The sequence below is a fragment of the Odontesthes bonariensis genome, chromosome 2 (genome assembly GCF_027942865.1).
Source record: "Odontesthes bonariensis isolate fOdoBon6 chromosome 2, fOdoBon6.hap1, whole genome shotgun sequence".
NCBI lineage: Eukaryota > Metazoa > Chordata > Actinopteri > Atheriniformes > Atherinopsidae > Odontesthes > Odontesthes bonariensis.
The window spans coordinates 23,541,913-24,118,628 of record NC_134507.1 but is presented as its reverse complement, the minus strand read 5'-3'; the positions used below and the strand labels follow the sequence as shown (position 1 = coordinate 24,118,628).

The following is a 576,716-nucleotide window of genomic DNA, read 5'->3' as shown; positions in this document are numbered from 1 at the left end:
ATCAGGATTTTATTAGAGCAGAGCAACGGTCTGAAAATGCTTTAAACCACTCCGAGTTGACATATAATCTTAATGAACTGATTTTCAGTCACAATTTCTGATTTGGTTAGTTGCTACAAGAACATTAAGCGAAGCTTTACTGGAAATTGAGCTGTAATAACAAACACTTATGCTTTACTATTTCTACAAGAAATTGCAAAAAGTTTGGTGTATGTAGAGAGCCCAGGCCCATTTAAGTCTGAGGTATACATTCAGGAGTGATTTGATCCTAAACTGCATTATCTGGGTGTGTTAGTACAGGTTTGTGAAGCTTGTTCGTTTTATGTACAATAATGTCAATAATTAGTTTTTTAGGTGGCATGTGAATATGCTTACTGAAGGGAAGGCCTTGACAGCTCTCAAAGAACAAATGTGTGCGTTATGGAGATGTGTAGCAAATGTATTTTAACTTTCCACAGCTTTTAGTTTGAAATAAATGTACCTTAGACAACCAGTCAAAACCTTTATAGTATGTTTTGTAGTTGACACTCTTATTCCTCTAACATTCAAGGGAGACAGTAAAATACATATCTGCAAAAATAAGTCACATAGAGGTCAAATATCACCCAGACGTAAAAGTGATAAGGAATAACAAGGTCTTGTTATTATAATCTAAATCATTGCTTTGGAATGGAGGGAGTAATACAAAAAACACATCTTTGGAAGGATTTATCATCCCGCTGAAAGTTCTGCAATCACGTCAACCTTTTTTAGATTCCGTGCATTGTACACTGTTCAAGCCTGGATTATCACAATATTTTCTTTTTTTTCTAGGAATATTCTCCCTCCAAACAGATCCCGTATTGATATCCCAGCATCAACACGCTTTATTAAGCATGCTGATAAGGGTCTGTGTTTTGAGAAGCAAGACTCTCTTGCACACGGCCAACAAACATCCCTGTTGCCACATTCCTGAAGCCTATGTCTGCCAACACCTTTGTGCTACAATGGCTTTGGCCTTTTTTTTTCCCAGCCCGTAATAGTCAGCGTGGGCTGTAATGGCCTGTTGACAGGTTTAGGCTGAGGTAATTCTGTTGCTGGGCTTTACAGTGAGGTGCCAAATCTTCCCCTGAGGAAAAAAAAAAAGGAGCTGCAGATGCAGGGAAGCTAGCTGTCTTTCAGCTGCACACTTTTTTATCAGCAGAACGTTATGGTAAAAGATTCACATCAGGGCTTTTACGTGATGCGAGTTCATCTTCAAGCACTCGGAGGCAATCAGAGGGTTAGTTGTTTCCTTCTTGTAAAGAGCAAGATTCAGTATGTAAGTTGGGTGCTAAAATGTTAAGTGGTGCTAGCTTCTGTGAGTTGTGTTCTCTCAAGTTAAAATAGTTCCCACTGTGCAGAGACACAGTTCATTATTTGAAGCAGGACTGCATAAAGAGAGGCCAGCTGAGTGGAACTCCAGCTGCCGGACTATCACACACACATCACACACAGATGTGATGCAGAAACACACCATGGAAAATGCAAGGGAAAGCAAAACTGTGGAGGCCAAGGGGTTCCCTTAGCAATGTGCAAAGCAGATCAACCGTACAAACACACACATACGCAAACACCTGCTAGCTGACCATCTCCTGTGGGATGGAGGTCCCAGAGTACCCCGTTGCTCCAAAGCCCCCCACCCACTGCACACACACACACATGCATACAGTGATTGTTGTGACCTCCTCAGGGTCATGCTGGGTCCTGCCTACGCCTGCACGCTGATGTTGAGCAGCTAATGATATTCAGTCTTTTTACTGCTGTATCATCTGGCTCTCATTTGAGACTGGTTGCAGATGAGAGAGGAAATACGAAGTTTTCAGAGCGTAGATCTGTTGCACGTGTTTAGAAACGAGGGTTTTTGAATCAAACAAACTTTGAATGCTACACAGACTGCAGTAAAAACCTGTATAAAAATATTTGCTGCTGTAAAATCAAAATCGTCCTGCTGTTACTATTTTAGTGTTTGTATGTTTCCGTCTTACATTTGCAGCTAATACTAACCAACAAACGACTGGGTTTAGAGGAAATCCTGTTGTTGACATATGCATCATTTCCTGTATGATGGTAGATTTTCCTTGAATAACTTTGCTTGATCACACAAAAATGAATTAAATGAGCAAAACTTCTTTTGGATGGTGATATATTGAAAATGGGAGCTGCCACCATGATAATAATTTTTATAAGAAAGTCAGTTTGTTGATATGTCCTGGTGGACACTGATTCCGTATAGAAATATGAAATACCTTTAAAAAAAGGCACGCTGCAAAATAAATGCAAGACTTTCACCTGTTGGATTATTGCTCAATTTTTCCCTTCTTTAGTGTTTTTGAGGCTATTGGTTCCTGTGTTTTCAGTCATTTTGTGATTAGGTTTCTGCAGGTTGCTTTTACTTTTGCTCACAGACTACTCTTGATTAGGTTTAGGCACCAAAAAAACAAAGGTTTGAAAACACGTCATTTGGACGGTCTGGTGGCACCTGAAGAAAACAGCAGAACTTGATTTCTACTTTCCTTTGAAATTCTGAATCTCAAACACGTACACAGCAGTTTATTCCTTTAACGTCCTCATTGAGGAACAAAAGCCACAGAAAAATATTTCTTGTCAATGTTTTTTAACAAATAGATATCACTCAATGGTATGAAAATGTAAAAAAAGAATGGCATTACATTACCTCACTTTAAGCATTAAATACCTTACAAGTGAGTGGCAGAGATTATTCAGATCAGTTTACTTCCTCAAATTCTCACATTGTAGTCAGAGAAAAATGTGCTCCACAAAACAGTTGACATGGATGTGAAGCAATGCCGGAATACCTGTTTTACCTGAGTTATATGAGCGGTGAAGCACAAACAGTTTAACATGTCCAATCATTTTTCTCGCTCAGCTTGTTTAAATCTCTCTTTCACAACACACAGCTTCTCAACACTTGACAATTACATTTTTTCCGCCTATGTCGAATGGATGCATTTGTGCAGCGTGCAGGCAAGGCTTTTCTCTGTCACACTGTCAAACTTAAACAACAATGAGCACCTCAGGGGCAATATGAGGTTCAGTATGATGCCCAGGAACACTTTAACTGGAGAAGTCAGGAAACCTAACCACTTTCTATGGTGGCCACGCTACTTCTATTCTATGGTGCTCATTGGACCGACTGCTTTTCACATCGGTAATAATGCCGGATTAATCAGCCCACTCGTTGGTGAGTGGACAAATTCAGAAGTCTGGGCCCAGGCAATTCACAGTCTGGTTTAACTAAATCACTGTTCTAGAAGGAAAAAATATCTTCAAATATATTGCATCTTAAAGTTGGGTTTTGGACTCCATTAACATCCTGCACAGTCACAAAATCTGCTATCATCATTTTTACTTTAGTCCAGTCGTAGCCCTAGAAATAAAGAAGACAGACCAAATCCTTTACTTTGATATATATTCCTTATGTCTGCCCTTATAGGTTCATTTTCAAGGATGGCCAATAAAATATGTGTAAAACGGCTCATTAGGACAGAAGACCAAGCCCCTGTTTTTTCTATTTCTCATCCACACTACATATAAAATTGAAAAGAAAAGAAAGGAATGCCAGCACACAACACAGTCTGAAGCAAAGACTTCTCCTCAAAGGCAGATTGGGAGTCCCACGTCAAATTACTCGAGCTGCTTCCAAAATGCAAATATGCGTTATCAAATCAACAAAGCAACTTAAGATGCAAATCAAGCTCTGTGCTGCTCCTTTAGCATCTGTGGGGAGGAAAAGAAATGAAAGGTTTCCATCAACATTTTTGCCCCGTGCTTTCTTCACCGAGGGGCAGACACACATTTGTTTGTTTTTTATTTGCAGACTGGTTTTTGCAAGTTTCTAAAGTAACTGGGACCCTCTTGGCAGAGTTGGGATCCACATAGTGTGTGGTTACTGAAACTCTTCTATTTTTTGATCGAATAGCAAGTCGCCAAGTTTGCAGCAAGGCGGGATTGGAAAAAGGGGAAGCATCTGAGCCAAGATGAAGGGTTCATCCCTGGAGCTGATATACACTCTGCACAGGAACAGAAACTGAAATTAGATGTCCCGGGTAAGGTTGTCGAAGACTTTTGTTGAAGGAAGTTATTATTCCGTTGCATATTAGTATGTGTGAATGTTTTCCTTTAACTGCTTTAACTGAATATAAAGGGCTTGAATTATAATGCATCCAACTTTGTAATACAGACTGTCCAAGCTGAGTGTTATGACTGAGTGCTCTGGGCAGCTTCATGACATTCTGATGAAGTCTCTAGTTGTTTCAATGGATTATTTTTTAGGTATTTCTACATATGCAAATTGAACCGTGTGGCTGGTGATGTGGAAGCCAGCATTGTGCAAAACAAATCCGACAAAAGACATGAATCAGATGTGGCCCCACAGCTCTGCAGACCTTCTGACAAGTCACGATTGTTGCTGTGCTTACGTATGTGCTTTCAAAGTAGTTCTTAAAAATTTTTGGTGAAAATCTGTATCTGGGTGTATCAATGCTGCTTTACAGTGATGTACCGCTCTGTACATTGTGCCTGTGGATTAAGACAGCTTTACTTGTGATGCTTTTGGCCTTTGTTCACAAAGAATCACGCAAATGTCTGATTCTGTTGTCTGTATTATAATACATATCCTCATATATGGACGGTTATTTAGGGCGTCTTTTTTTGTATAAAAGGAAAATGTACAGTCCTCAGAAATATTAGCACTCCCTAAATTTTAAGTACATAATTTGGAACTTCCTTTTCATAATGCTAATAATGCTTTTTCTACCCCAAACCAATTAGTTTTGATTTTCTAGTGATATTATTGCCTAAACTAATCAAAAGTGTTTTATTAAATTGGTATTTTTCATTGGTCTTGATCTCATGTCACACAAAGGCCCGTGGATGAAAGAACAGCACTTAACAGCTTCCTCCATCCCCCTCCTTCCTCTTTAGGGACTGAACATCTATCTCAAAGTGTTCTCTGTTGGTGCCACACAAACATGTCTAGATGTAGCGTTTTGCTGCTACTTGATGCAGTCTCATAAATATGTGAAACAATCTGAGCTGTGGATGACTCTTGGTTGCTAAAGCACTGTTCTTGGTACTTTAGCATTGGCTGCTGTAGAAAAGGCAAAAGTCAAAGTGGACAGTGATCTGATTTGTGATGAAGTGAAACTAAATGTTAAAAATATTAAGATTGTTCAGTGAAGCTGTTTTTTTTTAGCTTTTCACTGGTGCATCTTTGCTATTTTTGGTTTTTGGTCCAATTTGTTGTGACACTGTTTGTTTTCCCAGCTCGAGGTAACTTTCAGACAAGAAGTATTTGATCAATGCGTAGCGTCATCACCAGAGCCTGTGGATTGTTATCTGCAGAGGCTGAGAGCGCGAGAGATGGATACCTCTGTGAAGATACAAAAGGGCCGTCTCTGATGTAGAAATGCTTATATGATCTGTATTTCCCTTCTGCCACAATTACTGATATGACCGTTTTAACCAGATGGCTGGATGGCTTTTCCCTAGGAACACATCTGAGTTAAGAGAAATTTTCACAAAGATCATCCCCCAGTTAAATGAAATGATCACATAGCAGGAATTACAATAAATCTCACACAAATGAAAGTCACTGGAGTTTCAAATGCTAACTGGTATGTGGCTAACTACAGCAATGGATTCCTACAGCCCACAAACCTGTAAGATAAAGGGTAGTCAAGAAAGGTAGCAGAATATCTAAGTTGCTTTTTGTTCTAAAAATGATTGCAGACATTTTTAGTGTGCAGAGGCTTATTCCTGTACAAAAATTCTAAATATAATCCCCAGAATGTGAGCACCTCTACACTGGTTTTATGCATCAGTAGTGCTGAAACATGTCTGTCCTGTGTCATGCAAGCCACCTTGACATATAAAAGTTGTTTACATGCTGCTAATACGCCACCGCACCACCACTCAACCACTCAACCACCCACACACAAGCCACGCTAAAGGTTACCAACGCTGGGATTTTAATCTACATATGAAATGTGCTCCCCTACGCCTCTTCATCTGTTGAGTCAGCGATCTGGCTATTGCCCTGTGATTCGGAAAGCCTTGCTTTATTGATTGAATGGGTTTTAGTTTGAAACACACACACTGGAAAACATCCACCCATCCACATACACACATGCTGGTGACTTTGTTAGAAATGGAGGGAGGGAGAGGGATGAGTGTCAGGGCTTGCGTGATGGGCGAACATCAATCATTGCTTGTCAGCCTCGCCTTTTTTTCTCCCCCACACCACCCCTCCATCTCCTCTCACTTTTTTTTCGCCTCACTGATCAGCCTTTGTTTTGATATGCGTGTGTGTGTGTGTGTGCGTGTATGTGTGCAGTCTGACCACATGGACACGACGCAGGCAGTTTGCAGGTGTTATCGTTCTCAGCTGCCAATTAAGTCTTGTGCCGTTTACTCTCGTACCTCCAGGTCACAACAAACGCCATGCATTTTAATAAGTTTTACATGTGATATGCATTAGAGTCGAGGATGTGTGTGTGTGTGTGTTTGTTTGTTTGTAGCATAGAAGTTGTGCATCAACGCATTTTAGTGCCGGTGTGTCACAAATGTTCATAGCATGTCTTGATTGCAGCTATTTCAAACTAGGTGGTAAAAGATTTTTATGAACACTGGCTTTACGAACCCATTTAATCCTTTTCTTCTCCTCTTACTGTACTCTCAGTGTATGAAATGCATTGTGGGTAATGTGGGCACCATTTTTTGACAAAGAGGAAGAATATGCGACATAAAAAGATGTACTAATACTGATGAAATAGAACTAAATATATATGAGTTTGTTGGAAATTATTTATTGTCTGTGTGTGTCTATTTGTTCAAACACAAACTATTATTTCTATACGCTTAAAAACATGCTATGTCCAATGCAGCATTTTGTTTATACAAAGTACATTTTTGGGGTTGTTGTTGTAAAGAAAGATGATCTAAATCATCTTGATTAAATAAGATATTTAGAGCTCAATAATAGGGAAGCTTTATACTGAGCTCAGAACAGGTCTGTGTTATAATATTATAATATATACAGTATTTAATAAATGTACAGTGTGTCTGTCCATAGGTGTTTCTTTACATTTGCCTGTTTTTGGCCTCTGTGTCCATCTGACTTTGTGTGCTTCGTGTTTAAAATTTCAGTGAAACTGCAGGATAAGAAGACATCCGGAACTAATAGACTTTCCAAAGACTTGAGCTCAGAATATAACGATTTATGAATCGACCAGGGACAAGTGCTTCGTCTGTTTGTCAGGGAAACATATATTTCTTCTTTTTCCCTTTTTGGAAAAATGGATTTGGCTCTCCACCAATCACTGGGAGCGTGCTCTCTTTATGTTGTGCCAAAAACTACAGCATGCTTCTCTTTCTCTTTCGGTCATTCTGACTCTATTTGTTATTATGCTTTGTGTTGTGCAGAGAGAGCCCCAGTCTGTCTTATTTGTAAGGGGTGCCATGAGCTGGGGGAGATGTGTTTTCAATTACCAGTTGGTAGAATGACTGATGGTAAGACAATCAAGCACAGAACTGCAGCTCAGTGTGTGCATCAGTGTGAGGGCACGTGTGACTATGTTTGTGTGTGTTCAGGCTTGCATGTGCAGCTTCTCTGTGCATTTTTGTGTGTTCACGCAGGCATCTGTATTTTTCTGTGATTTGTCCTCCAATTCCTCTATTCGGCTTTCATTCAGCCTTCTTGGATCAACAAGGAAATTACTGCTGCTGTTACTGAAAAGATTGAACAGAGCAACAAAGTTTAAAGATTTTTCAGCTAAATCCCAAATGAGTAAAAGCTTACAGTTTTTACCTTTAATCTATCAAGTTTCTGAATAATTATACAGGATAGAGGAGATTCCCACTTTGACTGCACCCCAAAATGTCTTCCAAAGCCAAAAAGAAAGACACCAAAACCAAAAGAAATCCTGACTGCTGTCAGAAAAATGTGAAAGGAAGAGCTGGTGTTCTACTTCTGAGGGTCTGAAATGGATTTATATAAATTCACTTTCATCCAACTTGGGTTGAAGAGTCATACATAACGTTGTCATAAATTGTCTTAAGTGTTTTATACAGCCAACTGCAGTAAGAAAACAATAAGACCCCCCCCCCCCCCCCCCCCCCACCAATATAAGTGGGACACAGCCTCACCTGGTAGGAGAAATATTTTTGGTTTTAGGTACTAACTTTAAAATAAATCAGTGTCACCCCCTCCATAAATAAAAACCCTAAACTGCTGCTTCTATTTATCATTTCTCTACAATTCGTGGCGTTTGGCAAGATTGCAGCTTTAAAATGGAGTTGCTTTCAGCTTTCGCTGCTCTCGTTTGTGCCAAACAATGATAATCATGCTCAGAAACTTCTGCAATGAAAATTTGACCTCAAGTGGAGTTAACTGCCTGTTGTGACGTCTACTGACGACTCATTCCCGTCAAAGACAAGTGTAACTTGTGACAGTGTTATCCAGAAGGGACATCAATCTACACTGGAGATGCTCTAAACACGAGATTTAAAGAGGTTGGATGGTGGCGTTACAGTTCTCTTCAAACCCAATAACTATTTCAATAACTATTTTACTTTATGTCCTCCTGTCAGTTGCGTCACTTAGGGATATCCATTAAAAGTAGGAATAAAAACATATATATATGACATATATATCAGACTTCATAGACACATGGTTGGAGCGCATCATGTTGTCTGAATGCTTCAAAGAACAGGCAGTTAAAAACATTTTGGACATATGGACAAGCACACATATTGCACCTTTCCTTGTGAGACTGGTCTGAAATAAATCAAGCAACTGGTACTGTTACTGTTGTAAAGCTGCCCCCAGGTGTTTCGTTTCAAAGAGCCTTTTTGAATCATGTTTAGTCTCAATTTTTTTTTTAAAAAAGAGGCAAATGTTGATAGGAAATGGGAGTAGCCTGACCCTGGAAATGTATATTTTCGCTGAACTGCTCAGCTGTACTCCATGTGGAGGACATCAGGTGCACCAAGATTATCAGTCCAATCAAACTGTAAAGAAAATGGGAGCAAGCACATCGTGTCAAATTCCAACCACTGCAACAAAATGCCACTCATTACATCCAATATGGCCATCACTTATGAAAGCAGAGTGTGTTGCCCAGTCCCTGTAACCTGCTGTATTATGGAGCCCTAGAGTCTGCTACTAACTGAAATGTCCGGTACACAGATGGAGCTTATGAATGATTGATCGCAGACGATGTAGTTCACAGCCAACCAATCACTACTCTAATGTGTGTAGAGTGAGAATCATGAATAATCTTTGTTTCTATATTATTTTAAAGGATTTTAATGTCAGAATTCAAAATTTCTAGCAAAATTATGACTTCAAAGATTGACGGTATAAAACTTAAATGTTGTTGTTTTTTTTAGGTAAAGTGATCACTCAGACATGTGTGACTTTATATAACTTTATACAACAGGAAGTTTCAGAGAAAGAACATATTAGCAGTATATTCTATATTCATTTGGCCAAGTGGCATCACATTATGCACATTATGTTGAAATATTAAAGAGGCTCCCCTGCCTGCTATGCAATGAAACAACACAATGCACAGGTACAAGTTTTTAAGGAGAAAATGCAGATGTTGTACAAAAGTATCACTGAAGCAAACTTAATTCAAACAATTTTATATACAAATATGTGGCAAATATGATGTAACATTGACAATTAATACATTTAATAAACTTTCTCAATAAAAAGAGAGTTAATGCTTCAGGTCCTCGCTCCACTGATTCATTTCTTCCTCTCAAACTACAACAGTGACCCCTAGTGTGGCTGTCTCCCTGAAGACCTGAGAGCCAGCAGCATTCCTGCTGTACAGCCGAGGGTCCAATGTGCCTCATTGTAAGAAAATTCCCCCCAGCTGAATTCTATTCTGCTCTATTAAATGAACACATTGCTTCGTTTGAGTGATGGTAGAGCATCGTGTTTACATGCAGTGCCTTTTTCAGTAGCTGCAGGTGGTTCTGTTCACGGGAGCATTTCCAAATAACGCAGCGTGTTTGTTTTACTCAGCTTGCAAAACCAGATGGGTAAAGATCAACACAGGAACACCGGTATATTTCTGTGTTGTTGGAGCATAATTTTTTAATGCTTTGAATGCAGTAATTTTATGATCTTAGACTTCTACAGAGCTAACAACTACATCTTAGTAATGACCCTTGTAAACCCAATGATGCTTTGACTTAGATTACAATTTAATTGAAATTGTAAATACATCTGAATGACATAGATAAAAGTTATTTTTCAGCCAAAAGGAGATTAGATGAAACTAATTGTTTTGTCATATTATTATTTAAACTGTGCACACAAACAAACACACACATACAACCAAACCTTGCTGTCTGTAATACAGAAAATGGTATCTAATTTACTAAAAAGCACTCATGATGGACACTGATCAGATTTGGCCCTGCAAGTTGAATTTCCCTCATGGCAATAAATAACATCATGCTAGATAATAAATCTTGTGACCTGCTTTAAAACTCTTTCACATGTGAACCTGCACACAGACATGCAGATCCAACAACAACACTCTTGTGACAACAAGCTCCCGACGACAACGAATGCCAACCAACACAGAATCATTACATCTCAGAAACTCCACGTTGTGTCTCTCTCTCACACACACACACACACACACACACACACACACGCTTGCTCTCCATCAGCTAGTCCCTTCAGCCTCAGGCTCTCCACAATGAAATTTTCATGCAGCCATATGGAGGAGTATTGGTGATAGAGATTTACTGTCAGGGCTAGACGTCCCGCTGGAGAAAACAAGGAAACTTGAACATATTGGCTTCTGTAAATCAGAGGGAGAGAAGTTCCTGGATTTGGCCACTGCTGCTGCTGACTATAAGTCTTAGCAGGGAAAGAAGCCTCCGTGTTAATGTATCAGCGTGAGTGTGTGTGTCTATGTAGTGCAGTATTTGTGTCAAAGATCAGCTGAGTAGGTATTGGAGCAAAACAGTGCAGGTGTTGACCCCCATTCTTTGTTGAGGTATTATGAAGGAAACAGAGGAAATGGAGCTGTTAAATTGACCACAAACTTTAGAAAAACAACCCACTGTGTGAGGAAAGGTCACTGTTATTGCAAGAAGAATAACACTCCAGTGATGCAATGCATTCTCTTTATATGTGTCCTTTTGCACATTTTATAAAGCAGGCACAACTTGTTCGATATAGCGCTGGTAATTAACATTGAGTGACAGAGCAGGAAAAGTAAAGAAACCACAAACTGGTTGTTTGCACTGCCAGATTCCTTCACATTATCACACAAGCTTCACTTGAGTATTTCAACAAGAGACTAAGCCTGGCAGCAACGTCCAAAGTTGAAGTTTACTGAAGGGTGACAAATGTTGTTTTGCTCACATGTATTTCCGGATGAACATGGTTTTAAAAAGAAACAAAAAGCATTACAACAAAAGGAGGATCACCCTGATCTTGTTGTTGTCATACTATTTAATGTAAGCTATCAACACACATTCTTCAAAAAATATGGGACAATAGTCACCTATTCTGCCAATTAGATGGCTGTTCTCACCCATTCGTATAGATTGAAAAGACATAATGGAGTGTTTATCAACCTTTCAACCATAGTACTTTGGTTTGGGATCACAGTACAGAAACACTAGCTTCACTTTCTTATTTTAACTACATGGATCTATTCTTTTATTAAGCTTTCATGATATACTTCAAACTGACGTGGTTAAGGTTAATCACAGTCTCCTGGTAAGGTTTAGGCAGTAAAACTACCTGGTTGAGGGTAAGGAAATAATAATGAGAATTTACAATATGAACCAGAACACATATCAGGTACCAACAGGACCATATGGATGACAGAACACTTATATTCGACCCATTATGGTGTCTTCTAAAGTACCACGCTTACAATTGCAGAAGGAAAATATGACTCACATGAGCATTTCCATTTTCAAACAGATGTCATTGTCATTGAGTGGTTCCTTTAAAAAGCCACAAAGTCCTCATGAGGAGGAAGTAGGAGGGTTGGATGTGGTTTCACGCAGTCTTGAACCATGTTTTTCAACCGTGGGACGTGTTTGACCAACATAGAACAACAGTTTTTTTTTTTTTTTTTTAAGGTAAGTTCACTCAGTAACATGGTAACACTTTACTAACAGTACTTTACTTTACTTTACTTTTGTCACTTCCTTGTTGGGTTTTGGCAATACTTGGTTAGTGTTTTTTTTTTTTTTAACAACATGACCCTGCAATTTTTCTGGTTGACATAGTTACATATAAACAAATACATTACGATGACATTTTGTCCTGGTTGGTTTTGGATAATTAACAGCAAATGCTTGGGGTGAGCCAACAAATCTCTTTGGTCAGGGTTAAAAACATCAGGATTAGAGGTAAAACACATTCTTTTTACAATGCCACCTTATCCTTAATGGACACCATTTTTACACTCAGGGACACTGGAAGTAGTGGTGCTGAAGGGCTTTAGCACCCCCTATTGGCAAGGAGCTGTAACTTTAAGACGAAAAGTTCAGAAAAATGTTAAAGGTGTATTCCTTTGACATGAGTTTGTGTGAGGTACTTGTGATTAGTCAGTGTCTTATCTGTGGTTGACAGGTGTCAGTGCGTCATTGCACACTCAGGGAGGATTTCTGAGGTTGTAGCAACCACTCACAAGGGGCCACAGAAAAGCAAATTTTTTGCCATTTAAAACAACTCAAACTTCAAAAGTTTTATAGCGGTTAAAGCAAAAATAACATATATATATATATATATATATATATATATATATGTGTATATATATATGTGTATATATACATGTTAAATTTTACACCGTGTCACTATTGTATTTTTTCAACCAAAGAACGTTGGTGTTGCTCCACATCATCGCGTGCAGTGTGGTTGCACAAAAGCTCCTGCTACGCGTCATGTACGGTTGCTCTCACAGCCAGAGGTCACATATTCTTTGAGAGTAGTCACAGGTTGTTTCTGCCTGCATGAACATACGACTCATGGGGCCACTTCCAGGAGGAGGAAAGTCTCAGATGGAAAGATCCTGCACCGATTACACCTATAGACTGGCCAAATTAACAACGCGATCAGCTGAAATTTCAGGCAATACAAAGGCTAAGTGGCAATGTTAGCCCACAACTAGCACAGAGTGAATGGACATTAAGTAGACAAGTAGACAACAATTAGTTTTTTCTAACGTTTCAGCAAACTGTTTTAATCTCAAAAACACTTGTTTCTCTCATGCCTAAACCCAAATGCTCCGAGACTGATCAGTGATCGGCAGTGTGAAGCAGATTCCCAGTGCTGAGGGGGAGCTGTCCTCTTTGACAGTTTCATCAGCATTCATACATGCAAACGAGTGTGCTTCAGATGCATGGATAGCAAAGTCAAGTAGGCTGAGTATTGACACTTTAATGAGCTAAGAAAGGAGTTTAAAGTTTGGAAGTGATCTAAAGGTATGGAGAAGGCTATGTAGATAAGTTTACAATGCAACCAATCATACCTGGTGGTAATATGAGCTCAACCTTGGCGAAAATTGGGCAAATCTGTTTGTAGTACTAACCAGCGGTTAACTAGCATTCTGCCAAATGTTCCAACAACTAACTTCACCAACATCATTTTGTGCCTTTGTGCTGTGTCACATATTTGTGTGTGTAATACGAAGCTGGCATCTAGTTATGTGTGCTATCTGTGTACTAAACTGTATTTAACATGAATTATCTTTAACATGAATCTCATTTAGTTTTCTGCTTTGGTGATGGCAGTGTACTCGTGTGGATTCAATCAACCTGAAAATTACACTTTGTCGTTTTAGATTAACTTAATTCATTAGCTTTTTCCCAACTGAAGCAATTCATAAGCTGGCGCCTTTTTTGTGCTCTGGTAAATCACAAGAAGTACACTTAATCCAAAACCAGTTATGACTTACAAGAGTTCTGGGGACAGTAACAACACAAGACAGCTCAGAGTGCATCCTCTACCAAAGCTGCATTTCACAGTTTCTAAACTAATTAAAGTAATCCCTCGTTTGTCCATGCTCCAACGTTCAAGTTTCCAAAGCATTCATATCCAAGCCAAACTCATAAGAAAAGAAAATATGTGAAAGATGTGGCCCGGCTGCTAGCTGCATGATGAACAACAGCAATCCATGGCAGTATGTTAGGAAGACAAAGTTTTGGGCAGAAACTTTTTGTGAACTAGATTGCCGGGACCCCAGTGAATGAAAGATAAGATAAAATATTGATCAGTGATTTACCATGAGGTTTTGGGTGAGTTGCCTCCATTTTGTGACTTCTGTTTAGTTTCTGGCATTTGTTCCCTTTGTGGTCACTGTAGTGTAAAATACTTTCCATCAATTGAGTCACAAGATACTCAGCTGGTGGGCTGTCACTGTTTCCTGTCTTTTAAGGGCCTAACTCTAACCTTAATCATAAAGAACTCTGAACCATTACTGCAGTACAAATTTCCTCACGTTCCCAGTCTGAAAATGAAACCTGTCCTTAAAAAACACTGATCTACAGCTACATACAAACACATTGATTAACAATTAAATCCTCATTTTCTTAACGCAACTCATTACTACATGATTTCATGCCAGCATTTTTTTTTCTTCCTTCTGGGCTACGATCCTGCTGTCTCTCCCTCTGAACTGAACCTGAATCAGTGCCAGGGTCAGGGGAGCAGTGTAAACATCCAGGTCTCAGCTCAGGGCCTGCCAGTCCAGACCGCACAAGGCCCCCAGCCTCAACCTCAGCCAGCACATTCCCCCTGCGTTTCTCAAAGAACACAACAATCCTGTCTTTGTCGGCCAGTGATTGATGACACAGAAGAATTCCATTCATGACCGCCCAGTGTTTTTGGGTTACCGTGACGACCAGGTGAAAACAGAGTGCATTGGTGGTATTGAGTTTCCCAACCTTGATCACAAGGGAGGAGTAAAGGAAAAAAAAAAAAGGAGAAGCAACAACGAAGAGGTCACTGTAGAAGTTAAACAAACAGTCATTGCTGTTATCTCTGAAGATAAACGCTGGGAATGATTTTGCTGATTGTTCACTGGTCCAGTCAATGCTGAGCTCACTGTGTGAAGTTCCAAGCAGGTGATGTGAGAGGGACCATTTCCTCCTCTAGATTTTTCTGTGCATTTTGAAGCTTTAGTCAATAGAGGCCATAGTTTGTGTTAAGATAATTTGTTTGAGGTTTAAAAATTTACCATTGGATCATTTTTGGACAGATTGCATCACTTTCACAGAAGCAAAGTCCACAAATGTGTTCATAGACTCAAGCACAGGGAAAGCCCATGCACACATCCCTTATCCGCATACGTAAAGGCTCTGTTGTTCACCCCAAACATGCACATACACACACACCCATCCTCACTTAGCACACGCACACACATACACTCACATTAGGCACACTCATTTAATGGATATAGAAAGTTGGTAAAGTGCACCATTAAGAGAGTTGAGAGCCTGAGCATAACAAAGCTCTGATGCAATATTCATGCCTTCTCATTCTGGGCTAATGCTGTTTTCCTCCATTCCAAAGCAATAGATTTGCACATAACATGTCTCTATAAAGACCTATAAAGTGTACGTGGTGGAGATTTCCTTCCAACACTTGATCATTTTGTTCTAAAGAGGGTAATAAGGGGTTTGTTTGTTCACTTACCCATCAGATAGATATAAACACATTAAACCAGAAAGGTCTGAGCTGCACAGAGCAAGTGAAGTGTTCAATTGTCTCACCCAAGGACACACCGTAGAATTGGACATGCTGGAGAGAAATCCTCGTTAACTCATCCTAGTTGGTTTAAGGCATTAAAAGAACCATATCATTATGAACTAAAATTGGCCAACGTTGAGTGAGCCCTTCACTTGCTGGCAGTCGGTTGTTGTAAGAGCATAAGAAACACCTTGAATAGCATGCAAATGCCTGTTGTTGCCGGCATAAGAGACATTAAGTGAGCCAGAGAAGCAGAGTTGATGTCAATCAAGGCGCTCACCTCATTTTGTACACTTGTTTTGACATGACCACTGGAAACCAAGTCACGAGTGGTGATTTATGCTCACGTTTCAAAGCAGTGAGACTTAGGTTGAGAATGAACATAGCTACGATTTAAAGATGTTCTCATGTTTGCAATTGATGTTAAAGAATTTATAACAGAAAAATTCATTTAGCCATTGTCCAAATTATTTCAAACTCAGCACTGCTCATTCTTGAGTCCATTTCAACATATTTTCCCAGTGAATGACACAGACACACACGATTCAGAGCTCATATCAAAGCTGCTGCCATTCCCAAAATAAATAAATCTCAAATATTGCTGTTCTGTCAAAACTCCTATCGTCTCCGAGATGTGCTGAAGGTTTGTTGGCAGCAGTACCTGATGCACTGGTTGTGGCAACATTAGAAGTAAATACTAAAAGCCACATTTTTCTAGATTGTTCATTTATGAACAAACAACAAAGTTGCCATCAGGCCACTTGAGTGGAAGTCACAGGACCTGTATACTTAAAACCCCTTCATTCAGTCACTGTTTGGCAACATTTAGATATCACAACAATTTGCTTAGGGTTAGGCAACACAACTGTCTGATTATGATTAGGTTCTAAAACTAGTTACATTGATTTAGGAAAAGATTGTGGTCAGGTCTGAAATACAGTTTTACTATGTTTGGCTGCCACTGAAAGCTACATTTGGCACCGACAGGTGACGCTAAGGGTCCTGACAAATTAGCAGAATCACGTTATGATTAACACTTAGAGAAAACAAGCTTAAATATCTGTTTATGAGTGAGGTGCTTGCTGACACATCTGTCTGAGGTGGCCTGTGAGAAAGAAAGCTTGCTGCACCTTTCCATGCGCAGCATTCCTGCTCGACTTGGTGAACTGAGGTATTAACTAAATATGATCCGTAAAGCTGTGGACTGTGTGGGGAAAACATCTGAGTCGTCGTGCCACTAACATTCTCTGTGGGAGATCATCATACATCTAGGTATGAGTCAAAATCCCGGCACAGATGTTGTCTTCAAGTTACTTGAATAGGGATTTTGCCAGATGACGCTGCAGTTCTAAAATTAGCATTTTTTTTTAGAGCAGAGACAGTCTGGAAATGCGTTAAGCAAAATCATCGCCTGATTTTCACTCACAATTTTTGACACGTTTTCGCAAAAGAAGCAGAAAAAATATGTTAAAGAGCAGCTTTAAATGGATTTCTGCTGTACTAATATACTAATATACCTTTTACACTGTTTTTACAAAAAAAAAGGCTGGTGTGATGATAAAAAGGTATGACCTTGGCATTTACATTGAAGCAAAAATAAGCATTTCAGGTTTTTATCCTGAAGGACAGTGAAGAAAACACACGGTAAACTGGCCAAACTCTGTAACCTCACAGAAACAAAGGCCTTTTAGTGACATATAGATATTCAGCTAATAAAGCACTCGAGCATCACTTAGGCCTCATCTGTAATGCAGTAAATTAATATATGAATTTGCTTGATATCCTCGTCTGAGCTCCCATGCAGGTATGAATTATTCACCTCAGCATGGTTACTCCATTAGGTACTGTGCCTGCCACTTAGGCTGACGCTCCACAGCTTTATGAATACGGAGACATCAGAATTCTAACTCTGAAACACAAAGACACGCATAAACATGTGCAGTTGCTTACAGTCCATGTGCGCAAACACATGCACATATTAAACTTAATTTATATTTATACAGCACATAAATACAGTATACCTACATGTGTATATACTCACAAGCATGCAAGCCAAGTGATTAAGGTATTAAATAAACTGCACCATGACAGAGGCGCCATTCCTTCCTCTCTTTCACACATACACGCAGAAACCAAACAGTGTCTTCTTTCTCTGCTGTAATCAGTGCCATGTTGGAATCATCTCCACTCCCAGCAGTGTACACAGTGTAATGTATCACTCCAGAAAGTGTCATTATTGACTTCCCCCTCAGTTTAAACCACCACTCCTTTATCTCGGGTTAGTTGTTATCTGCTCTTTGTTTTGCACACAAACCACAGGCAGAACAGAGGGAGGAGTGAGGATGCAACCTCTGGCAGTCCATACTGATGATGACAGCTTTATGGCCTATGATTGGAATACAACCGTCAGTTATGGCACACTGCACGTAAAAGTAGACCATATCAAGCTCACTTTTGATCAAACTGGCAACTAGCCAGTCAGGCAAACAAACAAACTGTGTGTGAACATAGTGTTGACTGAAATATCTCTCATCCTTTATCTGTAGTACAAAGCAATACAAACCCATATTGCGTCTTTTTTATACAAATAAAGCCTTTGATTTGAAAACTGGACAGTCGCACCTCTTTGTACAAACATTACTGCTGGTATGAAAGCAAAATTCCCAGGAGGCTTATACTACTATGCAATTCAGGAGTGGAACATTGCTTTTAAGACAACACATAAGTGCTATTACGAATAAAAAAAAAGGGAAATATTTGTTTTATAAAACCAAAGCTACAGCACCAACATAATGTCTTTATTGCATCCCTGAAATTTTCCACAGGAACAGTGTGTGAGGTCATATTTCTTTTAATCAGCTGGATCGAATGGTGTGCACACAGTACCATTTAACTGGGAGCTTCTTAAGTCAAATTCTGCTCAATGTACAACTGAACTCATGCGTGAATAAAGCAGGTTAACGTAATGTCTGTTGGAAAAAGGTTGAGTAACATGTAGATGGCGTATTTAGCTTTTTTACATACCTTCTATTTCATTAGGATACCCTGGAGCCTTAGAATATCACACCTCTAACACAACAAATCATGTAATAGGTGATAAATATGAATAACTTTGTGTGATGACACCCAATCTTACATTTTCTATCAACAAAAAAAATTTACGAGTAATTTTAATGGTGTAAAAATGACACATGAAAAGCTTAAAATGGGTTTAAAAAAAAAAAAGAAGTGGAGTGCTATATACGGTAAATGCATTGTCTTGAGGTCATTGTCTTTATGGTTAAAGAAGATTTCCAGGAGTGAGGATGTGTCTGGCTCGCACTCGCATCTCCTGTTGTGTGCTTCATAAATGAAACGGCAACTAAGAAGAATATTTGGACTAATTCTCTGGCTGTTATCCAGAGATCATGAGGGTGAATGGCCTCCAGCAGACAGTTGGGTTGGAGTAAACTAAAGAAAATAGACCTCTGTCTCTCACTGCTACCTGGAACAGTTTTCTAGTTTGAGTTTAATGGGACAAAACTCCTCACAGTAGAGTCATGTGAATATGTAGTTTGGTAATGACCTTATAAAGTCATATTTCCACCAACAGCTAAAAAAAAAACGTATGAAGTTTCCCTTCATTTTCAAAGAGGACAAAACTTTTGAGAATAGCCCTTAAGTCAGTGATCAACTTTCTTGCCGTCTGCTGCGAGCCCAGCATGCCTCTATTTCCAGTGGCACCGGCAGTGTGATGCATTACACTTCATACTCATTATGGCCACCAAGGGTTTTCCAACAGCTTGCGTGGTCCATGGTGAGTCTGCTATCCTGTAGTGCTTGAAGGGTTGGGCACTGCTGCTAGCAAGCACCAGGTGTGAGGAGAAACTAGAGCTCCCTTTCCCCCTTCTTGTACCACCACACGGATATCAGAGCCAGAATCACTTTATGTACGTCAGGTACAAATGCACAAGGAGCTAGAGTGGGCTCATGTACCAGGTCATAAGTACAAAATCAGCTCAAGCCTCTCTCCTTGTAGCCTCCAAATCGCAGCATTTAAACTGCTTAAAAACCCTGTTATACATCGCCATTAAAGGCAGAAGCTGAATATTGACACTCCAAAGGGAGCTGTGGTTCTGATGATTGCATTCTTTGGTCTACTGTAAAGCACTGCTGATAACAGAGGAAGTGGAACAGATTTTTCTGTAGGTTGTAAGGCATTCTGTACAGCTGTGCATATTATGGAGCCAAAACATTAATCAGAATGTATGAAGGGGGGGTCAACTGTTGATTAGCAAATTTTAATTTACCAGAATCAGGAACTTTGTCTTACAATTCGATCAGTATTAGTCCCACTGCGTTCATAAAGCCAGCACCCTGTCCACGGTGTATTTTGTGTTCCATGCGTGCTGCACAAGTGTTGATACAGAAATCCAGCACATTTATTACATTTGGCCATTAAAGCTGCTGTGATTATATCAAAGAAATGGAACAACCCTGTAGAGGACGCTGTAGGTTTCGGGTGAGAGGGAGCTGTAGCTTCAATCCACAGTATCACCCCATGAAACATGCATGCAATCAACAGGGTCATAGCTCCACCAACATTTTCAGGCCAGGCTCATCCATCACACAGGAAACTGGATCTGCAGGGGCGTCCATTCTGGCTTCAGCGCTGACCAACCCACCCGCACAGAACGGTCCATCAGCAGCACGCTAACACTAACAAGACGGCGGAGCAGCAATACGATACATGATAAGCTCTCTCCTAGCGACTCCTGGACTGATTCCAATTCTTTTTTCATTGTTTTCACCCTTTTTCTGGTTCCATACTAAAAAGTATTACCTCAGCTCAGATGAGGTGGTGACTGAAATGTCAGCGGTTGTAACATTAACGCGACGTGGCGTAAAGATTTCAAAATTAAATTTAAGGAATGGCGCTCCGCCATGTAGTGTTTCAACATAATACCCAGCTCTCACTAATGTGGTCTAAAGCCTGATTTATGCTTCAGGCGCAAAGCCTCTGACGCTCGGACGCAGAGCCTCTGCGAGCGTCAAAATCTTGACCACTCCCCCACGCAGAGGCTCTGCGCACGTTGTCGTGCACCTCAGAAAAATCCTGACTACACGTCGGACGCACGCAGACCACCAACGGAAGTGCGCAGACAAAAGCGGCTGTGATTGGTCCTCGGTGTGCCTTTCCGGTTGTCTGTGTGGCTTCCTCCTTTGCATTTTCGCCAACTCCAATAAAAGAAGCTGTTCTTCTTCGATGTCGAGCAACTCCAGATCCATCTTGCATACACTTTTTTTTTTTTGAAAGATAAACACTTCCGCCGGCGCCGCCGAAAGTTCTCGTCACCGCCCACCGAAATTCTCGCGAGGGGAAGCTGTGCGTCCCGAGAAATTCCAGACCGAGGTTGCAGAACCATAACATGAAAAGTGGTTCGCGACCAGAGCAAAGCAACACGTCAAGACGATAGACGCAGAAGTATAATCCGCCCTTAAGTTTTGAAATGAAAGGGTCAGTTCATTGCAAGTCTATTTTTTTATTTTTTCCATCATTGAGTTTAAATGGGTGCAAATCAGCTTTGGACACTAAAGTAGACTGTAAGTTGGATTTGCCTTTGGATGTTGCTGTGAACACCATTTCCTTACGAAAATTTGATCAAAGTCATAACAAATAGTGCGGATGCTGATGATGGATTTTAAGGAATTAAAATTGGATGTTATCTTTTTTATTCTTTATAAGTTTACGTCTAAGTCTTTGTTTTGCTCAGTATATAATCCTACACACCTCAAGTTTAATTGCATTCTTCTCTCTAATGCAGAGAGGGTATCAATTTCCTCTTTTTCTCTCTGTCACTCCCCCCTTTTGACAGCTTTATTCGCCTTGTCAACAACCACGCATTATAAATTTGTGCCATCTATGCTTAATGTTTATTCTTTGTAAGAGAACTCTCAGTGACAAACCAATAAAAGCTTGATTTACAGCTCACTGAAAGCCACGCGGAGGATTATCGCAAAATTCCAGCACTGCTTCATTTGCTTTTGCTTACATATCCATGTGCCATATAGGCACACATTTATGGTGCACATGCTTGCTCGAAAAAGGTAATACATTTCAATATGCCTGTTAATCCTCCTTTCCCAGGCATGGGAAACGGCCAAGCCCCTAAATCAGCCACAACACTGGACTCAGTGCAGCAGGAAGAGCTGCTGTATCCAGTGCCCCTGGCTGACCCTCTTTAAATAGGATGTCTGGATGTGTTATGGGGGCTATTGTTTCCTATAAACATCTAGCACCGGGGCAATAACAATCGCATCAAGCCAAATGAAGTTATCTGAGAATGGAATTAAACTCAGTGTGACCCCACTGTCTGCTCGGCTCACAGGCCCTCCATTAATAATGCCTAATCTAATCAAGGAGCTGAGATGGATGGATGGGAGGTCTGTATGTGTGTGAATGTGTCTGTGTGTGTGCATGAGAGTTTGTAAAGTGTGCATAATGACTGTACATATGCATATGTCTATACTTGCATTTAAGTAAGTTTCTGCCATATGTCCATGCTGGTGTGTCTGCAGCTATTTGCTATACGTGTGCATGAGTATTTTATGCATACATATATAAAGGTGTGGGTTTGTGTGTGTGTGTGTTACAGAGGATTAATGCCAGGCTCTATGCCAGAGCAGTGTTCTTCTGTTCCCATCAGATTCATGCCTGCTGCACCGTGTTAATGAACACAAGCAGAAGACAAAGGTGAATAAGAGGAAGAATATGAATGTGCGAGAGCGCGCGTGCGTTTGCAAACAAGGAGAAAAGCAGCAAAAATGAAGATGGAGGAAATGAGGGTAGATAAGAAGGTGGAACACACAAAAGGAGAGTGGAAGACGAGAGGGAGAAGACCACCACATGGTTTCATCCTCTGCTATCTCATTCTTGGCAAAGGCATGCCCTTGTAACTGATAGACAAATAACCCTTCTGTGACTGATAAAGCCTGGTTACAGATGGAGAGAAGAGGGGGGGGGGCAAAGAAAGGGAGGGAGGAAATTGAGAAGGAAGAGAGAGAGGGGGAGGCTCACAAAAACAAGGAAAGAAAAGAGAAAGGGTGAAGGAGAGACGAAGAAAGGGTATGAGGACAGGCAGTGGAGGGTGGAAGGAAGGAGAGTTCTTGGAGGTTCAATGTAGTATGAAACAGGAGAGGGATGGGGGGATTCAGGCAGAATGAAGGACAGACAGATAAAACAGTTATTATCCCTTTACTGTGCGAAAATGGAGAGAATACAACTTCTGTCTTTGAATCAGCTTGGTTACGCAGAAACAACAACGACCTCTTAATACTGCATGACTGTAGGTGGTGGAGAAAGAAAACCTTGTGTGTCGATAAATAGCAACAAGTTTCTCTTCCACTATCTTGGTTACCAGGCTGACAAGTCTACCCTCAGATGGGAGTGCTGACATTGTTGTTTCTGTGAGAAGGTTGGTGATTTTAGATGCAAAACAAAGGTTTTCCAGTCATTACACATTCACTCTTTCACTGAAGAGGCCACCTTTGACTACGGTGACTCAAGAAGATGCATCTTTTCTTGTGTTTGATTTAGGTTTAAATGAATTTGGGGGTCTTGCCTGTGAGAAGTTTAAATCACAAACTCATAGCTATGGAGCTTTTTATGGTAAAACTACACGAGGACATAAGTAATTGAGAACAATGCCTTACCAGCTTGTTTTTGAAGATAAGCCAGGAAAACAAAAGATTTAAAGACTTAATGAAGAAGACATCAACAGGAAGTCTGGGTAAGGACGGAGAGAGCGCACCAGTTTAAAGACAAACAGTCAAGTGGAGGAAACACTTTCAAACCGAGGGGGTTTGAAGTGCGAGTCTGGAAAATAGTAGCTTTACTAATCTGCTTTGCGATCGAATGGCAAGAGACCTGATGCTTTCCCCAACATCTGAACAATTCTGACATGAGAATTTCTGAATGAGACCATGGGCTGGTTTAAATGTTATTTGCAACCGCTATTGATGGTTTGTTTTAACTGACTGTAGGGCCCAGATGGTGGGGTTTACCGCATTGGACAGAAAGAAAGTCTCAGAAAGTTCAAACATTTCTGATGCCTTTCGAATGTCTGTTGAGGATCAGAGTAACCATCTTTCACTCAACAAAAGACAAGAATCGTTGCTTGCGATTAAGTCTTTTAGTTTATACCTTTTGAATTTCAAGGTTCGGTGCTTTCAGTTTAGTTGTATTTTGATTCAGAATGGGCCGATGCCATTCAGAAAACAGCAGTAGCATTTTTTATTTGAACTACAGTCTATATTATAGCATGTCAACCCATTCTCCCTCCAAAGTCATCATACACTGGCATTTTGTCATGAGCTCGCTACATGGGTTTTCAACAGTAGGATACACCTACGTGTCATTTCTGGACTGACAAGGTCTTCCAAGCTGGTAACATAACAGCCACATGATGAATAGCCATGTTGAAAATGTTGAGATTTCCACAGTAAAATATGCAGTATTTGCTAACCAAATGCTGACAATGATGTTTACTTAACTTTAACAAGGACTTTCGAATTAAATAACCAAGTTGTCGAGGGAAGGATGTCAAAATAAAGACCTAAAGCATGAAAAGAAGGAAGTAAAAAAACATCGGTGCCAAGGTTGATCTTAAACACAAGTCCCATGCATGGGAGTCAGGTGACTACTCCGTGCCTCCCCTCCAACCTCCTCACCTGAACCGTGTTGATGACAAGCAAGCACTGTGGACTCATGTTTCCTGTTGGCGTTTACCATCTGTGCAGCCCAGTGTGTCAGTTACAGCTGCAGAGGGATAACTGGCAACATGCAACTGCAGAGTAGTTCCTTGTGTGTTGAAAAGTAATATCCAAGGTGTATGCAGTGTGTTGAAAGCTGGTGCAAAGACTATTGACCAAGTGTCAGGATGTGACAAGCTGAGAGAGAGACCAGGCTGTTTTGTTCAGAAATGTCATTCACATCCATTATTATAGAGCCAAATACATCATGAAATGCCACTTGAAGCATTTCAGTTTTGCCTCACTTTAACTACAAGTAGGCCATGTAGAAAGGAGTACAGCAAACTCTAACATTATCTGTGTACATGAGATATTTGCTACAAATTTTAGTTTTTAATCCTCAGCTGCAACAGTCATGATAACCCTCTTTTTGCAATTAAATATAAAGCCATACAACAACTTATGCTGGGACAAGAATAACTTGTGCAGACTCTCTTTGTAATGCTGGCAAACAGCATTAGCTCATACAGATGCATCCCATCATACATTCAGTCTTACATTAATTTATACATTTTTTTTGTCTATTTTCTCCAAATGGAAAATAACAGGTTAAAGTGTTCGACCTTGACAGACCCCACTGTGAAGTGCCAATTGACTTAAAAAAAATCCTGAGATATTGTAGAATCTGTCGCTTTGTCAGTTTAATTGACAATTTACAATGATTCAAATGTTTTCAGTGTTACATCTTCTATGCTTACGATTTATCACAAAGCTTGTGGGTTCAACATTGGTTGGAAAAACGATGGCATGATTTATGTTTTGTTGAAGAAACCAAATGCTAGTTGTAAATATTGTCCATGTCCAGAACATCAGATTCAGACAAGCTGAAGTCTTGATTTCTTGTGGAAATGCTGCTCTCTTGTTTTGCCAGTTCATCTGTCAGCCTCTATGTTGTTATGTACTCCATCTGACTCCTGTTCCTCTTCCTTCATTTAATAGTTTCTCAGCCTGTTCATATTTACGAGGTTTTATCACCACTCTTCTTTTTTATTAGATGTTGTTTCAACTGTGAGCTGTGCTGGGAGTGATGGACTTCTCCATCTCATGGGAACGTAGTCGACTGACCAAACTCACCAACAATAGGTAAGCAGTTGTTTCCAGTGATTCTGTGATCGTCATCCAAAGACACATCTACGATAGCACAACACTACTGCATATGACGGATCTTTCCATGTCAGTGCAATTTGAGTTGTAACCGAGTTTCCATAAGTAGAAATTCTTGAGACGTTTGCGAGGAGGACAGTTTATTTATCAGTTTATTCATCTCTGCTTCTGCCAACTCGTTAATCACTAACACTTGAGAGTTGAGAGTCCTTCAAGTCAGTTATCAATGCACAGAGCACCACCAGCTGTATATTACGAGTTAACCTTTCAATGATATACTGTATGTCAGGAGGAAAATGTAGTTCTATTATGCTGCGTTTTTAGTAAGTATCATGCAGTGTGTAAAATGGTCACATGGTAGGAGGTTGATAGTCACCTGAGACAGCTGCTTTTCACTTCCCTTTTATTTTGCTCTCTTTATTTTGACTTCCGGTCATTCTTTTGACTTCCTTTACCAGTAGGTCCTCCGACTAAAAAGGTCATGTGGGTAGTTTGTCCGTAGATATGACTCACAATGGTGTCCTGTAAAAGTACAAGCAGCAGAAAGGAAACACGACTGACAAGAGCGTTTCTACATCAGAGCAGACGTCATTCTTCAGTCCGTCATTTAAGAAGCCACAAAGTCGTCATAAGGAGCGTGTACGGGAGTGGATGGTGGAATTACCAGCCGGGCCTTTAACCGTGGCCTTCATTTGACATGATACTTTTTGAAACTAACACAAGAACACTGCACTAAAACATTTATGCAACTTCCTTGTTGGGTTTAGACAAAAACATTACTTTGGTAGAGTTATAAAACAATCATGGTTTGTGCTTAAATACATTCTTTTAACGCGTGACCGTCACCTACATGGACACCATTTGACTTGTTGCCTTAGTTCAGTGTAAACACAACAGGTTAAAATTAAACTTAGACACTTCCTGGTTAAATTTAGGCAATAACATGACTTGTTTAGGTTTAGAAATGTTGTACTCCTGGTTTCTGTTTTTTTTTTTTCCTTTTCCTTCTTTTGTGTATATTTGTCCTCCTGTTTGTCTCTCACCTTGAATGAACCAGTTTATCTTCCTGACCTCTGTCTCATCTACCCATCAACCTGTAGGCTTACTAAATCTATGGTTTCTCCTCCACTTGTCGTCACATTACTGTCAATGCGAGTCCAGTAACACAGCAAGGCCAACTTCAGTGATCTCTCAGAATGTATGTTTAGTTTCTCTCGAGAAACCTTTTCTCCCTGGTTCACCTTGTCCTCCCTGTTTTTCTAGGAAAGGCCCTTTCTCACAGTCTGTCAGCCGTACCAACCAGCCGAGTCAGCCTGCACAGCAATTTTCTGTCCTAACTGCCTTAACCTGCCAGTTTGCCTGCCTGTCTGTCTCTTTTCAACGTGTCTGCACACCTGGATAAATCCTAAAGACAACCAGTAAGATTTTTGCAAGCCTGCAATAAATCTCTAACCACATGCCACCTTGACAGAGTTCTGCTTTTGAGTCAGTTTTTCCAGTTCTCAAAACAATAAATTGAAATTTCTTGAGCAGAGCTCAAAAACAATCATGGTTACAGCTAACAAACACTTCTTTATACAGCATGACTTTCACCATCATGGACGTCGTTTTCATCTTTCACAAGCAGCTGCTCTCAAAAACTGGAGGTTACATATTCTTGGAATCTAATTATTGGTCATCTCTGCCCACATGAACAAATGCCACATGGCCACATTTTAGAGAGGACAATGCCTCTTTGCTCTAACACTGCATTACTTCATTTCCCTTTAAAAGTACTTGGTTAAGGTTTGGCAAACATCATGGTTGAGTGTTATAATGCACAAAAAACAAAATTACAGCTTCGCCAGCATTTTCTACAATGCCAAGGCAACACATCCCACAGCCGTTATAATACCAGCCTAAGATACTCTGCATGTTCAAAAGTGACGCTATGGTATGGGGTACCCTCTGCATTCAAATTGATGCAGTGGGGTTCTAACCAAATGTCAGAATTTGATGAATTTGAAGTGAGAATGTGTTGTCTTGGCAGCAGGACTGTATGTGGTGGTTTAAGTTTGCCAGAGTTACAATTAAAATTGTAAAATAATCTTAAAAAGCTTCAGATAAACTGCAGGCTCAGTCATTCATTGTATCTTTTAAACCTTTGTTTAAAAGTCTGCCTAACCTGTGTTAATGACAGTAAAAGGAATCTAAATTGAAAAATAAAGCAAAAAAGTATGCGAAAGTGCATATAGCTCTACAATAAGACAGTCAATGTTGCAGAAAAAGGCATTCCAGTGAGGCTACCAACTGGGGGCATGTATTCGTCATGACATACAGAATCAGATAAGCTCACGGACTAGCTTACCTTGCTGTTGCTTGTTCTGCACTCAGCCTCTTTCTCCACTTTCCCTCTTCCTTTCTCTGACATAAACAACTCTAATTTACGACCAATAATATCCTGATTCAATCACCTGATTGATTTTGGACTTGTATCCCACTAATAAATCTCAGCTCTTCTTTCTCTTATTGAGTCCTCCGTCGGATCTCCACACTCCCCCACCCAAACACACACAATTATGCGCACACACACACACACACACACACTTATATATAGTCTAATGGTATTAGAAAATCAAAGTCTCTCATTTTGTCTCAGTATATCCGCAGGGCCTGGTAATAGATCTGGCTGTACTTATATCCGGAGAAAGGAAGAGGAGGAGGAGAGGATGAGGAGGAGAAAGAGGAGGATAAAATGGAGTAAGGAGGACTATGAGCAGAAGGAAGTAGAATTAAGGGGAAGAAGATGAAGAGGGAAGAAAGACGAGTAAATGGAGAGCACAAGAGCTGCAGATACAGAAAGTTAATAAGGATGTGTGGGGCTCAGTAAGTGTGGACTGAGGCTGAATTCACCAAATTAGGACATCTTTATCTGGTCAGCAGCAGAGCAACAGGAAAAGTAAGCCACAGCAGGCGGTCGTCACAACATTTGCTGCTCTAACATAGGCTTTAATCCGCTGTGACTTTAACTTCAAGTCACTGCAAACAGAAGCATCAACGAAACACTTCAACCAGGAGAGACTTATGTGTGTTCATCACATCTATGTGCTCTGGTTAAACTGTGAGGAAGAGGTGTAGATAGAGTGATGTGAGACAAGTGTTTGGAGCTCATTTGGGTTGTCATACAGCAGAGATATCTATATTACTGACAATTTCTTTTTTATCATGTAGTATCACAGATGATCAGCCAGATTGACGCGCAACCCGCAAGAAGACGTGCAGAATTATCAGTTTTCATGGATGCTGATATAATTATCATTCATGCAGGGTCTATACAAATATATTGCCTGATGAAATTTTCACTAAATAACAATCCTCAGTATGATCCTCCGTCATACATTGAATGTATCCAGGTCACTGTAATCCTAAGAACCTAAGAATTAGGGCAACTGGACTTATTTTTCTTGCTTATTGAAAGTCCACCTTATTCAAGCTTTCATGAGAAGCAAAAACAGAAGCAAGAAAACAATGGTATGAATGTTGCTGGGTATCCTTGTGTAACCCACCTGTAAGGTAAGTAACATGGACCAGAATTTTCCTAGACTCGTGAGGGAGAAATGGTAGATTAATGAACTGGACACCAATTAATTAAGAGGGAACACGCAGAGGTAAGTTTTAGCAACATTTGAATGTATTAACACACATCATATAACACGGTTACAATTTCGGCCGGCCTTTAGTCACACTTTAAATTGGGTGCACCCTTAAAATAAAATAAAATGTCTCTTTTCCAAGAGTAGAAAATAGTGTTTGAGTTGTTCTTAGTTTCTTTCAAACCGATAAAACATTGGTTGACTAAGAGATGTCCTCTTTGATCCAAGTGGTCTCACGGGTTGGCTCGCCACTCTCCCTCGTCAGGAAGAGAATCTCGCTCCAAAATCCAAGGTGTCCAAAAAACCCAGCCTGCATAACACAACAGGCTTAAATAAATCTATTCACTTTTTTCCTTATAACTGTACAGTTTGTATTTTCTCAATGTAATCAATATCAATGTAAAATGAACTTTTCCCACTGTTAACTTATTTCAAGATAACCTCTGATTTACAGTGTTAGCATATGCAATGTTAACTTCACGGTTTATCTTTTATAATGAAAAATAAATTATTAAATCACTGATAAACAAACAGAAATCACATGTAAATGATTTTAAACCACTCACAGTTCAATAGTACACTCACGCTGGCTTAAGGTAAGTGAAATAATGTAATATGAACTTGTTCAACCTTTAACTTGTGCCTGAATGGAACAGCACAGTAATATACACACACAAAAATAAATCAAGCAGTCTCTGCTCACACAAAGTAAATAACAGACACATATATTCTTTTCCCACACGTACTTTTCTCTTCTATCAAGGAAAATAAACACCACACAGTGAGATGAGGCCCCAGCCCCAGCTCGGCGGCTAGCACGCTAGCCGAGCTGGGGCGGCGAGAACCGGTCTTTGTCATCGCCTGATTCAGGTGGCTGGGTCAACTGTCAAAAAACAGGCATGTTAGCTCATTTGGCATCACTAAAGTGACTGTGAGCATGAGCGTGCATGGTACCGTGCTTCTTGCCCCATAACAGCAGGGATATGCTCCAGCCCTCCCAGACCCGGGAGAAGATGAAGCTGGAATTAGAATAAATGGATTGATAGATGGTTGGATGTATATTAGACAGTTGAGACTGATGATGGAATTTACAAGTTTTTAATAGAGGATGCAAATGTGGAGATAAAAAGCTGCAGTGGCAAGGGCAAGCCTAAGCAGAGAGGCCTTATATCCACATGTTCACAGGTGAAGCCAATTAAAACAATTAACACAATTGCTTACACCAGGTTTCTATAGATTAATCTACAAACAAATAGTCTGAATTAAAAGTGAAATATTGTCTCCACAACACACAACTGATCACAAACACATACACTATGTAACTAATGTTAGATTCACACATGCCAGTGAGGTAAACACAGAAAAACACACAAAATTCTTGTCTTTAATGGTGAAAAATGATTTCTTCTCCATGACCCCGATCTGAATAGCTTTTAGCTTGGCCTCCCCATCAGGAAACCTTCTGACTCACCAAAGTAAGAGCACTCTGATTGCTGTTTACTGCAGATAAAACTGATCACTCATTAGTATTTCACGCCACTTCACTTCAAATGAAAAAAAATGAAATATCCCTTAAAGTTGCTATGTGCAACTGGTCTGTGAATACCATCTTCCCCTGATTATGTAAGTAAATCAGGTAAATAAAGTAAATAAATCAATATATAAATGAATAAAACAGCGAAAGAAACATCCAAACACTTTTACAGATGTGACTTCATTGTCATAAGTCAAAAATCATTGTTTGAGAAAGTAGAAATGTTCAACAATGCTGATTTCTTAAGGTAAGAAATGTGGAGTTAGGACATTACAGACTGTCCCAGGAACAATCTTCCTTGTCATATCATTGGACTTACTCATATATGCCTTTACAATAGATAGCGAATGATAGCTTTATCATGATTTGAACCCTGTAAGCTCACAAACGTCAGCCACAAAGAGTTCTGTGTGCCTGCATGTGTTTTGAATGTAGAAGTATGTGCGTGCATGAGTGCTGTAAAAGGCACATCCACACACAATGTATGTGCTCTGTATGCTTTTGCCAATCCTCATGTTGTCCACCTCATGGCTTTCAGCCATTAATATAATTCAATTCTATTACAAACTTTCCCTTTGAAACAAATTAATTAAGATGCTATTATTTAGCCATTGAGAGGTTAATGACCACCATTAGTAACAAGGACTACATCCACCATCATCAGCCAAACTTGGTTATTTGGTCCATTTTGGTTATTTACTGAGCCTGAGATTGATGGCTCCTGATACTGCAAGTGACGCTAATTAGCTTTTAAAACATAACACACTCCATCACTGCTGCAGATCGGTACAGCAGCTAGAGAACAATCCCATCATCCTTTGCTTTATTCTGAGCATAGAGGACACAGAAGAAAATGGGATTTATAGGGGACATGTTTTGCATTTTCTATGTATATTTGTAGTATAAGCATTTCATTTCTTTTATTGCATGATACAGCTGAGATTGTTGTTTAGAGGCAATAAATCCTTATAACCAGTCTCCGAAATACTTTCTGTGATAGATTTTCTGTTGTTTTAATGATACTGTGTGTTAGTTCATTTTTGCTGTCAGAAAAGCTAACCTTTTCAATTAATATCTGAATAATATATATCAACAAAGCTAATATGTTGCATAAAACCGCTTGCATTCACTTCAGTAAATGGACAAAAGAATCCAAAAAAATCTTAAAATGAACTTTCCAATCAGTAGCTGCATTTAAAAATAAAGGAATGTATGTGAATATTAAAACTCAAAATTTCAAAGCTGCAGAATTAAACAGACAAATATGAAGATGCATCACATTTCTACCACTTCCGTCCTGTGAATAGTGTGGATGCTGAAGTCTTAGTCAAAGATCCTTTAAAGCAACTAATCCTCAGTGGTGACAACAATAATCCCTTTTCTACAAACACACTAACAGTCCCACTTGTAACAGTGACATATTTAAGAGACAATAACATTTTGTTTCCCCTATATTTCACACCCCAGAGTGGGATTAATAGCTAAGCGTCATGATGTCATCGAGAGGACACCCAGAGCCTGGCGGATGTTACATCCAGCCCCATTGAGTTGTCTGATTGGAAGAGCCAGAAGCAGCAGCCAACGGGATCACTGGTTGAAAACAAAGGGCGGGTGGATGAGTAATGGCCTTAGCTCTAAAGGGCATTGAAATGACATTGTGGGGATAGCAGAACTTATTGTGAAGCATTTATACAGCAGGCGATTTATGGCCACTCCATAAATGTTTATTAGCTTTTCCTCTATTTATAACTTCTGAAAATCATGATGAGCCTGACTGCGCCCTTGTGTCTGTGCACTTTTATGTTCAGGGTGAACACAGCCCCATTGAGAAATACTTGTGTGTGAGTTTTATATACAGTTATATGCATCTACAGTATGTTTGTGTAGATGTTTTCACAGGACATCTATAAAGTCACAGACACACCCATGTAGCTTCCTCTCTGTCCTACACAGCTGTTCCGTGGAGACATGCACATTTAGACGGATGGCCGCAAGAGGCTTTTATCTGCAAATGAGCAAACGTTATATAAAGAAAAAGTCAAAACAGTCATTACCAACCTGAAAATTATTGTACCGAAAGAGTTTAGATTAACTTGAAAGCTTAGATAAAGTGGAAATATTATCTCTTACTTTTCTTTTGTTTGAACTGGCAGTGAGAATTATTCCCTTTAAATTACCTCTATTAAGTATTACTGTCTTGATTTTCTACACACAAAGAGAAAGGGAACAATTAGCTCAACTAGCTTTCCTTCTTCTTATCGTTTGGAGGAGTTTATATAAGTTAATTTTATGATATATATATATCCAGACAACACACAAAAACTAAACTTAATAGACGTTACATTTCCAAACTATAACAAACACCTCCTGCAGGAAGTCCTTCATTATATCCACGTAGAAAACCACCTGCAATGTGCATTTATCTCAGTCATAATGATGTTTAAATTTAAAATATAAATTTCAGCTTCAGTGGTTTTGAACAGTGGTTACACACTGGTGCAGGTGGGGTTGTTTGAAAAGCTGTATTTTAACCACGAACACGAGTTCTTGAAATTTTATTAAATGCAACTGAAACTAAAGTCTCCAATGTTATGTCACACTGTTACTTTTAGAGTATCTGTAGAGGTCAGAGGGCATATTTATTTCAGCCAAAGTGGACGCAAATCTCTTTTGCAAAACTGCGAAAATTACAACTGGTACAGAAATTAATTAAAGGGAAGGGTGAATTGACAAGTAAAAGCTAGTAAACATGTTTTTTAATGGTTTGCTGGCATCAAATTCTTTATATTTTTCTAAATACAGTGAGGAGGCTGAAAATAATTTCCTGTTTTTGTAAATGCAGATCATTTAATATCAATACATGATAATTAGGTTTTTGTTGCATTCAGGAACTTCAAATAATATGGTTTGAGCAAATCATTCATTAATATTGCTATCAAACATCTACAGTATTACACAAGATTTATGTGTTGCCAATACTTGCCTTTAATAAAGTTTTAGACACTCGTGTTGCAGGTGAAGTTTAATTTGACCCAGTCTACCAAAGAAGAAAAGAGATGTAGTGAAGTTTTTCTGTTTCTTGAACAGTTTTAGAAAACAGTTATCCTAACAAGTTGTATTTTAGAAGATTTTAAACATTTTGTCTAATAGAATATAGCAGGTGTAGTAATATTAACTAGCACAAGGCATTGGTCACGATTGAATAATATTTGCTGTCGATTCAGGCTGGAATAAAGATAAAGAGCAGCTTCGGACATCTTTGATCTCAAAAACGCGCTCATCAAAAATGAGAAACATCTTTACTTTATTTCAGTTTACTGAGAGGCTCGTAACATCCAGAAAGAAAAGAAAAAAAGGCTAATTTGAACCCCATGTTTATGGGTTCAATGAAATCTAGAGAATTTCCTTCCTTTAAAGACATAAAAGGATGGGTAAGATGACTCTGCATCTGCTAACAGCCCCCCCTCTATCTACTTGTCATGCAGAAGGTATTTCTACAAATTGAGGTAGCCGTGTGATTTTCCCTGGCCGCCTGCCTTCAAATGTTAATCACTGGCTCAGGTTTTTCAAGTGTGGGCCAACTGTGGGCATCTGTGACAGCAGAGGTGTAACTTTATGAAATAATTACTTCACAGGCCTTCAGAGTATGTTGAAGGCTGAAAATAAACAGCACTAGGGGAGGGGCTGTGAGGGAAGAGAAGGAAGAACTGAAGAGAAAGCCATGCTCTGTCTCTATCCGTCTCCAGGACAGAGATTTATGGGAGATGTACATGACATGGCAGCAGCTCAGAAGAAACCCCCCTCTCTGCTCTTCTCTTGGCCTGTTTCTCTCTGTCTTTCCTCCCCTCTCTTGATCCCATCGCAGCTGCTCCGGCCCTGTCCCCCACTTGCTGCACCTGCTCAAAAAGACCCGTGATGAAGGCTATCACGAACTACTCTACCTCTTAAAGGGACACTGATGCTATCAATGAACCAATTAACTGGGATAAACAGAGGGTTAAGGAAGTATGGATGAGATATTTTTCTTTTCTTTTTTGTAAATTTGACCTCTAACTACAATGCATTATGGTGACCTAAGTGCGTTGGCTTGTCTATGAAATACCCAAGTTTCTTTCTTTCCATAAATTTCGTTGTTTCTTTCACCAAACAAGGAGTGAATATTCACCAAATTTACAGCATCCTCCTTTAACCTCCAGTCACATGATTTTTTTTTTGTGCTGAAAGTACTCCTGGCGCTGTGCAGACAGGGGTTGTCCAATGCTAGTCCCACTGTCTGGGTTTTGTTGATTTATATGAGTGAAAGGCTGCTGAAAATCATCATTGACTCCTTGTTTCAGACAGGAAATCAAAGAGAGGGAGACAACATTATCAGTGGAGCAGCCTGACCTGGATTCAGACGACTCAGAATCTTCTGGCAGCTGCTATCAGCACAGGCCTGGCTGGACTTTGAGATTAAAATTTATAGATGTGAAATACACAAATGTGTTATGGAATGATATCCAGAGCTGAGAGAAAATGTCTTCATACACTCCAGAATGATGAGTTGGGGATTTGAATGTTTAAGCCTGTTTAGTTTAGCATTTCTCTTACTTTAAAAAGGACACGTATAAAGACCCTTTTCCACGAGTTTTCCATAAGACACAATTTCTTGAGATTACAACGAAATGTCTGTGACATAATTAAATAACGCAGCTTCTTATTCTTCTATTGCATCCCAGGAACATAAAGACTGCTGGCTGGTTAATAACACCAGTGAGGACTCATTTCATTATTTATCCATCACTATTTATCAGCTCCATAAACTCTGGAGTTCTATCACTCTATTGCTCTATCACTACATTTGTTTTAAGTTTTAAGAGGCCGACATTACGGACTGTTGCTTATATAAGCAAAATTTCACAAATGTTTGTTTTTGTATCGACTGCAACCTTTGACATGTTAGACATGTTAGATCTGGTAAAAGAAATAAGATAAACAGAGACAATTAAAAGTCAGATTTCTTTGTTTTGATATAGAACATTTAGCAAAGTGCTGGCAGAGCGCAACTATCTCATTTGTTTCTTATGTTAAACGATCTATATCACATATGATGAGCTTGGATATTCATAGCAAAGCAAGAGCAAGAGTGAATGCTTCAAATGAAAACTCGAATGCGGCATCATCTGACATTGGCTGCCCACCGCTCCAGGTTGGCATCTGTCTCTGAGTGTGTGACCCTGTGCATGTGTGTGTCAACAGGTGCCAACCTGGATGGGTTAAAAGCGGAGGACAAATTTCGTGTGTATGCATGTATGCATGACCAATAAATCGGATCTTAATCTTAATCTTAATCTTAATCTTAATCTTACTCTTACTCTTAATCTTGAAGTTAGGCGGAGATTACAACAAAGGAGGCCAGATAATCATGTAAAGTGACATTAGTTTTCCCTTCAAATCTGAACAGCTCGCTGATTGTCACGTTTTAAGATATAAGGGGCCCTGATATACGTTCTCAAGCATAGAAAAAGGGGATTTTTTTCCATAATATGTCCCTTTTAAGGGCCAGTCGCTACAACAAAGTACCACTGAGTTGTTCTGTCCCATGATTGACTTTTTCACTTGTTTATTTAAAAGTTCTTATTTAGTATTTATACCCAGCTAACGTAAGCTCTCTCGTGACCCTGGAGTAATGGATATAATGCACTGTGTACAGTTTTTACAGCCAGAGAAATAAATCAAGAGTCATGCATGTGAAGGTATTTTTTGGAGAGATTAAAATAATGGTAAGTGTGTGGTACCGTTCTCCACTGGATGCATTAGATAAGAGTGATTACTGTATTGCACATTTAATATATTTGCATGACTGCAGGAGCACACAAGTATGTGTGAAATGGTCAATACGTGAGTTTTTTTCATGTAAATGTGAGGGTGTGCTCATGGCTCTTGGTGAAGAATGTGCCTCTAATTGTCATTAGAGGCCTAATGCAGTCATGAGTTGACAGACTGCCTCAGCCAACCGCCATGTGCATTAAACTGACTGAGAAAAGATAAACGCACAGCAGCCAGATTAAAGTGACAAATAGACTCTGCATGCAAAGAGGCAAAGGTAAATTGTGTTGCTAAATGCGAATGGAGACAGTTCCCGTGACTGGTGCGCCCCGACTGTCTGTGATAAACGAGGGATAAGTGCTAAAGCACCCAAACTGAAGCCACTAAATTTCACACCGCTCTCTGACCACTTATTTCCTTCCAAAAACATTAGAGGCACAGCAAGGCATCGGTTTTAAATCAAATAAATGCACTGATATGCAAAAAGGAATCTCAATTTAAATGGAGCTCTTTTTTTATCAACTGTGTGAGAGTGGATCAGTTGAGTGGGGTATTTCACAGTGCGCGTATACACACTGAAATATGAAGGTAGCAACACTGATAAAACAGGATGAGCAGGTTTTTTTTTCTTTAATCCCCAAAACAGAAACAACAGAAATGACTCAAAGAGAGGATAAAACTCACTTCAATAAAAGGTCACCAGGAAGTATTTGGCCTCCATTCATCATGACATATTGTATCACAGATCCATATGTCACACAGCGTAGCATAATGGAGTCTACAGACTGCATGTTTTCCAGTGAGATGACTTGTATTGTATATCTTCATTTTACTGTACAACTGGTGGGTTGTAAACTGTATGACGCATGTTTCAGTGGCAGCTGACCATATTCAGCCTCTTCTGTCTCTCACAAGAAAAGTCAGGAGACAAAACTCAGCGGCCAGTTCTGCACTAAAGTGCAGTTTTAAGCTGCTTAAACCTCTATTTACACTCCGCACAGCTACATTTTAGAAATGCGTACTCCACAACATGTGTGCAACAGTTTTAAGATAATTTCCCATAGTTTTAATTTTTACAAAAAGCTGATTTAATAACATTCTTATTCAAAATTAAACCAAAACCTGACAAAGAGCACAGTGTAGGTGGGGTCACATCTCAAATGTCTGTGATCTATCTTTTATGTATTTCAAAGTGATCATGTGTATTCGATGTATAAAGCAGTTCAAATTACTTCCAACCCCAGCTGCTTACACAATGACGCTTTCATACTGATTACATTTTTTCTCATATCCAATAACAGACTAAATCGGTACTTTTACTGATTCTAATTATCTAAATCATCAAGATTGAATAATCTAACTGTATTTTGCTGCTAATACAGCCGTACTTTTCTCATCTACAATCCCGAGTGCAGTAGTTTAGAGTTGTTTTTTTTTATGTTGCTGTATCAGTAATTTTATATAAGCATCTAAATATTTCTTCTACCACTGACTACATCACATATTTCATACACCAGAGGCAGGAAGACATAATAAAGTGTCAGCACAGCAGCAATGATAGAATTGTTATTACCAGTCTTAGGAAATAGCAATTTACCAGAATCTAGTCCATCCAGCACACCAATGTGGCAATCCATCTCCATGTTTTCTAGTAGACAAATCACTGCATCAAAAAAAGTAAAACTGCCCATATCATAAAAAATATACTGTTAAGAAATTATGCAAAAATCTAAATTAATCTGGCACACATTCAAGTAGTGCCAAAACAAACAGAGCATACCTTGTAGTCACAGCTACTTTGCAAAGTAAAAGAAGATTATGTTGCAGTTGTTGCTGCGTTTAGATATTAAAACAGTTGAATGGGATACAAATTTTTAAATTTGAATTACTAGACTATACAGCTGTCACAATTTAAGACTTAAACTGAGTTAATACTGTAGAATATCAGTCCACTAACTTCTGTTAAAGTAAGGGTAAAACATTTTATATAATTTAGCAGTGAAATTAAAATAAATTTTTTGCATCATGAGGTGTGAGGTGAAGCTGGGAGGTTGACAGCTAATAATTGCTGCCCACTAAAATGACAATGACATTATTTTTTGTCATTATTTTTTGCTGTTGAGCAGCAGCTTTACACCACCTATGACAACACGACACTTGGCTGGGTGGAGGCAAGAGGAGCTGGGCTGGTTACGTGCAACTGGAAGAAACATGAATGATAAATTGGGGGAGGAGCTTGTCATAGGCAACAGTTTCAAATGAGAATATTTATTTATTACACAGTTGAATTGTTTTACAGCTTTAATTCTGTGATGGATCCTCAATGTTCCTGATATGGTCGCTGCAACCGCTGTATTCTGTCATTTAAATTGATCGCTGGGACATATTTTTACATCACATACACTATATCTGCACGTTTTCTCGCTCATAACATGCAGTGAGAGCAAATAAAGACACACAGCATGCATACATCTGAAGCCATCAACAGTAATTTGCACAAATGCAGTGATGTTATTCACAGCTGAGAATGCACTGACAGACCAGTAAACACACTCATTTATATTTTTCTAAAATTAGTGACCGACTCTGATGACACGACTCACACATCATCTTTCTTTTTCCACGTGGTCAGCTTCGCGTTCACATGAAGAAATGCGAGTTTCTTCACATTTGGGTTTGCCGGGACCATTTTTGCTTTTGGGTTTAGAGATGTGCGCTCCTCCATTTTGTGTGTCGGCATGCGAGTGTTTATGTGTTTCGACACAGACCTGCCACTTTGGCCTTCAGGGCTGAAACATGAACCAGCAGAGCAGAGTTTACATCAGCACACAGCAATCACAGGAGTCGGCTCTCTGACCACATCAGTGGGGCCTTCGAAACATAAACACGGCTGATTTAAGTGCCGATACAGACATATAAAAGAAGGTGGATGAACTTCATTTTACATTTGCCCTTTAGACATTTAGCTTTTTTTATCCATTGTGACATTTGTTTTGAATTTCTCTAATAAAAGCCATCATGATTTTACTCTTTCCACTTTAATTTGAACTCATCAACTTTGTACTCTGACAGCAGAAGGAAATAACTGAGCTGTTGTATGTGTAAAGCACTTTATCACTCTTAAATTATGCTATGTGGTCTGTGGTATGCTTAGATCTACATCTGCTATTTTCAGTGTCTTGCTGGGATTCATTCTTAATCAGTTTTCTGGCAATAATATTTTATCCTTTACCTAATATTTTTTCACAAAAAGAGAGGAAGCTCTCATCTACTACAGCTCGTTGAGTTTTACTGGTGTACCTTACAGGATTACCTTGTAAAAAGTTTTGCAACCTTAAAAACAAGTAAATCCAGTCAAATGGCTAAACGAGCCACAGACAGTGATAAATAAAATTGCCATCCATTAAAAGTTGGGGAATTGTGAGAAATAAAAGCTGTGCACTGAGATAGAGCAAAGCAACCAAAATAGCCATGTCTCCATCTGCTTTGAACTAATCGACTGCAGGAAAATTTACAGCACAAAGTCGTGTCACTTTGGAAGGGAGCAAAAAAAACTCTCTGTTCAAAAGATGGGAGGGGATTTAAACAACTGTTTTCAGTGAAACATTTTCTCCCACTTTTAGCCCAGATATAAATCAAAAGAAGGGCCTCCGTCCTCAGGGCCGGAGAGCTGAAACCCAAACCAATCCGAGGTTAATGGAAGTTCACCTCAAGATTTATTTTAATTGTCCCATTGTAATTTATCGAACTCAAACAAAATGTCTCCTTTGTTGAAGCCACTCGCGAAAATATACCACATCTGTGTTGGAAAATGTAAAGTGTCAAAAAAAGTTTTTCACCCCTTTTCTTCGTGGGTTAGGTTGATTAAGTGATACAAATGTTTACTTCGGTGATTAAAAGCTCCTTTCAAGAGGCAAAGTGAGAATACTGGAATTCTCAAACAGAAATGAGAAAATGGGACCAGAGAGCAAGAGGACAGACTATTCTTTCAGTTTTAGCTCAGTTTTAGAGTCAGAAACAGATTTCTTTAATTATCTACTCCACATTTCAGTGATAAATAGATATATTTGATCTCAACACAGAAACGATGGCTTTGATTTTAGTTTGTCATGAAAAGAGCAAGGATTTCAACAATGTCTATCAGGTTAAAAATGTGGTTGTTTCCACAGTTTGGAGTTTGGAGAAATCTCAAGTCTTTCATCAGACAACAAACAAATTCATTACTGAGCAAGAATTACTGGTTTTCAGCAACTTGTACATGTAGTTTAAATGGATGCTCTGTACATAACTATTTGACAGGTGCAACATTCTCGAGCACACCGAAGGCCGACTTCTGCCCTTGATCAGCGGGCCAAAGACTGTCCTTCATCGCTGCCGAGGAACTTAAAGCATGGTTCTCCATGAGTCAGCCCAACGAGACAGCACACCAAGCATGACAGCCACACCAGCCAGCTCCGGTATGAGTGTTTGCAAACAGGAACCAGCCCTCCCCCATTCCTGCTGCCCCAGCTGTGCAGAAGCCTATTTTAGACATCCAAACTGCATGCTGGGATACACTGACACCCTGAGTGGTGATCAGCATGTGATGCCATGAAGAAGTGTGTGTGGCAGGAGTGGGAGCTGATATTACAACTAATTATTGAAATAACTTCCTGCCACCTGTCTTGCGGTTGCCTCGTGCCAAAGTACAGTGCATAGTGATGAAACTGTTGAGGGCGCTTCTACAGAACCAGCAGCTGATGTGGCAAATTGACACACAATGCTCTGCTTCTTCCAGCATTTATGGCGCTTAAAATGATTTTACAACATTTTCACATCTCCATTTCATTTCCATTGCACATACAAACAGGTGACAAATTAAAATCTCAAACGTTTTGTGCCACCTTGTATGCACCTTGGAAGGAATTCTACATTCTTCAAATCAGTGATATTCTCAAACTCTATAGGCAATTACTACCATGTATCAACCTAGTTTCACAAGAAAATATCTGTTAGGTATGTTAGTTTATGTGTCTAAAATGTAGCAAAAATGTTAAAGTTGCCAGATGGAAACACATCTGTAGGCTGTTGTTTTGTGCAGGAAAACGTTCACGTGAGACCCTGCTAATCCAAGAATATTGAAATGTATAACCAGTAACCGTGTAGACTAACCCAAACCCTAAGATCTAAACCTACCGACGTTTATCAATTCTAAGGCTGTTTCCTGCAAGTGCTGAAATTAAAAAGAAAGTAATCCATCATCATCATCAACTGTCATCACAATAACAGCTAAGCTGACTGTGACATGTTGCCTACACAATGAAAATACAGTGAAATGCTGATTGTTGCTGATAATAGGTCAATATGATGTCCAACAATTGTGTCAGCTGTGTATTTTGCTGAAAACGGCCTTCCTAGATGTTTATTTCACACAAGAGAAAGAGGCACCATGTTAAAACTCTAAGCTTGAGTCACAGCTGAGATGCATATGTCACGCAGCCAGAGAGGACTTTCTAATTTGTTAACATGGGAACCGGAACAAAAAACACGAGGTTCCACACACACAAAGCACACACCCTGCTGCTAGTGTGAAGCCAGCCTAACCCTAACCATGTGTTTTTAAATCCGAAGTCTAACTATTTACCAGAGACAACAAAATAGGAAGTGAAAAGACTGCAAAAACATTGTTAGATTGGTCTTGATGAGTTGAGACTGTGTTTCCATTGACATGTAGCGACACATCACAGATTAAAATCATGAAATAGAAAGAAGGTTAGGAGATGATGAATGACAACGTACATGTACATGGTCCAACATGCAATGATCTCTGCATTAACAACTTTTTGCTCATGGACTACACAGCTGTAAATGAGATCAGGCTGCATTTGGCTTTTGATTATCAAACCCAAAATATTTCACTGCATGAAATTTGTCAAGTTAACAGCAAGATTTATTGAAATATCTTCTTGTACTCCCTACTTTTCTCTAATGTATGCCTTCATAGATCATGTGAGACATAATCTAAAACCTTATCATTCACACCACCTTCTAATAGAACGTGTTAGAGAGCTGCTTTTCAGATAGTTTGACTTCCCAATGATTGGGTAACTGTCACCCCTTGCATTTTGTGTCGATGGAAAAAATGTATTTCGAAGCAGTAATCTGTGCACCTTTGATTAAATAACTAATTGATCACAACTGTTGGAAAACAGGGAAATATTCATAAATGATAAAAAAGAAGTTGAGTGTTGCTGAAACTCTGAAGGCACAAACTGTATGTTGTGTCACAAATCCATCTTGAGTCATCACCCTTGCCCTGGATCACTCTGCTCCTACTTACTTCCAAATCCTCAGCAGCACTAAGTACCAGAGCTCATGTAGCTCACGCCAGTACTGATCTGCCTTGCCTCTTTAACACCTCCTCTGACCAGTCAAAGTGCTGAGCCAGCAGCACTGTGCTGAAATGAAGCTGCTTTTAAAATTACAGTTTTAATCCATCAAATCGTGTCAGCGGCCTGATGCATCATGACCGTATGGACTTTTATGAAACATTAGGATAGAAACCATAACCCCGCCACCACCAGGTATTTCCCAGTGAACACATAATTTCCACATGTGACACACTTTACTCATGAAGTTTATTCAACCATCAAAGGCCCAAAAGAAATTAAAATGTTTAAATAAATTACTTTATTGTCTTTTGGCCCCCCGTTTCTCATTTATGGATGAGGCTAAATACTTGTATTGTTTCAAAATGATCACAGAAAACACATTAAACACGACAGACTTAGCTCCAGTGTATTACATGTGCTAGTAATGGATAATGTTTGATGAGCCCGAACAGTGTAGAGCGCTGTCATGAGGTGCAGTTACGATATTTAATGCTTAACTAATGAACCACAAAGCATTCACTTCAGACCTCGTTGTGTTGTTCACCTTCATCATTTGCATTCTAGATTCAAACTATCAAAGGGGCACTGACCAGTTTTACCCAGTTGGGGCTTGTTTGGATCTCTGGAACAGCAACAGCCGTGGTTATAATAAGATTCGAGACACATATACTTCAGTTACATTTTTACTATTCTCACTGTTCTCTCTTTCCTGCTTTAGTTATGCACTCTGTAAAGTTTTATTAGACCACGGTGACGTTACCATCAGTATGTCAGCTTTACAGCTGCACAAACTGGCAGACAAAGAAGTATGAATATAGATGCTACACTCCATGGCATGATGGACCCAGTGCCCAGCATACCGCCTGGGCCACGGCTAGACCTTCTTTCAGTGAAATACAACATGATGGTCTTTAAACTTACTGCTCACACTGAGCAGACACTGAGACACTGATATGTCACACTGTCTTGATTTTCTCCCCAGGTCTCCTATGTTGGGCTGGCAGCCATCTTGGAGCTGTAACTGCAGACGGAGATAAGTGTCGTGAGTCCCAAGGTTTCATTACCTCCTGCACAGTTTAGCATTGGACAGCATTAGTTGTTAATGGCCCCTCTGACTAAAAGGGGTGATTCAGACGGACAGTATTCAGCCCGTAAAGTTTCCATGGAAAGCATTTTGCTAAATAAGGCTTCACTCTTAAAACTCAAGGTGTCATTTTCAACAAAGTGTCCACTTCCAAACAGCCTGTATTTGTTGCTAAAAAGCAACACAAGTTAATTCTGTCTCAATAAATAAATATCTGTACAACTGTAGCAAAGCTAAATCATTTCTTTGCTTATTTCCAGTGATGAATAATTATTTTAAGCTTCATTTGTGATCCAACTGGAAACGCAAAACATACACACAAGCAAACCAGTATTAGCTGTAAGATTTTCCTTGATGGCCATCAGATGGAAGCTCTATCTTTGATCATCTACAAGAATGTAACAAGGTTAGTAAGATTTGATTTCATGGACTCTAAATATAGACCAGCAACTCAAGTTTGTGCCTGCTAAGAACTATTATTCAATAAGAGAGGCCCAACGTAATCTAAAGTGTATCCAAGAAATTTGCAGCAGTGCCCTGATGCTCTTGAAATTAAATCCATCTTATTTGTTTTTTGTTCGCATGCCTAATGTGTTTTAATAAATATATGACATCATTTCATTGTTCTGCTTGACTCTGCTTAATTTGTGGCTATAAAATTAAATGAAGATTGAGAGTGTCCATTTGTGTGACTGTAACAGATTCTCAGCGGGGACCATGTCCAATACCACTCTGGTGATCCACCATTTTCCATTCATTATAACCACACACAGAATGTCTGTGCTTAGTAAATATGAGGGAGAATGGCAGAGAGAATGAAAAAGGACATTTAATGTCCTGCCTGTACCAAAATCTAATACACTGTTTAAGGCTGTGTTGTAATATAAGCTCGAATCCATCTAAACAGACCATTTTATTGTTCTTGAATTCATTTTGAGAATATGTAACATTGAAAAATGTCAGTTAAATACATGCACAGAACCTCTGATTGCATAAAGTTGACAGCTTGACAATTTTATTTTGGCTGTTAACCTTAAACCGAGCTGTTTAACTGGACCCAGATTACCCTTTTGATATTAGTATCACATGTAAAGTTATAAGCTTCAGCTGTATACTGCCTCTGTATGGGGCTATATGGCTTGATTTTCCAAGCAGTAAATTCAAGCATAAAAGGTCAAGGGCTGTTTGGACATGTGGCGTGGATTTGGCAGCACATAACAGGCATCTTGTCTGTATGATAGGTAATAAAAGCGAACAAAATAAAAGCCCTGCGCAGCTCCCAAGACTGGTGGCATTTATATGCTGATCACCCGCTTTATGGCAGCAGCATTTGCCAAACCCTGGCCACGGTCTCCACATGTGTCATTGACCTATTTTTCTCCCAGTTATGTTGGCATCTTCATACTCGTGAGAGGACTGGTGCAACAGTTGCAGAATTTACTTCAGGAAAGGTCAGACGTACACTTGAAGTAATCTGTCGGAATATACGCTGTCCTCCTGTTGAAAAATCTTTTTTTTAAACTGCCGACCATCTGCAAATGTATATCTGCACTCAGAAACATTGTTTCAGCCCCCATGAAAAGTTATTAAACAGATGCTACACATGTTTAAATAATGATTTCTACAAAGAAAAAAAAATTTGATGGCCTTCCAATGGCACCACAAGCTTCCATAACATTCCTTTAAAACAATTATTATTACCATATGCCATTAGCTTTATATGCAACTTCCATTTCATCCCATGTCTCTTTGATTTAGTGATTTATTGTGTGCACACAGTGCAGGTACATAATGTTAAAACATAGCATGTTGTCGGCAGGGGATACAGATTCAAAAACTGTTTGTGCAGGTTCACAATGTTCTGCGGCCTTATCATTCCTAGACTAATCCCACTTGTTCATCCTTGGACCCACAAACAGCAGAGTCAGGTTACTAGTCTTCCTCAGTCTACTCTGGGACTGTGATGACAGCGGACAATCCCGTAATAGAGTTCAGCTCTTGATATCAACATGCTGTAAAACTGTATGAAGGTGATTTTCATGGACTAACATGGAATGTCGGCCTATTTATCACATGTGATGTATAGACCAATCAGGCATTCTGTCTACTGGAATATACACATTACTGTTGTAGCCTAAGCTCTGTTGACAAGAATAATTCAGAATGACTTGACAGATCATTTGTTTCTCCGTGTGACAGAATTGTGATCAGGTCTTTTATCACACAAACTATATTTAGTTTGTATTTTTTCAGTCATTAAACTGTCACAAACAGATCCATCGATGGATTATGATCATCCACCTCAAGCAATAAGCTCCTGCTTCCCTGCAGGACCCCAGTTCATACAAACCTTCTCACTGACTTATCTACAGCTGCTTGAAACAATAAGATGCAATGGAAAAAAGTGCGTCATGCACACTAAAACACATTCTAATACAACATTTACACACTTGTGAATCACCCCAATTTCAAATATAAGCCATCACTCATCCTACACGGTCTCTTGCTGCCCTCTAGAGTACCGCTTCACCTCCCTCTGACACACAAACACACACAAGTGTGTCACACGTGCACTCATACCAACACATTGGATATTCCCAAATGAACACAATAGATTCTCAGTCACAGAGGGGTGTGTGCATCCTAAGAGAAACAAGAACTGTCTGTTCAGTCTTGATGTGCAGTCTCTGAGGGACGTGTAGCACTTTGATATCGCAAAGACAGAATAATGAATAATAATCATTATAACAAGTTTAACTGTCCGAAAAGCACCCCTTTTAGGATGGTCAAAGTGGCTGAGATGGCATATTCTGTAACATTTGTCGCAGCCTTGTAAAGGTGGTACGAATAGAAAGACTAGTAGTGCAGAAGTACAGTCGTGGCAGCAGTAATACAAGCAGCAACAGAACTACCCGATAGCACCAACATGATTTTAACATTAATATCTAGTTGAAAACTGTCTGCCTTGCAGTATGAATGTTTAAGGCCGCTTATGAACCACAAAACTGTTTGATCCTTTTGTGATTTGCTATGGTGTTGTTTTAATACGGGAAAATAATGAGAATTGTTAAGATATTCTCCAACGTTTTAATGCACTGGTAGGCAAAATGGGCCTTTATGTAGAGTACATTCAATACATTAAATGTCAGTATAAAATGTCAGCAATATGAAAATTGCCTTGTGCTGCCAACAAGAAGCTTAAGGACTTCAGAACAAGAGAGGTTGCATGCATTAGAGTAAATTAAGAAACTGCACAAATGCTTGCAAGTTAGGTTGGTTACAAAGAGTGTCCCATGTTTAAAGGTAAAGGGATCAATCTCCAGTGGCATCCTTTTTTTTTCTTTTAATGCTAATACATTAAAATATGGGCTAAATTTGAACCTTTTATCAATATCATTTGAACCTATTCTGTCTTCCTTTCATTGACTGGAGCCTTTTCAAATGAAAAATGCTAGCCGAGACAGTTTTCTCTGTAGAGTTCCTAAAGAGTTAACTATAGTCCTTGAGTGGCTCTTCGGTTCTCTATTGTAATGGTTCAACTCCTTAAAACATGACAGTGCCTGCGGTCTCTCTCTGCATAGCGATGTGGTGATGTCTCCATCATCAAGGCGTGTAGTGAGCTGCTTCCATGATCCGTTTAGTGTCAGTAGAAGTCCTCCACATTCCCTCAGGTAAGCCTCTGTCAGGCTCCAGACAGGTAAAGCAATATCAAGAGTAACAAAGCGGAAGACGCGTCCCAGAGTTTCGCCTTGAGGCAATCCAGCAGTTTGTTTTCGCCCAAGACCTGTCAAATTCTGAAGAAGGACTTAAGGAGGGGAATAACCACAAGAGCTTAGGAAAAGACAAAAAGCAGAAGTTCGGCCATACAACTTTTCAGAGAAAATATGCACAAAATGGTCTACTCTACAGCCCTCATGATGATATGTTTACAGAAACGGAACTTTAACAACAGTCATGATAACAACTTTGTTTCAAGCGGGATAATGTTGACAGGGACATTGTGGACTGGTCTGTTTTTCTTTTTAGACTGGCTGCTGAGTGGCCATCCAGGGCGAGCAAGGTGTCAGACGTCCTCCTGGGTCCTCGGGCCATCTGTTTGTGGTTCTACTTTAGCAGGGGATATGCTGGGCCGTTTTCTGCTTAATTAGGTCCGGTAAACAGGCACTCATCAAAAAGCAGCTGCTAAAGTCCCCATTAAGGCACAAACACACACTTTCATGCACGTACATACGCATGATGACACAAAAACAGACGTGCTGTAGAGATATAAACTACACATCAGTAATGGCTGTGTCAATGATCAGTTCAGGGGCAAACTCTGACCTTGATCGCTTGGTCCACATTGATTTCTGTGGGCCTCCCCCTGACTATCCACTTATTACAAAGAACAGAAACAAGATATGTTCGCCTTTCCTGTGTGTCCTAATCTGTTGCGTTGTCTCAGCATGCTCTTGAGTCAGCAAAGCATAAATGTGTGTTGCACATGAGTGTAAAGACAGAGTCGCTGCCACATTATCACCTCAGAAAAATTACTGGGAGCATGAGAGTGCAAACAATCAAATGCCTAATAGGACGATTATGGAGCTGCTGCACAGAAGAACAAAACAAGCCAACAGGAAAAGCAGTAGCTGCCTTTCCACATCTCACATCAGCGGCCTTGTTTGTGATTTCACACAACAAAGTTGTAAACTGGAGGGAAATATACTTAACCACACTGGATGTTTGCCAAATTTCCATAGGGCATTAGCAACCAACTGGTGCAGGCTCATTAAAGAGCACAGAAACCTATAACCATTAAAAGGCCATTAGGCGGCATGTAATTTTGTGGAACTAAATGGTGGAGAGTAATCAAAAGCACATGAAGCCCAGCTGGGCGACTGGGCAAACTGTTTCGATTAGGGAGGAATCCATCATCTCCAATGGCAGCTTTTTGGGGGGTCAATTTTCCTGTGCACTCGTTTCTTTCCCTCTGTCACTTTCGCTCCTTCTTTCTTTCTCTGTCTGCAGCTGTCATGCTCTTTGTCATTAGGATCATTGCAGTTAGTTGATGTTGCAACAGGCTCAATATCTGCGTTTACTCCAAGTCTACCAGACTAAATCATTAAAGAAGTTCCCCCAGACTTTTACTTAGAGGTTACAAGTAAAATATGGTGTATTTAACCACTCACCACATCACTTATGGAACGTTTAGAAGTAAAGGACAAAGCTAAAAATATGATAAATATATATACACACAAATCCCATAAATGCATTCAGAGAAAGCTCTACTCAGTATTATCAGCTGTTTGTGTCTAGTCCTGGTGTTATTATTTGACACAATATGTCCAAACAGCATAAACTGATGTGACAATGTGCACTGAGTTTAACCATGAACTGAAGGCTAATTTTCACCCCAAGCGAAAGTGTTTTACAGAAAGGCAACCACTCTGGGCCTTGTAAAAGTTGTGTCAAATTCTCAGAGCAGCTCCCTGTAGTGGTAAACGGTGTCCAAGAGTAAGTTTATTACGTGTAAAATGTCATTAGGCCAGTCAAAGCGCATATTTCTCAGGCTGTTTTGGCTTTGGAGGTCATTGTGACAGGCCCAGACTCTGATTAGTCAAATTAGGAGAGAATTTGGACAGACATGCCTTTCAGGGGTTAAATCAAGTGCATGCCACCTTGTTTCAATCAAGCAGTATTCACACTCACACCAGAACATTAGGAGCATTCATCTTTTCTATGGTAAAGCTTGGATGTCTTTGAGTACACTTTTTGGCCTGCAATGTGAGGGTTAATGAGGACAAGCTGCTTTTAACCATATCTGAGCCAATGATGGTGGAGCAAACAGCAGGAACCAGGAGCATGACAGGGAAACTATCAATCGTTTGTGACGCTGAAATCTTACATGCAACAATTGGCATGGAGTAACCTAGAATAAAATGTGAAAAGGAATGGACACATAGAGAGGATGGATAAAGCCCTACTTATTTGCTAATTCCTGGAGGACAAAGGCTTCAGGGACACATGGCTGCCCATGTTTTGTTTCAGTATTTTTTCAGGGAGGAAACTTTTTAACACATAAGCTTAGGTGTTTATGAAAAGCATGTCAAAATTTTTTTCTGAATTAGAACATTTACACACATGCACAGTTAAGCTGAGTTTGTATCATTTAATCTGACTACTCTCCTTGACCGCATGGGAACTATAGCCAACAGGGCACTGAGATGTTGCATGCAGGAATAATTTGACTACCACTATGTAGGTGTGTTATTCTGACAATGAGAAATCCTGTTTAGAACTATTTCAGTGTAGCCTACATGTTTACATGTATTTCAGAAGTCCAGTTTTAGTCAAACGTACACAAAAATCTATTTTTCCTAAGTGTGTCTGTCATCGGTAATATTATCGAAGACATCGAGAAAAAAGGAGAAACAGATGCTAAAGAATTAACTTTAGAAAGATCCTCGATTGTAAGAGAGGGATGAGGAAAGTGAAGAAGAGTCTGATGCGTCGGCAGTGAAAGGCATGGGAGTGAGGGACGTGCACGGTTTCTTCTTTCAACACACCGCTCGGTTTATTCAGTCCCATCATTCAGGGAGCGCCCGCGCTTCACACATATCTACCTGTTTTTCACAATTAAATTCTACAAAGGCCATGATGGTTGAATGGGATGTCCAACGTCGCAACTGGAGTATTAAATTAGTTGTTGCAAATACTTGAGACTCTTCATTGTATGTGGTGTAATAAATGCTGTACAAGCAGTCCAGTGTTGCACCACTAATAGCTAAAGATACAGTTCAAGAGAGTTTGCAGTAGGTCAGAATAATCAATGGTGTTTGCCATCTAAAATGCAAATTCATTCAAGTTCTTTAAATGCATTTCCAGGATACTTGCTTTTAATATCAAAGAGTGCACTGAACAATTTGTAGAAATGCAAAATTTACTCCAGGCCTTTTATATGCTCATTTTGTGGAGGACAGATGTTGCAAATCCAAGTCAATTTAGTTGATTTCATTTATTTTACAGAGTCACTGACTTCAAGCCAAGACTTTAATATGCAGGCCAGTTAATCTGAGAAATGAAGGAGAGAAAGTGAGTCTTTGCCTCATAAAGGTGCTGCGTGCCTTTGCAAAAGAAAGTAAAGTTGGAGAACACAATTCATTACCGGCTGCTTTATTGGCCTCCGAAGTAACTGAAAAAGCTTTTTGGTTTCTAAATGCTCTTTGGAAAGTTTTCTATTGTAACTAATACAAGACTTTTTTCCTGTTTTGACCTGCCAACAATGCTTTTATGCATAAAAAAGAATAAAATATGTGAAATAAAAACAAAAAAATGAAAGGGATGATTGTATTTTTTCCAAATATTTTATCAACTGATCACCATAGTCTGATTATTATAAGAATATGATTTTTAATCATTTGTGTATTGCAATTTAACGCTATATTTAACACTACATAACACACTATATTTATTTTGACCTCTATTAACTTGTTTTCTAGTTGATTTTTGGCCTAATCTGGTATCTTGTCTACACATGAAGTATGTTAAGATATACGTACTTTTATGAAATAAAAATAATAAGGGGCTGTATTATGTAACCACAGCCTCGTCCTTTACCAGAATCTCATCTTGAAACCTCTGGCTGCGGGGCACAATCAAGTGATGCAACCTCTCATACCTCTCAGATGAAAAGGACATTGCTCCACCAACTGTGAGAGTTAACTAATTATTTCACATGTTCCACAGGTAATAAATAGTGGGGAGTGAGATGAAAATGGCAACTCTGAGCTCATTAGAGGCTCGGCGTTACAGAGATTTTGGCACTTCAGACGATTTCTGTCCATTTGAAGTTGGAAAGGAATGAAGTGAGTTTCATTAAATCTAAGCAGGAAAATAGAAATCCTTCACAGAGGTGGACGAGTCAGAAGCAAACTGAGGTGGAATTAGGTTTGACAGGAGGCCAAACTGAAATGAGCATATTAGCAGCAGGATGGGTCTCAGCGCATGAACGCAGCTGTAAGGACATGATTTGGCTTTAAAAACAAGACGCTTGAGTTGTTCGGGTGAATTCAGATTTTTATTTTGTATCAAAAAATTGTAATGAAGACAGTTATTAGACACATAAAAGCACTTTCTCTCACAGTCAGAAGAAAATAATTTAGGAATCTTTATCCTGACGAAAAGATTGGCTCAAAGTCTAAACTTATCACTCTCAAGCTTGAACTATCTAATGTCTGAGTCACTTTGACCCAGTAAATCGCTTGAAGAACATTAACTGTGATATTCAAGTCATTATTCTGGCTTTTACCTTTAAAAACACACTAAGATGACAGATAGAAACTCCTCTGTTGTTTATGAATGCGAGTTAGAGCTGCCAAAAGGTCTCTGCTTATTAACACGCAAAGCTTATTTCAACAGCTTAAGTGGATGGATTATTATTTTAGGGAGTATGTTGGTGTCTGACTTACAACAGTGTAATACAAGGGCTGTTTATCAGCTTTCTATCATTTTACTGATAGAGATTCTGGATGATGTCACTGTATTGCAACATATACAAAGGATTTTTTTATATATATATTGAAAGCAAGTGGTTGGGAAAGAAGAAGTGAAAAAAAAGTTTACTGTAAAAATGAAGGCAACATTAAACTCAAAACATCGGAGTGCCTCTCAGGGTTATATGACCTGACTGCCAAAAACTGACGTAACTTATACACATGCTAAAATAAATTGATTTGATTTGATACTACTTTATATCTCCTTCAGGGCATCGAAGCTGCTACATACATGTTGGCTGTACATATTGTGAGTTAGCAGTTAGCTGAACGCTCTCACTTGGCATCGTCTTTGTTAATGACACGTGTTTTGTGCAATTTCAACTCACTATGACCTGATATACACTCACCGGCCACTTTATTAGGTACACCTTGCTAGTAAAAGGTTGGACCCCCTTTTGCCTTCAGAAATGCCTTAATTCTTTGTGGCAAACTTTCAACAAGGTGTTGGAAACGTTCCTCAGAGATTTTGGTCCATTTTGACATGATAGGATCACGCAGTTGCTGCAGATTTGTCGGCTGCACATCTACGATGCAAATGTCCCGTTCCACCACATCCCAAAGGTGCTCTGTTGGATTGAGATCTGGTGACTGTGGAGGCCATTAGAGTACAGGGAACTCATTGTCATGTTCAACAAACCAGTTTGAGATGATATGAGCTTTGTGATAAATTTGTGGTCATAAAGGGATGGATATACACACATACATACACAGAAGGGCTGTCAAAACACACACATATGCATATATACATTTATATATATATATATATATATATATATATATAACAAGGGTTAATTTGACTTGTGTATAATTCCACAAAATTATTGTTTTAATTGTTTTTATGACATTTATAAGATTAGTCAGGTGGAACTTTCGTTTTCGTTTACTGTTTCTATACGTTCTTTTATGGGAGCAACATTTGTAACAAAAGGTACGGTTCCGCCAAAAGTCTTCCTCTCTTTTGTGATGTTCGTGAGGAAAGGTGAGCTCCCATTTTGTCACTTATATTTGTCATTTTATTTTGTCTATGTTGCTCCATATTTCACTTATTTGTGCTATTGTTTGCGTCATTGTAATTGTGGCTCTCTTTTGTGATGTTCGTGAGGAAAGGTTGGAGAATAAAAAAGACCTTCGAAAGAGCAGCAGTGTGGTCTCCATCTATTAACCATTAATAACACAATGCAGAGGTTTCATACTGGTTACACATATATAATATACACATGATTATATATATATATATATATATATATATATATATATATATATATATATATATATATATATATATGTATATGACCGTTAATTTGACATATTTATAGAACGTGCACATGTATAGAACGTCCGTCTAAAACAGTGATACTCACTATTTTTTTCACAAGAGCCACATTGGCAGAGCAAAATCAAGGGAAGAGCCACTTTTACGACAACATACTAAGTCCCCTTTTGCAAATATGCATTTCTACATATAAAACATCTCACAAAAAAAGAAACAACACAGCCAATACATTTTCAATTAAGACTACATTTGCCTTAATACTGGGATGAGCATGCATGTCCTTGACTTTCTTCATGTTTTATTTGTAGTTTGTTGTTGTAATCATAGTGAGACATTCAAGATGAGCATGGTTTTTGTGCTGGTTTTTGCACTTTTTTAATTAAAAACCGATCCATTGTGCCTGCATCTCGCGCTGGCTAAAGGAGCTAGCGTGCACTGCGTGCAAGTGTGACGGTGGTTTAAGCGGGCTGCGTTGCCAGGTTTAACAGAGCCCCCTTTAGGAAACACCATTAAGCCTCAATTAATACTTAATAAAAATACTTAAAACTACAGAAACACAAAATTAATAAAAAAAATACCTAATACTGTGCAGTATTCGCTGTGTGTTATTTGAAAAAAAATATTGTTATTGGTACCATATTGTTATAAGCTACTATGCAAGTGCGAGCCACCAATTAAAGCTTGAGGAGCCGCATGTGGCTCGCGAGCCGCGCAATGAGTATCTCTGGTCTAGAACATGCAAACGTATAGAAAGTGCCCACCTTAATCTGGCCTAAAAAGCTAATTTTGCATTAAAAGGTTAAATTTCAGTTAAAATGCTTAAATTTGAACTGTGATGCGATTGGGTATTTCTTTCATAACCATTATAAATCCATTCTTTTTCCACGCCCAATGGTCAGGGGGCTGGAGCTTCTTCCAGCTGTCACAGGACAAACACAGGCACAGATGAGATACACAAACATGAATACTCATAAATAGAATGACCAATTAACCTAAAACGCATGTTTCTGGACTGTATGAAGAAGTTAGAGTAACTGGAATATTACCCTTAAAGGTAAGGTAGGAGATCCTGGATTTTGAGTCCAGTGAAGCTGCATTTTGAAAATACACAGGTAAAAAGTCCCAACCCTTTTCTTCACTTTCCCCCCGAAGCCACGCCTCTAGAGTACATGAACGCGCACGAGCACTAAGGTGCACGAGCGCTGTTCTGACAGCAAGCATCGATCGTTGCCGTATTTAGTATTTAGTATATGCTAACTATACGTTTAATAATGCTAGGTGCTAGCCAAGCTGGCTCTAGTTTAGCTTCCTGCCAAGCTTCTGGACGCGTAATTCGTTCACGGAGCAGGGTACGCGCACAGGGGGAAGGAGGGGGAGGGGGAGGGAGGAGCAGATTGCAGTTTGATAGACGGCATCAGAATCCAATCATTGTTAACGGTCCGTTCAGTATGATTGGATAGTGTTTTTCCTAGATTGTACGTTCTAGAGGCCACTAAAACTTTTCATATTTGTGTCAAAACTTTTAATTAATTGGTTGCAATGGGGGTGTGAAGAGTATTTCAAGCAATTTGTAAAAAAATGTTACAGAAAAAGATCCCCTACCCCACCTTTAATAGGCAGGGTCAAAATGCAAACTTTTTTTTTTTCTAATTTGATCTTTTTAATCTTTATTTCATCAGGAAGTCCCTACAATTAATTTATCAAAAAGTAACAGGGATAAAAGAGCTGCAGTCAATCTATTTTTTTTTCTTTTGGACTATAAAATGAGAATGATGTGTATATTCATACATATGATTTTAAACTAGCACACACTGTTTTTTGCTGTTGGGAAGAATTTAGTATGACTTTGGGCAAACTATCAATGTGTAGCTAGGCTAAATAAAAGCATCACACAGGTTTCATATATTTCTAACATGTCTTAGAGTTATCTATATAAATAAGATTATACTGGACAAAGTTAAACTAAGTTAAATTAGAACTATTAGAAATTACAGATTGACGCATATTTGATAGAAAATATGAGTTACAATGAAATACTAATTGTTAAACTAATGACAATATGTTCTAACTTTGTGATATAAAACAGAGATGTCAAAGGTTTAAGAGGAACAGCAGTCCACCCCCTTTATTATTGAATCAGTACAGAAAGCTTTCTCTCATATTGTTGATGATGTTCAAGCAAAAGAAATGTAGTGTTCCAATGTTAAATCACAGAGACTTCATATTTCACTGGAGCAAGCTCGGAGTGGGTATTATGTGCAATGGAACAACTCTGTCTTCTCAGCTCTCCTCATCAACCCCCTTCCACCTTTTCAACAATGTCTCAATGGTGTGTCCCTCGGCTGTGTCAGGCACTTAAGCCCCTGACTAGCTTGATTTACAGGGATGAAAAGGGTGAGTTAAGATGTTAGTCGATGAACTACAGCTATGCTATGCTTTCAGCGCTGTCCTCACTCCACTGTAATAGTATTTTACCGCTGCCCAACAAATGTACCACTGCATCTAGCTCCCAGCTTGACATGTAAAGGAGCCAAAGCCAAAGAAGGAACAAAGCCAACAAAGTCCTGCTGTCCCAGACGACCACAGAAAGCCACTGCAGACAAGGCTAGCAGCACACAGAAGCAAATGATTATGATCCGACATGACAAGGTGCTCGGATGTTTGTTACACTTCAGCCGTTCACTATCACAATAATATTTTATCATGGATGCTGCTGCTCACTCTTCAGTTCTTTTGTTATTGTGTTAGGGTGAAATGTAATCATGTGCTGATAGAGGAAATGTCTGTCCATCGATAGATAATGATGGATTTTCCAACCTTGATAAAAAAAAAACTGTACACAAATGTATTTTGTCTATATATAACTGTCTGCAAAATATATAAAATCGGTATTGATATCTCCCACTGGAACCACCCCAGTATATTTCCACATCCACTTCACCCTGCGATGAATGTGCAGGACACTGAAAGGCTCCACTGTGCACCTAGACTCACACACACTACATCATATCTGGAGCTAAGAACACAGTAACTCAATATCTGGAGTTTCCCCTCAGTTTTCTGGAGTTCCCACCTTTCCCTGAAGTCCACCATTGGCTTCAGCCCCATGATTCACTCAGGACAGGAAAGACTGAGTGGAAACATATAATCCATTACTGGAGCAGACTGAGGAGGGTGGAGGGTAGGAGGATGAGAAGGAAAAAGAAGATGTGGGTGTGGAAGAGGAATGGAGATGTTGGGAGATATATGTAGGGTGGAGGACTGGGGGGAAAGGGATCATGTCCAACACATTATAACAGGACTTCAATAGGCTGGAGCTGGATGTCTTCATCTCTTCGAAGGTTTCTAAGCACACAAAGAATATTTTATTCAGCAAATTCAGGGGAAGGCTAGGCAAATTTATTTAATATAGCACAAATGAACAATTAGGTGATTCAAAGTGTTTTACAAGGATGAAAACAAAATTTACAGTTTAAAACAATGTTCCAGTGCTGTTTTGTATCTGCAGCGAGATTACAAAGGTGTACATACTGACCTCAGATGACAAAACAATAGAGCAGTGAGAGTGGCTTACAGGTTTTTTTCTGCCTTGCTACCTGAGCTAAATGCTACATTACTATTTAGCATAGCTTGCTAGCTTCTAGCTTAACTCGGAGGCTAGCTAAGCTAAAAGTTAGCTCACCAAGGTTTGGTATGTGTGAATGATCAAATAGGAATAGCAGTGCCTTAACAATGACCTGTTTTTTGCACTTAATATATAAATATACAGACAATACATAAATGTAATCCTTTTTAGTCTAGCTGCAATCTTATTGTCTTAGTGTACAAACATAGACACAGAATGGACCTCTTCACCAAAGTATGTCCAACTATGCAACAACATTCCCGCCTTTAGGCTTGTTAGAATTTTCCAAATGATCTTTTGAATTACAGGCTGACAAACATTTAAGTTGTTGGAAAAATGGTATCATGTTGTCCAGGGCACTGAACAGTTTTACAGCTCTGTAGCCTATATTTTGTATCCGTAGGTATTACCTTTGCATTTTCTGCACATTATCCCAAGTGGTAATCTTTGTTAGCAACATCTTCTATTACATACATGCATGTGCAGAGCACTTTAACCAGCTTAGGTACCATGTAACATAAACATGGAGATTGCCAGAGACAATTTCCACCATTCTGAGACTAGAGCAAGTCATTTCTAGGTGGAAAATGGGGTTATGTGATAATCATCTCGCCCCATCTGATCACATACATCTACCCCAAGAGAGGCTTGAGAGTTACATTTGGTCTTTAAGTCAAAATTAAGCTCCTTGTTCTGCTCTGTTTTAAAAATCTAAAGTCTTACTCTGCTGTGTTGAGGAGATGTTGATGTGCAAAACTTTATTTAATAACCATCTTGAATACAAATAAAAACAGGAGCCATGCTTTGTCTATCATCAGGGCGTCCTATGTTCACAAGTTAATTTAACAATCAATATAAACACTATCAAGGGATCTCCTGCAACATTTATGTGCTCAATTATGTATCAACATTTATGTATTTATATGGTCTACGAATTAGTATTATGGGACATTAACTGGAGGGTAAGTGCTTGAGGGGCATCGGGCCGAGATTCAGAGTAGTATCCAGAACAAGGCTTTACAAGACAAACATGCAGAAACGTTAAATGTAGGTAAGTTTTATCTTGTATTACTATGCGTGGTAAATGTTGATTTACTGATTCCACATTACTTACATTTAAAGTGAGCACATGTATTCCTCAGAACAACTGTAATATTATTTTTTGGAAAGTGAATCACTGCAACATTGACTAAAATATGTGAACCAACTAAGAGTTTAACAGATATAAATGTCCAGATGGAGAGGTTTCTAAGTGTATTTAAGTGTTGTTGCATAATCACAGAGAACGTCAAAGCACTGCCTCGTTAGCCCCTCACTGCCCACCATCAAAAACCTTGTTTCTTTTTCAACAGAGGGCCCCTGCTGCTTCGTGGTGAGTTGTGTGTTTTTATTTATATCGACAGCGAGGAGAGGTTGAGAAAACTGAGACGACCAGGGAGAAGGATACCTCCCACCCAACCACCCACCCAGCACATACAAGGACATGGCAGTCCAGAGATGTACTGCACCTGCTGTGGCCCCTGGCACGCAAGGCTCATCTCCACAAACACCTCATATATTACAGACACACACTGCCACACACACACACACACACACACACACTAACCTTATTTTAGCTCTTAAATTTCTTACATTTACTCTCCTCTTGTCTGTTTTGTTTATGTAATTCTAAGCCTGTTTAAAACACACACAACTAAATATTAATGTATTGTTAGTTAGGTTTAGCTTGATGAAGTGAGTCTCAATGAAGTCCCCTTGCAAGAGAAACCTGAGAAGAAATTTTGCTGCACAGATTAAAGGGATGATCTGTTTCGCATTCCGGAGGTCTTGCAAATGCAGTAAAAGTAAGTCATCATCAGTAACGCGAATGTCCTCTTCCACAGCAATGATGCTGATGAGTTTATATTTTGGTGTGTATGATAAGATATCTTCTCCTAGTTTTCCAACAGCAATAACAGCTCAATCCCACCAGTGCATCATGTTGCATTTTATGAAGTGACACTGGATCGTGAAACTAAAGCAGTGACTCTGATTCGTACCACTGCACTGTAAAATTGACAGCTTCATACTAACTCAAAGGATGCCACATCCTATTTTAGATCTTTGAAACATTAAAACAGGCCACGGCTCCCCACGTTACAAATACAAACCTAATGGGGTCTGATAAAAATCAACAACCATATTCTGGGTTTGGTTTCATGGGTAAAAATTTGCTTCTTTGCGTTTTTTTCCTTTTCCTGTGTATGTTGTCATTCATACACTTTGTGGTATGTTGTAAAATTGGTTGTTAGGGCAGAAAGTAATTACCTGTCTGGAAGGCCTCCCCACTCTGCAGGGTTGAGCCAGTTCAGTTGGATGGAGGATGAAGACTGTTTATTTGTGAAGCGAGGCTATTACCTCTGTCAGGCCTCCTTTTGAAATACCAGGCTTTTGAAACAAAGATGCTACTAACAGCTAAAGTGTTTTCTTACTCAGTTTAAGCCTCAGAAATTTCAAACAACAAACAGTCAGCAGAGAAAGCTAATATTTTCTGATTCAGGTATTTATTTAAAAGGCAACGCTTGACGTTTGTGTGATCAAAAGGAGCTTTTCACTGCTCAGTCCACGAACCTTTCAAGTCTGGCCACATTCAAATAAATACGGAAAACAGCCTGAAGTTTAAAATCACACTCAGATGATGAGGGCTGATATGTGTAGTCACCCAATGTGGGAGCCCATGTGCTCACTGCAGGAATATGAATGGAGTTTTTAATTGTTTCTGACTCAAGTCTCTGGGCTGGGGTTGGGTAAAGCCAATTAGAAGAATGGAGGAAACAGTTAAGGATTGTCTGCGGAAAAAGGCAATGACTCTCTGGTAGGCAGACAGACAGTGAATGCAGCTGTGTGTTGTGCATGTCTGTGAGCACTTTATGAGAGCCTATTGGAGTGTACTATGAGCCTGCATCCATACATGTGGATATGAGTGTTTTTTTGTCTTTTTGCAAGATCCAGTGTGCTTTGAGTTTGGGGGAAGAAAATGTCATGTGGCATATCAGATTACTTCTTGCAATTTTTTTTTTTTTTTTTTTTTGCACAGTATTTAGCTTTTTTTTCCCCTGACAATGAAAGCTCTGGCTGGTGCAAAAGTATCTGGAGATTGAAATCAGATCCAGAAGTCTGGTCAGACTTGGAACCAAAACAGAGACAACAGCAATGCAGGGAAACCAGCTCTTTGGTTTTATGTGACTTATGTGGTGCTTGAATTTCACCCATTGTTTTGCATAGTCAAAACAATGTTTCAGGATGAAGAGAAAAGCGGTCAGTAAAATTTATGGTGCAGTTTACCAAAGTGAAACTTCATACTGTATGTGAGGTCGCTTTTCCTTGTGCCATGTGTCTCACAGAGTACTGTGGAACTTAGACAGGTTCCTGAGTTTTTATTGTGTTTGGCATTTCAAGTAATTCTAAATCTGAAGTACACCATTCATGGAGCAGATATAAACAGGCACTGTTTTTACTTTTTTTTTTAAAATTGAATTCTTGATGTAACTATAAAGTTTGGTCAAAAAATATTTGGACACTGACATCATTTTTGTTATAGTAGCTGCTTGCCAATTCACGTTCAAGTTCCAGTTATATAATGAAGATGGGCTTAAAGTTTAAGCTCTCTTGCTATAATGTAAGGGTTTTCACACCCAAATAGTGAGAAAGGTAGAAAAATCAAATTTTTAAAATCTATCACAGGGGCCCATTGTAATTGTAAGATGTTCTGAGAGCTTTGTCATGGACGGGTTTAGGTTACTTCTTCATTATTTCTTCACCAATTAAGCAGAGATTTAAAAAAAAAAAAAAAAAAAAGAGGTCTGGAGTTGATTCCAAGTATGCCATTTGCATTTGGAAACTGTTGCCGTGAACCCATAAAAAACAGTTAAAATAGTATGTGAATAAGGTCTTTAGCCGTATAAAACAAAAGACATCCATCAGAGATAATGGGAACATTTGGACTAGCCAAGTCAACAATTCGATACATTTTGAGAGAAAAAAAGGAACACTGAAAGCAACATATAGGACTTGGAAGTCAACAGACAGTAGAGAACGATTGTTTGATCCTTTCCATTTTAGAGAAAAACCACCTCACAACCCACAGAGAAACCTGTACCAGAGCTTTGAGAAGAGAAAAGTATGAACATTGTTTGGAGGACCTCAAGATCCCAGGCGTACAACATCATGACTTCCAGTGGCACAGAGTCACTAGTATTTATTGATGATGTGACTGACAACAAAAGCAAGAAGATGAATTCTTAAGTTTAAATGGATGCACTATCTGTTTAGATTCAGCTGATTCCATCGTACTCCAAGCTACAGATGGACAATGACCCAAAACATACTGTGAAAGCGTTCCAAAGGTTTTTGAAGGGCAAACACACCTGCTCTTCTTTCGACAACGTCCTAAAGTGTTGTTTAGTTTGTTTGTCTCTTTTCAACACAGAAGGTACTCTTTGGCAGTTTCCATGTACCGGCTAAAAAGAGATGTATTTTCTACGTATTTCTGTGCCATTACCAGGCGTGCAGGATTAATGTAATGAAATAGTGTTTCAAGAACCTCACAACAATTCTTTCTTTTTTTTTTCTTGACCACAATTCTTTTGGTTTCTAAACCAAACCAACGAGTAAGTGAAACCAAAAGAAAAATGTAAGTGCATAGTCTCAAACTTGAGTTGACTGTTTCTAAGTTCTGTGAGTCTCTTCCTACCCATTATGCTCCTTATAAGGACCTTTTGCCTGCTCATTAGTAAACTCTTCATAATGGCATTTGCAATTTCTGTCTGCATCATATTGCTGGTGCGTGGGTGTTGTCATCCCAAAGGACAGCTTGTGCATATCTTAGAACACCAGGGGCTGTATGTGATAACGGTATTATGTGAAGCCCAGAAAGTGAGAACGAAGTGCAAAGAACCATAAACAAATAACTGGCTCAGTATGACCCAAATTTGTTCTGCTCCTTATTTGCAGAAGGAAATTTTCTTGGAGCTTAATTTTATTTTATTTTAAATCCTACAATGCATTCTTCTTACACACTATAACAGATACAGACACTTAGAATGACTGGCTTTTCACTTTCCAGCAATTTGTTCTGCAATATCTATGGCTGAATTTGGCTGGAAACTGCCAGGCCTTTGACTGGGAGAGGTCATTCAACATGGCTGCATCTTCCATGATTGTGACTTCTGATAATGGTGCCAGTCATTTAAAAAAAAGAAAAAAAAGCAACTGTAGTGTAAGCAGCTCTGCAGCTTATTTTTCTTAATGGATAGACAATCTGAACAAGCGCTAAAATGAATTCTTAGAACTAGTCATTATAAATAATGAGGTCCCAAAGGTTTGACTGCTGACAGTTTGGTGGTTGTTACTAGCAGATATTTAGCCAAACTGTCCTCCCAAGTGGCCTTTAGTCACACAGAATAAGGGCACAGTAGCACTCTCAGTCACGCCTGCTGCTTGTCATGCTGATGTGAATGTATGTATGTATGTATGTATGTCAGCACGGGTGCAGAGCTTGTAGACACGCATGTATAGCCTATGCATGTTTTTATGTGTAAAGTGTGTGTTAAGAGTGTTCATTTTATGCACATTCTATGTGTTTGCCTGCTTGCTGCTGGTTTATTCATTTGCATGCCTGAGGGTGTGAGCAAGTGTGTGTGTGCTTTTTCATATATATGTTGTGGGGACTTAAATTTGCTAACAGTCATATTATACACAACCGATTTCCTTTCTGAGACAAGTAGTATGACTTTGTAATCGTTATCAGATTTTAGCGATAAAGGTTAAGGTTGAGTTAGGTTAACTGTGGAGCTGTGGGTTGGTAAAGAACTGCTTATGGTTCAGATAATTATCCAGGTAATGACTACAATTCAACATCCTCTGAAGTGATGGAAACATGCCTGTGTTGAGTGCACGTGTGTACCGAGGCAGATATCCTGGCTGGTGGTGGCGTGACCAGCTGGTGAGGGCTAGTGTTTCCTCTGGCATGAAAACACTTTGCCTCCATTGCCGTGTGTGTTTGTGTATGTGTGCAGAGCTGCAGAAACAGCACTGGCACAGATTTTTGTGTTTACGCTTTATGAGTTTTGCTGTCAGTTTTATTTGTGCTAAAGCAGAACTGAGTGAAGTTTAATTTCCAGGATCAACATGAACTAATATGTTTTTATAATATGCGTTGCCATTACTTGTGTGCCATGCAGACAGATGTAAACACCTGGATACACTAGTAATATGAAATATGGTTTCCTGTGGTTGCATAACTTCTGGAATGATGACATCTTCAGGCAGGAAAATTCAGAATTATAAGAATTGCAAAAAACAGGTTGAGAGTATTAAGATTTTGGTTTGTTGTAACCATATGAGAAGTATGATCCACCAGCATGGACACATCTAAAAACCTATGTAAAGATTTGGATAAAAGAAAATATTAAAACAGCTGCAGATTCAGTCTAGAAACGATTCTTTAATTTTAATTTCCATTTACCATGAACTCTTATATTCATCCATTTATTTTCTAATACGATTCAGATTAGCAGGAACTCTCATATTACTTATCAGAATTTTTTCCAAACAATGTGAGTCTTTATTTCAGTCTAGTCAGTGACAGTTTTTCTTCCCTAAAACTTTGAAATTCACACACCAGCTTTCAAAACCACAGGTGCCACCAAATTAATTTAGTCTGGCTCACCTCGTGTTCTCCTACCGAGAGTGCTGTGGGATCGCCCTGGGCTGATTCTGGGAGAGGCAGGTCTGCCAGGTTCTTTAGAGACAAAGCCTCTGCTCACCTTGTACCTCACAGGCAGGATAAGACACGGAGAGAACAATGATCTGATCTGCAAAAATGCTCCTTGATGTTTAAACTCTGACTCTCTAACAGTGTTTTACTGGAAGAGTGAAGGAGAGAACAATCATTTGTGGGAAAGTCATGAAAGCAAATTAAGTAAAGGTGAGAGGTTAAAGCTGTCGAATACGATAGACTAAAAGAGAGAATGTGGTAACATAATAAAATAGATGAACTCCATGCATTCACCCCTAGACTGCACTGTCGCTGACTTTTAAAATGAAATGAACACTCCACTTTTGCTCTGATTTATTGTCTGGGCTCCTCCTCACTCTTTTTTTCCAAGTTTTAATCTAATTTGTAGTGGTCAAGCCGCTGCCTATAAACAAAGCACGCACTCAAGATTGATGATGCAAGGACAGACTGTCACTGCCTTTTGTGTACACATTTTTTGGAAACCCATTGTTGGCCGCATGCACAATACTGCTGTGGTAAGATTTTCTCAAGCAGACAAAGATAGGGAAGTTTTATCCTGCATTTCGTGCTGGCAGCTGGAGCTGATGAAAAGGCCTTGGGAGGTGTTGGTGGATGTGTGATGGCAAAGGTAAATGTCAATGCATTCATAGAATACACACACAGTCGCGTATACACAACACTGGTCCACATCTACAATCCCAAATGCAACACAAACAGTATAAAGCATGACAGCAGACCTTTGAATGCAATGTGTCGCAAACAGGATCACACAGAAAACCTAAGTAATCCATAATGAATCCAGCCTATATCTAACTTAATCATAAAACACGTATAGACAAAGCTCTGTGCCATATATTTTATCCTTGAGAGACGTGCATGTCTTTGCACACATTAAGTTTGTATTTTTCTGTGCTTTGTGTTAATTAGTCATCCAACCGGAATAGTTACGCACAGCGAGCTTACACACTGAGTCGAAAATACTGAGTCCATCAAAACTGGTTGTCGAGAGTATCTAGAGCTTCACCAGCTGATAAAAAGAGCTGCAGAACTGCCCTGATCTTTTTCCAGTGTGTCTCAGGATCAGATCAGTTTGATACCCTGCTGACAGGACACATGAAAAAAAAAAAGAACACCCAGCAGTCAAACAACTCTCAAATAGCATCTCAATGATGTGGAAAACACAGAAAAAGAAACCTGTACCATAAACAGGCAAGAATGTAAATGTATTGACATATTGTGACATCATATTTCTTTCTGAACATGCAACAATGTCTGACAACAAACGTGATCTTGGTGCCCAAAGAGCCGCGAACACCTAAACATCCTTTCACCAGCTACCTGAAAGGTGGAACACAGAGCAGCTTGCTGATTACCTTCAGTGACACACTTGATAAAATATAGATTCAATCCGCAATTGATTTTTAGCATCGACAGTGAATATACAGTTATACTCCTAAGCAAAGAAAGGGTTATTCACAAGGTTCATTTAGTAGCTTTGGTCTGGTCTCAAGAAAACTGCGTTGCCATGTTGATATGTAATAATTTGTGTTTAAATAGGCCTTTTTTTTTTTTTTTAGCATTTAATTAACTTTGTTCAGGTTGGCATTCAGGTCATAAATGTAAGTCACCCTTGGCCCTAGAAACTGCAGTTAAGTAAATGATACAAAGAAAACAAAGTAAATAATGTAATGATTGTTTCTTCCAGACTCTTGTGGAAAAGGCTGCGTGATGGAGAAGGCTCCTCAGGTGGCTACTTCTTCATAAAAGAGGACCGTCGAGGCGCATCTGTAGTAACACTTTCTCAGCTGCAGACCATCCGTGTAGCAACATAGGCTGTGGTATGCAAACCCAGTCTGTGTAACTGTCTGATACAAAAGTGATGTTGTGCAAAAATCCACAACACAGCATTCGTTCAAACCGCCATGACATTTTTGTGGCTGGAATTGTTTTAGCAAAAAATTCTCTCTGCTGGTGACTCCATTCTTAGGAGCTTTTATCTTTAGATCACCCGTCAGGAAATGATCCTATTCTCCAAACTGAGAGCACTCTGCCTGCTGTGGGCCACAGACTTTGTATCCTCTTAAGTACTGCACACAACCCTACTTAAAGAAAGGAAAAAAGATCCCATTAGCGTGCAAGTAGCCTTTAGATATTGTGGCTAACGGTGGTAGAACTGATTTGCAATTTCATTTATTGTCAGCAGGCTTAATTAACTCTGTGAAAATTATGATGCAAGAAAAATCAAGTAAGAAGTATTGTACATCACTCTCAAGTATAGTGAGTTCAAAGTAGAAAGTAACATGGAATTAAAGCACTAGAACCTTAGTTAAATACAGCGTGAGTGAATTAAATATACATTTACTGAACTTTACACCACTGATGCTGTTTTTTGGTGATTATAACAGAAAAAAGAAAAAAACATTACTGTAAATTACTTTTCCTCTGAATTTTCTTCACCAGTTTGAATGCAAGCAAAATCATAATGATGGCTGCAGTTTTAAGTATTTGCATGGTGCTACATTGTTGTCTGTGAAAACACGTCGAATTTCTACGGTTTCCCCACAGATGCAGCAGCTGGTTGTCTGGTTAAGTCTCGTTTTTCTTAAAAATTTCTTGTTGTTTTCTTTCTGTAGTATTTCTGTCTCCTTTCTCTTTTCTTCGCTCTCCCGCTGTTTTTGTTCCCCCTGGCAGGTTCAGCATTGATATATAATTTGAACAAGAATAGAGAAATATATAGTACTTAAGCATAAAGAGGAGCTTTACATCCTAAAGCAAATGTGTTTGGCACAACACGGCATGCAGACCATCATTCTGCTTTCCACGATGCTGGACAGGACAGGGTACTAAAGAAAACACATCAAATTATTCTTTGTGTTTTTCAGTGTTAAGAATGCAACTGCTATAACACTAAGACTAATGTATCACCTGGCCTTTCATATTTCCTGTAGCTGCATGTGCACACATTCACAGCACACACAGACAGAATAACTGGTGGCTGTGGATGGATTCTCTGGTTCTCCAGGGGGTAGTTTAGATGGTCATGCCTTTCCCTCTGTGCCACTGAGGCATTGCCAGTGTCTGTTTCACATTTAACGTGGAATCCCCCTCTTCCCTCTCGAACACACACACACACACACACACACACACACACACACACACACACAACAAGAAACACACGTATACACATGTAAATGCTTACACTGACATTGCCTGTTTCACATTACAAACACACACATGTGCACGCATACAACACGTACATTTATCTGACGCTAACTGACAAGCGTGCAGACAGACACACATACACAACGGTTCTGTCCCTGGCTGTTTGACATTAAAAGCCCAGTCCCTCTGCACCAGAAGGCCGTTGTTTATGTAGAAATAAACTATTGCTCTAATTACCCCATATGTAGTCCTCCAAAAACAATGACGCTCTCTGATGAATATTTAACGACTGAACTCATACGCAGACATATGCACAATAATACATGATATATGATGAAAAACTTCAAACGCTGCCTGATTAATTCATCTCAAGCAAACATTTTGCCTAAACCCTCTTTTTTTTTGTAGTTATCATTATCACACAAAATCTCAACTCTCATATTTAAATCCATTTCTAATGTATGTATATATATATATATGTATGTTCAGCTTAATTATGAGCAACATCCCATCCTTAGAACTGGAGGGAATAATAACATTGTGGTATGCTGGATTTCTGAGGGCTGGCTTCGTCTTCCCCTCAGGCTGTAAAAGCAAAATACCTAAAACGGGAGCTGCAGAGCTGCCCAAAGAATCAACGAATTCCCAAACTGAAAGAAATGAACATGCAAAAGTGTGTATTTTATTATTCAAAACAACAGTGAGCAATGCCATTTCTTCAGTTACTGACCTGATCACGTCTGCCCGGCTGTGTCCAGATGTTTTTTCGTGCAGCCGATGCTTTACATGACATTTTATTTAGAACAACTGTAATCATTGCTACCAAAAACTATACTATGCAGTGTTAAAAAATGTCCTGCCATTATATACGGAACAAAGAAGGAATATTTCACACAAATTGCTAGGCTTTTTGCATTAATTTAATGAGCTGCTCTAATAATCTTAGGAAAGTGTGGCTGTGCATCCCACCCTGGTGTCTTGACAAGTCATATTGTGTCATGAGCATCCATGAAGGAGCAACACGCTGCCCTTTGCTTTACCCTAACTCCCCAAGGAGAATGAAAAATGGCATTTGTTAGACCTGTTGCCCATGCTGCCATATGTTTGGATCTGGCTGTTATCCCCTAACCTAACCCTAACCATCTGGTGTGTTGTTTTAACACACCCACAAAGCTATCACAGTGGACATGTTACTTACAAACCTTTTTTTCCCTAAACAGTTTGGATTTTTCTCATTTGCATAAAAAAAGTAAAAGGAAGGTTAAAGAACTGATTGTCAGTGTTCTCACTAACCAACTTCCTTGTATTTGGAAAAATTTAACAAAGCTGGATTTTGGTGTCAGCAGAACACTAAAAAAATGCAGAGAATGAATTTACAAGTAGCCCATTCTGTAGTGGCATGGTGAGGGTTTCAGGATTGGGTATAAAAAGAGCTATACAAAGGTTCCAAAAATGATCTCACAAAATATTACTTTGGTCTTTCAGTGTCTAGAGTGCATACTATTGTGAAAAGATTCAGGAACTCAGGAAAATGTCACTGCTTAAAGACCAAGGTAGGAGATTACTGTTGGATGGCCTTTGAGCCCTCAGGCAATAATGCAGGAGAACACATCATGCCACTTTGATCACTATAGCCACATGGGCTCAGCAATACCTCGAAAAAAACATTTTCGCTCAACAAAATCCACAATTGCATCCAGAAATTAAACCTGTATTACTGTTACTAAAGGAGGAAGCCATATATCAACTGTGTGCAGAAACATTGCCCAGTATTTTGGACACAAACTCCGATGGACGTGTTCTGTGGTCAGTCGAGTCCAAGTTTCAGCAGCTTTTGGGAAAACAGATGTCAGGTTATATCTGCCAAAGATTAGAAACAACATCCAAGCTGTTATCAGTGCAAAAGCCAGCATTAGTGATAGTGTCAGAGTCCATGGCACGGATGACTGCATATGTGTGAAGTTACCATTGGTGCACAGACGTATAATGTAATTTAGGACAGATATATGCTACCATCACGACGATGTCTTCTTCCAGGACGTCTGTTGTTATTTCAGTAAAAGAGAGTGTCAGAAAAATGTAAACAGGGATGAAATATAGTGAAAAAATATAGATATATAATATCTATATGATATATAGATATAAAATATAGTATAGAATCCTCTGTTCAGCCCATGTTATATGTGAGCTGAGTCGTTAAACTGTTTTGTTGGCACACTTTTTGCTACTTTATCGTGGTCTCTAATTAGCTTTTCCTGTTACCACCCTGATTTATATCATTGGGAAAACGTTTGATTCATTAACCTTCATTGCAAAGGCAGGTTACTAGTGTGGTTTGACCATCAATCAGAATGTCAATAATCGACTTTAGTTGAACATGGTTGGAGCAAAATATCATTGTTATGTCACTTTCTCTATAACTTTCACCTGCAGAATAGACTTGCTATCATCCAGAATGCATCAAATACAAAGTTACAGTTTATAAATGGCCGATTGATTGTCATAATATTGCACAATGACTTTCACTAAGAAATCTATCATACCAGACACAAAGTACTCGACACAAGTCAATCTGTCCTAGTCTGGATTCCAGTTGTCTCTGTAAATGTCAGACATCCATTTTCTTATTTTCTCTGTACTTTTTTTTATAATTTTGTAAAAAGAAAACCAGACTTTGTTCTGAATCTGTTGGTACAGTCGATTGCACAACAGCTCTTGGCCATTTTAAACCCGTTTTCTGTATCCTCCAGCCAGTCCACAGCCATCGAGGCAGTTGCCTTTTTGCCACTCAGTGGCTAAAAGTGGGCATTACCCGAGTACAGTCACATATCTCATGACATCATGTGGATTCCTTCCTCCAAAAATGTATGAAGTATCATGAGGGAGAGAATCATATGACAGTGACCCACATACTGCTGAGCAACTAGTATCCTTAGTTCCCAACAATTGAAAAGTGTAATTTAAAGAAAGGATGATCAAATTCTGGATTTGTTTATATTTTTCTAAATACAGCAAAGTTAATCAGTGAAGATATCCTCAAAACATTATTTTTCGCTTGTGTTTGTGTCAGTTAAATGGTCCAAACATATTAAGGAATTACAAATTTAGCTTTTTGTTGCATTTTAGAAAACTTCCCAACTCCTATTGGAAGTGGGGTTATATGGGTTGGGGTACATATAGTATTATTTCTGTGAATCAACACCATAAAAGTAAACAGACAGCAAAGTTGCAAATCAAGTCAGGCTCATGTTTAAAATACAGGGAAAACTTGTTTAAAAAAGTGGCTTAACAGTGCCAACTAAAATTAAGCCATTTAAAAACAGATGAAACTGATGTTTTCAGTTGCAATAGACATGTTTTAGTCTCGTCTCTGGTTTCTCTGCTTATGGTTGTTATGGATCATTAACATGTATGCATGCAAGTCTGAATGATACACAAGGAGTAATGGGCAGCATGTTGGGGTTGTGTGCCTACCCAGCAAAAAATAAGTGTAACATGGTGAATGAGGACACCCGATCGAGGGTGAAACCCAAGTCACAGGGAATGATATTTAGAGGGGATTCAGAAAGCTGCTCAGTCCATCATTAGTTAGCATCAAAGAGGCAGATGACAGCTTCCTGTGAAGAGGCATGAGTGGAGAGAAGATAGATTTCAGTTAGACATGGTGTGGGTAAGGACTCCCACGATTTACTCCTGTGCCTGCACATATACTCAGATGCTTTCTTGCATAAATGTCACGTATATCATTAAGCTATTAATACCCAGCCCAAGTTTTGTATGATAACTGTAAATTTGCAAGAACGCAGCTGATTGAGGGCCGACACTGTCCCTTCTGAGCCAAGTTTCCTGTTCGTGTCCCCCTTGACACGAACAGATTCTGTTTAATGACAACAGAAACTTTTCATATCAATTCAGTAATTCAGCTTTTATTTAGTTATAAAGCAAAAAATGACTTAGGCCGACATTCTTGCTTTTTTTTCTGGCTGCTCCCCAACCAGAGAGTGACTTATTGTGTAAAGAATTTAGTTAATCTTTTAACTCGTTTATTTGAATTTTTTATTTTAGAAACATTGCTGTCATCCAGCTTGTCTTCATTTATCACTGACGTTCAAAAATGCAAAAATAAACCAACTGAAAACGGAAAAATCTAAAACACATTGAACACAACTTTGATGAGGAAAATCTGTCAGCGTGGAAATTACATTGCAGGACGTTGACAATGTGCCAACTTCTAAACCCATGCACTCTGCTCACTCACTCATATTTCAAGGCATAGCGACATGACCACATTCATAACAAGCACATGGCATTTGTGAGCCATGTTTTCATGCTAACGGCACACATTTTCTGCCTACATTTGTGACCACTGGGACACATGGTCCACCAGTGTAGGTCAATGAGGAAGAAATATCACTCTCCTCTTCAACTCAGATAATTTAGCTATAAGTAACAGCGGAGGGTCAAGATAAGCAAACTTGCTTTAAACTGGGTAACTGTATTTAGATGAATAGTTTTTAGTATGTGGGACATATAAGGTTTGCGTGCTCATAGCTCATACAAAGTTATGTAAACATACAGATGGGTATAACCACATATTATGCACCACTTTACCACATTTCCTCATTCATACAAACACGTACAACAGAGGCTATGAAGTGAGTTCAACAATCCAGGCTCTCTTTGCATTCGATTGTTCTACAATAATTAAGCTCCAGTAAAAATAGCAGATATTATCAACTCTTTTCCTCGTCAGGTGTCAGGGCTCTGATAATCAGGGGTGTGTTAGCTTGCTTGGCACTGACTTCAGTAAAAAAAAAAAAAAGAATAAGAAAATAATTGTGCTAGAAAGCTAATGATGTAGTAAGTTACCCTATCTTAGTGAGTTAATACAGGCTATTTATTTGACCTGAATTAAAACTGATGTACTGTCAGTCATGTTTGAAAATCCAACATTTATTCAGTATCAGTCATGTCAGGTGTCGACTAGCATAGACTTTAGACGGACATTTAAATGTTGCTTCAGTCTGATTTTGCTATCTGGGACAGGGTGGTCCCTCTTTTACAGCCAATTTAAATCTTAAACTCTTAAGATAAGCTCTAGACCAGGGTCTGTGAGCAGCATAAATTAGCATAGAGATGTACCAGGGATGTGACATTAAAAACTCTGAGGGGCTCAAAAAGTAACTGAAATTCGAGTGAAGAGTTTGCTCCAGAGATGCGATGAAACATTGGACAAAAACAAATACAAATAGAATATCTGTCAGCCTCAAACACAGCCGGGAAGATAGATAAAGTCAAAGTGAGTCCCAGAGAGAGGAGAGATGGGAGCTGTACAATCACAGATGAACGAGTTCATTTGAGCCTTGGAGGTAGCGGTCAGTCTTTTGTGGTTATGATATCGCTCCTGGATGAAATTCAGTAAAAGAAAGGACCTTGAATTGGTCTGCTGGAGCTGAACCAGCAAGACAATACTGAAACAGGTTAAAAGTCTGAAAGAAGGAAGCAGGAGGTATGGAGGATTTCCATTGGAAGACTGTATTAGTTTTATCGTTTTTTATTCTACTGTGTTGGAAAAGAAGTGGAAAATTTTCACAAAATTGGCAAATGTTGCTTTCATCGTTACAGCTAACTTGTACCCCATTCTTGTGAGGCTGTGTTCTGTAAAGCAGTACAAACATATTTACCCATCATGCACCCTTGCCATGGGCTTGCTCTGAGAATTGATGGGTTCCTTTATGTACAGTTCTGTAAGATTGCTTTTTATTGTGACTATGTGTTATTTGAATGCAGTTAAACTGAAATTAATAGTTATCTCTCAGAATCTGATTTGGAGATTATTAATTTATTTTTATTTTTTTGCATATAACTGGTAGATGAAGTTTTGAGAGCAATCTCCTGTTTATTGAGGGGTTTCATTGTGATGAACTTATTTGTGCACATAACCGTATGTTGTCACATATATGCTGCAGAGCCCCCATCTTAAGCATACAGGACTTTTACAAATAGTATTCACAAAGAAAGCCCGCATCAGAAAATGGATACCACAAATAAAATTCAGAAAAAGGAAATTTCCAGCAGGTGCAGTCGTGAAACAATATCTGCAGATGAACAAAGAAATGTATCCCTGTCAATATAAAACAATTACAGAAGTCACTGATAGTGGAATATGATAGTTACACTGGAACATGAAATGCTTCCCAGAGTGTGGCACCTGAGGCGTAGAGTCACTGCAGTCTTGGTGGGGTTGTAAAAGAGAAGCAGACATGCTATATAGAGTGAAGTCTGGCCCAGAGTAAACAACAGACCTGGCCCTTCCCTGCACCTCCACCTCCCCAGTGACCTTTCACAGAACACAGCACTGGTGGATATTATAGCTCTTTGCTCACTCTTAAAGGATCAAAGAGTCCTAACCTTGAACGGCACACCTTCACATATGTACATATACACATTTTTACTACTTAAAAGGATAATTATAGTGTTAATCAAACAGTTACCAGTTAATCAAACCTTAATATAAATGAAAAATAAACATAACTAGACAGTAAAGTAAAGATTTCCCATAAACATCAAACCAGGGAAACATGTGCTCCCTCGCACACCTGCACAGGCATAAAAATCACTCCAATTACATGTTTTTTTTTCTCCCCCTCTTAACCACTCTGTCTCAGTGTCCAGTCCAGAAGATGGAAGCGATAGAGAAAAGAAGAGGACAAGAGGATGAGAAAGGAAGCCTGGAGCCAATATGAGATGGTTTCAAGCAAAGAGTCATCTAAACTGACGGTCCCTGTCTTTTCATTTGGAAAAGTTAATCCCCGTCCTTCTCCCTGCAGATATGATCCCTCGTCTACAGGAAACTACCAGCATGAAAAGAAGCAGGTGAACCGTCTGGGGATTCTATCACTGGAAGAGCGATTGGATTCCACAATACAGAGATGAGCTTTCTTTTTTTTTTTTCATGGTCCAGCAGAGCTATCTTTTCCAAAGCAGGTCCAGTGATCAGAAACTTACCTCTTGTTGTACCTCTAATGTGTATGCCAGGGTGAAATGTGAGTATGAGCATATCTGTGTGTGTGCTTACAGATTACAAGTCTATTCAAACACGCTTTTTGAATCTGTGCTTTGACAAGTGGGCTGCAGAAGTGAGCTGGGTGCTACTTTACAGTTCATAATGGATAATAGTTTTTTCACATAAGTCGGCTTATCCGCGTTCAACTCCTGCTTTAAAGATGTCTGAGTTGAAGTACTTTGTTGAAACCAACTCAGGAGTACCAAATGCTCAGATAGGCCGTGCTGGACAAGCTGTTCATAAAAGACTCAACGTTCCTGACAGTACTGTCCTCGCTGTTACCTTGGAACCAGGAGGGTCTTCTTTTTTTGCAATTTCCAAAGATCCTCCATAGTCCTTTTTCACTCCAGATAATCTGACATGTATGGGCAGGAGAACAACAGGTGGAATTGATAACAATCTTTTATTCAAGCTCCATAGACGTGCTGCTGCTCAGTGGCATGCCTCATTTGGACACTGAGATTGATGTGACCCAAATAAGTGATAAGTAAACTTTCACACCTGTGTTTTTTTTTCTGTTATAACAGCACTCAATGTACGAATGAGAATTGGGGTCACACGGAGAAAAAAAACAGGACGATTGTCTTTTTTTAGTATCCCATTTAGAGAATAAGGTGGAAATGTTGAGAATAAAGTTAGTGGTGCAGTTTGGGGCACAATTTTTTTAAAGCACTTATAGTTATTGTATTTTATTTCTAAAACCTATTCTGAAAGGCATTTTTTATGTCTACGCACTGATGCTTGTTTGATGTAATCTTAATTATTCCACTTTATTCTTGAAACTTTGACTTTATTCTTAAACTATTTCAACTTTATTTCTTTAAGAATTCCTTGAAATGGGAAAAACGAAAGTTCTTCCTCCATTTTTTTTTCTCATTGACCCTTACGCTCCTTCAAAAAAATGTTATGATTTAAACTTTCTTCTTGTTGTAGCCTGGTTTTACTATATTGTGTCACTTCCATTGACTGTTACCTGCCAAGGGTAAACAGCCATGTGGTACTTCATATTGCCTCGGTTCATCATGGTCACTGTAAGAGGCTCATACTATAGCTACTTACTTCATGCTGCTACTGTTACTCCAACATGGATCTGTCCTTGTGTGTGGGCTTGTCTCAAAATACACATTTGTATCTGTACAGGTATGTATATGTGTGTGTGTTCCCTTGCACGATCATGTTTAGCAGCTGTGAGAGGCCCCAGTCTTTGGGTGGTCTCACACCCTCATCCATAAATCATTAGGCCACTCTCCTCTTGCCGGCCTTGAAGCGTGTTGGCTTGACACACTTTTTCTAGAGCATCGACCTCCTTTAAGTATCATGTCACACCAAATTACCATGGACCTAAAAGTATGGATCATATGATGGGCATAAATAAAAGGCTTTTGAGATTTTATATTGTGTGACTCCATTCCTGATATTCTGCATGAGCTCTCGTTGTATTGAAATGTCATATTTGAAAACAAATATCCCTCTTTTACAAATTTATGCTACTCTGTCGTCAATAAAGTAGGAATTAACTTTCATACGTAGTCCCAATCCAAAAGAATTGTATGCATGTTCATATACAGAAAATATAAACAGATCTATGGCTACAACACTTGATATTTTTAGGGTACATTCTGTAGGCCTTTGGGCTGGAGGGCTTTCCTGATCGATATTCAGCTACCAAAATGTAAAATGTATGGCCTATTTGTATATCATGTGCTCACTCTGTATTGTTAATTTCTTTTCAGTTCTCCATGCCAGTTTTATCACCACCAAACCAGGCCTCTGTATTTGTTTGGAAAGGAAGTAATAGAGTGCTTTTCCATTTCCAGACAAACCCAAACGTTGCCAGGCGTGTTATCTTGAAATAAGCACAATGTGATTTTGTTTCGGTTTACTTTATCAGCTTTTCTGTCAGTTGCATTTCGTTGCAAATTTGTTTGAACAACAGAAAGTACTTGAATAAACTGGGAACTAAATCAACTTTAACATGTACTTATTTTTAATACTAAGGCCACAGCTGCTTTTTGCATCTTGATTTCCACACGATTAGCAAAAAAACTTTATGCAGAACTATTCTATTTGTCCCTAAAGCTGGGAGTAATTGGCAGATTGTGTTTGACCGACTCTTGAGATAAGGACAACACATGCTTGAATTAAACACAAACAAACAGCCACATGCTACTTAAAACATAATTCACTGCATATTTTGTTGGCGTTTAATCATTCCCATAAGCATAGAAATTGCAGTTATTATCTTTGGCTATTATATCTAATTGTTGCCATAGCACATATAATCAGAGTTACACAGGGGCGGAAAACGTGCACGTTTAAAGGTGCTCATGACTGTGTGCGTATGTGCGCATAAATTAAATGTTTGTGAGATGAACGCATGCTTTTCTGGGCCTGTGTCATAAGGGCCTATATTTGTCTATGTGTGTACATTTGTGTGTGTCTGTGTGTGTTTGCACTTGCATTTGACTGGAACCAGCAGAGCATGCTTTGGAGGAATGTGGTCGATCTGGAGATTTCACACAGTGCTAGTGCTCTTAACAAAGTTGTTAATCGGGAGTGTGATAGGAACAGGGGTGCAGATCCGATGTCAGGATTGTGGGGGACTTGTTCCCCCCCCGGGATCTGCACCCATGGATAGGAACCCCTCTTTCCAGCACACAAGCAGCATTCGTATATACATACAACTCAGCAGTCTGGCGTTTCCATCAAGACAAACAGAGGAGAGTTTAGGAAAGAGAGGGAGGCACACAATCACAGATCCCTCCGGCTGTACACTGATGGCCCCTTTAATACAGTATTAAAATAATCTGTCATCATTAAGCCATGTCCTCTTTTCAAATCAAGTGACAAATGGTTTTACCAAAAAGAGATTCACAGACTGATAAAGATAAGAAATGTGCAGTAAGATTAAAGGGATACAAGGTAGTTTAGCGGCAGTATAGCGATCTCTATTGGTCAAACTGAAATTCTACACTGTCGTAAAAATGCCCACCTGTACACACCCACTAACTAAACATCGTGGCGAATGCTGCCATTGTGTTATTTAGTCAGTGCAGTTAGGTCATCTGATTCACAAGTGTAGACTGCCCACGTAAGATACTATAATCAGAGATTTTCTGAAGAGCGAACTCAAGATAATATGCTATAATACTGTTGCTGGAGGAAGTGGCCGGGGACAGCTCGTCTGGGTTTCTCTGCTCAGGCTGCTGTCCCCGCGACCCGATCCCCGGACAAGCGGCAGATAATGGATGTATGGATGTATGGATGGACTGTTGCTGATCTTGAATGGGATTCTTCCCTCATCATGGTGTATTCGTGGAGTGATTCCTTTGTATTAGCAGACACTTACAAAAGTTACATCTTAGACAGATGCGCGCAGGCACTACCAACATACACGCCGCAATAAACGCTCTACACTATTCCGATTACAATCACAAATTAATCAATTTTCATTTGTAGATAACAATTCTTGTTCGGATCAAAACGCTATTCTTATTCTAATCAGGTCAGTCCGTGTATTTCTGAAGCTAGGCCACGTCTCGAACTCAGGAGGAATTAGAGCACCGTCATCACCTGTCTCTTCACGATCTAAAACGCAGATCACTATGGTAGATGAACAAGATCACGCTTGGAGAAATTTCACAAAGATGGGAAGTGCCAACATCGAACGTTTCATATTCAGTCTGTGAAAGGCAGAATATGAAACGCTTGGTGTTGGCTCTTCAACGCAAGCGAACACATAGCCTACAATTACAACTAGCATACAGTACCTAGCTAAGTGCCGTAAACACAAACGACTCTTCTCACGCATCACGATACTTCAGAAGCGGGTTGCTCCTGCCGAAGTTACATATGGGAGTTTCAGCATACAGACCCCTGTTGGGAGCGAGACAGGCTTCATTCGCTTACCATTGACTTGTTTAACCTTTGTTAAACTCCTGAAGGCTATAATTTTAGGTGAAAATGCTACCTAGTGCCCCTTTAAAAGAAAAAAAAGAACACTTCCCAAACAGCCTAAATTAGTTTCACCAGCACACTGCATGCTCACTCAAGTGTGCCCGATCACATAATAAAAACAATGACTCTTTGACTCGCTATTACCACCATTTCTCATGAGCTGACATCAATTGTTTTGACTCCATCAGAAATCGAATGGAACCATACTCTTGGCGTCTCGCTTAGGTTAGCGCTGCAGCTTCAGAACCAATTCAAAACATGGCTCTCCACCAAGGCATCCACTGCTCTGCTGAGTATTATCAAATTCCCAGCGACACTTCCCTCAACGCTTAAAATGCAAAGTGAGATTGGAAGTAATATGCTCAGCTGTGTAGGACAGAGATCATTTTGATACTGTGCAAAGATTGCAAAAGCACAGGGGACGCACAAAAAGCTTCTCAGATTGTATAACTTAATCATGCATGAAAGAAGGCAATACAGAAATATTCAGGGCCTATTGAAAAACACTGAGAATTTTTCACCTCCTGCTCACCCTGTCCAAGTCATGAGCCTCACTGGCAGCGGTAGCATTGTTATGACGCCAGGCTTTTATGAGCTTTGGCTGTTCGTGTTGAAGATGGGATCCCTTTATGGCAAAATTACTGCTTTTTTGTTAAGGACCCCTGGTTACTTTAGAATTGGCGCGCTAAAATGAGACTAGATATCGCACAGTACACATTCTGCTTCACTGTTTTGCAGCAACAGCATTAAAAAAACAAAATCCTTTAACTTTTGTCTGTCATCAGACATCATTGAATCATAGTGAAAAAGAAAAAAAGCAGTGAAAGAAAGCGAATCATTCCTTGAGCTTGTTTTCAAAGCCCATCCCAGAGAACAGCTGTTGTTCATTCTGCTGGGGAAGAGCACCAAATCGTGCTGTTTTCGGCCCAAATAGCTTACGCACAATTACTCTGCCGGGGATCTGTGTGCGTTGGCATGCTGCTGCAGTTCCCCCTTTGTTTTCTTAATAATTAGCTTGTGTTTTCACAGGGGGTTTATTTGTGTGTGGGGAAGGTAGCCTTTCAAGGCTACTTAATCCACTCCCAAGTCTGTCTCTCTGTCTCTAACCCTTGCTTGATCTCGCCCAATTGCCTCTCCCTTTGCCACCCTACCTTATCCTCCGTGTTTCCCAACAATCCCGAAGGCCTGCATGATGAGTTCAGGTGTTTTAACCGAAGCTATTGTTGAAAAGTGACACCAATTTGATGTCATTGGGCTCTTCTTTCCTGGAGGGTTTGTGAATTCTAGGGGATCAGGCCAGCAGTCATGGTGAGTGTTGGGTGATTTAATGGGGGCTGGGAATATGGCCATTTCTGCTGTTTCAAACTGAAGCAATCACATAATCAGTCACTAACAGGATTCATCACTATCATGAAAAAATGAACCCTCTGTCATTCACAAGGGTTTTTTACATTAGCCTATTTCAAAGAAGCTGAATGAAATCATTTTAGGTTTTATCAACAACTTATTCCAGTTTAATCTCAGTTAAACTGAATAGAATATGTGCAAAGATCTTAGCAGAGCTTTTGTAATGTGTGCCCAACACATGAGCTCCACTGTTAAACTCACTCCCACTGTAAACATGTCAATCAATACTGCCCGTGTTTGACCAGTGGTCGATATGCTCTGTGGGAGCCAATCTCATTGATTTTCCACCTGCTCAGTCGACTCAATCACCTTGACCCCGATGGGATCTGTTCACATGGCCTGCGTTAATTAAACTGAACTGAGGACAAGCATTTGATAAAGCACACATGCACAGATAAAGACACAGTCACACATTTGGGAGCACAGCTGTTGTCAGCTGGCTCGTACACGCACATTTTACACGCTACAGAAGGAGCACTGTGACTGAGGGTCACTCGTACAATCCTTTAACCATCTGGGAAAATGGGGCTCAGGAAGGTGAATGAGTAACAATGCCGATGCTTAAGCAAATAATTAAATGTTAACAATTATTGATTTTTGGAAAAGAATAAACCCAACGTCATTATTGTTCTTAAAAATTTAAATAAAGTATGACTACAAAGACCCGCACAACAGTGTTTTTATAAATTATAGTGATCATGAAGGCGTCAGCTTTATCCAATAAAACAATCGATGCAAATTTCACACGTCAAAGCCAGCTCCTTCTTTAAAGCCTTGCTTGACTACAGAGCTCAGTCACAGGTGTGAATGTGTAAAACTATGCAAATGTACCGTTGATGCTTATTAAAAACATTATGCACAACTAGTACTATCAAAAACAACCTTAATGGCCTTAGACCACAGACAGTATTAAAAAAGTGTACATAGTTACCATTACATTACCCAGTAATGTAAACAGGAGGTTTAAAAATGAGCCAAATAAGTTATTTTGACTGAGAACCTATAATCACTTCTATAAAGTATCCCCTGCTGCATTTTCTGTTTCATTCTAAATCTGATCATATTCACAATTCAGATGTAAGATTATTTTCTCATAGACAAACCAATCTTTCTTTTTTATAAACCACAGGAGTTGCCACCGGCTGGTCATCGGATAGAATGCAGGCATAGTGCACTTCTTCATTGGCTTCATTTTTCAGACATTCATCTTTTTTGATGTAGCCTCCTTCCTAAAAAGGGAGACGAGCAGTTCTATCAAACAAGCATAAAAATTGTCATTAAAATGTGCACTCATTAACACCCCCCCCCCCCTTTCAGATTTGTAGAAAGTACAACTGAAAAAGTGCCAAATGTACAAACTGTTGACGGTGCATAGAGTCATGCTCCCCCTGCCAGGCTGAAAGTCACTAATTCATTCCCCCATAGTGCTGTGAGACACTAAATTAAATTGACTTCCAAATGGAGAAAGAGTCAGTGGAAACTGAAGTCACTTGCAAAGAATCTGGATGAAATATGATTAGATCCTTACTTCTATCCTCAACTTGGCGTGGATATCTACCAAAACCTCCATGCAAACTGATGTCAAATAATATTGATGTTTAGTAGTTGCTGAGCACCCAAAACCTATATAACATTAGTAATAAAGTTCATGGGCCACCTTTAGCGTGAATTAGAGTAAATTAGTGGACTAAATGTCTCTGTTTTATCAAGTGAAAGCAGGCTGACAAACTCTAAAAACATATTCTCACAAAAAGTGATGAGCTATCAAAATTAAACACCTTCAACAACTTCAATAGGTGATTTCCATAAGATTCTTCCTTTTTTTCTAATGATGAATTTGAGATTTGGTGATAATTAAGAGAGTAAAGGAAGAAGAATAGTGGCAGCCACTCAAATGAAGGTGTAGAGGTTATAGTTATATTCTAACCTTCACAGCATACACATTCAGGACTAATTTGTACGATGCTCAAACTCTTCTCCGACCTCAATCAAAGCAGATTTAGTTGCTTGACGCAAAAACCCACTCAGTGCAAAAGCAAACTTTTACATGAAAAAAACTAGATATGGTTTGGATATATAGACCCAAGCTGATAAAAAATGTCAAGAAAATAATCACAAAATAGAATCTATTTTATCACGCATGACTCAAATAAAAGTATTTCTATTGGTTTGTTTCTTCTGTAAACTCAGTAACCAAGAAATTAGATACAATTCTACCATGTGGTAGATGTTGTTAAAGGGTCTTTTCCTAAACCTAACCAAGTATTTTTGGTGCCTAAACCTAAACAAACAGCAAGTAATATTAGAAAATTAAAACCAAGCTAAAATCAAAGTGGACTGTGAACTAACACAAAACTTAAGTGAGGAGCAAACTAAATCAAAGTGTGAGGATAAAACACTTTGAATTGCCTTGTGCACGAATTGTGCTCTACAAATAAAATTGCCTTGCCACACACAGTCAAAAACCCCCATTCCACTGCGTGAAAGTCCTCTGTCTGCCACCCCTTCTCAAACTTCTTAAAGTGGGCCTGGCTCTTTGAAACCGTTTTCAGTCTGCAGGCACTTTGTTGTAGTTGTTTTTTGCATCCACGTTCAAGCAAACAATGGAAATTTGTGGCTGGATTTTGGTTGGAAAAAAACTCATAACAAATCATTTTCACTTATAAAAGAACTGAGAAAGAGTTTCTCTGGGAGTATATATCTATCAGTGAATGACATACACACCGCATGACCACACTAGTGCATACCCGCTGGTATACTTTCCCACTGGCTCGTGCTGTAGTTGAGGCTGTGGGAATGGGGTCACACCTGCACCGGCTGGCAAGGGTGATAAATGATGTTGCTTTAAACTCTGCAGACCGTCATTTTTGGGAGCCACTGTTTACCCTCCATTGAAGTATAATGGGGGCCTTTGAAGGTTCGAGCGTTAGGGACAGAGGCTGCCCTCTGTCTGCTGTTTTGAGAGGAGGAGAAACCAGCCCTCGATTAGCTAATGACACATTCGGCTTCGATTTGCCATAATAGGACAGAGCAGCCCTCTGACATTTAGTCTGGCATTTCCGACTCTGGCTGCTCTGCAAACTTTCTCACAGTTTTCTTTTTTTTTTTTTTTTGCCATGGTCAAATCATACAAGTCAGTTCAGTCTAGTTTAAACTCCGATCCAGTTTTCTGATGAAAAATCAAGACAAAGAAATACATATGATGTTTGGATGTCATCTAAATGTTCAAGCAACAACCCAGGTGAGCTCCCTTGCTGCCACACAAATATGCACCTTCAGTCATCGCTCAGAAGCCCTTTGACATCACATCAGACTCCAGAGCTGTCTTTTCATGCTACTTTGGAGAAGTCATGAGTGGATCCTCTTACCCCCTCTCTTATCAGATGAGGTTGCATATCTGAGTGCTCCTCCTTATTTGTCTTTTAGGCCCGAAGCAATAAAGTGACGCGAGAATGACAGTCTAGACTGCAGCTGTCTCGGGTGTGAAGCATTCCAAACCTTTCCCCGAAAAAAAACAAAACACCGTAATATCTGCCTCGTACACACACTCAAAAGCAGATTATCGCTAACACAGGTTCATATGTAAAAATAGCCTAAACAGAAACCCCACATTCAAACACGCGTGTGCAGACACGTAAAGGTAAGTTACGTATACTGTACAAACACACACACAATTTCATGGGTCTGCATGCAGAGCCACAAATACAGAAAATTCAGCCCATTGATGTCAAGCCAAGCATGAGGTGGCTGCGTATTAGATCATGATTAGCCCGTTCAGCCTGCAGCATGTGGAACGTAAGACATCCAGATTTCTTTTACATTTTTTCCAAGGGGATTTCTGCGAGTAATAACACAGAGACTTGTATTGAAAGTCTTATATCAACAGGGAGCCTCCACTCAATTCATTTTGATTATATGTTTCATGCAGATTTACAGTTATGAACAGGCGGTTATGGGTGGAGGTAGTCAATTAAGACAAAAGCAAATAACCCAGAACTTTGAACAGACTTTATGCTTTATGAATGGAAAGTTTGGTTATTAAAGTCCAACTTGAGAATTCTTTTAAACTCTCTAAACTGTGTATATGTATGTAAGTTTGACTGTTCTTTGTGAGAAAAAAAAAAAAAAAAAGCAGACATGGAAAAAGCACGAGAACACAAGTAGTCTACCTCCATAAAACTCACATAACCCCACACTAATTCATCAGTAATAAAACCCTTTTTGTTTTATTGTATCAAAAAAAGTTCTCCTCTTTCAAATCAAGCTCTTTTCCTCAGCTAACAACCTCAGGGTGAAGTTGCAACCATAACAAATGGGCTTCGATAACAACATGCAGCAGCAATCTCCTCACAGCACGGTGCATTGGGGTTGTCATTCATCACGCCACCGCAGCATAACGCTGGACTTCCACAACAATTACTTCTGTCATTAAACTCCCAGCATTGTTGTCGTTTTCTTGTGTGATAAGGGCGATTACTGGCCAAGCGAGGGCTAATCTTCTCTGATCTGCTCTGCGGTAAGAAGAAAAGCAAACCTCAGCTTGCCACTCAAGTCTGAGTGGAAAACTGGGCTGTAGTGCTGTGTTGGACTGCCTCCCTGTGGCTGCTTGGAGGAAAGCTGAATCACTACTTTAGTACAGGTTGAGCTGAGAGCTCTTTTCTGGGACTAAACACATTTTAAAAGCCAGTTTCTCCAGATTTTTAGAGACTGGAAAACTGTTTTTTGTTTTAAAAACAGAATTATTCTTTACCGTATGAACTTCATAGACAAGGAGAAACTAAAGATTTGCCTTGTTAGATTTGTTCAAACCTAACTCCAACTAACCACTATGTCTTTCTCTTATATGTATTTTAAAGGATAAGGCTGACAGCATGCTACACAGAAGTAACGTGTGCTTGTATTTGTTTGACATAGAGAGATATTTCATCCTCTCAGGCCATTTTAATGTAAGAGCATGTTGGTCCTTAATTATTTTTGACCAAATAGTCCAGTCCAACTAGAAAATTAGCGTTTGATGAACACTGACAAATACAAAAGAAAAAACAAGAAAAAATGTATTTATTTATATTTAATCTGGGAACTCTAGTTTTACAATATCTGTTGGTCTCCTGGTGAATTTGAATTGTTTTAAAAAATCTTTGAAAGTCACTTTTTCAATGTATCCTTCATTTCATTACCCCCTAATTTTTTTTAGGCTGAGTTGTTGCAGTTTTAAATCTTTTGTTTTTGACTTAAACTCATCGTTGGTTCAGATGTCCAACACTGATTTTGTACAACTGACATCGGTGTTTAAGGCACATTTGTCCTCATGGACTTCTAATTTTAAGTTGAAATATTTCTGTTAAGTTCAATCTTAAATTAGAACATCTCAACAGCTCCCTTTACTCTGTTACTCTATATCTCATGAGTTATGGGGTTAATGTTAAATTGGATAAGAAATTATTTACTGTGTATCAGCTGTAATAAGATCAACTATAACACAGAAAGTCTTGGATTTAATGTAGATATTGCGCAACACATTGTATAATCTATACAGTTCCCGAGCAGTCCAGTCATGTACAGTATATGAACACACTGCTGCTCTCACAGGCTCTTTTACTCTCTCAGGCTACATCATTCACATCATCGTAAAAGCAGAGGCCCTTCATCACTTTACAGTACCCAACGCTACCGTTAGCCCCAGGCACTCACATCAAGGCCCCCAGCCTACCGCCCCACGCAGGCCGTAAACCTCGGCTCTGAATGTGGAAGGCAAAAAGGGATGAGAGGGGTTATTGATGTGCCGTAAACCCCGTTATTTTATCATGGTGGAGAGGAAACGGCAGTAGGTGTGTGGTGCACAGAGAAGAGCAGTCTACTTGGAGCATGAGGTAAACTGTGGAGAAACAAGCGATTTTGTCTGCAAGCCTGTTTTATGTTTGTTTGCACAGAGGCATCGTGAAATGCAACAAGCACAGAACTCATTTTGCAATTTGGACAAGCATGTGAATGGTTCTGCAGTGTTATTTGATTCAGATCTATCACTAATATGTTATTCAAGACAATGAAATCATCCTAGAAAGCTGAAATGTTAACTGTTCACTATTGTATTACAATTTGGGAATTATCCTTTACATTCAGTGTATCTATTTCAAGCTTCCAAAAGTGCGTTTCGTTTGCTCTGCATATCAAAAATTGGCGTAAATTCACGATGAGAATACCTGTTAGATAAACCCCGTTATTATTTGAAGCTATGAGGGGCCCATGTTATGTTGAACAATTTATGCCCTATGCATTGGAGGTTTTATTTAGTTTTTTAACTAAAAAGCATGCAGAATGTCAGAATGAAAGCAGAGTGAAAGCTGCAGTGATAAAACTCACACGGCCTGGCATTATTTAGTAATGAAGACGTAAATCCAGCGTTTCCTAGTTGACAAAACAACACCTCATGCAGCAAGCTACATGCAACCCAATCTACCCAAGATATTCCTATAAACCTGCACGCTTGTATGCTAACATGACCCAAGCATTAGCTACCGTATGCAGAGGAAAACGAGTCTGACTTTTATATGAGGCTGGCCAGCTGCTCTCGTCTTCTTCCCCAGCTGTTGAGTCTCCCATATACACCAAACAGAGGGGACCCACAATGATATCATGCCTCTGCTCAACCTGCGACTCAGCTCCTCCTGCAAATGTATCCCTACACAGATACATTTTATATGTTATCCGTTGTGCACAAGTAAAACAAACAGACATTCAGTGACCTTGTGCATGTCTGCACAAGAAGGCCCTTTTTTTTTTTTCACACAAACACACAAAAGTCCTGAGGGTGATCATTTGTCATGTGGAGAGGAATCTTCAGTCATGCTCCTTATGCTGAGGGCCCAGACTTAAGGCATTCCTCTGAAAATTTATGTCCAAACAGCTGTGGTCTCATCCGCCTCTGCGTGGACCTACAAGAAAACGCTGTCCATGAAATTATGAAGGGGATCCAATCCATTACATACCTCCAATCAACTCCGAGTGCACATATATGCACATGTAAGCCATTTTCTGTGCGCCTTTGTACGTCTCTCAGCATGTGCAACAGTGAGTGTTTTCCTGCTTTCACAGTGTATTTGCAGCTGCTTAACTCCCCCTGCGTGTGTGAGTGTCTATGTGAGACTACGCATGTGCACGTGCACGTGCACGTTTGTGTAAAGGATTCAGAGATGGTTTTGCGTTCAGCTCTTTGATGGCTGGATGGTAGTTCTCGGGCTTTATGCATCGGAAGGCCATGGTTTAAAGGGGAAAAGCCCTGATTTCACATTGCAGCCACATGGAAGAAGAAAAAAAAAGGCGGTCTACACCAGAGGTAAACACTGGGCCACAGCGAGAGATGAGGCACTCAGACACAGAGTCAGAAACACAGTGACATCATCATAAAGCTGGCCCACACCTGGGTAAAGATGAATAATCTCAGTTTAATAACCCATTTTCAAAGCTTTATTTATCCATTATAAAAGGTCATTGAAAGCAGTTCTTCACATTTATACACGTTCAAACGTTTGATTTGCAATCACAGGCAGAGGAGCAGCTCCGACTAGATTCCAGGAAAAAGAACAACATTTAGGTACAACGAAAAAGACTGTAGATTTTTTTCCTGTAGATTACACATATGAGCAGGGGAAAGGTAAGAGTATAGAAACTCAATGAAGTGTGACGGTGATGTGTTTTAGTGAGGAGGGTTCAAGGCCTCTCTGGGTGCATGTTTTCAGCATGGCGTCACTTTCTTACCGTGTATGGCTAAACCCCGCTGGAATGTTAAGTACTGAAGTGTGGAAGAGAGCATCGGAGCGTTGCTTTCTTTTGTAATGAGCTTGTCCAGGTACTGATGCACCTATTATTCAACACTTCTGAAATAAAAAAAAGTCCAGAAATCCTAATTGGCCTGAAACCCAACAAAGACGGGTTGGAGAAAGAGAAAAAGGGGAAACCCAATTTAGACATAATGTCTCATATTCGTGCTTAACAGTTCGCTTGTTGTCTTTATGCTGCTGTTTAATATCACTAAGAAAGACAATCGCAGATTCAGCAAACAAGAAAGTATTCTGACCTGCTAAGTTTAACTCGAATTGAACAGCAATGTTACAAATGAAAGAGGCAGCAAAAAGCAGAGGGTTGGACTGAACTTCACTCTCACTTGGTGACTCTTCAAAAGAGGTAATTCGTCCCAGAGCTGGCAGGCGTGAGCTAACAAACACAAAAAACATTGTGTTCACGAGTAATCAGCAAGTTGAAAGTGGCACAAATGAAGTATGGGACTCCTGCGGCAGACAGAATGAAGATGCCATTTCTGTCCCCCCACTTATTCTGCGTTTTGCCCAGTTATTCCAAGGATAACTTGTTCCAATAGGCTCAAGTTTTCCCCACAATGCGGCCAACAATCAAGCGTTTTAAGCCTGTGGAGCCGACTCTGGCTTCTAAAACATAAAACAACGCTTTTTCATTTTCCTCCATAAGCATCATAAACAGCAAAACAAAGAAAAAAGGCACATTCTCCCTCCCTCACATGCATCATGCTAACTTCTTTAAACGAATCCAGTGTTTGAACCATTCATAAAACTAAGAAAAAGAAAAAACGCTTCACAGATATGTTCAACTTTAAGAATCGGTCCTTTTGCAACAAACACCAAATCTTTCTTTTAAACTAAAATGTTTTGATTTGACTTTTCATTTCTAGACTGGAACTGAATCATAACCTAAATACACCCTCTCCCTTCCCATTTATTCAAACAGGTCTTTTCTGAAGACATCAGAACTTTGGGTTTTTTACTACCAATGGGCTGAAAACCACCAAATGCTAACAAAGAGAGAAGCCAAAGGAAAACTAAGTGCTGCTTTATTCATGTGATTCAGTAAAAACTTACTGATATACGGTGGCTTTTCTAAAGTATCCATCAGGTTCACTTACTTTGTCTGATGAAGCACACGTTTTGAAACAAGCAGACAGCAGAAAATAAATGACAGGTGGAGAACCTTTTGAATAAATTCACATTCTTTGAAGTTTTCGGATTTTTAACATTCTGTGACTGCAGTTTAGTTTTAACATCCTCTACCTGACAACCAGCTTCAAATGATGTGATTTGTGATGTGTTGAATCAGTTGGGTTCACAAAGCAGGTTAATGCAGCCTGCTGTCAGCACACTTTATCCTTTTAAGAGACACAAGTCTGCACGGAGGCTGCGTCTCCCCTCATCCCGCCTCGAAAGGTCATTTTGGTCTGTTGCCTTTCGCTCCGAGTAACGTAAACTTCCTCACCGCAAGCTAGCTCACAAACAGCATAAATAAACAACCGCGGGACAAATCAAGAGTTTGGCGCTTATTAGGGCCACACAATTTCAACATGAGGTTTGTTTGTTCAAATTTGCTCGCGCTGTGACCTAACTCCTTTATAGTGAGCACATGTGTGGAAGAGGGCAGGAAAAGGCGAACATCACAGAGGGGAGAGCGGGGGATGGAAAAATCCATATTTTTCCAATATGCAGACAGGGCCGTTCATCAGGCAGTTTGACACACGTCTTTGAACAGAGTTAGCAACAACAACTTGGTGGAAAAAGCTTTTCAGAATTGAGACGGGAGGTTTGGCTAAACAAATGTCGTTCTTGGATGCTGCTGCAGGGGGGATGAGAATAGGAAAGATGATGAAAAGAATGAAAAGATACATTCCTACAAATCTAACTCCCTGCCTCGCCGTTTCCTGGGCTTGATTAGAGGGATGCAGTGACTTGCGGTACATTAAGATTAAGATCTCTTGTCCAGAGGGAATTACAGAAAGGAAGCTATACGAGTGGCTTTATCAAATGTGACATTGGTTTTTATGAGAGGAAGTCTCATTACAGCCTGTGCTTATTCTGTGAAGCCGCAGCTTAAGTGCTGTTTGTGATGGTTACGTAAGCCACCTTGTAATCCAGAGGTCACAGGTTTGACTGGTCTAAACTTAAAAAAAAAAAAAAAAAAAAAAAAAAGTCCTTCTTGATTTGTATTGAGTATGACATGCAGATTGACTGGGCTGGCTGTGGTTCAGTTGGTAAAACAGATTATTCACATATCACAAGGTTGGTAGTTCAATACCTCATAAAACATCTTGGAGAAACCCAAAAGGCATCATAAGTACACACTATTTACCTCACTCCTGACAGCAGCTTCTGGACTTAAAGAAACTCCCTCTTTGCTATTCAAAATGAAGCATTATGACAACATTCACCATGAACACTGGCCTCATTTTGAGTTGGTCCTTCCCATCCAGCGAAAACAGCTCTGACAAGTGTGGGCGACCAAGAACCTCTAAGGGTGCCCTGGCCTGTCTGGTAGTGGGACGATAGCCATAAACCCATTAGGTCCTGTGAGTGGTGGGGTGCGGTCGTTGTGGATTGGACTTGCTTTGCACAAAACTCATTAAATTAATATGTGTGGGGGTTTGGAGGCCAGGTGAACACATCAGACTGTGTTGTCTCAGGAGCACTTCCAAGGCAGCTAAGCCTACTGCTGATGAGGGGGTCAGGGGGCGACGAGTCGCCATTTACCTTAACCAAAAAATGTTTCGGTAGATGGAACGTGTCAAAGAAACACTGACATGAATGCTAGGATGCCGGTTTTCCCAACAGAACATTTTATCCATCAGTGGTTTTAATGACACGGCTGATCAGTGTTCGGATATATCTTCCTACAACTTTAACTGGTGATATTCTAAAATCACATGTACCATGTTGTCTAATTATTATTTGTAACACATAGAACAAGCACAAGCTTGCACTGTTGCTACTGGTAATCTTTGTTTACTCAGTTAACAATGACAAAGCCACAAAATATTTTTTTTTTTAAAAGGCAACGCCTCATTTGAATTAACTCCAGGCTTATTTTTTAGATTAAAAAAACAAAAACCAAATTGGTTACAGAAGAGTAAAAGGATGCAGTAAATGGTCTTTTTCTTTTTTGCTTCAAGGTCTTTTCACAGCAGATATTCAAAAGAAAATAACATAACACTATAAAATAAAAATGATAACATAAACAATACTTCTGGTGTATTCAGGAACAAAACCAGAACTTTAACCTGGATTAAGTTCAGCCAACTTTAAACCCATTATTTACACAGTTGGAAGCTTGTTTTGAGCAGTTACACCATTATGTGTAAAATAAATTAAAAAAACAAACAAAACACAATGTTGAGTGAATATTTTTATGAAAGGGGCAATCCTAAAATACAAAATACCACTGAAAACTGACATGTGATGCAGTGTTTGAAAAAACAAGCAAGAACAAAAAAAAAAACTTGTGATTCATAGAATCACCTTAAAATGATCAAGATTGTATAATAAAGTAAAATTACGAGCATATCTTTCAAATCTAGAGCCTTGCCAGGGTCATGTATGTTCAGCACATTCCCGGATGATGATTTATGTTGTGTTTTTTTGTAGAGTGTAAACATTTGAAGACAGCTGCAAGGCCTCGGTGCCCCAGCATCTCACTCCGAGATAAGCATCTATGGTAAACATTAAATTTAGATTTCGCTGCCTTCTGTTGTCTTTTGTGATGGTCCATCAAACAGACTCAAACCATCCTCGCAACCCGAACGGGCACTTCAGTGTTTTTCACCTCTAAATGGGAAACCTCCTGTAATCGGAGCCGACTGTGCAGATCCTCCTTCAGTTCAGCTCTGTTTCTGACGCTTCAAATGTGGAGAGTCAGAGGCTGCATCGGTGGCTTGCTTGGACGCCACCTTTTTCCTAGACTCTTTATCTTCTGGATTATACAGAGCATTCCTGACGAAGCGCGAGGCGGCTCCCTTATCCAGACGGGCAGCTTTTTTCTTGTCTGTAATCTCCTTCACTCTGTTCATGTAAGTCCGTATTCGCTCCTAATGAGCAGAGAATGATTACAGAGCAATTAGATGGTTACCATGAAGAAACAGAAAGGTGAATTAGTCAAAGAAAGTGCATACCAGCTCCTGTTTGATTCCATGTTCTCTGGGGTTAACTCCTTTTGTTACCAAGTACACTGCAAAGATGAACAAAAGACTATATCTTCACATCATGTCATCAAGAACAGGGATCCAGTACTTTTTGGGACTCTATAAAATACATTTATAAACTTTGCTGCTATGATTGTTTCCCACAATCAGAGCAAATTGCTGACAGCCTGGCTTTCCATTTGGACTGGAAGTTAGAACTCTTAGCTAGAAATGACGCCAAACTGAGCTCATCATGTTTTAGCTGCCAGTCAGAAAACAGGAGGATTTGCTCATTGTTACGGAACGCCCAATGACGAGGGTAGTTATGATAGGCTGGACGGTACTGAGTGTGCTAATAAACTGCAGCCGCATCACTAATGTTGGACTTTAGGGTTCGGGCTGGTAAGGTTCCTTCGACTTTCCAAGAAGGAAAACAAACTTTGGCCGGCATCCCAGTTGATATTTCCAAGTGTAAAATCCAAAATTTCAACCTCAGAATTCAAATGGAACCCACTAATAATAACAATATATATCTTTCAACACGACACGAGTATGAACTGCTGCAGAGCAGCGGTGGCTTAATTTAATGTACGATCAGCTTTTCAGAAGAATCCGACCGGCAGCGTTATCAAATAAAGAACAGTGCTGTTTAAACCTTCCTCCTTCAGCCTACCTCAGCGGTTGAGCTAAATGAACTAGAGAAAAAGGGTTGGAGCTCAAGCTAAAGCTTCTGCTCCACCTGACCATAGATCAATATTTCCAACTGCTCGCATTCAACACCCTTTTATTTACTACAGCGCTGTGTGCTGGTTGGTTTGCTAAAAGTTTTTACCGCAAAATGAAATTTTAAGATGAACCTCAAACTTTAAAACAGATTTTTATCTCTCAAACAGCAGTGACGATGCAGAAATGTTCTACGGGTGAAGCAAACGTCATGCTTTTCCTTGAGTAGATAACAACTACACTGTAACTGGAAAGCAATGGACCCTACACGTGCATAACACTATCTATTCAACAAGCTTAAATATGTAGAAAAGTGATATTTCCAGCTGCTTCCACTGCTATGTTTTATCTTAACATATCTGTGACTCCTTCCATCAGTGTCTGAATGAACATTTGTGGAAAAGTGACCAATATCTCCAAAAATGAAGCCATTACTTTAACATATCAATGAAGTCATTAATGTTAAGTATCTCATCTGTGAAAAGGGCTTTTAAGATGCATTCAATGACCAAAACCCTTGAAGTGCACCAGTATTAAATTAATATCGGTCATAATAAAATACTGATCAATAGATTTTAGAAACTGAATAAATAACTTACTCCAGAATAACGAATTAAGGGTGTAAGCAGACATCAGATCCAGCTTGGCTTGATCCAAAGGATCCAGCTGTCAACAAACAAAGTTTCATTTAATACCATTTAAAAAGAACACATCATACTCTTTACAAAAATGCCATTCTTTACAGTATAACAAAATATGCACAATATTATAATAGTATGTTAGGTCCTAAAAAGCCTTTTGCATCTAAAATGTTCCTTTTCAAAGTAGCTGTAAGTAGGCGCTGCAGAATAGGTTTAAATGTGTGTTCACCTTATCAAACGACCTGGTATATTTGAGTACTATAGTCTGATTCTCTATAAGGATTGTATGCCTGTATTACATGTTAAATTTTGATTTAGAGTAGGCTTAGACTTCGAGTAAGCACTGACATTACGTTAATATTTTTACACTGCTGTGGTTGAAAGCAAATTTAAATATGTGGACTGGCACAAAAAATTGCAAATATGGTCAAAACAGCTATGAAGGTTATGGGTAAAAACTACTAACCTCCCTTCATCTACAAAAGTTACTTCACTGAGGAAACTTGCTGATTTGATCAGTGGCTCAATAACTCTTCCATAACACACCTTGTACTTTGGTTCTTAGGGTTTATTCCCACGTTTTCTTTTGTATTTTGAAAAGTTGTATTTATGATGTAACAATGGCTGCACAGTGGATTATCCTGCGATTACACTATAATCAAATTCATGCTTAGATTTTACATTACAAAATGTTAAATAAATAACACGTGTTAGTATAAACCAGTCCATATATAACCAGAATGCCAACTGGGGTCTTCACAAACTTAATTTCGCTGATAAATCCTTCTTTAAAGTGCAAACAGGCACCCAGACATTTGTATGCTTTTAGGCTTTGCTTTGTGAATTTTCCAGATGTAGAAATTAGGTACATATACTCATCAGGAAAGTCAATTTCTGGCCAGATGTTAACGTGAGTGGTCCAGACTTTTTGGCAGGTCGCTAAGATCCTCGTTAAGAGCAACAGCCTTTAATTTAAGACGAGGTCCACTTCTTATACCCTCGATCCAACATCTATGTTGAATGTTTTTTGCCATTCAGGGATCACCAATTAAAGCACAGGGTCGTAGGTCCATACCATCTATTGTATCTTAATAAATTTTGCTCAAGTAAGTCACAATATAAGTTATATTAAGTCACAATGTCCACTGTACCTTTTGCAACTGGTCATTTCTGGACATTGACATCAACTTATCCAGCATGGTTTTAACAGCAGTAACCGAGGAGTCGAAGGATGTGAGCTGCTCGTCTATCTCATGCGGGTAGTCGTCGACGCTGCCTTCTGCTGCCATTTTCCTGCAAAATAATTGGTCACACGTTGTCAAAAACGTTTATTTTAGCACAAAACACCAATAACTACCCTACTCACAGCTACAACGTTAGCTAGCTGGGTGGGTACTTGTTAGCTTCCACGCGCAGCTAATAAGAAACAACCGTTAACAGAAAACTTAAATAAACTAATAATGAACATAATATGTTTGCGTAACGTTTCCATGACTTAAAAGCAAAAAAGATAAGATGGAAAATTAACCTTACGACGCCCAAAGTTTCAAATTTACCCTTTTAGCACGCTGCACGATTTCAGCCGACAGGAAATGACGTTGAAAACAACGAGATTAGCTCGTTGTAGCTTTCTCGGCTTCTACTGCCCTCTGGCGTTTGGAAGAGCGGAGTTCCTAGTAACCGCTGGTTACTTTGAAGATTTGTAGTTGAAATCGTGAGGATTCGTTATATTTGTAGATATAAGCTGCTAAATCTGCGTCCTGCATATTGTTTAGCAACCACACTGCCCTATATTAACCGTTTTTCCAGCCTTGTTCACGCAATCAGAGTGATTTTTTTCTTCTTGTGTATTTTTTTTTTTGACAACCAGTTCAAGAGAACTAAATACATAACCAAAATGCTAAAAAGGGAAAAATAAAAATCGTATTTATTTTTTTTCGTCTGAGTCGTTTGTGTACATCATCAAAATGCGTTAAAATAAACAACAACAAAAAAAAACCAATATCTCTTGAGGTAACTTGAGGGCCGTCTAGGTGCTTTCGTAACCATGGTAACTTGGAGCGTCAGCTTGATAAATGAGGAGCCGTTTAGTGCGTTTAGGATTTGGACTGCACGCACTCTGAACCAGTGGAGGCTTGAGTCATGGACAACTGTGATTTGGAGAAGCTCACCGTTTCTGCTGGGAAGCTCACTCCAGCCTTCTCAGCAGAAGTTACAGACTACAAAGTGACAGTAGAGAGCAGTGTCAACAAAGTGACTCTGGACGTGCTTACCAGTGACTGTGGAGCATCACACACGATTGTGGGTACTTTCCTGCTAAACAATAAGGTGACTTTCTCTTGGCATCATTTTCTCTCAGTTCAGTTTGAATCTTAGGTTTTGTATTTCAGCTCTCTGGTGACCGTTCCAGCACCATTGAACTGAAAGTTGGGTTGAACAGAGTGGACATTGAGGTGGTAGCTGAGGATGGCACCACAAAGAAATACAGCGTGGAAATCACCAAATTATCAGCAAAGATTGCAGAGCTCAGTAATCTGGTTTTGGATGGAGATATTCCACTTTATCCACCATTTACTACCAAAGTCTGCGAATACAATTGTAAGTACATTATCATTTGTACTACTGCCTGTCTGAGTAAAAACATAATGGAAATTTGCAATCAAAAGGTAAGGACACTGATATATAAAGATATATTTACAAATGAGAAATATATAATCAATGTAAATACATGCCCCATGGTGATGATTTCAGCAAAGTATAAGCATTTCCCGGTGTTTTGCAGGTTGCATTTCATACACTTTCAGTTTCTTTTGCACATAACTGTAAACATTCCTCCCACAGGTATTGTTCCCTTTTATTTGAACGCCGTGACACTACTTTCCAAGGTGCCAGACAGACTCATAAAAGTTACCGTAAATGGTAAGAGCATGTCCGAACCGGTCCCACTGAATTTTGGAGATACTATGGTGGAGGTCTCAGTCTGTTCAGCAGATGGCACTATTTCACAGGTATGATGAAAACATGGTTAGATTACTTCTTATCACCAGATAAGCAGTCTTTCAAGGCAATTTTTGGCTGTATTTTTACATGTTTATCAATGTAAAATGTTATAATTATATATCATAAACATGTGTGTCTTCATAGCCTTTCAGTATGCCTCATTAACCTCGAAGGAAACATACTAATTCTGCACTTTAAAGTTTCATACTCTTAGTTGCTCCACATCAATAAATAACAGACTATAAGGGGAATTTTAGGAGTGTAACACCTTTGGTTCATTCAAGTTTGATAGGGTCTCGCTGTGCTGCTGCACCGAACTATTTATTATTGAGTAATGCTCGTCTAACTCTGTCAGGTGTACACCGTGTTGGTGACTCGAGAGCTGATTCCCATGGCTGTGACCTTCGCTGATGGGAAGCAGCAGCTGGACTACGAATGTCCAGTGTCCCTGAATGCATTTTACAGGCCTGTGTCTGTCAACCGCAGGTGCGACCCAATGAGCAGATTTAGTGATTATTATTAGTCATTATTGCTATCATATAACTGGTAAAATACACAGTTTATTCACCTGTGAATTCATTTGTGATTTTCTTATCCCTCGGTTTAGAGATTTTGAGTCATTCTAATCAATTATAGCCTTTAAATGATATCTTTTTTTTTTTTTTTTAAAGAAGCCATATATTATGCATACTGTTTTTCCCCTTTCTTCAAGTGTGGCTACTTTTGTGCATGTGGAAGGTTAGCAAAACTACAAAACCCGAAATCTGCAACAATCTCTCAAGGTTCAGGTTATCTCTATCATCCAAAATGGGCGCTTTGCTCTACAGCCAGCAGTAAAATACAACCACTAATACCAACAGAGATTATAGTTCAATATGGTCATTTATAAGACTAATGACAGCAGGAATTAATAACTTTTTGAACCAAGTCGTTCTGCGTCTTGGCACAATATACTGTATCTACAGCCTGAAGAAAGCAATACAAACTCACTATGTTCCAGCGGTTTTCCTGCACACCTTTATGATACACTGGAAGCCATTGTTTTATCTAACAGAAAGTGACCAGAGCTAAAACACCTGTCATAAAGGTGGTTTCAACACTAAATCTTCTGATAAAAATGCATACATCATTGTGCTTTACTCACACAACTCAAAGCCCAATTTCCTGTCAATTACAGCATGAACTTGAATGTCCATCTGAACAATAAATGCATATTTCTTTGTTGTTTGCCACATTAATGTGAAAGAAGGATAAATAGCACCGGTTGATGAAATCGTTCACAACAGGACCACTTTCAGAGTGGAAATCAATAACAGAATCATCAGTAAATTTGATAATGCGGTACTGTTCATGGTGACGTTAGGGGTCATTTCAAATCCACTGGGTCTGTACTGTACAGTATTAAACACATCAGTGATTTTTCAGGCTTTTCTTCCTGGGCTACATGACGTCTCCATTAAACATGCATGCTTAAGTCTTGCCTCGTGGCTCATTTGACAAAACTTCAAACAAAGAATGCGCAGCTGTCTTGAAATCCACAGATTTCTATACAGTCAGCTGACCAACTGCAGCAGATTGGGTCTTGAAGGGACAGGCCGAGGTTGATTAGAAGTGCTTCAGTAATCTTTAGTACATGTACATTAACAACAAAACGGGGAAACCACAAAATGAAATTCCGAATTAGAGGAGAATATGGGCTCTTTAAAAACCAGAATGCGGCGAAGCAGCTCACGTGCAACACACGCTCTGCCTTCTGCTACATTGCACAGCAAATACCAACCAGATCAAAGTAGTTCTCTTGTTTATTTGCAGTAACCCAAAGAGCATCTTCTCGAGGCCTTATATTGAGATGCTGGCACGAAGATCAAAAGTCGACCCGCTTAGTGATTGTCCTCTGGGAGACGGCTGGAAGGCCCCTGAACTGGACCTTGATAAGAAGATGTCGACCGCTCCGGTTATGTGTTTCTTTAGTTACAGAGGTAAAGTTTGGAGTATCAGCCTCTTAGAAAAAAGATTTATCTGAAGCAGAGCTGCTTTGTTTGTTAAGGTGAAGGTTTGTAGAGTAATGTTCTGCCCTAAGGCCAAGCAAAAAGCAAGTGGTTCTGACATCTGGTAATAAATAATAAAGAAGTCATTCACCTTTTTAGAAATATTAAATCATTTCTCTCCCCAGAGTAACTACTACGAATGCTTGTACCAAAACGTGTTGATATGCTAGGTGCACTCTACCTAACCTCTCAACTGTCCTGATTACCCAGCCTATACTATCATGTAACATGATGGCACTGTGGACAAAGATTATGTTGCTGTAATGAAAGGGATGTTATTACTTAACTAAAACGTCATGTGACTGCAGGCTATGGGATTTTTATCAGGCTTTTCTGTCCAACAAAGGTTTTGCTGCTCTGTCATACCTGCATTTGTGCGTCATGAAGACTTCTCTCAATGTTTAGTTAAGTTGCTGGTTTGGATAACTGACTGCGGTAAAAGGAAAATTATTCTTTCATTTCCGACTGCATTGGAGTAGTATTCACATTTATGCGTGTTTTTTTTTTGTGCCTGTGACGTTTCTTTTTAACAAAGGATGCGACAGAGTGATGGAACTATCAGAGCTGGGGTCACACTCTCTGGACTGTCCACACAAACCCACGGGGGACCTCGATTCAAAGGTTAGGATGAAAGATTAAGCAGCGTTCAGCTTTGGCAGAATTGCAGCTATTGACCTTGACTCTGCTCATCCTTTATTTACAAGTCAGAGCTCCTTTCACAATCACTAAGTGCCTAAAATAAAAAAAAAGGAATGTTTTTGAGTAAAAGCAACTTGTCATTTCTTGCAGGATGTAACAGAGACGGATTGGTATAAGGAGCACTTTGCTTCATCGAGCTATTTGGAGATTGAGACAAACCATGTTTGTGAGGTAATTAACTGTTACTTTGTATTTTCAGTGAACAGTTGGTTGATTTTCTGGTCGGTTCCTCTGCCGATGGCAAGTAGATTCAGCTAAATTTACCAGGCAAAAGAATATTTTTTAACCTGTAATAAAACTGCATTGTGTATTATTTGACAAAAAGCATCTCTACAAAGAAACAATTACTAACATAAGCATCAGACATACAGCTTTCATCCTGAAAAAAAGGAGAAAACCCTCAGGGAATTAGAAGCTGCTCTAATTAGATTAACCGATGCCACAGTAAGAGTCTCCTTTCTTTCAGCTAGAACACTGAAAAAAGATGGGTCATTTCAATGATTTATTGATACTTTGTCAATTTCTTGTCTGCCAAACCCCAAACATACCAACAGTTGCTAAAATACATTTTTAACCCATTTCTCTATCACATACAGGGTAAATACAGCTAAATCTAATTAATTTTTTCCCTGCCAGGAAAAAGGAAAATAGCTGTATCAATACACTGAAACGTGCAAATACAGCTCGTTTGTACAGCTCTTAACAAGCTTCACAGTCATTATTTGGTTTGAGCTTTATTCTCCAACCCTCTTAGACAAGCTTTCTGTCCTTTCTTTAAGGAGTCTCAGGAATAGTTCTCCAGAATTCTTGAAGGACATCCCAAAGCTCTTCTTTGGATGTGGGCTGCCTTTTGTTCTGTTCTCTGCCAACATGATCCCACACTGCTTCAGTAATGTTGAGGTCCGGGCTCTGGGGAGAATTCATCCCTCCATCAGACCTGTTGCCACTGATTTACAGTCCACTTCTTGTGTCATTTGGTATAGCTCAGCCTTTTATTCCCTATTTCCCTTTCTTAAGAATGGCTTCTTGATAGAAATGCATTTTTTCCTCCACTTCACCAGTTTTGTCAAATGTTTTAAGGACACACTGCACACCATGCTGAGATATGCCAAGTTTTCAGCTAACAGCTCTTTGGGAATCACCTTGTTGGTGCAAAAATACTATTTCATGTCTGTCAAACTGTGTTACCGTTGGCATTTTATACAATTTAAGGTTATTTTCTAACCTGTCTGTTATGTGTAGACACAACACTGGTTCAGACGTTGAGTTTTTATGCCCGAGTGATTCGTAGGACTTGAAAATTAATGAAAAAGCAGCCAATGTCCAAGGAAAAACTTTGGAAGACCTTCAGAGAAGCCTGGAGAACTATTGCCTTTCAGTTATTGAGGCAAAATCAAAAATATTTTTAAAAACCCTTTTTTACACTTTAAATACCCATTCTTTTTTTTTTAACATAATGAACTCTTTGTACAAACAATACTGTATTTTCTTTACCAACCATTATATCAGGGATAAATATGTGACTATGCTCTTTTTCTCTGTTCATGTAAAGCTTTATGAATTATGTTTCAGAAGATTTAGCATCATCATATTCTTTATTGCCACATGTAGGATTGTAAATAAGAATGACCTAATATTATACAGTTTGCACCACTTGTTTAAGCTTTGCTGCTTGGCTTGTTGTATGTGTTTACTACAGATGCGTAACTGGGAGAAAAGACTGCAAATGACGGCAGAAGAAGAGAATGCGGATAAACTGCGCGCAGTGGCCAAGGAGCATCTGGAACACTACAGGAAACAACTTCCAAAACCAGGCACATTTTTCAAACCAAGAGTATAGGCTCAGAAATCCCACAAAAGTCAACTGTAAAAGTTTGGTGGCAACCAGTTTGATACAATTTGATTCTGCCCCCAAAACGTGCAATACACCCCGCTGACTTCTCATCTAATTTTTTTCATATGCTATATCTGTCTGTGAGTGTAAAATCAAAAGAAAATGAGGGTCAGAATGATTGTAAATGCATACAGATTTCTTCACTGAAACAATCCTCTTTTATACTCGGTGCTTCCTATAGAATAGAAAGCTTACTTACCTGTCTAAAAGGTCATCCAGTGTATCTGAAATTGGGGCATTTCTTTCTTTTTGCACAGCTGGTTGAATAACAAACTGTCTGTTGGGTTGATACGTGTGCCCTTGATGGGGGATGTTTTCCCTGCACTGCCTTGGCACGGCAGCTCAGCTGCAGCTATTAAAAAATACATGTAAATGGGAGAGTTTGTGGTTGCGTCTGAAAGGTCCTCTTCTGTCTAATGTGCCAGGCACTCAAGTTACTGCTCGTGTTTTCTCAGCTACTTGTGCCTGGCTAATTGTTTGATGACTCATAGAAGTGACATTTGAGACTGATCCCAGACGACTGAATGAGAGTCGCTGGAACTGAACCGAGAAGTAACACCAGAGTGGGAGACGCAGACCTCTTAAAATATAAACAAGCTTTTTTTTCGTGTCGCTCTAGATCAAGCTGAGAAACAAAAAAAAGTGCTGCTCAGTTTGAGCTCTTAGAGCAGCTCGAATTGCTGCTAAACGCATAGACCGTGTTATGCTGCTTGAGCATGCTTCAGTTTAAATGTTGAAACTTGTTTACAGCATTGTCGTTTAATGTACACGCTGACAAAAAAGGAGTGGAAATATGGTTCTTTGCATTTTTAAAAATTTCCATTGGGCAGAATAATAAGAAGAGAAATCACTTAATGGGATAACTTACACTCGCTAAACTGAGAGGTAGATGTGCTCGGGCAGGTTTGCTTCCAAAACTGTTTAATAAGCTACAGTAAAGTCACAGAAAAATGATTATTATATCAATTGTGTGCTTATCACTGAAGTTGATAAGCACACAAGTTACTCTCTGAATATTTCACGTAAAAAATAATTTGTATTAACGGGAGATCTTATTATTTCTTATTATGCAGTGTGCTGTGCAGTATTTGGGGTTTGATGAGTCAGACTCTCACAGTAGTCTGAAAGAAAAGTCAAATCTATCATCACAGTCGATATTTTAAATCATAAAAGATGATTGCTATTATGTGTTTTTGTTCAGTTGCAACACATCGCCATTTTTATCAGCAGCATTCCAAGAAATTGGAAAATTGGATTTTTGTCGCGTCTCATTTCTAAACCAATCAAATAGATAACACGTGTGACAATTTCCACAGAGTATCAAAAGAAGCAAATCCACTTCGAGTCGTTGATTAAAGCAGAGTAATAAGCACAAAGTGAAATGTTTCCCTGACTCCATCTGCTGAAATTTCCTCTCAGATAAATGCAAAGCACCTGGTTCAGTTGTCTGATGTCTGCGTACAGTCCCATATATAGCTCAGTGTTCCTTCTTCACCTTTCTGCAGGGGACTGGTTGCAGTATAAGGAGGGCGAGTCTCCTCTGCATAGCCTCGAGCAGGCTGCTGTTTACTATGCATCAGCTATCAGACTCAGTTCCAAAGAGGCCAGACTCCACTTTCTGCTTGGTCTCGTTCTGGAGGAGCAGCACTACGCCACAGAGATGTATGGCCTCCGGAGAAAGGTACTGTCTGGAAGGACAGGACCTTACAGTAAAATGCTGTGTGTTGTGTGGAAATAACAAAGTTTAGCTGAAAATGGAGGACGATTTTTGCTGAAGCTGTTTTGTCTGTCGACATTCAGCACAGTTCCCCTGGATGTTTTTCGTCTTAAAGGTTTTGAAAAACCTGGTGTTGGTGCACATTCTCAAGGACTTCACAAACTCAATTGAAATGCAGTGAAAAACATCTGTTTCAATGTTGTTACATGTTTGTGTTTTTCATGATGCACAGTTTCTTTAGATTGAGAAAGCTTCAAAGAAGTGTCAGTGTTTTACTGTTACTGGGTAGTGTGAATAACCGCATTCGTGTGAAGAGTTTAACATTTTACATATGTTTGAATTATATGGTTGAGTCGTATTTGTGAACACGACCTTTGAATATGAGAACTGTGCAGCTGACTGCGTTATAACGCCATCATCTGCAGGCTGACAGGGGAAGAGAGGAATTAAGCGATGCCAAATCAAGTGCATATCAGGATGACATCCTGGCTGTGTGTAAACTGCACGGTTTCCTCGGCACCCCCACGGCGGAGAACCAGCTGCAGGCCTTGGATAAGGAGTATCAGCAGCTCAGAGAGCAAGGACAGTCCAGCAGAGCGGACTATGTTCAGACACTCTACATCTGGCTCTCCAAGAAAAACAGCAAGGTGACTACTTCATTGTCATTATGTGAACAGCAACGTTTCATGTACTTTGTCTAATTTCATTCTCAGCTTGAATGAAGGTGAAGGTGAAAAATCAAATAAACATTAAAAAGAACAGAGGGACTGGTTGAAGGGCAGAAACAACACTTAAATGCCATGATTTTGTGATCTTTCATTAGCAGAGCTGCCGTTTTCCTGATGACAGATTTAACAGAATGTTAAGACATTCAACCACTTTTCAAGTTTATCCTCTGAGGCCATCTTTTACAAAGACAATCCAAGCATAATTCACATAATTTTATAACCACAGTAATAACCAACGAACTGCACCCTCACCTCAGAATATCCAAACAAATCTGACCGGACAATTATCCTAAACAGTTTAGCAGGAATTTACCAAGACGGATTATTTACCACGTTCCATTACTAGCTAAAGTACATTTTAGCGTCCTCTAAATAACTGGTCATCAATACATGACTTGTGAACTGAGGACCCAGCCCCGTCCAGTCATGCTGATGTCGTTGCAGGATAGCAATGCAATGATGCGAGACGAGGAGAGCTGCGTCCACCGAGCCCTGCTGAAGTACCTGGACGCCTGGTCTCTGAGTCCAGACAGCTGGGAGTTCAGCTTCCATGTGGGAAGGCTTCTGTTGCTTCAGGGGAAGAGCAGGGAAGCTCTGCAGCACCTTCAGAGCGGCCTGGCACTACGCCCCCTACACCCTGCCCTCAGGTCAGATAACAGAGGAAGTGTTCGTAAAAGTAGCAGAACTTATATCGTGTTGGTTAAAAGCTCACATTAAACCAGTGAAAGAAAACCAAATACAAGATTAGGACCACATATTTATTCTAATTTCTTTAGAAAATGATCAAGTTGAACAAGAACAGAGTAAAGAGGGTTAAAACATGTATAGTTTTGTGTCTTTTCAGAGGAGCTTTCACCAGCTTCTCCACCTGCTCCTTAAATACGTGCCTCCCTGTTAGCGCTTGTCCTGCACTACTTTGCTTTTCTCAGGTTCTTCACAGGACTGGCTCTGCTGCAGCAGGAGCAGAAACCTTCTGAGAGCACGGAGAGGGAGGCTGCACTGTTCTTACATCAGGGACTGGAGCACTTTGTCAGCCAGCGCTTCAGCACGAGGTGTGTGTGTGTGTGTGTGTGTGTGTGGAAGTGTGTGGAAGTGTGTGTGTGTGTGTGTGTGTGTGTGTGTGTGTGTGTGTGTGGAAGTGTGTGGAAGTGTGTGTGTGTGTGTGTGTGGGGAAGTGAAGGTGAGATGGAGGATGGGATGTTGAGGTAATAATCAGGATTCTTGTTAAGTTAGTTCCACTGAGCACCAGTGGAACATGGAAATCCAAAACGTGGGATCTTGAATATAAGTGCATCATTCTTTCTCATGATTTTCTCAAAGCTGGGTGGAGCAGGATCCATCAGACCTTCTGTCCAACATCAATACCCAGTTCCTGCGGGGCCTCCTCACTCTTGGCCAGCTGCAGCAGAGGAAAACATTATCTGTCAAAGCCATGAGTGCTGAGCAGGTGTATCACTTGTAAGTTACACACAGTTTTGTTTCAGTTAAATCAGGATCCCTCAGCGACACACAGACGAGTAAAATTGAAGCATTGAACAGTATGAACCACGCTGAATGAATGAACACAGTCTAAAATCAAGGTCTCTTTTCTGTGCTGGAATGCTTCAGTGTGGCAGTGCTGACTGCCCAGAGTGTGAGTCAGTGTGTGTGTCGCGGCGAGGTGACCCGACAGCTGGAGTGGGTACTGCTTGATGCCCACTTTGCCCTGCTGCAGAGACTGATCCAGCAGGGTGAACTCCAGGCTAAAGCCGGCACGGAGAGGCAGTCCGTGGTGGCAAAGAGGTGCCAGGCCCTTACAGCGCTCATACGTCTCACCACCATCGCTCCCTGTCAGGAGCTGCTGGACATGCAGGAAAGAGTAGGAGTATTCCACACTCATGTGCACTTAAAAGTTTACAATAACATAGAAATTTCTCAGTGGTTTGAGCTGTTGTCCATTGAAGCTCGTCTGTGTTTTGACTATAAATGTAATAAAGTGCCTAGTGTGACGGAGTCACAGACTTGAACTTTTTTTCCTACCTTACCACTGCTGCAGACATGCCAACTGGCAGTGGTAACCACTCCACGGGACAGTCATTCCCTGTGCCTCCTTGGCCTGGCCCAGCTCGCTCAATATGACAACAACCCGAATTCAGACAGGTCCAGTGAAGCCCTAAATGATGCCTGCCTCAGCTTACAGGCCAGCATTGAGCTGGAGATCAAGCCACAGAGTGGAGAACCACCTGAACAGCTGAGAAGTGAGTCTACACTTTTATACCAAACCTTGTGTTTACTTTGCATTAAACATTTATCATTAAATACCCGGATTGCTCAGAGCAAAAGTGGTGGCAGGACCGACTGGGGGCTGAAAACAGGAAAGCTACCACGCAGTCCTCCGCTCAACCAGCCCAAGCGAAGACGCCCTATGACAACAGTGTGGGAAAAAGAGGAGCTAAGCAGGGCAGGGCAGGGCCTAGTCACGGGCGAGCGGCTGTGGCCAAAGCTCAGACTCCTGCCGCCGCAGGCCCCAACAGAGGAGGGAAGGCTGCTCAGCCTCCAGCCAAAAGCCCTGCAGTCAGGTGAGTCATGCCGTCAGCCTGCAGAGCCGAGTGTTTGGCAGATCTGTTAGGTAGTGGTTTGTGGATGCTTATTTATTCATGGAAGTTTTCCTCTGGATTCATACTTTTTATAAGTCTATCCTTCTTCTTATTCATGAGGCAGGGCAAAACTGTAAATCAATCTTTTACTTTTTATTATTATAGTTCTTCTGGATGAAAGGGGAATAGTTTGAATCGAGGAAAAGTTTGTTTTGAATTCACAAAAAGCCTGTCCAGATAGCTGGCATGTTGTGTGCATGCACCCATTTAAACCGAGCTGACAGAAATGTGGTGGTTTTGTCATGTTTTACATGAACTTGAACTAAACACATTGTTAATCAACATAAACGAACTTGCCTAACCACTTTTGTATTCAGCTTTGTGTTACATTTTCTCTCCTGTAGAGGGAGAGCTGGAGCAGCTGCCAAGCCAGATAAATCAGCTAAACCTTCCAACAATAGTACTAAACCCAAGCTCCCTGCCAACAAGTCTAAACAGGATTGTTGTCCTGAGACTGTTGAGAGTGCAGAAGGTAAGGCATGACGGGCACTGAGTGGCATGAACCGTCAAGTTAAACTCTTCTCTGGAATCTTTTAAAACCTAAAGAAGACATTTGAGGCCTGTGTACGGCATGTACTGTGTGTTGTGTAAAAGGAGGAGTTGATGGGGTGTGAAAAAAAATGTTGCAAAGGTAATAAAGAATGCTGCTTTTCTTTAATAATAGCTGAAACAACACTTCCATATGTTGCATTCCCCAATTTAAGATTCTGTCTGGGTGTTACAATTAATTTCCAGAGGTGATGACTTTAAATGCAGATAATTTGGCTCGCAACAAACTGTTTCAGGTGCAGAAACCGTCAGGAACATGTTAACATTAAACAAGTCAAGTAGGAGATAAAACAAAAATGTTTGCATTTTTTTTCCTTTTGTCCTTGTGAGACCTCATCTGTGCTAAAACAGTGTCATTATGTACGTACTTCTTTTAGTTTCAGAGCCTGCTGCAGCACCCAGAGTCGACGGGTCCAGCCCACTGAACCGCAGGTCTCATGTATCCCGCCTGGGCCTGGCTCGGGCCCTCTCCCGCTCAGCACACACCCAGAACCAGGCAAAGCAGCTTTACCGAGAGGCCATCGCCATGGCACCGGGGGTCAGCTGTTATCTGTCACATTTACTGTAGATCTCAGACGTTCCCTCAATGCAGCTCACAATAGCTCTGAGATAAGATGACTTCTCTATTTTACACCCACCCAACTATGTCCAGAGTGAGCAACTCCAGGCTTAGTCATTAGTTCCAGTCGGATGTTGCTGTCGCTTCAGAAAAATCACACAACGAATTGTTTTATGAAACATAGTCAAAGCCTTCTGTTTTGGACAGGGACGTTGTTGCTCCATATTGTTAATGTCTTTCTACTGATGCAGTCCAGATCAGTTGTGATAAATGTATTTATCTCGCTGTTTAGATCCACGACGCCTACATTGAGCTTGTGCAGCTTCTGGAGCCGTGCGACCCTCCGGGCGCCGTAGACGTGTACTGCAGATTCCCTCTGAAGCCCGTGGCCGAGCAAAGCTTCGATGACGCCTTCATCACCGGAGAGATTGTCCGCATGCTGATGTCGCTGGAGCAGTACGACCACCCGCAGCTGGGCCCAAACCTGGTGGCACACGGCAAAGTCATGGGCCTAAGTAATTACAACTGATAATGATTATCAGAAATGTATACATGTCGACATTTGGAGAAAAAAAAAATCCCTACTCAGCAGCAGAAGTACTGGAATGAAACATGATGCCACACTCAGGCCACCTTTTTTTTGCTTAGCCTGTGCCGAATTCCTGGACATCTAAAGGACCACAATTACATTACTAAATCCCATTTATTAGTTTTTGACATTGGGGAAAAAACAATCACATTCCCCCACAAGTTATGTATTTGAGCTCCTCGAGATAAAATGTAAAACATCCTCACTTCCACTCATTGAGTTTCACCTGAAATTGCTTGGAGCCCTCCTTAGGCTTTAAAAACCTCCACTTTACATGACATTGTTTCCATGGGATTGCAGTATCTTTTATGTATTAATGTATGTGTGTGTTTGCAGGTTGCATAGAGAAATACATAGATATTTTGGATGGAAAGTCAAAGATGGCGCTGGTGAGGAGTGTCTACGCCAGAATCCACGACAGACAGGAGGACGATCCGGATCTACAGGACTTCTTCAGGTTGAAATGCTGGATATGACAATGTTTGAAACTCACTGAGAATGGCTTTTATATGAGTCACAGGTCACTTATTCTATATAAAAAGGAGGTGTATCATATCGTTGTGCTGTGTTCATAAGAAAAGGATCATTTACTCCCGATGTCAGGCAGAAGGCTCCGAGTAATCTCTTTTTCTCAAAAAAGCAACATTTTAGACAGAAATCACAGTTCTCAATAAAAAATATCATTTCAAAAGTGACAATTTTAACAAAGCACAAAACTGACAACAACGCAGTAAGACGGGTGTTCCAGTGAGCTTCTGCTGAAGGCCAACAGCTGTGTGACTCATTCCTTCCTCCCGGTGCAGGCTTTATGATAATATGGGAAATGAACTGTTGTGTCACTGGGTTGTTTCTCTGCATGACTCAGCCACCAAGTGAAACACTTTCAGGGTTATCATTTAACACACAAATGACCAAACTCAGACAATTTTTCCATTTCAGTCAATTGAACCTTTTTCTGGCAAGATGAATCTCAGCTGAACAAAATCAAGACATCTGCCAACACTCACAGATGGAAGCTGGTATTGCCTGAAAACAGACAGTTCGGTGGCATGAAAGGCAGTGATTTACGCCCTACTGGTGCATCTCTGCAGCTGTGTCCCATTTCTTATTTGCCTTCATAGATCTTGACCGTCAGATTTTGTCGCGCTCGACTTTTTTCACACCACGTTGAGCTTTGTGACGATGAGGACGCGGACAGACTGGTCGAAACCAGAACACACACACAGGCCCTGCTTGTCGGGGCTCCAGTCCAGGCTGGCGATTGGCTGAGTGGACAGAGTGACGTTCTGTAAGAGGTTGACTGATCCGGCTACACCCACATCCCCACCATCGGAGTCCTTTTTGCTTCTCTGAGCAGGATACTCACTGGAAAGACCATCAGAAAGATCATTTAGATTAGTTTATAGTAAAGCAGGAACTGGAATTCATTTAAAGCAACCTCCATGATGAGTACAGATTTATCTTTAACTGATTACTTACTATTTCCATAGATGTAGGTTGCCCGCTCCCCCCGCAGTCATAAAGATGTCTCTGTTTTGAGGCAAATGTCTCACCTGCCAGATGGTTGACTTATGGGCCTAAAATAAAGAGGAGGGATTGTTTAAGTCTTAAAACACTCCTTCGGGTTTTTAAGAAAACATTTGAATCAATTGGCTTTTGCCGTCTGTGTAGTTGTTTTCCCAACTGCTTCAACCTTGTTGGGTGAGCTGGCCAGACTTAATTGCTGAAAGCCATTTTCTTAACATTTCACATGCAGAATACCTCCAGAAAGACATGATCAAACAGATGAGGTCACTGAAACCTCAAAGTGTAGTTTCGATGAATAACTTGGTAAAGACGTGCAATATGCTGACATGGGAAATACAATAAAAACTCAATATGATCTACTTCAAATCTAGCAGGAACACAACAGTAAGTACTTTAAGAAAAGCCAGCCAAGATGTCGTGAAAGTGAACGCATTTGGTTTCAATAACCAGAATTTATATATTACTTGTCTGTCATGTGTTTCGTAAAGTGTATCTTGTAGACGAAAACTTCCAGAGTAACCTCGTGACTCATGGTTGGAGACTCTGATGTACCAACTCTTGATCGCACCGAAGAACTGGATAAATATTTAGAAAGCCAAGGCCCCTGATTTCTCAGGCTTTGCAAACACTTGGCGAGCTGGTCTGTGCACAAACGCTCGTTTAAGTGTGTTTTTCCAGCATTTCCCCACAAAAAGCCACACTTCTCTTTCCTCACTGGCTCAGTGTCATTTTTGGCCAGCAACAAAAAGCCACAGAAATTGTTAGACAAACACGACCCCAAACGCTTCCAGCTGTGAAAACGCTCAAATCGATGTGTGGCCCCAATTCCCTCTGTACCACACAAATGTAATAAGAACAACATTGAGAATAACCTTTGGACATTATTCCCGTACGTAGAAGCCAAACATCCGTCCGACTGCCTCCAACCATGTCAATTACCTTTTCGGAAACGGAGGCGAAGCCCTTGGTGGGGTGCAGGGTCCTCATGTCGAACACATGGAACTTTCCCTCCAGTGAGGTGGCCACCAGCTTGTTCATGTTGATGTCTTTCCTGTCAAACTCCACGCAGCACACCTGGTCACGATGTAAGAAAAACAAAAAACAAGTCACTTCCTGGATGTTTACAGCACGGCATGGCTCCACCACAAACAGCAACCACCAGTGGGTTCATCTACATTAAAAAAAAAGAGGTGGACAGTTGGGTATTAGCTTTATACATGACATGTTTAAGGAGCATTCACCTGAGACTTCCCTGTGGTGTTATGTGCAGACTAAACGATGGTAGGAAGTCATTTTCCGCTGTGTCTCAGCACTTGTTATCGCTTTAACTACCCTAAACAATGGAATAACTCTTTGTTGTGCAGAAGTCGACTGGCTGGAATCTCAGTCTGCAGTTTCAGAATACATCTCACCCCATTTTTAATGTTGGTTTCCCACCGTAGAGACATGTTTCGCAGGTCAAAGAGTTTGATGTCACCATTGTCATAGCCAGCACACACGCATCGGTCCTGATCATTGAAGGCATGACCTGAAATGTATATTGAATAGGTCTGAAATCAAGAAAAGATCACTGATCACAGATTCATGGCCATATTTTCAATGGTGCATAAGAACTTTTCAGGTGTTCATGTTGCTGTTTTCCTCTGAATACCCTGGATGAGCCTTTTGTGCATAGATCGCATGTAGAAACACGTTTAATATGATAGAAATGGAAAAAGCAGGTATCTTTATAGACTTTTGAGGTGTCTTTTTTTTCTTTTTAGGTTGTGATTTTAATTTATGTGGTGGCGCTTCTTAGTTAAAGATGATTGCACATGTAACAGTCCTGTTCCTCTGTATGTGAATGGTGTGGAGACCAGATGCATAAACGAGTATGATGTGTACATACAAAAAAACCCCAACACATTTGTCTTTTCCTACACACATACAGTTATTTATAAAGAAAGAATGTGCGCACCTCGTGTATTCTTCAGACCATCAAAAATTAAACATACAATTCTCTGTCTGTACATCCGTGTCTGCCTCGTAATTATCTCCCTAAATAAATGTATGACCCATTATACAGCCGATACATTCATCTATTGCATCTACAGTTTCTCAGTGCAATAGAGAACCCTGATCGCAAATAACCCTTTCGCTCTGCTCTAATAAAATCCTGATTTTTATAACCGCAGTCTTATCTGACAAAATCAGCTTTAAAGCAACTTAAATACAAAGTCTGTGCAGTGAATTTGGCTACACTTAAATTTAAAATGATCTTTTGCTCTCACAGTAAAAAGGGTTTAACTTTAGCTTGACTCAATGTGTCTGCAAAAAGAACGCATATGCACATTTCCGCCGTATGTGTACACATGGTTACAGTCATTACAGTCAACTACTTGTGCATTTGGCCCCAATTAATGTACTTTCTGGTCACTTTCTAAGAGTCTAATATGGTTGTGGATGCACATACTACGATGATGTACATTACCAAATGCAACAGTCCAACAGTCCCTCTTGGTTTCTCCCTCCACTGGCTCCATGTTGGCCACAGGTGAATCCTTCTGTCTGGGATCCCACACTTTCACTGTCCCTGTAAAAAACGGTATCAAATCAGATTTACTTTGGACTTTATGTAGGCTACTCCATTTTCTCAACATTGACGCACTGAAAAAGTTTTGATTATAAATTACGTCAAATTTTGAATGCTTTTACCATCTCTGCTTCCAGTGACTATCTCGGGAGCGCCATCACCAATTCCCAGGCCGCCAACACCATCAATACTATTGACTATCTCTTTGTGGGCCTTTACAGTGTAGACTGGCACACCAGGTGTCTCGAGATTCCTGCAGATGACAATGAAGTCAGAAATTCACCTTATGAGTAAATGTATTTTACATTCGCAGCCTCAGTGAGCCTTTGGGATAAAACCTGTTTTGAATGGCAGTGTATATATATATTTATTTGTGATTAAATACAAACTGAAATCTTCCTTTCACCAGCTCATTACATAGCATTACTGGTAAGACACAGATGGTGTGGTATGCATGGATGTGGATAAAATACCATATATTGAGATTTCCGTCAAAATCCCCAGTTGCCATGTGTCTTTGTTGAAGTGAGGTGGCCCCAAACGTCCCACACTTTATGGGTTTAGGGTTCTCCACCTGAAACATGAGAGATGTAAAGGTTCAGTTTAGCTCCGAGAATGGGACAAAGCGACAAGCAGTCAAACAGCAACGTGAAAGGATATTTATCCTCATTTATGACTCATCAGTGTGTTCATGAAACACACTTCACACACCCGCCAAATGTCAAGCTCCAAATGTGTACGGTCGCCTGAATATGTCACAATTGCTCGCATGTGCGTTTCAGTTTTAATTAACTTACTACTGTGACATTCCTCGGGCTGTCTGTTTGTCGCTTGTTGCTATGGACACAGACGAGCAAGACTTTTCTAGAAACCACGAAGAAGCAAGGTAGCTCCAAAACACGCCTTTAACATGATACATTTCGGGCAAAAGAAGGGAAAATAGACCACAAAGGTTGGATATAAACCTACTTCTTTGATTAGCTGAGCCTCTCCCTGCTGCACCTCATAAATTTGAATCACACCGGTTCCCCTGGGAAAGTTCCCCAAGCAGACGAACTTCGCACTGCACGGTATCCATTTACTGTCGAACACCGTGTAGTTCAAACTCTTCTGGATATGCGCAATAATCTGAGGCTTTGACAGCGGCGATGACATGTTTGCTAAAACTATGTTATTCCGTTAAACGGTAAAAATCCACCAGAAAGGTGAGGAGAAAATTGGTCAGTGCAGGTGCAGATCGGAGCCAAAACATATGACGTAGAGGCCCTCCTTCAAATCTGAGGCTATAGCTGCCTAATAATGTGCCTGACTAAATGTTCACATATGAAATAAATATAACATATTTGAGTGCTGTGGATAATTAAGTATTTGAATATACGTATCTTAATCTAAATTATTGTGCCATATTTAGATAAGTCTGGCAATTATATCACGATAATTCAAATGTTTCACTCTTGAGGCGCTGATGACGTTGCTGCTTGGGTCCTTTTCAAAGCACGAGGACACCCTAGTGCCTGTGTGGCCACTCTCTGCTTCAGTTTTGACCGTATCATCTGATTTTAAAAACTTCTTGCGGGATGGACAACGATACAAATCCGACCCCAGACACCGGCGCGGCCATGGAGAGTAAAGATGACAAAGATTCCTTCACGAAGGTGAAGTCTAAAAAGAGCCATAAGCGAAAACATGAACAGGTCGGAGTGGACATGGACACAGAGGGGCCCGTGGCGAGCAAGAGGCCACAGTTTCCACCAATTTCAAGCGATCAATTGCGGGTAATTCAGCCTGTGTACACATCATTTGCGTATTATCTGCGTGTTCTACTGTTAATGTGTCTTTTCATTTTGCTTTTCCCACACTACCCCTTTAAGAAAGATAGTGCTGTGCGCATGCGCATTACAATCTTGTGACGGCACTGTTGAGCTGCTGAGAGTTGCACTTGTAACACAAGGAGTAGACCTTTAGAAACACACATTGTGGTTTCCCCGGTGTCCTGCCAAGTCCCCCGTACTGATTATACAATGCTATATTGTAGGCCTACATGACATAAACTACTGTCGTGTCGAAATAATGACACTTTGGTTGGCTCAGCTACTTTATTGAATATGAAATGCACAATTATGCAAAACTGCACACAGTATTTTATACCTTTAGTCCACGTTTCCAATACAAACGCCAACTTACTTTCAGTTGCTGTTATTGAAGTTGCAAAGCTCCATCTCCTTAAAGGGGAAACAATGATTATTGTTATGATAATGACCTCTTATGTCCCAGTCTATTTTCACACATCAGCTCATGCTTCATTACTCTAATGGATATGGTCAGGTTTTTTTTTTTTTTTACAGTCTGACATCATGCGTATCAGCCTCTCCATGACGCACTGTGTATTTCCAATCATCAAACGTTTTGATTTGTACATAACTCAGATTTCCGATGGCACTTCAGCTCTTTGCAGATTACACCTGTACAAGAGGTGGTGTCGCCAACCACAACTGTGCAGTCAGCATCTCAGTTTGATGCATCAGTAATTTGAAGTTATGAAGCACCAACAGGCGCAATCACCAGTACGCTTGCCTTTTTAAAGTCTAGACAGTGTGCTGTCACTGCCCGTTCTTTGATTTAAAGCCAACAACTTTAAGTAGAGCTTAAAAAGAGATGAGTTATTATTTTCATTATTAGTTAAGCTAAAATAAATAAATGAATTGGCCTGTACTGAAAATGAAACCATCCTCTTATGTAAATAATATATTTCCCATATAGTTTAAACCTCTTTCTTGTCATTTTGCTACTCTTTTAGTCATTTATTCCTCTTCTCGTAATTTGTTTTGAGCCACTTTTTAATACTCTTTTATTTCTCTGTGGTTATAGTATCCATGTGAGGATTTATCTTTTAGTTTTTTTTTTACTTCTTTGTATTGTCATTTTTTCACATTTCCTGACATTTTGTTTTTCTTTGTGGTCATTTTACACATCTGTCATGAAGCAATCCCGTGCATTTTGTGATTTATCAGTGAAGGACAGGTTAAATACCCACTACTCCTTTTATTTTAGTAAAAAATAAATTGTTTTGTGAATGTTCCAGGGACCAGATGAGATGCGAAAAATTGCTGTTCCGGCTCACAGATACACCCCGCTGAAGGATAACTGGCTAAAGATTTTCACTCCCATCGTAGAGAATTTACACCTTCAAGTCCGATTCAACCTCAAAACCAGAACCGTTGAAATCAAAGTAAGCATCCGTGACACCTTTTAGCAGTATCGACTGTCCCATATGCAGGGTTTCTTTTGCTGATGCCGACAGTCGTGTCTTTATTACACTTCATTTCTTTCAGACATGCAAAGAAACGCAGGACATCGGCTCCCTCACAAAAGCAGCAGATTTCGTCAAAGCGTTCGTTCTTGGATTCCAGGTTGAAGTGAGTACACAAATGGAAGGTTTCTGTTTTTCTTTTGTTTTGTTGGATAGTTCAAATTCTCTGGGTGGTTTTAGAAGAAGATGCACATCTCGATGTTGAGTCTAATCACTCTCCTTTACCCAGGATGCCCTGGCTCTCATCAGATTAGACGAGCTTTTTCTTGAAAGCTTTGATGTCACGGACGGTAAGATAGCACCTGTGTCTGCTCTGAAACTACTGGCATATTATTACCTTTTCTTCCCCTGCTGCACACTGAACCTCTTGTGTTTTTGCAGTGAAGCCTCTTAAGGGAGACCACTTGTCCAGGGCTATTGGAAGAATAGCAGGGAAGGGAGGAAAAACTAAATTCACGATTGAAAATGTGACAAAGACTCGCATTGTGCTCGCAGAAACGTGAGTAACGTTGCGCCAACACTGCAAAAAAAAAAAAAAAAAAAAAAAACTGAGTTAATTATTGAGTTTAATGCCTGATGTTTTTTGACAGTTTCACTGGGGCGTGTTTTCTAAAATTAAAAGAAGCTTGAAAGTTTTCAGGTTTTGCCTTTTTTGTCCTGTTACAGCCCATATTAACCATCCTTCCTGTCTCCCAACAGAAAAGTCCACATATTGGGTTCTTTCCAGAATATCAAGATGGCCCGGACGGCGATATGTAACTTAATCTTAGGTAAGAAGGACTGTCTTTGAATAGCAGATCATCTGGTTGATGTCATGTTTGAAGCAGAACTTTTTCAATGTGCATTAGTGCTTAGAAGTGACCTTTAAACCCCTTTTACCCCCACAGGAAGTCCACCATCAAAGGTCTATGGCAACATCAGAGTGGTGGCTACCAGGACCGCAGAGAGATTCTGAAGTCTGATTGGTTGCTCCGTGTATTTATCTCTTCATCCCCGGGCTGGTGATGACCTAAGACAGTTGACTTTGGTGCTTTGGACCGACAACTCATCTCCTCTACAGTGGCCACACAGTTGTTTGATCAGCTGCAGTGATATGAGGAATAGAGCTATGATGCAAACATAAAAAAAAATGATGGTGTCTTAGTTTATGTAAATAAATAATAACAAAAAAAAAAACCCCACCTTCATTTGTTTGTCAGTTTCATGTATAATGCGTTTTGGATCAGGATGTGATTCATACTCAACACTGACTGCTTTGAATGCAAAATGTATGTTTGACATTTCTGGTCAGCATCATTTACTCTGAGGACACGTTACAGCCACATATCATTTCTACTTTTATTGCCAGGAAAATGGGAAATATGTTTAGCAATAAATTGAAACATGGAATTAAGAGTTTTTTTTTTTTTTAATTTTATGCTTGAATGATTCATGTCAGTGTTTCCCCAAATCACATACTCTGAAGACCTAAAGGGATAGTTCGCCTCTTTTGACATTAAGCTGTATGACATCCCATACTAGCAATATCATTTATGAACATTTTCTTACCCCCCGCTGCGTCCTGTGAGCCGAGTTCCAGCCGAGTTTTGGCGTCAACGAAGGTAGTCCGGCTAGTTGGCTGGGGCCACAAAAATAAAGCGTTTTGCTTCTCAAAACAATATGCGTTCAAAAGAGTAATACATTTGCTTCACAAAATCGTTGTGCAGGAAAAAGTCAGACCTCACAATCGCTTGGCGCTATTTTCTCTCCCTTGTATCACTCCGTGATTGCCACCTGTCGATAGCCGCGCCCGTTACGGTGTTTACTGCTGGGAAGCAGGGGACTGCTCGGTCTGCACAGTTTACACAGCACGCAGTGATACGAAGGGAGAGAAAATAGCGCCAAGCGATTGTGAGGTCTGACTTTTTCTGGATGAACGATTTTGTGATGCAAACGTATTACTCTTTTGAACGCATATTGTTTTGAGATGGAAAACGCTTTATTTTTTTAGCCCCAGCCAACTAGCCGGACTACCTTCGTTGACGCCAAAACGAGGCCGGAACTCGGCTCACAGGACGCAGCGGGGGGTAAGAAAATGTTCATAAATAATATTGCTAGTATGGGATGTCATACAGCTTCATGTCAAAAGAGGCAAACTATCCCTTTAATCAGCCTAAAATGACATCCTTGCTGGTTAGCGACGTCCTGAGATGAGATTAATCTCTAAATAGAAATGATAGACCCTTTGTACTTTCAACATTTCAAAGTTTATTTAAATTTTATTTCATTTTCATACAGTATCAAGTTTCCAACAGTCCCACAGCATAAGATGCAGCATGCAGAAAAAGGAAAAAAAGAAACAAAACAAAACAAAAAAAAACAGTTCTCAAACGTAAATCTTTTCAGATATCCCCACACAAACTAAAAAGAACCCAAGTCCCTCAGAGAAAAAGTAGCACTTACAAACTAAAGCGCGGTCTGAACTATACAGAGAACAGAGAGCCAGAACTGCATTTAACAAATACTTATGTACAAAAGAGAAGAAAAAAACAAAACAAAACAAAAAAACATTTCCCCTTTAAGCCGAGTACAGTGTGTGGCAGTTTGAGACAGGATCAGATATGCAACTTTTACTGGAATCGAAGCATCTCGCTGACCCGGGTAAAATACAAAAAGTTACATGTAGTTCAGTTCATTTGGATTACCTCTCATAATATGTGTACATTTACCAAAGTTTGGCAACATCCATATTGTATACCGTTAAATTCTTAAATATATTAACATCACCATCCATGTGTAAACAAGAGGATTATTTCAAAAAATTGATCTACATGCACAACAAAAAAAATATACTTCCATGTCATGCAAGCACAGGGAGGCCCAAGCCGTGCAGAGCTTTGGGATGGGGGGGGGGGGACAGTATAGCACTCCAGATCTGACTGAAAACTCCTGTTCAAACTAGCAGTCGGCCTCCAAAGACAAAAACAAAAATTTACCCCAATGCTTTGTTTTTTTTGCTGTTTTTTTTTTTTTTTTTTTAATAGCAGGAAGCATTTTTTTCCCTTGAAAAATGAAATTTTGGTTGAATCAGGTTTTTTTTTTAGGGCAGAAAATGAGGTGATTGTGACCGAGTAAAAGAAGAGGGAGAGGAAGCCAACTTTTGAAATGTACACGTTTCCAAATAAAACAGAAAAAGAAAAGAAAAAAACGTCCCTTAAAAACGACAATATTCAGCCTACCCCACTGCACGCCGTTCATGCTAACATGTTAAGATTCTTAAGTGTTGCGTTGAAGATAACGGACCCGTCCTGTACTGCAGCGACACATATTCAGAAGGGTTTGTGTTAAGCGGAGGCAAAGCCTTCTCCTCTTGCTGTAAGATAACATGAGCGCACACCGATTACCTAATATACACATACGGGTTAAAAAATGCTGCCTGCAGATAAGTCTCTTAAACTGCTTTATCCTTGCACAAACAGCGTGTAATCTCACAATTATTCACTCGAGTCTCTGCTCCTCTGTTAAATAAAAGCCTTGAAACACTAATGAGTCCACTACGGTCCGTTAGTGAACGCGGAGCTATTCTCAGCATCGGAGATTGTCTTATGGATGCACGCCGCCGGATGTAAAATGCGCCCCTCAAGAGTAAAACCACATATCTATTTTTCAGCCACATTTTTTTTTTTTTGCTTTTTAAACGTTTTTATTTTTTTTATTTGGAAAGACATTTTCTTGGCATTGATTTATCTACCTATAATTTCATGACTGGAAACAAGGAGAATCTCCAACAATATAAACACATTTTTTTTATGTATAAATAAAACTAGCAATCTCATTACAAAAAGAAAAAAGAAAAAGACATGAGTCGCTTTGCTAAGAGTGACTGGAAGCTTTACTGGTCTGTTCAAACTGCGCCCGAGCCAAAAACGGACAAAAGAGAAAATTGGAAAAAGAAAAATCGGGGGTTTTAAGTCTAACGCGACTCGCAGGTCGTGCAGGTGGAAGCGTCGCACGCCAGGTTGTCCGGCTCGAATGACCGCGGCGATGACGGGTAATAACTTGGACTGGTTTCTGGATATGTTCTGGTTGGCACTTCATACCCTACTTTCTAGTTGCGCTGTAAGTCAAGTGTTAATACACGACACACTTCCCCTCACGAGACAACCATAGATATACTTGTTTTTTTTCTTCTTTATAAAAGACACGAACAAAAAAAAAAAAAAAAACTAAAATAAAATAAATATTAAAAAAAACAATGAACAAAAAAAAGAAAGGAAAAAAAAGAAAGTAAAGATGAAATATGAACAAGCCAACCAGCCTCTTCACGACGCCCTCCTTCCCCCCTTCCTCTCCTCTCATCCAAAAACAGGAGATGCTCTTGCAAATGACAAAAGGATGTCCTTCAGTCTCTTAAAGTGCTACGACCGGGTTATTGAGGATTTACAGTTCAATAACACTTCAAAGTTGGCTTCGCGAGGCCTGTGGTTTTTGAAAGAAAAAGTGGCGTCACAGAGAGATAAGAGATAAAGAGAGAATACTTCCATTGAGTTACACAGAGAGCGTTTTGCCGGACGTCTTGAGCAGATCTTCAGAGATGGTGGAGAAAGCAAGTGTTGAGGGCAAGAAGGGGGATTCAGCAAGCGGAGAGCGCTCACACATCCACCACCATCTTTTTGTGTATATCGAGACCGCCGACCACCTGGAGGAAACGGTGAGGGAGAAGAAAACACACCGGTTAGTCCAGCGTCCATCACGGTCACAGCTGAATGATAACTACAGGTTTAAAGTGCACACGCTTAGGTTTTGTTCAGGAGCTCAAATACAGCTGAATCCAAAGCTGTGGCTTATCACAGGTCTGAAGCCGTGTCTGGAAACCAAATGAATGTTAAACGGGCTAATCCCTGGGCGGCACAGGCCCAATCAGAGATGAACATACCGGTGAGCTCGACAGCCTGAAGTAACCTGGGAGTCTAGGGGGAGCAACAACCTGGTTGATTGCAAGATAGTTAAGAAAAAAAACCTTTTGTGCGCAGAGCACTCGGGCAGGGCGGCGTCGCCATCCCGTGCACACAATCGATTCCTCCATTTGAATCCCGACAGAGATGTGAGCAGAGGAGACGATGACAGACTTTGAACTAAACACGATGTGTGACAACTGCATCAGCCAACCATTGTTTAGTTGCAGCTCATCACTTCATGTAATTATTTCTCTCAGATGAGCTTAAAATCTGCTTTTATTTTTTCACCATTTCATTCTAATTCAATCTAAAGTGTGGGATTAACGTGCCACGCCCCCTTCAGACATCAAGATACACCGGCGTATCCTCGCTCCAGGTGTATTTTAGAACTTTAAACATCCTTCTATATATTCGGCTGTGAATAATTTCTATTAAGCAGAACGTCGGAGGAGCAGGAAGACGGAAGCTGGACCTATAAGATGAGCATCGAGCCTTCAGTAAAGAGAAAACTACGTCACAGCAAATACATACTGATCAAACCTACTATACAAACATCATTCTTTGGACAGATGAAAGTGAGATCAAGCTGAAACAGATTCAGTCTTAACTACACAGGAATACTCCTCAAATCAACACAGAGTCAATCACCTAATCTGAACCCGGTTGACCTACAGACAGAAAGACCAACAAAACAAGCAGCTGAGGAGGCAGAGCAATACAAAGCAAACCCAATCACAGGTGATACACATGATAAATAACACTTTATATAACTATTATATTCATTTGTCCACTTACATTTAAAATCCTGAATAAAAAAAGAGATGGTTTAAGCTGTAACTTCCTCAAATTTGGTTGTGATCAGCCTCAAACTGCACTTCAGTCATTACTCCTTACATCACTGAAATGTGAAATTATTTTTGGTAATTCTAATTACTAATTGTGTGTGAGAGCAGGCTGTGTCATCAGGACATGCTGACCCGGTACGGTAGAAAAAGCACTAAGGATATTAGTGATGGTGACCCGGTACGGTAGAAAAAGCACTAAGGATATTAGTGATGGCTCTGTCCTATTATGTGTCCCGATAAGAGATGATAGAGAACCAGCATGTTCTCCGACGGGGCCAGAAAAGAAGTGTGAACACTCTTTTCTCTCTTACTACTGCCAGCCTTCAAACAAAATCTATTTTCAATCATTGTACTCTGTATTTTTTTTTTTTTTTTTGTCAAAACTGCTCTCAAACGAGAACAGCGGAGAACAAAGAGACGATCGCTTGAAGTTTGAAGTGTTTGAGCTGCGCAGCTTCTCCTGAAAACGAGCTCGCACAAGGACGAAGAGCCATTTTAGTCCAAGGCTCTGGAGATCTACAGTCTGTCAGAGTCAGAAACGGAGCCCTTCATTTCAGAAAAATGTCTCCAGGGTCCAACAAGAGGCAAGTTGGCAGAAGTGACTTTCCAAAAGGAGAACACTCGTTGTGTTGAAAGAACTTTATCTTAAATTAGATTGTGAACACCGTCTACTTTCTATTTACATAACAAGGCCGGTTAATAAATCAGTATGACAGAATCTGGGTTCTGATCAGTGCCATCACACTGCAGATAAGTCTCATCACAGCAGCTACTTGCTGGAGGATTCTGATCCTCCTATGTTAGCAGTGCACGCTCACCGGGCCAATGTTTACAACTCAACAGTGGCGTTTCCAGAGCTTTCTTTCCCCTCTGACCTTTGCCTCCACCACAACAGGCTCCATCAGCAGAAATGTCACCGCCCCCCAAAATACCCCAGGAGGGCCTCGACTTACTGCACAGAACTCTTCAAAGGATATCCTGCCGTCTCCGTCCTTGTCTGCGTTTATAATGGTCTTGTCCACGATCTGCTGGAGCTGCGTGTCCTTCAGGTTGTTGCCTACCATCATCTTCAGCACCTGGAAGAGCTCGCCATTGGAGATGTAGCCGTCCTTGTCCATGTCGTAGATCCTGAAAGCGACTGTGGTGCAGGGGGAAGAGGCGAGGTGTTAGTCACTTTTACAGAAAGCCCAACAACATTACACATCTGCAACAGATTAATCTCCGATGATCCAGCACAGATCTTATTATCATCACCTAATGAAATCAAACTCAAAAGTTGCATCTGAATTGATGTGGCTTGGAAAAAATACCATTTATTCATTGATTTTTCTTTATCTGTCCTTAACAGGTGAATAAAAGCTATTTTTGTGCCCCGGATCAGTGTCCCCTGAGATAATGAGGAGCACACAGGAGGAAAAAACTCAGCCTGCCTGCCTGCTGTTAGTCCCAAAGCATCAAAACATGCAGATATGTTTGGGGGATCAAACTGGAAGCACTCCTTCTGGTTTTAATGAACAAGCAGCTTTACTTACATCGCAGCTTCTGCTCTTTGTCCCCCTTGACACTGAACTGTGAGACTCCCTCGATAAACTCTGAAAAGAGAGGAAAAGTTCAGCAAAACCAGGCTCCGCATCACTAAAACATTCATAAGCTTTGTTATGACTTTGCTTATGAATGTGGAATGACGGCAGCAAATATGAGAACATATAGGCAGTAATGTAGTGATAAGATGAACAGATTTTGTCCTTACTAATCCTATTTCTGAACTGTTTGCTATTCGACACCACTTTGTGTGTGTATATATATATATATATATATATATATATATATATAAAAAAAAATAATCAATTCAACCTCAATCTAAGCAGGTAATGAGGCTCCTGAGATTTAAAATCTGTTTTACAAGTGTGTTCAGGCAGCAGCTCAGGTCAGCGAGAACAACAGACACACAAAGCACTCAGCAAAAAAAATCTAATAATATGCACGACCATAGAATATAAAAATATGTCAGAAAAACTAGATTTGCAGCATACTTCCTCCTTCTTGTTGCACTTCTGTGGAGGTGCGAGACTTTTTATCGGCTCACTGTAAATCAGGTCCGTTGCAGAAGGCAATTGTTAGAGTTGTCGTACTACTGCTGACATACTGTGCCAGCATAGCTGCGGTGCATCAAGAGTTTTTCAGAGTCAAGTACCGGCAGTTCATATTATATCAGCAGGGTTTACTGCATACCTTTAAAGTCCACTTCTCCATTCCCATCTGTGTCGAATATGTCGATGACCCTCTGCACCAGCGGGTTCTGTTGCAGCTCCGGCAGAGACATGAACTCCTCCACGCTGAGTGAGCCAGAGTTATCTAGGTCGAGTTTCTTAAACCTCTTCCCTAGCCTCTTAATCTCATCAGCATCGACTGGACAAAGAGAAAAAAAGAAACAAGAGGGAGAAGATCTGGATGAGACATTTACCCGACGTTCTGTTTGTGAGGCGTGCGGTGCTCAGGTCAACACTGCGCTAACAGCCTTTAACTCAACACCAGCACACGAAGAATAAAGAGAAGTCAGAAAATTCAATTGCACTGTTCATCTGCAGCAACATCAGACAAAGATGGATTAAAAGACGAAACCAGAGGGTGTTCCTGTAAACGTAAATATCTTTGCAAACACCTGAGGGAACTTGTCATAAATTTTCAGAAGCCACCACTTGCATCTAGGTCAAGGACCGCACATCCGGCCTCCACGGGCCCGAGCCAAACAGCTCCAAGCCACAGACCCACACTAACCACAGAACATCTTGTTCTGCTCTTTTCCAGTAAGAGCTGAAACAGGAGCAACTATCGAAAAGAAAAAAAAAGAAAAAGAAAAAGAATGCAAGCATAACAGGAAAACAAACCTGATAAACCTCCCATAGTTCTGCTTCTGACAATCAAAGAGGAAAAAATGAAAAGGAAAAAAACGGGAGAGAAATGAGAGCTGTGGGGATGGTTGGAGGAAAAGGAGTCACCGAGGAGGAATTACAGGGAAGGGCTAGTACAAGGAGCTCAAAGTAACTATTGCAAACTCACAGACTTTGTTGTCTAATGGGGCGCCTCTATCAGAAGGCGTTTGAGTCCTTTGTTCCCCTGCCATCAGAAAAAGCCTCACCTCTCTGGCTGGTAGACTGAGCAATGGTAAGAAGTAATCCAGAAGCAATAACAAAGCCAGTTGTTAATTACTATATAAGCTCATTCACGAACAGTCACATGACCACACTGGCCAACCACAAACTATTACTTTACCTGCTTTAATCTGGGGTCCTTAATGGCATGAGCTATTAATCTTCGCACATTAATAACAGGCTGATAAATTGATGAAGCTTGGCATTCACTTCACTCTGGATCTGATCAAGTCTGCTGACCTCTGCGAGATCACCCAGTTCAGCGACATAACAGGCACCGATAAGACTGAAAAACTGATTAAAACAGCGATGAGTGGAGCAAGAACCTGAAAGTCAAGCTAGATAAAGAACTTGTAAACATCAGATTTAAAATCTGAAAAAATAAGGGGAACTTCAGCCTCTTGGTGGCAAGTTTTAACAGGTCATGCTGGGATTTTTGCAAGCTGACTTCCTAAAACACATTGAATACGCTTCCATACAAGTCACTGCCTTGTGTGAGGACTACAAAAACATGTCTTCCGTTTTCTACCCCTATATTAGACAGCAATCACCCCCATTTAAACACCTAGACTTTAACACACTAATCGAACGAGTTAAAGATTTAAAGTGCAAGCAACACGCTGTTATCCAATCATTTCTCTTCTTATTACATGCAAAGACAGACAGGGAGAGAGACGGATGTGGGTGGTGTTCTGGGTTTCAACACTCAAACACGCTGTGGTCCATCAACTCGATGACTAATCTGAGTGCGAGTGTGGTGGAGGAGGAGGAGGAGCGGAGGAATGAGAGGGTGAGAAAGACAGATTGAGAAGGAGAAAGTTTGGAGGGACGCGGCCACAGTGGCAGACTCATTGTGGTTACAAAACAATGAATCTTAAAGTTGAAATAGGGAAATAACCTGTCCACCAATCACAGCTAAGCTTTGTAAATGGAGAATGGAGAATTTTTTTCTTACATTTTGTGCAAGATTACCTAAAAGAAACTTACACCCTGCACGAAACTTTAGGTTTGATACACCTTTGCAATAATAACAATCTTTTAATGTTTGCCGTCACCATGTGGAAGCTCGTCCACCGCCATGCGAGTACTTTTTGGAGGGGCATAATCCATCTTTTCCATTTCAGCTGCTCTTTTAATTGCCTTTGAGGCTTTGGGAGGACCCTGTCCTGATAACAGTATTCTGATGCTCTTAGAAACCCCTTTTTATGGAGTTAATTCATCATTTAGTGGTTGATTCTCAAGTCAGGTGAACACTAAAATTAAAGCAAAAGTAAGCCAACTTTTTACTTTAATTTTGCTTTAGTTTTAATTAATAAAACCAATTTAAATGTATCCATTTTTGTGCCTGTTTTTGTTATTCCACTGTGTAAAAAAGGGTTTTTGTTGTTTTTAAATCTCTCTGGATATCTTATCAAAATAATCTTATTACACAAAACTTGTTCATGTACACAAGTACATGAAGATATTTGTATTTCTGTACTTAGAATTCAGGGAACCCGATAATTCTGACCAGAACCAGTTCTCTCCTTGCAGCACGTATCTTTATTTGAAATAGAAATGCATTTAGAGAAACATTCTCGTACATTTATGGCAAGAAAACGAGGGACAATGTCCAGTCGAGGAGCATGACATCATGTTTCTTTGTTCTTTTCATGTCTAACATAAAGCAGGCAGCAACTCACTTGATAACAAAGAGAATTTATTGGCTCAAAGGTACGATATCATCACTGTGCTGCACAAACAGACAGTAAAAATAAATGTTGTAACTGCAGGTTGGAGGTGGAAAACAGGGGGGAGAGAGAGAGATAATGTCTGTTCAACTGGCCAGTAAAAATACGTCAACCTTACCGCTCCGAGCTACAGACCCACCCTAACAACAGTGCACGTCCTCTAAAGCCAGACCTGAAATAGTGGCAACTATTAAAAAAGCTGCCCTACAGCAAAGTCACGCCTCACATTTCACAGTGAGAAAAAAGATAAATATAACAGTTCAATATGTCGGTCCTCGGGCAGACAAAAATAAGGACTATCCCAGCTCTCTGCATCGTGGCTCTTCCATAATTTATACATCTGCTAAATGACTACTCTGCGCTGTATGAGCACCTGGTCAATTGAAATCTGAAATAACAGTTTTCGGCCTGTGTATCTGTAGCAAAAAGGGGCCCTTTAGTCTACAATCACCACTTCTCATTCTGCATATCATTTCCATGACATTTGCACATTTATTTCTAATGAGAGGTTACCAGATTAGTTTATTCATACGTACCTGACCAGATCTACATCACACACATTCAAAATCAGATATACACACCACAGGTCATCTGTGCCCGCTGGCCTTGAGTTATCAGAGCCGAGCACACTGGCCGTCCTGTGACACAAAACACTTTCTTATCAGCAGCCTCCTGTTTCCTGTTTCACAGCAGATGACACCAACGTGGCTCATAACAGCCGAGCCTGTAGAGGAGGCTGCAGATGTTGGGTATAGTAGAGTAAATCGAAGCCACGTTCTAGCTTTCAGGGTTTAAGTACAAGACTCAATTCACATGTTATCTACAATTCGGCCTCTTCCTGTAGTTGCCACCCAACCCACATTCTGCAAGAGGGTGCAAAAACCAACAACACAGTACAGCTCAGGGTAGCTTTCCCTTTCTGCTCGCATGCAATTTTAGAAACAAAAATCACTTGTCACTAAATAGCAGTCTGCCAGCTTCAGAGGAATAAATCATGTACCTACGTGTGGGGAGCTCGACTTGAACCACTTTCAAACGCTGTATAGATTAAAAGGCTGAACTATACTAACACCGTCACGCTTCCAACACAGATCAGATTCCTCACGTCAGACAAAAACAAGACCCACCTTAACTCCCACCATAAGAGCAGGTAAGCTCGCAACACTACAGCTACCCGAAGCGTGAAAGACTGGTAAAGTCTTCTTCCAACACTCCTCATCAAGATGATTATCTCATTAAAGATAGATTATTTTTAATATATCACATGTTTGTCTTTTTATGTAACACGTCAGGTATTGATCTAAACTTTTGAGTGGGAGCAATTTTAGAAGAGTCCCTGTCACCTGATTAATATACTGATTTATTTAAGGTATTCAAGAAGCTTCATATGCATCTGAAGCATCAAGCGTGCATTATGCTGCATTACTGCCTGGACTCTGGTACACTTTTTATGGTTAAGAATTGTAACAATACATTAATTTTCTTTTTTTTTTTTTAAACAAAAGACAAAATTTGAATAGTTTAAGTGTAAGAGGAATGACATCTCCTAAATAACTGTCAAACTAATCACTAAAATAATCATTTACCGCAGCCTTACAAAATGCAGAAAAATGCTAGAATATGTACCAAATCTTTATCTTTAAGTGCAGTTCCCAGTCGTGGTTGAAATGTTCTTGTTGTGCTACACTTTCAGGTCAGTGGGATAAGCCGAAGTGCAGATTTACAAACATAACAAACTTTGGTAAGGCCACTGAGCAGGAAACATCTGAACACTGTCCCCAGATCCCTTATTGCTGTCAGGAGCTGTCAAGAGAGTAGGCACATGTATAATTCATGCTAGTTCATGACAGCTTTTTCACAGTGCGAGTCCTCTTCTCAGTCTCAAACCAACAAGTCCAATGTCTGGCAGCATCAGAGACACATGGCGTCCAGCTGAGCCAAATAAAACTCACAATTAAGGCGGTGGCTTTGGTTATTTACAACAGTTAGTTTCACTGACCGATACAACATTTTGCTCTTTTTGCCCAGATTGCAGAATTGCATCAAAGCTGCAGCTTTAGTGGCCAAAAAAATTCATACGGTCTGAGTTGCTCATGCAAACTCATGCAGTACATTAAGCCCCAATTCTTCAACCATTAGCTTTACAAGTACAGGCTTCCTTCCTTCGTTATTGCAGCCAAAATCTGAAACTGTGGTGCAATGACGCAACAAATAAGCTACAAATGAGCCCTGGCTTGCTTACAACAAGTGAACCCAAAACAAAAGAAGAAAAGGGAAAACACAAACAGACTGGCAATAAATTCAAATCCCTGCGCTACAGAAAAGTGTTGGAGGAAAGGAATAACATAATGGATTCAATATTGTGCATTTCCTGTCTGGTTTTGCACAGCTTTCTAGATATAGGACTTGTCGATCCTCCATAACCTCCGGCTTCAAGAAGAAGAGAGGAAGAGGAGAAGATGGGTATGTTCGAACCTCAGTGTCACAGGGCCATCACCTGAATGTTTGCGCCTTTGGCAGCGAACACAACTGCAAAGATGTGGGCGATGTTGCAAACTCATACTCAGATGCATAGCTTATAGATCAAAAGCATGGTTTTATATGCTGTGAAGTTAGCTCGATCATTTCGAGCTCTATAATCACACTCTATAGCATGTTATTGTTTATATACAGAAAGACAAAAGGATTAGAGTATGGGGGGATAAAAAAAACAATGCTTTTCATTGCATAGATTTCCTACATGACAATAATAAATTTGAAAATTTAACGGAGGATTTGATGAGAGGGAAAAAATCCAATGTGAAAGAAATGTTATTCTGAGAGGTCTGCATAGTCACAGGAGCTCCTCACGCTGCTATGCTAATGAGCAGCTCTGAGGGACACCCGATGTAACTGTGAGATGATTATGATAATCTCATATACTCCACTACAGAGCGCGCGCACACACACACACACACACACACACACACACACACACACACTTTCATAAACGCTATACGCACCCTCAACAGTGTTACTAGGCAACTGGAACCCATTTACCCCCCCCCTCCCAAAGTAACACACATAAACAAACACAAGCACACACAAAGAGGAACATTTAAACAACTGCTCATGGGTTTAATGCATGAAAACATACATATGTAGATGTCATCAGCCTGTGTGCACACGGGGGACATGCAGGAGCTTTCTGCATTTTCTGTGTTAGTACATGCGTTTGTCAGTCAGTGAGCCTGAATTCTTACATTACAAATGACAAGAATCTGGAAAATCTCAATTTAAATTGAACCAAAACAAGAATGGCTAAGTTTCACATGAAGATTGATCCAGTTCAATACCAGTGTTTCTTAACTGGTGGCAACAGCCTTTTTTTCTTCCTAAAGCTGCAGTGGCGGGCAGCTAGCTCAGGCTGACCCGTGAACGGAAGTGCAGCTGACACAACTGGCCTCCCCCTCCCCACTTTTGTTTGATTATAAAAACGCAATGTTCCCAAAGATGTCATTAATGAATGTGTCCTCCTAAGCATGCTTAGCCCTCAGACAGTTCACCCTGCACATTAATGGAGACATGTGACTCCATTAACACAGCCAACCTGAACTGAGACAAGCAAGGGAGGGAGTGAGCTAAAATTCAGCTGGCTGAAATCTACAGCCTAAACCCTGCTGTATATAGCTCTCCAAGCAGACAAGATAAGGCATGAGGGTGGGTAAACATGAGAAGGTTACATGCACAGCTCAGTAATTACACTAGTTTGACACATGACACTGTGCCAATTAGCATAATGGGGTTGTAGAGAGTAAATGTGGGTGTAGTATCAATACAGGAAGACCGGCTACAGATGCAAGATAACGACAGAAATCATGGATAAGAGATGTATATTGCATCCAGGGACCTCTGTTATACATTTGCAAAACCAATTGCTTACATAATGTGTAATGATGTGATGTTGGAAAGTTTGGAAAGCAGTGTTATTTAACACAACCTGTACAATCCCTCTAAGAAGCAGGCAAAAGAAAGATAAAAAACACTGTTAGATTACCAACCTTTAAAGGTTCTTCTATTTTTCAGAGAATAACTGTAATTTGAGTAATTCTTTGTCTCTCTTTCTCTCATTAGCCAACGTTAAAGCAGTGCAATACTTTAAAAAAAAAATTGCATCCTTTACATTGCAGGAGCTCCCCTTTCAGACTTTGTTTCCATAGCAGTTTCAGATCTACGAGATTCCTAAAGGTTACATAATAATTTTGCAATAGCTTCAGTCATTGCATAAATTCTGAGAAAAAAATAAGTCATTAATGTGGAACACAGTTGTTCTAATTTGTATCATCTTATAGGGAAGATCCACTCAGACCCATTCACCTATAAGTCTTCCTTAACATTCAGGGTGTTTCTGAAAAACTTAAAGCTGTCCATTTAAAACATTTTATCTCTTAGCCTCTGAGGAAATAAAAAAAACATTTGAGAATATCAACTCTTTCGTTTTAAAAAATATTTAAACATTTTGGTGTCAGATACTCAAGACATTGACTTCATCAGACTTCAAGGCTGCATATGTTCCCTAAAGGTCAAAATGGTTGAACCATTCAGCAGTGAGCCACACCCAGCAGGTTATTGGGGCCACACACTGGAACCGTCTCCAGGGTAGCTACTCATGGGCTGTTCATCCTGTAAAACTGGCCCTAAATGGTGTCGCAATATGCACTAAAGAAACCCTAAAACAGCCCCCTGCAGTGGAAAACCATTTAAATATATCTTAGAATTTCACCACAGCTTGGACATGTGTTCATATCCACTTACAACACAACTGCGAAAGCACGATTCTTTAAATTTGCTCACAGTTTAAATTAATTGTGCTCTGTGGCGAAAAAAAAAAAAATCAAAAGCGAGCAACCAGACTCTCAACTTAAAATCCTGGACTAAATAAAGAGTACACACAAACGCACGCCTTCTCACTCACAATAAGTCTCATCTCATTTAGGCCGCGGGTAAGACGAGGCTGTACAGCTGAGAGAGAGAGAGCATCTACCACTGAGGACAGCTCCAGCACTGTGCATTAGTCTGATTACTCTGACTGCTCTGATAATGTACAGCGTGAACCAAACTGAGGACAAAAGCAGGGCAGAGCATTGATGGTGTATATTTATAGCTGTGCTGTCATCAGAAAACCCCCAACTCACCCCACCGCCCCCACCAACAGAGGCTCTGGCTCCCGCCCTCAGGGAAACCCCTAGCAACAAGGAACTCCAGCAAGCTGCCCGCTGTTTATTTTGGGCAGCCGCAGACAGAGCTGCAATGGTTTCAGGCTCGCTGATGCATTTCTCTGACAGCATCATGTGTTAAGGGGGTTGTGTGTGTGTGTGTGTGTGTGTGTGTGTGTGCGGGAGGGTGAAGTGAGCGTTGCAGAACAGAGTGGGCACGTGCATGCTCTTTAGCAAAGTGTGTACTGCAAAAGGGCATGTGTGTGTGTGTGTGTGTGTGTGTGTGTGTGTGTGTGTGTGTGGAGGTGCATCTCTGTGTGGTTTGCGAGTCTAAATATGCAGGCTGTTACGAGGCGGCCGATAGATTTTGCCTGATAAAGCCAGAAGAGATGAGACGCTGCACTGGCATGTGGCTACATGCCTTTCAAAAGACTCAAACTGACCTTATTTCATAATCAATAACACCAAGGCAAAACACAGAGAGAAAAAAAAAAACTCATACCGATACATCAACAAATAGCTAAGAAGTCTCTGATCTCAGGTTCAGGGGAGTGGGAATCAGACATTGCTGGTTTTTGTCTCATTCGAGGGCAGTATGGTGCAGCTGATTGAATTTCTCCGACCAGCAGGCCAGAGCTAATTTCTTCACAGCTAGTGCCTGCCTGTCCAAACACTTGATGAGCTGAACAGCTGTTCTGTCGGTTCGAGGGTAAGAGACACAGAGGAAGACAGCCAAAGAAAGATCAGGAGAAAAAAAAGAAACAAGAAGTTACACATAGACCCTTCATAGAGTGGTAGTTCTGATCTTAAATGATAAAAAAAAAAAAAAACTCTGCAAACTACGAGGAACAAAAGTCCTTATCGTTTTTATTTCATTTTAATATGCATACATCCAACATGATCACATAACACCAACTTATCCGTTGCTTTCATGACTATTCGGTGTGATTAAAATAAAAAAATTGGCAGTACTATTAGTTGAGCTAACCCTTTTTTATGCTTTCATATATTGTACTTTTATAAATAAAAAGAAAGCAGGAGAGAAGGACAGTTGGGGAGGAGGGATTAAGACAAAGCACACAGTGGTGAACAGGAAGAACAAGCTCGAGATAGAAAAACAAAAACCTCCCCCCACTGTGGTGTCCTGGAAGAAGAGGGATACCCGGAAGGCCCGGAAGGCCAGGCAGGCCAAGGTCCTGTCCCACATGATGGTACAGTAGTACAGTCCAAGAAAGGACAAGCCACAGTGTCCACAACTTTGCTCGCTCTAACAAGATGTGTCACTTTGAATGTGCTGTTGTGCATGTGCGTCTTTTTCGGGTTACTCAACATCCACTATATGAATTATCATAGTTATACTACAGCTACGTGTGGAGTTGCACTAACTCTAACCTACAACGGACAGAAATTACAAATTTGCAAGGGTGTGCTTCACATCAGCCGAGATAAAATAATTTCATCTGCCAATAAAAATGAAACAGAGGCGATGCATTACCTCTGCCTCCTACATACCTTTCAAAACCGAGGCACCTACAATCTCAGCGACCATCTTCAAAGGCTTGATGTAAAATTGACTAATTGTGTGGATGGATGATGAGGTTAATCTAAACAGCGACATGGTCCCTAAAGACCACCTACACATCAGAGGGAGCAGGCCCGGTCTCAGCGCTCATTAAACACACGCAGCAGTGGACCCTTTTTAGTCGAGTTCTTAACAACCTCCAAGTACCAAATTAGCCATTTGCACCAGAGCGAGCTGGTGAGAAATCTGCATCCCTGAGGACTTTTCAGTAACACGGGGCTGAATGTCTCAGCGTTCATGTATCATCAGGTAGGGAAGGTGAAGGAGGTCAACAAAGAAATGTGAGTCACGTCCTCAGCTCTCCCCCTCCTCCTGAACTCAGCAGCTCAAAGATGTCTACTTGGCAGACATCTTGTAAACATGACCAAGAAAATACGTCTGAGGACATCTTCACAACACTCAAACATGTAAAAAAAACAATGATCATAGATGCTAATACGTCTAATATGTTAATATATCAATCAATCACATTGATATAAAAATATGTAAACAAAATGCAGACACCGAGCAGAGCTGCTCGCTGATGTCCAGCATCATAAATACAACATATGACGACATCCAATAATATTAAAATTTAACAGGGTTGTTTCTCATTGAAGTCATTATCAAAACTGGATAACTCATCAGGAGTTCAAAATAATCAGCTCAACCCCAGATAAATTGCTAATTAGAAAATAATGTTTAATACTAACAATGACAACAATACAATCAATCAAGCTCTGATACTTACAATGTGAGCACATCTCCAGGGGGTAACTGGCTTCATTTCCCTGAGAAAGAGAAGAGGCAGATGTTTTAGTACAAGTTACATACAGCTACAGCAACCTCATAAAGGACATATGATTCATTTCACCCAAGACCAGAAGTCATTTCTATTGAATATAAGCGGACAAAGATGAAAAATTGTCTAATTTAAAACTGATTATTGTTGGAGATAGTGCCGCTGTTGCATCCGAGTGAAACTCGTCGTGTTAGATGTAAAACTGTCTCAGAAATCAGACAAAATTGTGCTTTCTCACATACAACTCTCAGTTTTATTTCTGAGGCTGCACACTGGAAGTTTTAACTCTCAGAAATAGAGGGCAGATACTGGGAGGGAGGCAGGGGTAACTGACGCAGAGACTTTGCCTCTTTTACACCACAAGTACCACTTTTTTTTTCTTTAAAATGTGGGCACACCTACTAACACAAACAGTTTCAGGAAATGCATCAAGGTCATTTTCATAAATGTTATTAATTTCTAGCTTCAATATTTTCCCTTGAACAAGGTGCTTCCTCTTGCACCAGAGTCTCTTAATTAACAGCTGTGGTGAACATGGGACTCATCTTCGTACCACATATTTGCATTTAAACACATCTGGGTTGCAATGATTACAGAAACAGGCTGTTGATGCAAAGTGTCCACATTCAAAGGAGTACAGAAGCAAAAACAGAGAAACAGATTGTGCCAATACATCTTTCCAAGCAGAAAGTATGACTGTAACAATAACACTGTTACGTATTATAGATTTGGCAAAAGATGTGAAAGTAGACAAAACTGCCAATATAAATATGTAATAAATAAGCTTAATATACATTCATATGAATGCTTTTATACAATTATCCAGATTTAATTAGTCAAAAGATATTTACACTAATATTTGGTGCAGGATTTACTTATTAAAGAAATTTCAAAGTTTAAATGAATAAATACATGCTGTCCTCTCTTTGTATAGTTTACCATTTTCTATCAAATGTTGCTAATAATCATTTAGCAATACGTTTTAAACTAAATCAGCTCTTTAGATTAACGATGCCATCCTGAGACACTGCACAGCGGTGTGTGCGTTTCTGCCAAATAATGTTCAGCAGTCATATCCGCATCCCGTCCCATCCAACACTGCAGTGTCCACTGAGCCTCAGTCTGATCGCTGGCAGAGCGAGGCTGAACAGTCACGTGGGAGAGAGAGGTGGGGGTGATGGAAAGGGGATCCTCCAGCAGAGGGAGAGATGCCACGAGCCATCGACCAGATTTGTTTTGCAGCTTTGTCAAGGAATGCCAAACTGAGACTACGGTTGGCAAACCGGACCAGCAAACAGGTGGTTTGCTCAGTTTGAGCTTTCAGGGACGGGTGGTAAACGTTCTGTACAACATCAGCTATCCACTTCAAAGCCACATTAAGAAAGTCGGACAGCAAACCTCTTTGTGTAGAATTCTTTTATCAAAAGATACTGAGTCAGGATATCTTTCAAATAAAGCTCACAGGGGCAGACTTTTTTCAGCCAAGGCTGCATTCACGATCAAGTGACAAAATGCTGTATCGGTTTCTTTGAGAAAATATTCAACAAGAAAAGATGTTTTGGGTCAAATCTTTGTCTACAAAGATTAGAGCGACGGATCGCTGTCAGACAAAGAAGAAAGTGACAGATCAGTGGACGGCGAGTGCGGTGGGTTGGGGGGTGCAAGTGGGTGTGGAAGGGGCTGCAGGGGTGGTCTGAATCCTGCTGGAAACAAATAATGATGACTGGGTTTTTTACTGTAAATTGTGTGATCACAGACGTCGCTACACAGTGATGCCATCACATAAAAATAAGGTGTTTAAATTCACAACCATCATCAATATTTTTCACATTTACAGCATCCCCCTCATCTCTAACCACTTTAAAGCTTCAGTCTTTGAATTTTTGTCAAAAATGTTGGGATTTCTTAAAAAAAAAGAAACAAACAAACCCGGTGTTTAAAGCGTTAATCCATAATAATAAGTGGCATAAAAACTCTGAGCTCAACTACTTAACTGGTTGCCAAGCCTATAAGAAGGAGAAAGTGTTGTAAGTCAAATAAAATTGTTAAATCAACGAACTTTTTGCTCCCAGCCCTCACAAAGCCAGTGCTAGTTATGTCATCAACTGGCTCATCGTGCTGCCGCGGAGTAGCAGACCTGCCACACAGAAGTCGTGGTATTTTAAGAGCAGCGAGGAGAAAGAGGTGACACAGGATTAGCCAGGAGAGCGCCTTAGCATTTGACACCATATCAGGAGAGCAGAGTCAGCCACTAGTGCAGCGATCAGTGCTGGACGAGTACACGGTTTTCCTCTCTGAAACAAGTTGACAGTGACTGGCCGCTGCTGCTTTAAGGGATTGAATTCCAGTGTAGCCCAATGCATGGCGTACAGCTCAACCATTATTGGGGTTGGGTGTCTCATCGCCTGTGTTGCTCGGTAATAGTGACAATGTGATCCTTTATTGATCCCAACAGAGAGACGTCCTTTCATTTAATCTGCTATGCGTGGCTCAGTGAGCTACAAAGCAGCATGTTATGATGTCCACCCCGCAACCTCAGACTTCTTATCACACACTAAATTAAACGTATTAGTGCCCTGAGTTCTTACACACTTATGGGTAATTTGATTTTACATTTGAATTGTTCTATTACACGTGAGCCCTCACCACAAACGAGCATCTAGAGAAGCTAGATATCAAACTTTTTTTGACTCGTGAGCTCACATTTTAGTCAAAAATGAACAATTCATCCATGAAAAACTAAAAAAAAATAATAAAAATAAAAATTTAAAAAACCACCCATGAAGGAACACTTTCAAGTTAAACGCTTCATTTTAAAGTACAACGCACCAACAGTAATTGAAAGACTTGATAACTTGTGAAACATAATGAAGGTTAAATAAGTGCATATTCTTGACTTCATTCCTGACATTAACTCTTGGTTAAGTGCTGGTTGCAGGGTCTCTGAAGGTAAATAGACTTAAGGCAAAGTAGATTTGGTTTCGGGGATTACAGGTTAATCAACTAAGGCCTTAGGTCCCATCTGTGGACACCATGGGGTCATGAGTAACTCTTGCCGTGTCTTTCTGTCGAAAATCACTTCCTGCTGCTCTTGTTGAGCTGTCTCTTTAGACACCAATGGTGCAAAACAAATGGGATGCTTCCAAAAGAAAAGGAGATGCATGAAATAAAAGCAGCGTCTTGCATACACAGAGAGAGAAACAGAGACAGAAAAAGAGGGACTCGTGTCTGCACATCAATAATGCATGCTTCATTCAGAATCAATTAGACCATAGCACACAAAACACGTTTTGCATAATGAAGAGTCTGGCAAAGTGGCTGGTTCAGTAGCAACACTGCGGCCGACCCAAAAACCTGGATAATAACAGACCTGCGCAACTTCAAAAGATGAAAGACGGAGGAGTACAGTACATGCTGCTGCGGACTGGGAGAGATTTCTGAAATATTTGTATTTTCTTTTAGCTCTAGAATAAATCAAAAAAATAATAATTAGAGCAAATTTCTTTAATTTTATTCCTCCCTACACACTCGTCATACAGCAAGTTGCACATGCAGACAAACGTTATTTGTTCATCTCGAAACATTGTTTTGATGAAACTTGAGTTGCAGCTTATTGTTTTATGCGTCTTTTATGTTGGAACACTGTTTTTACTCAAGAACGTCTGATGTGGAGCAGGTGTAGATGCCTTTATGCTTTGAAACACACTTGATGCGAGCCGTCCCGCTGATCATCTGTGTTCATTTGACCAACACAGAATCAGATATATCAGAGACCGATTCCTTCTCTAGCCAAACAATCTGGACATCACCCAATAGAACTACAACCTTTTACTCTTCTAAAAACAGGTGTGAGCCCTTAACCACTCAACAATTAGGAGATGTGGTGGTTCTAATGTGTTCTGGCAGACTTCTGCCGGTCTGGATTGGATCCACTTGCATCCTTTGGGTGAAGGGTTACTGTAAACCAATACAAAGTTGTACCGTCTGATCACTTTTATCCTATGACGAAACCTTTCCATCTTCAGAATGGTAATGCCCCCATATAAAGGGCAAAAGGGGGTCACTTATTGATTTCATGAGGATGGAAATGATGTGAATTATATTCTGTGGGTGGGGCTGCCCCCCTTTCTCAGCCGTTGCCTTGCTAAGACACCTTGTGTTGCTTCTTCCTTTAACACACTTCAGGTGTAGGGAAATCTAACAAATTAAAACATCTAGGAAAATTCTCCAAATGCACTACTGACTTTTGGTAAAAACACGGCACATAATGTAGACATTTACGCTGTGGCGCTTTCTGACTAGAGGCGTCTGGAGCAGAAGTGACTTGCATAAATCCTGAAAATGAATGAACACTGCAGTGTCTGCAGCAAAGACAAATTGGCATTTGGTAGAAACTGCAAGAAAAGGCATCCATCACTCCCTTAATTCTATCCGTGGTGCCACAGATATTGTGCACAACACCAAATGTCTACATTTCCTGCATTGTTTGTGTGAGAAAAACATTTGTGTCGGCCTCAGGATTTCAGCCCCAAACCGGCAAAGCAGAGTGTCTCCCCAAAGCATGAAGTGCACTGCACCTGTTCCACTATATTTACAGATTCAGACTGCCCCAAACTGTAGTGAATTACACATTGACCTGAGGTGCGACAGGAGCTGGACGTAGTCATGTTGTTTCTTGTGTTATCAGACAACAAAAACAAAACATTTAATTTTCTGCATGACTGTTTAAGATAAAAGATGAGATAAAAATAGCCCCACGCTTTATATCGTTAATGCCAAACCTGTACAAGCTTCGCATCCCAATAACTTTACATGTTCTCCTACACACTTAAAGCTACAGAGTTAACAAGGTGTTTACATTAAAGTGGGTAAACGTCCTTCTGCCACCAGCCTCCGCCCCTCTTACCCAAAAAATGTCTGGAAATCTATCACGTCTGAAGAGCTGCCACATCAGTGGCGACATTAAGAATCTCTGCTTAAAAGCTTCAACTGTCGTCTAAGAACTGCTGCCACAAATTGAATTACATTTTAAACCACAAGCGTGCAACTTAATAATACTGAATATTTCAGTGAAGGACTGAGCAAAATAGGTGTTCTTAAGAAACTAGAAGGCCATCTGAAGATAAAGAGCTTTAGTGTGTGTGTGTGTGTGTGTGTGTGTGTGTGTGTATGCACACCAGGAATCAATTAAAATAATATTCCATTCCAACATCAGGCAAGCTGGAGCAAGTTTTCAACACAATGCATGTTAGAGCCACATTATTTTTGTGTTTGCGTGCGTTCAAGTCAATTATCTTCTATGTTTTTCCTCAATGCTTCGCTTGCTTTGTTCTAGAATCACAAGGCCGCTCCCGCCCTCCACACGATTGCGTCTGAATATATCGAGCACGCCATAAGACTAGGCTTTATATCAAACCCCACCGGAGTCACAGTATACTGCAGAGCAGAGGCTGGTCTTTAAACAGATTTCACCCCTGCATTTGTTTTTGCCAAACTCTGTGCAGCAGGCAGAGCCCAGAGAAATAACCCACTCCACATTACAGGTTTAACACAAGTCCTACGAGTTAGCAGTCATCCCTCAAACTTCACTTAATCTTATTTTGCAATATTGCCTGTGTTGACCGTTTTTATTTCTGTTCTCTGTGCGGAGGCATGTGTGTCTCTGTGCATGTGTCGAGAATGTGCAGCAGATTTAGGAGTCAAAGGTAAATATGAAAATAATTACCAGAATCTCAGCTGCCTGAAGGAACTCCAGCAGGGCTAATCCTCTCAACCTTTTCTATCCCTGGCTTGGGCTTGTCTACAAAGGGGTTTAAAGGCCTCATAAAGCTATGTATACTAACAATGCCTCAATCGTCTGATGAGTTAACCTAGTGGAGATAAAGCTGTACTGTATTTACAAAGTACTGAGAGCATGAGAAGATTTGTTTATAAAGAACTCGACTCTAGACCTTCGCACAGAGGGAATATGGTTTCTGTGTCACCAGCAGACACAGCAACAGACTAACAAAGGGTTTAGCGTCATCATTGCTGCTCAATTTTTTTAAGAAAATTAAAGTAAAAATCAAACAAGAGTTTTATATTATACAGCATGTAAGCTAATGCCATGAAAAGACTTGTTTTCTTATATATAGTCATCACAGACCGGCTCGTTGGGCCACTACATAAAATGGAGTTTTGAAAAGAAAAGTTTTTACTGGAAAACTACCCGTTTTAAAAAAGAAATCTAAGCAAAACAGCACAAAAAGGGGTACTGTGACCAAAGGAAATAAGAGCGATGATCTCTCTGCAAGCTGCACCAGACGTGCCTCATATCCACACCTTCACAGGTGCAGCCAATGAAGCCAATTAGGAAATTAAGTCCACGCTTCACACAAAGGTCTTGTCCACACAAACAGGGCACTTATTGTCAACATACCAACACAGTTTTTTCCCTTTGCTAACAAATATCTATCAAAAGGGAGAACAAAAAATCTATATATTCTAACAAATATGTTACTTGCAGAATCTACTGAAGAGTTAAGGTGTCAGAATGAGGAATGCGGGTCGTTGCTATACTAAATGCTCCGTAACAAAACACAGAATCAGCTGCCGACGTTGTCGATTTGGGACCAAACCCAATCAGACCTCGAGCTCCCAGAGGTTGTTGCTGCAGAGCGGAGAATTTTCTCTGTCATCTTTGAGCTTCGCCTGCACATTAAGGGGAAAACAACTGTAATAAGATCCGTTGGTGCTGTCGGAGAAGTTGCCAACTGAACTGTCTAGCAGGTGTGTGTCTGTTTGTGTGGGGGGATAAAGCATGACAGCAAATGTCTTTGGATTGTCAACGTAAGTGGTTTGCAAAATAATAGGTGAAGTGGTACAACTTGTGCCCTGTTTACACACGATTATCTGTCAGTGTAGAGCTTTTCTGGGCATGTTTTACGTTTCTGGATAAAAAGATTCTCCTAAACTGTGCTCTGTGGACGTGATTTTATTCCAACAGGAGGAAAAAACGTGCACACTCATGTATGTGTGGAATATTGCACTGCCTCCGTAGGGCCAGAGTTCATGTGCTGAGGGGTTTAACTGAATGTACAACGTTTCCTTTTAAAAACAAGTACAAAGAATTGAAAGTGACTGGGACCAGCTCTGTGGTTTAGAGCTAAAAAATGTAACTGGATGAATATATTCACTACAAATTTTATAACACAGACCAAAAACATCACTGCTGTTAGGTTGGTTCGTGCAGGATTTATGTTTTAAATAACAATTCAGCCGTGACATCAAATGAAGCATCAACTATTAATAACTTTTATAGTTTCTTCCTCATGATACTGGAGCTTCTCTCGCCGTCTCTGGACATCTAATATTAACCAGCTACCGGTTATAAGACAGATATCTGTACAAATCAAATTCAACAGAAGGGAATTAATGTGCCGTATATCCCTTTTTACGCAGCAGATTATAGGCCCTTAACCTTTTTCTTTTTATTTCACACCAGATATTAGGGTAAACTTTACTTTCCTCACAAACCTTCAACTTAAAAAAAAAGTGCAGAATTTGTGATTTTGCAAATTTAACACATTGACTCCCAAGTCACGTAAAACTACGTTTTTACTGCCCATGCGTTGGCTCCCAAATGGTAAAAATACGTTTTTTTTTAATGGATTCTGAATCTATACATTCTAATGCACATTCTGTGTGATTTTTGTAATTATGTGATGAACTGACATAGATGGCAGTCAAAAACTGGTGTCATCATCTGGACATTTTGATCATTACGCCAATGGCTTTGCGTCAACTCAAGAACAATTTTGATAACGCTGCATTGATTGTTGTGCATTTCCGCATTTTGTCCAATCGCACGTGTCGGTTTCCAGAGGGTGGCTGTAAAGTAACATAAACAAACAACAAGAAGGAGAAGAAGACACGCGACAAGTCTAAGGAGGCGGTCTTATGAACAGGTTAGCTTTGCAACATGCGACACGACGCAAATCCTCTGGCCCGGATATGTAAGTATCTAAAGTGCGACAGGCTGAAAGAGCGCACCTTTCACAAAAGCCCCGATATCTCAGTTTGTTGTTGATTTTGGAGGATACCCACCTTGGTTTAGCTAAGGATAGCTCGCTAATGGCGGCACCTAGAGACACGCAGTTTTGACCCACAAAGAGTTTAAAGTCTCAGCTTTCAAACGAGCCATAACATGTTTCAGTGGCCCTATCACATAATATGCTGTGACTGTACAAAAAACGTCAAAAAAATGGTTTAGAACGCTGGGATTCTACGACATAATTCCGTAAACACCGCCGGTATTCAATGTGTTAAAACAGGAGCGACGGGGAATAACAATTTATTTTTTTTTTTTTTTAAAAGAGCATTGCAACCAGGAACCTGCGTCAGAAAATGCAATTTTTATTAGTATTAACTGATATCACTTCCAAATAACCAGATTTCAGTCAGGCTCTACTTTTTTCAAATGACCTGCACTAGAATATTAGCAATTTAAACTATGTTCACTCATCACTTTTTAATCACATTTTCTGGAATAGGGGTGACAAAATAGCACTGGCTTTGGGCAAATTTAGTCTCTGTTGACTAAAATCAATAATTCAACTAGAAACAAAATGTTTTTTAACAAAGTCTAATACTGTTAGCTCCATTACTACCAGCAATATTGTACAAAAAAAAAAAAAAAAAAAAAAAACATACTTCAAGAAGTTAAATGTACAGTGTGTTTGATGCCCTGAATGCTAATGATACAAATGTGATTTTCATCAAGCATTAATCGGCCACAGATTCCGCTTCTTGCCACAAGTTAACACATTTGTCTGCCCAACCCTACTGAGCATACACAGTACATAAACTTTGACCTTTCAGCACTGCTCAACATCGTCTCTTCCATATATCCACTAAACATTCTGCTACAGCCAGACATTACAAAGGTGAGCTAACCTCAACATGCCATTTGAACAATACTTGAGCTATTAACTGTGCCCAGAGGCAGACGCAGCAGAAAAATAGATGTTTACTGATGAAACTAAACGCCAGAGACTACTGGCTCTAATACAAGCAGAAGACTGCAGAGACACTATGACCAGTGAGGAGAATAAATCCTGATTGAGTGGGCTGTTTGGAAGTGCAGTGTGGATCATGTAGTGTTGATCATCACTTGTGCTGCGCTGTGGCTTTTATCTCTTTTACATTAGCTACAGCTAGATCCTTATGTGGGTGGCGCCTGATTGCTAGGCAGCATATGGTCCCTTTAGCATCAGATCATTCCACTACATGCTTAAGCAACTGTGTGTCCCTGCCCCCAACCTCCCCTTGCAGCTAAGAAGAAAACATATAGGATGGCATGCTCTCTGTAGGATGTGCATACCCTCAATTTTTACCCTCTTGCAGACGGCTGAGAGCGATAAAGGACAAATGAAGCAAGATAAGGAGAAAAGTTAATACATTTGCTGTTTAGTTGCTTTGTCACACAGAGAAGATGTTGCTTTTGCTCTTTATTTTTTTTATTCATTTTCTTCTTTAACTTCTCTCTGTGTTCTTTTGTATTTAGAGATACACAATTTATGTATGGCTCGAAAGAGAATTTACATCCGGTACAGTAATCTTGAATTAAAATGCATCCGCTCCTGTTGGTCATGTACCTGCCAAACAACTAGAAATTGTGCCGAAAGGAGAGTTGTATGGACATGCTTGAGATTCTAATAAATTCAGAAGGTACAACTGTTTTTTCTGTGTACTGGACTCAATCCAGAGAATGAAAATAACTCTTATGAGCTTGTCTAAACATTATAGCTGATGTTTGTGATGGTTATCGTTTCAGGTCAATATCCATATTGATATATATATATATACACACCTAAGATTAAGAGTAAATTAAACTTTCTATTTTCTGCAGAAATATGATTTTCACACACTTGAAATATTACCCCATTCAGTCTTTATCTACTGAGGAAAATCAGTCATACTTGTGAGTGACTAAACTATGTGAACCTTGGTGGCTGGCAGCTGTTGATTCCCTCTGGACATCAGCCTTATTCTCTCTAGAAAAAAGCTTCAGCTTCTTTTCTCATATAGCCCGCTCACTCCAGGTCTTTCTACAACGTTTCGTTTGGATTAAGGCTAAAACTCCAAAACTTTGACTTGTTCTATTAATGATCACAATCCATCCAGAACCAACTGCTGCAAAACAGGTCCAGACCATAATACAACCTCCACCGAGTTTTACAGATTTGAGCCTTCCCTGTCCATAAAATTTTTTTACTGTAAATGACCTTATCTGTTACCTTTTGGCCCATCCAAATGAAGTTTAACAAACTGCATACAGAAGGCAACGTTTGTTTTGGAGTACATACTTCCTCGTTGCAGCTTTGCCAGGTCAGTGTTCTCCTGGTGGTGGACTAAAGGAAATTAACATTAGACAATGTGAGGAAGGCATTTGGTGACCTTGAAGTTACTCTCTGTTCCTCTGTGGTCTCACAGTCTATTTCACAACTGGCAATAAAAATCTGTCTGAATGGGGATTGGTCGAGTCCAAACTCTTTGGAGAGGTTTTGTAACCTTTTACAGCCTGATGAGCATCAATACCTCGTTTTCTGGCATCCTCAGAAATCCCCTTTGTCTGTGTTGTTAAACACCCCCACAAACATGCGTTGTGATGGTCAGACATTCAAATCAGAGCGCACGCTCATACATAACGTCACCTTCAGATGCACTTCCAATCCTCGAGGTTTATATTGTTGTGGCACTCACAGACATTTACTATCTGATAATAATCAAGCATTTCATTTCTATGGTGGTACATGGTGCTAAAGTGTTAGCTATGACATAGGACACAGCTCTGCACCAACTGGACATTAAATCACAAATCGTCTTTAAGCTGTACATTTTATTTCACAAATTAAAACTGTCGCAGAGGCGTTGCTTTTTTTATAACTTTTGATGTAATCTTATTCCAATCATTGTGAAGCATAAACCACCAAGCGTTGGATAGTCAAGAAAGAGAGCTGGTTTAGATCTCCATGAAACAGATTAGTTTTACCCAGCCAGTGATATGCATAAGTTTTCTTTTTTTGATTTTCAAACAAAATAAAAACAACCCATAAAACCTGACTTCTGTCTCAAAAAAAAGAAGAAGCACAATTTGCATTTTATTCTGGGTCAATTGACTCTGAAGCAGCGGCGGGTGCTTATTAGCACCAACACCAATTGGCAGTGATGGAAAAATGACACCCACGTGGACGTGCTAATTCTTAATGAATTGGCTGCATAAGTGAGCCCAGCCCTCCAAATAAGTTTAAAACCGCACATATACTGACTGAAATACATCAATACGAGGCTCAAAACCTGACAGCAGCACCAACAGAATAAATAAATTCAAATTACAACGTAATAGATCTATGCTACCAGCATATGTAGCTATTTGTAGCTTACTCCCAGTCCCCTGTAGGGCTTTCCTCCACACTTAAAAATAGTTGACCCTTTTCTTTCTAGAAACCATGTCCAACCACAGCCTGTAGAACAGCTGACTCATCTCCTCCCAGAAAAGTTATCCGCAGGGCTCTCCGTAACAAAAAACCTGCATGTATGTGCTAATTTTTGTTAAGCAGCCCGTGCCAATATATACCAAAACTTTATTATGCTGATAACAGAACTGAACACCCACGATGGTTACCGAAAACAGTAACTCTTACACAACACATGTAGTTTTACATTAGACCAGTAACAAGCCCAATGTGAGGTGGTTTTCTGTCCAGACATGAAGAAAACCCATCCTCCCTGGAGGGAACTGCTACTGCTGCACGCATGGCGGCTACTGCCAACTGTGTGCAATCAGGAAATCAATCAATAACTGAACAGAAAATGGATGGAAGGATACGAAGAGGTGTGAAGTGTAGTGCATTTGCAGATACGGGTGGACAGTAAAGGGGGCACTTTGTACGGAAGTGACATTTCCGTGCCAAGCAAAGCGTTTGCAATTGCCTGCTGACAAGTCACATCGGCTTTGCTCTTCAATAAACTGGAACATGAATATGGATCCAGGTCTGGATGCTGTTCTCTGGTCAGGTCCCGTTCAGTTGAGGTGATTGGTCAGATCTGCTGACCAACCACTGCTCTCCATCCCACACATCCACTTAAAAAAAAGGTAATTGAACATTCTCTGAGGCCCTAAATGATTTTTATCTAAACCCATTTCTTTCTTTAACCTCTTTGAAGACACACCTGACCATATTCTGGCTTTTAATTGTGTGGATTTTACTTGTTACTCGTGCTATTGCTATACACTTTCACGCTTTTATTGCTTCTTTATACCCAACCTCAAGGTTTAATTATTTTTTGTGTTCATATTCTGCTTGGTGATCATTCAAAATGTGTTCAGTGTCGAACCGACTTACCCATTGGCTACCAAAAGGATATCTAATGGTTACTTGGCAAGTACACATGTGTGTGTGTGTGGCAGTGTAGCAATCCTATGGCCTACTATGGCAGCCTCCTACAGAAGAGCTGTAGATTACCACAAAATATAGTCTAAATGTATTCATTAAACGTTGTGGGCTCAGATGAAATAATGTTGCAACTATAAACTGAGCCTCCTGCAGCCTTTATGGAGATAAATGTCGGTACACGTTCAATGCGGAGCGATTGTGGAAGCAAAGACGTAACATGAGTAGTCGTTACATATTCCTGCCTGTCGCGTAAAATGTGCCACAATTAACCGTCAACCGAGGCCTAATAAGCGTGTATTTTTGTCACAAAAACTAATTTGCACAGGCCTCGCTGCTAATAGAGTGTGGGCTATGCCAAGAAGGGATACGAAATATCTGGGCCACAGGCTGTAGGCTACTGTCAGAGCCCGGGGGTATTGCACAGAGAGCGCGACACGGGGCCAAAAGTGGGTAAGAAAAGCGTTTCCTCCCCGCCAGATCTCGACGCTGTCGACCGTTTATTCAACGCCAAACACTCGCTGCGAAAAACTACCTGTCAAAACGACACATTATTCGACACATTGAAGCACAGGCCTGCCCACTGGTGTGTTTACCAGTCGGCGGAGGCTGAAAATAGGAGCTGTTGCTGCTTACCATCTTGCAGGTCGGATGATGAAATCCAGGCGATGTAAACGGAAAAGAGGTACAACAGCGGGAGTCAGCAGGCCGCCGAGCTGAGGGGAGAAATACTAAAAAAAAAAAAGACGGTGGTGGTGCTCTCTGAGGTCTGGTCCTGGCTTTACACCTAGCTTCAAGACGGTCTTCGCCGTGTCTCTCTCCGCTACGGAGGCTTTCACTGCAGTGGCAAAGGGAGTGAGACCCGCTGGGAGGGGACAGTAAGCGGAGGAGGAGGTTAGGTTTGACAAGCAGGCGGTGGTGGACGGGAGGAGGGAAGAGGCGAAGGGGGGAGGTGCAGCAGTACTGTACATCCGGGAACCACAGGCCGGTTTGTTCTTTATTTATTTATATCTTACACTCAGATCAGGTTTGTGTGCGGGCTCCCCCCGGTGGCGTACTGGTGGTACTGCATGCAGTGGACAAACGGGTCTTCTCACACCCTAAACCTAAACATATTTAACTGTAACATAGATATTTTCTTATCCTTTAGATTCGAACTACACTAAAGACACAGTTTCTAAATAGAAAAGTAACTCTGTAGCAATTATATGATACTAGAAGTAAGAAGTCGCAAGCATGTGCAGTCATAAGGATAAACAGAAGAAGAAGTGGTATAAATATCAGAAAGTATTCTGCGAGGACAGCTTACCACCCTGGTACCCATGTTGATGTTGCTTTGGCACTTGCAACCTACCTAAATATTTTTAGACCAGTCACAACACCCCCTGTATGGCGTTCCCCCAGTAGCAGCCTCCCCACAACAGGAAAGCTGTGGGGTCATGAAAAAACTGCTCAGGAAGGGATCGAAGAAGAGCCGTCCAGGCTACAAACTCCCAGATACCAATCTGATTAGGTCTGATGGCAACTTCGGCGAGCAAACACACACCACAAATGCCCCACCCCCCAACCCACAGGGCCTATAAGGATAAGTTCCTGACATCCCAGTACCATACAATCCAGGACATCCTCAGATGTTTTTTGTCCACCCCTTGATTGGTCAAAGCTCTTTTGGTGGCATGACTTATATTAGGCTGGTGATCATAAAGTCATAGCTGATCGTGAATGATCCCAAACACTATGCTGACATGTACTAACTGAAATGCTGTTAAAACAACATGTCACCCAGAACTGAAAAGCTTCACATTTCAGGCAAACTTGAATGCTTTTTTCTCCTGAATGCCAAAGTGTCCTTTTTTCCCCCCGTGTCATTTATTTATTCATTTATTTTGTTTTGAGCCAGAATATAGAGCAATAGGGTCACATCAACGCTTTGCTTTATCTTTAAATTTTGCATATATATCTGCCAAATTCAGGATAGCTGAACGGCATGCACAAGATCTGTATCCAGAAAAGGAAGCATTTGAATCATCCGTTGTCAACCCTTTACTGCAGTATTATAATACATGGATTAAAAGACAACAACTGCCACAAAAAGTATTTTTCATTTCATTAACAATAACATAATAATCAAACATCAATTTTATAAAAAGGTTAGACTGATATTAAGTGTAGATTTCACCACTATATTGCACATTTTGTGGTTTTTACTGCTCTGATGCCTTGCATAGGTTGATTTAGCTTCTTCTATCAAAATACACACATATGCAAATATTTTAAAACTGTTAACTATACAAAATACTTTAATTTATCACAATAAAAAGAAAACAAACAGTTGTTAGATACTTCATTGACAGTTTCGGCTCAGAAAACTCCAAATACATGATTTCTTCTCATCAAACACAGACATAAATGACTAAATCCTGCAGAAGAGGTAGAGGACACATGTGCTGTAGATGGCCACAACTCCACCCAAATCCAAAACTCCTACTTCCATAACTGCATTTTGCTCTTCACAAAATAGTAAGAATAGACATCCACACATCTACGCAGAGAGTTTCACTGCAAAAATCATCTTTTTTAAATCAGTCTTGATGGCACACAGCGTGACAACAACATTTTAGATCATTTCATGGTGCTGATTCGGAAGAGATGTGATTCCATCTCACTGCAAAACGATACGAGCTGAGTCATACTCTAGAGAAGATAGAGGTTTTTTTTGGGGGGGGGGGGGTAACTAAAATTGGTCCGCAGAGCAGCAGCAGTCAAGAGTGACTAAACATGGTTTTAGTTGTGGTAACAACACAGAGAGGGCTTTTCAGATGAAAAGAACAGGAGCGTGTGGGGGTATTGATGGGCTTTTCTCTTTTTCATGATATATGCGTTAAGGTATGTTAGGACATGGCACTGCATAGATAAAGCTGAATGTTACATTTATGAGGACTGACAGTGGTTCTGTTGTTAGGTTAGCTGATAAAATAGCTGTAATCATGTGTGAGGCTGCTGATTTGGCCATTCAGAAGTGCCCTGTCGCATACTTTCTAACACAAACCTCACATTCTTAACATTCAAAGTTTTAGACGGCAGAGCAAGCCAACAAATGGAGACTGCTGGGAAATACTCTGCTTGGAACCAGTTTGTTAGAGAATATACATACATTAAAAGATAAATGTTAGGGTGGCCTTACAAAGTTATCTAAGACGCGACTTGACGGGTTTTCTTCCTTTTGTTGATTTTGAAATGAAACTCTCTGCATGTTTATAGTTTCCAAATATGCAGAAAAACACATTTGTACGAGCACCATCTGTAAAACACACACACACACACACACACACAATGTGTGAACACAGACCCACTTACAGTACATACACATAAATCTTATAACACTTGAGGGATACAAGACTGTAGGTGAAAAAATATTTATCCCAGAATGTAAATTATTCCTATTCTATCAAAGACATAATCAAAACATAAGAAGTGTTTTGCATTCTATTCGAACTTCAGTTGAGGTGACACGTTTATTGTCACACATTTGTATTATCAATATAAACAAACAAAGCCCCCGTGGAAAGACTGACAACATGGCTGCATTTTATGTTCTGCTATGGGAACGGAGCCAATCTTTCACACCATAGACGTGGGGAAGGGTTCATTTTCTTTTAACCGGAGGACAGAGAGCCAGAAGATATTAACGTACACGCCAAAACTGTGTCTGAGGCCGTCAGACAAACATCTCCTTGTTGACCCACATGAGCGTGCGCGTGTCGTTGGGCTTGCATTCATACTCGATGCTGTTGAAGCTGTTTCCCCACTGGCAGTGGTCCCTCTTGTTGTAGTTGTAGTACTTCACCTGCCACACCGTTTCAAACATCCCCGCCTCTGTGAACTGAAGCAGAAACACATGAAACTGAAGCAGACACACAGACTCTAACCATGTTATGTGTGGGAGCATGTGAGGATGAAATAAGGAGGAAGCATACTGACAGGACAGATGGACGCCTGCACACACAAATCACACCACAGGCTCCAGGGTGTGCCCGCACCGATGGGCTACACTCACAGATGCTCACAAAAAACATCACACTTCATTTTTCTAACTCAGTGTTAAAGCATGTATTTATGCTTTCCTTCTTCCTCCTTCAAGCATCTTTGGGACACTGCACACTGCAAACATTTGCTCAGTGAACACTGGAAACTAATTTGGAGGCTGATATTTAATCCAAGAGACATTTCATGTGTTATACTGGATGAATTCTAACATTCATAAGCTGGTGTTAAGAGGGATGTAAAATGACAGAACTGCTTTTCAACACTGATTAGTTTGCTATGCTTATGAGGTGGCTTATAGCCTAATCTGTTCATCATGGAATTAGCTCAGGTCTCTTGATATTTTTTCACATTTCATTGTCTGAGGAGAGTACCATGAGCTCTAAGAAAATGTGAGAGATATTTGTCCTCTTTGCTGATAAACAGAGGACGCTGACGCAGGACGGATAATGTGGTAAACCGGATTTGGTCATGCTAATTTGCACACTTTAACAGCTGAGACATCCTTCATCTACAAACTCTAGTGAAACTGTAACCTTGGAAACGCACATATCTACCAGAAACACAAAGTGTCCATGGAAACGCTGGACGGACTGTAACCACAGTAACGTGAACACATCTGGTGAGGCCGGCATTTACCCTTTGACCCGGTGAGGCACAACAAAAGGGAAGCTTTAAGAGATCCCTGATCATGAGGTGATTAAAGGATTGAGCTGAGGGTTGATTCTATAGTTCAGTAATTGTCAACAAATCCCATGTCAGGACCAGAACCCAAATATCTGTCAGCAACCTTTCCAACATCCTCACCCTCTGTGATTACTCTTAAACAAGGAAAATAAATCAAACACTTGGATTCTTAAAGGCTGAATAGATTCCTGGACGGATGTAAATATTGTACTACAGGGACTCTATCCTCAGACACATGCCCCACTGCAACAATGGTGATAATTGATTTTAATTTCTAAATGGTTTTAGGGCAGCTACTAAGCTCTTGGGCACAGATCATGATTATTTCATTTATATTTTATATTTAAGCCTCTAAGAATGCTTTTCGTGAAAGAATGAGAGATTGAGTAGACAGTGATCATACGATGACACTAATGGAAAAAACAGCCAATTGTTGCTTTTATTATATTACTTTGTGGAAATTGGGGGTTTCCAGAAAAGCTGAATTTAAATAAACGTTTAGATGTTGATGTCAGTCACACGGGAAAACATAATAATAGTTTTTTTTAAATATCTTTACATATCATTGATTTAATTTAGTGATAAAAATAAGTATTTAGATCCTTAACTTCAGTAAATAATACAAATACACATCGATGTGAAATCCTCTACAAGAATAAGCAGCATTCAAACCTTTTCTCAGGACGTACTAACCATATCAGCTAAAATTACTCAAAGCATCAAAAGAAAAAGCACATTTTCAGCAGAAAAAAGTTCCCAGTCCGTGTTTTACTGTCTTGTTTTTTGCTCCAGTAGTGTGTATGTTGCATTTTAATGCTGTGGGTTTCTCTGGTTGAATTAATTCTACATAATTCTGGGGATCTGTTTCCATGCCTCATATTTAGTAAGATGCTCATATTTTTGGTAGCAAAAAACCTGTGAAAACCACATCTATCTTCAGACAAACAAACACATTTTTTTCAGCTTTGCGACTGTGTATTCTTCTACTATACATGATTATCTTTTTATATAATATCTTCGAAGATTAAGGAAAATGTTCTCAACCTATAAACTAGCTCTTTAATAATCTAGGTTATCCAAAAGGTTAACACTGAAAATCACCAACTTTTGGGATACTTTTTAAATTACTGGACAGGAAGAGCGTGAGAAATTGTAATCTAAAAAGTTACAAGGTGTTAAAGGTTACTGCATTAGACACCAGTCGGAGCAGTCTCAGTTTGGAGACTCATGGCTGAATCTCACAGTAGAGCTAAGCTAACAGCTACTCATATTGGGCAGAAGATCACATTTTTTGCTATCTAAAACGGTAAATCAATAACGGTAAATATTTCATAGCTGTGTGACCAAACTTTACATAACAGGGATTTTACACTACATCCATTTTGCACCTGAATAACGTCCGTGATGTTCCTCGTCACTGCGGTCCAACTTTTCCTGCCACTGATCAGCTGAGTTCGTCTGGAGTTATTTCAGGTTTGTTGGGTACCTAACAGCTGGGCATTACTTTTGCCAAGATTTAAAAGACAGTAAGTATTCGTGCTTTTCATTTTTAATGTCTCATCTAAAACGGGTTGTCTATTCTCAAGAAATTCAGCACTGAATATCAAAAATCCTCTTCTGATTAAAAATGTAAGTTGCATTTTTGTTCAATTGTCATTTTTTGTTGTTGTTCTTGGTCTTCTACAGTAAACCTAAACACTTGAATATAGTGGCAACCCTGCTGCCACATTATCGCTGTTATTCTACAAAGAAATTCTCTACAGTGTTGAACTAAAAGTACATTTTCCACTGAGTTGCTATGCAGTCGAAAAGAAGAATAAGTACCTCAAATTCATACTTAAACAGTAGAGTATTTAAGAAAATGTAGACCAAGTTATATTGCACCATAACACATTCATCTCAGGTGCTTGGCTCTACTTTCTTTTGCCAAGAAAATAATAAAAAAAAAAACTTTATCTAACTGAGCTGCAACATTTTAATTATGATCATTTGCTCCCTTTAACTCTTAATTTAGCTACCTTGTCAAAATTGCTCCCTGACGCCCATGCCATAAATGTCTTACTTCTCTAGACTCTGGTTCCAAACTAAATTTAGTTTCCAGCCATACTGTACAGTGTGTCCTTACCTGTACGTTGATTTGAACTGGTTGCCTCTCTCCACTCTTAGTGTGTGCCACCCCCTCTGTGTCATAAAGGCCGGTGTAGACCACAGATTGTGGGTCTTTAGACTGCTGCTCCAGTGGGAAGGTCACCGCACCCACACTCATTGACCTGCAGTCAGGAAGTCAACAAAAGACACCCATCTAAATTAAATAGATGGATTAACACGTGTTTATCCACACTGACCACATTACGTGTCAAAATAGGGCTACAGCTGTGTTTTATGCACCTCATAACAGTTCAACAGCTCCCGTGCATCACCCCATGTGTGACCTACATTTACATCGTGTACTCGTTCAGGCCTTTTTTTTTTTTTTACAGCGTGACAGTCTGTCACTGACAGACTGATATCCGACAATAATCCTTGTATGGACGTGGCAGCACAACTGCATTCATTACATAATCATGAATTGTAAGTAAAGCACAAGTGGGCGGTGACCCAGCACACAAAGGCCGGAGTCTAATCTGTTGTGGATTTGACGCGCAGCCGATTGGGGGTTATGTGTCCTTCACGTGCCGCTCGTAAAGTCAGCTTTACACTTAGAAATAGACTTAATGACCTGTTGAGCGCTCCAGGAAAAGACTCACTAAGAAAAATTCCACGAAATTCGGTAACATTTCTGGATTCTAATTTTAGAATATAAGTCAGAGGTCCATTTTAGGGGTTTTGTTTACTTGACCGTCACGGAAACGTCAGCTTCCATACTGTACACTAATGTACCCTGGAAATCTGTTCGTGCCCTCCCTGCAGAGGATTTGCTAAGGTCAGTATCCTCGGTGCAACCAAGGACTTAACCTCATCTTTGGTCCGGTAATGAACAGTCAACAAATGTAGCCCAGTAACTGCCTTTACAAGGATATTTAAAATGTAAAATACAATCCTACAGACGTCACTATATTCCCACTGGCTGCAGGCAACCACAATGAACATTAAAAGAACACTAGATAGCGTTTATCTGACCATCAGGGATGGCACATTTTTACCACTAAACCTTCATTATTTGGAGAGCTCCTGACATTTTGACTTTTGTCTCCACCAGGAACACAATCACTCCCTTTCATTGGCAGTAAATGTGTTCGTGGTCTTCATTAGCTGGTTAAGTTTTGCATCTTTTCTGGAGGAATACGATGACCCATTCGTGATATTTGCTTCCCAAGAGGTTTACCATGACACTTTGTTTGGCTCGTGACTACCTACGTGGCCTGGAGTGCTCCCGGCTTTACGACCACCTCGATTTTGTACTTGGACCCGGTCAGCAGCTTGATGGTTCGCGTCTGTCCGAACCGGGCGCCGTCCGACTTGAAGTACACCGCGGTGTTGTTCGGAAGCATCTTCATGGAAATCCCAATTTTGATGATCTGAGGAACGTCGGCCATGTTTCCATGCGGCTAGTGTACCTCCAGGATCGGCGTGGGAATTGGGAGACACGTCTCAGGTGTGGATCAGTTCAGGCAGACGAAGGAATGCCGCGGAGAGAAGCCCAGACAATAGCGCACGGCACATTTCCGCTGCTCCTCTGTGCTCCGTAATCCCGTCCAACCTGCAGCACAGGCCTAATCCCACCCAATGCTCTCTCTAACTCATCTCTGAAAATCTCTCCGTCAGTCACAACACTCATTCACCAACTCTCCCCTCCCATTCATCTCCTGACGCTCTCCATCTCTGCTCCACGCGCTGTAAAATGTGCTTCTCGCTGTCCTTGGTGCTGAAGTTGTCCATTTGATCACTTTACCAGATCGTCAAACGGCCAGTGAACGCACACAATGCCTGCTTAGCCTTTATGAGAGTAACTGAACAGAGAAATCGATCGAAAAATCTTAAAAATTGATGAATAAATAACCAACCTAACATGATCAATTCACGACTCACTCTCAAAATCATCAGTCAATACAGTTTATAGGTCCACCATAGTCTCAGGGGCATCTGTCATGCATTGGCAGATACCAGTTCCATTTTTAGTTCATCTTCCCTTTAATTCCGGGTAAACCATCAATGCATAATAAAAAGTAAAAGATAAACTTTTTACACCTTATTAAGTAAATAAAGTGGGTTTTTTTCCTGTTACAAGATATGGCACTTGGAAAAAAATGTGACCATCGATTTAGCTGAGAGACACTGCAAGAATGAGCAGGTATGTCCAATGAGTTCATTGCCTGTTCTGGCTGTCCAGGAAAGGCAACAGGGTTTCTACCCTTTTCTGGGAGTGACAGTTCTCTCTCAGACAGTGACTCTTCTCTCATCCAAGCTCAATTCTGACCCTAAAAAACAGCTGGGTTTGACACTAAACCTATGAATACTGATGTTATTCCAACCATTTATCTGGAAAACACTAGGAGTATGTGAGAGCATGTTGGTGAGTTTAATTCTTTCGAATGTGTTTTTTCTTTCTCCCACTTTTGTTTTCAGCTCATGTTGTTGGGGGAGAAAGCCACAAGCAACACCACCAGGTGCCCGGCCGTACACCAGCTGTATTTCTAGGCTGTGTCCGTTGGTTCAAAAAGCCTGCGGGTTAAGCTGTTTTTTTCTTGGAGAGGTGGCAGCCCAACATGTCAGACTTCTCACACGACCTCATCTGGAGTGATGAGTCCCTGGCAGACTGTCTCTCTACCCTGAGCAGACACACCCGTACAGCTGCACAGGTTGTCAGTGAAACTGAACTAAGTGCAAGTTGCATCTTATGTGAAAATCTTATGATTCTGTCACTCAGTAAGAGTTAGCATATTCTAAGACCCCCACTCACTGAATAAGCAAGAAGTTGAAGTCATGTTCCATTTTTTTCAACAACCTTTCCATGCTTACATGGCCCAGTAATTTTTTTATTTCATCCATTTATTTTTTTGTGCACAACAAAATTCATTGTAAATAAATTGTCAGTGTCATGGCAAAGTAAGTCAATGCAGCTCAACCAAGAATCACCAATTAAAGTATCAGCCCCCACCATCATCTTCTGCTATCCCAATTGCACATAGGTTGATTACAGTCAATACGTTCAATATCTGGTGATAGTGTTTGGCCAGTATAACTCTGTATCCCTAATTATAGTACAAGACTCAGTACGTCAAAGCGTGCAATGATGTCATCAGTAAGCAGCTGTGTTTACATCAATTTCATGTCATAATAGCTGTGAAACAACTGACTCCAACCATGCAGCCATAATTAAATCATAAATAACCCATAAATTAATTATTGATAAGTTTAAGGGGGAAAATGATCCTTTTCCAAAAAGATCATTTTTGTTGAAAATGTCTTTAACAGCACAACCCACCCAAGAAAAAGCTCTACAATATTGGCAATGTACTGTTGGCCATACAGTCTCACAGTCTGCATGGACCAGCCCCATGTGGTTTGTAAAAGATAGGCCTAAAGGCTATATAAAAATAAATATTCGAGACAAGAAATATTTTGAAGGATGTGCCCTTTTTTAAGCTATCCCTGTAATGCCGAGAATTCACCAAGAGAGGTCAGGCTCGGATCACAACAGTAATAAGTAGTTTAGATAAGACACCCTACAATAGATGGCATAGTACTGAGAAAAACGGTTAAATTCGCTTTTGTAATTGATGTATGCCACTGCTTCTACCAGCCCACTATACGAATGTTAATAATGGTAATGATAATTAAACTAGAAAATACATGTGAATTGTGGAAACGAAGGTAGAAAGAAACTGTGACAAATTGTTTTATTATTTAAAAATTGCATATGCGCAATTTACTCAGTAAATTTAAAAAAAGGGAAGAAGAAAAAGAGTCAGCTCAGCGGGTCACGTGGTCGGTCAGTAGGGCAGGGAGTGACGCAGCTGTTGCCAACATAATCAGAGCGCGTGTTCGGTTCCGAGCGGAAATAGTTGTAGACCGAGCTGATTATCGATGCCGTGTGTTCATTACCACTGAGACCACTGCAGCTCACTGAAAGATCCGGTGCTCCCAGTATGAGTCACTCTTGAAGAAATAACTTTCTTCTGATAGGCAGATGCTTCTGCATCTATAGGGTAATTTAGACTTCAGAGTGTTTGATAAGAGTGTTTTTCACTTCAACTTCACGCCGAACTTCATGATAAAGTCTGACGTTATGCGCCAAAAGAGACTTTCTCTCTTTCTAGAAGCGTTTTTAAAGCTACATTGTAAGGGTGGCAGTAAAACGCCTGAATTAGTTTTGCCCGTTTAATTAGTTTTGTCAAATTAACCGAGAACAACAATCACTGGTAGTTAAATGAGGCACTGGGGAATATCTTCTGACTGCGTAAAACGTGCGTCATCGGCGCATTGGTGTTTATTTGGGTGTCTTCGGTTAACATTTCAGTCAAAATAAAAAAAAAACAATATGTATAAAGCCACAACTGCAGTTGTCCATGTAGAGATCACTTTTGTCGAGCTGTCTTGGCATCGCTGCGCTCTTCTCTGCCCGATGCGTAAAGAGGCTCTACACACTTTGACAGAGAGCCCAGACGGCGTGTGATTGTGAGTAGGGGAAGAAAGTGAATGTGGGAGGGTGGGAGAGCCCTCCCCTCCCCTCGACAAAAGTCTCTATGGATCCACTCCTTCATAACCCAACTCTTCTTCAGCTTTGCGCAGATGGCCAAAGTGTCCAACTCGCACTCTGAGTCTCCTCAAATGTCCGTAGAATGAGAATATAAAAGTTGATTAGGAATTTAATCCTTATTTGTTTTATTTTTAACCTACATAGTCAAAGTCAAACTAGACGAACACTCTCTGGAGAAAGAGCACTTGGCTACATGTGAATGTTTGTCCGTCACCCGGCGCACTCCACGCTTGCGCTGGTGATGCCATGCCGCGAAGTCACACCGGCGACGAAAGCGGCGGCACCGGGCTCTGGCTGAAGACCCCCACTGGAAGCCGGTCGCAGGACTACCCTCTGAAAGATGTGGAGTCTGGACGGAGGACAATGAATAACGCGGGTCGGATCGGGGACGGTCTCCTGTCACCCACCGCGGCAGGTGCGACTGGAGCAGAGAGGAAGCAAGGCGCTCGGCTCAGCTTGCTGGGGAAGCCGCTGATCTACAGCGCGCAGAGCGGTCGCAGGAACGCGCGGTACCGGCGGCTCCAGAATTACCTCTATAACGTGTTGGAGAGACCGAGGGAGTGGGCTTTCGTCTACCACGCTTTTGTGTGAGTACAGACTTGAGCAAGAGAGATGCACACTGCACAAGCCACTTAGAATAATTTCTTATGTCCACTCTTCAGCTGACTAAAAGCAGAAGCCGAACAACACGTAGTAAAACAATTTGATAACTGCTTACCAGGAATCTTTGTTATTGCTCCCCTGATGATAACGACTAGCTGCGGTCATGGTGCACGTACATATCATGGAACTGACTTGTGATGTGTTTTCCTATCCTCTCTTAAATGCAGCCTAATTTAATCACCCTCCACCCACATGAATGTCACATGAACACACACGCCATCATCCACAGAAAGAGAAATGAACATAGAACCCTCTCTAGCTGGGTCTCTTAACCCCTTTCCTGCATTTCTTGCACAGGACACACTGGTGTGGATGCTAAGATATAGTTACAACTGGCCTGATGTCATAATTGGATCTTCACTGATGCATGTCAGTGTAAGATATTTGAATGTGATCAGCTGTTGTCTGTGTCACTATGTGTAGGAAAACAAAACCAGACACTGTAAAAGAAAATGCCAGAAGTCAAAGACAGGTGTGTGTGCAGGTGAAGGTATATCATGAAAATGAACACATGCAACTATAGTTACAAAACCATGTAAAAGAGTCGAACTTCCTCCAATCTTTGTAACCCTGGGATTCTCCTAGTGATTTGGTCCACTTTGTCAAGTGAAGAGTGAATGTTGCCCCATCTGCTGCTGCCTTGCACGATTTGAAGCGTTTCATCCCAGTTTTAGACCCAGTGGCTCTGGGAAGGAGTAGCTTAAAAGTTGTTAAATGCAAACCAGCCGACCGATGACCACAAGTTTTTTTTTTTTTTTCCTTTCTTTTTCTGATGTGAAAATATCAGTTGCCACTTTTTCTTTAAAGAAAAGTATAAAAGGAAAAGCACAACTTACTTTTTCACCTTTCGACTTATCAGAATGATACTAACAGATCGGTCTGAGCTGTCCTGGTCTGTGTTGTTTTATGCTTTTTGTGTTTGGAGGATGTTTGCAAGCTTCACACATGGTAAACACCAATCTACCCATAGCAATATTGTTGTCTTCTTCTCTCCTTTGCTCTCTTCCTCCATGCAATGCACATTCAAGAGATCAGCTGTTAGTCAAACACAGCAATGCTTGGGTTGAGTGAGTCCATCCCAGTTGATTTTCATATCCTCTGTGAAACACATCAGAGTAGCTGAGAATATTACAGAGGAATCACAGTGTTCCATTTGTGTTTTCATTACAATGCTTATTTATGTGAAGATGCCACACGTTATCGCACCGACAACTGCTGTTAAATGCAGTGGCCGTGTGATTGGACTGAAACACCTCGTCCTTTCCCCCTTCTGACCTGGTCCTGTTGGAAGAGGAGCGCTGTGAGAAGGAAGTGGAGCTGTCAGAGGAGGGGCTACAAAGCCGGATGCTGACGTTTTATTTGCTCCTGCAGGACAGCTGAGGTCGCAGGGGTTAAGTCGTTACATCTGCTCACGACAGCAGCCTCCCACACTTAGCAGTTTGGATCAGCTGCGCATGTTAAACAGTCAAACAGTTTATTTAAGTGGGATGAAGAGAGATTTGGGAGAAATTCTCATGTGGGGAAAGTACCAGAAAGCATCAAAGCTTTAATTGAGAGAAAGAAAGGAAGGAGGTCTGACAAAGCAAAATGACTTCATTGACTACAGTTTTTACATTATGTGAATGAAACGGGTCGAGATGGAGACAGTCACACTGAATGTATCGAACTTTGCTTAGAAACAGGGTTCCTTGTTTTGATGCAGCAAAATCGAGTCACACTTAGACCTTGTCCTATGCAGATACTGAAAACTCTTCTTTATGAATGCAAATTTGCATCGTTGATAAGTTACACCTGTGTTTGCGTACAAGGTTATTTTGTATTTAGAAAAAAGAAAGGTGTGTAAGGTGTGTGTGCAAACTAAGGTCTTGACATCTAATTTAATTTAGCCTTGAACAAGCAATGAAAATAGACAACAAGTTAAAGCAATTAGTAACAGCCGAAGGGGATTGTTGTGATGGTGTGCAGGTACGTTATATCAGTGGCATTTCAGCGTGTGGAAAAACTATTTTACTTCAGTCGAAAACAAGTTGGTGCAGAGGAAATTTGCAAAGATTCCTCAGTGCCGAAACATCTTTTTCATGTTGGGGTGGACAGACTTAAAAAAAAAAAAAAAAACATCACAGCAACAAAGTATTCATCCTCTAAACTTCCAGGTAAACTTCAATAGAACCAAAGCAAATAGGCATCTCAATACAGTCCACAAATGAAAGAAAAGAGGGCATATCCTTGATTATTTTCGGTTTAAAGAAAAAGAAATGGATGGAAGTGTGAAATATTTTGGACAGTCAGAAGTCTGAGGTATTGATGTGAGCATGAGAGATCTGTAATTTCTCAAAAAGGATTACCGTTTGGTACCAGAGAACTTTTATATGTCCTCATTTTTTATGGCTGTCTGAAGTCTTTCACTTGTTGCTGTTTTCTGTCACTCCAAGGAACCTGGAACTTTTTGGCAACACACATCTAAACTACAGCCGCTTGTCTTAACACATTCAGCTGAAATAATTTCCATGTAAAGCTGAAGTAAACCTTTGAAGCTTAGATCTAATTAGATTGAGTGAGTCGCTTGGATTGTTTTGATCCGTCCAGATTGAGCATGAAAGCTAAAGCGTGCAGATGCAGCAACCAAAGGCATCTTCTCTGCTATGAACGCAGTGTATAATGTAGCATTATGACTCTTTCAAGAACACAAACATGGAAAAAATCCCAGAAAAGAACAGATGATGAATAAAACATAATCCATATGTTATATATATATATATCACATCAATATATGAGTTGCTCTCACTTTTTGTAGCTGTACAGCTCACGATCACATGGCTACACACATATGTTACTCGCGAATACATTCACACATGGTAAGCTAGGAGCAAACAAACAATACAAAGTGCTTTATTTATAAAAGAAAAATGTCCTTTGATCGTTTGATAAGTGAGCAGTAATATAGAAACAGATGCTGCTGTGTGAATTTGTTACTGTGTGGGGATCCACACTGAATATCAGAAACCAGCCTGAGAGCGCGTGTCTTTACGTGCGTGGGTTTTTTAAAAAAAATTTTTTTTTTGACATTTCTATTGGAGGAATCCCTGACGTGCAGCTGATATCTGTTGGCGGGCTGCAGGATGGATCGAGACACTGATAAGCATCTGGGCTCGCTTTTTTGCCAGATAATGCTCCTACACTGAAACACTGCTGGCATTAAGACTCAATCTCTTAATGAGATGGCGTGTGTTGGGCTAATCACATTTGCTAAAATGGGTTCCAGCCACAGTCTGCATTTTGTGTTATACTCAGAAGATCCTTTTCTGTGAGTGTGTGTTTTTGTGTGCGTGCAATAGTCTTTGTCCACAAAGACAAAGAAGTGTGTGTAACATCTCTGCGTCATGAGAGCCTTTTTCACCACACTCACTGGTATCTGCACAAATTTTTGCATGTACATGTTTGATTTTATGTCTCAGAATGACTTGCTGAAATGCATTTGTGTGTGTTTGTGCGTTTGTGATTGAGTCACGTGTGGTATGAGTGCGTCAGCCATTGATTCCATGGACGTTCTGGTCTACCTCGCCTGATGAATTGCCACACGGTGGATACACACCTTGCTTTAATGATCAACCTTGGTCTATTTTTATCCACTGAGATTTGTGTGTAAGGGACTGACTCTTCTATTGCTATACGTAGCATTCAGAATGATGGACAGGCTCTTTTTACAAAATGCTTATATGTTTTATATGATCTATATATTCTCTTTGTGTTGGTCTGGCGCTGTCCATAACAATCTAATATGTTTCACTGTACCCTGAGGCAGGGGATGAAGGTTAGCGTGGAAGTAGCTTCAGCCAAAATATTCAGAATAGTCTCATTCATGCTGGGTGCGTGTTAACATGGTAGCATGGTAACATTAAAAAACCTATGTTCATAATCAACTCGAAGGATGCATACAGCTTTTTTTTTCTATGATGACACAACTTTAGCAGAGTATTGTGAGGCTACCGGAACCACTGCTTTTATAAAGTAATTTTTGTTTAATTAGATTTTATCTTAATTACAGTGGCTGCTTGTGACAAAGCATGTGTTGTTTTCTATCTCTAAAACCCATTTTCTGGGAAAAGTTTTAAAGTATAACTCAATTGAATGATTCAAAGATCAGTTAAGCCTTATATTTAGTTGAAAACAGTTAAAAGCTCTTTTTAAATTTGGGCGCCCTGTGATGGACTGGTGACCTGTCCAAGAAATAGGCTCCAGTGCCTATAACCCTGAATATCTTTGAAGTGTCAATGGATTGATGGATGGATTTTGAATTGGATTCATAACACATTCTTTTAAAAGTTTCTTCTAAAGTTTCCTCTAACAACACTGCAATGTAAGTGTTTGGGAGTAGAGGAGACCGATCTTACCTGAAAAAGACATGCCCTGGATAGAAGAACATATTGCTCCAAAACCTGTGTTTACAGAGTATATTAGTCAATACTACAGGTGTCCTCATAGAAGGGCAAGCTTCTCATGTGCACTGATGTACCCAGCATCATGGTTGCTGGCTTTTAGTGTGAACCAATGACGAGCTGAATTATCCCCTGCCATCTTTAGCCTGGAGCCCAGTCTCACCAGAAAACGTGTAATATGTACATTTTTTTTTGTTGTTGTCTAGAATATATTTGTGTTACAATTAGGGCTGGGCAACGATTACAATTTTTGGTCGAATTAATCACATGATTTCCCTGATTCATCACAATTAATCGCATTTTTAAGCAAAATCCAAAAATGAATTCAAAAGTAGTGTATAGCTTTTAGCATTTAGTTTTATTCTAAATGTGCTGCCATATGAATGAAAGTGCCATAACATTAGTTGTGCAAACAAACTTTTAACATCAGCATTTTTATGTAGTTTTTATGTAGAAGCCTCGCTCCACTGTCTGTTTCCTTGAATGACTTGCTGCTATCAGTTGTGTGTTTTGCCTTTAAGTGAAATTTTAGACTGCAACTACTACCATTGTTGGGAGTAACGGCGTTTAAAGCTGCAGTCTGCAACTCTTTTTCAAGCATAATGCCGGGAACTGTCCGGGGATTCTGATAGTAGTACATTAAATACCCCAATACAAAAAAAAAAGAGTTCTCTAGGTCCCCTATATGTCCCGCTAGGTCCCTCCAAAGCCAGCAGGTTTGTTTACAAAATTGCAGACCGGACCGGTAAAAGGTAACCAATCAGGTTTACGAGCTGGGCTCTGCTGCCTGTCAATCACCGATTGTGCACGCGCGATACAAGGTAGGCTCGTCCCCACGCTTATTTATCTGGACTATTGAACTTCATTACGGGCTAGTCTACTTACTGTGTCTTCCATGATCGCAAATGACAGGTGAGTTGATGAATGAGGAGTCGTGTAGGCGCATCTGGCGTGCACGTCTACGTGCACGAGTTCTCATGTGTTTTGAAGGGGCGGGACAGGAAGTTGAATAACTTTTTATTTTTCGGTTAAAAAATAAGCATTTCTTGCATTTTGCGACTACGGAGGTCACCGTTTTCAACTTCAAGTGTTCTGATAGATCATGTAAACTCTTAAAATGCCAAAAAGTAGGACTTTACGTATGACAACAACAAATCTTGCAGACTGCAGCTTTAAGTACAACGGCGTTACTAATGGCGTTATTTTTCCAGTAACGGAGTAATCTAATTAATTACCTCCGCCAAGGAGGTTATGTGATCGCCCGAGTTTGTCTGTTGCTTTGTCTGGATGTCTGGATGTTTGTTCGTCCGTTCGTGCTGCAATCTTGCGACCTGCCACAAGGTGGCGCGACCTCAAGGTGCCAAAGCCAAACAGAGCCAAAGCCAGACAGAATGCATAGTGCGCGGATTGAATGCATATTGCGCGGATTTGCTGTAATTAGCACAACAAAAGATTGCAATGGCAAGCCAGTGTGCTTAACTGCATATAGCGTAATAATAACGGCGAACACTGCTTCCCGACAAAACACTGCTTCCAGACAGAACACTGCTTCCAGACAAAACATTATAATAATAATAATATTAATAATAATAATTAATAACGGCGAACACTGCTGTTCAATAATCAATAGGGAGAAGGGAATGCCTCTTCTGCTGACAGCGCCAAAGAACAAGTAGCCCACATCAGGAACGTATGTCCATACATGGCTCGCTATCCACAGGTAGGTTGGCGGTTGGCGGTCTGCACTCTCTGAGTGCATTTCTAGTTACTTTTCCCATCGTTACAACGCCGTTATCGTTACTGAGAATATAAAGTGGCGCGTTACTATTTGGTTGTAGGCTTTCGGCTACACATCAGCTGCGCGCTGCCTGGAAAGAGCAGGGGTGGGGATAATGACACCGTTGCAAATGCGATGATGATTGGCTTGGTGGACGGATACTACGGTGGCCGACACGTGCAAACTCGCTGCAAACGGCGATACAAATCCAACAGTAAAATGCTGCAAGAGAAAAATGCGGCAATAATAAAAACGACCGGAGCACACGCGCTGCAAACCCCAAAACACATGCAAGAGGGAAACGCTGCAAACTTCAAAACACATGTAAGAGAGAAATGCTGCAAACTTCAAAACACATGCAAGAAAAAACCGCGCTGCAAACTTCAAAACCAGTAGCGGCTCGTGGTCTGGAAAATAGGCGGGGCAGATGATCTGCTTTATCAAAATGCAAGCTTTTATGGAGCATACGCAATAGGCTAATAGTCTATGCAACCATACGCAGGGGGGGATGTGCGCACTCGCATAAAAGTCTGCCATACAACAAACACAAAAGAACCATGAAAATGAGCGAAGAGATGCGTCTTGCTGGACTCGTGTTTTTTTTTACTTTTCCGAAAAATGCTTCATGTCACACACACCGACAGTGCTCCACATATCCCCTTGTCCCCCCGTGCCAGGCAATTGGAAGCGCAAGCATGGGAAACAGAACATTTTATTCCTATTGGAACAACCAGAGAGCCAGGGCTTTTTGTCATACCACGCACGGGAAAACGTCCGATTGAAAGACCTACCCTTATCCATTGTTTGCTGAACTATATTAATATCAGGTTTATGGGGGCCAAAGTTTTTAATAGCCAATTTTTTTCCCAAATCTAGTCTTTCAAATGAGTTCTCCAAGAGAAACTCAACGCTATTGAGTACAGGTTCGATGCTAGCAGCCATGGTTAAAACTTCACCGGGGGATTACTGCTTTCACTCACTGTAGCCTAGTATCAGACTGACTCGCTCCTGAGGTTGTGCAGAGTAATATAGCTCATCAATATTGCTCATCAAGCTAAGATATTTCATTAAATCACTCCCAGTTTCCCATTTTGCAAAGACTTCGTTCACAATCACTTAAACTTTGTAAGATAGCAACTATAAAGTAAAATCTTTACCTACCACAAACGTGAATCCGGATTAAACAGCCAATATCCTTCATCAAATCCGACATAGTTAACCGTTTTATCCAACAAGTTTGTAGGGAAATTTGGCGGCACTGAAGTTCCCACTGGCTAGATGGGCGGAGTAATATATTTCTTAAACCCTTTGAGTCCTTTCCATGTCCATGGCAGATCATACGCCTGCCCCAATAGCATCTATACAGGCGCGCTAAATGTAACATGATATTATGCTACGTAGGGGCCTACAGTGATTCTGATTGGTAGAATGTGCTCGAGAGTTCTAAGAAGGTGCGGCGGGGCCGGGCTTAGCTGAGGGCAGCCAGGCATCTGCCCTGGCCAGTGGCCATAGATCTAACGTTAAGCAGCCACACTGGAGGTAGGCTTCAGCGAAAATAAAAACAGATTCCACTCGCAAAGTCCGTCACAAGCCACAATATGGTGTAATACGATTCCTACTGTGATTGAAGTTGAAATAAATATTTTATTTTTAATTTTTTTTAATTTTATTTATTTCGGAAAGGTTGGGGGTGTGGCGGGCGGGGCTCTGCCCATCCTGCCCAAATACAGCGGCCGCGGCTGTTCAAAACACAACGGAAGTTCGCCAGGCCACTAGGGGGTCTCGACCTGTGGGATAGACCATATGAACGAAAGAGAAGAAAGTCAAAAGATACATCGTCCTCATGTCTTGTTTAAGTACTTGGCCGTAATCTTTTACCTTATTATAGCGACATAACTCCGCTGCTCTTCTATAATAAGGTAAAAGATTACGGCCAAGTGTTTAAAAAAGACATAAATGACAACGTACCTTTTGACTTTCTTCTCTTTCATTAACATGGTAGATCTCCCATAGTCGATCTCCTATCCCACAGGTTGAGACCCCCTAGTGGGCTGGCGAATTTCCGTTGTGTTTTGGGGTTTGCAGCGCGTGTGCTCCGGTGTGGGTACGGTATCCGTAGGATATGGTGGCCGACACGTGCAAACGCGCTGCAAACGGAAAAACAAATCCAACAGTAAAACGCAGCAAGAGAAAAATGCGGCAATCACAAAAACGACCGGGTCCGGAGCATACGCGCTGCAAACTTGGCAGTGTTTACAGATGACTTTGGTTCTGTCGACTCCGCCGTCTGGAAGAACTTTAAAATGAAAATGGCCGAGTAAAAGTTCCGTACCCTTCTCCATGTTTGGTGAATCCGCCGATTACTTTCTTTTCCGGTTCCGCAGCAGACAGCAACAGGCTTTTATTTTGTAAAAGTCTGTAATAATCTCTAATCCAAAATAAATAAATAAATAAATACACTCAGCATCAAACACATTCTGAAGAGACTGCACTTTGTTTCCTGAGAACATGGAGACATTTGAGATACCTGAGTGCAGAAAAGATTCTGTGTTTACGCTCCCAGCTGCTTTCAGGTAGAGAGGAAGTTGTTGGCCAGCACCCAATGGAAAATGCTGGAAGATGCTAGGGACTCATCAGATAGGATGAATAGAAAGCGGGATATGTGTGTGTGGGGGTGTGTATAAATACTGTCAAGGTTTTCCGGTGTTTGCATGAATGGGCAAAGACTTGGCACCATTAAAGGTGGCATGAGTTTGTGTGTGTGTTATGTCTTTACTGGACGATGTAACACAAGACAGATACTGAGGATTGGTGTGTTGATGTCACCAATTGGCACGCCGTCAGCCAGGTTCAGTGGAAGGATGAATGTAGAGGAATATGGAGAAGATGAAAACGAGTATAAAAGCTGCAAATCCAAAGGACCTCCCTCTAAGTCACATACAGTTGCCTTGAAGTGATCAGTTATAGTGACGTCAGTTATATTAGTCTACAGCAGTTTTAAAGTTGATTCCATAGAAAAGGTACAACATATTTAGTGTTTAAAACATCCCAAGCTTTTTTTAAAAAAAAAATGAAAGTCCAGTACAGAAGTTTACTGATCCGTAAAGTTCTCACTTGCAGGAGTTGGTCCCATTAAATCTGCATCTCAGCAGCATTGTTGCCTATCTGATGACAGAAACGTGCAACTTTATGGATGAAAACATGCACAAAACAAGCAACTGGGTCCTAAGAATGGAAATTAAATTAAATCAAATAAAAAGAGGCCCAAAACCACATGACCTTACTGACCAGCAGCTGATATCCCGGACAAGTTGACTGTCCATCACCGCATGTCTGCTCTGACCTTTGCACCGCCACACTTCTCCTGAAAGCCAGTTCTTTACAAAGAAAGAATCAATATAAAGCAAATATTCAGTGATATATTGGAGAGAGACATGTCAGTTCTGCAGTCGGGTATATTACAGGATTTTGTAATACTTTAATTTGTTTTCACTTTTATTACTTTTTAATGATGAAATGCACTGCCTGGTCGGGATCATTTTCTGTGGGATGTATAATGGAGGACAGGTTTGGATTGGCCCATCTTACAGATGTAACATTCTTCATGTTGAATTGTTTTTAGTTTCTTTACAGTATTGTATTTTAGAAGAATAAGTTTTTAATTTGTGATACGTAATCAGTCATAGACGACATTATGTTTTGTTGGGAGCAAAGTCTTTTTTTTTAGAGTCAATTGCTTTTAAAGATTAATTTAGTTAACATTAAAAAGGTTAGTGACGCACTCTCTGACATTTCCATACCACCCAGTTCTACTATTCCTGCATCTCCTGATTTTCTTCCAGTGAACGTCTGATAATTGAGCTATAAATGAGCTAACAGAAGAGAGAATATAGTGTAATTCTCAGTCAAACCGATAATTAATGGATGAACCATCATCCCTAAAGCACAATCCCTTTTCTCCTCCTGAAATTAAACTACACACACAAATTCTCGCTGCAGTTTTAACCCTTAGCATCCCAGTTCTTTTCTTTTCACTTGGATGCTTATATAGTGATCCCACGAGGGCTCAGTTAAATCCCACACAGCATGTATCTTGGGTATTCATGTAATGACCTCAGTCTTCCTGTGTTAAGAAAGGAGCTAATTAGTTTGCGAAAGTGAGTCTGTGAGAGTTCAGAATTTGATATTGCTTTCATGAGGTAGCAAGTCTTCTTCATCCATTAGAGCTCACTGGTGAGAGGGTGCGAGATTTGAGAGGACTGTAGTGGCAAATATGCTGTGACATATGCTGTGACATTTGAGCAGGTCGCACAGGAAGTGTGTAGGTTGTAGGAGTGTGTATAGGTGGGTTTTGGGGCTTGAAAGAGAGAGTAGGAGTGATACTGTGGCTCAGGTTTTCCTCCAAATAAATGGATATTATACAGTAGTATTACACAGTATAGGTCTTGTTCTGTCTTTTTTTATCCCTGTGTGTGCATGTTCATGTTTGTGTGTAATTCCTCGTTAGTCATCCGGCAGTCCTCTCGTACATCAGTGGGGATGTGGCTTTCTGAGCAGTCTGCAGCGCTGATGGATTGAGACAGGCAGGGCTTCCTGGTCTTCCTGCTCCCACAGAGTGCCCTGCCCTGCTGGACTTCACCCAGTCAGTTCTATGAGCAAGAAAATGCCTCAAAAGTACTCTTGCACAGAAGGCATATACCCATTTTCCCTTATTTTTCTCCCACACGTTGCCTTTACGTACAGAAGTTTTGTCAGCAGAAACCCCCTCAGACATACAGTAGTACACCAATTTAAAGTCAGTTTATGGACAACTATAAAGGTGATTATCACATTTAACAGCATTTCTTCCATGTACTACAGGTGTAACATGTTTCCATCAACTTTTACTTTAATACGGATTTAGAAATTTCACTGAATAACAGGTTGCAGGTACACCTGGTTGAAGTGTTTAAGGATATCAAAACACATCCTTCAAGTAAGATATCATGTAGCAAATACATAAATCACATGTGTTGTGGCCATTTATGTTTCTTATTCATGGGTTCTATCAGTTTGGTTTTCTTTGGTATGTTGGAATATACTTTGGTTGATTTGGAGTCAAGATCTGGGGTTAATTTTGTATTTGAGATTGTTTAAATTATTTTGGTGACTTTTGGACCCGCCCATTAATCAAACAGATTAAGAACACACCAGGGGCTCTTTTTTGTTTGGCAAATGTCTGGTGTGAGGATGGTAGGTGGTGGTGAAATGATTTTTTGACCACTTTCAGATCTTATTAATTTCATCTCAATCGTAAGAATTTTTTGTTATTGTTTTGTTCATATTTTTTGTTGGTAAGAGAAAAAATAAACCACATATATTTTAACAACTGAAGTGCGTGCAAGTCAAGAACACAACCACCTGCTGCCACCCACGGCCTTTCTTGGATATATCATTTGGAAATTTAAAAGGCCGCGACAACATGGCTGATAACATAACCATTATTTTATATAACGTATACACAACGTATATACTTGCAGAGAATAAACCTGACCAATACTCACCGACATGAAAGGATAATTACAAAGTACCTGACTGAAAAACATTTCTTAAAACCTTTCTCCATTTTTTTTTCTTTCACATCTCTATGGCAACTGGTTTTGTCTAGCTCCACGTGAATTAATGGTAATGTGCTTGATGCTTGACATCTATGTTGCAGTACAACTCTCGTATGTTTTTGTACGGTGGGAGAAAGCTGGAGTACCTGGAGAGAACCCATGCATGCTCCACACAGAAAGACGACAGCGCTAACCACCACAGTCCTTTAAAAGATCATTTTAATATCTAACTTGCCAAGTTGTTTTGATGCTGAAATCTAACCAGTTTTGTTGCCTTAAAGTGTCCATACAGAGAGTTACAATAGAATTGAAAGGGGTGCTTTTTCGTATTCTCTACAATCTCACACCCAAGGCCGCCTCCACTCGTGGACACGCTTAGGATTGAAATGCCAGCCTCCCAGTTGGAGAACGACCACTCCACCACTTGAGTGCCTCTCACAAGAAGCCTCACACTGGAGGAGTAGTGTTGAGGGTGAAACAAAATGAAAAAGCAACAGCTTTAAAGTGTACTCGGTCTTAAGCCAGATTTATGGTCGGTGACGCAAGACGCAACGCAAGCCCCCCCTTGCGTGCTTGCGTGTGTCACCTTAATTTTCTAAACTTCACGCAAGACGCGAGCGCAAGCCACTATCTATATCACATCCAGCGGCGTGTTCATCTTCCGGTTTCATCCCCTAATAAAACACCGCTGTTTTCAAACGCCAAGGTAGAAAGCGAAGAAGAAGAAGAAGCATGAATCCACTCGAAGAGAGACTTGCCGAAGAGGTCCTGGCGGTGAATTTTCTTTCATCGTAGTAGGCTTGTCATTCAAAAAAGCCGCTGCTCCACCTACTGTCCTGGCGGTGAATCGCCACGCAGCACACGCAACCGCCGACAAAGCAAAATGAAGCATAAACGTCTCGAGCCATTACCGCAAGCGCAAGGGCAGTTAAAAGAGGTATAAATCAGCCTTAAGATCTCCTACATAAGAATCTGCTGAAGCGTTTACCCTCCACTCTTCCAGCATTGGAGTCTGTGTTTGTTTGCTATTTGATGAGGCACATACAAAACAAGGCATGTTGCCAGAGCATTTGCTGGGAAACTTCTGAGTTTATACTTTTGAGATTACATGTATCCATGGTTTACAAAGATGGAAAATGGCCACCTTTAACTGAGCCACTGGGTTGCTGTAAATCCATGAAACCAAAAGTCAGAAATCTCTTTTGTAACTTGTAACTCCTCAGACATAATAAGTCGTAACACAGGCAAAAAATGAAAATAGTTTAACACAAATTTAGGTTTTTAGGACTTCACCAATGTTGTAAGAAGGCAAGTCGTTATTTATTTATTTTTTCTTAACTCTAACCTAGTCTAGTCCAGGCGTCTTAACCCAATCAAAGAGCAAGTCAAAGTAGAAATGAACAGCAAGTGTAAATCAAAGTTTTTTTTTTAGCGTAAAAGTACTGGTCCGGACAGGCGGCCCAGTCTCTTTGGAAATTGTGATAAAGTCGCATTTAAGAAAACGACAACGTTGTTGTACTGACAGAATTTAAAGCTGTATGTTCCTCGTGACGTTCAGCTCAACTTACTTAATAATGAAGTTGAAAAGGACGTATGGTTCATGTGTCCAACATGTGTTTGGGGGAGCAGAGCAACGCAGCCATGAAAAGGATATGTTGATGCGGGCTGCACGATGGTGTGGTGTTTAGCACCGTCACCACACAACAAAAGGGTTCCTGGTTCAAATCCCGGCTGGGGCCTTTCTGTCTGGAGTTTTTCATGTTTTCTCCATGTACGCATGAAAAAGTGCGTGAATGTGCAAGGAAGCAGTCAAGTTGACTTTGTGGCTTATTAAATGCGACACAACACAGGAGATGAGGTGAACTTGGATGGATGACAGATGCAGATGTCAGGGCGGCTGTGGCTCAGTGGTTAGAGTGGGATCATCCAGTAACCGGAAGGTTGGCGGTTCGATTCCCACTCTCCCACTCAAAAATTGGTGAAAATGACAGCTGGAGGGGTGTCAGTCCACCTCCTTGCCACGGCCGAGGTGCCCTTGAGCAAGGGACCGTGCCCTTGAGCAAGGGACCGTACCCATGCTCCCCGGGCGCTGTGATTGGCTGCCCACCGCTCCAGTGTATGGCACCTGTCTCTATGAGTGTGTGTGCATGTGCGTGTTCATCAGGTGGGTTAAAAGCGGAGGACAAATTTTGTGTATGTATTTATATGTGCATGACAATAAATCTGATCTTAATCTTAAAATCGCTCTCACCCCTCCATGAATCCTGTTGCTTTTTTAAGTCCTTTTTCTTTCCCCAATATACAAAAAAATCACACGTAAATTGTATTGATATGTTTATTGTGCTCTTTTCAAGAGAGCAATTGTTTTCTAAAATTTCCTCTTTAAAATAATGTTAAATAACCCTAAATGTGTAAAAGTAAATTTTTCTCTTCACATACAATATAGCCTAATATTCTACTGCTTTCCCACCACAAGCACTCCATTCTCTCTTCTGAGTCATTCTTTTTTCCAAGCCTCTGTGAATTCCTGGGGTGCACATAATATAGAAGAATTATGAGCTCTATATGGTGGTGTAACAGCACCTGGGTCCAGAGTGTTAATATTTCAGTAGGTTTGGCTGGAAATTCTTACTGTAGTCTTTATGAACACATACGGCACAGTAAGTAAAACATACTACCCAGCTTTACTCAAGACAAACTGAATAATTTACCTGGGTAACTGTGGGACACACTAATGTTGGCAGAACAGCACCTGAACAGCGACAGCTCATCCACGCTTGCAGGTCTGAGAGATCGAACCGTATGAGCAGATGCTTGCTTCACTTGACATGCTTTTCTTTTGGTTGAAGGATTCTTGGGGAACATCATTTGTCATGTCAGTCAAATAATTGAAAATGCTGAGACGAGTAAGGAAAGCAGGAAATGGAAGCATGAGGACGAGGAGAAATGGAAAGAAGCGTTGGATGATAGAAGATAGAGGTGGAGAAAAATACTAAAGACTGGAGAGAATACAATCTGAGCAGGGATGTTAGTTTGTACTCCCAGGAGGAGTATTTAACTGACTCACGCACAGCATCATAACAGGCACGATGAAGTTAGAGACACTTGTTTTACTTAAATCAAATGTGTTTGGTCTTTGGGGGATCAGTCACACAAAGAAAAATGTACTAAATGGAGTAGAAACTGAACAGATGAGCAAAAGATGAATCGACGATGAAAATGAATTGCTACCTTTGTTAGTTCACACAATGAGAGTAACTCAATGTGTTGAAGATATGAAGAGTTACCATTCAATAAGGTAAACTAATAATATAAATCAAGTGCCCAATATCAAATTCATTGTACTGCCTTGTTGATTGTTCGCAGATACTAGTGTGGTGAATGAATGTACATAGTCCTACATTTATCTGTACAGTTTTTTAATGGTTTAAGTATCTTTTTTTGAGGTACAATTTGATATTGAATGCAAACTGAATGCATTCAGCAAGATGTTTTGACTGAATCAGAATGACATGTCTTAGCTGGGAACAACAGTTCATTTTGATATCACAAGATTAAGATATTTATTGTGATAAACTGCGGGACTCCTCAAAGTTTAGCGTCATTTATTACATTTTCTAATCCCTCAAAAGTATTTCTAAATAAAAGAAGTCAATTATGTCTCATATTATAATTGTTTTGTTGTTGTTAATTCAATCATTGTAAATATTTAAAAAAATGTTGAGCTACTTGACGAATTTGAATTTCCCCCATTGGGGGATAAATAAAGTATTTTTCTATTCTATTTTCTATTTTCTATTTTCTATTCTATTCTATTTCTATTCTATTACAACAGCAGCCACCACTACTAGTCACTCAGGTCTCAAGTTTTCCCAAGGCAGCTGCCACTGTCTGTGGACGCTTCCACAGCCTTGTAGTCGTAGCTTGCTTTACTTGTAATATTGTCAGTTGCATGTGCACTAGCAATACTCATGCATGTACTTTTGTATACACTTTTAGCATAGAAAGAAATGATATGTAGGTGAGGAATCCAGTTTTAGATTCCCTTGTGTTATTAGTGATAAAGAATTGCATATAAAGTACAGACTACACTGTAATGCATTAAAACATGTTAGCTTAGACAACACTGATTTTGATATCCATGACAATAAATCTCAGTGATATGAGAGACATATTAATATATCTGCTTTTCAATTACAAATGAAATCAAAGTAATTCCTCTGTCGATATCCCACCTACTTCACATTCTCGCTCCAGTTGTGCGAAAGTTTTATATGTAGGTTGTTGAAAGGGATTACGTGCCACCAACATTTAATGAAGCTTTAATCTTTTTAATTGCAAAGAAAGATGGAGATATAAGGGATCCATCTAATGCATAAGTCTCCACACCGACATCACATCCTACGTTATTATACTCTTGAATCAAATTAGTGTTATGAAGACAAGATCCTTCCCTGACAACAATGGAAAACTATTACGTTGATTTGGTTGATCCAACTAAAACAATGTGCCATTAGCTACCATCTCTTTTGATGCTGAGATGACTTTTGATAAAGTGGAATGGAGCTTTTGCTTTACCAATTCATCATGTTTAGGTTTTAATCTGTGGTTTCTCAGTCCTTTTTAAGAAAATGTGTTACAAAAAAAAATAAATACATTCAAGTAGGATCCTAAAGGCATGACGTATCTTAAAATCAGACTGTCGAGACCAGGGTTACCACCATATCAGACTGGTGATGTATACATGTCTAGAATTAACTTGGTTGCTGGTGGGAGAATCGCTGTCGGACGTCAGTAAAATGCTCTTCAGGTGGATACGTTTGCTGCAAAACGTACACCATTAATGTTCTGAAACAGGAAGAATGGTTGTCTGCTAATGTGGTTCTGTAACGTGGAAAATACAGGACATACGGTAAGAAACTATTTGCTGGACGTAAAATGCAAACCTCAGGCCACACATAGTTTGAGGATACTAAATATAATGTGTGACTAATAGTAACAGTTAGAATGAAACTGAAGGACAGTTTGTGTTTCAAGAGTAAAACAGAAGTAAGATGTACGTAAAGCTGTTTTCACACCTGCACTTCTTTGCATTAATACGGTGGCAGGTGAATGTATCTGTGCCATGTGTGAATGACCCTCTTGACCCTCCCTCTCCCTAATATTTTGAGATAGAAATCTGACTAGGTCGGACCAAGTGACACATGCATATCACTTTCAACACACCAACAAGCGTGAACTGCTGCAGTCACACCAACAGCCACACTGCGGAGAGGAGTTGATTTGACACATTCTCACACAAAAATCCAACGGATTGCGTTATGAAATATACAAATATCATTGCTAAGGCAAAGGTAAGACAGGACTTGTTTTTCTCATTGTCTGATCATGCATCAGTAATAAATCCGCTTCCACCCACTGCGTTTTTTTTTGGTTGAACACAATGCTCCATGTTTGTTTGCTCATATAAATTCTCATGGCGAAAACAAAGCAAACTCTGGGAAGGACTTAAAGAGTTTGCAGCACAGTTTCTCTTCTTACAGACAGTGCCACTGGGTGTGTGGAGGTGGTGATCTGAAATAAACAGAAAGTTTTCCTTGAGTTGATAACAACTCAGTGCAGTAAAACCCTAACGAGTGTTAAACTGAACTGTTCAACAAACTTAAACATGTAGAAAATGATGTTTTCAGCTGCTTCCTTCCACCACCGCCATGCCAACACAGGTCGTATGGTGATATGAGCTGTCATTAGTACGGTTCAGGGCATACCCTTGACTTTTGTTTTATGTGTTTTTAAGGGACAGATTTGAAATACCAAATGTATATCAAACAGCGTGTTTTCTGTCATTTCGGTTGGGTCGATCACAGATACCATTTAGAAATTCGTGAAAATGGCTAAATCTCTGGACTCAAAAGACGGATAAAATGTAATGATTGAAACTACATCTTATCACTTTGTCAATTAAAAGAAAACATTGTTGATCGGGCTATTTATTTTTTGTATTTGCATAAAAACTGGTCCAATTGGGATCTTATCTGAATATTTTAAAGCTCCTGGCGTGGCTGCTGTTCACTTGCTTTTGTGACTGTTACAGATTTACCTACTAATAAACCATATGTGAGGCTTGTTTCTTTTAGTTAAACTTAACAAAAATATGAATACCAACCAATTTTATCCCACCTAAAAGATTTGGTAGAGAAAAAGAGCTAGAGGGAGGAGAAACCAGGTTGAGAAGAAAGAGGCATGAATAGCAGTTAAATGAGATGTATTCTCCATTTCATTCCCTGTCTTTGGGTTTCCTTGTGGACACTGAGGGTACAACGAGGGTAGGCGTGTGAGCTGGCCTCCCTTGTAGTGTGAACTCATTACAATTCCTCTGATGGAGATGAGAATAGCGAGAGCTTCCCTCTGAAGACAGAAGTCAGACTCGTACAGTCAGCTCAGCCATGTTATCATATTATCAATTTGTTCGTCTGTACTACATATTTACTTCACTATTGCATCAGACTTTGACATAGACTAGATGTTATAAAGCAGCCGATAGTCAAAACACACTCAGCTGACTCTGCTCGCTCTTAATGAACCAACCCCCTCCCTCTGTACCCTATGTTGCTGAATCTGTTGTGAATCAATGTTCCTTTATTGGCCTTTAAAGATAGTTCTTCAGCTATGGAGGCATTAGTCCATGACTGTCCCTTTGAAGTGTTCTCAGTGAGGAAACTTTGGCTTATGTGCAACTGTCTAAGGCATTCTTATTAAAAGCTATTGGCAGTTGGACGATGTCCTTTTTGAATAGTGTTCCCCTGAGCAGCTTGGGCACTGTCCATCATCTGTTTCTATTTGTTTACCAAGCTGGGGAGTCTTTACTATCGACTGCCTTGAGTTCTAGAGGTCTCTCATTTCTCTGTTGGACTGTTGGCTCTTGGTTAAACTTGTACAGCATCCTTAAAGACAAACCAAATTGTCCTAAAAGGCTACTGTTGAGAAGGTCAACTTAGCAGCAGTCCATGTCTATGATTTTGCCTAGTTTAAAAGATGAATGCATGATAAGATGATCATATATGTGGCTTCACACCAGCTGTGTGGTGTCCATGCGTGTGCAGAGTTTGATGATTTTCATTTAGGCTCTCATGTTAACAGATTTAAAGCATGCGCACCAGCTGCGTGACACACATTTTTGGTGAACCTCAAACTGCATTGAAACAGCATGCCACAAAGAGTTTCTACATGGTGACTATTTTTCAAAGCTGAAACATTTCTGGACCGTCATGTTCACTTCATATCAGCAACTACGCACATTTCACACACATTTTCTCTGTGTTAGCGTCATGTTACACATATTAAAAATGGGTTTTGAATTTAATTTGGGCCTTTGTATTTTCAATAAATTGTATTTTCAATAACTTAATTTATGGCAGAAACCCAGTGATAGTTAATAACTAAGTGTGTTTTACAAAGTTAAATGTCTACTTTTTGTTGTTTCTCATCCTTGAACAGTATTAGAATAGTCATATGACTGCTATTTAATTCAGTTCAATTCAGTTCTATTTATATAGCGCCAAATCACAACAAATGTAATCTCAAGACACTTCAAAGACACAGTCCAGTTCAAGCCAATTACAATCCTTTTCATTGTAATACAATCATAATCCAATCAATTCCAATTTATCAAATTAGTCCAATTCATACAAAGCCAATTGCACCGAAACTTCTCTTCGATTCAATCTCCCATCCTGAGCATGCACGAGGTGATGGTGGAAAGAAAAAAAATCACTTTTAACACGAAGAAAACTCCATCGAAACCAGATTTAGGAAGGGCGGCCATCCGCCTCGACTGGCTGGGGGACTGAAAGGACAGGAAAGAGGGAACATCAAGCACCATAACACCAGGCCAGGGATACCTGCTGAGAAAAAGAAACTTAAATAATGTGATATGTACATGGAGAGTATATGAGAGCATGAGGGCAGTGAGGAAGTGAGGAGAGGTGCATCATGGGAGGTCTTCCAGAAGTCTGGGCTTATAGCAGCATAACTATGGGACGCCAAGAGCTAAAGATTTTGCAAGCAGCAGCACTGTCTGAGAAACACCAATGGTGTGAATACACACATGCAGCCACAACACAGTTGTTCAGTGCAATTACAAAGCATATGCCATACAGCTTGCGTGAAGCCGGCATAATATGCATATTAAGTATCAAAGCTCATTTATCCTGAGGTAATGTGTATGCATCTTTCTATTTACAGCTAATATGTACCTGATGTAGATGTATGTGGATTACAGAACATATGCTTTCACAGCGCACTTTTGTGTGGTCCATATGCACAAGTTTACACTGGTATACCTCCATTACTTTGTTCACCAAGCACTTAATTAATCAACTTCTCTCAGCCCACCAATAAACTTGATTAAGTGAGGAATGAAGAATATTCATTGAGAACTGATCTTTGAGGCTGTCATCTTGACAAGCTAATAGAAGTCTTTTAAGATTTATTAAGACATTCAGAAACACATTTCTGCTCTTTTCCACTTAATGCAATGACTGGCAAAATATCATCTGTGCAGCTGACTGTCTCTCTTTCTTTTATTCTTTTTCTTAAAGTCTTGTCATCGCTTTTCATGCACTGTGGGCCATTATGGCCACTTTATCTTCAGCTAATGCCTCACCACTGCCACAGCTTTTTATCTCCCCATCAAGTGGGACTGTTTATAAGATATAGAAACACTTCTATTCAACGTAGTCGGATGATTCCAAACTAGTGAGGGCTGACCGCCATGGTTGCAAGTTTGATCAGAGGTGTGCAGCAGTAGGCACTGCTCAGCAACAAAGGCTGATCTCATAGAAATATGTATATTGAGCACAGCTTCTTTACACCTCAAGTATTGGAGGCATGTCGGTACCATTGAAAGTGACGAATTGTCCTCCACTGATTATAGGTGCTTCTCAAAGTTAATAATGCTTCCCTGGCTGGATGGGACTTTCCAAGTGACATCCTTTTTAGGATAGGAAAGACTCCTTTGTTGCACTTTGTTGAGCAAAGCAGATAATTGAACAGTCTTAACAAGTAGACTTGTGTCGGAGGATCATTGACATCAGAACAGTCTTAACCCGGACTAAGAGATCTGAACACATCACAGCAGTTTTAAAATCGTTACACTGGCTTCCAGTCAGTCACAGAATAGATTTTAAAAGCCTGCTGATGGTTTACAAATCCCAGAACGGTTTAGGCCCAAAATACATCTGTGATATGTTCAGAGAATATAAACCCAGCAGAGCTCTTAGATCCAAGGACTCAGGTCAGCTGGTCCAGTCCAGAGTCCAGAGTCCAAACATGGAGAAGCAGCATTTAGCTGTTATGCTGCAAACAAGTGGAACAAACTGCCAGTGGAGATTAAACTTTCACCAAATGGAGACATTTTTAAATCCAGGTTAAAAACATTTCTTTTTTCATGCGTCTATGCATGAAATCTGCACGATATCTTTTAATTTATCTGGATTGTTGTTTGTTTTTAAATGAATTTAAATTATTTTATTTGTTTCTCTTTATATTCTTTTATGTATTTTTAATGCTTCTTCCACTCCCTGCTGCAATGCTTTTATTTTATGTAAAGCACTTTGAATTGTTTTGTACATGAAATGTGCTATACAAATAAATTTGATTTGATTAAGCAGCCGTTAAGGATTCTTCTTTGAAGCACCTGTCATGATCCTAAGAAGTGGTGCTTATTTTATGTATATTTGTCAGACCAGCCTGCTTTGTTACTCGGGTGACAAGTCCCGCCTTACACAGTTCTGACAACAGATCTGCTTCTGTTAAAGAGCATGATATTAAATTAACATTTAACTTGGCTGCCCAAATTCTACATTTGCCTAACCAAGTAGTTTTTCTCACAAATACCACTATATATGTTGAGGTAAACAGAATATGACATGAGGCAGAGGACAGGAGTGTAGCTCATTAACTTGTACACACACACTTTGCTTAATTTGTAATGATTTTTATTCAGTAAAATTGTTTTAAAACATTCAGAAATTTGTGATTGAGTGAGTCAATGGTAAGCTAATCTATGGGTTTAATCTAGCAAAAAGCATCCAGACCGTTCCATTCAACAGATCTACACAAAAATAAAAAACACTTTATATGAAATATGAAAAACAAGGCTGCTTAATAAAAGAAGAACCACCCACTAAAGGAAGAAGTATAGAAACTTATCCTACATACCAATAATATGGGAACCAATTATGTTGGTTACAGACAAGAGTGCTACATGAAATTAAAATGGGATGAAAAGAAAGTACAAACTCAAAATAAGTACATGCTCTAGTAAAAGTATTCTTTACGATCTGACTTTTTAAACCAACATAATTTCTACTGGTATGTTGTTCTGGAGCCCTGTGACCCTTGAATGCAAACAATCCATCTCCTCTAGTCTTCAGCAGGGCCTCTGGGGCAGATGGAAACCTGCCTGAGGCTCTCAAACTACGTGCAGGTTCTACTTCATGACTCCACAAAAAAATACACCTCACAGTAACTGGAGCTTTTACAACGATTGAGTGCATCGTGTTACACAGCATGAAAAGTCCTCGATGTTTGTGTGTTTTATTCGTGTCTCCATAAACGTGTGTGTACAAGGTGCGAGAGGGGATGAGCCGCAAAGAGGAGGGAAAAGGTCTCTGTGAATTCATGTGTGTGAAACTTTCCATGTCCTACTAAGTGTGTGTGTGTGTGTGTGTGTGTGTGTGTGTGTGTGGGTGAGTTAGTTTCAAACTTTTGTAGTGAGGTCATCTCTGAATGTGGATTGAGAATGTTTTTCTAAAGGGCTAAATTTGAATTATGTTTAGATCAGGGTTGGGGTTAATCATTTAGTTCTGATTGTTCACGTGAGTGTATTAACCCGAAGAGCAGTTGTGTTAATGAGCGTAGTCGTAATTATAGAAAGAATAACTGTGTGTGTGAGAGTGCAGGCGTTGGTTTACAGTCCATTGACGGGAGTCTAATGTAGAGTGAGTCTCTGTTTTCTTTAAGTAAGCCTTCACCCAGGCCTGCAGCCAACGGAGCAACCAGCTCGACACAACAAGACAGCTGGCTGTTTGGATAACATCACACCTATTCACTATGTGTGAGTGTATCTGAGAGAAAGAGGGTGACACCCAGAGAGAACATTTTACTACACTAAAGTAGATCCAGTGAAGGCCAGCACAGTATGTTTAGATGTGTGTAAATAGGGTGAGTGGATCTACGTGAAAATATGTGACCTTGTGCAAATTACATGTTAGACACAGAGTTGTCATACATAGAGTATGGTTTCATATTTTGAATTTTATAGAAATTTTTTTTTTTTCTGTGCTTAAAAGCATATATTTGGGTGTCTGAAATCACTACCGAGTCAAAAACCCAACCCCAGCATTTTTATTTGGGCTCCATATATCTGAAAATATTATATTCTGAGAGTCATTCCAATTTGCTGACTCCACAAGGTTATCCAGCCTTGTACCTTTTATCTCTGCCTAACTTCAACTTAAGATGATGCTGCATTCTCTATACCCCAGAATTGGGAAGTCGAAACCTTTTTGCTTTGCTATTAACATCAAATCTCATCATCATAAGCTAATAATTCTCTGCCAGAACTTTGCAAAATGTTTGAAATCTGACTTCTAATAGGCGTTCTTAAATTTTGAAAAACGAAGGCACCATCTGTACAGCATCAGCAACTGCTGATACAGAAACACACATAGATGAGATGTTGCCCATATGAGCAACAATTCTTAACGCCGGCCACTAGAAACTCAAACAAAACAGTGGAACAGATTGACAGTAAAGTCCAGAGTTTATGGAGCCGATGTGTGATGAAGGAATTATGTCCTGAGGTCTCAGTGGTGTTATTAACTAGTCAGCAGCTAAGCTGCAATGCATGTTTTAACAACTTGGGCTGTTCAGCACATGACTCCCAACAAGCTTGTGCCTGAACGACTCTTGGGTAGCCAACCAGCTGTCCATGGTCCAATTGCAGTTACCATTCAAGTATTTCTTATCCGTTTGGTGTGTGGTCTGACTGAGTCTCATACCGTAATAACACAAACCAAGAGTTATTAAGTGCTACAGTTCTCAAAAGAGGCAGATTCTGAGGAAGAGAGGGGCAGAGTGGGTCACTCGACGCCCCTGAAATGATCCGCTTGAATAGAAGATAAATGTCACAAACATTGCATTAAGACTTCAGTAAAAAAAATTAGTGTGATCTTGTTGATTTTTGTGAATAATTTGACTCCTTTGTTGTTTGAGGTTAGAATTATGTCTTGTGTGCAACAAGCATAAAGTGCTGAATTCCGCAAGGTAAATGAAAATCATCTTTTTATGCACTTGTACCAATGAGTTATGTGGTTCACATGCTTGTGTTTGCTGTTCTGTTCATGTTCAAGTTGTGTTGTGTTCAAAGGTTTGGATTTTATGTTGGCTTGGATGTTGGTACCGTACGTTGTGGGGAATAGAAAACATCTCGTTGTGATGCGCTGGTGTGAACCAAATTGTCCACACTTTTTCCTCCTTTCTCCCGTGTTCATGTGGAGAAAACGTCTATCAAGAGTTAATGCCCGAAAGTGAACAGCCAATCAGAGTGACCTTTCTCTCTGACAGACCTGAACAGATTCAGCGTAGTGAATAAAATGTCGACAGCATCCAACGGAGTCAATGGTGCGTTACACAATGAAAAGACAAGATAGGCAGACGTTCACTAACGCTCCCAAAGTCTCCGACAGCCAGTTGTCAGTTTGATGTAAAAGAGCCATAAGTCATTTTAACTGATGGAGAATTCGGGAAATTGGGGGGAGCATAAACCAGAGGGGGTCTCCTTTTCTTCGAGGCAGTACATTTCCAACAAAGTGCACAAATGCTCATGCAAGCACATGTCCTGTTGGAACGAAAGAGGGAGAACAAGAGTGAGAGGGAGGGAGAGCGTGAAAGCAGAGAGGTAGGTTGGGGGGGGGTATTTGTGAGCCTGTTTTGTACACTTTCTAAATGTCAACTCCATCTAATGCAGCATGAGGCTGTTTATAAGGAGACTAAAGGCTAAAGATGACACCCTTCACTTCCCTGTTCGAATCGGCGTAAATCTGCCTCTCACACAACTGAGAGCAGAACTCTGCTTCCTACACACCAGAGTGTTGCATAACACCACTATACAAGGTGGATTTGTAACCCACCGCCCTCCTGCTTTTATTGCATTAGAGGTGAACCTGTATGTCAGTCTGTGAAGGTTAGACGGCGAATATAATCATTAAGGTGGATTAGTCTTTTCTCAGTTTTTTTTATACCTTAAGAGCTGCTGATGGTTATTAACTGTGTTTTTTACTGAGGAATCATTTCTAGAGGATTCTTTGCTGGGGTGCAGATTTGTTTGCTCTGATCATCACGGTAGGTTTGTTTGAATAAATACCAACACAACACATGAATTTCTTATGATTTTAGCTTAAAGGTTTTTCCCTGTATCTGCACAACAACTCAATTGTTTTTTTTTAATACAAATCAGGCCCTGATGTGCTGTTTCGCATCTTATTTAGATTTTGTTTAAATTATCTATAATTCTCCTTATTTGTCAGCTTAGTTGTTATCATATTTTGTCTCCCTATACTGCTTGGAAACTTCAGGTGTAATTCTGGGTTTTCCGTGTCAGTTTGTGGCTTTTTTACCATGTATTTTAGTTTAAATATCCTCAGATCCCTTTTGGATTATAGTTGGTTCTTCTTGCGAAATATTCTGTTCTCGTCCGTATTTGTAATTGGTCATCTTGTGCTTGTAGCACCACTTTCACATGGAAAACACACTCATCACTAGAGTAAAAACACTCCTCACAGGCATGATAGATCTTTTCTGGTTGCTAGTGAAGCCCGGCAACAACAAAAAATATATACTCTGTTTGTTACACGCACTTTTTTGTGTTGAGGTGAGGAAAAGAACAGACTGATTTTTCTCTACAAAGTTGCAGATCTTGCATCCATGGGGGGATGATGAGAAAAATTAAACCAAGGTAATACTGTTGTGCTGTGGGAAGGTATTTGACCATTGAAGACGAGAGTCTCCTACAAACAGCTGGAAGCACGAAAAGCTTCGGCTATTAAACTCAGCAACTTAAGGTATTTTGTGATGTGATGGACAAATATTAATGCTGAAATGTGAGATGAGCCCTAATATTCTGACTTTGCTCTGTTTAATCTATGATTATTATTATTATTCTATTTTCAGAAGGGAGAACCTCTGAGGCTTCCTTTTATTTGGCATGAAAACTGTTTGGGAAGTGAGAGTATGAGACAAAACCTGACAGTGAGTGTCTCACCTCATGAAGTGAAATGACGTACAAACCTGAGAACAAAATACGGGGTCAGGAATTGGAGATATTATCTCTGGAAAGAAACATTCACCTCGGTTCATTTATGGTGGAGGCAGGAATCTTCTGCATTAACTTGGATTAACAGACTGTTTCATCACGTTAAACCCAATCTTTGTGTTTATGGTTATGTAGTCAAACAGTTATCCTGCTATAACCACTTAGTGTTGTGACAGTAATTAGTTGCCTCTCTGGTCAGCTTATATTGCCAGTCGTTGCTATTCTGGATTCAGATGCCATGCATGTGTACAAGGCATTCACAGGAAAGAGCTTGAGCACATCCTGGATGAAGTAGGCAGACGAGTTTGTGCATGCATGCACTGCAAAGCATCACATCTGTTAAAGGGAACTACAGGTCCCAAGGAGGACAATTTTGAAGATAATTTTTATCTTGTTTTTGGTTTGAAAAACAACTTAATTATTGAAGGGCATTTTGACAGCATTGCCCCACAGTCACTGTAGGAATTTGGAATTTGAGGCAGATTCAGGTTTGTCTCCTGTCCACATCGGTGCATTTTAGACTTTGTTTTGTTCCAAAATTCCCTTTTGTTTTCATTTGCTGTTAAGGTGAGGCAGCCCAATCTGGCTTGGCGTTAATATCCTTCACCATTTATTTTTGTTTGTCTTAAAAATACACCCTCTTGCAATTTCTATCTCTACCTTTTTTATGCTAACCAGGGTGAAAAGTTCCAACCCATATGACACTAAGGTGTTGCACGCACAAAGAAAAAACCTCCAAATGATAAAAAAAACCATTGCATTATTTCATAAAAGTAACAAAAATCTCAGATTATAAACTTTGTTGATGATGTTTTAAGTTTTTACTTAAAATACTTAAGTATTTACTGTACGAGTGTTAGAACATTAGCTACAGTCTTGTAATAAGAAATAATTTGTAGTTAACATTTCTTAAAAGAGAACTCAGTGCAAGGGGAAGAAAACAAACCCTGACATTTAAAAAGACTAAACCCAGAACCACAATAGTTAGGAGCATTTAACCAACACTACCAAGGCTGCATAACAGCTTGAGCAGCAACAGAAGGACAGAGCTGTGGAAACACGGCTAATATTCTCTGATAATTTATGTCTGTTTGGACTCACTTCTGGTTTTTGAAGAGGAGTTGCTGTTCGTGGCACTTAACTGAGAATGAAAAACCTTCCATTGTTAGTCCCTCTTTGGAAAAATAAAGGCTTCTCTTGTGGTGAAAGTTTATTCAGCCAACCTGAACGACTAAAAGGCTTTCATATCTAATGGACTAAGGCCGCCACTGACCCTGACCAGCAGAAATATTGGAGAAAACAAATGATATTTATCTTTGGGATGCTCAGATCCCTTTCACTTTGGAGCTCTACTGTGTATGAAAACATTAAATACAAAGTGCATATACACACAACATGGACACCCACACTTGGACACAATGCTGCAAAGAGACCATCCTACATATCAATACTTACAATACTAAACTGTGCACTCACACACCAGCAGACACACAGAGATCTCCAGCCCAAAATGAGCTCATCTGTAGCTTGCAGCCACAATAGATTTTCCATACTTGCAGAACCAAGAGCACGCACATACACATCAACACAAAGACATGCAGACCATGAAAGAGTGTGCAGCTTCTCCAATGTGACAAGCCAAATGACAAATGTCTTCTCCCCTTTCTGTCTCCTGGCCTTGTTAAGTAAAGAAAGGAGGAGTAGAGGAGGAGAAGACATGTTTCAGAGAGACCAGTGGATGAATTATGACCAGAGGTTTCTGAGGTAAATGGTGCATTGAGAGCAGACTCAGCCACATTAAAGATATTAGAGCAGACATTAAACACGCCGAACCTGGCTTTGCTCCAGCCAGCAGAGATGTGGACTGTCCAAGTCATCACTTCAGGACTCATGGGTTTACTGTATTATACAGTCAGCAGAGACCTGTACAGATTATGCAGGGAATTTGCTGCCATCCATCTTTTTTTCCCTGTCCCTTAGATGCCATCACATGTTCCTCTTCTTTTTCTGTTTACATGCTATGCTCAACTTGCCTCATGTCTCTTTTTCTTCATCTCATGATCATTGAGACCATAAGAGATGACTTTGTAATCAAAGCTTTTCTGATTTAATTCCTCTCTTTATGATTTAGAAGTCTGACATGATGTGTGGTCTGTCATAATTGTATCCAGAATGGAACCGCTGTTAAGAGGAAGTCTAAAACTCTCTTCTGCAGTTTTGGTTTTTAACAAACTCAGACTGTCAGTCGACCACCAGTCTAGTTCTGTTTGTATTCATAGTTATGATAAGACACCGATGACACAGATTTAAGACCTTTTTGCATTCAGCTACAGAAGTTGAAAAGGTCACACAGACAAAAAGTTTGTAAAAAAAAATAGGTTTTTATAATGTATCAAAACATCCCTTGAAATCTTTTTTTAAAAACCCTGCATAATCCACTTTCAGCTGACAGTATGACAGGTGTTGTTTTCACCTTGCTTGCCTGATTATTGCTATATGCTCTCCTGGAGACACATACTTTGGTAGCCTACCAAAGAGGCAGTTTTGAGTACTTTGACAGGTTTACATGGCTGGCTGCCTGTGGACAGATTTTGTCAACAAGGTAGCATTGCAGCTGTCAAGGATGAAACAATGAAACAATATGTGTAGTTTAATTTGAAATGAAAGCAGGGTTTGAAAAACAAGGTTCTGTTTAAGAACTCACTGGTTTCGCAGTGAATGTGACCTCCCTTGCACACATTCACCCCAAAACCCCTTGCATCTCTGAAATGTGCACGAGGTGTACTTTAACATCTGTATTGTGATGCAACAGTTGCAGCAATATCAGACCCAGAAAATACAACAGATATCAGTCTGGAGTGTTTACTTAGAAACCCTAGGAGAAGAGAGATGGAAGAAAGTCAGAGAAGCTGCAAACATGAGTCCACATATTGACACTAACTAACAAATAATTCCTTTTTTTCTGTTTACCTTGGATTGGACTTGATGTTTGGCTGGGTTTAAATCATGGTCGGGTTTACAATACAATACAATACACTGCTCAATAACGGTAAGCCAGCATGTTAGATGGTGAGGGAGAGCTAGACCTTTTCAATAAATTTGCCAGGTGCATTTCAAGGTGACACTGAGGGATTCCTCTTTTTAGGGCCTATACTATTATATTAAGCCATCAGTATGGAAACAGGTTTTAACTCCAAATATCAGAGGTCTCTATCTGTTGTATAAACATGAAATATCTTCCATGATAGCTGTAACGTGGAGAGTTATTTAACAAGATAGACTGCAGGGTTTTATTTATTTTTATTTTTTTCCATATGGTCACTATATTCCAGTCTTAGGAGTACTCCATGTGACTGTCACATATTACGGTTTGTGGTGGAGGAACACAATGTTCACAACAGCCAAACTAACAACACGCAATCTGCATTTTAGAGTTCATACTCATTTTATTTATGAGAGGTTGTTGGAAAGATATGGAAGAGCTTTCACCATAAGCGTTACCACAACAGTGACACAGATGTTCCCCCATGCAATGACAAGGCTCAGTGAAGCCTTTAGACCAACTGCGTGCGTGTTTGTGACACAGCGAAGGGTTATGTACGTCTGTGCCTCTACATAATGAGTCTGTCAGTGCCGTCGTGCCACAGAGACTTCAAGCAGAAAAATGACAGAAGTGTCGGGAAGCATCCACATAAATAAGAAAAACATTTTTATTCCATTCATCATTAAATAATTGCTAAAAAACAATGCTTGTCGGCCAAGAAATTTTCTTTTAACTCGACATGTCTGGCAGCCACTGTGTGTGTGTGAATGAGTCAGTTTCTATTGGCGTGTGAAGTTATAGTGCTTTTTCCATTATGAATCACTTTTATTATTCATAATTAAGAAAAGCAGTGGGCCCAATACTACAAAGCAAAACAAAAACACCCCCCCGTTCAGGAATACAGCTGGCCCATAACCCTATGTTCTCTAATTGGAAGTATGTGAGGGATATGTGAGGGGAGGAGATCAAAACATCTATACTGATGGAGTCGAGGATTGAAGGGAGAAGTTGAAGGGGTTAGGGAGTTAGGTTGTTTTTTGTTCAACATTTTGCATGAGCAAATACTTTTTGTATGAAACGTAATGCGTCCAGATTACATTTAAAATGTACATGTCTACAAAGCGTCAACTCTCATTTCATATGATTTTAGTTTTCTTCCCGTACCAGCAGCTTGATTACCACTTTTACTGTTATGCTACTGACATATAAAGCACCTAAGGTTAAGGGGTTGTACATTACACGATAATGGAGAGCATAAGACTGTGTAGAAAAGAAGAAGTGAACACAGCAGTGCGGGTTTTACGTTCTTTGGTAATGTCAAACAGAGTTAGTTTCTCTTGATTCTACGGGTTAAATCGGCTTTAAAAAAAGACCTTGACAGGGTCCAGCAGTCGTGACGGGACACACACACTGAGAATACTTAATTTTGTCAAGTCTTAATTTTGTGATTCCGAGTTTGAAAGTGTAGAGAACAAAATGAGGGATCATGCCACAAAGAGACGGCATGTCAGTGGAAAATCCTTGGCTTTTAATCCTCTAATACTCCAAGCTGACAAACGGCCTTAGGGATTGTCAGGAGCATCAGTGAACATCAGCCTCTCATGTCTTTTAGGTTTGTAGCACCTTCTTCACTGTTTGACCCTGTTAAGCCTTTTAGATTTTTCAATTTTTTTTGGCCAATTCAGCATAATGAATTGGCATCATGTCTTTCAGTGAGAGAGATAATTCTGACTGGCTGTTCAGTGTAACTCGAGATAACATGATTTAACCCACTTAGGAGAGTTTGTCTTGATCTTTCAATCTGATTCTTCCGCAACATACAGGTCTGATGTTGCAAATGCCAATCCTGTAACAAGTTCTCACTCCTTAGGGAACAACAGTGGTGTTTTAACAGGCGAACACTGATGCGTCTACCATTTTTATTCATGTGGTCCTTCAGTTTCCCTTTTTGACTACTATAAATAGACCTACTTTCCCTTTCTGCACTGGAGTGTGGAGTATGTCCTCTTGCACAGGTTTAAGATGATATGTTCTAGCTAGCAGTTGAATGTGGTCTTACTGATGTGTTTGAGTGGGATTTCTTTGCCCAGGTACTGGCAATGTAGGAAGACCCAGAAGGGGCTCTTTAGTTAATGTTGGCTGTTGACGTAGGTTTGGTGTGTAAGAGCCATAAAGGAGGTAAGGACTTAAATCAACAAAGCAATGGTGGCCTGATCATCTGCCTGTTTCACATAGAGTTTCAGCAGATGAAGAGAATCCCGGGAAGTTCAGGGAGTTTTATTTTGAGCTTTTATTTTGATGGTGAGATGGGTACGTTACTCCACCTTGATGTCCCTTAATTGTCTTTCTGGTTATGCCTTAAGTGAGCTTACCTTCATTTTACGGCTTTGAAGAGTGTTGCTGTGAGAATCTTGGGGAGAGAAGCTGACTTAAATGTTTAAAATGACCCTTAATACTTTAATACATACTAAAACTTTGGACAAAATGTGTTTTGGTGACGTCATATTTGTTTTGATAGCAGCACTATTAGTTCTGACTTCAATTCCTTACGCTCTTCTGCACCAAAGCAGCTGCCACAGCTCCACAAAAAATTTGTCCTCAACTGTACTTTAGTAGCACATTTTAAACACAAGTGTTACCCAAACTGTGTGACGGAGAAAAAGCCAAGGCAGAAAAAAAAATCGAGAATAAAAGAAAATGTTATTATCTGCACACAAAGTCAGTACCCTGCACTTCGATATGAATTTATGAATGAAACTGTTAATGCTGCCTGCTGCTGCCTCAGTGGTTACTTCTGTACAACAACTAACTGCCTCTTTGTTATGTGACGTCTTTGTTATTTTTCCTCTGTTGATCAGTTTAAGCTTATGATCTGTTCACACAGTGTGAACATGGTTTTGGTTTCCATGTGCACTGATAAAAATGGTTTTGATGCCATAATTTCTCACAAAGAAATTTGTTTTGAGTCAAATTTTCATTTTCATGCACATAAATTAAGGTTAAAATTGAAAAAAAAAAACATTCATCCGCAGTATTATAGTCTCCCTGTCACCTGATTTTTATATGTTCATGCTCTATTAATCATAACGTTGTGTTTCCTCCTTACCTCCTTAATTACACTGCAGAGTTCATTAGTGCCCCTGAGATTCTGTTCGACTGAACAGTTTTACCATTAAGAGCTCATCCAGGTGGCTGTTGTGTGTCTTACTGACTTAAAAAAAAATGAGCACTTCCTTCTTATATCCCTTTCACTCCCAACTTGAAATCTCCCTCCCCCTCCCGAGTAATTACCGCTGAGTCTGGTGGGGGAGATTTGTGATTTGGGTTTGTGTGCTCAGAATGCAGCACACAAACAACAGATCAATGCACAAACCAGTGCACATGTACACTGTTTGTACCTCTTCAATCTAATCAAGAGAGTCATTGAGTCTGTGAAAAGGCACTCAGAAAATTCTCAGTCTGTCAGTATTTGAAAATGTATAACATCCCAAAACAATTTAATCAAAAAGTAAGATTAGCCAGCGATGCTGCCAACAAATCCATCTTTTTTTTCCTTCCATCTTAACTTTTACGCTTGATGCTTTTGTTCAGTAAGCCAATAAGGGAGCCCCCCAGTGCAGAGCTGTCAGGTCAATAAAAGCAATTAGATATGAAATCACTTCTGAGAGAAGATGATTTCTTACTGGAAATCTGCTGATCTGTGCCCCAGCTGAGCCGTCTGGCCAAATACAACCGCAGGCCCTGAACTGCTTGATTGATGGGAGGACATGGGGGTAAGACGGGAGCAATTCTGTGCCAGCCTTCACGAGGCAGCAGGGGTGTTAACTCTGGAGGAGGAAATTATATAAAGATAAACTGTTTGATTCAGATTTATGTCTAAAGTTTCTAAACCTCAAAATCACTAAATTTGATTTTTAGAAAATCTATACAAGGGTGCATCAACCCAATATCATGAGAAAGCCTGTTATAGATTTTTAATGTAAAGATTAGTAGTTGTACCTCAGTTAAACAATCGCTGAACTTTTATCTTTTTTCCCCCCTTATTTTTGTTCTTACATTTTCCAGTGAACTGGTTTCGTATATGTTGTGTAAGCTGCTAGCCAAATAAAAAAATTGACATAATAGAAAATAAATTTTGTATTTTCTTATGACGGAACCAAAAACAAGTCACAATCACAAGTCATATTTCCCAAATAGCAGCAACTTTATGCAAAAACAAAACAATAAAGCCCCAAACAAAACAAGAAAGAAAATTACAGATGATACAACGTTTAGTTTTAATGAATCATAGAAAACAAAACAAAGAAACAGACAGATTTTGTTGGAAATCACATATATGTATTTATAGATATAGATCTATATATCTTATAATACGATGACGTAAAGGTAGTGTGAACCACTGACACTGAATTTCCTTCTTTAAGCCCCCAGCAGGAAAAATAATTATGTTGACACTTTCCCCCTTTAGAAGAAATAATACGTCAGGTCACCAGAATAAACACAGCAACAGAGCTGAAGGATGTGCGGATAATACCAGGGCTGTGTTTTTTTTTTTTTAATTGTTTTTGATTTGTTCCTTCTTAATGCTCTGCTTATTGGCTTATTGGGTTACACTTCCTGCCCTCCAGGTGTTATAACACTTATTTTGCAATACTGTGATGTTCTGGTCTTGTTTGCACAGTTACACATGTTACATGTCTTTCCTTGTGTTCTTTTAACCTTGAAATAAGTGCAGAGTGTATGAAAACTCTAAAGAAGCAGACTATTAGAAGGCAATTAAGGCACAAATGGCATGCAATATGTAGTATGTAGTATCATTTGTGGATGGTAGCTGTTGAGTTCACAGCAAGAAGAAAAAGGGGTGATTTTATAGTATAGTAACCTTTTTTGTTTGACTGATATTTTCTGGACGGTATCACCTAGTTTTATCTTAAGAAGGAGACAAATTGTTTCAAGAGAAAGCAAGGAAGGACAAGGAAGCCCTGTCCTAACCTCAGTGATATCAACAGAGCACAGCTGCTTTCTGTCCAGCTTTTATTAAATGGTTCACACCAGCATTTTTATGACTGACAAAGGGTAAGAGTTCGAGGAGTTCATCTGGAGCAGAGGGTGAAAAGTACACTTCAATCTGTACTCAAGTACTGATTCAACTTATTTACTTTAGTATAAAAGTGAAAAACTACTGGCTCCAAACTTGAGTGTAACAGTAAAAAAAGCTATTTAAGTGCGGAGCCACCTCATCCTCACTTTATGATATATTTTTAGTAGATTCAACCTGTTTCTTTACTTAAAATACATAATAATAGATTGCAGTTGACTAAAAATAGTGAACACAATGCATTCACCAAGAATAGCTCTTAGACCTAACTACTTAAAATAGTGCACTTAAATAAGGCCACAGATGATAAATCACTTGTTGCTCTCACTCTAATCTGTCTGCTGTGTCTCACTTTCATCCATGCTAGATATGAACTCTTCTTATCACAGGCGTTAGATTTCCTCCCGTCCTCTCAGTGGGAGTGGGACACATTACAACAAAGCTCAACAAATTTCAGAAAACGCATCTCACAAAACCAATGACCCCAAAAACACAAGCACATTGCCTCAAAATGAAAACAATTCACAGAACACAATATAGACAAATTCATGTTTACGAAACTGCAATCCAACCATAAAAAGAAATGCAATAAATGGATACACATACAAGCTAAATTTGGGAGCAGAAGACGTAACATATCTTTAAAAAAATATGAAGCATCAAGAAGCAGCTAAACATATCTAAAGAAAAACCAAAATTAGGGATGGGAATCGAAAACCAGTTCTTGTTGAGAACCGGTTCCCTGTGTTTCAATTCCTTGGAATCGTTTGGCGATTTTGCAAACGATTCCCTTATCGATTCCAGTGGGCGCGAATGACGTCACCACGCAACGTTGCGTGGCGAGTCAGCGCAGCCAACAGTAAACATGGCGCCCAAGCGGTACAAACGCTCGAAAGTTTGGTTACACATCCCTAAAAGAGATGACAACAAAGTGAATATTTCACCAAAGGGAGTAAATACTACCAACATGCAATAACTATGAATGAATGATTAACTTTGGTGAATCTGAACCCAGCAACGTTAGCAACGTTTGCATGTCCTCGGCTAACACTGCAGGTAACTAACTAACAAACACTGCCTATCATGTTAGCACCATTTGTCTCATTGTAAAACCTGCTATTAGTAACGGTTAAGGTTAAATGAATGCCTTCTCAGGCATTACATTTAGATGAAATCATGAGAGACAGAGCCTGAGTGGCTCAGAGCCAGAGGCTGGTGGTACTACCCCCAGTTCACGTCTACCTCCAGCTTCTCCTTTCACCAGATCAGGGAAGAGTTAAATTACCCAGGCCATGATAGACCAATGTGGACCTCACCGTTGTTGGGTTTGTGAGGTCATGACTCGTGTTGCTTCTAAACTAAACAAAGTTGATGCTAATCGACCACTTTGTTGTCCTTTTTCTCCAAATGAGAATCGATAAGGGAACCGACAAAGAACCGAATCGTTAAGCAGAATCAAAAATGGAATTGGAATCGTAAAAATCGTATCAATTCCCATCCCTAACCAAAATGCACCTAAAGCTACCTAAAAAACAGAAGACAAAACATTTTGGAAAAGCACAACAATGAATAAATAAATAAAACCTTTAAGAAGGTTTAGTTAGAACAGTAGGTCCTTAAGAACTCTCTCAGATGTGATATATCTGAAAGCCTGTCACATGTTTTTATTTGTTTAAAAGTCACAGGTAGGTCGTCCTGAATGGGAGAACAATCTGGAACTGTCTATTTGCTGGTTCGGGTCCTTTGACAATCCGAAACATTTAGCAATGAATTCTGGGATTGTTGCTATGACAGTGAATCGGGTTGAAGGTGAGGTAGTGCATTATCACGGCCAACGCTCAGGCTTGTTACGTACACAGCTGAGCAGAGCTATGGTGAGAAATTGCCTTTGAAATAACAAAAGGAATTTCTTAAATATAGTTCGGTGTTTCAAAACTCAATTGTGTTTTCTGAAAAATGCTTTCTGAAATATATATATATATATATATATATATATATATATATATATTTTTTTTTTTTTTTTTTTACATGATTTTGTTGTTGGTGATTCTGAGATTGTGTTCTATCTTGGACATCAGGGCCACTGTAGTTAATGGAGGAAGTGCTTTCAGCTACGGTTAATTTACCAACAGAAGGAGTCCATTGTCGAAGGGTTTTTACATCTTCAGTGGTGTTTGTGTGTGTGCTCGTAGGAGTTTGGTAACATTCCTGTCTCTCATTAAAACAAACAACACTCATCATCTTCTTCAGAGTTTCCCTCTGACCTTTGCGTGTTTAAATGTTAATTATGTATTTCACATCTGCTGTTCTGCTTTGTAGCCTGCACAGAATTCACCAAATACTTTCTCAAGTGGCATTTGTAATCATGTGATACAGACTCAGAAAGGTTTTAGTGGGTCACAAACACATGCAGAGACATCTCCTTTTCTCAGTTTACTGTTTGACCCAATCTGAGCTGTGGAAATGAAAACTGCATGGATCCCTGTGTGTTTTTGCTTCTAATTGTTGGTTAGTGACAAAGAGAAAATCAGGCTGCACTCTATTTTGTGTTTAGTTGTTTATGATTCACAAAGCATCAAAGGAAAGAGTAACTGATCATGAATGGCATTACTTGTGGCAGCAATAGGATCCATTTAATATGTTTCTGTTGATGGGACTGATTTTCCATAGTTTAAAAGGAGGAAAATACTCCTTCATGTGGCAACAATAATAGAATAAAAATCATGAAAGGACACAACAGACGGTGCTTCTTGAGGAAGCTAAGGTCCTTTAATGTTTGCACCAAAATAATGCATTTTTTTTTACAAGTCTGTGGAGGAGAGTACAATCTGCTTTGCAGCCATCTGTTGTGGCAGCAGCATATGAGCCAGAGACTCCAAGAGACTCAACAAACTGGAAAAGAGGGCTGGCTCTGTGCTGGGGACTGCTCTGGGGCCCTTGGACCTGATTATACAAGAAGAATGCTGCACAAGTTTGTGAACATAAAGAACAACACTGCGCATCCTCTTCATAATGTTGTGTTAAAACAGCATGTGATCACTATGAGGCTCCTTCAACTATTAAGTACCTCCTAAATACACTTTAAGCGTTTTTTAATTTGGTTTGATGGCTTAATGTCTTGACTCCAGCAGAGTGTTCTCAGTCTGGAAAATCAGATGGACAGGCTAGGCTAAAAGCTAGAGAGTCACCAGAAAAGCACTTTTTTTTTGCCATGTGAATCACCTTACACTTAAAAAAGTTTCATAGCGGATTGGAAGAATAATATATGTTGGATTATTACACCTCGTTCCTTCTGCATTAGATAGTCACGCACAGTGGGGTCAGCATAACACGGTCCATCACACAGCGTTGAAATAATCAGATCTGTTTGGAAGAAACTGCCGACCGTATTGCAACACAGACGTTCTGGAGTGAAAGAAAGTGTACTTCCAAAAGGCTTTTTCCCTTATTCCTTTCAAGATGGGACTGATGTTGACTGGAATGAAGACACATTGGGGTCACGTGTCAAAGTAAAAGAGGGGCATGAAGGGTAGAAGATTTTAAAGATTTAACACGTCTCCATTGTGAGGCTGTAGGGGGTGGAGTCCCATACTACATTACTCTGAAGACTGTGCTGAGTGGAATGAAAGTAACACAGATTAGTCTTCATCAGCACGAATACAAAGTTTTCTGTGACTGTTTCATCTTTTACTGTGAGACTGGGAGGAGCTGCTGTAGGTAACAAGTGATCTGTAACAAACATAAGCCACTCTGTTCACCGGGGCGGCTGCAGCTTCGGAGGAAGAGGGGTCGTCGGCCAATTGGAAGGTTGGTGGTTCGATTCCTGCCGCTACATACGTGACAGACAACGTGTTAAAGTATACTTGGCCAAGACAGACCTCCAACACATTCATTGTATATGTACAAGTGTGATAGAAAAAAAAATATTGCCTAGAATAGACTAAGAGGTGCCTTTTGAATGTGTCTGTGTGAATGGGTGAATGTGGCTTGTTGTACGAAACAGCTTTATAAAGACAGTCCTGACCAGTTCATACAGCAGTATTAGTGGATTGTTTTCTTAACACCAGCAAGAAACCCAAAAAGCAACTCTCACATTTTCAAGTGTTCTCAGTCAGACTGTGAAGTTACATACGCCTTACTGTGCTTCATTTTAAATCGCAGATGAATGGAATCTCCAGCCCCAAGTTTCATCTTATCCATAACGTGTGGTACAAAATGTGTTTTTGTTATAGTTTCGTTTGACATCTTTGACAGAAACGTGACACAAAGTCACCGGCAGCCACACTGTAGTGCCACATCTACCGCCGTTACTCAAAAATAAGTAAACAGCCTTACTGTGCAAAAGATTAGTTCTTTGGTTTTGTTTAATTGCACTTCATTCATTGTCCAGTGATTAAGTGTTGAAAGTACAGCTCCATCTCCTCACAGCACTGAAGCAGCAGATTTATAAAGCCTACCTCCTTACTGTCATCCCTGGGTGTTTGTTTAAGTTTAATTTAGTGTCCTCATATGCAATTTATCTGCCTGACATTACAGATGACCAGTACTGGCTGTGCTTATAAATGTCAATGCAGCCTCTGCTCTGTCACTGTGACGGTTTGTGTTCTAACTCACGACTGGTTATCACTGTTGGAGACCGATTGGCTTGTGGCTAAATATTAAATGCGGAAATGACCCATTTTTACATAAAAATTCCAAATGATTGTATTTGAATTGTATGAAACGGAATTAAATTAAATGATTGAACGATATCTCTGCATAAGAGTTTGGCACAGCAGTTATCTGTAAATGCTTAAAGTTCAGCGTTGCAACGCTGTAGACTAAGAACAAAGAAAAGGAAGCAAGTGGTGATGAGGTGCTTTGTTGTTATCAAGGTCTCTTGGATGAGTTGTCCTCACATAATGGCCAATCATTTATTTGATAGTATGGTTAACTTTAGATGATATAATGCTTACTTTACTTGTGTTACTGTGCCGGGACACAGATTAGATTATGCAAGTATGGTCAAATTCAACTTGCCATGCTGGTCAGAACATTTTTCATTTGCAACCTGTTGACTTCCACTATCGTCTTAATCGAAGAGAGAGATTAATCCAGAATTATGTGGAATAAAGAGGAGAACAGACCACCACATTATGTGATGGAGGCACATATTCTTTTCATTTAAAGTGCTGGCGCCGCACACAAATAAGTCATTACATTACGACCCACCCGCATAACATTGAGTTGATCCTCCTTGTGTTGCCAAAAGAGCTCTGACCAGGCAGGGATTTAAATTTAACCAAACAGCAACTCAAAAATAAAATTTATAATAGTGTATGAGTCAATAGATTGTGGAGCAAGTAAGCTCAACTTCCACAGGCAATTTGCTCTGAACTTTTCCTGCAGTTGCTGTTCACATGTTTCACAGCAGGAGGCTTTCCACTGGAGATGCACTCTTACGGCTAGAAATGCGAGGGAGGCAGGATATTATGCAGAAATTAAGCAGTGGAAATCACTGTTTTTCTGTTGAGAATAGCTCATGACTCCTTGTCATGTTGATATCAATACAGAATATATTTGTATAAATCCAGAATAGTCGGAAGCGAGTGGAAAGCAACATACAGGTCAGCAGAAAGGAGAATGAAGGAGTGACTCTTAATCAGTATGCACTCATACACACAGTACATGCTCTGGAGTGTTTGCTGTTTGAATATTAAGCTGCCGTTTGTATATTATTCCACCCACTGATATTCCAGAGATTTTATAGTGAGGATAATCTTTGCAGAAAGTCTGGAGCAAATAATGTGGGTATTTGCTTTTGCACATGCCTGTTCAAAAACATCTCAAGAACATTTCAGGACTACAGTGCATGTGTGAAAACTGTTTTAAAGTCTTTCAACACTGCCGTCTCATCACCCCTTCCTGCCTACACATTGACTTTAGTCTTCGAATGCTACATTTAAAATGAATTAAGGGGACTCATTTGTCAACCACATCAAATAAGTTAGTTGTCTTTATGTTGATATTTTTTCTATTTTGAGACTGTTGTAGTTACATTATCGTTTTGCTTTCTGTCTCTGTTGCTGCATTGTGAGGTCAACCACTAAAACTACTGGTTCAGTTTTAGGAAAACGACACAGTTAAGGCCACAAACGTACAATGAAATGTAAACAAAAAAAAGCACTGACCAAGCATCCATATTATAGTTTTAACTTTATTTGCGTTCACACTAAGTTTGGGTTTCTCCTGCATGAGGTGACATGTTACAAACCTTCTGAGTTGGTGCTGACTGCTGTCTTGTGCAAATTTTGAGGTGCAAAAGAAAGTCTTTCTTTGATACTTGGCTGGATGATGGTGATACTGATAGTGCTGCAGGATGACTGAGCAAGTGTGTAAACATCCCATTTTATCCTCCAGTCCCTCTCTGTGGACTCCTTGGTCATTCCTAATGATGCTGCATGTATTTCATGCCACCAGTTGCCTGCCTCCCTTTTTAATATTGCAGTCGCCAGAGAGAGGGAGTTGACTGATATGGAGTCCAGAAATAGTCATCCTGTCTCCATGGGATTTCTCCACCATCCCTTTTCATTTGCACTGTATGAATCCACTGGCCATCAATCGATAGCAACCAGCTGAATGTGTGCGTGTATTACCATACACAAGAAATCATTCATTTTCCAGTGGTCTATACCTGTAAACATCATTATATCTGTGATGGTAGCAGTGTGAGAACAGTCATTTGGTTCCTCTGTTGTTTCCCTGCAGATGCCAGAGGCGACAGCCAGTGAGCTCACATTAATGTGCTGCTGCTTTCATCTACCTCAAGGCTTTTCATGCAATTTTATTTTCTCTTTCAGATCACGTTTTCCAACTTTTGTCATCCATCGCATTTGTTTGAGCATGACGCAGTGTGTGTGTGTGTGTGTCTCTGCAAAATACCAGCCCACTGGTACATGTGTGCTTTTGCGTCATCTTTTTTTACCCTTTACATTTTCTGTTTAATGCTTTTTTCATTCCTTACTTTTGTCATTTTCCTTTTTGTCTCTTCTCCTCACTTTTCCTTTCCTCGCCTTTTAACAGTGGAAACAAAACTGGGCTAAAGTGTGTAAAAATTCTCAGAGGCTTGTAAATCTCTTTTACTAGAGTTTTACAGCTATTCAAACCAGTCAAACTGTTGCTTAGAGTCTTGCTAGTTTTACAGTAGCTTAGAATTGTGGGTAGTGTAGTGTTGTTTATGAGGGTGATGGGAAACAGATTATAGAAGGTGCTGAAAATGGACTTGGCAGAGATGGTCTTTTCTTCATGAATGTGAATTCCTTCTCTTCGTCTCATTCGTCTCACACAGGCAGTGACTTGAACACTCAGAGTACACCTCACAGACAGGATTAATATGTGCAAATGGGCACGGCATAGCAGTGAAGTTACAATCCTGTAGGAGCACTGAGCTCAGGAGAGCTAATCCTTTAGTGGCTGCAGGACTTTACCTGTCAAATGGCATAACACACACCTGTATCGCACAAAACTGTATGAGTAGAAGTGCAGTTATGGTTTGTATATCAAAAGATGCAGCAGTCAACATGTCTGTGATGCTCAGAATCGGGCTAACTTCAAACTAAAGTTGTTGTTTTGTTGTTTTTTTTACTGCAAATCATTTCACTTAACTTTTTTTAAAGCTCAAAAATGAATCTTGAATTAAAAGTTAGTCTTAATAAACCTGAAGATATCACTGCAATGTTTCAGAAACCCTCATCAGGTTAAGTGTTTTGACTAGGGCTGGGCGAGTTAACTCGTTATTATCGCGTTAACGCGTTAATTATTTAACGCCGATAACAATTTTACAGCGCATTTTATTATTTATTTTATTATTGTAAAAGTCTGTTGCTCACAGGCTTTTATTTTGTAAAATTCTGTTGCCGTCTGCTGTGGAATTGGAAAATTAAGTAATTGGCGGATCCACCAAACATGGAGAAGGGTACGGAACTTTTACTCGGCCATTTTCATTTTAAAGTTCTTCCAGATGGTGGAGTCGACAGAACCAAAGTCATCTGTAAACACTGCCAAGTTGAATTGTCTTCTCACCATAGTAGTTCCAGTCTAAAATATCACTTAAAGGTAAAACACACAACTGATAGCAGCAAGTCATTCAAGGAAACAGACAGTGGAGCGAGGCTTCTACATAAAAACTACAGAAAGATGCTGATGTTAAAAGTGTGTTTGCACAACAAATGTAATGGCACTTTCATTCATATGGCAGCACATTTAGAATAAAACTAAATGCTAAAAGCTATACACTACTTTTTAATTCATTTTTGGATTTTGTGTACAAATGCGATTAATCGTGATTAATCAGGGAAATCATGTGATTAATTAGATCAAAAATTTTAATCGTTGCCCAGCCCTAGTTTTGATTTATTTGTCAATATACTATTTGCAGTGGCCCACATTGGCATACCACAACATTTTATTCTTATATCCAACCTGAGTTTTGCACCTTTAGCAATTAGCAAGGTGCAAAACTCTGGTTGGATAGTGTGATAAGTGTCTTTTGTTGCAGTGATAACAGCTGCTGCTTCATTTTTACAACACATAATTAGCATTAGCAAATGCAAACCTTCTCCTCTTGTTTTTTCCTTTAAAGCTGAAAGGGGGGAGAATGTCAGTTTTCTTCCATGTATTTTGGTAAATAAGATGTGCCCGGGAGGTACTGAGCACTGTCTCATGTTGGAGTTCTGTTTCAGTTGGACGAGGCTCAATGCATACTTCAAGGGCAATGAGACCTGGCTAGGGATATTAACTGAAGCTAACACCTGAAGTCCCACAAGATCAGAATGTCAAGATAATGTCTCTTGCCAGGTTTGTGGCCAAAAAAGGAAATGTGGAGTGATCATTTTTCTTTAGGTGAGACAATCAACAATGTTGGCTCTTATTTACTGACCGGTTTTACATGAAGCAGTTATGGATATTATGGGTTATCATTTTATTTTCATTTATCATTTTTGTGAAAATACTGGACTAGAAATCATGAAAAGGTACAATGTAAGTGTACATTTAATAGCCAGTTCATCTGTCAAGCAGTTTATCTGTCATGTCACAAAGTTCACTGTGCTCAGAAACTAAAAGAATCAAGTTGGTTTCAAAATGCTCCATTCATGGGAATATCCACTTGTCACCACTTCACTTGTGGATGAAGCATCCAAGATTGGGCATTTTTTCTGACAAGTACATTTTTCGGCTTGTATTTGAAAGCAGATCTGACTCCAAAGGGATCTTATATAAAACACTGGTTAGCATTTGCTTATATTCGTGCTGTCAGATATTTTCTAGTAGGTTTGCAGCAAAACTAATTTAGCACAAAGATTTTGCTGCATTTTCGACTTAAGTAACAGTAAAGCATCTCGACAGTAAACCCACATATGACACTTCAATTTAATTTAATATTAACAACAAATCTGAGCAAAACCTGTTCTTCTTAGGAACTCTCTGTCAATATCACAAGAGCAATGTTTTGTCTGCCACTGACGGCTCACCTTGATTAAGTCGCTGCAGCTCTTTAAAAATAATGATTAATGATCCATCCATCCATTCATCATCTTCCGCTTGTCCGGGGATCGGGTCGCGGGGGCAGCAGCTTGAGCAGAGAAACCCAGAGGTCCCTGTCCCCGGCCACTTCCTCCAGCTCTTCTGGGGGGACCCCGAGGCGTTCCCAGGCCAGCCGAGAAACATAGTCTCTCCAACGTGTCCTGGGTCTTCCCCGGGGCCTCTTCCCAGTGGGACAGGCCCGGAACACCTCACCAGGGAGGCGTCCAGGAGGCATCCTAACCAGATGCCCGAGCCACCTCATCTGACTCCTCTCGATGCGGAGGAGCAGCGGTTCTACTCCAAGCCCCTCCCGGATGACTGAGCTTCTCACCCTATCTCTAAGGGAGAGCCCAGACACCCTGCGGAGGAAACTCATTTCGGCCGCTTGTATTCGCGATCTCGTTCTTTCGGTCACTACCCACAGCTCGTGACCATAGGTGAGGATAGGAACATAGATTGACCGGTAAATCGAGAACTTCGCCTTCTGGCTCAGCTCCTTCTTCACCACGATGGGCCGGTGCAGAGCCCGCGTCACTGGAGATGCCGCACCGATCCGTCTGTCAATCTCCTGCTCCATTCGTCCCTCACTCGTGAACAAGACCCCGAGATACTTGAACTCCTCCACTTGGGGAAGGATCTCATTCCCGACCCGGAGAGAGCATTCCACCCTTTTCCGGCTGAGGACCATGGTCTCAGATTTGGAGGTGCTGATTCTCATCCCAGCCGCTTCACACTCGGCTGAGAACCGCTCCAGTGAGAGTTGAAGGTCACGGCCCGACGACGCCAACAGAACCACATCATCCGCAAACAGCAAAGACCCGATTCTGAGGTTGCCAAAACGGACCCCCTCAACGCACTGGCTGCGCCTAGAAATTCTGTCCATAAAAATTATGAACAGAATCGGTGACAAAGGGCAGCCCTGACGGAGTCCAACCCTCACAGGAAACATATCCGACTTACTGCCGGCAATGCGGACCAAACTCTGACACCGGTCATACAGAGACCGAACAGCCCATATCAAGGAGTCTGGCACTCCATACTCCCGGAGCACCCCCCACAAGAGTCCTCGAGGGACACGGTCAAACGCCTTCTCCAAGTCCACAAAACACATGTAGACCGGTTGGGCGAACTCCCATGCACCCTCCAGGATCCTGCCGAGGGTATAGAGCTGGTCCACTGTTCCACGGCCAGGACGAAAACCACACTGCACCTCCTGAATCCGAGATTCGACTATCCGGCGGATCCTCCTCTCCAGTACCCCCGAATAGACCTTACCAGGGAGGCTGAGGAGTGTGATCCCCCTATAGTCGGAACGCACCCTCCGGTCCCCCTTTTTAAAGAGGGGGACCACCACCCCGGTCTGCCAGTCCAGAGGCACTGCCCCCGATGTCCACACGATGCTGCAGAGATGTGTCAACCAAGACAGCCCTACAACATCCAGAGCCTTGAGGAACTCAGGACGGACCTCATCCACCCCCGGGGCCCCGCCACCGAGGAGTTTTTTGACCACCTCGGCAACCTCAGCCCCAGAAATGGGAGGCCCCACGTGCGAGCTCCCCAACTCTGCTTCTTCATCGGAAGGCGTGTCGGTAGGATTGAGGAGGCCCTCGAAGTATTCCCCCCACCGACTCACGACGTCCCTAGTTGAGGTCAGCAGAGCCCCGCCCTCACCATACACGGTGTTGACGGTGCACCGCTCCCCCCCCCGAGCCGCCGGATGGTGGACCAGAAACTCCTCGAGGCCGTCCGGAAGTCATTCTCCATGGCCTCCCCGAACTCCTCCCAAGCCCGAGTTTTTGCCTCAGCAACCGCCGAAGCCGCGTTCTGCTTGGCCTGTCGGTACCCATCAGCTGCTTCCAGAGTCCCACTGGCCAAAGAGGCCCGATAGGACTCCTTCTTCAGCTTGACGGCTTCCCTCACCACTGGCGTCCACCAGCGGGTTCGGGGGTTGCCGCCACGACGGGCACCGACCACCTTACGGCCACAGCTCCGGTCGGCCGCCTCAACAATGGAGGCACGGAACATGGCCCATTCGGGCTCAATGTCCCCCACCTCCCCCGGGACATGGTTGAAGCTCTGCTGGAGATGGGAGTTGAAACTCCTTCTAACAGGGGATTCCGCCAGCCGTGTGCAACAGACCCTCACAATACGTTTGGGCCTGACAGGTCTGACCGGCTTCCTCCCCCACCAGCGGAGCCAACTCACCACCAGGTGGTGATCAGTTGACAGCTCCGCCCCTCTCTTCACCCGAGTGTCCAGGACATACGGCCGCAAGTCCGACGATACGACCACAAAGTCGATCATCGAGCTGCGGCCTAGGGTGTCCTGGTGCCAAGTGCACATATGGACACCCTTATGCCTGAACATGGTGTTCGTTATGGACAGTCCGTGACGAGCACAGAAGTCCAATAACAGAACACCACTCTGATTAAAGGGTGGGTACTCTGAACTGCCGTTCGGTGCATAAGCACAAACAACAGTCAGGACCCGTCCCCCCACCCTAAGGCGGAGGGAGGCTACCCTCTCGTCTACTGGGGTAAACCCCAATGTACAGGCGCACAGCCGGGGGGCAATAAGTATGCCCACACCTGCTCTACGCCTCTCACCTCGGGCAACTCCAGAGTGGAAGAGAGTCCAACCCCTCTCGAGGAGGCTGGTTCCGGAGCCCAAGCCATGCGTCGAGGTGAGTCCGACTATATGTAGCCGTAACCGCTCAGCCTCGCGCACCAGCTCAGGCTCCTTCCCCAGCAGAGAGGTGACGTTCCACGTCCCAAGAGCCAGCTTCAGTAGCCGAGGATCAGACCGCCAAGGTCTCTGCCTTCGGCTGCCGCCCAGCTCACACTGCACCCGACCCCCATGGCCCCTCCCACGGGTGGTGAGCCCGTCAGAAGGGGGACCCGTGTAGTTTATTGGGGCTGTGCCCGACCGGGCCCCACGGGAACAGACCCGGCCACCAGGTGCTCGTCGGCGGGCCCCACCCCTGGGCCTGGCTCCTTATCGTGAGTTTGGGAGCTATGTTGTCTGGGGCTTTAAGCCCCTGGTAGGGTCACCCATGGCAAACAGATCCTAGATGAGGGACCAGACAAAGAACAGCTCATAAAACTCCTATGATGATGAATGATTATGATAACAATGATAATGATGAGAAGATTATTTGTGTAGCACCTTTATTAACGATGCTACACAGTGCTTTAAAATAAGTTATGAGGCGCATTATGTCAGATTATTGTTCACAAGAATACAATAAGAAAACATTTAATAAACGTATCAGACATTGCCAAAGGCTTTTACAAAGAGCAATGTTCTAAGGAAGGATTTGAAGGTCATCAGGGACTTAGTGTGTTTGGGGTCATACAATGAGGTCTCTAATGGAAAAAGCCTCATTTGCCTTTCTCAATAGTTAGCCCTGCACTATCTGGAGATCTCAATGATTGGGAGAGCACGTACTGTAACAGGTCAATAAGTCGGAGGTGTATTTCAGGGCAAGGCCATTTATGGCTTTGAAGCTTTTTCAGCTTTTGTTGCAGTGTTTCAGATCAGCTGGAGATGGTGGAAGGAGCCCTGGCTGATACACAACCTTAGTGCATTACAGTTGTCAAGGTGAGGGTAGATAAAAGTGTACACAACTTTTCATAAGTCAGAAGCTGAATGAAATGACCTGATTTTAAACATTATCCTGAAGAATGTGTTTGACTTGAGCTTCGAAAAAGGTTAGAATAAAATAGTGCTCTTAGATTCCTGCAGCACCTGGGATATTGTTTGAAAGACAACAGGACAGAAAGAGTTTGGGGGACCAGACAGCTTTTCTCCTCTCCATGTATGCTCAGGATCGGGAATTGAATTAGAAATTTGTGGTAATTTGTTGGTTATTGGTTACTGGTATTTTCTAACTACTATCGTTCTGAATTGGTCTGTTTTAAACTTAAATTAAATAAACTGCATTGAATTTTGCTGCATTTAGCTTGACCTAAAATTGTGCTTGTTCAACTTCTCAGTAAAGTGTCCCGAGATGACTTGAGGTGCGAATTAGTACGATATAAATATACTGAACTGAACTGAACTCTTGGGCCATCCAGGATTTAATGTTTGAAAGACAAGATGTGTGTGAGATTAGTGAGGCTGCTGAGATTTGAGAGTTTCATCAACCTGGTGGCTTAGTTTACTTATCGGTATATAAACTGGCCCAAAAGGTGCACAAAACTCAGCTGAGCTATTGAGGAGGTAAGATTATCCCGAAGAGTGACAGAAGAGGTGTGAAGCCTTAAATACAAACCAATAAATGATGTAGGAGGATAATGTGATTGACAGTTTCAAGGATGGCATTAAATCTAAAAGAACTAAAGTTGAGCTTTCACCTCTATCTGCACTCATCAGTGGGTCATTGGTCACTTTAACAAGTGCTGTTTGTGTTTTGTGTGCTCTGAAACCAGACTGGAAGCTGTTAAAAAGATACTGTTCAGAAATTATATCAACGATGATAAATGATTTAACTGTTTTCCATATTTGTAACATTCACAGCTCTGGAGATGTGATTGCATAGCTCATTGAGTCTGAAAATATTGTTTTACAGCAAATTAGGTGTCAAATATATAAGAATAAATAAAAAATTATTTGTCAAAGTTATTACTCAGACATCTGATGATTTTCTGAACTGAAGTGCTGAACATGACAACAGAGTGATGGATGGATACAGTCCCACATGGTGGAGGTTGATGTCTCTGTCCGGCTTTACTGAGTCATTCCTGTTGTAATCCTGGCAGGATTATAGATGTGTCAAATATAAACAAAGGAAGACAACACTCATCCATGACCTCCATCTGATGCTGGGCTGTTCTTTGTTAGTTTGTATTAAGATTCAACAGTAAAACAGATTTGTCTCTATTCATTGTGCATATAGTGTGTGAGTGTGCATGTTTGTATTTCTATTTGAATGTCCAACTTTATAACATGTTGCTTAGAGTTTTATGTATGTGTGTTTTTCCCATAGTTTGTGGGTGACCAAATTAGTGTGTGTAACTGCATCCTCACTGTAACCCCCCCGTGCTGAATATAGACATTGTCACACCAAAGAAACTGTCAACACCTCAGTGTACAATGTACCTAGATACAGCATAGCTATATTTATAACATAACAACAAAACATGTTCATCCCAATAATTAATTTCATGGTAACAGTATACTACAGTATAAATCCATTGCCAATAGATCAATGATTCCAGCAGTTACACACGACAATTTTTAGAAAAAAAAAAGTTGGGACAGAGGCAACAAAAGATCTGGAAAGCTGTATGATGCAACCAAAAAATACTGCTAGATCATCTTTCAACTTAAGAGCTTTCCAGATATAAGATATGTAACATCAGTGGGTTCATCACCCCGTTAGAGTAGGTATTCAGTCATTCAGGTAGAAGCGTTTTCGGAAGGGGGCTTAATTAGGTCAGTTGGCAACATGACAAAGATTGTCTGGACAAAAAGTTGAACCAGTTTTAGAGTAATGTTCCTCAAATAAGTTTTCAAAGAATTTGGGGATGTCATCATATAAACCAAAAGACAAGATTCAAAGTCATTGTTGAATGTCTGCATGAGCCTTTAACACACACACACACACACACACACACACACACACACACACACACACTGTTGTTGAAGTCACTGCATGGGCTTAGCAACACTTGTGAAAAACATTGTCGGTGGACACAGTTGAAAGTTAAAAGATCCAGAAACACTGCTTCCCTCTCTGAATCAGAATTAATTTAAGATGGACTGAGATGAAGTGGTTAGCACAAATGAGTTACACATGGGTAACTTGCACATCTATGGCATATACAGGGAACATATATGCTGCCATCCAGGCAAAAGCTTTTTCAGGGAAGGCCTTGTTATTTTAGAAAAACGGTGCCAAATCATATTCTGCATGTATTATAACACCACAGATCCATTGTTAAAGAGTCTGGGTGCTAATCTGCCATAACTACAGTCCAAACCTGTCACCTATTAATATGTGGCACATAAGGAAATGCCATGAATTGTTGAGCCACTGAGGTTAAATTTAAACGTGTGGAGTGCTTTTAAAAGGAAAAGATGTAACTCATTGAGGACGTTTTCATGTACAGTTAAACTACAGCTGGAACTCATCCTGATCCATTTGACCTCAGTCCTTGTTCCAGTTCACATGCACTGTATGTATGTGTAATTTGATCAGATCCACTGACTGTCGCATTCACAATTGACTGGATAACCGAATGTAATTAAATAGATCCAGGAGAGAAATTTCCCTCCTGGATGGAGAGGAAAAATCCAAGAAAGTATGAGGACACACTGTGACACAAGCAAGATAAAGGGAAACATTTTATATTTTGGTTTTATTAAATTTCTATCAACATAGATCGGTGAGCGAATATTGTCGAGTAACTGATGCTGAGGTGAATTGAACTAATCCACTGATTTAGAAATGTTAGAGCAGCTTGGTGCGTCATTCCTGTAAATATCATCCTGATAGGATCAGAATAGTTTAACATACAATAGAGAATCTGATTACAAATGAACAAATCCTTTCAATTTGCTGTCAACCTGTTCATTTGAGTGTGTGTGGAAACAAAGAAGGGAAAATTCATTATCACAACATGGAAGATGGTATCGGTTTTTGGTGATGGGTTGACAGGAGGTTCCCCCTGTCATTTAGGTGGTTGGTGCGATCAGTTAACACGGTGATGAATGAGCGGCTGGACGCGGAAGAAAAGAGCTGCTTAATAATTTTCTCATTTAATCTTTGTTTCACAGCTGTTTTTGCTCAACACATTCAGGAAAAACTTGACTTAGATGGGCATTAACAGTGATTAAGTTCGTTGTTTACTCTCATTTAAGCGTGTTATTGTTCATGCATGTATACGAGCAGTATGTGTGTACGTTTGGTAATGTAAATATATTATGTATGTATCGGATGTGCGTTTTCCCAAACCTTGAATGGTTGTTGACATATTGAAAGCAATTCCTAGTACAGAAAAAAGGCCCACTACACTGCTTTTATACAAAAACACTAACCAAGGGATCATCCTTTACAAAGATGTATGTTTGTGTACATGCAACTTTGCCGACGCGCAGCCCTTAAGACTGTGCATTCACGGTATGTGTTTACTTTTGGCGTGTTGTCTGTGCGAGTCAGGGACTGAAGCCTCAGGGCAGCTGCAGCCATGAATCTGTCGCTGTGTGTCAGCCACTGAAGAGTTGTTCATAGAAGACATAGTTTCTACATCAAAGAGGAAATAATTATCACCCTCCAACAGTGCTGGACAGAACAAACTGTATTAGTTTGTCACATGATAATGTTTGTATATCTGCATGTCCAGTAAGTTTGTACTCGCAGTGCAAAGGCCACACCTGCAGAGTTACAGCTGCAACGAGGGGAAGATTATACATTAGTGATGATGTAACTCCATCATATTGACTCTGCAATGGATTTCTATTGATTTTTGGCCACTCACTTGTACATACATTTGAACATTAGAAAGGAATATGACACCGAGTCGCTGCTTCTGGGACTTTCTCTTGAAGAGAGAGATTATAAATAGTTTTTGTCATGGGACTCCTTTTGAGTGAATGCGCTTTAAACCAAATGGTTTCTGTTTCTTTTATTCATCCATGATGCAACATACACGCACATATTCTCACATTAAGAGAATGCCTCAGGTCTGTTTTACCTACACATAAAGTTAATATAAAAAGCTCAAAATAAAAGAAATGCTCATTTCCAAGAAGGATGCAGCATGACTGCAGCATGACTTTAATGACTACTATTGTGCAGTTTTGAGTCAGCAGTGAGCTGAGCTGTAGTTTGCTCTTTCCGGTATTGGCTCAGGTTTAAAGACTTGGAGTGTCTGATACTGCAGTATGAAACTATACGTGCACCTGCAACATTTCACACTATCTGGTTTGCTAATTAGCCACAAGGTTTATCTTACTAAATATCAGACTGAAGCTGACACTTGGTCAGAAAATTGAGCCTTAAAGATTAAGGAAATATAAGCAAATATTCCGTATTTACATATCACCAGGGACAGATTTCTCTGAAGAAATATTCATTTCAAAGCATTGCTCTGTACTTGTACTCTTTAGTTATAACACCATTTTTGGAATACCATCAAACTGAGAGTAATATATATCAATTTCCTCTCTTGTGGAATTTTCTCCTCTGGTGCTAATAAGTTGTGGCACTGCGGAGCAGAAAGAACAGACGAGGTTCCTGTGATTGCAAACCAACTCATCTATTTATCTGAATAAAGGACATGATATTTGCAATCCCATAAAGTGAGTCACACTTTCATTTTGGTCTGTGACTCATATCCCCCCGACTTGTTCAAAAAGTCCGGATCTGAGCCCCTCTGCAGCTGTAATAATTAATAATTTATTACTGGACCTAATATTCCAGCCCCATTGTGCAGGAGCGTGTGGGGAGAATGAGCTTAAATGGGGATTTATTTGTCATTGCAAATGTGTGTATCCGACTGTGCCAAGGTGTTCAAATGCCACAGGGGAATGGTCACACATTTAATCTGGAGGCGATTTCTCATAAAATACCAGTCTTTCAGGAAAGAACTGTTGCACATCCAGATATGCTGCCTGTGGCCTACAGATAAATCAGATGGAAGCTGTCTTGTTAACACGTTTCCCCCCCCCTGCCACTAAATAGAGACATTTACAGTCCTCATTCAAGGACGGGATCTTTCAAACATTGATGATCCACCTCATCTAGCACTACCAACACATAATCCTGTACCTGGTGTAAAAAAAAAATCCACAAGCTTAAAACATGCTCATGAATACACATGCTGAATGAAGACTCTATTCATTTTCAAATCAAATCTTTGCCTGATACGTGCTTTAGGTTTACACAAAAAATTAAAAACAAATGTCCTCATGTATTGTTGCTTATTTTATAATGAATTTACTGGTATAATGTATTTGCTTGTAAAACAAATGTGTCATTCCCAGAGAAGAAGCTTATTTAACCGACTGATATAAGGCTGCAATATAAGAGTTCTCAATCATCCAAAGACCAAATCAGAAACTTTCTCCAAAGGTCAGAACAGTATGTGACAGGGTGTGAGGAAGACACCTTAGTCACTTCAGTCCCATGTAAATAACTGATTTTTAACACAACACAGTGTCCTCCCTTTGCCTTTCCCTGGCAGACTCTTATTATCCTTATTGCCAGTGCTGCAGTTTAATGAGACCAAACTGCAAAAACTGTCTAAACAAACAGCCTTGTTGACAAGACAAAGCTTTGCATTTAGTGCTCACTTGCCAGAGGGTTATTTCAAGTTCAGTGGAGACCACAGCCAGAAATGGAGTCCGTAAAAGACTGAAAATAGAAGCCAGGACAAGACCTCAATCCTCAGAGCTTTGCCCTCAATACAGTTGTTGTTTGGAAACAGACCCGCTGCAGTTCAACTGCAGGAGAGTTGTTTAGAACAAAGTATTTTTCTTTCCAAAAAGCCACAATCACACCCGATGGTTCTTGGCGGCTTAAGGTTTTTAAAACAAACTGTATATATTTTAAGTTGTTTACCAAATCTATTTTCATGATTAACATCTTCATCTATCTGTGTCCACTCAAAACCATTTATCCTGTGTGGAGCAGTAAGTGGACAATAACACATCAAACATTTGAAGCATGAAGCATAGAAAAATTTAATCTCTAATCATCACAAACTTTTGAGCCTCTATTACATCTCACTGGAGAAAATGAATGAATGCATGTACTGGATACAAGCATCTGCCAAAATGTAAAATGTAAGAGAACATAAGTTAATGTAATTACCCTGAAGATTTGTTTTTCAAGTGGTCATTTTAGTTGGCAATCCATTATTGCTGTAGTCTAAAGCGACTCCCAATGACTCCAGGAAGAGGCTGAGAGGGATACTCAGTTATGTGGATTGAGCTTAATTTGATCAATCTTTGTCATGAGTGTACAATCTGTCCAACCACTGAGGCACTTTTATAATATTGGATGTAAAGCTAAACCTTGGCGCTGAACATAAAACATACTGATGATCATCATGTTTGAAAATTTGATTTAGCTTGAGAATTTGAAATAATTCAACGTGAAGGCTCCTCCATCTCTACTTCAGTTCAATCTTTAAAACTCCACCCTGCAGTGGAGGCTCTCATAAATACAGGTAACAAGTAACCATGGCAACATGCCCAGCAAGGAAAAAAAGTTAGTTTTCAAGGTGTCTGCCATGTGCTGTGCATACGTTGTGTAGGGTTCCCTTTTCATTATGGGGGCATTCTTTGTGGGACATTCAAAATTTGAAAGTTAAAGATGAACCTCCAGCCTAACTGCTGATGACCAACGATCAACACAAGTCGTCCTACTCCATAGGATTCTGATGCACATCTACTTAAACTATCATCACAGTGAGTGACTTTATGGATGCACATCTGAAACCACCACATGTGTCTTGTGGTTCCACTGTGCAGGTGATAATCAAAATAATTATTTCTACAGTCTCATTCACAAAATCACACCAAGGCCATCAACAACGTGCCAACACTCTGCTCAGAGTGTGGATTCTTGTATGTCCCAGTAGGAGCACTGGGCGCACCCAAAGGAACCTGATTCTCTCACAGATTCTGTTTCCTGAATTACTGTCAGGGTATACTGACAGTTTCAGCACATTTTTTTCAGGTTACCAGCCAGTTGTTCCAGATCTGTGGTTCAGCTGGTGTAAAATCTGAGTACTAATCCTTGTGGTTGTAATTGAGAGTCATAAAAGAAAAGTAGAATTTAGGAGTAAAGTAGAGCTTCACCATTTGAGGAAAACCCACAATATTCAATATTGTTGAGTAATAAGATGACAACATGAGTTACAATAAATAAACAAAATACTTCATATGATGTGAAGCTCAGGTGTATTAACCAGGGCTGCTTTCCACATCTGCACATGTGCATGCTGGTTAGTGGTAGACCATGCACAAAAGTAGAACTTCCTCCAAGTTAAATGCAGCCCTCATTGGTAAACCTGTGCATGTCCTACTATTTAAAGTCAAAATGTTTGCTGTGAAGAATACCTAGGCTACCACTTATTACAGTCCAAGTAGTCATTTACAATATTGATATAGCGTAAGCTGATATTGTGATAATGATACATTTTCAATATTTTATGCAGCAAAGTAGTAGTTTTTTATTACAAGCAATAGCAGTAAAAACATGACTGTCATTAGATCACGACTCTATATTCAACAGTATATTCATGATATAAGCACTTAGTCATCTGAAAAGTCCATTACCTCCAAAATCCCCCACGAGAAGTAAAACACTGTGCAAAACTGTGTCAGGACACACAGACAAGCAGAATGAACCAGCAAAATGTTCCATAAGCAGCTCTGAGTGTATTTATATGTAGAGCTTATGTTTGCTTTTGAACTAAACACCCTGATTTAGAACCTATGCAGTATGGCTACACTCCTGCCTGCTCCAGTGTGTCATGCCCCTCCTGCACTTTTTAATTTCCCTATGACAACAATTACCAAAGACTTATGATGTTTACATGACTTCACAAGTGCCCTAAAAAATACTTTACAGTGGTCTAAAAAGTATTTTGACAATGCCACAAACAACCAATGTGATCTTGCTAATACACGTGCAGTTTCAGTTTGGATCCATTTGCTTAAAGCATTTATGCAGTACAGCTTACTCGGTGGTGGCATTCCAGTTTTTAATCCAGCACAAGAGTTTATCATCTCACTTGTAAGTAGGCCAAATCAGACTCTGAACACCTGCAATGAAAATACCCAAAGCTCTTGCATGTCTCATTTGTCACAGGCGGCTTGCCCCCCTCTTCACCTCTTCCAGCCATCAAGGCTGGTAAATGGGGACATGACCCCAGCAAGCAAGTCCTTTTAATAGGTGCATCTGTGGGGGTACAGCTTGGCCGTCTACTCCCTGAAGTAGGGCCTCTCTTTGGGGGGCTCTTAAATGCAGAGAACTGGGGGCCCAGAACTCCATAGATGCCCATGCATTCTGCTGGTGATGGCTCTACCATAAACGGTGAAGTTGGAATACGTTCCAGATGCTGAGGGAGAAACTAGTACTTACACATGTTGAAGTCGCCACCAGTGTGGGCCCCAGGGAAGAGGAGGTCTGGGCCGACGGGAGAGGAAAGTTCAAAGGTCGAAGACCACATGAGATAGTCCGGTCATTACTCCTATTAAGACAGCATTGTGTGCTTGTACATGTGTGTGTGAGTGTGTGTGTGTGTGTTATTAGATGAAGAAAGGGAATGTAGGGCAGTTAAAAAAGGAAGGTGTATCCCTTACACAACCACACCCTGTCTGTTACGGGAAGACCGATACCTCCTAAGCAGCTGTTGAGATGCTGCCCTAGTGGCAAAATAGCTTGAGACAGTTATACAAGCAAGTGGTTTTGACATTTTCAAAACAGGAAGGTCATATAGGAGTGCCGAAAGCCACACACAAGGCTGTCAGGAGTGTTTTCAATATAGTTTGACATTTGTGAGAACGCATGCAGAGACTGTTGAAACCAAATGAGTCTTTGCAATCTTCTTGTCTGGATGGACAGGCAGATAAGCGGAGCCACTCAGCTATTTCATACACAGTCTCTCAACATCTTTTCCTTCCTCTTAGAAATGCAAAACTTGCAGTTATCATGAACGAATCCAAAGCTAAGCTGGATTCACAACAGATACCGTTCCAATCAGTGGTTTGTTGTCTGGAGTTGACCGAGTATGGATTTTACCCAAAATATAACTCCACTGAATTAATGAAGTCACCCAGCCAAGTTTTATACATTGATGAAACTTGTAACTTTTCCGATTTTTTTTTTATGTAGACTTGAATAGAGAACGGGTGCCATGAAAGTTGAATATCTGAATTTGCAGACTGAAACAGCCCTTGGAAGAATCTTTTTGTCATGCCCTGCTAACTTTCAAACATCCACAAAGTCTCGCAGGAAAGTTTGTAAAACTGTCACAAAAAATATCTATTTGTGTTCTGAGTTTCCAATTTCAATTGTGTACATGGACACAACAAATATTACGTATTAGTACAGACTCACAGCATTTTATGAAAGTTTTTAAAACTAGCTTTAAAAACTCATAGTTGAAGGCTGCAGTGTGTTTGAAGGAATTACTTCATTCATCTCATTCACTCAGCTAACAATAAAACAGGCATACTTAGAAGTGGCGAAGCGCCACATTGTGTGCTTGCACAGAGCAAGCCAGCACCACAGAATCAATTGAGAAAAGTGACATCGTAAGCTGAATACATAACATTAATATCAGAAGCGTTTTTACTCAGTTGCACATTCTGCCTCAGATTTAAGTCCCTAACTGGCCAACATATTTCTCCAGTGAAGAAATGCAACACCAATACTTGTTTAGGGTTTAGGCTCTTGTTCCATTATTTTGTATGTGGTGAACACAGGGTTGAAGCGAAGGTAATGTTCAACATTTTTGTAGTCTTGGATTGTTACCTGTTGTTAAATGCAACCCCAGCACTATTTATTTTTGATCAAGTTCAGCTGGACTAGGTCACATCTGGACTTCCACATCTTGACTTGGGACTCACATGTCTTTACTTGGGACTTGACTCGAGACTTGATTGGAAAGACTTGACTTAACTTGTGACTTGCAAAACAGTGACTCATTCCCACCTCTGGCAGATATTACTACTTCCAACATTTACGCAAAACGTTCAAGTTTTATAGCAGCTTGTTGTTGTGTTCTGTCACTATAAGATTTTTTGTAAACTGCAGAAACTTATCATTTAAGAAGATTGGAAATGTTTTGTTGTGTTTTCTGAGGTCATGGAAAACTGGAGTTACAACAAATACTTACTTTTAAAAGATTAACCTTATTTGAACACTGTTTGTTATAAAGCCTCTGAGGTAAATTTGGGATTTTGGCTTAAGTAAAAAAAAGCACAAAAAAAGACCTGATGTTTTACTCACGGCTGCAAAATTGTTAAACACGATCCGTAACACAGCCGCAGTCTCCACTTGGTGTCACCACGTATGTGTTTGAGGACAAGTGTAAATTGTGTATAACCCAGACACTGTAGTGTTGACCGCAGCCTGTGATTCTGTCCAGACCACAGGCAGCTTGCAGACACCACTACTGTGTTTGTGTGTGTGCTTCAGCAAGAGATGAAACACAGCTACAGTAGTGTGCCAGACACGAGACCCCCTTATATTCCATTACGTAGTGTTCCTTTCCACAACAAGGCTGCTCATAGTCACATCATACTGCCATGATTAAACATTTACTTTGCAGATTAGTTGCACTCCAGGGAAACTGAGATTATATTTACTTTACATTTCATAATTCTGAGGGCATTCTTTTTCCAGAAAGGCTTCAAATGACTCAAACCATAAAATAAGCTCTTGTTCTTGCATTTGTACACTACAGACATGGAGCCTGATTCACCAGTTCACACGAAGAAGAGACGTTTTATAGACTTTTACATTGTGTGTTTACTTTTTTTTTTTTTTTAAACATTTGACTCGAGCAGCAATACTAATCTTTAAAAAAAATAAAAGTTGTGCATTAGTGAGTAGATGGAGAATCCTACAATTTTATAATTTTTCCACTTACTTAGCCTTTTTCTTTATTTCAAACAACAGGAACCCAAAATGTTTAATGTTTTCTGTCATCGACTTCATTTCTTCTGTTAAATTATATCCATTCTTTGCATTTTACATCTGTTATGCATTCCAAAAAGGTGAGGATAGTAAAGGCTTTACCACTTTGTAATGTTGCTTTTCCCTCTGAAAACACACGTCTTAAGATGTGCAACAGTTCGGGGTCGTTGCTGTTTCCTTTTTTTAGTTTCAAAGTTCTCCACCATCCTCTGTTTGGGACAGGTCAGCACTGCAGGCAGGTCAGTCCAGCACCCGTGCGTTCTTCTTCCTCAGCCAATGTTTTTTTAACGTGAACAGAATGTAGTTTTACATTGTGTTGTCGAAAAAGTTGTGGTTTCGAAGGCTGCATAAGTTGCCTTTTTTCCTCCGTTAATGCTGCCGTCACAGAAGTGTAAATTATATTTTTAAGTAGCAACCCCATACCATAACAGAGTCTGGTCTTTGGACTCGTTGCTGATAACAGTCTGGGTGGTCGTTTTTATCTTTGATTCATAGTACATGCATGCACTACTTCACTTCTATGTTTGATGGTCCATCTTAGATGCATCATAACCCAGAGAAATCGACTCCAGCAAGTTTATCATAAGGCTTCTTTTTTACTCAGTAAAATGTCAACTCCATATTGTAGCACTTGAAAAAAGGTTTTCCACAGTAATCCCTTGCCCATGTGGTTGTATGATCCATCGATGAATGATGAATTTTTGAAGCAGTACCATCTGAGGGATCATAGATCACAGATGTCCTGCTTAGGTTTACCTCTTACACACTGAAACTCCTCCAGATTCCTTTAAACATTTACTGATATTATTCACTGTGGATGCAGGAAATATCACAATCCTTACCTTCCTTTCCTAAAGGAGCTTTTTTTTTTCAAACTGTTAAATGATCTTCTACCCAGCCTTTCACAGATGCTGCTTTTGCACCAAATCAAGATTACAGTCACCTGTTAAAAATATCTATATAAAAACATTTTCTAGTTTTTTCAATTCATTAAAAGCCCTAATTTATCCCTGTGAAAAAAGTATTCACGTTATCAAATCAGATTGATTGAAGTTAATGAGAAAAACATCAAATGTACTATCTATATAAAAAAAGATCTCCACATATACAGGTGAGTACCTTTCATTGTTTTTGTGTTGACATTTCACACACACACACACACACATGGAACAAAAACGTCCATCTTTTAAAGGATAATACAGTAATGTATTTTCTATGTTGAGTTCTAAGCTGTTGGATGTCAAACCGAGTTTCCTTGCGCCTTCAAGAGAATGTGTCGGGTGGGAGTGTAGCCACCCTAATGGATGGAAAATCTCTTTACACATTCCAGCAGAAGATCAAGCCACTGTTACTCACACTTGCATACACAAACACACACAAACAGTAAATCTGCACGCGTTTAGAAATTTATATCCAACATAAAAAAAATATACAAAGAGCTGCTCTCACTTTTCTGTGACTTTAACTTTAATTAGCTTAACACACACACAAATGCTGTTTTCTTCTCTGTCTCTTGCTTCTTTTGGCAATCCCAAAGAATGCTATGGTCCAAGTTCTGCTATAAATAAAGTTATTTAAGCCAAAATCTACTCATATCAAAATTTTAATGATGGTTTTCTCACAGTTATAGATTCTGGCAGGGAGCTGGTGTGGTGAAGGATTAAGATTCAAATGACTGAACATAATGTTCTCTGAAAAAGACCTAGAAAAAAATCAAGCATTGGTCAGATTTATTAGCGCCTCTGACTCTCAATAAGATGAATAAGAGTATCCTCAGAATTGCATGCAAATGAACAGATTTTTTTCCTTTCTTTTCCTTTTTGTAACCATTCTTTTGTGCACTTGATTTTACATGGAAGTAGGGTTGTTTTTCTGCTGGAGGATCTAAGACCATCACATCTTTACCGTGATTTAATGCATTTAGGGTGTTCTTCATCTTATGGGCGTCATTCTGTGACCTTAAAACAAACTAATGCACTGCTTTCTCAAGAGCTCTGTCTGTGCGCAGAAGATGTTTTTGAATTAATGCAATTTTCATGCTCTTAGACCGCCATCTTTGCTATAGTTTGCATTCTCTCTGAGATGACTTGTGTCGTGAATTTCACTCTATAAATAAATTGAAACAACTGTGAAAAGGAAGCTGGAAACAAGCAGCCCCTTTTTGTGCAATAAAATCATCATTCACTGGATCATTCATGTCATGTTAACGCTAATAATTAAGCCCAAGTGAGTCTTATTTCGTGTTTTACTGCCATAAATCTGCCAGATTTCAGGGCATCTGTACATCACTTGTGAGCTTCAAGTGAAGCATTCTGCATTGCACTTCTTCACAAGGATCATTTACACTTTAGGAAAACCTTTACAGATGGCATTACATTGTAGATATATATATTTTAAGATTTATGGCACAGGGCAGATGGAAAGGCCAAAAGCAAATCAATCATGATGCACCGAACATGTTTCTCATGACTGATCAAGTGATTGATCAGCTGTTTCTTCCCGAAGACAACAATCAAGCGCTGACCGTGCTGCGCAGAAGATCATTTCTGGGCCCCTTTCCATTTCTTTCACGTATACGGCCGAGACTTTCGGTTAGCGACTTTTTCCTCTGTCTATTATAACCATGCGCAATGTGGCCGCAATGAAGGATGGAAAATAAAATCGCAAAACTTTCAAGACCAGCATCACTCTAAAAGACTCAGTGATTTCTAATGTATTCTGTTCATAGTTCAATTTAAATTGTGTTTGTTTACTTGTAAGATAATATAAATTAGATAATGAGAGGGGAAGAAGACCGGTTTTCAGCTATGATAAATGCACACACAGACGATCATATCGGACCAGTGTAACTGTAGCTAACACAAATGCACATTAGTGCAACACAATATCCCTTATTGTCTTCTATGGACACACACACACGCGTGCAGAGTAAAAGGATTAGTCTTTGTGCCACACAGGAGTCGGTGTTTAAATGTCATTCGCTTCTTTTTTTATGGAAACACAGAGAAAAGCAGCTGTGCTTGCTATCACAACAGTGCTCAGGAAATAGCTAGAAATCTTGAACACACATGCACCAACACACACTCGGCACACGGTTGGCTGTAATCGTGTCAATGTGCAACAGCTGGCCGCAGCTTATGTCAGAGAAGCTGGTGTAAAGACAAACTCCTTCTGTGGGATGTTATTGTTTTGTGCCGACCTCCAGCAATAGACGTTAAAGAGCACAAATGCTGCTAATACACACATGGCATAGTGGTTTGTTTCTGTTTATCTTATTTAAGGACAAAAACAATGTGAAAGTTGAAATGACCATTTTACATTATGGCTTCACAGTGACGGTAGATTTTTGTATGAATTATGGATCTCGTAATAGATTTTTATTCCTTCGCTTTAATTACATTTGAACTGATTTAAAGTAGTTCTCGATGACTCAAATCAGCTGCAGGACATAATATTATCTGATTGTTGCCACTGTATGGGCTTGATATGTTGACAAACAATACAGTTTTTCTTAAATGTTTGAAAAGAGGACAGCCGTATCAGGGTGGTGCAACTGTTTATAACTGATACTGTTTCCTATTAATCAGACCATCAATCAGCTCCTCTTTATTTTCCTTTTGTTGCTACTAATTGACATAGAACAGTACGAGAAGATCATACGAAAAGCTATGCGACTCTTTCAGCTTTTTCTGTTCGGCGTCTGCTTCCTTTAAAGTTTCTTTAAAGTGTTGGTGGTCACAATCCAGACAAAACTGTCAATGTGGTTATCATTACAAAGACAGGGGGGGAAAAGGTAAACAAAAGAAAGGAGCAAAGGAACAAAAGGAAGAGGACGGCAGAAGAAGCTAGAGAAAAAGAAAAAATAGAGATGACAAGTTATAGTGATCGAGTGAAAACAGCTGACAGCAGCAAGGATAGGAACTGATGGACGCATACTGAAGACATTGTAGTGCATGGTGGTTAGTGTTAATCAGGGTAAAGAAGAACCTTGTAGGCTGCTTTTGATGAGATTTGGCGAGTAATCAGCATGAATGATGTTTGCGCTGTGACAGAGGTCTTGAAGGACTGGGTGGGAGGTCCATGCATGAATGCTGTGTGCGTGCGTGCGTGTGTGTGTGTGTGTGTGTGTGTGTTGAAAGGCGGGGTGGGTGGGGGGGGGGGGGGGGGGGGTGGTTGTTAGACATCGGCCAGAACAAAACGGCACACTCAGCATCCTCAAAAACCTTCATCAAGGCCTCACTATTTCTTTCATGGCCTGTTGTCCCACATTTCCACTTGGCCTTCAATTTCAGGTCCTTGATCAATGAGATCAAAAGCAACAAAAATGTGATGAACACAATGCCTGAGACAAAGTGCATCAGCAGAATCCATGGGACCTTTGAAAATAAATAAATAAGGTGGTGACTGGCATTTTTTGCCCTTTTGATATAGAATTACTGCGATGTTGTGAGTCTCAGGTGGATCAATATGATTGAATTATAGTGTTCTGTTCAGTGCGTTATACAGTAAGTCGAGGTACATTTTACGTGTGTATACTTGCTTTAAAGTACATGTTTTGTGTCGGTAAATTGCTGTAATTATTTCTCTCCTTTGGTGCATGAAAGAGAAAAATAATAACTGTAACTAATTATCATTACTGCGGTGATGATATTTACTGTAACTTGTCCTTCCACTCTTGGAATTGTGTGTGAACTTGTTTGTTATATTGTGGGAGAAAGCAGAGCAACACTCTAACCCTTTGATTAACAGACAGCAGTGTTGTGGCCACATTGCATCATGACAATGAAATCTGGCAGGCGATTTCATGACGCAGATACAGTTTTACGGCTGCAGGTAGCAGTTTTATGGTTTTGCACAATAGGACACTAACATTAAGCATCTTTACAGGAAGATGGTTGAGTTAGTATGACCAAAAAGCTTTGAATGTTTACATGTTTGCAACTGCTTCCTCCTGTTCTTCTGTTAGCTTCAGGGCAGGCTAGACACAAGAGACAAAAAACTAGAAAAAAAATCGAATTAATGTGTTAGCTCGACCAACACCAGACTTTTAAACTGCACGTAAATATGCTACCAAATTTGGGATAAAAAAAAAACTGGAACTTGGAATAATGTACATGCTAAACATGATCAAAAGGTCCATCTGTTTTCATCTTTTTGATAAAATGATGAAGTCAAAGCGTATGTTATTACAGCATCCAATAAAGCTGCTCTCATTCATATTTTTCTGTTTCTATTGTCGGATCAAAAGGCGCTTCACGGCCTGATTTTTAACTCTTGTGACTTGAAGCTGTATGACATCCCATATTAGCAATATCATTTATGAACATTGACTTACCCCCTGCTGCGTCCTGTGAGCCGAGTTCCAGCCGAGTTTTGGCGTTTTGCCTCCCTTGATATCAAAGCGTTCAGCCAGCCGCCGATAGCCGCACCTGTTACGGTGTTTGCTGCTCCAAAGCACGGGAGTGCTCGGTCTGCACTTCGGTCTGCACAGTTTACACAGCCCGTAGTGATACGAAGGGAGAAATAGCGCCAAGCCATTGTGAGGTCTGACTTTTTCTGGATGGACGATTTTGTGATGCAAATATATTACTCTTTTGAACGCATATTGTTTTGAGAAGCAAAACGCTTTATTTTCGGGACCCCAGCCAACTAGCCGGACTACCTTCGTCATCGCCAAAACGAGGCTGGAACTCGGCTCACAGGATGCAGCAGGGGGTAAGTCAATGTTCATTAATAATATTGCTAATATGGGATGTCATACAGCTTCATGTCAGAAGAGGCGAACTATCCCTTTAAAGGATTTCCACAATGTGATTTTGCTCAAATAAAACCAGATTTTTTTATTTTTTTGTTACGGCAGTGTCGTCTGACAAAACTGTGAAGTGAATTTGGGCATACTTTGATGTACAATGACCTCCCACAGAGAAAGTTAGAAGCAGCAAAATGTCTTGAACATTTACTCACAGTCCACAGCATTGCTGCATCAAACTGAATTTGGTTAATAACTTGATTCTGCTCTCGTGCTTGTATGCTGGGACAAGGACAGTGGTCTTTGTCTATAAACACAGTTTATGCTTTTACTATTTTACAAACCATGGATGGATTTGGAAATGAAGTTATACCAATGCAAAAGTTTGAGTATGGATAATGATGACTAGTTAAAGGGGAACTCCGGGGCATTTGAAGCGCGTTTCCATTGCTAGAGGTTGTCAAATACTGATAGTAGGACAAAGAGAGGTGCAAATCTGCGCTCCCTGTGTGGAGATCGCGCTGTTCGCACAGCGTGCCATGCGAGGCTAATACGTGGTGGCTAAGGGGCAAATGCTAACCCTTCCACGTAAAACAACAACTTGCACACAGCAGAAATATCACACCACTTTATAAACCATCCGACAATAAAGTCACAAGCCTTACCATCAAAACCATATGCATGGTTCTCACATTACTGGCATGGGGACGTTACAAAACAACTTTATAAACAGCATGTAACTCACCGGCTGGTTGTAGGCTCGCGCATGTGAAAGCCCAAAAGAGTCGATGGACGATAATCCCATATACAAAACAATTATATTCTCTAGAAAAACTGCGTTCAAGTATTTAAAACATTACAACAATACATACCCAGTAATATTGTTTTAATGTTTTAAATACTTGAACGCAGTTTTTCTAGAGAAAATAATTGTTTTGTATATGGGATTATCGTCCATCGACTCTTTTGGGCTTTCACATGCGCGAGCCTACAACCAGCCGGTGAGTGACATGCTGTTTATAAAGTTGTTTTGTAACGTCCCCATGCCAGTAATGTGAGAACCATGCATATGGTTTTGATGGTAAGGCTTGTGACTTTATTGTCGGATGGTTTATAAAGTGGTGTGACGTTTCTGCAGTGTGCAAGTTGTTGTTTTACGTGGAAGGGTTAGCATTTGCCCCTTAGCCACCACGTATTAGCCTCGCATGGCACGCTGTGCGAACAGCGCGATCTCCACATAGGGAGCGCAGATTTGCACCTGTCTGTGTCCTACTATCAGTATTTGACAACCTCTAGCAATGGAAACACGCTTCAAATGCCCCGGAGTTCCCCTTTAACTAGTTAACCAGAGAGTACAATGAGTGAGAGGTTTAATAAACCTCAGTGCTCCGTGATAAACAGCATCCAACATCTGTAGAGAGCTGACTGAGGTGAAAATCAATAGATGCAAACATACCAGACAGCAAGTTGTTTACGACTGATGATATGAGAATCCAAGTGATGTCAGAAGTTCAAATTAAGTCCAAATTAAACAGATCACATAGGGTATTCAAATTATTATCGTAATGAAGGGTACATCAACTCTGTATCAGAGAAGATGTGAAGTGTGCAGATGAGACAGCAGGCCTTACAGCGAACCACACAGGGAGACGGGATGGGAACAGATGGTAGTGTGTCAGGCAGTGCATGCACATGTGCTGCACGTGCACACGATAAAAACACAGACACACTTTGCACATCACATTGATACCCGCCTTCAATCATAAACAGATATGTTACACACGTTATACACAAACGGTCACACACATTAGATTGCCCACAATTTCCCTACCAATCAGACATCAAACAGCAGTCTGAGGGTTCCATGCCAAAGCTTTTGATCTGTTTAAATGGGTGTCATTCGGGCACACGTTTCTCCCATCTCCCTCCATCAGCAAACAGCCATTTGTCCCCATCACTGATAATCCATCTTATCTGGAGGCCATCAGCTTGGCTGATTAGGACATTCCCAGAATTCCACCTTCTCTTTGCTGTTGGAATGTCTGCATTTCTGCTGCTTGTTAAAAAGCTGGCTCTGACTGCTCACATTTCCACATAATCCTTTTCTTTTCTATTTCATCTGTCATATATTATCTGCTTTATCTTGTTCAACATAACTTTACACAGTCATTAGTATAGTAGGGAGTTGCTTATGTTTTCAATAAGATTTTAGCTAATATGTGAAAAAAAAGAAAAAAAAAGAATAAGATCCTTAAATATTTAGTTTGATTTTTATTTATTTTTTATTTTATTTTTTTTAAACATGGCCCTAACATGAGGAAGTACTGCTCCTCCACATCATTGTATGTGTTTGTCTACATGTAGACGACTTTACATTATTTTTGCGATGTGGCAGTGAGTTTCCAGCTAAGAGGTAAAAGCAGCTGTATTTTATCTCTAAGTGCAAACACCAGACCAGAGTCATGCAGTCAGCACAACCTGCTAGCCTGTATTTCACTGCTCAGCCAATAACAGCGTTAATATATCTTTTTCCGTCTCATTTTTGGCAATTGACTTAAACTCAAACCAATAAAAAACTTTTTTTTAAACAGTGAAATAGACTGCATTCAGTAATGTTTTGATTTTATCATCTGCCTATTCAAAACAGTTGCATTTTGTATTTTTTGGGTAATGCACATAATTGTATGTACATGCCCACCTGCTGCTACTTTTCTCACATAAATTGGATCATGTAACTACAAATTCAAACAATAAGAAGATGAATATTAAAACAGTCTCAGTAAGTAAAAGTATTAAAAATTAGAATTCAGGAGTATATACAAAAATCTGGTGCTACATGTCACATAAGGTGTCCTTTCTTTCCAAAGGGGCCCAAATTAATTCTAAATTTTTCATATTGTTTCAGTGTCTCTCTAGCAATTTCAGCTCGCCTGGTATCTCCTCATTTATTCAGGAATAAGAGAAAAGGAGAGGAGAAAATAGGAGGTGTAGCTGGTTTCTTTCTTGCCTGCAGGCTGATGGTGCCCTATTTCCACCAGACTGGAAATGGCGGAAATATCCTTCTTCCTCCTTCTTTTTTTTTTTTTTTATGCGCAGCCTTATTCCCCTCAAAGTTATAGTCTTTCACGTTCCCTTTTCTTTTTCCCTTCTCCTTATTAAGTGCTCTTTTCTTCTTTTCTTTGTGCTTCAGTTCACTTTTTCATGTTATAGTTGATATTATTCACCTTCAACTTTTTTGTTATCATTTGTGCATGATTTTATTAGCTAAACTCAGTTTTAAGAAGTCAAAAACAGCATGGGAATGGTCAAAGCTGAAAATTTTTAAGCATATGAAGAATGATAACATTATAGATAAAGCATTTAATGGTCTATTATTTACACATTGTTTTAGCTCTGTGTAATGCCCCAAAGAGTCATTACACATTTGGTTTCTAATTAAAACCAAATTAAATGAAAAACCTATGGGTGCAATTTTGTGGTTTAAAATCTTCTGGAGCGCCAGTAGCAGTAACAGGACTTAATAAGTTATACTTAAACTTAATTAGAGGGAAACAACGTCAGTGTACTGGTCACGCTATGCTGCTAATGAGTGACACATTCTGCAAAAACAGCAGTAAAGATTACATGAGACATTTAAAAGAAATGAATATTTCCTATTGGTCTACTGTCTGATGTACATATTATGCATATGGCAATGGTTTTTATATGTGTGTTTGTGGTCCCTAATACTAATAAACCTTTAGTAACACCTTTTCATATTGACACGTCATCATCCCGAAAACTTCCCATCCCCTTAACATAAACAGATGCTGGAAGTCAGAGGGGAAATAAAGTACGAAAAGATGTCAAATCAAAGAAGCAGATTATAGTTTTAGCTGTTTAAGAATTTATCATGCTCAAAACATCCAGCTTTAATAGTCAGAGGGCAAGAGGCAGCAGAACAGATGGAGCTGCGTGGGCCAGTAGCATGCGTTGATGTACTTGATAAGTGATAAGTAGACTGTACAATAACAGCACACATATACAATTTTTCTACATGCACTCAACAGTCAAAAAGCTACAGCAGCACATATATTTATTGTACATTGACATCCTTACACTAACATAATCGGTGCTGAGTCACTCTCTCCAGTGCAGTTTCACTGCTTTTTGTGCTCAGGGAAGCACTCAGCCATCTGTTGGCCTAATGAGCCGATTCCACCAGGGTAATTCAGTAGGCCAACTTCACTCCTCTAATTCCCTTATTTACAGCTCTACAGTTTCACAGCAGCAGTTTCTTGTTTACTTGTTAGATTTGCTTTCTCCCACTCTGCCTTTGTCAAATAAGTGTTTTGTTTAACATTTTTCCTGGCATGTTTGCTCCAAGAAGCCGAGAGATTCAGATTATTCAGACGGAGGAATCGGCTGGTTGTTTTGTAAAATTTACGGTACCAAAATTTGAAATGGATAATGTCAATTTAGAAATTCAGTTTTAGGAATATGGCACCATTGAACAATAGGAAGTCTTTTTGGAAGACTTTAGAGAGAAACCCAACATTTCCCTTTGAGCAAGCAGGTGGCAAAAATCGGAAGAAAACCTCCATATTGCAAACAAGACAAGAAAATTTGGAGGCAACAACAAAGTTTTAGTCTGGGATGGTTGGACGGGCAGTAACTGTAGATCAGAAACAAGCAGCTCCAGAGGTGCAGTAACACGTAACATTGTGCGTAAATGCATAAAGAGTGAAACAGAGGAGGAGATGGAAAGCAACCTGTGCATCAAGGATTGCCACCCATAATGCACTGGGCCTCTTGAAACCCATTTTTAAAAGGACTGCTGTAGGGCTCGTTTAATGCTGGCATTTGGTACCCCGCCCAGCTGTTATCCTCTAACTAATGAAAAAACAGGACTGGTAATTTGAAATGCAAAATAAAAAATTCATGAAAATTTGACAGTCACCATAGTTACATGGACAGATGATTCAAGGTACAGTTGCAGCTCAACTGGGCCATTTAATTTGACCACGTCCTTGTCCCAGTGTATCAGCAAACGAGTTATTGACTAATTTTTGTTCAACGCCACAATGCTGTGGGCTGTGTGAGAAGACGTTCAACGTTATTTTAATTTATTAGAGCAGTCTTAATGGGCTGATTTTCTGATGTGTTTATCTGTCTAACAAAAGAAACAGAAAGACGTGAATGAGAGCAGTTTTTTTTATGGAAATGATTTACACACGTGTGCCAATCTGCACACGACCAGTTGGTTTGCGTAGCCACCGTGTACTTGCCTTTGGTGTGTCTGTTAAGACTTTCAGTCATCCTAGTTTGCTCAGAACTTAGGAAACCCTCTTGAATGAGAGATGAAATGTCTTAGATTACCAGAAAGAGGTTTAGATGCCTTCTGATGAAGCCCTTGGATGTGCAGAAGTGCTCTTCAACACATCCGAAACAAACTGGCTCTTTATCTGTGTAAAACCGATGGGTTTCTTCTTAATTGCACTTGTCGTGCATTGTTTGTTTTGACATTTTCAAAAGCAGCAGACAGCTACAAGTACACTACTTGCCCTACTTAAAACCACTTACAAGTAGAGGGGTAACAGATTAATCTGTTAGTGGCACGTGTAAATGGAGTAAGGCAGCATGTAAGTTAGTAGTTCTCTTGGGGAAACAGAAGGGAAAGCCTGAGGACAAGCAACTTTGACGGGTGCCCAAACGTAAAGACAAATGATTGAATCAGAGCATTTCCAAAATCACAGGTCTTCGCAGTGTGCAGTGGTTCATGATCAAAAATGGTCAAAAGGAAGATAAATGGGATATTAGGAACAGGATCACCAATGTCTAAGACTTTATGAGCATGGAAAGTGTAAGGCTGGCCTGTGTGGTCTGGATCAGCTACTGTGACACAAACTACTGAAAAGCACACTGCTGGCTATGATTAAAAAAAAAATTAAAAAAAAAAAAGTGTGAGTACACTGAGCATCACAGGTTGCAGCGTATTGGCTTTGGCTACAAGTTAGCATCAGAGCTCGGGGATAACTTCTCAGTTGCTGCTTTGTACAGCGCAGGTGTGACAGACAGCAGAGCTTTAGCACACTGAATGTATATTACACTTGTTATTCTGTTACCTTGGAGGCAGTAAACATCCTTACAGTATTATTTATCCCTTTGGCATGTGCTAAATCTACAGGGAGAATTGGCTTGAATGCTTGAAGGGAAGAGCTTACACCCCATCCTGTTTCAATACATTCTGGTGATGCTGTCATAAATTACCTGGCACGTACGTAGTAGACTTTAGCAGGGAAATTAAACAAAGTTGTCACTGGGTGGAAAGGGCGTAACTAATGCTGACTCGTGGGCACCGTCAAAACATTCTGGGTACAATTCGCACTTGTAAACTTTGGTTCACCATCAGGTTCATCGAGGTTTGTAGCACGTGTTATTCATGGCTTTGAGGTATATTAAATACAGTTTGATTTGCAATGCTTGTACAAAAGTTTTTTTCCTTTAAATGCTAAAAAATTTAAACCTAAGTCTAATTCAAATAGATTCAATTTATCAGAGGACACTCCAAATCAAATACCAAATATTGTGTGAAAGTTACTTAAAAGAACAAAGCAAGTGCTCCCTAAATTATCTTTAGAAAATGCTAGGCATGCTAAAATTCAGCAAACAAGCAAGAACAGATTCCTGACGAGCCATTTTTTGGTCTTGGCTTAACAAGCTGCACAGGCATTGCACTTGTTCAATCATAGCTCTCTTTAGACTCTACCAGCTAGGTCTGAGTAATGAGACTTCATGCCCATGCTGCTAGCTCATAGTTAAGTGGCATTAATCAAGGCTGCCCTCTAAGCCCAGAGGATTTCCTTACACACCAGAGGTGTTGTATTTTCTCTCATCGTGCGCACAATATTGCTGGCAAAGCTAAGTGGGAAATGGCTTGTTTACACAACAGCATGAAGAAAAAGGACGTGTATCTGCCGCATGTAAACATCCAGAGGAGTTTTTCTATAAAATATATAACCCCAGATCTTTAACTGGGAAGAAAGTGCAGGGCCGTGCCTTTAATTATCATGGCTCAGAGGGTTGACTTCAATAGAACTGTGTTTATGTGATGTCTAATTTCTTAGGTGTTTGATTTGAAGGCCAGTCCCAAATAGACGCCTCCACTCCCCTGTTTTTCACCTCAGTAGGGTACTGTAAACTTACAAGCCATCTGCTTTTTATGTGTGTGATGTTTTGGCTCATTATGTCAAAGGTTAACTGATTTGATGAGATACAGCGATTTGAAATTACAGTTTTATCACATGACCTTCTTTAATTCTCCGTCTGCCTCCCTGACATCTGCTGCACAGCACCTTGAACAGGAGTCTTGGACTGGTATTAGTGCTGAGATGGGTGCTGATAGGAATCTGATCTATGGTGTGTGTGTGTGACTGTGTGTGTAAGCCAGTATTTTCATGAACCCTATTAGCTGTTGGCTTTTCTTCAGTGATATGTCAGTCTGTGTCTAGTTAGTGAGGATGCACATACGCCAGCACACACATACACACTGAAAGCTTTCCGACTCTTCTCCCAGCCGTCACCCTTATTCAGTCAAACCCACATCATGGAAAATTGGCTTCTCTCCGGCTCTTTCTTCCTCTCCGTGCCCCTCTTCCAAACCTTACTGTGTCTTTCTGTCTCTTCTCACTGCAATCACATAACCTGTAGATGTTGGATAAGAAAATAAACAGCTGCTTCCTCAGCTGGTAACCTACTGATGAGTCACTATATAACACGTTGGTTGTTCTCTGATATGCCAGTTGTTAACAGTCTGAGTCTGTCTTTGCTCTCCTATGTAGGGGCTTTTTTTTTTTTTTTTTCCATTTTGTAATGTGTATGCAATAAAGTTTTGGTTAAAAAAAACAGGTGTCAAAACATCTGTTGCACTCACTGCTCTGAAAATGAAATATAAAAATGGACCTGTCACACTTTCTCTCTGTAGTAGCTCTACTTCTATCATTACACCACTAATGTGATTAGCATTAAATGTTTCACAGAGATGCAGCTGGGGTGTGTTGTCTTTATACAAAGAAGAATGTTAAAGCAGGGCTTTGAGAAACACATCTGGACAAATTTCTCTGTTAACCCTTGAAACGGAAGATGAGAGAAGACGCTTATGGATTGGGTTGTGCTCCAGCCTACTATAACATTTTCAATAACTTACCAATTCATTGATCACACTAATGATTTGATGCGCATCAAGCGCTGCCCCCAGCACCAACAGAAATTGCTGAGCTGCAGCACAGACCTGAACACACAGATCTTGGGCTGTGGTGGCTTTAAGCATATGTTGCATATTGTAGTTTTGTATTTTTGATGAACGTGAAAAATCTATATTTTGCTCTGTGATATTATGTCTCAAAAACTGCAGAATAACCTATATAGTTTGTAGGGGACCAAGTACCAGTAGTTTTCTGATTACAAAGAGCCTAAAGTTGCTAAATTAGTCCTACTTTTTATACCTTACAGGCAAATGGACAATGCAGATTTAACCTTATCTTCAACTATCAGATACATGATTTATTTTACCTTGCTAAAATCATCTCTATTAAATGATACAATATTTAACATAAAAACATTTAAACATTTGATTTAGAATTCAAGAAGAACACCCCCAACTTCACATGTAGAATCAATCTCCTGAGCAATGTATTTCAAGCCAATATCTTTCTTTAATGGCTGTATTGTGGGTAGAATGATTTGGGATATTTCTCAACCATCAGTTCATACTTTCTCATCCATTCCTCAAATATCTTTTGACAAAAGTGCTGCTATATAAGAGCTGCTGAAGTGCAATAGAATATTTGAGCCAGGATGTACAAGAAGGGAGCAGTTAGAGAAAAAAATTTGTTTTCAAGAGCGATGACACTGAACATTGGATTGTGTCGAGGAGTGTAGTGGCGTGGTGCGCCTTAAAGCATCAGCCTGCAGCCAGTTGCTGTGTATTGTTAAAAATGATCGGTGCAGCTGCTTTTGACACACGCCATTTGGCACTGATGCATTGTGGCCAATCAAAGGCAGTTTGATGCTCATGAGAAGTCTCTAAGCTATAGCTAAGTTCCAACCAGTAAGGGTGCTGTGCTGGTAACCACAGGCAAGTTTCAGGTATGACAGTCACAGACAGGAGCTGCTTTTTATACCCTGGCTCCAACTGTAGCACCACTTTATTCTTATTGTTGAAGCACACTCATGTTGACAGGTAGATGCCTCATTCTATCATCTATTTTTTAAAGTGCCTGCCCTTTCCCAAACAGCTTCCACAGAGGACCACACAGATGGATCTGTGCTCCTCAAATTGCTAATTAAGGTTACTTTCATAACACACACTGAACTTAATAAAACTGCAGAGATCCTTTAGAACATCCATTATTACAATTTGCTACAGACAGCTAAGCAAATTAAGTTTGTTTCATGTTTCAGTGAACGGTCAGGGAGGTGGATAAAAAGCAACATCCCTGACCTGTAAGGCAAAATGTCCTTTTTTTGCAGTGCTATGAAATTATTTCAAATAAGGGGTGATCTGTGGCGTAGTGGGTTGAGCAGGCGCCCCATGTACAAGAGGCTAAAGTCCTCGCTGCAGCCAGCCCCGGTTCGAGTCCCGCATCGGACAGCCCTTTGCTGCATGTTGTTCCCCCTCTCTCTGTCCCCTGCTTCCTGTCTCTCTCCACTGTCCTATCCAATAAAGGCATAAAAAGCCCCAAAAAATACTTTAAAAAAAAAGAAAATATTTCATATATAATGTAAGCTTAAACTGATAAAGCTTTTTTTTCTCACACTGGCCTTATTTTAGTTAATCGCATGCCTTTTGCTGCTGACCTCATTCAAAGCAAAACATTGTTTAGCCTCTGTGCAGGCACTTTGCATCTCCAAACTGCAGGAGTGTCAAATACAAACTATTCTAGGTGATTTACTAACTATATCTGCCCTAAAGAACCCTACTTAAAAGAAACGTAGACATCCATTGAAGAAGATGGAACAAATCATAGAGCCAACTTTTGTTTGCATAGACAGAAAGGATGCCCATATGTTTCCGTTCTTACATTTGTAAGTGAGGATTATAAAAAGTTACATACTTGCTTTCAGGGCCACAGGTTGGCACACAATAAATAGAACCATGTACAGAGAAAAGTTTCTTCTACTTCCTTAAATGAGACACTGTTTTATTTCCATCTTGAAAATGTAATTCCATTCTGAAGACTCTTCACCTGTTGCCTGCACACAGATCTGGCCCGTGTAGCTCCATGTCCTTGGCTCGGCTCTGTTTGGTCAAGTAGTTGCTTGGAAATAAAGCCGTATGTTTTATTGCTGACATCAACAGGTAAAAAAACAGCACTCATCTTGATAAACTCAGGGATTAACTAATAGAGTGCTGGCGAGGAATCAGCTTGGTCGCGTCTTTCTCCCTCCTCTTTTTCTCTTAACTTACTTTTTCTCCTCTGACTCTTCCTCCAAGTGTCCAAGTGTGTGCTTTTATCCAACCCTTCTTTTGGCCTTGTATAAGTTTCACAATAAAATGTGTGGTGGAATCAGTTGCAGTCACACAGGACAACATAAGCGTTAACAAAATAAATCTATGTTGTGGCAGCTGATGTGGATCCAAAAAAAAAAAAGGTCAGACTGAAGAAAGATGAGAATGGCTGTGCTCTCATCTCATCTTCTCTTACTTAATCTCATTCTGTATCTTTATCCCTCTTCTCTTATCTCTGATGTACTGATCTAACAAGCGTTCCCTTAAGAGATATGTTATTTATAGCAAAGCTCAAGCTTTATCTGCCTATCAAGGCCTCTGATCAGAAACAGCTCCAGAACAGCCTGCTGATCTCACTTCTGTAATGCGCTGTCATTTTGATTAACAGGATTCAGCATTTTCTCCTCATGCCACTGTGGAGTTCTTCTCTGCGCCTCTATGTGCATATTCTTTTGTATTTTCAGCTTTTTTTTTTTACCTTGACATTGTGAGGCATTTCTGCTTAGACAAAGTGGTGCGCCTCACCGACTCTCACGATTTTCCTTGTTCTCTTTTTTCCAGGCTTTCTCTGTTTCCGTTCCATCCCTCTGTCATGATTGAAAGGGTATGCATGGCTGGCACAGAAAGAAAGAAGGAAATAGATAATGATACGAACTGCAATGTGTGGAAAAAACCTTGTCCTCTCATGTACCCAATCTTTACCAAATGTTTAAAAAAAAATAACAGCGTTATGAGCATCTTCTTCTGTATCTGCACACTTCTGTGAATGCGTAAGCTACATCCACATGCATACATGATTTTCATGATCCCTTCAAAAGAAATGGAATCAAAACATAACGAGGGCACATGTTCGACTAACTAAATTGCTCAACATAAATGTGTTGAGTTTGTTAAACTCGATAGATTTATGTTAACAAACTTTTAACTCTCAATACGTTTATGTTGAGCAGATATATTTCTATTCAGCCAATCTAACATGTGCCTTAGTTTTTTTTTGTTTTTTTTTCCAGTGATTTGCAGTTAGAACAAAGACTCAAACATGTCCTCAGAGAGGCGATTTATTATCCACAAGAAACAGCAAAGTCAAAATATTTATCTCTCTGATGTTGCGCTGTAGTCGTGTGTGTGGAAACCAGTGTGTGTGTGTTTGTTGTTTCTATAAATTGCAAATGAGACTCCTTACATGCGACATTGCCGCTAACAGATTGCATGAGACACCTGATTATTTTTTGTTCTTACTGGATAATATTTTCTGTCTTTTATCTTTGTTATACAATCTAATGTAGTATGACATTAGGTGGGAGGTGGCCCTGCTCCTGGAAGTAAAGGCTATTTTTACCTGTTGACAGTGTGGGGCGATTTTGTTATTGACTTATACAACTTAAGAGGTATATTTCTTCGGGAAAAGTCAATTAAAGAATCTTAAAATATGCAGGTTGTCAGGATATTAAGATCAAGCTGAACAGAAGTCTTAATATAACGAGCTACGTTTTAAAATCATTTTAATTGGAAATTCATGTTTCAATGTGCCATGCAGCTACTTTAGTTTGACATGTTTTGTTTCCATTTTAAGACACTCGTAATGATGCCTTGTGAGCCCAGGCTGCGAATCTCCAGGGATGTGATTACTCATGCACTCACCTCTCACTCCTCAGGCTTTTCAGGCATCTTTGTAGGCTTGTGGAGGAGTGCTGCAGTTTTTCGCTGTATATGGGTTTCTCTGTTAGTCCTCGGGTTATTCATCAGCATTAAGACAGCAGTAGTTTGTCTCCACAGTATGCGCTGAAGCAGGCATTCTCTCCCTCCTGCAACTTGTCATTGTTACTTGTCAGGCACCAACTTAACCGCAAGTTGGTTTGACACCATGCATCAGACATATTAACTAAATGTAGTCGGCTGGCATTTAATAAATTGGCAAATTCAAAGCAAATGTTCTGAGTGGATTTAATTCACAGCCTCAATGCCACAATGCTATTATTTGACAACTGTTTACATGTACTAAACATCAGTAAACAGCTGCCATATTTAAATGTCTTTAGCCTCTTTTCTAGTTTCAGAACTTGTTACTTACTATAGAAGCTCATTTTGCACCAAAAATCTCAAATATATTACATTTCTATCAAATAAGCCTGGTCTTAGTCCCATCACGTCACATACTTACGTGTCGGAACCCCTCAGTTTTGGACTCAAATGCACAAGCAATCCATTGCTTCTTCTTGTCAACATGCAGGGTTTACTTTGTGGAAGGCTGTTTTGTGAGCAAAACTATGATTATTATTTTCTAACATTAACCAAGTAGTTTTGGTGCCTAAAGGAAACAAATTTTCATATTAATTTCAGATTAAGTGAGTGAGTAGATCTGCCACAAAGGTATTTGCACAAAACCATCTTTTAAAAAAAAGTTTGTCACAAGTGAACTTTAATCAATAGGATTAATGAACTGTGTCAAGCAAAGGACATCAGGGACTAAAAGTAGCAATTTCTGCCTGTTATTCTGCCGCATATCTGACAATTATGATAGAGATCAGTCCAAAATGTCCTGTTTTGGCTACAAATGGATAACCTGAAGCCTGGTAAGATGGATTTTCTTGTGCTTGTGATCTTGCATGTCTCACAGGAAGGTACGCAAGTGAGACCCTCATTGGGAAGGCAATCATCTCATACAGATTCCTTAACATTTCTGCAGTATATTGATTTATGCTCTGAATGAATGAATTAAACAAAGTGCATACATCCAGCTGTGCTGAGCCAAAATGCGACACTTTCAATTTATTGGTCCATATTCGTTCCAACCCTCACCTGTGGTCATTGGATTTGGGTTGTGACTAAAAGAATGAGATCACGGATACAAGCAGCTTAAATGGATTTCAATCGGAAGGTGGCTGAGTTTAGCCTTAGAGATGCAATGAGGAGCTCGATCATTGCTTTTTTTTCCAATGCTTGACCTCAGCACTGCCCCTCCACCTCAAAATGAGTCAGCTGTGATGGTTTGGGCATCTGGTTAGGAGGCCTCTTGGTCGGAGGACTTTCAGGCATGTCCAACAGAGAGGAAGCCTCAGGGCTGACTCAAAACATGCTTGAGGGGTTATATATTCCCTCTGGCCAGGGAACGTCTCTGAGATCCTTCAGGAGGAGCTGGAGAGTGTTGCTGGGCGAGTGATATTTGGATTTTCCTTCTGCACCTGTTGCCTCTGAAACCTGACCTCAGATAAGCAGAATATAATGGATGGATAGAAGGATACATCCATCATACAATGAGATGTTATGATGTAGCTCTCAGTTCTTGCATTTCTGTGACACATGCCTAATACAGGACCTCTAATGTCTGACAGTGTTGAGATGATGGACTCTCAGTAGTTTTAATGTTGTGGCTGATCCATGCCCGTTGTGTTTATTCTCAGTGACTGACTCATATCTCCACTTTAATTAAGATGTTTTTTATATTGTCCTTTGATGAGCGCGTCAAATAGATGTTAAAAGGTTTGTGACATGAAAAACCACAGGGGTTGTTTGTGAGAAGATTTGTATTTTGGCTAATCCAAGCTTCCTTTTTGCAGATGCCTACACTGAGCACACATTTGTCAACACACACTGATCATTGTGAAACAAGGCTGTAAGCAACTTATGAAGTGGCTAAATCACCTCAGGGCCAATCAATGTAAAAGCACTATTGACTGAATGTCACTTGGCTGGCATAATTAAATAGCAGCTTCTCATTCATCACTTCTGTCTGAAACCGCTGAATAATTTCATCATTAACTCATTTACAGTAAGGGATGAAGGAGATGAAGGAAGACACTCAGTAATCCTAAAAGCAATAAAGGGATATAGATAGTACGCTGACTAAATCTATGAATGATGTAAAATTGTGGAGTTTTCACAACTTAGACAACAAATGTTTGCCAAAGGATCTATGAACAACCAGGAACATTTCTCACTACTCATTTTGACTCTACTCAGGTATCCTAGATGTCACACCTACCTTCCCTTCAACATGTCAGAACACCCGATGACAGATATAACAGACCCAGTTCCCATCCATCAAAAAGGTCCGGGGCCATCTTTGTATCTCACTCCTTCAAAGAGGAAAAGTTAATAAATGTAGTTTAGAGTGGTTCACAATGATTTCTACCTTTGTTCTTGCCATCATCATAGCAAAATGTTAATGAAGTTAAACATAAATGGAGCCTCTGAATGGAAATTTCAAAAGTTATTCAATTTCATTTGATGGGCTGATTTTGTCCAATGTCACAATCAAGGGCTCTAAACACAGAAATAATGCTCCATTTTTGTTTCCTTTTTTTCAGGTTTGTAGTAGTCAATTGGTTTTGATTCTGTTGCTCATTGTGTTCCCTGAAAACCTGGCTCTGAAGTCTGAACAGAGACACGAGGGTCATTCAAAGCTGAAACCAATTAAATACCTTCTGGAAATATTGTAAAAGTTGTAAATAGTCGTGGAGATTTTTGTTTTGCCCATTCCCTCAATAATTCCCAATGCAATTTTTTACCGTCTGTATTTCATCACACTCAACTAAATGGTCATTTCCCTGAGAGCCCTCTCCTGCTCTCAGAAGAAGGGACTCAGCTGGTATCTGATACAAACACAAAACTGCCTCATTTGTTCAATTAATGCCTAAAATTCTTTTTGTTAAAAGATAATCTCATTTAATCAGTAAGTCTCATATGTTTTTTGAAAACAGCACTACACAGATAACATTTTAGAATGAAGTGTCTGTTATGATACTTGCTTCTTTGCATATGGACAGAATCAGACGTGCACAAGCTAAAAAAAAAACATTGTTCAAGCACAACCCGCCCTGCAGCTGTAATGAAGCCATTTGCAGGTCTGTAAACACATGTAGCCTATCATGACAAGAGAGAGCTCCTTTTAGGTAAAGCCAGAGAGTGGGAATGTGTGCTTGACTGATTTTACCTCAGTAGTGTTTTCAAGCCACTTCCAACTGTTGCACAAGTATTACTTAATTTTTCTCAAACTCTCTCATTCAAAAAATGAATGCAGAGTGCAAAACAGCATGCTACTAAAGTCATCATATCCCAATGTCATATATTTTCACGATAACATTACATCTTCATTTTCTGTCTTGTAGAATTTGCAATTTGCCGTCAGGCTTATGTAGAATTTTGTAGAAAACATTGGATACCAAGAGATAGAACAGCTTAGCCAAAACATTTTAGTTTGACTACAGAGGAGATAGAAGCCAAGTTATTGTGATAGAATTGAGTCTTTTTTGCAGAAAGTTAAACTATATACAATCAACTTTTCTCAACTTTTGATGTTTTGTTAAATGAGGAGGAAAACACTGAAAAGCCGAGCTTGATCATTCATTCTTGGCCATGTTTCCCCCAGGGGAGAAAACAACCTCAACTCGAGGCCTGTTTACTCGCTTCCTCCAGGGCAGGTAAATGGAAAGGATGCATTTTATATCAGTTACTAGTCCTGAGGATCATTGCCTGCACATGCACACCAAAAACACTTAACACATTAGACTTTGCAAATTATTTGTAATTATTACGTTATTTGTAAATGTGCTCATCATACTGACTTTCAGCATGACAGTAAAGAGTTATTAGAGAAGAAGCCAATATCAGATGCAGATGTGGGCTGAAAGTTAGGACCTATCAGTCCTCCTCTGCTGTAACTCAGCCACAGGTACGCACACTGTTAATACACACTGTTCATGTTTCTGGTGGAGCCCATGGAAAATAAATGGCGGCATCAATCATACAGTAGAGCCAGAAGAGAGAAAAATACAAAATTATCGTTTGAGGTTCCAGAGAGAGAAAAAGGTGAAATGAATCAGAGATGAAGAGATGGGAGACTTGGAATGGATATGAGGAAGAGAATAGGGCAGGAGAGGAAAATAAAGAACATTAAAGATTAAAAAGATGAGCGAGAAAGAGAGAATTATGAAGATGAAAGGGGGAAGGAAGACTTGAGCACATTCGGAAGAAACTGAGTCCTGTAGAAATGAGAGCATAAATATCAGAAAGACAGATGGCATGTTAAAAAAATGTTCAGAGATACTCTGAAAAATGCCATGCTGGGACTGCCAGTGCATATGTTGCCTGGAAGCTTCTTTATGAATTTTAATTTGTATTTGCTCATTAACCAAGTTAACATATGACTTTCAAAGGACTGAGTTTCCTCACGGGCAGCAGGCTCTTATTGTACATTGCAAAAGAGAAATTTAAGTTGAAACTTAATTTAGATTCATTTGGAATAATTATATATAGGTTTATCCAGGGTTTATGAGTGATCTCATGCCTTCATACTTCATACTTTATCCAGAAGTATCGCACCTCACCTGTTCTTTTTTTGCTTTTTTTCTGATACATTTAGAGTAATTTATGAGAATGCATACATCTGATGTGGGAATCCAGATTTTATTCCCACATCAGCTCTGGCATGTCTTCATCTGGATACAGTTGAGTTAAATTAGATTTTTTTCAACTGGTTTTAAACTGGGTAACTTTTTCTTTCTACTTATAAAGGGACTATTTCCTCATCATGTAGTAGCTCCATTGAAATTAGGGAGTTATTTCTGAGCCTCACAGAGAAAGTTCTACTCACCATTTACCACTGACAATCTATTGATTGTGTCTATTGATTTCTGAAAAGAGAATTGTTTGTAGTCCTTATGCTAATTGTGAAGACAGAAAAGAGACGCCAAAATCAGAAGCTGACCAGTGGAAGGCTGCTTTTCCTCTAGTGGTGTAAGCCAGTCCTGCCGAGGTCAGCCGCAGCTCTCTGACTTTTATTTTCACATCACATTTCCAACACTTCCTAGTATTTGATTCACCATGTCAGACCAAAATGATCATTTGTTGTTATTTAACCTTTTAGGGATATGTTTAATGATGCTACAACATGTGCATGCTAGCCAGATCTCTTATTGTATCAAAATATATACAATAAGGAAACCACGCTTCCAGGAAAATAAGTGGAATGTTACATTACACAAACTGCTTATCTTACAAAAAAAAAGGAGGAAAACTGTGTGTAAATTATAGACACTATTTGGTGTTTTCATTTTTTTTTGTCCATGTGTCGGGGGCTCCCAAAGTTATCCTCTTCATAGGTTCCTGAAACATCCCTCCAAAACAAAACAACAGCAAAGAGAAAAGACCAAAAAAAAAACAACAAATTTAAGGGTCTCATTCACAAATAGTAAATTATCAGCATTGTTTCTGATGATAAACGAGGAAAATTAAGTTTCATTCAGTGACATGCACACTGATACAGATCTAGCAGCTTGGACCATTTCTCAGCGACCTGCCACTGCAGATCCAGCGGTACCATTTCAGAACAACAGTCTGACAGTTGGACAGAGATGGCCAAAATTAAGCAGCCCCTGCCCCTGGAAAATGACATATGCCGTGAAAATACAGGTGGCATACCAGCCGAGAGCAGCGGCAGACCACAGCAGAACTGACATACAGTGAAGTGGCATACCATTGGTCACTTTTCAGATGAGAGTCTTAGATGTGGCTTTTAAGGTTTTTGCAGTTTTTCTGACCATTGCACATCTGACATTGGGGTGACCTTGCCGGGATTTTCACTCCTGGAAGTTTGGCGACTGTTTTGAATGGTTTCCATTTGTGATAAATCTCTTTCACTGTCGAATAATGGACTCCAAATAGTTACTTTATACTTTATACATAATAAGACTTCTCAGACTGATGGGCAGCAACATTTGCTTCTTTAAGATTAAGGCTGATGTCTTTCCTCCATGACATTGTGTTAACAGACACCTAAATTCTCCAAATCAGCAAACTACCAAAACTGTGTTATGTATACTGTATCCAGTGCACATAGCTGGTAGACCCTGCAGCTCTGTATCAGCTACTTATTCAACTAGTGTATCAGTTAATGCTATAAGATTTACTCTCCCTTCGGTCCATTTGAATAGTATGCAAACAAGCAGAATTGCCACATAACAGTAATAAAAGAAAGTTTAGTGAAGTGTTCAGCTTAATGAGAGTAATGCTTGCAAAAGTTGAAGTCCTGCGTAAGGTAGCCTGCCAGAAGAGAAATGTTCTGTTTATCCCTTCAAGTCTGTGCATTACCTGAACTAATGAGCCTAAACCTTTGATTGAATGGCTAAATGTTATTTATTACTCGTGTTTTATTCGTGTGTATGTGTGGGTTTTGTTTCCACAGGTTCATCCTGGTCTTTGGGTGTCTGGTTCTCTCTGTATTTTCCACCATCCCTGCTCACCAGGAATTCTCTGCACACTGCCTGCTCATCTTGGTAGGATACACTCACACACACAAGCACACAAATGTACAGAACCACATTTTCAGACAAATATATTTGTCTGAAGCTTGTAGCTCCCAAAGAGCGCTTACTTTATTCATAATATAGTGATTTCTAGAGTTATATTAACCATAATGAATGTGTGTGTTCAAGATTCAAGGTTAAAGATTAATATATGAGTCATTCCTCGCTTCTGCCAGCCCATGAGTATCTAATGTCTTAATACTTGCAGTTCATCTTTTGCTTTATGGATCAATTTGAGTTTCAGACACATTCATGGAATGTGAGGACACTTTGGTCCTTACATTTTGCCAGACATTCAAAGGGCTTTCTGGGAGTTCAGACTGGATTTCAAGGTTCAGACCACACTTATGTTCAAGTTCAGGTTTAAGTAAGGAGTTCTAAAGGATTTGGGGGGGATTTATTATGTGATTGTGGGTACACACAAAAACAGAAGTACAAGTGGATGTGTTTGTGTTTGTGTGTGATTGAGTGATGGAAACGCTGATTGTGCATTCTCAGGGCTTTAATGAACCATGACCCTGCTATTTAAAATCAACATTAAGTCGTGCTCAGATGTGATTAAATCATAAATTCATCATATAAACTAAGGGAAGACGTGGAGCACATGTTAACAGGAAGCTTTGAAATGTACAGCACATTGTTTTCAAGCAGAAGTAACTATTCAAATCAAACAGTTTTACATTAATTCGTCCTTTGATTTTTAGATATTTCCACCTGTCCATAAGAAGCTCAGATTGTGTTCTTTTAGCGCTTCTTCCAAAAGAGCAAAATGTTCACTGTTGATCAATGACGAATATTATCTGGACATTGGTAGTGGAAAGATACTCAGGCAGAACTCCCAGAATTTTTGTCAGGTTTTATGGTTGTGCTTCTCATTCTCTTTAAATGGGGTGACATATTGTGTAGCTTAAAGGCTCTTCTTACAACTGGTTTCTGGTTGTAAAGCTCTGATGCTTTACTATGATAGCGTTTCTACATAGTGTTTGCTCAACATAAGGTAATGAGTTTAGAATTGTTAAACTCAATACCTTTGTGTTGAGCGAAACTATTCTTATTTAGCTAATCTAACATGTGCTCTATTGACGGAGATTGCTAAATTTAAAAACTAAAACGGATTGAACCCTTTGGCCCAACAATTATTTCTCATAGCAGATATTTGGGCATGTCAAATCAGGAATTTGGAAGGTACTCCTAATCTATTTAAAAGTTATAACTGGGTGAAACTGTGTCGTCATTAATTGAATTTATTTATTTCTTCCTGCTGTGACCATTTAAGCTATCTGCTGTTAAGACCTTCCTCACAACAGATCGCTAAACTGTCATAGCAGGAAAAGCATAAATTTAGTTAATAATCGTATCAATGGCTTCACTGAAGTGCCACAGTAAGTTAAACCAATGAAACCAGTATGCCCTGGGGCAAGGCCCTGAAACCTGCACATCTAAATGGAGTGCAGTCATTTTGTAGGTTATTAATTACATCTTTGCTTTTCCTGCCAGGACCCATCAAAATGTTTCATTTAGTGACTATAAAGCACTCTCATAAATTTGAATTCAATTACAGTAATTAGTACAAGAATTTAGTTTTTATCTCATTTTGACTTTTTAAGTTCAGTTCTTGACTCTTTGCTCTCACTCTGTTAATGATGCTGTGCGCTTGCAGCATTTAAATGATATGTTTGTGTCTGTGTCCTTTAGGAGTTTGTGATGATTGTAGTGTTTGGCCTGGAGTACATCATCAGGATATGGAGTGCAGGCTGCTGCTGCCGCTACCGAGGCTGGCAGGGACGCCTCCGCTTTGCCAGGAAACCTTTCTGTGTCATAGGTAGAAGTGTTTGAAGTTTAACGTGGAGAAAAAAATAAACCGTATTTTCAAAAATCATTCAAAGACTTTTCTCATGACCAGCCACGCTTTACCAGTCTTTTTTGGTTGACTATGTAGGAAGATAAGATTAATCAAATAAAGCTGTCAAAGATAAACTGACTCATTTGTGTTTTTAATGGTGCAAGATTATCAGAAAGTAAGGCCATTTGCAACTCGTATTGGTTTTATGTTTGTAATATTACAGCCCCAATTACAAAAAAGTTGAGATGCTGTAAAAAATGTGTACAAAAAACATCTCATAAGCATACGTTGTATTCACAATAGATCATAGAAAACATATCAAATGTTGAAAGTGAGACATTTTACTAATTCAGAAAAAAACAATGTTGAATTTGATGGCAGCAACAGGTCACAAAAATGTTGGGACAGCACCATGTGTAACACCAGCTGGTGTCCCCTTTTCTATTAACAACAGCTGCTCAACAGTCCTGGGTCTTTTTTGTCATATTTTGTAGTTCATGATGCATCAAATTTTTTTTCAATTGATGAAAGGTCTGGACTGCAGGCAGGCCAGTCCAGCACCTGGACTCTTCTACTATGAGGCCAGGCTGCTGTAATAGATGTAGTATTTTGTTTAATATTGTCTTGCTGAAATATACAAGACCTTCTCGAAAAAAGATGTCTGAATAGGAGAATATGTTGCTCTAAAATGTTTCTGGATCATGTCCACATATGGCTTCTTCTTTGCATGATGGAACTTTAATCTACATTTGTGGGTGACACAGTGAACTGTGTTCACAGACAATGACTTCAAGAAGTGTTCCTGAGCCCATGCAGTGATTTCCATGACAGAATCATGCCTGTTTAGGCCTGTTTTAGTGCTTCCTTCATGTCCAAAGATCACAGGCATCTAATATTTTTGTCCATGTTCTCTGAATTGTTAGAGGATATTATGTCCTTAAGATGATGGAATATATATAGTCTTTGCTATTCTACATTTAGGAATACAATTTTAAATTCCTCCTCAATTTGCAGGCAGTTTTAGGCTAATTCCTGTACCTTTTAGAGACTTTGCCTCTCAGTGGTCCTCATTTTATACCGATACACCTTATTGATCTTTTGCCAATCAACCAGTTAGATTGACTATTGGTTTTCACATCGAACAAATATATTCAAAATTATGAGTCAATAATTGTATTATATCTTACAGTGTTTTGCCAATATGTCAAGTGTTTCAAAATAGCATGCAAACAGCCATTTAAAGAAGTGTAGTTCTCATTACTTCCTTTGTTGCATTATTAGGAAAGAGAGAACAGTCTGCTGTGAAATGCATAAAAGAAGTGTGGTATTTTAAGATCTAGACACAATGACGGGAGACGACAAACGGGGGGGGGGGGCAAAGACCCTGTGATGAACAATAGCTGTTTTAAAGAAGATGAATGAGTGGTAGATGTAGGAAGTAGATGAGTCAACCACAGTTCCAGTTACTTATACCATGGACACTATGACCTTTAATTTTCACTCCTTTACTCCCCAGATATCATCGTACTTATCACCTCGGTTGCTGTGGTTTCAGCCGGTAGCCAAGGTAACGTCTTTGCCACCTCTGCGCTGCGGAGCCTTCGTTTCCTTCAGATCCTGCGCATGGTGCGCATGGACCGCAGGGGAGGGACATGGAAACTGCTTGGATCTGTAGTCTATGCTCATAGCAAGGTAGGATATTTAGGTGTTCTTGGCTGTGTGTCTGTTTTTGAAGTTACATTTACTTTGCAGTTGAGGTATTTGGAGTTGTAATCACTACTCAGTGATGTGATGTTTGTATAGTTTAACTTAGAATGATCACCGCCATGCAGTGTTTGGCTTTGCTACCATTTACCAAAGTTATGTAGAATACCTGTTTTTTTGTCCATCTGCTGATTACATTTAGGTACATTTTATAATTAAATGTGGTTAACATGCTGTGTGTGATATAATTGCTGTGTTAACGTGTGGTTTTGTGATTGTGCGCTAAATCTTAAAAATCTTTGGAGAATCAGAAAGTGAAAAATAGCCACCACGGTCAATTTGCCAAATTTCCATCACAGCACATGATAAATATGTTCACCAGGTGTTTGGAAAAGATTATCTCAAATTCTAAATGACTAGTGCTGTATTACATTACATTACGGTCATTTTGTAGACGCTTTTATCCAAAGCGACTTACAATAAGTGCGTTCAACATCGGTAGGCAAAAGAACTTCAGGTCACAAGAAGTGCATTTCCTTCCAAAACCAAACAGCTAAGAGCAAAACTAGTGCTAGAGTAAGTGCGATAAGTCAGGTACCTAGACAGATGGGAAGACAATTTAGAAAACAAATAAGTGCACAAGGAACAAGGACAAAGCAGGTGATGTCCTAAGAGAGCGGATCAGGGTAGTGTTTCCTGAAGAGGTGGGTTTTCAGCCTGCGGCGAAAGATGGGCAGCGACTCAGCTGTCCTGATATCAGTCGGGAGATCGTTCCACCATCGGGGTGCCAGAACAGAGAAAAGCCGTGACCGTGTCGATCGTGCGCAGGGACCCCTGAGTGACGGGGCAGCAAGGCGCCTGGTGGCCGCTGAGCGAAGTGGTCGGGCCGGGGTGTAGGGCTTGACCATAGCCTGGAGGTATGAAGGAGCTGTTCCTTCCACTGCCCTGTAGGCTAGCACCAGAGTCTTAAACTGGATGCGAGCAGCTACAGGGAGCCAGTGTAGAGAGCGGAGAAGGGGAGTGGTGTGGGAGAACTTGGGGAGGTTGAACACCAGACGAGCTTTCTGAACCAGCTCCAAAGGTCTGATGGCAGAAGTCGGGGCGGCAGAAGTCGGGGCGCCAGCAAGGAGTGAGTTGCAGTAGTCCAGGTGGGAGATGACAAGAGCCTGGATGAGCACCTGTGCTACCTTATCGGTGAGGAAGGGGCGAATCCTCCGGATGTTGTTGAGGAGGAATCGGCAGGAACGGGTCACTGATGCGATGTTTGGCGAGAACGACAGTTCGTCGTCCAGGGTCACACCCAGATTCCTCGCGGTCCGGGTTGATGTCATTTAAAAAGAAAAAAATTCAAATTTCTTTAAATTCCTAAATTGTAACAAGTGAACATCCACTGAGGACCACTGGCAGTCTCAGTCTCATTTTAGGCAGCAGTCATCCATGGTGATGGCCAGATCTCGGAACGGGCAGCCCTTCCCCGGGGAGAAACACCAGCTCAGTCTTGTCCAGGTTGAGCTTAAGGTGGTGCATCGACATCCACCCCGAGATGTCTGCCAGGCACGCAGCAATGCGTGCTTCCACTTGGGTGTCAAAAGGGGGAAAAGACAGAATCAGCTGGGTGTCGTCTGCATAGCAGTGGTAGGAAAAGTTATGGGAGTGGATGACAGAACCAAGAGATGATGTGTAGAGGGAGAAAAGAAGACCCAAGACCGAACCTTGGGGAACCCCAGTGGTGAGCCTACGTGGCTTTGACACAGACCCTCTCAGTGTTACCTGGTAGGAGCGACCTGTCAGGTAGGATGAGAACATGGAGAGTGCAGAGCCAGAAACACCCATTCCCTCCAGGGTAGAGAGAAGGATGTCGTGGTTCACTGTGTCAAATGCTGCAGACAGGTCCAGGATAATCAAGACAGAGGAGAGAGAGTTAGCTCGAGCAGTTTGGAGTGACTCAGTTACTGCTAGGAGGGCCGTCTCAGTTGAGTGGCCCACCTTGAACCCGGACTGGTAGGGATCCAAGAGGTTGTTCTGGTGGAGGTAAGACGACAGTTGTTTAAAGACAGCACGTTCAAGAGTTTTGGACAGGAAGGGTAGAAGGATACCGGTCTGTAATTCTTGATCTCTGAAGGGTCAAGAGCTGGTTTCTTTAGAACAGGAGTGACTCTAGCAGTCTTGAAAGCAGAGGGAAAAGAGCCTGATGTCAAAGATGTGTTAATGAGGTGGGTCAGGTAAGGAAGAAGATCAGGTGCAGCAGAATGAAGGAGAGGGGAAGGGACTGGGTCAAGGGAACATGTGGTGGGGCGGCTAGATGTTACAAGGTGAAGGACCTGATTTGCAGAGAGGGGAGAGAAGTGGGACAGAGAGGGAGGTGAGGGAGAAGGTGGTAGAGAGGGAGGAGTGGGAGAGCGACAAGTGTGGGTGGTGTGGACAGCTGGGGGGTGAGGGAAGAAAGATTGGATATCCCTAACCTTCTTGTCAAAGAAGTCGGCAAAATCGTCAGGGAGGAGGGAGGAGGAGGGGAGAGGGGGTGGGGGTTGGAGGAGGGATGAGAAAGTTTGGAAGAGTTTTTTGGGGTTGGAAGCAGAAGTTTGAATTTTGTTACAGAAGAAGGCAGTTTTTGCAGCAGAGAGAGAGGAGGAAAAAGTGGAAAGCAAAGACTGGAAGGCAAGAAGGTCTTCAGGAAGTTTACTTTTCCTCCATTTGCGCTCGGCCGCCCTCAAGCTACGCCCCTCAGTACGCACTGAGTCTGACAGCCAAGGGGCAGGTGGAGCTGAGCGTGCAGGCCTGGAGGTGAGGGGACAGAGTTTGTCCAGAGAGGAGGACAGGGTGGAGAGAAGAAGATCAGTAGAAGTGTCAGGGGAAAGAAGAGAAAAAGATTCAGGGGCAGGCAGAGCAGAGAGAACAGAAGAGGAGAAGTCAGTGGGGGAGAGAGAGCGGAGATTGGGACGAGAAGATACCAAGTGGGTGGGGGGAGGTCGGGAGAGAGGAGAGGAGAGGGAGAGGGTGTAGGACATGAAGTAGTGGTCAGACAGATGAAGAGGAGTGACAGAGAGGTTGGCGCTAGAACAGTGCCTGGTGAAGATAAGGTCCAGTATGTTGCCAGCCTTGTGGGTAGGAGGAGATGGGGAGAGAGCTAGGTCGAAGGAGGAGAGAAAAGAAACAAGAGGGTGAAGCTTCTCTGTCTGGATGTTGAAATCACCGAGAAGGATGAGGCCGGAGCCATCATCAGGGAAGTGAGAGACAAGAGTGTCCAGCTCCTCCAGGAAGTCCCCAATAGGGCCTGGTGGGCGATAAACTACAGCGATGGTGAGCTTGACTGGGTGAGAGACAGTGACAGCATGAAATTCATAGGAGGAGGGAGAGAATTGCAAGAGGGAACAAAGAGAGTATTTCCAGTCCTTGGAAATGAGCAGGCCAGTACCACCGCCCCGCCTCGCAGCTCTGGGAGTGTGAGAGAAAGAGTACACATCAGACAGAGCTGTATGAAAAGGTTTAAAAAAAAAAATCCCAAAGGAAGTAATTATATTTTAGAGTATGAAGTATAATTACATGTGTGTGTGTGCAGGAACTGGTGACTGCTTGGTATATTGGGTTCCTGGTGCTTATTTTCTCCTCCTTCCTGGTCTATCTGGTGGAGAAGGAATTCAACAAGGAGTTTGACACGTATGCTGATGCTCTGTGGTGGGGCACGGTGAGCACACACAACACAGATACACTAAAATACAAAACTACTCCAAGATTCCACTTGTGTGCAATCACACCTAACCAGTAATTTGAGGCTATTTCGAAACTCAGGGCTGAATATCAATGTTCACGTTTTACATGATTTTACATCAACAAATATTCGTATAATGTAAACATACACACAGTGGCCTTTCCAGATAAATGCTGAAGTAATTGTTTGTTATGACAAAGTTATTGGTGCTTTGGCATCCACGGCGGATTTAAGTGACACCAATATTTTGTTATGAAATCACAAAATCAGTTCCCAAACCTAACATTACCCACTTAAATCCCAGGCAAAATTAAGCAAAGTAGCATGACTGGAGTCATGCTGTTTTTGTCTTATAGCAGTGATATATTTCAATTTATAGTGTCAGTTTGACACTAATGACACGAGGATCACAAAAGCCAACAAGAATAGTTTTTAATGTCACACTCGGCTGGCTGCACTGCACTGTTTCCTCTTACATCCTCCTCTGAAAATGTGGAAACAGACAAGACACAAACAAGAAATGGCCCAATCAATAAATTCAATTTTCTCCTTCTGCCAGGTGAAACTGGCCTCTGAGGCTTGTGGGAATGACACAGTGTGTTCCTTTGCTCTGAGACCTTGGAGCATCTTTGTTTCTGCTTTTCTGCTTGAAACTAAAAGCTGATATATAACCTGTAAAAAATGGAAATTTAGCCACATGAAACTTTAGCGTATGAGTCAACATAAAAGGCGTCAAGGAGAAAACTGAGCCACCGCCACTGGGGATGTAAATTTAGAAGTGCCATTCAATTATTTGTGTAAATCTACAGTGTATGTTTGTCCTTCACAGAGACTGATTTTTCATATTTTTTCTTTTGAAAAAATATATTTAAATGGTTCGAGACATCTCTGGAATGATACAAAGTGCACCACTCAACAAATGGTAGGCTATTGTGTTGTTCATCTATTCAGTCGTCGATTTTCAGACGCCTCTAAATGCCTCCAAGGTATGGGTTAAGAAAGTAATTAAATCTAGAAAATGTGGTGAAAGATGACTCATTTGATAAGGCCACAAGGTCACAAACAAACTTTTTGTTTCTTCACTGTGAAGATTTTTGTTTATAAGTAATTTAGGTTGACCAACAATTTCATGGTCTTTCCAATGGGGTTCTGCCCTCTGACCACTAAGTTCAAGCAATTTGCGGACTGAAAACTTAAATAAATTGTTCAGAAAATGTAGCTGAAGCTGATGGATAGCTGCAACTCAACCATGTGATGCTCTGTATGAACTGAAGTTGAGATTTGAGAAGATAAGATTGACAACATGCGTGAAAATTAATGAGAAAAAACAGCACTTGAATGTGCTGTTGTACTGAGTCTTGAATGTTGTGCTTTATATCAATTGTAGCTTCCCTTGACTCCAGTGTTTTCAATTTCTCTCTGTGTACCAAAACTACTATAAAACTAATGTATTTTAACCCTTTTTTAGACGTGCTTCTCTCCAATAATCTGACAGAAATTCAGGGTGTTAGACCTTGATAATTAGTGAATGCATCTTTACCATTTCTGTACTCTAAACATAGCACCTACTCTAAACAACATTCATGAATAGGCACATGATTTAGCATTCAATCTGTACTGTATTTCTGTAAAAACATTTAGTGGATGGTCTTGCTGTCATTTGATGCAGCACCTCTGCATTTATTTCAAAGCGTTCAAGCTGAAAACTGCTGAATATTTGCTTTTAAATTATGGTTTGACAGTGTCCTCAGTTAAAGGTTGTCAAGATGATAACAGCCAGGATCATTACTGTCAGTGCTTTTAAAATGAGTTCTACATAACACTGTTAAACACTGTTTATGTTTGTATCAGAGCCAGAGCCAGTAATGACTTGGACAGAAACCTACCTGTTGATTTTCTGTCCAATCTTGTGCAAATGACATACATCGTGCTCGTGTGTAGCTCCATTTGTCACTGTTGTCAGAGGGTCTACATGAAGCTGTGATGAACATAAACCTAGCTACCTTTATTTCTCATCGTAACTGTAGACCTCTGACCCCTCAGATCACCCTTACAACAATAGGATATGGTGACAAGACCCCACAGACGTGGACAGGACGGTTATTGTCAGCCGGATTTGCTCTTCTGGGGATCTCCTTCTTCGCCCTGCCAGCGGTGAGTGAAGCACATGCACACATTATGGTGTAATGACTTATTCCAGTTGTTTCTTCAAAATAACTCATAATGATAAAGCTGTCAAGAGTAAGACCGGAAAATTTTGCAAATTTTCCATTGTGCCTTTGTGTATTTTGTTCATGTAGGGCATCCTAGGGTCAGGTTTTGCGCTGAAGGTGCAGGAGCAGCATCGGCAGAAGCACTTTGAAAAAAGAAGGAACCCAGCTGCCAGCCTCATCCAGGTAGGAGCGTACCATAGAGAAAAAACACACTTCTCATCTGCTGAATTCCTTCTTTTCTGCTGCAGCAGGTGCTGAGGAGCCATATGAATTCAGACAACTTTCTTTCCCTTTATGTGCAAAGCATAGCACCTCTGTAAAGTTTGTCGGTTTTGATTCTAAGCCTTTCGGTGTCTGTAAATAGAAGCATGAGTGCATCCACTGTGAGGAAAAGTGAATGCATTTGATTACGACTTCACCTAATATGAGTTTGTGTGTGTTTTTTGCCCTTCTCTGGGCCGTCTGGTTGTGTTGCTGACAAAGACTTATGGTGTGTGAGACACGCTGACATGTCTCAGGTCCAACAGCAACACACACTGCTGGGATTTATGAGCCGTTTCCATGGCGATCATTCCCTGGGCAGACGCTCCTCCAGACCGTCACTCATTGTAATGGACAAGACCAGCTGCATTGCTTTCTAATGAACAATAAATATCTGCTGTGGAGTGTGTATATAACCACAAGAGTGCAACTGTGTATGTTTCAATATGTTTGCACGTGTGTGTGTGTGTGTGTGTGTGTGTGTGTGTGTCTATTCCGTCTTCTTTTCTTTTCCTCACTAACTCCCTAAGCATTACTTTTTGAAATGTTCTGTCTCAAAATATAACCCAAATTCTATGTCTGGGCCATTTTTTGTATCAATTCATTTTTTGTGTCAATCAAAAGTCAATCAAAATTTAGATCGAAAGACCACAGCTGACTCAGTTTTGACAAAATTACATATTTGGAAGTGGAAATAACCCGGAAAATCTAAATGCTTACCCAAAACTGTCTGTTAAAGATTATGTCTGTCTCATAATGAAGGGTTTTCTGGAAGGAATATCTCACATTTTACTAGGCCTGCCTCCTTCCAAGCACACCTACAAATGCATCCAAGAAATGCTACATTCTCTTCTCATTATATCCTGTAATAGGCTGAATTACTTGCTTAATGAAACAATCAAGCAATCTCGATTCATTTTTAAAGCAAATAAATGATCACACACTCGTGCAAAAACAGTATATCAGTTGTACTTATACATGGAAATCATTGCAACATTGCAGTATTTTAACCATCAAAATCACAATCTTATGTATGTCTTAAGCCACCGGATGTTACGGTACATTGAAAATATATGGATATTTGTAGAATTTAAGTAACAGGCTTAACATGATTTTAAACTTTCACATCATTTGTCGAAGTAAAGCATCATAAGATATGGTAGGAGTAAGGTTTAATTTCCCCTAATACTTAATAAACTAAATGATGGACATTTATGTATTCGTTACTTCACACACAGTGTGCAAGCATTCACTTTTGTATCCCTTCCAAATATGTGTTTTAGTTGTTGCGGGGACAGTATGATTTGCTTAAAACCATAGTTGTCTTGCCATATATCACTACATTCTCAGATCTCAATATGACATTTGTTAAATATAGTCATAGATATCTATGGAAATGATTGATTAGATATAAGCAGTGCATTGTCAGTCCCCCTTATCTATAGATTTGGATTCCAGATGGAGTCCTAAATAACCCATTATGTGTGCATTTAATCATGCATGTTTTGGTCCTTTTTCTGTGGTAATGGCTCTTTATCTAAATCTGACACTGTCTGTTGTCTGCCAAACTCATAATATTTTCCTCTACAGGTAATAGGAAACTTGGAAGCAGCTATGATGTGTTAAAATGTGGATAACATTATCATTTTGTCTGTCAGTGCACTCCCTCATTTCACACATCTCTCCCTGCTTTGAATCACAGTTTGTGTTGTGCATCTGTACGAAGGGCAGGAAATTACCACTGTCCTCAAGCCTCTGCAACTGGTCAATTCTTTTAACCCCTCTGCTCCATTAAGACTATTTTTCCAAATGACTAGGCTTTCAGAGCAAAAACAAATCTCCAAGAACTTTTATTGTAATTCTTGAGCAGCTTCAAAACCAACAGCCAACACTGACTAGTCTTTGGCAGGTGGCTGGTGTTAATTTTCAACCTGTTTGTCTAAAGCATTTGGACCGTCCACTCGTTTCACAAATATTGTAACCACACCTGGCACCATTGAAGAGGTTAATTTAAGTTCAAGTAAAATGATTTGCAAGACTCTAATGAAAACAGAGTGTAAAAATTGGAGTGGATGTAAGTCATTTCTGCAGAAAACTTTCTTCCAAATTTGGTGTTGAACCCAAATTATACATTTTTCTTCTTAAATGACTTTAAAGCTTATGCGATATCATGCCCACATTTTATAGCCACACTGAACACATGGACCCTACGCACCGACAAACACAAAAGCGCTTTAGTTCATGCAAACAACAAATAAAATAAACTGTGCTGTTTGTGTTATTTCCAGCCTTTCTTTCATATCAAGCAAGATTCAGTTCAAGATTCAATGGCGAAACTCTGTGGTGAAATATCTTGGAGGAGAAGCTGCTATGCCAGCACCTGCCTCTGTCTACTCTGCAGAGCAACCAACAAAAGAATAGAATAGTCAGAAAGACATCACATGTAAATGTCAACAGGAGTTACATTCACTCAGTTGTGGTTGGTCAGGTTATGTAGGTACCATAAAGGCAGATTATATGGCTGAGCTTAGTGTTGCTTATGGTTTAGCCTTCTGCTAACGGCCAAAGACAGTCAACTGTGACTAATTCAGTATTATATCTATGTAGCATATGGAGTGTGCGCTCCATGCTTATCCCCCCCCCCCCCCCCCCCCCGTTGAGGGGCTTGCAACGGGGGGGGGTGGTATATATTCTTCAAATACTTTTTTCCCTCCCACAGTAGTGCTGACAATGGCAACTTAATTTAGCACTATGCATTCCTCATAAACGCATTGTGTTTTACATACAAAAACTAACTGTCGGAATGTAGCCATAAATTGTCGGTTCCTTTTGCATTATGTCAAATCATCAAAGCTATTTACTTAGAAACACAATCCACTCCTCAAATCAGTGTTGAGGCCCTCTGTTATGGCTGCCAGCTGGTTACAATTCCCCTAAAATGCTCTGTGGATGCTACATGTTCACATATTTCAATTACTTTTCCTCACAGTGTTTGTACAATTGCCCTTCTGTGTCGTCTGTTTGTGTTTGTGTGTACACGTGAATGCGTGCGTGTCCCGTCCATCTCTGCTCCCTCCTCCACCCAGGCGGCTTGGCGTCTGTACTCCACCGACGGTGCTCGTCCCTACCTCAGAGCCACCTGGCACCACTACCAAAGCGCCCTCCCCCCCCTCAGGCATGTATCCCCTCCACCAGCACCAGCAGCACCGCCCCCGCCCCCCTCCGACCACGCCCAAACACAATGCATCAACACTACCCAAAAAAACTAACCAAGTTTTTTCTTTTTTTTTGTTCCTCCTCTCCATCTTTTCTCACCTCCTGCCCAACTTTTACAATCCTCCCTCACTCCTTTTTGTTTTCCTCCCACACTCCATTAATTGTTCCATTTTTCATTCCTTTATTTATCCTGTCGACTCTGCACGTAGTGTGTCTGGCGTAGTTATGCTGCTGATGAGAACTCGGTTTCCATTGCTACCTGGAAGCCTCATTTGAAGGCGTTGCATACCTGCAGCCCTGCCAAGTAGGTAACAACTTACAGACTTACAAACATGGCCGATGCTGCTCAGCCCTTCTCCTCACCGCTTCCTTGGTTGGTGTCTGTTCGTTCTCATTGATGTTGTTTCTACTCTTGTTCCACTGGATGAGTCATTGTAATGACGCATTGTAAGTTTTTTTTATACCTGTATTAACCATTTTTCCTTGTCAGGATGGTCTTGCTCAGCATGCATAACCTTTAACATCCCTTTCACATTCAGACTGTTTCACACTTTCACACACGATTTGCCCGCTGTTTGTAGTCAGGGTGTAAATTACATGATAAAATGGCACATTGGTAGTTCTTGGGGTATTCTCTTAGTTACACTTAACCTAGAGATGGTGGGCGTTTATCTTAAATATTTATTACTGACAAATGCTGACGTGCTACTGAGGTTCCCACAAATACTTGCAGGCCTGTTTAGGATCACTCCAGGCAGAGACGAGAGCTATTGATTTCAGGCTTCAAAAGTTCAGTCTTGGCATTTCTGAGTTCAGTTCATAAACATTTCTTTGTGTGTGTAGATAATATATACATAATTTCTAGGGGTATAAAGATTGACTAATAAGAATTTGAACCCAGCTTTTGTGTTAAAGATGTGATTACATCGAATTGATTTAAATGCACCAGAAACCTAGTTATGGCCTGATCCTACATTTAACAGATGGCTTAACTTTAAATACTAATTATTAACTTTAACTTTATTCATTTATATAAGTGTAACCCACAATGCTTTACAAATCAAGGACACATATTAAAAACCCAAGCAGAGGAATAGAACAGAATGAAAATAAGTGACATTAAAACATACATAGAAGCAATATACAAAAAGCACTAAAACAGAGTAAAAGCAATGAAAATCAAAGTTGAAAGGTTAAAATGTACTAAAAACAAATGAGCATATTAATCAGTTAAAAGTGTATTTTAAGCTGTTTCTGCATCCTGTACCCAAACTGGGAGCTAAAATAACGGCTCTGGCTCTGGCTCTGATCCTGCTCAGGGTCAATGTGAGATTCCAGCGCCATAATCCTAAAAACAAACATAAGAGTGCCTCCATACCGATAGAACAGCAGTGCACTCCAGCTGTGTGTTAGGAAAGTGTGGTCTGCACACCATCTGAACAGCCTACAAACCCGCCCAATAGCTAAAATCAGCCTAAGTCCCTGCTGTTGTTGCTTTCAAGCTAAAAACAAACGCATGTCTGATGGTCAGTGCTGACGTGATTTACAATGTACCACGAACTCTAATGTCTGAAACCAACTGGATTTAATAAGAAGGAAATTAAAATTGGACAGGTCTGCAGAGCATTGATTAAGTACCTGAGAAGATGGTGAAGCCCTTTATCCAAATACTAAAAAAAAGAGAACTACAACACACAAGACAATAACACTTATGTTGAAGACTTTTCACAACCATAACTAAGCCACAACTTGGTGAGATAAAGGGTGATTATGGCATCCCGATTTATTGCCAAAAAACAATGATCTGACACTTTGGTGACATGATATTTTACAGTACAAACATTACAGCTGTGGTTAAAGATTCCAACTACAATATTTCATCCAAACATTTGTATTAACTTTTTAACTATTTTTTCCTCTGTTCCTGTATTTATTTTCAATAAATGTAAATTCTTTAAAACGGTTAGTGAAATAATTAATTGTAATCAGGCTTATTAGTATGATAGTGGCATAAAAAGTAACAAAGACAAATCGTTAATCAAACTTTTTTTATATGACAAATAATCTTCTCATGAAATTTCATAATCGTGGCAGCCATTTATAGGCTAGCTTTGTTTTTCCATTACAATGGAAAAATATTAAGAACTAAATCAGAATTTACTGAATCGCATCAAATTAAACAAAACTGTGAAAGAAATATATTCTCCCTGAATTGTATTGTGTGTCATGAATCGTCTTATGGGGGCAGATACACTCCAACAACAAATACCATATTCAGAGCATATCTTTCAGATTGTCTGTTTCTGAGCTAATGCTTCGCCTTCCTGTGCATGGCCATAGCTTGCATGTGCTTTGAAATAAGTTATGATGCTGAACTGAAGTTCTTGCTCTCTTTTGGCTTGATGCCTCCCATATCCATTGGTGGAAACATCTGTATAATGCTATTTTAATCTGCTTGAATACTGATTTCTCTCCCTTTGTCTCCTCTTTATCCCACTAACCACTGAAGGAAAGAGCAGGGCGAGACTACTTACAGGTTTGTATGACTCTCAGCTCAAACCTCCAAAGACACAAACACACACAGACCCTTAACATTTGATGCAATTCTTAGCCTAACGCCATGCCATAACTCTGTGTCTGGTCTCACCTGTTGAGCTTGATTGAGTTCATTTCTTGGTTTATTAATCATATTATCACAGGTTTATTTATTCATTATTGACAGGCTGGGGAACACTGACTGGTTTCAGTTAGTTGGTTGTTTTTTTTGATGGAAATAGTCAATAGAAAATGTTGACAGCTGTGGTGTTTTGGAGATTTTGATGTTAAAAAGTTGTCATGGTGTTGTTTCCCAGAACAGGAGGAAACAAAATAAAGTTGGAAAAGCAAGAGAAGTCGCACTGTTAAAATGTTTATTAGCATGTGCATCAGTATAACTTTGGAGAGGTATTACAAGGTTGATGTGTTCTAATAAAGAGAAGCCAGAGGTGTCAGATTGAAAAACTGTTCCTGAAAGAGCTCTGCCGCCTTTGTGTTATTTCTTGTCCTTTTTCTTGATATTTCTACATCTCAATTCCAACTTTTTTTTACACGTTTGTCTTTGATTGTTTCTCTTGCTCTCACTGCTGCGTCTCTCTGCACTTGACTTGTAGTCAGGGAAGAGTTGATGGGCTTCTTTGTCTTCGCTCTGTGTGTGTGTGTGTGTGTGTGTGTGTGTGTGTGTGTGTGTGTGTGTGTGTGCGTGTGTGTGTGTGTGTGTGTGTGTGCATATGCTTACTCACATGCCTTCAAAGACAGGAGTCTGTACCATGTCTGTACCATGACGCACTTTTTCCATTGGGATGGTATTTATGTAACTCATCAAACACAAGTCTAGGAGAGACAGACCGAAGTTGAAAAAGAGGGAGGGGAGGGCAGATGGGGGATTTCAGAGAGAGGGGAAGAAGACAGAGAGAGATTTGCGAGTTTAATTATCCTATATAGTTTTTACAGTGCAGTGCTTCATTGTCAACATTTGTGGCCCTTATGTTGAGCCAGCAGCTTCTAAGGCATTTAAACTTAAGACAGCCACACACATACATGTATAAACTATAAGTTTATACCGTCAGCCATACACACAAACAAATGTGCTTCTCATCCTTAAGCAAAACAGCGTTTAATTAGGCTTTGTTGCTTCCACAACAACATTTATTCCCCAGGAATCCTCCTGTTTAAAGGGCTTAGTTTAATTATGTTTTCCTTTCTTGGAACTTTTTGTTGCAGCCAAGTCCAATTTGCACTTGTTCAATCATAATTATGCACACTTTTATAACACCGTTTCTTCTCTCTGTGTTGCCCGCCAACAAGGGAACACGTAAGGCTCAGTGTTATTAGGGGTTTTACAGACTCTCGACTCTCGGCTGCTCAACGGCGGTAGGTGCAGTTTTAAACGGCCGGTGATTTTCGTTTAAGCAGACTTGTAAACACCAGCAGTAGTAAACATTAGGCGCACCGCAAAGTGCTGGAGTGGACATCAGGCTGAGTTTAAGTGAGCTGGATATTGGTAGTGTAAGGCAACATGAAATGAAGGATTAAAGGGGCTTAATCTTTATTTTATGGGTGTAAACAGGTGCAGTATGCTGTGCGTGTTTGCGCTCTGTGGTACAAAGAAGTTTTCTTCAACACTGTGATGTGGGTAACTGAGGGAAAAGGAAATCAACTGATTAATGCGCTGCATGAGCAGAAAGCGATTCATTCATAAAATTCCTTTCTCTCTTTGGTTACTTTCAACCTGGATACAATCTCACAAAATGTGATCAAAGCTGTAGCTGACTTCCTGGTTCATTATGTGAAAATCAGACAAGGTTTACCGCTGTCTGTTCCACAAAGTGCCTCAAATTGCAGAAATCATACCAAACTAAGTGAACGAAACTGGCGAACATGCCACTTTCTTTTGAAAATCAAACAAACCTAATATGAGTACGACCGGATTTTCTGCTTGTTGTTTAGCAGAAACATTGAAATAGTTGGGAAATTTGTTTGAGTTATGCAGTGAACGACAGATGGAGTGTAAAATACACAGTTGGCGTGCTTTTTTAAGTCCTTCTACACGATTTAAGAGCTGGACCTTAGCAAGCAAAAATGAGAAGCTACACAGTGAGTTTGGTTAGAATTTTTGGGTTGAATACAATTCACATTAAATAATATATATCTATTTGTATTCCCAAAATAAGAGAAAAGTAGGCTCAGGTGGGTATGTCTTTCACCCTGCTTACCCATTCCTCTCTGAAACGTGTCCCCTGCCCTTCTGTAAGTGTTGACTGTGCATCAGTACTGACAGCAGTGCATTTATCCATCCTCTGCTCAACTCCTCTTTTAACCCTCTTCCTCCCTTATTTCTTTCTTCTCCATTCCCTCCTCTGTCCATCTCTCCATCCTTTGCTCCAGTAAGGGTCTAACTAATGGGAGATTCTTCAGAAGGTATTCTCGGAAATATAGGAGGTACCTACAGTAACATCCTCTCCGACCTGCCCTTAGCCCAGCATCCTGTGGGAATGACTAACTAATAGCATGGAGGAGAGCGCAGAAACACAACTTCTTTCTTACCTCCCTCTTCGATTTTATTTTATCCTGTGAAGGACTTTGGCTACTGCTGCCTGCTGCCCGTCATACGCAAATCAGACTTTATTTCCTTGGTTGAAATTAAAGGGGAATTCCTCTAAAACTGTCTAAAAGTAGAAGTAAAGGCAATCTTCTTTCATAACAAGTCAACAAATTGCATGTCTAACCCTATAATTCTAGTAACTTCATATAGGCTGACATCCTGGAAGACTGTTTGTCACGATCTTTCATAATTTGTAAGGTAAAGCTAATTATTCCATTTTTTTTCAGGGCTACAGCTTCTTCACTATGGGCAAAATTGTAGGATACAAGGTTAAAATTCCCCTTTATTTGACTTTTTCTTTAGTTGACATGTGCCTCTTATCTTATGTAAATATGCTTTCCTAACCTAAGGAATCTTCCCAGCGTCCAGCAACATGAATTTATTTAATTTCATTCATGTTCTTTGTGAGCAACCATTCATTCCCAAAACTATATATACTTTGTGGTACTATTATTTATACATATATAAATAAACAGAATATTGTCATGACTGCTCAGTTAAAAGAAATGGAAATAAACACAGCAATTCATGGAGCTGGACTCCTTACCTTAAATAAACAAAATGGGTAAATTAACAAATGTGTCTTTTACTTATTTTACTGCATGCTCCTTGCATTACTGCTGCACTTCTTTCGTTTTCTTTCCTTTTTTACCCATTCGAGAGGGAAATTAGGGTAATAAACCATATATCTATTTGGATTCATCTGGTGTATTTAAAGATTTTTTTTCTTGTTTTAGTTTTAGTTGACAGTGTGTGTAATACAGCAGATTGAAAACAGAAAATGGCTACCCGTGTATTCCTCATTAATAGTACATTTCTGCCCTTATATTGGTAAAAAAAAGAAAAAAAAAGAAATGTGTTGTCATAGTGTTCAGTATTATATGTGGTTTCCACATATATAAGGATTGTAAGTTTTGGGAAATGTGTAGATAAGCAACAAGGAAAGAGATCTTCCTCTCTATCCTAAAATTCAGGTGAGACATTAAGGTCTGGAAAAAATCAATTGGGGCATGGAAAATGTGTTGGAACCCTGCATCTCTGTATCAGTGGTCTGCTGCATTGCATGCTGGTCTATTTTCTGGTCTCTATTCATTTACTGCAGTGAGTCTCATCAATTTAGATGTTTTGTATTCCCACCAGCTCCTTCCCAAATATGAACATAATGTGGAAAAACCCATTTTTCTTTTTTAAAGACATTCTGACGTTATGAGCTATTCATTTAAATTGACAAGATATTAATTGAAGGCAGGAGATAGATACTGATGACGAAAATTGAAGATTAATAGCATGGCTTTAATATTAACACAGTATGAATTAGTAATGAGGTAAAAGAGTGTATATATACTTGATGTTAGCGAAGTACGTAGGCTGTCATCACGCTCTAAAGGATTTAGCTCTTTTTACACAGAAATGGCAAAAGCTCCAAGAGTTTTCTAAAAAAAAAAAAAAAAAAAAAAAAAGATTGAATCATATGCACTGGAAAGCACTGTGCTGAGGTTTCAACGAGCTTCTTTCAATAATGTTGTCATTTGTTTAATGTGGGCTCAAAATTAATGTGGTGATGATGTATTAATGTTAGCATGCGTCACATATCACCTTTAAAAATCTCATTAAGTCTGTTTTGAAAAGGGAATACATGAATAGATTATCAGCTGATCGCGTGGGGATTGCATTGCAGCACTTCAGGTCCCAGCACTCGGGGTTTTGGCGGGCAGTCTGGCTCTGTTCTAGTGTTTTGGGCATGTCACTTGGATGGATGGTGTTTGGTCTAAAGGAAAAGACAGAACATTGCCCTTTGTCTGTGCTCTGAACTCTTCTCACTACCTGAAGGGAAATAGGTGTTGACAGCATCCCTTTTTTTCCTCTCTTTCCTTGTGTCTCGCTGAACCCCAACCTCTGCCACGAACATTCTTTCTTTCTCACCTCTTTCACTCATTTTTCCATCACTCTCGCTCCTTCCTTCTCCCTGATTTGCAATCCTTCTCTCCCCCACTTGTGTGTCATCTTCCTTCCTCTTCTCTTTTCTTTCCATCCCTCTCCTCAGTCAGAAGTTGAGCTTTAAAGAGCGGGTCCGGATGGCGAGTCCTCGAGGTCAGAGCATGAAGAGTCGGCAGACGTCCATCAATGAACGCCAGCGCTGTTCCCCCGGCAACGAAGTGGTGGGCGGCAGTGAGCTGATGGGCGGGAGCCCTGCCAAAGTGCAGAAGAGCTGGAGCTTCAACGATCGGACCCGGTTTAGGCCATCGCTGAGACTGAAGAGCCAAACTCGCACCGCTGCCCCTGACGGTGAGCCAACACAAGAGCTTACTCTTCAGAACAGACCATCAGTCTTTACTCAAATCACAGAAATTACTCAGAGTTTTAGGGAAATCCTGAAGTTTTCATAGATTCTATTTGTCAATAAACACTATCAAACTGAATTCTATAAAGATAACGCAGAGATATTGATGTAGTTATATTGTATTTTATTATTAATAGGTCAGTATACAGTACAATATTTGAAGAACTGTGACTTACTATTTGTTATATGAAGATGAAGCTTTGTAATGATGATCTTAACAGTGGGCAGTTTCTTTCCCTCAGTTGGCCTCATTCTTTCTGTTCTTATCTGTGTTGTGGAAGCCCATCTAACGTTAATGTACAGTGCAGAGTGAGCAAACTTCCAGTTTTTTTGCATTGAATAAGCTAAATTCTTCAGTTTTGAAAGTCTTTGAAAAAGAGAAGGATAAGTTAAGGTCTCCAAAATAAGGTTTACTTTCGATTGTGGCGCGAATTAATTTGGTTTCAGATGCTGCTGCTCTAGTTGTTACGCCCAGCCTTTTTTTTTAAGGTTGTATATTGGATATTCCAACAATAATTGGGGCATTTGTGTAAGCTCCATCATTCCATCCCTAAATTCATGGTAGATTTTGCATTGTGCTTTGGATCACCGTCATCCCTCTTGATTTATTACAATGCCTTTGCATACACAATTTGTTGATTGGAATAACTTTAGAAGAATCTATCCTCCCCTCAATCAGTGCTGTGTCTCTTGTGCATCGTTTTTTTTAGTTTTTTTTTTTTATCAAATGCTGCTTTTTCTTTTCTCAAAGCATAACTGTGGTGATTGTGGCCAAAGTACTCAGTTTTAACAGTCCACATCACACGTTTCCAAAATGTCTTGCATACTTCAGCGCATACTTTGCACACTTAGGATGTTGATTTCTGTGATAAGCGTGCAGGTATTCGTTTGAGGACTCTTCCAGGTGGGCCCTGTGAGCAGTGAAACCGTTCACCACCACCTCTTTGTCTTTGTTAAACCTTCTGGCTAACTCCTTCACACTTTTATGAAGACGTGCCCTGTTATCTTAAAGTTTTCTTTCAGTGACTTCCACAGTTTCTTACCTTCACCTTAACTGCTATTTATTGAGACAATGGAGATTAAAAGCTGTAGCTTTTCCTCCAGTCCTCCCACACTTTGTGAGTATTTTCAGATGGCATTAAACCCATTGGGATTACAGTACACCAAATGTTTTTAATTTAATAAGCAAGTATAACCCTAGATTAACATTTAAACAAAGGTTCAGCATACTTTTTGTTTGCAGCAGGGTTTTTTTTGCCCATTTTTATTTTCCCATTTATACCAAGACAGGAATGAGAAAGCACCATTATGTAGTGTCGAAGTGTAGCTTCCCTCTCGACCTGAACCAATGTTTGCATCCACCGGAGAAAAAGAATTGTAAATCATTTCAAACAAAAGTCACAGATTCAACCTGTCTAATGGCTTGGTGTCTGAAAAATGCACGCTTTAGTGAACCGTAACAATTCTGTCACCTTTTTCTGAAAATCTTCAGGTTGTAGGCGGATGTTTTCAAACAATTCTTAGTTTTTAGAAAAGTCGTTCTTCACTTTGCCCCAAGTCTAAAAGTGTCAATCTGGTTGTTTAATTAAAGTAATGTGACCAGTGTGACGAGACACAGAGAAATAATCCCGTGAGGTGGAACTTTGATTAATTTTGGTCATTTTTAATGATGAAGGTTGAGAAATCTTCAGTCATAGATTTCTATAACAATAATTACTTGAAATCTCACTGACAGAATTCTTAATCTGTGTTCTTTGAAGGAAGTATGAATTTAATATGAAGACGTACTGTATATGTAGAAATTATGTAGTGCCCAAGTGCTTTTCTTCACAGCTCCCAGTAACTCCTACAAAAGAGAAAGCTATTAAACAGCTGTTTTAAAAGCACTTCTGTTTCTCCTCTTATCCCCATGTTTCATTAGTTTGAACTGAACTTTTATAAGCTTTTTTATGCTCTATATCATTACTCACTCTCGTTCCATCTTTTCTGTCAGCTTTTCCCTTTCTCTCTCTTTTTTCTGTCTGTGTCTCTGTCCTTATCTCCCACTTTCATAATTATTGGCAGTATTAAGCATATACATACCCTCTGCTCTGACCTCGTGAGCCAAGCTGGCAAAAAGCTTCCCATTCCTAAAGATCCCATCCAAGGAGAACATAAATTTTCACCTCCTAAAAGCCAAAATTGTATCAGTTTAAAACATTCTTTGAGACTCCTGTAAAGAGTCGATCTGAAGAAAATGTTTTATGAGTTTTAAGACTGGAAATGATTTTCCATGGGTCTATGTTTATTGATGAAAATGATCTGTCTCGCTCAGTGGACACAGGCATGACCACAGAGGATTCCTTTGATGAGAGAGGCTGCCATTGCGATGTTACGGTGGAGGATCTTTCAGCTCCCCTCAAGGCTGTCATCAGAGCTGTCAGGTGAGCTCCTGCTGCTGTTTTATTACATGATGCATGTATCCAAAACACCTTCAAACCAACAGAATACTTTTAAACCTTTGAGGAGATATAGTTCACTTGTGAAGAATTTACCGTCACCTCACAAATCTGCATTTAAGTACTTTAACTGTGTGAAGTTTTGCTGTATTAGTCACTGAGTGCATATTTGGTAATATTGTCACTAAGATTACACGGAATGGAAAGTCAATTCTACAGTTTCTGCTCCAAAATAAAGCTTTTACCCTTCAGTAAGTTCTCCCCACTGCAGCTGCCACCAAAACTTAGTTGAATCTTCTCTTTGATTTAGTCCCACAATTGCTGCAGATCAACTGTGCTGTGTGAACCCACTATGACTCAAATAAAACCTGATCACAAGAGAAGCATATCGAGTAGTGTAAACAATACAACCCTCCGACGACTCTGATGAATCTTACAGGGTGAACTTAGGCCTATTAGAACTGAGAAAGGGTATCATATTGATTCATTTATATATTCTTTTTGAAATAGCTCTCCCCTGTGTCTTTTGATTTTTGGGGTGACAGTGACTAAACCGGTCCTTCTTTATGACTGACTATTTCAAATTGTTGCATAAAATCATTCATTTCACGGAGTCTCTAAAATTGAGTCAGGTTTTTGAAAGGCCCTACATTTTGTTTTCCATGAGCAATTTATTATTTGTATCCATTTATCATCCTCAATTAATTTAATTGAATCTATAACTTAACACATATAATGCAAATCCCTCTCTTGCCTCATTGCTTCTACATATTTCTAGATTTGAACCACATAAATTTATTTATGAGTGCTCACATGAGTAATGTAATGGGATTTTTCAGTCTTTCTTTTTACATATAGTACCGCTGCTGGGTTTAAATGTTTGCCAGAGATGGGTTTGAAGGATTCCCATGTAGAGTATTTTTGTATTGTGTGTGCATGCATTTCAACAGACCTTAACAGACCCTGTATCAACAGTCTCTTACACCGGCACCCTGTGGGCAAGTGTTTAGCCAACCAGCGCCAAATGATTCTGTCACTCCACTGCTTCGTCTCAGCCTCTCCATATTTTTTTGTGGATTAATGTCTATTTCAAAGCCACATTATGTCCAGATTTTTCTGGTCTTCTGGTCTCTATAAATTTCTGCTGGTCAACGAGAATTGCTATCCTAATTTTACACTCCAAGTGAAGACAGGATAACCAGTATAGCCTACCTACATAACAGAGTCAAAAGCTTGCCAGGAAGACTCGTGGTTTTGATCCAACTGAGGAGGTACTGTTGTGCAAATAGCTAAAATTTTACTATGTGCTATGGTAGAAAGTGTAAAAACACAAATCTGGATGTCCATGCTGTCCACCCCTGAATGTGCCTATAGTCGGCACATAGGCACCAGAACTGGACGATGAATCAGTAGAAGAATAAATTCTATTTTTAAAGATTGAGTGAATCTGTTGCTTATTTGACAGAAGAAGCTAAAGGAGGCATTTCCTTTATGCATAGCAACCTTGGGTCCTAACTTTTGACAAATGTCAGCCACCTAAAGACCACACACAATACATGACCAGGGTCAGCAAATGGCAATTTTTGTCAGAATTTGCAGATTTTTTTCCGAACTTGTGCACTACAAGGTACAGCAATTGAAAATATATAAGCAGGAAAATATAATGTATTTTATGACGGACAGCTTCACTGTCGTTTCAATAGCATAGACAGCCCAGTTTCATGAGAGACTCATGTCCTACTAGAAGAATCCTTCTGCAGCTTGCACATGATCACTTAATTTCTGCCAATATAAATGTATTTTATGAAGTAGTGGTCTGAGGTCCGAGGAAGCTTACCAAAGTGCTGAGTTGAACCATCACCTTCTATCCCAAGCAAAGGGGGAGGAACATAGTAGCAGAGAGCTGTGCAGTGGACTATCACGTCCAAAGCTGTCATGTTGTTTGTCCTCAGTATCGACCACTTTGCTTCTACTATACACAATAAGAAGTGGGCATCAGTTCCTGAGGTCCGTTTCACGAAGCAGGTTTAGTGAAAACTCTGAGTAGGTTAACCCTGAAATGAGGGAAACCCTGATTTTCCGTTTCACAAAGGGAGGTAACTCAACCCCGAGAAAGAGGGGTAACTCTAGCCTGTTTCACAAAGAGAGGTAACTTAACCTCTCGGTCAGTTACCGTAGTAACAGACTCTCTGAACCTAACCTGGTCGGGACCAGGTTTTCCTAAAGAAACCTCGAGTTTCTTTCTGTCTCCGCCCTCTTTCAGCCACACACGCCATTTGATTTCCTCATTCATTCAGTCAGCAGAGCGAGTTCTTCTACTTCTAGAAGTCCATTAGGCACAGTAGGAGGTGACTTTTTTCACGAACATGGCAACATGTCCTTTTGACAACGATCCCATGGATGAAGGTGCAGCAGCATTATTGCGCAGAGAAATAAATATTCGTCGGAGATGGTTATCAGACCGCGCATAGATTTTTGCATTTACAGACAATTATCTTTTTGAGCGGCACCATCAGAATTTTGTTGGGGCAAAAGAAAAAAAAGACATAAAAGACAAATAAATATTTGTATGAATATGCTTAAAAAAGACATATATAGGCCTATTATATTTTATAAAGGCACTCGTTTCTTGGGGGTGGACTCCCTCCAGGGATTCCCTCAGCCACTGGCCTTCCATAAGATGTGGCGGTGCTGGGCACCACCCGTTTTACGGGCATCTGCCTTCTTTCTGTTGGCTCAATAGAAGTCTGTGTTACTGTTAATTATTTAACTGAACATGATATAGATGAAAAGACATAGTTTATGTGTGTGAAAACAGCATTATGTTGGGGATAAAATAACTGCAGTCAAATAGCCACTTAATATTTATTTTACAGTGTAAAACATGATCAAAATGAGGTACCTCCATGCCGAGGTCTCACCTGTTTGAACAATGTTTTTATATTTCATCTTAAACTGCTGCCAAGTGTGATTCTCCCCTGCGGGATTGCACCTAAATGAAATAAATGAATGGGCTACCATTCAAGCAGTTTCCCTGTAATATTATTGTGATTGCAAAGGACTACATTTAAACTTACACTTTTGCAGCTGCAGCGGTGTTGCACTTATTTCTAAAAACGTATTGAAACTCGCCGTATGAGCGCATTAAGATTTCCAATTCGAGGTTTGTGAAAAACGTAGCCCCTCCTCTTCCCCGTTGCCATGGTGACTCGTCGAATCGGGGCTCCATTGATGCTGGCTTTTTAAAGTTGTGGTGCACACGCAAAACTCAAGGTGAACCTACTCAGAGTTGATTAAACTCACTCAAATCAGCGTTTCTGGAACCGAAAACTCAGGGTTTTCTATCTCAGAGTAGATCAATTCAGAGATCAGGAATAGACTCAGAGTTGGTTGAACCTGCTTTGTGAAACGGACCCCTGGTCAAAACTATTTCCCCTAATTTTTCAACACATTTGTGGATCAGAACAATGCTGATCATCAGTAAATATCTGAAATAGTAGATTGTTGAGTAACAATATCCAGTCAGTCATTGTTTCATTTTTTCTGGAGTTTTGTCAAAGTTGCAGCTCAACAAAGCTTTGACATTTAAAGACTTCCTAAATTTTGTTTTCAAGTGAATTTTATCAAAAGCCCTCCATTCCCATATCCTTCTCCTTAAGACCTAGATAGACACATGCACACTCTGTACCACTACCACCTAACCTTGGCCGGCCTGCCCACACAGCAGGCCGCCTCTGGGCAGCCAGAGCCCAGGGCTTTCCCAGGGTGTCGGGTTGAGGACTGGACACCCCTCCCCTGTCAAGATTGTTTTAATAGAGGGTCATCTGTCACTTTTGTTTCCATTTAGGCAATGAAAAAAACAGGTAGATGGAAACAAGCAGAAGACACCAGGGAGTCTAAATCAACCAAGAACACAGATCCTTTTACCTGTATCAATATTATTCAGCCAGCAGTGGCTTGCTTCACTAAATACAGGGAAAGTTACACTCCAGTTTCAGAGTTTTTTATTTTGGTTGTTGTGAATTTTACAAGAGAACATGGAGGTGTTGGTTTCATATTAGATCATTTTGAAAGTATTCGGGATCTTATGTTATCTGTCCAAACCAAGAGAAGTGAAAAGAATGTGTTGTGGGTGTTGTCATAGGTTCTACTTCCATCTAGGGGTTGGTTGCAGCAATTACACATTTATCGCTTAACTGCACCTCTTCCTATTTGTCCTGTTAGCCTTTGCTTTTCTATTTTTCATCTATATATGTGTGTGTGAATTTTGTTTTGTGTCTGTAGGATTATGAAGTTCCATGTAGCAAAGAAGAAGTTTAAGGAGACGCTGCGTCCGTATGATGTGAAGGATGTCATTGAGCAGTACTCGGCAGGTCACCTGGACATGCTTTGTCGCATCAAGAGCCTTCAGACCAGGTTAGGAAACACTGGGTGTGCACATACAGACACACATTCACATACATATTTACCAAAAATTCTATTTAGATTACAAAATATAAGTCTTTTTGCTTTCCAGATTTTGATTTTATACATATTTAAGGATTCTGTTCCCGAATTTCGAGTCCTTTTGTCCTTATTGGAACCATTTTTATTGATGTGTGTATCTCTTCTGAAGTGTTTTACCAAATATTGGTGCAGGTGGATGTTGTTGCAGCGGTCACTGTAGTTTCTGTTAGTTCTATAGATTATTGAGCACTTCAGAAAAAAATCCTTCTCGAAAGAATTTTGTTTTCCTCGCCTGATTGTGTGTATATGTATGTATACCTTTGTGTTCCCTCTTTTCCCCAGACTAGACACAGTTGTGGGTCCCCCTCCAAGGCCGCTCAGCAAGCGTGTCAAGACATTTTCCTCTCCCTCCTTGCAATTATATTACAGCCAGGCCCAGAGGAAACAGTCTGCATCGGGGTTAGACCTGCCCCGTCCATTGTTATTTGTCAGCTGCTCCCCCTTTAACATTACCAAACAACCATACCTGGGTCAAAAAGCATGCATTCACAGAAAGGCACCTTTATTCAAATCTAAAAATATCAAGTTGCTTTGAATTAACACTATATTTTGAGCATTCAAAGGGGACATATTATGGAAAAGTTATTCAAATGTCATTTAGTGAGCCATTCTGATTTTCAGCGAATACTCACGTCACTCCACAACGTTATCCAGCCTTCTTCCTCTTAGTCTCTGACTATCATCAGCTTGAGATGTTGCTGCATTTCCCGTACCTCTGAAGCAGGAAGTTGAAACTCTGTTGCTTTCCTTTTTTCTTTGCTATTTACATAAAATCTCGTCATTAGTTAAATGAGATAATAATGTTCTACCAATACTTTATTTAATTTTTCATATCTCAGCAAGAAAATCTGACTCCCAATTGGTGTTCTTTATTTTGTTTACCAATTTGAGGTTGGATAATTCAGATTCCCCATTTATTGTTGAATGCACCATCAGTATAGCATAGGTAACTGCTGTTACATGCAGACATTAGTTGTAACACTGGCTGTAACAAAGACTGGCGTTGCCCACAAAAGCAATAGTTTTTTAATGTTAGTCACTAAAAATTTGAATATGACACAGAGGACTGGAGTGGTGTTGAATGGGTCATTCACACAACGTGTGAATTATTGGAAGGAAAAGGAGCTGATTTCTCAGCTGTTACCCAAAGCATGTCACAGACATTTTGTTGAGACCTCTTAATACTGTAAGTTGAATTAGCTTGTATATAATATGTCTCCTTTAAAGCTGATAAATCAGTTTCACCTAAATTTTATCTCAGATAGTGGGATTTGCTGAAACTGAGATAATATGTTGTGGGAGTGTACCCAAACTGCTTCGACACAAATGCAAGTTGGCCCAGGTTCAGATATGGAAATTGTTCCATTTGATTGAAGTGCATATTCATCAAAATGTGCATCAACACCACCACAGAGGTCCTTGAGAATTTCAAGCATTTTAACTATGAAATTTACATGATATTTACTTATTTATAAACTGGTGTACACTAGCTGACTGTTTCAGTCTGAAAAAGACCCAACTTTCCAGGGATGGAGAAATTATTTCAGATGAGCCCTTTTTATGTGTTAATTTATTATTATTGACAGTTATCATAAACACATTACAGAAACTAAATCGTTTTGATTAATAAGAAATTTCTCGAAGGACCTCATCTTGTGGAGTTGTTGATGTCTGCAGAGATAACAAGAATTACACTTTCTTTTAGAAAAATCTGTTCGGTTTGATATACTTTTACCCAATCGCCTGCTCATTTATGCATGAAAAAGGTTCTAATTCACCTTCACTAGGGGCACTGTAATGCAGTTCTCATTTGAGTTACATTTACCGTACCTGTCATTTGTTTCTAAGTCATTTCTAGCTGTTGATATTGATTGCAGTCTGATGTGTTGGAATACTGAATGAGCAGCAGTGCTGCAGGGAGCATTACTGTTGTCACTTATGCTCCTGGTAATCAACATAATGCTTAGTTTATTTAAAACCTGACTCTTGGTGTGAAGTGTGTTCATCGTAAAAGCTGTAGTTACACACAGCACACACTCCATTAAAGTTCTCAAAGGAGAACTTTCTCAATCGAGTGCTGCGATGTACAGATGGGTGACAAAATAATGGAAAAAACGGATTCCTTTACCCCTACATTAAGGGGATTTAGTGGCTCTGTTAGGCCATGGAGGCTTTTTTTTGGCACAGTTTATCCCCTCAGAAAATTTAGAACTTTCCGTGCCCTATTCAGAGTTTAAGGTCACAGGGGACTGTCCCAGCTGTGAGAGGGTGAGAAGTGATGTACTAGTCATGAATGTACATTTATAGGCAAGGCAAGGCAAGTTTATTTGTATAGCACAATTCAACTACAAGGCGATTCAAAGTGCTTTACAGAGACATTAAAACGGTAGAAATAAAAAGCATGATTTAAATTTTAAACAAAAAAAGAAAGAAATAAGAACAATAGATAAAATCAGAGAAATAAAAAGCACAATTTAAATTTTAAACAAAAAGAAAGAAATAAGAACAATATAAAATCAGTAGTTAAAATGTGATTAAGTTTGGAGCTTTATTCAAACGCAGCTGAAAATAGGTGTGTCTTCAACCTGGACTTAAATACACTAAGTGTTTCAGCTGATCTGAGGCTTTCTGGGAGTTTGTTCCAGACATGTGGAGCATAGAAGCTGAACGCAGCTCCTCCATGTCTGGTTCTGACTCTGGGAACTGATAGAAGACCGGATCCAGATGACCTGAGGGGTCTGGAAGGCTCATACTGGGTCAGGAGGTCACTGATGTATTCTGGTCCTGGACCATTCAGAGCTTTATAGACCAGCATCAGAACTTTAAAGTCTATCCTCTGATGGACAGGTAGCCAGTGTAAAGACCTCAGAGCTGGACTGATGTGCTCCACTTTTTTGGTCTTAGTGAGGACTCGAGCAGCAGTTGTCTAATTGACTTTTTAGGTAGACCTGTAAAGATGCTGTTACAGTAATCAAGCCTACTAAAGATGAATGCATGGACTAGTTTGTCCAGGTCCTGCTGACACATCAGATCCTTTAACCTTGATATATTCTTAAGGTGATAGTAGGCTGACTTTGGTACTGCCTTAATGTGTTTTTCCAAATTTAGGTCTGAGTCCATCACTACACCCAGATTTCTGGCCTGGTTAGTAGTTTCTAGGTGTATAGATTGAAGTTCTGTGGTGACCTGTAATCGTTTCTCCTTGGCTCCAAAGACAATTACCTCAGTTTTGTTTTTGTTTAGCTGGAGAAAGTTGTGGCACATCCAGTCATTAATCTCTTCAATGCATTTACCAAGAGTCTGTACAGGGCCTCGGTCTCCTGGTGACATTGTAATATATATCTGAGTGTCATCTGCATAGCTATGGTAGTTTATTCTGTTGTTTTTTATAATCTGTGCCAGTGGGATCATGTAGATGTTAAACAGAAGAGGTCCCAGGATGGAACCTTGGGGAACTCCACATGTGACTCTTGTGTGCTCAGATGTAAAGTTACCTATTGACACAAAGTACTTCCTGTTCTCTAAGTATGTTTTGAACCAGTTTAGTACAGTTCCGGAAAGACCCGCCCAGTTTTCCAGTCGTTTCAGTAATATATTGTGGTCAACTGTATCAAATGCAGCACTGAGATCTAGTAAAACTAAGACTGACATTTTCAACTGTCTGTATTCAGACATATGTCATTAAACACTTTGGTCAGAGCAGTCTCAGTGCTGTGGTGCTGTCTAAAACCTGACTGGAAGGTGTCATAGCAGTTATTTTGTTTTAAAAAGTAATTAAGCTGTTGAAAAACCGCTTTTTCAATGATCTTACTTAAAAATGGGAGATTTGAGCCTGTAGTTGTTCATTTGTGTCTTGTCAAGATTGTCCTTTTTCAGCAGAGGTTTGATTACAGCTGTTTTTAGTGGCTCTGGAAACACACCTGACATTAAAGACAAGTTCACGATCACTAACAGGTCTGACTCCAAAATCTATGAGACCCTTTTGAAAAAAGCTGTTGGCAGGATGTCTAAACAGCAAGAGGAGGAGTTCAGCTAACGTAAGATGTCCTCCAGGTCTTTGCTGTTAATGGGTTGGAACTGCGTCATGGTGTTTAAACGGGTTTTCGGTGGAGACGGTACATATGCTGAACCTGCTGCTGATGTACCAACTGCTTGTCTAATATTTTGGATTTTGTCTGTGAAGAATTTGGCAAAGTCATTGCAGGCCATGGTGGAATGAAGTTCAGTTGGCACTAACACAGGAGGGTTTGTTAGCCTGTCAACTATAGCAAATAAGGCCCGAGCATTATGACTGTTTTTCGTGATGATGTCAGAGAAGTAGGACTTTCTTGCATTCCTCAGTTGTAAATTATAAGAGTGAAGTTTCTCTTTATAGATGTTATAATGAACCTGGAGATTTGTTTTTCTCCATCTGCGCTCAGCTTTCCGACACTCTCTTTTCCCATTTTTCACCAGTGTGGAATTTCGCCATGGAGACTTCTTCCTTCCAGAGATAACCTTCGTCTTAATGGGAGCAATAGCATCCATAACATTTAACATTTTAGCATTAAAACTACTGACAAGCTCATTGACTGAACCCCCGGACAGGGCAGGTGTTAAAGAGAAGACCTGGTTAAAGATCTCACTACTGTTTTCAGTTATACACCGTTTTGAGATCACTGCTGTTGAGACATTTGTGTACAGTGAAATCGTACTCTCAAAGAAAACACAGGAATGATCCGACAGGCCAACATCAGACACAGTAACCTTTGAAATGCTCAGACCCTTAGAGATCAGTAAGTCTAGAGTGTGGCCCCTATTGTGCGTGGCCTCTGTTACATGCTGAGTCAGCCCAAAGTTGTCCAGAGTGTTACTCAGGTCTTTAGTCCCTTTGTCCTGAGGGTTGTCCACATGGATGTTAAAATCACCAACAATAATTACACAGTCAAAATCAACACAGATCATAGAGAGCAGTTCATTGAGGTCATCAAAAAAGTCTGCACAGTGTTTGGGGGGCCTGTAAACATTCAGAAACAGGACTCTGGATGAGGCCTTCAGCTGTACAGCCACATATTCAAAGGACTGAAAACTTCCAGGAGATAACTGCTTACATTGAAATGATTCATTAAATAAGACTGCCACCCCTCCTCCTCTCCTGCTCACTCTGGCCTCGCTGATAAAGCTGTAACCAGGAGGGGTCGACTCAATGAGAACAGCAGCACTGTTATTTTGGTCTAACCAAGTTTCAGTTAAAAACATAAAATCCAGGGTGTGCTCAGTGATAAAATCATTAATTAAAAATGTTTTCCCAGCTAAAGACCTAACATTTAATAAAGCAAACTTGAGTATTTCAGAGGTATTATTTGCCCCCTCGTGTTTGGGAGCAGTCTGTGGCACACAAGGTATGTTTACTTTATTTAAAGATCTTTTAGAATGCAACTCTCTGTGTTCTGACTGGGCCACATTTCTCCTTCTGTCACCTAAAAGTACAGAAATTTTAAAACCCTCGAATAAATAGGGTCCCAGCTTGTCCTGGGAAAAGTCACAACTGCCATTATCCTCGCAGCCCGGACCCTCTACATATCACACATCAGACTGCGGAGACAGAACATGATGGCGGCGTTGAGGGACAGGAGGGGGCGGGGCTGGGCTGGGCGCCGTTGCTTCGGCTGCTCTGCTAGGGGAGGGGCTCGGTGGCGAACCTTTGGCCGCTCTGGTAGGGGGTTTATGGGGGACAAAAAGGGATTGGGCTGGGGGGTAGATCTGAGCCCAGCGTTGACCCACTCCATCATCTGCTCAGTGAATTTCAGGTGAGGGGAGGAGGGATAAAGGGAGGGTGAGGAGCGCAATGACCTGTCAGGGCTTTGGGGGCCTGGGGAAGGTCCTGGTCCCTGGTCCTGGTTATTGGTGCTGTCGAGAGGGTTGGGGGCAAATAAGGACCCCTCTTCTTGCCTCTGATGTCTCTCCTTTCCGAAGCTCTTCCCGGGTGGGGGCAGATGGAGTTCCTCCTCAAGGTTTCTGCTGGGCTTTGTTTGTTCCTTTCTATGAGATAACTCCTAGTTTATCTCAGTCTTGGCACCGAGCACAGATGGATGACGTAGGAAGTAAAATAAGTTGGAGGTGAAAAGTTTCACCCCTGTCTTGTTAAAATTAAATCCATTTGCCTTAAAAAGGTGCCTGCGTTCCCAAAAAATGTTAAAATTATTAATAAAATGCACTGAGTGGTCAGCACATGCCGATAAAAGCCATTTATTCAGTGCCAACAACCTGCTGAATCTTTCCTCTCCTCCTCTGACGGGTGGTACAGGTCCGCTGATGAATACAGCTGCATTCAGCGAGCTCACTGCGTTTAATAATCCAATAAAGTCCGGTTTCAGAACCTCAGATTGTTGCTTGGACACATCGTTTGACCCTGTATGCAGAACGATGTTTGTCACAGTTGGATATTCATCTGCAATTACAGGAATTCTCTCCTTCATATCGTTGACCATATCCCTAGGAAAGCAGAGGACTTCAGTGTTCTTACCGCACATCCTTTGTACATCATTTGTACATCATTTACGGCAGAGTCACCCACAATCAGAGTTTCAGGCCCAGCCTTTAGCTTTCCCTGTGGCCTTTTACTTTTTGACAGGTTTTCGGTCCTTGCCTTGCTGCTTTGGGGATGGATGGTCATCCAATAGAGATCCAGAGTCCTTCGATAGTGGAGCAAATCTGTTCTGCAGTTTCACACTCGGTTGTTTTGGAAGTTTGTTGTTAACCTTCCCATTCACGGAGGTCCAGTCCTGTTTCCTCCCATGTACAGGGGTAGAAGAGCTCCTCTGTCTCGTGGGAAGTGAAGGCCAGTCGGTTTCACATATTTCAGCTCGCTGTGCCCTGCCTGTGATACGTCCTCCCACTTCCAGGAGACATTACTTTTTGGTTTTGCACCGAGATGGTTCCAGGGAGGATTATTATTCGATGATTTATTATAGTGCACAGAGTCTGCTTTCTTGGTCGCGTTATCTGTGCTCCTTAGCTGTGTGTTAGCTTGCTCGTCTGCACTATTCTGAATCAATGGCAAGGTTGTTTCATTTCCACACAGTCCATTTACCTCCACATTTACTTCTCAGCGATGGATTTTTGTCTACAGTACTGCAATCTTCTGCAGGAGGCTGTAGTAGTCATCTGTGGAGAAGGGAGGCATCTTGCTGCTAGTTAGCCTAGCGCGGTTAGTACCTTTCCAGGCTATTTCGCTTTAGCTGAGTGCTAGGTGCCCAGACACTGTAGATCAGGCTTCAGCTGTGTGTAGGCCACGCACACGGAGCGCTGAAGATAAAGAACTCTAAAAAATGTTGCTGTTTCTGTTAAAAAAAACTTTAATCCCAGAGATTTATAAGTGTCCAGAAGCTATCGCAGGTAGGCTCACATGGAAAAAGGGGGAAAAATCACGATAAAATCAATAAAATAAGCAAAGCAAGCGGAGAGCAGGTAGAGTAAGCGTCCGCAGGACGAAGCAGGAGATTGATACTAACATCCACAATCAATTTAGAATCCCCCAGATAAGCAAACATAGCAACGCAGAGATATTTAGACCAGATGGGAGTGGTCTATTTCAAGATTTCAGTGTCCCCTTTGATATGAGCATGAACATTCACTAAATGGTTTGATGTGTATGAAAATGATGGGACTCACATGCTGTAAACAGCAAATGCAGCACTATCATTGGAAAGAATGGTGTTCCAGCACTCTAGTTGAGATCTGAAGTCCTGTTGAATGAAAGCCAAGGCACTCCAAAGCTGCTCTAGCACATGTTGAACAGACACAAGTTTAACAAGAAAACAAACAAACAACTAACACTCCACAGGGTGTGTTACTTTATTGCACAATAAAGAAGAAACTACTGGAGGCCTGTAGTGTGCTGTTTACTTGTTTTCATTTTTATGGCTTCTCTAGTTTTCCATGCAGCACCTGCCCTTTTGTTGCTGGGGATGTGTGTGTATAGTTTTGGTTTTATTTCAAGTTCCTCTTAAATGGCTGGCTGTTTGTTATTAGCATATGCAAAATCAGTATTCACATCTTTCCTATAAAAGCACAAGTCCAGTTTAAAGAGAGAAAAACAAAACATTTATTAAATGCAGATTTAGTACGAACCCCCAAGTGCAGGATGAGTGTTCAGTGTTCTCTTTTTTTTCCATGAAATTATAAACTCTGAAACACCATTAAGAATATCTACAAATAAACTATTCTGTCCCGGTGCAATACGCTGCAAAGATACCTGTGTATTACTGAAAAATAGATCATGTGCAAATTTAACTTCAAGTTTAATTAAGTTTTTTTTATTTGCTTTTTTCAAGAGTGATTTGTCACCCGTCTGTATATTGACTTTGTTTGTGGTGTTACTACTAGATGCTGTATCCATCATCTTTACAGAAGATATTTGACAGTTTTGCCTTCAGTGGATGCTAGAAACAACAGAATCACTGATCTTTCAAATTAGATTATTATATGGAACATTTTAAATAACATACATGACTGGCAATTCTTAAGATATTATCATCAATATTGGCCTTCAAAAATGTCATCCTTCCTTTCTGTGTAAGCTGGTGTTAAGTACAGTCAACAACTGATTAATCCATTTGTGCATTAGTGTGTTTTGTGTATGGGCGTGGTGTGTTTGTGTGTGTGTATGAGAGCGAGAGTGACAGAAATTTAATTGACCCAAACTTTCTCCTTTCTCCAGACTGGCCAGTGCATCGGGCTCTGGTCCCAACCTAAGTAGCCGACCCAGGAACATGTCCTCTCCTGCTCTGCACTATAATTACAGCAACAACAGGAAGAAACTCTCTGGCACCGGGTTACAATGATTTAACTTATTGTAACTTTAGGATAGAATTAAATCCCATTATTTACCATTATGGTGATATTTGGTTTCCATACAGTCCTTCAGCATGTCTGACTGAAAACAAAAAGAAAATAACTTTCCTACAGAACCATATGGTTGGAGTTCACACCAAAACATGCAGTGAGCACTAGAAGTTTTAGAGAACTGAAGAAAATACATTCTTCCATCAAGGCAAAAGCTGAGGTGATGGTATGAGTTAGTCTGTCTGTTTGTTCCCAAGATTATGTTGAAGCTTGAGAAGCGCTGACCAAAAGACGAATGTAAAATTTGTGAAATACATACCTTGGTGTAGAATCTCTTGTATTTTAAACTTAAATTCTGTTCCTACTTTTTTACCACAAAGTTGGTTGTTTTAAAGTGTTAAGCTCCACCCACATGGCAAGGCTTTAATTAACCATCTCTGACACGTGGATGTTAATGTGTTTACATATGCACACGTACCCAAACACATCTGCTTGGTGCAACAGTTTGTCTAAGTTTCATGCATCTTTCATCGGGCGGGGCGGACATTGTATGTGAATGTTGCTAACTTGTGTGGAATTGTTTTTGCAGTTCATTTGTGTTGAGTGAACCCAAAAATAAACAGAGTAGTCCTGTTTTGGAAGTCGGGTATGCAAAATAACTCAACTAATTCCACATTGTTTTAATGTCAAAGAACAAAAAAGAAACTAAACTAATTTGATTAAAGCTCTGGCATTCAAAAGACCGGCTTAATTATCTGTTCATTTGAATGTGGCAATGGAAAAGTGCCTTCATAAAATGTTGAAATGAAATATAATAAATGAAATAGATAAGCAGAAATGGACGCAGCTTTGAACCTTAGAATTGGTATTTTTTTTAAGTATCCACCAGCAGAATCTTGTGCTTGAAGCAACACAGTATAGTACAGCAAAACTGAAGTTACACTATGCAACACTCATATGTCATGTGTTTTGTATGTTTTACTAACTCTAATCCTAACATCTTAATGTTGCTTTAGGTTTGTTTTCTGAATATGGATAACCTAAAGTGAGAGCGGGGTGCCTACTTGTATTACATCATTATTTTCTAATGTACTAACAATGGAAAATGTGTGTGCATCAGGGTGGATCAGATTCTGGGAAAAGGCCAGATTCCTATGGATAAGAAACCGAGGGACAAACTGCACCCGGATGGAGACTCTCTGGAGGGCGTGAGCATGCTGGGACGTGTGTGTAAAGTGGAAAGACAGGTGTGTTTTGAAAGAGAAAAAAAAAAAATCAAAGGGATTTTTAGGAGCACGGTTCTATTAGAATACATTTACAAAATCTATTTGATGATAGATTTTGACAAGAGGGTGATTTAAATTAACCAGTTCCTGTGAGTGAGGTATTACTTTACCATCAAGCAAGATATCTGGCTTTTAAAGCTTAGTCTTGGTTAAAAATAGCAGTCGTCAAAAGTCATCAACAACCTCCTCTTTCTGTGTTGTTCTCTCAGTGAACTCATTTCCATTTTTGTCATACATTCAGGTAACTTCCATCGAGTCAAAGTTGGATTCTTTGCTGGATATTTACCGCCAAGTCCTACAGAAAGGTTCATCAGCGCTCACCCTCTCCTCCCTGCCCCTGTTTGAGCTGGACAGCCACCAGCACCACAACTCTGACTATTCAGCCTCCTCCCGGGAAGGTGATCCTAACAGGAGCCGAGGCGATAACAGCAGCGGAATGCACCGTTCCCACAGTGCCAATCCGAGAGGTTTGCGGCTCATTCTGGCACCAGCTGATGATGATGCTCCTCCGGACTCAGCACCTCCATCCTACCCCCCATCCACAGCATCCCTCTCCCCTTCGCCTTTGTTGCCCCCAGATAGCCCTTACCCGACCTTAGTCACCTCTTCCAAAAAGGCACTCTTCCCTGATTTGCCACCCCCACCTCCCTCAACAGGGAGTTTCACCCTCCAGCTACCCCCCATGGTGCACCCTTCTCACCTCCGATGCCCAACTGACCTGGTCTCAGATGATATGGCAGATGGGTTAGCAGTGGATGAGGGCAGTTTGGGCCCTTCTGTTGTTGTGGGAGGCAGTATTGATGATGACCAAGAGGGGGACCGTGAGGCAGGCACTGTACAAGGAAGGGTGCAACTGCGGGAGAAGCCTGGTTTGAAATCTGAGGGGGTCTGGAGGAGGCATTTGAGCCTTGAGGTTAACCCCCTGCTACTTCTCTCATCTAGCCCACAGAGTAGGCCTTCAGACTGGGGAGGCAGTCTTGGGAAATCTCTTTCCGTGCATAATCTCAGCCAGCCTGGTCTCTCCTCCGCACTCAACAACAGCACTAGCAGCAACGGTAGCGAAGGTGGCAATGGCCACGGTGACCTTAGCAACTGGGAAGGAACGGACCTCCTAATTAGTGAGTGCAACCTGGAGCCAGCAAACGAACATTTCAACTTCCTCTCCAATGAACCTGACAGCAGCCCCACAGACATTTTACAGACTGTGGAAGAGGCCGTACCTCAACCAAAGGAAAACTCAGAGTTTCTCACTCAGTCCTCACACATACAACTGGTATAAGCACACACAACGACAAACTCAACACAAACTGCAAAATGGATGTACACACCTTTGTGGCTGAAGCCTCTTTTTAAAGTATTTTTACGGGCCACTACACAGATTATATTCCAAATTTTACAATAACATACTTTGTATGTTACAAAAATAGTTTTTCTATTTTGTCTTAACATGATTATGTCCAGTTGCATACAGAAAGTATTATACCACACACTTTTTTTTATGTTGCACCTAAATTAGCACAGCCCATACAGGAAAAGAATGTATAAATTTGAATGCAAGTGGCCGTGTTCATGTTCCACAAAATATGAAAATGATACACAAAAATTAGAAGTAGCTCCGCTGCAGAAAAGGCTAATTTAATACCTTTAATGGTCTGCACCATAAATTGCAAAAAAAAAAGGTTGTTGATTAATTTATTTTGAGAGAAGAAAATTAAAGGAATGTTTTCTATTCAGACATTTTGATTAGACATCAGAGTATACATGCAAATCAGTTTGGTTTGAGTTCACTTCCCTTTCATAGTAAATATTAGAAACGTTACATTTATAGTCTGAAACTAAACTCCAACCAAAGAGCCTAATCTGGGCTCATCAGTACAATAAGTAATCCAACTTTTCATTGTAGAAATTAAGTAAAAGCAACAACAAATACTGTACGATTCTATTGTGGCAAGTTGAAAGTTGCGAATGTTAAAAGCCTGTGGAAATCAAAGGTCTAATTCAACCAGATCATGTGGTGAAACTAGTAAACATAGGTACATGCACTCATACACACACAAACACAAGAATATGGCCACACAGATAACAATTCGCCACAACAACAGTCAAAGAAAAAAAAGCTGAGACTGATGAATGACAGATTTAACACTTATATTCAGGCTTTCTTGGAGGAAGAGGAGGGCCATTCACTTTGCTGAGTCAGTGTTTGTCTTAAGTAAAAAGTCTTTTACTTCTGTTTTCATTCATATGACTGCATGAACGGTTTCTAAAGACGAATAAGAAAAGAAAAAATGTATTCGCCTACAGAGAGGGGAAAAGTTGAGTTATAAAAAGAGATACGTCAACAAACCCATAGCATGTATTCAGACCACCAACCTCTCATTTGATTGGTTTTTGATCTCTGCAAAAAAAGTTATCTGTTAGCAAAATGTTGGTTAATTTGGATCCAGAAATCTGATTGTAACAATTACCTATCGGCATTAAAGTGTTGGACATCTTCCCACTGGATTTGGACAGTAGCCTGGTGAGTTCATTTCTAATGATTTAAATGCTGAATTGCAGCAGAATATTCAAGTGGGCCTTCTCCACCAAGCATGAGATGCTGCATGTCTAAGCTGTTGCAAATCTTGAAGTCATAAGCAGAGGCTGATGGCCTGGATGTTTTTCTGCATGTTATAACACCCTCTCCAAACCTTTAACAAAAAGCTGAAAACGAAGTCTGCCTAATGAACAATGTTTTATTCTTATCTAAACAAATTTAGCAGTTAATACATGTAATGCCAGTTATATGGACCCACTTACTATGCTAAATGTATAACATTTTATGGGCAAACCCTTTCTTTTACTGGATGGTGGCTGCACCTTGTGCATCAGCTATGAATAAAGGCTGCGGTACAGACCTGAGACCCAGCATAAATGATAAGAAGTCAGATGTGGTGCCACAGGGCAGACTGTGCTATCGCTGATCGAGCATGCGTGGTGTTACTTTTATTAAAGTGTGCTGAAAAGGTCAGAAATATAAGATATCCACATGATAGAATATGACAGCGAAATGTCAATGCAAAATATCCTTGATATTTTCTGTAGCTTGTGCAGCATTTAGGTGACTCTCTTACCCAAAGCAACATCCATGAGGGCGCTTTTGCAAGAGGAAAAAGATTCTCAGCTGCAGGAGAGATTGAATGTGGCTTACATATGGCCTCTTTTACCACTTGTGCTGCCTCTGAAAAAAAGATCCTTTAAAATTAACCAAGATTTTGACACACACTGTTTTATTACTCACCTCAATTCTAATTATAATACAATATTTAATCATTTGGGGTTATTTTTACTCAAATTAGAAATGATTCAAGTGAATATGAGCAGTGCATTTAAGCCATATTCAAACTGAGAAGATCTTTGAAAAGTTGCATTTATCTTAATTAACACCGTTTTTATTCCTGCCCATATTTTAGATGGGTTAATTGGTCTTAAAAGAAAATTATGCACAAAAATATGTCAGTTGTCATATATTTTCGATTTCCATTTTGATTTGTTTTCTACACAGTCACAGTCTTAAAAATAGATTTTACTGTATTAATGACACCCCCTTTTTTTCACCCCATAATTTTTTTAACTTGTATTCCCCCGCTAAGTAAGCACATTGGTTAACAAATTAACACACTGTAGTAGAACATAACAAGTATTATTCTCTAACAAATGACAACTGTTAACACTTGTATGATTTTGAAATATTCTGTAGTCCAAAGAGGGGTTGTTGTGGTATTATGAAATATAATTTCATCACAAAAGCACAGTTGTTTCTGGCGAGTGGCGGGAGCCTGAAAATGTGACATGATAGGTTAATGTTTGTGTAACGTTGGAATAGATTTGTTGTCGTTAATTGACTGATTTTTGCTACATATGAGTAACTTTAAAAGCCCGTGGACTCCCAACCAGTTGGAGAATTTTAGGGGTTATCCCCGTCCCACCATAAAACCATAATGTTTATTTTGCAATCTGTAAATTGCTTAAGGGTGCCTTTCTTGCATAAGAAAATCATGTTATTTTGTCCTCACAGAGCTATGGCCTAGTTTGCCTACAGCTTATATCATACTGTACTAGGGTCAAACTGCTCATTTTGGATGGGCCATCCAGTTTCATAAAGTCATGTAGCTATAGCCACAGACTTTATGACCTGTACGACTAATGACACCGTTTCTCTACTGCTTGAACAATAATTTATTACACAGCAGGCCTTAAAGCTTGATAATGTTAACATTATTATTTCTTTGAAATTAATTTATTAAAGTGCACATGTTCTCTGGATGAGAAATGCAAAAATAATTTTATTATTCATTAATAAAGTATGGATTAATTAAGCAAATTTGATTCTTGGGTCTTTATTTTTGTATTAAAATTTTAATTTGAATGTAGCTTTTATTTGGAGGGGAAGTTCGTCTTTTTTAAACCTGGACCTTATTTCTGCCATAAAATAGTCAATCTACTCACCGATTACAGTTTGATGAAAGTCGGCGTGCTTCGGTCGTTATTTAGATCACTGATCCGTATATACATATAACGGAAGTGAACCGGGCATTGACAATACAGCCTCTAAATAAGGCATTATCTGTCTTTATTTCACCAATACTTTAAGACGAATGAATGAATGAATGCAGAGCAGGGCTCTCAAGTTTTCAAGTTTGCTTGGAGTGAGATTCGGGTGGGGCAGGGGCCGGGCCGTGTGCGCGGGGGGTTTCTTTCGTTTTTTTTTTGGGGGGGGGGGGGGGGATTTAGTGTAAAAATCTTCACTTTTACACTAAATTCTGCTATATTTTAAAATAAATTGTTTTAGGTATGCAAAGTCTTAACAAACAAAAATTTTTTTATGAGCGTTGTTGTAAGTGTTTGTGCCATATTTTGATGCTTGATGACTGATATTGGGGGCTCCCATTTAAAGCACTGTGGCTCAATGTCAGCCATTTTCACAGTCATGATGGATGACAGAGTTCCATTCAGAGCCAACGTGTTCCTGGTCTTGGTTTTATTGAGCCCCACCATGGAAAAAACCCTCTCTTCATCAGCATTTCAGCATTTCAGCATTGGCAGAACTAATACCAGTTTGGCAATTGTAGATAGCCTTGGGAACCTGCTCATACCGGTCACCTTTGAAAAGAATTAACCACGGAAGCCTAATTACACTCCTACATATTTTTAACTTTTCATTAAGTTGCTCATGTCAAAGGGTGTGCTGAATATTTAGGCCTACTACTCCAACGAACAGGTATTGGTCTTTTACAAGGAGTAGGAAAACTATAGTAACTAACAAAAGATTAAAATAAATGAAGATATGACCTGCTGATGATCCTGACGGTTCTCTTCCACCTCCAGCTCGTCTACAACTTCTGCACGCATTCAGAGCATAATAGGTTATGTCCGCTGTGCATTCATGGGACGCGTGCTTGCAGCTTAAAGCTATTTCACACCCGGCAACAAGAAATTATGTTTTCTGATTGGCTGAGAAATTCTATTTTGTGATTTTCCGATGGGTTGCTAAATCAAGACAGCTGTACCAGAGCTATAGTTCTGAGCTGTACGAGCGCACCTGCCATTGACTCGTATAGTATAGGCCATTATAATTTCTGTGCGACGAAGTTGATAATTTCTCAGCGTGAGAAATGGCATGTGTGGCGTGTGAGCGTGTGAACTTGTTGAAATGCGTGTGTCTCACGCTCATTGCGTGAGACTTGAGAGCCCTGATGCAGAGTATTGCACTGTTAGTTCAGAGCTGCCGTGTTGTTGTTGTTGTTGGGGGCTTTCTGGTCGATGCTCGCCTCTGCAGCACAGCTCATTTACTTCTTGCTCTGTGACCTTCGCCTATCTTTACACAGAATTTGCTACTGCTGCTGGTAACATGGTTTGTTATTGCGTATTTCCAAATTGCCATGTTGCACAAAACTGGCAGTAGCAAACTCCATGTAAAGATAGCGTACATCTATAGTGTGAGCCAAAGAGAAAAAAAATACCCAAATTTTGTCGTGTCGATTTAAGAATTGTGTGTTTTTATTTTTAGTTATAAAAATTAAAGCTCAAATGTAAATTAATTTAAATACTTATTCACTTGTTGATTACAATTGAAAATTCAAATCCGACTCAAATCAACTTGTGGTCGGAAGTTTCACTGTACAGACCGGAAGTGAAGGTCACGTCCTCTTGATTGACAGCTTGACAGTTAATTGTGGTTAGTAAGCGGCTAACCCACACAGGTCACGAGCCAAGTTTAAAATGTCTGACTGGGAGGAATATGAGGACAGCGCTGCTACCCAGAAGTCTGCCCCCAAATCTGCTCCGGCTGAATGGAAAGGCACAGTTGGTGATTGTCAGAAAGGAAACGCATATTTCGGCGTAAGAGAAGGAGCCTCGTTTGGAGCCAGAAGGGAGGATAGAACCAACCACAGCAGGGAGGTACTCGAGTTCAGGAGTCGGAGAGAAGGAAGATATATCACCGGAGGCCCTGAACGACAGACTTTTGTTGATGAAAAGTCGGACTCTTCCCCGTCTGTGACTATCACAGTGGAAAATTCGTCAGTTGGGAGAATAATTGGTGTGTTTTTAACTTTAAAGTAGGATTTCGCAAAAGCAAAGTCCACACACGTGGAGTGTTAGCTAAAATCAATCCTTCAAGCTAATTATGCTAAATTTGCGGAGTTTTGCTCACAGTTTGTTGCCTTCATGTAGACTCTGGCCTCTGCAGAGTTCTGTTAGCCGGTTCGTCTATGAAACTGGCACTTGCATATCTGAGTGCCCAATGTGTGTAGTATCCGTGCTTAGTGTTTTGTTTAAGCTTTGTGCATTTTATCCTGTTTAAAGGTCGCGGGGGAGCCAAAATTCGTGAACTTGAGGAAAGCAGTGGTGCAAGAATCAAGGCAAGTTTCCTCATATTTATCACAGTTAATCAGTTCAATATATATTTATTTTTTTACTAACAGTTTTGTTCTATGTTGACTGACTGACAGTATTGACAATGTTTGGGCTCTCAGGAGGTATTCTCATGCAATTGTTCTAGTTAGCTAATGTAACTTGGCCCTAAATTAAGATAAGCACATGTATGGTAATTATGAACAAGACAAGTTGAGATTAAAGCGATTTAGGAAAAGTCTCAGATCAGCTGAAACGCTGAGTGTATTTAAGTCCAGGTTGAATTGTGCTATACAAATAAACTTGCCTTGCCTTGTACTTGAGAGCTGTCCAACAGCCATGAATGCTTTACTTATTGAATGTCAGGACATATTAAGTTTTTTTTTTTTTTTTTTGGTTATTGTGTTTTTTTTTTGTTTTTTTAAAGATTAACAAGGGTGATTATGAAGGAGAGGTGGTCATCTTTGGATCCTTTGCTGCTCAACAAAAGGCCAAAGCGTTGATTGAAGACCTGGTGGCAGGTGGAAGCTCACGGTTTACTAATGGTATGGCATCTGTTTTTGTTAAAAGCGTTGACCTGGACCTTCTTTAAATGATTTTTAGATCGTTGGGCGGTCATAGGGACAATGACCTTTCATTCTGAATTCTGATCCAAACACAGGTCGCAACACAAAGTGTTGTGTGAACTTTTCATGCTGCCACAAAGCTCAGTAAACTACTGGAACAGACTTTATGGCTCATATATCAATGGGAACTGTTATTAATCAGGACTCTGCCAAATACATTAACAGTTCTACAAATGCAAACAAGAGATCAGATGAAAGTCTGTGAATTTTCCTTCTGTTGCGCTGAGGTGTGCATTTTTTTTTTGTTGTTGTTGTTTTTTGAATATGTAAGAATATTTGGCTTAATGTATGTGATTTCAGCTCCTTTTAATTTTTAGAAACGTGCCTTTCGAGCGTGCCAGCTTGTTTTTGGGAATCAGTGGGTTAACTTAAAGTGACCATCCGGGATTTTGGACACAGGACCTCATTTCCAAGTCAGCAAGGGTGTAAGAAATGTGTCCAGGTGTTTTTTTTTTTTTTTACATTCCATGCAGTCCTTGTGAAATCTCGTGTTCCTGTTGCTAAGCTAGCGCAAGTGAACGGCTTTGCTCTAGCCTGCCCCGAAAACACTCTAAACCTATTCATTTAACACTGAAAGCAACTCAATTATCATGGCAGGTTATCGATGCAAATATATGTGTTGATGGGGGCGTTTAGGAAGTTAACCAAACTTGTATTATATTTTATCACTATCACTATTTGATCACTATCAATCTCTCTTGCGGCTCCCTGTTGATGACAGTGTGGTTACATCACAACTGAAGACAGCGAGGTAAAATTGCGCTGACCCCGAGAAACTAGTCCCTCAACATTCTAAAATCCAGGCAGTGCTAGATCGGTTTTATTTCAAACCTCATTATATGAAGATAAACATTTACATTCGGAGCCTGGAATAATTACGGTTTTGTTTTGAATGTTGTTTAAACTGGAAAAGACTGTTTTTGGGACAGGCTAGAGCATAGCTGTTCACTTTCGCTAGCTTAGCAACAGGGATATGGGATTTCACAAGGACTGCATGGAATGCAAAAAAAAACATTCTGGACACATTTCTTACATCCTGGCTGACTTGGAAATGAGATCCTGTGTCGAAATTCCCGGATGGTCACTTTAAGATCAAGCTAAAACCTGAGCATTTATTGTAAAATTTCCCTCTGTTTATCTGGTGTGTCTTAACCCATTTAGGCCTAGAATGCCTGTGAAACCTATGGGCGATTTCAGAAAGACCTCCTAAAACCTGAAGTTTTTCTGGAAATTCAGCAATTACTAAATGATTGATTTCTCAGCCTCTGTAGCAGATAGAAACAAAATTCAAAAAGTATTTGTGAGCTTACACCTGTGGCTTTCTTTGGAAATTTAGTTCATTTACATACACCTTCACGAAAATAGAAAATGTAAAAAGTAAAGTGCAGGAACAGCACTATTTTCAATTAGAAAACAGCAATAAAATAAAATTTAATTTGATATTTAAATTATTTATCTATTTATTTTATCGACTTCGTACTGGCAGCACAAGAAGCACATACACATTCCAATAAACGTTTTCATCTCCTACACAGTTACGTATGACCACCTTGTCATCTTTGCTCGAGCTGGAGTCTGAAGTACCTGGTCACTGTATCTATTCGTCTCGGAAACGAGATGAGACCAAAGCTCCTCAGTAAAAACTATGATTAAATGCCTGCAACGGTGTGGCATCTGCAGGTAAACCGACTTTCACCCCTGGTGTGCGGTTGAAATCTCTCCGTCGATTACGGTGGTAATTCTCAGTCTTCCACTCACATTCAAACCCTTCAAAATCATCCTCAAAGACATGTGCTAGCCATAAATCTCCATCAATTGGGTCAGCACGTTCTTCAGCATCATCAAAGCCAAGAAACTCCTCACAATCGCTCCCGTCTGAAATGTATTCCCACTGAAAGTCCTCCATGCTTGGTTCGATGAAACTTAACTTTTTTTTTTTCTCGATGTAACTTAACTTCAAAACAATGACACGAGGAATATGACAACACTCTCACGTGTCTATTATAATGCATTTAAGTGCCGCAGAGGTCAATAATTGGTGCAAAACAACCTTAAACATGAAAAAAGACGTGTACACTTTCCCAGCCTTAAAGGTAGAAATGCGGCAACGCTTTCCCGGCCTCAATGGGTTAAAGGATGATGCATTTCTCATGTTGCCTCATGCTTGTTTGACGCTTGAGACCCACGCACCACATCATAGCTATGTAGAAAGGCATGTGAGTTACAGTTGGCACACCTAATAACCCGAAATGACTTGAGACTTCCGTTTCTGGTAACTGACAGATGATTGTTCTGCAGCTGAGCCAGGCTGTTTCTGGTGTATCATGTGGACTGTGCTGTCAAACTTTTTATGAGGCAAACATTTGCTTCACTTTCTGTTTTAAAGGCTGTGCGTTATTAACTACTCAGCTAAACAGGAATGATTAAAACAATCTCTTAGTAGATCAAATTAGGTTTAAAAATCATAAAAAAATTTAGCAGCATTCAGTCTGTGGGGATGGGTTTGCACTATACCACAATTGACAGATTGTGCTCAATTAAACCACAATAAGGGGTCAAACCCAGTTTAGTTCAACCAAAGCAAACTGATTAGTTGTAAAATCACAACTGCAGTCTCCAGATATGAAATATTTCCTCTTAATCTTTCATCTTCAAGCTTTTGCTGAGGATTCAGCAAAGATCTTGGCACACCAGTGAGGGAGGAAGTGACTCAGAACCAAGGTCAAAGCGGTCTATTGTGGCTGAAATCTGTTTAGTTTTAGCTGTCTCTGGTAAAAGTTTGGGAAACTACCAGGTGAACAATGAGCTGGGTAATGGGAATGATTCTCACTCTCTCTCTGTGGCACTACAAAAAAATCATTTTAGACCTGCCCTAAATCTCCTGAAATCCTGAAAAGCAGGGAAAATGTTTCTGTCCAATTCTCCAAAATGTTTTTTTCTTTTTCTTTTTTCCAAATTCTTTTTTTTTCTTTATTTCAAGAAATTGTATACAATGTCAGAGGAAAAGTAACATGAAAAATCCCCTCCCGCCACCCCTTTCCCAAAATAAACAGCAAAGCTGACCGTAGAACTGCAATATTCGCACACAAATAATATAAAGAGAAAAAAATAAATAATAATAAAAAAATCAATAATAACATAAATAACAACAGTACCATAAAAAAAATATTCAAAAACAAGGAAAAAAGACAAAACGAACAGGAAACTGATATAATATAGATTGAGAAGCAGATGGTTGTGTCAGTTGAAGCAGGGTGTTTATGGCAAGCTAATTTAAATCTTATGAAGATAATTGGGTGCTATTGTAAATTAAGTAAAACATCATGGAGTGCACTGATCTTCTCAGATTCTGGTAGAGGACGATACCGTGATGGGAGCACCGGAATGGCAAAGCAGAATGGCTCTGTCTGGTCTGCTGCAGAAATACAGGCTTCAACAGATGTCCCAGCCCTTCCAGCCATAGACTGGAACGACCTCCGGGAGAACAGGCTAAAATATCAAGAGCTCAAGTGGAAAGGTGGGGGCTTTAATGACTTGAATTGTCAGGTGACAGATCTTTAGACAGTGACATGATTTATTGTTGGATGACTATGGTTTTAATTAAATTAAATTAACAGTTAAAAAAAAGTGATCAACTTTATCTGTAATAGTGTTTGGGGAATTGAACAAATGCTGCTTTATCAGTTTGACCTGTTTTACTTGCGTGGTTTATGTTTAATAATTGGCTCCAGTTTAACATGGTTTATTGAATGCAAGGGTAATCCCCTCAAAGGTTCTTTTGATATGACACCAGTAGTTGATTTGTGAGTGGGTTGTATCTGTGACCTTAAACTACTTCTGATATTTGCATGTTTCTGCAGATCTCCCACCCATGAAGAAGAAGTTTTACACTGAGGCAGAGAGTGTGTCCATGCTCACACCCGAGGAAGTCAGTGAATGGAGGTAATAGTGACAGTGTTAGACTCCTAGAATATTATAGCAGGGTTATAGATTCAAAGGTTTGTTTTCTTATCTTTTATGTGAATGGCCTGACCGTTCAAGTCAAATGGGGTTTATCTGACAATAACAAGTACGTGATCATCGTGGTGTTTTGAAAGACGCCATCATCATCTCATTTATTGTTAGCTTTAAGAACCTGTTTTACTGGTAACTTCAGCTTCAGCTCACACTTAGAGTAACCTTATTTGTTCACATGGAGCTCTGTTTGTACAGAAAGCACCAGTAACTCCCAAATACCCAGCCAGATTAACGACAAACGCATGACAAACATCAGTATACTTTAGCACAAAACAGCATAGAGCACAGTAAAATAGTTGGAAACAAAAACATTCACAAAAATAAAGCACTGTAATTGATCAAGGTGGGAAGTGAGGGGTAAATAAACATAAATAATGATCAGGTTCTTTACGGACTCTGACATTAAGGACTGAAAGATGCAGGCACAAAGCTTGTCTTGGACCTACATATGAATATCCAAAACCTAAAGCCTGAGGGTAATTGACTCTGTTGGTTAGGCAATGTGTGTAAGAGTCTGAGGCTGTTTGTAGGCCTTTCGTTTTAATCGGTCTACTGTAGATTCTAATCCCAGTACAATTATTTTGCTGCCGATTATGATCTTATTCAGTGGGTTAAGCTTGCTGTGTAATAACTGATTCAGTGAAACACCTGGACTGTTTCAAGGTCAGGATGTGGAAAAACATTTGGTCCCTTTGTATAGCTCATGTAATTGTGGGCTTGTCAGAGCAGCTTCTATGACTCACTGCTGTTTATTTAAAGGTCCTGTTTGTAATACCCCATTGTCTGGATCCAATGTGCCATCTGTAGTCATCTCTGTCTTTGTCTTGCAGTGAACTGCTGTTTGGAATTGGCCACGTTACCCTTTCAAATGTTCTTGTTTATGTTGTATTTTTCCACAGGAAAGAGAATAACAATATCTTTGTGGATGACCTGAAGGAGGAGGGGGAAAAGAGGACCATTCCCAGTCCCTGTCGCACATTTCTGGAGGCCTTTGAGCTTTATCCAGAGATTATGGAAAATATTGACCGTGTTGGCTTTACCAAACCAACCCCTATCCAGGTATGAACTCAGCACATGGACAAAAACTAAGGGGGGGGTTGCTCACTTAATTAAAGCTGCGGTCGGCAACTTTTTTTTTAGTCATATTAGCTTGAACTGCCATGGGATTCTGGAAGTAGAATATTAAATGGGCTGTTTAGAAAAAATAACGAAATCTGTAGCTCCCTCTGAAGCCTGTAATCATGCTTGCAAAAACCGAGCGCTCCCGGCTGTTTTTAACCAATCAAGTTAGGGTGGAGGAATCCTACCTGTCAATCACAGCTTGTGCACACGCTGCTGAGCGTGAGTCTGCCCCAGCTTGTGTGCGCTCACACTGGTGTGAACTCACGTGCACAACCTCGTCCACAGAGGGGGAGGGGTTTGGGGGGCGATTCGGAGCTTGTTAGAGGTTGGGGGAGGGACCTGAAAGTTGTATCAGTTCGAATTTTCTGACTTTAGACTCGCAATTTTGAAAACCTGCTGACTGCAGCTTTAAAGGACTGATAGAATTGATCAAAATTTATCTTAAATATTCCCTTTTAAAAAGCAGGTTTATACCATTTAAACAGTGGCGGTTGGTCAATAGAGGGCGCTAGAGCGCCGCCCCTCCCGTGAATCAACCATAACAAATATGAAATTAATTATACATTTGTACATTGCGTTTTTACTCGTGCAGTGGTGTGATAGACTCTGCTGTAGGCTACATGCCACTGCCAGCAACCATTAAATGCTTTCGACTTTAAGCTAGGCTTGCTATTTGCTACTCCGGTAACACTGGAGTCTATGAGAGCTAGCAAACTTTTTTACCGCGAACAAGCAGAAGCAGCTTTTCATTGGCGCATGAAAAATTGATTCTAGTTCGCATCTCTGTGCGCCCAGACCAATGGCAGAGTTTTCCATATTTTTAATCTTAACGTGATTGGACAATTCATCGAATCAATCACGTCCATCAAGCAAGCATCCGAGGAAGCGCCGGGCTCTCGGGGAAGAAGACCACAGACAGTAGGATTGCTGCAGAGGTGAGTCTCTGTTGTAGAAATTAGTTGTTGTCCATTTTTCAGTGCAGTCAAGTCAGCTTTATTTATATAGCACATTTAAAAACATCAGAATTGATCCAGTCTTCTATATTAGTCCTCAAAACATTAGACACACCTACCTTTTAATGTGGTCTTTGTTTTTCCTGAATATTTGTACATTTTGCAATAGAATAGGAAATTCAGAACCATCATCCCTCCCTACTATTATGTTGTGGTTATGGTATAACATGTGGTCTATTCTAATTACAGTAGCCTATATTTCTTTATCTATTCTGTCCCAAAACTCTTTATTTAAGGTCAACAATATCCAAAGTATCTCTCTAATTGTATTAATACTTGAACAATGGTCTAGTTTAGGTGGTTTTTAGAATTTGTGTGTTGTGTTCTGATTGTGAGGTGCTATTTGACCCATCACGCGCAACTGCGCCCCCCCAACAAATTGAATCACCAGCCGCCACTGCATTTAAATATAATTTTATAAAAATTTTCTCACCAGAGTGGCACATCTGTGCAGTTATATTTTTGAGTGTATTGTGGGAGACAGTGCTTAAAGTCTTCCGGCACCATGCCGGATCTCCGGCGTGTGTCGTTTGACTGCGATTCAAAATAAATAAACATTAAAACTGTTGATGCGGGATTTTCAAGCCCCACCGAGTGGTCTTGAATGCAGCATCCAGGCCGGCGTTTGTTTCACCAAAATCCAATGATGGAGGAAAAATTCATGAAGCCAGGGGAAGACGTCCTAACTGAAAAAGGCATTAAAAATAAATGGCGTTGATAGATGAAAGGGGCGGAGACGGCAAGCCTTTTGGTAGCTGGTGCCAAAAATTAAGAGAGCCAGGTGCTTGTTTTTGTGTGCTGTGCGCGAAGAAGCTAATATGCTACTAGCAGCAAAAGAGTTCTTCGCTGGGGTCATGAAGGCGCCAATGACAGATCGTATTTGTGAGTTGAAAATACGTTTGCGCATTCATTGCGGGACACGATTTGTCATTCAGGATCGCTCAACCGCTGGTAGATCTCTGTAAAAAAATAAATAAATAAATGAATAGCGGTTGATAAAACTGCTTTGACGAAACTGTCTGTTTCCAACTAGCACGCCAGTTATATGAACACCCATGGCATAGCACCAGCGTTCAAGAAACACCTGTCTGATGAGCTCAAACGGTGTATGTTTTCTTTAAATGTTGATGAAGCCATCAGCCAGAATATGGACAAAATTCTAAATGTACTACTTCGCTTTTTATATATATATATATATATATATATATATATATATATATTTTTTTTTTTTTTTCAGGTCTTTTTATGCCTTTAATGATGGGACAGTTGGAGAGAGAAAGGAATGCAAGGGGCAGAGAGAGAGGGGAGACATGCAGCAAAGGGCCGCTCGGTGCGGGACTCGAACCGGGGCCAGCTGCCGCGAGGACTATAGCCTCTATACATTAGGTGGCTGCTTAACCCACTACGCCACCGACCACCCCCTACTTCGCTATTTTGATGATGATGCGGCCAAAGTCGTAGCACAACCTCTGGCAAGCAGGAAAGTTAATATTGGCAATGCTTCAGCTCTTATGATGGAAATAAAAGATGTCCTGCAGTGTTACGATCTCTAGTGGAATCAAGTAACCAGTATTCTATTGGTTCCCCCCCATAGATTCGTCAGTGAATTCTGCTGGAAACTTTTGAATCACTTCCTGGTTGCAACACAGTTGCCACATCTGACTACTTGGTGTATGTGCCTCCTGTTGCTATAAAAGACAAATCCCCCAAATAAAATGAATTGTGTAGGTACACTTACACAGCGGCTCTACTACAGAAACTGGCAAAAAGTAAAGGTCTTATCCTGTATGATGCATGGTTTCCATCCTTAAGGAGACCAGCAACGGGACATGATCATAGATTGACAGATTTATTCGACTCGCAGTCTCGGAGGGAAATACTCATCCCCATTTCTCACAGGCCACTTAACTAATGAATACTCTGAGACTGAATTGGTATGTTTTTTTTTTTTTTTTTTTAGACCTGTCTTTGTCTCGGCAGCTCTTTCTCCTGAGATTTGGCAATAATAATTTAACTCATATTATTCTACAGTTTGACCCTAAAACATTAGCCTCTACTATCAACTCATGAACCAACTTACCGTAACTCTGATAAACTAATAAAAATATACTAAACTTGACCTTTATCCATCCACTCAGTGTTCACAACCTTTTAAAACTATGATCCCTCAGGACAGTGGTTCCAACCTTTTTTTTTGTCTTGTGTACCCCCTGAGCGTTTGTTATACCATGAGTACCCCCTCACTCATACATGTTGATGATTCTCCAAAAGTAGAACGGAACACAACTGATAATTAAATGAAAATAGTTTTTATTTCATCTCCTTAATTTGAACATTTAATTCTGATGCATTTTCTTTTTTAACTCAAATTAAACATTGAAATAAATAATGTTGCTTTAAAAATAATTAAGTAATATAAATAAATACATAAAAAAACAAAATCATAATAAATAATATACCTGCCTTTTGTTATATATATATATATATATATATATATATATATATAACTCTTGTAACATTTACCACAAAAATGTCCCCTTTAAACAGGCATTTAAACTTTTAAAAAGCAGGAACAAAACACAAAAGAAATGGCTACCTGCAGGTAAATATGAATAAATGGCTGAAACGTCCAGTTGCTCCGGATTCAGGAGAGGGTTCAGAGGAGCCCGCCGAGAAAGAGGCCAAACCTAAACCAAGGCAGTACAGTGAAAACTCACAGGTTATTGTCTCGTCGGGGAAACTAGTTGTAGCGCACATGTACCATTTTATTGACGGGCTTGTGAAGTGACTGAGAATATTTACTCATCCTGGAAATAAATTATTAAATGTTTCCACGTACCCCTGGTAGAGAATCCCTGCCTTAGGAGACCAGAAGTCGATACCATCTTTTTTACCATAAATTTGAAATTCACCATCACGTTGCTGTTATATTAATTGTATGTGTGGCTGTGGGCATTCCCCGTAACTTACAAAGATTTGGAAACACCCACATAGTGACGTCCTTTTTGGGAAACTTAAAAAAAAAAAAAAAAAAATTGTTTCTTTTTATATATTTTTTTCAATCAGCAGTCTTTCCAAAAAGGCAGAAATGAAAGTGCATGAAATATGTTGATCTATGTGGAAAAAAAAAATTTTATTCATTGAGAATCTCTAGGACTCGGCTTACTTATCATTTATGGTGAATGAGTGATGGTGAATCACCATAAAAGGGCAGCTATCACTTCTCCCTCAGTGGGATTTTACACATTCTAACTTCTGATTCATGACTTCATGATGAGCTCTTCCATATTAGCAGTAAAGCACTTACCATGCAGTACAAGGAAAAACATCCCATCACATTTTTGTTACCATAAACGTGGATCTCATCTCATCACATCGCAGGAGGATGGCTTTAGGTGGTGTCAGTGGCAGGAATGAAATACTTTTCCATCTTGCATAATAGAAGCTAAAATGTTAAAAACAAAAATGCAGACCTCTATTTGCAACCCAGGTGTCAGTTTTTGTTAGAGTTAGAAATATCTAACTTGCTTAACTCACACTTGGTTTGCTCCTCAGTAGTTATTTGTACTCATATTGTCATTTTAATAGATTGGGAACTTCAGGATATCTTTCTGTTGCCCTCTCTTGTAAGTCACTTTGGATAAAAGCGTCTGCTAAATGATGATATGTACATGTTTAAACTTGAATGAGGAGTGCCTGGCAAGTTTTGAATGTTTTCCTTAGCTCTTCCTAAGGTGGAGGTGTTGCTCTGCGTACCCATGTTGATTAAAGAATTCAAGCTACTGTGCTCCAAAGGGAAACGAAACCGCTTTCTCACTCTCTTATTCTTAACTTTCAGTTCTCTAAAACAGGCTTGGTCAAATTGAATGGAACATTACTGGCATATGCTTTCAAATAGCTGCACAGCCAGTTCTGCATCTCTGCTTTCGTCCAAATGGCATGTGTGAACGAAACATGTGGTTTAACTGATATCTGTACCTGCGTCTTTTTTCAAGATTTTGATCCTGTCGTTTGTATTCCATTTGAATGTAAGACTACTGTCACAAATACAGTTTTAAAAGCAAAAACTCACATTTCAACTTATCTAGTCCATTACTTCAATTTGTCCCACTATTTTTATAAACATTCCAGCAGTATTTTCTTGGTTTTGTTACGGTGCTGGTTGTGGTTTGATATAGCTATCGTTGGTGTAAGTGTGTGGTGTCCTTTTTTAATTGTTCCTCCATCAGTCTCAGGCTTGGCCAGTCTCACTCAGCGGTGAAGACCTGATAGCGATCGCTCAGACGGGAACAGGGAAAACATTGGCCTACCTGCTGCCAGGGTTCATCCATATGGATGGACAGCTTGTGTGAGTACAGGACTTTTTTTTTTTTCACTTTTCAACCTATTCATATTTTTATTTATTTTTTCCCGTTCCTTTTAAAAGTGGGCACCTTGAGTAGTTGTCTGTCTACAAAGCCTTTCTCTGAATATGTCCTTGCTTCATTACTAGACCTCGAGCTGAGAGGGGTGGTCCAGGCATGTTGGTGCTGACACCTACCAGAGAGTTGGCCCTACAGATTGAAACGGAGTGCAGCAAGTACCAATATAAAGGATACAAGAGGTAATAAGTGCTAAGAATAAGCTTCTATTCAGCAATTGATTGACATGATGTGACTTCTCCCTCTGCTTCTTCTCTCAGTGTCTGTATCTATGGCGGAGGTGACCGGAGAAAGCAGATCAACGCGGTGAAGAGCGGTGTCGACATAGTGATTGCTACACCAGGCCGACTAAATGATCTACAGATGAATGAGCTCATCAATCTTCGTTCCATCACCTACTTGGTGATGTTTTTTGTGTCTTAAAGCTGTGGTTTCCATTTCATTTTCAAATTTTTTTTCTGAAACTTGTATTTTAAAAAGCTGTTAAATATCCTCTGTGCTTATTTTTGGAATAACTACATATTTTAGGTGACACAAAAGTCTTTTTATACTTTTTTTAGTCTTTTTTTTTGTTGTGTTAGAGAACAGATGTTTTCTTCTTCTTTTTCAACAACTGCTCTGATTGTTGGGAAAAGGTGCTGGATGAGGCTGACCGGATGCTCGATATGGGCTTCGAACCCCAGATTTTGAAAATTCTTCTGGACGTCCGTCCAGACCGACAGACTGTCATGACGAGGTACAAACGTCACAACACATGATTAAAGTCAAAGCTACGAGACACTAGTACACATCCAACCCCAGAGAGAAATGTAAGATGTAAACTTTGAGCGTTAAAACCGTCCAGTGTTATTAGTCGGCGTTCATTGACAGTTTGAATCACTGGAAACATGTCTTATCACAGTAGAAAAAACAGATTACTGTGGAAAAAGAGGTCATAAGTCCCTTTCGAACATGCACTCATTGACATTATTCAGAGAGTTAGTCTGAGTCTGAGTGTTAGCAGATGAGCTGCTGAGGTGGCTGTTAATTTGGCATATCATCTGCTTGTCAGAGGAATCCAATGCACAGCGTTAATAAATGTAATTACTGTGCAGATTCCTCTACTCTGAAGATTTCCTCAACACTTATTTTGTGCTACAGCCAAGTTTTTTTTTTTTTTTTTTTTTTCACATTTTATGTGCCAATTTAACAGTTACTGTTTATAAATGTAAATGCACAAAAATCCTTGTGAGTAACAAATGCGTTACAGGCTTTAATGTGAAAAAGAAATATTTTCAATTGTGCCCACTACCACGGCAGGCTTGCCTTGCTAATGTGAATTGTTATAGCAACATGACATATAATGAAATTCAGTTTCTGAAAGGACTTTGAATGGCGGTTATCAGAAAGGCATTTTGGCTCCTTCATCACTGTCGTAGGCCTGTCTAACTAATCCTAAGAGACCAGTTTCTCAGCGATCAAATTCTATGGCACTAACAGATTAAGAACCATTAATGTATTTCTGGTATGAAAAGGAAATGTATATAATCTGTGCTAGAATTTTGCTTGTTTGAGCCACATTTCTACACATTTCCATGGGGTGAAAGAAACTTTAATTTCAAACCTGACCTTATTTATGGTGAATGCCATTACTCCTCCATGCTTTTCAGATTTTCTCCAGGATGTTTCTAGTGTACTGTGGAGAAGTAAAAATGAACTTGTGTTTCCATTAACTCATGTTTCAGTGCTACCTGGCCCACAGGTGTGAGACGATTGTCCAAATCCTATCTAAAGAATCCCATGATGGTTTATGTGGGCACCCTCGACTTAGCAGTAAGGAGAAGTTGTCTTTATTTATTTATTTATTTTTATGTGTGTGGGTGTTAACCGTGGTATTAGTTATTTTTCTTGGAGATATTTTTCACGTTTAATTGACCACCAACTGAGATATTCCCTCCGTTCTGATACAAAACAAAAATGTGCCTCACAAAAAGGCAGTCGCTTTTCTGACTGCTGTTGTTTCTATGTTTCTTTTTGTTTCAGACCGTTAACACAGTGCAGCAGACTGTGCTGATCGTTCGTGAAGAGGAGAAAAAGGCCTATGTGTTTGACTTCATCAGAAGCATGCTGCCCCTGGATAAAGTCCTCATATTTGTTGGCAAGAAGCTTATGTGAGTGGGGAGTTAGTCACAGGTTGTAAACAAGAGCGTTTATTTTTAGCCCTGACCTACAGTTACTGTGAAATACGAATTAAACCTGCATACATCAGAAGCACCACTTACACTTATGGATGTGTCTGCTTATGTCCCCATTTACAATGCAAAAATCAGGGCCGATGACCTGGCGAGTGACATGTGTCTGCAAGGCCTGGCTGTGCAGTGTCTCCATGGTGACCATGAACAATGTGACCGTGAAGAAGCTCTCAGGGACTTTAAAGAGAGTATGTAGCAAGTTTTTAGAATAAGATGTGCACACTTCTTAAAGTGGAAATGCTGTTTTTTGAGGTGCTCTTACAATATCATAGCTTACATGCCAATACAGTCATAGGCTCAAAGGTCAAAGTGACCTTAGAAGGAGTGCTCTGTGTTTTCCAGGTCGAGTCCGCATCCTGGTTGCCACAGATTTGGCATCTCGAGGGCTGGATGTCCACGACATAACGCATGTCTATAATTACGACTTCCCACGGAACATAGAGGAGTACGTCCATCGTGTGGGCCGCACAGGCCGAGCAGGGTGAGAGTTTCTGTGTAGGTTTGCACGCATGCTTAAAAGGTGGCTGTTCTTGGGTTAGTTTCTGATGCTGATGCCTATGTATCCCAGACGATCAGGTGCTGCTGTGACCCTGGTAACAAGAGAAAACTGGAGGATGGCCCCAGAGCTGATTCCCATCTTGGAGCGAGCAGGACAAGTTAGCAAACACACATCATGTGTCGTTATGAAATTCAAAATATCTGGAATTCATAGTATATTCTCATTACACAGCAGACTTGTTACCACATGGAGCACAGTCACAAAATGGTTTGCTTGGTGATAGATAACACTCATTGACCACATCTGGAACGAATTTGAGCAAATTAAAATGCATCTTGTTGCAGGAAGTCCCCGATGAGCTAGTACTCATGGCAGAAAGATACGCAAAGCACAAGAGAGAGAAAGAGTTGTGCAATCCAAGGGGGGCACAGGGACGAGGAGGAGGAGGAGGAGGAGGAGGAGGTGGAGGAGGAGGATGGGGAAGGAGAGACGGTGGAGGTAGAGGCAGCAGGGATGGAGGCCAAAACTGGGGCTTCTAGTCCACATAACACAAGGTAACCTACACTTGTATACAGAAAGACGGTCAGCTAACATCAATAGTCAATAATTAAGTCACTTTTGTCTGGTATTTTGATGAATTATCATTTGGAAATTATTTATCTATTTATTTTTTCCAACAGGATGGATAAAGGTCTGATTTGAGGATTTGAAAGTATAACTTGAGCTTTTTTTCCTCCGAGTTTATTTTCTGGATTGTCAGTCATTATTATCATTTGGTTGGCAGTTACTTGTTGTTGTTTTGTTTTTTTAATTAAAGTTCAAGTGTTTTTCTCTGTCTGTAACTCATCAACCTCATTTATGTAAGATTGAACATTTTGTTTTGTATTTCCTTGATTTGAGGCAGAAAATCTGCCAAATAAATTCTCATTTTAAAGAGACTTGCCTTCCTTCTTTCTCTCCTTGTATCTTTAAATATGAGCTGTAAGATTATTAGTTAAGCTGTAAGATTTCTTTAAACCTTCTTCGCACCTCCTCCTTACCTGCAGAAGAAATTGCCTGGACAATAAAAGAGGTAAATGTTTTAAATTAATTAACATTTTCACAGTTAAACTTTTGTCAGTTCAATGAAAAACGTTTTTTCTTTTTTTCCCCTCAGGGAGTGATTTTCTGCATCCAGATCATCTGTTTTAACAAGTTCTGAAGAAGGAAATAAAAACACTCCATAATACAGCTGTAAGTTTCTGTAAAAATCTAAATGTAGAGGATGTGATTAAAGCTGCGGTCGGCAACTTTTTTTTTTAGTCATATTAGCTTGAACTGTCATGGGATTCTGGAAGTAGAATATTAAATAGGCTGTTTAGGAAAAATAACGAAATCTGCAGCTCCCTCTGAAACCTGTAATCATGCTTGCAAAAACCGAGCGCTCCCGGCTGTTTTTAACCAATCGAGTTAGGGGGGAGGAATCCTACCTGTCAATCACAGCTTGTGCACACGCTGCTGAGCGTGAGTCTGCCCCAGCTTGTGTGCGCTCACACTGGTGTGAACTCACGTGCACAACCTCGTCCACAGAGGGGGAGGGGGGGCGATTTGGAGCTTGTTAGAGGTTGGGGGAGGGACCTGAAAGTTGTATCAGTTCGAATTTTCCGACTTTAGACTCGGAATTTTGAAAACCTGCCGACTGCAGCTTTAAAGACATTAAATGTTGGGAAGTTGAACTTTGAAGGCACACGTCTTATTATATTTGACTATAAGACACATACCGCTGTTTTAGACCGTTTTATCATGTATGAATTCTTCACATTCTTATAAAACAAATTGATGGAAATTCTTGTGAAACGTCTGTTGTTTCATTTCTTATGACGGGCATCTAGTTGCAAATAAAATGAACCGCTTGTTCAGTTCAAATCAGTTTTATTTCTAAAGCACCAAATAACAACACACATCACCTCAAGGTACCTCAAAGATACAGTCCAATTCAAGTCTATTAGAATCCAAGTCACTGTAATAGTCATAATCAAATCATTAAAATCTAAATGGGTCCAATTCATACGATGGCAATTAAAAAGAAAAAGTTGCTTCCACTCAGTTGTCTATGAGCTGAAACGAATGGAACTGGTGTTTCTTAATGAACGTTGCCTTTTATGGTCTTTTACAGATCGGATTACATGTGCTGAATCTGCACTCCCCGTCTGTGTGATTGCCCACAGCCTCAGTACCAGGTGAGGTGCACGGCAAAGTTAACACGGCGAGACCTGCTAGCAATGTTTCCTTTTAGTAGAAAAAAAAAACAATCAACAAAATCAAGAGAATTTTTCTTTGGTTTAGATTACTGTATATCTAAAACCAATTTAAATATATAATTTATTTAAATATAAACGTAAATAATTTCCCTTATGGATGGATGAAGTATGTTATTAATTATATGAAACTTTGAATACAATGATGATACAAATGTAAAAGCCAGTTTTGGGCAATGAAAATAAAGACATTGTTTATCCAACCATTATCTTCTGAAGTCGGGGCAGTAAGAAAAAAAAAAAAGATGAAATTGTTCTAAATTGAAATGTCAACAGTGCTATAAAACCCTAGGTTTAGTTTCCCAGTTTTCACACTTCAAACGCCGTCGAGCAAACAGTTAAGGTGTGTTGTGCTGTTTTCTCTCAAAAATGGGAAAGCCATTTTCGCTTTCCTGCTTGATGCGCTCAGCCAGATGTTTGCACGTTTTCATGCCAGGACCAGAGAGCAGGTTCTGACTGGGGATGAAGAAGTTGAGGAGTTCACCTTTTTTCAGGTGGTCCTCAAAGTCCTGCAGGAGCAGCTGGAAGCAGTGGCTCAGCTCTGAGGCCCTCCAATCGTCGTCTTTAGTTCTGGAGCAGCAGGCGTGTAAGAGCGTGGTTTTGACATGGTAGGAGCAGAACTTGTTGAGTGAGGAGTCCTCTTCCTTTAATAGATGCAGAAGATACTTTAGGAGCTTCAGACAGTCCTTCCTGTGTGAAAAGAGTGAGAAATGGACCGTTATGAAGGAGTCACAAATAAACAGCTTACCTAAAGACCAATTGTGGAGACTGGAAATGATTTGGCTTAATTAAATAATATTATATTAACGCCAAATGGGTAACTCTACTGCTGCAGAATAAATTATTAAAGATGTGCTATTGTTATAGATGGATAACGATATAAAAAAAAAAATCATTCACACAAGTGAACAATAGACAAATGTGTTGAATTTCTTTTAGTTACAAAAATCTCAACTGCAACCAAGTTTGTTAAAAAAAAATCTGGCATAATTTTCTATAAGGTCATGTGTGTAATCATTCTCCACACACAGGATGTAGTGTTATAATCATTTATATATGCAATCTTTAACTAGGTTTATAAAGCAGTGGACATAGTGTTACAAATATTCTTTATATACCTTAATGCCAAGTAACATGTGTCTGAAATAAGAATCTGATTATATTTAGCTGATTTATTAAAAAAAAAAAAAAAAAACTTATTGTAACAGACTATAAAGTCTTAGTTTTGAAATGTAATAAAGTCATCAATAATACATTACCGTATATACAATATCAAAGTATGCAGTTTGGAAACCTGTATAATATTATGATGCAGTATGAGGACTCGTAAGCTGTGTTTTTTGTAAGGTTGTTTAAATCTAACCTGCAGCAACTGGCGCCGCCTTTTTCACAGCACGTCTTAGCGGATCCGTGATTCTTCAGAATGGCCTTCTCGATATGAGAAAATGAGACCCGCCAAGCCTCTGTGTGTTAGAGAAGACAACAGTTCATGACGGTGGTAGCTTGAAGCATCTGTTGCTCGATTAATGGGGGAAAATCATTTGAAAGGTAGACATTTCCAGACTACCTTTTTATAGCCTTTAGAATTCAGTTTGCTCTTTATGCTCCATCCTTTATGTCTTAGAGTTTCTATGTACCATAATTCATTCAATTTCAAGTCATTGTCTTATTTGGGTTCAGCTGTTGAGAGAAGACAGACTTACCTTTAGCAAGGACCCCATCAATTTCCACTTGGCCACTGCCTTCATATTTTGGGACAAGATAATACGGCTCTTGTCTGTGCTCCTTCCTTACTTTAGCTCCAAGCCACTCTTGTATTTTAAGGCCCTCTTGAGTAAAAGATGGCCAGCTTGATTTCACCTTAAGACAGAGGACAACATCCAGGGAAATTTTGACTGGTTCTTTTGTAGTGATCAAGGTCACTGCAGGGCAGCCTTTTTTCTTTCTTTCCATCTTCCATTCTGAAATGACAAACAAAAAAACCTCAATCTTAATTAATCATGAATCATATTTACAGCCCACGTTGCCCATAGTGCATGCAGTGCCAAAGTATTGTCAAATTTTTCATCTAAAGATGGAGTTTTATTAAAAGCAGTCATTATAAATGAACTTTGGCACCGACCTGTAAAGTTCTTGACACATTTCTTCACTTCCTCCCTGAACTCGTTGAGCATTTCACTGGCACATAAAATGTCTTCCCTCTGGAATTTCCTGAGGGGATTCTTTTCACGTTTTAGTGCCACGCTGTAAAAGGCGCCATCATTTCTGAATGGTTCAATCTGAACTCGATCCACCGGCATGGCCAGCATGACGTCAAACTCATCGGGGTGAGAAATCTGTGCACAAAAATATCAGAGGAACAAGTCTTAGCTGCATACTTGTACCAGATGGGGGCGCTTTCTGCACCATGAGCCACGTGGTGAGAAAACTCTAGAATGACTTACCTTTACATTTTCATAATAACTTCCAGTGTTAAGCGGTTCCTGAACGTCTTTAAAACATTCAGTCTTTTGTTTTAGATGCTTGATTATATGTGTTTTCATCTCATTTACAGCTCTAGCTGCATTGGATCTTTCTTCCATCTTAATCCTCAATTTGGATTGTAGAGTCGTTCTAAGAAGATCGTTCACTTTCTTTTTCTTTCCGTCCTCTGTGGAGTCCTCGGATGTCTGTGGCTGCAACACGGTTGTCATCTGTTTCGCTTTGGCAGCATTTATTTTAGCTTCAGTCATGGGTTTCTTTATCTGGTCAGGAAATTGTTCTTTCTGTGTCTTTGTGTCCTCAGTGAGGTGTGATTCTGCCTCACTGTGAGGGCTTTTATTTGGTTTTTTGATCTTCGGAGAACTCTTCACCAGGTGTGTTTTCCCGTCGGGGTGTGTGTTCAAAGTCTCGCCTGCAGATGTAGGGTTTGTAGAACAAGTTTTGGCTGCTCCGCTGCCTGCAGGCAACCCCTGCTGCTCGGTGAAATGGTTTGTGGTCTTTCCTTTTCTGGTTCTCTGTACACGTGGCTCCTCTTCAAGGTGGTTTTGCTTCTTCTGATCCTGTTTCTTTATAGTTTCATTCTGCTTTTCTTCTTTAGAGGCTGGACATCTCGGTGGAGATGCTCGTTTAATTGCTTTAGGTCGAGTTCCGCCTTTGGTAGGCTTTGAGTCAGGACTCTTTGCCTTGCGTGGTCTCCCTCTGCCACTCATGATGAAATGAGAGAAAAGAAACCGCTTGCTCAAAATTAAACTGAGACATACTTCATCTAACACGCCCCATACATTTTGGAAGACTCCTCCCTTGACCTTTTCTTGGGGACATTTTGTTTAATCATTTGAGTCAAAGCTGATTTATTCCTTAACCAATAGCTACATCTTGTGGATAAAAGTGTGTATTGTAAGGATTCTCTTAATTATCACATTTTAAGAGTCTCGTGGGTACAGCATCCAAGATGGCTGCGAGTTAGGGAGGCTCTTGTCCTGCACATGTTATTTTCGGAGTTGTTGGTGTAAAAACGCATACATTTAAGTAATCTAACGCTCACCCTGAGAACTTTAACTGCTCAAACAGAATACTCTCGGTCAAAGAAAGGGTTACAAGACATGGCGACATCGAAGTATTTCAAAAGCCCTCCGCGCCAGTCCACCCGGAAAAGCCCGGCGCATGAAGTTGACCTCGAGGCCACTGAAGCTCCCCTGACAACTATGAACACATCGGATAGGTTGGAAAAGCTAATGGAAGAAATTCCAAAGATGAATGATACGCCGCAGAAGGTTGCAACCGATGTTTCCTCTACTAAACAAACAACGGCTGAGCTGAATAACACGGTGACGGCCATGCAGGAGAGGCTGGGTGAGCCTGAGGTGCGTATCGCACACCTGGAGGAGACGACGCAGCAGCTGCCGAAGGACAAAGCGAGCAAGGATAAACAGATGGAACAATTATGGAACAGACTGCAAGCCCTTGAAAAACAAAGCAAACGAAACAATGTGAGGTTGCTCGGTCTAAAGGAAACCCTTGGTACAAATGGGACGCTGCTTGACTGTTCAAAAGATCCTGGCGGAGGGACTCGGCTTTGAAACTGGCGGGGAGATGGAGATAGAGAGGGCGCACAGGCAACTGGCACCGATGCCGAATACAGATCAGCCTCCAAGGCCGGTGCTGATTTGCTTTTTGAGGCAATCAGCGAGGGATACCGTGATCAATGCAGCCAAGGTAAAGCGAGGATTCGTTTGGTGAAAATGTCGCCTATCTGTGTTCCCGGACATGTCTAGAGAGCTGGCGCAGAAGAGGAAAGCGTTCACACCGGTGAAGCGCAAATTACACGAGCCTTCCCCGCTACGTTGCACTTTAAATGGAGAAGAAAAAGCGTGAGCTGCAACACTGTCGAAGCCGCGGAGAAAGTAATTAATGAGCAATGATGGGGAGGAGCTGTGGACTGAGATGGATGGGGAGAGGTGAGATGCTGCTCATACCAATGTAAGACTATGCGTTTTGTACTGGACTGAAGCGACCCCTGTGAAGGCCAATGAGAGGCTCCGGTTGAGTTTTAGCTTTTTTTTCAACTTTATGTGCAAGCCCAGTTTGCATTGTTATACTGTGGTTCTGTGTTATGTGTTCAAAAACAGGCAGGTACATGGTAGTGAGTGGTTATTATAAGGAGCCAAAAATGGTAACTTTTTCTATTATGAATGGTTACAGACAGACATTTAAAGCACAGAGTACTTATCTCACCTTTTGTTTCCTATTGATATTATTATCATTATTTAATTTTATTTTAGAATGGAAAGAAAAGCGTGACTAGTAGACCAGTTAAGTTTATTTCTTGGAATATAAATGGATGCAGCAGCCCTATCAAAAGGAGGAAGATATTATCTTTCTTGAAGAATAACCAGGCAGACATTGTGCTGATACAGGAGACCCACATGCAGGGTCTGGAGGTGGAGAAATTTAAAGTGGGATGGGTGGGACATATATTCCATAGCTCATTTTCAAGTAAACGTAATGGTGTTCCGATTCTGGTACATAAGAATGTAAGTTTCATTTTGTTAAAACAAACTAAAGATGCAGAGGGAAGGATTATCTGTTGAAGCAGTGGTGGAGGGAGTGCCTCTTGTACTATGCAACATATATGCACCTAATAAGGGAGATCCCAACTTTTACCACAAGGTAAATAAAATACTGGGAGATATTGAGGGTGAAATTGTCCTAGCTGGCGATTTTAACGAAGTTATGGATCCAGTACTAGATAAGAGTTCATCCAGACCTCCTCTCATGACCAAGGAGAGAGACGCCTTACATATGTTGAGTAGAGCTGTAGGACTAATCGATATATGGAGGCTGACAAATGCAAAGGTGAAGGATTTTACTTTCTTCTCCCACTGCCACAAAACTTATTCCAGAATAGATTTTTTTCTGATAAGTACCTCCCTGGCAAATAATGTGGCTGACTGTGATATAAGGGCAATCTCCTTTACAGATCATGCACCGGTCGAATTGATTATTAAGGCCAATCTGAAAGGAGAGGTAGATGGATACTAAACATTGGCTTAATGTCAGACTCAACTTTCTTGTAGACTCAAAAAGACTATGGAAGAAGATTTAAAAACCTTTTTTGAAATCAATATTGGTAGCACTGAAGATGTAACTACTGGGTGGGAATTCTCAAAGGCATATATGAGAGAAAATTTATAGCACAAGCTGCAAAAAAGAAAAGAGAATGTTATCAGGAAAATTTGGAGAAGGAGATAAAAAAATAAGGAATTAGACCTGTCAAAACACTTTTATGGGAAATTTTAAGAACTTTGTAAGATATTTATAATAAAAAAGCAGAATGTGCTCTTTATAGATTGAAAACAAACTTTTATGAAGGTGAGGAAAAAATGGGGAAATTGTTTGCCAGACAGGTGAAGGAAAAAAATCTTTGCTAGTGCCATACCAGTTATAAAACAGGGAGATGTACAACTTTTTGATGCTAAAGATATAAATAGAATATTTCAACAATATTATGGGGACAATCTAGTGGAGTTCGTCACTAAATCTTAGGCTTGTAAACACTAAACAGAGAATATACTGGCAAAATTACCCGCTAGGTGGCAGCATTGCCACTTTGCACAAAAAAAGAAGAAGCCTGTTTTCTCCGTTTTTTGGGTCAAACAGCTGTTTTTGGTGAAACCAACCTGTGTTCTACTGTCTATTACTAAAGGACTGAAAATGGTAGAAACAAACTTTTTTTTCCTGATGAAAGAAGAGAGTCTACTCTTTAGTTTGGTAATTTCGGTGTGTACATAGTCATAAGACACACTTTTCTGTGGGTCTTGGAAAATCAGTCAAAATACTGTAAAACACTTGGCAGTATGGGTCTCTCTGAAATGAAAATGGCTGGCAGCCAGTGAGTTAATATAGACGTACCCAAGCTCCCACCTCAGGAGGCAGCTGGTCTAGAATCACCTATAACCGAGGATGAAATAAGGAAGGCAATTTCTTCAATGAAAAATGGAAAGTCCCCAGGTTATGATGGGCTCCCAGTGGAATATTATAAAACCTTTGCAGATATTGTCATACCAGTTTTACAGAGGGTGTATCAACTTTTAATGAAGCGGTAATCTCACTAATTCCCAAAACGGGTAAAGATGCAGCAGATCCCTCCAATTTCAGACCCATCAGCCTGCTCAATCTTGATTGTGAGATTCTTACTAAAATCTTAGTGACACGTTTACAATTGGTTTTACCAAGCATCATTCATCCCAGTCAGGTTGGTTTCATGAAAAATAGAACTTCAACTGATAATGTTAGACTCTTGCTACACCTAATGTGGCTGAGTAAACCCCAAATTATTCCTATAGCTGCCATCTCCCTAGATGCAGAAAAGGCCTTTGATAGGGTGGAGTGGCAATTTCTGTTCTCCACTCTCTCATTTTGGTTTCAACTCCAACTTCATTAAATGGATACAAATGCTGTATAAAGAACCCAAGTGATGGCAGTGATGACAAATGAAATAATCTCTCCATTCTTTAATCTGACTCGGAGAACTAGACAGGGATGTTCACTGAGCCCATTACTGTTTATCATCTTTTTAGAGATTTTAGCAATGTCTGTTAGAGCACACCCCGGAATAAGAGGTGTAAGGGGAGGAAACAATGAACATAAATTACTATTATATGCTGATGACATTTTAGCAGTAATATCTGAACCTCTGACTTCGCTGCCACATCTGATGGACACCATCCAGTCTTTTTCAAAATTTTCAGGCTACTCCATCAACTGGAGCAAATCCTCTCTCCAATTCGTGTATTTCATCTATGGTGGAGAATTTTAATTTTAGATGGGTACGACAGGGAATGAAGTATCTTGGCATCAAACTTCATGAGGACATAGATGAAATAGTGGCACTAAACTTTAACCCTTTACTTCAAAAGACGAAAATAAACCTTGATAAGTGGCGAAAACTAGAATTGACATTGTGGGGAAAAATCAATGTTATAAAAATTATAATTGCCCCACAATTCAGTTATGTGGCAATGATGTTACCAATTAATATACCATTTACCATCTTTAGACAATTGGATAATATTATAAAATGTTTCCTATGGGTTGGGAAAAAGACCACGAATTAAATTGAGAAAGTTATGTGCACATAAAAAGATTGTATTATTTAGCTTTTGAAATGGCTAAAATAGCAAGATACTGGCAGGTTGCAGAGGATGAAACGGCTTGGATGAAGGTAGAAAAGGAGATATCCTTGCCTTTCCAACCTATGGAAGTGTTATCACAAAGAAAGTCTAACATTACAAATCCAATACTTCTACATTCAAGGGATGTCTGGAGTAAAGTACATAAAATGTTTAAACTTACACACACTCTACAAAGATATTCATCATTGTGGGATGCATCCTGATGTATGCATTGGGAAGAAACCAGTGTATTGGAAACATTGGCACATTAGAGGTTTAAGCACCATTAATGATCTATTTGAAGATGGAGTGTTTTTGCCATATGATAAGTTGTTGCAGAAATCTTATTTGGTGGGAAAAGATAACTTTTGGAATTTTTTGCAAATGAGGATTATCTCGAAGCCATACAGTATTACTGATAATATGATCAGCGATTATATGAAACTTCCACTTAGAAAACGAAAAGCCTCACAATTTCATAAAATGGCTATTTCTTCTCTCGTCACTGACAATGACCAGTTAAAGATGATTTGGCAGAGGGACCTTCATGGAGATATTGATTGTGATAGATGGGCAGTAATTGTGGCTGATTGTGGTAAATATGTGAGAGAGGCAAGGGGTAAACTTACACAATATAATTTATTACATAAATACTATTAGACACCATCCAAACAGGATGAAACTATCGGGTGATGTCTTGTGTTGGAAATGTAAGGAGGATATTGGTACCTTCGTTCATTGTATGTGGGAATGTGTCTTGATTAGACCTTTCTGGACTCAGATTCTAAATATGGTGAGTAACTGGCTTGAAGCACAGATTCCCCTCAGTCCAGAGCTCTGTCTACTGGGGGACAAGTCTCAATTACCCAATATAACCAAATGTAATTTTTCTGAAATCTCAGTGGGTACAACAACAGCTTGTCGAGTCATCTTAAGACATTGGAAGGCATCAGAAATTCCACATGCGAAAGAATGGGTGTGTGCAATGACTGAAACTGCATCCTATGAATGTATGCTTAGTAGACTGAGTGATCATAGGGAGGAGGGGGTGAACCCCTGGGGCAGGTTTTGGAACTATATAAAAGGTAAATAATGACCCCCACTAGGACCTGTAATACTGTATGCCTCAGCAGTCAGATATCATTATGTACTTACCTTGTTTTTGTATCAGCTGCCTATTTTTGAGACAAATATGTGCAAAGTCGGTTACTCATATACTACTTGTTCCTGTATAAAGAAACATGTTTAATTTGCCATGTACCAAGCCTAAGAAAAGTTCAATAAAAACTTGAATTAAAATGATCACATTTTAAAAGAATCACTTGCTAAAACAACAGCAAAACATTTTGGTTGAAATATGTTTAATGTTGCAAAGAGGCTCGTGCCATCTCACAATAAGGTGCAGTAGCTTGTGCCAATTAAATCTTCTCCAGTACAAGTGCAAAGTTAGCAAAATGCCAATCAAGGTGCTTTAAGAATCGACAGCTTGTCTACTGAGTCCCCCAAGATGGACAAATGTAGACCTTTTGTTTTAAGTGGTATTTAAAGCTTAAACACAACAAAAGTTCCACTAATCCACTACTGAGAAGAACAGTTTAACATTTTGTCATTGGCTCCTATAGAGCACCATTAAGTTGCAAACAATCACTAAAAGCAGGACAACATGTAGAGATCAGGACTAGCACTCCGGAGAGCTCGAGAGATGGTTTTGTTCGGTGTCTCAAGATCACAGAAAAGTATTGCCATGAACCAAATCAACAGTTCACATTTAAAACTATTTTCAATATCACATTGTACATGATGGTAATCTAACCACTGAAATGGAGTCAGGAGTGCCATCTCTAGGAATAAAGATCTACATGTTTTTCTTTCCTTCGAATGCTTTTGCGATGCATTGTGATGATTAACCAGTCTTTAATTATTACGTTGAAGTGGCCAATCGTGGGATGGAGTTGGATGAGTGATGTCCTGCCTTGGGAGACCTTGCGGTCGGCAGAGCAGCACAACATTCATTTGTTCCTCTGGGCCTTCTGAGCAGACTTGGTGATTTTACCAGTGGTGGCGGCCTTCTTCTCCACTCCCTTTATCACGCCAACGGCCACAGTCTGACGCATGTCGCGCACCGCGAAGCGACCTGCAAAGAGAAGACATTGCATGGCATGACTAAACAGCTCCTTTAGCTCAGGGGGAAAGTGAGTTGAGGAAGCTGCTGAAATTAGAAATGTTCTCCACACTTGAACTCACCCAGTGGAGGGTACTCAGAGAAGCTCTCCACACACATCGGCTTGCCAGGAACCATATCCACGATGGCAGCATCTCCAGACTTAAGAGATTTGGGGTTGTCTTCCAGCTTTTTGCCAGAGCGGCGATCAATCTTTTCCTTGAGCTCTGCAAACTTGCAGGCGATGTGAGCAGTGTGGCAGTCCAGCACAGGAGCATAACCAGCACTGATCTGGCCTGGGTGATTAAGGATGATCACCTACAAAACAAAGCAGATAAAGAGGAGATTTGGAGAAAATTACTTCCTTTTTCTGCCCATTTATTCAGCAGGTGACGATAACAGTTTAGACAACCCCTCTCTCGTCTTTTTGAGACAAACTTTGATGAGAATAATGACCCAGTTTTTTAAGTTACTGGAGCTGGATGCGAAAAAAGCTTCTCTTTGAAATGTCATAAAAACATTTTAAGTCTTTAAATAGTTTTGACGGAAAGCTTTTTTTTTTTTGTACTTTATGTACACATTTCATTTCCATAAATAGGAGTTTTGCAGCTACCTGGGCGGTGAAGTTGGCAGCTTCCTGTGGAGGGTCGTTCTTGCTGTCTCCGGCCACATTGCCACGACGAATGTCCTTCACAGACACATTCTTGACATTGAAGCCTACATTGTCACCTGGAAGGGCCTCAGTCAGGGCCTCGTGGTGCATTTCCACAGATTTCACTTCAGTGGTCACGTTAACGGGGGCGAAGGTCACCACCATGCCAGACTTTAGTACGCCTGTTTCCACACGACCCACGGGCACAGTTCCAATACCTGAGGAAGACAGCGCCAGCACACGGGGCTTAACTTAGAATAAAGGGAAAATCTGCCTATTTCATAAGATACTAGAAGTTCAATATGAAATGTCCCAATTCCACAATCCCATACTCTGATAAATGTTAACGGGGGCAGTACATGCCTCCTATCTTGTAGACATCCTGCAGGGGAAGACGCAGCGGTTTGTCTGTTGGACGACTGGGGGGCTGGATGGCGTCTAGCGCCTCCAGGAGTGTGGTGCCTGAAGCGTTGCCTTCCTTCCTATTGACCTTCCACCCTTTAAACCAAGTCATCTACAAAGGAGAGGATAGCACATCGTATGAGACAGTTCATGCAGTAATTGTAATTAAATGTTGTAAGCTGCTGTACACTGTCAAGATCATTGCTGGCAAAAACTCAACTGGATTAGATGTAGTTACTTGTCTAAAGAGCAGATTTCTTGAGCACTAAAAAAAGGTGGTGATGCTTAGTTAAACACATTCTGTATTCACCAATATTACTCAGTCAATTGTCTGATTTCTTAGCTCTTCTATATGTGATGTTGTTGCTGTTTTAACACAGTCTGAACAGCCGGTTAAACTCTGAGCTCCAGCTTCTCAACCCTGCCACCAGCCAAACAAATCAGTATTTAAATTCATGGCTGCTTACGGCCGTTGCATTGCTGTTCTATGTGTGCTACTTACATTGGGGCTGGGCTCAAGCATGTTGTCTCCATTCCAACCTGAAATGGGCACAAAAGCGACCGTGTCTGGATTGTAGCCAATCTTCTTGATGTAGGTGCTGACTTCCTTCACAATCTCCTCATACCGCTTCTGGCTGTAGTTTGGCTCGGTAGAGTCCATCTTGTTGATGCCCACAATGAGCTGCTTGACACCGAGGGTGTATGCCAGTAGGGCATGCTCTCGGGTCTGGCCGTTCTTGGAAATGCCTGCCTCGAATTCTCCCACACCTGCCGCCACAATGAGCACAGCACAGTCGGCCTAAAGATATTGAAGCATGAGCATTAGTACATCTGCAATGCAGCTTTTCCCAAAGGATTATTAATGTAGGATTGTAATGGAGTAAGTTTGTCGAGATAAGTCATGGCCTTCACAAGCAAAGTTACTATCTCCTGTCTTCAATGTCTGCTCTTAAGTGGATGCCAACTTTCATTTCGCACAATAAAAACCCACAATAAAGTGCAGGCACAAGCAAACTAAAAAGAGCAACTAAACATGGTCATGTTACAGACCTGTGATGTCCCAGTGATCATGTTCTTGATGAAGTCCCTGTGGCCCGGGGCGTCTATGATGGTCACATAGTACTTGCTGGTCTCAAACTTCCACAGTGAGATGTCAATGGTAATGCCTCGCTCCCTCTCTGCTTTCAGCTTGTCCAGCACCCAGGCATACTTGAACGACCCCTTTCCCATCTGGGAAACAAGGAATTGAGATCCTTTTGTGAAATTAAAGGCACTCCTCATTTATTCCTATAAGTTCAGATCATCTTAAGGAAAGATACTGGCTGATTCATCCTCTTCTTATTGCTGTTCCCTCACCTCAGCAGCTTCCTTCTCAAACTTCTCGATTGTTCTCTTGTCAATGCCACCGCACTTGTAGATGAGGTGGCCTGTGGTGGTGGACTTGCCCGAGTCCACGTGGCCAATTACCACAATGTTGATATGGAGTTTCTCCTTTCCCATGATGAGTCGAGTTGGGCTGAAGTCACGAGATGGTCTGCTAAAGCTGGGGTTAAGTTACAGTCGGAACATTTAATGGGTGGTTCATAGAGCAGCAAAAGGAAAGCTGGTGTGCACTTTGAATTTACATATATTGAAATGTTTTGCGTGAGGATGGACAAAGCAAGTCATGGTGTTCGGTGTTTCGGCTGTTGTTGTTTATCATCACGCAGGCAGTAATTCAGGAAACGTGTTACAGCTCAAATGCTCCACAATGCAGGAGACTTGAAAAAGCCGAGGGCCTTGCCAGGCCGGGATATCTTTCAGCGATTGTTACAACGAGGGCTCTTGGTAAGCAGTGTTTTCAGAAGCGCTGTAACTCAGACGAAAAGAGATGGTATCAATTCGCCACCGATCCTGCACCAAGCACAAAAACAATCTACCCCTCCTACTCTGTAATCCTCCATCCATCCACACCCCTGCTCTCCTCTTTCACATCCAGCTCAGCCCCCCCCCCCCGCTCTGTCGTCGCTGCTCGGCTCCCCGTGCACCAACACACCCAGGCAACACGGCTGATGTTTCACAGCCACAGACTCGGTACAGCTTCCCTCTGAGCCAGGATCCACCATTTTGTCAGGTCCAACCCTCCAACAGTGTAGCAGCCATTTCTCAGACACTGCAGTGCTCTACTAACAAGTTAATCCAAAGGAGAGTAGACACAGTTAACTCTGCAGAGGTGTTGCATGATGCTCACTAACATTAGGATTCACTGCAAAGTTTTGGTTTTAAATCATTAATGGGATTTCTTATCATCTGTGTGAATGCTGCGTGAACAAGGTGCAACAGCCAGCACTGAAACAAATATGCCCACATGATCTTGGACAGACTTGTTCAGGTGAACTCAGTTGCCAGGACGGAGAGCCATTTCCCTGTTTAACTCATCCTTTACAAATAACGTCACAACGGCTGCCGCAGTGCGCCTCGATGTACAAAACATTACCAAACTGCGGAAAAGAAAAGACAAATAGCACAGCAACTGCGGTAAAAACTAATGTCCGAGGGATTTAAGGGGAAATGTCAACCGTCCGCCATGTTCTATCATCTGCCTGCTTACTGACGCCTGGATGCGCATTAACTACCAACCGCCTGTCCTCAATCCTGCATCACAACATTCCCAAAACACCGTCAGGAGACTGATCCATTAAAAAAAAATCAATTAAATAAATAAAAATGGCGCCATTAAAGACATTTTAATCACGGAAATTAAAAACTAAGCGTATTTTAATGTAGTGCGTCGTACCTGAGAGCTGGCGGGTGTCAGGTTGGCTGCAGGACCGGAGAAGCTGAGGAGAGACGCTGATCCGTTTATAGCGCTCAGGACAGGAGGGGGTGTTGCGTAATTGCGCGCGCCCGTTGCTGCACAGCATCACAACGAAGGACCGAAAGAAGTTGCCGTAAACGAGTTTAACACAGCGCACAGCTACCGACAGAAGCATCCATTGTTATACGAAGCGCGTGTGAACGGGCTTCATTCGGCGCCCAAACAAAATTGGGAATGACTTGTGTCCGTTAAATTACGAAAGACTAACATTTAAGGACACTTTTGAATTAAGGTGGCCCGATAGTGGGACTGGCGCTGTAAACTGATCCTCTTGCATCAGTTTACCTGGGACGAGCACAGTCGTATCACTAACGGCAGAATTGTAATGTTTAGGATCTAGAAGTTCAAGTTTTAAGTTTAGTTTTCTGTCAAATACAGAGTATTATGTGAACAGGTCTGAAGTGAGCAGCGGCCATCAAAGGTGGAGTGCTCGCCTCTCCAGACGCTCCAAAGTTGGATTACAATTAACCCAGATGCTCTTTAAGCCTTTCCAGTGAGCCTGTCTGCCAGTTAGCACAGAGAAAACAGTTACACCTACAGTAGTCATAGACCCTTTCTAATCCTGCCTGGTCTTGCTCTGTAGTCTAAAGTGCTCCTGTTGTTGGGTCATTTGCTTCCTGAAAGTGCAGCAGATAGAAATAATGATACCAATACCATATGAAATAGTCAACTATTTTCAGCTCTTCAAGCAGTGACCTCATGGACATGACTAATTATTTTTTTTAGTAACTAATGAAAAATAACTGCTTTCACTGACGTGAGTTCCTACTTCATTATTTCCTGATAATTCACAGATTTCCCACTTTTCCATACCCAAGTTTGAGATTACAGCCTGCCTGGTGCAAGATCCTGGATTTAAATGAGTAAGAGCCTCCAATTAAGAAAGTACTGCATTGATTCATAGGTTTGAGGAGTCGGTTTCAGTGAGCATGTACCTTCTTGTTCCTTTAGCAGTCGCGTTGTAAGACACATTCTGAGACTGTTGAAAAGATGTTAATCCGATTTTAACAGCTGCAGCTTGTTTTTTGTTGTTTTTTTTTTTTACTAGATGCAGACTTCAGAACTGTCCAATGCCTTATTAAAACCTGGAAGGATAGTGGTGAACTGTCATCTTCCAAGGTAAGAGTGTGGTCAGAAGAACATCTTAAACGATTGGAGATCACGTCAACAAAAGCTCAGCTTTCACAACAAGGTTTGACAGTGAAAGTAAAAGCATTTTATGGCTGTAGGAAGAGAGCTGAAGGTGTTAATGCCCGACTTACAAACCTTTGGATGCAGTGCTATGACCTGAAGCTGCTGCCGTCGGTCAGCTGACTACCTGAATATACAGAATTACCAGGATTTTCCATCACTAGATTTTCTTTTGATGGCAGTGTGCCTTCTGTGTTACTTTTGAAGAATGAATAATCGTGTCTGTTTATCTGATTTTATCTTGTGCTTTTATAACAGACTGAAAGAAGTTGTTAAACCTGCAGTTATGAAAAGCTTTTTGTTCCGTTACTCGAAAGCAGCGTTGGAAGCAATATAAAGAAATAATGACTCAACTCAGTATCAGATTTGCTCACGGCTTTATGTGATATATTTACAATGATTAGGGGCTTGTTTCTGGAATGTTTCCAGGATAAAAATTTATAATAATTTCCCTCACAGTACAGTATATAATACAAAAAGTCCCTTTTATTTTAATATAGACACTAAAATAAGAAAAAAAAAAAAAAAAAAAAAAATCAGTAAAGAAAGGAGTTCCTCGTGAACAGATGAGTTAACACTGTTGGATTGTCTGATACCATTTAAATTCCTATTATAAGGCACAAGTGCATTACATCTTCAGCTAGGATGATGGTGCTACTTGTTGACAAAAGTTTCAACCAAGGTTAAATGTATATCTTGAGAGTTTTGTGCCATCACTTCAAAGTATCGTGTAGGAAGGGATAACGTAGACTGAATATGAATTCTACTTTTATAAGGCTAACCAAGCAAGCTCAAGTCATTTCAAAACTGGATCTACTTCTCTTGACACGCGTCTCGATATGGCAAATAAATTTGTTAAAAAGTAAACATCCCTTTAAATCCATGTATGGCATAAAATACCTGAGAATTGACACAAAGTGCAAATCCTGTTAATGATCTGAAGCCGTTTCTATCAAGAATCTCTAAAGGAGTTTTAGGTAGAAAAAGCCAAGTGTCACTGATAAAGAATATAACGGTGTCCCGTATGTAAACCATAAATCTTAATGTACAAAGAAAATCCTTTTACTAAAGGACATAAAACAGTATTTTAATATCCCTTTAAGGCATTTTCTTAAACATGATCGTGTATGTGCTGCGTAGCCACAATGCCGACTCAAAAAAGTGTCTAGTTTGGGATGGCATGTTTGTCATCTTCCTGGCACTTAATTATGGTTTGTAAAGTAGAACAGATTGTGTTATCCCAAACTTTACACATGCAAGGAGACGTTCTTCTGACTTCAGGAGGATCACTGTGAGGTTCTTAATCAAAAAGAAAATGTTTAACACAACCTGAACAAACAAGTAAATTGGAAATATTTCTTCTATAGATCAATCATCGTGGATAATTTTTTGCATCTAAGGCCACACTATGCTTCTTCATCAGTGTGTCTGTGTCGGCCTTCAGCCAGACCACACAGACACAGTAAAGAAAATCTCTGGCTGTTGTTGTAAGAGAATAATTAACTCGGCTGGAATGTGCCTCTTTCTGAGGCTACGGCTACACGGAAACGAAACGAGGTTTTTTTTTTAAAACGGGTACGAAAATTCTTGCAACCACACGGCAACGCTGCTGTAAAGACTCAGGTCCAGACGAAAACGGATGAAAACGATGAAACGATGCAGTACACACGTCACTGTGTCACGCCACGCTGTGAGACAATAGAGAAGTCTCACAGCGTCAACGTTTGACTGACGCAAAAACGTTTTCGCTGTAACAATGGAAACGAAACGACCTCGTTTTCAAACTTTCCCACTCTGGAACCCGTTCTCAAAAACTATCGTTTTGGGGTAGTGGGAACGCCGGCTCCGTGTGGCCGCGACAGCCAAACGATAAGAAAAAGTATCGTTTACAGTGAAAAACTTTTTCGTGTAGCCGCAGCCTGAGATTACCCGTTGAATGAGCCTGTGGTTGAGACTTTAACGGGAAGATTATTGTCACTTGTCTCTTGCTTCAGTCTCCGTGAGAGTACGATGTGTGGACAGCCCAGGGCTGCACCGTCCCTCGGCCGAACACACTGTAGAATATGGCTCCGAACAGGTTGATGCCGGCAGCGATGTAGAAGACAATCTGCCATTCTTCTATAGTGTTCTAGATGACAGTGAATGCAAAGTTAATTGGTACCGACAGTATTAAACATAATGGACAATACTGCACACCCTCTACATAACAGTGACTGCTTATGATGGATACATACTGCAATATATCGCTTATTACGGATTAACAAAACCCACAAGATGCTCAACACTGCTGGACAGAGCGGCTTTGTGTACATGCATAGCAATATTCTGACTTTTTCACCCTATTCTGAATGTGCTCTGAAACATGTAAATGAGACTATAAATGGAACATGCAACTCATGTAAATACTACAGTCTGATTAATAAGTCACATCTATATTATTACGCCACTGCCTTATTTGCCCCGTCTTTACATGCCTAGCATTCAAAACGTCCTCATCCTGAGGGTCCTTTTGTTTTTACCTGTACCGACTGTGTTGCAGGAGCTGACAGATAATAATAATAATAATCAATTACATTTGTAAAGCACTTTTCATTTCATACGGAATCTCAAAGTGCTATGCTGATCTTTTAACAGCAGCCAGAAACCCGGTCCATTAAAAGTCAATAAAAAGCAAATAAATGTGTTGTAAAGCCTCAGTTAGTACAGTTACACACAGTGGAGGCGAGCTGTGGTTAGTTAGTCATCTCCAGTTAAATGTCCAGCTCTGTTTATCTTATCATTCAAGGTATGAATTGTGATAGTGCTTTGCTGTTTGTGTGATGAACTGATTATCCTTACCAAGGAGGAAAAAAATGGATTCTACACTTTTGTGACTGTATTATTTTGGGGCATCCAAACAAAAGGTAAAATATTTCAGGTGCTGTGAATGACATTCAGACAGACTGTGTAAATGTAAACAACAGACGCCCTCTGGTGGCCAAAGCATGTTAATCCTGTTCAGCCTGAACCTAGTAGACAGGCAGGGTGACTTGAGGACACGACACCAAGAGACTCCAGCATGAATAAAAAGCAGCAGCACACTACATGCACTGCTACACTGCTTTTTTGTATCTAAATATAGAAAGTCATGAACTTTAAAACAGTTGTGTGTTTGTTTCTTACATTCCGGGTGAGAGCTGTTGCTATGACTGGTCCCACCATGCCAGGAATGGTAGCAAACGTGTTGGTGATTCCGAGCAGAATACCAGCGTACCTACAAAGATAAAAGGTGTTAAAGTCCTGAGAAATTAAACTGCCAAACCCACTAGTTTTTCCTAATTCTACACTGATGTTTAATAAGATTTATGATTGACAGCAAATATAATTCATGATTAATGTTTTTAACAACAGTAACAAGAAAAGCATCCTACTACAAAACTGATTCATTCACACTTTATTGAAAGTAAAAAGGAAAGTTTAAATTACCAGATACGGAGGGTTAACGATTGAAAAGAGTCATTCTTACGAAGGAGCGATGTCGAGATGGTTGATGTTGAAGCCAGAGGCCGACACTCCACCCAGAGAAGACGATATGGTGAGGAAGGTCACAGCTAAGGTGTAATTACAGCCTGTGTAACCGACTGCTACCAAGAACACCGCAGGCCCAATCATACCTGCAGAAACGACACAAAGAAAACCTACTCGGACACAGAAGATGTGGTGTCCTGGATGGAGGTCGGCTTCGGCATTCCTTACCAATGAGAGAAAAGGACTTCCTGACAGCGACGGTTGGGTAGAGGCAGGTTTCTCGCAGATAATCGGCAAATTGACCGCTCAGCACAGCGAACACGGCACAGCCCATGTACGGCAGAGCTGACAGCATGCCGTTCTGTGGTGGACAAGAGATCATCATTACAGAATGACCTTTTTTTGGTAATGAGTATTGGGATTTCCTGCTTGGTTTTATCAGCAATTTGCTTCAGAGTAACAGCTTTCATTCCCACCTGCTTTATGCTAAATCCCAGAACTTCTTTCATGTAGGTTGGCAGCAGAGTGAGGAGCGTGTAGAAGGTCCAGTTATAAGAGAAGTGAGCCACAACGATGGCCAGCAGTGGCCTCGACGTGACGATGGCTCGCCAGGGGATGTTTCCTGATGAGGTGGACAGCTGAGAGGAAGAAGACAAAAGAAAGAAGTTAATTGTGACTCTCTTGGCCCTGTTTTCAGCTTCTTCTCTTGTCCCTCAGAACCATTCTTCTGGAAGATGTTCCAATAAGCAGATTGATTAGTGTCAGGTGAGTGTGCCAGGATTGGGTACAAAAGGAGCATCCAGAGGTGGGTTCGTAGCTAACCACTCTGTGCCAAACCTCGTCAGGAAAAGAATCCCTGATAAGTTCAAAAAACAAGAGGGCAAAGAATATACTTCTCCCAACACCTACAGAGCTCAAGGCCACAAACCACTGTTGGGTAGTCATAACCTTCAAGCTGGAAAACATAACGTTACCATGATCAATAAAGCCATTTTCACTCAAAACAGCCTGCTGCTACGTCCAGAAATATGGCCTAAAAATGTATAACACAACAAGCGAGTCATTATCAGCTATACACAGAAACAACAGTTTTCTGGACAAAGAAAGACAGCGAACACGTGTCCTGTGGTCAGATGAGTCCACGTTGCAGCTGCTTCTGGGGAGAAACTAGCGTCTTGCTGGGATTGTACGTGCCATGCATGGCATGGCAGCCTGCATATGTGTGAAGGTACCATTGATGCTGTGGTGTATCTTGGAATTTTTAAGACATATGCTACCACCAAGGTTAAATCTTTTCCTGGGAGGTTAACGGTTAACGCTGCATGTCCTCATAAACACAGAGTGTGTATGTGCTTGACTGGCCTGTCTGCAGTCCAGATCCATCTATTGAAAATATATGCAGACTCAGACAACCACAGACTGCTGAGCAGCTTAAATCTTGTTTTCAGCAAAAATGGGCACAAATTCTGAATTCTGAGAATAATTTCCTCTGCAACTGCTTTTCTACTTTTAATATAATGTTTCCCCTTTTGAATGTCAAAAGTACAACAAAGACTTCAGGAAGGATGCACCTGTTCATTTTCACAAAGCTCCTCTGACGGGCCTCACCTACAGACGCATTTTAGGAAGTGAGACATCCCTCAACATGTGCCAACATTGATTTTTCAGATCACAGAAAGGAATTGTGACGCAAAGTAGAGAAAAGTAAACTAGCGCTCGTACTTTAAAAGATTAGAATTTCTAAATGAACCGGACATTTTTAGTGGAATTATGTCATGTAAAGGGAAATAAGTTTTCTCTTCAATCTTACGTATTAGCTTTGTCCCCCTCTGCTAGCATTAAATGGCATGGTTTTCCAAACTGAAGCTGTGTGCTTGTTTTTCCTGATTTGTTACAGTTGTGATGCAGGTTCTCTGAAATTCATCCGATGTTTCAATGTCAAATTAAAAAAAAAAAAAAAAGAGGCGTTTCTACACGTACTTAGCACCTGTTTAGCATAGCAGAAGTGTCATGAAGTGCAAATTCATTGTGGGTATGGTGACCATAAAACTGAACAAGACATAAGAAAATAAACTTCTCTTATACGCTGATATTGTGCCACGTTGGTGTCAAATAACGGTAGTGGCTGGCAAGCTCAATCCTCCAGTGCACTCAGGCTGTAGTCCCATACATTAATGTTTTTATGTCAACAGGAAAAACATGGAACAACTGGAACATTAGAATAAAAACATTTGTCGCTACCTCATTTTTTAGTGATGTGGTGATATAGAGTCTCTCCTGCTCTGATATCCGTGGATGAGTGTTTGGAGTGTCAAACACAAGAAAAGACCACAAGATGAACCACACCAAGCCAACAGCACCTGGACACACAAACAACACAAACTAACACCGCATGTAAAAGACTGTACAGCAAACAGACATGTGGCTACATGGACCACAGTGACGGTAAATAAAGTGGGGCTTGTAAAGCCGTCTGATTTCTGAGCTCAGTTTCTCTTCAACCTGCTAAATCATCTTTTCCACAGCGCAAAGAGGAACAAAGGGGCAGACAGAAGAAACGGCTCATCTGAATGTAAAAAAATAGCCCTGTGTTGACTGATCAATGATGGGGACACTGGAGGTCAGAGAACCAGCAGCTTCCATCACAAATACACGATTAGACGTGCACTTTACTTTCCCAATCACTTATTGATTATAGCTCTTTCATCTAAAGATTAACATGTAATCAGAGTAACTTTGATCATTTGATTGATTTTTTTTCCCTCCACTACTACTACTAACCCCCCCCCCTCACATGCTTTACCAAATACGTAGAAGACGTAGGTCCAGTCCAGGTAGAAGCAGATTTCACCAGACAAAGGAAGAGACACGACTGTCCCCAACTGGGCTCCTGGGTTTGGAAGAGAAAACGCAAACATCTGTGCTCCACAGCTGGCTGAGTGCATGAAGTGTGACAAACATCCAGTAAACACTGACAGTTAAAGGAGCGCTGATGGTGCAGCAGCTCACCCGTTCATAAAGTGGATGACTGATCAAGTGTGACACAATCCCTAAATGATCTGTTACTCTCAGTTTTAGTCGATCGTTTGTCTTTTAGTATCAGGTGATGATGATGAGGGTCATATGTAGTTTCAAGAAAATTATCTCAGAGTTGAGAGAGATGAGGAAAAAAAAACTGAAGTGATTAAATTGTTAGGAAATCAATGTTAAGTAATCTGACATAATAAAGTAAGGAGTTTGCAAAAATAAATAAATAAAATTCAGAAATTGGAAGCTTGGATCTACTTCTCCATCATCACAAATGCAGCCGCTTGCAGTTTATTATGCCTGCAGTGAGTAATCTAATGCAATTATACTTTACAATCAGATTTAGCAGTATGGAGATACTCGTGATTTTAGTCCAGAGTTAATAAGTTATCAAATTAATCCAGACTGTGACGAGACACTGCAGTGAACTGGACCCATTTAGGAGAAAACGACACGCCGATTTGGATGAGTCACAGCTTATTTTTATATTTATTAATTTTTTAAATCGGGATATACATTGAAATTGACCTATGAGATGAGATGAGACAACAATAGATGCAGCATCCTGGACTCTGTGTTCATACTGTGGCTCTTACCGATGTATGAAATGGTGAGCAGTCGGCTTCTCTCCAGTGGAGGGGCCCACGCTGCCCACATGGTGTACATTGCAGGAAACGTGACTCCCTGAATTCATAATGAGAAGAGAAAAGATGCTTATTTAGGTGCACAGACTGACATATGATCCTTCTATCAGTCTGCAGTAATTTGTCTGCCTCTTATGATTGTTAGATGGGATTTATGGCACCAACGTACCTCTCCGATGCCCTCCAGCACTCTCACAGCAATCAGGTAGCTGGCACCCAGATCAGCAGCCACGGGGGTTAGGAGCGTAAAAATGACAGTACCCAGGATTCCAAACCCCATCAGCCACTTGGGTCCGAAGCGGCCGGCAAGGTAGCCCCCAGGGATCTGCGTCAGGATGTATCCGTAGAAAAAAGAGCCCAGGATCCAGCCCTGGGTCTCAGAGTCCCAGTTGTACACGCTGGCCTGAGAGATGAAGGTTTGGAAGGGTTAAAGAGGCAAAGTGCTGACTGTAAGATGTCAATTCAAGTCTTTTTAATCATATAATCCAAACCTATTTAGACTTTTCCTGTATGGATAAAAAAAAATAAATAAAGCAAGTCTGTAAAGCTTATCGTTGCTTTCCAAAAAACTCACCAGTAGAGGTTTTTTACTCTGAAATGGGAACTGAAGTGATCATCTGGGCTCTTAAAATCCTAACAAACATTTTAAAGATATGCTCAGTTCATTACTGCTGTCACATAACAATTACTGCATTTCAACTCCCAGCTGTTGGCTTCTTACTTTGTCCGTTTCTGCAATAATGTTCTAAGATAAATGCAAGATTTCAAAAGCTTGAAACTAAAGTTTTGTCCTCATTATGGATGACACAAAAGAAAATACAAAGTGAAAGCACGACAAACTTCAAAAGTGATTCACTGAATGGCCCTTTTTAAGCTTTGCACTTGGTGTGTTTTTATGTGTTACAAGACATATCACAAGCAAACTCATGCATCAACATTTCTGCTTTGAATCTGCAGAGCTTCAGCTTCAGAAAAATGAGGTCAGACAGCCCGAATCTTCTACATAACACACTGTAGTAACCGACACCGACTACTTGCAGGATGGGGATCTTTTATAGAGCTGGAGGAGACCGAGGAAGTGCTGAGAGATAGAGGCGTGTTTGGACACACATTTGCATGTTCATAGGTCACCAATTCACCGAATTGAGGAAGAAATTGAAGAGTCATGCCCCAAACAATGTCTGTCGGATGTTTAATCATTGCAAAAACTTCATATCACTTTTAGGAACACATGCATTTTAAGGGAATTGAGAGCCGTTGGAGCGCCACTAAAACCGAACACTCACTTCTACAAAATGAACAAATTTGAGATAAAGCATTCAGTCCTCCTCAGTGGTGGTCGCACTCTTGCTCACCGTGTGGTTGTGCTTGGGTCGTGCAGGGCTGTCATGAGCGGGGCACACTGAGCTGCTGTGGTTGGCACTGGACCGGTGCGTGCTGTTGAGCATGTCCACCATCGCTACACTAAGGTTCACCCTCAGGGAGTAGACCACGAAGAAGCCGTAACAGGAGAGCAGCGCCAGGGCGTAGCGCGAGGAACAGCATACTGGAGCTGCAGGACCACAGGGAGAAAGACAGAGCAGTGGGAGCTGGTTAGTGGCTGAAACCGTGTGCTGTATTTACAAAGTGCGCTGCACTATATTGATGATTTCAAAGGTGACTGGATGTTGCAGCAACATTTGAAATCCAGCTGTGCAGCACGAGGATAGTCACACTCTGTACTTGTGTTTCCTGCAGACAGAAAAAAACATATTCAGACAGTTTTATTAATCATTTTTCAAAATATCTAAATTTGCCTCTGAACCATTTCTGCTTTCTGATGATAACCGACAAAGATTAATTTTTAACAAGAGTTCATGTCAGCGCCACACATCTGCACACAAAGCACCTCTTCCTCTGTCTTTATCTACAGTATCAGGATACCGTGTTTACACTGCAGCCATAATCTGAACCTGATGTCTGTACAAGTCAAATTTGACTTGCTGTTACACCACAGTCTCTCATAGCGACAGACTGTGTATGCGGCTTTTCTGTGCCTTTTTAACCTGAAGTGTAACAAGAATATAAACGATTACCTCATAGCCTCAGGTAAACCTCTCTATGTCACGAGAGCAGGACAGAAGTCCTAAAAACCCGTGACTGAGGTAAAGTGATGGGTTTTTGCGTGTGTACGTTAGAGGACAGGTGTTTAAACGACTAATCCAAAAAACAGCGGCACAACATCATCCGTATTGTTGACTAAACAAAACTGTATTCGGAATAGTATGCGTTTTATAGCTTTTTCTAAGGTAACATATGTTAGAAGCAGCACTGTGTGCCACCTGCAACGTTAATGTTAGCCACTTAGCTAAATATGTGTTTTTTGTCACCTCTCGGGACTTTAGCTTCGTTTCCCCGGTGAAGTAGCGGTGTTTCCTGTCCGTCTCCCTCCGTGTCAGACCCGTACCGCTCCATTTGACAGCCGAAAGTTAACACCGACGGGGTTACTGCATCGCAAACACAAAAGTAACAACAGCAGGCGGCCGGGCCAGCGGGAGACCGAGTAGGCTGAGCACACGTCACGTGATGAGTATCACCTGACCGGAAGTAAAATTCTCCCTGCTACTTTCCCCTTTAAGGGTTTTGCCTTTACGTTATAAATTTCCCATTCAGAAGGAAACTTGGGGAAAAAGCAAGTCTTAATGTTATTTGTGTAGTAATCAGTACAACAAGAGCTCTTAGATCCAAGGACTCAGATCAGCTGGTCCAGTCCAGAGTCCAGACTAAACATGGAGAAGCAGCATTTAGCTGTTATGCTGCAAACAAGTGGAACAAACTGCCAGTGGAGATTAAACTTTCACCAAATGTAGACATTTTTAAATCCAGGTTAAAAACATTTCTTTTCTCATTTGTCTATGCATGAAATCTGCACGCTATCTTTTAACTCATCTTGACTGTTGCTTGTTTTTAAATTCATTTAAATGATTTTAATTGTTTCTCTTTATATTCTTTTATGTATTTTTAATGCTTCTTCCACTCCCTGCTGCAATGCTTTTATTTTATGTAAAGCACTTTGAACTGTTTGTACATGAAATGTGCTATACAAATAAATTTGATTTGATTTGATCAAAAAGTATTCATATGCACTTCAGTAAAATAATAAAATGTACAGCAAAATTAATAAACAGGGTGACCAGTGCCAGAATTATTCAGCTTTAAGTCAAGCAGAAGTACTAATACCACAGAGATGGAATAAGTACAAGTGTTTCAATTTGATGAAAGTATGCAGGTATTGTATGAACTGGAAATCTTTCCAAAAAATTGCTATTTCTCAGCAGTTTGCTAAAGATCACATGGACACGCCAAAAGCTGTGGGGGAAATGTCTCGTGCATAGATTAAACCAAAACAGATCTTTCTGGTTTGATTGAGATGCATTTTGGGGGAAAATTAAGACATTGCAATGCAAACATACTACTTGGCATTGTTCAGCACAGTGACAGCACAGCTGAGTCGAGCTACAGTTAAAGCTCGACTTCCCTATTTAACCAGCCCCCCTGTCTTTTTTTTTTTTTTTTTTTTTTAAACTATTTCCATGCACGGGAGCAGAATCAAATTATTGACAGGAGTATGTCTGCAACACCAATGACTGTGTGAGAAAACATTCACAACATTGTGCCGCTTCAAACTTTCTCTGTGATAGATCATCGTACATCTGAAAATAGCTGAATAACATGCACAGATGTTGTGTTTAAGTTAGTTTCACGGTGATTTTGTCAGATAACCCTGCAGTTATATTTTAGGAGAGTGGAGCCAGCCTGGAAACGCTTTAAAGTGACTTGGAGTTAGTTGGCCAAAGTTTTCAGTCACAATTTCTGACAAAAGATTCATCTGACAAAAGAAACACGAATATTTTGTGAATGAGAGCAGCTATTTTGAGAATTTGACTATATTTACGTCTCCTTACATTCCTCCGTTTAGAGCATGTATGTAACGCCTAGGCCCATTTGAGTCTGGGATTTGATCACCAATGGCATTATTTAGGTGTGTTTCTTCGTTTTCATATGGTTTTGGTCAGTCTAACATGTTTATCTGCATTTAAAAAGTCTAGTTTTGGTCAGACTACACAAAATAGTGTCACGTAAACATGTTTATTGGTGGAACAATAAATTCTGGATTATGCCAGTAAAGCCTAAAAGAAAACGTGAGGACACATTGAATTGCTTTGTTTACTTATCTAAAGTGCTTTGAATTGGCTTTTTGTTGTGAGTTGGCATTGTATAAATCAAACCGAAGTGAAGTGACGTATTGATCTGGTCACACAAGATACTGAAAGCAAGGGTTCACCATTTACAAACTAATTACAATGGCTGATTTTTATTAATAGATTAATGACCATTTTTATGTGTATGTTACTTTGGTACTTGGGTGAATAATGTTTTTGTTCATATGCAGAAATCTTAAAACATCTACAGGGTTTTCAAACCTTCAAGCACAACTGTTAAATGCGTGCTACCTCAGGCACATTCACGTTCATGGATTTAAACTTTTCCGGTTTCATTTTTACGGCACTTACAGACACGGAAAGTGGTTATGGTCAGGGCAGGACTTACTTGGCGAGAACTGATGCATGAAATCCAAAAAATGCACACTGATAACATACATGACCTGGCATGTCATTATTATGCCATTACAGGAAACCAGTCTAGACGAGTAGATTAAGCAAAGATGCACAGCCTTCCTTACCGTGTCAGTTTGTGCTTCAGTGGTACATATTAGAAAACAAATCTGTTGTGAATGAAATTGCATTGCCGTTTGTATTTCTGTATTACTAACTGCTTGGAGATCTGTAAGCAGTTGTCCTCTTTCTTCATAGGATAACCCAGCATTGTCCGTCTGCCATCATGACTTAAGGAAAGAGATGTGACTTTCCTTCCATCGTGATCCTCATTGTTCCTGGTCTCTAATTGTATTAAAATCTGCACAGAGACACAACAGATTGCTTATTATAACTGTCTGAGGACAGTCTGATGCTCTGCTGTAATCCTTGTGCAAGAAAAACAATCTGCACATGTAAAGTTTACAGGAATAATTTCTCTGCATCACATTTTCATCGAATGTACACCTTCACAGTAAAAATAAACATAGTATACTTGAGTGTCATCACAGAACATAAAGAATATTTAAAGAGTGAATACCTAAAAAAACTAAAATATGAAACAAAGCATTTGGCACAAATGGTTGCATCTTCTGACTGTGGACAACAGTTAATGATTAGTTCATGTTATACAGAAAACACATTCAGATATATTAAAACAGAGGATTAATGACAGTTGAACTTTAAATGAGTCTGAAATTTAATTGATTTGGCAGCTCCAGTAGGCACAACGTCAAGACTTTCTCTGAACTTATCTTTTGGTAAATAAAGCTAGTTTTGTTTTGTTTTTGTACAGAAAAGAATGAACTCACACACTCACATGTAACCACAGAATCAGATGATGTGTGGGAATTATGTAACATTTAAACACAGGTTTGCTGTTGCGATGAGAAGCAGCTGAGCTGTTCGTCTCCGGGCGTATTTGTCTCAACCGCAGAGAGAGGGACAGAGAAAATATCATTGCAATTCTTGGAAATATGACGAGAGAAAGACGAGCAGACACACACCGAAAGACTTTAAGTGCGGTGACAGAAAGACGTGGACAGAGAGGCACAAACTGTCAGCAAGAAATGCTACAATGATTATTACTCACACCACACTTCAAACTATGAGCTGTTGCTTTGGATATTTAGTTTTGGGGAATTTGATGCACACATAGATGAAGAGTGAGGGGGGAAAAAAAGCTGCACGAGTCGTATAAAACGTTTATGAACTGAAAGCCGCTGCCCTACAGACATATTTTATTACATTAAATCAGTTAACAGGGTCATTGCAGCACATAAAACTCTACTGGCCTTCTGTAACTTGGAGCATCTTTTTATTGTTAAGGCCTCCATATGTATGAAACATGCAATACAACACACAGAGTTTATGAAGTTCCCATGCTAAACCCACTATTCACGCTACTGCCACACAGCTGCTACTGAAACTGAAACAGCAGGTAGAGATAAAAATGTAGGTCTTTTAATCCTTTTGAAAAAATATTTCCACATACATTATGAACATTTGTTAATGCTTTAGTTATAAATGTAATACTGTACATGTGGAAACAATAAGAGTTGATCTCCCGTGTTACTGTGGGAGCTGCTCACTCAGTTTCATCTCTGAGATTCAGTTTCTTCATCTTCTCTCTTGCTTTGCTCTGACACTTCATCAAAGTCCCTTTTTTCTCCTTCTCCTCCATTCTACCCTTCTTACTATCTTTATCAACACCCAAAAAACAATCTAATGAAGCATGGCCTCCATTAAATAATACAATTAGCTACATTTTTTTCACCATGCTGCTAAATTATGTGAAATTATTATGGGATCAGCTGCAGTGAATGTGGCTGAAACAGAGGCTGCTATAGGATTAAAACCATTTTTCTGTCCACATTCTTAGCTGGGTCGCTCACCTTCACCTTCACACACTCAGTCGAGCACTCTGCCCGACGCTCCACAGACCCAGACAACTTCACCTGAGCTTGCATGCCTATGCCTATGTTAATGAAAGTTTCTCTATGAACTTTCAATCATGTGAAAGTTCACACACTTCATTTTGAAAGCCACACACTCCCTTCAGGAAGTCGGTAGATCCAGAACAGAGAACTTTAAACACAACTCTAAACACTATGATTAGAGGATGCAGTGTATGTTGTGTTTAGAACTTGTCGCACTGCCCCTACATGGCTGGAAAAATGACCGTTCTGGGGTTTTAAATGTATCCCTAAATTTGGTCAAACAGCATATTAGCTCTTTAACTAATCTGGCAAAGGAGGAGAAGACGGGACAGAAACACAATACAAACACATGCATCAACACATGTTCTCTGACACTGCAGCTACACGTGGCCTTTAACTGACACTTTACGAGTTCTCCGTAATAACTGGCTTTTCCAAGTCTGCGCAGCTGTGTAAATCCTCCTCATTAGCAACCAGTCACGCCTCCTTAAATCTAATGACTTAGCTACAGTATGTGACTGTATGATGAACAAATGTCTCCCTCTCCACTCCTGATCTTTACACCCTGTCCTTCTACTCCTCTGAAGACAAGGAGCTTTTTGTACAGAAGGGAAATCACAGGACTCACATGCTTTGGACGGGAGAAACTGAGTGATCACAGCAAAAGATACGCTTGTTCAGAGGGGGAAGAACACCACTGAGGAGTAGACTGAAGTTGTTTTGGGCTGGACAAGGACGTCAAGCACACTGGACCAAACTGAACAGGACTACCTAAACATGGAGAATAGCAACACAGAAACAGAGGAGAAGACAGAGGGCCCATCGAAAGGTAAAACAGGTGTTCGTAAAAAAAACAACTGGAACTTTTTCAGTAAGATACTCAATGGTTGTTAGTTAGAACTGAGTTAGTTATTACTGCAATTAACTGATTCTTTAGGCCATGAAATATACAAAAGAATAAAAATGTACCCTGTCATTTCCCTGAGCAAAAAGATAGGACCAAAGATTTCAGACATGATCTTTAATACTGAAGGTTTATCTTATAAGAGATTTGAAACGGCAAGAAACCGAATCTTTTCATTCAAAGGGATCGAGCGAAAGAGCTCCAATCGGGTTATAAAACATTCCTGAGAAAAATGAACCTGACCAATATTACATCTGAGGACTGGTGCTGAGGATTGCAAACATTTTCAAACAATAAATCAGCTGATATATGGTTTGTTTGATGACAGGATCTCTCACATATATTTTGATGCTTTTTACATCACTCCCCCAAAGGAAACTCGTACAAAATCAGTCACTTGTTATTTAAGATCAAAGAGGATTTGAGACAGCCTATCTTTTGTGCAGTTAGTGAACTCAACATCTGCTGACAACATTTCTTTCCCCCTCACTTTGTGCATCAATCTCGGCGAGGTCAAAATTAATGTCGTTTCAGGGCCTGACTTTTCCTTTCGCTAGGTACACTGAATGTCGAGTAATCATGGACTCAATATGAAATGAAAAGGCCCCCTGGGGGCACATACATGGGAGGCTTAAAGAACCATGCAGATACGACTTGTAGTTGTCTCCTACAGATATTTAACATATCTTAACCGTTTGAGGTCATTCTTACATCTCTTTTTGGTCTATGCCTTCAGTTTTTACAGCATTGTGTCTCTTATACAAAGTCTAAGCATCTGTAAGGTTATTTTATGTCGCAATTGAGACATTTGGTGTGTTACTTTGGTTATTTTCAACCTCTGAGTAACCATTTTCTGTAATTTTGCTTTTTTAGAATGCATCATTTTCCTTCTTTGTGGTAACTTTACCTTTCCTTATCCAAGTCTCTTCTGTATCCCTCCTTTTTTGTGTGTATATGTCTCATTGTGTGATAAAAATCCTGTATCTGTGATGAGAACTCCTGTGTCATTTCCTGGTTGGCCCCTTCAGTTATATTTCTGTAAGCATAGCAGACTTGATGCATTTTGACTCATCACAGCAGTAAAACAGCAGGTTGTCCTTCATTAATGGTAAGGTTAAGGATGGCAAAGCACCACCAAGGCCAACTCTAGCTAAATACCTGCTATTGTTTTTAACATTGCATGTCCTTGGTGAAAGGAAGCAATCCCACGAGGCTCCACTGTACATTTATATGAACTTATCTGCTACTCTGCATTTGTAACACACAGCACAGCGCAGGAGTTTACAGCCCGGCCTCACTCCACAATCCTCCTTTACTGTGGCAGCATTCAGATGATGCAATGTCAAAAATGCATGGTTAAGTTTGGATATAAAAACAAACATTCATGGTTTTAGTTTATGCCTCACCATAACCACGTATTTTTCTATCACTCATTCTAAACAACTGCTGGTGCCAGAAAAGTAGAAAAGTGACTGTGTTTGGGAAAATGTTGAGTTGGCCGGGGCCCAAACTCAGGACTGTTGCATGCCAGTATGTGGATTACATCCCCACCAACTCGCATACGGTTTCTGCAGGTGCAAAAAGTGGCAAACGCAAACTTTGTGACAGGATTCATTTATTGGCCAGAAAAAAGTATCCTCCCAGCTTGCGCCATACTGTGCATACTGCACACTGTAAGACACTGAAGACCGCTCATCTATATGGGTTCATGTTTGGTCCTGTTGTCATGAGACAAAATATCTCGTCAAAAATGTCTATTGTGTGACATCAACACTTGAACATATTTAGGCATTGCTGTACTGCAATTACATTTGAATTATTGGCACATGTCGATCCAACTTACCTTTTATCCTTAATATTTCAGTAGAAAACAGACCGTGTAAAAACAGATAAACCCAATATCCATGATACCGACTGTGTAGAAAATGAACAGCAGAAGCTGCAGGGAACCTCATGCGTTTCCTTTTACCTCCTATTAATTCTCTCCGAGGCAACGATCAAACACTTTTTGGAAGTGAAGTTCGAGGTCAGTCTGGGACATTAGCATGATGTGACAACTCGACGCCAACTTTCTTGCTGGAGCTGATTTGCCAGGAGAGATTTGACACACTGTCTGTTCCTGCAGGCAGAAAGACTTTCATTGTTGAATACTGTATATTCCGCCCTTTGCTCTTTCAGCGTCATGCGGTATATTGTGCCGGTGGACTGAGTCAATTATGCATGATAATATATGTTAAATGGACATTTGAGCGGACCCTCTGCAGATCTGACTGCCACCTCGACCTGTGCTGTAACATTTCCACCACAAATTGAGGCATTGTGCTTCCATACAACCAGTCAACTGTCTCCAAATGCACTGCAGTTAAACAAAATATTCATCTTCACATTGCTAACATGAGCTGAAACCTCAGGAACCTCACTAACAGCAATTACAATTGCCATAAATTAAACAAAGATTGGCATAAAAGGCCACTAGACATGAAAATGAAACAAACATCATGTTTAGTTTGAAAAACCTCTCTTCGCTTTGCGGGCAAGTGTATCGCTTTCACATGACTGCTGGAGCAATCTTACGCCGTCCTAACTTCTGAGGCATAAAATATTTATCATGAGCTCTGCTGCAAATGATTTTATCACTCACAGAGACACACACCGTACATCGCGTATTGTTCCGCTAACTCTGATTAAAGTCTCAACCAAGAAAGTCTCGAACACGTGCACTCAGATTAAGACTAAATGTACGGTAATATCTTAGGTCTTTTGTGATGTTGTGGTTGAGCAGACAGCTCTGTGTTACTTAAATGTCACTTTGTATAGAAAATGTTGAAATGTTTCTACAGTCCTCATATTTGAAGCGTTTGTGACTCAAGAGAACAACCGTACTTTGTTTTATAAGAGCAAACGGACTGCATTTAGAAGGAAATACCGGGTTTGAATGAGGCAGAGTTTCACATGATTAAAACATTTCTACTATGATGTCATGCACAGACTGTTTACAGACGATGGACAGAGCAACTGAACAAGCGCCCATTGGTTTGGGGACAGCTGATTTGAAGCCACGAGTTGAGCATTTGGTCATTGCTATCTTTGTCTTTTTGATCCCAGAAGCGACCATATGCAGACAAGAAGTTGGACTGATAATTGAAACCGGACTGAAGAACAATACATCTATTATTCTATAATTGTATAAATGATTGCCAGCGCACTGATCAGAAGGATTAAATTTAGCTAATGATACTATGATAACTTAAGGGAAGGATTTATTGGTATTACATGACAGAGGATGATGCTTTTTGATTGGGAGTCTTCAGAACTTTTTTCACAGCAGTGCCAAATGTCAAAATGGCTGCTGTTGTAAAACATCTATTGGAGCTGAAGTTGTTTCACAGCAGAACCTAGTGGCCATCAGTGGAATAGCAGGTTTCCGGTGCATTCTTGCTGACTGCATCCATCTTTGGCTTCAAGGAATAAGAGCTAATCCTCCAAATAAAGGCATCAGTGATCCCCAAATCCAGAGCTGATCATTTTTTAAATGTTGTAAATGCTTTCCGAAAGAAATTAAGTGAGTGTATAAAAAGAGCCGAAACAGCAGATCCTGTCGGTATACTAAAATTTGAAAACATGCCATATATGCATGGCCGTGGATAAACTGACATTTTCACATAGCCTATAAGTAACTAATTTAACCATTTCAAATTTAATTAAATTTAATTTTGTTTTCATTTCATTCTCCAGATACCAAAGAAAACGTAGAAGAACCAACCCTGGAGACTGCTCAGGTAATCAAGAACTTAATTCACTTCATGGTTAATTTGATTTACACCTCGTTAAAAAAAAAAAAAAAAAAAAAAAAAAAGCCAGTAATTACTGTTTTATGGACAAGTCATTGCAGACGAAATTGGCAGTCACCAATGAAATAAAATCACTCAGTCTCTCATAAGTCATGCCTTCCCTCCATCTATCAAGAGTTCCTGTGTAAACATCTCTACATGGAAACATTTTTGTTTTATGGCTGATCCAACTCCAGTCAGCTTAAAAACATTTCTGGATTTTAATGACAGAGGATGTGATCTTCTGAGGAAGTCACAGAAAAGTCAATGGTTAATCTAGTCAGAAATCCTCTTGATATTTTTGGATTGAACAGCTAATTTTGAGCTCACAGGATGTTCCAGTTTAATTCAACATGAATTGTTTTGATATTTAAGCTAACAGTACATTTAAAAAAAATAAATAAATAAATAAATAAAAAATAAATAAATAAATAAAAAAAAATATCCAGCTCACAGACTTACATAGCAGGACACATTTTCACTGTAGTAATTGTTCAACCTGGTTTCCCCTCTTTGGTAACATATCAGCTATAGGACACATTGTCATAGCGAGGCAGAAAACATTTAGGCATTACGTTTTCCCAAACTTAACCAAGTACTTTCATTAGATTCATTTAAAGCTTCCCGAAGCAGTGCAGCAGAGCAAAGCAAGTCAAAACAAAGACTGAAAGTCAAAATGTCGACAGGAAAAAGGGAAGTGAAAAATATCCGTCTCCAAGACTAACACAAGTTACCTGCTTGGGAGTCTGTGTTAGTTGTTAACTATGCAGGACTATGTAAAGACGTTTTCCTATCGCTGCTTACTGTTGGTGCAGCTGATGCACAACTTACTGATAACTGATAATATGCAGCAGTAGAGCAGTTCCTTATTCATCAGAATGTGATACCCTCTTTTTGTAGACCAATAGACTAAATCAAAACAACTTAAAACTGTTTACATGCTTGTTTTTTTTTTTACATGGAAACTGAAACACACAATGGAGATATTCAAACATTTGTGACAAAAATCACACTTCATCAGAAATCAAGCTTTTTCGTCTCAGAAAGACTGCAATGGTTCACTTATCATATGCTCTGATGAATTTAGATCCATTTTTGCATTTAAATGCCAATACTGTCCACCTCTTTAAAATGGGCCTGACATGCAAGTTAAAATGAGCTCAGATTTAAACAAATATCCAGACTTATGACTCATACTACAGAGACTTTTCAGATCTGCAGCCTCCAGGTGTTCAGATGTGCCAGAGCTCTGTCAGCCATCAGCAAGGAGGAACAACCAAAGGCAAACAGGACAGATGCTCTATTGAGTCTCCTGCCTGATGCCTTTCACATGACAGAGAGGAAGAGCAACACAAAGATGGAAAGATAGGACAAGAGGGAGCTGCTCAACCCATGTAATGTTCCCATGAGCTGATTAAGTTATTCCCACAAGATAAATTTAATCTGCAATACATGACTAAACTAAGAATGGAACTACAGAGAAAAAGGGAGATGGATACAGAGTCCACTGCTGGTAGGAACATTGTAGGAAATGTTGACATTGAATAAAGGCAGACTATAGATGGCAAATGTCCTCTGCTGGACCCGAGACACCAGATAAAAAGTATGATGAGGTCTACGTGACCAAAGTAGGCTGTGGAGGAACCAGAAAACTCATGACTTAAAACTGGAGCCCCAGAACCATAATTGCAGTGGCCCTAAAGTACCAAATGCAAACTTTAAACTTTATAAACATGACTTCCACAGTTATTTTTGTCCTTTTAACTTAAACCACACGTAAAAACACTCCTGTAGACATCACGTATTAACCTGTCCCTTGTGATGCAGCTGCAGGGCCTCCTGGTTGAGCTGCGCGAGGGGATCCAAGCAGCTCTGACAGAGCTGAGTGTGCTGCGCCAGAGGGACCAGGATTTGGAGGAGAAGCTGCAGGCCCATCAGACTGACGTAGATGATAAGATAATGGGCCTCAAGAACTCACTCAACACATTCAAGGTGCTGGAGTCACAGAAAAGCAAAAAAAAAAAAAAAAAAAAAGCAAAGCAAAGCCTATTCTTGGTGAGGCGGAGCTGACTCTATAACATAATTTAGAACATCTGACTGAAACTCTGTAGAGACTGTAAACTAATTTAATTTATCAGACCGGAAGGCAACTATTTCAGAAATTCCCACAGTAGATTAAATACTTAAACATGACTTCTTCAGTTAAATTTTCCTTTTTCAGTTTGAACCACCATCACGTTTGCTTGGCTTTTACTTAAACCTTAGGTTGAACATGTCTCAGGTAATTTTCTCAGCTGCTCCAGGAATTTATTTCACCATCTGGCATCATAGGAAACTGGTAAAAAAAAAACAACTCATATCTGGTTGTTATAGCAGCGGAACACAATCAGGACAAACCAGCAGATTTCCCTTCTAAATCTGACCTTGTGCCTCTGCAGCAATTAGACTGATAAAAATCTGCTTGCAGGAGGAGCTGAATGTGGCATTGTTCCACATTAAAGATGTGTCCAGCAGACAGAGGGGGATGGAGAAGAGGATAGAGCTGCCGCAGGTGGAAAACAACAAAGAAATCATCTCAGTTCCATACAGGTACAACTGCAGGCCTGATGTCTTTGATCTGGCATGGAGGCAAACACATAAACGGTGTTGTGTAACTTTATCTCATTAAACTGTGCTGATGTGTCCAACAGCAGAAAGGGCTCCAGGGCCGATGTTCTAACGGCACCGGGGGACGACCACATCTGTGCACACAGCCAGTTAGAGCTCAGTGTTTTTCAGCACTATTTTTCCAGCCTGCCACAGAGCGAGTCTCCGCAGAGGAGCAGCTCGTCTACACAAAGTGAGTCTGCGTCACGATCACATTGAGCCACAGCCATAAGTCAGGATGAACATGGCCGACGTATGGCTACAGTTTTTACTCACATTGATGTCCGTGTGCGGCAGCCTCGACCTCCGAGAAGGAGACTCAGCAGCAGCAGAGAAGTTGTCCATCCAAATCTCCAGTGTGGGGAGAGAGGAGTAACAACAGAGATGAGACGGACATCCCCGACAGTCAGACTGAAAACAGTAAGAGGGACACTTGTAAATATTGATATTGCCACAGCTAATAATTAATGAAGTAGTTGGACATGACTGTAAAGTTCTAGAAAACAGCTGGGAAGCAGGGGGACACGGGCTAGGCCTCACTTTGCCCAAAATTCACCAACATAAAGTATCTTGTTCTTTGAATTTTGCCATCCCAGTCAAGTTTTCAGGTAGAGGATTCTGGGTAATAGACTTTTTAATTTTTTTTAATCTTAAATGTGATTAAACATAAGACACAGACTTTGTGGTGTTAATAAGTGGATTGTCTTTGTCAGAACATATAGTTCCTCCTGTTTGCAGGCATCTTTTTTTAAAATCTAAATGCTATATTCAACATGTAAAATGGTCACAATACAGAAAAGACCATTTAAAGCCCATAACAAAGAAATTCATCTGTTTAAAAATGAATATCTAGGGTTTAACCTTAATTTACCACCTGCTATTGGCTGATATGTAGCTCATCGCAGATAATTGGCTGGTTTGCATCAAGTAGATGTTAAGTCTTGGGAACATTTAAAAAAAATCTGTACTTTGTATGTGCAGATAAGAGACAGAGAGCAGCGCTGGAGCTGCTGGAGTCGGAGAGAGTCTACGTGTCCCACTTGTCTCTGTTACTGAAGGCAAACATCTCCTTCAACGGATCAGAAACTTTCCCTTCCAAGGACAAACGGTAACACACAAACAGAAGGGTTGCATCTTTCAAACTCTCACAGACATAAAAAAAATTAAATAATGAAATTATTAATTAATAACTAAAGAGGATTATAGATTGTTTTCCTCATCAGAGGTCATGTTTCTGTAAAAAGAAAGCACACCCTCTTTCAGGTTCTAAGGTCTTATATACCACATTTAAAGTTTTGTCAGTTTGCTGGTCAGCACATGTGTGTTAACACAATGCCAAGGAGAAGAACAACAATGTTAGAGAAGGGATTGTTGCTGCCCATCCATCTGGAAAGGGTCCCGAGGTCATTTTCAAACTATTTGGAGTCCATCATTCTACAGAGAGAAAGATTATTCGCAAGTGAAAACCATTCAAGACAGTTGACAATCTTCCCAAGAGTGGACGTCCCAGCAAGTTCACCCCAAGGTCAAAAACCCAAGAGCTACATCTCAGACTCTACGGGCCTCAGTTAGCATGTTAGAACATGGCAGCACAGCTTAGGTTTGCAAAAATTTATCTTAACAACCCACAAGACTTCTTGAACAATGTCCTTTGGGCAGATGAGACCAAAGTGGAGATGTTTGCTCATAAAGCACAGCAGCACGTTTGGAGGAAACCAAACACAGCATATCAGCACAAACACCTCACACCAGCTGTCAAGCACGGTGGTGGAGGGCTGATGATCTGGGCTTGTTCTGGACCTGGACACCTTGCAGTCATTGAGTCCACCATGAACTCCTCTGGATACCAAAGTGTTCTGGAGTCAGATGTGAGGCCATCTGTCTGACAGCTAAAGCTGGGCTGAAACTGGCTCATCAACAGGACAAAGATCCCAAACACAGCAGCAGATCTACAGCAGAATGTGTGAAAAAGAAAAGAATCGAGGTGTTGCAATGGTCCAGTCAAAGTCCAGACCTCAACCTGACTGAAACACTGTGGTGGGACCTTAAGAGAGCTGTGCATAAACCAATGCTGCAAACCCCAATGAACTGAAGCAATGTTGTGAAGAAGAATAGATCAAAGTTCCTCCACAATGATGACACTAAAAAAAACATCACACAGAAAATGATTACATCAAGTTAGTGCTGCTAAACTGGTTCTACAAGCTTGTGAGTCATGGGGTGCAACTTCTTCCACACTTGTTTGGAATATTTGTTAAATCAATATTGACATTGTGTAATATGTCATGTGCTGTTGTTCATCAGAAGCTGTGTTTGCCTAATTTTAAGACCTGGTAAGGACCAGACAGATACCATATCCTGATACTTCCAACCTTTAAAGAGGGTGTACTTTCTTTTTCAAATGACGAAGATAGACTCTCAACGAGTTGAAAGAATGACCCTGACCACTCTAATCCTATCTGACACACACGCACAGACCAGTACTCAACAGAATATATTCCCAAAGTGCTTTCTGATCTAATTTGAGAGTTTACGGTGAGGGGACAACAGGAAATAGATAAATTAAATAAAAGCAGGTTATAAACACCAGCGAGACAGAGCTCTTTTAAAAGGACTCTACACTGCTTGTTAATGTAATCACTACTTAGCTTCAGCGCACGTGTTACCAATAAGCAAAAGCTCCAATGAAATGGTGCCCCAGCTAAACTGGGTGAAATGGCATTTGAAAATAACAGCATTTAGGTTAACCTGCTGCCAGATGTCTCACATAAGTAGGTGAAAAAGACGACTGCCGTTACGTCTGGAAGGTTAAAAGTAAAACCAATTTGTTTCTTTGCCGCAGCAAGGCTCAATTTCACACATTAAATAAATGCCTTTGTCCACAAGTAAATGTAAATAACCACATTCTAACAAGGGCAACGCAACAGATTTCATACGTATGCATTTTCTTTTTCTTGTCTTCTTTAGCCCATTTCCCAGTTCTTTAAGGTTTCTAATCCAGCAGCACCTTGAGCTCCTTCATACTCTCCAGGAACGTGTGCTTAAGTGCCAGTGGCAAGGCATCATGGGAGATGTATTCATGAGGCTCACCAGCAAAGAAGTAAGCTTGGAATCACCCTGCAGAGAAACATGTCAAACATGTTTGTGCTGATTTGGGTTCTGGTGTATGTGAATGAACCCAGTTCAGTTGCTGTTGGGAAACCTGCACACCCTCTGTGAAATCTGATCTATGAAATTACATTTTACTTTGCTTTTTGCAGTGTTGAAGATAAGGACTTAAAAATGTGTGCTCGTCCTTTAGCTGAATTCCCTCCTTTTCTACAGAAACTCATTTTGGTGACAAACACGATCACTGTCGTATCAAAAACTCCAGCTGATCAGTTAGTTCTGCCTCTTGTATTTTTCATGCTTTGCTTCCTGTCAATTAAATACTAGAGGAGTTTTTTTGGCACCATTCATAAAATAATTCTGGTTTGTAAATCAGAAGCTCAGTGGTTCAACATCCTGTCTTTTCAAGGCTTATTAGGATGGAGAGGTCAAAAATATTCAGACCTTTATAACAAATCTGAATTAGTTTGGCAGCAATGACGGACTTTAAATAAAATTCCAGTGGAGCCACGCTGAGAGCTGGAATACAGATGTTGTACAAAGAAAAGAGTGGTTGTCATTAGATTTGTACAAGATAACTGATGGCAAAGAAGGATGCTGAGCTCTGCTTGATTAAATTACACTCACCAAGACTTGACCTGCCACAGACAGAATTAAATAAGATTTTATTAAACCCCAAAGAGAAGTTATATTGTTGCAGTATAAAAAATTAAGGACGAATAAATCAAATATAAAAATCATTTGAAAAACAGTTGGAAAGCCGGAAGTGCAGCAAAGAGACAGGCATGGTTGAATCCTCCAGAGGTTGCCATGAATGCATTTGAGTGTTGCGTTTGTAGCCTGGCAACAACTGAGCTGATGTCACATGCAGCACTGGCTCTCTTTTGGTAGACAACACAGATGGAAACTCATAGCCAACAGTTTAATATCCAGGGAGCAGAGATGCTCATTCACAGGAAGATGTTCAGAATTCTGCCTGTGTAGCCTGGACTCTGGAATATGTTCATGGAGGCGCGTCTCAGTAAATCACACCCCAGATGTTCCTGCTGTTCCTACATCAGTGCTTCAGGCTTGTCCATTTTGTTGAGCTCATATTTACAATAATCAAGGGAAGAAAAACTTTCTCTCCATGTTGCTCATGCCCCACACCATTTCTATCTACATTCACCTGAATCTAGGGTGTTATTCCAGGCATTACTTGGTCTTTGGTAAGCTCAGTCAGCTGCTCTCGCATTCAGAAAACAAATCTCCCGTTGGCACAGTCACTCAACATTACCAATGTTAAATATCACCAGAGTTACCAGCAGAAATCCCTTAAGCAGCACATCATCCAAACCAGTATGGACCAGACTAGTCTAAACTTTAAACTGATTTGAACGGGAGAGGAAGTGTGGATGGTACATAAATACATAAAATACACAAATAAAGACAACATGTCTCCCTCACTTTTCAGAGTGATTTCCTGGACTTTTATGTGTCATATCTGAAGGAGCTTCCAGATTGTCTGTCAGTTGTCACCATGCTTGCTTCCAGCTCCATGAAATCTTCTGCCTTCGTGGAGGTAAGACTGAGTCAATGCAAGATGCGACAGTATAAAAATGTTAGATAAAATGATTTAGGTAAGAAATAACGCTGCAACATGACAGAATATATTGCATACAGCTGTTGTACTGACTTGCTTTCCCTTTCCACCTGTACCAACTTCTGCTGCTTGCTGCCATCAGAGTGAAATACTGGGGGATGACTCCAAACCCTCCCTTCACACCCTGCTCCTTCAGCCAGTTCAGAGGATCCCAGAGTACCTGCTACTGCTGCAGGTGGGACCAAAATTCTCAATATAATACTGATGACGAATTCTGTTTAAGGAGTAACATGATTCATATTGATTAGTCCGTGTACAAATCCTTGCTATTTATGCATTGAGCTAGCATGTGGTATAATTTGTCAGCCAGAAAGACAGTTTGTTACATTCAAAAATCTACTACTTTTTCCTGCTTCTAATTTCCATGCTAAGCTAACATCTACTAGCTGTAGCTTTAAGCAGTACTATAATACTTGATCTTCAGAAAGAAATGATATCGCTGCAGTATAAATTAATGAGGAATAAAAGTAAAAATAAAATGAAAATCGGTTGAAAAGTTGGCAGAAAGGCGTGGTTGAAATCACTGGAGTTTGCCATGAATGCATTGAAGTTTTGCGTCTGTAGTTTGGCAAAAACTGAGCTAACTAAATGAAACAAGATGAAATTTTGTAAAAAAAAAAATTGAATTCAATTTTTTCAATTATTATTATTATTTTTTTAATTTAATGATTAATTAATTTAAACAGATTGTATCACAAGATCTAAAGAAAAAACAGAACATGACCAGAGCCAATGTAGCTTTTTCAAGCATTTAAAATCCATATTCAACGGGCAGATATGAGAATGGAATGTGGTACGTTTTATGAGAAAGTATGCAAATTCTTTAAATGAAACAATAAAAAAAATAAAGGATAAATACAAAATGTGTATCTGTGTGAAGGGACTGCTTAGGCAGACAGATGCAGATCACCCAGACTACTACCTGCTGCTGGTGTGCATCCAGCAGTTCAGGTCCTTCACTACGCAGTACCACCATCTCCTCCAGCACAACCAGGAGCTTCTGCTGCTCAACCGCAAGGAGGCAAAGAGGTTAGGATCATCACACAACAGTAAAAGGTTCAAATAAACGTGTCCCTTAAAACTCAGAACCTGTATTGAGAAGATGTGAGTTCATTGTTCTGTGCACCACCAGCAGGTCTACCATGAAACAGCTGCTAAAGACCGTGGAGAGTGGGATTCAAGCCAACAACATTGGCTCACCATATCCTGGCGGCAGTGCCGTGCTGTGAGTATTTACTCTGCTGTCCAACAACTTTCAACTGCATCAATCCATTTGTCTTTTTGGCATAAAAAAACACATGTTGCCACTGTAATTAAGGTTTATGAATCATTTATTCACCACAGGGAGCATGCCAACATGGTGAAGCGCAGAAAGCAGTGTCTCTTGGAGCAGATCCAGTCTCATCGTTTCCAGGACTGGGACCATGACCAAAATCCTGAAAATCACTGTTATGACTCAGAGTGGCAGCCCCAGCAGTTCTTCAGCCCCGACCTGGACTCACGGAATCAAAAACAAGCAGGTCTGGTGTCACAGAGGCTTTGAATTACTGTAACAGATCAAAACTGTGTTTCATCCAACACAAAGCGTCGACAGAAAAAAGTGATTGTTAGTTATAGAAAAAGCACATAAAACCATCTTCTTTGCATTTCTGAAACTCACAAACCTAACCAGCATGCTCGCAACAAGGCAATTTGTGAGGTGCGAGTGTCAAAAAAGAAAAATGTTTAGGTATACAGTTTAAGATATTCTTCTAAACCACTTTTCAATTTTTTTTTGTTTTGTGGTGCAAGGGATTGTGGGATGGAGAATTGGTGCTGAAGGAGATTTTTTAATGCATCTTTTTTTGAGCCAGGAGTGACCATATTTGGACAAGAGGGTGAAGCGTGAGTCACATTTGAAATCTGATGGGACAAACAAATCTCTTCAAGCCTAATGCCGACCTAAAATCAAAATGGTTTCAAAGCATTTTAACAGCAAACTTACAAGACATGAATTTAGCTAATGAACCCGTGACATTTTTAATGGAAGTATGCTGAAGCAAATTACATTCTAATAGACACCTTTTACATTTGTTCTATACTTTCAAGCAAACTCTTTTCTTTACATTGCTTCACTTAAGTTTCTTCCAGCAGTTTGACACCTTAGTCACTGCATGGAAACAGTTATGGCAATCCAGCACATCCAAAGAAATACACCAATGTAACCGTTGTCAAAATATGTCAGCTTCAAAGCCTGTGTGCAAAAGGGATAATGTGAACAAGTATGCTGCTGGCAAGTATGTCTTTTGTTCAAGACCCTGCCAACAAAGGGCTTTGGCCAATCTCCAGCCTGGTAAAAGGGAGGTCAGCTGAGTTGTTACATCCTGAAGAAAAATAGAAGACCTGATTCTGATGATCAAAGCTGAACAGAAGGGGGTACAGTTTGTATCTATGGGGCTTCTAACCAGGACTTTTCATGACATTGCTTTGTGTGTCCCATGTGGGAATCAGCAGAGACAGAAAAGGCAACCCATTTCTCTTAAATGCATTTGCCACATAAATCCGCCAATTAATCACCCTTTGGCTTTCAGGTCTGGGCAGTATCCCAGAGAGTGAGATGTCGGATAGATCATACCAGCACCATCTGCCCTCCAGACCTGCAGAATTCCGCCAGGTTCAGCCGGGCTCAGCTTTGGCTGACGCTCTTGGAGAGTTCCTCCTTCCCCCGGACCCCCCCGGGATGGAGAGCCTCTATGACGAGGACGAAGGCTCCCTTCATGATGCATCTCTGTTCAGCCGCTGCTCATCCGCCTCCTCAGATTCTTCCATTGACATTGCCTTTGTGAAGTGCCCCAAACCCCCCTCAGCATCGCATCACGCCATAGCCACGAATGTGCCGACAACTCGTGATGTCTTTGGCAACGGTGGCCAAGGGAATGGTTATAGCAAACTACCCAAAAGGGGCTGTGCGTCACCAGATGAAGTTGTAATGATGCATCGCAATCTGCATCGCCCGCTTCAGGCCAGCCAGCGCAAGAGTAAGGTGAGGGTGTTTGTGAGCGTTTGCTTCAGGTATAAGCACTGTCAAGTCATTTTTTACATGTTTACAAATCAACATGTCTTCTCTGTTGTTTAGTCATTGAACGGCCTGCAGATGGAGAACACAGTGGGTGGTATAGATGGTGACCACCTCCACAGGGTGGGACTGGGCAGCCATGCAAAGCTGGAGCGTCAGGGTAGTAAGGGCAGCAAAGGGTGTTCCACCCCGTCTCATAAGGTCCACAGTCCTCTGGGAAACACCGATAAACAGAGCTCAGATCTTCACGGGCTACTCAACATTGTGAGTTTCAAAAAGGATGTGAACATATTAATTAAGCGAAATGGTCTTGATCTTCTTCTCAGTTCCAAGCTTCTAAGACAAATGAAACATTGTTTTAACCCCACCAGGACTCTGGCCTCCAGTCATGGGGGGATGAGTCAAAGTGGAGGAGTGGGACGGAGGAGAATAACCACACTCAGTTCAGCGAGAGGAGCCGCAAGGACAAGGGAGGCTTTAGGAACTCGTTCAAGAAACTCTTCAAGAAGAAGTATGTATGATAATGTAGCATGGAGATAATGAGGGGAAGAAGCAAAAATCGCTCTTTCTTTATAAGGAAACTCAGAAAGAAAGGTTCTTCCATTGTAAAGCTACTCTGACAACTTTCTCTGTCTTTCTAACAGAAGCGGTGATGAGAAGAAGGACAAAGGAGGTGACAAAACACCAGATATTCAAAACAACGGGGAAAATGAGACACCAGGGAAAAATCCCAAACTGGTCCACCTGGAGATAAACCGTGGCACCGCAGTATGAGTTATTACACTGTATACATTTACACTGCTGTATAAATGTTTTATAAGCCATTAAGCTAAGCAACTTTTCCTATAAACAAGTCCTGCGCCTGGCCTTCACTGAGGTAAAGCACTTGATATGGTTCTCTCTTCTTTCTGGTTGAATTTTGCTCGTATCTGCTTATATTTGTAATTATTCTCTGCTCAATTCCCCCACAACCAATATGACACAGGCAGTAAACATGTTTTGGGCTGACTGTCCATTCAATGGCCTGTTCATTCCCTTACTGTAAATAACCATGTTCTACGATTCATTTTCTTTTAGTTTTCCAGACTACAAACTTATTTCTGTGCATTTTCGACCTTCATTAAGGGTTTTGTTTGCACCCTAACTCATATGGAGCCTCTCTATGCAGCTTAATATTAGTCTATTAGTAGGCTTAATTTCTTAAGCTACAGAATAACCAAAATGATAGTGTAGCATGTACTCAGGAAAACAATATTAAGCAATTATAATATGTATATGTTTGTATGCGTTTAAGCATCCTAGTTAAAGGAAAAACACAAACGTTTGTCATTGTAACAACTATTTTTATGCACTGAACTTGTGTTTAGAGCAGCATTTGCCCAATAAAAGGTTCCCACTGAGTTTTTGTTCTGTGGCTGAGATGAATTTCTCCTACTTATGATAACTAATACTAGAAAAACTAATTGTATTCCATGCTAAATTCTAGAAACAAAGAGTGTCATGTGTAAAGTTGTAGGGATTTATACTCACAGTCAGCAGTTAGGAGCCGTTTGGTCCTTTTCCGCTACGATAAGATTAAGGGAACAAACAACATTCAAATCTTTCCCAGATGCTTATTAAAGGCAAACATCGCATAAACCTGGTTCTTACTGCCTGCCAAGAAAAGTTGATGCGCTTGGTTTGTCGCGTGCACAGTTCTGAAAGTTGAAACCAATGATTTCATTATTAGTGCACCATAGTGGCAAGGTTAATAAAAAAAAATAGCACTTTAACTGAATCCAGTCTTGGAAACATACCAGCTTCAGACATTTGAAATACATTTTCAGGTCCAGGGTCGGGAAGGATGGAGACACTCTAAGGAGTCAAATCTCTCAGGTTAAGACAATTAAATGGCTGAGAGACCTAAAGTCACTGCTAATGCAATTATGCGCTGATGTAATCATGAGCTAATCAGCTAAATTTTCTTTTTGGAACCAGGACCACATGAAAACGACTTCATACAAACTGATCACATGCTAAAACTGATGGGAGCTGCTAAAAGTGTACACTGACGAGCCCTGAAGACAGAAAAAAAGTTGTCACTCACCTCTGTCCGTGTCTGTTGAAGTTCTATTGGACATTTAGGAGGGGAAACGGCTGGCTGAAACTTTGCGACCTGGTCTTCTCGTAAAAAACGAACCACACTTTGCATCTCACTTCTCTCATTTTGGAAGAGGGTGCAGTGATCAACCCTAAATTGCTTCGGCTGATGCGTCCAACAGCAAACATTCTAACCTGTCACAGTACAAAAGGCGTCCCTAATAACATTAACTATGGTTCCAAGTGCACCGTGACAACATGAGAATAAGTCATAGTGGGAAAAAAAAACAGAATCCACTCAGATTCAAAAGAAAAGACACCAAATACTTCAGTTCCTTCTTTTTTAATGTGTTAACCTGTCATCTCATAAATCTGTTACACTTCTGAAACAAAATATAGGCAATTATACAGTATGTAAAACAAACCCATTTTTATTTTACATTATTTACATTTCATAACGTATGCATTGCATTATGAAAACAAAAGACAAAGGTGATGTAATAGCGACAGAGCAGAGGCGACCTGCTGCTTTTTTTGCTCAAGATGGGGAGGAAACCTGGATGAAACGGCTTCTGGAAAGAACTGTGAAGTGAACTTAACACTGATCTGATAAGAGCATCTAACCGGTGAGGTTTCCAACAGGAAAAACCCTGCATAGTGATCTTAAAGCCAATTACATAATCGATTCAGTGTGGGTACCCAAAGTGTCTTACAAGTGAGTTTTTCTAGATGATTTTTGATCCAAGTTCATGTGAATTTTTAAGATTTCAGCAAAACCTAAAACAGACCCAAAGTGCCTCGTTGGCGCCTCCTATCAGGAGCATTAAGGTTGTATCTATGGAAACAGCATAATTTAATTCCGAATGAAAGTCATTATTATGCCAGACGGACAATTTTCCCATAATTCCATGTTTTAAGCCATGAACCGCACAGTTAAAACAAGGAGAAGAGGCTAAGACTGCATAAACAGTTTGTTCCAGCCGTGTAAAAACACATTATCCACAAAGTAAGATGTGCAGCAACAAGAATTTCCAGAATCTGAGATCATTAAAAATGGATAAATCAAAAGAAATTCAGAAAAAAAAAATTTACTGGAAGAAGTTATTTGTAAAGTGGAAACTCTCACGACTTTGTGTTCACGTGATCTAAATGAATAAGTGTGGTGCGCTCACACACAGTCAGAGAACATGGTGACGCCTTAATATGGCCATAAGAACCTTTAACAACACATTTCAACATAGAAAGATCAAAAAACGCGCTCTTTGACATTAAACAGAGCCCTAATGTAAAAGAATGCTGGATTCATTTCGCTAACAGTGTTTTTGTGTGACATTCACTGGTTTTTCTACTTTTTGAGAGACAGAAACTGAGCCTAAATGGGAGAATTGCATAACTTTGCTGGATGGTATAATTAATTTATATATTAATTATATATTTCTGATAATAACTAAAACATTTTACAAAAATAATTGTGTCAATGAAACTTGACAGCAGCCCTAATTTCATCGCTCATGTGGGGCACCGACACACTTTACTAGTAATTCAAAGCATTACTGAGGGATTTTGCTACCTGCTATTGATTTATTTGTCTTAATATAGTTATATAATAAAGATGCATGTGCATTTTTTAGAGAAACACTCAAGGTTAGAATGAATAAAATTCAATTGAACTGCGCTTGTTTGATTAAATTTTTTGGCCTGCTGTTAAAGGCAGAGTTCAACAATTTGGACTAATAAAGTATGTGTTTTGTCTGTTTTGATCTTTATTTTCAGCTCCAAAGCTCAATTTAAGTGGGCACAGGCAATAGATAGGAAAGTTTATGTCCTGATAGTGCACTTAAGTGGACCGTGGTTCCTCAGCGGAAGCAAGATTTGAATGAGAGGAACAAATGATTTCCAAAAAGAATATAGCGTTTAGGGGAAATAGTACAATTCCCACCAGTGAATGTTTGGAGAAGGGACATGTTGGCATGTTAGTGAGGTGACAACAAAAGGCTGAGGGTATGACATTATCAGTTTTTTTAAAGAGTGGAAGGAAACTCAATTTCCTGTACAAGAAAGCCGTTACATTCTTTTCTTATTCGTCAGTCTACCAACATGAAGAGTCTTCTTCTTGGCATTCAGGGACACCTCTGACAGAGCTGGAAATGTGATCCGTGATCAGATCTCCCATTTACTGCTCAGCTGCTGTGGCTTCAACATTAAGAGTGAAAGACAGTGCTGTAATCCCTCCTGTCCATGTTGTGCCAGATGGGTTTTTGGCTGAATGTTACAGACAAAGATGACAGAAGTCTTTTAATTAGTTGAGAAAAGGGACGCATATGTAAGATTAACCACAAGGTGGCAGCAGACGCAGAATTTTTGGCCCATCTGTCATCATTAAAATCAGGTTTTGTTCCCCCGGTTCTTAAATAAAATGACTAAACCTGTCGCTAGAGCTCCAAACAATGGTAATCAGTAACCACTTTAGTTCAGTTACAGTATTTAGTGTTGCTTCTGTCCTCTCAAAAACCAGTTGCACAGAAAATAAAAAGACAGGTTTAAAATGTCTGGAACCACTGATCTTAGCAGCTATGAGAGGGGCTGCTACAAAAAAAGACATATGCCTCAGAAACCCTCCAAAAGCTGGTTGTATTGGACCTACGAGCTGAACTCCAAACACTGCTAAAACACTGCCAACACCCAAAAGTCACCAAGGCTGAACTGACTGCACTCTTGTATCATTCCTAAAGGAAAAGAGGCCTTTTTGATCAGATTTTGGTCTAAATTTACTGTATTTCTATATTCAGATTCATCTCATGTACTCTGAAAATACAAACATGAATGAGAAATAAAAGCGAGACGCTCGAAGGCAAACATTTCATAATCCAGAAGGTTTTTCCACTGTCAGGAGATGTTTTCTCAGATAAACTAGTGTTAACGTCCTCAGAAGCAGCGGGTCGTATCACAGCTTGTAAAGACCGGTAGTGTTCTGCCACACAGACGCTCCTGCACACCACACAGTGCCAATATACATGCATGCGCTTTGATCTCTCCTACAGATGTCGGCCTTTAAAAAAGTCACAGCAATGAAGGCTGGAGTGGAAAACCAATTACCCCAATTACTAAAACAAAGCAAAAAAAAAAAAAAAAAAACAGATACCCAAAGAATGCTGGAGCTTACACAGAAATAATATTTGGAGAAGCTACAGCGCGACTCCTCTTCTGGGTAAACAGTTTCTTAACAACCGGAGATATGTAAAAAAAAACGTCACTCAAGAGGAGAAAAATCCATTTTGTTGCATGTTTAGCTGCTAAAATCCTAACATGAGTTTTATTTTCAAGCAGTAAGTTAAAAACAGTTCACAGCATTTGTTTTATTCTCTTGAGTACCAGATTACAGATTTTGTTTGCTCTACTTAATTCAAACTGTAACTTTTTTGTTTATTTAAAGCCTATATTTATTGCACAAAATTACAACTAGGGACTAATAGAACTGCCACGAAAGCTGAATTATTTCTGTGTAAATCCAGCCTTTTTTTTTTTTCACGTCTTTTGATTACTACCGATGCTCACGTGAAGCGACCGGAGCCAGAAACACGAGGGTTAACTTGTTAAAGACCAGATCTGTACACGATGCACTTGTGTGTGCGTACTCTACGTCTACACGCACACACACACACACAACACTCACACACTGTGCATACAAACAAGGTCATATATTATAGCGACATCACATTTGTTTATGAAATACATTTTTCTTTGTGCAAATTGTTTAACACCAGTGGTTCAAAACAAATTTAAAAAAAACAAAAACATTAAGGGAACAAATATTTCTGATTAAAACAGCGTTTAAAAAAAAAAAAATGAAAAGGATGATGTCAAAACAAGAGAAGCTAACTTAAATCAACAGATCTCCGCTGCCCTGACGACAGTCGCTATGGTACAAACGAGCATGAAGTGATGATGGCGACGCATGCAGAGTGAAAATGACCCGCCAGTGTCACGCCCTGCGTTGGCTCGGTGGCCTCCTGAGCTCCACACCGTTCTGAGGCTGATGTCAGTCTCCTAAAGCCGTCCCCCTGAGGAGACCTGAGCCTCGTCACGCGCCCCATTTGTCTCTTTTCTTTTTGTCTCCACGGTTTTACAGAGCAACTATTCACACACCTATCTACACGACCAGACTTTTTAGTGTTCGTCTCTGTCAAAAAAATACTACATTTATATTTACAACAATTAAATAGAGGTCGATTAAGCACTTGTGTGGTGTAGTGACGAGTACTGGAATTCAATGCTAGCGAAAGTGGCGAAGCTTTTAAATCTGGTTTCTCTCTCTCTTTCTCTTTTTTTTTTTTTTTTTAAATAAACAACAAATAAGTCAGGAAAGCCTCCTGGTTGTTAGATTTACATCATGCCACAATAAATAAAAGGGACAGTTAAAAAAAAAAAAATGGGGGGGAAGTAAGAGACAGAGGAAGAGAACGTTGAGTTTTCTGTGCATGATGGCCCTTCCGTGAAGCTTTAGCACAAGTAGCAGTAGCAGTAGTAGTAGTAGTATTATGTGTAGAACAAGTAGTAGAAGTAGTGTTGATTGAACTTGCTTTGCTGGATTATGTTTTTCCCAGTGTGCACTCTACAAAGGGAGGGTGTCAAGAAAGATTTTGTGTCTCAGAGTTGAAGTTCAGACCCTCGCCGTGTCAGAAACTGGTCCACAACCCCCTGCTCTATAACAACACACTTTACCAACACACATATAACACTCCGGTGGGCGGCTCATCTCCCGGTCACACTGCCAGCGGGCCAGGTGAGGAGGTGAGGGCTGGGTGGGTTAAGCTGTGGGGTTTTGGATGAACGCGTCTACCAGCTGCTAACTCCCTTGTCTGTAATAGTGATGAGGTGTTTGGAGACTGCGGTTATGTTCATACGTGTGCGTCTCAGTAGCTGTTTTCATGGCCCGCCAGGATGTAGAGGTTGCTGTTGGCTGTAGGGTTGTCTGTAGGCCGGCTCTCCAGCACCACCACCCTGCAGCACACGCACACGCACACACACACACACACACACACACACACACACACACACACACACACACACACAGAGAGGCAAAAACACAAGCACACACACAAAGATCCAGTTTAGTTCAAAACAGGAATCAGACTTTAAAGCTAAGAAGAAGATCAACCCAGCCTGATTTGAAGAATGTTATTAGTTCTTTGAGAAAAATAAAGAATCAAGGAATAATAGACAGGATTTATTGCAGTCATATGTGCAGCCAACCAGCAACCCACAGAGGATTTGGTCCAAGCCTGTAAAAACCCTGATATTTGGGGAAAAGCAGCACAGAGAGATGAACTGCCCTGACACCAAGTAAACTCCGTTTACCCAGAGGAAATCTGGGAGACAAATGAAAACTAGAGCCCAAAGACCCACACATTCCCACATATCACTTAATGATAGACACCAAAATCGTTTGGTCCCATTTTCTTAATTCTGTTCGTGATTTCAAATCAAAACTGCATCAGCAAGGATGAGACCAAATGATTTTGATGATGATTTTGGCACCTTAACTCTCATTGTCTGAATGATGATGCTCCATAGACTTTGGGTCATTTCCCCACGCACTTAATTTCGGTTCAACCGTTTCTGATCAATAACATCTGGAATGAAGCAGACCTCAAGAGTCCCAACAGAAAGAGGCAGAGTTTGAGGCTGTCTGTGGCCTGTGAGCAGTGATTGTACCTGGGCAGAGAGTGACCTCTGTCAGCAGCATCTGGATCCCTACAGTCCGCACGTCTTTAGTGATGAGACATCAGAGAGGAAGTTAACAGTGTTTTTGTGTCCGCGAGTGCACGTTTGGAGGAAGGATATGAATGAGTGAGGGGATATAAACTGCGGGGGAAATGTGAGTATGTTGGCCTGTGTTTCTCACCTGTCTGATCCCAGTAATCTGAAGATGCGTGTGCTGTCGGAGATCTCCTGAGTGATCTGGAGAAGAACAACAGAACGCAACTGATGTAACTGTGACATGGCTGTGTCATCATTCTGGATGAGGTCGTCACAATTCTGACATAGTGCAACGGAGGCTGCTGGTGCACAACACAATCCAAGCCCGGCTGCATGCAAAGTTAAGCATAATTATAAATGGGACAAGCTGTGGGTCCTCTTCATTTGAACAGATGTTTTATATTATTAATTTTATCACCACGCAATATTCAGCGTTTGATTGAAAATGGGCTTTTCTTTCTGTCATGTTGTACAGCTTGAGATCGACAGACATGGGGAGAAGGAGTTTTGATACCTTCTTATTACCGGGGGTTATGATTTCAGCCCATATTATATATCTTTATCATATATTTATGTAGCACTTTTCTTCTTGGCAGGCACACTCCAGGCAGGTGGACACTAGCTCTAACAAAGTTTATGCTCCATTAAATCACTCACACTATAAGGATTCCCTTTCTACAAGAGCGATAATCGAAATCTTATTATAGACTGAGATTTAAAAGCTTTCTGCCTGGATAGCTTGACGTGAACCTTCTCTCACAGTCCTAAGATCACCTCCATTGTGCTTTTTATTCTTTAGGAGGCCAAAAAAACACACATAAGGAGGCCCAATCTAACCTCATTGGTCTTGAAACTCCGTCCTTGCATGCCGTGTCTCCAAAAGGCCAGTACACTGTCTTGGAGGCAAACTGTAAAAAGACAAGAGACACAACAATGATTTTTTTTCTTGCTTATTCATAACATATACTGTAAGCTTTTATTGTCAGAATCCAGACATGTTTCCTTCCATTATAAGAGTTATAATGAACCAGAGCATTAGTCAGTATATTGCAGGTAATGTTTTTGTACGACATTATTGTAGTCTTTTACCTGTGGACTCGATCTGGAAGTTAAATGTGAGCTCGGCTGATAACTTCCTGCTGGATTTCAGCCGCCCCTGAAGGTTGACTATCTTTATACATCCTGTGAAAAGAGATGAAGAAGAGAGGTGGCAGCTGAGCAGAAGTTTGGGAAAGGAGCTGCAAAATCTTCTCAATTTCCCCCTGAAACCATCAGGCTGCACGATGCAAACATGACGAGCAGAAACGAGTAACTCACTGTCGAGGCAGACGAGGATCGTGTCTCTCTCCAGCTGTGTGACGTGGATCACACACGTCTGCGGTGTGTCTGTAAAGAGGAAGGTGAGGGCTGAGAATCCACAACAACCACACATATCTGCAACATCAAGTGCTGTTGGTCGGACAGAACAGAACCAGTCACACTGCTCGAACCTGCTTCTGTGAACCAGGAGGAGGTAGTGTTGGGGTTGACGGTGCCGAACCGGACCACCTGGTTAAGTTCGGTTCCTTTGCTGACCGCAACACAGATAAGAGGGTAGGTCTGCTCCGGGACCACCAGCATCTCAAAGACCTCCAACGGACATGGCAACGGGAAATCAATGCTCTGCAGATAACGGAGAGAGTAAAGGATTATTATGTTTCTAGTAATGTAACACAAAGTGTTTACACAGAAGTATTAAAACCATTGTCCTGAGTTTCCTGTTAAAGCTCGTACCGGTCAAACTAAATTATCCCTATGAGGTGTATAATAAGAGACATGCCGTCTTTAGTTTACAGCAAATCAAGAATTCCAGACATTTTTATGTTGATGTTGACGCTACACGTGTGTAAACGTATGTAATGTCAAAGGAAAAGTGGAAAGCAAAATGCAGGGAAGCAGGAAGTAATAAAACGACATCATCACACTCGATGGCCATGAACTCTCCTGACGGTTCATTTGCTTTATTCGCACGGGCTAAATTGGACATTACCAAAACTTTAGATTACAGAGCTGGCAGCTTCAGTTTCTCTTATAGACATTTCAGTTCTCCCATAGAGCTCCTCCTGGTAATGTATAAATAGTTTCTGGCCTGCAGCTTACGTGTAAAATCTCTTATCTCCTGAAAAATAGACTGGAGCAGACGGCACTTCTTTCGTAAGAAGAGTTTTCAACTCAGCAAATCTTTTATTTTATTTTGTAATGAAATGAGCAAAACAATCCAAACAGACATGCAAATACACACAAATTTGGAATTTTGAGGGGGGGTACTTACTTTAATGAGCATGAACTTCTGCATAGACTCCACCCACTCCAACAGCATGACACTAGACTGGAAGGCTCCACACAGGTATTTATGGCCTGTGTACGGGTTACGAACTGCAAAGAAACAACTCGGTTTATCAGAAACTTTGAATCGTGTCTTCTGAGAAAAGCCCATTAGTTTGTGTTCATCTGACTCAGTGTTTCATGTAAAACGCTTCTATCTACAATGGAATTTAATGAACGGTAACCTGACGTTAAGAACTGTTATGTTGAAATACTTGCAGCAACACTGCTCATGTTTTGATAGGACAATGACAAGACAGCAGTAAAATAACATGCTATTTTTCTAAGCTTTTTATCAAGCTGATTAGAATGGGTAAGATTTCCTCATCTTAAACAAAGTGAGTTCTGAACCACAGTACTGTGCAAACGTCTTGAGCAACCTGTCACTTCACTATAAATTACCAGCAAAAGAGGAAATGGGTACAGTGAATTATTAAGAACAATAAATTTAGATACAAAATCTTTTTTTAACAAACTTTAAAGTGAATATTTGGTCTGAGCTCCTTTATCCTCCAACACAGCCTGAACCCTCTGAGACGAGCTTCCTGTCCTTTCTTTAAGGAGTCTTCAGGAATAGTTCTCCAGGCTTCTTGAAGGACATCCCAAAGCTCTTCTTTGGATGTGGGCTGCCTTTTGTTCCGTTCTCTGCCAACATGATCCCACACTGCTTCAGTAATGTTGAGCTCCGGGCTCTGGGGAGGATTCACCCCTCCATCAGACCTGTTGCTACTGATTTTCAGTCCACTTCTTGTGTCATTTGGCACAGCTCAGTACTTATCTATCTATATCTATCTATCTTAAGAACGGTTTCTTGACAGCCACCCTTCCATGGAGCCCATTTCTGATGAGGCTTGGGCCAACAGCAGATGGATCAGCTGAAGGTTCAGATGCATCTCTCAGGTCCAGGGACCACAGATGTAAATTAGCTTTTTAGCTAACTCTGGTACTAGAACTGTCTTGTACATGGCCCCTGTCAAATAAGCTAATAAACTAAACTAAACTTAACTAACTAAACTGTGTCAGGTCTTTGCTGGATTTCTTCTGACCACTTTCAAATACCGTTCATCTGCTCAATATAGTTCTTTTAGGGCTGCCACTTATTCTTTCGATCTATTTTTAAGGACACACTAAACATAATTCTGAGATATGCCAAGTTTTCAGCTAATAACTCTTTGAGAATCACCTTGTTGGTGCAAACATGCTATTTTATATCTAAACTTAATAGATGCAACTAAAGAAATGGAAACCAAGATGACTTTAAAAGATTACAACAAAATGTGGCTGCTAGAAAGCAAAATGTAAAGAAATGGGGGCTGGATCAAGACTTTTGCACAGTACTATTCTAGTACTACAGAGCCATAAAGTAAAGAGCACGAGTAACAAAAGACAACTCACCTACGCAGCACTTTTGGCACCCTTTAGTGTCTGGAATTTTATTGGACACAGAAAACTTCCTATACCCAGATAAGAAAAGAAATCCATGATTCAGAAGACTTGTGGTGTTGAAATTGATATTGAGTAACAAATGTCTAAAAAACTAAAATCGCTTTAAACTGACAGGAAAGCTTGGTGGTAGATTTACTTAAATTTCAATGTCAGAAGATAGACAAGAAGACAAAAGAGGTATCAAGTAAATATTGAAATCAAACGGATCCAATGATTTAAATGAAAGAACACAGAGTTTGTAAATCATTGGCAGCTTTGACTTCCTGGCTGTTACCTTGGAATAATCTTATCAGGCAGCTTGTGTGTGGGAATGGCTACTGGTAACTTCTGTAACTGTCGGGCCTGCTCAAAGAGGCCACTCACATTATGGGAGTACAGCTGGGAGGCTTTTCCTGCATTTGGAACAGAGCAACAGAGGACAGATGGCACAATGACGTCATCCAGTAGTGAGTGATCCATGAAACAGATTCAGCAGGCAGGTGCGTTATAACTCACCAGATATGGAAAGAAGACAGTTGTTCATGACATATAGCCACGTACACCGCCGAGGGAAGAGCTGCAGACACGAAGGAAGTCAAGAAACTTGAGCATCATGTAACAACTGCTTAAAGTAGTCTAAACGGTTTTCTATAAGTTATTCCAGCCCACATTGGGGGAATATTACCAGACAACATCAGACATGAACACAAGTAACCATATTTTCATCTTAAAACGCCTCATCTTGGGTCTCACCTGTTCCATTGTCGTCTCATGTAGCTCGTTGAGGTTTAACGTGTAGATTCCCTCTTCAGCTCCGAATATCAAATACTGATCTGAAACACAAACATTTTACAAGCTCACACCACAAAGCAGCAGTTCACATTCGAGTTACGACAAGAGACACGTTGGGTTGATTCTGGGCGTAACTACTGACATATCCAGAACCTGGTAAGTTAATTAGACACTTGATCTGTTTTCCTATGGGGTACCTCTGGTGTCGGGATTGATCCATGAAGTGGCGCAGTGGACCTTCAGAGGACAGCCGTTGAACACCTTGGAGAAACAAGCACCCATCTGCAAGTGGGAGAAAAGATTTCAAATTCAGTGCTATTTGTGTTTCTGTTTGGAAAACCAGAGCACTCCATTTAACACAAAAAATGTACTTCCAACGCAGTGTTTGTTTTTAAAAGGAAACAAAATCATTCAAATGTTCAAATCTGACGTTCCTTCTTTGGAGATAACCACCTGGAAACTACACTTAAATACCACAAATGTTCTCTGAACAACAGCGATCGCAATCGCTAAACAATTTACAATTAAAATAGAGATAAAATCAATACTTACATGGACTTTGGGTGTTGGGGGGAGACCATTACTGATAGGCTTCTAAGGAAAAGACAATGCACAACATTAGACATTTCAATCCGTCAATAAAAGACCCAGACTCAGTAAGATAATAAAAAAAAAAGGGTTGAAAAAAAGAAAAGAAAAATCCCTTTAGATTAATAAGAATTGATCATTTAGCCCATGACTTTAGACAGTGTCTGGCCTGTCGTCTTCTGTCTGTTATGAAGAATTATATTTATGAGTTCAATGGAAACTATCAAACTTAGAACCTGATGACTATGGACTGCTCTCAGACCTCTTGAGGGGTCTATGAGCCCCCTGCTGTCTGCTTACCGGAACATCCTTCTTGTCTTTTCGTATGGGGACACTAGGTGGCATGGTGGACTGCCTCTCTGCTGGAGTTTCCCTCTCGCCATTGTGGTGCGTGTTTAGCCCATTGCCTTCAACAATGACAACAACAAAGAACAACTCAGCGTGTTTGGGTGATCCAGAAACAGAGAAAGTCAGTATGTAAAGAGCAGAGAGACACACTCTTAGAAAAACTGCTGGTTATAATGAGAACAATCTAAATTTATGGACTGATGACGAAAAGGGATAGAGTTAAAAAGTAAAAACAAACTGCTGGGAGCAGAGAAGAGGGGGGGAGGACGGAGGGAGCAGGAAGCTGGAAGAATCAGAGGATCAAACATAATCATGAGCAGTAGAGGCTGTTCCATCTGCGAGACAAGGGAACAACCTCTACACACACTACTCCGCTGATGGCATGAACGTCTGTTCAACTGAGGGGGGGCAGTACAACTGTACTCAGCACTGTGTGGATTAGGCATGGGCTGGTTTCCAGCTTCAAGGTACAAGCCCGGATTCAAAACCTTTAAAAATTTCCATCAAATTTTCTTGCCAAAAAAGCTGTTTATATGTATCAAAGACAGAAAGTGCTGTGTAGTACGAGCTGTCGTTCAGCTGTTAGTGAAGGCTGAAGGGAAACCTCTCTAGTTGAGAAAATTAAAAAAAAAAACACAGATGCTTTGGAGGAGTAAGGTAACCAGACACGCAAGTGATTGTAAGGCTGGTCTGCCAGAGGAGGTAGCAACGACAGGTAATAATACCCCTGATTTCACCTCTGTTTGCCATGTGGGAATTACCAAAGAGGAACAGCAGTGTGTTAGCAAGGCAGCTTTTTTCATGGATAAGGTTTGAGCCCGGAAGATCCAAAGCTATAAATTTGTTGTACAAGCAAGATGGAACCATCAAAACCTTAAGAACAGCAAACTTGATCCAGAACTTAAAACAACATCAGCCCATTGAAAATGGCCAATTTGATAAAGCCAACAAGGCGAAGTGGCTACAAATGGAAGTTGGCGACAGCATAAAGAAGGCAACGAAAAGAGGAAAACCAGTCAGAGGAAAACTCTGGAATTCCTGCTCCTGGATTAGCACTGATCAAGGAGGGTGGTTTCTGAAATTGGATCTCTCAAGCTTTAAATAAACCATCCTGAAAAGGAGACGGTTCTCGAAAACTGTGGTAACAGAAAGTTGGATCTTGTGTCGCGCCACACACCCATCCTGCTGAAATACAGCCCCGAACATCAGTTCCTGTTCACGATTAAACTGTTACGTTTGATTTTGCAGAGAAAAAAAGAAATCAGAAAATTAAAAGAATGTGAGTGTTGAAGAAGCAAAAATGGTTTCTTAAAGAAGCAGAAATCAATCAGTATCTTCCTAAATGATCAAATTTACTGTATCATTTTGTTACTATAAGCAGTATCATACAATTATATGCCGCTGCATGAGTTCTGATAGGCCGGGAAAACATTATTCTCCCCTTCCTTTTTCCTTTTAGGAGGGAGGAGGATTGATAGAACCTTCTGGTTGATTGGATTAAACAACCAATCAGACTTCACAAGAGACAAACAATCATACTGAGCAGGAGCCGATGAACAGAAAAACATTAAAAAGCATTATTGTTAATGGATTCATGGAACAAATGAATCGATTAGACTACAAGGACTGACTAATGGGAGACCACAGAACTGAAGGGGACAACAGGGTCTGCGGACACTACCCAGCTACCAATCAGCTGCTCTTACTCTCTTCCTTTTCCTGCTCCTCTTTCACTTCCTTCAGCACCTCCCATGCCTCTTCCAGCTCCTCCTCTGTGTGAGGCGTGTGGAGCCACTCCCAGAAATGTCTAAAACTCCCATCATCCTCTGGGGCAGAGTTTTCCACGTCATTGCGCTTGGGGCTGTCGTTACCTAGGCTACTGCGGCGGTGGGGTGGCAGCTTGGGGGGCGGAGGCCGCGGGGGGACGTTGGAGGCCGGTTTGGCAGGGCTCGCCATCTCTGGGACTGGACAGCGCTTGATGGTCCCTCCTCCGCCGTCATCCTCACTGCGTGATTGGCTGTCATCTTGTTTGTGGGGCTGCTGTTGGGACGAGCAGATGGACTTGGGCTGGAAGGGGGGAAAAAAAGGAGGAATTTTCAAGGAGGAAAATCTTACAAAATTCAAAATGGTCAATGAAACACTTATCGAACTTAGTGACTGAGACAAGTTCAGTTGTTCCTACCTTTGGAGGGAGTGGGGGTGGGACCTTCGGCCTCATGATCGTGCTCGATTTACTGAAGAATGAGATGATGGGCAATTTGAGATGAAAAGAGACTAACAACAGCTCTGTATGTCAGCAGCATTGTGTTAAGGCTATGGTTTAACATGGCATTTCTAAGCAGCTGTTTGAATGGATGACAAAGTTCATTTTAGTATCAATAGTTCTCTTTTTCAGTCATTGAGATTTTAAGATGTGTCACAATAAAAAAAAAGTGTGTGAAAAAAAAAAAAAGCAGAACAAGAAAATGCTGAACTGAGAGCCTCACAATATTTCACAGAAAGATAACTCTCCTAAAGGTTCAACCAATAAATACAAAATATGCCTGGGATACCAGTAATATTTAAGCAAAATAACAGATGGAGCATTAACTCCATATTTTCTAAAGCAGAAGAGTAATATATTTCTATTTTTGCTGTCCATCTAAATAAAGAAGTACTCATTTTGAGGCTTCAAGCTCCTCTTTTTTTAATGACAGAGCCAATAATTCTTATTTTGACTGCAGACCAGCACTTTATGTGAAGAAACGTAATCCAATAAACCTTTTAAATCCTGAGCTAGATGATAATGAATGACAGATATAAGACTGAAAAAAACGGACAGGGATTTGGAGCCAAACACGGTGAAAACAAATACAGGAAAACCAATGAAAATAAGTCACAGTGATGCAGCGTAATGGCAGGCCACAGACACGCAGCTCACACTCCCCCTCACACAAGCTTGAGATTTCAGTAAATCAGTAAAAAGTTAATCAATAAATGTCTCAGGTCACACAATAAGGTGAAGGTTCGTATAAGGGTGGCAAGAAGACACCCACGAGAACAGAAATTGTGGGATTAAGCAAATAGAAAGGCATTCTAAAGCAGGAGTTATCCAACAGCTATGAACCATTTTCAGGGGCCGGATAAAAACTTTTTTATTTATCACAGCATTCAAACTGCATGATGATCAACAGCTATTTAACCAAAACCTGCCCAGCACTGTTAGCTAGTCTGAACGTAATGTTTTTTCCTCTAGAAAACACTGGTGGAGCACAATGTTAGTTCTAAAACATTAGCTTTTTCAAGATGTTAATAGCCAGGAACTGTTACGTCCAATTGGCTGCAGTCAATGTAGGAAAAAGGACTTCTCTGCTATTTTTGCAATCCCTGCACAGTGTGGTCTGTGACAACAAGCTAAAATCCAACAATGTACAGGCACAAAAGGCCTCTCAGACTGTGGTGGAAAATATCTGTCTGGCAGGAACACTTTGGCCTACCACAGACATTTGGCTTTTACACAATAAGGAAAGAGGCTGGATGCCAGATCTACAGTTTTACACGGGAGAAGCAGGAGAAGACAGACGGTGCCGCGAGTACACACACACATACGCACAGCACGGAGGTGCACAGATGGCGTTGCAAGTGGACAACAAAACAATAGCAAAGAAGACAAAAGTCACGAGGACCAGATACATGAGGGAAGAAAACTGAACAAAAATCTAATGTTGGTTAGAGTGAAACTTTAATGCTACTACGCACCAGAATGTGTACTACAGGTGGGTTTACATGTTTCTACAATGTACTCTTTAATGGAGTGGCTCTTGCCTTTTTCCAGGTTAGTCATTCCAAATATCTAATTCCGTCATCTATTTTACATCTTTTACTGTGGGAATAGGGTCATATGAAAAAGAAAGTACATCCTCTTTCAATTCTCAGGTTTTATCAGGACATAATAAAGAAATCATCTGGTACTTAATACAATCTCAGATACATGTGACACGTTACACTTGATCATTATTTATTCAACAAAGTCTATGAAAAAATTCGGAAACAGTTTGTCAAACCTAAATAAAACCTGCTCCCAGTAACGAAGGGATTCATTCAGGTGTTGTTAAAACAATGTGAAGGACAACGGTCATCTGCAATGATCTTAGAGAAGTAATTGTTGCTGGGAATCAATCAAAAAAGGGTTAAAAAAAAGTTTTACTAACAATTTGGAGTCCAACAATCTAGAGTGAAAAAGAGTCTTCAGGAAAAAGATTCAAGACAAAGACTTGGCAGCACAGATTAGGTTTTCAAAGGTGCATCTGATCGAACCGCAAAACATCTGGTACAAAGTCCAACGTCTAAAGTGGAGATGTTTGGTCAACATCTCATACTAACTGTCAAGCACGGTGGAGGGGGGCTGATGATTTGGGCTTGTTCTGCAGCCACAGGACCTGGACACCTCGCGGTCACCATGAACTCCTCTGTATACCAAAGTATTCTAGAGTCAAACATGAAACCGTCTGTCCGACAGATAAAGCTAGGCTGAAATATACAAACCAGACAAAATAGTTCCTCTACCAGGACAAGAAAACAGCAACAGAATGACAGTCCTGATACGTAAAACCTAACTGACAGAGGAGATGCTTTCTTTAACAGATGACTGTACATGGAACAAAAGGGGATATTCAAAAATAGAAACCGTGTTCAGCAGTTTCTACTTTCAGGGTCACTGTTAGTAGCTTTAAAACTTCACACCAAACAGCAGTAACAGCATGGGAAACACACGGGTGGCAAACACACACACAAACACGGGTGGCATATGTGGCGGGTGGGGTGTGTAGCATAGAGATGCGTGGATGAAACCTTGGCAAAGACAGGAAGCCCTTCTTGTCTTCTTTGTCATCCTTTCCTCTTTGAAACGAGGGAGGGATGCACCAGAAAAGAAAGAGACACAAGGAAGCAGAGACTTCCAGATTCTAAGACTGAGAGGGAACTTACTGAGTGTGAGTTTCATCATCATCTGCACCATCCTCATCCTCATCATCCCCTAAGTGTGCCACATGGCCCCTGGGAGAGGAGGTGAAAACAGGAGGGGAGTTGGGAAGAAAGGAGAAAGGGAGTAGAGATTGTTGTGGTAGGGAGAAAAAAAAAGAGGGAGAGATTAAGGGGGAGAGGAGCAGGCAAAGGAGAAGAAAGAGGATAGAGGTAGAGGGGAAAGGGGGAGGGAGAGCTGAGTGAAGCTCAGTTCACAAACTACCTCTCTAACCTCTAAACCCAGGGCAGATCTGAAAGCACAGATTCCAACAGAGTCCACTTCCACGAAAATTAACAAACGAGTCCGTGTCCGACAGTTTGGAAGAACCAGGGAAACTATTTCCACAGCTAACACTTCCACATGGAGCTGTTCGAACCTATAAAAATCTTAAAAGAACAACACACCACTCCTGACACCGTTCGGCATGTTCTACGTTAAAACATCTTAGAGTTGCCGTTTTATGTGGCACATGGGGGAGAATTAATTACGCCAACTGGCTTTATCTATGCATTAAACAGCAGGGAAAAGAATAGTGATCTATCATTGGTCACATAATCAACAATTAACCAAATTCTGTAGAGTTTCCTGAACTGAATTTGGTTAATACACTGTGATCAACATCGGGTTTGTTTGTCATCTTCTTCTTCCTGGTTTTGCCCTGTCGCATCCTCTGACCACAGTCACGTGCGCACTTACTGGTCGTAGCTCTTTAGCGACGGCTCATCCAAATCTTCCCTTCCTGACTCATTGAAAGTGTCAAAGGCCCCAAAAATCCCGTATTTAGAGCATTAACTAATAGCAGTTGTTCACAGCTGTCAGAACCACCGATTTGCAATTTCTCCACAACGTCCAACATTTACGTGAAAATCGGGCTTAAATTTTATAGGCCTTATGTCAAAATGCAGTACTGAAGATTTCTGTGTAGAAACATTAACCACAGAGGTATTTCTATACAGATAAATCATTAAATTAGTATTTTACCTGCAAGACTACAAAGTAGTACATAGAATACTAGAACGCTACATTTTGCAACAAGAATAAACAACTAAAAATCTCAAAAACTCACATACCACCGCCCGGTTAAACTGTACTGCTTTACAAAGGAGATTAAAAGTATATAACGAGAGGAGAATTCAAATTCAAAACACTAAAATGAAACTTTAAGTAGCTCTTATAGGTACGACGCTGATCCAACAGACAAGGCTTTTACACAATGAGCTTTTGCAAAAAAAAAACGTTTGTCCAACTCCGTACCCTCCGACTATATTTCAGATAAAAACATTAAGACAATCGCAAAGCACATAGATAGCAAATATCTCTTAAGCAGAATTTCTCCATGGACTCGCCAGCAAAATTGCTATAATGAAACCCATTGCATCTTTGGCTACACGACTGTGCAGGCAAATATGCGAACGCACAGGGAATCTGTGAGTGTGTGTGTGCGTGTGTGTGTGTGTGTGTCATGCTCTCAGCAGGAAGCTCCTATGAAGCACAGCCTTCTCCTGGTGACATCAAAGCGTAAAGCAAGCCGCAGAAGGAAAATAAAACCCAGCAGGACCCAAAATGCTGAAAGCTGCGACAGCCTGAAGTCATTACAGTAGCATTAGTTGCATGTGATTGGCTCGATTAGTCCTGCTGTTACGTGATGATTGGCTGATGGGTGAGCGCGGTTAGAACACCAGCAGATCAATCCAGATGTTTAAGAGGTCTGACTTACCTCTGCTGAAGCTCCTCCTCCACAGACTGGAGAAGGCTCCTGTTTATCAAAAAAGGTTCGAATTAGAGAGCATGACATATATATACACACATAAACAGGAAAACAATCTAACAACATAATTTATTCACTGTGGATGAAATCTTAGAAGTCTTGGGCAGAATCAGGGTCACACATTTTCCTTTTCATACTTTTCCAAACTTCCACATTTCTTTGGACAATCGAGAACAAATATTTACTGTCGATTCATTTTTTGAATGGTTTTCAAATCCAACAGTTAACATGTATGTTATTTCCCGACCGCGTGTGGTGTTATGGCGCCAAATATTTGCATGCACATTAAAAGTTCATGCAAATAAATTAATGCATGGCATTTTATTCAAGCTGCCATGCTAACACAGTGAACACAGAAAAGCTAAATCTATGCCCAAAGAAGAAGGAAACTAACCCTTTATTTCCATTACCTCCCCTCAACAAAATGAGTAAATTACATCATCATTTGGTTCACGCTTTTATGTATATTTTTGCTCTCTGTATTAAATAACTGTAAATCTAATAAAAAGGTTTCACATCAACTTTTTGATGGTGTCTTTTCAGCCTCGTTTACACATGGTAACCATGATGAATGCAACCATAAAGCTTTCTACATCATCAATCCTGCTGATCCTCACTATGGTGCTTCATGATGTTTGGGCTCTAAAACCACAGACTGTATTATTGCTGGACACAAGTATCATACATTTAAGATATTAGTTTGTGCATGGATAATCGGTTTTCACATTTTGGAATCAGCCGCAAGGGCTTGTAAAGTTTCAGGGGGTTTTCAGTAACACGAAGCATGCTGTCTGAAAGACTAAGATGGCGATGGGGCTGAAATGCTAAATTTGAGGCTTCAAAATAGTAGTTAAAAACAAAAAGGTGAGATCATGGTTGCTGTAACCATCATTTATTGCATAGATACACAGTATCTATGCAGTGAAATCTCCATTTTTATCTTGCAGTAAACAAAACAGGGAAAATATTCTGGAAACTAAATGTTTTTCCATGCTTTCCTTTGTTATTTGACTTATTACTTATCCAGACTGTGCTTTTCAAGACAGCATAGGAGCCCTGTGGGATATAGAACATATTCTGCCTTTCTAAACTTGTTTTTTTGCTCACAAAGCACACTTGTAAACAGCAAGCAGAACACAAGCGCAGCACTTACAAGGTAACCCCGAGTTACAATTATGAATAAACCAGTAAATGTAGTTTTAAACATCAGATCTCCCCAAGTGTCATATTCTAGCTCTTTCTGTTTGCTTAAAACCATCCTTAATCTCAATGGTTAATAAAATAAAAAAACATCTGGATATCCGCAGCTGTAGCTGAAAAACTGCAAAAAGAGGCAAGACTCACTTGTTTCCTCCCAGCAGACTTGGTGAATCGTGGTCATACTCCAGGTGCAAGTCCTAAAACACAAACAAATCACATTACTACTGTGTTGCAGTACCTCTTACGTGGCTCATTTACAAAGATGCTATGTACTTAGATAATCAATAAACAGGGCTGGAGGCCTGTGAACCACATTTGAGATGAATGGCAACAATTGTCAAATTAGCACCAAAGCTGCAAATGTAGCAGCCAGCTGAAAAATTTAAGAGCCACCTTGGAGTTAGAAGCTTTTAAGTCTAAGCACTGAGAGGTTATAGATTATAGATGGAACAAATCTCTTTCCATCAACAAAAACAACACCTGAAATATTCTCTTACAACATGAAAACCCTCACACATTATTATTTTCATCTAATCGTACTCTTTAATTTGATCTTTAACAGGAGTTAAAACAGGAATCTGATCTTTTTAAAGCATCTACTTCCTGTTAAAGGGTGCATCATCACTTTATCTTCTTCAACGAGCTACGCAGCTACAGTAAAAGGCCGTAATTCAACATTTTAGACACTGCCACTATCACATGACGCAGTCAAATTTTACAGGAACTAAACACAACTTATCAATGATACCCCGATTGTTTTCTGCATCCGACTGTATTCGACTTGGGTCATTATTAGCATAGAATGGGAAAAGTGACACTGACACGAGACTGCAAACTACATATCAGGCAATCCCTGATTGGTCGTTTCTCTATATTCGCATTCCTGATTGGTCCACAAATAAAAATCTACAGTTAGAAAAATACAAAATGACCTTTGTTGCTTTGCAAAACCTTCTTTTAACAAAAAAAACAGACAGAACTTGATGTTGAGACAAGTGTAAATCACTCTATATGTGCTTATGTGAATATAACCTTTCTAGACTTCAGTGAATTCAGAATATCAATGCTGCAGAACACATTTATTCTAGCCATTCGGTTTAATTTACCTCTGTAAAGCCCTTTGAAACTCTGTTTTGAAAGGAGCTATATATAAATCATTACATTATTATTATTTTCATTATTCCAAGGTGGCAAAATGCAGATGTTTGCACGATGCTGTGCTCAGTTTTCAATAAACTGAGCAGAGTGACTGCAACCACATCTGCTTAGCTGGTATAAATTTGATTGTCATCTCAAGTTATGGCCTCTTTGTAGACATGAGTCAGGTATTTTTCTCTATGAAACAGTTTAATTTAGGGTGAAAAAGAGGTGAAAGTGAGCAGGATTTCACAAGGAAACAGCAAAAATGAATGGAAAGCCAGAGCAAGTCACATGCCAGATAATTAAGCTTCTCTAATATCTAAACGGGGACATACTATAATGTGGTAGTTGCCAACGAGGCTATTTTACTATCATTTTAAACACGCTGTAGTTCAGCCAGATTTCAGCCCTGACTGCAATGAGTGATCACAGAGTGGGTGCCAGGTAACTGTGACTCTCGTCCCTGCATTAAATCACCTTGACCAGGTGCTGAACATTTAGTCCTGTTCTTACTGATATGGATGAAAACTTAGTTTGGCATTTGTTACGCAAATCCTCGATGCAAGAGCAGATTTCTGCCGCAGCAACGTTTTACGAGTTAATGACAAAGTAGCAAGCATGCAGCAGGAAAACACACATACTGAAATGAAAAGAGTCGAACTGCTCTGGTCAACTCAGGCATGTGAGAGGTTAGAATACAGATACAGACCGATCAGATTTATGTCAACAAATATCACATACAACACAGCAAACACTCAGAGGTTAAATGCATTTATGTGTGTACTATAGAGAGCAGGAATGTCTGCAAACCCACTTCCAGACTTTGGGCTGGCAGCTCAACAATCGAATCTGACCTCCTACCTTCCTCTGTTTGTTTGTTTGTATATTAAAGTGTGCATTACACAAAGACAACAACACTAAGGACTCTTTTCACAATGACAGCTACAACACCATTTAGTGAGGCAACAGTTGGAAAAGAAGAATAAGATGAACAGCGAGAGGTGGACCAACACCGTGAACGTGAACAAAGATAGACGCTGGACATGGTGCAACTAAAAGAATCAGCCCTCTAAAAGACGAAGCGAGTGACAGAGGCGGCACAGGCCTGGAAAGCAAAAGAGCCCCAAGAGACACAAGGACTATTCCTTTAGGAATAGGCCAAGAATGAACAGTATGGAGATTAAAACAAATGAAAAAGACATGAAAAAGTGACCAGAAAAAAAACAAAACAAAACAAAACAAAAAGGGTTAATATATACAGACGGAGAGGGCGAAAGAGGTAGAGAGGGGGAACGGGAGTACTACCAGATTAGATCTCGCGGTATAGTAGAGCTCCTCAACACAGTCCAGATAGGGCTCAGAATCACACTGGTCAGCAAGACAGAGCGAGAGAGACCTCAGTTAATACATTAACCTGGACTGATGGAGGAAACAGAGATGAAGGAGAGAGAGAGGGTGATGGGTGAAAAATGGATTAAGGCCAAAAATAGGACCAGAAGTAAATGCATCAGCAAGACAGAAGAAGAGGATACATGAATATTAATATATCAGGACAGGAAGGGATGAGAGGGGGGGGGGTACTTGTGAAGATGGAGGTTAAAATTCAGAAAAATCAAAGAGGTACTTTTAAACCAGCTGTATTTCCTTAAAGCCATAATGTGTAATATTTCACGTTGTCTATTAACAAATTTGAGTCTTATCATTCACAAGTATTACCTCAATCGTTATTAATTACCTCCATCACAAAAGTGCAGTGTTCTTAAATTCTTTATATTCAGCAAACGAATGTACATAAGAGTGTTACACTCCAATGAATGTCTCCATGTTGCTTTCCAATGTGGAAACGGAAAATGCGAAGCTGATGACATGTCCTTCTACAAATCCCGTAGTTTTAAAATGGCGGAGCAACATGGAGACATTCATTGTCCGTGAAATATTACACATTATAGCTTTAAGTAAAGACCTCCTATTACCCTATCCAAGGTTACTTTGTGAAAATATGGATGTGTTTGATTTTCAGCCTCTATTAAACAAACTCAATATATGGATTTTGTTTCCCGTCCTTATTTTGTCTTGTTAGTAATTATATCATTAATAATCTGTTGCAACATAAATGTGGTTCATTGAGTTTAAAACACTTTCACAGAGTAGATGGATCTCAAACAGATGAAAGCTACACTGAGCAGCAAAACAAAGAGAACAGATCTGTGTCATTACCTCCAATTAACTTCGGACGGAAACTAAAGTAGAGACGGATGACTGCTGATGGATGAGGCATTAGTAACCGTGTTTTGATAATAGAAAAATTGATGGATGAAACGGGAGAAGGAAAGAGGAAGGTAAGGGTATGACTTTAGGTGTATTTTTCCAGCCAATCAGAGGGAAAGTGGACAGTGGAGAAAGTGCAGAGGAAGGATAAAAATAAAGAGGGAGGGAGTGAGGGAGCAGAGGACCAACACGCTGTGACTTTGCATGAACCCTGCACCATCCCATTTGTCCTGCTGAAACTACATCTTTCTGCAGCTTTGGATGGAATTAGAAAAAAGGTACTCTCTTAATTCCCCCTACAAAATGAAATTTAAAATAAATAAACGTAAAAACATCGACATGGAAAGCAGCTATGCATCACCTGGTATAGACTGTGGGTGTGCGGCCTTGTCGCACAGAAGGCAGCAGCAACAAACTCCAAACTAACAGCCTGAAAATGTCCCGTTTTGGCTTGTAGTGTATCCTATAAAGAAAACCTTGTTTGGTTCTTTCTGTGGTTGTTTGGGTGGTGTTTTTTTTTTTGTGGGGAAGTTTTTCCAAAGGCAGAATCAACAAATTATTCCTAAAAACAAAACAGGTTACTTAGAGAGACCCAGCAGATGTGCATAGCCTCGTATTTATCTACAGAGAACCTGCATTCTTGCGGTCTTTTCCTCATTTCCTCTTGTTTGGCTACTTTTAAGATGTTTTTGGGCTTGAACTGTTTAAATTACTGTCTCCTCTCCCCACTTGTGTTAACGCTGTTAAGGAGCTGTGGGTCTATTTGATGAAGCTTCGTTCGGACTGCACTCAATTGGCAGACTTGTAACAGTCACATAATTAATATTTGGTTGTTTGTTTTTAATTCATTTGATATACTTTTTTGTTCTGCCACAAATGCAGCCAACCTCATAATTTCACATCTGGAGAATTTGTCAATAGTCAATGCAAAATGTGTCTCAGTTTGCCTTTAAGGCTAATGCTCACTTTTTAAAGCAAACTGACCTCAGTGGCGTTTCTTTTTCTGCTAAAATCCAACCTTTATAAACCGTCAACTTTCAAATGCCTATAAGTAAGAAAGCATTGTGAAAAGAAAGCTAGTATTTGAAGTTAAGTCTGTGTTGCAGGCTACTATCTGGCTCTGAATTAGTGTAGCTATCAAGCCAATAACAAGAGGTTTGCACTTATGAAGGAGTCTTATTTTAGGCTTCACTGGTCTCATATCGTGCAGTGAGATTTAGGGTTCAACTGAACTGTGGATCTGTTGCCTGACTTTGCCGATGGTAAAAAGTTGAGAAGTGAAACTTCTCAAGAGACCAGATAAATTGCTTTCTATGTGTGTTGTTTAGAAATTCTCACCCTAAAACGGTCAATTACTGTAAAGCCTTGTGTAATATGTAACTATTCATTTCCAAGTTATTATGTTTTTATACAGTAGAAACTGTGTAAACTGCCATTTTATAAAGTCTGAGCAAATTAATGGTAGAAAAAGCTCTCTGAAGTTTCCTTTTTGACTAGCATTGGTGATCTTATGTATAACACCTCGCAAAATATCTCCAAAATCATACTTTATTCGCAGATTGTAGCCACCAAAGTGTAAACGTGGATGGGCAGTTCACCGCAGACTGACAACAGCATGCTTTGGTCAGAGTGTTTTGTTGTGAAAGGGTGAGGACCAGCCATGCTAGTTCTGGTGAAGTTACAACCACACAAGTAACCTCATTCGAACAGACACACACACACAAACAAACACACACACATACATACACACACACACACACACACACACACACACACAAACGTAAAGATACAACCCATAACCTACCGGTTCATGATGAGGTTCTGTCTCCTTTCTCAAAGGAGGATCAAACTTCACCTGGCCAACTGTGAAGAGACAGAGCGGAAGATTGGGCCATGAAGTAAACAGATATACACAGAATGAGATGACTTACTTCCAACATGTAAACTTTGAGTGGGAATTTACAGTTAATCTCGGACAGGGTCTTTCCTTCCCTGGTGCTCCTGCTGGTGGAGCGGATTCGATGAGGAACAGAGACCGGAGACTATCAAGAAAGAGACGCACAAAAATCAATAAGTGGGTTAAACACTACGCACAAAGCATTCATTTACACGGGTCTAATGCTTTCTAAAAAAAAACAAACTTAATTTTTCTGCTATTTCCTGTTCGGTGGGATTTGATGACACAGCAAAACAGTCAGACAAACACTGCAACAAGACGGCAAAAACATAGCAACACACTCAAAGGAAAACATCCACAACCCTGGCAACAATATCAACATCTGCAGTGTGTTAAATCACTGACTCCCTGTAAGCTAAAATATCTTTTTATACAGCTACATACACCATCCCCGATCCATATAGTTAAATCTAACCCTCACACACTCTCCACTGGCCTGCCTGCACCCGAAAACAAGCGCCATTAGATAACTGAACTGCTGACCATGATGCCTGTTACTCTGACAGTGACTATGCATTGTTTCATTTCATCTTTGTATAGTTAGTCAATCACAAATCAAATCACAGCAGTTTCCACAGCAATGAGGGATTTTCCAAAAAATCCTGATGTAATAATGTAAAATCTAATGTCAAGATCTTAGTCTAATTTCTCACGGAAAATCGAAGGAACACAGCAACCTTACAGCATGCTCGTAAAGCACTGCAACTGACACACCAATAAAACTTAAATGCATCAAAACCACACTTGCGGCTCATTTCCTCGACTAGATTTGTCGGTAAAAAGTCCATTCTCATAACATTCCAATCATAGTTAGTAACCGAAAATAAAAAGGTAGATGAAGATGGCTTCCACAACTAAACCTTTAGGCTCTCTCTAAAGTGAAGATAAAAATGCTACTTAGTTACCGTTTATCGCAAAGACATTGTGAAGTAAACTACCTTAGTGACACCTTTTTAGCCCTCTGTACTGTCACATAAACAATTCTGGTAATTGATATACAACCAGAGAAAAACACAGCTTTATCCTTTTATGCTCAAACAGGTCACAGAATGAGCTTTAAAAACACCATCATCTTAAAGACAATCACGCCGTTTACACACCTTTAGGGCTCCTTTACAAACTGCCCTGCAGGAAACCTGTCGCTGTTTTTAACTGGAGGTGTAATAAGGGTTGGATTTAGTTGGTATGGACTTTATATATTTCCCAGTCTAATCTATCAAAGCAGATTTTTTTTAAAATGAAACCGTTTGTTGTTTTAAGCTGCCATCTTGAACAGGAAGATGTATGACCGTAGAAACTTCTTGGATAAATAAAGGACAAAGAGAATAAAATAAATACATAAAATTACACTTCTCTACATGCATCAAAACCACCAAATGGAGACGCAAAGTTTCGATCCTTCACTCAGAGCAATGTAAAGCACACTGGACAGCTTGAAGGTATTTAATTCATTTTAAACATTTTCCTGAACTTCAAAGATGGGTGTTGGGGTTTTAGTTCTTTATTTAGAGATGCATGCTGGCTAAACCTAACAGCAATGCTCTTGGATCACAAGTTGATTTGACCTGGATGTGGTTCTGATGGATCACTGAAAGAAATGTGATAGTTTGGAAGCCGCCTTCATGAACCCATTTCTCCATCATCTCAGCTGCTGCCACAAAACTGTGATGAATTGAGATGTTCTTTCGTGAAAATCTTGCTGATGTTGTCATGAACCTTAAGTGCCAACAATAAAGTTGCATTACTCCACTCAATCGCATAAAAGTTAAAAAAAAACAAAAAAAAACAAACAAACAGTAAAACAGTAAAACCACTAGACCGAATGAATGGCACTTTGCAAATAAATGCCTATATGATAAAAGGCTTAAAGCGTTCTGAAAAGGGAACAAACACAGTGTTTGGAATTCTTCTCATCATAAAAACACATCAAATCAGCTGATTTGCATGTCAGTACAAAAACATGAGCTTTAAATACAAGTGCTCTCTGAACTAATTATGCAACTGCTGTGGTAATCTATCATGTGCCTGTAGGTCGCATGCCAATGCCAACCTCCATGACAACACCAGCAGACACTGAATAGAAAAGAAATCCACTCTCTGTTCATTCAGTTATGTAGTCCACCTCAAGGTGAACAAAGAAAAAAAAAAAAAAAGAAAGGATTGTTTGTGTTAGAATGACATCACTGCAGCCGACACAAGTACCTTCCTACGGGCTGCGAAACGGGGTGCGCGTCTAGCACCGGGGCTTATGGGGAGGAAATGACCTCTGTACTTAAACTGAGGAGGAGGCAGGGAATAGGGGGTGGAGATGAGGGGACAAGAGGAAAATAGGGAAGGGAGGAAGAAGGAGGAGAAAGATAGGGGAAAAAAAAGAGAAGTGCTACGAGGAGGAAAAGAAGAGGAAAGCCAAACTCAAGAGGAGTCAAGCAAGAAATAGGTGAAAGAAACAAATGGCAGGGCAGGGTAGAGGGAAGGGGGATAAATAGAAGAAAATGAGTCACATGTGCCAGAGAAATGAAGGTCTGAGGGTGAGGGGAGAGGGGATGAATGTTGATGGAAAAGGAATTTAATGAAAGACCAACTGAGAAGATACAATTTAAAGTGGGAGAAAAGAAGCAAAATCCAGCACAACTTGGTCACTTCTCTGCAGACTGCTTGCAAACTTGATGACACTTTTGTTTTTCCAAGAGTTACTCCTGAGAAGGTCAAAGGTTACCTCGGGTTCGGGGTCGTCGTCGTCAAAGTCGTTGAATGTGCTGTGGTCGGGGTTGCTGGCTTTGTCCAGAAGCTCGATGGCCAGCGTCCTGCTGAGAGGCTGGGACACAAACGGATGCTGGAAGACAGACGGACAGAGAAGAAATGGATACTCGATAAAAAGGATTTAAAGTCAAACGTCCCGCATTACCGTACAAACCTTGAAATATTACAGCAAACTGAGCTGCTTCGGATGACTCCAACATACTGATGTGAATGACAGGATGTTTATCAGAGGGCATTTATCTCAATTTATATCTTTATAATCTCAGAAAATGGTACATTTTTTCACATTAATTCACATCTTTAATCTCTGTAAAAATCAATCTTTGGGTTTTTCTCAAAGGAATACCCTTCTTTCGGTTTTTCTTCTTCGTATCTTTAAGTTTGTGACGCTACATGCTTGATGTTTTCTGAGGTAAATACCTGAACTCTCATGGATTGGTTATCTTTCTGTTGACAAACCCCTTTAACTGATGACTAACCGCTGTGATACATCGTGATTCACAGAGCAACCAAACAAGTTTCTTCCTGCCTTCCATTGCTTTCATGTTGCAGTTGCTCAGGCTAATGCAATATACTGGCATGATTTCCATACACCTGCTTAACCTGACAAAAATCACATTATTATTTCACAGTACGATCAAATCCAAGACATGTACCGTCTTAGCAGGGTAAACATGTCATACTACAACTGTTGGTTTGTCTTGAATAATTACAAATATCTTGTTTACGTGCTCACCTGCAACAGTTTTTCAGCTGTGGGCCTCTTCTTTGGGTTCTTGGTCAGAGCTAATTTAACAAAATGATGGAAATTATTTGTCCTGTTTTGACAGACGAGAAAGGAAGACGCAGAAAAGGGGAGTAAAGGTTAATCTGTGTCATTGGACCGTGTCATACATCAGATGCAGCTTGGATAAAGTTGGGTAATCTCAGCGGTTGGGCGTTACATTCAAGGCAAATGTGAGTAATACAAGGAAATCCTGGAAAATGTGCAGTCTTACCACTTGAGTTTATCTTTCAACTTAGGAGGCTGGAAGTTACTCTTGGTCATTAAGAACAGAGCCCTAAAGATTAAAAAAAATAAATAAAAATAATAAAAAAAAAAATCAGACAAGGATTGCAGTTCAAGGTTTCCATGAAAGATAGTTGTGAAAGAACCTCTTGCATCATATAGAACAATGTCAACGTGTTTTACGGTCATGTCATTTTTATCAGAAACAAGGTATGAATGAATAGCAAGTGTGTTAAGAACCAAGTTCAACATTAAACGTGCCAACTGAGGCCTTTAGAGTCTTGGATTTTTTGGAATTTCTCAGAGCTGAACAGTCCGACTTTGTGATGAACTTGTTGGGACACCCAATTCTGAGACGTGGCCTTAAAACCCTTCCCAAAAACCCTTCCCAGATTGATGGCTGCAACAGTTGCTTCTCTCAGATCACTGAGGATTCCTTTCTTCCTTGGCATTGTGTTGACACATACTTGGATGTTCCAGACCAGCTTCTGCTTTTATAGAGATGCTAACACTTGTTGATAGTCTTTTAATCGAGTGCATCTGATTAGCAGCGTGTGCGGGGGTACTTTGTTTTTCACACACTGCTTCTGCATCTAATATGCGATTCAGACCAAGTAAGGACCAGACGACTTAAGCGCTTAGAATTAAAAGTGGGTTTACCATCTTTTACCACATAATGTTTATGAAAAGCATTTTCTTTTGTATAGTGCATACACCAATGTCTGCACACCAAAGTAATGTTGCGGTTAAAAGCACAACGCAATCAATAAATTGATGTCTGTAATCTTTCATCAATATTAATCTAATAAAGGAAAACAAAAATTCTGCAGCTACTGCAGGTTCTCTCTGGTGTCATCACACTATTACAGCCCATAAACTCTGACATCTAATAAAACCCTGCACACACACACACACACACACACACAAACTAAGTACCTCATTGGGTGCAGCTCAAACATGGGCGGTTGTAGTTCTGCCAGCTCTATTGCAGTGATGCCAACTGCCCAGATATCACACAGCTGGTTGTAGCCTCCTTTTCTCTCAACTGCTGCTACCTCTGGAGCCATCCTATCAGAGAGAGAAACAGATGGTGTGAGAAAGGAGGAAAGGATACCTATAGCGAGAATGAAAAAAAAAAGAAAAGAAAAAAAACATACTAAGTGAGGTCAAATCAGCTATATACAGGACCGGAATTAGAATTATCTTCAGTATTTCCACGAGAAACCAACAGCTTTGTTTATAACATATTTAACAGCTTAGTGAAAACACACCAAATGACAGACATGAGCCAATTTATCAAAATAGTACTGAACGCATTAAGGTGTTGTGTTTTATACATTCCCTGTACCTGCATCGATATCCATATGAGACATCAGGGGAGCTGATACAGAAAAACAACTCACCAGTAAGGCGTTCCGATGAATGACTTCCTTTTGGCAAGAGTTGCTGTGATCTGGGCTGAAACGCCAAAGTCAGCTGAGGAGAGAAAAAGAAGATCAAGGGAGAGAACCAAGACAAACAGGTTCCAAGTCAGAAAATGGGGCCACTCAGACGGAGTCTTTTGAAGCAGAAGGTAACAGCGGAGGCTTTGTGTGCTCCTCTCACCTAGTTTCACATATCCACTGTCGGTCAGGAGAATGTTGGCTCCCTGTCAGAGACAGAACAGGTCCAACATTAGCTTCCAACACAAACCCTGGCCTTCAGGAAACAATTCCCCAACACACGTTTCTCCATTACAAGGATTCTAATTCTTAACATCACACTAAATATGAAGCTAGTCAATCATGATTAACTTAAGTAATGCTTTATCCACAGAATGCAATCACAAATTGTATTTTTGTATTGTATTGCATGATTAGATTAAAACTCACCTTAATGTCTCTGTGCATTTTGCCTTTATTGTGCAGGTAGTATAGACCCTGAAAGCAGAATTACACAGTAGCTCGTGTTATTGGTTGTTTTTGCCATTTCCAGAACAAAGAAATACAACTAAAATTCTAATAATTTTTTTTACCAAAACCTGTGCTGCTTCAATGAAAGTCAAATGTTTAGGATATAGGCAAATCTCAACTGGCACCAATGTACATTAGCAACATTTTCCTTTTCTAGTTTCCTCTTAAATGTGACTTGTGTCAATATTTCTCTGTTCTTTTAATCTAGTTCTAGTCTAAATCTAGTGCTTAATCTAAAATGAGCGATGGTGAAGTGTCGCACTGAAGCATCTCTCTCATCTGCTCGGAGTGTGCCATTACAAAGCCGAGGAGCCGGCGCTGTAAGAGCAAACAGTGGCTCTGCCTCTTGTCCTATTGGCAGCACATGAGCTCGCTAAAAGTGACGACAAACGCCGAAGGAGGATTTTATCTTTTGAATGGAACAGCCACAATCTGTCCGAGTGATGGAGCTTTATTGTGTCATTAATGGCTGACAGGCTAACATGTCCAGGATCATTTGTTGGCACTCGATGTGCCGCTGGCTGCGTCGACATTTAACTGGTGCCCAGTCAGCCTAGTGTCACTTCTGAGGAGGCGAGCGACAAGACTCTCTCACTCAGAGGTACAAAGGGGATTCTTCTTCTATGTTTGCCGTGTTGAATCAGCTGTACAATTGTATCCAAGTAAATTCCCTGTTGTTTTTTTTTAAAAAAAAAAAAACATTTTTCTATTCAGAAGCACCTTTGTCTTAATGGATAAACCTCAGTTTTCTTTTCTGTTGCGATATAATAAAGAAAAAGAAAACAATGCAATGCCACTTTTTCCAATATGTTTCAGTCTTATTTCGACAGCCAAAATAAGTGAATGTGTGCCAACTAAGTATAGAACCAGCCCCCCAAATATTCTTCTTCTCCGACAAGGAAATGCCTACACTGTACACTCTGTAACAACAATGGATGCACTACCTGCAGGGTCTCCCGTGACATGTAGGCTATCTGTGACTCTGACAAAGGCCCAGTTACTGCAGAAATGGATGAAAGAAAGAGGGTCAACAAAGATTTATTCCAAAGAGAGAAAGAAAACAGTGTAGCTCAGTTAAGATCACATTGTGGTTGAATGACTGTGTTTATGTTTGGTTGCATGTTGCTCTTACCATGATAGATGTCTTGCAGAGATCCTCCTCCACAGTACTCCATACTTATCCATAACTTATCTCTCCTGTGCACACGAGGAGAACTCTGTGTGAGTACAGCTACACAAATAATCAACCTTTCAAACAAATTATATCCCCTCATTCCCTCCCAACTATCTTTTATTTTCTTCCTTCCATGCGATCGTCTCTTCTTTCTTCACATTGTAGAACATGACACCTTGATACCGACGGCGATGGCGTTGATAACAGCTGTAAATGAAACACTGCACGTTCACTTTCTCACCGGAGATAACTGCCGAAGTAGGCCACAATGTTGGAGTGTTTACAGTCCTTCATCATTATGATCTCCTGCTGGACGACAGCAAAGTCCTCACCTGCAGCCGACACACACAAACACATCACAGTGATGACTTTCTATTTGCATTGATGTTGTCATTTACAACTTAGAGAAGAATACAAAAAAAGAGGAGGAGCGGGTTTGTTAATCATATGTTCAGTGAAGGAAGTATAGCAATAAAGACAAAAAGGAATCTTTGGAGGGGACAGAAAAAGAGAAGAATGAAGGATGTCAGCAGGGGACTGAGATCGAGGAAAATAAAGTAAGATTTGGCAATAAAAGGGGAGATAAAGTAATAGAAATAAACACGAGGTAACTCACCCGGTTCCAGTTTGATGACTTTGATAGCAGCCAGCTCTCCCGTGTTGACATTACGAGCCTAAAGAAGGAAAAGACAAACACTTAGCAATACTGTTTAACAACGTGACTGAACTCTTAGGCACAAAATGTAAAGTGGAAGCTCATTTTCTTTAACTTCATTTCTAAAATAGAGACACAGCAGCCCAGCAGTCGGGTACACTTTGCATCAGCAAGTGGACAACTGCATTTGCTTTTCTTTCCCAAGCAGCCGGCCAGGGCTGTGTTCAGACCAATAAGAAATGTTTTGAATTCTTTAAAGAAGAGCGTTCATCAGAAGGGGGACGCTGGCTCAACAACTGCTGAAGCACATCATGTAATATGATGTAAATATTTCTGCAACTGAAAACACCGGAAAGATGACTTCAACCTGCCGGCCAGGACACACAAGCTGCACCTGCACAAGAAGGCATGACCCAGCAGCGCAGAAGGGGGCTGCAGTATGTACGTTATGAGGGGAAAGGAACTGGAAGATTGGACAGATAGTCACAGCAGAGCGAGCTTTGTGTGTTCCTGTGACGCAAAGAGACAGCTTCGTTCTTGAAAAACTGGAATCATTCAGAAAGCCGAAGGAACTGCAGAATACAGAGACTGATTTTTCTATAAATAGTGAGCTGTACTTATATTAGCAGGACTGCTGGCAGAGCAGGACAGGAATTATATATGAAGCCCATGAATAAAAGATGGTCTTTCAGAGCAGACATGAACTGCTTGCTTCTTTCTGGCCGAGTATGCGAGTCCGAGTGTGTGTGACATCGCAGAAGTATGTGTGAGAGAACCAGAAAGAGACGTACTGATGAAATAAAGACTTTCAACAACAGCCTGGGAGTAATGCGTCATGTTTGAACAGCTATTGCTTTATTTCTACTCTTGGTAAGGAGAAAGATGGAAACAACACCCCCCCACCCCCCAGTCCACCCCTGTTTCTGGCAGCATCCTCACATGCATATTTATCCAACTTCATTTCACATTCCAGTTCGCTAACTTACAGAAAGATGTAATATACAGCATTACAGCGAAAAGTCAATTTTTTGTATCAAATACGTCTCCCTGATTCTTCTACTTTGACTTTCGATATAGAAAGAGTCCATTCTAATTTATTAGGGCATATGGCTTGATGATAAGATAACTTTTAATGTCCATGTTGAGCGTTGGGCTTTTATTTTTTTCCCCACAATAAGAAAATGCCCCTTTCTATCCGTGCTAGACTTCAGTGATGTTATCTATATGCAGGCATCTTGATATTCACCTAAAAACCTGGACACGGCATGTCATGCTGCATTACGCTTCGTAAGAGATGCAGGCTCACGCACTCATCCTTGCACTTTATCTGACTCTTTAGAAAGGTCTGCTCTTAAACCAGAGAAGAAAAACACACACATTGCTGTACATTACAAAAACTTTTTTAGGTAAATCACCTACTTAGATTATAGCCTTCTGCATATCACACAAGCCAGTATGATGCTGAACCTACAACTAGACTGATTTTAAATGCTCCAAACAGTGCAGAGTAAACCCGTTTTCTCCCTCTAAAATACCAAAATACCATCAGCTTAAAAACATGCACCTCCTGAGAAACTTTTAAAGGTGTTTTAAGAACTGCCTTGAAGGAAACCTGTTGTCTTTTTCTATAGTTTTATAACTGGAAACTAAATATGATGAATTTAGTTGCTATGGACTTTTCTCATATTTATTGTATTGTTTTACGTGAAAATCTTATAATGGAAAATTTGTTTTATGCCGTCTTCTTGGCAAGGAGTCCCTGAAAGATAAGATCTTGTATCTCAGTGGGACCTTACTGGCTTAACCGAGGAAATAAAACAATGGCAGAAAACAACAGCATTGTTGATTCATTTTTCAGTAATTTTACAAGAAAAGAGGCAGATTTACGGCTCAATTAAGGAGCAAAATCAAGTGAGGGAGAAGAGCTGAGGAGTAGGAGGAACAACAGGATAGACCAGCAACAAAGTGGTGGGAGGGGATGGAAGACAATGAGATGCAAAGAGAAAAGCGAGGAGAGATAGGACCAGTGTGAGAGCAGAGACAGTGTGTTCAGTCAGCAGACAGAGCAGAGATGACTCATATCAGTCAGTGTCAGCAGCAACAGCCCCACTTCTTTCTTTTGGTTTCTAAAACTGTTCATATTGAAGTTTTCTAGTCAACCATTGTGTTGTCATGGCTGCATTTTGATGCACAAAAGGCGGTCTGCGGTTTATACTATTTGATTTGAAATTGTTGACCCTCTCAGCTTGCTCTTAAATGACTTGTTTAGCAGTATTTTAACAGACTCACGCCGCTTATGTTCCACGGCGTCACATTCCAGAGCAAAACAGCAACTTTGAATTAAATGGATAGTTTTGCATTATTTTTTGTATATTTCTTGCAGAAAGAAATGAATTCAGGAGCGGTACTTAAAATTCAAACATGTATTTCATCAGACTGGACATATTGTCTCAAAAACCTTGTCAATAATTCCACTTGTTGATTGATCTCTTAAGGTTTATATAAACCCGAGCAATAGAAGCACTAACTGTGAGACGAATAACGTCTTCTATGAGCAGGACTTTAACTTCAGCAATCAGAAACGTTTGAAACACAGAATTATCAGTCATGGATTGATATGGAGTAGGCCTATCTTTCACTGTTCATAACTAATGAGGTGCATGTGTCCGTACACATACACTGTCCTGTGCGCCCAGCTCAGTGGAAGTTCAGCGGGGCAGCTCACAATGCTGATAATCCAGCTATTTTCTATACTCAATACATGTACCTCCACAACCAGTTTCACAAAACAAACTTGTAAGACTACAGTTAATCCTGTGAGAACAGAGTCTTGAGAGGCTGAATCTCCGCAGGTGACCGTCTGATGGACTAACTCGTCATAAAGCTCTGCAGTGGCCTGATAAGGAGCCTGCATAAAGGTGAGAGGTCATATAAGGGTAGTGATATTCCTGTTAGCTGTGGAGAGCAGTGTTGGGAGTAAAGCCGTTTAAGTATAACGGCATTACTAACGACGTTATTTTTCCAGCAACGGAGTAATCTAATTAATTACTTTCCCCCATCGTTACAACGCCGTTATCATTACTGAGAATATAAAGTGGCGCGTTACTACACTTTGGTTGTAGGCTTTCGGCTACACATCAGCTGCATGCTGCCTGGAGAGAGCAGGGGTGGGGGCGATGACACTGTTGCAAATGCGATGATGATTGGCTGTGTGGGCGGATCATGCCCTGCTCACGCCGTCTCACTGCACGCGCTAAACACAACAAGACACCGGCGTCAAGCCAGGGAAGTTCACAGGTAGCGTTCTCTAACTGGAATTACTGGCACTACTTCTCACCCGTGGAGATAAAAGGCAAGAATGTGTATGTAACATGTACGCTATGCTCAGGGAATAAAACTTTATCCATGTCTGCCTCAAGTAACTCAAATCTAATGAAGCACCTCACATCAACCCATGCGAATATGAAGCACTTGTTGCTTCTGCAGCTGCTAACCCAACCCCAAGCCCAAATGCAGCTAGCGGGAGCCCCAGCGAAGGAGGCGGAGCCACTCGAAAACAAATAACACTCGATTTTTCGGGTCAGAATTTATTTATTAATTTATTTCTATGCATCATTTGGCAGGCTGCAATCTATTGAGTACAAATAAACACCAAATGTTCTAAATTACTGTATTTAGTGTTTGTATATCTTCTATATAGGGAGTATAGGGAAATATTCACTGAGTCTGGTCCATTTTTTTTTTCCTTTAGCACAAGTTTCTTGTGTTTACCTTGAATGAATTAAATCAGTTAATATAAACATATTTGATGTTAAAGATGTTATAGAACATAACAGCGTTATAGAACACAAAAAAATAACGCCACAGTTACTTTGCTGAGTAACTAATTACTTTTACAATGTGGTAACTGAGTTACTAACTCAATTACTTTTTGGGAGCAGTAACTAGTAACTATAACCAATTACTTTTTAAAAGTAACTTGACCAACACTGGTGGAGAGTCACATAACACCCCAAGCTGGAGCCACTACATTTTCTACACATTATCCAGAGGAGCTGTGGCTCAGAAATTAAATGTGTGGATTGTGTTTGATGTGTGAGCTGAGCAGGTAACGGAGTCTGTGTGCTGATGGCCTTTGTGGCCTTTTACACTTTTCTGCTTGCCTGAAGGTTGTCCCTCGCTACAAATGATGCTGCTATATGTCCAAATACATGTGATTTGAATATCAACATAGAAGCAGTCATCATCACAGAGTTGATGATGATAGATTTTGTTGCCACAAAAGCTACAAGTTATCTACAGGTTAGCCACAGGTATCCGTTATGTAAAATGGCAGCTCATCCAGCAGGGCCTGCTGTAGGACGCTCTCCTTCAGGTTGCGCGCGGAACTGATAAGAAGGATTCAAACTTTTTTTTCCCCCTATACCCGGTGCCATGTATTTTCTTATCAACTTCTTTTTAAAACTGAGTCTTGCATCCAAATTCTATTAAAAGAAGTAAGAAATGTCATAAGTCTTAAGACCTACTTTTTTTTTTTTTTAAAGAATGAGTGTGATGTCGGCCTATTATTAGTGCAAGTGAGAGACTAAAACTCTTCTTCAGTCATTTATTTATTCGTTTCTTAGTAAAATAACAAATATAACTAGAAATACTTTTACTGCAGAACTTTAACTATGTCAACTGTGAACTGTTACCAATTCATCAATTTTTCATTTGAACAAACGCTCATAAGTAGCCACATTTTTCCAAGGAAGTGTATGTAGCAGCAGACGACGACAACCTGAGCCTTCTGTTGAAAACCACTGAGCAGTTCCACTGGAACATTTGGGCAATTAAAGCCTTGGCCTGGGGCATAAACTACAACAGCAGTTACTTATTATCGTCCCCTGACAAGATTTCTCCAAGAGATCTGAAATGTCTTTCCAATCGCTACCTTGCTTCTCTGACCATCAACAAAAGCAGAGGATTAAGCCGTGTGACATTTCTGACTTAGACATAGTAGGTTACATGCTTTGATTCAGCTCGTCACCGACTCAAAACTTTTTCCACGGACAACAAAAGATGCATTTACTCTTTAGAGTACATCTTAAAAATATGAAAACCAAGCAAAGCTTAGTTCATAAAACAGCTTAGTTTATAGTTAAAAATGAGGATTTCTCCACAAGAATGCAACTTTAGCCATCTGCACATTTTACAATTCATTGAGCAAACTGACGACAAAAGCAAGTCTTGGAGTGACGGCAATTTCTGATACGACAGTTTCTGAGCAACGACAACAATTAAATGTAAAAAGAGCACAATTTAAATAACTCTTCTTGATTTTTTTATGTCAAAATTGTGAAGGTGCAGCTCTTATTTAGAAAGCTTATCAACTGGGTAGCTCAGCCATTACTACTGCACGGCCTCAGGGGAGGAACGGGCGGGGAGTGAGGGGGGAAAAAGCAGTTAAGTGTGTTAAATTAGCAGACCTGTCTTTCAACGACACATCTAAATGTTCAAACACATAACAGAATATTCCAAAACCTCACAGGTCAACCCTAAATGAAAACTGGAACTTTTTCTCCAAGCAAACAAATGCATTGCAAATTCCTCCACTCAGAGGACTCATTTCATCCAGCATCAGAGATCCAAACCATTCAAACTTAAGGTTAATGATCGGCGACTTTTCTTTAAAAAAAAACAACATCAACATCACCAGTGGAATCACTGAGCTTAACTCAGTGACTAACCCATCAAACTATTCTCAAACCAAACCAAATAATTTCCCGCTTGATGTCTGATGAGATGAAGACTAGTGCACAAAAAAAAAAAAAAAAAAAAAAAAAAGACTTATTATGTTAGTCCTGCCAAAGCAGGATGCATGTGAGCTGGCAAGTTTGACTGATATTGTATGGAATCGAGCTTCTCCAGACCAGACAATCACACCCAGATGATGCTGTTCAGGATGGACAATTAAATAATCTATTCTAACAGTTGCATGACTAATACGAATCTACTGACATTTCATAATGGTGATAGGCCTAACTGAGACAGGAACAGTGGTCCAATTAACAGGCCAAGTCAAGCTGTAACTGTAGCTCTACACGACTGTACCGATTCATCAAGGCCCCCGAACATTTAGTGTCGGCCTGTGAAGTCACGTGCCGCACACACTTCGCATACTGCTGCCACACTGACCCACCCAAACAGCATGCGGAAATATACATTATATGTACGTAGTTGCAGTTTTAGAAGATTAAGTGGAAAACTATCGTCCCTTCCTATTTACTCTGTGATGAGGCGGCTTTGAAGTACATACTACTGTACGGAAGGATTAAAATGACCCACAATAAAAGTGAAAGATTTGCTTGGGTGTAAGATTCTTACAGGACAAATGTTCAAATGTGAACAAAATGTGAGGTAATGCTTTAAAAACAAGCGTTTGCATGTTTGTGATGCCAGCTTTCAGTTTGCCAGAGAGTTGCAGCTCATTCATTGAACTGAAATCTGCTCCAAAATGAATGAAAAACACCCTTTAATTATAAGGAGACATCCACATTAATAACTGACTGCGCGTGTGTTTTAATATGCAACCTTTAAATGTAACCCGGTCAAAATAAGAGCAAATTTCTTAGATCTAATGAACCAGGCGTGGTGGACGGGCCCCTTGAGTTCAGACGTGTTCATTTGCTGAGTGGTGGTTTTCCAGCTCAAATGCAGCAAAGCAAGGCTGTAAATAATACGTCTGTTTGCGGGGGAAGGTTCACTGACTTTTTCACCTGCCCCACTATTACTTCTTTTGGCCTGAACCACCCTGCAGGGAGGTATCATCCCAGCTGCTGTCTGCACAGCTGAGGCTGTATACCAACAGCTTACCACTGCTGTCATTTCCTCTCATTCTGTATTTAATAAAGGAGCAGATGCTACTAGATTGTGTATAAAGCCTTATTAACATGGTTTAACTGTACTTTAAATAGGTGGTTACGTCCTGCCTTCAGATACTGGGAGCAAAACTGGACTGGGCATATGCTTAAATACTTGAGAAGCTTTAAAGCAATACAATGTAACTTCTCAAAAAGCCCACTATGGAGCTCCCCCTACAGGCTTGGAGGTAATGTACGGTTACACTGTCGTAAATACAACACCCTTTTGCTTTCACGTTTCACGTTTGTTGACGAACCGGCGAGGAGTCGGAAGGTGCAAGCTATGTCGACCGAGAAGGTAAGAGTCATCAAATGTACCTGGGAGCGTGAGAGGGGTCTATTTGTTTTTGCGGTAGGTGTGCCAGAAAGCAAGTCGAAGTACTTCCGCTCAGCTCCCGGGCCGGTCCAGCAAAGTTACATAGCGCAGTTATTCCAACTCAGACCCCCGAAGGGCATAGGAGACAGGCCAATCGTAATATTAAAACTCATTCTAGCTGCACAATTTTTTCAAGCTGTTATTTTAAGGTAGAAATGTTACATAGTATTGCTTTAACTGACATGATGATTTCAGCAGTCTCTACAGTAAAGATTATCAAATAGCTCACATTGGACAACTGGTTTGTCAGACATAATAATAAACAATGTTTAGACAATACAAATTAATTCTGAACCATGAGACTTAGGGCGTATTCACACCTACCTCGTTTGGTCCGGACCAAACGACCAAACGGACCAGATTTTCGTTGGTTCGGACCTTTTGGGATGGTCTGAATACAAACCACCGAACTCTGGTCCGGACCAAACAAGCGGACCGAGACCGAGCTGAAAGGTCGGACTCGGTCCGGATCAAACGAACCCTGGTGCGGATCTTTTGGAGGTGTGAAAGCAGACCGGACCTAATCCCAGACTTTTTGCTTTTTTGTACCTCGGGAGCATCCGCCGTTTGTCTGCTGCTAGGTAACAGAACAGAGCGTCGTTCTTCTAATTACTAGACCGGCTGTGGTAAAGCTAACGAAAGACCGAAAATAATATTTCTAGACCGAAAATGAGTAGGGGACAAACGTGGGCCGAAGAGGAGACCCGTGCTCTTGTGGACGTTTGGGCAGATGCCCACATATCATATATGTTGATAAATTACTTGTACAGCAGCATAGTAATTACACAGTTGTGAAAATAGCAAAACGTTAAAAAAAAAATATATAGTTTTGATTATATTAAAAGCAATAACGGCACGGAAAGCGTCCATGACTACATTCACTTTTGAACTTAGCACTTTGTGTTGCGCGTGTTGATTCTGACCAATAGCCGAACGACTTCAGGGCACGTGGCTTTGTTGACATATTTTGGTCCGTTTACTGAAATGTACAGTCTGAAAGCGAACCGCACCAAAATGAAAAAATAAAAGGTTCGGACCAAAGCAAGTGAACTATCGGACTTTCCTGGTCTGAATTCGCCCTTAGTATTCTTTAGTATAAACAATCCTCATGCCATAACAAGTAGATCTGGTTCTGTCTCTCGCCACATTTCTGTCATTAACTAACTACTATGTAAACATGCATGTTATTAATGAGGCCTGCGCCAGTCACACAGAGACGAATTCTTGTGCAGCACTGTACATGACATCAGGCACACACCTGAGGCTGAACAGGATTTTAAGAACCTTGCTTTGCTTGAGAGCTTTTCTATACACCAGCTGATTTCTGCGTATCCACCTCAGAGAGCAAATAAGCAGAGAAACAGACACGAAAACAGGATGATTGTGCACCGGCAGCTTTAACCGACTCTGCAGCCATCTGCGTACGTTTGGCTAAACATGTTTGACCGCAGCTATCGGCTCAAACGCCTTCCTCTGCTGGACTAGAGTGGAACAATGGGACACGGACACACACACACGCAAGGAGGAAGTGAGGAACCCTGCATTCCTGGACCACGGCTGCCCAGCTGTGCCACACACACAGCGAGGTCTGGCCAGAGGAAATCGTTACTGCCACATTTGTGCCCGTTAAGGTCATCAGTGTTTTCATATTTTAGGAGTAAGTGTACTGAGAAAGTCGATAAATATGGCTTCAACAGCCAAAGAACGCCTTCACACTTGCAAAGCCAGCCTTATCCACAATTATGGAATTTTTCATGGGATTTAAACTGTTACATGCCACAAAACACCATGTTGTCTCAGGGATAGGTATTTGCTGTAGAATGTTATAGTGGTAAGCAGACTCATAAAGGCATAGAAGGAGTCTTTACCCCTTACATAAAAGTTAAATATTCAGATGGCTTAACTTAATCATGTCATTAGCTGTTCAATATCATCCGCTTCTTTTTTCTAAAGCTTGACATTTCAAGAAAATGGACAAGTCTCAAACTGCACAAACCATCACGCGTGCTGGGCAATACTTGGCCATCGAGTAAAAGGCAGTTATTACAGCAATACCTCCTTAGCAGCTTATCATGACTTCGGAGCAAAACATCAAGCCGATACTTGCCTTTATTGATGAAGTTTTCGGGCGGTCCATATAATAATGTGGGAATGCAAAAGAAGAGCACTGCAGCTTAACTGCTACACCCACAAAAAGTGACAAAACAATACATGCAGTAGCTTTAACAACACAAAGGAACCGTGAGAGAAATTCTGAATTGAACTTTTACCTTCTAAAGATGTCTCTAGCTTCAAAAGTTTCTAATACAGACGGAGAGGCAGGGCTACAAAACTGAGGAGAGTTCATGCTTTGTTTCCTGCTTAAACATTCCTATCCAAGCCACACTTTTTCACACAGTGGTAGAACCAAATATAGGCATCCATGAGGTTTACCAAATGCTCTGGTACTTAATAGCACATCCTTTAATCCAGCGGCTTCAGGTTAGAGCACTCATCTTCTGAAAACTGTCATTAATATTAACAACAACGCGGGCCATATAACAGTTTTATATTCTCTACAGCACATAGCCTCATCTATTGATACATACAGTCCTAGCAAGAAATTTCCTATTTGTTTTGATAAGACTGTTTATATGGACAAGATGAACAAAACTCACCCTGTATAAAAGTTTTCAAGGTAAATCAGCGCATATTTTTTATAACTGTGCACTGTTTTCGACAGGCCGGGAAGGCCACTCAGCTCTCAGCTGCCGGCCTGCCGAAGATATTCTGCTGAACCTATCGGCCTTCAACAAGTCAAGATACTGAACCTAAATTAGAAACAAGATTAGCTGCAGAGCAGAGCAATACAATACGAAAGAATGACACACTGACCGCACAAACAAGCTTGTACATTTGAAACTGATGGAAACTGTGTGCTCAAAAGGAATGGAAATGATCCATATTTATAAGGCTTTCCGTCATCACCCACAATGAGCCTGGAGGTTAACTAAACATCATCTAGTCATATTAAGGCCTCTAATGAATCTCCAGTCTGTCAGAGGCTTTTCACTTAAACAGCAGTTAAATTAAATTCCACAAGCAAGCGAATGAAAAACAAACAACTACACATGTGTGTGGATGTTTATCTTGCATAAGCTGACATGCACATTCTCTGAAATGATCAAAGGTTGAAACTACTTTATATTAGTTGATTTGCAGCCATCAGAATTTTCTCGCATGCTTTATCTGATACGCTGTGGATACAGCATGTTAGATGGTCTTTACTAGGGTCCAAGCTGCTCAGTTGTAGCTTTAAAACAACTACATCCTGTATGATGGCATTTGTTTTTATATCTCGCAGCATTACTTTACAACATCAATTTTGACTAACAGGTGACAACCTTTACTGCGTTTCTCCGCTGTATATTTTACTAATCGGTGTTATATGAGACTGCAACCTAATGTGTGTGGCATGTGATAAACATGGTGATGTGGCTGTGATGGAGTTGGTCTGCTGCTCAGGAGCTGCCTTCCAGTTTGGACCCCAGCCTGTCTGCTCCTCGCGCGGGGCCTTAATAAACTGTGGGACCAAACTTAACAGATACAACGCGCTTCGCGTCAAAGTCTCTAATCGGAAACGGGCGCAGGAGTTTCTTAAAAATTGTGACCAATTCCTGGTGATGTAAAAACGTTTTGTGGAACGATATAAATGTTGTTGTAGCCTCCTGAGCGCTTTAGCCAAAGTGTTTCTCCAGACAGGCAGCTGTCAGACCCCGTCAGGGTTAAGCGGAGACACTTACAACATATTTAGCAAAACATGTGTAATACGGTGATTTGTCGATGCAACCGTATGCAATTTCTGCTTCGGTCTACGTTTCTGTAAACGTACCAAATCGTTGTTGGTTGACATTTGTTCACAATGTTCCCACGAAACAGCAAAGCGCCTGGTTAGCCTCTTCAGGCTAACAAGACAACTGCGCCCGTTTTCGGACAGCTAGCTACTATGCGTCGGCTATGCACCCGACAAGCTCTGTACACTCACAGTTATCGTTGGCCATGATCATTTATTACTTTTCAAGACCAGGGCATTTGTCATTGTTAAAAGCCATATCAGTATCGTTAACCTGGCTATCAATACGACCAACAAAAAGTTATGTGTAAGGGCCCAAAACAAAAACATTCAAAATAGTGGAGCCTTTGCGATGTGTCCGACAATGGAATCATGTATACGAATAGCTGTACTAACACTGCACCAGTATGTAGCTTGATGAAAACAACAGCGTGACGTTTCATCAGCAAATAACTAATGGTGGCTACACGATCTGTTTTCAATAGAATTAATATCACCAACAAAGGGGAACACTATAGATCACTCTTAAAAGTCAAACCACTATTTGTCCGAAAATGGAACTCTGTCAGAGCTATCGTCGCTGCTGTTTTACCTTGTACACATCTCCGTATGTGCCGCTTCCTATCCGCTGGATCAGCTCGAAATCCTCCTGCGGATTCCGCCGGGACAGGTCGACACTGGAGTTCATTATTTCCACTGCCGATTACGGCGCCGATCGCGCACGGTTGACGAATCCCGACAACGTAGGAAAACTGTTATTTTATGAAAAACATACGGCGTCAAAAGAAATCCAGCCCGAATCCACTAAAGCTAAAACATGGCTTCCACTGCGCATTGAGCATGCGCAACGGATATCATGGCGTCCCCTGTCCATGGTGTTTTGTCAAAAAAAAAAATGAGGCTGTTGAATTTAATATACATGTGAACAGAGCTGATCCAGTGGAATATTTGGGAGATTAAACTTTAATAAACAGAGTTTTTTTGTAACTGTATGCATCTGAAACTTAAGTATCCCAGGAAAATCACCAAACAACGGTTTATAATCAAATATTATATTGGATTTAACTATTTTAACATATTGTGACAAAAAAAAGAAAAAGTTTTTTAATCTACTGGGGGGAAAAAAGACAAAGAAGAAAGAGAAATTAATAAAAAAACGAAAGCCCTGAATGGCCTTGTGTGGCCACTCAGTAAAACTGGGCTAAGCAGGGCTAAACAGAGGCAGATGGCAACACTGATGTGGTCTGTTACAGGGAAAACAAAAGTCCCACCACCAAAAACTTTTACCATTGTCATGTGGTGACTTTATTATTGATGTGAACAAAGTATCAAATAAATACATAGATAGATAGATAGATAGATAGATAGATAGATAGATAGATAGATAGATAGATAGAGTAAAATGATCTCTCTCTGTCGTTCTATATATATATGACTTCTAGAGACAATTTTACACTGTTTTACAGATTTTTTAAATCTAAGTTTCTGAGCTTTAATATTTCCTCACGTACGCTTAAATGGATGGGATCAGATTTGTTAAGTATGTCTACATACATAATCACAAATCATGGGGGTGTCCATGGGTGTTCCACAAAGACCCATCTGTGGCCCATTATCATTTACATCATGTATGATCTTCCATCCACCTGCTGATAAACTCAGTATGTATGTTTTTCACCATGTCAAACAAATCAGATGCAGAGTTAGATGTCCTTGCATTGGGGGAGCATAACATATCTGAAGAAACGCATGTTGGAGATTAGACTGATTCCAAACTTTCTTTTAAATCTCAGGTGAACACGATCTGTAACAGGGTCAGATTTAATCTCTCAAATTAGAATTTCATAACAGATTACATTTCAACAGGGGGAGCTAAAATGAAAAGGCATTTATTGGTCATCTGGCACCATTTGTACTGTTTACCAACCTGCTTACAAGCCTGAACCACTTTAAAGCCATTACAATCTTTATAGAAACAAACACTTAACATTTGTTTCTAACAAGAACTAGTAACAATTGAACACTTGCTTAGTCAGGAACGCATAATCAAATATTTTAAGTGTTTGTGATGCGTACAAAACTGGATACGGGCAGACTTCTCCTCTGCTCAGTTTGTCAGCATAACAACACTGCATATCAGCTTACAGAAGGTGCAGTGAGAGCAGACTGTATTATCCCTCATAGGAAAAGTTAGTCAGCTTTCTCTGTAAAAGATGCACCAGGGTGAAACTCCATTCCAGAGAACTGGACACATATTATTCACTTAAAACTAATCTAGAGAGATGGTTTCATTTCATCTCATTTGTGCCTTATTATCCATTTTTTAGGAGTTCATTTTCTTTGGAGTATGCTGTAAAATGTCAGTGTATTTAAACCTCATAATGCACGTGATGGGCATATGCTTTTAACGGTACAATTTGCTTTTTTCTGTGTTTGTGCCTCTAATGGTGTCTGATAACGAGTGAGATTCCTGTGCAGACATATTCATTGTTATGTCTGCTGTAACAATTTTCCTAAAGTTGTCTTTATTCCAGACTGTTAAGAGAGACTATAACACAATTTCAGGGACTTAAGATTAAAAAATATATATATATATATCTTTTTTGTTACTGTTGAGCATTCACAGCAAAGGGAATTAATGGGAATTGCCACATTCAAATTAACTCATCAAAATAAACTCATACATAAGTGGTTTAGGGACCCTTTAATGCACATGGCATGGAAACTTGCAACCTTGTAAAGACATCATTAATGCTGACCTGTATATGCAGGTTTTGGAGCAACAAACGCCACCAGGTGACATCTTTTTCACAGAGGTATCCTTCTTTTTTCAAAATTTCAATTCCAAACCACACACAGTGAAGATATTTCTGCAAAGAGCACCGCCCCGTTCACAAAGGAAAGAAGATGCAACATAGTAGAGAAACTCTTCCCTGTGCCTAGTTCTTTGTTTAAATTTGGGCTGGCATCTTTTTTTTTTTTTTTTAAAGAAGAATTTGATCATATTCGACATTTCCAATGCATCTGTGCACTGCTGTCAATAAATTATTGCATAAAAGCATCCCAACTTTTGAAATGGTTGCAATTAAAAGGTCTCCAATAAATATACAGTTAACCTGAGTCTGAGCAGGCCATGAATTATTCGTGTTGTCATGGGAACTAATGGACAAAAACAGAACATTTTTGGAAGAACATTTTTATTTTACATTTTGAAATTTCATTCAACTTTAAAAGTCTCCAGCGTCAAGATATTTCTGTTCCCATACTTTATCAGATAAAAAAATCTCTGTTACAGAGAAGTTACAGAGAACTGTTGCATTTCAACTGAACCACGTGGGTTTTCATGATAAATCACAAGCAAAACCAAACTATTTATTATGAAATGCAACTTTGACAAACACTCATCAAGAGTCTGTTTTGACATATTTAAGGATAAGTCCATCGATCGCTCCTAAGCTGACTCTGAGAGTCGTTTGGTGCTTAAGAGAGGACAAAGGAGGCTGCAGACTGTGCTGCAGCTCTGTTCCATGGGCTGCTGAGGATTTAACTCCTGGCTTACTGTGGAAGGTCTGCTGCTCTGAGGATGACTCAGGAGGAAGGCAGTTTTTTAGCCCAGTTTGGGGCTTTCCCTCCTGGTTAGATGTTTCTCCAGTGTGTTTTTGTAACAGGAGTTTTTTCAGGAGACAGGACAACTGAGGACTAAGGAGGACAACCAGGACACCACCTATACGCAGGACTCTGGAAAACACAAACACAATTTTAAATCTTACTGTGTACATTTGGAAAATGTCATGGCATTTTCTTAAATCACTGTACAATTCTAAATGAAACATGTGAAACAAACAAATGGGAACAAACCTCTCACACTCACTGAGGATGAGTGGTAGCTCTGCCGCCATGTTTATTCTGGTGCCAAACTTTCTGCCAAATGGCAGGTCACAAACCACAGCATCTACGCTGGCGCTGGGCAGAGGCAGCACTGCTCACACAGAGGAGCACAAACGAGCAAAGAGGTCATTTAATATATCACAGAGGACTTCATTAACCCCTCCTATACAAGATTTCCCATCAATGACATGCAGCCTTGGATATACAATGACAGTTAGGAAATCCCTTTCTACAAAATATAACTATAAGTAAAGCAATACGTCGGTGTAGATTCTCAGTCTTTCAGGTCACGGTAATCCTAAGAGCTTAAATAAGGGCAACTGGACTTCTTCTTGGATCCTGAAAACTCTTCACCTCTCATCCGAAAGGCTTGTTCAGTTCTGAAGTGGACCGAACTGAAGAAGCATTTAGGATGAGAGGTGAAACCTCTTATCTAAGCTATTAAAGGTTCCTGTAATACCTGCCATTACTTATGAAATATGATTACATTTCTCAGAGAAATTACTATACTATGTTATAAGTTTAAGTTGCAGAAAAAGATTTAAAAGCATCATAATGCGTTTCAGTAAGGTTTGCTTTCCACAAGGAAATTTAGCAGCTTTTCTCACAAAAGTAAGTGATGTATAAATTACACAATTGGATGTAAATAATTCTGTGCACAGAGTACTGGACCTTCAAACAGAAATGGCGGGATAAAAAGAGCATACCATGCATATGAAGAACACAGAAATCCGTGTGTTGTAAAATAATGTTTTTGTATGATTATATCTGCCTGATCATGTATTGGACTGACTGATCCTTAATTCAAGGGCAAATGAGCCTCTAACCTTTTGAACATTTAAAAAGGCATATAAAGCTTTAGTTAGTCTCTGCAGATCAAAGAAGGAACATAAAAAGTTTATGGCATCGTATAGATTACTGCTGTGATCGCACGTTTCCTACCCATGGACGAGGCTCTCAGCAGGTGTATTCTACTTCCCAGCTCTGCAAATGTTACGTTCTCATTGGCCTTCTGCAGCTGTCCATCATCAATGTCCACACCCAGAAAACAGGACGCCTGAGGATCCCAGTGACAGTGGTCGATAACAACAATAGAAGTGTTACAATCACTCAAAGCACACACAATCATGTATGCACTTTTTAAACAGCGGCTTTGAATTCATTACTTATACCAAAAGGTTTAGATTAATAAAACCATATAATTGACTAAAGGATATTCTATAGTTAGAGTGCTTGTAGCAAAGCCGAACCTTCTTTGCATTAACAGATACACGTGAAACAGAAAAAAAATCAATAACTACACAAACAGACTGGCCTATCGATCAGATATTTTACGTTTCAAGCTGTTCCAAATTTCCTTTAGTTGGGAAATACACGTGAACAATGCATAGATTTGTGCTCTGACCTTATATTCCTGTGCAGCTTCTATTAGGATGGTTCCCACCCCGCACATCGGATCAACCACACAGAAGCCTGGCTGGAAAACAGGAGGCGGCACAGAGTACACTCAGCAGGTCAATCCTTTGCAGCGTTAATGTGACTGCAGGGCAATATTCCATTACAGACTGACGGCCACTGTGCGTGTAAATGTAACACACAACAAACTCTCAGCTAAAAGCTTTAGAGTGGCAGAGATGTGGTCACATTTAAATGAGTTTAACCTGCTTTTTAAAGGGATTAGACAAGCTGAACTATTGTGCAACAAACAAAAAGAGGAAATTCTTGCATGTATAGTTTGGTAAAAAGTTCTCGGTTACATACACAAGCAAAACCATGGAGCAGACAATGTAACTCCCTGGTAGTTTTAAATAATCAGAAAGAACACAGCAGGAGGCATCCAGTAGTCATGTGTGCCTACCTGTATCTCAGCGAGTGAAGCCATGGCCCAGGCAACTGTAGACCTCAGTCCTGTGGTTTTAATGTAGCTCCTGTTAGCTAAAGGTAACCTGAAGAGACATGAAAGGACCTTTAATGTAAAACTGATTATCAAACCGATTTAAGCCGCAATATGAAACATTTCTATCACCAAATATCAGATGTAAAAGTTCCTGACATCATCATCATCATTAACAATATTTGGCATCATTTGAGGCACATACAGCAGAACTTACTGTTGGCGAGAAACTCTTCATATTATAATAGCATAAAGCAGTAAGAAATGCAAATGGTAAAAAGCTAAACTAGCAGCAGATAAAGCAGCTTTAAGAATAAGAAACAGGATGTATTATTAAAGAATGGTTCTTTGAATGAAGCTTGAAAAAAGTTGATAAGCAACAACCTGGTCACTGGAATCCCCAGCAGGCAGTAGTCGTCACTCAAATAGACATTTATCTGCAGAAAAGAATCAACAACTAGTGACTGTCGCTTTCTAAAATGATGGGAACGAAAGCAGTGATTTTCTGCCAACAGCATAATCAATAGAAGAGTGCTGATTCCGGCATTATTACCAGTCAAAAACACACAAATAAATCAATATGTTGAAATAATTTTTTATTAAAGGGTTTACCTCCAGCTGTGGATTCTTCAGGTCAGCTTTCCAGCCCAGCACTCTGCTCACACCTGCTCCCAACACTCTGCTCACTCCCTGTATTAGATGCAAACACACAACTATAATCTGAGGATTTACACAGTTATGCAAAGCACACCCTTACTGATTATAGATAACTGGCACAGTGTCTATGGGGATAATTCTGTGTTCACGTGGGAGACTTAAAAAGTATGTCCATTTGAAGAGTTAATGTAAAAAAAAATAGCCATTTGACAACTTTTCTTAAAATTAGAACTAAGTGACAAATAATAAGTGATTTGTGAACTTTAACATTCTTTGTATGACATAAATTGAGCAACTAAATGATACCAATGAAATTCTCAATCAAGGTGCACATAATTAAGAAGCTTCACAATGTTTCATTACCTGAGCTCCGAGGCATCGGGACAGTGATCCGCTGCATTTGCAGCTAATCCTAAAAGAGACTGGGATACAAAAAAGCCAACTTTTTCCCCCAAAAGTCATAACTTTACAGCTAACATCGAACAAAGTTTGATAAAAAAAAAAAAACATCTATTTCCTTACCATTTTCTACATCTTCTGAAGTTTTTCCCATTTCATCCACCCTCCTGCTGATAGACTTCACATGGTGCTCCAGCTCTGGTGATTCGTTATCAGAAACCGATCTGCAGCCATCGAAGTTTGCTCCGTGCTTTCTCAAGTTGGTAAACTCCATAGCCACCCCTGCATCTGTGTCTTCCTCTCTCTTCCTGTCCATCTCAGGTGATTCCCTTTTTTCTACATTTATCTCAGCAGATGAGTCCTCCCCCTCTGCTTCCTCCTCAATATCCTTTTTTCTTTTCTTTTCTGACATCTGTATTCCATTTTGCTCAACACGTCTCAGCCTCTCGTTCTCACTCTCGTCCTCCCTAAGCTCACACGTACGTTTTCCAGACACCACAGGGCACTTCAGCCCCTCTTCACTGCCTCTCCCCTCCTCTCTCTTCCCTGGAACTCCCAGTACAGTGCTTGGTGTTTTGACAGCGTTTCTGCAGGCTGCCAGCTCCCTCTGTAGGCGGCTCCATGTCATTACAGCATTGGTCCATTGATCCCTGTCACCCAAAAGTCTGGATAGCAGCACAGGAGCTGCTTTTGCTTTAAATATGATAGAGAACAGAAGTCAGTCAAAAAGCAGGGATTATTCACTGAATGCTGAAGTGATTTTGCTTTGCTTCTCTTGTGTCAGGGTTGTACCTGGGCTGGTGTGGGCTGACAGCCGAAAAGGCGAGTCTTGCTTCAACAGAATGAAGAGCCTCTCTGCGGCCTTCAGTTCACTGACTCTGTTAATTGTTGCAGAGGAGCTGAACAACACTTTACCAGGAATCTGACACACCTGGTAAAGAAGAAGTATTAATGTCTCCATTTAGGAAGGCGTTGACAAATATAATTAATCTGTCTCACACAGACGCATAAGCTTTGTTGACTTTGGGGGCCAGTATCTGGTAGGCTAGAATAAATTATTTGGCCAAAGCACTTTGAATGGTGCCCCAGAATCGACCAGGTCAGACTAGGTTTCAGGACAGAGAAAACCTGTTTATATTTTGTCCAAATTCATGGTCTCACTGAGCGCCCAGCTGTCCTAAAACCACACACCCAACCGAAGCTGGCAAACTTTACAAAGCTAGAGCCAGCTTACTTTGAATGAGTAGCAAAAATCCAATATATCGCACTGACATGTAGCCGACACAGTGTCTAACATAAGTCAGCACTCACATCCTCTGCTGCCAACTTCCCCTTCACTTCGTCAATTACAAAAGGCTCCATCCCATTCCCGGCGGTGCAGTAGTAGCGGACAACCCTTCCGTCACCACTCGGTTCAGCCATGATGCGCTTGTATATGCTGTTTTATATATTCAATGGCTCATCACTTTAGCCAGAAGTTTGTTATCTGTTAAACCTATCTGTGAAAGCCGCCATGTTGCCTTACATGTTTACACCGGAAGCGGAACTACGTCCTCAGAAAATGATTATGTCAGTTTGACCAGCAGGGGTCGCTCTTGCATAAAGGGAAATAAAATCCCCCAGAAAGGAACAATCTGCATTGTAATTGTCACATTTATCATAATGTGCATGAAATAATGTGTCATCTGTGCTGAGGCTTGTTTATATTTATTTTCTTTGTAATAATGGCATTTTAATGCAACAAAGAACCAAAACAGCAGGAATTTATTTTGTGATTCATGATTCATTTATTTCATGTCCAAATGCTTCATTGAAAGTATTTGGCCCAGATGTTTTCATATATACAGCCACTTTCAACTTCAAATACTTGAGTGCATGTTCTTACAAAGGCATTTCTTGTATATTCGGTTTGAACAGCTCCTCTGCTGCAATAGGAATACCTGGAGGCAGCTCTGTTCCCTGAAGCTGGAAGAAAAACTGATAAATTCTGCAGCAGGAGTAAGTGCGTCCATGCAGTACTGCTCTTTTATCCAGTATCTTTTGGAGACATCCTTCATCCTAATACGTTTCGACACTTACCCTAATTTGCTTTCTTATCTCTTTCTCTCCTCCCGCTTTGTCACGCACTTTCTTTTTAATCTCCATCTTTTTCTTTCTGCCATTTCAGTGACCCCAAACATATTTAATCTCTTTACTTTATTTGATGAGCAGTGTTCTGCTTGGTGCCTAGGGCTATAAACCCCTAAAACCTTGACATACTGGTGTGACCTGCCACCGTGTAGTGCATGAAAATGTGAAGGGTTGTATTTGCGTGACAGCCAGCACAGGTGTTACTTTAGATCAGGAGATTGTCTTGATTTCCATTTTTGACAGAGAAGACATAATATTTCATTCAACTTTGTTTGGTGTGACATTACATCGTATATAAAACCTTCTTTAACAAAACAAAAATGAGTTTTTGAGTGTTTTTTTTGACAAATTGCGGGTCAATCAGATATCCAAATACATCAAAGTGCTTCAGAAATAAACTTTAGTAAACTGATTGAGGATTAGATTACAGTAACTTTTGTCAATGACAGCTTTAATAAAGGTTTTAGTAACAGTCACATGGTTTTATCTAACAAAGACACAGTTCATGCTTTTGCTTTTTGTATTACCCGCACACTCGTTTGAGTTTAGCCTGTGGTATGTTAATCGGGCCATACTACTGGATGCAGCCATGCAGAATGGAGACATTAATACTTCTTCAGCAGCTGTCATTTGCAATAATTAGCTCCACTGCTGATGAGTGAACACAGCAGCTCCACAAAATGGATGCTGCCCAGCACACCAGTCATAACTTGATGTATGACTTTACATTAATCTCGTTTTTATTCTCCTCCACTCGCTGTGGATGGCTGGAGGGAGGGAAGGATCCATTCTGAAAGGAGGCAGATAAAGGATACGTAAAACGTAAGGCAGAAAAGTGGAGAAAGGAGGAGTGCAAATGAAGAAAAGGAGAGAGAAAAGGATAAACAGATGAATATAAAGCAATGATAAGGAAAAGGAAACAAGCCTTGTACGACCTTTGGCGAGTAGGACCGTAGCTTGCTGTGGTCTGGACTGGCTCATATTTGCTCATTCATTTTTAACAGATTCCCCCTGCACTGTTTTGGATTGTAAGTTGTTTTTAGTATACGTTATGATTATTTCATCATATGATTGCATGTGATGAAAAGGTCATGTAAAATCAAACACAAAAATGAAACCCTCGGGAAATGTGTGCAAATGAGTACCACCTTCCACGTCTCTCGGAGAAGGTCAAGAGACGAGGCTGAAGGTTTGGAAAAGCAAAGTTGGTTGATTACATGGTTATCGAGTTTGCATGATAATCCCGTCCTATAAGTAAAAGCTCCACATCCAAACCTAACTAATCAGAACAGAAAAATTGAAATTACTATATATAAAAAAATATGTAGGGTCTTTATTGTGTGTGCACCACAACCTAAGAATTCATGCATTTGCCATAACAATCCGTCCATTAACCTTTCATGTCATTTTTAGGTCCTTGCACCATGTACAGCAGCGTTAAAAAGGTCAAGAACTGCATGTATTTCTGAGAGGTCCACATGCACAAGTCAACAACTCTCATTATCTCGTTACAATTATATATCCAAAGGCCTGGGACAGCGCTGGCAGCAAGTCAATAGCCATTACTGTAATATGATGCATTTGAAGCAGGAAGAATGAGCAAAGTTTTTACTAACTTTGACAGCGGTCATATTACTTTGATCAGACAACCGTATCAGAGTGTCTCTGAAACAGAAGATCATGCCAGAATGTGTGATAGCAATGTTGGTCCACACTGCACCAGACACAGTGCTTTAATATTAATGCATCATAGATATGAAAATGTCCTGTGGGTGCTCCCCCACACAAAACAACAGCTTAAACTTTCACCATTTTCAACCCTGAATTGTAAATCTACTGCATTTTGAACATGTGGGCAAATGTACCCATGATGACACATTTCTCTGTGTGACTGGGATGGATGTTTAAACAATATTAGGCAGGAGGTTTTTGTCTTGTGGTTCATCATTGTGGTAAAACATGAATGACTTCGTTTGATCACGGTCTTGCTCAGTTTCTGATCTGGTCATTCAACCACACAATGTGTGCTTAGACTTATGCCCAAATAAATGTAATGATCTGTTTTCTAATTGAAAATGACATTTTGGCTTCGAGTGGTATTATCATAAAATGACACATTGAGCATGTGGTGATTAATATTCAGTGATGTTTTAAGCAGGCTGTCATTTAAAGGGGAGTTAATAAATACATGTTTGTGTGTCTATTCAAGGAAGGAGTCCATTTGTCATTCTCCTCCAACATTGTCAACTTTGTTTTATCTTCTGTCCCTCTTCTTTTGCTTTTTTCCTTAGCTCCCTTCTCCCTCTCCTTTCACACTCTTGTTTCTGCCCTCCTCTCTAGTTCCTTTACCCTCATCAACACTTCACTGTAAGATGGAAATGAGACCTTTATGAACAGACAGACTGAAAAAAAAAACGAGCTGAGGAGCTAGAAGGCGCACTGAATGTTCTCCACTTGGTCATGTACACGCGTGTGCATTCATGCCTGTTTCTAAGTGCTGATGTGCAGGTTTGTGATGTAAGCATATTTAAATATTTATTGCTCTCAGAGGAGTGCGAAGTCTGTCATCAGGGCCAAGCATCCATGGAGAAAAGGAGACACACTCTCCCCCAGCAACAGGGCTGAACCCGTAAACACTGCAACAGACTGACAGAAGCTATCAGATTCAACAATAGCAGGAGAAATGGGGAACAGCACAAAGATGGAAAGCAGGCTTTGGGGAGAGAAATGGATATAGAACAAGCAAAGAGGAGAAGGAAAAGCAGAAAGATGTGTGTGTCGGTCCATGTATGGTTTGTTTCGTGCCTGCTGTGTTTGCTGCTTTAAAATCTTTTAATTTTGTCAAATTCACTCTGACTGCTTGGCAACATTGCTGAAAACAAATTAGCTGTTACTAGTTTTTAAGTTTTGAAATATATAAAATTGAGTGTGGATGTTTGTCTCGTTTGTCTCGTTCGTCTCTGTGTGGCCCTGTGATGGACTAGTCTACAGTCTACAGTTCACTGTAGAGGGGTGGATGACTGTGATTCTCTGAAAAGTCTGTCCTCAAGACAAGCAACCATGTTGTTCTTCTGCTCTGAGTCTTTTTTTGTCTGGTATGTTTGTTTTTCTTAATGGAGATCGATCTTGGCAAATACATAGTCATCATCACACTGAGTCTATAATATAAACAAAAAATACCTGTTTTGTATGCCAAGGTGTGTTGCAACTGTTCTGTTGGTGCAGTTACTTTCCATCTGTGGGAATGCCAAGCTGCAGGATCACGCTTTTTACTTGGAACATTGTTTGACCCCTTAAGTCTGTTAACTTTACTCATCAAAACTTTTCAAAATAATGAAGTCCAGTATACCACTAGCACCGTCTACCTAAACAATAAACATGAAGTAGCATCAGCTTTTAGACAGAAATGGACATGGGTCAATGTGCATGGTGAACAACTGCTTGTAGCTTTCTTTTTTCTGTCTAAACTGCGTGAATCTGAATTTAAATCCCCTTTTGCACAAATACCTCGCTGTTTTCTCTCTTTTTGGCTTGTTCAGATATGACCTTTAAGTCATTCCACCATCTGCTGTTTACACAAAAATGGCAAATTAAGCTACTGTGAAATGACATCACAGAACTGAGGAGACAGACCATAAATTACCTAAAAGAAAAAAAAACCAAGATGTTCAAATGAACATGATATGTAATCTGTAACACAGTGTGGGGTATTGCATTTAGCTACAGCAGCTATATGCACAAAACTCTGACCTGGCAGAGCACAAGCCCTTGTCCCAGTTAACAAAGAACATCTCTCTCGCTACACAAAATCCCAAATCCCCTCGCCCCATATTTTGTCAAGTTAAAAAAAAAAAAAGAAATTCAACATCAGGGCCGTTGTTCCATTTAGCTAAATAAAAAAAGCTGAAAGCCCTTGGCCTATTTTTTCAATGTGTGCCTTAAAGAGTTTGCAGCTATTGTTTCATTCCCAAGGACCCGAATTTCATTATGATGCATTCACTTTAAGACAACTCTCTTATGAGAAAAATGTGCCTGTTATTTACTCTCAGTGGCCTTAATTCTCCAAGCACCAACAGAAGACTGGCAACAAAAGCCCTCTCAGACCGAGATCACTCAGGGGTAATCAGTTCCGGGTAGTTGCACTTCCAGGCCGCGGCCAATAGGAGGCGGTGTAGCTTTGCTGCCGAGCTACATTTTGCTGCCGTGTTATCTTGGTTAATGTCGTTTGTGCAGGAGGAGGGAGGAAAAGAGGAAGTGAGAAGAAAGAAGAGGCAGACCATAAAAACAGAAGCTGTTAGAGACAAGAGGTGACTGAAATGCTGCTGGAGTGTGAGTGTGACATGTTAGGGTGCTAAATGTTATCCCCTCTAGATGATGATTATTTAAATACAAAAAACCGCATGTTTCTTGAATTGTCACATTTAATGTTGAAAACCTCCAATACGTCCTCCAAATGTCCTAATATTATGTCTTTAACTGAGTTAAAATAAATAAGTCTATGTTTTCCTGTGTTTTCCCTCAGATGCTGCCATAAATTAGCAGTATTCTCCTGCCACCACTCATACAGATATAAGTGTTGTCATGGGGCAGCTGTTCTCGTCAGAAGAGGAGCTTTCTCAATTGAAGGATGCAATTGGGTCTGTCCTCTATGATGCCATGTTGGAAGGTGGAGCGGTACCTGATCTCGGAGTAGTACACCCTCTCCTCTTGGCCAATCACGATGAGAGTTTGGTCTCCCAGGCCCGCCTCCAGGAGCAGCTGAAACAGGTTGAAAAGATTCAGATCACTTCAGATTTTTCATCAGCATTTAACACAATCCACCCTAATTTACTTTTGAGTAAATCTGATTAAGTGAAGGTTGAATCCATGTTTTATTTCCTAGTACAGTACAGTACAGTAAAATTAATTTTCTGATTTAGATTAGATTAAATTAAATAAAACTTTATTGTCATTGCACTCACCACAGGTACAGGCAACAAAATGCAGATTGCATCTAACCAGAAGTGCATAAGCAGTAATTGTAGTATATTAGGATATATACAAAAGTGCAGGTATGTACAGTACAATAACTACATGGTAAGCACACTCATATAGTATGAGTGGTGCAGATTATAACAGGGAATTATGCAGTACAGTATATACACAACAGGCAGTGGGGAGTGGTTTACAATATGTACAGAATGTATAGTAGGGTATAGTAATTGGATATTTATCGTGTACAGTAGTGCAATTAGACTATATTAAAGTACAGAAAAAGTGCAGTGATCGCGGTACAGAAGTGAACTGAATGTCCTGTTGTATACACTGCTGATTGCTGTAGTTGCATGCCTAACCACTTTCTATCCGAATTTTCTGATAAATCAACGTAACAGTCAACCGATTCTGATGATTCAAGTCTGCATCAGGTGAATAGTGAGTGGCTATTTGAATGGTGTAAAATTATATTTGTATTATCTTTCCATTATCAATAGAAATAAGACGTTACAGATTTTTCATATGAACCTCATACATACTTGGGTGTTATTATCTACTGAAGTCTTTCTAATTTCAAATTTTTTTGTAGGTTGAGCTCATTTCTTGTTTTATGATTCAGTGATTTTGAGTGTTTTGTTGTATCGCAGTGCGGCCTGGTTCAGCAGCCTTCCTGTGAAGTTCAAATTGAAATTGCATTGTTCAGGAGTTGTTTTCAATCCCTGGAACACCCTTTCCCTGACTGTACTATAAGAAGATGCTCAGACTAGGATCCAGTATCTATTCTAATGTTTCACATCTTAAATGGAGCGTACCAACTCCTCCCCTCAATTAAACATTTTAGAGTTCCTCAATATAAGACATATCAGACTGAGAAACTTCAAATTCAATACAAATTCAGTATAAGCCTACAATAAAGTCTTACTCTTAGGTGTAAAATGCCATGGAGACACAATGTGACTACAAAACATTACAGAGGGTGGTGTGCTCCCTCTGAAATAGACTGAGTGTGATAAATGCTCATTGATCACCTTTAAATCCACTCTGATCTGAAATGCAGAGATTAACAGAAGGAGCGACAGGATGCTGTTTCCTTGAATCAGTTTAGCAAGAGTGATTGTGCCAGATGAAGCACCACTCTGTATTAAAAATGGAGTCCTGCTGGGGATTGTTAAGAGGTGAGAAATCAATGCAGTGGGGCAACAGGGACCAATATGATGATGACTAAGAGATGTTAACAGTTGTTCCTGAAAAAGACGGAGAGAGCTCCTACTCAACTAACAGTTTTATTTTATTGAGACTGATGATAAGGGGCAGTACACTGGAACTGTGTTTCCATTTAGTGTGACATGAAACTTTCTTATTGTTTTCACTCAGTTGCAGACTGACATTGGGAATCGGGCACCCACCTACCTGAAGGATCTCATTAGCAGACTGTCGGCCTTCTCGGATGAACCACGCCTGGCCGGCCTGGTGGGATTAGTGGTCACTATGGTGATGGATATGGCCTGCACTTCATCGAAACAATCATCTGGAGTGAAGGGGAGGTCAGCAGGCTCATCTTCATGCCAGGTAAAGCCTGACAGGAAGTAACGAGGGAAATGTCCTGAAACAGAGTGCCTGCAGCAATAACCACAGACTATGCTCTGGCATTGTGTATATTTAGTGATGAACTGTCAATCAAAATGCATTTACCTTCCTCTGGACCTTCATACAACTTCATCTCTGACCACATTCAAGACTCGTCTCAAAACGCACCCGTTTAGACTTGCTATACCCCACATGATCCCCCACAGCACCTTCCACCTTCCTTTGAGTGTAACCAAAAATAGATAAATAAAAGAGTCGTAGTATGTCATGAAGAGACACACGAAATGAGCAGTTCTGAATCAACTGATTAAAAAAAAAAAAGGATTGCTGCTGAACTGCTTTAATATACTGTACATGTTTGAATTTCCACCTTTAGCAGAGAGTTTGGGAGCTTCAGGAAGTGATGGAGGAGTACTTGAAGCGCTGCAGAATCAACCTGAGTGATAAAAGCAGGCTGATCCAGGACTCAGTCAGACTCGAGGCCCAGTTCAGCCTTATTCTCACCCAGCTGAAGACCTGTCTGCTGGGGGGAGACTGTGACTCCAGGTGAGAACGGGCAATAAAGTGAGCATAGCTTATTTTTATTCAAGTGGTGGAGAGGAATTGTTAGACATTGTGTAATGGCAGGTGGTAGAGAAAGATGAATGCAGGTGTTATGAGACTTCTTCTTTTGTTATGGGGCATTTTTTAGTTCTTTCACTGTCTGCTACTTCAGATCTCTGAGACACTGGGCCAGTGGAGCCGCATTTCACACCCAGATGTTGGTTCATCTGGCTTGTCTGGAGGGCAAAGCTGAGCCCCTGTCTGCAAGGGCAGCCCTGGAGCAATACAAAGAAGACCTCGCACAGATCATACCTGCATACAGGTAAAACTGCAGTGATCTACCCGTCACAGAGAGGAAACAGAGAGCCTTAGTTTACAGTAAATGGATGGATCAGCACACAGATAATGTCAATATGCAACATCCTCTTAATGACAGAATATCAGAGTATCTGTAAAAAAAAAAAAAAACCCTGCATAATGAGGTTTTAAAAATGAAAAAATTGGTAAATTTGGCTTGCGGATGATATTTTGAGACCAGATTAGACGGCAAATACAATGGAATTGAGTGAAAGCACTATGCTGATAAAGCCCTACGATTATAAGTGCAGCCCTAACCTTTCAGCTTACATTTAAACTTGCTGCTCACTCTAAAGATATTCAGTCAGTGGCTGCAGTCGGTACATAAACTTCATATGAGAAAAAACACCTGAAGGCTAAAACTGAATGCATTAATCAGTTACAAGTAGCCCCTCAAGCATTGAACAGAGTTTCGGTCGAAATTGAAGTATTTATGATTCATGTCTTATGAAATAACTTGAGTGCTAAAGTAGCTCATAAGGTGATGTATCCACAAATGATTTAGTTATTGCAGAACAAGTGATGAAATGATTTAATCAGTATTTTTTTGTTCTTTTTCCATTCCAAATTCTTCTTACCGTCCAACCTCCGTGATCCAGGCGTTATAAGTCTCATGCAATCTCTGTTGTGAAATGTCGAGGGGGTCTTTTGGCTCAATCTGACCCATCCAGTGAGGTGCCAGAGGAGGGAGCCATGACGGGACTCACCGTGACAGACAGAGAGACAGGGAAAAGTGTGACCATCCCAATCTCCCACATGGAGGCTGAGACAAGTAGGTAGACTTTGGTGGTGTAACCTATAAAACTGCTTTTGCCGGTCTCAGTCAATTTGCATTTAACTGAACTAAGCTGCTCTTATCAGGGAGAAGAAGGCAACCAACTGAGCCTGACGCTACCTCCACAGCCTTGTCCTCCCAAGTTAACCTGGACCTCATCACCTCAGATCAGTATGGTCAGGCATTTGTGAATCACCTCTTCTCTAATAAGGGACCTGTGGCAGAACTGGAGAACTACTTTAACAAGGCCAGCGAGAGACTGGGAACGCATCGAACTGAACTAAGATGTAAAAACAAGACCGGAGTGGATCTTACAGACAAGGCTGAGCGATTAAATAAAGAAGAAAGAGTGGTCAAGTTGGAAATAAGAGTAAAAGGACAAGAGACGGAGGAAAGAAGTGATGACAATTTGAAAGTCAGTATTGTAGAGACGCAGCCGGGGGAAAGCCTCGGTTAAAGACATCACAGTTCAATACGTGAAAAAATGCAGAGAATACCATAGAAATAAAAAGTAATAAAAAGCTATGTTCACCTTTGTTGTTTGTAATTTGTGAAAAGTTAATGCTCAGCTCAAACCAGAATCCCAAGATGGCCAGGGATAGATGACATACTTCCAAAGCATTAAAACAGGATTTCAAACTGGTGACATGACACTGGCTATGCTAGGTCATTTATCGACTGTCTAAGTATACAAAGTATAAATTCAGTCGTATGAATTCAGGTTAACGTTTGGGATTTTTTTACTAAACTCTTAATGTGATTAAATGTTTACAATGTGTAAGAAAGGCATCGAATTGCCCATTAAGCTAGATAATGGGCATAATTTAGCTGTTCAAAATTAACAATAAAATAATTCAATTGAAAGCACATTTGTAATTAATGTGACTGAATCAAATGCAGTAAACAGGAACTAACTTCATTTAGAAAAACCTGGGCAAGATTTTTCCAACATAGCAACTGAACGCAGCAGCTTTTTCAATTTTGAAACGTCTCATTTCAAAAGGACTTTGATATCAGACATTTCATGCTGAGATTTGAGAGGTCTGTCATTACAGCTCTGTGAAAGTGTAGTCAAGACAAAGCCCATTTCCATGGCTGTAATGTTTATAATAAAATCCTGGAGTTTTTTTTTTGGGGGGGTTAGCCCTTTTTACTTTTGTATAGGAGTGAAAAGAAGATTAAATCTGACAGTTGCTGAGCGAGAATGCTGAAATAACACAGTACAAACGCGGGAAGCAGAATATAAGTGCTAGTATTTGGAGCTGACAGGCTCAGATAATTCCAAGTGTCTGACAACATGGAGAGGATCTCTCACTGAAAGAGAAGTCTCACTAAATATTGTGAGAAGTGGGTTCAGATGTGCTGAGGAGAGTGGAGTAACATTAGTTAGAATTACAGTATAAAGAGTAACTTTCTTAAGACAAACCACTTTGTGTTTGCACTTTTTTCCTTCTCTCTCTATCCCCTATATCTATCTTTGCTGACCTGGGACATGGCTAGTTGTGCTACAAATGGATGTAAACATTCCAGTGTCTGACAGACCATCATGTTTGCAGTGAACATTTCAACTGAGATGACCACTTCTCGTCAAATAGGAGAAGAAATCAAATACCAAGGTACCTTCTGAAAGAGAAAGATGTTCCTCGAACAGAGAGCTGTGTTACAGAGTATGTGGAGGTAATTTAATTAGCTGATGTTAGCCATCCTCTGGCTGTTGCTGGGGGGGGGGGGGCAAAACTCACCTGCCATCTCAAAAGTTTTTTTGGCATTTAAATTGCTGTTTTTCTCCAAACTCCTGTTGAAGGTCAAGAGCACAACAACCTGTCTGGCACCTGCTCAATGTGTGTAATAAGTGCAAGCAGGTGCGGGCTCTAAAAGAAGGGACATTTTGAGTGACGTTCACAAGAGAGATGGCACTTTTCCTTAAGTGCTTTTCACTTAGAAAGGTTGAAAAGATGCTTTCTTTCTCAGAGTTGTGTTGTGCAATGCGGCAGGTGGGCGAGAAGCACAGGAAGGAGCTCTTGTGTGGCGTTGCTTTAGGACTGTGTGAATGTCAAGGCGGGAGGGAGAGTGTGTGGATTTCTGTGTGGGTGTGTTGGTGCAAATGTGTGAGCATGCATGAGTGTCTGTATGTCGAGATTGGAGAAAGGTGGATGAGTGACGAATCCAGGCATGAGGGGAAAATTGTGGATCTTTGTGGGAATTAAATGTGAAGCTGATTATACGTGTATGTGCAGAAAAAGGAAGGTGTGTGAGTTACTTTCAGAATAAGGAAAAACGGGACTGACAAATTGGTAAAGTGGTACAAGTAAACAATGGCTCTTCTGTGTGTGTGTGTGTGTGTGTGTGTGTGTGTGTGTGTGTGTGTGTGTGTGTGTGTGAGAGAGAGGCCTTGCTAGCTAGCTGTTGATGACTCATACTTCACAGTTCAAGTTACTAGTATCTGCTCTACTAATGCTGTTTGATTGGTGTTATTACTCCAACTCTTTTATTCTTTTTGCTTTTTGCCTTTCTCTCACTATCAGAGTAGTGTGACTTTAATATTCAATAGCAGCCATTCTCTCCATTCCTATTCAATTTTTCTCTTCCTCTGTTTTCATGCCTTTTATGTTTTTTTTTGCTTGTACTGTTTTTGTATTTGAATCACTCCCTATTTTTTCTTTTCACAAATCACTCCTTCCACAGAAAGTTGTCCCTTCTTTTTTAAGTCAATTTTACCTTGAATCTTGTAGACTTTTTTCTAGCATTCCTTTTAGATATTGCAATATAATACGCTCCTGTTATTGTTAGGCATTTTCTGAATAGGAAGGGAGGTAATGTATTAAAAGAAAACCATCTAAAAAGAAGCTCTGTAACTTGAAAACAAGCTTTATGATCTGTATGTCTGTACATGGTCGTTCAGATGTCCTTGTATTTTGGACAAAAGTTGCATAAGCTTTCACAAGTATCTCCTTTGGAGGTGATGCTGACAAATACAGAATGTGAAGGTACCTACACTATGTTGGATGCTGAGGCAGTAGCGCCATTTTTGTTAAGGATCACTCTCCCATTTCCTCTGCCTGCTACTGTTTTTGCCCAGTTGGTTTTTGGTTCGTTTGGCTAAAAATAAAAATTGGCTAAAAAAAGATGGAGAAAAGAAAAGGAGACCGATTGACCTTACCAGGAGAAACTGAATCACACTATTTACTGCAAGATCTGCTTGTTAACGAGCCCATGTTGTGCTGAAATGGGATCCCCTGCAAAATCCAACCCTGTTTTTTCGGCCTACTCATTAAAGCAAATGACTTACTACATGTCCATTCATACATTCTGCATCGCTTTTAATTTTTGCAGTAATTGGCTGTGGGTTTTGAGCCATTATATTGATATGAAATATATGCTTTAAACTTGACACTCCTTAAAAAGAAGTTTTTTTTTTCATTTGCAATGGACAGATAACTTTAGTTAGACAGTCAGTAGCTGCAGTTGTTACATAGTCAACTTTATGTGCACTGGTAATGAGTAGATCTAGTCTGAGATGTTATTTTAAAGGCTGATACTACAGTCTGGGCATAAAAACACTACCCTTAAGTTAGAATTTGGGGCCTGCGATCACAAAAGACACGCTGAGAGCAAGCAAGAATACAGTGAGCTGTGTGAACAAACTTACATTACACTAACAGCACATTTTCTATGTCATTGTGAACTCTGTGGAACAGGGTTTACGCCATCTGTAGAAAAAAATGGCGGACAAAAACACAACAGTTATTACTGTCACTGTATTTCACACAAATTAAAACATAATTGTCAGGGCCGTATTAAGTCAATGTGGTGCCCCTGGGCACTAAACCTCAAGTGCCCCTAGGTTACATTTTCAAACGTATTCATTCAAAATCAGTAACAATTAAAGCAGCATCCATCTATATACAGTATGTAGGATTATTCAAATATCTCCATTTAAAACCAATCAATTAAATTCACTATCAATCCAAACAGCATCCATATATTGAAATGTACAGATTCAAAATGTGTATCAATTCGAAGAGCATTTGTCTATACTGAAATATATTATCAATTCAAAGAGCATCCACCTATGCAGCACTAACAACACTCCTATTATCCAGGGGGACGTCATTGCCACAGCCGTCCCAGAGCACCATAAGTTGTCTACCCGGAATGCCAAACCACGCACACTTAAAAACTTAATAAGGGTGCTTGCTCTTTTTCCAAAACAAAATTCCAGACTTTTTTTCCCCAAAACCTTAACTTTATGTACTTGTAACTTGTGTGCCTACTTCATTGGTTGAGATTGTACCAACTGTGTTTATTAGAAATGTTAATTTTCATAGGCTAGTATTCAATGAACAAATGTATTATTTACAGTAAATTATGCTTTTACTGATGAAAACGTTTCAAAACATGAAAATCACAAGTACATGAATTTCACATCAAACAAGTGTAACAAAACTATCTATAAAAAAATGAATGGATGGATGAATGCATGTAGAATTCAGTCTCTTCACTCACATCTCATCCCATTAGGCTAATACAGTACGTGACCAGTTAGTAAAATTATAGTTTTATAGCCTACCTTCCTATTTCTCATTTCACAATGCCTTTGGGCATACTGTAACATTGTACCATACATTTATTTTCCATACTTTATTAAGACTTTCACACAAAATTCAAGACTTTTCAAGGTCTGGAAAACAGTGCTTCAAAATTCCATACTTATTAAGACTTTCAAGACTTGCGCAAGCACCCTGTTAATCACGGCCACAATGCGTCGCAACACCTCTCTCCAATACTACATCCTCTTTTTGTTGTCTGAGAACAACATCAACCGTACCCGCATTCCGTGACCTGAGAAGTGAGAGCAGAGCAGACACTCGCGGTGGCTTGCGCTCTTCTCATGGGCTGTGACTCTGTCCGGGTGTTTCCAGTCACTGTAAAATGCTGCCCGGCCAGACATTTACACGCAAAAAAAATACAACATGCCGGTTGAAGGCGAATAGATTAGCCAATCTCTAGACACTGTTTGTTCGGCAGCTGGCATTGGAAGAGATCATTTGTAAGAAACCTGGTTTTCTTACCGCCGTGCCGTGCTGATGCTGCATATTTAGACGCCCGGTTGTGGTAGATGGTGGGACCGTTAGCAATAGCCAGCTGGTTGTGACAGCAGTTGTCGATGTTTTTATAAAGAAACGATGTAACACTGGAACATTTTTAATTGCCACTAAACGCCTGGAGTCTTTCTCTTTTTTTATTTTTCTCTTGCACAACTACTTAATTGATGTCTATCCATTTATTTTTTATTTTTACCGCGTTTTTTTTTAAACATGATGCATTTCACCATAGGTGGACTGGTTCAACTGACAGGTTGAGGGAGGGGGGTTAATGTTCACATTAGGCCACTATTGCTCAGAATTATGATATATCGTTGCTGTTCTTATCACATTAGTTTTAATAATGAATTTTATATGAATATTTATGTCAAGTGTCAAGTGTAACCATTTTAAGTACAAACATTCATGAAAAAACTATTTTTAAAGTTTGTCGTGTGGTGCCCCCCCACTGGATGTGAATGGTGCCCCTGGGCACTGTGCCGCAGGCCCATATGGTTAATCCGGCCTTGATAATTGTTACTACTAAATTGTGATTCTGTCAATTTATCATGGTTCCTGCCGGGTAACTCTACCTGGTGGTCGATGTTTATGTGGGAGTGCATACAGGTGAAGTCAAGAGCCTTTATGGGGCTACGCATGTATGGGCCTGTGTAACTGCGAGTGCTCTTCTGCTGCCTCCCCTACCCAGCCCTGGGTAGGGGTGTTAGTCAGCATGTGAGTCTGTGCTTGTGAGTCTGTGCTTGTGTGCTGCGTTTGGTCGTTGAGAGAGCGTCGCCGCGGCAACAGAGAATCGCCACGGTAATTCGACATCATCACATCGCCCACAGCCACTCAACAGAGAACAGTCACTGACACAGAGTAACCTGCTCTCAAGTGTGTGTGGGTGTCTGCAAGTCAATGAGAGTAGGACTTGGGGATCAACTTCTGCCAAGCAAAAGGGAGGAAGATAAGCAAGTGAGCCAACAAAACAGAGAGAAAGGTATTGGAGAAATGAAGGGAGGAAGAGACACCCGAGGAAAGTGAAAGGATGAAAGATGAAAAAGAGACGAGCAAAGAAGGGGGATGACAGATCGAGACAGATAATTAGTTCGGTGGTAAAACCCCATCTGTCTTGGGGTCAGATTTGCAGAGAAGTGATCTGGAAAATGAAGACCACAGACCGTTGTCCTTGTTATTTTTTTTATTGAACATGAAGACTTACAGAACATGTCAGCTCTGCCATTTTTGCAACAGGAACAGAACACACCAAGTAGCTTCTCTTCCTGGCTTATGTTAACATCTCCTATAGCTTGTAGCTGTAACACAAGCAAATTAGCTTACAGCCCCACCCAGCAAAAGTCAGGACTGGTTCCTAATGTTCTATGTAAAACATATAGGCTATCTGACCTCACCTGTCTGAGACTCGCAACTAGAAATCCCCAGCCACAACATTAATGGCTAATTTTGGTCATATAGATATATCTTGTAGCACATAAAAGCCATCATAAATTGCAGATTTTTTTCAGAAAGGACTTTAAATGATAAGGCTAGAAAATTGATAGATTTTTTCATAATTGTCAACAAAAACAGCCTTTTTTACTGGTCCAAGTTAGTGTTTGTTTAGTTTATCCATATCTCTTTATGGAAATATCTAAAACACACCACTATCCACTTTTTGCCATTTGATCCTTTGTGATGGTGTTTATTTTGGCCATCCTAAAGAAAGTCTACGATATCCTGGGCCTCTGGTGTATCAAGATGTTGAGGTGGTTTATGAAAGTTCCTCCTGGTCTCTTCTATCACCTCTACTGAAATGATCTGACTCAGCTGGAATTGCTAAGGACAAAACTCATCTGTCTCCTACAGTTCTACTCTGGATGCAGTACCTTGTTATTAGTTAATTCAGCAGTGCAATGTTGCAATGTCCTGCTGCAGTTACTCTTCTTGAAGAGTACTCTGTGTCATAAAAGAAGATTTCTGTGAAATTGCGATTTTTTTCTTTAGTATTTGACGTAAACATTAGCTATAACATTTAAGCATCTGCCAAATAATATGTAGAACCCCATTGTACGACTCAAGTATCTGTGACCTGTCTAGTCATGCAATAATGCAATAATGTGTATGAATTATATATGGGTACTATGCAAAAAACCATTGCCCCAGCAAAGAATTTGCGCAAATTTAACAAATGCCTTTTAATTAGGTGACTCTGACGTTCATATGTGCTTCATTGATTTTACTGGAGAGCTGGGAGAGGTTGCATAGGGGAGAGAGGCCTGGGTACCTGCTTAGTCTTCAGCTACTGCGATATAAAATTGATAAATTCATGGATAAACCAAAATCATGACCAACAATAATTCCATACAGCCTCAGATTTTGGTGAATCTCTGTGTGCATCACTGTATGCGCCACCTTTCTGCACAGTTTGCTGAATAGGATTTGTTAAACCACTGCACCAGTGGTTGTGCATAATTTAGCCCATCAATCCCAGACTACTTTACATTATTGTAGAGTCATCGAGGCTCTTAGATTGATTTCAGTAAGGGAAAATGAACTTCTACTGACTTGGAACTTACCTCAGATACATAATCAATCACAGTGAACAATTTATTTATCAGATTCATTATTGCTAGCTATGAGTGGGGACCCATTGTGTGGTCATTAATGCCTCAAATTTTGAAATTTGAGAGTCAGTTACTGAAGCTGCCAAACATTTTCATCCTCTTTATAATATCCATTTTCTAAAAATGATTTTTCTTCCGTCCTCTCACAACTGACTGCAACATAACATTAAAGAGACCAACTTGTATGAAACAAACTGAATACTCTGTTTATACTCAAGTTAATACTGAAAACATCAGCTGCCTTAAAATAATCTGAAAACAGGTCTTAGATTATGTTACCTAAGGAACACAGAAAGTCACAGTATAATGTGGAATTACACACTCTCACATACACTAACACTCCAGATCTGGGGCAACAGTTCATGCTCTGGTATTTGCTTGACATTTAATTACAGCCCATTCCATGTGTGTGAAGCACTTGCTGAATATTGTTACAAACACACATGCACAGTTGTGTTTCTGTGACTTTAGAGGACATTGTCCAAACCTTTGTCACAAAGCTAACCCAAGCTTAACCCTGATCTAAACTGTGAAGCAAGTCTTCACCGTGGTGATTTACACATAAAACACTTTTTTTTTGTTTCTTTAAAGGAGGCACATTCCAGACCCTTGTAATGGTTGTGATAGTCTACGACACAGAACATAGTAATGTTACAACAGATGTTGTAAAGATTTGATGACGAGACACTTATTACCCTGCAGTAAAGTAAAATAAACTGAAGAATATGTGAAAAGTCTGTTTGAACCCAAACCGTGTGATTTTCCTGAACTTAACCAAACTGCTGTGTCTCTTGTTGTAAACATAATACAAAACTAAGACAACAGAATAATTTCAGCTTACAGTACACAAACAAACGGAAACTATTTCAGGCAGGTAGACGATTCATAGCTGATAATGACTGAAACAACATGCACGTTGGTCAGGAGGATCAGTAACACACGTGACTGTAACGACCCTCTCTGCTTCTAAGGCTGCGGCTACACGAAAACGTTTTTCACTGTAAACGATACTTTTTCTTATAGTTTCGCTGTCGCGGCCACACGGAGCCGGCGTTCCCACTACCCCAAAACGATAGTTTTTGAAAACGGGTTCCAGAGTGGGAAAGTTTGAAAACGGCCTCGTTTCGTTTCCATTGTTACAGCTAAAACGTTTTTGCGTCAGTCACACGTTGACGCTGTGAGCCAATTTTAACACTTCTCTATTGTCTCACAGCGTGGCATGACACAGTGGCGTGTGTACTGCATCGTTTCATCGTTTTCATCCGTTTTCGTCTGGACAGCAGCGCGTTTCCGTGTGGTCGCAAGAATTTTCGTACCCGTTTTAAAAAAAAACCTCGTTTCGTTTTCGTGTAGCCGTAGCCTAAGCTGATACCCCCACCATCTAGTTCAGAAATGAAGAAGCCTTTGGGATGAGCTGAAACGTATTCAAGATTCAAGAAGTTGTTCAGTTGCCCTTATTTAAGCTCTAATGAAGGAAGTTTTTTTGTGTATTTTTCTTCTTCCTTAAACACCACTTCATCTGTTTAAATGGAGGAGCTGCCCCTGCCTTGAATACATCAGTGTCCCTGTAAACCGACCTGAACACTCTCACAGGTGTTTTAAATTCTCTGGTTAATTAAACCTCAGCTCAGTGAAACTAGATGGAGCAATGCTGCCACTTAACCATACACACCCCAGCCAATGAACCAATAAGAACAATAAAGGCTTAGTACTAACAGCAAGCCTACATTCAATCTATAGTACCCTTCATAATACTACAAAATCTCTCACACAGAAAGTCATTAAAAGCAAAATGAGGCACAGGGTATTCTCACACATCGAAACAGCTTTTTGATTAGGTGAGTTCAGATTAATTTCTCGGCTACAGAGATACCACTGGGAGAAAATATCAAATGATTGGTTCTAATTGGAGACATGGGGTTTGAGGCAGAGGTAACATGAGATTAATAATCAGATGTGATTTTTAAGGACTGTATGGTGCTTAAGCTAGGGCACAAATGGGCTAAAAGTGATGAGATGACGAGTGGTGTGGGAGGCTTCTGTCTGCTTAATGGAGGAGGCATCACCTTAATCAAAGCATAGATCTGACAGGGTGATCAAGTTTGAATGCATTTTTATCAGTTGATGAGATCCCTCAGAACGAATGTGACCAGCAGTCACCAGACAGTTAATCTCCAGCTCTGCGTTAGGAACATGAACTGACAAGATTTAACAATTTAAGATTGCACTGCTTGACATCAGAGAACTCCGTTATGCTTGTATGAGCAGAGTGGTTGAGGTTGGTGTACATTTGCTTGAGTTGAGTGGGGCATCTTGTCTCATAACTGAACGTTTAAATGTATATACTTTGGTTGATTATTGACAGCTGGGACAAAGAGGATTGAGCAGCGTAGAGAAAAACTAAGGCTGGTCCTGTTGTCACTCACAACGTGCTTCTGTATAGTTTGACAGCAGACACAGACTCTCTGACAGTTTTACGCTCTATTCAGCATTCAGGAGTGTCTGTGCACACAAATTCAGACGTAAATTCACAACAATTTCCAAGCTTGGTAACCTTCAAGCAGAGGGCCGACTAGACGAGAGCTCGTCTGGAAATCAATTGTGACATTGTAATGAAATTTTAAACAGACACGGTAGCAGGTGAGTAATGAAAAGAGGCAAGGCCGGCACCTGGAGCATTAAACAAGCTGCAACAGTCTTTTTTTTGTTGTTCCATTACTCTTACAAACACATTCTGCAAGCAGCAGAGCTTCTTACTTCGAATGGTCAAATACCAGACATTTGTTTATGATCAAACAGATTAAGAACTTTTACAAACAGGCAGTAGATTTAATTGCAATGAGAAAAAGCCATCGTCTGCACACAGACTGCCTATGATCCATCACAGCCCAGATGGAAAAAGTACTGAACAAGACTCATCCATTAAACTAAGTTCAGACTACAAAATTTTCATGAATCAGCTGTTACGAGACAGTAAGCACTTTATGCTTATCTTTATTTCTTCAAAAGCTCTGTATGTTGTAATATTACTTTTCACCAAAATTTTAGCTCTGACGCTCAACTGTGCTAATTTACAGCAAACGCTTCATCAGTGAACAGTTGCTATCAGGCATGGTCCAGCTGTGTATATTACTTTTGAAGTTAAGCTGTTTTAGCATTATCAGCCTTTTTGGCCCTATCTGTTCAGTTTACATCAATCCAATCATTAGCCATTACATATTCATGTAAAGAAAATGTAATGAAAGTTCTTTGTAGCAAGCAAATTGCCATAAAGATTTGGCAGAAGAGGCTTCTTTTTGAGGGTGTTCTTAAAAATACCAACCGGAACGGAAGAACCAATTCCTCCTAAACAAAAACATCTGTTAACATTATATTCCACAATGTCAGAGATTAGTACATAAGGCAGTGTTGTGGAAAGGAACAACTCTCCCAAGAGAAGACAAATAAAGTCAGACTGGAAATCAAACGCTTGTCTTTTGAGAGTTGTGTGAGCCTAAAGCTCACGAGGGAGCATTCTGACACTGTCAAAGCTTGACAACAAGAAGTGCCAGATAAATAAGAAGCAATGTATTATTTATGTGGCCTGTGACACAGTCCCAGTGGTTATCAAGGTAGGCAGCACAGGAATCAAAACGTGAAAATATGGTTGGAGCCAAAAATCCAGCTGAAACCAGCAAGGTGTAGATGAACAAGTCACCCCGACCTTCCCTACTCCACAGAAAAATACACATGTGGTGACGACGAATACATATGAATAACTGCAGAACAGATGCATTAGCATGAGTACATCAGTACAGTTAGCTGGTGGGCTGTACAACTATATTAGTAACACTGGTTGTTTGTAGTTGGAAGCCACAGAGTGAAGCCCCTGATGAGATATCAATTTCATTGTTGACACCCTGTATTTAAGAAGTAGACGTAGTCGCAGTGATGTCCACTGTACATTTGTTGTTTTTTAATTTTAGAGCTTCTTAATTGACATTTGGGGGGATACTATTGTGATTGTTTTGAAGCCAGAGGTGCCTGTATTTGGATTAGATAATCATATACAGGTCCTTCTCAAAAAATTAGCATATTGTGATAAAGCTCATTAGTTGAAATGGAAAATTCGGTTGTACTCTGTTAAACCTATTGAAATCCACTACAGTACATACAGCAAAATGAAATAGTCCATTAGTCTAAAAGGAACTTTTCTTTGAAAGCACAATTTACTTGCTCTGAATTTTCTCAAACAGAAAGAAATTGGCGAAAAGCAGGAGCAAAGTAAACGTAGACAATGCATGAACACAGACGGCATTAATCAGCACTGATGCAGCTGTCGCTTCCATCTCTGACACAATGACAGAACAAGTCAGATGACAGTTAATGACATGCAAGCCTTTCAGAAAAAATGTCATTTTCGTCAGCCACAGTCTCAACATATAATTGAAAATTGATGTTTTTGTGGACAGGAGGTTGAGTCTAAGATAGAATGAGATACACACACAAAATAGCTGGCTGCAATTCCTCTTTATTTCTACGAAATGAGAATTTAAACTCTAATGGACATTTGCATGACAATCAAGCTTTCATCTTAAAAGTTTTCAATATAGAGAAGATGTAACACATAAGTATGAGTGGCCAACTTTGTGACATTCACAGATGTCCACAGTCCCTTAACCATCCAAACTAAGTGCTTAACCCCAACCGAAACCTAATTCTAAAACCAAGATTTACCACTCGAAAAGCCCATTGAGGGGTTGGAGAAAAGGAAAACTGAACAAAAGGTCTTTACTTTTCCAGAGGGTGCTCATACCAATGACCTTAAAGTGATACTGGTTCCCAATAGGATACCTGGAAGGACACAGTCATTTCTTTCCTACCAGGTAAGGACATTACAGTCAGTGCAGTTGGAGTCTAGTTAAGCTGCAGTTAGACTCTGACCTTGACATTTTATTGGACCATCATCCTTGTCCCAATAATCATGCATGGGAGGAGAATAGAATTATTGACTGGAACATGTCAATACCTCATCTCTGTGGAAAGTGTGGGAGACAATCACAGATGTTTGTGCAGCTGCAGTTACAGCACAAATGTCTTTTACGTTATTTTAACGTTATTTTCTTGGCTGCAAAGATCCAGATTCTATCAGAGCAAGTGACCGTGAGTTGACACACAGTCCTAATTGGTTGATTTTCAGTCACAATTTCTGATGTGTTTAGCCATTTGACAAAGAAATGGGAAAATATGCATGTAGAGAGCAGCTTTATTTTCTGTTTTCACAAAAATTGGAAAAAGACTGAACTTTGGAGCACATAAGCTCATTTGAGTCGAGTTGAGCGTACATGCCATACTGCTTCAATCCCCAACACGTTATCTGATCGTTTCATTCAGTTTTGGCTGGACTAACATGTATACAGTGATTTTAAATGTCCAGTTTTAGTTGGATTCTACATATATAGTGTCTGAGCCAACAGCTATAAAATTTTTCAGGTTTACAGTAGTTTTAGATGGTGAAAATTTGCTCTTCTGGTAACCTGCCTCTCACCCAATGACAGCTAGGATACACTCCAGCGCCCCTAAATTGGATTAAGCGGATATAGAAAATGGAAGGATGAAATTTGCTCTTCTGTGGCCCCTTTTGGAGTATCTCTTAGTTAAGCTACCCCATCAGAATTCCCTTTGATTCTCGAAACTGAGAAGTCCTAAATCAGTCAACTTTATCTCCTTTTTTGCTCTTATGTAGATATCCAGATAATGTAAATGTGTAAATAAATGTAGAGACGGATAATGAGAATACCTAACCCATCTACGAACACACATTGGAGACAGGCAGTGGACACACAGGGTCTCTGAAACAGGGTATCCCAAACTTTATTTTACTGGTATTATCAGAAGTACCATGGAGAGCAGTCACAGTTAGTGGCGACACACATACAACAACTTTCTGCCTATCAGTTGGTGTTCAACATAAAAATCTACAAAGAAAGAATATTACACACATACACGCTGGCAGAGGAAAAGCGAAAAAAAAAAATCAAAGCATTAAGAAAGAGAAATCTTAATTATTACAAACATAACTGATGTGGTTGTTCCATCTTTAAAAAAACCCAAAACAATCCATCTCATTAACGAACATGAAATTCCCGACTACATCCCGTGAAACCAAAGAGAAAAGAGGAACAGAACAGGAGGATGAAGGGAAAGTGGGGAAGTGAAAAAAAAGATGTGCTGGAGGAGAGGAGAGATTAAGAAAAAGATGACAAGAGGGATTTAGTAACCCAGAAAACGGACAGACTATCAGACAGATGGTGACTTAAATACAGACAAATGATCCTTTGAGACAGTAAGACAGATGACAACACATGCAGATGTATTGTGCGTAACTAAAGATGGACACACCAGACAGAGTGGTGGCAACAAGTCGGCATGGAAATACTGTTTCGTTAGTGCGAAAGCAGCCACGCATACATCAGTCAAAAAGACAAACGGAAAGCACGATGTCTGAAACCAACTGAAAACAGACAAAACCTCATCAAAACAACCCCTCCAGGAAATACTATGAGCACAGGGAAAAAGATAGAACAGAGAGAAGGTCAACCAGCCAGAGAAGAAAAAAGTGAATGAAGGAGAAGAGAGGCAAGGCAGAAATAGACAAGTTTTAAACTTCTCCAAAAAGGCAATATATGTCATTTTTGAGTGTAATGAGTGTTGTTTCCTTTAAATAAATATGTAGCATTAATTCTCTATGGTTAGCGTGATGGCCATATAGTCCACCTCACTGATAACACTGTACAGTATATACACAATAATATTATTTCTTTAATGACAAAATAACTTTTAGATGTACATACAGTATTCCTCATCCTCTGTCAGAGAATACAGCCACGGTATTAGAAGTAGCAAGCAGTGTCTTTTTTTTTGTACAAATAACCCATGCAACTCCCATATAGATTATTTAAGATACATAACTCCTTTAGGATCTCATGTCTCATTCAATAACAGCAGATATTGCCTTTTTACCAAAACAAACTAAACAATTAATGTGTCAGTAATGTGCAATTACTTCAAAATACAAGGCTTTGCAGCTTTGTTTAAATTAAATTGTTAAGCTCTACACACAAAACGTAACTGAAATGAAAAAAAGAAAGTGAAAACCCTAATCTGTACAACATTCAAAACTTTTTCTGTCAACGCCATGGGAATGGGATACGGTTCTCTATAACTATATACAGACATGTTATCATTCATGCACAGTGTCAACAAGTAGCACATCGACATTCCAAAATATGGAAAACATGGCAAAGGGAGACGGAGGGGAAAAGGGGGTTTCGGGGAGAAAATACAGAACAAAAAGATTACTGCCTGTTTTGGTTACTTTCGCAGCAGCAGAGACTAAGAAAAAAAATGTAGAGAAAGAGGGTGAAAAGAGACAGAGGGACAGATAAGACACCATAACAATACACATGCTGGGCAGGAGGAGTCCATTTTATCTCTCCGACCCAGAAATCAATGTATGGCTGTAACTTCATATTTTTTTTTCTTTTTAAATATATATATATATATATATTTTTTTTAACATTTTTTATTTTCATCATTGTCCACGTATTCCTTTGCCTCCATCTTCTCTTTGTCAACATCGTTTCACATTGTACTTGTTACTTTAAGGGTAGAGAATAGCTCTAGTAAGTTTTTTTTTTTTTTTTTTTTTTTTCCTCCAGCAAAACATTTTCGCTTAGCTTGTACCAGCAGGGCTGTTTGTCCTTCCTTTCCCTCATCTATTTGACCGTCTGGTGTTGCATTTATTTATTCCTCAGCCTGTCAAACAGACAGTCAGTTAGGGAGTGAACGAGGCAACAAAGACAGACTTTTACATTAGAAGCAACATCGGTATTGATTCACAACTGATTAGACACTACTGTAATTAATTTTTTCACAGGTACATTGTTACTACTGTGTAAATCAGTCAACAAAAAAAAAGAAATTTGTTTACACCGAAGCAGTTTAGTCAATGACACACTGTAGCCGTTTTACATAAGCAACAGGAACCTGTGGAACGTCTTTCCCTCATGAAAAACTTTGCCCACTTCTTAAAACCCACTTCTGAATAATAAAAGAAACCCAAACGACTGCGGTCTGCAGCTCCTTGCTTGCTCTTAGTGTTTACATGTACAGTGATGACCTGGTTTAACCTTTGACTCGCCAAACCTCCGAAGTCCAAGCCAAGGCAGCAAGCTAAATGAAAGTATTAATGGGACTTTTTTTGCTGGGGGTAGAATTTGCTTCACAAGAGGAGCCCGGTTGGCATTTACATAGTGGTACATAAAGCAAGCGAAGATGCTGGTTCCAGCTAACAATTTGCTCTGTGTCGTTTAGCTTCCCATCTCGATTCAAACCCCGAACAGCTGTCGTTAATCTGCCGTTAGCTTCATGTCAGACTAGCTCAGTAAAGGTTCATACACAGAGAGGTGGCACAAAGCTGGTGAAGCAAAAGAGCCAATTCTCCATAAAAGAAAAATGTTTGCTTCAGGTAAAAATGATGCAACAAATGAATTTGATGCAAACAACTACGTTACCACAAGCATTTTATTCCTGCACACTAAAGTTTACTCTAACATCTTAGGTAGCAAGCACATTTTAAGTAAGTCCAACTTGATTTAGAAACATCGATGATAAGTTATACCCTATTGAAGTTACTCAAAAAGTGATGCAAACAGCTTCCATAATGTTTTGGTTTTTTTTGTTTTTTTTTGCACAAGCTAGCATAACTTTTTACAGTGTAAACCCTCAGTTCCATGCCAGTGAAGAGACAAATACATACAAATTTAACTACAAAGATTCGGGTCAGGTTAAAATGGTTTCAAGGCTTTTTTTTTGTTACTTATCAGATTGTTAATGAAACATGAATAATATTTGGTGTTTTAAGAAAGAGCCATTGGTTAGAAAACCCTTTACAGTTTGGACTGCAAGTATGAAGTTGATAATAGAAAGATTTCCCTTTGGCAAAACAGGGGTAAACTGCCACTCCAAGGCCTTCGTACGAGAACTCTAATGTAGAACCGTACATTTTGCAGAGTTAGGCAAATGCAATGCAGCATCTGATTAATATTTTCTGTCATTTGGATCTCAAATGATTATTCAGTCAGAGCTTTCAGAAATTTTTAATTTTTTTTTTCAGTTGTTTCTAAATTGTGCAACTACAGTAATTCAACAAATGTATGCAGCGATCAAATATATATATATAAGGGGTTGTGAGCCATGCTGCGGGACCTCTGTGATGCATCACCTAATAAAATTTCATCTTGGTGTATCCGACTCTTCTGGTCAATCAGTTTTATAAAAATCTTCAAGACACTCACAATCCAGGGCTCTGCTCAGTTCTGTTCTTATTGGGTTTGAGAGCTGTCTGTGATAAGATTACTGCTAAGTTTACAATGAATTACATCTAGTTCAGACTACTTACTTCACAGATGAAATTCAAAATATGATCTATATTACACATTAAGTAAATAAAAACATCAGCAGGGAAATTCTGGTCAATTCAATTACATACAGTAGTGCCATTCAGTGTCAATGTAGTAAGTTTGTGTACACTGAGATCTCTGTAGTTTTATCTTAATTATCTAAATTCTTAACAGTCTGAAGTCTACACTTCACTCACAGTCAAAGTGGGGTTGAAGATTTATATGCTTTGCGGATCCTTTTTCAGTTGATGTCAGGTTTATGCTTTAGCAGCTAAAATGTTAATTTTACATCTCATTGATTGTTTATTGTTCTAGTGTCTATTGAAAAAGGCTCAGCTGTCACTTGAGACCATGGTAACTAGTGTGCAGAAACTGCACATGTAGTGTTTTCACAATCTCTAGTGTTCTTTTCGGGGCCTGCAAAATTTTAGTCTAATAAAACTGCAGTTGAATCCCTGTCTCACCTTGCATTTTTATTTTTTTCATTGATTATTTTTGCAGCATTTCAAATCCTGACAGGTGTCCACGGTGACTGATCCCATGTGGCTGGTCAAACATTATTCCAACTTGCTGAAACTGTGGGAGTAAATCTGAATAAATCCAAAGGAGACCTTTAATTTACCAATTTTTAAACAATGACTCTAAATCAAACTGAGCACCTATGATTAGTTTATTTTGAACTATGACCTCTACCTTATCAGAGCCACCTGGTTATCCTTGATTTCGAGCACAACGATGGAAGCTCAACATACTTTTTGACACAGGGCCACAGGTTTCTGGGGATGGATGTAATCCCACGAACATAGTAATAAATAGGATCAAATACAATCTTAATATCCTTATCCTACGTCATTTTCTTCAAACTCTATTTCAGACCGAGGCTGGTTGAGATTACACGTACCTAGTTCTATGGTGTTTTTTTTCCTATCTGTGTGTAAACTGACATCTGCGTCAGCAGCAAATACTGTGCATCAGCTTTTCCTTTATCTGATGGCTTTCATATTCAGACTGAACACTGGATGCTTTTGTGAAGTGATGGCACTTGTTTTGCATGTATGTCATGGTTGGAGGGAATCACACAGATTACATTATGGCTCTTTATTCAAGAGCAGACATTTAGCCTAAATAAAAAAAAAGTCAGATGCTAAGTGTTTCCTTTGGATCAAGGCCTTCACAGTCCAGCTTGAAGAGAAGCATATTTAGACACTATTATGAGTGGAGGCGGCCTGGGAATAAACATGGCATTAATAGTCCTATTTTGGAATAAAGCTGAATGGAATTTATAGGCAGTTTGGTCATAAGCTGGGAATTGCTCATGCCTCATCTGGTTCTATACTTTGGACCAGCAAATTGATTTGACCAATATTTAAACAATTCTGGAAACTTAATCTGATGACGTTTAGAGGATATGCAGTTATTTTATGTAGTCTATCTTTTGATGCCACAATGACGCAAAGTGCTATCAACTAAGAACAATGATGAGGTTTAGAAATATGTTCCCCGGTAAATAGCTCCCTGATGACCAATCTATGCTAAGAATTATAAATCAAGGGTCAGGATTGGGGATTAGTGGTTGTAACAAAGCCCTTGAGGATTTTGATTGGTCCACTGACCAGCCAGGGAGAAGTGCTTAAGACACACAGGGATATTGACTGAAGCCGTTGAGTGAACTGGGCTGTGTCAAAGTGAGATAACAGCAGACATGATTAACAAAACGTGTATCGGGTAGCACAAGAGGGCTGTGCCTACATTTTTTATAGCGTAGTACAATGGTATGATTCAAAAATGTTGATGGCAATTTCATTTGTGGAAAACTAGATTCCAAAGTTAAAACCCAAACACACATAAGATTAACTTTGATATTAATGTCATGACTATAGTTTCTTTAACAGTTTTTAACGGTAATGTGGCCAGTCTGCCTTCACAGACATGGCCTTATTAAAGGTAAAAGCACACTATCCCTTTCTTGATTCAATTAAGACCTTAAAATCATTTACATCTACAGTATAAAGCAACAGAACGAAGGTCCGTTCAGGAGCGCATGGCAAAACCAAGACATTCAGAAGAAAATCAGTGGAGCTGTATTGTATGTTCAGCTCTTTGTATATACATGTCTGACTTCAACGATGTTCAAAAGCTTTCGCCTCACTGAATGTGCCCTCCCACAGAAGAGTCCGACTCAGCATTTCTACAAGCTGTGAGAGCGCGAGTCAGGAGAACCTCGACTATGAAAGCGTTTAGTCTCACGCAGCAACAGCAAAAATGAGAGCGTTTTTTTTTTTGTTTTTTTTCACAGTACTCGACCATCTTCCCACAACACACAAGCACAGAAACACACACCGTCACACACCAGCACGCATACAGTTTGTTGTCATTAAACGGCGGTGGAAATGAATCCCGCTTCTTCTGATTGTGTTTTCAGTACTGTCTGGTCATGCATGTACATATTGATTTTTTCATAACAAAGATGTATAACTCCAACTAGAGGAGGCTTCAGGGGATGTTTTTGAAGCCAACTCCCAGGCATGGAGCTCTGATGGTCTGTTTTAATCTTCCTCTCCTTAATGTCAAGACTGATTTTGATTTCTGTATAGTTGAACCAGCTGGAACACATTGTGTGTTTATTACTGTGTGTGTGTGTGTTTGCAACTTAAGGGATCTGTTTTATCAATTTAAGATTGGTTTAAGACAACTTGATAGGTCTGGATTTGTGGAGTGAGGCAAAAAATGAATTCCTTTGTTTATTCCTTTTCCCAACAAATGATTTATCTAGCTGCTATGATTCTCATGTTTATTGTCGTCCTTCCATGCACCTGTCCTCCTTCCTCTCTGTTTTAATGCATCTTTAAGTCCTTCATCTGTACATCCATCCCTTCATTTGTCACTCTACATATTGCAAAAAGGGAGGGAGTGAAAGATCACTGGGACAGCCTTCATTTCCAAATCCACCCCTTCATCCATCTCCCCCTGGTTTCTTTCTCCTTGTCCTGCTTCTGTTCCACCTTTCTTCATCTCCCACCATCTTAAAAGCCTTGGATGTGGCAGTAGGCCTCCAGTGAGGAGAAAAGGATGTAGAGGAGCCACAGGCTGATGAATAGCATGGTGGTCAAGACCTTCGCAGTCCGGGGGCCACCAAGCTCTCCACCGATATCTGGCCGCCGTCGGTACATCAAAGTGCCGACACTGATAAAGGCAAAGATGGTGAAGAGTGTGACAGAGAAAGCCAGTGTGCCAGGATCCACTCTGAACTCCTCCCCCCTGACGTTATGATAGATGGCAGCAATGGACCATGCCACCTGTCAAGCATCAGCACAATAGAACTGAATAACTTTGAAAACAGTGGCCACATACAGTAGTAACAATCATGTAGTTGTTCATGCAGAATTAAAGTTACGACACTCCTTCAATGACATTCACAAGATAATTAGTACAAAAACTACCAAAGTGTACTGTCAATCATTTATACATTAATTAAATCAGCTGGACTCACCCCAATGCCCAGGAAAACATTGACAGCATTGGAGCCCGTCACATTACCAATGGATGCATCTGCATACTGATCTTGGATAGCAGCCACCTTACTGGCAAATGTATCTGGATGGGGAGATAAAAAGAGGGAGAGGAATCAGATTTGAGCAAGACATCAGCCCGCCTGACTATTTTCATGTCCATCTCTACTAATTAGTTTCAGTTTTCATCTTCACAGTACTTGTCAGGTTTTTATTCATGTTCGCCACAACATGTCAACAGGCTGATGTGCCAAACATGTTTAGAAAATAAAAACATCTATTTGGTGGAAATGTCCATTTACGAGTGTGAAGACAGAAGATGAAGTCTGCTCTGTATGTGAGCATTGCCATCCATTTGTTCCGTAGTCAGGAAGTATATGCAAAAGCTATTGAGCTGAATTTAATAGAACTAAGTGGAAAGGTGTAAATAAAGATGATTTTGCAAACTAAGGAATTGGCTTTGCCAGAGAATGAGCTCTGTAAGCCATTTCTGTTCCATTATGTGCATTTAAATTTGAATTATTCAGAGGATTTTAATTATCAATTTATTAGTTCGGAATGCTAAAACTAAGTTTTGAAGTGTGTGCTGGGGCAGTATGCACGAACATGACATATTGTGCTGGTTGGATTTGAAACACAATTTGTGAAACATTCCTACATGATTTTGCTCAAAACTGGTGAGATCACTGGCTGATTTGCAAGATAGCACTCAAGATGCTGAACAGAACCACTCTAATCTGATTGAAAAGGGGGTGTGTCCCCTCCAGTTAGAAAATGTGATGTAAAACTGAGTTTTACAGAAGAAACCGCGTCAGGATAAACTATTGCATTTTGCATCGTGTGAAAATGACCGTCTCTCTACTGCAATTATCGGGCCAAATTTTAATGAAGCTTGAGCTCACAAAAGCTGATAACAGAAAATAAACTCTTGGTTCTGGTGGAGTCCTGGGCTGTCTCACTCTGATACCATCTAAAAGAAAAGCACCAGAGCACATCGGCACTCAATGTCAAAACCTTTTTTTCCAATCAAACTCCCCACACCGGTGGCGGCTGGCCATGACTGACACTAGAAATTTTTATTTTTTTTCTCCCTGATGTTACAGTTAGTCTGTTACTTCCTCTGTATCAAACATAGGCCCATTTAAAAAATGCATGGCAAACATGAATGATGAAAGGTAAGTGTTAAGATCGAGCAATTACTGGAGGTAAACAAACCCATGATCCTGTCATTACAGATATATATTTCCTGGTGAGAAGTTTAAACTAACATCTGAATGGAGCTGCACATATTTCTATGGTTTTACATACAACATACATACACATGTATACATTTTATTTCATTGTATAAAACAAGTCATTTTAGTAATATAAAAGTAATTGTGTTTTAAAACCTGTTTAAACCGATCTTTGTCTGATCAGAGCATTGTGACATGAGTTTAATATCCAGACACAGTCTTCAATATCAGAAGAGCTTTATGGCATTGGTGTCTTGTGACTTGTCACTGCTCATCTTTCTGCCACTTGGGAATTGTTTCAGTGAGTAAGTCCTTCCTCATATATCCAACTTTTTTTTAGCATGCTCCAAAATGTTTAGCTAGGTGGAGTTAGACTCAGAGAGTTTGAAGTTACACTTTTGACCTCAATTTGTAATTTTCTAGACACTTGATAAATGCACAACACTTATCCAAACAGAACAGTTACACTTTTTACTCATTTGGACCGAACATTAATTAGAAATCACACTTTAATCCTGCTACAGTGTTCATTCCTTGGCATGTAGGATATAGTCCAAGATCAATAATTACCAAGACTGAATCTCCATATGCAGGGACAAATGAGTGTCGGCCTGGCCACGACACAGCATTGTTCTGCTTTGTCCCAAAGATTTCCCCCTGCTTTCATGCTTGCCAAACTACAGCGGCTCCAACGGGACACTCCTCCTCACTGTACTGACAGAAGCATTGAACATGCTGCCAGATCTTAACAATAGGCCTTTCAGTGAACAAATAGCCAAATGGTCAGCTCTCTCTTCTCTCGCTAATTTGCTGGCCATTCTCTCTTTGCAAGTGAAGTCATCTTGTTTTTATGTGCCACATACAGCGAGAGGAGACAAAAAAAAGAGTGTCTGCCAACCTGACACAGTAAAGGATGACTGAAAAGGAGGGCAGTAAGAAAAATCAAGGTGGAAAAAGAGGGCGAGGGGAGGGTGGTTGATAGAATGGACCAATGAAAGAGTACAAACCATATATACCGTAATGTTCTAAAGGCCGCCATGCCGTGTTAAACTGTGTATGCTTTTGGCTCTAATTCAGTTTGCTCTTAAGGCTGCATGTGTGCGAGTTTCTCCACAAAGTGCCCGCGTGTACACTGTGTGTGTGATTGTGAACAATGCCACCTGGGTCCAATCAGAGGCCATGTCTCCACCAGCTGGCAAAGGCGTGCATGTCTGTGCTTCAGTTGCTCTCTGAGTGCCCATGAGCCTGATTGAGTGGGAGAATGCGTGGGTGCCTGTATGTTCAGTAGATGCCTGCCCGTTTGTGTGAAACGGGTTCCACTCAGCAGCTCCTTCTGTGGCAGCATGTCTCCCCAGAGAGCTTTCTGCCCTTTTCCTCTACCTCTTTGTCAATCAACCATTGCCCGTTTCCCTCTCTATCAAATCCTCATCCTCCTCTTCTGCTCCTCTGTTCTCCACTGTCTCTTGAAATTTGTGGGCATGTTGGGAGTTACTAATGTGCTTAATCTGGTAAATTCTCCAGCATGTGCAATTTTTTTGTTAAGATGGCATGAAGAAGAACGCTTTTGCGGCAGTAAGTGATGTACCAGCTATAACAGTATTAAAACGGCAACGATAAAACATTCAATAATGCTCGCTTATCAACAAGTAACACTGACTGCATAAAGAAGCCGAAAGAGAGAGATAAACACCCCAACTCCCAGGCATGACCTTGAGAATTGAGACGACCATTTCTCACCACCTTTGATTCTGTCTTTATTTTGACTTCCACCACTCTGCGCTATATCTATATATATCTATCTATCTATCTATCTATCTATCTATCTATCTATCTATCTATCTATCTATCTATCTATCTATATATATATATAAAAAAATATAAATAAAATATACAGTAAATAGTAACTTAACATGTCCAATACAATCTCTCATTTTTCATCTTCATTTCTCCAAAACAAGCAACACTGTCAGACCAGCGTGTCCATGTGAAGACATGGAACTTTAGTCCAACTGATTATATGGACTTAAGAGAGACGAGATCTATACGACAGTTCGGAAAAACACAAATCACGTTATTTAAAAAAAATTATTATTTTAATTAATTAATTTTTTTTTTTAAATCGAGATCTTCCGGTTTCCCTTATTATATGATGTATACACGACAGCTCCCAGGCTGTATGAGTTTGCCCAGGCACTGGTGACATGAGAAGGCAAAGTAGATGGCTTGCTGCTGATTTTTGACAGAGCCCTTTACCATCACTTTCTGAAATATGAATGATGCACAAGCTGTATCGATGGTAAAAGGCAACAGGAATACACACGTGCTCGCTTATCAACAAGTAACACAGATTACGTAAAGAGGTCGGAAAAAGGGAAAGACATCTAACTCCCCAAGCATGGGATTCGAGTCCAACACTGAGACTTCTGTTTTTCACTTCCTTTTATTATGTCTTTATTTGGATTTCTGGTGTGTGTTTGAACTTCCTTTGCTCTACTGCTGTACTACTTTGTTATGCATTAAAAGTACTTCTCTAAGTTAAAGAAACCATCATAGTTTGGCATTAAGATGCACAATAAAATTAATTTTGATGCAGCTGAGGTGATCAAGCATTCATCTTCCAAATTCAAGATTTGGAATTCCCAACCCCTCCTCATACCAAAGAGTTCTTGGGCAAAGCACTGAAACCCCACATTGCCCCGATAAAGGACAAAGAAGAGAAATGCTGCATATACAGAGTGAAATATAAAAAAATAAAAAAATAAAAAAAAAATAATTAAAAATAAAAAAAAATAATAAAAAAAAAAATCACTGCACGAGTGCTTTCGTGAGTAGGTGAATGAGAAACAAGTGCTGCTTTGCAGAATGTACTGAAGGTTGAAAGGCACAAGTTAAGTGCAAACCATTTTATTAAGGTAGGCTACATGTCTGAAAAAAAAAAAAAAAAAAAGCTGTTGGGGTAGCCTGTGCATTCAAAACTGATGCATCAAGCTTCTGATCAAGTGTTAGTTTGTGACAACTTGCAAGTGAAAATCAGTTGACTAAAATAATTACAAAAATGATTTTGAAGTATTTCAGTATTGAAAATAAAGTCATAACAGTATTCTAGAGGCCTCAAGTGGCTTTGCTAGTTGGTGAAGAAATTGTGTTTCTAATTTTCTTATTTCCTTTAATCTGTACTTGTCAGATTAAAGGAAATAATCTGATAAATGAAATTTGTCCCGATTGTTTGGCATTATTCTTAATGAATTCATTTCAATAATTAAAAAGGGGAATTACATTTCCCTCCCTATAGTACAATGATCAATGGCATGTTTAGTATCCATCGCCTTATGATGTTTCACACTGTTTTCTTTGAGCTTGTTAAGCTGCCATGTAAAGCTGATGCTTTGCTGTCCTGTCCAAACATTTCAGTATTTCAGTACAGTCTTCCTGAAGCAACTTTTTATTTGTCCCACAAGAGACTATGTGCATTAATCTGCTTTTGTATTGAAAAAAATTCCCGGGGCGAATACGAGATGATAAAAGGCATACTTAAAATACAACGTGTAGTCATAAACTGAGGTTTTAGCCGAATCGTCAAAACGACAAATCTAGGTTTGAGTTTGTAATTCTCTTTTAACAGCTTCTCTTCCATTGCTTTCCTCACATCTCCCTCTCACTGAGGGTGTGAGTGTGTGTTTGTGTGGGATTTTACTGGGCTAACTATGATAAACGAGGTTAATCATCATGGAACCGCAGCACAGGATGGCTTTTATTAACTGTAATAGCCATTGTACTGGAGCTCGGTTTTTTTGTGTGAGTGTTTCTGTTTGTTTGTGTGTAAGAGCCCATGGAGGTTTTGCTAATAAGGCTGAGAGGCTCAGAGAGGCTGAAGCACTTTGTTTCCATTCGACAGCTCTAAACATTTTGTGAATGCTATTTTTTAATTATTTTTTCCCAAGCAGCTGTATTTGTCCATAATTGCAGCTCATGGCAAGTATACATTTTTCTTCAAGTGTGTGGACATTTTTCTTGTGTACATGTGTGTATTTGTGAGTGTTACATAGCATATAATGCATTATGTTTATCCCTCTGTACCCCAAATAGGAGGACAAGGGACCAACTGTGCATGACAATCTAAATAGAACTATTCTAATAGCACATGGAGCTCACAGTAAAAGTATGCACATGTTCTCATGCTATATGTGCATCTTCCTCCCATCTGCCGCATAGCTGTTTATGTATATGTTTTATCTTGGATATCTATCATTCTAACATATGTGTTTCTGTGTGTGCAAAGGGAGATGTGAGGATGTTCCGTGCTGCACTTCCTTGTTAAATAGGCACCCAACTTTAAAGTGATGTAAAGATGGGAAAATACTACATGATGTAAAAAAAAAAAAAAAAATGTAAGTGGTCTTCCTTCTTATTTCTATTCATTTTAATCATGTGCTTTTCCTTGGATATTTCACTATTAAATGGTGACCAGTTTCTCAGTTTCATCAGGAAAATCTATTCTTTAATAAAGACAAACGCAGATTGTAAATATATACCATAATTGCAACTATCATTTTCAAGTAGTGGTAAAATTGGTTAACAAATCGATGACATGGAGTTTGTCCTAAAAAACAAAGCAATTTCTAGTCTGTGGTCTAACATCACCAAATTTTCCATTGGAGTACTAACACTTCAATTCATGTTTGTGTGTTTCTCTTTGTCTGCACCAAACCTTCAAAGCTTACAAATTGTTGGGATTTTCATCAACCATTGGAGGCTTCTGCCCAATTTAAGCTTTATGTATGCAAGACTGTAATCTTGTGTAACCACTAACAAGTACAGAACCAAGTACAAACCTAAAGAGAAAGACAGCTAAGAGTGTCACTGTTGGATAGCGACAGACACCTTGGTATTCTGCTCAACAGCAAACTGAAAAGGATGTTGCCAAGTCACTGCCGGCCTAATGTATGAAACCTTGACACTGGCACTGTATTGGTATTAAAACGTATCCTTAACATCAACAACAGGTTTTAATGTTTGTGACCATGTTTGAGTAGTGACATCTGTATAGCCAGAGAAAATGGGATCATTACGCTTGGATGAATTGACTCAGTGTTCTCCTCTTTATCAAAGTTGAATTAGCCTATTAATACATCATCTTTCAACCAGGTGGTGAAATACTTTTACATAACTGGAGGAACTCAGAGGCTGAAATACTGAATATCACCCCAGTTCCCCAAAAAGTTGGGACACTGTTTAAAACCTAAATAAAATGTATAGGAATAATGTTTTGATACTGTGGAAGCTTTGGATATTCCATTATCTATAATACATAAAGTCATCAAAAGATTCAGAGAATCTGGAGACATCTCTGCATCTTGGCCAAAAATCCCTGTTTGATGCCCCTGCATTAAAGACAGGCATGATTTTGTCATGGAAATCACTGCATGGGCTCAGGAACACTTCCAGAAACCACTGTCTGTGAACAGTTCACAGTGCCAGCCACAAATTCAGATTAAAGCTCTACCATGCAAAGAAGAAGCCATATGTGAAACATGATCAACAAACGCACCCGTCTTCTCGGAGCCAAAGCTCTTTTAAGGTGGAGTGAAGCAAAGTCGACAACTGTTGTGGTCAGGTAATCAATATTTGAAATTATTTTAGGAAATTGTGGATACTACGTCCAAAAGACAAAAGAGAAGGGAGAACATGCAGCCTGTTATCTGTGCTCAGTTTAAAAGCGTGCTTCTCTGATGGTATGACGATGCATTTGTGCTTACGGAACTGGCAACTTGCACAACTGGCACCATCTATGCTGAAAGGTATAGACAGGTTTGAGATCAACAGCCAGCATTTTTATATGGGAAAACCTTGCATATTTCAGCAAGATAATTCTAAACCACATACTGCATCTGTTACAACAGCAAGGTGTCATAGTAGATGGGTCTGGGTGCTGGACTGACCTGCCTGCAGTCCAGACCTGCATCATGAAACCCAGGACTCCAGAGCAGCTAGTTCAGATGCAACAAGTCTTTCTCAAGCATGGTTTACCAAACCTTTAACATACTTAAAACACGGGTGTTGAATTAATCTTCGAGCACAGATACATAATATGAATATCAAAAGCATGCTCACCTGGCACAGAGGTTCCCAACGCAACAAATACAACTGCTGTGACGGAGTCTTTCAGGCCCACTGTGCAGCCAAAATGACAGGCAAGGTCCCCTGTAATGATGTTAAAACATCACAGTACTTAATAACTTTAAAATATCAGGCATTTTTAAAAGATAATCTGATCATTAAAACTTAAACATGGAACATGTTTACTTTCATTCATCTGTATTGTATATCATTGAGGTTGTAAATTAAGCGCTCACCAATGACTGCAGTGAGCATTCCGATCATGCAGATGGACACAACGAAGCAGGCCCAGCCGCTCCAGTAATCAGTGGGCGGGACGAAGGCGAACAGAACCTTCCAGAAGACGGTGAGAAAGTGCATGACGTAGTCAAAACACGACGGCAGTTTTTCCTCCCCGCACTCGTCGTCATCGTCATCTTCGCCTGGGAGGAAAGAGGGGAGATTAAATAGGAGGCATGCTGAGCTCTGTGACTCGGTTTGATCCCTTGAACTTCTCACTTGCAGAGTTCTTGAGTGAAGTACTGATATGGCCATATGCATGAAAAAACTATATGTAAAAAAAACAATATGATATCGTCCAATTCATTGTAATGAAATTCAATTAATGAAATAAAAAATTAGTCCAATTCATGCAAAACACAATTTCCTAGCTAAGGAAACCAACAGATTGCACCAAAACCTCTGAGGTGTGTACAGATCAGATGAATGTTGGCACAGCGGCTAAAAAACAGAGGACACGTTAATAAATGATTCTGAATGTAACCATGCAACACATTAAACACCAAAAACTTTCATTGCCTTTGAATTTAGTTACAAAAATGTTGCTCAACTGCATGTGAAAAATGAAAGGTGTGTGTGTGTGTGTGATGTCAGTGTTAGAGACTAATCATTGCCTCTGGACATGAACTATAGCCAGACTCATTGCTGTGTCAGGTCCTGTTTAAGTGATGCTGACTAAATGAGGGAGCAGCTGATAGACGAAATTAAAATGACTTTTCCTGCTTAAATAATGACATTAAACAATCAAAGTTGTTCTGCTTCATTATAAAATGATTGGAATAAATGAATAAACAGAACTACTTGGTGCTTCAGTGAAACATCATTAAGAGAGGAGCCTCCCATTGATTTCAACCGTGTCATTCACACACTTCATGATTTTCTTTCAAAAAAGGTGGCGATGCATAAAAAAAAACAAAAAAACAATTAAACAAAAGTTGGATGAAGTAAGCAGATCCTTACACACTTTTTTCGAGATCATCATCATGAAAGAAGGGAAATAGAGATTTTCACTACTGTAGTTGCACAGGGTGAAGCTAATTCTGATCAATTTTTAATCCAAGTGCAAGTCAGAACTATTTTCATTATGGATTAATCTACCTGCTACTTTCATTAAATGATTAATAAAATTATGAAAATAGTGAAATGTGATTGCCCAGAATGATTATCAAAACAGCTGCCAATTTACTGATTAAATAAATGATTAATCAACTAGCTGTTTCAGCTGTTATTTCATACACTGTTTGATTTATTCTTTTTAGGTTCCAAAATCTTAATGTCATAAAGTTTAACAAAATTAAGTGTGTCAGATAAATGCAGTGCAACAAGAAGTATTTCCCTCTGAGTGGGACACAGTGTGCCAGAGTTGGGGGCGCTGAGAAATGCTTCTGTATAATGACAACAAAGTAAATGCTGAGCATCAAGGAGCTTTGGAGAAAATTTGAATCCAGTACTCAGTAATGCAAAGCATTCCTGTTTATGCCCAATAAAAAAAGCAGTTTGTTTTTGATTAATCCACAGGCACAAACAGTTGGAGTAACAGATGAAGGCATTCTGACTTTATAGTCACACAGACAGAAACACAGTAACTCTGAAAAACTGAACGTACACCGTACTTTACAATACAGCCTTTCATTGAAGACTGCACACCAGAATGCAGAATATAGTGAGACAACCTGGAGTTTTCCATTTCACAGCAATGACTGCTATGACTCAATATATTTCAGGGCTTTTGCAAACAAAGATATTGTCTTTGTCCTAAACCTTGAAACTTGAGCAGTAATCTTCTAATTTAAGTTACAAGATCACTTAATATCCAAGTCAATAGACAAACTGAGTCAGTCTCAGGCGGTGTGTTGTGAAATGAGATTTTAAACGATCAAAGATTTTAAACACAAACATTGATGCATCTCAATTTAAAGTTGAGCCAAAGAGCTTCTACAGGGGCCATAAACCTGGTTTAAGATAATTAAAAATAAATGTTTCAAGTCATCAACTATGAATGAATAGCAGAAGGTCAGAGCAGAGAGCAATAGCCTTATCCACTATAAAAAGGTTCACAACAGGCACATACACACTTAATGAATTATAAAACAAGTCCTTTTACCTGAGTTCTGTCACTTTTTACTGTCAGCAGATCTCCCTCCCTCCCACATAGTCTGTCATGGCTGAATGGAGCCATTTCTCACCCATTTCCTTTCTGCTTCTGTTTGTATGCGGCCTGTTTTCACTGCCTTCACCTCTTTTCTTCTTTCTTTTTATTTTCTGTCCCTGTATGCGTCATTTGTCACTACACTCGGCAAACAGTGCCCTATGAAGATCCAGTTTGCATATAGAGTGGATGATACATTGTAAAGGCCATGAGCTTTAAATGCCAGCTAAATCAACGCCCCTTATTATCAACTCACTAAAAGGTTTTGATGTTCAGCTACTGGTTCTGCCTTGTACTGGGTGTTGCATCCCAGAACAAGACAATAGCAGTAAATAGCAATAAACAAATTAATTTGTAATTTGCAAATTTTAATTTGCGACTTTGGAAAAAGTGTCTTGGAATTAAAGATGCTAATTAAATAAGACAGAAGCTGCCGAAGTGAATGGAGCACCTCAATCAGCCGTAGAGAACTGCTGACCAAGTCTGAACAATCAATATAAGCATCCTGAATGTCTTGATAAATCATGCTAACGACATCAGAGGTGACAAATCAATTTTGGATCATTGATCTTGTTAGAGCTGTGTAAAATAAACTAAAATACCCAGTTACTGTGTACTTATCAAAGTACAAGAGTAGTTGATGATCATGTTAACTGCCATTGTAAACGCATGCTTGTAGATGACTACATCTTATGAGCTATCATGCCTTAACAAGTCCTAGTCCAAATTTGAAAATTTGTCCAAATAAAAGCACAAATGTTTCGGCATTATCAGGTGCTCTCCAAAGACGGCTCTATATGGTTCACAGAATGGTTCACTGTCTTAACGACCCCATGTGCCCACTATTTGCTGACGTGTAGAATCAGTTTGCTGTCCATATTTCAAACCTTAAAACTCTATGAAAAAGCTATGCCTAATGCTCCTCCAGCATGAGCACACACAGGATGCACAGATGAGTCGCTCCTTTACGCAGGGTTTTCGTCATTTAGAGCTACACAAACATCTAAAAAGGAGGATTTGATGTTCGTGTTGAATTTGCTTGATGCATGATACCTCAAGCTTATTTACAGCTGGCTCAGTGTGTACATGGCTATGCTCTTTTTGTGAGGCGTCTATCGAAAGCTAAGAAGGCTGGTTATATTTTGAAATGAAAGTATGAACATTATTTAGATGAAAAACAGAACTGTGAGAGAACATAGTGAGAAAGCTTTTTTTTTCTGGGGTTAAAGGAGAACTGCGGTATTTTCAACATTAAGCCTCTTTTCTGAGTCGTCTGCAATGTTTTAGAACCCCCCTCACCGCTTTTTTGATGTTTACTGCTGTCTCCGGTATTTGCCTAATTTTGATTCATCTCAACCTGCTTCAGAATGGCAAGCATGGTGCATGTCCTAAAAGGTCCGTAAAAGCACCATAAACGTCCGTTTTCAAAATCATCAACTCACCGGAGTGGTTACTGGTGTGCACTGGTAATCCATATCAAATTTCCTTGCGAAAAGTTGCTTCTGTCGTGTTTTATTTGGCAGCTCGTTCATGCTCGCACTATTTTCTTAGCGGTGGCGGAGTAATATCAACGAACATCCAGTACAAAATGTCAAATAAAACACGACAGAAGCAACTTTTCGCAACGAAATTTGATATGGATTACCAGTGCACACCAGTAACCACTCCGGTGAGTTGATGATTTTGAAAACGGACGTTTATGGTGCTTTTACAGACCTTTTAGGACATGCACCATGCTTGCCATTCTGAAGCAGGTTGAGAAGAATCAAAATTAGGCAAATACCGGAGACAGCAGTAAACATCAAAAAAGCGGTGAGGGGGGTTCTAAAACATTGCAGACGATTCATAAATGAGGCTTAATGTTGAAAATACCGCAGTTCTCCTTTAACAGAACTGGATTGTTGGGACACTAATCCATTAAAAAAAAAATACCACCTTTTTTGGAAATATATGAATCAGCCTATTATTGGAAGGCTTTGTTTGATTCTTTTATTTGCTCCATCCCTCCATCTACCTTGGTGAATTTGTTTAAACAGACTGTGCCATAAGATTCCCACAAATCTCCTGAGCTCGGACCATATCACTTAAAGCACAGTGTTGCATGTAGACATACTCATGGACACACGCACTTCGCTTGGCTAGCAGCCTGTGGAGAGGAGCTGCAGTCCATCATCTGTCAGACCTGTGAGAATGCAGCTTCTGGGCACGCTCAGTCAGCTGCAACGGATAAGAGCAATCTACTACTTCTGTAGGGCAATAAAAAATGTGATATGTGTGGCAGATGAGATATTTCTATGTCAGATATGATGAGATACTAATCACTGCGCACCCTAATTATTCAGTTTTGTTGCTGCTTGGGACACATCGTTGACCATTTTTCTGTTCTCATTTTACAGTTTTTGGTTGTCTTTTATAGTTGTTTCTTTTTCTGCCTTTTGTTTGTGCACTACTGGTATTTTAGAATAGCATTTCATGTTGTTTAATGACTTTTATGTCAAAGAATAGCAACATGTGTGTGGAAGCTAATTAGGTTCCAAATACATAGGAGAATATCCCTTGAAAATTGCACACATCTGGAAGTGTGTGGATAGATTGGCTGAGGCATTTAAAGAGTGACAGGGGGTTGCAAAGGGATAAAAGATGAAGTGGCAAAGTCACAGAAATTCAATTAAATAAAAGATTTATAAGCAAAATGTGACCGAGATTGAGTAGAGTGAGGAAGATTGATGAGGAGTAAAATAAACTAGGCCATAGACATAAAGAGACAAGGAGAAAAGATGGTTTGTAATTCAGAAATGGGGAAAAACAAGGTAGATGGAGGGATGGAGCAAATAAAAGAATCAAACAAAGCCTTCCAATAATAGGCTGATTCATATATTTCCAAAAAAGGTGGTATTTTTTTAAATGGATTAGGGTCCCAACAATCCAGTTCTGTTAAAGGAGAACTGCGGTATTTTCAACATTAAGCCTAATTTCTGAGTCGTCTGCAATGTTTTAGAACCCCCCTCACCGCTTTTTTGATGTTTACTGCTGTCTCCGGTATTTGCCTAATTTTGATTCTTCTCAACCTGCTTCAGAATGGCAAGCATGGTGCATCTCCTAAAAGGTCCGTAAAAGCACGATAAACGTCCGTTTTCAAAATCATCAACTCACCGGAGTGGTTACTGGTGTGCACTGGTAATCCATTTCAAATTTCGTTGCGAAAAGTTGCTTCTGTCGTGTTTTATTTGACATTTTGTACTGGATGTTCGTTGATATTACTCCGCCACCGCTAAGAAAATAGTGTGAGCATGAACGAGCTGCATCTTGAATGCAGGATATCAATACAGAGGAACACAGAAGACATTCCCACGTAAGCAGTAAAAGTTCAGAATCCCAAACTGAGGTAAGCAGGTCACACACGCCGTGCATTGCAGGAAATATCACACTTACACATAGCAAAGAAAGACAGCCTGTCATTTTGTGCATGCATTTTTCAAGTATAACCCCCCCGGATTTATCCTTCTTAATGTTTATTTGGCGATGGAGATTGCAGACGAGACAGAAATAAGTCAGTTGTCAAAAATAAGTAGAAGTCACATTTTGAAAGCCCCTTTGTGGCTAAACCTCAACATATTTTGGACTTGACCACAAACTTCAAAGCCTCTTCGGTCTTTTCCATTTGAACAATTTTTTTATTTTATTTTGAGCAAACAAACACCACCTTACTTTAATCTAACAAGCACTGTCTTTTACTGAAGTGCAGTGTGACAGCTGTGACTAATTACGTGTATGTGGTGCGTCTCAGAATTCATGCTGATATGCTCATGTTTATATTCATGTTCCATTGGTCCCATCATCCTGTCTGTCTGTCTACAGCACACTCAGAGTCACCAGAGGGCCACAAGCAGACAGTTGACAATTTAACGAGGCTGAATCCTCCCTCAGTGCGTAAAACGATTAACTTAACTTTACAGTTCGAAACATTTGACTATCCACTTTTTCATATTGCTCAGAAGTGACTCCTTCCATCCATGAAAATCCATTTCAATTTGTTTTATATGTGTTCTGTCAAACATTTTGAGCTGTTGTCACATGCTTTGTCAGTGGATGAGCCACTAAGCCTTTCTTCGAGAGAACAAATAAAAAAAATCAGTTAAATCATTGACTGAGTCACCCGGTCATCATTATTCGTCATTTACGAATAGCAAATAACAGTTTGTGCATAGAGCAGTCAAGTGCTGACATAAAAAAAGTTCTGAATGCTGATGAAAACAAATACCAGACAGTAAGAAAAATCAGATGCATGAATGCAATACAATAAACTCTCTGTCGGTATATTAATTTTCTTTGTTGTGATGACAAAGGCCCTTTCTCTTTATTTTTCTTTTTTGTTTTTCCAAGTATGGCACATTACCTGCATTTCCCTTGAGTGTGGCCACACAGACATGCCTCCATAAATAACACACCTACACAGAGGAGTAGTGATTGAACAACCCAGTGTGGACTTAGTAATTATAGGGCAGTGGAGTGTGGAGTGATCAGACATCTATCCTTTACTTTCTTTCATTCTCTGTCCTAACAATCTCTCTTTTCACCTTGATTCCCTTTTCATTGATTTTTTTCCCCCTCCTTCCTGTTGTCCCTTTGGTGGTGCCTTTACCATTCAGTCACTCCAGTTCACGGTATTTAAAAAACAAACCCCAAAAATTCAAATAACCAAATGGATTTTTTGTGATTTGGTTTGATAATGTGAGGTAACTAATATGGGACAGTGTTAATTTAGGATTTATTAGCGGTATTCCTTCTTTTCCAAAATGGACGATGTACTTGCGTTACTTGGCAGTTTGACTTCGCAATGAAATAACCGCAATTACTGCCCCCTTGTGGGTGAATTCAATTTACATCACTGTGTCCCGTCAATGTTTCAAGGTGGAACAGAGCCATTTTCATGGATGTAGGGGTTTTTGGGTTGGATGGCAGAGGTCTGAGAAAGAGCAGTACAATAAGTGAGGGTGAAAACAAGAAACAGACAAAAGCTTGTTTGAGGGAAACACGATAAGGATGTTAGTAGACCAAAGTGAAATACTCCAGAACGTGCCTTTTCTTTTTGAGGTGGGATTGTTTTGGGTCATTTAAATGCATGTAAAGAAAATAATAATTAAATGCAACTATTCATGCCCTCATTAACGAATGATTATTGTTCATGTTTTTTCTCCTCATTTCTTGACAGGCCAGGACAACGGAGTATGTATGGACAGTGACTATTTTGAAAGGCAACAATATCTGTTCCCTGGTGAAGAAATAATTCTATGTTACTTCTGCTTAACCCAAACAGGTGTTTTCTCATAATAAAATCCATGATTTAGCCAATGCTGACTGCTGGTGCCCAAAATGATTGGTTAATTTTCTACAAAACAAAGAATATTTTCCCTTTTGTCTCTAATTGTATTCAGTTTATAAACAATGTGGACAAGGTCAGAAGAATGACAGTAACCAACAACTATTTCAACACACAGCCTTTTTCTTTAAGATGCAAATAAGAAGTGTCAGAGCTTATTCATCAAATGGAAGGAAAGCTGTATATGACAAACAAACACGGATTTGTCAAACAATACATCCAGGATTCAACTATCAGGCTGATCTGACATGTTCATTTGTCACATTCTGCATGTGCACAATGATGAATGCACTCAATCTCTTTCTGTCTCTCCTTCCTAGCTTATCTTAGGAACAGTCTCCATTAGCCACTCAACACACACAAAAATCCTTACAAAAGGGAAAACAGGTCTGTGTACACACATACACACACAGCATCAGTAGGCTGACATTTCAGGGCACTTTAAAGGCCCGCTAAATGCAGGTTTCTTGCTTTGAGATGAATGTCATGATCCCATAAACATTTTGTGCTTGTGCACAACTGTGCACACAAGTGCCCAACTCATGTTATGAAGTCGGGGCCTCAAGATCAAATCTTAGCAGATCCTAAATGTTGTTTATAGCCTGCAATTTTACAGAAAGGCTGTTTCAAATCTACAATCTTAGTTTTGGCAAAAATAAGATCACCAGATCTAGACTTGACACTTTAGGGCTGAGGATGAGAGACAAGGAGGTTTAAAGTGATTCATCTTTATTTCAATCTAAACTCTTTGAGAGGGGATTAGATAATGTGAGGTGGTATCAGAGAAGAGAGAGAATAAGATGCAGAAAAAGAGAGAGATGAGATTAGACGAGGTTTATTGATGTATCAAATCCACCACAGTATCAGTGAAAGCAGCTCTGGACTTCTATAAACCCTTTGACCTGTGGTGTGTGTCTAAACGGATGATCCGCCAAGTTACAGCATGTCTCCATTTGGGTTTGTTGCAAAAGAGTGGTATGTGTGCCAGGGATGTAGCTTTTTCCGAAAAACAAGAGCAATCCCAAAGAATTAATGTTGTTAGCAGCACCCATCTAATGGGATCAAGCCCTCTTTTCATCTGTAACATTCCAGCCCAAAAGAACATTTGGTCACGGTGCACAGAAGTTGCTGGTGTGGGTAATGACATTACAAGCTCCTGGTGAAGCTGAATGAGTCAAACAGTGGGCTGTCAGACAAAGATGAAAAAGTCAATTTGTTTGTGGTGACAAAATTTTACTGTGGTGCTAGAAGGCAAAGGCGGCAGATTTATTGCCGTTGTAGTGAAAAACAGATGCTTTCCACAGAGATGACGTAGAGCCTTTTTGTTGTTAAACACTCTCCGTGGTATAGATCCCAAAATATCAGTGAAATGCTTCTCAGATGCTGGTGATTGTGTTGGCAACATACCATTAAATCACTGATACGTGCAGGTCAATAGGACATGCAATAGGTGAAGCTGAACACCCTCTGATGGCTCACAAATTTACCGTAAATGGTATGCTATGCTTCTAGAATTTTAATGGGTCCACACTTAGAATTAGGGGTGTCACAAGACCAGTTTTGGCAAGTCAAAAGGCAAACAAATTAACTGCTAATGATCCACAAGGTTCAATCATCAATGCAGTGTTAACTGAGCCTTTGGTTTATTTATTTATTTTTGTTTTATCTCACCCTTCCCCTCCACCTTCAAGCTTCCACTTCTTTTTTTCTAACAATTATACTTGCCCACCCACTCATTAAGTCATCTATCCACCCATCGAGATTTAAAGCCTGAAGACGTGACCTGGTCTACCTTATGCCACAGCCAGGTTCCCCTCATTTCCTCCCTATACCTGCATCATGAATTCATGTTTTTAATGCCACAGGGGAAGTAATTAATCTTTGACCTTTCTCCCATGATGCTCATGTGCGGAAGTCATTGAAGGTTTAATAATGTTTAGAAACATTTAAAAAACGCCAGAAGTCCACTGCACCTCTCTCTAAGAGGCAAACACATCTGAGATTTCAGTTCTTAACTATTTAGAAACTCATTAATAGGAACTTTAGTATCAGGCATTCAGGTAGGTAATGTTGCTTTTTAAATCCGTTTCCTCCGAAAGAGCAGAGTCTTGTGAGGTTTGATGCCACACACGTTTGCAACATTCTAACTTTACATTATTAACTGAGCAAAAAGAGAAAATACTCCTGATTTAAAACAGTTAAAGCCCTGATGGGTGTTTGTGTAATAAAATAAAACCTAGATACTGTAGTGGAAGATGGTGACAATGGCTAAATATGCAGTTGTGTTCCTGCATCTCCAGCTAGACATTCTTATGACACTTTAATACTGTACACTGTGTAATATATACCAACTATCATAGCACAGATGAAAAGATACATCTGCATTTCTGTACTCTAATTTTTAATTTAATCAGCATGAAGTTGATTCGTCTCATCAGCTCTTTTAACTTCCTTTTGTTCCCTTCCCAGCTCTAATGCATATTTTCACAGCTGTATGCAAACTGCTGCTTAGATCTGCAAGCATCCAATCAGTTTTCTATCTCAGACACTTTGGATTCTCACAATTCAACCAGCTTTACGTTTAGATGCGCAGAAAAAAAAAAACCAACTACCTCCAGTTTGGATGTGAATCTGATTTTCCTGCCAACTCTGCGTATTTGTGTGTGTATGTGTGTTAGGGTTACCCCAAAGGCATATAAATGATTGAATCATCTAGTACAAACCCTGCTACATTCAATCAGTGTGTGAATACAATATCATTAAGCTATACAGTACGAGTACAAGAGAAAGCACGAGTGTGCCTCATTATAAAAGGCTTTTGTTTGGGGGGAAACTGCATTCACTACCTTTATACAGTTCTCTTTCTAACACTACCAAACACAGAACTCTGTCAGCCAAGATGAGCTAATCAGCAAAGACAAGATTTTTCATTAAATGGGATCTGCTCACCAACAAAGGCTTGCCAACTAAAGCACAAACACAAATGCACATACACAGGACCAAGTAATCTTCCTGAAGAAACATATTTTAGAATATAACTGCAAATCGATTTTTTTTTTAAAATTCAAACTATGCATTTTCAAGCACCAAACAATGTGAATTGGCTTCTCTCTGATTGCTATTCTACTCGTGTACAGCCTGTACAGTACAACCTTAAATACAGACCAACTTCTGTGTGGGAAATAGAAAAGAGAGTCTTTATGCACGTCACAGATTTTCTTGATATAAACACTAACGCTTTGCTCACATTCAGTTCAGAACAAACATCCTTACACTTACTTCATGAGCAGGAGCAGCGCACAGGTACAAACAGCCTTATTAACTCATAGCTTAATAACAGCAGTTCCTAATCTTCTAACAAGTCATTTGTTTTCCTGAAAATGGCATAATTTGAAGCTTTTGCCAGAAAAAGAAAACTCTCATGACCTTCATATTGCATGGGGCAAAACTCCCTCCTCATTCAGTGAGTGGATATATATGAATATGCCAATAAGCTCCACCCACATCTCTGCCTCTCAGCACTCCCTCAAAGTCTCCTCTGACTTTGCTCATATTGTAAAGAACAAACAACAAATATACCGATCAGGGCTGTTAACTCTTACACACGGAGCACCAGAAACATGGGTTTTTCGCAACAGAGACAGCAACTACTTGTACTTAATTTTTATTGACACACCAGTACAGCTGCCTGAGCCTGTCTGCCTTGGGAGAAGAGACAGTCTGCCCAGGGCCCATCACTTGAGAGGCAGATGTAAGGGAAGTCTGACACGGTGTGAAGCCACCTACCCAAGAAAAACCTGCTTCTCTGTGGGGTTTTTAAAGCTTGTGCCACAGATATGGTGTGTTTTCCCAATGGTGCAGACAGCCTAAAAATACAGTCTATTTGAGATTTATTTTTCAGCTGCATGAATTGAAAACCAGAGTGGGACAGAGAGGGAACAACAAAACAAAAAAAACTTCGGTCTGCGGGGTGTTATCTGCTCCAGTGTCTTGAGAGGAAAGACATTGGAAGATGTAGATTTACACGCGTGCTCGTACTTGTGGTGTCTCTCATAAATTATTGAAACAATGTCACACTTTAGAATTAGTTTTGTGGCAAAACCCAGCTGTTTTAGATGCTAAACTGTGTCTCCAAATAAAATGAAACCACTTCTGCTGTAGTTTAACATCGTTGGGAATTTAAAGTCCCACTCCAGCTCTTTTAAATTACCCAAAATCCACCTTCATAACCTTAAAGCCCTACAATTTGAAGTTTTTGCAACATAAAACGAAATTCTTTAATGGCCTTCACATATCTTGGGTATGACTACACCTTTTCCCAGAGAATGGGTTTTTAAATAATGTTAAATTGGACCCTGACGACATTTCAACTTGCCAGCAGCTGACACAGGGCTACCCGGTCTACTCTGTCCACTATGCTATGCACTGGCCAGGAATGATATTCGGGTAATTTAGCTGTGCATGTTTGAACCAGTGAGTGGTTCTCAAAAAGGGCAAGCCAATTCATACAAGGTCACAAGCAAGTGCAAGTATCAGAATGGTAATGTATTCACTTTCTTTTACTTTCAACATTGAAAGAAATGTACAACTTCTGACTCACGGCTCTTTGTTTGGAGCCGCGGGCTCTCACATGATGTGACAGCTTGACAGCTTCCGGCTTGTTCAGCCAAAAGCCCCAACTCCCCGTCAGGCTGTAGCCGAGAAGATTGTGAAGTGGATCTAATTAGAAGTTCGGCTTTCTCTTTTCACACTTTCTTTTCCCTTTTTTTTTTCTTTTCTCTTCCGTTGCTGACGAACCTCTGCTGATTTGTTCCACCCTTCATTGTGTACTTATACTGTATCTTCCCACATGGTTTAACTTTATTATGCTTTATTATATCTTCTTTTCCACACTGTATTATTCTCAGGCTTTTTCATGCTGCATGAATGCTCTCTCTTTCTCCGTCAGTGTCTGTTTGCATACAATATTCCCCAACTGCTCTTTCTCTCTCTTCATGTGACATTTGCATCATCTTGGCTTGCAGCTGATTTAGACAGTGATGTGACATTAATTCGAAATATTCCTGTCTTCTCAGATCAAAATCAAGACAAGCTTTATTTTTGTCCCCATGTGGAATTTAGCCATGAACTGTGCAGTTTTACATTTGGAAAAAAAAAGAAGAAAAAAAAAACACGCCAATGATTTTCATGGCAGATTTAATCATCTGGACAGTTTGGGATGCTCTGTGAAGGTGTTGGGAGGTAAACCATCATTGCATTCTTATCATCACAACAAAACCTCTGTCTTTCTATCCCACAACAACCACTTTGTGAGGGCTGAAGCACAGTTACTCCCACCAAATTGTGCTCAGCATTATCTCCCATCTGGCCAGTGCTCGTCTGTCCAGACAATCGAAAGCCAGTGCACAGTCCAGTAACAGACACATACATCTAAAGGACTCCATGGAGCCAGGAAATCCCACCACTTCATCTAATCATGCATGAGATTTCTGATGTTTTAGGTTAAAATGATGGTTAGCATGCACAGAGCCGATGACACCTCAGAGCTCAGCAAAATTTAAAAACAGCAGCTGTTGATACTAAAAGAAATGAATAAGCCGCAGACACGTTCGCTTCATAAACTACCTTGACTGTCTCCAGTTAAATTCAGAGCTGGATACAGAGCCTCTGAATTCACACGCACACACACAAACACTGATGGCATATCCCTCCATTGGCCTTACCTGCGCTTACGGTGATGGCTTCTATGAACTGGTCTCTCCAGCTGTTGGTTCCTACCAACAGAGCCAGGTTGGTTTTCTTTATAAGCTTGTCCACTGTGTTCTGCCAAAAGACATACAGACAATTAGTGTGTTCACTGAGTATCTGAAATAAAAACAGACATTTCAATTCCCTCCCCCGTCAAATCTTCAAGACAGAATTACAGTCCTTTCCCTAAGAGCCTTTTTATCCGTCAACTAGGCAAAAGATGGAACAATCAAAATTTCTTTGAAAACGGGAGGAAGAAAAAAGCTGAATGAGCACTTGTACATCCACCATAGCAGTTACCATGGCAAAGCTACCAATATCTTGCACGAAAAAACAAAAACAATCTACTTCTTTTGACAGTATATCAAGGTTTCATTTCATTTCCTGAACCTGTTGGCAGATTTAATTGCAAGGTGAAGCGAGGCTGAGGGAACCAATCTAAATGCAGATGGTATCATTACGTTGAGCAATCAACATGTATTTTTCAATGATCAATCATAATTTTTTTGTGGGAATTAGTCATTTGCTAATCATGTGGGATGTGAAATCTGCTAATTGCTTAATGTTGTAGAATAAGAATGACTCACTATGTTTTCATAGAAAACATACCAGTTCTTAAAATCTCTGGTGCCAGAAGATGATGAAAAGAAATGCTATGAACATATTGTTGAACATAAATGTTGCACACAGAGTGAGAAGTCAGTCAGGGTCTTAACCTCAGGCGGAATTCAAAACAATCTTATAGATTTGACTGATGTTTGGCCACATGTATATCGTTAGGTTAATATGGGCTAAACTGATCAATTATTAAACTTTCCATACATCGTAACATTGATTAGTCCAGTTGAAATAACAGTTCATGTCACCCATCTTTGGAGAATTTGTTTCATTCAGCAGCTTTCCATAAAAATAAAAATATTACTTTTACTACATTGCTCTACCTTCCTTTGCTATTTTGTCACTTTTCCTAGCATCTATATTTTCTTTGTTGTTTTCTTCAAAAGGAAGAAACTATGACAGATTAAGAAAACACGCAAACATGCATATAAACCCATCACGCATTTACAAGCGGCGCAGTGGGGTTCACTCTCTTTTTCTGCACTTCAGAGAGGAACTGGAATGTCTTGAAGGGAGCGAGGTTCCTTGCTGCTGCTATCGAACCCACACATACACACCCAGCTTTATTCTTCTATCTTTGTATCTGGAGTGTATACTTAACCATGCCCAGCTAGACTTTTGGAATACGACTGTTATTTTCATCTTGCTGGCGTTGGCTCTCATTGCTTCCCTTGGATTATTACTTTCAACTCAGCTGCACTGCTGTAAAATGAATATGCATGTTTGTAGCTTTCCAGTATGCGGTGATACAAACCCCAGTGATAATACAGTGAAGAGTAAAAGGAATGTCAACCTAACACTTTATATAATTCACTGCACTTTGAAATGTGTCATTTGTAGAAAAAATATAAAAACAAATAAAAAAAAAATAAATAAAAAAAAATCAACTATGGTTCAACAGAATTTGAAAAAGCAATGACATTTTATAAAAAACACCAATGTACTATGAAGCTGAGATATGCAACTCGGAGCCTTCGGGGATGGACTGAAATTCACTGTGAAACCACTTTGTACCGTCAGATGGGTTGAGAGTCATGGTAGATGCAAAAACTGACAACGAAGAAAGCATAGCGACAAGTAGAAATTACTGATACGCTCAGTTATAACAACAGAATGACAAAAGGAGAGTAAATAGTGGTGTTGCTTTTCTTCACTGAAGACAGCAGTGAAGGATTGAAAACTTGTGCAGTATGTGCAACTTTTCTCTACTGATTTCAAAATACCATCTTTTTGCACTTATAAGGCAGGACCCAAATGTAAAAAGAGCTACACGTTTGATACCTAGTTTGTGCTAAATATTGTATTGTATGAAGTGAACACTTAGCTAGTTAGCTGTTATCTGCTAACTTATTATTAGCTGAAAAGAAGCAAACAACTACATAACATAAAAAAAAGGCAAAAGAATTTAGACTTAAATAAATGAATCTTGAATAGGAATGAAACTTACACCGTGTCTGGTAAAACTATGCTCCCTTGTGGTCATATCCTACCCTGAATCTACCATCTACCATTAATTTAGCCATATTGTGATGAGTGAATATTTTCATAGCGTATTGATAACAGAAATATAATTTTATAAAATTGAATGCACAATAAAGCTGTATTAAAAAAGAAAAAAATTGAGATGAGGAAGAACATCTTAAATCTAAAACTGGTTCTTTACAGTCAAATAAAAAACAGCTTCTCTCCCTATAAATAATATCAACACATTTTCGTATGAGCTGGCGAAACAGATATGTTCTGATGTCCTTTCTGTCATGATGAGCCTTTATTTGTCAATTAAAAACAATCTTATCTAAGACTCAAATGGTAAGTTTCAATCTCCAAGTAAACTTTCCACTGCTATAACTTTATACCTCTTCTTTTCTCTTTTAGTCTGATATCTAACAATATTGCATTCCACCTTTTTTTCCAATGGAGAGCACTTCAGGTAACTATAGGATCCACTTCCAAACAGAGGCACACAAAAGCATAATTTCATGCACAAAAGCACTTGACAAAGTATGGTATCCTGTCAAGTGGCAAGCTATTACTGGGAGTTATTAATCGTCTGTCTGCAGTGAGCGTGTAGGTGGAGGGGCAGTAAAGAACATGCATTAGTACACGCAGACACAGAATATGTAACATGGATTGTAATTACATTTAAGCTTGTCTTAAAAGTCTGCGTAGGAGAAGGAAAGCAAGGAAACAATACACACACACACACACACACACACACACACACACACACACACACACACACACACACACACACACACACACATTACAGTCATTTCCTGTGTGCATCAGAAGGGTTGGTGAGTATTGTATATGTGGGAGGTGGTTTTGTGCAGTTTTTGTGAGCATATGCGTATCTGTGCAACACATTTTGGATTTCAATGCAAAACAGCCCAAACACTAGTATTACAAAAGGTGTTGCGTTGGTTGTGGATGTAGGATGTGGTTTTCATTGTCTTCCTCATTCAAAAACTTAATGAACCCTGTCGTTACTTTGGGCAAATCTGTCCCACCTAATTAGTACACTTTATCTGCTCTGTCTGCTCAACACATTGCCTCTGCCTTCGTTTTCAACTCATCCTCATTCCAAGGGCGATAAAAACTGCTGTTGTGTGGTGACACCTTGGCCTCTTTTAAGCCCTTTACACACTGCCAGTTCGATGCGGCAGTGATTTCACTGCTAAATGATATCCCGATTGTAAGGTGTAAAGGTGGAATTGGCAGAAGAAGTTGATATGCCTATGAGCCAGCAGCAGTGGTAGTCATCATGCTGAACTGGTGTGCGTGCGTGTGTGTGTGTGTGTGTGTGTAAGGTACGTCAGAAAACACCATTCTAACCAACAGGCTTTTGTCAGTCAACTGATTTTTGTGATACCAGCTATTTGAAAGCACACACTGATACTGACAACTACACCTCCTCTGTTTGGCCAGTGTAAATGACCAAAGGAGATGAGCGAAAGCTTAAAGAGGATGTCCTCTTGCACCAATCGTGCAAGCTTTATTTGAAAAGGCTTTGAAATACTTCAAAGGTCTTATTTGGCATTGCTGTCAACTATGAACAAACAAAGTCTTACTTTAAAGGCTGATTGAAAGGTATCTTTAAGAGACATGAATTTAGGGCTTGACCGTTTCCTTTTCATTCTCCATTTACCATCTATCAAATCTAATTTGTTAGGCTCAGTGAAATAATATTAAGATTCATGCTCTAAAAAAATAGTTTGTTAGGGTTAGGAACCTAAACAATTCAGGGTAAGAACATACATAGATACATAGATACATGCCAATCTGTCAGATTTAATGGAATGGAAATACACCATTTCATGACATTAAACGTTTGTGAATAGAAAATAATCTGCTTTCCTCTGCACCGATTGGTGTTTTCTGTCAAAACAGTATAATGTACGGCCTCTTGTTCTCAGAGTGAAAGTGGACTCATATATCTCACTTTATTGTGAGGTTTCCTAGTATCACTCGTGCCATATCACTGCCAAACACACCTGATCAGTTCTGACAGTGTTTTGACTGAAAGTAGCCATTCATTATCAATGCTGTAAACAACAATAAAAGCATTAGGATCACTCTGCTCTGGTAGAAAACATTCCTTCATATTTGACTCAAGCCGACAAGGCAGAGTTTGATCAGCTGTCGTCATACTGGACGATGGACAAACGCTTCGAAGCAATTCAATACTTAATCTTAAGGACACAATTTTATGATACTGACAACTGCAGTTAAAGCTGTTCTTGATGTGTTCTGCAACTTAATGGTGTTTCAGTGCCAACTGGCGTTGTCTAATGTTATAAGACTAACTCAACACTAACTGTGTGTAATGAAATCATCTTATTTGTCCCTGGTCATGTGCTAGTCCTGCACTTATTCCATGTATTACCTTTTGCACAGAAGCAGACAGGGTCGAGCGTACATCACCATAAATACAAGTCACATATTGAAATGATGTTGAAGGTAAATTTATTTGTGGGAGTTAATATAAAGACAAGGAAAGCATCACAGGGAGGACTATATGCTTTCATGTGGGATTTTCTAAATTAAAAAAGAAACTGGAACCAGAGAACTGCTTTAATCCAGAAGGTTTTTTTTGTCTGCTTGAGTGTTTTGTAGGATTATGGTGAATTTGTCAAAAAATGGCACTAAAATACAGACAGGTTTAGAAATGCATGTGTCAAGAGAATTACCTAAAGCTTTTACGCTAATGCGGGCTGACATGACTGAACTCAGTCAAACAGTACGATTTACTTTCCTCATATTAGACCTGTAACCCCTTTTCTAACCACACAAGGACACACAACCAGCCTTACCTTGAACTCATATGATTCCTCAATAATGATCTCCAGTTTGACATGATCTCCCAGCATGGGACGGCCCATTTCTGCAATGCGTCGTTCATCTTCATCTTTTCCCGCCAGTGCCTCTTCTTCTTCCACCTCTTCCTTCTGCTTCTCTTCTAAAAATATCACAAGACAACAACCAGTGCCAGAGTTAGGAAAGAGCAGCATCAGGTCAGTCTAGTTTTGATGATGTCGATTGAAGGAATTCTTGATTTTAGTGAGGGAAACAAGTTAAGTAAAAATAAAATAGAAAGCAGCCGTACTGAGATAGTGTATGGCCAGATACCATCTGTCCAATGTACTGACTGGTCAACAAAAAAAAAAATTAAAGTGATTCCTAATTTTTACTTGTAGAACCTACTTTTGTGCTAAATGAATAACTAGATGTGTCTGGTTTAGACTATTTTCAGTCATTTTAATAGTTTCACTAAATCTTGTCTCATTAACCTTGACGCTCGGTCTCTCACACACCAGCTCCTCTCTTGTTTTTTTCCCCCGTCTTTGTGGTCTGTGTCAGCAATTGAGATTCACAGTAGAGACAGAACTCCCTGCTAGGATCAAAAGGTTGAGGGAGCAGAGAGAATGGCTATGATCTAATTTTTCATGGGGGAACGGTTACGCATGCAATTGCCTTCCATTATACTGCCGAGCATTGTGGGTCTATATGAACTCCTTAGCCATTTGTTCCCCTCAGTCGGGTTAGTGCATGGAGCGCATAAGCTCTCTTTCACAAACAGTCATGCAAATTTATGCAAGGAGCACTTTTGTTAAACTTGTACTCCAACATAACAGGCACTCTGTGTCACCCTGCTCGCTGAAAGTGGAGAAACCAAAACAGAACCTGCAGCCACAGTAATTGTTTCTTCTTCAGGTAGCTTACAATTCAAGGTAGTGCCCTGCTATAACAGGCCAATTAGATAGTTGTACCAAATAGAAAAAGCTCAAAATGTTACTGCTATAAGTTTAGATGCTTTTATGCTCCTTGCATTTTAGAACCACTGCTAACCACTGTCTTCCTTTAGCTACCCCATTTTACAATCGGGTAGATAAAATACAGATAACAGTTGTTTCCATCCACTTGTTAAAGGCACAGCATAGAAGATGAAGTGACCAAAGCTGTGCTCCATTTCACAGTTTATATGGACAATATCTGTGCAGTGACTTTGATGTTAATTGCATGAACTATGATCACTCAGCTATAAAGTTATAAATGACAGAATGACATTAATGCTCTCTCTATATTATAGACAGCTGTCAGCTGCTGTGTGGTGGCTGCTGTTCCATTTCCTCTGCTGGGTCATGCCGGTGGCTGAACGAGTGTGATCAAGCTTGCCTCCTACTACTCACTCACAAGAATGACCGGCTCATGCAGCAGACAACTGGATCCTGTCCTTGCAATGCAATTTTGACGATGCTCTTTACTATGTCGCTAAAGTTGGTCCTAAAAGTCAACAGATTTGTCATTAGGTGATTTTTTTCAAAAAAAGTTGTTGATGGGGTCTGAAAAGTAGCTAAATCTGGTGGCAAATCTGCTAAATTGGCAACACTGGCAAGCATTGTTTTTCTCTTTAGGTTGGAATTAAAGCGAGATGTAATGACTGATGGATGGATCTGATGGCCGTGTTTATCGAAGCAGAAACATTTGGTAACTCGTGTGAGTCGTAGCTAAAATGTTCACAAAAAGTCTTTCCATCTTCCTTTATCCAGTTTTCCTTCTTTTATGCAGGTTCCTTTTTTCTCTAAAGTGTCTTTTTTACTATTACACCATTAAAAATGCATATATAAAAATAGTGTGACACATGGCTAATCATCCTCATACAGCTACAATAATGACCCAGCGGCATACTGTTTTAAAGATGATTATTTTGTTGACCAATTTTTCGACTCAGACCTTTAAGTTACATGCATTTTGTGGCTTTAACCAACCATTTTCACTGAAAATGCACTATCGGCAGCTTTTTGAAACACTGGTTCACCCACTGAGGCTACTGACCCATTTTACACCTTCAGGAGCACCAGGATTATACTCTCTGAGCTGGCATCATTCCAATTATATCTTGCAGGGGCTACCCTGCAGCGTACTACAACATAAAAGGTTCAATCAGTGGATATAGAGCTTCTGCCACCCCTTTTGCTCCTGCCTGTGATGCTTTAATTATGAAAAAACACGTTCACCTGTGATGGACTGGCACCACCCTGCCACCCTTAGTTGGATTAAGTGGGTAGAGGAAATGGATGGATGGAAAAGCACATTCACTGTGATATGTAACTACCGGACGTAATAAGTTGCCCACACAGATTAGCTATGGGGACTTTTTAAAATTGGGAGGACAACCTAAAAAAAAAAAACTAATTATGAAAGTTTTTGTCAAAGGTTTCAATTGTTTTCTCTGAAAGTCAATTCCAAAGTGACCTTTTCATTGAATTCACTTGGTGACAATTATCGCCTACATGCCCTTCAAGGTTTTCTTTTTGGTAAGCCAGAATTTACAATGAGAAGCACACACATGCTCAAACACACACTCTTACGCACAGAGTAATGGCGATTTAATGAACTCAATTAACAGCCGACACTAAACCTTGTGTGAGACGAAGATGACCCGGCGGTGTCCTCGTTAGCAACTCTCCCTCTGTGTGTCTGTATGTGTAAATGGCCCTGACAGAGGTTGAATGTTCCAGTGTAAGATGCTTGCTGTTGAAGCTGCCGTCTGTACCGTTTATCATTTGGTCACCCACCACCACCCCCCCGACACCACACACACCTCTCTGGAATAAATATAAGTTAATCTGCTTTTGAGCCACAGATATTGCTGAAGTGTTGAAATACACTGGGGATTCTGCATTGAAGGGCTTTAAAATCGCTTTCAAAATGGGTATCATTTTGCTTCTTGGTATTCATTATTCTGTGTGTACTGTGTCTTTAAATAAGCTTACATAAAAGATGAGGTTATAATCTCTGTGGTATCCTTAAATATCTGCATTTTGTTATATAACCGTTTCTAGTCTTAATCTTCATTTTCCTTTTTATGTATCCTCTTCTCACAATTAAAGCCTCCCATTTCATTATTCTCTCTCCACCTCTCTTCCTTCTTTGCCTCCCTCTATCACTTATGCACTCAAAGCCATTGACAGTGCAGCCGTTATATCAATACTTCTTTTTTCCCTTCATCATGAACAAGTAAGACCATGCGGGAAACATTGGTAACATCTCTTACCCTGCATTAGCAGTGTCATTATTGCTAGTTCTTTTAAAAATACAGCACAGCATCCTTTTCATAATCTACTTCTCCTCCATATAAAGAGGATTATCATGCATTTGACTTTTTCTTTTCAAGTGCTCCTGAATGGACAATAATCAAACAAAGTGGTTGTCAATCTTATCTTTGAATCAAAAATGTGCTTTCTTTCATGCTTTCTTTGAACAATTGCGTCTCAGTTTTGGCTTTTTGTCCCCGTTTTGGTCATTTTGTTTGATTTCATCTCTTGTGCTTCTGTGTTTACATTTTTTTTCTTCTTCTTCCTCTGGTTGTTTGCGTCTGCTTTTTATGCATCTTTTCTTCTGATGACAACTTTTACTTTTTTTTTTATGGATTTCTGTCATTTTTCATATTCCCAATTGCTTTTCTTGTGTTTTCTTCCCCAACAAGTCTTACAGTCATGTCTCTACCTGTTTCGTATCTTAGATTAGTTTTTCTTTGCCGTTTTACAGAATTGCATGTGTTTTTTGACTCCTTGGTCACCCATTAGATTTCTAATGGCCACAAGGCTTTGCTTCTATAAGTTGAAAGTACCTTTGTAGAGGGCTCTGATTCTTGTCTGAAAGTGTCTGTGACAGCCACAATGTAACAATGATTGTGTCTCTATTATGCCTGATCAGACCTATTCTGTTCATTGTTCTTGGGCTGCAAGTCTTTATGAAGAGACTGAGTTTGGAGGCAAGGTTTGATTTTTTTTAAATAAACTAGTTCTAGCTCTATGAGTGTGTGAAACCCTGCACAAACCTATGAATGCCTCTCAGGAGAGCCATTAAAATGTCTAAATCAGAGCATTTGGGTTCTGACCCAGCCTTTGAAAGTGGCTATTTGAAGTTTCTTATTTGCAGTTAAAGCAACTTCTCCCTCCAACATGGTCAGTAGAAACAATGTACCAGCTGATTATTTCAAGAGACATGTGCCTAGTTAAAGCCTGTGTTAATTACTGAGCTTAATAGAGACAACCGAGGTATAAAATATAGACATTACAAAACCAATTTTTCCGAATGACTTAGGCTACGGCTACACGAAAATGAAACAAGGGTTTTTTTTGAAAACGGGTACGAAAATTATTGCGACCACACAGGAAAGCTTCTGTGTACACATGGAAACGCGACGCTTGCTGAAAACGATGCAGTACACACGAAACACCTCTATGTGCGCTGTAAGCCACCCCCACCGGTTACACCAGAACAATAGAAGAAGCAATGCGCATGCGTGGACGCCCCTACTTCTACCAGCGCAAAGCTCACGTTGTTCCTTCAACAACGCCGCTGTAGTTAGCAGTGTCTGCAGCAGTGCTACTATCAATGTTGTGGGGTCCATGATGATCGCTGTCTGTCCTTGTTGTGTTGTCTTCTTCTTCCGGATTTTGAATGGAAGCCGCTTTTTGTTCTGGTCACTGACGTATGTGTATACGTCACTGGCGTTGGCCATGTGGCTGTGACGCAGATTAGGCCCTCCAGAAAAACGCGATTTTGCGATCGCTGATTTCATTGCAAAATCAGCAAAATACCGCTGATTTATGCGGGGGTCAATATTTTTCAAAAAAGTCGCATATTCACCGCAATAATCACATTTTCCACGCAAAATATGCGAAATATGCAGGATTCGCTTGATTTCACAATCTCCGCACTTTTCTGCATAAAGTTGGGAAGAGAAAAAAAATGTCGAAAATTAACGTGAGACAAAATGAAAAAAGCTAATCGATCTCACCTACCGACGCACATTACTGCCAAAGACCGGGCAAACCAGTAGCCCGATGTCTCGCACGAAAGCGGGGGGAGACTATTCTGCACCCCGTGCAACTGTGTGTTGGAGCATAAAAGAAAATCGGTGACGTGCCACTTTACCAGCGCGAAACATTTGAAAATGCTTTCTGCAGCTGCGGAAAGTAAAGCCAAAGCCAGACAGTTGACGTTCACCGAGGCATCAACCTCCAAAACCATTGCGAGGGCTACCAGAAACAAGGTGAGTAGCGTACAAGCTTGAAATTGGCCAAATAAAGAATAAATGAAACAGAATGAGACCGAGAAGTGTGTGTGTGTGTGTGTGTGCGCGCGCGTGTGTATGTATTGTGAAACTGCTTTTGCTAAAATAAAAAAAAAACCTTCTGTGAAGTAACCTGGTTCCAGTATGCTTGTTTATCATAGGTCTTTAAAATGACTCAGTAGCAGCATATTTTCTAACTTTGCATAATTCACAACTTTTTGCATAATTCGCAAGTTCCGCAACGTCTCGCAATTTCACGGCATAAAATCATTAAAAAACCCACATATTCAATCGCAAAATCCAGGACTTTAGCCCGCAAGATCAAGGATTTTAGCCCGCATAATCAAGGATTTATGCCTGCGTTTTTCTGGAGGGTCTAGCAGATGTAAACGAATCCGTTTTGGCTGTAACAATGGAAACGAAACGGCGCCGTTCTCAGATCTTCCCACTCTGGAACCCGTTCTCCAAAACTATCGTTTTGGGGTAGTGGGAACGCCGGCTCCGTGTGGCCGCGACAGCCAAACGATAAGCAAAAGTATCGTTTAGTGAAAAACGTTTTCGTGTAGCCGTAGCCTTAGTGTAGGACATGTTTTGCTCTGTCTGGATTAAACTTAGGCTAATATGTGATGACAGGAGTTGGCCTGTGTTAATAATTTATGTCGAATTTCACACCTTGTCATGTTTTGATGGAGTCTTGAGTTCAACAGAAGTGATGGAAGACAACAGGAAGAAGAGGAAAATGTACTAAAGGAGAAGCTCTACAGGTGGAGGAAAATTGACAGAAGGATTTTCATGTGTGATAAATTCAGGTGTCATCAGAGGAAGATGAGGGAAGAGTTGGGGGTGCATCATTGCAGACTGTCAACTTGTAAAACACAAGAGGAGAAGTAGAGGGGGGGATTTCTGTGCTGTCTCAACGAGGGGGATTAGTAGATGGTTGGAGGAAGAAGACGTGTAGGAGATGAGACAGGACAAGGTCTTTGACAGGATTAAACAGTACAGATGGGGGCATAGACCAGACGACAAGAAGGAGAAGGCTAAAGAATATGTTGTTGCACTGTCACTGTTTGGGAGTCTCAGAAAAAAGTCGACAAGTTGCAGGATAAGTCGACTTGACAGACTTCCATAAGGCTGACAAGTTTGTCCATGGAGAAGGAGAAGAAGTGAGAGAAAGATGAAGGGAGCAGAGGAGGGTATGAGGAAATGGGGTCCATCATATGAAAAAAAACAAAAAAACAATTGAAATATGACACAACGTGTCAAGTGAAAGGTTGAAACAAACATGAAGTAGGAAGAAGGGGTGAAGAAGATGAACATTAGGGTAAAAAAAGTAGAAAGACAGTGGAAGGGAATCTTGAATAAGAAAATGGGGAAGAGGAAGAATCATCTCTTTTCACACCTACTGTATGGCATCCTTAAATTGGAAAAAACACAATCGGTGTAATCGGGAAGCAAATTTTCTCCGTTCATGAAATCTACTCAAAGAAATTACGACAAATGCATGACTTTGACGTGACGCAGCACCGTTTAGGGGGGAGGAGGGAAAGAAGAATAGAAGACAGTTGTAAAGGAACAGGAAAATCATAAAGAGTAAATTGAGAGGACGAGGAGAAGGAGCATCTGAGTCCCAAGCATGGGAATTCCTTTACAGTGCCCATTCACAATGCAATGTGAGGGATTTTACATATATAAATATATATATTTACACATATTATATATATATATATATATATATATATATATATATATACACACATATATATATATGACCAAATAGCCATCACATGACTGAAGAGATGACTGTGATAATTACCTTTCACTACTGACTACAAGTGGAAAAGTAAATATGGCGATGTGCTGTGCTCGTCAGCTGATAATTCTTTTGCCAACAACCAAAACTGACATTTGCATACAGTAGACTAACTGCTCAAAGGACTGTTACACCCATCTGTTCTCAGCCAAGTGTCCAAGCAAATACAGAGGCAAAATCCATCTGCAACTCAAATTCCCTTATTGAAGAACTGTCTCTTGATGCGTTTTAGTTATTATAGCTGTTTTGTGAATGTTAATGTGATTACTCTTTTCAGTGAGGAGTAATTACAGTTTGACATTCAGCTGTTACATTATGGTAGATAATCCCATGCACTTGACATTTGGGGTTAGTTTGTTTTGCTGTCTTAATGGAAGTTTGACACTCAGTTGATTTTTTTCACCCCCTCCTTTGCTTTCAGGTAAACATTCAGGTGGTTAGCCTCAATAGCGTGGACTGCAGCTCCCTAGTTATGTATAACTGTCCTCTTTGCTTCTCTGCTTCCGTGAAGGCCAGCGTATTTTCTTCATAATTGAATAATGACCTTTTTGCAAAGATTTGCTGTGACCCTTCCCTTAAGGGGCCCTGAAGCTTTGTACATTGTGATGTTAACGCTGTTATTTTTTTGATTTACGAAGCTTAAGCACTTAACAAAAACATTATTTGTTCCAAACAGTTCATATAATCTATAAATTTAAATGGAAAGGAATGTTTTTGAGCTGTCTTGTGACTTTAAAACATGCTTAAATTAGGTTAAGCATGAAAAATTTGGAACATTGTTATATATGAAAAACTCAGATAACTCGTTGTGACTTGGTTTTAAAAAAGCCTTCTAAAACCTGAGGGTTTAGTGGAAAGCTTAAAGCTGTACAGTAAATTTTGTTTATGTCCAGCCTCCGAGGCAAATAGAAAGATGAAATAAAAACCATTTGAGAGGTTAAGCCTTCTGTGACATGTGCGTCTCTCGACTCTTTAAAGGTGAAATCGCACATACAATGCATCAGTTTCTAATGGGCTAATAATGACTTTATACATATATTGCTTAAAGTCACTTTAGACCTACTTCTAAAGTACTTTTAGTCCGATTCATGTGAATGAATTTGTAATCAATTAACAGAATTTTCCAGTTTAAAAAAAAAAATCTCAAAAGCAATCCACCGTCTTCAGCCTTTGTTAGATGGGTCTAAATTCAAGCCAACTCCTCTATAACTTTATTTAAATTCAAATTGAGTTTCCTAAAGTATTTACTACTGCATATGTAAAAATTATAATTGCATATTCTATTAATAAAATGCATCAGCTGTATTAGTATCCAAAGATCATTAATCATTGATAATTTGAAGGTTTCTCAGTATCAACTGCAGATTACTGCAATGAAGACAAATTCATTTACATAGTCTGGTCCTAACAATGGCAGAGTAAATGACACTATTTCGCAGTACCCCATTAAAATGTCTGTCTAATGTTGTTTGCTATAGTAATACAAATCACAGTTTGTGGATACTAATGATCAAACTAAATATGAAGAAGTGCTGGTGAACACATACACTGGCATCATAAAACAGCATCGTATCATAATTTTTTACGTTGTTTTGACGCCATCTTATTCAATGCCAAGTTAGTAATGGTGTTCTGTACGACTGCATAATTAAACACACGTGCAGCAACTGATAAACATACCAACACAGTAACATTTCCCTGATTTCAGAAGGCATTAACATTTAAATTCATTTTCTGGAGGCTTTTTCGAACCGTAATTATAACTATTGCTCATTGAACCTATAGCCTTTAATTTTAAATTGAGGGGTTTATGTGATTGAGACTTGCATTTTGTCCCCATAATGTGACTGCGTACACAAGGTACAGAGAGAAGGAATAAGTAAGAGGAAGATGAGGAGAGGACAACAATGTTGCCATATTAGATTTGTCCGGAGACACGTGGCAGTGTATATCGTGTGTGCCCGTGCGTGTTTGGCACTGTGTGTATTAGGACATGGGGTCAACACCCTCTACAGGGTGCATGTGTTTGCAGCTGTTTTCCCCCTCTCATGCTTCACTTCCTCCCAGCCAGATGACCAACTGAGGTTCACAGGCTGCTGTGAACTCTCCTCTGCCTCCCTCTGTCCTAAGGCTCCCCCGGACCAAATGAAGGGCCTGCAATATTCATCCAGAAACTTCAAAAGCAATGTTCACCCCTAAGCTCAATCAGAAGGTGTCAGATTACCTAGCTTCACCTGCACAAACAAACCAGAGGTGGATACAAGTTCACGTCTGCTGAAATGCTGCCGAAAGAAGCTTGAGGGGAAATTGGGTCAGAAATAGAAGAGGATTAAATCATTTATGGAAAATCAAACAGCTTTTCATTTTGTTTGGAATAAATGAGCAACAGCAGCATAAACTGGAAGCGGACTGGGACTGAAAGGCTGGTGCAATGAATTAAAGCATATTACAATGCTTTTACTTCTATTATTGGTCAGGAGTGTCTAAATGGTTTTTCACATGTTGTATGTTCATATCAGTCTCCCTTTTCATTTTCTAACTCTGCATGATGTATAGCTCTTTGCGTCAGTTTAGAAAATGTGAGATGGAGTGCTTGTTCAGTCAGCGCATTAATCCTGTCAAGTTTACAGCAAAACAGGAGTAAAATAAAAGAAGAGAGCCAGGCTTTTATTTTTGGCTCTAAGGTTTATATTCTAATATATAAACTCTGGTTTGCTGAAAGATCAAACAAGACCTTACTGGTTTCCAATATGAAGAGCTGACTGAGCTGTTCTCTCAATCTTACACTGCTGTTGTGATAAGACAATCTGAAGGCAAAAATCACACACTAATCTACACTGTGGAGTAAACGTGGCTGTTTCGGTCCGTTTTCAGCTGCTGTCTCTAGGGAAGGATACTTAAAAGCTTATCTAAAAAAACTGTATGTTCGACTGTGCCAAAATGCAGTGGGTAAAATCTATTTTACTTTCAAGAGTCTCTTTAGTACTCTGAGTTAATTTACTAAAAGACCAGCCCATGTAATTACTAACTGGGATCTTGGGACAGAAGCCTGGAACTGAGTATATTTTCACAACATAATCTGTTTTTATTAAAAAACGCAAATTTATAGCACGGAATAAATGAATATATTAACTCAAGTTTATTAAACTCAAATATAACACCGAGGGCAAAGAGGTCACCACTGTTGGTAATTATGCAGAATTAAACCTGGAGTGTACAAATATCTGCCATCTGAAGTAATTCAAAATGATACTTGAATTTTAAATACTAGGCATTGAAAAAGCAGTAAATGTGGACAACATGATCTTAGCCACAGCTGATTCAATAATCTTCTCTTTGTAGACAGTTAGAAAGGTTGGTTTGTGACATGCATACTGGATCACATATACATTCTTTTCACGTGAAGTACTTGTAAGCACTATGGATCCATCTATACCTGACTTTTTAAACATTAAGGGGAAGATTTATTAAACCTGGTGCAAACCCTCCTTTGGCATTAAAAAAAGATGCCGTGTCAAGTTAGCACTGTACAGTTTATTTTGCATATTAAAAGGCTCCATACCTTTTATAGCTGAAATGTCAATGCACACATTCTGACCTACATTGTCTCTGAGCGTAGAGGAACATAGCCAAACACAGATTTACAAAGTGTGTGGTGGGCCTTCTCTGGTGGGCTCCTAACAGTTTCAGGCGAGGCTCTGTGAAGGGCGTTATAAAAATAATAGCTTATATATTTGAGACAAAAAAGTCAAATCCTCCTAAAACTAAGGTACGAGTGCTTCCACCACACCACAAAGTCAGAAACTAATAAGTGTACAGGAGGCAAGGCCTGACATGTGAGACTTTGAATACTATTGGTGTAATGTTACCAAATGGCCAGAAGGCAGGAATCACTGGCAAATTTATATTTATATTTTCTTGAAAAATGTGTAAAGCTATTTCAAGGATAAAATAAAGACGATGGTGATAGCCTTCTTTTGATTTTGTTTATTATTTTCATATCTTGGGCATTGATGACCCTTCCTAACGCCCGTGTTCGGTTTGATTTTGAATCATAAAGAAATCTAATGTCACATGCAGAAATATGACGTCATCTATGCCATTTCTGAATTGGAATTCAGCTAATTTGCTTAGTAAATCTGGCCCTAAGAGCATGAACAATTTTTATTTTGAATGATAAAACATAGCTTAACCACGAAGCTTAACCACTTGATCACTTACTATAGTTGCCTATAGATTACAAGCATTCTGAAATCTAATGTTTATATATATAAATCATTAAATACATCACAAGCTGTTTTGCATAAACTAAAAAAGTGCAATACTCTAATGCTCTCGTGTATTTCAACATAACATTTCCACTACTCTCTATGAAAAGTAGTTCATTAAGATCTCAAAATTGATCAATCCAAAATTCTTTCCTTCAATTAGAAATGGACATGTGACTTGCACACAAGCACGCAATGAAAAATGTGTACACATGCAGACAAATGTATACAAATGCACATGCACCCGGACACAAAGAAATGGGCCAAAGCCATAAAGATCCAAGTAGGGCTCATTTAGCACAGAGAACCCCCAGATTGGTTCATAAAACACTCGTGTGTGTCTGTCACTGTGTGTCCCGGAGGTGTGTTTGATCTCCTGACTGTGATAATGGGATATCCAGCCTTTGTCTTTGATAACTATAACCACTGCTGATGGCTGGTAAACACACACTGCCATTAACACACTGATAGCACTGCTGTGTGTAAGTGTGTGGGACAGAGACCGAGCTGATTTTAATGAGTGTACCCAGAAGAGCTGAAGTGTGTTTAATGGCATAAAACTCTTTTTAGACGGGAACCTGAAACACTGATGAGCTGATTTACCTTGAACTCAAAGTGCTTTTATAAAATTCTAATTCTTTCCTTGGAGTTCTGCCAATTGAGCTAAAATTTCTATAGAAAATATTTTTTTTGTGTAAAGTTAACAAATAATTACAAAATGATCTCGTTTTTAGTATAACTTTTATAATACATGGTATTAGAAAAGAAAGAAAATTCTATTAATGTGAAAACACGAATAATGAATTCAAGATTTTTACGTCTGCATGTGTTGACTGATGCAGACTTGTGAGCATGATGTGGGCAGGGAGTACATCATTTTGCCATTTGGATGGCTTAATTATTGTATTATTGTGAGAGTCACTGCCCATCACATCAAAGCCAGGCTCACAAGGAGCATTAACTACAGCTACACAGCAGCTTATTGGACTGTAGCAGTGCAACGATTATTTTTCTTGACGTGTTCCAAGTGTTGTGGAACTGCCTGCAGCCTGAGTTTGTTGCCATCTTTGTGGACAGCAACAATCAGGTGCAAAAACTTCAGTCAGAAATAAGGACAGGGTGTGTAAATAAAAATACACTGCCTGGCCAAAAAAGCTAAACCTTTAGCTTTGATAATGGCAATATTCCCCCGTGGCATAGTTTCCATCGGGGTTATGCAATGTCAGAATATTAATTTATGTCCATAATTGTATTTATTTAATCTAATCTTGGACTGATGATGGGGCAGTTTGACTGCACATTCCCAAAATTGTCAGTGGGTTAAGGTCTGGACTCTGTGGTGGAAAATCAATGTGTGAAAATGATGTCTCATGCTCCCTGAACCACTTAACAATTTTAGCCCAATGAATTCTGAGGTTGTCACACTGGTATATATTCATGCCATCAGGGAAGAAAAGATCTATAGATCTAAAACATCAGTCATTCAGTATATTCAGGCAGTCAGCAAACCTAATTTTTGGCATATAATGTTGCTGAACTTGGGCCCGACAAACTAAAGAACTTACTGATCATAGCATTTTCCCCACAGGTTTGTGAAGTTGGCACTAGGCATGATGGGTGCAGCACTTCATCCACCACTCTCTTTACCTTGATGTGTGCCCATTACAGGATAAAGCTGGACTCAGACCACATCATCTTTTTTCTCTGCTCCGGAGTCCAAGCTACTTAGCTAATTGAAGCCTTTTCCTAATTATCCTCACTGTATTGTTTTCAGGCTACATAGCTGTTTAGTTCAAATACCTTCAGTTCCCTTTCCCACTGTGTGAGTGGAAATGCTTTCACTTTTACTATTAAACACAGAGTTCTGCTGTAGTTTTTCTTGAATTTCATTTCACAAAAACATTTGTGATCTCCAGTGATGATCAGTCACTCAAATTTTCTTTTCAAAATGTGGCTACAGAAAGAGACCAACTCCTCTCTTGCTATGATATGTATGTTATATAATGTGTTCTTTTCCCCTTGTGGGATGAAACAAACTTACGATTTTAGTCTTTACTACAGAGAGTGGGGGCTGCATGGTGGTGTGGTGGTTAGCACCATCGCCTCAAACGTACTTCGGCTTCCTCCCATCGCCCCCCCCCCCCCAAAAAAAAACAAAACATGCATGTTAGCTTAATTGGTGACTATAAATTGTTCCTAGGAGCGAGTGTGAACGTGGATGGTTGTTTGTTTCCTTTGAGTCTATGTGGACTGGTGACCTGTCCAGGGTGTACCCTGCCACTCGCCCAATAACAGCTTGGATAGGCTCCAGCCCTGAGTTGGATTAAGCAGGTATAGAAAATGGATGGATGGATGAATGTATAGAGAGAAGGGAGGTAAGCTGTCCATAAATGTCATTGACATGACTGTCAAACCTGCAATGAACATCCTCGGAACATGTATGTTCATACCTCTATGTATTTTTGTTCCCAACAATCTATAATCCAGCTGTATTAGAGTAATTGAAGGGAAATGTAACAATTTTAAACATCAGCACAGAACAGAACAGACCTTAATGAATGAGGAACTCCTGCCTAGATGAGGAGGGAAATGGCAAAGAACAGAAAAGGGAAAGAAGAGGAAAGTAAAGGAAGGGACAGGTGTGACTCCCACTTGTACCTATGAAGCAGAGGAGAAAAATATAAGGAAAAAAAAAAGAAAAGAAATTGAGATATATAGAAGGGAGCAGCAGTATCTCTCCAGTGTGAGTTTGGAACGACTCCCAGATCAACAAGCCTGTTTGAACATGACTGAACATGAGAAAGCAGCTCTGTGTTTGTCACCTTAGACAGACATATGGTACAAGTGCAACTGCTGCTTTCATTTATTTCTTGTAGTTTTGTAGCCAAGAGTTTTTTTTCCCTTTCCATCTATAAAGTGTTAATATCTGGGCTATAATTTTAGAAAACAAGACAGTGCTTGTATCTGGGGTCTCTTCACTTCTTGTAACTTTGGTAAGCCAGTAAGAGAGTTGGAAAAATGATCATTTCAAAATGCCACACTACATAACTCTGCACAATTTACAATGCACATATTTATACTATATTTTATCTGAATTATTACACGGTTGTAACCCTGCATCAGTTTGTTACTTGACTTTCAAGGGGTCCTCTAAGAACTGCCCTGAAGGAGAGCTGTTGCTGAGAAATGGATTGGATTTAGTTGGTATGGCTGCCTTTTCTCCCTTTTCGTTCCTTGTGTCTTTTCACAGTTTACTAACGTTTGCTTAATACATTCTCTTTTTTTATGAGGAACTTTTGTGAAATTGCTTATTTATCCTTAAGCTGCCATCTTGACCAGGACTTTCAGTAAGAAAAAAAAAAATCTCCAATCTTAAAGGGGCATTCCTGGTAAAATAAAGAGCAAACCAAAACAAAATGAGGAGTCAGCTGGCAGAAATGAATCCCAGTTCGATCAGCTGTTTCAGCTGCTATTCTTTTGTGTCAAAAATTGAGGATTTGTTGCTATTGTTTGTCAAATGTAAGAATAAATTGAATATATTGAATTGGTGGTTGGATATAACATGTGCATTTTACAACATATTTATATGTAAAACAATCAGTAAATTGAACAAAAATGTGATAATTACTTGAATCCATCAACATAAACGAATATTTTCGACTCAGAACAAATAGTTATTTTAACATCTTTAGAACCCACCCCAACACTAGAATAACAGCCACTAAAAATTGGGAGAAGTAACAGAATATTCTCTCCAAAAAATGTTTTTTTAAATTGATTTTTTTCTGGGTGTGCTGTTTGGAGCGTTTCACCACCACCCACAATATATCATCATTTCCAGCTGGAAGCTGCTCCAACAGTTTTTTCCTGTATAGTAAGACTCAATAACTAAGTTTTCATTTAGTTTCTTTTTCCCCAATATGAACACACTGCAGTTATAATGGCAGTAAAGTACAAGATTAGGCCACTCGTTCTCTGTCCAGCCACATTGGTTACCGTTGTGAGGTTGGATTTAAACACAGAACAACTCATCTTGAAAAGGAAAATTTGGAGCAGTTAACTACATATCATGTATTCAAATAATGCTTCACTAATTCACGACTTGTGGAGATTCAGTGCATGAATAAATGCAGGATGCATCATGAAGTCCTTTTGCTGACCATTAATTATTAACTTACTGATTTAATTAGTTAACAGACAGAATCATCAGTTAAGAGAAGTTAATTTACAGTTACTTAATTCATGTTTTATCATTTGAAATAGATGCCAATGAATTTAATGTAAACTGAGTTTCTTTCTCAAAAGTGTAATCATGCAATTTTATTCATGTTCATGTGAATAGACAGTGTTCTGCTTTCAGACTAAGCTAAGCAAATATACTGGTCTGCAACCAAGTTCAATGACTGAATCCAAACCATCCAATTTGTTTTAGACCGATTCAAGTATGAAGTAATTTAATCAACATTCAAAATCTGATGATGTTTTAATTTGGCAACAAATTGATGAGAGCAACGACCCTTTGTGAAACATCCTGCATTAATTCAGGCATTACTTAATCACGAATCATGCATTAGTTAGGGATTATCTAAGTATATGATTTATATTCCTTTCATAAAATATTCCTTGATGTTGTCTTTTAATACATGAGTGCTAAAAAATACTGAGATTTTGTTCTGGGAATGGTCCGATTCACTGAAACTTTAAAGTACATTCTCGGTGCCGATTGGCTGTCACACCTGTCCGTTCCTTGCCGCTGCGTCTCCATTGGGGGGTTTCAAGCAGAATGTAGAAGGAGGATTGCTTATTGTACTCCTCCCGGTCTAAGATCCTAATGGTTATGCTCTTCCTGTATGGGACAACACACGTACACACACGCACACAAACACACAGAGGGAGGAGGTGAATGCATGCATGGCAAACAAACGGCATGGCAAGGTATATACACAACAAAAAAACAACACAAAGTGGAGCTGCGGATGTGGTGAGATGAGGGGACCCACAGCCTGCTGCATGTTCACTGTCAGGACACATCAGCAGGAGAGCAACAGGAGGAAAAAAGGAGGAATATTTAAAGTCAAATCTCCTCCTGTGTTCCTGCTTGTGTTGAGAACATGCAGCTTCTGCAGAGTGGCGGACGCTCTGGGATCAACGGTCAACATTCACAGGGTCGCGAGGCTCACCCTCTTCCTGACCTTTGGTATCATTGCTCTCCACCAGGCGAGGCTCCGCAATCTCTATGTAGAAGGTTTTGTTCTTCTCGTACTCCTCGTCGTCAATTACTTTCACCTTGATGATTTTACTGAAGGAGGGTGGGAAAAAGGAGAACAGGAAAAGGGAAAAAGAGAAGAAAGAACAGTGAGGACAGGGCAGGCTGGAAACTGGAAAACAAAGAGGAAGCAGAAAAAAAAAAAAAAAAAAAAAAAAGATGTATTTTTCCAAAAGCAAATGTCAGGAGACTGTTTGAGGTCGTTGTGCCTTTAAGACTGGTCAGTTTTGATATTTCCATCTCTGATGTCAGATTAATCTTTCATGTTATCAGAGCAGCTCACATCAAGGTGACAAGACTGCTCTCTACGTTTTTTCCACTGCCACCCTGCAGCCTCATCAAGGCCCAATTCAATCTTCTGCTTAAGTTGGAAATCAGGCCCATTTTTAAGAGAAATATTTGAATGCTAAAGACAAAATGAAGCGTGGCAGTGGCTGCATCATCCCTTAGTCATATGTAAGTGAGCAATCAAAATCACAAATGTGTTGGATAGTTAATCAAATTTGAATCTTGAGCAGATTCTCAATATGAATTCAGCATTTAAGAATGCATTCTAAGACTTTGAGAAAACTGATCAGCCACATTACACACTAAAATGACCAACATTAAGTGTATAACACATAGCACCTCGTTATATTGGGATGTTCTGCGAGGAAACCGACTCTTGCCATTCATGTGGATAATACTACAACATCTCCCACCAACCTAAACAAAGACAGTAAGGGATGTCTGGTCTGAAAATTGCCCACATTTGGCCTAAATATATGGCACAGGGTGAGTGTCACTGTCTAAACTCAGCTACAGATCTTTCAGACATGGCCCAAATCTGCATTTTTCTCTGAAACTGTAGTCATTTCTGATCCTGTCTGAACACTTGCCTGAACTGTAACTGAATGCTTAAAGTGACCCAGATGAGGTGGAATCATGCTACCTACATTGTTACTGACTGCACACAAACACCAACACCCCCCACCCCCCAAAAAAAATGGCCTCCCTCTGCAACCATCACTAAAACTTCTCAGGATTGGCTTGAGAAACACGGCAAAGAGCCTGGGATGTTTCTCAGGCCTCCAAACGCCCCAGATCCCAATGCAATTGAGCATCTGTGGGATTCCTCAGAACGACCCTGATCGACAGAAGCCTGCAATCCACGGACCCAAACATGCTACTAATACGTGCCAGAAGGCATTAAAGCCCACCCCCCACCCCACCCCCATCTGATCAGAGCCGTCTCAGCAGTCTGGGCAGGACCGAAATAAAAGGATAGAAGCAAAAGATGAAGGTGTGTTTTTTTTTTGCATCAATTTGTTTTTTGCACTGATGCCTGTGGGAAATTAGAACAATTAATAATCAATGTAGCCAATTCAAGATATCAGTTTTCAGTATGGAACAGTATGGGAGATTGTGTGCTAGTGGTTCTCTTCACATTTCTCGACTGAATTCAAAGTGAAACAAACAGATAGAAGTTCAACAGATGAGCATATAGGCAAGTCAAACAGAGCAATAAGAAGCAGTTCAGTTTCAGGTTCAGCGGAAGGACAGATGGAGCATGAAACTAAGAATTAATTTTTTTTTTCCAAAATAGATGTCAACCCCTGAAGTGAATGTTTGAACGTCTCAAAAAGATTGGCACCGATTTGTTCTGCAACCTACTTGGATTATACAAATCAATTATTCCACTTAGTCTCTTCCCTCACACAAAAAAATGTTAAATAACATCTTCATCTTTGACACATATATAGCCAAGTTGCCCTCCATCTAAACCTTTCAGTGTCTGTATATCATGACACGACTGCAATAAACCCAACTGTTACAGCATTCTGTCAATGCACAGAGACGAGACAATCATTTCTTTGTCTGAGCAAAGATTTTCAAATGATAAACCAATAAGCGTGGCAGCAAGTATTGACCAACCAAATGCCTCAGAGTATAGAGAGCAGTGTGAGTGAGTGTTTATTGTGGCGCTTGGCCTCGGTCATATTTGGCACGCCAGTCACGGGGCTATGACACGGGGCGCGGTGCATGCAGTGTGCGTTTGTGTGTGTGAATGAGCGCCTGTGGACATGTGTGTTTATCTTGCGTTTCCATTCTGGAACAAACCCCTTATTCTGATCCAAATCCACTACAGGCAATAACAAAGACAGCTGAGAGAATTCTCATAATCTGGCCTACAGGGCAGCAAATGGGAACACTCACACATAAACACACCTTATATAAGTGTTATCTCTGATCGTAAGCCTGCAACCTGTGTTTAATCGTCCTCCAGCATCTTGTCAGCTCAATTACATTTGAGTCCATGCAGTCAAAGTGGCTGTTTATACACAATCAACTTATTCTTGCAGAAATGCACAAACATCTGTCTCTTGCAAAGAGTCTGAATTGCAGAACAATATAAATAAATAAATAAAAATCGTACCCATAGTGAAGTACTATCAGCTCAGTGAGCTGTTTATGCGATTAAAGTGTGTTCAAAAATAGCCGTTAAATCAAATTAGTTCTTCTGACTGATCTTCCAATTATGCACCGTAACATCACAGGTTAATATCTCAGCTGCATCATACAAAGACTGTAAAGTTTAACCCTTAAAAATATGACATGCGACCATTAACATACACATGCAAATGGGAGAATTTAGCTCATTACACTGGAGGTATTAGTCCACTTAACCGTGTTCCAAAGCAGCAGATGGAGAGCAGATTTCACCTTCAGCTGTAGAGAAGTTCACATCTACCAGGCTGACACTTACACAGCAGCCAAAGAGGTGATGGAGTTAAACCCTCCTCTCCCTCAAGGTGGAGCGCTCGAGTGTGTTTCTTAACCTCCCAGCCGATGGGATAGAGATGTTTTGGTTAGGTTTACATTCTCTCTGAGCATATAACCTCTGCTGCATCTACTTGAATGAATAAAAAGCAGTGGGAAGACGTGCATTTATATGATTTTAATACTTCATATTTGTGTCTAGTACCAATTCCATGGTGACAGTTAAAATTTCTGAAAGTGGGTCTTCCAAATCGCTTTCAGACAATTCATTGCAGACTCTCTACATCCTTGTTAAAAAGGTTCATGACGTCTGTATTTTCAAATTACAGACAGGGCAGGTAAGCACAAAGCTCTGAAATGAAGACAAATCCCAGAAGAACCCAAAACAACAGTAGCCCCATGTGAATACAGCTTTTGGCCACTTTTCTCCCAAAAAAACCCACAAGACCATTTTAATCAAATCAACTGCAGTAAACATGAGAATGGAGAATAAAACGTTATATCCAAGTTGCCATATATGTCTAAAATGGCAATTACATATTTTTGCAGAGACTCACAGATGAACAACTTGCTGGGAAACGCACGAACTTCGACAGTGATTCCTGCATGATTGCACCGTCAAAGCAGAATATCCAGACAGTGCATCAGCGCAGACATAATTCATCTATAATGGACTGGATTTATCATCTCGATCCGCGCCCTGATCTAGGTCCGCTCACACACACACACACACACACACACACACACACACACACACACACACACACACACACACACACACACACACACACACACACACACATCCTGCTGCATGACAAACAGCTGGCTGTACAGCACGCTGTCCCATTGCCATGGCGACACTTTGTTTGGGTAACCAACAGGGGTGGAGAAGATTGTTTCCAGAACAGTGGTGTATGTGTGTGTGGGGGTTTGTACTGATGAGTGTGTTTGAGAAAGAGGACACATGCTGCACGCTCACTTTACCAATTTGAATCCATCTGTGTGGGTGGATGTGTGTGTGTGTGTTTGTGAAATAATGTGCATGACAGATTGATATTGCACTGTTTACACTGTACATTGGAGGTGCTTTGCTGTGCATGTGTATTTGATGATGTAACAATCTACAAATTATGTTCAAAGTAAGAGTAGTGGGAGCAAAATACTTTTCCGTGTTGGTGAGCTTGTCACGTGACAACTGAGTATAAATGAATAGCCTGTGCTGAAAAAATATGCGATAGTGGCACACCGAATGTGAAATATACAAGCTTTTAACATTTGTTTGGCACAATGTGTATCATTGGGAGGACCCTCTGTGACTGAGCATTCCTTCGATTCTCTAAGGGCTTCAAAGTCAAAACCACAAGGATAAAAATATGGTGCCACACTCAGACAGAGGGGGTAATCACACTTACGTGACAAATTTTTCACACAAGCGTGCTTTCACATCCACACATGAGCACACTAAAGGAATTCAGGCTGCAGGAATTCAAATATGCACACGCAACACACACACTTTACTCCAGGGACCACGATGTGTGTACATCTGTCCTTCCACAGATATGTTCTCCCTCTGACTTTGCTAAAAAGCATAAAAACAAGTGAGCGTCTGAGCAGCTTTGACAAATCGCCATTGCAGTGCTTCTCCATCCCCATGCATCCAGCTTGTTCCCTACGTTTTATCTTTGGTTCCACTCATTGATCTTTCACATACAAGATTTCAGTCAGGATTTATAAAACAAATCACTGACATTCTTAAATAGAGAAGGACTGGCCAGATAAAAGGGAGATAGTGAAATAAACAGCCTACAGATTACCCAACTCAAACTACAACATACACACTTTTGTGACCAGAGTGTAGCAAAATAGAATTTTCCTCTATTAGTTTCTCTCCTTCTTTGGTCGATTCACGTATGACAACTTGATGCACTTTAAATAAAAAAATTAAAATAAAAAAGGACATTTTTAAAACTGCTGTTTTCTTCACTAAAATGTTATTCAATCTGCTCCCGAGTTGTTTTCTGTAACATACTCCAGCCTAGAGTATGATGAAGTGAAAGTTTGAGCACACACACTAGAAATAATAGTGAATAAAAACAGGAATCTCTACACATCTTCCAGCAGCATGCAGCGGAGTCAGGTCCCTCACAGATAAAGGACAGCAAACTTTGACACTATTGTGTCTTACGAGAGTAACGGTAGCGTTGAAACTTTGGTCTGTTTGCACCATTAAAAGCTGCAAAAAGAACCAATTTGTAGTCATCCATAGAGCCCTCCTGATGCACGGCACATATCTGACACTCACAAAACAGGTTGCTGAGGAGAGTGGAATGACCCGCACCACTGCTGGTCGAGCGCTAAAACTTCCTGTGTGAGTGTGTAATTGTTTGTGTGTTGCCAAGGAAAATTGTCATAGCGACGTTTTTGGATCGGAAAATTTGGGATTGGGAATCACCACTTTATTTCAAGTTTCAAGTGGAAAATGCTGCTGCTGTTCTGGTTGGAGTGTCTGTTTATATATGTGAGGACGGCTTGAGGAAGAGGAGTTGTGGATACACTGCACTGACACAGCAAACCTGCATGTTCGTCTCTTTCAGTGTGTATAGCTGCGATTATAAACACGTCAAGGGTCTTAAAAATTATGAGTGTGATCTCTTTTTGTGTGTGTAAACCGTCCAAACCTTTTGGAAACTGGGTCGTGCGATTGTGTTTTTGTAAAGCACTGACCTTTCAGGCTAAACTTGTTTGTGTGGAAAATATTTCTGGTGGGTGGATTTCAGTCACAGATTAAAAAGACGCGTGTGTGTGTGTGTGTGTGTGTGTGTTCATCTGTATGTATTCTCTGTGTGGGTGGGCACGAAAAGAGTAAGCACGGGTTCCTGGTTGTGTGTAAAGTTGTGTTAATTCAGCTTATACACAGAGGGCCTCAAACATACAGCTAGTTCTGTCATAAATGTGATTGTGACAGCAGAGTGTGATTTAATTAGCAAGAATGTACGTGCGGCACAGCTTTACAAATTAGAGCAATGAGCGGGTGCGTGTGTGCACCATTATGCAATGTTTTATACGACAAAGCTGATAATGATTCTGCCCACTGTGGGAAACCACAACAATAGGCCGGCACCACTCAGGCAGGCCTCCACTAATAAGATACAGTCGGCTCACTAATACACATAATCTTGATTTATAGAGAATAATGGAAACACAAAACACAGACACACACCTTTGACAGGATTGCAGTTTTTTTCTGTAAGTGTCCCTTTGGTGATGAATGTCTGATGTTTTATGAGGAAAATGTTTCTTTTCTAAGTCAGTGTAGTAGCTGTTTCCTATGGAAAACCTACGGCACACGGACAGTGGAATCTGTTCATTCAGTGTCATGTGTCACAACTTCCATTTAAACATATATTATTCAATTATTGGTACATTGCTTTTTTTGGAATTTGTAGGCCAAGTGCTTCAGGAAAAGCTATTAAACCAAGTGGGTTTTAAATATATTAACTTTAACTGGTGCAATCTGAATACTTCTTGGATCTAAGTCTTTGGAAGAAAATGTAAGAATGATCAAATGATCCTGAGCTAATAAAGAACAAAAACACACTCATCTCAGATTGAAATGACATCTGTCAGGAGCTCCTGGAATCACATCTGAATCAGAATAAGTATTTACCATCAAATTTCAATGTGCAAGTCGGTGATCTGCAACTGAAGCCTGATGGGTGAGGACATTCAAAACCAACAAAGTTCATATTTGGAGGTTGAAATACCAGTGGACAAATAAACCTGGACTTTCACCCAGGAGGCCAGAGTTCCAACAAGCCTTTCATTTTACACAATTTGTTTTGGTTACTGTTTGGTTAGATTCAGAAAAACATCTTAGTTTGGGCTATGATACAACCATTGGAAAACAAACAGATGGTTCTCTTTCTTTCTGAAAGAAGCCTCTTCTTTATTTACCCAAAGTAACCATAGTTGCAAATCCAGAAATAGTGGTGGCACCAAAACAGCATATCTGACAATAGACCTGTGTCTTCAATTTCAGATGTTTCAGACATCAGGCTATCATGTGTGCTGGAAAAAATATCCTAAATTGGTACTGAGTTTTGACTAGGAATAGGTTTCAATAATCTAAAATGCTGAACAACATGTGATAATTAAAGAACCACACATTTTTTCCCCCACATTTAAAAACTAAATTTGTGTATTTTAAACGCCTCTATGATTAGAATTTAGCATTTAAATGTGTTTACTGTATTGTTAAGTCAATGATTTGTATAAATGTTATATTTTCAGAATCTCTTTCACCACCATCTCTCAGATCTGAGATGCCAAAGCATTTGCACATGACTGCACCACTAATATGACACTGGAAAACAGCGGAAATAGACTAATAAAATGCTAACTGATGACAACAATTTCAAGCCTTTGCAGGTTTAATTTCCTACAACAGAATGAAATTATAGCTACCTGAAAGGAAATGAAAGAAAAACAAACCCTAAATAAGCCGAGTGCCTCTGAATACATCCATTATAAAGAAAAGAAAAGAAACCCACATTAACCCTCATAATCTTTTTTCTGCTTCCTTTGAAAAACTTTTACAGCTTTCTCATATGGGCCAAAAGTTTGGCAAGAAACCCCAGTGACTTGTTTTCCCTGTTCAGAGCCATATTATCAGTCTGATACAGAACAGGGCAGTTAAAATAACTTTTATAGTCATGGTCATTTTTTATTGGACAGCTCTATACAAAACAGTTGACAAAGCCATAAACAGCAGCCCCTCTCCAGTTTGGTCCAACTAGTGAGAGTGTGTTGGAGTGCCTCACAGTTTGCGTGTGTGCTTACATCAAATCCTCCTCTGTCACTGAAACTACTTTCTATCATCACAGGGAGTTTCCCCATCTTCTCATTGAATCTCTCCACATTATGTCTGGTTATCTCGCCCCCCCTTCATTCCTATCTGCAGTATACTGCATCTTGTTAACCAAATAAGGAGCTTGGAAAATCCTTGGGACGCCCCAACACACACACACAGCTTTACACAGGAAATGTCTCCGAGGAGCTTGTAAATCTGACTGAAAAAACATAAATGAGTGTGTGCGAGTGTGTGTACTTATGTTGTGATGACATAAATCTGTTTGCAAAGTTACATTGTGGGGACTTGCCTCCCTTCTTGGAGTCAAAAAGCAAGTACCCATAACATAAATCATTGCGTTAAAATCTGGTTTGCTGTAAAAGTTTTCGTCTGAGGTGATGGAAAAGTGTGTGTGTGTGTGTAAGTTTCACTGCCTTCAGGCTATTTCCTCTCTTTCAGTTAAGTATTTTTGTTTAGTTATTCCAGTCAGGATTAATAAAGAGTGCTGAGCTAAGCATCTTGCAAGTACTGAAAGCTCACATCCAAACTCATGCACACTACTGTGCACACACACACACGCACACACACACACACACACACACACACACACACAAACTACAGCTTATAATTGCAAATAGAGGAAGCAAGTAGTAAGAGCTTATTAAAGGCCAAGGAGTGACAGATGGCGAGGCCACGGAACAAAAAGGTGTGTAAATATAGCACATGTATCAAGTTCTATATTTACATGAACACCAACATAAAGAGATGGGGACAGTCTGTGTGTGTGTGTGTGTGTGTGTGTGTGTGTGCGTGCGCAGCACAACAAGCAAGAGAGGATATGAATGCTAATCAGCCAATGCTGCCAAACCAGCTGCAGTGTTCCATGATTTCCAGGCCAGTTATGAGATCTAAGCTGCATGATGGGAGCAGCGTGCATTGAGAGTGACGCAGTGTCAAGTGGACTAAGTAGCCTCTGGAGCCGTGAGCCACAACTGCGGCACAGAAATTGTTGTTTCTAAAAACTGCGCCTCGACGCAGACAACCTAGAATTCAACAAAATATAGTTCAGCATTTTGGCAGTCACAGATAGACGACAATGTAAAGATCCTTTTCATTCTACTGCCAGAATGTTTTAAAATAAATGTTGTACGTTTTGTTTTCATGCAATTGACTAAAAAGTGACAGCGCTCTTTACTACAGTGTGTCTTAGTATGTTTGCTGGTTCACAGCTTGCATCATTTCGACAACCGTTTGTTTACATGCTCCATCCTTTCTTTATGCAGTCTTGGTATGAGCTGGAGGACACATAACACAAAGCTTCTGCTGCTGTAGTGCAACCTGATTTGCTTCTTTGTTCAACTTCCACAAGTTTTTGTGTTGATCAAGTTTGGCTACAATGTCCAGGTTCATTTTAGATTTTACAAAACCGCGCCAATGTTGCGTTGATCAAACCTCATTGACTACATTCCCAATGCGTCTTACACTGTTTCATGATCCATATCCAAGAGTTTCCTTAATATGTATGCCTCCATCTTTTGTTTGCCTACTTAGCTATTGTGTTATGCATGCTGAAGTAGATGGCAATCAGATATCAGAAGTAAATACATACATTGTCTTCGTCGTGGAGGATTTTGAAACCAACTTTGTGGCATAACAAGAATGAAAAGATTCTGAATATTTGAGTGAAGGTTTTATACTTTGGCATGTGAGATGTGAACACCTTCACCCCAGACTGGACTGAAATAACAGCCCCCCAGTGACACCAGTGTCAAAATATTTGACAGACTGTGTCTGGTTACAATCTTTTGATAAAACCATTTTCTTAATGGTTGTCCTCAGTGAAACAGACACCATTTGCATTTTCTTTGGTTTCATCTCTCTTTATGGCTCTCTTATCCGACTCTATGCTTTAATCTAGTCCATAACACGATAAACTTTTTGTCTTTTATAATTGTTTAATGTATATTTGAAGAACTCAGGGTAGCATGCGTGTTTATGCCTTTCATTTATTATTCATTTTGAATTGCTTTCAGTTCCTCAGCCAGCCAGTCTCACTTTTTGATACAAGGTACAGGTTTGAAAAATGAAAAACTGCGAAGCACAATCTAGGTTTAGATGCACAATTTGACATACATCACACCTTTGCTTCTACTGTATTTGAAAGCCACCAGCAGCACTGCATTTTCTACCTCTATTTCCACAGCTGCCTTCAAAATGTGTATCTCATTCACTTGAATCCAAAATGGACCTCCCACCATGATTATTTTCCTTCTCATCTTAAACCCTATCCCTCTTCCTACGTCGACCGCCTCCATCACAGTTATCTTTAGCATTTTGCCTCTCAAAACAGCCTTTTCCTCCTCTTTGAATAATAAGATAGTATAAAGAGTACGAAGCAGACCCACACAGCGGATATAGACAATACACACTGACGTACAACGACACAAAGCTAAAAATGGAACATTCTTTTGGTTTTAAGCACAGTAAGCGTGTTATTTTTGTGAAGCATCTTTTAAAAGTGAAGAATGCTGCGCAAAAATTTGGATTCTACCATGAGATTGAAGGTTTCATCGAGTTATCAGACCTTCATTTGCTTTAAGCAGCTGCTAAGCAGCATAACTCCTCAAAAAAAAATTTTCATCAGAACTTTGCACATTATCGTCCAAACAAACATGATGTCCTTCAGAAAAGAATCCTGTGGACTAGTGAGGTTAAACAAGAACTCTTTGGCTGCAGTGAAAGAAGCACAGCGGTCCTTTAACAGACATGCTGTGAGCTTGAGTTTCAGCCAGTGGCAAGAGGGACATCTCACAATGCATATGAAAAAGGCTCAAGATAAAAGGTTGGTTTTGACTAAAAAGTTAATGATTCAAAACATGATTCTAAATCCAAAGTGATTACCTAAAGAAACAAGCTGAAAGTTGTGCATTGTCACTCACACTAAATATATTACGCACGTGTATTGTAAATATGTAAAAAAAAATAAAATAAAAAAAAAAAAGAGAAAAGGTTGCAATATATAGATGCTATACTTTATCATTTGAGCTGTTTCATGGTCATCAAACCTGGTTAAGGTTGTCAGTGGTGAAAAAGTAGACCTAAAGCCAACTGTAAAGAATAGGGAGAAGAGACAGCTCTCTCCACTCACTTTCTTATTGCTTTCAAGATTTACTCCATTGAACATTCAAAAACCAAGACACCATTTCACTCCTCAATCTTCATTTGACCCGTTTTACTCTCATTTCACCTCTGTTTGATGTATGCTCCTGTGGTGTGTTTGCCAGTCTTCCCATTTTCTCTCCTCTCTTTTCCTTTGATTACATGCTCAATCAAACACTGTGCAAGTCAGCAAGAAGGTGAATGTGTGTGCAAAAGAGTTTATGGAAGGAAATGCAGGTTAATATAGCGCAGACCATGAAAGCAGGTAACTGATAACCAGGATTAGAAAATAACAGAATACTTTGAGATTGATCAGGACACACACAAAACTGCATTTAGTGAGCTGAAGAGAGCAGTTTAAATTCATATAGTCGTTTAATACTCAGGCATTAAAGAGGTGAATTTGAAGTTCCTTCTTTTTTCTTTTCAATTATTGCTATACTTATGAAGCTCTTGTTGCTGGGCAATTCAATTAAATCTCTGGGACGCAAGTGTTACAATCATGGGGACTAGATTTATTTCATTTTATGATTACCTTTTTTTTATTGCAAAATAGATTAGAGTCATTGAAAAAGATACAATGGAAAATATAAGGCAGGGGCATGCAGTGGAGTTGGCCCCTTGGCCCCCTTTTATTGCGATAGAGCACAATAACCTTGAACAGCAAATCAAGTGTAAATCTGCAAATCAGCACTCGGTGAAAGTAAAGAAAAAGTATTTTGGTATGATTTTATTTTCAGTCTTACTTGTTAAATAAATCAGCAATATGGAAAAACAAATATTTAGACAACTACGGCACTTTTGGACATTTCCCCTTTGAGGAAACAGCTTCCTAAAAACACTACTGTGAACACGTGCGGTATTGAGCTCTAATTTGTTACCAGGAAACAGCAGTTTGAACCGTTTGCCAGAGCCGAGTCTGACCACACAAAAGGGAGCATGGGAAAGCAAATGGCAGGGCTATTCAACCAACTGGAAACCACACAATAAACCTCACTGTCTTTCTGTCAACCACTTGGTCTTTGCCATTTCGCTTTACAAACTTCCAGTGGGTGGAAAAAAAGACACCTTTCTGTCGTCTTTCCTTTGCTGACATTTCCTGTCACTATAGAAATTCTGTGGTCACTCTTCACTCTGTCTAATACACCTCTGCTTCTTCCTCCTTGTACTCCTCCTCTTCCTGTTGTTGTCACATTAGGTTTAACAGTGGCACACTAGTCCAGTTGGCAGTGCCGGCCTCTCTCGCTGCCACTTCAACACAGACTGCAACTCTCTTCAATTTCCCCTCCAATTTTTAAATGGATTTAACTGGCATGAAGTGAAGAGGCCCATTCACCTCTGCCCCCCACCAGCTCTGTGTTTCTGTTTTTGAGTTCACTTCAGAGGGCTTTAGTGGCCGGATTCATTGACAATAACTCACTTTCTCTTCCCTCCCCCTCTTACACATTTTTTTGTGTCTCTCTCTTCATCAATGAAATGGCTTTTTTGGCCCAGCTCAACAAAAAGCTAACAATAAATTTTTAACTGACCAGCCAAACTGTATAAACCGTTAAAAAGGCAAGAATTAAATATGCATGTCATTTATTTATTTCCTCGTTTCTCTTCAGTAACCTTTGCCCCCTTTCTCTGAAGCCTTTTCTTTCCTTTCCTCCCATCTCATCCCTTGTTTCCCTTTGCTTTTCATCATTAACACAAATGTGAATCCATCTGGGCTTAGAGCCCACAATTTAATTAGAAACCATAAGTTCAGTTACTTATAGCCAGTTTACTGTTCTCCTTTGCACTGTGGTGGGAACAAGAAGATGGGCTGGATTGTTGCTATAGTTACACATGGCCAGCGTAACACCGTTTCCAAGGCAGTGTAATTGCTCTGCTGCCAGTTTTTCCTAAATGGCTTAGCCTACGGATGCCTCGGGGCAGGACAGGATATTTAAAAAGAGGGAAGTGGAAGATACACAGAGAGGAAAATGATAACAGAATGCAAGAGCGCAACAACTCCCCCACCCCATTTCTGCTTCTTGATTAGATCAAGAATAATTTGGACAGCGTCTGACCATGGTTCCTGCCCAGGTGGACTTGTATATACGAGATATGATCCAACAACCAGCTGAGAGAGTTTTATCATAAGTTGGAGCATCAAATATAGGAAACAATATGTTGCAAATGTTATGGTGTCCATCATTTTTAAGTATGAAAAAAATACTTAAAAATCATATGCTATGCTCTTAAAACATATACACACACATATATATATACATATATATATATATACACACACACATATATATACACACACATATATATACATACATATATATACATATATATGTATATATACATATATATATATATACATATATATATACACACATATATATATATACACATATATACACATATATATAGATATACATATACACGCATATATATATATATATATATATACATACATACATACATACATTCATACATATATATATATATATGAATAAAATCCATTGTATAGTGCATAAATCCAGACATAACTCCAAAATACTGTACAGTAAAATAACTTTCTGCTGTGCCCATATATGACTAGTACATTCACACAAGTGAACTGTTGACCTCTCCTTATAAGGTTGTGTATACATGGACAAATGTACACAACTCTCAAACTGACAACCCGATGTTCCGGGCATAGTCATACTTGGATTTTTCTTACATCCTCCCCTACTTGTCATCTTTTTAGCCAAACATGGCTGAGACACGCCGAGTGTAGAAATCAACAAATAACATTCCTCAATGGAAAACAGGTCGAGTCCCTATTCATACAGGCAAATCTTGCACAGTATTTTTGGGATGGACACTACTTTTGAGAACCATTTAAACCAAAATATTATGGACAAATTCATGCTACCCTTGGAAAGAAAACCATCATTTTAGTGCATCAGAGAAAAGACATGTCCAACTAAAACTAACAATGTGAATATGAAATGCTTTCCAAATTCATCTTTTGGGTTTGAAGTGCATCTGTCCTTCTGATCATCCATCAGTCTGTCTCTCTTGTTGCAGTGACACCAGTCTAATCTTAGTCTGGGCATCAGATAGTTCTGCGGTCAGGAATTTCTTCCTAGAATGACACATGTTGTTGAAGGTATTCTCTTTGATGCTGTCAGACGAGGTGAAACGTATCTCTTCTGCTGAGGCGGCATAGTTGACCGGCCACTGTTGAGTCTCACACACACAAAGCAGCCACACATTCGACCTTAAGTGTTCCCATGTGTATCTTGTAACAGTGTTAAGTGCACCCTGTATGATTTAAACTTCTGTTTATGTACATATTTTCCTTTTCTCCATGTCCCCATGTATTTTCCATACACACACACACACACAAACACACACACACAAGCGTTTACATCAGGTCATTGCACTTTCATTCATTGTGGACAGCTTTACCCAAACCCTGACCTTCATCGTTACCAGTACATGTCTATTCTAGTCCTAACTCTAAGCAGAGACTCAGAAATTTGTCTTTGCCTTCATTAAGACAAGAAAAAGTCCTAATGAGGCAACAAAGTGAGAATGCACACACCAATTTGATCTACAATAAAACAGAAAAGACATTTGATACTAAAGACAAGCCAGGCAACAGGCAGTGAAACATTCAACATTACTTTACTGTCGACCTAATAACGGAAAACCGACTTACACACACACACACACACACACACACACACGTTATTTCTAACAGCCACTTCTGCAGGTCAGAATTGTAAATGGTAAATAATAGAAAAGAATGAGAAAGATCAAATGGAACAGAAACAAAATGAGAGCATAAAGCTCTTCTTCATCACAGTAGTACCTTTTCTAACTTCATGAGCAGAGTAAAGACGGTGAGTATTTGCTCAGTCACACCTAATGTGAAAAATATTTTGAAAAGTGGAGAAAGAAGAGGTTCAACTGACAAGACTCCTGGAGATAAATCTTTAGTTGACTAATCGAAAGAAAGGAAAGGATTGACAAAGGCAAACAAAGGTTAGCTTGCTGAAATCGCCCGTGAAGGAGCATGCAAGTGGCTGGGCTTCGGGGAAAAGTCAACCAATCACAGACTTGCATTTAAACACGGACATAAACAGCTGGTGTTTGTGTCCGTTTTTAACTGTACTCTGCAGGGAAGCATAGCAGAGCTTTCTAGGGCATATCCGAAATACAAATAGACTCCTTGCCAATGTGTGAAAAATGATTATTAGTTAAATAAGAAGAAGTCTGTCAAGTTTTCTGTTATCACAAGATGCCATAGTAATTCTGTTAAATGGTTGGGGTAAAACTTAATTGAAAATTCATGGTAAGTCATGTTTAGAGACCTGCATGAGTGAATCAGTGTGTTGGAATGTGATTAACACGCTGTCAACGTTGGCATGGAAAAAAAAAATACCTAAAGCCGTACTCTATCTATTGCTGATCTAGAGGGAGAAATCACCGCAGAGGGTGAAGGAAGATAAGAGACATTTAGTAATTTAATGGATCTGAAGTAATCCCTCTCTACCGTTTTGGCTGAGCACACAATTGAAGTTCAGATGTTGTAAGAGAGACAAGTAGAGCTGACAGGTATGTAAATCTAAAGCGGAAACATCTCCTGACAGATGAGACGCTGTGTGCAAAGGCTGTGTCCATCACAGGTATTTTGGCTCCATTACATCCAAGGCACAAAGCAACTTTTTCAGATTCACGTCTCAGAGGCTGCCCTCAGCTGGCTACACATTTAACAAATCAGAGTCTGTTATCAGTCAGCCACAGCAGTGAACAGCTTTGCTTTTAAAGCTTCAAATACCTTGCTGAGCAGAATACAAATCAGGTGCTGCCCCATTCGTTGGGGCATACAGATAAATTTCCCCACACTAAGACCAACAGAAAGACATAGGAGGGAAAACTTGCCCCAGTGAATCAATGAGACCTTGTGGACAGTTGAGATAGTGTGTGAGATAATCCATGATTGTAGCCATTGTATTACATTCTATCAAGCAAACAGAAAAAAAATCTAAAACTGTACCCATCAGCTGTCAACTCTGAATACACATGGTGCTGATAGAGTAATTACAAGGTACATTTAAAGTTTGGAAGCCTGGAACTGAGAAATTGAATGATATTGGTAACAGTAATGACGAATATCTTACTAAAACAATCCTTATGTAATTCTGTGCTTGTCTGAATGAGCTGCAGGCTGAAAAACGACTGGACCTATCATCTTTCAATGGATCAATATTAGAGAGGAAAACTCCAAGAGCAACTTTTTTCTCTCTACTGTCCTCGTCTTGCCACTTGGTTTCGTTCTTTTTATAAGAACTGACAAAATACAAGAAAAGAAAAAGAAAACTTTCTTCACACTAAAAGCCTGGCAATGTGGCATTTTAGAGTTGGCCAGATCTCCAGCAGGGAAAATTATTGCCTGTGTGAAAAAAATTAAATACATCACCATGGCAACAAAAAAGTAGTGTGACACTCAGAACAAATCTCTGAAAGCCCACTCTTCCATGATATAAATGGTCTGGATGAAATGGGGACTGAATTGACAAGAGGACATATTTCATTCTTGGATGATCCATGATAAAAGGCAAAAATATCAACTCCTATTAAAACGTCAGTTTTTAAAACTTAATTAAAGATGGGCCTTGAGTCAGTGCACCAAGGTTTGGTTTTGATCAAAATGCTGAGATAACCTCACTTTCTTTAGGGTTGCTTTGGCACTGGATTTGATTGGATGTTACTTCGACTTTAAGATTTTGAAAAGGAAAAACCTTGGAAAAAAAACTTGGGATTAGTGGTACAGCTGGAGGTATCGATGACAAACGTATATCGGGTTCCTTTTTAACCTATAAGCTCCATCTGTTCCATGTTAATATCATTCTGTGTAATCCTGCAAATGGACTGAAAAAATAACCTCGTTGATGGAGTTTATAAACCATAAAAAGCTCAGAATCAAAGAAAAAAAATAATCAAAGACACTCTCAAAGCTAGAGAGTCTTTCTAGCTTTGCCAACAGACACTCAGTATCCAAACCAAATGTTTTGCATTCTGCTCAACATTTTCTGCCTTTTGGCTTAAGCCTGTTAGATAGACAGAACTTGCCTCTTTCCCCAAACACACGCTCACAGTTGACCTCAGTCGGCAACTGTTGTTTCCCTCGAGGCAGGATTGATTGTAGCACTGCCTGAGACAGCACACAGACTCTACAGTTAGTGTGTCACAGATGGTGGACATAAATTACATCAAGGAAATAACCTCACTGAACGGAATGTTTCGTCAATATACAGTGAAAGGGGTAGAAAAAAAAAAAAAAAAAAACATGCAAAGGGACTAAATCAGTACTCCAGAAAGCGATCAAAAAGGATCATAGTAGCCTTTAATATCACTTAAAGTAATTTATTTTTTCTTAAAAATATTCAGACTAGTATCCCTGACAAATAATCTGTAGATTTACAAAATCACAAAGTCTTTTCTGTACACAAAAGCAATGCAACTTATAAATCCAATCCATAGCAAATTCCTATTATACGTGAGCCCAATTACTTCATCAGTCATGGCTGAAAAATAACATTTCTAAATGCAAGCACCTGTGTCTACTATATTATACGCAACAGAAGTGGCATAAAATAAGGGAAATAAAAGTGGATTTAATACAGTTCAACAGAAATACTACAGCAAAAAGGAAATGGATGTGGGGCAAAATCTTTTGGAAACACTACCTTTCCAAATCTTTAGCGCTCAAAGTAATGAATTTGTATCCATATATCAATCAAAATTAATGGAAAGCAAGAGGACAAAACAAACTGAATACAAAAAAAAGAATCATACATATACACACACACTTAGTTTAAAAGTAAGTGTGGCATTTTTGTTTAAAGGCAAATACTTGATGCCCACTGGTCCAAACAAGTGAGCTGAGGTTGAATTTACATTTACAGTGGATTGCCTCTTTGCTGACCCTGTAAGCATTGAACACCCATCCAGGGTGTGAGTTCAATTTCAAGTTTCATTAGGCCTGGAGATTAAAGATTGATTGACTTTTGCTATCTGACTTTTCTGACAGGCTCATTAGTCAAAGGGCAAGTGTTGTTGTGGTAGGCGGTGTGCATGTGGGTAAGAACAGGCCACATACACTTATGCCTTTGAAGGAGCATGTTTCATATACATGAAGTCTGACTCATAGATCTGTGTGTGGTTGTTAAATGTGTGTGTTGGCCCGCTCATGCATCACTGCCTGTTAAGACTGCTGGCTCAGCACATGACCATCAACAGAGATTGTCAATAAAAGTAAATTCCAGCTGGAGGCTCCGACTTTCTTCTTGTCATTAAATGTCAGTCTTGACAGGCAGTAAATCCCTCAGCTGCCCCTGCTAAGAGATTAGACTCTTGTATTGATCAGGAAAAATCATATTGATTAGACTCATGGGCTTTCATATTCAGATGAACCATTTTAATGTATTAAAAGAAAAAAAGATATCTCCATTGATTAATGTCAGCCTTAATTCAAAGTCCCCCCAGGTGTGCCATTGTAAATTGGATGTAAACCACAAGAGAAAGGAAAAATGTGTTCAAGTTTAACTCTGAAATTCCCATAGGCCAGATTTACAATGTCAGACAAATTAGGTTGAGGTGCATTGTTCACATTCTTAGCACTGCTCTTTTCAGACCTGACCGTGCATCAGTTATGTGCAATCTACCAAAACCAAATTTGCTTAGGGGTCGCAAATGACTAAACCCACTGATAACCAGCTATCGGTAATTTGCCAAAAACATTGGCGCAGCACATAATCTATGATATATACATGAGAAACATAACCAACCGCAAGTGTGAGGGTAGCCATGCTTGCCACTTGTTGAATTTGAGACTATTTCAGATGGGTTGTTCAGATGTGATAAGAAAAACATCTTATTTGGGATAACTTATTAAAAACATTCAAATTTCTCATAGTTTTTTACATTTCAGGACCACAGACAGTGCACAAAGACCGGTGATCATAAAGTCCCAACAGCCTAACATGTTGTTAAAGAAAAAGAAGAAGGAAAACTCAATGCACTTCTCAGTAAACAATGTAAAACAGACTGCCGTTTTTGGTTCTGAGGTAACATCTCTTCCCAGCGCACCCCAACTCACTTTGCATGTGTCATTCTTAAATAACTGACATCTTTTTGTGACAGTGAGGAGCACATGTCGTGACCAAGGAATAGTTTTTATCTCTGATGCCTCTGGACACCTGTCTGTCACAGCACGGCACTAACCTGGCAGAGGGGTTGCAACACATTACCGGTTACCGGGGTCGACTGTCTCCCATTATTACACTTTGCTGAAGGTAAAAGTGACATACCCTGAAACATACCGTGTCAACTCTTCTAACTCATATAGCCAAAATGATGACATCTGAGGTGACACATGGACCTCGTTAGATTTCATATATGTTCAAACAGACAGTGTTGAATTATGTATGACGCAGGTGATTAAAATTGTGACAAAAATTATAGTTAAACTACACCACCTAACTTTGAGCCATTCAAAACTTTTATACATGGTAGTATTATGGAATTTCTAAGGTTTTGCATGTAGTCAATATTTCTCACTTTTTCTACAAAAACGTTGAATATTTGCAGTTTACATTCAGGCTCCTAAAATGCATTCAGTAAAACAATATGTAACACTTAGGACGGGTTTCAATAGAATTGATTTGACAGATCAATCTAGCCGGTGTTTGCTTTTTATTTATTTTAAAATAAGTTTAAATAATACCACAAGTAAAATAAGAAAGCAATGATGCTGCTAAGACCAGCAAGAAGAAAAAGATCACACCACTGTGATTGCTTGTTAGATGTGTGTAGACTGTAATTATGTAATATGCTTGAGTGTTATTGTGAAAGACTGAGAAGCACAGAGACTGACATCCAGAAAGTCTTTGACCTTGCCTGGAAGGTAAACAACTTGTGACTTGGCAACTTCTCTTTCCCAGCGTATTGACACACGCACACACACACACACACTTCCCACTGTCTATTTTTTGCTTGTTTAGCCTAGAAACACCCATGCTTTTAGGTGACAGGACTCAACTCATGTCCCACTTAAGCAGATAAACCTGAAAAACACTATACAAGATGACTCCAAGCATCCACACTCATTTCCTCTCTATGCTGGTTCTTTCAATCAATAACACAGCTACGGAGAGGGAGGAGGAGGTTCTAAGAAGGGATGCAGCTGATACTTAGGTGAACAGGCCGGTTAGAGAGAGAAATATGGAGCAGAAAGCTAGAGTTAAGTGGCCTAGGGCAAATAGTAACAAAGAATGTGAGGCAGATTTGTCAATAATATTGGGTAGCTTAGGAGGAAATGCAAGCGATAGGCTAGAGAAGATGGGAGATATAATTTATTCCTATGGTGTAGAAAGATTTGGGGTGCAAGATAGAAAGAGGGTTGAAAGAGTACATTTAGTTAAGTCTGGACGGCAAAAAGAGATGGAGACTGGTTAAGGAAAGAAGAAATTTAAGAAAGCAGTGGAAAAGAGCTACAGAAGAAGAGAGAATTATTGTTTTGCAGGAAGAATTGAGAGGCAGGCTAGCAATACTCAGAAGGGGTGAATGTCTTAGGAAAAAGAGAAAGAAGAAAGAATATGTAAGGACTGCATTTTACAGGGACCCGTTCAAGTTTGTTAAAGGATTGTTTAACCAGGAAAGGGAGGGCAGCTTAAGGCAACAAAGTCAGAGGTGGAAGAGTATCTAAGAAATACATATTCAGATCTTGAGCAGCGTAGAGTAGTAGGCCTTCCACCTGACATGCCACCATTAGGAGAGATAGCTCATAAGATGGATGTTAGACCACCTAGGTGGAAGGAGGTTGATGAGGTAGTCAGGCGTGCAAAGGCTTCATCGGTCCCAGGGCCAAATGGAGTCCCCTACCGGGTTTATAAAAGTGCACCTGATATCCTAAAGTTTTTTTGGAGGCAATTAAGAATAGTTTGGGAGAAACAGGTTATTCCTAGAGCATGGCGTAGGGCAGGAGACGTTCTTATTCCAAAGGAGAAAGAGTCCTCGGACCTGAGTCGGTTCCGGATGATCTCTCTCCTAAATGTAGAGGGGAAGATTTTCTTTAGTTTAGTTGCACAGAGATTAGCTAGTTATTTAGAAAAGAATAGCTTAATAGATACTACTTTGCAGAAGGCAGGAATACCAGGTTTCGCAGGGTGTTTAGAGCACACTAGCATGATTTGGCATCAGATTCAGACAGCCAAGATTGAGAAAAAAGACTTGCATGTTATATTTCTGGATCTAGCAAATGCATTTGGTTCAATGTCACATAGCCTTATTTGGAAAGCATTTGAGTATTTTAGAGTGCCTGTAGTAGTTGTTAACTTAGTAAGAGCATATTTTCAGGATATTAGACTGTGCCTAAGTACAACAGGTTTCACAACAGGTTGGCAGAGGCTAGAGTGTACGATTTCTCCATTAGCATTTACAATGGCGATGGAGATAATTATTAGAGCTTCCAAGTGGGTTGTAGGTGGAGAGAGACATCAGGATGGCATGCGCCTTACACCAATTAGAGCATACATGGATGATATGACGTTAGTGACTACAACAGTGCCATGTATGAAGAGAATACTTGAGAGACTTAATAAAAATCTAAAGTGGGCTGGGATGAAAATCAAACCTACTAAGTCTAGAAGTATCTCAATGAGTAGAGGGAAATTAAGTGATAGAAAGTTTGTAATAGATGAAGAAAGCATTCCATTAATTAGGGAAAAGGCAGTAAAGAGTTTAGGCAGATGGTACCAGGCAGACATGAATGATGGAGAGCGGGCAGTGCAGTTTCAGAAAGATGTTGCTGAAGGACTGGATAGAATAGATAAATCAGAGCTTCCAGGAAAGTTGAAGCTGTGGTGTCTGCGGTTTGGATTGTTTCCTAGGTTGATGTGGCCACTGTCTGTGTATGGGATTCCATTATCTGTTGTAGAAAAAATGGAAAGATTAGTTAGTTTTTATATTAGGAAGTGGCTAGGTGTTCCTGGATGCTTAAGTACTGTGGCACTGTATGGGAAAGGCATACTCCAGCTCCCAGTATTTAGTCTAGTAGAGGAGTTTAAATGTTCTAAAGTTAGGACAGAGCTCCTGTTAGCTGGGAGTAAAGATGTGGTAGTTAGTAAGGTGGTTCCAAACCCAACCAAGGGGAGGAAGTGGAAACCAAGAATGGCAGCTCAGGAGGCAGAAGCAACTCTTAGACATGCAGAGATTGTGGGTAATGTGCAAATAGGCCGGGGAGGCTTGGGGCTTGGCCCAGGCAAACCAGTGTGGAGTAGAGCAGGTCCCAAGGAGAAGAGAAAACTAGTTGTTGAGCAGGTTCGTAGACAGGAGGAAATGTTAAGGGGTGCAAAGGCAGTGGCTCAGGCTAAGAAGGGACGGTGGTTGAATTGGGAAGGTGTAGAGAAGAAAAAGCTTAGTTGGAAAGAACTGTGGAGTATGGACGAAAGGAGTGTTAGATTTTTGATATGACGTATTGCCAACTCCCCAGAACCTAAAACTCTGGGTAAATGGAGACCCGTTATGTTCGTTATGTTCAGGTACTGCAACTCTAAGGCATATTTTGTCAGGTTGTAAGGTTAGTCTGTCACAAGGCCGGTATACATGGCGACATGACCAAGTATTAACAAGCTTAGCTGCAGGTATATAAACGAAGGCAGGTAAACTTAGGAGGGGGAGGCTTGTGATTGGGAGATGCATGTAGATTTAGGAAATAAGCTTGTTGTTCCCCAGGAGATAGCCTCTACAAATTTAAGGCCTGATATAGTTTTGTGGTCTAGGAGTAGAATGAGAGTCTATTTCATAGAGCTGACTGTTCCTTGGGAGGAATTAGTAGTAGAAGCATATGAAAGGAAAAAGCTATAGATATGTGGAGTTGGGGGCAGAAGCAGAGCAGCGAGGATGGAAAGTTAGGATATGTCCAGTGGAAGTAGTCTGTTGTCTCATTGTTGAGGGAGCTGGGTGTAAGCGGACAGAGTGTGAGGAAAATAGTGTCAGATGAAGCAGTAAAATCCAGTCAATGGATTTGGATTAGAAGAAGCAATAGCAGCTGGGGGCCCAGCAGGGGGAGCACTTAGGGTAAACAGACTCTTGGAAGAAGCAAAGAAGAAATTCAGGATATTTAATTGGAGGGTTTGGCCCATGTGAGCCTTTTGAATCCAGGCGGCCATTTTGGGTGAGTTGGCTTTGAGTGAGTTGTATGTCTTAGTTTTTGCTGGCATTTTTGCTGATTATAGGACTGTTTAGGTGAGTTTGTCTGCTGAATCTGCTAGTTGTCGTGTCCCGCCTCCACCTCTGACAGCCTCTATATTTTCAGTACCCCCTACCCGAACCAGGGTTTGAATCCTATTCCTTCTTATCTTAACCTCTTTTATTTCTCCCCCTACCCGAACCAGGGTTTGCATCCCCACCCCGCTGTTACTGGTGTGCAGTTGGTGAGAGGCTGAGGTAGCTTGTGGCTGTGGGAGGAAAAAAATAAAAAAAGATGGTGGTTGTGGTGTGAGGAGCAGTGATGGCTGGCATTAGGGGGGTGACTCTGGGACGCCAGTGGTCATTGTCTAGCCTCCTGGAGGTGTCGTGGGCCCAACTAGACGAAACACTGATGAAAGGAGGTTCCCACCTGATGACCCCAATGATATGTTGGTCAGCACTGCTCACTGGTCTATATAGGGAGTATAGGGAATTACTCACTGAGTCTGGTCCTTTTTTTTTTTAATTAATTAATTTTTTTCTTTAGCACAAGTTTCTTGTGTTTACCTTGAATGAATTTCATATCTTTCTCTATATGGTCTGGTCTGGCTGAATTTGATGTGCGATTCCCTAAAAGTAGTATTCAGTTATACCAACTACATCCATTTGTCTGCCATGCCAGGCTTTGTCTAACACACTTGCTTGGAGAATGCAGGCGGGTTATGCAAATCAACTAACATTTAAAAATAATAAGTGCTGCATGTTGTAAATCTGACGAGCATCTTAACTTTCTAATTGAAGGTGTGTCCAACTAACCTCGTACCATGTGTGGTTTATTTTGCATGTTTGTGGCCGTGGATGATTTTGAACGGGCAATCAACTGAGAAATTGTTTCCCCTTTGTTCTATTTCATTAGGAACACCATCATTATCAGCCCATCTGCTCTACGAGTTCCTGTTTCACTTCACTAAATACAATGATTCCTAAAACATAGCCAGGAGCAATATTTAGTGATGCAGCAATTCATACAAAGCCACTGCTCAAACTGTCACCATGTTGATATAAATTAGTAATGCTCTTTAGTTGTCTGATGTTTCAGTAAAGTCAATCTATCCTCCTTAGCCTGCAGTTACCTTGCTGATGTATGGGAAGCAGGTAAATCAGTATTTATCATCAAACCAACAGCCCAACAAATTAAAGTAGTGAGGCTGATGGTGCTTAACATTGAAGGTTGTCACCCTCCCTTTTAGCCCCACATTTTGATATTCTAAGAGTTGCAGGAACATATTCAAAATGAAACTGTAGTTCTCCTCTGTACTGTGTCTTTTAACTTTGGTTTCAGCACAAAAAAACTCTGCTACACAGATAAATGCAGCACCTGGCATACAAAAAAGAAGCTAATTAGTCATTATAGTGAATCATTTAATAGTTGAAAAGCTGTGTTTCAAGTATTGAAATCACATGATCCTAGAAATGAAATAAATTACATTGAGGCATACAACATGCACAGAAGGAGAAATATACATCATTTTGAAATCCAACCATTTCTCTGAGTGCATTTGCATTGCCACTGAAAGAAATCTTTGTATGCTAGAATGTGAACGATTGATGAACATTTGCCATTTCTCTTCAACTTTGACTAAATGTATCCACTCGATCAAATAAAAGAAAAACTAAGCTTAAAACACTCAGAGAGAGATGGAGGAACATGGGAGAGCTGCTGTTGTAAAGTGTGTAGGATGAAAAGAACAGGTGGATCCCCGGTGGGAGCAAAGCTCAGCATCCATCTCCATTCCCAGACCGGTTAGACACAGAGGGGGCTCTAAAACTAACAATGCAATGATGCTGCTAATTGGCTCGGAAATTACATTTGGAACAAAGTGTCAGCCCTGCTGTGCATGTGTGAAAAAGTGTGTATCTGCTCTGTAGGTGCAGGTTTTCATGTGTATAAAGACACTATATGCAACAGTGACTATGTCCATAGGTACATGTGTGATTAAAGACACATTCTCGTTCTTTATACAGTTATGTATACATACATAATTTCTATGCCATTATACTGCACGTCGAAAATAAACGTGCAGACACACTGGCAAGAAGCTGGCAATGCCTCCTTACCACTGTAAAACAGCATTACATTTAGCACACACTGAAATTGTTCAAGTCACCATCAAACATCTCAGGTTTCACTTGTGAAACCTCAGCTGTTTTATTCTGAGTGCTGCAGCAGAGTGATGGACCTGTGTGGCTGTGTATCTACAGTTGAGGGCTTTTAATCCAAATCTCATGTGGAAACCAGTCTAACTGAAGCCATACGTACCATTCTGGCATGAAATTAAACATGTAGGTTTGGTTAGAGATTGTGAGTTTTCACCTATAAATCCTCTGACAGCAACTCTACATGTGAAATGGTGTTGACTTACATAAGGGAGTAGCATCAATCTGTCATTGTCAGACTTTGTTGCTTTGGTTTAAACACCATAAAAAGGAAACAAGGCTAAACACATCATCACCAGAAGCATGGCCAACATTTTTGGCATTTTGGTATCCAGGCAGGGTTAGCTGAGCTCCTTCGCCATATATTATTTTTTTTTTTTTAAATTTTAATCGTCATCAAAAGGTTTTACAAAATGATCACCTGTCTTTAAGAAAGGTTTTATTCAAAGTTTATTTTCTTATTTGACAATCTACATGCAAACCTGAAAAGGCTGCCGTTTCTGATGAACCCTCACATTGTATCAAAGTGTTCATGGTAATGATTTACAAAGAAATTAGGAGGCAGAGTTAGTTTCATATTTATCACCATCATAACGTTTACAGCTGTGTGGAAGAGTTTTTATCACATACCCAGTGATGCTCATCACAGTCACACCTCCCTGTGCTTTAAATGGAAATGCAAAGCTCCAGGTGGCACTTTCAAGATCATGCTAAGCAGAAAAGGAGGTGCAGCCGTTGCTCAGGTTACCCAGCGTTTTGACATGAGCCGACAGTCCTGGGGGAATTATTAGCAAAGTTTCCACTGATTTATGATTTCTCATGAGACTGTGTAAACCGTTTTGAGTGGGGCAACATCCGACATGCCTGCTAAATTAAACTGCAGCAAAAACGGCGCAGGAATAATCAATCAAACCTGCACATATGTTTAAGTTTGCTGCTATTTTATAACAGTCTACCACTTATTGGACAACCCAATGAGTCTGCCAGGTGTTGCACATATCATCACTCCATTTAAGATTTACAGATACCTGTTGCCTTCAAATGGACGTAAAAAAAAAAAAAAAGAAAAAAAAGAAAAAGGATTTACAGGAGTAAAGGAAAAGCCTTCAGTATGCGTTAATAGCCTTCATGAATTTAAGCCAGATAGAACCACTTAATCTTCATTCTGTCTCTCTGGTATTGATGTCAAAGCTGGAATATAACTTCTATCTGAGATCACAGGTCAGCTGGTTGAACATAAAGCAAACAAAACATGAGTAAATGAGTGTGGCTTTTGGAATCTGAATAAGTTGTGTAGAAAATGTTGTGGAACATTGGTACGGGAGTATGCAAGTGTCTCGCAGCGAAAAACATCTGACTAAAAATTTAATGTTACGTCATAAACCCCTCATTCAGTGGAACGGTTTAAAAATCACTGTACATTTGGTCTGTGCAATGGACATGGAAAAAAACTAAGCCAGTGAAAGGTCTATTTCTGGTCGTACGAATGCAGCAGGGTACCATACATTAAATGTTCCCATTATTCAAGAAAATCTAGAAAAAAAAAAAAAAAAAAAAGGACAGACCCCGGGTGTTCAGGTCTGGCCAACTGCGGGATAAAAACCAGATTCTCTGACAATCGATGCTGTATTATGTGACCCGAGCTGCTGAGGCTTTACTGGTGAGGGATCAATGACCTCCAGTCTGGGCCTACTGGATCATGCAAGACCTAAGGGATTTACACACACACACACACACACACACGCACACACACACACACACCTACCTCTACCTCTTTACTTCTAAGGGCCTACTGGATTTCTTTAGGTTCTCGAAGTGACCATCATTCAGAGCCAAAATGGCCTCCTGCTTCTCCCTCGGGATCTAAGAAATTACAACCCATTGTAGGCTGACACCTACCCACTCAGAGACAGTGAATTTATTGTCCTTCATGAAAGTTTCAGAGACATCACAGAGCTTGAAGAGTTTCATTCAAATATTCAATAGGTTCCTTCACTGCTGCCGATACATTTATAAGAATTTTCTAATACAATATATAATCTTAGGGGCCACGATATAACATTCCTCATAATCTTACAAATAACCAAGTTATGCTTTGCATTACAATTACTATACTAAACTATGAGAGAGAAAAGCAAACGCAATCAAAGCCTGTGGTGTTATAATGACAACATAGCTCCAAAAGCTGCTCCAGTTTGAAGGAGCTGCTCAGGTTTGAATGTTGACTTCTGGAAGAACTACAAGCATTGCACGAACAGAAAGATCTACTATTTTCTACTGCGACCCCAGCCGGGTGTGACCTTTGATAAACAGCAGCCAGTATTTACACCACAGTGAGACAGATAGCCTCTGCTTTCTCTGACATTTACGGAGTTGGGTTTCAGGTTGCCTCAGGCACAGGAGGCACAATACAGATGGACAAAGAGAGAGAAGAAGAGGGCGTAACACCAGTGGACATTTCCCCCCCAAACAAAGTCCTGCATACACATTGAACTTGGCTGTTTTGAGACTGAATTTCCCAGGAGCACACCGCATTATTTTGTTTTAAAACTGAAAAGCAAACACCATCTGAGCTAAACTTGTCTCCACAATTACAACATATTATGTAATGCTGTCACTTTGTATATAGTATGTTGTATTATGAGCACATATGACAGGCTTTACTGCATATTCTATTGTACTTTATGCATTTGAATGTTTTATTCATCTTGTGTTTTGCATGTCTCTAAAAGGCTGTACCTTTCAATCATTCCATATCTGTCAGGACTTTTCATCTGTCCAAAAGCTCATTAATAGATTCAAATTGACTCTTTGAAGCATGAATTGGGTATTTTAGGTGTCCAAGTCCCCACAGTGAGCATAGAGGGTGATCCACAGCAGTATTAACTCTACTTTAAATTCACTATAAAGTACTTATTTAAAAAACTAAACCAATGAGTGAATTTTTAGAAAAGTAGACAGGATGATTACCTCCTGGGCCTTCATGTATAATTCAAACTGTGAATCAGCAACAGAAAACATCTGATGAAATGGGAGCTTGTGGGCTAATGTGTCTGTTGAGGTACTTTGATGTGGGGCTGCGAGTTAACAAGATGGAATACGATCTATTGTGTTTTATCCGGTAGAGATATTTTTATTACAGCATGCTCATGTCCAGTAACACACACCTTCCTTCGATCCAAAGCTGGACTGTGAGACAGCGGACCTCTGTGCACAGACTTAATGCAAAGCTTCCAACCAATCCAAACAACCACAAACACAGTCTTGAGTCTTCCTGTGGGTTTACTTTCTGTGACTTAAATTATTTTGTGACAAATTTTAATTCACTTTCAGTCCTGCTTCGGCTTTTTGAAAAAGATTTTGTGGCTTTTAGCCGTCTTTTTTGCAACTGTGACTTTTGTCCTTTGTGGTGGTTTGTGGGTCTTTGTACCAATTCAGTGCATCTTTGAGATAATTCTGTCTGTATTTTGTATCAAATTCTTTTTCTTCTTTTTGTGACCATTTCAAATCTTTTTGTGGTCCTCTTTGTCTCTAAAGTAATTCTGTGCGTTTTTGTTTTTGTTTTTTCATTCCCAATTTCAGTGCATATTTACAGGCATGCGTCTTTCTGACAAAAATAAATGTTATCCAGTGTGGGGGTGTGGCTCACTGGTGTGTTTTTAATCTGAATCTGAAATTTAATCTGAAGAAATTAATGTACATCACAGGTTTTGTTTCTGGTCTTGGTCTTCACATGGGATTTGTTGCCCTATATAATATAAAATAAAATTTGTTGAAATACAGAATACTACTAGGTCTTGTTCTTAAAATTGTGCTCCAGAAACAAAAATAGACTATTCAACATTGAAGTTAGTTCACATTTGTTTCCAAAAAGGAAAACCGAGCCATAAACTCTTTATTCTAAAAACTAATAGTACAAACGGTTTCTGCTCAGGGCCATTTTTCAAACTTCATTGATCTTTTTGCTTTGTTTTCCTTCTTTCTGTTGTCATCTTGCATCAAGATTAATACTCATGATGAGAGTTAAAGTTCTTCTTTGGCCCGATCTGTAAAGGGATTTGTGTTCATGATGTACCTTTTATTGTTATACATATAAAAAAACAAAAAAAACAAATGCAGCCACAGAGGGGTATTGAGGAGGATTTGTTTTAGGGTTTATGGATGCACAGATTAAAATCCAAGCCTTGAAAGAAGTCTTAAGCAGCCTGCTATCTGGCACAGATGGTGAAGGTCTGACCGATAAAATGAGACACGGTGAGAGAGATGGAAGGAGAGGGAGATAATTAAGTAAAAGAAAGGATGCGCGCATGCTTTGAGACACCTACTTGAAACAAAACAAGTGGTTAGAGAAAGAGCAAAGAAAGAGGACAGATCTCATAAAAGATTGGAACATTTGTGGAACTTGAGGTGAAATCACTTGAAGCGTCCACCATCTGACCTCAGCTGCAGTTCAAGCAACCAGCAAAAGTTCATTTTTGCTCCTGTTTTCTTTAGTATTGCAGGTTACAAGTGTGTTGCTTTAAAGCATTCAAACGAACTATTCCAAAGAAATCTGCAGTACTGCTGTTAGTTTTGTCCTCAAATTGCCAACTGGCCAGCAGCATAGTGGTTATTAGTGCTCTTCATCACTAGGACGTGCTTGCCGATGCTCTGTGTATATGCTGCTGGGCATAATAATATATAATAAAATTATAATAATTCACCCACAGCTTTTTTTGTAATTCACAAGCCACAGAGAGAGATGCAACAAGAAAACAAAAACAACATTTTAAAAAGAAAACCTCTGGCTGTTTTGGCAGTGGAGACCATTTTACTCTTGGATTTAACCTCTCCAACCCACGGGAGGGGAACTTCCGGTTTGATCCAGCTCCGATTAAGTCATGTGTTAGCTTTATGTTGATACGAAGATCGTTTACACAGAGTTTGTAATTGCAGAGAAATACTCAATTCATTTTGGACATATACATTTTCGGGCTGAAACCCCAGAAAGACTCTTGGGGCTGAATAAGGTTAGAGTTCCTTGTTGAGTATATATGTTTTGTCTGAATCGATCCATCTGTTAAGGTGGATGTTTTTCTACACATTAAGTCACAGTATCGTCTCAGTGTCCCTGTGAATGTGTCAACAGGGGCTCTGCCTGTGAGAGCGGTTAAATATTTGCACACCCCTGCACTCATGCCGAATTCCACGCTCACATCAAAGTCTGGTTGCATCCATTTCTTTTACTGTGTTTCAGCAGCTTTCGTTACAAAAACATTAACCCAAATCTGTCTGAGCAGATCTAGCGCAGGTTTCCCATGGAGAACAGCTTCTGGAGCAGCATCAGTAAAGCTTTCCTCTGCACGCACCTGCTGCAGAGCTTCAACACTAACACAAGCTGTTTGGTGTTTTTGTCAATATCTCAAAAAACATTTGCATTATGGGGAAAGAGGAAGACAGTTTTACAATTTTGGTCCGTCGGTGTGTTTATTGTACAAGATATAGCTTCTACTACAAAAGTGTAGTTACAAATTGGCAATAAAAATCTACACTGAAGCTTGTAGTCAGGAAAACTCCAAAAGGATGGGGATTTCAGTAAGCTGAACTATTCAGCTCAGTATGCAACACACCAGTTCAGTCCACTCCAGTATTTCTGTTGCATTTACGGAGTATAACAGATTTTGTTTTGAAAAGATTTTTTACGAAACCAAAGGAAGCATCTGTCGCCCAAAATTTAAACAAGAAACACTGACATAACAATTGTGCAGCTGCTGCAAATGATCAAAGAAGGGGCTGCAAGCTCGATGGAGAACACTGTAAATTTAACAACCAGAGAGAAAATCCTTTGTTTATGTGTGTGTAAATGTGTCCTTACAGTTTCCATCTTTAAATAGCTGCGAGTGTCTTTTAGCGCTTTTTGTTCACAAAGTCATAAAAATGCTAAAAATAGCATGTGCATGTGTGTGCGCACAGGAACACAGTTAGCTACATTACTACAGAAACAATCAACATCTGTCATGTTAAAGCTAAACATGGAAACTTTTTCACTCCCCTGTGTGTCTGTGAATACAAGTGTGAGCCTCATATGGAAGCACTTTACATGTTATTACTACACATACACACACATGCACAAAAGACTGAGGGGAAGATGAGATAAGCTAGTGGTTTATTTTTATTTGACTTAGTAAGGGATTCCCTGTTCAACCTTTCCTCTATTTTGTTTGTGCGCGCGCACACACACACACACACACACACACACACACACACACACACAACTCCCCCTGTATATCTTCTCTCTTTGTCCACATTTAACTCAGTGGACTACAGTGGAAAACCATCTAATTTTATTTAACTCAAAGAGTAAACAAGCGCTGAATATAAGTGGGCACATCTTATGCACTTAACCTGGTAGCTTTAATCACCCCAATCCAGCCTCTGTCATCATTCATATGGATGGAAAGCAGAACAAATTAAAACAGAGGAGGAAAAGGTATAAAACCAGACAAAATAAAGAGGGGGTTATGACAAGGAGCTGAATGATGGCATACAGAAAAGAGGAAAAAGGGAAACTGAGACATTATTTACATAAAAAGTTATCTTTGCCTGTGTGTGTGTGTGTGTGCATGGGTAAACGGGTAATATGAAAGCACATGCACAGATCTCAACTTTGCGGTTGAAATGGGGGTAGGCTGCGACTTAAAAACTGCAAAATGCGGCCAAATAACACAATAAGCCAGTACAATACACTCACATATAAAATATGGAAACACAGCAAAAAAACCAAAAAACTTATAGGAGCTGCTCTCATTCCATTACTGTACAACTGCTCAAATCTTAATTTCTAATGCCAGTCAGACGTACAAAGACATGCGCAGCAGAGATTTTGCTGCAGTGAAGTGATGCAGCAGTCTCAGCATCCAGCACGTGTGATAGGGAAATGAGCTCGTGTGTGCATGCCACTGAGTCTCCTCAAAGGCATGTGTGGTGATATAATATTAATGCTCCCTGATGTGGTGTTGCACCAGTTCCACATCAAAGCGAAGCAGAGCAGAGAAACAGCCAGATACAAGCTTTTTTAACAGCACAACAAAACACTGCAGGGATGAGTTGCGTGTCTCAGCGCAGACGCGTGTGCCATTTATGCCAGAAATGACTGTACTCATTACTGTGGCAATGAAGAGTTTTTAAACTTTGCATGACAAATTGAATGTTTTAGCGGATAAAAATACAGACATTTTGTTTTAAATAACTGTCTATTCTGCTATCCCTTCAGTCAATACACAGGGTTTTTTACTGCAAACATGAAGTTTGCATCATACTTTCATGGTTTGGATACTGCATCACCTTTATTTGTGCTTCACATACCTGAATAGTTAAATTCCCATTAACCTTTTAGTTTAACCCACAACTCTACATCTTTAGACACTATACAGAATAAAAGCTGTGATATTCTGATATAAAAAGCGTGTCATGAGATCTGGTTGCCCAGTTGCTACAGTTCAAAAACATCAACCTGGTTAAGATGCAGTCTCTCATCTACAAATGAAAGTTATGAAATGCATCGCTACCATAATCAAATCCTTTCCATTTCACTTCAGACACCCAAGACTGAAAAGTTTAACAGACTTAACCCAGCCAAGTCTGACCTCAGGATTCCACCAGGTGTGGCTCTGCAAAGCCTCAACATTGATGAATTTTTGTTTCGTCATCCTCACATCACACCAGGACCTTTTCCTCTGCTTGACTGCACAAGCTGCACTCAGACTATCAGACACCACAAAAATACATGGTAGCCTACATAATTCGCCTTCTACTCCCAGAACTCCTCCATTTAATTTACATGTCCTGTAAAAAAAAACAAAAAAAAAAAAACAAGAGTGCCTTTTATTTCTCAACAGCTAAACCTTTTGTAATTTCTGGCCTGTTGCCACCTGCTATAATGATGATGTTCAGTACAACTTGGAAAGGCAGAAAATTGACCATATTCTCCCTCTGTCCCTGGCAGATCTACTCGGTGCTAAGTCGGGCACATATTTTGAGTGGAGTGGAGCTGAGAGGCTGCTCTGGAACTCTTATGATAAATATGGGACTGAAATCGCAAGCAGTGGGTGTAATCATTCTTAGCAAATGTGCCACAGGTGAAAAGCAGCCATCTCCGATGTAATCCAGGGGTTAAACATGGGTGCAGCAGGTCTGCATACTCAACGGTTTTTTCTTTCCCCAAAGGCTCCAATATATTTTTAACAGAAGGTATGAGCATAATTTGATTTGGATTTGTTTGCCCAGGTGTGGATATAGCTTAAGCCTCAAAATACATTAAAAGTAGTTGAGTTGATGCCAAGATAGTGTATTTACATAACTTCTAAGACCACCTTCTCTCATTCTCCCTGGCATCGTCCAGCAGCTGTTAAACAAAACAAGTGGACAAGTAAAATCCCATCCTGTGATATCACATCGCAGGAATGTTATGGTCGACTTGCACTGACAACATGTACGTGAACTGTAGGCATTAGAACCAGTCTTTAATTTCATAAAGCTGATTTGCTTCCTGTTCTGTGCCTCTGTGCTCGAGTGTGCGGACATACACTTACACGTGTGAACATTATATGTGCAGGCTAGTCTGGCAGGTTGTTCTGCAGTAAGAGCTTGAAGTCATGGAAAATATGCAGCTAGTTTACCCTGGTTCTCTAAACAGTGAGACCTACAGAGAGTGAGTGTGGGAGAGAGAGCAAGAGAGGTGTGTGTGTGTGTGTGTGTGTGTGAAGTGGTGAAGGGAAAAAAATGGTGAGTCAGAGGAAGAGAAGGAGAAAGGAAAGTGATGAAGAGAAAAACATCTTTTTATCGGCTCAGTCTGCCCTTCCTTGGCTGGAAAATCATATTTCCGTTTGTGTGTGTGTGTGTGTGTGTGTGTTTCAAGGGGCCGGTGTTAGTCAGCAAAAAGACCAGGAAAAGAGCACCAGTCGTGTTTTAACATTTCCACACCTTCAACAGCCCGTGTAAGACTCTGAAACAAAGGTCTGTGCTTCACAACTGTAAAGGTCATTTGCAGCACTTCGTGTGAGCGAGAGCGTCTTATCTCAGCTACATAACATCTGTCACATGTAAGCTCAGTTAGAGGCAGAGAAATCCATCAACTCTAAAAACCCTCCAAAAACAGCATGCATGTACACAAAGATACAAAAATAAACAGACACTCATCAACACGAATGAGAACAAAAAATGTTCATTTGTCCTTTTGCCATGCATGCATATTGGTTTTTCGCTACAAGTCTTCAAAATAACATGTAATTTGTCAATGCCCTCTAAAATTAAAGGATTTGAGCGTTCAAAAACTGTTTTTTTGTTTGTTTCAAAAATAGTTATTATAACAGCCCTGGTAGACGAGAGGTAGTTGTTTAAGGTTTGAGAGTTACCCTGGATGTGGTTGTGGTTTGGATGACATTATTTCTAATCACAATTATGACCATTACCAGTTTATTGCAACATACCTGGATGAAATGGGACCAAACCTAATAATAATTAGTACAGTAGGTAGATATGAATTGTAAAAGTCAGTTAAAAACAGCTGTCATGATTAAGCTTCCTCAGTCGATTAATAAAACTCAATGTTAGAAAACTTTTTTTTTTTTTTAAACGTACAGCTAAGTCCACCATTTTTTTTAATGCTAATCTGAGAAAAGAAAAAAAAAAAAAAAAAATATATATATATATATATATATATATATATATATATATATATATATATATATATATATATATATATATATATATATATATATATATATGATTTAGTAACATCTAACAGCAAAGTTGCAGATTGTGACCAGTTATACTTCCAGCAGCTCCTATGGGTTTATCGAAAATAAAAATGTCTTTTGTAGATTTACAGATACTGTTTTGTTTCCTTCAAACACAGAGTAAATGGCCAAAATCCAAAAGCTCACACCTGAGACGCAAAACACAAACACTAACTGCTCAGACACTCCAACAAGTGCTTCAGTTTCCCAAGAAATTCATTTTTCCAAGCTGCAAACGGAGAAAATAAAATCTTATTCCTCTTCTCCTCGCATCTGAAGAGCCCATCTGGGGCCGTCCAACCCGGCTGCCTGTCTGCATGAACAGCCTTCACTCACAACAACTGCCAACCATCCTGCTAGGCCATTGGCCAATTAGGACACTGTTGCTATAGTTACGGGACACACTCGCGCTAAAACTTCTCACCTCCGACGGTGTCCGCCTACTCATGGCATGGAGAAAGATATAGATGGAAGACGATAGATGAGAGTGTGATAGAGAGGGGGAAGAAGACATTAAACACTTTGAACAAGCATACAGACGACAGAAGATTATTTGTTTCCTGCAGTAAAAGTTGTTAAAAGCACGCAGTAGAGAGGAGTGCACAGGCTGGAAAATGGTCCCTTTGCTACACTGATAAAACATGAGCCAACAGAGAAAGGCTACGAGACTGCCCAGTGGTACATATTACAATATTAAATATGATTTTAAAGCCGCTATACCCCAGTTTTTCATGTTTTTTTCTTGATAATTTTACTAGCAACAGGAGCTGTTTCCACCAACTCTTAATGCTCCCTAAGGGTCCATCTGCCTCAACATCTGCTCCTTAACAGCACATTTTTCTTGACTTCATGACATTTTCCACCAAGGTCGAGGAAAAGTGTTTAGGGAAGAAACACAGAAAGTAATTCATTTGACTATTCGACTTATATACTAAAACCAAGTAAAAAGCAAAAGATTGATGTGGGAGATATGGTTTTCAAAATCTACAAATGACATGGCAGCTGTTGATGAAATAAAGAACACAAATGGAGGGGATGAGTCCCTGTAAACCCAGACATAAAAAGCATCTCTTGCATCTCCAGAAATGTAAATTTTGTTTCTACAGTAATGTAAATAAAATATCGAAAAACAACTACTGTCCTGGATTTTATTTCAGGGCTTGGCGGATGACTACGGCCTCATTCAGAATAATGGAAGAGCATCTGCATATCATATTGACACAAACGTGCACAATGCACTTCATGGCAAGGGCACAGAGGTACAAAAACTCACTGACCATAAAGCATTACAGGGTATGAACATAATCCTGCAGTAGCAGTATTTGATTCCAGTGGTCCCCACAGACACACACACTGATACACACACACACACCATTCCTCGAACACTGCCCTGAAGGGCCAATCAATAAGCTGCTTCTTAAATTCCTTAGCTTCTCAGAGAGTGAGACAAAGATAGAGACCTCGACTGACAGTTGTTCCCACTCCTCATCCAATCTTTGATCGGCATGGAGGAGGGGTGTTGGGCAAGATAATGAAAAGGAGCTAGATAAGATGAAGCAGGGAAAAGCCTATGGGAGGTGTTGATGTAAAAGGAACCAAAAGAAGGGGAGTGGAGGGAGAAAAATTCACATTAACTTAATGTCTTGCTGAAAAAGAAAATAATAAAAAAGAAGGGAACTGGAGAAAGGTGGAAGGCATTACTCACTGTTCTTAAGATAAAATGTTCGGACAGGAGGAAAGAAACGGGGGAAGGGAGTGAGGCAAGCCTCAAAATCTAAGACCAAAAAGGGTGAAGGGATAGATGAGAACACAAGATAGAATTATCTGAGGGAATGGAAAGGAGTGAGACAGTGGGATCAGCTAAGTGATCAGAGGGAAGTTGAGAAGTGGGGAGGAAAAGAAGATGAAAGGAGAATGATGAAATTTACAGCTAAGAAAGGAACAAAAACTGGAGGATTGGATGGATGGAGTTAATGAGTAACGACAGAGAGAAAGAAAAATTTAGTTGTTACAGATTACACGATAGCATTGAAGGGAGAAGGAAAGCTTTTGGCAAAGCAGAGATTAGTCTGATTAAATAAAGGAAACAGGCGGTGCTGTCTGAAGGACAGAGGAGAGCAAAACAAGAAATGACAGAAGCAGGAGAGACGAAGAGAAACAAGACGAAGCCAAGCAGACAGGCCAAGGGGCAGAGGGGGAGAGAAGGAAAAAAGTTTCCAGGCATCAACAACAAAATCAAGATTTATTCAAAGCGAGAAAAATGGAAAGATAGAAGGAAAAGCGATTCAATTATTCAAAGTGTCGAAATCACTTCTCAGGCTTCAGTACTTTGAGCCAATTGGATTTCAACACAAGTTAAGATGGTCTCAGCTATACAAACAAACTCAACTGTAGCTTATTTCACGTTAACATCTTCCAACTGTTTAAATAAAAAAAATAAAGATAAAATATGGAAGGGGGGTACGCAATGCAGTTGCTTAATATTTATTTATTTATTTTTTTTATTTTTTTTTATTTTTTTAAATCGGCCCCGATTTCACGTGATCGGATAGGGACATCCCTAATTACAACCATGAGTGTGTGCAATACACATCACAGAACCATGGTTAGACAAGTTCTAATGGTTTATAAGAAGAAGTAAAACGGAGGCAAAGTAGATTTTGAGTTTTGACAGTTGAGACCTGCGTTAATTAGCAATGAATTTTATAAATTGGAATTCTTGTCTCGGCTGATCTCATGCCTTTATTAACCCTAAAATGAGCTGGGAGTAAGGAATAATCCCTGCGCAGCAATGCTTTAGATGGTTTCTTCCACTTATACCTCAGCTTCTGTTGTATTCTCTTTTCTCTTCTCCAACTCCATCATTATTGATCCTGTAAATTTCTCTTCTCCATCCCCTCATTTTCTATATTCCACATCTGGGATATCTCAAGTTTTATCCCTTTCTCAGCATCTTTTTCTGCCTTTAATTTCCTGCATCCCGGCTACTGCTTTGTTCCTCTTTTCCTTTGGGTTTCGGATAATTTGAAGAGTTCAACTGCAGAACTCACTCCTCAGGTCCCTGCGCTCTAAGCCAGTCGGATTTGAGAATGAGTAGACCGCTTACTCCATGTGAACGGACTCTTCCAAGGACCTCTGCTGCATTTCAGCCCCCTCTCTGTACTCACATTACCATCTTCGCTCCACTATAAATAAAAGCCTCCTGGAGCCCACAAAATCTTGAAATGTTCTGCTCTAATTTAATTTGTCATATAACTTCTAATGTTGCTGATCTTCAACAAGCACAGACCTTTGGGTAAGAAAGGTTTAATAACTTAGCTATAAATCCACCTCAAACAGCTTTCAGCATTGTGGGCAGTTCAACGAATCAAAGCCCTACAAATCATCCTAATAGACAGAACTGCGGCTGTTGCCTAATTTTCCCCTGGATGTTTTATTACAATTGAAGTGTTGAGCACTCAGAATTCTTGCCATTTTCAACATCTGATGGCGTCTGAGACTGAGGGCAGACACCAAACGTAATATTCATGCGGAGGACCTGGGAATAAAAAAATCTTCATTACACTCTACAGATTGAGAGAATGAGAGTGGATGACAGAGACATTAAGGAGATAGTAGATTACTTTATCTAGTCTCAGGTGATCCCGTTCTTCCTCTCAAATATAGTACTATTCTGTAAACACCAGTTCGGAAAAGAAACCTTTGAAAAATTTATTACGCCCACCACATCTGTCTCCAAGCCATCCATCATTTAAAACTGTAAACATTGGGCACATTTTGAAGATGGATGTGTCAATTTCAGCAAATCTGAGAGCTCAGGCAAATACAGTAGTATGTGGCACCTTTTCCTTAGCCAGGTGAGATCAAATATAATGGACATGTAACAGGAAGAAAAGATGGGTCAAGATGTTTCAGATAATCTTTGTGCCCTCAAACAAATTACATTAAAAAACAAACAAAAAAACAAGTCTACTTATTTGGGCACTTATTTGATGGAAGGTTAATCAAATGCTTTCCTCTGTCAAACTAGTTTAATATAGAAGCTGTCAAACACTAATCATGAAGCTAATTGGACATAGTGTGATTCTGGATGTGCACACACAAACTCTCACACACTTTATCTATTAAAATTTTTTCTCAGCAATCAAGAAGTTGTAGTCATTTATCCAAGTGCTCCGCTTTCCAAAAGTAGCATTTAACCTCATTTAAGCACACACACACACACACACACACACACACACACACACACACACACACACACAATGTCTCTATGGCGCACATTGAAGCACACACACTTGACAGTTGAGCTGGTTTGTAGCTAATTGGTTCTCTATCGATCGTTCTCAGTGGTCACTAAATTAAACCATCCAGTTTTAAGCGATTAGCACTGCACCACGGCTGTTTGTCTTACTACAAACCCACATGCACAAACACGTCTTTTTGTGTTTCATTCGTGTAACAAGTGTTGAAACATTAAATTACCTGAGCAGTAATGAATGTCACTTTTCTGTCACACAAACATTTGTCCCTCTAAAAATTCTAAAAAAAAAGGGACGAGTCTGACTAAAAAATGACGACAAAGTGTGGAAAACCAGCTGGACCCAAACACAACATGAGCAGCGTATTTAGCCACAGTTCAGAGTAGTTGTGGAACGTGTGGAAGTGAGATGCTGATGTCATAGACAGACGAACAAAGATCTTCAGCTTCAACACACAAAGGTAGAAACCTTCTAGCCCTCTAAAACTCTCTCCACACCAGTGCGGACTTCCACACACAAGTTTCCACACCACTGTGGATATGAAAGATGAATTCTGAGAGTGGCAGATGAATAAAAGATGACAGCATAGGCAGCGTGCAGGGACCCGCACTGTCACACACAAGTAAAATCAAATCTTCGCCGGGATTTCCTCTTTCTCTCCATGTTTATGGGGAAATGTCAGAACGCAGCCCATCTATGTTTATGCCTCTAACCCTCTGCTCCAGCCTGCCTGGCAGACGGGTAGCAAAGCTTCCTCCGCAGCTGATCAGAAGAATCTGTGAATGCCAGAGGCCAAGCTGTACATTTCCCCTTCAAATGCAAGTTTGTGTGTGCCTTCAAGTCTACTGTCCACTCCAACAATGTGAAAAAAAAAAAAAAAAGTTAAAAAACTTGTCAAGGAGCATTTTCTGTGGTCTCTCTCAGTTGTTTGCATCTTTACACGATTACATTAAGCAACGGTTTGTACAATTGATTAGAATTAGCCAGAGTAACACTTCCTGGATTGTGGAACTACCTCGTGGTGAATATTGTTCAACAGCCTCTGGGGTTTTTCAAAGATTTTTCAGACTGTCACTATCAATATCACATTTCAACAGAGGCGATAATAACAGCCGATTTCAAGCTCAAGTATTTTTGCTCTCATTGCTGTCATTTCAGAGTAATCTTGCACAACTCTGTAAACCTCAGTGAGGCAGATGGACCCATCTGGTACACAGTAAGAAGCTCGGGGGTGCTCCAAGTAAAAACTACAGGACACCCTGACCCCAAACAACATCCATTCCTCTGCTTACAGTATGGGTCAGTCAAACAAATGTAAACCCTTCAGACAGTGAAAGTTATTTTCGATGCGATGCACCTGCTTAACTGTAGAGAACTCTACTGTTAAAGTTCACTCTAATGCATTAATGTCCATTTATTATGCAGAGGCAATTTGATGTTTGCAGATAAGTGAATTAATTCATTTATTTGAATGTTTTTATGTGTGGAAGATGAAGCAAGTGAAGGAGGAAGTAATAGCAAGTACACTGCCTGGCCAAAAAAAAAAAAAAAGAAAGAAAAAGCCTCACACTCATTCTGTTGAACCACCTTTTGCTTTCACTGTTGCATAATTTCGATATACTTACACAATGTCATGAGCAGGTTTCCATCCAAAGTGGTATCAATTTCTTACCAAGACATTGTATCGATCATGATAGTCAGCCTGCTGTGCAACGTCTTATCCATCTTATCCCAGAATTCTCAGGGAGATTAAGTTCTGGACTCATTTGATCCTGTAATTGGAATATACTCAAGCCATCAGGAAGATCTTACCCATTAGATTAGTTAAATCCATGTGGGGACATTTTTGGGCCGCCAGGAGGGGTGAATATCAAAAGTAAAAAATGAATAAAGAAGTGTATAAAATATGCTTTCAATTAATAAATCCTTAAGTAAAAAAAAACAAAAACCTGCAGTTGTAAATGATAAACACAAGTGGAGAAATGGAGGAATAATGGCTTTCAATAAAACTGAGAAAGCAAAACTCAAATTGTTGTAAGTTATAACTAGTTCTTCTGTCTATTGTCATAATCTTGATTTACTTTACACAAGCTGAAAAAAAATGAACGGAAAAATCTCAAATAGATTCTGTGAAGCTTCGTAAGACTTTGTGAGAATTGGACATAGTGAATTATACATGTTTCAGTTTTTATGGCTGCAGATGTTTGTTTTGACCATTATTTAAAAAAATTAAATCCTTGTCAAATCTCCAGAGATTTTTTTTGTGATCAGTGTGAACTATAAATTTTCAAAGGGTTTACATAATGTAATCTTTGCATATGTGTATGCGTTTCTGCAGGCAGTGGGGGTAGATTCCCACATTTCTATAAATCATGCAGACCTCTTGGTTTCCACTGCTCCCATTATCCAATTCCTCCACTTGTATTATCGGCTATCTGTCAGCTATACTGTATATTCATTGTGGTTTGTACTGGTTACTGGAGCTCATGGCTTCTGTAGTCTGAGCATCTTTGATATCTGCACTACATGGCCTTTTCTAATGAGAATTGTGAATAACCCAAAGCCATAAGTGGGTTATGAAGGTCTGAAGCCTTGGTAAACAGTGTCCGAGCTCAGCTTTCTTGGGTAAACTTTTGCACTGTGCTCCATTTCTTGCTTTCCTCCAAATTTAAAATGACAAAAACAACACACTGAAGTTGCTGTAAGTTTTTAAAAAGTGTTCATGTTGAACTTTGTTTTTTTGGGGATCAGTTCATCTTCTACATGACCTGGAACAATAAGCATAAGCAGTTTTTACCAGGGGTTCCTAAATGTTTGTGTTTTACAGAAATTGTGTGTGAGGAATCAGCGAGTAGAAACTGTGGGCCTCTTATGTCACTGCGTTTGTGTTTGGATTGCGCTGCAGCTTACACAACTGTGTCCAGACAAAGTTATGTCCAACATGCACATACCCCTAACACACAGGTCTGAAGTCTTTCAAGTTATTCAATTACACAAATTACTTTGCTTCGGCTATGGTCCGTTAACTTTTCCTACAGGGAAATGACATACATTTGCAAACATGCCAAGCAGCGCACACACCATTACACACAAGAAGACAGAAAGACACAGGAGACAGCTGATCTATGTCTAAGGAATGACCTCACATAACAAGCTCACACCCACGCTTTGTCTTGGTTTCATGCCTGTATGGATTTGCTCAGACGTTTTGATTACATCTGGTATGAGATTTTTTTTTTAAGCTTCCTTACTGGTCACTTATTGGAGAATTGTCCCACTGAAGAACCAAACATGCAATCCTTAATTAACAGCCTGGGTGAAAATATTTGACCAGCCACAAAGTTAGCAAAGGGGCATATCTTTCTGCAACAAGGCCACAGAGAGCTAATTATGCTTTACTTTCGTGCTCTTAAACAGAGCCAAATGGAGGTTTCCAATACTTATGGTGGCTTTACCTTGGATTACAACATACAGCGAAGCAGTCCTCATTAAGCTGTGTTAAGGCTTGTTCCTTTGTAGGAACAAAGGGCACCAATCATACAGGGCAAATGCTCAATTTACAGCTTGAATTTAAGAGTAGCATCACTGACAGGATTCTTGTTAGGAGCTTACAAATTTTAAGTTTCCCAACACAACGAGCCAATGTTTCCTTAATGTCATTTAATCTTTGTGACTTTTAGCTTCCTTATTGTCATCATATGGGCAAATAAGAGCTGGTCTTGTTAGCAAAGCAACACACACAAACAGACACAGTCCTTCTTTCAGACAATATGAGGAGTGTCTTATGTGTGTCGAGAGAGACAGAGGGGGGAATAGGAGTAGGAAAAACAGCACACTTCTCTCTGTGACACTGGGGATTCAAAGTGGGAGAGACAAACACACAGACGCACAAAAACACAGCCCCCTGTTCGTCTACACCTGTCATAGTTCAATGGTAACCTGATATCCTGCAGAAATATGCACGTTATGCGTGTTTCAGGATGTTTGCATCTATGATTGAGTGCGTTTCCAGTTTATATTTCGTTTATGTACACATGCATGTGACAGGTGGCGCTGCAGAGCTGCTGCAACATCTCTGTTCAAACGCTGCTTTGATAGCTGGCTGAAGTTTTACAATATATGAGAGAGAGAGAAAGAGGAATCGAGACGTTCAGAAATGTCACGGAGGAGAATCATGCAGCGAGGCCTTCCAATGCTGAGTCAGCAAAAAGCAATAATGTTTCTGAGTTTCAGGGAGCACAGCAGGCTGCAGCAAGACAAGGTGAAAGACCAAAAAGGCAAAGAAAAAAAGAGAAGAATTACAATTCTTAACCACTCTGGCAGGGTAGCAATATTGATTTTTTTTCAATAGTCGGAATTTGAATAAATTATAAAATTTATATTAAATTAATTATCTTTACAGAAACACAATTATGTCAAACAATCTCGCTCATAGAGTATATAAATGTCAATGTACACATACATAAGGAATATTTAAATGTTTTCATTTAAACAATCATATGCATGACCAGGCTGCTGTTAGCAAACGTATACAAAATGCCTAATAGGTACTCCATAGTTACTCCAAACTTTCTACATGAATTGTAAAGTGATAAAAGTCTTCCCTCCCCCCAATAACAAATCCCATGTTATATCGGTGTCCATTCACACCAGAATCAGTGTGGAGGTTTTATTTGGGCAAGAGTCAGTAAAATGACTGAAGAAGAGAAACTAAAAAAGGTCACAGTCACGAGAACCTTTAAGATTTGCCAACCCAACTTTCAGATATTCCTTCCTTCCGTCTCTCAGTAAGCAAATATATTCATTCTGCGTGGGCTGAAATCAGTTCCACACTATGTTTACATGTGGTGTACTATACTTGATATGAACAGTTTGTTTAGCAACTGTGCACACAATATGTGGGAAAACTAAACTATATTATCTTGCCTCATGTCAATGCAAAGCAGTCAAACTGACACCGAAGTGCTCTGTGTAATCACCTTCCCATGATTCTTTGCACTTATAACCTGCAGCTGAGCCTTTATGCATACTACAGGTTGAGAAAAAATAACATTCAACAGTTGACTGCTGATATTCCAGTAGCATGATTAAAGGTAAAGGGGATAAGAGAGGCTGGAAGTCACTCAATATGGCTAACAGTACTGCTGGAGTAGTTATCACTAATGGCAGTGGTGAGAAATGGATGATAAGCGAGGAAATATACTGAGGTCAAGTTGAATGAATTTGATTTATGTAGGGAAAATAAAGACTTTGCTGATGTTATTGTGCCGACTTATTACACTAAAACAAGGGTAGGATCCATTATTCGTTGCTTCTCATGTCACTGGTAATGACTGATATGAATTGTGAAGTCAAGAGACGTAAATGTTTATTTCAGCTTGAAATCCTAATTCTCTGGGCATTTTCTCTCCTCATTACAAAGTTCTGAATTCCCATTAAATCTGCCTGATGCTCAGTTAAAAAAAAAAAAAAATCTGTTTCTCTGCTATTTCTGGTGCATTATTCAAATTGGATATATCTTATCAGATCAGTGATCATTGAGCTAGCACTATAATGTGTAAGGGGTGGGATAATGTGAAGCTATTAATGAGAAGCATTTGTACATTTTTTTCTTCGTTTAATATCATTCATGCGTATCACAAATTATCTGAGCGAAGCCTCCTAAAATAAATTAGACGTTACTCACTGCAGATTGAGTGAACAAGCATTAAGATTTTTGGCTCTTTTTATGTTTGCCATCCATCCGGCGGTACCTTTCCTCTCTCTTAGCTTTAAGTTCCTAGCTGCAACATGCATTATGCAAGCCAGTGGTTGAAGATTGTTACCTATGAACATGTTAAGCAGACGAAGGGAGAGGAAAATAAACAAAAACTACACACGAGAAGACATAAGATTTGGTAGATATTGTATGCATCTTTCAGAGGAAAAAGCTTAAAAACGGGGCAGATAAACGGGGCAGAATCCAGTCAAAACAGCTTGACAACATCATCATCTGGGCTGTAATGAGAAAATAATCTACCCAAAGGCAAGCTTTGCAATTACACTGTGCTTGATCCATTGTAGTGATTATTAAATTACTCATGACTCGTGTATGGTTTGGTTTCAAACTTGGTTTCCTGTTTTGGACTACTGGCATTTACCTGAGCAGCTGATAGAGACGACAAACAAAAAAACAACAAAAAAAAAAACAAAAAAAAACAAAAAAAAACCCCAGAATATTTGACAACATAAAGAGATGGCATAGATAAAAATGTCAGAGATCCCCAGATCACCTTCATCCATGTGCTTATTTCTGTGAAAAACTATATTCATTTTCAGTTAATGGTTGCATGTGCATTACATGCATTTACACAAGGATCTGTAAAGCAGGTCAGACATTACAGTGTTTATTTTTACTTTTCAACAGCTCTCTTTGTTTACAGGGAATGAGACGATGTGGACATGTGGGTGCTTGAAGCGTGCTGAGCTTCGCTTTTCTTGATTAAGATCTGCTTTTAGCTGTTTTGCAGTTGTGCTTATAAAAAATTTGTATGCATCTGGTGAACACATAGCATATTAGAGGTCAAATCCATAACACATAACGGAGGACCCTTCTGTTACACAAACTGATCTTCAGATTCATGTCGGCGTCTGTGTGCACCTGTGATGCTCAGTCCCTTGTTGATGATGCCCCTATTGCATCAGACATGCACACATACCACACACAAATATGAAATCCATTCCTAACACAAGTGCTCTGTAAACCACAGACAGTTATTAAGCAGCTATCTTGTGGCTAAAATGATCCACTTTTTCTTAAAGTGAACATGAATACCAATATCAGCTCAAATATACAAATTTTGATGCCAAAAGCTGTTGAGTCAGTATTTTTCATGCTGTTATCCCCCAACTTATCACAATACAAACTGGTTAGAGAGATAAGCCAATACAGACCAGAAAACCCCCTATTTAAATTGTAATGTTTGATGTTTGTGATGTACCACTTATTGAGGTTGTTCAATCATACTGAATAATATGATGAAAATTCACTAATAGAGGCAGAGAAGACAGTTTATTTTGTTATAAAACATACATATTTGAATGTTGGGATTGCAAAGCTGCATTTGCTATCGCAATTCTTTTCCAATTCATTCCAATTCACAACCACCAACTGGCTTAAAAGGATGCAACACACACGCATGCAGACATCACTGTAGGTAGATGCTATTAATAAGTGGCTGAACCAGGACAATGGAAGTGGGGAACGGAAGCAGGCCGGTATCCACAGGGAAACAGATCGCTGCCCCTGTTTTAACTAGTATACTGCAGGGAATGTCAGCGGGAATGACCTATGGGAATAACAAATGGGAAGAACGCTCACTCTTTGAGAAATTCTGTGACATACACATAGCAGACAAGTTACATCAATAATCTAGTCTCCGATCTGACGATTCGGGCTGAAAAACTTTTCAGTTCAACAATTCTCGCCTTCAGATAATGAAAAAACAACCCTCAATTGATTGGGTCTTCACTCACAAGACAAAAATAGCCAACAGTTGAAATTGAGCAACATTTTAAGAGTGTAGGTGGTGTTAGCAGCCTTACTGTTGGTAATATAGTAAAGGACATTGTCATATTTCAAAGAGGTGTATAGCCACTTTAATGACGGCTACGTGTTTGACTGCTGCTTTGAGTGACTATGGCATTCACCTGTTTCACAAAGCAGCACCCCACATGTAATACTGGAGTACATTGAGTCTTAATGCAATTTACTTACAACACTGCACATCATTTACGCAACATACTAATCGAGTGTCTTCAGTCAATAATAACATCATTCCCACCCACTGTAATAACCCGACGCAATGACTCTCTACATTGACAAATTGTTTGTTGGAATTCTTATTTTCGCAGGAAACCAAAGATAACTCAGTCATTACAGGGCTCTAATTATGGCTACTTTATTGCATCAAAGCAACATTTAAAGCACAACAGCGTCTCAGGCGGATGTTTGGCATGGATGTGTGTGTTTGGTCTCAGCTTACGATTTCTCTTTTGGTTAATTCATACTGCAACAATCTAATTTCCTTTTGGGATTAATCAAACAATTAAGTCAAGCTGGTGAGTTACCTTAAACCATATGACAGCTTTCATAGCCCCTTAAAAACTTTGAACCAGGCTGTAAATATGTAAATTTATGCTGCAGTAGCTTACATAAAAAGACAGAGTCCAAAGCAGTCACTTTAAGAGTGTACTACAGCATCAGCTTCATTTTTAGGCCAAGAAGTTGTCGTTTGGGTTATGCTGACACCAATAATTCACATAAGTTAAAAAAAACTGTCTAAACATAGTAGGAAAAAACGATGGGAAAAAGAGAAAACTTACATAATGACAGAGATGGAAAAGATGACATGTAGACGAAAGGATTGCATGGTAAAAGGAAGTAAAACTGTATGTCAGGAGGGAGACAAGATGGGATTTTGAGAAAGGGGAATATAGTAAGGAAAGGATGGAGTTCATAAACTGCAATAGAAAACACACCTGTTGCCCTGCTCTTTCTGTCTCCCTGTGTGCCTGTGTGTGTATACTGAATGTGAAAGACTGTGTGTTATGACAGATGTTGTACCATGCTGTTTCACAGCAGAGGAAAAGCTTAAAGTTCATTAGGAAGGCCTCTTGACATTCAGCCTCTGATAAAAGACACTTTTAAAACACTGGGGACTGCTGGTGGAATAATAAATACAAACCCATTGCCTGTGCACATGACCCGTTTAGCCAAGCCTGTGAAAAGCCACCTTGAAAGAAACAATGAGGACACATCTTGTACCTATTTTCCTGTTAAAATGTCAGTCACAGAATATTAGAAAAAGGAGGAAATCAGAGCTCTTGATATTGTATTTCTGGAGCTTGGACGCACTCAAACAACTTTTAATTTTAGGCTCTTAGATGTTCAGCAGAGTGCTGTCACCTAAAGCTAAAAGTTCAAGTCCAGAGCATGAGCAAGTCTTTGTTCACAAATTTGTCTTGATATAAGTTAAACTGACCTGGGGGACAAAGAGAGACAGTCAGAGACACAGAGCTAGTGTGTGTGTGTATTTAATGTTAACCTATGAACTCTATTGTATTTAATGGAAGTCTGAGTCTAATTCATTCTGAAACCACTTGAGAAACCAAACAGGACCTTCTGACTGTGCATTATAATGAGGCCAAACTCATAGTGCATTCACGCCCAAGTCAGTGCAGACACGAACAGTTTGCCCTCATGTCCCAGGACATGAACTCATTAAAAGAGAAGTCAGCTGACTCCGTAGATTCTACATCAGATGTCCATGCATTCTCAGAGACAAATTAACTTTATTGATGGACCACTGAAATCTTGAACAGTCTCCATAGAGTCTTCAAAACCAAGACACATATCTCATTTTCTAGCCCTGAGATTAATTATTCACAGAAAAAACACAAAGAGAAAGTATATAGACAACCATCACAACTCAACCTTCATCATACTAGACTTCTAACCCCCTTTCCATACAGTCTGCTAAACATGAGAATCACGGTTTCACTGAAAAGTACATTCTGATTTATCGACTGTGAGGCAATCTGTTGTCTTAAGTGCACTATTAGCGTGCTCGCAACTGTAACTAAAAACATTAAAACATCCTGTTTTTAGAACTCCTTACAAAGAAGTTGAGATTGCTTTTTCAGTCTACTTGAATTAGCTGTAGTCTCAAAAGTTAAGACATTTCGTTTGTGCTGTCTCAATAACAACCTTCGGTTGTCTCCATAGGAGATACTAAATAATTTGAACTACTGTCTCCACAGAGTCTACTAGAAAGCAAAACCACCTGCTATCACAAATGTAGACAACCTCCTGCTGTACCTATAAAAAAAAAAAAAGGAAATGTTCTGTTCTTGTCTTCATTGAGTTTAGTAAAGGACAGCTGTCTGCAAAGAGTCTCCTAAAAAGAAGATGCTTCAGCTCTCTTCATGGGGACAGTAAAAAGTTACAATCATCTACAGTTTCCAGAGAGAATACAGATCTTCAGAACATGTGTCCGTCTCTGAAGACTGCATCTACTTAAAGTTAAAACTTCTGGCTCTTTCCACCAGGTTTTCTTCAACATTGGAGAGACCGTTTTTTACTCATTAGATGTGCTGCACAGATTCTACCAAGCATTCGTATCCCTTGTCATCTCCATATGTTTATTGAATATGAGAACAACCTGCTGTCTCTATAGTGTCAACTGAATATTAGACCTCCTTCTGCCTCCAGAGAGTTGACAAAGCAGGACAAGCTCCCGCTGTTCCCATACAGTCCTCTAACTAAAGGCTAAAGCTTTCTCCATCCAGCCTTTGAAATGGTCGATCCTCCTGTTGCGTCTACAAAGCATAGAACTCTTCCTGTGGACCTCCTTATCTTCATAGCTTTTCCTAAGCAACTGAACATACTGCTTTATCATATAACACTACTGAAAAACAGAACCTTGAGCTGCATACTAACAGAAGCTGCTGCTATCTGCATCATTTTCCAAAACATTAAAACTGTTCACTAAACTCCATAAACTCAACTAAATGGTAGCAGCCTGTCAATAACATACAGTATTCAATCAAACATCAACAGGGCCCTCTTAGTGTCACCATAGTTTCAGAGCTTTAACAGATTTTTAACATCCATGAATATATTCCTGAACAATAGGCAGATAGCATTCTTTGTGACGGTTACCCAAATTTCTACCCGTTTCTTTAAAACCATTGCATTTGTAAGGTTTCACTTTAAAAGTACAATGAGACAGCTAAACTTGGTTCTGATGAGTTAGGACTGTGTTCATTCTCTGGTGTGTGAGATCAACAGCACGTTGTGCATGTTGCTCTCCATCTGACAATCACTAGAGGTGAGTGCAGAAGAACGCTGCAGCCTGTCATTGATTTCCACTTTAGATCCACTTCATATCTCCAGGAAAATTGAAGGGCATAACAAGGGGTCTGACTGACACCAGGGACAAGTGGGTAGACAGGATACATTTGGCAGGACTTGTGGCAGTTGAGCTATGGAAGGAGCTGCTTAAGGATGTAAAAGATGCATTGCACTACAGCGCGACGTTATCATATGGCCTTGAAGTAATTATGGTAAATAAGGTGCATATCCATCGATATAAATACGGTTTAAGAATTCCGTTACCAACAGCTTAGTTAAGGCATGGGTGGGGGGCAAAGTAAGGAGGAAGAGATTATCATCCCAGAAACAACCCCATGCGTCATTTGCTCTCAAAGGCTTATACATTCAAATAATAAGCAACCTCTCAGTCGTGACAGATTTGCAGGTGAAATGTCAGCATCACATTCATGTGGCATAGCAAAAATAATTCATTTTAGCCTTGATTCTTCAAATAGGGAGCCACAAAAGTCTCTATAGTGGGTGCAACAGTCTGGTAGCACTGTGTGTGTGTGTGTGTGTCTTTAAGCAGTGATTTACACACCAGATTACTTGGCAGATATTTCCAGGAAAACAAACCAAACAAAAAGTTTTGTATAGTCAAAGGTAACACTGTTGCATTGACCCAGGCTAACCAACTAAACCAGAATTTCCGATTATTCTCCGATTCACCCTCACATATCTGTGCCAGTCATTCTGATTGGATTGGAGGACTTGTTGGATACAAGGATGTTATTTCTTTATAGAATGATGAATGAGGTTGGCCTAAAACTAGCGTCATGTTTCAATATGAAATTTGAATACTTTCAATGAAGTGGATTCACAAAGCCTACTTTGATTTAGCTTTCATTTGAATAAATTAAATGCTATTAGAGTAAAAAAAACAAACAAAAAAAAAAACAAAAAAAAAAAAAAACAAAAAAAAAAACACAGAGCGAACCAGTGTGTGCATGTGGACACTGAGTAATGTGAAGCAGTGTGCTGGGCCTGCTGCCGTCTCCGATAACCAGTGATGGAGGAGAGACCTGATCAATAACAACAGACACACACACACGCAAGGACACAAAAGCTCTTTTTCACTGTTGCACTCCACACACTGGAATCCCCACAAAGGCTAACACACACGCACGTATATATACAAGAACACACTGACCCCTGCAACTTCATCTTTTTTTGAATGCTTGGGAATGGAAACATTCCTGTTAGAGAGTCCCCAGAGAGAGAGGGAAAGTGGGATGGAAAGTAGACGGAAAAGGGGAGTGGGACAGGAATCTATAGCAGTCTTACCAAGTCTTACAGTACGGTATGTGTAGGTCTACCCTGTCCATTTTCTTGCTGATGTAGATTAAGAATGACCGCATTTAAATTCCACCTCCTTCTTGTTCTCTCGTCATTCAAAATGATTGTTTTTTTGGGTCTTATTTTCCTTTTCATGTCAGCACTAGTCCTAAAATAGAGTTGGTATGGTGGAAACTACTTGCATGCAAAACACATACACACACTCAAAGAGCTAGAGGAAATCAGTGAGGCCTTTATTTTGTCATCTATGGAAAGTTAAAGTGATAATCACTCTGTATTAGTAATCGAACGTCTGCATGAGCTTGTGGCATGAAGCAGTCTGTGTGTACAGCTACGTTTTATGAGCATCTTTTGTCAGCAAAATGTATTGAAAGGAGAGAAAGGTGTAGGGCCCTTTTTCTGTTAAAGGATACATCAATCCACACCAGATGCTAGTGAAACACAAAGGGGGTTGATTGAATGCATGGCAAAGTGAGGGGAGGACGGTGGGAGGAAGACAGAAGAATGGTGATATTTCAGTATTTGTCACGGTAGAATTCACATGATTAAAAAGACGAGGCAAAATTCAGGTTTTATCAGATGTTAGATCATGTTGAGAGATAAACTGATCAACCAAAGAACAGAATCGGCCAGTTTTCATACAAGACTAGTCACCAGCTGAACACTGTCATATTTCGGATTCTGATGTTCTTCCGTCTGAGACACAAAGCTTGGAGTTTGCTGTGTTTTTTTAAGTAATCCACGGGAACAAAGAAAATCTGTACACACAGAGACCAGAACAGCAGCCTGTTCTCTCAAAGCATGAGATGCACTGCACCTGCTTTGAAATATCCACACATTCAATGAAACTACATAAAAAAAAAAAAATCATTAAGATACACATTTTTTCAAGCAATATCAAGGAGGACAATGGTTGCTTTTAATGAAACCAAGCCTTCTCTGTGCTGGGTGAATAAAACCCATCTGTGTGCAGCCAGAACCTGTGTAGGGCAAAATAAGCTGAAGAGGAACCACAGAAATCAGTTCCAGCCTGACACCATCATGCTCACTGCTGAGCATGTCCAATTTCAAGAAGCGACTGAAGACAATTGCTAAAACTAAGGCAATCAAGACCATAAAACCAGACAAGCTGGCAGTCTTTTCTTTCATTATAGTCTAAACCTTCTGTAGTGCTCTTTCTTTTCAATTGGATTGAAAATGACTCACTTAAATAACTATACATTTTAAAGAAGTACATTTAAACTCCTTAAACTCTTTATACATTTTGATATAAGCTTGTTTCTTCAACCAGTCGTTAAACTGACAAAACCATTTGTTCAGAAGCAGAGTTGAAGAAAATCATATGATTCAGTCTTGAGCCCTTCTGATACAGTATGAATTGTTATTCCTCCATAATGTGGTACAAACGTGATGATTCACTGTCTACACTGACAGTCATGCCAATGTCACTTGTCACAACTGAACTGACAGACACTGAAGAGGACACCAAGTCCCACATGTGGGATGAAGCCATAAAGTAGCTGGTCTTGGATCAGTGCATCGAACTGTGAGGGGTTCAACAATATCTCGTCTCACATCAGCAGTTATCGCTGACCCCTATCTCTGCCTCGCTTTCTTTCCCTCACCAAGAGGGTCAGAGGTTTCTATTGATCCACTGGAAATTTTCACTGAGGGAAACTGTCACTGAATAACACCAATGCGCAATCCACACAATGTACTGTCTAAAGCCAGGCATGTTTGGCTCAACTCAAGCTAAGCAGTAACCTTGGGAAAATGGTGTATATTGATGCATATGCATACACACCCATTCAATAAAATGACTGAGGTCATTTGGAGCTTCCAGAGATGCACGAGAAGCCAAGTCCAACAGAACCGACTGGGAGAAATGATTTCAGCCCCCAGTAATCACAGCTTTAATTACATCTTCTGCTCTCCCTTCCTTTATCCCTCCCTCTTTAGACCGGTCTCCTTTTGGCTTCAGTTTATGGCCAGACGTTTGTCACTTTGCCATCCTCCTTATGGCTTCCTCTCTCCTCCTCAGTGTGAAGCAATGGAAACAGGATTTTTCTGTTCGGTCTTTCTTTCCACTTCTTTTTCATTTGCTCACAGCACCTCTAACTCTTGTTCGCCTTCTCAGTCCACACTAATTCAAGCATTTCTACAAAGTATGTTTGTACGCAGCACCGCATGCTTGTGTGTTTGTGCACACCTACAGCCATATACAAAATGTAGCACGAAATGGCAAAATTGTACGGCGTATGGTGCTCTTTGCTTGTGTCCTTTATTATTTAAGTAGAAGTGCATGACATGCAAGTGTATGAATGTGAAAAGCCTCTTAGGATAAAACTCAATAATTTACATGGTGCAGAGCTCGATTGCAGCCTTGCCACGCACAGTGATGCTATGCGAGGGGACTCCAATAATGACACAAGCTGGAAACAGCACTAATGCACTACCATACATAACCATTAGAATTTCTTTTGCATAGTTAATTAAATACATACAAGAAAGACAGACGCTTTGGCATGGACTCCACAATGCTAAACAATGAAAACAGTTTCAAACCTGGCTTCATCCCATATTCAGATTCCTGTTCTAGAAATGTATGAAAATTAGCTTTATTTTCCCCTTTTTTAAGCTAGGCATAGCCTAATTTGCATGCTCAACAAAAAAAGATTTTTTCTTTAACTGTTAAGTCCATTTCTATTAGACACAATCACACCACGATGATTATGTGTCATCTTGGAGTTATATGCTTTCACAGTTCATTTCAGGTGAACTAGCAGTTAACGAATAAATGTAGTGCACACGTTTGAAACCTTGTGTCAGCTCATAAATATGTTTCTCTATAGGAACAAGCTGATCAGCAAGCACTTTTCCAGCAGTATGTGACTAATCTGAAGTACCAGCCTGAAATCTTTGGAAAAGAGGACGTGAGGCTGGCAGTACACTGTGTGTGTGTGTGGGCTGGTCATAAAAAGTTTGGTTTTACAGTAAGCAGAGGGGGTAGGAAGAGTATGTAATGGAGGATTTTTAAAGGTTTGGAGGTGACAAAGTGACACACGCACACACAGACTTGGAACATTAATGTCTTTACTCCAAACGTGCCAGAGGAAAAACCCAGATAGCAGAGAAACACTTACAGATACTGTTGGTCAGACTGCCAAACAGCAGGGGACATAAAGCACACACTGATCTGTTTCTAAACAGTAGGGCATGGCTAGTGTCTGTGTTTGTTCTCTGTGTGACATACAACAGACAGAAGGGCAACTGTAGGCCAATCAGTGTGTATGTGTGTGAAGTCTGTATTTTAATGTTTGTATCTAAACCATTTACTGCCCTACATTACATGCTGTCTGGCTCTCACATGCTGATCAGCTTGTTTGCATATCTGAGCATTTATAAAACAGAATAAGGGAGATGGATTAAGCCATGATTTTTAAAATGGGTTGCAGTCTATCACCCAATTGATCAAATATTATTTGTAGTTAAAATAATGGACAGTAAAAACGTCATTGTTCAAAGAGACCTTGCTTACAACATAAACATGTGGCACAAACCAATATATATGCATAGCATATTGGCTTATTTAGCATTAAAATTAATATGAACTTATTTTCCATTGCTGGATACTGTGAGCAGGCCTTCCCAGAAGACTCCATCGTCAACCACTTATTCTACCTCCCCTTCATTCAGTTCTTTTAATACCACGTTGGTTGTTTAATCTTTTGTTGATGCAGTGGATAGTATTGATTGTCATTTACTCCCACTAGCTCGCTGAGTGGTGCCAACTATTCAAAATGCTTCAGGCTGGTTGTTTTGGAATCAAATTTAAGCAAAATTCTGAGGCAGAACATGAAAATATTAACACGTCAAAGACTCCCACAAACCACCTACACTCATCCATGGGGGACAATAGTCCGGCTGACACACGGATATCTGATGAAAATAAATTGTTCAAGGGTGAAATACAAACCGTGTGATCTCGAATTCAATAGTTTTTTTTTTTAGCCCACTGAGCAGCATTAACTGGATTTGTTTAATTTTCACCGTGAGCCCCTTTAATATGTATCCCCGTCCATGTGCTAGTAAGACAGCAGTTACTGTAAGCATACACTTCAATGAGTGAGACCAGGCTCTGAGTCAATCACAAAACCGTATCCCACTCAGACAAGGTTTAAACCTCTTTAACCCTTGCTCGTATCACCTGAGGCAAGGGTGGACTTATTATTTTTAGCACTGAAAAAAACAGAAGCAACTTAAAATAAATGCTTCATTTGATAACAAGCAAGTGAAATGAGGGTTATCCAAAGGGAAAAAAATTTCCAAGTTGACTTAATCCACAAAAGTACACTGCCATAACCAAACCAGAATGATTATTGGGGTCCATGCGAAAAAGTAAAGCAGCTATAGATTAAAAATATTTACAATGTAAAGGTGGAGGGTGACGTGATATGGTTACCTGCAAAAGGACCGTCATCAACACACAGTTCAATTTATTGGACACATTATGTGTCTAACGATTCAGTTTAATCCAAACAGTTTATCATACACACCACAAACATATCTGCAACAGCTGACGACTGCATGCCAGGATTCTAACAAATCTTATTGTCTTTTTAAGTTAAATATTAACCTTAATTTCAGGAATATTTCAACCACTACCTCTAAACTCATCTTCAAAAGGAATAAGGGAACAATCAAAATAAAGGCCAAATCCTAATTCCTCCCCATAGCCGCATCCTTCCTTTGTAGTTCTCACTATAACAGCTTTAACTGCCTCTAGGTTAAAAACAAAACAAAACAAGGAACTAATAGGTGAAGCCCTGCAAGTAGATACACTGTTACAAACTGCAAGTGGGAGTTGGCCACAGTAATGATCATACTATGAATCCAGAGGTTTTTCTTTTGTATATTTAGCTTATTCTGCCTTCGAATAATACATGAGATCATAGCCTATAGTATATTCATGATTTCTTACCAGAAGCCTTCTTCACTGCTTAACGAGGTGCAATTACATTTGTTGGCACATTACTCTCAAGTGTATATCAAACAGGAATCCATGTAGTGTGTAATGAATGTGTTCCAAAGACTACAGACGATACCTTTGATTGTTATGGACCAATACAAAGCATGTTAAAAATGTTAATGGAGGATCAATCGGTTAAATGTATTAACAAGGCAGACAATCTCCTGGTCTATTTAATCATCTTCTGTGAAAATTGTAGTCCATATTGCAAGCAAGTTAAGTGATGAAAGACTATAACTATCCTTGAGAGAAAGTTAAAATTAGGGTAAAAGTGTGATAGAGGAGAGAACTATGAGAGAAGAAAAAAGGAAGGAGAGCCGGAGGCCTTTGTCAACCCGTCCTTTAGTTTTCCACAGCATCATGGGAGTCAGTGTGCTACATTAGAAACAGTCAGCTGATATCCCACATTAAAAACTGGCCAAACTGAATGCGACAGCTCGGCCTTGTGTTTTTTAAAGCAATATTCTAAGAAGAAAACTGGAGTTTTTCCTTCATTACCAAAGCTAAAAACTAAATTCATCCGTAAGACAAGTTAAAGGCTTTTACATTTGTTTAAGGAAAAACTAATTTTTCTTCCTTCAAGTGAAAGTATACTCCAACATTGTTTCATTTTCCGTTCCAAATGTACAGTGGTCCCAGTTGAACATTAAGACACACCGAACAGGCAGGTGTGCACCAAAGTTTGACTGTTACTGTAGTTCCAAACAACTACTTCTAAACACAATGCAACTTTTAAAATGCTAAAGGCTTCCTTTCTAAGGGCCAAACATCAATGTATTCAGCAAAAATAAATGGCTTAAGGTTTTAACCAGCACTGAAGAAAATGCATCACCACAACTGTGTGCTACATCTCATTCCCACGTAATATCCATCAATACTCTCTCTACTGTCACATTTAAGACTTCAGAATTTTTCAAAGACTTGACTGGGCTCTTCCATCAAGCCCTGGTGATTAACCTCCATGTGTTAAGCTACCACCATTTGTTTCAGTGTGTGTGTGTGTGTGTGTGAGAGAGGGGCGGACTAAAGTGCGAAGCACACACAAAAGTGTTTCTCACTGTCAGTATGTGAAGTCATAAATCCCTCTGCACTCAGACATTCAGGGCCTTTCCCCACTGACAGTCCGTTCATCCAATCATGGCTCACTGGGGAGATGCCTGTCACCACGGAGACGGGCAGCATGGCCACCAGGGCAAAGTGAGATAGCTCAGTCCTCTAACATATAGACAACCTGCCACTGCTGATAGATGTGAGAGGATTTATTTTCCTCTCCCAATCTGAATCTCTTTTCATTTTATTTAACATGTTTTCAAACTCCCTCCTGAATCTTTTCCATTACTCCTCTGGCCGTTTCCTCGCTCATTACGTGGTTTAAGTCAGTATAAAGACTATTACCATTGATATTTACTTGCTTTAAAGACTCAATATTAATAGGTCTGATTTGTTACATTATACTTATTATTTTCACTCTAAAGACAGTCAATTATCAGTTTCCTATGATTATATAATGTGTCTGGTGGATCCTTCTGCCTTAAAAGCTCCTAATGCTAAAAGAATTTCAGAAGCCTGCATTTCCATGGAGAGGTTTGGTAAGACTTTTTATTACCCTTATAGGGCTTTTCCATCCTGACAAGAGAAAAGAAAATGTGTCAGCAGCTTCTCCATTTCTCTTCTCAAAGATCATTTATAAATCAGTAAACTCACTATAACCTCATTACTCTTAATCAGCTGAGCTGCCCCCAGCCAACCACTGAACTTACAGTTACCATTCATCTTATTAAAAACCTGCAATTAATCTTAAACTTACAGACAGCCCCACCTTCTCCACAGTAGAGCCAGCACGGAGGAAGTGAAACAAGGTGTGAAACAAAATATTATGAATAGATATAACAATTGGATGAACACTGAAAACAGTAAGCTACCTCGATGTTAAAAAGAGATGTTAAAAACATCTCATCATCTCTGAAATTTTTCCTGCTACAGTTGAACACATTTCAGTTTAAACCAAAATTATCTCATTTTGCATCCCTAACATGAGCAGAGATAAGTTTGTAGAGGTTAACTTGTCAGGAAATAACTATAATAATATAACAAAAACTCACTTATTGAGCTTCCTTTGCTCATCTTTACTCATTCATACAGAGCCAGAAGCTCCAATTTGTGCTTTCAGCCAATAGGTCAATGAAGGCCCTTCTGAGCCTACAAGATTCGCTCAAGGTCATTACAGATGGAATTCCTCTTTTACAGACTTAGCTAAAGGGGCTACATACATAGAACAAGAATTATGATAAGCAACTGCTGATAAAAAAATAATATAATAAATGATATCTTGACAGAGCTAATGTTAGTATTTAATACAAGTTTGGCAGTTAAATTTAGAGGAAGCTAATTTTCACTTTCAGACACTTTTTCTTTATGGCGCTACATTATTGCCCCAACTCTGTACCTTTTAAAAACGGGACAAAAATCAGTGAAGAGATGAAAAAAAATCTAACCTTAAACAAGCTGACTGAAGGGGGCAAGTTTCTACTTTTTAGACTCTATAGAAACAGAATCTCGTCTTTACTTGTAACTGATTTAATGTAATGTCAAATTCAAGAAAATCTTGAAAAGTCTTATCAGTATAGAGAAGCATCTTCATTTTCCTCCAAGTGCTGAAGCCATTAAATCTGGTCACTTGATTCCAAACATGTATATTTATAGCTTTGTGAGTAGTGATGGCCCATAGTATGTCGTATAGGTCCATGTAAGGTGTATGAGTTTGCTACTGCAAATCTTTCTAGAAGTGGAGGGAAAATTCAATTCTCAGGAGATGAGTTTTGTAGTTGTACCCCTGAGGGAAAATGTTTTCCACTGAAAAGTTAGTTGATGGATTTTTTTCTGCATATGCTGTCATAAACTTCTAAAATTAAATAAGGTGATCTGTTCTGGGAGCAGTGATTATAATTTCTCCAAGTGGCAGATACGGTTCGTTTTCGAATTGTCACTATTTTCCCTCCAATTTTCTGCCTCAAACACTTAATTCTTCCACCACAGCACCTGAACTAAACTAACTTCTACTGTAGCGCTGCGAGGGCTGAAAATCCAGATTTAAGACCACACACAATGAACTGTCTAAATGATAAACTATGAGACTTAAACCTGGGTTTAATTCCTATGGCAACCCCACAATGATAACTGATGACACCTCCGTGACGAGAGAACACGAAGGTAGAGCTCACACACATGCATGTATACAATCCGCCACTGAATCTCTACTATCAAGGCTGCAAGGGAAATCCCAGCTGGAATTCCCAAATTACACTCTTATTCCTGGGATCGCGGGAGAACTAGTGGGGTCAGATCCCAGAGGATCCAAACCGACATGAAGGGCCATGTATAATTTATCTACTGCATTAGTACACAGACACACACACATATGTATTATACATATATACATTATATTGAGTCATTCAGTCGTCATCTTAGGTCTATTTAAGCTCTAAATGTAGGTGCAATGGGGTTGCAATATTTTTTTTCTCCCCTAAAGATATGTTTTATGTATTTCAATTTCTTTTTTCAAAGGTACTCAAAGGCACATTGGGTGAATAAAAAAATAAAAAAAAAAGGTTATTGAAAAAAACAAATCTAATAAGTGACAATGAAAACAGTTCTGAAAGGGTGAATTTTTTGAAGATAAACAAATCAATGAAGCTTCAGATGTGTTATGAACGAATGTTTCGGAGAGAGAGAGGGGGGGGGGGGGAATCTATGCCAGAAAGCGGTTGTAACAGATAGAGGAATTAAACTGATTCCTCCAATAGACAGAATTTATCTACACACACAGAAAAACAAGATTTAGATTCTGAAAGTGCCCTGCAAGTTACCGGAATGGTTCATCAGGTTAAAAACTGCTGAACATTTTTCATTTTAATGGTACACAATCCTCACTGACAACCAAGCGTACTGTACATAACTGTATCTTAAATAATCTTAAGTTATAGTAAAAAAAAGATAGGCCAAACTCTTTGAGAAGCAGTTTGCTCTGTGGTCCAGTGGTTTGCATTGTGGCCTTGCAGGCGTTAACTGGGGATTCCAAACTGGAAGTAGGGTGATGGCAGTTTCTGGTGGATACATATGGGCCCCTTTTCAACAGAAAGCAACACATCGGCCCTGATAAACAATGATTAATTCATCATAAATGAGGAATTACAGACACTGCAAGCCTGGTCTGTGCTAGCAGTAGTTGTACAGTTGAATGCAGCATTTAAGCACTAATATAAACCATTCAAGGTGTTTGTGAAAATGTGCATGTCCAGTGGTATTACCAGTGAATGGTCATTTGAATAGCTCGTTTTTGCAGATTGTTTTTATTTAAAATCCAGGACATATACAAGTCTTTGTAACATGTAACATTTTGAGGGGATAAAAAAAAACTTCCCAGCTGTCATCTATTTCAGAAACTTAATTTAGTTAATTCAGAAGTGAAGTTGCAAAGTCTTTTGGAAAAGGACAGAGGAGATAAAAAGGACATTAGATTTAGTACAGTCCCTGGCTTGGATTGAAATAGAAACAGAATCCTTGGCAAACTGGGACATCTAGTCATCATAGATTAAATGGAAAATTCATCTCATGGTATGACAAGGCTTTTTACAGCACTGCAGAATAATACTTCTTAAACCTGCAATCCAGGACTGGCGTACAACAATGCTTCTGCCAAACCATAAGGGTGTGGGTGTTTTTTTTATTTAAATGCAGACCACAGGGGTCTCCTGCAGAGGGTGGAAATGGTGCTTTGCTTCAGTTGTAATCCAGGGCTTTGAGTCTGAAAAGGTAACATGCCCACTGAAGAATCAGATTTTGCATCCCTGCAGCTTTAAGAATCTCCTAGCTTTCTCCTTCCCTTTATCCAAATCCTCCTCATGGTTTAGAGTGGATTTTATTGGTGAAATCATTAACAGATCAGAGCATAGATTCTCCTGATCTGTCCCTTTCTATCAGAGAGAATCCAGATGTAATATATTTACAGCTTTGAATACAGAAAGACAGAGAGGGAACAGCTGAAAAAGGGGGGCAGATGAAATGGTATCACAGCTCTGCAAATCCAAGAGTCTACACAGTGGAGCTTGTACAGATTAGCTTTCACTGCAGTCACTGCAGCAAGCATACATATATATATATATATGTGTGTGTGTGTGTGTATGTGTGTCTTCTGTCCTGCGCTGCACTTTTCCAGGGGGCATGTTGTGCGTCTTTCCTCTCCATGCAGCAAGCAGTGCTGCTATGAAAGAAAAGCATGGGTTGAGGTTGTGTGTGTGTGTATGCAACCACGTCCTGTGTGACTACTTTCAGATATATATCACTGCTATAAGCTCCAAACAAACCTAACTCTCTTGCATCAAAGCCATTGCAGTGATATGGGCCACAGAGCAGTGCAAATCAGTTTAACTTTCACTAATCACAGCTCTTGGCTCATCCCACAGTTTATCCACAGACATTTTTTGTCACAATAGGGGTCAAAATATTTTAATTCCGTCTTCCTAACATGTGAACAGAAACATGCAAAGAATTTCTAACTGTATGATTATGACCAAGAGTACAGGACTGCTCTCGGTGTACAATTACTAGTATTTCTACTCAAGATCCTGAGATTTACTCTGAGTATGATCATGCAGGCTTTGTGAGATCCACAAACAAATAATGCAGTAATAGGCTTTGCCTTACAGGAACTGGATCCTAACAAACAATAGGCAGCTTCATACAAATCTTTTTATAAATTTTACAACAAAAATTAAAAGAAAAATCTTGTAAACAGAACGTTAGTTTAGTTTAACCAAGCAAATTACAAAACCACAACATAAGTATTAGTCAACTGAGAGGCATAAACGTATAGTAAATTTAAGTCAACATACATTGACACAGAATAACATTACATTAATGGCAACCTGCTGCAGTAGTTCTGGGGATTTTCTGAGTGTTTTTGTTTCCCTGTGAAAGCACTGATTTTTTTTAAGCATTTTTATACACAGGCTTTGGTCCTGCGCTGTTGCAGTGATTTATGCTGGTACTTTTAAACATCTGATGACTAGTTACCATGCCAACAGAAAACAACAGTTATTTACATGTGGCAGCAGCTAAGTGAGCTTTCAAAAGTCTAAGTAATGCCCAGAATAAGACCCCAAATCCAGATAAGTTGAAGAGGAAACATCAAGGATACGGGGAAGGAGCAAAACAGAGTAAGGAAAAAGGAGCTTAATCTATTTCCTCCCTCAATTATTGCAGGGAATATGAGATCACTGGCAATTTAACTGGATGAGCTTAGATTGCGGACGAGGACATGGTGGGAATATCAGGAACATAATGTGTTTCACCAAGACATGGCTGGAGTAGTATAATCTGAGCCCCAACACCCTACTATACAGCTCAGTCTATACGAGTAGACAGAGACTGTAGATAGAACGCCCACAGAAAAGGGCCTCTACACCCTGTAAAATAAACTGTTTGCTGCAAGTTTTTATCATCGTTATTGAAAGTGCGATGATAACCTGCCAATATCGCAAATGACACCATCAGCTCACTTTGTATTCATGGTGATCTCTGGAGATTTCAGGCACTGTAAATATATAGTTTTCCTTCCAGGATTAGAAAGTATAATTCCAATTAATTCAAATTCTGACCAGTTAAGTGATAGAAATTTGAATGATAACCTAAATGGAAAACAAACTAGAGTGAAAGTTGCTGTTTGCTATACCAATAGTTTGATATGTAATGTTAGTAATGTTCATATGTTCAAAAAACAAATTGTACTGTATAATACTCTAAATAGAATTTCATAACTTTGTGTACTAAAGACATGTTGGGAAAGCCTTTCCCCCCAAAAAATGTAGACACTAAATTTGCATTTGTACAAATTTCACTTTGGGAGCTGACCTGGAAAACTTTAGTAACTCTCCCACTGGATGCTGGGACACCAATACAGATATCCATTTTTGTCAACAGCTGTTAGTGAGGTACACTTTCAGAAATGAAACATTTTCCTAGCTCATACAAGGGTTTGACCTGGAAACCCTAAAAATTAAGAAACCTTTTGTCATGGGCCATGAGCCGTCTAGCTTTGGAATCGTCTCATTCATCCTGAAATTATTAATTCAAAACAAATGTTAAATGGTCGGTGAATATGCATTCACACTTTATACAAGTTGAAACTGCAAATTCCTAATCGTATGCCTTGAATCTTGTACAAATTCCACCTTGCTAAGTGTTATCAAGTGGAAAAAGCAATCCTCCCCATAGGGAGTCTGCTGCCTCACTCTGGGCTCCTTACAGATCTACCTCATATGCCTCAGTAATGGTCCAATGTGGCCAAACTTGGTCAAATCCTTTTTTGGAAAAGTTTCCCTTGTTGCCATCTGACCAAAACTATGCAGTCTATGTTTACATGTTGTAAACACAAAATGTTCACACAGTGTGCATGAGGGGGAGGTGAAAGGCAAGATAAATGCTTTCAAGCTTTTCGACAGACGAGAAGTACTGCTTGACACTTCATCACAGGGATGGCTTAAGAATCTCCGCAGAAAAAGAAAGGTAAAATGTACAAAGTCAGCCAAAGCAGAATTCCAGCTAAGTGGTCCAATCCATCATTTATCATGTGTGATTACATTGCAGTGGACATTAGCGCTGCTGGATCTGCCTGCAAGCTCCATTAATCAAAATGAAAGAAATGAATAGAGAGAGCTAAAAACAGGGATTGATCATGATTAATCTCCTGGGAACTTCACATGCTTTTACAGAATGTCAGTGCATCCAGTGGTTATCATGAATCTAATCTTTACTTAAAATTGAGGATAACAACAAAAGCCATTACAATCCATTCTCTTGGGATGCAGTAATGCCTGCACAAAAACAATCACCACAAAATCATAAATCAAGTGTTTAATTCTGCACCAAAGTTTGAGACAGACCATCTGATCATACCAGGAGTCACATCATTGCCTTCTAAAATTACTCAACATCACAGAATCCCCATTAACTGCCCACTGTGAGGGAAATAGAACCTTATTACAGACTTATTAGCTTCTTGTAATTGACCCAATTGTGTAGATTTTCATTAATTTGGCATGATGAATGAATACTTATATAGGTGCTAAAGATAACTGATATGGTAATTGTTGAAAGGAATGACAATGGTTGTGGATTAGTACAGCAAATAGAGGGATAAGGGATGAGGATGAAAGAACTGTGTACATAGATTAGTTTGATCTAAGACAAAAAAGAGCAGCCGGCTGTTTCTCTGATTTGGGTGAAATGTATTTGTTTTTCCTTCTTTGTCCATCTCTGTGTGGTCTCATCTCTTGTTAGTCTCAGCTCTACTTCCACTTTCCCCTCACTCTCCGCCATTCAGTTCTTCAGTCTTTTATAATTCAACTTTTTTTTTCCTTTTACATCCATTGATTTCTAGCTCCCCGTTTCCTTTCCTCTTCACACTTCACTCCCTCACTCTGTGCAGCACAATAAGCAGCAGACAAAAAGAGCGCAATAGAGAGGCCCATCAGAGCATGAAATAGTCTGTGCTTTTACTACAACTGCCAGCATTTGACCGCATACTGCACCAGCCATTGCCGCGGTTACCCGCAGCAACGGTGCGCTAATGGAACGGCATTTTGAGGGAAAAAAAGAACAAGTCAAACCAGATTGTTCTGCATGCGGAGCATGTGCTATTAAGTAAATCAGCGACATACATGAATTAACACAGACACATACGAGAGTTGGTCTGCAGGAAATGCAGTTCTGACTTTGTATGAACACAAATATGATCCGCCTTGCCCTCTTAACCCCATTACATACTTAACTGCACTCCCAAATGGCACAGACATCGATCTAAGACCTAAAACCAGCCTTAATCCAGATATACGCACCCAAAAATCATACTGCTAAAAGTGAGACTTTAATCCGAACTGATTCAGTTATAAAAAGGTACAATTGCTTTGGCTATACAAAGCATTCCTCATCATGTATATCCTTATAATATAACAATTACAAGTATTGCATTTCAGGGAGCTATCATTCTTCTTTACTGAACAGAAACTTCCAATAAACAGTGGAAGCAAACTGCTTTCCCCAGTTAAACTTGTTAAAATTGTCATAACCCAGAACAAACTCAAGTATGATACATGGTCATGAATGTTATACTGTTATACTCAATGAATAATTAGAGAATTTGGCAACATTTTGGCTCCTAATGGAGTATTTGCTAGGACCAGTAGCTTTCCAAGTTAATACCGAGGCTTTTCCTACTCGTTATGACCTGTTTTATGTTAAAAATACCTGACATGAAGAGAGAATATAATACAAATATCACAAATCTGACCATAACCTTTGTGTCAGCCTTTAAATAAACCAAACCAGAGTGTGGTGTATTACAGTTCAGGTAGCAGAACGCAGACACAAAGCTTAACGCATAGGTGAGTATAAACAATGATCTGTTTCACTTAACCTGCCAATTTCACATGAACACTCAGTCAAACATTTGGCAGTCTTCCTGCCTCTGTGGCTTCTCTGTTACCAACGTGGGGGATAATAACCTGGTGACATTCAGAGTCATCCATTAAAACTACATGGGGCAGACAGCTAGACCATGGAACATACCAGCATGCTTAGAGCACTTCTTTATATCTTGATGACAACAACCACAATGACAACAACCACAAAGATATGAAGAATATGTGTTGATGTTACATGTTTAAATCTGCACTTTTATTAAAATGTTGCGTTTTGACACAGGCAGAAATAAGCCAAATGAAAGGTTTTAGACAGACAATCAGTGAGAGGTCTTGTTACATGAATCAAAGCAGAGTTGCTCACTGAAGTTTGCCTCTAAAAGTGAGGGTCCAATTGTTGCATAGTTCCTCAAGGCTCACGTCCTACTAAAAATTTTTTGTAAAACTTCCACTGACTTGCAGTGTCTCTGTATGAGAAACACGAGCCCATCAGCCTTTTGTGCTTAGTTTGAAAACCTGTTAAAGACTTAAAACCCATTGTCTTGTTTTTAGCAGTCCCACCATCCTGTAACAAGACCCACAGCTCCAAGGAATCAAGAAGATTATCACCTGCTGAATGTCTGCCTCCACTGACTTAAGTTGCAGTTTATATCCATGTCCGTCTAAACAGAAACCATACAAAGTGAAGACCAAGATGGACTTTATCGACAGTAAATGGCCAACCAATGTTTATAAAGAGCAGTTACTAAATACACAAGGTATTTAGTGACCCACTCAGTGTTCTCTCCCTCACATTCTCTTTTTTATATTCATTTAAATCTTACTTTATTGTAGAGCTGTGTGCTGCTCCTTGATTAATGTTCCTGCTCTTGCACACACTGACATCATCCAGTCCTGTCCGTGCATGAACAGAATATCAGATCATTCACAAAGGGGCACACTGAATCAAAACATAATCGTGCATGGAAGGAAGCGATGTTTGTGGGAAATGCTACGTGAAAGATTATATTATATGTAGGCTATTAAAAGACTGACCTTGGGATTTTTTTTCTTTTAATCAATATCGGATCCTTCACTGGATCAAAGAAAGACTGATTTGAATTGGAGAAGATAGAGTCCAGTTTCTGCCTGTTCCTTAACACAACAAGATGGGAGCAGAAGAGAAGATTGTGGTTTCATGGATAACCGATTTGGTGTCACTAATCTAAAAATGATAATCTATTATTTAGAAGTGTGTAGCTGGTTTGCAGCATCATTCATGTTTGAAGCCTTGTCTGCTGTCATGGCACAAGCTATATCTGCACTATTGGTTAAACATAAGTGTGCTGAAAATCTGTGCCAAATTCGAGAATTGAAGGTGTCCCTGAGATTAAACAAACAAGCAAACAACATAACGGATAAGTCCAAAGCAAAAAAAACAACAACAAAACTTTAGCTTGTTCAAGTGCTCATACATGATTCAGTGCCCGAGTTCCCCAACTAAAGAATAGCAAACTGAGTCACTGCCGGGAATGGGTGCGGCTCTTTACTGGCATAGTTGAATGGACTAAATGGTAAACTTCTGACTGGGGAAGTTCAGGGGTTGAACTGGGATTTTTTTTAGTGGCCGCTCAGAGGATTCAAGGTGTGTGCACATGATCTGACATCATTTGACAAACGAAAAAAAACAATGACATTCATCTGGTTGGCAGACTGCAAAGCTGACCAATACTTTCTGTTGCTCTCGTGTATCTGCAGCAACTATAACCGTGATGTTGCTACCATAAATGGAAGGAATAGAAAGAACAAACTCATCAGATTCCAATGGCCTTATATGGGTAGACCTGAGCTTAACTATTTCATAGTTTCTCTCCACCTTTCTTTTGTGCCAGCAAAATGTTACAGGTACACATGGCTCTGCGAAGCGTCGCTGCTGAGGGACATTGGAATACCACAACTCTGAATGACAAGTGACTGAGGACGCCGAGCTGCTCGGTAAAGACACTGACTGAAAAATAGATTGTCGGGATGTTCTAGGGTGCTTTACAATGATGCTGTGAATCGATTGGGAAGATGGTGTTATTTCTCCGACTTAGTGCTTTGATCTGCGATACTCTGGACAGCGCTCAGACACAGCTGCTAGCAGTGTTGTTTACCAACGGTAACGGAAAACTGTGACTATATATGGCTGTTGACTTGTGAAAAATGTTATAATATATACATTACTGAGAATCTGCAAAGCTGTGTGTCCCAGATGACAAAGCATGTGTGAGAGCTCGGTCCTAATTCATCCTCTGGTAATGTTACACAATTAGCTACTGGAATTTATCAGCATTGAAGGGAAATGAAAGTTAGAAGAGAGGCAGAAAACTATTTTGTGCAGTAGATAAAAAATAGCAGTAATGTGATGCTCAATTCTACTCATACATTTTCCTTTAAAATGTAGAGAAACATAATCACATCCTGTATCCTAAAACAAAGAGTCAGATTCATAAACTGTGTGTTTGCAACAGAATATAAAGTGCTTGTTAAGCATCACTAAACATCCTCGTTTCATTATTGCAAAGCACTCTAGTTCATACTGATAGATTGAAATCAGCAAACACCACAATCAGGAAGCACATCTGGAAACACTAAGAAAAAAAAAAAAAAAAAAAAAAAAAAGTATAATATAGCTTCCCATCTCAGTACGTTTCCTCTCCTCTCAACTCTTAACCCAACACCCCCCCCCCCCCCCCCCCCCCCCCCCCCCCCCATATTTTGTCACTCTGCATCCCTGTGTGTCATTTTCCGAGGGATTCTTTCTCCGTCCATCACAGCAGTTTCCAAGGCGATAGTGTATTGTGGAGGCAGCTGGTTAGGGCTCATTTGTCAGGCCGCTGACCTGCCCTCCCTACTCTGCTTTCTCTTCCCCCTTTTTATTTATTCAGCATACTTAAATGGACTGAAGAGGCTAATCTTGACACTTTTGTATCCAAACAACAAAAAAAAAGACACATTTCAGTACTGTCCAGTCACCCATTTAAATACAAGCTTAATTTTTTATTTTTTTCAGCAATATGCTGGCAATGATTAAGGGTTGCATGCAGTAAACAAGCAGCTGCATAATGATCCAGATGAGGGATTTTGAAGCCGATTGCCCTCTTCTTCAGGAGAGGAAAAAGAAAACGAGGACTGCCTGAGATGAAAGCTGACTTTTGTGGAAAGTGGAGTGAGAAATGGCATGATATGGTGTCAGTTAAGAGACTCCTTTCTCACGAAGTACCACATGATAAACTTTCTTACCTCTTGCTTCTTCACATGACTATCGCGGCCTTTATCCATTAGTGTCTAATCTTTTTTCATCAGTTAACCAATTCGATTTTCTACAGTCAGGGCAAAGCCTATACCAGGAAATTGTACAAGATTACAAAAGGAATTATTCAATCTTTAAAGTAAGAGCTGATTTGCTTCAGTCAGTTGACTACAAAAGCAGCAAAACACAGTTGCTGGTATGCCATCTGAAAACCACAGACGTACATGCACAGTAACAGGTGTGAGTCTCCGTCCAAAAGAAGTGTTATTACAATGTTCTCTGTGCTTTACGAGGTGTGAAGGCTGTGTTCTCATGTTGCATTCTGTGTGGGTTTGTGGGTCTGTGCTTCAAGCTGATATTGTTTTACTCTTTGCTTTATTCCTCAGTGACACAAAAGAACGTATTAAAACAAATGCAAATCAAAGACACTACACAGCCAGGGCCAACACAAGTGCACAGTTTTAATTATCTCTCTTTTGTAAGAGAAAAACGTGGCTCTGCCACAACACTTGTTATCCTCTTCTGCTAATTAATTCAGCATTTTTTAGTAATGATACTGCCATCGCAGAGATGGTGTGTATAGGAGCGTGCGTGTGACCTATAAACCTCATCAAGCCTCATTAAGTCACTAATGCTGGACTGAATTGAGCGTGCACAGTGTTCAAGTAGGTGTGCACGCAAATGTGTTTGCGGTGGCTTAAGTGTTTCTTTTGCTTCTGTACGAGTGTTTCAAGACATCTGCATGTTTGAGTCGAAGTGATAACAAATGTTTTAGATTCTAGACATAGTCTGTACAAACTATAAAGATGAGAATTTTCCCTCAATTGTGTGTATTTTTAGTCCTGTTTTTTTTAATAACGCTTCCACTGTCTGGCGTTCCTCTTGAAAGCCTGAACTGAGCCAAAAATCCCCTCCTTCCACTCAGCCATGACTTAAGAATTGGAGAGGCTACATCTGACAGGTTTTTGTAACTTGAAACTAACAATCTGACATTCAAGGCTGCTTCATTCAGCGACCGGCCCGCCGAGTGGAGGTGTGAACGTGAGCTTGGTTTAAATATCTGTGTCAAGTTCTCCTTTTTCACCTCTGTCACTTTTGATGTCCAACAGCCTGAATGCCTTCCAGGAAAGATGGAGTGAAACTGTACGCCATCATTCCATACTGAAACGATTATCATGTCAAGACCTTCCAATGAAGACCAGCTTTTCACCACGCCTCTGAGTGTGGTCATCTGAAACAGCCATGCGTTCCAAGGTTGGAAACATCCAAAAGGCTACATCCTGAGCCATTTTGAGCGTGATCTGGCTTTCAGTAACAGCTGCTTAGTAAATGAACCCATGCCTGACTCTACAGAAAAGTGACAAAGGTTCTAGATAAATGTGTTTTGATTGTTGTCTTCTGTTAAACATCGCTGCCAGTTGTCACTGAACAATCTGAGATACTGAAAGAGAAACTAAGATTCCCAATTGCTCAAACCACATACAAACATCACATTCCTATAGCTTTTCTAAGCATGCATCTCAAATGGCCAATCTGTGCTGGTTATTGGAGTGTGAAGTCCCAGTCTGCTCACTGTGTGTGTGCGCTTGCGTGTGTAGGAGGGAGCCCAATTTGATTCAACTGTACCACGTTTCTCCACTGGCTGCCTGTTTATAGAAATTGTACAATTAGTGCGGTTGTTTGGATTTTCCACCTCAGAGGGTCAGAAAGTGCAAGTCAAAATGGATGCTTATGACATGGATAATTCTGATTTCTGAATGTGTGTCAGCATCCACTGTGTGGATGTCCAAATAGTAGTGTCAGTACACAATGTTTAAAAGTGTCTTCGTATGCATCATCTTTGCCATTATGTGTAATTTTTTGCCATTAACATATCTTCGTCCCTTCTAAACAGCCGTGTCATCAATACCTAATGTGTCAATTTACTTTTTGCTCATCACAAGCCACCAGATGATTTCATCCAATCAAAATATCCCACCTGTCTGTCCTCTCTACTGTGCCAAGACAACAGCTTGAGGGGGAAAAAAACTGAATTGCGGGCCCATTTTGAATTAAGCGGTCTGCTCATTCCATCCGGGCCACCCATTACAAAAATAGAGCCACTTAGGGTGCCAGAAGGTGCTCTGGTTAGAGCAGCTCACCATATGACAGATGATGACACCAGTTCATAGAAGTGGATGTAAATTATTAGTGAGCAACGATGAAACTAAACAAAAAAAATAATAATAATAATTTCACCTGTATTAAACATTTCTCCCCTACTTTTAAAGACTAAGATAACAAGGTGGAATTTGCTCTTCATAACTCTGTCAGTTAGCCTGGCGACGCCATCCTACGTACTTCCGCCCAAAGATTTTGGCTCCGCACATAGTCTGGCCAAATCCCCCTACCTCGGTTCGCTCAGTGTTTTGCCAATCAGCAAACAGTTGCGAGTGGTGACGCAGAACTCACGCGCGGAGTCCATTGTAGTCCATATAATTGTAGTTCAACCGCAGCGGAAATAAACATGGCGACGGAAGAACGCTAGAAGCTATCCATGAAGTTGTCTCAACTCTGGAGAGCATTACACAATTAAAACAAGAGCAAGAGGAATGCCTCGTCAATTTTGTTAGTGGCAAGGATGTCGTAGCTCTCCTTCCAACTGGCTTTGGGAAAAGTTTGATTTATCAAATGGTACCGGTATAATGAAAGCGGATGTGGGAAGCGTGATTCGCGAGCTGGAGCCTCGCGAGAGTAAGCATGAACCTCGGCGCATAACTTACGTCCTTTCTAAACATTACTGATTGGTTAAGGGAACTCCAATGAATTTAAGTAAGTTGCTGAGTAAGGTCCCACCCTCCATGGAAACAGATTCCTATTGGGTTTTTCCAGACTGTTTGACGGAGTCAACAGTCGGCTTTCGCCCAGGCTACTGTCAGTAAGATTAAATATAAAACTACTCAACTAAATCACATAAAACTTGAGAAAAAAAAAAAACCCGGGCCAAGACATTTAGGTGTGGCTCTGGATCACCGTCTTAAAATCCACAAAGAAATTAATTTAAAATGCAATGTCTCCTTGTTAAATGACTAATTAGGGCTAAGTTTTAAAAGTGTAAGAGGAAGGCAGCACCAAAGCTGCCAATAACATGTAATGGCTGCAGTTGGTGTAGTTCCAACAGTTAGGGCTGTCATAATGACACAGTTTTAACGAACGATAAAATGTCATAAAACAACTGATGATTCAATTATCTTTGCCGCTACCTTCTTGCAGAAAATCCAATAAACCGTCTCCTCAGTTACTGGGCGCTCCACTTTATCTGGCTTAAAACCAAAATGTTCCTAATACAATGTTTTGGTGTTTGATTTTTCAACCAGTGGAAATTAGTTTGAGTCAAATATGCTCAACAAATTTCAGTTTCATATTGCAAATCAAGCAGACAACAGCAGAAGAGGAGGAAAAGATGTGGAAATAGTGATAAAAATATGGCACACCTGTCAGTTTTATGTTGTTTTTTTTTTGTTGTTTTTTTTTAAATGGTTTTGTACAGTTTAAAATAAACAATTTTAGTGATTGCATAAAAATGACAGTCAGCTCAAATAACTGCAATCAGAGAAATATGCAATTAAAACAGGCTTAGAGTAGCTGGAGTCAATGGCAAATGCTATGACACTAGTTAAAGTAATAAAAATAGGAATGAAGTTAAAGCTTTATGCAATAACAGTAACAGCAGCTGTACTTGGACTTACTTGAAAACAGTTAAATCTGTCAGATTCTGTCACTTTTATTGATGCATAACAGCACAAGGTGGAAAAAGTTCATCCACACAAACATGCCAGACAGAGCTGGTATTTTGTGCAGCCAACGGCACTGATGATAGAAACAGATAGGATGGTGCTCAACACACACGCACCCTTCCATTATTCACAGCAAGCCAGACAAGCCCTTAAAAACTATTCTGAAGACAAACTGCACAGTGCCTTTTACAGATAGACTAAGACACAAGGGGATAGGGAAAAAGTAGTGATAGAAGGGAAGGAAAATTTTAAAAACTTTTGAAGGGCAAAAACATTTCTCTTTTTCATCCCCTCTGTTCAATCCATCATTCTCTCCTGTACACATCCATCTCCATCCCTCCTTCTCTATTAAAGAAAAATAATGAGGGTAGAGTCAGCCTGCATGCAATCTTATTTATCAGCTTTAGTAATTCCTTTTAGTGGACGACAAATATGGGTTTTTCCAACCCAAATGAGTGCAGATCCTTTTGAGAACAGCGTAGTCGTGGTAGCTTGTTTGGCTGATTTCTTTAATCTAATAAAGAACACTTTTATAGAATCAATAAGACTTTACTGAACTCAAGCATTTATTCAATACTTTTATGTCACTTAAGTTGATCTATTCTGCACTTTGCCTGTTGTGCACAAATTTTAAATCCAAGACCAAAAGCATGGCCCGAGGCAGTCAAACGCATGGACAAAGCCCCATTAATCAACTGGTGGCCTAAGCAATGGGGTAATCAGCCTATGTCAATTAGTATCCATAGTAGCAAATAAATGACCCAAATAACTGGCAAACCAATTAATCATTCAAACACTCATTCCTATTTTCTGCAAAAAAAAAAAAAAAAAAAAAAAAAAAGGGAGCAGAGTGCAATGCCCATGATGCTTCAGTCATTTATTCATCACTTACACTTTGGGATAAATCAAGTCTCTGGTTTTCATTTAACAGCTGCCATTTGTGTGAAATTTTATCCGATTGACTTTTAGTTTTACTGATATGTTTAATAGGCAACTGTAAAATCAAATAGTTTTTACAAACCTATTATGACATGAGCATTATCATGTACAACCTTTTTGGCAGATTTAACATTTTCCATGTCCCACAGGACATAGATATCCCCAGGTCAAATGTCATGTCTTATCAAAGGAGCAGGTCTGTGAATGTGTTGAATAGGCCAGGACCAAGAGGACAGCGTGCTGTAGAAGTGTTTTGATTAGAAATTAAAAAAAAACAAAACAAGGATGACAGTAGAGCAGATGCTGATCCTGACATGACATAATGAATTCATACCTGCATCCTTCTGTCTCTAAACAAATGTCTGCATATAAAAAAAAAGAAGAAGCAATAGAAGAGGTGCAGGTTTTACAACCAGGAGCTTTCTGATTTCTGTTCCCATTTGTAGTTCTAGTGGCAATGATAAATTAGATTTGAGTGGGCTTTGGCTGCATGTAAATAATATAAAATATTTACATCGTTTATAGAATTGTATCTGTATCGATATGGTACAGATATCCATAATATACTTACCTGCTAGCTACACCGGATACCACACAACATTGACCATTGCCCCCAGAGGATAAGTCAGACAATAGCTTATGTGTTACCAGATTGCTGTTGTTTTATATCATTCATTAGGGTATTGCTGATGAGCCATTATTTTAATGCATATGATCATCAAGGACACTGTGTGAAAATCAAACTTTTTCTGGTTACAAAATGGACTCTCTTCACTTATGTTGCTGAGATACATTCCACTTCAGAAAGAGTAGTAGCCATCACAGGTTCTTCTCCTGTATAAACACACACATTCACACAACCATGCAGACAGCAACCAACCGGAAGGACAGTCCATCATTTCATTTGGACAAAGTGTTATTAAAATCCACTTAGTCTTGGCTGCTAAGCTATAAGCCATGGAAAGTATGCAGTCTGCCACAGGCTGAAAAAGTTAGCCATGCAGACATCTGCTTCAAATCTGGCCAAAAACAGCTGAAGCTAAGAAAGAGTTTCAGACCACGGTTACTAACCCAGCATCTCTTCCCCTCATTCATGAAAGCACACTTTATTTTATACCACTGCAATACTCCTTTCACCTCAAACAGATGGATACAAAAGTCTTGTAAGCAAACACTTGAAATCAACTGTGGCCCAACAGCTGAAAACAACCAGTCTTCATCTCTTTCCTATTGTGAGGCTTATCATTAAACCTATATATACACTCATCTAAAATCTTTCCAAGACCAAAACAGTGCAAGTTTCCCATGATCTGTCTAATATACAAGGCTTAAAACTTATTTTGGTACAGTACAAGATAATATTTAAATGAGTGCAATGAAAGTCCATTAAACTTGAGTATCATCATGAATAAAATATTTTGAGTCATCCAAAGTTGCTCAAACCTTACCCGCACAAGGCTTTAATACTGAGTGATGTTTACTGTATTTTTACTGAAACTGCAAGCCCAGCTACCCTACAGGCCACCACAAGAAGACTTGGCTGCAAACAGTAATTTGTGGTGACACCTTTGACACACCCACAGTGCGTCTGTGAGAATAAAAGAGTATTCCCACCTTGTTAATCATTTCACAGAAAACAATAATTTGAAAAAAGGTACTCCACCTTATTGGGGGTTCTGGGAGCAACAGTGACTTCTTCCATTGGGAAAGCTTCCCCACATGAAGACAGTCTTCGGTGTTACGCATGTGTGAGTACACTTATGTTAAAAGCATTTCAGCTATTTAAAAAACAACCAATCGCTTCAATTCCATTTGGCAGTTATTGAAGCGAGACTCAAAACAGATCCGACTCATCCATCCATCAATTTTCTATACCCGCTGAATCTGTCGGTCGGGTTGCGAGGGGGCTGGAGGCGGGGTACACCCTGGACAGGCCGCCAGTCCATCACAGGGCCACACAGAGACAAACAGCCACACACTCCTAAGGACAATTTTAGAGACACCAATTAACCTTACATGCATGTTTTTGGACAATGGGAGGAAGCCGGAGTACCCGGAGAGAACCCACGCATACACAGGGAGAACATGCAAACTCCACACAGAAAGGCCCCAACTGGGAGTTGAACCTGGAATCTTCTTGCTGTGAGGTGACGGTGCTAACCACCACACCACCGTGCAGCCCAGATCAGACTCAATTGAAACTCAAATATCCCAAAGACAACATAGGCTATAGCTTCTAAAAAGGACATGTCTATGAACCACTAGTCTGCATCTGTAAGCGACATAATATTGTGAGCTTAATTAGCTTTTTTACAGTATCAACATGCCAATGAATACATTAAAATACTTATTTAAAATACTATTTATCTGTACCCAATCAATTCTAGATTACTGTCAAAGGTCAACACCTGAGTAATTGTGCCATATAAAAAGTTTACCCAAAAAAGATAAATATTAAAATCCACTTTATTTCCCCACAGTGGTATCTATGGCCACCACTGTACAAACATCTAGCCGGAGCTAACTTCCCACACTAAGGTCAAGATAAAAGACACAGCTGATGGATGTGAGCAAAATAACCACCGAGTCAAAAGGTCTCCTGAAATGTGGTCCAATAGCAATCACAACCCTCACCATGAGTCACCATCAAATAAGTGCTGGTTGCTTAAGAAAAGCTTTGTACCGAGCCTACATCATTGCACAGCTGGGATTCTTAAATTAAGTTTCGAGCCCTCCTAACCTAAGAAATTCAACAAAAAGCCTCAAGCTGGCTGCAAATGGTTTCTCTGGGATGTTCTCACACAGTATAATGCCAAGGGAAAGGGCAACTAGATTTTTCTTTTAAAAGCTTTTGTGCATCTAAATGAAGTTGACCAAATGGATGTTCTGTTTAACATTTTCCTGATACCCTGAGGTAGAAATTCTTGAACCATTTACAGCAAACACCGACGCTCTCCGTTTTCAATTACACGTCTTCAAAGAAATTCAACTCTTGTCATTCAATATCGATAATCTGACATTCTGTCTCCTTAAAATTTAAACCACTGATCATCGAACCAATAATCTAGATTTCCAATGTAAAGGCTCATTTAACCTGCAGTGCTGAGTGTACAGGAATGCAGGGTTAAGAAGTCAATAAAAAAAACCACAGGGGACTAAAACAGCAGCATGACAGAATCGCTAATGAAAGAGTGAACAGGCTGATGAACAGAAATTGAGATGAATGAGTCGAAATAGAGAGAGAGATAAAGGACACAGAGATTGGGGATCGTTGATTTTGTTGAATGTCCAGTGAGCAGTCCGCCACTCGGCTCACTGTGACCACCACATCACTCCAACACCCTGGCTTTCTCACAATTATCAGCAATATAATTACACTGACAGACCATAAAAACGAATCATGAAAAATATAAAGATGACAGTGAAGCTGATGTCTGTATAATCATTGAGACTACACCATTCTAAACAAACAACAACAAAAAAGTCATGGCTACTTACAAGATTTCGTCGTTTTGAAACTCGAGGACGCCGTGAATGTCTTCAAAGTCCTCCCCGCCACCTCGAGCTGTTCCCTCCACTGTCTTGTATGGCAGCATGACCACACCGCGAGCCCCAGATGTTCTCAGCACCTTCACCTCCATCGTACCAACACTCTCGCTGACGTGGCAAACAGGCTCCTCAAACGTAAAGATACCGGCATGGTCATCATCAAATATGGTAACGGTTGCTGTGGCTGGCAAGCCAAGGCAAGCCACAGAGTCCACGTGATTATCCGATTCGCCTTCCTCTGGCTCTTCACCTTCTGATGTCAACACCTTGACATTGGAAAGGTGAATTAGGAAGTTTTCATCCTCCTCAAAGATGTCGTCATCAATGATGCCCACGCGGATCTCCTTCAACGTCTCACCAGGCTTGAACACCACCACGCCCTCTGTAAACTCGTAGTCGGAGCCAGCGTTGGCTGTGCCATCTTCTGTCCGGTACTCCACAGAAACCGTTTTGCCCAGGTCGCCGCCTCGCCGCACCACGTTCACAGCCACTGTGCCACAGTTCTCAAGACACTGGTAAGAACCAGGCTCAAAAACGATCTTAGAGATTGGATCATTATCACCTGCATCAGAGCGAACCTCGTGCATGCTGACGGCCTTTCGTGCCTGATCGGCGGCATGTTTTTTTAGGATGTTGCCAGCGCCTGTCATCAGCCTGGTGGCCTGGCATCGATAGAAAGCTCGGCTCTTCTGCTGCTGGCTCAGGACTTGGTAGTTGGCAAGCTCAATGAGTTGTTCCACCTGATGAGAAAATATCAAAAAAGACACATGCGGTGTTAAAACATGCTCTCCTGCAGGATTAATGGGCATGGCTGTGGTTTTAAAATGTTGACCCTACGCAAAGTTCATCTAAAATATTGATTCTCAGACTGCTGAATTAAGGACACCTTTCAAAATATCTGTTTTTTTCCCTGTCATTTGTTCCTGCTGGGGAAGAACAAAACAGTAACTACATTCCTCTGATCAATTACATCGACATTAGTTAGTCTTTTTGTGTTCCCTAAATTAAAGTGAATCACACTATGAAGTTTCTCAGCAATTCATCATAAAACATCATTACCAGTCAAGTAACTAACTAATTTAACCATCTGAAAAAAGACAAAAAAAAAAATATAAACTGTCGTATGATGAATGCATGAAGGCCAAGAAAAACAGAACAATTGTTGTTAATGTGAATGGTCCAACATCAATCATCCCCTTATTTGTTTTCAAGATAATTTAATTATTCAAACACGATGTCAAAGTGAAAGCCGTGCCCCTTTGATTTATTTTGCTCAAAGTTTCAGTGCCATTTTTATTTTTTTATTTAAATTTTTCTTCTAAGCGACGCACTGAATTTAGTTGAATGAGGATCACCAGTTTTATCCTAATGAGAGAACAAGATTTGTACATTAGCAGGAATGTAGTAAGGTTCCCATGAAAGTGTATTTTTTTTTTTTTTTTTTTTTTTTCAAATCACCAAGATCAGTTTATAATCGTGATCTCGATAATGATCAAAAATAATCGGGATTGTCATTTTGGCTATAATTGTGCAGCCCCAGTTGAATTTAAATGGTAATGAGTGCTGATTTATAAAGAAGCCCATTTCTAACTGCAGCGGCAGATAAAAAATTATCACAAATGATGATCAGGTGGGCTAATCATTCATTCATTCAGTTTAGTTGGTGACGTTAAAGACTAAATTAACATGGTTAAAATGTAGTTTCTTGCTGTCCAACATTCCAATAAGCTAATCTTTCCACAAACAGTGGAAAAGAAGTGGTCATTTCAGACCAACAGTGGTTTGTAGATAAAACAAATGAGGATTAAGGTTGGTTATGAACTAAAATTAGGTACAGATGTATGACTGACCATGCATACTGCAACCAATACAAGAGAGGCCCTACTGCAAAATATATTAAGACGTGTATTGTCAAAGCACTCAATTTCAAATTTTGTCAAATACAAGGAAAGCTTTTACGCTCACTTTGTTCCACAGCCTCATTCTTAATCCACAGAATTTATTACTGCATATTATGAACATTTAAATATACGTCAATAATGGGGCTCAATTGTTAGTAAGACAGAAAGACAGCTTTCAACTGTTTAATGTCTAAGGGTTGATCAATATTATAACTGATTTTCCAGACGTATTGTTATATAAAGTTATGGTTGCCATGAGTGTTTAGTTTCCTTTGTAACTTCCTTCTCGATGTACCTTTATCACAAGCATCTAAGAAGCTGTGATGAGACGATAGCTGTATTCGACACTATAATCACTGTCATAACGGAGGAGAGTAGAAGGTGCATCATCTGTTGCTGATTATTTTATCATCTCATTTCCTGCAGAGGAAATAAGGCTGAGGAAAAGCAACCCCAAGCAGTGACAATACATCATTTTCACTTTGTTACCAACCTCCTTGTCCGGATGCTTCTGTTTGAGCTCCTTCAGGATCTTTGCCATGTCTTTGCGGGTCTCCTCCTCATTCAGATCCTTCTCGTCTAAATCTAAGCCCAGTGGACCATCCAGAAAGTCAACACCATGGGAGTTCAGCATCTTTCCATCCATCTCAATGTCCACCTTCAAAATGAGAAAATGGAAACAAGTCAGTGCCTCCAACAGAAGATTTCAGAACAACATATAGAGTCAACTACGAAGTGCATACATATTACATCATTAGCTTTCAAAATTCACTAAATGTAGGTTTTTTTTTTTTTCTTTGCGTTGCCTGAATTCAGTACAAAAGCATTCCTTGATTTCATTGAACTGTCCCCTAGTGCCCCTCAATCTCAGCATGGTTTGTTGTGGACAAGAGCCCTTATTTCTGTACTGCGATATTGGAACCATCACTTTATAAAATGTGAGATGTCCTTTTTAAAAAAATAAATAAATAAATGACATGTTGAGTTGTGTTTGGATCATGAATAAGAAAATAATATCTTATAGTTTTAAATTTTCTCCAGCTTTTTTCGCTGGTTCTGTGTCAGATGACTGGGACAAAAAAAAAAAAAATATGCGGGTAAAAACAAACAAAAAAAACCAAAAAAAAACAATAAAATACAGTATACTGTACAGTTTTTTTTAAATCAACATCTTCATACAACATTTTGGTTAACATCAGCCTATTCTATTCCCTCGATCCTAGCAGCGTACCAAAAAGTTCAAAACATTGACACCAAAGTTGTACCAGACTTAAATTAATAATATAAGAAATGGTTTATAGTTGGCAGCATTTACAACTGAGAAAATTAGCGCAAGTGTTGACTGTAATAGCGTTAGTAGAGACAGCAGGCCTGTCATTTCCTATGTGCTTACCTTAGAAGGAAGTGGTCGGTCGCCCTCGGTTTCAATGATCATGCCACGCTGCTTGCCAGTGCGGTAGCGCTTGTACACATACTTGTAAAACAGTAGGCGCCGGTCGGCCACCCAGGCAAACAAAACACAGATGGGAAAGAAGAAGAAAGTAAGCAGGGCCTCCCACACCTGCACAACACCAGGAGAGATCACTGACAAGATCAGGTAGAGCCAAATGTAAGCAAAGATACTCCAGGTGGCCGTCACGAAAAAGACGCGGAGGTGCTTCACTTTCCTCACCTCGCCATCTGGCACAACATACACACAGATCCCGATGATGACGAACATGTTGAATGCTGCAGAACCCACAATGGTGGAGGGCCCCAGTGTGCCAGCGTCAAACCCATGACCTATAACTTCAATGACGGACAGCAGGATTTCAGGAGCAGACGAGCCTAGAGCCATGAGGGTAAGATTGGATACTGTCTCGTTCCAGATCCGGACTGTAGTTGTGGTGGTTTCTCCATTGGGCTTCTTAATAGTGATCTCCTTTTCCTGTGATGTGATAACCTCTATAGATGCCATGAAACGGTCCGCGATGATTGACACACCCAGGAACATGTAGACCAGAGCAACAAAATAAACTGTTGCCCGGGCCACCTTGTCACCAAATGACGGGTTTTGGGGCTCCCAAATAGGTAGGAACACCCCCTTTGAACACTTTTCAGGCTTGCTGCATTCAGTTTTATTTGTGGACACTGCTGAAACTGAGCCTCCCAAGTTCTGTTCAGGGGGGGCGCCGGCCAATGATGGATGGAGTTCGAGGAGCAGAATCCCCATAACAACCGTTAACCTCATGGCAGGTGACAGGAGGGAGGAGTGAACCCAGCAACCCATGATGACAAGATCACGACTGTCGGGTGACAATGAGGATGTTCAACCTTTAAAAAGAGAATAAAAGAGAATTCAGATTATTGTTATAAGTCATAAATCAAAGAAATGTTGTTCAGAATGGTGATATTTAGAAGGTTATTCTATTCTCACTGTTCCCTTCAATAAGAAATTCTCACTTCAACATATTACTGCAGTGCAAATACTTTGATGGGAACTGCTTTGGTTTCTATATTTGTTCAACTTCAGGTAAACATTGAGGGAGCAAAAGATCAGACCTGCATCTGTAAAAAAAAATCCATCTGACACTCATGTCAACTGTACAGACTTATGAGCACTGAGCTTGTTCGCCACATGAAACAAAGTTAAAACAACAGCACGGTTCACATGGAGACGTTAATAGCCATAAAAACACACCATCACAAAAATAAAACATGTTTCAAGTGAAATGTTTGTAAAGCTGCCTATAAGGCTGCAAATTTAAAAAAGAAAAAAAACAACACAAAAGACAAATCTCAATCTCAACTTCTGAACTCTGCACCAACGATTTCCAAGAAGCAGCTTCCAAAATCTCCCCACCTCAGTCCTGCCACACAAATATCAAAATCTGTACTGGCCTAATATAACACAATCAGAAATGCTTTTTCTAATAACAGTCTGCTTAACTTCAGTTAAAAAAATACTCAGCTGTTAAATAGGACTTTTCTTTCAGTAGGCCATTAAACAGCCAAAGCCGTTGACTAAAATAATTATTCATTTCTCCTGTGTTCATTTAGTGATTGAAGATATTTTCCAATTTCAATATACTTCTATCATTTTGGCGATAATGGATTTCCTCTTAACTAAAAGTTATATTTACAAAATGTATGAGCATACTCTAAGCAATTACTGAGTTAACAAGATTTTAAGTGCAATGAAGAGATTTTTTCGCACAGTTCAACACTGAGAATTCAAACCAGTAATTAGATTTTAGCTCAACAGCTCTTACATGAACCAAGGTAAAATTAAAATTAAGAATCATAAAAAATTGCCAAGAATCAATTTCAGTGAAGCAAACATGTCCCTATAGCCTGACACACCACATATTCAACGGTCACCACATAACAAGCTAATTGCACATTGTAAGGTCTATGCAGGGGATATTATCCATCCACAGTTTTCAGTGGTAATGAGTCTGGACTTGTGCTTAAATTTTGTGTACTGAAGACTCTAAATACATAATATGTATTCAAACAGGCAGACTTATCAAACTTTTTGTAGCTTTATTCTATCCACAATTCCAAAGTGCTTGGCAGAAAAAGAAAAGAAAAACAGCATTATTTCAATCATATTTTCCCAGATAGCATTATATCTCTTATAAAACATATTTGCTGATGCAATTTAGTGACAACATGGCACTAAGGTTGGGTGATGATTGAGTGAGCACTAGCCAAAGGACCTGTGCGTCACTGCTTGAGCAGCATAAATGGAGCAGGAATATGAAATCACAGGAAATGTAGATGGTTGTTTATTCTATATATGTGTGTAAAATTCCGAGGAGACAGACACACACACCCTTGTTAGGTTAAAAGTAAATAAACAACAAGAAAGGGATGTCTACACATAATTTTCACATTTGTCTAAAGCATGTGGAGGCAAGTTTATTTGTATAGCATATTTCCTTCACATGGCAATTCAAGTGCTTTAATTGAAATTCAATATTAAAAGTAATTCCCCAAAGATCTGGTGGGACTAAATTATGTAGTACAATGTACAGCACATGGCTCTGCTCATTTATATTGAGCCTAATTTTGTAAACTGGTTGAACTGAGCCTTAAAATGTATAAGGAAGAGTTTCTATGGTTTATTATTACCTGTGTTTATTAGTTTACTTTAATTCAGAAAATTACGATATTTCATTCAATTTTAATCGATTTATCAAACTTAAACCACAGCTGTGAATATTGACGTCTATTCACAGTAGTGAATAGACGTCAATATTCTAGCTGTGCAACAGTAAAAAACATAAGAACTTTTTCCACAGACAATCTTCCAGTTTGCAGTCAGCAACATAAGAAGAAAGCGCTGCTGCGCATTCACAAGCAGTAATCCTTTCAAAGATCTAACAGGAACCACCGCATTAAACAAAGATCTCCTCAAATCAGCTGCCCTCCTCCACCTTCCTGCGTGCCAGCATCCATTTCCCTATAATTAGCTGTTCTCACCCTTACATGCAGACACAGCACAATTTACCAGACATCAATAGTTACATCAGTACTTTCTTACTACAAAACTCAGAATATATGAGGCTGTAAATCCACATATTACATGAGTTATACTATTTAAAGCCAAATGAAAAAGGCGGAATCCACCAGGAACATAATCAGGGCATAAAAAGTTAATTTAAGATGATTTACAGTGCGCACAGTGTCAGCCAAATGGCGTTGACAAATAATTTCTTCATAACTGCTTTGCTTCATGATTTTAAATATTTGGGTTGAATAAACCAGGTCTGAAAAATGTTGCTGTCCTGATGTGGGCTCAGCTGTGATGTGAGAGCATTGTGCTCATATGTTAAGGAATTCAAAACAATCACATCAACATAATTCACCTACAATTTGCCAGCATCGCAACCAAACATTTCCCCCATGATTAAGGGCCTTAAGTAGCCTGGGAATTCCCATGATGCTTTGCGCGCGATTTCATTCACACTGCAAAGGCAGCCTGGAAACCACCGCCCTTTTTTTGCCAGAGTTAGGGAACCAATCACAGAACAGGGAGGGGGGGGGGGGGGGGGGGGCAGCAAGACGATGACGATGTCTATGCGCGACACCGAAGCTTGTAGAGTGTTAATCCAACATGGCAGCGGACACAACGCCTTAGAAAGTGTTTTAAGTAGCTTAGAACGCAAGTTTACTTTTAAAAAACAGCAACGTTTGGCGTTGAAAGATTTCATTGCCAAGAAGGATTTATTTCCTCGTCGAATTTCTGTCGCTCTACATACGTCATCTGGTATAAGTGATACAATTGGCTATGAATCGCGCGCAAAGCAGCATGGGAAGAACCAGACGCCATTTGATAGACATTCGTAGCGCCCAATAAACGGCTCTAGGCATTCGTAAACCATGCCTCAAATACGAGAAAATGCACACCTAGTTCCCAGACCACCATCTCATCGAGATGTGGACGCGTCAGCCAGGCTAGGCCTTAAGCCTTGTGTGGTCACACAAGGCTTTTCGTGGCAATTCCAAGTGACAGATAATGCACTTGGATTTGGGTGTTTTTTTTAACTAAGGGATGTCATTTTTCTAACAGACTCACTGGTACAAAAAAAAAAAAAAAAAAAAATTAAAAAAAAGCCCTATGCCAGCTGTTCTCTATGTAATCAAATGAATTTTATGTAGCTTCTCTATTCCAGTAGAGGCACTGAGTGGCTATGAGCTTGGCCTTCGCGATCCATTTGGGATGCATTGTTTATGCATGTTTTTCCAGTGTGACCAACTGGGACATTTGAGTCAAAAGATTAGTGCATAAGTGAAGATTTTTTTATGTTTAAATTATGTATTTACCTCTGTGCTTTGAATAAATGTAGTCATTGCAGATTTGAGAAGAGTATATTCAGCTGTTGGCAATGCTGACCTAATGGAGAGAGGCGCTGACTTATGGAGAGTTGCTTTGATAAGCAGTATTACATTCGATATTGAAATAATTGAAATCCCAATGATAATCATTTAGTTGGGAGATCCATAAATCTGAAATAGCTGCAAAATTCAAATGCTCTAGGGAGAAAAATGTGGGATTAGAGTCATGAAAATTTTTTTTCAAGGTCTATTTTTGACAAGGTAACATAAATATATAATTATGCCAGACTTCCGAATTAGCCGTCAGTGACCACTCTTCCAACCTTTGACAGGTCCCCCGACGCGCCCTCAACAGCCGGAATACCACAGTTTTATACCAAAGAGAAAACCACATTACAATGCAATGTGGTACCAGACGGGGTCCTACTTTCTCTTTTGAGTCCACAAAGCAGCTTCAAGAGGATGAACACACAGGCTGTCATTGATTTTTGAACGGTTAGCTTAAGCTCTTGCTGTTCTTGGTGCCATTCATGATGTTGAAACAAAAGAAAAAAGAAAAGATCCTTACCTTGCCATCAAATGAGGGAATTTATGCATCACTGAAGCTGTACGTTTTGTGACTATGGAGACTAAGTTTCACATGATTTTCCTTCTATGGCAATATTTAGATGGAAAGACTGAGACAAAGCTGCAGCCATTCACTTGCCATCTTAGCTTAGCACCAACACCAGAACCAGGCAGTCTACTGAAGCTCAGTCCAAGTATTTTTGATTTGTTAACCGTTGCACAAGATCATGATATGCACAGGCAACAGAAAATATGAATGAAAATAAGAACTTTATCTGGTTATTAGAAGGTAAAAACAAGACAACATAAATATATATATCCATTAGGGTTAGGGGGTTAAGGTATCACAATACATTGCCATTAATAATTGTATTAATCCATTATATTAGTACTGATGCTTTAAGAAGAAGACATGCACTCTAATTGTTTTGTAGAAATCAAAACACAAAATGTGTGTGCACATCATAGATCACATATGCACACGGAGCCCTGCCCTAAAATACATGTCCAATAAGTGTGATGTATTTCATAACAGCAAAAATTTTCATTTGATCATGAGTTTGAGAAAGCAAGCATCTGTTTGTGCAAGACACATTTACACGGACAACGTTAACGCAAATTACAATTATGCAAATAACACCGGTCGCATGTGGTCAGTTTAAACTGAGGAAGTCAAGTTTATAGTAATCATGGCCTTTAGAAGTCTGTCAATAGTTGTTTCCATCAGCGGTTTTTAATATGGCAAATTTTTTTGCAGAGGTAAACTGATAATCACATTAACTCAAGTACTGAGTAACTAGATACCATGTAAAGGTAGAATAATAATAATAATGTGACCTTGATGTTATTTACCAAAGTAAACTGATTAATTTCTAATTGAACAATTTCCAAAGTGTGAGAAAATGAAAAAGTCATTACTACATAAACTACAGTTTTCTTGAGAATGAGAAAAATAAAAATTGAAACGGTGGTTCACAATGCATCATAATGTGCATGTATTGATTCTACTTCTGAAGAGGTACATATTACAGTAATGTTAAAACCAGGTCATGAAAAACATTTTAATAAAAACACTTAGCCTTTGTCGCTCATTACCCCACCTTTTGTTCTGTAACTATCTAAATGATAATCAAAGGATGCCTAATTTTATTGATGCACTTTTGATGGGCCTGTGTTGTTGGCCTGGGTAAACAGGAGAAGATATGGCAATACCACTGGAACTGCCAAAATTCAAAATGAAGATTGACCCATCTTAAAAAGTACAATATGTTACATTAGTTGAATATTTTGTTTTGCAGCTGGTTTAGTTTGGCCATTCTGCATTTACAAGTATTCCTTTTTTTCCTGCCATTAAACTGCACCCTTAGCCTTTTACCACAAAATGATAAATGTTAAAACATGTACATGTTTTAACACTAGCCATTACTAACCTGACATGCCATACAATACAGCTCAATCATTAACCTTTAGCATTAGTTTTGTGAGCTGTACACTTTGGATTACACTAGCAGATTATAATTTAGATAGTAAACCTTTTGTTTACAGTTCCAGGTTCGCTGTAAGACTGAAAAAAACAACCTGCTGGAATGAACAATGGCAGAAAAAAGCTCTCAATATTATCAGCAACAAACTCAAGAGGTGTTTATATTACCCTTTGAAACTGAACAGTGGCTGCCATTTGGATTTTGTAATAGGAATATCGGTTTTCAGAATATTCCACAATGGTTTTCCCAGGTATCATGACCTTAGAGACTCCATTTCAAGAGGAAGACAACCGAAGACAACAAATTAAAAAAAAAAAAAAGCTATCTGGACCAATGAAAAATAAAAGAGGAACTAAAACCATGTGTTGTGCAATGAGGCAAGCTGTCCTTTTTCTGTCAACTTTTATACACCCCTGAAGGCAGCACACAAAAGTGTGAAAAACAGTTGATTAGGTAAAAAGATACACACAGACAGAGAAAACATGAGAGCAGCATAAGAGATGAACAGACTTCCTGCATAAACCACGAATGTTGCAAAAATAAGTCATGCATTAAAACTGCCATCACTGCAAGTGATGTAGTAGTTAAAGAACCTTAAAAAAAGAGGATGCCAACCACGAGTATGCCAATGAAAATTAACGACATGTTGAAGAGCACTTAAATGCTTCAGCGGTCTGAAATGCATTTTCCTTGCAATGGGACAACAGGTGATTATAAAATATTTAAAATCAGTGCGTGACAGAGAAATATGGAAAATCTAAAAGACATCAAGAAGAAAAAAGGATATTAAAGCTGAAGGAGATGGATGCAAATGTAGAAAACATTAAGATTGAAAGTAAGACTAAGAAAAGGGCAAACATAATCAACCTTTACCTACTCTAATTAATTCAAACCTCAAGGAAATTCAACACTGTTAAAGAGAAGGCTGCCGAAATAGACACACATATACACAACAGCCCCCAAACAACTGAAGATTAACGGTCCACATTTGCTGTCATTAGAGTGATGTGAAGCTCTTTTTGTTTGGATTTGCCCACTCGCTCACATAATGATTCCCTACTGCTCGTCTTCATCTCCGTCTCTGCGTTGACATTATCTGTTTGCCCGTCTACTGGAATCTGACAAGGCACATGTTGATGTGGGAGGGCAATCATGAGTGAACAACGGGAAACAAAAATTAGCAAGAAAAGCAGAAAAGTCCAATCACTTCCCTTATCTAGGTCTCAAGTCATTCAAGTGAGAACTGACAGACAAGTGTTTTTCAGCTGCTCACTGCATGCACATTATCAGGAAGATGTCGATTTTGACAGTAACTGCAGTCTCCAAATCCAAAGTATACAACCTGGATTGCTTCAAGTATTCAACCATTTTCAGGTGATTTGTATTTACTGTCACAATCTAAGTGCCAGGATATTTGTACTGCTGCATGCACACAATGATTTATAATCAAGCTGCTATATGCAGGAACCTTGTTATCCGCGAGTGAAAACACTTTTTAGGATTCCTACCTAAAATTATTTCATCCTGATGAATTATCATTTGCATTATTAAATGTCAAATATTCAGAGACATGGCCATAGAAAATTCTGAGATTCAGAGGTTGAAGCATTACGATTGGGTGACAAATAACCTGAAGAGAGGTTTGGACAGATGAAATGATCCGATTGACAGACACCTCAGAGGGTGAGGGGTGGAGGTGGCGGCAGTTGGGGTCCCATTTTTATCTATGAGTTAGTCTGACTGGAAATAAAACTCTGAAACTTGAATTTTATGGAGGACAGTTTTGAGTAATGGCTTGGAAAAACATTAACAAACAAAACAATAAATAAGGTCATGATCTTTATGAAAGACAATGTTCCATCTCTGATGTCCTACAATTTAAATCCTTTAGATAACCTCTGGGCCCCTTCGAAATAGGGGATGTGCTTTTAAAGTAAATAGTGCATAAAGTTATAGTACAAGTGATAGCATTCCCAGGCAGATTTTGCACTGTACCTATTTTTTTTTTTTTTTTTTAAAAAAGGTGTTCGACACTGAACTGTTGTCTTTGGCTTTACGTGTTTGTTTTTTTAGACATTATCAGCTCACAGTGCCAAGCACACTGCAGTTGAGCCTGGCAACAGTAAAGTATTGTTTTTATAAGTTGTTTGATAGTGACTGGCATACACCTCTGTACGTTACTGCCACTTGTGGTGGTACTAAAGCACTGCTACCAGGAATTTTTTGCCCAAATGTTCCTCAAATTATCACAAGGTGGGAGAGTCAACATGCCGTTTCCGTAGAGTATACCTATGTGTTGCTGATAATGTTGGCATAACACAGATTGTATAACAGCACACTTGGAAGGGGCGGAGGGAGGGAAGCATTACAGGTAGTGCTATGGACAATATGTGGGACTGAATGCAGTCCCACATATTGAAGGACCTGTAGTCACTTTATCCTGATATTATTTTTGCTTTTTACTGAGGTTTTCTTTGATTGTTTAAGTGCTAAAGGACCAATAAAGTATTTATCTATCCATCTATAATGACAGCATGCAAAGCAGCAACTGAACTGAAGAAGAACAGTGGCTTTATTGGTCACAGAATATTCATTAAAAAAAGAAGTTGCTTATGTTACACTTGATCTTGTTACAAAGTGTACAGGGTTAGGGTTTTTCTCTAATTTAGCAGCCAAATAAGTCTGCACAACTCTAAATAATTGTCCACATTTACCTCTGACAAAGACACCCCACATCTCATGTCTGAGATCGCACACACTTAGTTGCTCCCATTGTTTCTTTGTCCCTCCCACCAGTTACTGTATGTGAGCAGAAGAATCAAGGACATAAATGAGAAATTTTCAGAGTGGAAAGAAGAAAAAAAAAAAAAAAAAAAAAAACAATTACATGTGATGCTCGACACAGCTGCATCATCAAAACATAGTTTTGTAGCAGCCTATTGCTGTAATAACTCATTTCTGACAAGTATTAAATCTCTGCCTGACAGTATACATATACTTTTAATGCCATTTATAATGTGGGATTAAAATGGCACACCCCCTGTTGGATGTCACAGATGCCAAAATGGTTTGTGCAAAGGATAAACTTGTATATCCTCACTTATAGCACTTATAAGCCTTCTCTCCCCTTGATCCTCTCTCTTAGGTGCATTTTAGGAATAGAGTTTTCTCTTAAATATATCTGGCTGTGCATGATTTTGGGGTCAGAGGAAGGAAGATATGAGTTGAGCCTAAATTCAGCTTTTTGTTAAATCCAGACTTGAGGTTCAATATAAACTTTGAACGACCATTGTGTTTGTTCATCAATGTAATTAATACAGAAGAAGACCATTTAGTTTTACACCACAGCCTTTCATGGCCCTGGTGGCATAAGGCTGTGAAATCAGTAAATTAATCAAATCTGCCGTGACAGGGAACTCTTTCCAGTTTAAAAACAAAACAAAAAAGGGTTCAGTCTGACTCTGTTTAACATGAATATAAAACACATGACAAGTTTAAGCATTGCTTGGTTTTGCCAGGTGAGACAAGGCACTTCAGTCATTTCCACCTCTGAAACTGAAAAGGGCATATAGTAATGTAATATATAGTGCCCGGGTGAACCAAGGCTGTCGGTCTTCCAGATTATTGCCTTATTTGTTCACAATGCTTTCACTAAGATTAACATGACTGAATCCTTTGCATTTGTAGTCCATTTTACTAAACCATATATATGCACCTGAGAGAAGTTTTATCCCACGTCACAAAAAAAAAAAAAAAGTGAAATGCAGGAAAGTCGGTTGTGTTTGTGCTATTGTGTTAAACGCAACAAATCATTTGAAACAAGTATCGATCTGATAGCCTTTTGCCCTCTGAAGCGATTAAACCCAGTATTTCAATATTCTTTATGTAACGTACAGGTATATAAAAAATAAAACTTGCATCAGCTGGTTGTTATGTAGCAGTGCAGTTTCTTATCCATTTTCAATTTACTTTGCATCAGCAGGAGCATTAACCTCTCTTATCAGAGGATTATGTTTACTGTAAACAATAATGAACGGTCTGTTTTTGTACGAAGCAGCAGAACAGATCTGGTGTGTGGGAATAAAATCCGGATGGAAATAAGTTTAGAATGGTGTCATAATTTTGAGGGGGTGGGAGGTCTAGTAATCAAAGACCTAAAACACTCTTCAACTGAGCCATGTGTCTGAGCATTTTTCTCACCATCATAAAACCCATCCGTGTCTGCCATACGGTATTCTGACCTTTGACAAGTTTGAAAAAAAAAAAAAAAAAAAAAAAAAAAAAGTTTACCAATTGCACTGAAAATCCTATATATCACATACAGCGCTGTTCACCTACTCACCAGGATGAAGCTCAAGCTGCTCTCTGCCATTTGCTACAGACTTATTTACAACTGACCCAGCAGTTGTTACACTGCAGCGGCTACAAGTTTCAAAGTTGTGTGCCATTGTGTGTGCGATGCACTCAACCAAGTTAAGAACAGGCCTAAACCCAGCTCGATGCAGACCTACTACATCTGAATCTTACCTTAGGTGGAATAATTCTAGTTTTTAAATCCTAAAACACATTATGTAGAGTAAATCTGAACCGACGTAATGGTGATGCCTAAAATTAAGCATAATCACTGCATCAAAAGATTTAGCATTTCATTTTTTTCCCCCCATTGTCATGAATAAATATTTCATACTCCGCAGTGGATGTGCTACAGCTCTGTGTCATGCCCATAAAATACCAACTGAAATCAACTGGAAAAGAACTTCCTGAAAAGCCTGCCTGATGTGCCAAGCACTCCTAACAATACTAAGCTCTCTGTCATATCAGAGAAAGGAAAAGCTCCCGTCTGCCACCTCCAATATTATGTTTGCCAGATTTACAGGCAAAACTAAACTGATGTGAAGCTTTTCTGCTGCCAGATTTTTTTTTTTTTTTATTTCTTTATTTTTTTAAACTACATTTGGCAAACAGGTGCTGTTGGATCCAGAGATTTCAGACTGACCAGTTTCTAGTTTTCAAACCCATTCAGCTCCAGGTTTTCATCCAAACCCGCTCTGCACTGGCGCGCGGAGCACTCCACCATCCCAACCTGTACTGCACTATTCGGCGCAAAGGATGTGGGAGCTGCAGAACTGCGCAAATGTGCCTTTCAATGCGTATTCATCCTTTACAGATTTCCATAAGGGATCATTAAACCGGTACCGCGCACGTTTGCCACCCAACTTTCACACTGAACGCCTATAAAAAGGTGAGCTTGGTTATCTGAACGTGCTCTGAATCCCTAACTATCACTCCCCTATAAATAGAGGCAGGCGGTTTGACTTAAACATGCAAGGAAGGAAGAAATGAGCAGGGAATGAGGATGGTAATGAAGGGCGAAACACCCCTCAAGCATTAGGAAACAGCCTCTACTGTCCAGTCCGGCTGCTCATTTTAAAAGGAAAAACGCCTCCCATCGTAGGCTGCCCATTGATTTCTAAACCAATGGTCCACTCTCTGTATTTCTCCAAATCACAGAGGATGAAAAGCGCAGTGTGGAAAGCGTGGTGGGCGAGGATGGGATGAGGAAAGGTCTCCACGTCGCATCCAAACCTATCCGACGCATGGTGCTTCCAAGTCTCCATTTGGTGCTCCAAGAGAAGACACTACCCCCACTTGCATCCGATTCACACCACCTCCTTCTATACAAAAAATAAACTTGCTTGCACCAAACAATGCAGCGAAAAAAAGACAAGGACCCCCGCATTGATCACTATTATAATTAAAAGCACCAAGGAAACTGCAGAATGTCCTACCTTTTTCAATCGTACGACTATCCTCAATCCAGAGATGCCCGTCAGCACTACAGCTCTTTTTGTAATACTAGCAAGTAGAAGGAGTAGTAAGAGGAGGAGTGATAGAAGAGGTAAGCCAGTAGTGGAGAATAGTAATGGAGACGCAGAGAGCTCTTATACGCCAGCCAAGACGGCGTACCCACTGACCGAGACGCACAAAAGGAGGGGAGAGTAGTCCGGATTCCCATGCACAGACACTTTTTTATTTGTTGCTATTGTCTTCTGCGGTTGCCTACTTCTCGTTTCCATGCAGCGCGACCTGTGTGACCCGTATGATCGGATGACCGGAGCGGTGCTTCATCAGCAAACCCGCATTTGCTGAGACGAAGCGCGCAGCACAGCGGACCTCTTCCTCATTCTTCCCTTCCCTGTTTCCCCCCCTCGCTCCGTGAAAGCGCAAGAGAGAAAGAGAGCGAGAGTGTAGTGAGTGAGTGAGTGAGTGTCCGCGCGTGAGCAGGTCGCTCCTTCGTCTGTTCCCTTCAGCGACTGAGGATCAGCTCGCCCTCCGCCCTCCTCCTCCCTCTGCAGGGTGAGCGCGTGCCCCCCTCACTTCTCGGCTGTTGTGTGCCCCCCCCCCAGAAACACGTCCCATCACACTTTCTTGGCTTCATGTCTGCTCCTCTGTCCCGAAGAGTGTCTTACAGCCAAATGCATTATTATATGACCGACGTTATTCCTCTGATTGGTTGGCAGGTGGCCATTCATTTCTTAAATTGTGATATCAAAACTCTGATTCAGAATAAGGCTTGCTCTTGTTAAGCTGGGGACACATTCACAATGCAACCCAATGCTAAAAATAAAGATAATGAAAGGGCGTGTCACTCCTAATTTTAACACTCCAAAAGTTTAGCTCCAGGAGTCAGATGACCATGCAAAGACAAGTCTCCGGATTAATTCAGACAACCAAGAGCTGCAGCGACATTTATTTCAGGTTAACTTAAATCCATTCCAACAATGTACTCGAGCCCAATTCATAAGACATCCTAAGCTTAAAAACCATAGATAAAAATTTCAACTCAATTATCTGTTCTCATAGCCCTTTTCCTTGACCTAAATCATCTTGGGATTCAGGAAAGATGTGAAAGAGATTCATAGGAACTTAGGAAAAGCAGCAATACACCTTCACTGAGCTGTAATGTTGGTCTGTAGTAATGACACTACAGATGTTCAATACATTTTTTGCAAAAAGTGGTTTAGATACAGTACTTTGTTTAACACAGTTTTATGTTAAAAGTGGTGAAAAAGTCATAAAAGTGAAAGATATTGTCACTGGCTGCTCTCCACCTGTCCTAATAACTAATTACATGAATAGTTGCTTTTCTTTGAAGGTTGCAACTGCAAGGCAAAAAGACTATTCGAATGGACTCAAAGTATAGTTTTATAATTAACTACATCGACATAATGTTATGCTTAAGTAACACTAAAAAAAAAGAAAAAGAAGATCACATTGCATTGCAAATCTATTTTATGAATCCGGTCCCTGGTCTGTGTGTTGTAAAAATTCAGGTCTCCAGACATGATCTATTGTCTGTCCAGATGTGGCTAAATGTGCCAATATTTGACCAGAGCTGGCACAAAAAAAAAAAAGGGAAAACCTTGGCATATTTAAATAAAAACTTTAGTGGGCTGACTGGCATAAAATAAAACGATTCTGAAACATATCCGAGCATGTTGCTAATTAGCTTCCCCTAATTTTTGTTTTGTTGCAGTCCAGATTTTTGTAAACAAAGGTTTCTAACGGAGTGAAATTATCTGGAAGTATCAAAGTGGTTCACACGATAAGAGCTCATCAAATTCCCTAAATGCTAAGGTTTCCTTTGAGGGCAGTATCCATTAATAGAGGCTCGGAGCTATGGGTTTGCAGGCAAGGCATTAAATGGTCTGCAATCATTGAGCACCCTTTTTTTTTTAATCTTTTTTTTTTTTATCCTTGTCGAGGTACTACAAAACATTTTACATGTGTTTATCTGTGTAAACACAGTATTCAGTACTTTTTCTCTTAATTATTAAAACAGGGTGAAGAAGTTTGTCCAAAGACACCCGTGGGATTGAACTAGTTGGACTTCTGGTTGGAAGATGACCACCCTGAGCCACAGCTGACCAAAGGAAAGCTTGGGAAAAATTGTACCCAAGCTTTCCACTGACTTACTTCTTCAAAATGTGATCTTACCAACAGAGTTTCCAATCTTTTAATCTAGCTCAACTTTGCCCCTTATAAACTGCTAATTCAATAACTTACCAGATATCTTATTAAACTGTCTGCCCTTTCTCAAACGGTTTCCTCAGATTGTTCTGTTCAACAAACACTCTGGTGCATCTGATAAAAAAAAATAGGTGCTTGAATTCTGCCTATGTTGTCCCCTGTAGCAGGAGATACCCTGGAACAACGTCCATGAAAGAAAAAAAAAAAAAAGATAATGTACCACAATCATTCATGAGATTCGGCTTTTAGGAACAAACTCGCTGAGACAAAAAGTCAATTCATGTAACACACATCTGTGACCATCTAATATACTCCTGTTTAGGTACAACTGTGCTCTATGAGTTCATATTTTACCCCCTTTTTCAGTATTATAAGAGAACAGTTCTGTTCATTTATTTTCCACTTTATATAGCCAAAACAGAATAAAACCAAGTGTTGATGTTGAAATGAGATGCTCTTAGAACTGCAGTTGCCTTTTCTTAAGTTCTTAGAAATTATCCTATGCATCTTCCTTCAACCTCATACAACATAAAAGAAAGCTTTAAATCTAAAAACATAACTTTTGTGTTTTATGTTTAAAGATTTTATACATATTATAAAATTCCTTCTTAAAATGTCATTTGTAGAGAAAAAGTGTGTTTTTCTACCTTCAGAATTAATCTTGCTGATACTGTATTGGGTATACCAAGTCGAAAACAGACAGTGAGACTCACCCAGTCGGACAGCTCCTGACATACAAATGGAGAAAAAAAAGCAGTCAGAGAATTTCCCCAAAAGATAAATTTTGCAATGGAAAAACCCAAATCAGTAGCACAAGAAGGCAGACATGCAAGAAGAACTGCTTCAGCCACATGCCAGTGGTGTAGAGAGTCTAGTAAAACCTGCCTGAAAATTCACTCATTGTGAATGAAGAACAGCTAGGGTTGCAGGTGACAGGGTCATGTGACCTATGTGGAAAGGAGGGAAACTCGGGCTGTTTTCAGACTGTCTACTTCTTCACTCCCTCACCCACTACATAGTGTTTGCTACATAGCAGACTCATTAAAAGATGAAGGAAAACAGCTGTTAACATATCCTGGACACCATTTGGATATTACATTGCTTCATAATTATGTACCAGATGCTTGTAATTATCCCAGTCTCCCAAACATTTGATTACATTGACACAAGTGTTGCCATTTTTAGACAGGTAATACACACTGTTTTTTACATCCTCCACAACACAACGACACAAAACTTCTCACACAAGTTGATCTACATTATACATACTTTGACTTTAATTCATCCACTAACACAACCATGATGGAGATGAAAGAGTAAACGTATGATACACTGCAGGTCCATATTTTAAATGTATATTAATATGATAACAAAATTAAATTAAATTGAAAGAATTGGCTTACAAACATATTGAAATATTTTACAGAATATATCGTGGTGGTGTTTTAGTGAACATGAGGACGCGAATCACGGCACAATTTTCAGTGATTAAAACTATGCCATTTTTTAGCAGTCATCATTAGTGCGTAACACACTGCAGATAAACATGCCATCACACATGTGGATCCATGTTGAATAATGTGGGACTCCCTATAGTATTGATGAAAGTTACAGTTAAGACTTTGAACATTACAAAATGGCTGATTCGTGTTGATGTTGTAAACGAGTGGAATATCTGAACACAGTCTCAGTGCAGGCAAATACGGGTGCAGCATACATGTGGCAGTTTCATCATGCTAATGTGTCTCGTTGGTTCCCTCTCTGGCATCTCAGCTCCTCCTGGGGAGAATGTGATGGTGTAATGAGTGGAAGGCGACACCTTCATTTACTCACTTTAAGCTGTTCGGAGGCCCCACTTCTTCACGCTACAAGACAGAAGAATGATTTCAGGCTGTGGAAGGAGAGAGGACGTGAAGCAGCATATATTTGCATTATGAAACGCACCATGAGAATGAGAATTTCCTGAACACACGCACAGAACAAGGAGAGAGACCCTGAGGGTGGTAATACCTGAGGAAGACTGAAAAGAGGGGAAAGTGAGGCGGCACGCTAGCATATTAAAAATCACTCTGATACTGAATAAATAAGAAAGAGGCAACGCTGGCATAACCATTGAAGTATAAAGCAAGCATGTCAAATAGTGTCGACAACTGGAATTACACAGGCAAGCCAGGCATCAAAGAACTTGCTTCAGTTCATTCTTGGGAAGTTTGACAAAACTGACAATTCCTGGCTTAAAAGAGCTGGGGTGTCAGCAACGGGTGGCACAAACACACACTCAGTCCATAAGGTTACATGCACGTTTAAGTCGAGCTATGTTTACGGGTCAAAAGGGCCATTTAAATGTACTGCCATCCTTGTCCCAGTATGCACAGCAGGGGAATTGAGTTTTTGACTGACACTTATCGTACGGTACATGTAGATATCACTAAATCCACGTCTCATTAGTTACTTGAATGGTGAATTTTGTCAGATGACAATGCGCTTATCAAAATCTGGATTTTATTAGAGCAGAGTGAAAATCCCGAAATCCTCTGAGTTGACATGTGGTCTTCACGGGCTGTAGTGTAGCAGTAGTCAAACCCATATTGTATTATCTGACACATTTTGCTGTCTGACAAAGAAACAGAAAAAATGTGAATTCCAGATTTATTGGGAATTTGGCAGTAATAATATACTTACACTCTACTGTTTTTACATAAAAAATGAAAGGGAAAAATGGCATTTTGGAACATGTGCGAAGTGAAATGAAATTCCTCATATCATTATCTAATCCAACGCAAGCTCGCCACAATATTTAAAAATTTAGGTTGTGGTCAGACTATCACAATTACTGAGTTTTCTCTGTAGAACATCAGCTATGACTATGATGCTGAAGAAAGTCCTGTTTTCTGGAAGAGCAGCTAATTTGGCGGTCCAGCATGATTGCGTTTAGACAATCATTGAACCAGAGGCTTTACTACAAAGAAACAATCTGGCATTGGTTTAAGGGGTTTAGATCCTACGTGGTTTTCAACAGAGACCTGAAGTAGACACAAGTAGACACATTTTGGACATTATGTAACCTCAGTGCAGGAACATGTAACAAAAACTAGGTTTCTGAAAGAAATATGTCTATATTGTGCCTGACAATGACATTAAGAGCAGGGGCCCGTTGCACAAAAGTAGGATTTAGACATCCAGGATGAGTTACTTAGCCAGGTTCAAGGAATCCAAAACATGGGCGCCCGGGCTTAGTTGGTTGCACAAAGGCCAATCCAGGATGAGCAGACGGATTCATTAAGCCAGGTGAAAGCGATCCTGGATAAGTGCTGCACACGGCTTTCTTAAATAGACCCCACGATCGATCATAGATTCACTGATTCACCATGGCAACAAGGGCGGCGTATTTCTCCCCAGCGGAGCAATAATTATTAATGGAAGCATATGAAGAGGTGACGGAGAAAATAAAACAAAAAGGAAATACTGCCACAGTTAAAAAACAAAGGGAGCAAGCGTGGCAAACCATTACTGACCGCCTGAATGCGTAAGTAGTGCACAAATACACACTCACCACTCCACTGAAATTATCACAATTAGGCAGTGTTCGAACTACGGGGGACTCGGGTATCCGAGACCCCCTGAAACTGACACGAGACTCCCCCGAAAACATGATTTGGGAAATGTTGAGGGGTCTCTAAAATATTGGCAAAATGTGATTTCCCCTAATGAGTTATGATTGCAGACGCGATGCGTGTGGAGCCTGTGTGCGTAATTGGCATAAAGCTGTGCTGTCCGCCGCGTATGATTCTGTATAGCTTCTCATGTGTTTTCGAGATCCGTGCTCTGAGTCAAGCGCAAGCAAGCAACCAAAATGGACATGGCAGCAACTTTTTATTAAGAATGTGCCTGCCCACACAATGCCTGTACTGTTTTAGCAGTGAAAAAAAAACGCAATTAAAGGACTTGCAAGCATCTTCATCTTCCTTCCCTGGGCATAGAAGACTCTGTGACATAAAGGAGGAGTTCTATAGGATTGCAGGTAAGAATTTTTTTTTTTAAAAATTACAGTTACAATTACAATGTTAACATTCAGAGTAAGTTACTCATTGCATCGTATTATGACATTTGGCCTACTGAAGGCACGCTTTCAGTGTCTGAACCACCTGAGAGTCAGCCCAGACAGGGCATGTGATATCATTGTGGCCTGTGCTGTCCTCCACAATGTGGCCTGCCTGAGAAAGGAGAGGGCCCCCAGAGTGCCAGCTCTCATAGACTGGGACAATCCTGCCATCTTCCCAGATGACGACTGTGGTCGGCTGGTCAGAGACCAATATGTGTTAAATTATTTCAATTAATATGCATGTTGATTTAAGTTGGGCCTGCAATGGCAGAGGAATTTTTGTTAGGTTTTTGTGCTGTATAGGCAAGGCAATTTTATTTGTATAGCCCATTTTTACAAACAGTTTGTCTCAAACTGCATGCTTTGATTCTGTGCTTTTTGTCTTGTAGAGCACTGTGTGACTTCAGTTTTGAAAGGAGCTGATGGTTTACTTGCTTTGATTCATCCTTGTTCAATAAAGGAACATCATGGTACTCTCTAATGTGTATTTATATTTATATGGTGATGTACTTTATGTGTAGTCTGTGGGAAACTAAATTATCTAGTGGTTCATCTAAAATCATCAGTTATCTAAAATGATTGTAATTAATGATCACAAATGTTTCAATAATGATAGTGGGTATAGTTAAATGTTTTAACAATATGTTCTAGGCAGTGGAATAAATATTGGTTTCCACTTGTGGCGACCACTGACTGAGATAAGGAATGAGATTAAATAGATCCTGGAACTTAGCCTGGTCTGGAGCAGGCTAGCTTCACAGAATAAATCTCCATGGTAACTTACGTCTGAACATATCCCACTTCCCTTATCCTACTTTTGTGCAACCGGATCACAGATAAGTTGATCCAGGATAGCCATATCCCGGCTTAATCACTTATCCTACTTTTGTGCAACGGGCCCCTGGTTTACTATCAAAGTTTTATGCACCCAACAAACAAACAAAAACACAGCTTGGCAGTGACAGTATTAGGGAGAGCAGCTCGGATGAGTTTAATGACAGGAAATATCAATCTAGACAGGAGTATTGATTCTGATGATTAAAAACTGGAAACTAACAGGCACATGACAAACTTTTATGCATATTTGAGCCTCACAGGCATCAAAAAGACCAAGAAAGGACAATCGTCAGGAAAAATATCCAGTGGGAATCAATTTGTGGTGTGGTGAGAACCAGCCAAGAACTGAGCTGGTGTGCTGTTCTCTAATGTTGTGTTATAGCACTGCAAAGTTTGCCATACTCTTTGATCACATCAAACAGTAATACAAAAAAAGCGTTGTTGTTTACTAGTGGGATACTAAACAGGACCAAAAACAGAATCTTATACACAAGGATCAGCTGAAAGGCTATTAGTCATTGCCATATCACACACTGTTTAACCAAGCAAAAACATGCTTCACAATGCCAGAGACATGGGAGCAGAATGGTAAACCAAGAGAGAAATAAGAGACAGAATATTTCATTAAAAAGATTAAGAGTGTCCAGTTCCTGTCTGTCAGGCTCCATCACTCTGGGTCCCACGGTCATATTCACCAGTGAATGAGACACACAGTAGAAGTGGCTGCACAGAGTGAACCTCTATCTGCTATCTATTACATGCAATTCTGGCTCCTAAATACTATCTAGAACTCCATAAATGATCTGGTTACAGAATCCCCTTATGTAAAATTGTCAGGTTGTGGTGTGAAGGTAGGACACGGATGCGGACTTACAAAAACAAGGAAGATTTATTAACAAAAAACAAAGTAACAACATAAAACGCGGCAGAGCCGGAGAAAAACGGAGCTATAAACAAAACAAAAGAACGTGGCATGGAATAAATACTTTTCTTAGAAAATCGTGGAATTCATGGGACGTAGGAACCTTAGCGTGGATTTTGAAACTGACATTAAACAAGGAACCAACAAACAGACAGGGGAGACCGGAAACTAAATAGGGAGTGAGAGTGATTGGGGAGTGAGTGCAGCTGAGGGAAAAAACACAGGTGAAGTGAGTGAACTAATAAACAGAGTGCAGGAAAACTAAAGCATGACAAAAAACCTAAATCTGGACTGAAAACAAACATAACCTAAACATGAAACTAAAAACGTGAGTCCATGGGTGTGACAGAGCCCCCCCCTCAAGGGGTGGATCCCAGACAACCCTTAAGAAATCCGAGGGTGGGAGGGAGGGGCTCGAAGCCCGTCAGGCTGGGGACCAGAAACGGGTATGTGGTACCGGCTTCGGGCAGCAGGAGGCAGTGGTCTGGCGGACGCCCAGACCGCAGACGGCCTAGCAGGAACAGGCGGTGGTCTGGCGGACGCCCAGACGGCATAGCAGGAACCGGCGGTGGTCTGGTTGGCCCCCAGACTTCCGTTGGCGCGGTGGCAGCAGGCGGTGGTCTGGTTGGCACCCAGACTTCCCTCTGCGTGGCGGCAGGAGGAGCCGGGGACAGTCCCACGGTCGGCCGGACCTCCCTTCAAGGGATGGATCCCAGACATCCCCAAAGTCTGGGGGTGGGAGGGAGGGGCTCGAACCGGTGAGTCCATGGGATGGGGCCCCATGGGCTCTGAGGCTTTGTCGGGCTCTGCCGTCTCGTGGTCAGGCCCAGAGGCCTCTTGGTCGGGTTCGGGGTCAGGCCCGGAGGCCTCTTGGTCGGGTTCGGGGTCAGGCCCGGAGGCCTCTATAGCTGGGGCCAGCTCGGGGAACGGCTGGAGCCGGGGCCAGCTCGGGGAACGGCTGAGTCTCTGGTGACTGTGGCTGCTGCTGGGTCCTGGGACTGCGAAGCTGAGGGGCAGCTGTACAGCGCGGCTACCTGGTGTGGCGCCAAACCAAAAATGTCCAGGGTTGCTGCGCGCCGCACGCTCATGACCTCCGCCCAGATGTCCGACACCTCCGGCAAATGCTGGAGGACCTGTTTCTGTAAAAAGAAGTGCACTAGATCATTAGCCTCGTTGAGATGTTTCCAGGAGTTGCTGTCACGGGCCAAGCAGCACCAGAATTTCGTGACCAGTCTCCAAAAAGTGCCTTCATCCGCCGCGTCCATTTCAGGTTGGTTCCTTCTGTCAGGTTGTGGTGTGAAGGTAGGACACGGATGCGGACTTACAAAAACAAGGAAGATTTATTAACAAAAAACAAAGTAACAACATAAAACGCGGCAGAGCCGGAGAAAAACGGAGCTATAAACAAAACAAAAGAACGTGGCATGGAATAAATACTTATCTTAGAAAATCGTGGAACTCATGGGACGTAGGAACCTTAGCGTGGATTTTGAAACTGACATTAAACAAGGAACCAACAAACAGACAGGGGAGACCGGAAACTAAATAGGGAGTGAGAGTGATTGGGGAGTGAGTGCAGCTGAGGGAAAAAACACAGGTGAAGTGAGTGAACTAATAAACAGAGTGCAGGGAAACTAAAGCATGACAAAAAACCTAAATCTGGACTGAAAACAAACATAACCTAAACATGAAACTGAAAACGTGAGTCCATGGGTGTGACAAAAATGAGTAGAGCACACAGTTGTGTTTAGTGTTACAGTCAAATCACGGCTAACTTTATTATAGCTTCGAAAAAACCTCTCTGTTAATTCTACTGTTCACAGTGGAAAAGAGAAACCACTCCCCCGTGTTGCAAAAAATGACATGCCGGTGGGAAATAACTGGGTTTTGGAAAAACTGTTCAAAATGACTTCTAATTCTTTTGAATTTTTGCATTTAGGTCTCATGAGTTAAATTAAATTTATTTGTAACTTTTTTCAAACACACAACTCCACAACATATTGTGTATGCACTTTTTCCCCATACAGCTTCACAACAAACAATCTATTCCTAAACCTAACCAAGTTGTTTTTGTTCCTAAACCTAACAGAGAGACAATTATGCCTTGACTAAAACAGACAACAACGAAACATGAAAACAGTGAAGTGAATAAGAAAAGCTGTCCCACGGTGGTCTCAAACTCGTGTCTCGTGTTTGTGATTCTCATGACTTTCCACCACCAGCTGCCGACACCTCAGGAGAGATTAGTTCTTGAGAAAACTCTCCAGACACTGGTGAGTTTCACAATTCATGACAAAAACACACAATATACAAATGAGAAACTGGGGAGCGTTCAAATTTACGGACAGGGTTACATTAAGACACAACAACAAACAGGTTTGGGCAGAGCATAACAGAATAGCAGCTGGAGGCTCTGAGCTAATTAATACAGTGGCAGGTGTAAAACTAATAGGACAGAGGGAAGGTTACACAACTGAGGAGCAAAGGGCAAAGTACATGTCAGAGGCATTAAAAATAAAAAAAATGTTAAAAAGTCAGAGGAACTGAAAAGCTGGTTATGGATATTAGAGAGCCTGATCCACCAAATAGAGAATTGTCAGACTAAATTATAGACAGGGAGGCTTATAAGTACATAAAAAGTCAAAAGGAACCTTCTACTGGACCCGAAGGGACCAATTGTTGATGATCCCGAAAGATGACAAGCCAAGATGCCAATTCTGCCTGCCGGTACAGACTGCTCACGAGCTGATTCCCTTGAGACTCAGCAGGGTGATGGTGGCGTTTTGCAAAAAATGCTGTGAATCTAACAAATGGTGTTTTAAAGACCAGAAAACAGGATGGCTTTGGTTGTTAAGATGTAGTCTCTAACTGATAGTTACATTTGTTCAGTGAGTTATTTCAAGTCAGAGTAACTTCTTCAACACTTTATTTTCTGTCATGTTTTTCTGTCAGATTTGAAGCTGACACCGGAAGGTTAAAGTTGTAGCCTCTTAATTTATAATTCACAAAATGTTCTACACGGGGGGGGGGGGGCTCCATGGAACACAACCATTCTCTCAACTGACAATCAACCAATGCTGCTGACACCACAGGAGCTCAGCAAAACATATGCAGGAGACAAACTAAAAACATACTTTAACTATTTAGCTGAAAATAGTGAGCACTAATGCATCTCCAGAACAGAAAAAGACATGTTAGGAAAACACTGCCTTTATTTATTAATCATGTGTCAAGTTTCACTGACAGTCTCATATGAGTTCTGTTAATGGAACACAATTATTCTAAGTTGTGTCGAGTTTGAGACAGCCAAGTTTTAGCAGTTGGTGGGTTGGAATGAGGCAGATAATTTGACGTTTTGCTCATGCGTTTCAGGAAGATCTTTCAAACTGGCGAACACTGGTGTTTAGTCCTCAGATAATACAAGCTGACAGGCATGCGGCATCTCTGCAGGGTTTCAGTTTATTAGTCTCTCACCACGATTATGATAATGCTGGACTGCTGTTTTGAAAAAGGATCATTTACATTTTAGAATAATTTGGATGTGGCAGTGTAAAATATGGGAAAGACCTTCTGCTAAAGATGGCAATTTATCATGCAGTATCATGAGGGTATACTGGTGTGTACACATACAGAAAAAAAACACAGGTAGTAATAATGGGAAAGTTAAATGCACTAAATAGATGGCACCTTCATTTCTCTGGGGACATGTGAAAATTTTGGCCCGAGTCAAAATTCCTGACACTTAGAGATGTGTTGACTGCTGGACTTACACCTCCCCCCCTCCACCTGTGCATTACCACCAGCAGGCCTTTTATTAATGGAGAAGCTTGGCTCCCATTTCTTCTCCCACCAGAGACTCAGCACCGGCTCACTTCGGGGCCATGTGTGGAGTCCACTCCGACTGTACCCCCTCTCATTCCTCCAATATCTTCATAAAGTTTGTGGACAACTCCTCGGTTGTCAGACTTATCTCAAGGGGTGATGAGTCTGGCTACAGACAGGTCCAGCAACTGACAGTGTAATATTATAATCTGCTGCTGAACACCAACACCAAGAAAACCAAAGAGGTCATCATAGACTTCAGGAGATCCTGCTCCTCTCCACATCAATGGGGACATTGTGGAGTGGGTGTCCACGTCTCTGAGGATCAGTGTGAAAGAGGAGCCACCAGTGACTGTATTTCCTGGGACTCCTCGTGACAAACAAATTGGAACATAAGCTGCTGGTGAATTTCTATTGCTCCGTGATCGAGAGCACACTCGTGTATTTATCAAGGAAATGTTTGCTGGGAGCTCCTCTGCAGACAGGAAGGAACTTCAGATGGTCATTAACATTGCTCACAGAATTGTTGGCTGCCCTCTGCATTCTTCTAGAGATTTCCAGCCCCATCTGCCTCAGAAGGTCCAGATCCATCCTCCAAGAACACCTAACACATCCTCTGTTTGACCTGACCTTGGGCAGCTGCTAGAGCCCGCACCTCCAAACTTAGTTTATTTGCCTGGGCCACAAGAACACT

The 576,716-nt window shown here is 40.0% G+C and overlaps 15 protein-coding genes across 32 annotated transcripts; 5 read left to right on the top strand and 10 right to left on the bottom strand.

Annotated features, from left to right (window-relative positions):
- Positions 1-91,089: 91,089 nt before the first annotated feature.
- Positions 91,090-94,857, bottom strand: c1d (C1D nuclear receptor corepressor). Of its 2 annotated transcripts, none has more exons than XM_075480204.1 (5): positions 94,795-94,857; positions 94,390-94,531; positions 93,197-93,263; positions 91,866-91,921; positions 91,090-91,781 (listed from the first exon to the last, which is right to left on the bottom strand). In XM_075480204.1, exons 2-5 carry the CDS (start codon positions 94,525-94,527, stop codon positions 91,575-91,577), a joined length of 468 nt encoding a protein of 155 aa, XP_075336319.1. In that variant the 5' UTR covers positions 94,528-94,531; positions 94,795-94,857; the 3' UTR covers positions 91,090-91,574. The 2 variants fall into 2 exon arrangements, with proteins under 2 accessions (XP_075336319.1, XP_075336327.1); XM_075480212.1 differs by having other exon boundaries at positions 94,767-94,821.
- An 11,751-nt stretch (positions 94,858-106,608) lies between these two features.
- On the bottom strand, positions 106,609-112,995 carry dnaaf10 (dynein axonemal assembly factor 10). Its single transcript, XM_075480191.1, has 8 exons — positions 112,726-112,995; positions 112,230-112,330; positions 111,879-112,009; positions 111,655-111,756; positions 110,597-110,712; positions 110,124-110,258; positions 109,137-109,234; positions 106,609-109,022 (listed from the first exon to the last, which is right to left on the bottom strand). The coding sequence occupies exons 1-8, from the start codon at positions 112,909-112,911 to the stop codon at positions 108,815-108,817; spliced, it is 1,077 nt and encodes a 358-aa protein (XP_075336306.1). The 5' UTR covers positions 112,912-112,995; the 3' UTR covers positions 106,609-108,814.
- Positions 112,996-113,242: 247 nt separating this feature from the next.
- Positions 113,243-116,459, top strand: pno1 (partner of NOB1 homolog). The gene is made up of 7 exons (XM_075485174.1): positions 113,243-113,531; positions 114,839-114,985; positions 115,089-115,172; positions 115,296-115,356; positions 115,448-115,565; positions 115,766-115,836; positions 115,954-116,459. The coding sequence occupies exons 1-7, from the start codon at positions 113,334-113,336 to the stop codon at positions 116,019-116,021; spliced, it is 747 nt and encodes a 248-aa protein (XP_075341289.1). The 5' UTR covers positions 113,243-113,333; the 3' UTR covers positions 116,022-116,459.
- Positions 116,460-117,289: 830 nt separating this feature from the next.
- LOC142396929 (calcineurin subunit B type 1) lies at positions 117,290-146,667 on the bottom strand. Its single transcript, XM_075480179.1, has 6 exons — positions 146,359-146,667; positions 133,238-133,277; positions 123,081-123,257; positions 122,381-122,440; positions 121,802-121,986; positions 117,290-119,744 (listed from the first exon to the last, which is right to left on the bottom strand). Exons 1-6 carry the CDS (start codon positions 146,359-146,361, stop codon positions 119,697-119,699), a joined length of 513 nt encoding a protein of 170 aa, XP_075336294.1. The 5' UTR covers positions 146,362-146,667; the 3' UTR covers positions 117,290-119,696.
- A 1,102-nt stretch (positions 146,668-147,769) lies between these two features.
- On the bottom strand, positions 147,770-154,335 carry cnrip1b (cannabinoid receptor interacting protein 1b). The gene is made up of 3 exons (XM_075480164.1): positions 153,811-154,335; positions 152,579-152,723; positions 147,770-149,605 (listed from the first exon to the last, which is right to left on the bottom strand). Exons 1-3 carry the CDS (start codon positions 153,987-153,989, stop codon positions 149,441-149,443), a joined length of 489 nt encoding a protein of 162 aa, XP_075336279.1. The 5' UTR covers positions 153,990-154,335; the 3' UTR covers positions 147,770-149,440.
- Positions 154,336-157,194: 2,859 nt separating this feature from the next.
- Positions 157,195-282,685, top strand: LOC142396914 (potassium voltage-gated channel subfamily KQT member 5-like). 3 transcript variants are annotated; one of them, XM_075480131.1, is made up of 16 exons: positions 157,195-157,740; positions 240,785-240,875; positions 242,601-242,727; positions 244,265-244,440; positions 248,012-248,137; positions 250,205-250,315; positions 250,462-250,557; positions 254,061-254,155; positions 256,361-256,387; positions 261,036-261,277; positions 263,647-263,755; positions 268,055-268,186; positions 268,559-268,675; positions 276,978-277,091; positions 278,223-278,349; positions 278,630-282,685. In XM_075480131.1, exons 1-16 carry the CDS (start codon positions 157,400-157,402, stop codon positions 279,665-279,667), a joined length of 3,069 nt encoding a protein of 1,022 aa, XP_075336246.1. In that variant the 5' UTR covers positions 157,195-157,399; the 3' UTR covers positions 279,668-282,685. The 3 variants fall into 3 exon arrangements, with proteins under 3 accessions (XP_075336246.1, XP_075336257.1, XP_075336267.1); XM_075480142.1 differs by lacking the exons at positions 268,559-268,675; positions 276,978-277,091; XM_075480152.1 differs by lacking the exons at positions 254,061-254,155; positions 256,361-256,387; positions 268,559-268,675; positions 276,978-277,091 and adding an exon at positions 253,722-253,810 and having other exon boundaries at positions 263,668-263,755.
- A 1,964-nt stretch (positions 282,686-284,649) lies between these two features.
- Positions 284,650-299,750, top strand: ddx43 (DEAD (Asp-Glu-Ala-Asp) box polypeptide 43). Its single transcript, XM_075485162.1, has 16 exons — positions 284,650-284,968; positions 285,235-285,290; positions 285,710-285,827; positions 289,255-289,425; positions 289,769-289,850; positions 290,825-290,984; positions 296,290-296,408; positions 296,553-296,663; positions 296,742-296,883; positions 297,117-297,217; positions 298,206-298,293; positions 298,504-298,631; positions 298,791-298,900; positions 299,055-299,193; positions 299,281-299,368; positions 299,556-299,750. The coding sequence occupies exons 1-16, from the start codon at positions 284,650-284,652 to the stop codon at positions 299,748-299,750; spliced, it is 2,127 nt and encodes a 708-aa protein (XP_075341277.1).
- A 1,365-nt stretch (positions 299,751-301,115) lies between these two features.
- On the bottom strand, positions 301,116-304,712 carry cgasa (cyclic GMP-AMP synthase a). Its single transcript, XM_075485148.1, has 5 exons — positions 303,953-304,712; positions 303,631-303,844; positions 303,212-303,469; positions 302,872-302,971; positions 301,116-302,198 (listed from the first exon to the last, which is right to left on the bottom strand). The coding sequence occupies exons 1-5, from the start codon at positions 304,697-304,699 to the stop codon at positions 301,847-301,849; spliced, it is 1,671 nt and encodes a 556-aa protein (XP_075341263.1). The 5' UTR covers positions 304,700-304,712; the 3' UTR covers positions 301,116-301,846.
- A 5,795-nt stretch (positions 304,713-310,507) lies between these two features.
- Positions 310,508-315,262, bottom strand: LOC142396905 (elongation factor 1-alpha, somatic form). The gene is made up of 8 exons (XM_075480118.1): positions 315,155-315,262; positions 313,735-313,921; positions 313,429-313,608; positions 312,881-313,177; positions 312,340-312,490; positions 311,938-312,194; positions 311,408-311,642; positions 310,508-311,297 (listed from the first exon to the last, which is right to left on the bottom strand). The coding sequence occupies exons 2-8, from the start codon at positions 313,876-313,878 to the stop codon at positions 311,173-311,175; spliced, it is 1,389 nt and encodes a 462-aa protein (XP_075336233.1). The 5' UTR covers positions 313,879-313,921; positions 315,155-315,262; the 3' UTR covers positions 310,508-311,172.
- A 1,524-nt stretch (positions 315,263-316,786) lies between these two features.
- Positions 316,787-326,151, bottom strand: slc17a5 (solute carrier family 17 member 5). Its single transcript, XM_075480107.1, has 11 exons — positions 325,974-326,151; positions 324,960-325,156; positions 323,774-324,007; positions 323,557-323,644; positions 322,737-322,823; positions 322,175-322,293; positions 320,410-320,571; positions 320,162-320,294; positions 319,932-320,079; positions 319,589-319,679; positions 316,787-318,554 (listed from the first exon to the last, which is right to left on the bottom strand). Exons 1-11 carry the CDS (start codon positions 326,056-326,058, stop codon positions 318,417-318,419), a joined length of 1,482 nt encoding a protein of 493 aa, XP_075336222.1. The 5' UTR covers positions 326,059-326,151; the 3' UTR covers positions 316,787-318,416.
- A 4,686-nt stretch (positions 326,152-330,837) lies between these two features.
- On the top strand, positions 330,838-346,195 carry arhgef33 (Rho guanine nucleotide exchange factor (GEF) 33). The gene is made up of 17 exons (XM_075485132.1): positions 330,838-331,007; positions 334,818-334,861; positions 336,740-336,904; positions 337,380-337,501; positions 337,666-337,751; positions 337,856-337,978; positions 338,540-338,666; positions 340,526-340,658; positions 342,120-342,227; positions 342,391-342,483; positions 343,189-343,337; positions 343,444-343,533; positions 343,653-343,828; positions 344,879-345,330; positions 345,424-345,627; positions 345,735-345,874; positions 346,008-346,195. Exons 1-17 carry the CDS (start codon positions 330,956-330,958, stop codon positions 346,135-346,137), a joined length of 2,394 nt encoding a protein of 797 aa, XP_075341247.1. The 5' UTR covers positions 330,838-330,955; the 3' UTR covers positions 346,138-346,195.
- A 1,574-nt stretch (positions 346,196-347,769) lies between these two features.
- LOC142396855 (mitogen-activated protein kinase kinase kinase kinase 3-like) lies at positions 347,770-391,536 on the bottom strand. Of its 11 annotated transcripts, none has more exons than XM_075480005.1 (36): positions 391,307-391,536; positions 379,566-379,623; positions 379,191-379,281; positions 378,908-378,972; positions 378,720-378,775; positions 377,695-377,742; positions 377,429-377,471; positions 377,227-377,299; positions 376,760-376,891; positions 375,813-375,875; positions 375,551-375,632; positions 374,771-374,887; positions 374,257-374,331; positions 372,061-372,139; positions 371,902-371,960; positions 369,135-369,197; positions 366,834-366,886; positions 365,439-365,477; positions 363,685-363,753; positions 360,902-360,953; positions 360,426-360,786; positions 358,672-358,778; positions 358,336-358,377; positions 357,981-358,065; positions 357,745-357,824; positions 357,508-357,568; positions 357,287-357,404; positions 356,962-357,020; positions 355,514-355,617; positions 354,693-354,864; positions 354,520-354,588; positions 354,292-354,384; positions 354,040-354,110; positions 353,348-353,403; positions 353,158-353,211; positions 347,770-352,443 (listed from the first exon to the last, which is right to left on the bottom strand). In XM_075480005.1, exons 1-36 carry the CDS (start codon positions 391,400-391,402, stop codon positions 352,356-352,358), a joined length of 3,033 nt encoding a protein of 1,010 aa, XP_075336120.1. In that variant the 5' UTR covers positions 391,403-391,536; the 3' UTR covers positions 347,770-352,355. The 11 variants fall into 11 exon arrangements, with proteins under 11 accessions (XP_075336120.1, XP_075336131.1, XP_075336185.1 ...); XM_075480016.1 differs by having other exon boundaries at positions 358,336-358,374; XM_075480070.1 differs by having other exon boundaries at positions 360,591-360,786.
- A 2,358-nt stretch (positions 391,537-393,894) lies between these two features.
- Positions 393,895-399,082, bottom strand: thumpd2 (THUMP domain containing 2). Of its 2 annotated transcripts, none has more exons than XM_075485112.1 (11): positions 398,864-399,082; positions 398,345-398,483; positions 397,676-398,245; positions 397,517-397,575; positions 397,109-397,186; positions 396,881-396,933; positions 396,461-396,548; positions 396,008-396,079; positions 395,545-395,659; positions 394,573-394,693; positions 393,895-394,452 (listed from the first exon to the last, which is right to left on the bottom strand). In XM_075485112.1, exons 1-11 carry the CDS (start codon positions 398,972-398,974, stop codon positions 394,119-394,121), a joined length of 1,740 nt encoding a protein of 579 aa, XP_075341227.1. In that variant the 5' UTR covers positions 398,975-399,082; the 3' UTR covers positions 393,895-394,118. The 2 variants fall into 2 exon arrangements, with proteins under 2 accessions (XP_075341227.1, XP_075341235.1); XM_075485120.1 differs by having other exon boundaries at positions 398,787-398,870.
- Positions 399,083-403,695: 4,613 nt separating this feature from the next.
- Positions 403,696-408,459, top strand: LOC142400299 (uncharacterized). Of its 2 annotated transcripts, none has more exons than XM_075485099.1 (7): positions 403,696-403,989; positions 404,205-404,449; positions 406,031-406,225; positions 406,620-406,789; positions 406,959-407,108; positions 407,743-407,915; positions 408,005-408,459. In XM_075485099.1, exons 2-7 carry the CDS (start codon positions 404,264-404,266, stop codon positions 408,373-408,375), a joined length of 1,245 nt encoding a protein of 414 aa, XP_075341214.1. In that variant the 5' UTR covers positions 403,696-403,989; positions 404,205-404,263; the 3' UTR covers positions 408,376-408,459. The 2 variants fall into 2 exon arrangements, with proteins under 2 accessions (XP_075341214.1, XP_075341208.1); XM_075485093.1 differs by having other exon boundaries at positions 403,696-404,011.
- Positions 408,460-421,454: 12,995 nt separating this feature from the next.
- On the bottom strand, positions 421,455-564,624 carry slc8a1b (solute carrier family 8 member 1b). 3 transcript variants are annotated; one of them, XM_075479974.1, is made up of 11 exons: positions 564,098-564,624; positions 551,828-552,747; positions 550,928-551,092; positions 548,483-549,273; positions 470,949-471,067; positions 454,418-454,563; positions 449,462-449,561; positions 436,167-436,352; positions 435,925-436,014; positions 428,560-428,663; positions 421,455-428,365 (listed from the first exon to the last, which is right to left on the bottom strand). In XM_075479974.1, exons 2-11 carry the CDS (start codon positions 552,701-552,703, stop codon positions 428,093-428,095), a joined length of 2,850 nt encoding a protein of 949 aa, XP_075336089.1. In that variant the 5' UTR covers positions 552,704-552,747; positions 564,098-564,624; the 3' UTR covers positions 421,455-428,092. The 3 variants fall into 3 exon arrangements, with proteins under 3 accessions (XP_075336089.1, XP_075336107.1, XP_075336098.1); XM_075479992.1 differs by having other exon boundaries at positions 470,961-471,067; XM_075479983.1 differs by lacking the exon at positions 470,949-471,067 and adding an exon at positions 470,505-470,614 and having other exon boundaries at positions 564,098-564,621.
- Between the last annotated feature and the right edge of the window lie 12,092 nt (positions 564,625-576,716).

Coding starts and splice junctions, on each gene's coding strand:
- c1d (XM_075480204.1), bottom strand. CDS start 94,527: ATGGCAGCAGAAGGCAGCGTCGACGACTACCCGCATGAGATAGACGAG. Junction 93,264..94,389: donor GAAATGACCAGTTGCAAAAG/GTACAGTGGACA, acceptor GTTTGTTGACAG/CTGGATCCTTTGGATCAAGC. Junction 91,782..91,865: donor ATGGAATCAAACAGGAGCTG/GTATGCACTTTC, acceptor TCTGCTCATTAG/GAGCGAATACGGACTTACAT.
- dnaaf10 (XM_075480191.1), bottom strand. CDS start 112,911: ATGTCATCGCCGCTGTCAAAGCCTCAGATTATTGCGCATATCCAGAAG. Junction 111,757..111,878: donor AGTCACTGGAAGCAGAGATG/GTAAAAGCATTC, acceptor CGTTTTTTACAG/GGACAGTGAAAGTGTGGGAT. Junction 110,713..111,654: donor CTGTTGGACTGTTGCATTTG/GTAATGTACATC, acceptor TATACATTTCAG/GTCATGCCTTCAATGATCAG.
- pno1 (XM_075485174.1), top strand. CDS start 113,334: ATGGACAACGATACAAATCCGACCCCAGACACCGGCGCGGCCATGGAG. Junction 115,173..115,295: donor TTCTTGGATTCCAGGTTGAA/GTGAGTACACAA, acceptor TCCTTTACCCAG/GATGCCCTGGCTCTCATCAG. Junction 115,566..115,765: donor CGCATTGTGCTCGCAGAAAC/GTGAGTAACGTT, acceptor GTCTCCCAACAG/AAAAGTCCACATATTGGGTT.
- LOC142396929 (XM_075480179.1), bottom strand. Junction 121,987..122,380: donor CAAAGAGCAGAAGCTGCGAT/GTAAGTAAAGCT, acceptor CCTGCACCACAG/TCGCTTTCAGGATCTACGAC. Junction 119,745..121,801: donor CCTTTGAAGAGTTCTGTGCA/GTAAGTCGAGGC, acceptor CGTTTCCTCCAG/GTGGTCGGCGGTCTCGATAT.
- cnrip1b (XM_075480164.1), bottom strand. CDS start 153,989: ATGGCCGACGTTCCTCAGATCATCAAAATTGGGATTTCCATGAAGATG. Junction 152,724..153,810: donor CCGGGAGCACTCCAGGCCAC/GTAGGTAGTCAC, acceptor TCCTGACTGCAG/GTCAATGAGTGTGGGTGCGG. Junction 149,606..152,578: donor CAGTTCAAATCAACGTACAG/GTAAGGACACAC, acceptor TTTCTGCTTCAG/TTCACAGAGGCGGGGATGTT.
- LOC142396914 (XM_075480131.1), top strand. CDS start 157,400: ATGCCGCGAAGTCACACCGGCGACGAAAGCGGCGGCACCGGGCTCTGG. Junction 256,388..261,035: donor CAGGGCGAGACTACTTACAG/GTTTGTATGACT, acceptor CCCTCTCCTCAG/TCAGAAGTTGAGCTTTAAAG. Junction 277,092..278,222: donor AAGAAACTCTCTGGCACCGG/GTTACAATGATT, acceptor TGTGTGCATCAG/GGTGGATCAGATTCTGGGAA.
- ddx43 (XM_075485162.1), top strand. CDS start 284,650: ATGTCTGACTGGGAGGAATATGAGGACAGCGCTGCTACCCAGAAGTCT. Junction 285,828..289,254: donor AAGCTCACGGTTTACTAATG/GTATGGCATCTG, acceptor TGATCTTCTCAG/ATTCTGGTAGAGGACGATAC. Junction 298,294..298,503: donor TGGGCACCCTCGACTTAGCA/GTAAGGAGAAGT, acceptor TTTTTGTTTCAG/ACCGTTAACACAGTGCAGCA.
- cgasa (XM_075485148.1), bottom strand. CDS start 304,699: ATGAGTGGCAGAGGGAGACCACGCAAGGCAAAGAGTCCTGACTCAAAG. Junction 302,972..303,211: donor TGATGGGGTCCTTGCTAAAG/GTAAGTCTGTCT, acceptor TCTAACACACAG/AGGCTTGGCGGGTCTCATTT. Junction 302,199..302,871: donor GGCGGCGCCAGTTGCTGCAG/GTTAGATTTAAA, acceptor CTTTTCACACAG/GAAGGACTGTCTGAAGCTCC.
- LOC142396905 (XM_075480118.1), bottom strand. CDS start 313,878: ATGGGAAAGGAGAAACTCCATATCAACATTGTGGTAATTGGCCACGTG. Junction 313,178..313,428: donor TGATCACTGGGACATCACAG/GTCTGTAACATG, acceptor CAATATCTTTAG/GCCGACTGTGCTGTGCTCAT. Junction 311,298..311,407: donor CTCTGAGTACCCTCCACTGG/GTGAGTTCAAGT, acceptor TTCTCTTTGCAG/GTCGCTTCGCGGTGCGCGAC.
- slc17a5 (XM_075480107.1), bottom strand. CDS start 326,058: ATGGAGCGGTACGGGTCTGACACGGAGGGAGACGGACAGGAAACACCG. Junction 324,008..324,959: donor GACCCAAGCACAACCACACG/GTGAGCAAGAGT, acceptor TTCATCTCTCAG/GCCAGCGTGTACAACTGGGA. Junction 319,680..319,931: donor CATCTCGACATCGCTCCTTC/GTAAGAATGACT, acceptor TTATCTTTGTAG/GTACGCTGGTATTCTGCTCG.
- arhgef33 (XM_075485132.1), top strand. CDS start 330,956: ATGGAGAATAGCAACACAGAAACAGAGGAGAAGACAGAGGGCCCATCG. Junction 336,905..337,379: donor ACTCACTCAACACATTCAAG/GTGCTGGAGTCA, acceptor ATCTGCTTGCAG/GAGGAGCTGAATGTGGCATT. Junction 342,484..343,188: donor AGTACCTGCTACTGCTGCAG/GTGGGACCAAAA, acceptor ATCTGTGTGAAG/GGACTGCTTAGGCAGACAGA.
- LOC142396855 (XM_075480005.1), bottom strand. CDS start 391,402: ATGAACTCCAGTGTCGACCTGTCCCGGCGGAATCCGCAGGAGGATTTC. Junction 354,589..354,692: donor CTCCTGGTTCACAGAAGCAG/GTTCGAGCAGTG, acceptor TCCTCTTTACAG/ACACACCGCAGACGTGTGTG. Junction 353,212..353,347: donor AGATTACTGGGATCAGACAG/GTGAGAAACACA, acceptor TCATCACTAAAG/ACGTGCGGACTGTAGGGATC.
- thumpd2 (XM_075485112.1), bottom strand. CDS start 398,974: ATGGCTGAACCGAGTGGTGACGGAAGGGTTGTCCGCTACTACTGCACC. Junction 397,187..397,516: donor CCCGATGCCTCGGAGCTCAG/GTAATGAAACAT, acceptor CATCTAATACAG/GGAGTGAGCAGAGTGTTGGG. Junction 394,694..395,544: donor GCTGAGAGCCTCGTCCATGG/GTAGGAAACGTG, acceptor CTGTGTGAGCAG/TGCTGCCTCTGCCCAGCGCC.
- LOC142400299 (XM_075485099.1), top strand. CDS start 404,264: ATGGGGCAGCTGTTCTCGTCAGAAGAGGAGCTTTCTCAATTGAAGGAT. Junction 404,450..406,030: donor TCCAGGAGCAGCTGAAACAG/GTTGAAAAGATT, acceptor GTTTTCACTCAG/TTGCAGACTGACATTGGGAA. Junction 407,109..407,742: donor CAGATCATACCTGCATACAG/GTAAAACTGCAG, acceptor TCCGTGATCCAG/GCGTTATAAGTCTCATGCAA.
- slc8a1b (XM_075479974.1), bottom strand. CDS start 552,703: ATGGGTTGCTGGGTTCACTCCTCCCTCCTGTCACCTGCCATGAGGTTA. Junction 551,093..551,827: donor ACCGACCACTTCCTTCTAAG/GTAAGCACATAG, acceptor CTCATTTTGAAG/GTGGACATTGAGATGGATGG. Junction 454,564..470,948: donor TACCAAAGGTCAGGAAGAGG/GTGAGCCTCGCG, acceptor TGATATTTTTAG/AAGAGAAGCAGAAGGAAGAG.